This window comes from Elephas maximus, chromosome 8 (assembly GCF_024166365.1).
Source record: "Elephas maximus indicus isolate mEleMax1 chromosome 8, mEleMax1 primary haplotype, whole genome shotgun sequence".
Lineage (NCBI taxonomy): Eukaryota > Metazoa > Chordata > Mammalia > Proboscidea > Elephantidae > Elephas > Elephas maximus.
This window is the reverse complement of record NC_064826.1, coordinates 105,855,156-106,348,983: the sequence shown is the minus strand read 5'-3', so window position 1 is coordinate 106,348,983 and position 493,828 is coordinate 105,855,156. Positions and strand designations below refer to the sequence as shown.

Genomic DNA, 493,828 nt, shown 5'->3' with positions numbered 1-493,828 from the left:
GGCTGCCTCCTGTTATCTGACCTCTGGTTCTTGGGACTTGAGCTATCAGCTTATCTGCCGATCTTGGGGTTCATTGATCTTTATAGCCTGTGAGTGGGAGACCTGCCCTCCAACCTGCCAACCCTGGGTTTGCCAGCCCCTGTGGCTATGTGAATCAGGAGAAGCCTTGCGGTCTAGCCTGCCTAGTTTGGGATTCATGGATCTTCATAGCTTGTGAGTAAGAGCCCTGCTCTCCAACCTGCCAGTCTTGGGTTCAGCAGCCCCTGTGGCCACGTGAATCGAGAGAAGCCTCTATGCTGATGCATGAACTTGGGACTTTCTAGCCTCTACAGTTGCGTGAGCCGTTTCCTTGATATAAATCACTCTAAGTATATATTTATATGCTTTACTGGTTTTGTTTCTCTAGAGAACCCAGCCTAAGACAGCAATAAAGAATATAACGGGGAAATCTGTCAGCAGTCTTGTGGGGCTGCAGAGACAAAAAGTTGAAGTATAGGACCTCTTAAGGAAACACTCTAGGCTTTCAGTTGGGACCCTGAAAGGCAGCATCCTTGGAGTGTGAGTAAAAGGGAAGTAGACCAACCCTCCCAAGGCCTGAAGAACAGCTTCAAGAGGTAAAAGTAAATCCCCTCTGGAGGAAAACAGCATCACTGAGAGCCACGGATTAGCTGTACATTCTTTCATATACAATGTCTGGCACCTAATTAAAAAAGAAAAAAAAAAAGCACACAAAAAGAATTGTCTTAAAAATGTAGAAAAAAGATAGAAAACAATAAAACGGGAGATCCAGATATTGAAGTTTAAAGGCAGATTTTAAAATAATGCTGTCTCATATTTTCAAGAAATTAAGTGACAAGATGGAGAATTTCAGCAGAGAACTGAAAACCCAAAGAAATTAAAATGGGATTTTGGGATTAAAAAAAAAGCCAGAAAATCCCTTACTAAAATGACTACTGAGTAGATAGGTTTATTAACAGATTAGACACAAGAATTAGGGTCCAAGCAGTTTGTGATCAGCTGCTAACCTAAATGTTGGTGATTGGAACCCATTTAGCAGTGCTGCAGAAGAAAGATCTGATGATGTGTTCCCATAAAGATTACAGCCAAGAAAACCCCATACAGCTGTTCTACTCTGCCACATATGAGGTCGCCATGAGTTAACAACCGATATGACAGTAATGCTTTTTTTTTTAAAGAAAGAATTTTTGTTGTTAGGTGCTGTTGAATCTGTTCCAACTCACAGCGACCCTATGTACAACAGAGCGAAACACCGTCTAGTCCTGTGCCATCCTCATGATCGTTGTTACGCTCGAGCCCGTTGTTGTAGCCATTGTGTCAATCCTTCTCGTTGAGGGTCTTCTACTTTTTAGCTGACCCTCCACTTTACCACTTTTCCAGGATTGGTCCCTCCTGATAATATGTCCAAAGTATGTGAGACGTAGTCTTGCCATCCTTGCTTCTAAGGAGCATTCTGGTTGTACTTCTTCCAAGATAGATTTGTTTGTTATTTTGGCAGTCCATGGTATATTCAGTGTTCTTCACCAGCACCATGATTCAAAGGCATCAGTTCTTCTTCAGTCTCCTTTATTCATCATCCAGCTTTTGCATGCCTATGAAGCAAATGAAAACACCCTGGCTTGGGTCAGACGCACCTTAGTGTTCAAGGTGACATCTTTGCTTTTCAACACTTTAAAGAGTTCTTTTGCAGCAGATTTGCCCAGTGCAATGTGTCTTTTGAAACACAGGAGATAGAAAGATTTAAATTTCAAAAACAGAGAATAAAACACATGTGGGATTTGGTAAAATGTTGCAACAGACATGTAACTAGATCACGAGAAGGAGAGGAGAGAGAGAAAAGAACAAAAGCAATATTTGAAAAGATAATATCTATGAATTTTTCAAAATGAAAGGCAAGCCATAGAACCAAGAAACATTATAAATTTCAAGCACATAAATCCTACCTAGGCAGATTGTAGTAAAATACTGAGAAATAAATAAAAAGAGGAAATCTTAAAAATAGGCAGAGAAAGCAGGTATATTATCTTCAAGGAGGAACAATAAGATCAAGAACTTATTTTTTTATTGTACTTCAGGTGAAGGTTTACAGAACAAACTAGCTTCTCCTCAAACCATTCGTACACATATTGTTTTGTAACATTGATTAGCAACCCCACAACCCATCGACGCTCTCCCTTCTCGACCTAGGGTTCCCTATTACCAGCTTTCCTGTGTCCTCCTGCTTTCCAGTTCTTGAGCCTGGGCTGGTGTGTCCCTTTAGTCTCTTTTTCTTTAATGGGCCTGTCTAATCTTTGACTGAAGGGAGTCAAATCTTTGGACCTCAGGAGTGACTTCATTACTGAGGTAGAAGGTGTCTGGGGGCCATACTCTCAGGGTTTCTCCAGTCTCTGTCAGGCCAGTAAGCCTGGTCTTTTTTGTGAGTTAGGATTTTCTACATTTTTCTCCAACTCTGTCCAGAATCCTCTATTGTGATCCCTTTTAGAGCAGTCAGTGGTGGTAGCTGGGTACCATCTAGTTGTGCTGGATTCAGTGTGGTAGAGGCTGTGGTAGTTGTGGTCCATTATTCCTTTGGACTAATCTTTCCCTTCTGCCATTAGTTTTCTTCATTCTCCCTTGCTCCTGAAGGGGTGAGACCAGCGGAGTATCTCAGATGGCTGTTCACAAGCTTTTAAGTCCCCAGACGCTGCTCACCAAACTGGTATGTAGAACATTTTCATTATAAACTATGTTATGCCAATTGAGCTAGATGTTCCCCAAGACCGTGGTCCCCACAGTCCTCAGCCCAGTAAATTGGTTCCTCAGGGAGTTTGAATGTGTTATGGAGCTTCCCTGACCTTGCCTTAGACAAGTTGTGCAGCTTCCGCAGTATCGTGTACTCTTACCCTTCACCAGAGTTACTACTTACCTATTGTCTATTTAGTGTTTTTCCCTCCCCACCCCTCGCCATCAAAGATTGTTTCTTTTTGTGTGTAAACCTTTTCATGAGTTTTTATAATAGTGGTCTCATACAATATTTGTCCATCTGTGATTGACATTTCACTGAGCACAGTGCCCTCCAGATTCATGCATGTTGTGAGAGGCTACCCAGATTCATCACTGTTCTTTATTGTTGCATAGTACTCCATTGTGTGTGTGTACCATAGTTTGTTTATCCATTCATCTGTTGATGGGCACCTAGGTTGTTTCCGTCTTTTTGCTATTGTGAACAATGCTGCAGTGCACATGGGTGTGCATATATCTGTTCATGTGACGACTCTTATTTCCCTAGAATATATTCCTAGGAGTGGGATTGTTGGGTCTTATGGTATTTTTATTTCTAGCTTTCTAAGGAAGTGCCATATCATTTTCCAAAATAGTTGTACCATTTTGCATTCCCACCAGCAGTACATAAGAGTTTCAGTCTCCCTGCAGCCTCTCCAACATTCGCTATTTTCTGTTTTTTTGATTCATGCCAATAATGCCCAGGTGAGATGGTATCTCATTGTGGTTTCGATTTGCATTTTTCTAATGGCTAGTGATTGCAAACATTTCCTGATGTGCCTATTAGCTGCTTGAATGTCTTCTTTGGTGAAGTATCTATTCATTTCCTTTGCCCGTTTTTTAATTGGATTATTTGTCTTTTTGTTGTAGAGGTGTTGTATTTTGCTATAGATTTTAGAGATTAGACCTTTGTCAGATTTGTCATAGCCAATTTTTTTTCCCCAGCCTGTAGGTTCTATTTTTACTTTTTTGGTGAAGTCTTTTGATGAGCATAAGTGTTTAATTTTTAGAATATTTCACTTATTTAGCTTATCTTCTGGAGTTTGTGTGTTATTAGTTATGGTTTGTATCCTGTTAGTGCCATGTAGTAGGGCCTCTAGTGTTGATCCTGTTTTTTTCTTCTATGATCTTTACAGTTTTTGGTTTTATATTTAGGTCTTTGATCCATTTTGAATTAGTGTTTGTGTATGGTGTTTCATTTTTTTTGCTGATGGACATTCAGTTTTGCCAGCACCATTTGTTAAAAAGACTGTCTTTTCCCCATTTGATGGACTTTGGGCCCTTGTCAAAGATCAGGTGACCATAGGTGGATGAATTTACATCTGGGCTCTCAATTGTGTTCCTTTGGTCAGTGTATCTGTTGTTGTACCAGTACCAGGCTGTTTTGACTACTGTAGCTGTATAGTAGGTTCTGAGGTTAAGATCAAGAACTTATTCATAAAGAAGCAGTGGAGGCCTAAAGACCTTCAAATATTTTCAAAGTGCTAAAAGAAATTAGTTCTCAGCCTTGAGTATATTCCAATAAAAACATTCTTCAAAATTGAAAACAAAATACAGTCATTTTTTATGACAAATAGACACTAAAATATATATTTTTTTGCATTTAGATTCCTAAGTATGGTAATTTATTTTTTTTTAAGGGAAGTCTTTCTTTCTTTCTTTTTTAATGTTTATTGTGCTTTAAGTGAAAGTTTACAAACCAAGTCAGTCTCTCATATAAAAACTTATATATATCTTGCTATATACTCCTAGTGGCTCTCCCTCTAATAAGGCAGCACAGTCCTTCCCTCCACTCTCTTTTTTCGTGTCCATTTGGCCAGCTTCTGGCCCCTTCTGCCCTCTCGTTTCCCCTTCAGACAGGAGCTGCCCACATAGTCTCATGTGTCTACTGGGTCCGAGAAGCTCACTCTTCACCAGTATCATTTTCTATCACATAGTCCAGTCCAATCCCTGTCTGAAGAATTGGCTTTGGGAGTGGTTCCTGTCTTGGGCTAACAGAAGGTCTGGCCATGACCTCTGGGGTCCTTCTAGTCTTAGTCAGTCCATTAAGTCTGGTCTTTTTATGAGAATTTGAGGTCTGCATCCTGCTGCTCTCCTGCTCCCTCAGGCATTCTGTGTTGTGTTCCCTGTCAGGACAGTCATCGGTTGTAGCCGGGCACCATCTAGTTCTTCTGGTCACAGGCTGATGTGGTCACTGGTTTATGTGTCCCTTTCTGTCTCTTGGGCTCATAATTACCTTGTGTCATTGGTGCTCTTCATTGTCCTTTGCTCCAGGTGGGTTGAGACCAACTGCTGCATCTTAGATGGCTACTTGCTAACGTTTCAGACCCCAGATGCCACTCTCCAAAGTGGGATGCAGAATGTTTTCTTAATAAATTTAATTATGCCAGTTGACTTAGCTATCCCCTGAAACCATGGTTCCCAAACCCCCGTCCCTGCTACGCTGCCCTTTGAAGCTTTCAATTTATTCAGGAAACTTCTTTGCTTTTGGTTTAGTCCAGTTGTACTGACTTCTCCTGTATTGTGTGTTGTCTTTCCCTTCACCTAAAATAGTTCTTATCTGTTATCTAATTAGTGAAAATCCCTCTCCCTCTCTGCTCTCATAACTGTCAAAGAATATTTTCTTCTCTGTTTAAACTATTTCTCGAGTTCTTATAATAGTGGTTTCATATAATATTTGTCCTTTTGCAACTGACTAATTTCACTCAGCATAACGCCTTCCAGATTCCTCCATGTTATGAAATGTTTCACGGATTCATCATTATTCTTTATCGATATATAGTATTCCGTTGTGTGAATATACCATAATTTATTTATCCATTGGTCGGCACCTTGGTTGCTTCCATCTTTTTGCTATTGTAAACAATGCTGCAGTGAACATGGGTGTGCATATATCTGTTCATGTAAAGGCTCTTATTTCTTTAGAATATATTCCAAGGAGTGGGAATGCTGGATTGTATGGTAATTCTATTTCTAGCTTTTTAAGCAAGTGCCAAATCGATTTCCAAAGTGGTTGTGCCATTTTAAATTCCCACCAGCAGTGTATAAGTGTTCCAGTCTCTCCACAACCTCTCTAATATTTATTGTTTTGTGTTTTTTGGATTCATGCCAGCCTTATTGGAGTGAGATGGAATCTCATTGTTTTGATTTGCATTTCTCTAATGGCTAATGATCGTGAGCATTTCTTAATGTATATGTTAGGTACCTGAATGCCTTCCTTAGTGAAGTGCCTGTTAATAGCCTTTGCCCATTTTTCAATTGGGTTATTTCTCTTTTTGGATACTAAAATAATTTATCAGCAGACCTGCACTAAAGGAAATTCCAGAAGAGTTCTGTAGGGAAAACTATAGGCAAAAAAATAATCCCCAAAAAACTTTAGGCAAAAAAATAATCCCAAATTGAGTCATGAAGATGTCTGAAGGAATGAAGAGCAATGCAAGGGGCAAATATGTGGGTAAATATAAATAATATTTATTGTGTAATCTCTAGGGTAGTGTCTTAGGCTGGGTTCTCCAGAGAAGCAAAACCAGTAAAACTTTTATATATATATTTGTGCGTTGCTTAATGTCCCTGATATGTTCTAAGAAGTAGGATGTTATATGATTTAGACGTTGTGCGAACATCATGTTATATACATACTCACCTCTTTCTGGGCCTCTTCCCCCTCAGCTCACTGCTTGGTCTATTGCACGCCTGGCTAGGCACCCCCTCCTGGCACACCCCTCCCTCCTTCTACCCTGCGAGCCTTTCTCCTTCCCTTGTTCCTGCTGGAGGGTTAGGGTTGTAGGCTCCCCTTCCTCCTAGTGTTGTATGACCTTATGGGACCACGGACATATATGCAGTTGGATATTGCCCAAGCGGATGTTATGCAGCACATGACTGTATATAAATATACATAGAGAGAGACATTTATTTTGAAGAAATGGCTCATGCGGTTGTGGAGGCTGGCAAATCCCAAGTCCATGGATCAGATATCAGACTGGAGGCTTCACCTAACTCACATACTTGCAGGGGCTGACAAATTCCAAACAGGCAGGTCAGATGCCAGGCTGCTGGCTCATGGGGCTACAGGAGCGGGCAAATCCCCAAATCCACAAGTCAGATGGTGGGCTGCCAGCTCATATCCCAAGAACTGGAGGTCAGAGAATGACAAGTCAGATGCAGGTTCCAGGGAAGGTGACCTTTGCCAGAATGTGTGTGTGTGTGTATATATATATATATATATATATATATATATATATATATATATATATAGGATGCAGGCCACACCCCCAAGGAAACTTCCCTTTCGACTGATTGGCTGTCCACATCTGATCACAAAATGGAGGATGATTACATAATATCTGCCAAACCACTGAGAATCATGGCCTTGCCAAGTTGACACATAACCTTAAACATCACAAGTAACAACTAAAATAATATAATAATAGAATGAATAACAAGTTAATAGAGGAGGAAAATGGAATGATAAAATATATTTAATCTAAAAGAAGTAAGAAAGGAAAGAGAAAGGAGCATAAAACAGGAAAAAATAAATGGAAAACAAATAAGATTGTAAATGTAAACAAAAAGTTTTTTGTTTGTATTAATAGTAATTATATTAAGTATAAATGGAATAAATACTCCCAATTAAAAGTCAAAGTCTGTAGACAGAATTAAAAAGTCTTAACTACCTGCTATTTCCAAGAGACGCCTTAAATAGAATATAACAGAAAAATTGAAAGTAAAAGAATGGGGAAAATTATGTCATGTAAATGCCCCCTAAATAGAAGGCTGATGTATCTATACAAACATTAGACAAAGCCGATTTTAATGCAAGAAGCATCACTATAGATAAAGAGGAACATTTTGTAATGGTAACAGGATCAATTCATCAGAAAGGTATAACAATTCTGAAATTTGGGTATTCCTAAAAATATAGCATCAAAATGTATAAACCAAAATGACAGTTCTAAAAGGAAAAATAGACAAGTCCATAATCATAACCTAACATTTTTAAATACATATCTCTGTTACTGATAGACCAAAGAGACAAAAAATGGAATGAGTGTAGAAGATTTGAACAGTACAAATTAAATAAAATGGGTATAGAGGATTTGAACAATTTAAAAAACTAGATGTAATTGACATATATAGAACACTGCAGAATATACTTTTTTTTTTTTTTTTATTGAAAGAGAACATTTACTGACCGTAAAGCAAATTTCTGCAGTCTCAAAGGACTGGAATTCTATAGCATATGCTCTATGAATACAGTGGAATTAAGCAAGAAATCAAATGTTAACTTTCATTTTGATATACAGCAACAACAAAAACAAAAAGCTCTACAAAATTCCCAAATGTTTGGAAATTAATCAATTCACTTCTAAACAATCCATTTATCAAAGGAGAAATCATGATGGAAATTGGAAAATATTTTAAACTAAGTGATAATAAAAATATATACGAATTTGTGTAATGCAACAAGAGACATTCATGGAGAAAAATATATGATTTTAATGCATAAATTAGAAAAGACTAAAACTTAAAGATCTAAGTATCTAAGAAAGTAAGAAAATGGACAGCAAGTTAAACCCAACAAAAGAAGGAAGAAAATAATAAAAACAAAAGTAGTAATTAAATAGAAAATAAACATCCTAAATCCAATTAGCTTTGAAAGGACTAGTAAAATTTGTAAACTTGCGGCAGGAATGATCAAGAAAAAAAAGAAAGAAAAAAGGCACAAATTAGCAATTCAACAAACAAGATAATAAGAGACTACTTCATCAATAAGAAGCTTTATTCCAATAAATTTGATAATTAAGAGAAAATAAAAAAAATCCTGAACAATTCCAAAACTGGCACAATAAACAGAAAAACTAATTTGTCCTATATTTACAAAAATAATTGAACAAATGATTAAACATCCACCAAGAAAACTCCAGATCCAGAAACCTTTAGCAGTGACTATTCCCAAACATTTAAGAAATGCCAACTTTTTATAAACTCTTCCAGAGACGTGAAAAAGGGGAAATATTTCCCAATTAATTTTATGATATCAGCATAATCCTGACACCAAGCCTGAAAAGGATATTACAAGAAAAAAAAATAACATGCCAATCTTACTCATGAGTATAGATGGAAAAATCCTAAGCAAAATATTAGCAAACCAAATTCAGTTATATGCACATGTAATACATCACAACTAAATTGGGTTTATCTCAGGAATGCTAAACTGGTTTAATATATAAAAATCAACCAGTGTAATTCACCATCATTACAGAATAAAGGAGGATATTCATGTGATATCAATAAATGAAAAAAAATCATTTGGTAAAATTCAGTATCTATTTGTGATATGTTAAAAAATAAAAGGAAATTTCCTTAATCTGACAAAGGGTATATACAAAAAATTAGCCACAAAAATCATACATAGTGGTGAAATGTTTAAATGTTTCTCTCTGAAATTGAGAAAAAGGCAGGATGCCCACCATCTCCACTTCTATTCAACATTTTAATCAAAGTTTTCTTAGCCACGAAGCGATTAAGCTCTCAGCTGCTAACCGAAAGGTCTGCGGTTTGAACCCACCAGCAGCTCTGAGGGAGAAAGATGTGGCAGTCTGTTTCCATAAAGATTAACCAAACCAAAAGCCTGTTGCTGTCGAGTCAATTCCAACTCATAACGACCCTATAGGACAGAGTAGAACTGCCCCCTAGGGTTTTGATGGTGGATTCGAACTGCCAACCTTTTGGTTAGCAGTTGTAGCTCTTAACCACTGTACCACCAGGACTCCCCATAAAGATTAAAAAAAAAAAAGCTTTGGAAATACTGTGGGGCAGTTCTACTCTGTTCTGTAGGGTTGCTATGAGTCAGACCAGACTTGACAATGGCAAGACAACAGCCTAGGATTTTTTCCATAGTATTATTAATTTGCATCTTTTTGTCTGCTACTAAAAATATTGGGTATTACATTAATATATGTATTTATCCTGAAGAATTCATAAAATAACGCTTGTTATTGTTAGGTGCTGTTGAGTCAGTTCCGACTCATAGCGACCCTAAGTACAACAGAACAAAACAGTGCCCGGTCCTGTGCCATATAAATGATTGTCGTTATGCTCGAGCTTATTGTTGCAGCCACTGTGCCAGTCTGTCTCATCGAGGGCCTTCCTCCTTTTCACTCACTCTCCACTTCACCAAGCGTGATTTCCTTCTCCAGGGACTGGTCCTTCCTGACTGTCCAAAGTATGTGAGATGTAATCTTGCCATCCTTGCTTCTAAGGAGCATTCTACTATTAGAAATTAAACTAATGAGAAAACTTAAGGTTTTTTTTTTCTTTCTATCCTTTGGCCTTAAAACCTACTGGGGATGTTTTGAGTGTTTAAAAGTGACTTGAAATAATGATTTTCTCTTTGTATATGTATTATAATTTTAATATGCAGTTAAGTCATTTGTTTTAATTTGTCTTCAATGTTAGGTTTTTCTATCAAATTTATTTTTAAATATTAAACCATTTATATGGTTCAAAAGCCAAAATATATAAAACAGATTTACCTCCTTATCTTCTCCAGGCTCTTTCCTTCTTTTGCTTTTGGTACCCATTTCGTATATTCCTGGTTATCTTTTCAAGGTTTCTTTTTGCAGAAACACTCAAATTCTAACTGTCTGGAGCCCTGTGACATAGTGGTTAAGAACTCGGCTGCTGACCAAAAAGGTCGGTGGTTCAAATCCAGCAGACTTTCCTTGGAAACCCTGTGGGACAGTTCTACTCTGGCCTATAAGGTCACTATGAGTCGGCACCCGACTCGACAGCATCTGACAACAACAACAACAAATCTATCATCTATCTACCTACCTATCCATCCATTCATCCATCTAACATCTATCTTCTTTTTTTTTATTTCTCCTTCTTTCTTACACAAATGGTAGCATAGTATCCTCTTCTGCATCTTACCCTTTTCATTTAGCAGCATATAGTGCATGATTTTTTCATTCAGTTTCTACTCTCACTCCCACTTCATCTTTTGACTGAGTCAAAATGATTTTTAGTCTTCTCAAACTCTTTAAGTCTGTTTTCACAGTAGAACACCATAAGCACTCTTATTCCAGGTGAGGCTTTTTTTTTTTTTTAATATATGAAATGTTGGTTTAGATTATAGGGGAGGTTTTTTTTTCCTGTTTAAGGCATTGTGTTCTGTTCTTCAGGAAGATCTTTTGATCCCTTGTTTCCAGGCTGAACCTCCAGCATTAGTCATTGGCTTCTGTTGACTTTTCACTTCTTTGTCTGTTCCTTGGGCATGTAGGAGAGTTTTCATCTTTTTCGTCTGTATCACTGGTTTTCATTGTTAAATTTGACAATACTGACTCCAGTGTGGATTTTAATTTGCTTCTATGATTTAGATTTTCACGCCATCTCTTCTCATCTCTCTCTTCTCATTTTTGAAAATTTCTTCTTAAGGATCTGAAAGGGATTATGTAAGTTTTCCCCTTTCGTTTGTGTTGGTCAATCAACTTAGGAGAAAGTGAAATTTGGGGGCATAATATCGGGGGCTTCTTCATACCACTGGAGGGGAGCCTTGCTTCCCCTCAAACACGGACAAAAAAGGAAAATTGTATAAAATGCTTTCTAATGAACCCTTTGACCTGTCTTTGAGTTAAGAGGTTTTTAACGGGATCTTCTTTTACTTCTGAGTTCATATCAGGCAGAGGTCTGATCTCCCTTCGTCGTTCCCCACAATGTGGCCATTGGAATGGGGGCTTTAAGTCTGTCAGTTTATGGACCCTAAGACCTACCCAGAGAAATGAGTTGGAATTGATTCAGTGGGAACTGGTCTTACTGGTTACAGGATACAGGTAAAATTTCAGGAACAGTGTCTAGAATACGTTACCAGTTGCTATGGAGTTGATTCTGACTCATGGGGACCCCGTGTGTGTCAGAGTAGAACCGTGCTCCATAGGGTTTTCAATGACTGATTTTTTAAAAGTAGATTGTCTTTCTCCCGTGGCATCTCTGGATGGACTTGCACTGTTAACCTTTCAGTTAGCAGCAAGAGCGTTAACCATAGTCCCTGGGTGGTGCAAATGTGCTTGACTACTAACCAAAAGGTTGGCGGTTCGAGTCCAGCCAGTGGTGCCTCGAAAGAAAGTATTGGCGATATACTTCCAAAAAATAAGCTATTGAAAACCCTGGGGAGCACAGCTCTAGTCGGACACACATGGAGTCACTGTGAGTTAGAATACGCTTAATGGCAACTGGTTGAAATACATTAGGGACTTAATAAATGTTATTTGTTATGTCTGGCTGAACAGTCTTATCTTGCAGCAGAAACAGTTTAAATATTAAAACATTCCTGTGGTCAGGGTAGTGCAGAACTGTTTCTTCTGCTGTCTTCATCGTCCTTGCAGCACATAAAAAGGCTGACCTTTATTCTCTCATTTCTCAGGGGCAGATATCAAACAGCTTTCAGTGTCCTACAAACACCCATTAATCTTGTTTTCTAATCAACTTTCCTCGTACTTCAGAACTATAAATAGTAGAAACAAATCCTAGAGTCCGTCATAAGGTAAATTTTTTCCCTTTTGTTTTCCAGGGCTCCTAAAGTATTTTCTACAGGCATCTTTTTTTTCTGTGAGTATTTAAATCAGAAGTTAAGAGAGGGGATTCTAGGCACCTATGCTGCTGATGGAAACCCTGGTGACGTAGTGGTTAAGTGCTACAGCTGTTAACCAAGAGGTCAGCAGTTTGAATCTACCAGGTGCTCCTTGGAAACTCTACGGGGGCAGTTCTACTCTGCCCTATAGGGTCACTTTGAGTTGGAATCACTCCATGGCAGTGGGTTTGTTTTTTTTGGTTTATGCTGCTGGTCCTGTTGCTGTGGTGCCGCAGCGGTTAAGAGCTTGGCTACTAACTAAAGGGTCAGCAGTTCGAATCTACTAGCTGCTCCTTGGAACCCTTATGGGGCAGTTCTACTTTGTCCTGTAGGTTCACTATGAGTCTGGATCCACTTGATGGCAATGCGTTCGGTTTTTTGTTTTTTTTATGCTGCTGATGCTTCCTTACTTTGATGTTTAGACTCTTTTCATGAAGTCCTTACCTTCTCAAAGATTCTCCACAGCATTTTACGTAATACTAAATCAGAACACCAAACACTACAGACAATAAAATTGCAATTATTTTACATTTTCAACTGATTCAAAGTGAATCCACATTTCCTCCTTTTAGCTGACATGTCCTTCTTTTAGCATATTCATTATGAAGTGCAGAATTGCAGACAATTTCACCTCAATTCAGGAAAAGGTTTCTCATGCATTTCATTAAATCTTCTACATGCATTAAAATATTCCATTTTCTTATTCATTAATCATCTCACACGCCATGGAGAAGGTTATTTTTTTCACTGTGGTAAATATATATATATATATAAAACAAAACATTTGCCATTTTAACATCTTTAAAACATGTACAGTTCAGTGACGTTAATTACGTTCATTGTGTTGTTCAGCCATCACCATTTTCTGTGTCCAAATTTTTCCATCACGTTTAACATAAAAAGAATCTAGAAACTTTTAATCTAGGACCGAATTCACACATTTGTCAGTCTCTTAAAACGTGTTAGCAGATCCTTCCATTGGATCCCACTATGTCCGCCTAAGCCTTGTTGTTGGACATGGTATACCTGCTTCTCTTATACCCTTTCACATCCCCATGCCTTCAAATCCTGACCCTAAAATGTTATCGGCTGTTGAGTCACCCCTGACTCATGGTAACCTCATATACATATACAATGGCTTGAAATGCTGCCTGGTGCTGCACCATCCCCTTGATTGATTGGGGATCAGACCATTGTGATCCGTGAGGTTTTTATGGCTGATTTTAGAAAGTAGCTCACCAGGCCTTTCTTCCTAGTCTGTCTTAGTCTGGAAGCTCCACCAGAACCTGTTCAGCATCATAGCAACATGCAAGCCCGCACTGACAGGTGGTGGCTGTACATGAGGTGTATTGATTGGGAATAGAACCTGGGTCTCCTGAATGGAAGGCAAGGAAGGATAAATGGCAAAGGAAAGGAGAGAACAGATAGCCATACTGGGCCGCTGCTTTCTAAGTTAAATTCTGGAAGAATCGACTCAACGGCACTGGGTTTTCTGGGAGTCTCGGAAAGATTGGAGTCCGGTCTTAAACGTTTGACCTAAATGCTAATTTTGGCCCCTGAATGAGAAGTGCAAATCAACCTTCTTTCTCTGACAGCAAATATCCAAGAAAATGATGTTGTTTAGCTGAACTGCTGGTCTCAAAGGCATACTTATCCTTGAAGTGCTTAGATCTGTGAGCACATAATTTTTCAGAACGGTCCTCTGATATTTTAAAAATAACAGAGGTTTGGACATAAGGCAAGCTTCAACTCGAATTGAAGTGGGGGCAAACGGTCTGCCTTAGCCCTGTCAATAAATGCAGAGTAAATGAGTAAGCTGCCGGGGAGGTGTGGGTTGTATTCTTGTCTAGGCTGGACTATGCAGTGTTTATTTAAAAAACAATTTTTTTTGTTCAACTACAAAAGGAATATAACTCGATTTCAAGGCTATGTTCAGCTGTCTTATTTTGTAATACATTTGAATATCCGTTAGAACAGGCCTCCCCTTACAAATGCTCTTTTCCAAAATTTTTCCTAGTTATTCTCGTTTGAACATGCTTCATGGTGAGCTTTGGGATAATTTTAACAAGTTCCAAAAGAAGTACTTCTGGAATTTATTAGAACTTTGCTAAATATATTGATTGGTTTACAAAGAATTATAGTATCTAATATTTTCATCTAAAGGGATGTTATATATCACCATTTATTTAAAACTGGTCTTAAGTCTCTTAGAACAATTATGTTCTTTAAAATATAGGATTTTTGCATTTCTGTTTGAGGGTTGTTTCTACATACTTCATGTTTCATTGCTATTGCAAATGAAATGATTTCTTTATTATTTTGTGTGGCTTGTATTGTTTTCATGTAGGCTGTTGATTTATTATAGCCAACCACTTTACTTCATTAATTTTAATATTTTTCCTTTGAATCTTTTGAGTATTCTAGAAATGTACTGAGTTACTATATTGTTGTTATTGTTATTTGTTGTCAATTCTGACTCATGGTGACCCCATCTGTGTCAGAGTAGAACTGTGCTCTATAGGTTTTACAAGTCTGTGACCTTTTGGAAGCAGATCACAAGGCCTGTCTTCCAAGGCACCTGTGGGTGGGTTCAAATTGCCAAGCTTTTGGCTAGGAGTCCAGCACTTAATTGTTTTTGCCACCTAGGGATTCCTGAATTGCCTATTTTATTGTTGTTAGGTGCTGTCGAGTCAGCTCCAGCTCACAGCAACGCTATTTGTACAATAGAACAAAACACTGTCAGGTCCTGTGCCATCCTCACAATTGTTGCTATCTTTGAGCCCATTCTTGTAGCCATTGTGTCAATCTGTCTTCTCCAGGGTCTTCCTCTTTTTACTGGCCCTCTTCTTTACCAAGCATGATGTCCTTCTCCAGGGATTGGTACCTCCTGATAACATGTCCAAAGTATGTGAGACAAAGTCTTGCCATCCTCGCTTCTAAGGAGTATTCTGGCTGTACTTCTTCCAAGACAGATTTCTTCATTCCTCTGGCAGTCCATGATATATTTGGTATTTGCCAATACCATAATTCAAAGACATCAGCTCTTCTTCAGTCTTCCTTATTGTCCAGCTTTTGCATGCATATGAGGCAATTAAAAATACCCAGGCTTGGGTCAGACACATCTTAGTCCTCAAAGTGACATCTTAGCTTTTTAACACTTTAAAGAGGCCTTTTTTGCAGCATTTACCCAATGCAATACGTTGTTTGATTTCTTGACTGCTGCTTCCATGGTCATTGATTGTGGATCTAAATAAAATGAAATCCTTGACATCAATATTTTCTCTGTTTATCATGTTGCTTATTGGTCCAGTTGTGAGGATTTTTGTTTTCTTTTTGTTGAGGTACAATCCATACTGAAGGCTGTGGTCTTTGATCTTCATCAGTAAGTGCTTCAAGTCCTCTTCACTTTAGCATGCAAAGTTGTGTCATCTGCATATCGCAGGTTGTTAATGAGTCTTCTTCCAATCCTGATGCCGTGGTCATCTTCATATAGTCCTGTCTCTTGGATTACTTGCTCAGCATACAGACTGAATAAGTATGGTGAAAGGATACAACACTGATGCACACCTTTCCTGACTTTAAACCACAAAGTGTCTCCTTGTTCTGTTTGAACGAGTGCCTCTTGATCTATGTACAGGTTGCACATGAGCACAATTAAGTGTTCTAGAATTCCCATTCTTCACAATTTTACGTGTAATTTGTTATGATCCACACAGTCGAATGCCTTTGTATAGTCAGCAAAACCCAGGTATACATCTTTCTGATATTCTCTTCTTCTAGCCAAGATCCATCTGACATCAGCAATGATATCCCTTGTTCCATGTCCTCTTCTGAATCTGGCTTAAATTTCTGGCAGTTCCCTGTCAATGTACTGCTGCAACCATTTTTGAATTATCATCAACAAAATTTTACTTGCATGTGGTATTAATGATATTGTTTGATAATTTTCACATTCTGTTGGATCACCTTTCTTTGGAATGTGCACAGATATGGATCTCTTCCAGTCAGTGGCCAGATTTCTTGGCATAGGCAGTGTTTCCAGCATTGCATCTGTTTGTTGGAACATCTTGATTAGTATTGCCTCAGTTCCTAGAGCCTTGTTTTTCACCAATGCCTTCAGTGAAGCTTGGACTTCTCCCTTCAGTACCATCGGTTCTTGATCATATACTCCTTCCTGAAATGGTTCAACGTTGACCAATTCTTTTTGGTACAGTAACTCTGTGTATTCCTTCCATCTCCTTTTGGTGTGTTTTGCTTCATTCAATATTTTTCTTTTCAAACCTGCCTTTTTGTAGCTTAAAACTTTCTGTTACTGATTTATGTATTATATTCCTTCCTTGTCTGTTTGAACATTTCCAAGTACTTCTTCTATGACTCTTTCAGATTGCAGTATTATTTCAAGTTCCTCCTGTCATTCTGTCTGTGGATTCTCTCTCCTAGCAGTAGAATCACTCAAGTATTTTATGATTTTTTGTTGATGAGTTCATCTTTAAGAATAATTTTCTTCTGAAGGGTTCCAAGTGGGCCTGGATTGAGGAGTCTTTATGAAGTAGTTTCTGAGTTGTCTCTGCTCTGATTCTATAGGATTCATTGGCTTGGAAGCAGATTTTTTGGTTAATTTCTCATTTGTGCATGGCACTTTCTGTACCATTTGGATATCATGAATTTGGGTTCTACACTGTCAAGAGCCATTACTCGGGGTTCAGAATTTGTGGTTAAATCTACTTCCTCCTGTAAGTGGTATAATAGTTAATGTTATGTGTCAACTTGGCTAGGCTGTGATTCTCAGTGGTTTGGCAGACACTAATCACCTCCATTTTGTGATCTGATAAGAGAAGCCAATCAGCTGGAAGAGGAACTTCCTTGGGTGTGTGGCCTGCATTCATGATATAATTGGATGTTCTGGCAAAGCTCTCTCTTTTGATCCTGCATTCATCTTGTCACCATCTGACCTCCAGTTCTTGTGGCATAAGAACCATTCAGCCTGCCATCTGACCTGCAGATTTTAGATTTGTCAGCCCCTGCAACCACATGAATCAGAAGTCTTGAGCCTGCAGCCTGACCCATGGGTTTGAGACTTGCCAGCCTCCGCAACTGTGTGACCAATTTCCTTGAAATAAATCTCTCTCTCTATATTTATATACACACTTCACTGGTTTTCCTCCTCTAGAGAACCCAGCCTAAGACTTTTGGTATCAGGAGTGGTTCTAGAGGAACACAATCTTAAGGATGTTGTTTTAGTTACCTAGTGGTGCTATAACAGAAATATCTCAAGCGGACGGCTTTAACAAACAGAAATTTGTTCTCTCATAGTTTAGGAGGTTTAAAGTCCAAATTCAGAACACCAGCTTCAGGGTGAGGCTTTCTCTCTCTGTCGGCTCTGGGGTAAGGTCTTTGTCTTCAGTCTTCTCCTGCTCTGGGAGCCTCTCAGTGTAGGGACTCCAGGTACAAAGTACAAGCTCCACTCCTGGCTCTTCTTGCTTGGTAGCAATGAGGTCCCTTTCTTCTCTGCTTGCTTTTCTCTTCTATATCTCAAAAGAGATTGACTCAAGATATAACTTAATCCTGTAGATTGTGACCTGTCTCATTAATATAACTGTCTTTAATCTTATTAGCATTCTACCCAGTGCCGTCGAGTCAATTCTGACTCATAGCGACCCTATAGGACAGAGTAGAACTGCCCCCTAGAGTTTCCAAGGAGCACCTGGCGGATTCGAACTGCCGACCCTTTGGTTAGCATCCGTAACACTTAACCACTACACCACCAGGGTTTCCTATTATTATTTTTAGCATTCTAGAGGTTAGAATTTACCATACATAGGTATTACATCAGATCACAAAAGGGAGGACAACCACACGATGCTGGAAATCATGGCCTAGCCAAGTTGACACACATTTTTTGGGGACACAATTCAGTCCATAATATTCCACCTTTTGCCCCCCGCAAATTCATGCCCTTGTCACATGTAAAACACATCACCCTATCATATCATCCCAAAAGTTTTAAATCAATTCCAAGTCCAAATTCCATCCTGGGGCAAAATTGCTCTATATCTGTGAAATTTAGAATACAAGTTATCTACTTTGAAAGTACAATGGTGGAACAGACACAATGTAGACATTTCCTTTACAAATGGAAGAAATTGAAGGGAATAGAAGGATAACAGGTACCAAGCAAGTCAACAGAACTTATTACCTTAGCTCTCAAGGCTTGAAAATGATCCTCTGTTCTCTGCGACCGTTTAGGCAATGGCCCTGCCCTTCAGACCCTGGGTGTTAGCTACACTTTCTAGTGGAGGCCTCTCGGCTCTGGGCTTCATCTTCATCTTCCAGGCCTATTGAAATAGCAGCTCTGCTTCCTCAGATTTGGGTGACCTCACTCTACTGTCTGAATGACAACTGTAACCCTTTGGCCCTGGCAGGCCCTGTTCTTTTGCCCTTGGGTCTGGCAGCCCTGTTCCCTCAGTTTTGGGCAGCAGATCTGGCCCCATTCTGCTGGCACTCGTGAAAGGCAGCCCCACACTCCAGAACCGAGTTGGTGAAGATCTGACTCTTTGAAACCTAGGAGGCCATGGCCCCACCCTTTGAGACCCAGCAGGCTGTGGTTCTACCCTTTGAGATCCCAGAGATTGTGGCCCTACCCTATGAGACTGAAGCAGCTCAGCTTCCTGTGCTCCTTGTCTCTTCAGCTTCTGCTTCCTAGTTCCTTGGCCTCTCAGCACATCGGTCCTCTTGGGTCAGCCCAGCATGTGCCCTGCTTGGACATGTGTTCCAAAGCTCTTTAGCTCTACTGATAAGCGCCTGGAGGTAGCCCATTCCGCCGCCAATAAACCTCGAGCAGAAGGCACTCAGCTGTCTTGCTCTGTGGGTGGGCAAGGCTAGCTACACTGATAAGGGCCCACATAACTAGACATGAGTTAAGAGAAACCTCTAGCCTGCTGTCTGACCCATGGATTTGGGACTTTCTAGCCTCCACAATTGCATGAGCCATTTCCTTGAAATAAATCTCTCTCTCTCTCTATTTTTATATATGCTTCATTGGTTTTGCTCCTCTAGAGAACCCAGCCTAGGACAAGTGGCTTACTTCCTACTATAACCCTCTGCTACTTATGTATTACTCTTAAAAAACAATCCTTTATCCAACCATTTAATGCATTTCAAGCATGAGGGTGGTGGTGGTTCCCAAATCAGCTTAGTTCTCCATTTGATCAGAACTCTGCTATTGTTTTTCGTTTTGGTTTATTTTTTCATCAGTTCATCTTTCTTCTTATATTTTCTGCTTCTTTTTCTTAGGGGTCATATCTTCTTGCTACCTATCCAGTACACCAGTTAGAAATTTTCCAAGAATTTCGACTATTTCCTGTAGGCATGATTTTCAGGAATAAAGGCTTCCTTTGAGTCTTCAGTGTGCTGATTCTTTTCCTTGTTCTCTGATATTTTTCGTAGGTCCCAGAATTACTTGTCCTTCTTGAACAAATTAGACCTAGCTTTTGCTAAGGAATAGTGTGTTTGGTGTGTGTGTTTTCCCTGACTTCACATCCTGTTCATTTCATGCTGGTATACCTACCCAGGTCTATGCCTGGATGACAGGTAGATTGGCAAACACTTAGTCTAATAAGCATTCATCTTAATGAAGATCTATAGAACTGGAGCAGTATTGCCTTCTACCTTTACTGTCTGCCCTTCTGAAAAAGTAGATGAAAACTATAAGCCTTAGCATGCTCTACTAAACCAAAAAACATGGCCATTTCAAGGGTGTTTGGGCTTGCTGCTACCTTTGACTAGAGCACTCTCCCCGCAGATAGCCTCAAGGATTGCTCCCTCATCTCTTTCATGATTTTGCTGTAATGTCATCTTTCATCCAGGCCTTCTCTAAAAACCATATTTGTAATCCTTTTTATTTCAATACTACCCTGGTGGTGTAGTGGTTAAGAGCTACGGCTGCTCACCAAAAAGTTGGCAGTTCGAATCCACCAGGCACTTCTTGGAAACTGTATGGGGCAGTTCTACTTTGTCCTACAGGGTCACTATGAGTTGAAATCGACTTGACGGCAACAGGTTTGTTTTTTTTCTGGTTTTATCTCCTTTCCTTACTTCGTGTTTGTCCATAATATTTAATACCTTTCAACACACTACATTATTCATTCAGTCATTTATTTTTGTTTTGTTTTCTGATGGATCCCTAGTGCCTAGAACAGTGCCTGGCACAGAGTAGATGCTTAATACACTTACCACTAGAGTTCTTTTTGCTTTTACCCTACACTGCAGAGTTTGTGTATGGGGACTACAACTTTTGGAATGTGTTATACAACACAGTTCTTTAGTTCCTCTGTTTACATAGGGGTTGTGATCCTAGATATATATAGAGAGTTACTGATGTGGGGGCAGGGGCCAGGACAGCACCCAGCCATATTTAGTACCTTGAAAAATGTCTCCTTGAGAACTGCTAGCAAGACTCAATTTTGAACCAGAACGTGGCCATGGATATTTAAAAAAAAACTCTTGATACATATTATCAAATTATTTTCTAAAAAGCTTATGAGTATATACCAATTTCTCTTCCCTCTCCAGTATAATTCTTAATTTAAAATGAGCCGTGGTTATTATGTGTAGCAGATGCACTCACAAGGTTAAACTGAACTTTCAGTGTTCAAAAGTTGTCTTAGAAAGAAAATGATGCCTAGTGGTTTTTGAACCAGTTATTTATTGCTGCAGTAATGTTCCACAGCAATCACAGAATACCACTGGCATTTAACTATAACCTTTTCCTGCTCATGTCTGTGGGGTCAGCTGGAGGTTGGCTAGGTGGCTGTACTGGCTTGGCTGGATTTGCTCAAATACCTGCTGGTCAGCAGCTGTTGGTTGGTCCAGCCTGACCTCTGCTATGCAATCAGCCACAGTCTTAGGAAAGAGATGCTGGACATTGCCATTTAATCTTTCCTTTTTTTTTTACTAAGAGAATAGGAATGGACAAATATAAAAGTCTGGACAAGATAAGTCATGATCCAATTTTTATTACATTTAAAAAGCAATAGGAATTGTGTAACTATAAAAGATGCACTCTTTGGAATAAAATGGAAAGAAATACAAGTTCTTGGGGTTGCCTAAGTGCTCTGACAGCTATTTTGATCAAGTTTTATCACTAAATCACTCAGAGCTTCCAGACATTAAAAAATAAAATCTCTTTGTAGCTGCATTTTCACAGCTCCTCAAGCTATCATGGGTCTTCTTAGGTTGATTTACTCAATTATTAAGCATCACTTCCTTTCCATCTCTGTTTGCTGTTTCAGGAGGGCCAACATGTTGTTTCCTTTTGCTCACAAATCTAAATTACTTTCCCCAATTTTATGCATGCTCAAATTCTGTCTCCATATGAATACATTCCTGTGTATTTGCTCTCCAGCAGAACCAGTTGCTCTGTTTCCCTTTTCCCTGTGGCACTTTGTTCATTTATTATTATTATTTTAATGGCACCATATGGTACCCAGGAGCAGGGTGAGGGCAGGGACTACTCTCATTACAATCAGGGGCCAATTTCAAGTGAAGGGGAAGAATCAGTTGTTATATTGCTCCACTGTGAACTCCTTGAGGACAAGGACTGCCGTTTCCCATGTGCCCTAGTACAGGATCAGATTGTAGTAAGTGTTCATTAATGGTTACCTGAATGAAGGCAGTCTGTGGTAGAGGTTGAGTGCATGGGCCTTGGAGCCAGACTCCTTATACTCAAGTCTGGGTTATATAGACTGTTCACCCAAGGTCCAGTTGCCAAGAAAAGCACAACTTACACACAGTCATTGGGTGAAACAATGCTTTACTCACATAGAGAAGAGACAAAGCAAAGTCAGCCTCAGTAGTGGGCGCTGGTACCCTACGGCCAGCAGGTCACTTCCCACAGCCAACACAGGGCTGGTCACCTGCATACACCTCTCTTGTGCTGCTCTTGAAGGATCCCACTCCCTTCCCACTGGGAATGTATACAGAAATGGGGTTGGCCAGGTACCATACAATATGCATGGGTAAGGTGAGCAGAGAAAGTTTACTGTGTACCCAGAACAGGGAGGGAGGTTCTCTGATAAGTAGGAGAAACTGGGAAATAGTGAGAAACTCAGTTCTCGGACTGCAGTATCAGGAAATCTCTAGGCCCAAGGCTTCCGATTAGATGGCCTGGGTGAGAGGTGCAGGGGCCATGGCATACTGTCCACCTAACATATTCTATTTACTAGCTGTGTGACTTTGGGCAAGTTATCTAACTTCCTTGTGTCTCAGTTTTTTCAGCTTAAAATGGGAATATAAAAGTAGCCATTTCATAGGGTAATACATGAGTAATAGTGTTAACTAGTATTTCTATAATACTATTGGGGCTGATAATACCTCTTAAAGGTGGTGGGAAGGAGGGGCTACGGCTGTGAGTAGCCCATGTCCTGTGATGAATACACATTGGTTGTGGATGCCTGGGGTTGCTGGTGTTACACTCTTGGCTTCTGTCTCTTGTACACCTTTACTCTCATGGCAAATTTCCTATTGGTTAAGCTAGGCCTAGGAGCCCAGGACCCCAAGGGATGTTTTGTGACAGGGCATACCTTTAGCCCCAACATAAAGCTTGGTGGCCTGACCAAGTTACCTCTCCTGATCTCAGAGATTCCTCATCAACAAGATAAACTAGGCAGACGAGAGTATCTTAAGTGTCTATTCCCAGCAATAAATGTGATGATTCCTACAGTACTGTTAAAGCTGAGGAGAGAACCCAGGGCCTCCAGCACTCCCTTCACTTATTCTGCTAGAGAACCATTCTCCATAAATATGTTTAAGTGTTTCTTGAATATAAGCTATATGTGCCACATTTTTTTTGTACAGTTTCTAGTCAATGCATTTTAGCACAGAGTATTGGAAACGTATGTTCATAGAAATCAGGAGATATAAAATCTAATCTTGATTTCAGAATAAGATTATATCACAAAATAATATAATTTACTCCTCTCCCTAATTTATGACCCAGGCTAATTATTTCCCTAATGTCCTAGGAGAAAAATTATTTTCAGTTAGAGTAAATCTAAAGTAAACCCAACACATGTAGAAAAATGCAACATTGATATGTCTTGTCACCTACAAATTAGTCCCTCCAGTTCTTCCTTCTCTCAATGCTACCTACACTTTGTTTCTAATAATAAAGTATTTTTTTTCTCAAGGAGTAAGTCAGCTTCTGACCTCCCAGTGAGAGCCACTTGGTTTGTCTTTCAAAGGCAGGTGAAGGTAACGTCTTTGCATTATTGGGAGTTGTGATACATGTCACTGGACATGACATTTTTGCCTACTGCTAACCCTCGTCCTAGGCTCACACTGGATGTTAGGCCATGGCCTGAAGCCTTTCTAGAAGCATTTCGACACATCAACCGGTTGACATAAAAGATGCTCACAAAACATAACCATGTGGTTGGCGTGCAGTTCTAATAGACATACACAAGGGCCTTGTTACGAAAGCTCTTCCTTTATTCAGAGATCTGTGGGTACATACTATGCTTTTTTGGAAAATAATTCTTCAGGGGATTGTTTATCATAGTGGCTGGAAGCCTTCTGTGTTGTTTTATCGCTTATGTCCTGTGAGAGGATAGGTGTGATATCAGAACTACAAAGTTGATATGTGTTGCCCTAGACTTCTGTTTGCAATAAGGAGCACACACGATGCCATACCAAAGTGAATTTATTGACATTCCTTGATGGTGGTATGATGGAAGAGAAAGCGCGGCCTGAGTATCACGTGACATTTCTCTTGTCAATGTAGGCAAAATCAGCCCAATTATGTGGACCTCTTCTGCTATTGACTAGAATGAAGACTAGTAACAAAATTATTGTAGACATTGCCTTAGATAAATTGGAAGCTGCAGGAAGTAGGCTAATGGAACAATATTACTGTATATACTACCTCTAGGCACCTGGTTTTCTACTAGAACAAAGGGACTACATGTCAGTAACAGGAAAATAACACTTTCTCGTTTGGACCTCATGATGGCTGGAACATCCATCCCGGATTTTTTTATATAATATTGCAGTAATTTTAATAATGAACACAGAAGTACATAATAATAAAGCACCATGTTTGTTATGTAAAATTCTAACTACTTTCATTTGAAAGTGTTCCATTTTGACTGGGAAAACATTTGCGGCAATGGAGAAATTTTTCGAACCTATATTTTGGACACATGGTTTTTGACAATGCAATAGATGGAACGTTAGAAATGTCCTGGGAAGTCCAGATCATTGGCTTGACATACAAATATATTTATTGGTAAAGGATGTATGGTCATGTATTAAAAAAAAAAAAAAATTAGATCTTGCATATTTAAAGCCTGTCAAAATTATCACATCTCTCTCTTTCTTAATTTTTTCTCACCACCCTCCAAACAATTTTGTGCTACATTAGTGATAGTTGTAAAAATGTTCACCCCCACCATTGACTTTTGTACACAGGCATTTACAAAAATTCTTTAACTTTAGAATACTTCTGGCCCTACAGAGTCAGCTTCTATTATACTTTTATGATGATCATAAAATAAAATGATAAAATGTTTGTGGTAGCTATGAAATTTTTGTTACAATATTTATAGAATTTTAAAAGCATTTTTCTCAGTTGTAACTCAGAAGTTGTATTTATTGTTCTTGTTTGTTCTCCAATTAAGGGTGTAGTACTCTTACTAAAACTAGATCTAAAAGATCTTGTTTTAGATGAGTTGTGGCTTATATAAGGATAATTCTGCAATTTGCTTCTGTGGAGAAAACTCATGCTTTAAATTAAAAAAAAAATTACAGGTAATAACAAATAGATCTTTTGCTTTACCCATTAAATTATATGATTTGGGATGGTTTATACCCCCATCTCATGAAATTAATGGCATAATTGAGTTTTAAAGCTGTTCCATTATATATATACATATATCAAAAACCCACTGCCATCGAGTTGATTCCGACTCATAGCGAGCCTATAGGACAGAGTAGAACTGCCCGATAGAGTTTCCAAGGAGCGCCTGGCAGATTTGAACTGCCGACCTGCTAACCTGCTAACCAAGAGGTCGGGCAGTTCAAATCCTCCAGGCTCTCCTTGGAAACTCTATCGGGCAGTTCTACTCTGTCCTATAGGGTTGCTATGAGTTGGAATCGACTTGAGGGCAGTGGGTTTGGCTTGGTTTTGGTTTATATATATATAAAAGTAGCTGATGAAAACCATTTTGGGTATAGAGAAATAAAAAGAATCTTTCTGTACCTTCTCTGCCCCTCTTCTCTTTGTTTTCCTTCCTTAGGGATTCTGTGAAAGGCTGTAATGGAATGTCGGGGCCCCACTAAGCAAGGTTTGAATTCTTCCAGCTGACTTTGACACCAGTATTTTTTTTTTAACCAATTTTTTAAAAATTGTGCAGTAAGTGAAAGTTCACAAACCAAGTCAGTCTCTCATACAAAAACTTATATACACCTTGCTATATACTCCTAGTTGCTCTCCGAGACAGCACAGCCCTTCCCTCCACTCTCTATTTTCATGTCCATTCAGCCAGCTTCTGCCCCCCTCTGCCCTCTCATCTCTTCTACATAGTTTCATGTGTCTGCTTGATCCAAGAAGCTCACTCTTCACCAGTATCATTTTCTATCCCATAGTCCAGTCCAATCCCTGTCTGAAGAGTTGGCTTTGGGAATGGTTCCTGTCTTGGGCTAACAGAAGATCAGGGGACCATGACCTCTGGGATCCTTCTAGTCTCAGTCTGGTCTTTTTACAAGAATTTGGGCACTAGTATTTCTTTATGGAATTTTCTGCTCTATGAAATACTACTCCTTCCTGTTATGCTTTGTGGGTACACTTAGAGTCATGGTATTGAGGGAGGGGATAAGGAAAAGTTAGTTGAAAAGCCATTTATGCCCAAGTTATCTATATGTATTCCTAAGATACCTTGTTCCTTCTGCATGTGGATAGGGTAAGCTAAAAAACCAAACCCATTGCTGTTGAGTTGATTTCGACTCATGGTGACTTCATGTGTTACAGAGTAGAACTGAGCTCCATAAGATTTTCTTGAATATAATCTTAATGGAAACAGATCGCCTGGACTTTCTTCCACAGAGTAGAACTGCTCCACAGGGTTTCTAAGGAACAGCTGGTGGATTCGAACTGCTGACCTTTTGGTTAGCAGCTGAGCTCTTAACCACTGTGCCACCAGAGCTCCAGCAAATAATGTAGGTACTAAAAAAAGGTGTTGAATGTTTGAATTAATGAGTATTTACATACTCATACATATTACACACATATAACACCGATATCTAAAAACAAAAGATGCTCCCTATATGCTGTTCAAAGAGTTGGACTAAGGGTATGGCAAAATGATTTGCGTGATCCTTGTGTTCTGATTTAATAAGTAACTAATACCTCTACTGGAATCCATTATTTCTCAGATGCTGAAATATGTCCTGAATTTTACAGATCTCTCAAATTCTCCATCATATAACTTACATATTCCATCCCATTTCCATTAAATATTCTTTTCAGACAACAATGGGAAGCTACGTTTCTATAACACATACACCCAGATTGGCAACACAGCAGCAAGGGATGCTGGGCACTGTAAATAATTCCTACTTAAAGAACGTTTTATTTTGGAGTGCAGGGAACACAGATACTACGCTGTCCAGGTACAAGCTAGTGTGATGAGCATGGGCATGACTTCATATGGAATTAATGTTGTCTGATATTTCTCACATTCTGCTCTTAGTCTTTATCTGTTGAAAACAGCAATGTGGCATTTAAATAGTGGGGCCCCTTTAGCTCATCTTTTCCCAGTGAAGAAAAACAATTTCATTTATGACATATTTCAGACAACATGGACAACAAAGTTAGAAAAATAGTAAACGACCATTATGGTTGGGTTGATTTCAAATGCAACCAAGAGGTTAGGCTGTCTTTGGAGCCTGCAACTGTTTTTCTGAAAACACTAAGTTTTTCTGATATATCTTTTTACCAGATGCTAAAAGAAACTGGATATTTATTTTGACACAAATAAGCATGCCTTTGGAGCATTAGGTTTCTGCTCCAGGAGGACTGCTATGGATGAAGGAGAAGTATGAGATTGCCCTTGATCCCTAACAAGCACCATCATTCTCTGCAGCTTCTTATTTAGTGTGGTTCCTGTGGACAATCAGATGTGAAGGAATTTGAACATCAGAACCAAAAAAAAAAAAAAAAAAGTATATATATATATATGCACATAAAAACCAATATCCAAGTTAGAAAAAAAGTTTGTCTGCCAATCAAGTAATACTTGGCTTTAACAAAAGTCATGAGATGATTTATATCTTTTTCTTCCTTTGTGAAAGATAATTGTAGCTAGATTAGAACAAAACAAAACAGTACAGAACTCAGGTATTCAGACCAATGTAATATGTCCTTCTTCCCTTTCTCCTGTTTGCTTCACCGCCTTCCATACAACTTAGTGGGGGGTAGAGGCCTCATTCTTTATGCTACATCATGAGATATCCTCCGTGGACATGTGCACAAGTTTGTGCTTCTTGTGTGGTGAGTATTCATTGGGGGTGCTCCCCATTCTAGACTTCTCTGAACTCCAGTTGAGCCCACACTCCCCGCAACCATTGGGAGGCACTGCATCACATCAGCAGGAGGTCTCTTTCTTGCTGTTGATATTTGTTGGAAAGTGTCATATTTGCACCATGTGTCTAGGCTAGTTCCAGCTGATGGGACTGATGCCACGTAAAAATCATGAGTTGAATGTATAAAAATTTCGGTTTTGCCACTGCTGTCCTTTGGGTGGATGGTATGCACGGGAATAGAGTGGGAGGAAAAGAAAAAGTTGATCAGCTCCTAAGTTCTGGAGTTGGTTGTTAGAAATTATAAAAAATGGTGGTTCTGCTCAGAAGACATGGGCATAGAAAAGCTTAGGATGCTTAATGCTCAAATTTTCCCTTAAGTGATGTAAATGGAAGTAAACATTTATTACCATTTGGTCAAGTGTAGCATAACTTGCATTCATATTTCATTGTTAGTAATGGAGGTATGTGGAGATATACACAGACCTTGAGACAGCTGTTTTTGTTTCTTTAATATTGCATACAGGCTAGCAGTTCATTGAAGACAGAGGAGAGAAGCCTGAAGGTTAGATCTTAGAAGAAGGCAATTCTTCATGCACAGCTTTTGTCAATCCAGATTTGGTTGGAAAATAAGAATCATGGAATACCAAAATCAAAGGAGATTTGATTAAGGGAAAGGAGAATCATCCCAGAAAGGTTGATGTCACTGGCCAGGAAAATGTCAGACACTCGAGTTTACATTTCCTCACTCAAGTCCAAAGGTGCTGGTTTCTTCAACTGCTGTTAACAGCTTCTCATATAACATGGAGTACGATGGATATGGTGGGAGATCCAATCGGTTGAAACACGTGTGTGCCCTGATTGGGAGAGAAAAGATTGATGAGGGTGTTTGTTTCGAAGATGCACTGTGTTTGGATGTGTCTGTGACTCAGCTGAAGCTGTGAATCAAAAGGGAGTAGAACTACCATTCAGGAGCACCAAAAAGCACTGCAAACTAACAACCACAGTCTTATGGACATGAATAGATCAGCTGGAAAGAGTGGAATAACTAGAAATGAGTGGTTTCCATTTGTTAAGCAAATCCCTTTAGCAGTACAGTACAAGCAACTGACCAACCAACCAGTTGCTTTCAACTCTAACTCACAGCAACCCCACGTGAGTCAGAGTAGGATGGTGCTCCAGAGGGTTTTCAATGGCTGAATTTTGAGAGATAGATTTCCAGGCCTTTTTTTTTCTGAGGTGCCTCAGGGTGGACTTGAACCGCCAACCTTTTGGTTATCAGCTGAGTACATTAACTGTTTGTACCACCCAGGGATGCCAGATGTATACTAGCAAACCAGTTATAAACTGTATGATATCAGCCTTATTTTACATTTAAGATACGAACTCAGATATCGTCAGCGCAAGAGGGAAACATATAATTAGTATATGAGATTCACATTCCCCAGGTTCCTTGCCCAGATCTGATTTCTGGGCCTTCGTAGAGGTGTCAGCAGAACTCCTGGAATTCTGGGCTCCAGTTCTTCATTTTAGGTGTGCCTGGAAGCCCCGTCTGACTCCTCTCAGCAAATGGAACATGCATGCCCTGAAGCAGAAGTGCTGCACTTTCAGGAAAAGCTGAGCTTGTCCGATAATCCTCCCTGGGTAGCCCCAAGTGGACGTACCAGGAGAACCCCTGTGCACCTGCCCTGAAGTCTGCCTTATGCCTCCTGTACCTCATCCTGCAGGCCCCCGTTTGCCAGTGCTTGGCCTAGACAGGGCATGTGGCCTCCCCATGCCAGGCTATGAATGCATAACCAGAGCAGGACTGCATCACCCCTGTGACTGCATTACCACCTCTGGTGGTGAAGACCAGAGGCATGGAATCTTCCTGTGACACGTCAAATTGCCTGATTGGCTGGACTGAGTTACAATCCCTTTCCTGTCAGGAATTCTTTGTTTTTATGGCATCTTCTGTTGGTGCCGTGTCCTGTAGCACAATAGGGGGAAAGGTGAATTGGTGCAACTGCAAAGTGAAGCTAATGGCTTTTACTCCCTTGAAGGAGTCCCTGGGTGGTGAAAACAACAAATGCACTTGGCTGCTAACCAGAAAGCTGGAGGTTAGAGTCCACTCAGAGGTGCTTCAGAAAAAAGGCCTGGCAATCTACTTCGGAAAAATCAGCCACTGAAAACCCTATGGAGCAGTTCTACTCTGACACACGTGAGTCACCATGAGTTGGAATCAACTCGATGGCAACTGTAAAACAAAACAACAGACTCCCTAGATGGGGTAGTGAGTTGGAATGGTGTTTTGAGAAGCCAAGCAGCACAGAAAAGGAGGCAATAAAAAAATAAAAATAAAATATCACAAAACAAACATGCAAATAAAACCAGACAAACCCAAACCTAAAAACTATGCTGTCTTCATTAGACTTCTATTTGGGATATTAAACTCAACTACAAAATCCCCAGGGTATTGGGTATTCTTCATACCCTTGTTTTGAATTGCACATGAATCATAGTCTCAGATCACTATGCAGACTGATACAACACTCAGGGTGTGGTGCAGGGGAGAGAATTTTGGGGTGAGAAGAGGAGGAGGTAGGGAAAGGTGGGTTTTCCTGTATAGGGAGACTCTGTGGAAGAAGCTGTTGTTTTTGCCTGCCGGCCATCTATTGCTCCTTCTCTTGGTGACATCTCGCTTACTGTCCTGGGGGGAACCATCTGTCCTCTGGCTCCACCTCCAGCCCCAAGTGTGGGCAAGAAACAGTAGAACATCTGGCCTTAGGCCTCAAGCACTTAACTGAATCGCAATATAAAAATAGAGGTAAACAGAGTTATTATATAAAATTCAAACAGGCCTGTGTTGATTTTGAAAAAAAATAATTGAAATATTTTACCTCGACATGAGTATTTATTTGAGTGAAAGTGGAAAGGAAGTCAGTAAATTGAATAGGAAGACAATTACAGTGGTCCTGCTCTACCCATAGAAAGACTGAATCCAGGACACACTCTGGGCGATGGCTGACCAAGCTAAGTGGAATGGAAAAACCCCAAGTGCTCTTATGGAACCAGCTGAATTAGCCAAGAGCATGGTGTGAGCAGGCAGCCTCTTGGTTTTCTTCCTCTGGTAATTTTAATTGGCATTCATGAATGGAAACAGCACAGAAAAAAAAAATCCCATATTTACAAAATAATTGGAACCAAATTAACTCTGTAAATGATAATTGCTGGGAATAAACAGAAAGCATATGGCACAGCATCTCTTCCCTTGTCTGAGTACCTACAATGTCTTCAGTAGATGCTTTTATGGCATGTCTATAGCCTTGGTTACTTCCCTTAAATGAATTCTATTGTGTAATCTGGAAAGAATGAACACAATTAAATCAGTACAATCAAGTCATGATTTGATTCAGCAGTCCTCAGTGCAGCCCACCCTCTAGGTGGGGTTCTAACAGAATGGCACACCTGATTAGGTCATTTCTTCTGGTTTGGAGAGTGCCTGCAAGGTGGTGTGGGGGGCTAGTGAAAGCATGGAACCAGAAGTTCAAGACCTATATTCTCATCCCACTTGCCAGCTTTATGACCCTGAGAAAGTCATTTAATCTTTCTGAGGCTCGGTATTCTCACTTGTAAAGTGGGGATAATGATACATGCTCGGCTCACCTCAGAGGACTGTTGTAAGCCTCAATGATAGGATGCACATAACTGCCTTTCCTAAGCCTTGAATCATCATTCAAAGGTTAGATTCTCTTAAATAATGCAGCCACAATTGCAATAACAACTTAAGGATTGTGTCACACTCATGGTGATTTAAGACCCCTGGCCTTTCCACACGAATTACTGATGGACAAATGACCCTCATTTCATACTTGTGCAATGGATAGTTTGGCAGTTTCTCACAATTAAACATAGATCTACTGTATGACCCAGCAATCTCACTCCTAGGTATATACCCATAATTAGTGAAAACAGAAATGCAAACAGAAACCTCTATGCCAGTGTTCATTACAGCACTATTCACAATAGCCAAAAGGTGAAAACAAACGTCTGTCAACAGATGAATGAATAAACAAAATGTGGCATATCTGTAGGATGGAATATTACTTAGCCACAAAGAGAACGAAGTCCTGATATCTGCTATAACATGGATGAACCTTGAAAACACTATTGCTGAATGAAATGTCAGTCACAAAAGGACAAATATTATATGACCCCACTTACATGATATAAGCAATGTATAGAGAACAAAAGGAGCCCTTGTGGTGCAGTGGTTAAAGCTGTTAACCAAAAGGTTGGTGGTTTGAACCCACCATTTGCTCCATGGAAGAAAGACGTAGCAGTCTGCTTCCATAAAGTTACAGCCTTGGGAATGCTATGGGGTGGTTTTACTCTGTCTTATAGGGTCGCTACGAGTCGGAACCAACTCTGTAGCAGTGGGTTTTGTTTAGTTTTTTTTAGTGGTTACCAGGGGTGGGACAGAGTAGAAAGGGGAAGCCCTTCCTTGGGAGCACTGAGTTTCTGTTAATAGTGGAGGAATGATTTGGAAACAGTAGTGATAGTTGCATGACATGATAAATGTAATCAATATCACTGAATTGTACATGTAAAAAGTATAAAATTAGCAAATGTTTTCTTAGATATATTTTTACCACAATAAAACAGACAAACGAAGCAACCATCACTACTCTTTGCTACTGGTTGTTCAGCCAGTTTTGTAAGCTGGGTCTTCCCTTCATTCCCATCTCCTTCCATTGCATAATTAGATAACCTTCTTTTCAGACAGGTCCTTGCTTCCTTACTCTCTTTAAAGTTTGCTGATAACCTCTTGATTCCCAAATCCAGAGGCCCGTTCTCAACCCCCGGCCTCCTCAAGCTCCTTAAAAACGTAACAGCTCTTCCTCGTGGCTTCTCTATGGCTTCTTGATGTCTGTCAGTTTCTCTTCTAGCTTCCTAATGGCTCCCCTGAAGCATCCTTGTAGGTCCTCTTCTAGTCTTAAAGCTGACAGACTAAGGTTTCTGAACCTTGGCTCTACTCACATTTTGGGCCAGATAATTCTTGGTTGTGGGGGGCTGTCCTGGACATTGCAGGATGTTCCAGCATCCCTGACCTCTACCCACTAGTTGCCAGTACCACCCTTGCCCCCACAATGAGTTGTGAAAACCAAAAATGTCTTGAGAGATGTCAGGTGTCTCCTGTGGATATGGTGGAAACTGCCTCCTCCTGAGAACTACCACTATAGAGAAAGCCAACTACTAACCAAACCAGGCCCGGAGCTCCACCTTGGGCCTGGGCTCAGTTGGCATTGGAACGGAGGGATGTTCATGTTATCTTCCTGGGGGAAGCTTTTAGGCCACACAGTCTGTTATCCTTGGTCCCCGCCCAAAATGTAACCCCCTAAGGTTCCATACTCTCCTTTATTGTCACCTCCCTACAGCCCTGTGTTTTTTCTCCTTAGACCTCGCCGTACTTCTCTTCCCTTCCACACCTTTCCTCTTTTCCTTCTCAGAACCAACCCTTGTTCCACAGTGTGCAAACTCTCCCACCTCCTTAAATCTTTCTATATGCAGCCTCCAAGTCCCAGCCGTACCTTCTCTGGTCCTCATGAGGAGAGACTGCCCAGTGTTCTACACTGCCACTCTCGGAAATTTGGCTGAGCATTCTTCTCACTCCTCACTATCGATTCCATGTCACTACTTTTCCATCCTTGATCCAAAATTTCTGCTCCTTTGAGTCTCATGCCATGCAGATAATTTTATTTTTTTCATACTACAGGTTTTGTCTGGCACGTCGTTTTTTTTTTTTTAGTGTGGGGATGGTTTAAGATTTTTTTTTTTTTAATTGTGCTTTAGGTGGAGGTTTACAGAGCACATTCATTTTTCATTCAAAAATTGAAACACATGTTGTTTTGTGACATTGGTTGCCAACCCTGTGATGTGTGTTAACTCTCCACTTCTCGACCTTGGGTTCCCCATTTCTATTTGTCCAGCTTTCCTGTCCCCTCCTGCCTTCTTGTCCTTGCCCCTAGGCTGGTGTCCCCATTTAGTCTCGTATACGTGGTTGAACTACCTGTATTACTGTTTGTTTTATGGGCCTGTCTAATCTTTGGCTGAAGGGTGAATCTTAGGAGTGACTTCAGTACTGAGTTAAAAGGCTGTTCGGGGGCCATAGTCTCGGGGATTCTCCAGTCTCTGTTACTGGCATTTCATTTTAATGAAATAGAATAGAATGGAAAATAGAGGGTATTGTAACAAGGGTTGAGTGTCATTTTGAAGAACTTGGGTTTCAGATACACACACACACACTCTCTCACGAGCACATGTGGTGTATTGGGTAGTGATGTAAAGAGTATTTATTTCTGTGAGCTACGGTTAAAAACTGTGAAAATCGGTGACCTAGTTACACTTCCCTTTCCTGCTGACCTTCTGGATAATATACATTTGGCACCTGGGTTAAATCTTCCTTTCTGTTCCAGGTCCTCCCACCAGACTATGTAGCATCTAAGTCCACATGGATGACCCTTTCAACACCATAGCTCCCTGGTTCCTTGACCTCCCCGACCCTAGTGACTGTCCTGCCTCAAATATACTCCAGCTATCATGGTCTATGAAATGTCCTCCCTAGGAAATGTAAAATTATATCCTAGAAATCCTCTTTCTCAAAGTTCTTTTTCCTAACCCTCATACATTTTTCAGAAGGCAAGGACTTGGATTGGTGCAAAAGATTTATTTAGCTTGAACGATGACCCAGGCTTTGCTCTGACACTCTTTGGCACTCTCATCTAGGAGGCTAGTTGCCTTTCTTTCTGTAGAGGGAAGGCCTGAGGAATATCTCAGAGTGTATGGTCAATGCACATGTGGCCCACAGGCTCTGGGAAGCCCTCGGTCGCTGTGTCTGCCTGCGGCTCCTGCCAGCCTCTCTGCCTTCCCTGCCCCCACTCTCTGTGAACTCAGCCTCAGGGCTTCCTGTCACTGGCTATGTGGCCTGACCAGGTCTCCTCAAATAAGGTTCTTGGCAGCCAGAGATTCTTTCTTTCTGTACACAGGTGATACTTTTCAGGCTCTTGAATCAGAAACTGTACAAGGGAGACTGGTCAGGGAAGACTATTCAGAGGGTTGTTTTCACCATCCTCTCACAGGCATCTTGACACTAGATCCTTGGGCCCCCTGGCCCAGGATGGAGTCACCACTTCTCCAAGGAACCCTCTTCAGGGCGTGCAAGCAACAGCCTTTTTAGTGGTGCCTTGGCCCTGATGTGAAGAACCTGTTCTTAAGCCCACTGTCTGCCCTCTGCGTGGGTTAATAGTATTACTGTATACTTCAAAGCTTCCCAAAGCAAATCTGTTAGATTTAATCTAAGATTCCAAATGACAAAAGAAATGACTCCCATTTCTTAAAGAATAAAGCAGAAACTCCTTAGCAGAATATTTTCTCCATGGACCAGCAAAGGAGCTTTCTCGACTGCGTCCCCTGTGCCATTGCTCTGGATAGCTCATCCTTTGTGCCAGCTTGAGCATCCTCTCTGAACACACGCTGGCCACTTCTACTCCCAGGCTATTGCTCAGGCTGCTCCTTCAGCCTGGAAGCCCCTCCTCCTTATTCCTAGCCTCCTAATGCTCACTTAAATGCCAGCTTCTTTGTGGTGTCTTCTCTGGTCAACCCATTCAGGATTAGGTCTCTGATCATCATCCTCATAGCATGTTGCTTGTCTGATTTTTACCTTGTTTTGTAATTAAGGAAATCCTGGTGGCGTAGTGGTTAAGTGCTATGGCTGCTAACCAAAGGGTTGGCAGTTCGAATCCACCAGGTGCTCCTTGGAAACCCTATAGGGCAGTTCCACTCTGCCCTATAGGGTCGCTATGAGTCGGAACTGACTTGACGGCGCTGGGTTTGGTTTTGTTTTTTGGTTTGTATTTAATTATATAGGGCTGTGCTTGCCCTTATAACCTCCTGTGGGCAGGAATGTTGTTGTATGTCAACTTCTCCCCAAGGCACACATGATGATGATTCAAACTGCATTTCTCTAAAATAAAAGCATTATTCTTCCGAACAGCCTCATTCTCTAAATCAGTCATTAAACTAGACAAATGAAAATTTGCCTTTTGTCTATTTTCTTTCCAGACTTAATTCAATATGCTGAACTGCTGAGAGAACTATGTGCATAAGCACTGACCTTTGAACTAGGGGCTGTTGGATTAAGTGGTGAAGCCAGGCTGAAAACCATGCAAAACTTTAGCTGGTATTGGCCAGCTGGGCATGCGCTCTGCTTCCTGGGGCATTGTTGTTCACCTACATTAGGGAAATTGTCTTAGGGCACTGGGAAGTCTGGGAAAGGTGGGTGTAAGTTATAGTTCAGTAGACCTTCCTGCAATATGAATTTAGTAAAGATACTTGGATGGCCATGTACAAATGGAGCTGAATTCAATGTAAATCTCCTTTTGTAATAAGAAAATATATTAAAATATAATAATATGGGTCAATTTTTTCTTCTGCTTATCGAAGTCATATTTATGACTACACTACCTACACAGAAGTATCTCCTTAAGAAAAAAAACAAAAAAAAACCTGTTGCTGTCGAGTTGATTCAGACTCATAGTGACACTATAGGACAGAGTAGAACTGCCCCATAGGGGTTTCCAAGGAATGGTTGATGGATTTGAACTGCCTCCCTTTTGGTTAGAAGCCTGAGCTCTTAACCACTGTACCACCAGGGCTTCAGTATTTCCTAAATACTCATTATTTGACTGGTTAGGAGTCCCTGGGTGGAGCAAAAGGTTAAATGCTCAACTACTAGCAAAAACACTGGCAGTCCCAATCTACCCAGAGACGCCTCGGAAATCAGGCCTGGCGATCTGCTTTTGAAAGGTTACAGCCTTGAAAAACCTATGGAGCACGTTTCTACTATGCACATATGTGGTCACCATTAGTCGGAATCAACTCAATGGCAAAGAACAACAACAATTTCACTGATCAGGCAAATGGCATAGGAAGACCCAGAAAGTGACGGGATTAAAACTCACAGAATGAAGGATTCATTCTGTTGGATTGCCTAGAGCCCCATTACCTCATCTTCCACATATATCCCACAATAATTTCTTGATTGCTTACTATATGGAAATCACTGTAAAGGCCTGGAGATTCACGTGGCTTCATCCTCACTCATTCTAAAATGTAGTAGGAAAATTACAACATGTACGTGAATAATTATCCTACTAAGTATTAAGTGCCATGCTGTGAAAGACGTACAGATAAAGTACTGGAGAGATTTCTTTGGGCTTCCAGCACTTTGCACTAATGTCCTTCCTCTGCCACCCCTGGTGAGACGTTCCTCTTTAAGTTGGGCTATACAAGATTGTAAAGCTTTCCATGACTGACACGTAAACCAAAATACCTATAGCACAAATACTGTCCATCATCAAAACATCATGAAGAATATGGTTCAATTTCAACTCTCAGAGATGGTTCACCTAAAACTTTCATTAATATCTCAAATAACACCACTTTGGGTGATAGGAAAGAATTCCATCCCGAAGGATGACCACAGAAATGCAAATAGCAAAGTTCACTTTGCCATGTTCAGTGGGTTTCCCAAAGGTTGGCGGGGGCTCCATACCTGGGGAGAGATGTGATTTTGCCCCATTTCTCTATGCAGAACCGCCGAAGCCCGTTGCTTCCTCGAAGGGCCGCGAAGCCTTCGTAGGGCACACTCGATGTTCCCGTAACAAACTGAAGCAACCTTAGTCTCTGCTCATTATTGAAACGCTCCACCGCGGCCCAAAACCAGCGGATCACAAGATGGCCATCATGATAACCTAAGTGGAGCAAAGGGAGGGAGAATGGCAGAAGGTGAAGAAAGGAGGAGGGAAATGGGGAGAGAGAGGAAATACACATCAGGTATGATAAGAACAGAACAGCTGCTTTTGATCTGCTGATTTGTGTAATGATAGCCTCTGTTATTGATAGCTGCTGTAGAGATGGCCCCCAACTCATGACAACCCCATGCACAATGGGTTCAGACCATTCTGAGGCGCCTCTGAGTGGACTCGACTCTCCAACCTTTTGGTTAGCAGCAGAACACATTAACTATTTGCATCATCCAGGGACTCCAATGATGGCTTTTAGGTAGGTCTACGACAATCTGCGTAACTAGGTCAAGGCTTTGTTTTTCTAAGTCAAGTTTTAAAACAAAAGCAGATGTAGAAAATTCGTTGTTACCATTAGGTGCTGGCAAGTCAGTTCTGACTCATAGTGAGAATAACAATGAAACGTTGCTCTTTCCTATGCCATCTTCACAATGGTAGGTATGTTTGAGCCCATTGTTGCATTCACTGTGTCAATTCATCTTGCTGAGGGTCTTCCTCTTTTTCACTAGCCCTCTACTTTACCAAGTATGATGTCTTTCTCTAGGGACTAGTCCCTCCTTATAACATGTCCAAGGTACATGAGAGGAACTCTCACCATCCTCACTTCTAAGGAGCATTCTGGCTGTGCTTCTTTCAACATATATTCTGGCAGTTCATGGTATATTCAATATTCTTTGCCAACACCAAAAGTCAAAGGCATCAATTCTTCTTTGGTCTTCCTTTTTCATTGTCTAGCTTTTGAATGCATATGACATTGAAAATACCATGGCTTGGGGCAGGTGCTCCTTAGTTCTCAAAGTGACATCTTTGTTTTTTAACACTTTAAAGGGGTCTTTTGCAGCAGATTTGCCCAATGCACTATATCATTTGATTTCTTGACTGCTGCTTCTGTGGGCATTGATTGTTGATCCAAGTAAAATGAAATCCTTGACAACTTCAATATTTTCTCCATTTATCATGATGTTGCTTATTGGTTCAGTTGCAAGGATTTATGTTTTCTTTATGTTAAGGTGAAATCCATACTGAAAATATAGTCAAGTATAAAAGGGCTTTATGTGTTCAGGGATGTCCTCAGCAAGTTTTGCTTTCATTTAAACTAGAATTCCACTAGTCATTTTCCTGCCTCATTTTTCCTTTCCATGTAGACAAGGAGTTGATAGTCTTGATATAGAGCTTTGGGATTCTTAAGAAACAAACCCTCTATGAATACAGTATTTCATCATATTTGCTTATTTGCTTTGCTGGGATGCTTTCGCTTTTAGCAACCACATACCACAGGAAAGTTTAAGACTTAAAAATGGCTGGAGGCAAATGACAAGCTTTGTGAACAAAGAAGCTAGGCTGTCCAGCAGTCCTAATGTGTGTCTCCAGAGTAGCTTTGAGGTGTTTTGGATCCACGGGAGAAGTATTTGGAAACCTTTCATAGGGAAACCAAGCTAGGGTCAATCAATTAAGGTGTAATAATTCACCACTGACCACAAGTGCACTAGGCTTTCAAAGAAGGGAGAAAGCTGTGTGGACTGGGGTAGAAATAGGAAAAGCTTTATAAAGGAACTGGGATGTGAGCTAAGTTGGTAAAGAATTTGTACAAGTAGAGGAAAGGAAAGAGGACATTTTTGGCAGGGGAAATCAAGAATAACAATAAGGAGCAAGATGGATGCAGTGAACAACAATCTGACTAGAGGGGGATCAGGTGAGGGCCAAAAGGATAACTGCTTGGGGGCCTCAGAGAGTCTTACTGGCCAGGCTGAGGCCTTCTGACTTATAACTTAGGTGAGTGGTTTTCAAACCATGGAGGAAGGATCAGAGATCCCACTGATGCTTCTCATGGATGAATGTGCTGGGGAGATGAGGGAAGTTGAGGTGGCAGACCCTTAGTTCTCTCTTGTGTTGACTGGGGTTTTTCTGTAATAATTTATATGAGGAACAGGTTTTGAGGCTAATAAACTTTCAAAACCTCTTTTATAAGTAATAAAGGCTTTGTTCTGTGAGGGAAGTCATATGGTAAAAACAGCCCTTCAGCGGGATCCATGCCTCACACCATACACAAAAACGGATTAAGGACCTAAATGTAAAAACTAAAACCATGAAATTCTTAGAATAAAATGCAGTGGCAGTGCTGTTGGGCTTAGTTTTTAATAATGGGCTATCTAATACAATAACAAAAGCACAAACAGCAAAATCAAAATAAATAAATGGGACCTCATAAAAATTAAAAAATTTGTTTATCAAAAGACTATCAAAAAAGTGAAAAGACAAGCTACCAACTGGGAGAATATCTTTGAAAACCATATGTCTGACAAGAGCCTAATAACTAAAATACATGTAAAACTTTGACAACTTAACAACAAACAGACAACCCAATCATAAAATGGGCAAAGGACTTGAATAGACATTTCACCAAAGAGGACATTCAAATGGCCACTCAGCACATGAAAAGATGCTCAGGGTCATTAGCCATCAGATGCAAATCAAAAACATGGTGAGATACCATTTCACTCGCAGTAGGATGGCTAAAACCAAAAAACCAAACCCATTGCTGTCAAGTCAATTCTGACTCATAGTGACCCTATAAGACAGAGTAGAACTGCCCCACAGAGTTTCCAAGGAGCACCTGGTGGGAATGTAAAATGGTACAGCTTTTGTGGAAAATAGTTTTGTGGTTCCTCAAAAAACTAAAAATAGAACTATCATATGACCCAGCAAATCCATGCCTAGGTATATGCCTAAAAGACTTGAAAGCAGAGGCTCAAAAAAAAGACTTGTACACCAATGTTCTTCGCAGCACTATTCACGATAGCCAAAAGGTGGAAACAACCTAAATGCCCATCAGCAGATGAATGGATAAACAAAATATGGTACATGCATACAATGGAATACTACTCAGCCAGTAGAGGAAACAGTCTTGATACATGCTACAATGTGGATGGTGCTTGAAGACATTATGCTGAGTGAAGTAAGTCAGTCACAGAAGGACGAACACTGTATGACCTCACTTATATAAAAAGATAAGAAAAGGCAAATCTATAGAGATCAAAGTTTATTAGTGGTTACGGGGGTGAGAAGGAGAGGGAAAGGGAGGTTAACAGTGATGGAAAAGTTCCATTGATTAAGGATAGGGTTGCACAGCTGGTTGCTGTCAATAAGTTGGATGCTTGTAAAACATTGAAGTGTCAAATGTTGTGTGACAGCTATATTTACAACAATGACAAAATAAATAAATAAAGAGTCACTGCTGAGGCTACTTATGTAAAACCAAAAACTGCAGGGGATTTGGTTTCTTGGTTTGGAGGTTTAGGGTCATGCTTTCATGGGACATCCCAGTTAATTGGCCTAATAAAATGTTCAGTGCTTATGTTCTACCTCCTAGTTGGTTGCATAGTGCCTGGGGTCTTAAAAGCTTACAAGAGGTCATTCAAGATAAGACAATTGGTCTCTATTTGCCTGGAATAACAGAGAAAGAATGAGAGACAGGAATAGAAGGAAGATATGACATGTGTGGCTAATTGCCTCCATGAACAACTGCCTCCTTTGCCAGTAGACCAGAAGAACAAAGGGATGCCCAGCTACCATTACTGAACATTTTGATCAAAGATTCTATAGAAGAATCCTGATCAAAAGGGTGAAAATGCAGAACAAAATTCCAAATTCTCATGGACTCCAGAATTCCTGGAGCCAAGGGGGCTGGATAAACCTCAAAATTATTATCCTGAGGTAATCTTTAAAACTGATACCAAAAATATCCCCTGAAATCTTCTTAAAACCAAACAATGTTTAGCTTAGTGAAAAAAAGTCTGCCTTGAGCATTATGCTCTTTTAAGAACTATCTATATGAGATGAAAGTGACGATAGCAACTTGAAAGATTAGATAGGAATCTTAGGGGAACAGTGAATTTATGTTAACAGGGGAGAAACAACTCAGAAAAGGAGGGTGAGAATGGTTGCACAACTTGAAAAAGACAATATCACCTGAACTATACATGTATAAAGTGTTAAACTGGTATACATTTTGCTGTGTGTATTCTCAACAACAACAACAAAATAAAGAAAACTTTATGGGGTGGGGATGAGAAAATAGCATTTCAGGAAGATTAGCATGGCATTGTGCAAGGTGAATAGCTAGGAGGGGTTAGAAAGCAGATTCAGAGAGACCACAGTTAGAAGCATGTTCCAGAAACTCAGGATTGCAGCAAAGAGCGTCCAATCTGAGAAGAATTGGGATATACTTCCCTGATAGCTGGCCCGTGGATGGCGTGTTGTCTATAATGCGCTTACGCTGAGTGAGACCAGAAGCTCTATCAACAGGGGGTTACTGAAGGAAAGTTCTTGTTGGTGTTGGAGGAAGGCAGATAGAAGCACCTACTTTGCACATGTATTAAAGTAAGTCCAAGTTTATTGGAGTCTTCAGAAAGTGATGAATTGTATTTGTGATGGCTGTAGCGATACAACCCTCTTGAGCTCACCTCCACGGTACTCGGTGTTATTCCGCCAGTCATTGAGGTCTATTTCTGCGGTACCAGCTATCACCAGCTCCAGCTCCCGGGCATCAAACACAGAGACAAGCCTGGAGTCCACGACCTGAAATACAAATTAAGCTTCAGCACACAGGTCCAAACATATCGAATAAAATTATTCCCCTAGGCTTTGAGCCAGAGGTTATGCTCATTACGATTATTTCTGTGGGTTAAGCTGGGAAACGGACCATCACTTACAACTTTGTTCTCAATGTGCCATCATGCTGACTTGTACATTTTAGAACACACCCATGCCTGAGTTGGAAACAGAAAATGGTCCCACGCTTTTTACTGCCTCTGATACTCCCTCTCTGAATGAGGTTATGTAAAGCAAACCTGACTCGACTTTCTGCAGTCCTATTTGAGCTGCCAAGCAACACTGCATTTTAAAGGCAAAAAGTCCAAATTAAGTCACGTTGAATGACATAATAGCTATTAAGTCATTTCACTCAAAATGTGTTCTGTCTTTCATATACAATGATGACTCATTTCGTGGGGTTGGGCATTATATAATAAAACACCTGCATTTCCCCCCTCTTTCCTCCTCACTTCTTTCCTCCTTCCTTGGAAGATCTAGGAGGCCCTGTTTGGCAGGGGCTCTGTGCTCTAGCTTTAACTCTTGTTGCCAAATGTACCAGACACAATTGGACATCTGTGGTGGGTACCATTCTTTAAATAAACCAGTGGTGGACAAGCCAATGACCAATTCTGTTCTCCAGGATAAGAGGGAAAGAAAACCTTCGGAGCCCCAACCCTGAGAAAACGTTTGCAGCGTCTTGTTGTCTACACTGGAAAAGTTCCAGGAGGTTGTTTTTGGTTCAGGAAGGCTAGCTTCTGTCCCTGTCTTCTTGATTTATGGATGATGTGGCACAAAGTAACACTATAACAAAATTAAAATCTAGCCAGATAGAACAATGCCCTCCATTGTCTTCTCTTTCCTTTTTCTTTGTTTCATTGAATGACAGAATGTGCCATCTGCACACCTCTTTACAGGTGATGCCTGTTTTCACACCTGGCACACCAGGCCCAGAACTGCACCAGTTCTGTGAGAGCATTTTCCACCTACGGCAAGAGCTGGGTTTCCCCAGGGAATTCTGGCCCCTCACCCATACGCCCAACTCTGGAGAGCAGGGCCAAGCCCTTTGCCTGCCTGTCTTCACCTTTCCTCTTGTTACACACTGGGCCTCGGTCTCCAGAGAGAACTTTGAGGGGCTGAGGTCCAGAGAGGAAGGGCACCTGCTTAGGATCCTTCCGCAGCTCGGCTGGGCCTCACCTCATAGAAGCCCCGCACCAGGGCCTCCGTCTGCTGCACCACACCGCGCTCCACCCGCCACTTCACCATCCTTTCAATGTACTCCTTCTTGTTCTTCTCTGTGACCTGGGTGTTGGCTCCGCCAGACTTCAATTCCCTTTCTGTTACCTTGTAGGAAAACAGAAAGAGCTAGATGGTTTGTCAACTCAGCCTATCTCCCCATGACACAGCCCCCATTTCAGGGGGATGGACTGTATGCAAAAATTCTCCTTTCGCTGGTTCAGCATTAGCCAGTTGCTCTTGATTCCACCCGGAGGCACCTCAGAAGAAATGTCTGGCAATCTGCTTCTGAAAAACCAGACTTGAAAACTCTACACATGGGTCGACTTGACGGCAATTGGTTTTTATTGATTGTGAAGTATTGGCCAGTTGTAAAATATTAGCTGCTATTCACTGTTCACAGTCCTTAAAAGTTCTGGTTTTTAGCTGCTCACAGTACTGCCCAGTTAAAGACTTTATTCCCAACCCCTCTTGCAGTTAGGTGTGGCATGGAATTACATTCTGGCCAAAGAGGAGTGAGTGGAGTATTGCATGGCACTTTCCCTGAGGTCTCCTTAGGGAAGGCCTTCCTTTGTCCTGCTGCTTGGGACACAGACGTGATGGCTGGTGTGCCATGCTCATGTGAGCCATGAGTGTAGGGGGCCCAAATTAGGGACGGCAGTGATGAGAGCTAGAAGGAGCTGGTCCCCAAGGATTCTGTCAAAGAAAGCTTCTAAACCAGCTTTGAACTGCCTGCCTCCAGATTTTCATTTGAGAGAAAAATAAGCTTCTGTTACTTTCAGCAGGGTTATTTGGGGTTTCTTCACTAGTAGGTGAACCTAATTCTAACTAATGTATTCAGGAAAATCCTACAGTTTTTTAAACCTGTATTTGTGTCTGATCCCCACCGTCTAATAACTTGCCAAAGGAAGAGCTGCAACTCAATTTTGTAAAACCACATTCTTGATGACTTCCTTTGGAAGAGAAAGGATAAGTTTTAAACAGATATACATTATTCTAGGCCTACTATGTGGATCATAATAAATTACGGATAACATCATGAAGAATGTGAATTCCAGAACACTTAATTGTGCTCATGCAGAACCTGTACATGTATCAAGAGGCAGTCGTTCGAACAGGACAAGGTGATAACAGGTCATTTAAAATTGGAGAAGGTGTGTGGCAGGGTTGTATCCTTTCACCCTACTTATTCAATCCATATGCTGAACATAATCTGTGCAGCTGAACTATATGAAGAAGATCATGGGATCAGGACTGGAGGAAGGCTCGTTAACAACCTGCCATATCAGAGTCAACTTGATGGCAACAATTTGGGATGGGAGCCCTGGTTGCACAGTGGTTAAGAACTCGGCTGCTAACCAAAAGGCCACCTCTTGGAAATCCTATGGGGCAGTTCTGCTCTGTCCTATAGGGTCTCTATGAGTCGGAATCAGCTCAGCAGGAACAAGTATATGCAGATGACACAACTTTGCTTGCCAAAAATAAAAAATGAAAACAACTTGAAGCGCTTACTGATGAAGGTCAAAGACTATAGCCTTTATTACAAATTACCCGTAATGTGAAGAAAACGAAAATCCCACAAATGGCCTGATAAACAATATCGTGATAAATGAAGAAAAAATAGAAATTTTCAAGAATTTCGTTCCCCTTGGATCGGCAATCAGTGTCCGTGGAGCAGCAGTCAAGAAATCAAAACAATGTATTGCACTGGGAAAATCTGCTGCAAAGACCTCTATAAAGTTTTAAAAAGCAAAAATGTTACTTTGATGACTAAGGTGCACCTGACTCAAGCCATGGTCTTCATCGTACTTTTTTCACTTAAAAATATATCTTTGCAATTGTTCCCTATCAGTTTAGGCCTGCCTTAGTCTTTCTTTGTTGTTGCTAGTATATTGTTTATTTTTTATGATTTACCTGTAAATGGATGAGCTGGGGTATCTGTACTTTTTAACGACCACACACGAGGCCGCTATTCCATAATTATTTAACCAATGCTCTACGGTTGGACTTTCAGATTGTTTTAGCTCTCTTGCAGTTATCAGCAATGTTGCAATGAAGATCCTCACACATGGGTTATTTCAGTCAGGTATGAATATGTCTATAAGACAAATTCCTAGCTATGGATGCTAAATCAATTTGGATAGATACTGCCAAGGTTCGTTTCATAGAGAGTAAACCAAACTTCTACCTACAATGCACAAGAGTGTCTGTTTCACCACGCCATCTCCAAAATAGAGTACTGATAAATTTTGAGTCTTGACATTCTAATAATGAATGGTATCTCATTATACCTTTAATTTACATTTTTATTACGAATGAGCTTGAGTATCTCTTCTGGAGATATTTCCTTTCCAGGAAACAATCTGCTCCTGTTTTTTGCTAATTTCCTGTTGGGTTGTTAATCATTTCTTATTGATCTGTGGGATCTCTTCCTATATTTAAGGAAATAGCCTGTTGCCTGCATTACATATTACAATTTTTAAAATATTATGCCATTTTTACTTTGTTTCTGGTGTATTTTGTCACACAGAACTTAATTTCAGTTAACTATGAACAACCAAACCAAACCAAGCCCACTGCTGTCGAGTTGTCTCTGACTCATAGTGACCCCACAGAACAGAGTACAACTGCCCCATACGGTTTCCAAGGCTGTAAATCTTTACAGAAGCAGACTGTCACATCTTTCTCCTGCGGAAAGCCTGGTGGGTCCAAACTACTGACCTCTCAGTTAGTAGCCAAGCGCTTAACCACAGCACCACGAGGGCTCCCTTAACTTGAGTCTTTTCTTTTATAATTTGAGATTTTGTATTATACTTACAGTAGCATTCCTTACTGCTTGTTTTAGTATTTTTCTTTTTCCTTTATTTTTTTACATTTAGATTTCCAATCCACCTGGAATTTATTTCTGCGTAATGAGTGAGGTTAAGGATTTAACTTAAAAAAAAAAAATTTTTTTAAGATGACTACCCAGCTGTCTAAATACAATTTGCTAAATAACTGTGTATATCTTACACAATTTACCTTCTACTATAGGGCAAATATGAAGGATGGGCTACAAGTCATCACGCACATAGCATAGTGTATTTTTTATTTTCACATAGTACCTAGCAGGACAGCTACATGAGGAGTCTGTTCCTGAACATATTTAAATATATTCTCTACAGCTATTCGAGCCTGGTGGCATTGTGGTTAAGAGCTCGGCTGCTAACCAAACAGCTGGCAGTTCAAATCCACCAGCCACTCCTTGGAAATCCTAGGGGGCCGTTCTACTCCGTCTTGTAGGATTGCTATGAGTTGGAATCCACTTGATGGCAATGGATTTTTTTTTTTTTTTTTTAATAGCTGTCAGAAGAAATAGTTTTTTCACAAATAGGTAAGAGAGTATTCTTCAGAGGTATGCTTATACAGAAGAACCTGTTCAAGATTATCAATCGAGATGTTTGGGTGCTGACTGAAAGGTTGGTGGTTCAAACTTGTTAGCCACTCCTCGTCAGAAAGATGTGGCAGCCTGCTTCTGTAAAGATTACATCCTATAGGGTAGTTCTACTCTGTCCTATAAGGTCCTGAGTCAGGATCAGGATCGACTCCATGGCACATAACGACAACAAAACAAGGGGCAGGACTCGGTGGCTAACTCTCACCCACAGACTCAGCACAATGGCCACAGTCATGGAAAACCAAACAGCAAACCCGTTGCTGTCAAGTCAGTTTCAACTCATGGCGACCCCAGGTGTTGCAGAGTAGAATTTCTCCCAAGGGTTTTCTTGGCTGTAATCTTTATGTCAGCAGATCACCAGGCCTTCCTTTTGCAACGCCACTGGGTGGGTTTGAACTACCAATTTTTAGGCTGTTGTTGTTAGGTGCTGTCAAGTTGGTTCCAACTCATACAACAGAGTGAAACACACTGCCCGGTTCTGCACCATTCTCAAAATCATTGTTATGCTTGAACCCATAGTTGCCACCACTGTGTCAATCCATCTCATTGAAGGCCTTTCTGGCTGTATTTCTTTAGGTTAGTAAACTAAAAAAACCAAACCCGTTGCCATTCAGTCAATACCGACTCGTAGTGGCCCTATAGGACAGAGTAGAACTGCCCCACAGGGTTTCCAAGGAGCAGCTGTTGGATTCAACCTGTTGACCTTTTGGTTAGAAGCCAAGTTCTTAGCCACTGTGCCACCAGGGCTTCCAAGTAGTCAAGTGCAAACCATGTGCACCACCCAGGGACCACATTCAAGCAAAGTGACTTATAAAGTATTTTAACTTAATTATCTCATAACAAATTACAAATTACTACATGTTGTGGGCTTTTAGAATCTCTTGTATATGCTGTTCTCAAAATCTCAATTGTTAAATATGCTCAGACAATGGGTATTTCCTGAGGAACGTGTAACCCATTGATTACAGGATTGAATGTTACATAAATGCTTGAGGAATACAAATGGGAAGCTTTAACTTGCTAAACAGGATTGACATACGTGCATTTTGGAAGAGAAGATATTTGGAAGGTAGTGATGAAAAAAATTATTTTTGTAGTGGCATAGCTAAAAAAAAATGCCTGGTATATGTATTGCACAGTTCACAAAATGCTTTATAAACAGATTCATAATATTTATAATAACATTGGATTTCCAAAGACCTATGTAAAGTAGATCCGTGTCATAATAAAAGAAGGAAGAGAACATGGGCTGCTTTGTTAAAGCAAGTAGCCTCCAAAGAATTCTGTTTTGAATAAATGAAATTCCTCCTTTTCTACTTTAAAAAGAAAATTCCCTTTGAAAGCCCCACATCGCACAAACCTGCCCAAAAACCTCTTCATTGACGGTGAAAGTGAGGTCCAGGATATCTGTGATGTTGTTGTCCTTCATCCACTGCAAGCTTTGGTGGAATTCCTCATCCAGATACTCCAGGTCACTCAAATCGCAGGGTCTGGGCCATCCAGAGGGAGAAAGGTGGACAGAATTGCTGAAGAAATGACTGCCTGGAGCGCTTTCCAAAATGCGGTATGTCGCTCCTGGCTAACACAGCACAAACTTCTAACAATTTCATACTTCTGAATAATACTGATGGCACTTTTTAGTTGATTTGGTAATCTTCTTTTGGAAAGGGAATATGGAAATATTTGTAATAACAAGCACGAAATAATTGTTGACTCATGGACTCTTGCCATGGCAACTGGAGAAAAGCATCATTTTCAAACAATTAAGTTGCAAACAGATCAATTCTAATTAATAGCTTAATGAAATCTTTGTAATATTATTATAATTACAATGTAAACAGATTAATATTCATGCTATAACATTATGATTGATAGTTTTTCCGTATGCTTACATAAAATCTCCCCATGCCTTTTTATTGTACTAAAGGTCAGTGCGATATCTAAGCACTCAGAACAGTAAATTGTCATAAACCTAACAATAATGGTGAGGGCAAAGCAGAGACACAGGCCCAGTGTTATCAGAGGGGCCAGTGCTGGCTGAACTGTAGACAGGACCGGGGTGGAGCCTGGTCTGTAAGACACTTACAGTCTCAGGAGCGCCTTATAGAAGGGCCTCGTGAAGAAAGCATCTAGAAGGTACTGATGGATCAGAGCCAGGCCTAGGATGCGACCACTAAACCTGAACCTGAAACACAGACAAGGCAGAAAAATTTAAGGGCAGGTGGGAATGTGTGTTTCTTTGCAGTGTTCATCTTAAGCTGTTTAAGGAATCTGCCAATGGATGATGCCAGGGTGGCACCTATTTCTCCTTCTTCTTATTCTTCACCATAAGCAATACCTATGTGCCTGGCATGTACTAACCCATCACCCTGTCCCCATATACCAGATTATTTTGCCAGATGCCTCTTCTCAGACATGGGACTATGACGACCCAAGAGGAGGAAAGCCCTAAAAAACCAGTTGCCATTGAGTTGATTGGGACTCATGGTGACCCTATGTGTATTACACTAGAACTGTGCTCCGTAGGGTTTTCAATGGCTGATTTTTCAGAAGGAGATCACCCGGCCTTTCTTCTGAGGCACCTCTGGGTGGACTCAAACTTCCAACATTTCGGTTAGCAGCCGAACATGTTAACCATTTGCACCACCCAGGGACTTTGGGAAAGCTCTAGTGAAGGGGAAATTCAAGACCCCTAGATAAATAGCCCACAGTGAACCTGAGGACGACCTGAACCCAGGGACACAGAAAGCTTTCGGGATGGTGCAGCTGTGTCCATTCAAGCTTTCCATCTGGAGGTCTGATGGGTGCTTGATGCGATGCTGGGAGGCGAAGGATTTGGGTATGATTCACATATGGCGACTGGGCTCACAGGCTAGTGGGGAGAGTTACATGCAGTCACAATATGGAAGAACAAGCTGAATGGGCACTGCTATTCATATTGCCAGCTATACAAAAACAAAGAGCAGAGGCTGGGGGAACTGGTCAGGTAGGCCTGGCCACCTCTGGATCTAAGAGCCTTATCTAATTTGGATAATTGTTGTGTGCTGTCAAGTCAATTCTGACTCATAGCAACTCAGTAGGACAGAGTAGAACTACCCCGTAGGGTTTCCTAGGCTGACATCTTTACGGGAGCAGATTGCCAGGTCTTTTCTTCCAAAGAGCCGCTGGGAGAAAAGACCTGGCCTCAAAAGGTTATACCAGTTACTCAAAAGATTATGCCAGGTTATACCAGTTACCAGCTGCCATTGAGTCGACTCTGACTCATGGCGACCCCGCGTATGTCATAGTAGAACTATGTTCCACAGGGTTTTCAGTGGCTGATTTTTTGGAAGTAGATCACCAGGCCTTTCTGAGGCACCTTTCTGGGCCACTTCTATGTGGACTCAAAATTCCAATCTTTTGCTTAGCAGCCGAGCACATTAACCATTTGCACCACCGAGGGACTCCACCTCAAAAGATTCCCTACGCTATAACTGCTAAAAAATTGTTAAAGTGGATAAATTATCTGATTCCATACAATCAGCATAATTATAAGTAACATAATTGTAAATAACAGCACTTCAAGTTGGTATGCTTAAAGTAATTGGTTCTTTTTATATGAAATAATACACGAATATTCACTCTGAAGAGACTAGAGGCAACCAGAATCTCAGGAACGGTGCTGGGGAGCAGGGCGGATGTGGAGACTCAGAGGAAAATCAAGATCATTTTAGAGTCCTTGAGGTCAAAGAACCCCCTGTACTTCATCCCTCAGTGTTCTTTCCTGACCATCTCAATAACTGGCCACCCCTGAGATGTCACACCTGGTCTTCACAGGCCTGTGGCAACCACAAAAAAAGTCAGTTGCCACTGAGTCAACTCTGACTCGTGGTGACTGTTCTCCACAGGGTTTTCAATGCTTTAGTTTTGGGAGGGGATTGCCAGGGCTTTTTTCTGAGGTGCTTCTGGGTGTATCTGAACCTCCTATCTTCCTATTAGCAGCTGAGCATGTTAACCATTGGCACCACCCAAGGACTCCCTGTGGCAACCACAGACCTGTGTATAAAGACACGGCTTGCTTCTGCCCCAGTGCTGTCCCACCCACCCTAACCAGATTCTAAGGTGTTGCAACTGATGCATCTAACATGATGGTGAGAGTGTGGCCATCCAGGTAGAGGTGACTGAGATGATCCAAACTGAAGAGTGAGCAAATGTCACACACAGAAGTGCCTGGCCGTGTACCCTCCTCACTTAGAATGGCCCCTGAGGGTCCAGTAAAAGAGTGTAATCAAGGCAGGGGTAAGTATATGAACATATGGGATAAATGCAAACAATGAATGAGAATATTATTTTCAGCTCAGTGTTAAAAAAAATTGAGTATCTGGATGAATTGTCAATTTTAAGGCAAAATGGAAATTATTAAAATCTATTCAAGAAGAAGTAGAAAGCATAAATAGACCAATAACCACAGTGTAAACGGAAAAAACTTCGAGAAAAAAGGGTCACCTCCAATGTATTCCCAGTAGATGGGATTGGGTATTTTTTTTTAAAGGCATGTTCTTTCAACTTCTCAAGAAATATAAAATCTCCCTGTTATTTAAATAGTTACAAAATCAGAAAAGTGTGCGAACCTTCTTAGCTCCTCATTATAAGCTGGCATAACCACAAAATGGAACCTACCAAAGACAGGACAAAAAAGAAAACTGAAGACCTCTCACTCATACTTGGAAAAATCCTGAACAAAACATGAGAAATGAACTTATAAATTCATTCCCTGAACAATGGAAAATGATTAGGAATGTCTGATGGTGGAATCCAATTAATATCAGGAGTTCTGTTATTAGAGTTAATTATAAAGCCCAAAGGGGCAGGGGGGAAGAGTTTTAATGTTAGAAACTGTAAAGGTACTTGGCAATATTTATCATCAATTTCGAGGGGAAAAACAAACAAACAGACAAAAACTGTGTAATAAACCAGGTATAGAAGAATGCTCCCTTAACGTGGTAAAAAACAGCTACGTCAGCATCATATTTACCGGTTAAAATACAGAAGGATGCTGGTTATCACCATTCCTCACAATGTTCCATCAGTTCTAGTCCCTGCAGCTAATTCTAAATGATGTACGTAATTATAAAGCACAGACTGGAAATGGATTAGAAACATCTTTTATTGAATGACTAAGGCATGTTACTCACATGATCTCATCTACCCTTGCAACAACCGTCTTTCATGGTTATGGCTATCTCCATTTCAAAAATTAAGAAATCTAGGCTCAGTAATTAGCCTACAGGACACAGACCCATTTCTGCCTGGTGCCAGGCCAGGCCTTTCCATGTGCTGTCTATTTTGAGAAGGTGACCAGAGGGCCGGGCTGCCTGGTGTATGAGCTTGTACAAGTACTTACCCTCCCTGTTCTCAGATTCCTTTCCAGAAAACTGGCATATAACATGCACTCTTTAAAAGTTAGTGATTACTGTTATTATTTTATGTTGGCTACCAACACCTCCTTGTACTAAGTAGAAATATTTTGGTCCAGGCAACAGAAATCCATGTTCAGCTAGCTTAAGCCAAAGGGGGAGTTCATTATAGGGCATGGTGGTGTCTCACAGAATCCAGGACAGGGACGTGGCTAGGCCTCAGGAACATGAGAGACTTGAGGGACTTCACTCCCTTTTCCCTGGCCCCTCCCCCTGCACTCCTCTCCCCTGCCCAGTCTCCCTTTTGTTCCTCTCTACATCTGTTCCTTCTCTCTCACTGCCACCACCTCCTTTGTGGCATATCCTAGACTTCAAGGACCTAGAGACACCAACTTTGCTTCCTCTGACCCAGGTCCAAATTTCCAGCAAGGTTTCCTGATGGTCCCATCTCAGGCTGGATGCCCACCCTGGATCAATCAACAATGACTAGGGGAACAGGGTCTGGGGAGGAAATTTCAGAGTCTGATGTCTTGCTCAGCACTTTGCAACGTGGCCCACTGTTGTCTGCCTCTCAGTCGGGAGCTGGGGTCCGATGGAGTGCAGGAGATGGGGTCATTTCTAGCACAAGGAACTGCAGTGCAGACCACTGATTGAGAATGGCTTCTTTGCTTTGAATGGGGTAGACCATAAGATGGAATTTCTAAAGACAAAATCATCCTGGTTTCACAGACTGATGCGGACAACTAGTAGGTACTAGATATTTTATCATGACTGCGCAAGCAAGCTATGATAATGTGGTCTGGCTTTATATAAACGCAGACAGGCTGGCTAGAGCTAGCTTGCTATATACGGTAAAATATATGCCAGACTGATGAACTCTGATCTGGACTGTGTTTTTGTATAAAGGATAATATACTGACTGTATAATTCAACCCAAAACAAGGGCTTAAAAGGCATACATTGGAACAGAAAGCCTTTACTAGCTGATGAACCGCTGTGGCACATAATTCCACAAAGGAAAAGACACTTTCTAGTAATTGTGTACCTCCTTTATTTATCTCACTTATTTTGAACAACTATTTGTTGGAAAATTGATAACATTCGCTGTAAACACAAGTTACAAATGTGTACAAATTGTGAGATAGAAAGAAAATAATCTTTGATTTCTAGATCTAAGAGAGTGTGTCCACATGCACAGTAAGGACATAACTGATGAGATACTGCCTCACACCCACAAGGACGGCTATTATAAAAACAAAAAATAACAAGTATTGGTGAGGATGTGGTGAAATTAGAACCCTCATCCACTGCTGGTGGGAATGCAAAATGGCACAGCCACTGTGGAAAACAGTTTGACAGTTTTTCAAAGAGATACGTGTACACCAATGCCCATTGCAGCATTAGTCATGATATCCAAGAAGGTGGAAACAACTCAAACGTCCATCAACAGATGAAAGGATAAACAAAATATGGTAGATCCATACAGTGGACTACTACTCAACCATAGAAAGGAATGAAGTACTAATACATGCCACAACATGGATAAGCCTTGGAAACATTATTCTAAGTGAAATAAGCCAGACACAAAAGGACAAATATTGTATGATTCAACTTACATGAAATATCTAGAATAGACAAATGCCTAGACTAGGTACCAGGGGCTGAGGGGAGAGGAAGATTAGAAGTTATTGCTTAATGACTATGGGGTTTCTGTTTGCGGTGAAGAAAAAGTTTTGGAAATAGATGGTGCTGATGGTTGTACAATATTGTGAATGTGATTAACGTCACTGAGTTGTAGACTTAAAAATGGTTAAAATGGTGAATTTTGTTATACATGTCTTACCACAAAAAATTAAAAAAAAACTTAAGTAACTGTCCAGATAATTATAGCAAAAAAAAAAAAAAAAAAAAAGTTTATGGTTTGATCTAAGTTAGTTGGTACAAATAAAGAGTTGCTAAGAATAAATTAAGACAAGGCCCTACAGAAGCTGCCCCCTGCCACCTGTGGGTGTCACGTGCAGCACTAATATTCAGGCCCAGTCAGTTTCTCCAGTTCGAGAGCCCATGTGCACTTGTGTGGCCTCACTCACCCCCTCCATTCTGGGAATCCCAGAGGAGTCCTATCTGGTCTAAGGGCCAGTCCTGTTCATGGGCGTGGCACTATCCCGCTTTGTTCTGGGCTGCCATTCCGGAAGTCATGTTTGGATGCAGCTTGGCTGTCTGGCCTCTGCCCTCAGCACACAGCGGAGATGGTTAGCAGCCATAGCTCTTAACCACTACGCCACCAGGATTTCCACTGGTGCTGTAGTTGGTAGAAATGTCACTTGGACTGATAAGAGTTCTTTTCAGATCCTTGATTTTCAGTACGCTGCACGTTTTTGTTTTTTGGCATCACAACCCCCCTCCCTGTCCCTTCAAAGAATAATAATAGATGAGGGTGTTTTTAGCATAGAGATACAAGCAACACAGAAAATATCAAATATAAATACATCAACTTTATCAGCCAAATGCAGTGTCTGTTACCACCATAGGTCTCCTGAACGTTAAGGGGAGAAAACACAGACATGTTTAAGTAATAGGATTAGGCCACATATGCTCCTTTGTCACATCCTCTTTCTACAGTACAGCTAGAACAACGACAACAACAAAAAACACTCATTGCTGTTAAGAAGACTGTGACTCATAGTAACCCTGTAGGACAGAGTAGAATTGCCCCATACGGTTTCCAAGGAGTGCCTGGTGGATCTGAACTGACATCTTTTTGGTTAGCAGCCATAGCTCTTAATCACTATGCCACCAAGGTTTCCAGTACAGTGGGAGACACTCACATATCTAAGAACATAGGGTGTCATCATCCTTTCAATAAGCTACATACAATTTCATTTTATCAATGTTCTGCGGTTTGTTGAACCCTTTCCCTACTGATGGAAACCTAAGTAGCTTTCACCTTCATCAGCGGCTCACAGTTACTGGGGGAAGCTGTGTCTCCAGTATGTAACGTTAGCACACAGCTGTATTAGCTCTGGGACCACAGGAGACGTTCTGAGAGTGGGCATGCTGCCATATTAACTCTGGGCCTGTGGGCATGGGGGAGTCTCAAGAGTGGGCAGATGCCATCCTTCAAGTGCCCTCACCGACACCTTACCACACGCCTGAGAGAAGAACTTCATCTGCTTTCTGTGAAGACAGCTACAGCCACTCTGACCTCTCATAAAGTCCTTCCAGGTGATTACATAGGGAGATCTGAAATGAACTAGCATTCTTGGCAAGTGTTTATCTTAGTTCCATCTGGGCTTTCACATTTTGGTGAGAGTTCAAAAGAAAGATAATGGGGTTTCACACATTTTCAGCACATCTTCCCATGTGGCTTAGGGGCCCAACAAAGACTTGACCCTCTCCTTGACTGTATTACTGTTTGCTGACTCAATTATTCTTTGAGCTATTAGCCAATAATCCAAGAAAGGCAGTGTGGTGTAAAGGATAACAGTGCAGGCTGCCTTGGTTTTAATACTGATCTGCATGATTTTGGGCAAGCTGTTTAACATGCATGGGTCTGAGTTTACTCATCTGCAAAATGGGGAACATTATGGTACTGACTGTATAGGGCAATTGTTAGCTGCCATTGAGTCTTCCTCTGACTCATGGCAACCTATAGACAATGGAATTAAATGCTTCCCCGTCCTGTGTCATCCCATGATATGTTGTGGATCAGGTCCTTAAGATCCATAAGAGTTTTATGGGCTGATTTTCAGAAGTCGATTGCCAGGCCTTTCTTCCTAGTCCATCTTAGTCTGGAAACTTTGCTGAAACCTGTTCAACATCATAGCAACAAGATAACCTCCACTGACAGGTGGTGGCTGTGCGTGAGATGCATCAGCAGGGAATTGAACGTGGGTCTCCCAGATGAATTGTGCCACTGAATTACTAAGATGCTGTAAGACTTAGCATAGGGACTAGTAGAGGTCAGCTAACCTGGATGGTTAATAAACACTATCTGCAGATGGCACACCTGACCTCTTACACCAGGCTCAGCACCCTAGCGCCAAACATACAAGTGGACTAAAGGGTGACAATGTGGACTGGACCAGGGACTAGCCTGCAGTCACCTGCTGTTGCAGCTGGAAACCTCTCCTGAGCTTACAAAGGGCATTTGTTTATCATGGTGCCTGGTACAGGTAAGAACTCAGTCAATTTGCTGAATCGAATTAAACTGAAAATTGTCATCTGGTTTTATCCCAGTGGAGCACAACTATACAAATCTACTTAAAAATTTCTGAAACATTATTTGACATTTGAAGCCTGTCCAGCTAGGTTAATTGCTCAAATTTCCACTATCTATTTTTTTTATAGCAGGTCTCCAACCAGGAAGGTGGATGGAAGATCAAACTGCAGGAGAGAGTATAGGTGATTGAGTCAATGTATGGAAAGAGGTAGTGAATGATTTCTACCAAGAGGCTAAAATAGTAGCTTTTTGCCTTCCTTCCTCTCTCCCTGTTCAATCTCTCTAACAAAGCTTTATATGGGCACATGTAATGATTTCACAGTGAATTTTTCAATTTATTCTTTAAATGACAGCTGTTTGTATAATGGCAAAATACAGTCAAGAGGCTTAGGAGAAGAACCTCTCATTCACAGGCCAGTTCTTAGGGGAAGGGAAGCAGGATGGATTGCCAAATTGGGGAGGAAAAAAGATCTAATAATACCTGAAAGGGCATTTTTGGATAGTGGGGAAAAAATTATAAACCTCTAATTAATCCCTTTATATTTGAGTGATAGGAACATGGAACAAAGTCCTCAGTTCTGTGCTCCAGGCAATATGCTAAGTATGAAACAGTGCAGCAGTGTTTCCGGCAATTTGATCCCCTGGCATTAAACACAGGCTGCTAATCATTGTCTCAAGGTGTTCCTTTGTTCTGGTCTCTGTCCTAGTCTTTCTCTTTACTTGTAAGCCATCAGTCTCTCTCTTTCCTTGACCCCTGGTTTCGGCATGTTTTGATGCATCATCACAGCTCAGCATCAGAGATGCTGCACCAGCTTAGGCACTGAGAGATCCAAAGCTGGCCCAATCTCTTGGCCTTCCTGCCTGGAAAGGGAATCAGACAGTACACTGGGAGAGCCAGAAGGAGGCTGGGCACTTGGTGGTAATGTGCTTGGCTATTGCTGCCTTGGGCAGGGGGTAGACTGGGAATGGGTAGTTGAGGCAGATGCAGGGACATCTGGCAGGGCACTGAGGCCTGCTCAAAGCTCTGCCCACAGCCTACAGACTTTAATGGCCTCCTCCAAATGCCATGGCACCTTCTGGAGCACAAACACCTGTCAGAATGGGATCATGCTGTACTGGAAGATCTTAAAAGCTCAAAAACATTTTGTTGAGTCAATGCATGAGCCTGCCTTTCAGTCCATGACTATGACTGTACCCACCTGTTCATTGCCTACCTCCTGCAGACTGACAGCCAGATGGTTTGTGTTGGCTGAGTTCTAGAGGATTCTCTCTGCTGCAGCAGTCATGTTTTCCATCGCTGCTACTTCCTGGATCTTCCCAAGTCACTGACTCCCTGGCAAGGGACCAGGATCTGTAGGAGCTAAGGTCTTTTAGGAGGTCATTTGTGGTCTCAAAAGAACAGAGCAGGAGTTCTCAAAGACAGCACTATTGACATTTTAGAAGAGATAATTTTTTTTTTTTTTTTTGGTGGGGCCTTTTCTGTGCATTGTAGTATGTTTAGCAACACCCCTGGCCTCCTCTACACACTAGATTCCAATAGCACCCCAAGTTGTGACAACCAAAAATGTTTATAGACATTGCTAAATGTCCCCTGAGAGGAAAATTAGGCCTCTCTTGAGAACCACTGGAACAGAGCATAGACCATGAGGGCAGAAATCCAAATAGGTGATGAGAGTCTCCTTTCTGACACACAGGTACCACTGCTTCTCCTAAAAACTTGAGTAAGGCTGTCTGGGCCCTCTGAGGCAATGGAGGTCAAAGACTTGAGGCTATGTGTTCTACTCTACCCATGTCTGAGTAGTTTTTCATCACTCCCTCAATTTCTAAGTGTACCTTCCTCCTCCACCAAACATCGTTTCAGACTTCTATCCAGAATGCAGGCTGTAGGCTTCCTTTCAGGGTGGGATGGCCAGGAGGATGATTCCTCCTGAGCACACTAGAGTGTGTCCATGAGCTGTCCTTTCTGAAGAGGCTACGTCTGAGCAAGGATCAGAATGAAGAAAGGGAGTGAACCTCTTGGAGAATAAGCCTTACCAGCTGAGGGAACACTAAGTCCTGAGGGAAGAACATGTATGGTTTATTTGAGCAACAGCAAAGAGGCCCATCAGGTTGGACCCCAAAGAACGTGACTTTGAAGAGAACTCATACCTCATAATTCTAGCCCAGAGAACAGATCATGCAGACCTTGGTAGGTCATGGGAGGGTCTCTGGATTTTACTCAAAGTGTGGAAGACCTTGGTAGGCCATGGGAGGGTCTTTGGATTTTACTCAAAGTGTGATGGGAATTCACTGGAGGTTTCACATAGAGTATATGAAATGGATTAAATGATGTGTTAAAAATGATGTTTAATGGATGTTGGGTGGAGAGAGGTGAGGCTGGCAAAGGTGGAAGTGAAGAGGCTGATCGACTTGATGGCACTGGCTTGGGCAGTAATTCAAGATGGGCAGTGATGGTGGCTTACCCTAAGGTGGTGGTAGCAGAGGTGATGATAAATTGGCAGATTTGGGATGTATGTTCATGGTAGAGCCAAGAGGCTTTGCTGATGGATTGCGTGTGAGGTATGATAAAAAGAGCAGCACCAAGAACACTCCATGGTATTGGGTCAGAGAAACTGTATAAATTGTGGTGTCGTTTACTGAGATGGAAACACCAGAAAAGGAGAAGGTTTGGGGTGAAAATTGAGAGCTCTCTTTTGGACACGTCAAGTCTGTAGTGTTTATTAAATATCCAAGTGGAGATGTTGAGTAGGCAGTTTTACTGACATTGGACAGGGAACAGGTCCAGGTTTAGATATAAAGGTGGGGTTGTCAGGATAGAGATGGCATTTAAAGCCATGCAGCTAGATGAGATCACCAAAGAAGTGAGTGAAGATGAAGAGGCAGACCAAGGGCTGAGCCCTGAGCCATGCAATGTTCAGGGATCTGGAAGATGAGGAGGTGGCAATAAAGTAAACTGAGAAGGAACAGGCAGTGAGGTGGGAGCGGAACCAAGGGATGTGATGTTTCAGGAAGGAAGAGGCCAGCTGTGTGAGTGTTTCTGAGATCATGTAATAGGAGGCCTGAGGGCTTGTTGACCTTGATGAGAGCTGTTTCTCAGGAGTGGAGGAGATGAGGAACTGGCAGGAGGGAATGGGAGGAGAGGAGGTGTGGAGGGGGGAGGGGAAGTACAGACAGCTGTATCTAGGAATGTCCCTCTACAGGGGGGTGAATAGATCAGGATGGTAGGTGGAGGAGAGTATGACATCAAAGGAGTTTTTTTTTTTTTTTTAAATGTGGGAGGCATTACAGGATGTTCACACATCTTCAATTTCAACAAACTTATACAAAAATACAAAAATGTGTATACAAAAATACAAAAGTAAATGCTTGTTTGAGTTTTACCAGGTAGTAAGGGGGATAGACACAGCAATGCAGCATTTCATTACCATGTAATACCTGTGGAAGGGGTACACACAGATGTTCTGAGAAGACAGAACAGACATTTAGCCTGGCTTACCAAAAAACCGAACATGTTGCCATCAAGTCAATTCTGACTCATTGTGACCCTATAGGACACAGCAGAACTGCCCCACGGGGTTTCCAAGGAGTGGCTGATGGACTCAAACTGCTAACCTTTTGATTAGCGGCCAAACTTAACCACTGAGCTGCTTGGCTTAAAAAAAAAAAGAATTTTTTTTTTTTGGATTAAATCTGGGCAGAGTTTCTCAAGAAGGTGACAGTTGAGGGGAACCTTGATGAATGAGTAGAAATTAGTCTACTTAAGAAGGAAAATTATTGAGCCCTAGAGAGAAATTAAGTCCTGATACATGTTATGAACCTCAAAAACATGACACGGAGCAAAAAAGTCAGACACAAAAGGGCAAATACTGTATGATCCCACTTACATGAAATATCTAGAATAAGCAAAACCATAGGGACAAAAGTTTATTAGTGGTCACCAGGGGCTGGGGGAGAGGAGATGGGGATTTACTGATGAAGGGGTATCAAATTTCTGTTTGGGGTGATGAAAAACTTTTGGAAATGGATAGTGGTGATGGCAGCACAGCATGATGAACGTAATTAATGTCCCTGATTTGTACACTTAAAAATGGTTAAAATGGTAAAAATTTTTGCTCTCTCTCTCTAATCTCAATTAAAAAAAAGGTTTCCCAAACAAACAAATGTTTTGAGAAAAGAGCCAGGAAGTAGAATGGAATATGTGTAGCACACAGTTCATGATTGTCAGTACCAGTTGCAATGGAGTAGACTCCAACTCACGGTGACCTCACGTGTGTCAGGGTAGAAGCGTGCTCATAGGGTTTTCAGTCCCTGATTTTTTGGAAGTACATGACTAGACCTTTCTTATGCCTGTGGGTGGACTCAAACCTCCAACTTTTTGGCTAGCAGCCATTTGGACCACCCAGGGACTCCAATGAATGAATACACATGAGGAGGGGCAAGCCGTGAGATCAGGCTGAAGAAAGAAGAAATTAGGAAGAAGGTCTTGTTTTCCATGCCAATGAGTTCAGCCTTTAAACTGTTGCAGATCGGGAGCTATTGAAGGGTTTAAGCAAGGGAGTGACATGTTTGGTTTGGTATTCTACAGAAATTGATTTGCAGCCATGTAGAGGGTTGTTTTGAGGAGCTGGGGCAGATTGAAGGGTGTTACAATATGTCCAGATAATTGTGGGAAACATTTTGGAAATATAATTGGCAGAATGGGGAGCTTTAAATGAGCAGACATGAAGGGTGACAGGAAGAAGTCACTGAGTCAGGAAGATTAGGACATGTTAACCTGTAAGAGGATCAAGGTGGAGATGTCTAGAAAGTATTTGGATGGGGGGAAAGAGTCTGCAGAGAAGGTGTTAGGGCTGGGCAGGTATTTGCTGTTGTTGTTGCCCTTGAGTTGGTTCCGAACTCATAGTGACCATATGTACAACAGAATGAAACACTGCCCAATCTTGCACCATCCTCACAATTGTTGCTATTTTTGAGCCCATTGTTGCAGCCATGGTGTCAATCCACCTTGTTGATGGTCTTCCTATTTTTGCTGACCCTTTACTTTACTAAGCATGATGTCCTTCTCCAGGGACTGATCCCTCCTAATAACATGTCCAAAATATGGGAGAGTAATCTCACCATCCTTGCTCCTAAGGAGCATTCTGGTTGTACTTCTTCCAAGACAGATTTGTTTGTTCTTCCGGCAGTCCATGGTATACTCAATATTCTTCACCAACACTATAATTCAAAGGTGTCAATTCTTCTTGGGTCTTCCTTATTCAATGTTCAGCTTTTGCACACACATGAGGTGATAGAAAACACCATGGCTTGGGTCAGGCGCACCTTAGTCCTCAAGGTGACATCTTTGCTTTTTAACACTTTAAGAGATCTCTTGCAGCGAATTTGCCCAATGCAATGTGTCTTTTGACTTCTTGACTGCTGCTTCCATAGGTGTTGATTGCGAATGCAAGTAAAATGAAATCCTTGACAACCTCAATTTTTTTCTCCGTTTATCATGATGTTGCTTACTGGTCCACTTATGAGGATTTTTGTATTCTTTATGTTGAGGTGTAACCCATACTGTAGGCTGTGGCCTTTGATCTTCATCAGTAAGTGCTTCAAGTCCTCTTCACTTTCAGCAAGCAAGGTTGTGTCATTTGCATAATGGATGTTGATAATGAGTCTTCCTCCAATCCTGATGCCCCATTCTTCTTCATATAGTCCAGCTTCTTGGGTTATTTGCTCAGCATACACATTGAATAAATATGGCGAAAGGGTACAACCCTGATGCACAACCTTCCTGATTTTAAACCATGCAGTATCCCCTTGTTCTGTCTGAACAACTTCCACTTGGTCTATGTGAATAATTACCATGAGAATAATTAAGTGTTCTGGAATTCCTGTTCTTTACAATGTTATCCATAATTTGTTATGATCCACACAGTCAAATGCTTTTGCATAGTCAATAAAACAGAGGTAAACATCTTTTTGGTATTCTTTTCTTTCAGCCAAGATCCATCTGACATCAGCAAAGATAACCCTCATTTCACATCCTTTTCTGAATTGGGCTTGAATTTCTGGCAGGTTCCTGTTGATGTACTGCTGCAACAATTTTTGAATTATCTTCAGCATAATTTTACTTGGATGTGTATTAATGATATTGTTTGATAATTTCCATTGTGTTTCCATTGTGTTGGATCACCTTTTTTTGGAATGGGCACCCACATGGGTCTCTTCCAGTCTGTGGACCAGGTAGCTGTCTTCCAGGTATTTGTAGTTGGGGTGAAAAACGGAGTTGGTCCCCTCAATGTTTCTATTTAAGTAGGGTCAGAAGTCATTTCCTCAAAGTGAGGAAGTCTTTGCTAGGTAGAGGCTTTCAGGACAGTGAAATGGAAGATGCACAAGGAAAAGGACTGGTGAGCTTTGCTGTAGAACCTGCTGAGGTCAGAGGTTATGATTTAGATTTACACCATTTTTCAGAATTATTTTATTTTCTCCCATAATAGAAATACAGGAAATAGCTTCGGCACTGAATATGCCAGGTGGGCTTATTATTGGTTGACGGTGGGGTTTTTGTCCGTCAGGTGGGGTGCAAGCATGGAGGGGAGAGAGAGTTGTGTGCACAGGGGAAGGAAGAGTTCAGGAGGGCTGTGGTCAAAGAGGCCATGTCAGACCAGGAGGAGATGGGGAGCCTGTGAATGGGTGAACCAATGTGGTGAGCAGCTGTGCGGGGTGAACATGTGAGGAAGCTGCATGTAGAATGATTGATGGTGTAATTTTACACTCTACAGTTTCTGATATGTACTGTTATGAGTGAAAATGAGGTTGGGAGGGCCAATGAGGGAGCAGGTGGCCAGAGTGGAATGTAGGTCGGGACCACATGGGTTAGGTAGGCTCCGTCTGTTCTCTGCACCCATCTGTATTCAAATTATGTTTTGGGGAATGTGTAAAGAACTCCCTCCCTTACACTGCCAAAAATTATTTAAATATTGCTAAGGCAAGACATGATTTATATTTGCTTTTAATAGCTTCCCTGTGTGTGGAAACAGCCTTGCAAATTAGCTGAGAAAACTTGAAATTTTCTTCATCTGCCATGAAAGAGACTCTGCAAACACAAGATAATGACAGGATATTATCTTCTGATTGCTAATTAGCAACTGAAATGAATGTCTAGTTCAGGCGCCTGCCAAGTCCCCTCCATTACTGTCACCCCTGTAAGGTGCAGAGGGGGTGAGAGCAAGGCTGCTTGGTCTTCAGCATGGTGCCCAAACACACAACTCCCTTTTAGGGAAAGTTTTTTCTTCTAGAAGTGGAGCCCTGGTGGTGTAGTAGCTAAGAGCTTGGCTGCTAACCAAGAGGTCAGCAGTTCAAATCTACCAGCTGTTCCTTGGAAATCCTACAGGGTAGTTCTTCTCTGTTGCTATGAGTTGGAATCAATTCGATGGCAACAAGTTTGTTTTTTTTTTGTTTTTGTTTGTTTTCTTCTAGAAGTATATTATGCAGAATACAATGGGAGAGAGAGTGGGAGATGATTACATATAGATGACAAATAACTTATGCTTAGCATTGATTTTGATTTTAAAAAATCAATTCAAATAGATATGGTAAAATGGATCATTTGAAAGTTTTTTGATTCACTGTTCTGGTTAATATCGAATGTGTCAATAATATTTTCGACAGATTACTATGGCTAGCCTGGGTTAATGTGGAAAGGGGCTGAGAAATGAAGATCTAAGGAAATAGACATTCTTATATAAAGAATATTGGCCCTGTCTTTGAGTCCCATTGTGTTCAGATGTGGATGGAGTCCCTTGGTGGCAGAAATGGTTAACATACTTGACTGCTAACTGAAAGTTTGGAGGTTTGAGTCCATCCAGAGGTGCCTCAAAAAAAAGCCCTGGTGATCTACTTCTGAAAAATCAGCCATTGAAAACTTTTGGAGTACAGTTCTACTCTGACACATGTCATGAGTTAGAGTTGACTTGATGGTGGCTGTTTATTTTAAGCCTCCGTCGTTAATTCTCCAGGTTGACTCCCTTATGGATTTGCTTTATGAGCTCAGGCAAACTGTTGGCATTTTCGTCACCTCAGTTTTCCTATTTGCCATGGGGGGAATAATGCTGGTACTTATAGGTCTCTGGGTGCTGTGGTGAGGACTGTGAATTATCGGTAAAAGCATGATAGAGTCTTCACGTACACAGACACCCAAAAGTTCAGACTAAGATGTAATAATGCGTTATTAAACTCAGAGGCATTTATGATTGAAGGTATGTGAATAGGTGCCCAACTCAAAGGCTATCCCTCCTCAGTTCTCTGAAACACTTCTCACTAAGCATGTTACTGTGTAGTTTGTAACCTGATCCACTAAAGTCATATGTTTCATTTCATGTAAGAGGAGAATTTATTTAATTTTAGAATGAGACATGGAGTCTCATGCTGTGCTCAGAATTACATAGAAAATTTGACCAAAAAAGGCTGCTTGTCTGGATATCTAAAATGCTCTGAAACCTGCGATACCCTCCTTTAAGCTATAATCCAGGAAAGTGAAGATTTGAAAAGTCCTAGTTATCTCAGCTGCACAGATCAGAGAATACAGAAGTGGCAAGACCACGTGCTCCAGGCTGACCCACAGTGCCTACTGACCCTTTATATGGGGTGTTTCTCTCTTGCCTGTGACTTAATGAGCAATGCATTGTATTTTGCTAGGTCTCAGAGTCAGGTTAAAAACATAATCAGTTTGATTTAACCCAAACCACTTTTAGGCTATTCCTTCCTTCCTTCTTTTAACAAATAACAATGAAGTATCTACACTGGTGGTTCAGTGGTAGAACTTTCGCCTTCGATGCAGGAGGCCCCGGCTCGATTCCTGGCCAACGTACCTCATGTGCAGTCACCACTCGTCTATCAGTGGAGGCTTGCGTGATGCCATGATGCTGAACAAGTTCCAGTGGAGCTTTCAGACTCAGACAGACCAGGAAGAAAGGCCTGGCAATCTACTTCTGAAAAAATCAGCCAATGAAAACCCTATGGATCACAAAGGTACAATCTACAACCAATTATGGGAATGGTGCAGGAATGGTCAGCGTTGTGTTCTGTTGTACATGGGGTCGTCATGAGTAGGGGGGCTACCTTGATGGCAGCTAACAACAACAACCATATGCAAAGGACTGTACTTCAGTATGGATTACACCTCAACATAAAGTAAACAAAATTTCTCACAACTGGATCAATAAGCAACAACATGATAAATGGAGAAAATACTGAAATTGTCAAGGATTTCATTTTACTTGGATCCACAATCAACGCCCATGGAAGCAGCAGTCAAGAAATCAAATGATGCATTGGATTGGGCAAATGTGCTGCAAAAAACCTCTTTAAATTATTAAAAAGCAAAGATGTCAACGTTGAAGACTAAGGTGCTCCTGACCCAATCTCCTCATATGCATGTGAAAGCTGGGCAATGAGTAAGGAAAACCAAAGAAGAATTGACGCCTTTGAATTATAGTGCTGGTGAATTTATTGAATATGCCATGGACTGCCAAAAGAACAAACAAATCTATTCTGGAAGAAATACAGTCAGAATGCTCCTTAGAACCAAGGATGGCAAGAGTATGTCTCACATACTTTGGACATGTGATCAGGAGGTATCAGTCCCTGGAGATGGACATCATGCTTGGTAAAGCAGAGGATCATTGAAAAGGAGGAAGACTCAATGAGATATGTTGACACAGTGGCTGCAACAATGGGCTCAAACATAACAACGATTGTGAGGATGGTGCAGGACCGGGCAGTGTTTCCTTCTGTTGTACATAAGGGTCGCTATGAGTTGGAACCGATTCGATGGCACCTAACAACAATATACTAGTTGCTGGGGTACTTGCTGAACAGAACAGACGAAACTCCCAGCTCCCATGGAATGCCCAGTCCAGTGACATCGTGCTTCAAGAAAATACTGGAATTATTTAAATCCTACCTAAGTCTCAACTGAAATGACATTCTGTAATTTTCAAGGCTGGCAAAATCATGGTTCCGACAATATCAAGTTCCTGTGCTAAGCAAAGGTATGTACTGATACAATCCAGATACCAGGAATATTTGAAGCAATTTAAGTCATCAGTTCTGAATTAATTGCATTAATGGAGGGGGAAGATCAGATGTAAAGGCCAAACGATACAACAAATCAGCATGACGTGGAGGTTTGGGGCTCTGTTTATTCTAAGCAGCTTTGTTGTTTTGAAGATTTACCTGATTATATTTTTCTTTAGATAACAGAATTAGCCGATATCCTTTGAGATAAGGATATAAAGAGCAAGTCCCTAGAAGTCTGGAGAGCTAGGGGAAGCCAATCTTGGAGTCTGTTCTTCAGCATCTGAAGCTGGAAGTCCTTCCTGCCCTTTGCACCCCCAAAATCCTAGGCCAGTGCACCTCATGCGCAGTCACTACCCATCTATCAGTGAAGGTTTGTGAGACGCTACAATGCTGAACAAGTTTCAGCAGAGTTTTCAGACTCAGACAGAGTAGGAAGCAAGGCCTGGCAATCTACTTCCAAAAAAATTAGTCAATGAACTGATCAGTCAATGAACAGATTGGTCTGATCTATTCCCAGCCCAGGCTCAAGGACCTGGCTTCAGATAATATCACACACTTTCTTTAGAAGTCTAGTTGTCGTTAGTTGCTGTCAAGTCAGTGCCAATTCATGGTGAACTTGTATATAACAAATAAATGTTGCCGTCTTGTGCCATCTTCATTGTCCTTGATGGTGTGTCTGAGTCCATTGTTACTGTATCAGTTTGTCTCATTGAGGGTTTCCCTCGTGTTTGCTGACCCTCTACTTTACCACCCATGTTGTTCTTTTCTACTGATTGGTCTTTCCTGATAACATGTCCAAAGTAAGTGAGCCAGTCTTGCCATCCTCTCTTCTAAGGAGCGTTCTGACTACATTTCTTCTGAGACTGATTTGTTCATTCTCTGGCAGTCCGTGGTGTATAAATTCAATATTCTTTGCCAAAACCACAGTTTGAATGCATCAGTTCTTTGATCTTCCTTTTTCATTGCCCAGCTTTCTCATGCATATGAGGTGACTGAAAAAGACCATGGCTCGGGTCAGACCTACTGTAGTCATCAAAGTGACATCTTTGCTTTTTAACACTTTAAAGAAGTTTTTTGCAGCACGTTTGCCCAGTGTAATATGTCATTTGATTTCTTGACTACTGCTTCCGTGGACATTGATTGTTGATCCAAGTAGAATGAAATCATTTGAGAATCTAGAGTGATTCCCATTCATCTTTCACATGATATTCCAGAACATTACATTTACATGTCTCCACCAACTATCCCTCTTCTCAGATCTGTGATCAGTTGGGTACCTTGGTCTTGTTCTCAGCTGGATTACGGTTGCTACATTGCTGTCCCTGGTCCACCTCTGCCAGTGCTATTGTCAACACTTTCTTTTGCTCTCTCCACTATTCTCAACTTAGAAAGTCCATTCTAGGTAGTTTACATTGGTCCCATCCCTTCAGTTATTCCAGTGTCTGTAGCTTTTTAGCTCTTCACCCTTACTCCTCTGAATATAGATTTCTTGACATGAAATCAGGGTCGAACAGGAAACAAAGCTCTAGATTTTTATATAGTTTATGTTTTTCTAAACCTCTTCCAATAGATAAAAAGTCTTTTCTGACCTTGTTAATTCTATTTGATATTTAAACATTTCAAAACAGGAGCACAGTTTCATGAAAAGTGCACCCATCTTTCAGTGACTTAAACGATAGTTGCAATTTCGTTAATTTTTACATTTAGAAAGAGTCAAACCTAGGGATTTCTCAGCTGTGATGCTGAGCGCATATGGTAATTTATCTTGGGCTTGATATTGTTAGCAGACTGCTTTCATTTCCTTTGTCCTCAAGGCAACTTTTCAAGATGAGCAGGATGGATTTCCATTTATTTAATCAAACCATAATGTATTCCAAAAAAGAGTCTGAGTCCGTGAATCAAAGCATTATTTTTAATCCCCATCTCATATGTTAGCATACTGAAGTCAGGCAATGCAAAGATTCTGCTCAAGTTACATGAACTCTGATTCTTTGGAAAGCCTCCCTAGGTTAAGTCCTGACACACCAGGGACAATCAGAGAACAGTATATGGCATCTCCCACCCCTATGGGACACAGGTTCCTTCCAACCCCACTAATGGCCGTGCATACAAATCTTGCCGTAACTTCTTTTCCTATGCCACCAGCATACAGAAGAGCTAAAGGTAAAACTATAGCCAGGAAACCCAGGTCTCTACAGTCTCTGCAGTGGGAACATTTTTTTTTTTTTTTTTAAGCTCTTTTAATTTTAGGTCTGCCTGGGCAAGTCAGAGCCTCTCCATTCCTCTCTTCCCATCTACAAGTAAGGGATAATAATGTTAATATTTGCTTACATACCTCACAGGAGAATTAAAAAGAAGAGTAATTTAATGTTAATAGGTTCTTTGAAGATGAAAAATGCTTCATAATTGCTAAGTTCTATTACGTTAAACAATCCATCTCAAAGATACTCCTCTCTCCTAATCCTCATAACTTTGATTAATTAAAAATAATTATCCTTTCTCAAGCTCATCATTTAAGTACATAAAACCTTCACGATGTTGCCACACAATGTCTGCTTCCATGTTTCACCCAGTATTGTCACCTTCATTTTGGGACCTTTTATGTCTTCTAGGAGTCCCTGGATAGTGCAAATGGTTAACACACTTGGCTGTTAACTGAAAGGTTGGAGGTTTGAGTCCACCCAGAGGCACCTTGGAAGAAAAGCCTCGTGACCTACTTCTGAAAAACCAGCCACTGAGAACTCTGTGGGGGATAGTTCTGCTCTTATGCACTTGGGGTTACCATGAGTCGGGGTCAGCTCCATGGCAACCGTTTCTTCTTTTTGTTTTTACGAAGTGTTCTACACAGCCTACTCTCTCCCCACTTACCCGCACCCACGTGCATCCTCACCTCCTTTCCCACCACTAAGTAGACAAAGGGTTCTTCTTTTTGTCCAGAGCAAAACCCCTCATGTGCTCCTAACCTCTCCATATAGGCTTTTTGCCCTCGGCTTGCTGCCCCTTCCTCATTCGTAACTGCCTCTGCCATCTGTTGTCGTTAGTTGCTGTTGAGCTGATTCTGACTCATGGCAACCCCGTGCGTTCCAAAGTAGAACTGCTCAATAGGATTTTCGGAAGCAAAGAGCCAAGACTGTCTCCTGAGGTGCCTCTGGGTGAGTCTAAACCACCAACCTTTGGCTAGTAATCAAGCACTTAACTATCTGCACCTCCCAGGGATTCTTGCCTGCAATCTACATTGTCATTTCTCTGTAGAACAGAGAGAGGGAGAAGGGGCTGGTTCCTTTTCCAAAGCTAACCGCCCCCCATAGCTCCTGGTCACTTCTGCCTCCTTGGGCCTCTGATGCCACTCATTTCTGCCCTCTCTTATAATTCAACTCTTTTCCTCTCTTCTGACACTGTCTCCTCAAAAACCTTGCATCCTTCTAGATTCTCAACACAGCTGCCTCCTAGAAAGAGCAGTTTTCAGGGCCATGTACTGCCAGTATAAACCAATACAAGCGGAACTCCATTTGAAAAGTTAACAGTACAAACAGCAAGGGGGAAGTGCCAACAACAGTAAAGCCCCCTTGGAGCTGTTCTTGGGATGAATATCCGGGGACTGTGGGCTGGTTCTCGGCAGCTCCTGGTCCCCTGCAGAGTCACGAAGGGAAGGAGCTACGCCCCACCCAGCTTTGCTTTCCTTTCCACTCTTGCCCGCACATTCCTGTGGTCTGAGTTCAGAGCCCGGCCCCACGCTTGCCCGAGGCTAGTCTTCTCTCCACAGTTAATGGAGGGTTGGGTTTAGGTCCTGGCATTCCCACCAGTGTTTTACTTTATAATTGTTGCCTCCTGGTGCAGTGGTTAAGCCCTGGGCTGCTAACTAAAAGGTCAGAGGTTCGAACCCACTAGCTGCTCCACTGGAGAAAGATGTGGCAATCTGCTTCCATAAAGATTTACCACCTTGGAAACCCTATGGGGCAGTTCTACTCTGTCCTATAGGGTTGCTGTGAGTCTGAATTAACTTCATGACAGTGGGATTTTGGTTTAGTTTGTAGGAAGGCTGAGGCTTGGTGTCCAAGCCTCCTGCAGAGCTTGGAAGCAGAGTGTGGCCTGCTGCTGTGCATGTGAGAACTCAGCTCGCCTCCCCTCACTGGTCTGGAAACCCTGGAGGACTGTAAGAAAATACTCCTAGCCTCAGGAGTCCCTGAAGGGCATGGCTGTCTCTAAGCTTTTCTTTCTGATAGAGTTCATCAGGCGATTATCACATTGTTGTTGCTGAACCCTGGTGGTGTAGTGGTTAAGAGCTACAGCTGCTAACCAAGAGGTCAGCAGTTCAAATCTGCCAGGCGCTCCTTGGAAACTCTATGGGGCAGTTCTACTCTGTCGTACAGGGTCACTATGAGTCGGAATCAACTCGACGGCAGTGGGTTAGTGGGTGGGTTGTTGTTAGCTGCCCTGGAGTCAGCCGCTGACTTGTGTGATACCACGCACAACAGGACAAAACACTGCCCGGTTCTGCGCCATCCCCATGATTGATTGTCGATCAGACCGTTATGATCTGTAGGGTTTTCATTTGCTGATTTCATTTTACTTGGATCCACAATCAACACCCATGGAAGCAACAGTCAAGGAATCAAATGATGTATTGGGCAAATCTGCTGCAAAAGACCTCTTCGGTGTTGAAAAGCAAAGATGTCACTTTAAGAACTAAGGTGCACCTGACCCAAGCTATCCTGTTTTCAATTGCCTCATATACATGTGAAAGCTGGACAATGAATAAGGAAGACTGAAGAAGAATTGATACCTTCGAATTACGGTTTTTGTGGAGAATATTGAATATACCATGGACTGCCAGAAGAATGAGCATGTCTGTCTTGGAAGAAGTACAGCCAGAGTGCTCCTTGTAAGCGACGATGGGGAGACTTTGTCTCTCATACCTTGGACATGTTATCAGGAAGGACCAGTGCCTGGAGAAGGACATCATGTTTGGTAAGGTAGAGGGTCAGTGAAAAAGAACACTTTCAACTAGATGGATTGACACAGTGGCTGCAACAATGGGCTCAAACATAGCAACATTTGTGAGGATGGTGCAGGACCGGGCAGCATTTTGTCCTGTTGTATATGAGGTCCCTATGAGTTGGAACCGACTCAACAGCACCTAGCAATAACAACAGATTGCCAGGACTTTCTTCCTAGTCTTAGTCCAGAAGCTCTGTTGAAACATGTTCAGCATCATAGCAACACACAAGCCTCCACTGACAGACGGGTGGTGGCCATGCATGAGGCACATTAGCTGGAATCAAACTTGGGCTTCCCGCATGGGAGTCGAGAATTCCACCACTGAACCACCAATGGCTTATTGGGCAACTCTCATGGGAAGAAAATTAATAAACCAAGTGGGAGATTATCTTCTGGAAGTAATAGAAGGGAACCAGAACATGGACTCAGGGGCGGCTTGACTGCACCAACACACCAGCACCAGTTATGAGCCCCAGTAACGCTGATCTAATAGCCAGAGATGTCTAAGTATATATGACGTATTCCAATGTTGAAATTGTTTTTATAAAACTCTTCTTGTTTTCAGTTGTGGTCGTGTCTGTTTTGACTCATGGCAACCCCATGTGTTACAGAGTAGAACTGCTCCATAGGGTTTTCTTGGCTGAAATCTTAACAGAAGAAGATCACCAGGTCTATCTTATGAGGTACCACTGGGTAAGTTTAAACCGCCAACCTTTAGGTTAGCAGTAGAACGCCAACTATCTGTGCCACATAGGGACCTTTCTAAAAATGTAAAACAAAATCCATTGTTATTGAGTTAATTCTGACTCATACTGACCCTGTAGGGCGGAGCAGAACTGCCCATAGGGTTTCTAAGGTTGTAATCTTTACAGGAGCAGATTGGCACATCTTTCTCCCGAGGAGCAAGGCTTGTGGGTTCGAACCGCTGACCTTTCGTTTGAACTTTTTTTAACCAGTGTGCCACCAGGGCTCCTTATAAAACTATAGAAGAAAAAAAAATTTTTTTTTTTTTTTTTATAGACCCACACAAATGTTTTTTACCCTACCAAAATTTTGGTGACCTTGTTCATCAACAAAGCCTGCTTGTTTTTCCAGCCTCTTTTCATACATGGGTAGATTAAAGCAGTGGTTCTCAGCAGGGAGTGATCTGGCAATGTCTGAAGACATTTTTGGTTGTCACAACTGGGGGAGTGGATGTTACTGGCATCTAGTGGGCAGAAGCCTGAGATGCTGTTCAACATTATACAATGCACAGGGCAGCCCTTCACAAGGGAGAATTGGTTAAGAGCTAACAAGCTGGCTGCTACCCAAAAGGCTGGCCGTTCGAATCCACCAGCTGCTTCTTGGAAACCCTGTGAGGCAGTTCTACCCTGTCTATAGGGGTGCTGTGAGTCAGAATTAACTCAACGGCAGTGGGTTTGGTTTTGGTTTTTAAATGTCAACAGTGCCAATGTTGAGACCCAATTGAAGGACCCAATCTAGCTGTCTGTGATAACTTCAGATGTCCTAGTAAAATATACACACACTCTCTCAAGAAAAGAATAACATCTACCATTTGTTAAATGCCTACTGGGTGCCAACTACTATTTCTATATTTTTACAACCACCATGCAGAATAAGCACTATTATCTCCCGTTTATAGACCATGGAATCCCTGGGTGGTGCAAATGACTAAGTCCCTGGCTACTAACCTAATGGTTGGTGGTTTGAATCCACCCAGAGGCACCTCAGAAGAAAGGCCTGGTGATCTACGTCCTAAAAAGCCAGCAATTGAAACCCCTATGGGGTTTCTACTCTGAAACACAGAGTGTCACTGTGAGTCTGAATCAACATGAAGGCAACTGGTTTTGGTTGGTTATTGGGCAGGAGGCTGAGTCTCAGAGAGGCTAAAAATTTGAACAGGGTCACTCAGCAAATGAAAGATAGAGCAGGTATTTAACCAGGGTTTGCCTGGCTCTGAAGCCTTCACCTTTTGCCGTGTGGCACCCTGCCTCAGGAACTGGAGGGCGTTGCCTCTGCCAGAAACTATGCTGGCTGCAGAGGGCAAACAAAGACAATAAAGACCCCTGATCCTTACAATGCAAAGTAGGCAGGGTGAGATGGAATGAGAGAGACAAAAGACAGGAGCAGTGTTTTTCACACAGTTTTGTATAGAAGCAGAGAGACAGGGAGGAGAAAGAAGAGTCTGAAGGGGACAACTGACCACACCACCTGGCTCCCTGGAGGAGACCAGCTCCACCTCCATCTGTTCTCATAGTGGGATTGAACGGAAATCTCATTGGAAAACAGAGTTTCAGTTAAAAGCCCTTGAAACCTTTGTTTCTAAAAGAACTCAAGAGAATATGAGCTTATTTATCTTCAGAAGAAACTTCAGGAAAGAAGTCATGAGGTAACGACATAGTTTTTTAAAATTTTATTGTGGTAAAAGATATATACAAAAAAATTGCTATTTTAACCATTTTAAGTGTACAGTTCAGTGACGTTAATGACACTCACCATGTTCTGCTACCATCACCACTGTCTATTTTCAAAAGGTTTTCATCACTCCAACAGAAACTCAGTGCCCCTTAGGCAATAACCACCCCCCATCTTCCCTTCCCCAGCTCCTCGTAGCCCCTAATCTACTTTTGTCTCTAGGCCTTTGCCTAGTCTAGATATTTCACTGAAGTGGGATCATACAATATTTTTCCCTTTGCGTATGAATTATTTTACTCCGCGTAATGTTTTCAAAGTTTATCCATGTCTCAGCGTGTCATCAGAACTCATTTCTCTTTGTGGCTGAATAATATTTCACGATATGGGTATAGGAGCCCTAGTGGTGTAGTTAAGAGCTCAGCTGCTGACCAAAAGACTGGCAGTTCGAATCCACCAGCTGCTCTTTGGAAACCCTATGAGGCAGTCCTAGTCTGCCCTGTAGGGCTGCTGTGAGTTGGACTTGACTTGACGGCAACGAGTTTGGATTTTTTGTTTTATAATTGCTGTGTCACAGAGTAATTCTGTTTAACTTTTTGAAGAAACTTCAGACTGCTTTCCACAGCAGCTGTACCATTTTACAGTCCTACCAGCAATGGATGAGGGCTCCCTACAGGGTATTGTAAGTGGGCTTTCAGGGTAGGTGGGATTCAGTCTGTGTGAATGAGAGAGGAGGAAGAGAGGAAACCACAAGGGTCCTCTGGCAGGTGGAGAGACTGGATGGAGAGAAGCTCTGACCACCAGAGCAGGGGGGACAAAGGGTGGGAGGAAGGGAGTTGGGACAGGAGTTGGTGTCTCAGGAAGGCAGTGTGCAGTCCCAAGAGCCTGAGGAACATGGACTTCATTCTGTAGACAGTGGCACATCATTAATTTTTTTTTTTTGTGCTGAATAAAGGGGCAATGGGTGTAAAAATGGGATGAAGAATGGAAGAGACAGCAGGTAGGGTGAGCAAGGCAGTGCCATGTACATGTGGCATTTATAATACACCAGAAGCTCACCTGCAGAACGGTATGTATAACCCAGCTCTCAGGAATATATCAGTGCATTGATGAATTCATATTTGCCTTCCTCTAAGAATTTACCTAAGTCATCTGTACCAAATGACATTTAGCTGTTAAGAAATAATTTTTTTTTAAATGACACACACGCGTACTTTATAGATACATTCATAAATCTGATCTTGTTTTTGTATGCTGTTGCGTTGGTTCCAACTCATAGCATCCCTGTATGACAGAGTAGGGAAACCCTGGTGACGTAGTGGTTAAGAGTCTGCCTGCTAACCAAAAAGGCTGGCAGTTCGAATCCACCAGGTACTCTTTGGAAACCCTATGGGGCAGTTCTAATCTGTCATAAAACCAAAAAGCCAAACCCATTGCCGTGGAGTTGATTTCAACTTGCTATGACCCAACTGGACAGAGTAGAACTGCCCCGTAGGGTTTCCTAGGCTGTAATCTTTACAGGAGTGGATAAACCCCCTGCCGTTGTGTTGATTCCGACTATAGTGACCCTAGAGGACAGAGTCCTGGTGGATTCAAACTGCTGGCCTTCTGGTTAACAGCCATTGCACTTAACCTCTATGCCATCAGGGTTTCCAACAGGAGTGGATAGACAGGTCTTTTTCCCACTGCGCAGGTGATGGTGGGTGGGAACCGCCAACCTTTCAGTTAGCAGTATAACCCCCGCAACAAACAAACATACAAACAAACCCAAATCCGCTGCCAGAGTGGATCCCGACTCACAGAGACCCTATAGGACAGAGTAGAGCTGCCCCATAGAGTTTCTAATGAGCAGCTGGATCTGGTGGATTTGAACTGCCTACCTTTGGATTATTAGTCATAGCACTTAACCAGTATGCCACAAAGGTTTCTGTTGGCAACCTAAAAAAAAAAAAACCCAAAACCAAACCCATTGCGCCGATGCCAACTCATAGTGACCCTTTAGGACAGAGTAGGGTTTCCAAGGAGCACCTGGTGGATTTGAACTGCTGACCTTTTGGTTAGCAGCCTGAGCTCTTAACCACTATGCCACCACGGTTTCCACTGGCAGCCTAGGGCTCCTTAAACCTGATTCTACATGCTTTTTGCTAATATCTATTTTGCCTTTTCCTTGTTTGGTTGGCTCCCCTCACCTCACTCATCTCCTGTGACCCATGTTTAACTATCTAAGGTGTGTCCTTTTATATACTTCATCTGCGTTATTCAATCCTACACTAATGTACTCATACCTGTATGTCTGTATTTATACAAATACAGTACAGGTTTTGGGTCATTATTTGTCAATTTTTGAATCTTATTACTCATGCTTTTCTGCGTTTCTCCTCAGTTAATAATACCTTGAGGAAATCCGTCCTTCATATGATAAGGCCTTAATACAGTTTTTTAATGCCTCGGGTTACTGTGCAGTGTGGATCTGCTTAATCTATTTGACCGTTCCCCTGCCAATGGACATTCGTGCTGCTTCTAGGTTTGTTCCTTTAAAGACAATGCTGAAATAAACACCCTGTCTGATGTGTTAGGCAGTCTAGCATAGCTTTTAAGAGTCAGCATTCTAGAGCCAAACTGCCAGGGTTTGATTCCTAGCTCTGTCATGTACTAGCCCTGTTACCTTGGACAAGTTTTTTAACCTCTCTGTTAACCAATTTCCTCATTTGTAAAAGAGAGGGGTCATAATAGTATGTGTAATTCAAGTGCAGCCTTTACAAAGATACATGGCCCATACTCAAGGCTCAGTAAATATTAGCTATTATTACAAAAGTCCTTACATACTACTGCTTTGGTTTTCATGAGATGGATTCACGAGCCAAAAGGAAAAAAAAAAATAATTCATGTTTCTACCAGCAATGTATGAGAGTATCCTTTTACCCATGTTCTCTCCACAAATAATATAACTTTTTTTTACTTTTTGCCAGTTTGAGTATAACCCAGTAACCCAGTGCCATCGAGTCGATTCCAACCCATACAGTCGCTATATAAACAATTATAAAGGGATATATCATTGTTAACTTTAATTTGCATTTCCCTGAATGCTGGTAAGGTTGAAATTCTTTTACTGGGTTTGTCGATTATTTGGATTTGTTCTTCACTGACCTACTTTTTCATGTTCTTTGCCTATTTATTCTAGGGTTGTTTCTTCTTTTCTTTTCAAGTTGTAAGAGTTCTGTGTATGTTATAGATTTCAACCTCTCATTTTCTTAAGTTGCAAAGATTATTTTTCAGAACCTAAAGTTTGTCTTTAGACTTTGTTTATGGCATTTTTTTGGCCATAAAAAGCATTTTAATTTTTATACATTGAAACTTTTTTTTTTGCTTTTATAGATTCCAGTGTGCCAATCTTGATGAAAAAGTCCTTCACCACACAAGGTTTCTTGAGCTTGTTTAATTTTTTCAATAATGTTTATGTTCTAGAATATACATAAAATCACCTAGATTTTTCTGAAGAAATGTTATTGTTAGATTTTGTATACGTGTTTTTAAACTAGAGAGGAATCTAACTCAATTATCTTTTGATTACATAGCCAGCTATGGTGGCATCATTAACTAAATACTTCATTCTTTTCCAACTGAACTGAACTACCACCTTTGTCATATACTAAATTATAATACTCAGATCTATTTCTGGATTTGCTTTTTCACAAATCCTATCAAAATACCATTTTTACTCTATTATATGTCTTTATATTATGTTTTCATACCTGGTAAGAAAGCCTCCTACCCCACCTTATCACCTCATTATTCTTTTAAAAAATGACTTGGTTATTTTCAGTCATTTATTCTTCCATATGACACAAAAGGATAAGATTTTAGTTAGAAACATAAATTTATATATATATTTGGAGATAAATGACATTTCTAGGATATTGTCTTCACATCAAAACATGGTATTTGTTTCTTAATATCATTTTATGTTCTCAATAAGATTTTATAATTTTATTCATATAGGGCCTTTGCCTTTCTTGCTAAATTTATTTGTGTTTATCATTTTTGCCACCGTTGCATATACAAGTTCCCTTTCTAGGTACACTTACTGCTAGAAAGAGAAAAACAATTTATTTTGTATATTTATCTTATATCCAGCCCCCTATCAAATTTCTTTACTAAATCCAGTAATTTATTTTTACTTTAGTTTCATGAATTTTTTAGATATACATGAGAAAAGAGAGACAGTTTTAACTCTCCCTTTACTAGGTTTATACCACAGGGATTTTTATGTCACACATCTTCATAATTAAATGTAGGCCTCAAGACGTGACAAATTTCTAGTATTGTGATATGTTCACCCGGCCTCATAATTGCCTGTCTCCTCTCATCATTCAGGTTTACGATATTTGGCTTCCTTGCTTCTTCTAATACCCTCTGTCCCAGTATCTCATACTGTTTATAATCAGTATCTCATACCCTTTAATGAGAAAGCAATTAGAAGGTGCAATATCCTCTATAGACAAACAGTAAATCACCTTTATGAGGAAAGTCACTGTTCATTTAAATTTATTACAGAGTGTAATCAGAGACTGCTCAATATAAGTGATGGATCTTGAATTAATGTTGTAAGACAATCCCAGCTCCTTGTTTGCTTTAATAATTTATTCAAGAACCATATCCCAGGAGAATTTATTAATTTACTATATTATAGGAACAGTGGACCTCTTGTGTGCAGAATCTATTCAACAGTGGGTATCCCTGGGGAAAAAAAAAAAGTTTTTTTTTTTTTTTTTTTTTATCCCTGGTGGCATAGTGGTTAAGTGCTATGGCTGCTAACCAAAGAATCGGCAGTTCAAATCTGCCAGGCGCTCCTTGGAAACTCTATGGGGCAGTTCTACTCTGTCCTATAGGGTCGCTTTGAGTTGGAATCGACTTGACGGCACTGGGTTTTTTTTTTTTTTTGCCGGTTACTATCTTAAAAACTAATTTGGTGAAGGCTTTTTCAGATAAAAATTGTGAATATACATTGCTTAGCGCAGTGTTCAAAAACAAAAAACCAAACCCAGTGCCGTCAAGTCGATTCTGACTCATAGTTATCCTATATGACAGAGTAGAACTGTTCCAAAGGGTTTCCAAGACTGTAAACTTTTTGGAGGCAGACTGCCACATCTTTCTCCCACGGAGTGGCTGTAGGTTTGAACCGTCAACCTCTTGTTTAGCAGCCAAGCGCTTAACCACTGGGCCACCAGGGTGTCTTTTTAAAAACCATTAGCTTTTATTATTATTAATTTTTATTACACATTTTTATTATTATTTTCACAGTTGCAAAAGCCTCTAATCTAAAAATGAGAGTTTTCAAAAACAGTACTTGTTAAAGATTGAACTGTGTCCTCCCAGAAAACATGTCTTGAGTTCCTGGCCCTTGTACCTGTGGAGAAAGATGTGGCAGTCTGCTTCTATGAAGATTTACAGCCTTGGAAACCCTATGGGGCAGTTCTACTCTGTCCCTACTCTGTCAACATGAGTTGGAATTGAGTGAACAGCAATGGGTAGTAGGTAGTACCTGTGGATGTGATCCTGTTTGGTTTTTCTTTTGTTATGTGATCATATCAGTGTATGGTGAATCCTAAATCTAATCATTTTTGAGTTATAAAAAAACCAGAATAGACACAGAGATACACACATGGGGGAAGGTAGATGCCATGTGAGTGCCATCTACAGGCCAAGGATTGCCAAGGAATGCCTGGGACTACCTACCTCCAAGGCAAGAATCAGGAGACCCTGATTTGGACTTCTAACCTTCAGAACTGTGAGAATATAAATTTCTGTTCTTTAAAGCCATTGACTTGTGGTATCTGTGTTACAGCAACACTAGATAACTAAGACAGGACTTCCTCTAATGGTTTTGATAACTTTACTGGATGTTTCTCACAAGTTCTGAAGAAAATTGGGTTAAGAAATGGATAGGATGGACATAATCACAACTGGTTGTGTGCTTTTTATGATGCTTTCTAAACTAATTTATGTTCCACCGCTTCTCCAGGGTATTACTAGAAAGACTATTCAGCTTCAGCCAGAGAGGAGATCAGTAAAGCTCTTGCAGGTGTCTAGGAAAGGACCCACGTACTACTGTTGGGGTAGGTGAGGGTGGAGGAGCTTATCTGATCCTTAATTCAAATCAAAAGTGCACATTATCACTGCCCTCTTGTCAGGAGAGGCCCTTGGCCCTTGAAGAGCCACGAGGCTGTCAGTGGGATCTCATAATATTGTGGTTTCTGTCTACTAATTCAAGACTGCAGATGTAGCAAGGGATATTTAAAGTGTGTTATCCAGGACTTTTTAGGTTCCATAAAACTCTACAATTACACTTAATATCCACTTGGCCAAACTCTAAACATGCTCTAAGTAGCCTCCCTCCTCTTCCCCCTCCCCTTGCTAAGCACCTGAAAGCATAAGACTCTTACCACCTAGTAGTGACTGCTTGGAAAGGGCAAGAGGCTGGGGCAGGGCAGGAGAGGGAGATCTATTTCTTTTGCGTTAGCAAAGGGCCAAGAGCCTCTCTCAGAGATTTTGGTTTGAGAGGTTCTAAAATTTCTGGTTGTGACACTAGTCAGGTTAGAGTTGTCACAATCACTAGCAAGGAATGAGGACATGCACCTTCTGGTGGCTGCATAAACCAAGCCAAGCCAGTTGCCATCAAATAGATTGACTAATGGCAACCCTATGTGTATCAGGGTAGAACTGTGCTCCACAGGGTTTGAGATGGCTACGTTTTTGGAAGTAGATTTCTTCCAAGGTGCCTTTGGTTGGATTTGAACCTCCAACCATTTGGCTGGTAGCCATATATGCCACCCAAGGGCTCCAGTGTTGCATAGAAACTGATTAAACAGTTAGTGTCAGATTGAAAACTGGGTCCTGAAAATTCTTCTCGTGTTGACATTTTTCTAAAAAGTGACTTCCCAAAGGTTGGCAGTTGAATCCACCAGCCGCTCCCTGGAAACCCTATTGGGCAGTTCTACTCTGTCCTACAGGGTTGCTATGAGTTAGAATCAACTTGACAGTAGTGGGTTTGGTGTGTTTTTTTTTTTGGTCTGCCTTGAGCACTGTGTTCTTTTAAAGAACTATGCATGTGGGATCAAATTGACAACAGCAAATAGAAAGGTTAGAGAAGAAACTTAAGGGGAAGTGAGTTCATGTTAACAGTGGAGGAGTAACTCGGAGAAGGAGGGTGAGAATGGCTGCATAACTTGATAAATGTAATGTCATGGAATTGTACATGTAGAAATTGTTGAATTGGTGTATGCTTTGCTGTGTACATTTTCAACAATAAAAAATAAATTATTAAAAAATAAAATAGAACTCAGGGCGGGGGCCAAGATGGCGGACTAGGTGGACGCTACCGCGGATCCCTCTTGCAACAAAGACTCGGAAAAACAAGGGAATCGATCACATACATAACAATCTACGAACTCTGAACAACAAGCACAGACTTAGAGACGGAAAACGAACAAATACGGGCAGACAGCGACTGTTTTCAGAACTAAGAGCCAGCGCACCAGCTGACTACTTGGAAAATCTAGTTTCCCAGTGATGGCTCGGAGACAGCAGTCCATATCAAACCACATAAAGAAACAGACCATGACAGCTTCTCCAACCCCCCAAACAAAAGAATCAAAATCTTTCCCAAATGAAGATACAATCCTGGAATTATCAGATACAGAATATAAAAAACTAATTTACAGAATGCTTAAAGATATCACAAATGAAATTAGGATAAATGCAGAAAAAGCCAAGGAACACACTGATAAAACTGTTGAAGAACTCAAAAAGATTATTCAAGAACATAGTGGAAAAATTAACAAGTTGCAAGAATCCATAGAGAGACAGCATGTAGAAATCCAAAAGATTAACAATAAAATTACAGAATTTGACAATGCAATAGAAAGTCAGAGGAGCAGACTCGAGCAATTAGAATGTAGACTGGGACTTCTGGAGGACCAGGGAAACAACACCAACATAGCTGAAAAAAAATCAGATAAAAGAATTAAAAAAAATGAAGAAACCCTAAGAATCATGTGGGACTCTATCAAGAAGGATAACTTGCGAGTAATTGGAGTCCCAGAACAGGGAGGGGGGACAGAAAACACAGAGAAAATAGTTGAAGAACTCCTGACACAAAACTTCCCTGACATCATGAAAGAAGAAAGGATATCTATCCAAGATGCTCATCGAACCCCATTTAAGATTGATCCAAAAAGAAAAACACCAAGACATATCATCATCAAACTTGCCAAAACCAAAGACAAACAGAAAATTTTAAAAGCAGCCAGGGAGAAAAGAAAGGTTTCCTTCAAGGGAGAATCAATAAGAATAAGTTCAGACTACTCAGCAGAAACCATGCAGGCAAGAAGGGAATGGGACGACATATACAGAGCACTAAACGAGAAAAACTGCCAACCAAGGATCATATATCCAGCAAAACTCTCTCTGAAATATGAAGGAGAAATTAAGATATTTACAGATAAACACAAGTTTAGAGAATTTGCAAAAACTAAACCAAGACTGCAAGAAATGCTAAAGGAGATTGGTGGGCCGGATGACCAATAATATCAGCTACCAGCACAATACAAGGTCACAAAACAGAACGTCCTGATATCAACGCAACTCAAACAGGGAAAGCACAAAAACAAACAAATTAAGACTAATTCTAAAAAATAAATAAATAAACAAAATAATACACACAACAGGAAATCATGGAAATCAATAGATAAACGATCAAAATAATCAAAAAGAGGGACTAAATATAGGAGACATTGAACTGCCAGATGGAGAGTGATACAAGGCGAAATAGAAGGATACAAGTTAGGTTTTTACTTAGAAAAATAGGGGTAAATAAAAAGGTAACCACAAAAAGGAATATCAATTCCATAACTCAAGAAAAAAGCCAAGAAAAACGTAACGACTCAATAAACACAAAGTTAAACATTATGAAAATGAGGATCTCACAAGCTACTAAGAAAAACGTCTCAGCACAAAAAAGCATGTGGAAAAATGAAATGGCCAACAACACACATGAAAAGGCATCAAAATGACAGCACTAAAAACTTACTTATCTATAATTACGCTGAATGTAAATGGACTAAATGCACCAATAAAGAGACAGAGAGTCACGGACTGGATAAAAAAACACGATCCATCTATATGCTGCCTACATGAGACACACCTTAGACTTAGAGACACAAACAAACTAAAACTCAAAGGATGGAAAAAAATATATCAAGCAAACAATAAGCAAAAAAGAAGAGGAGTAGCAATATTAATTTCTGACAAAATAGACTTTAGACTTAAATCCACCACAAAGGATAAAGAAGGACACTATATAATGATAAAAGGGACAATTGATCAGGAAGACATAACCATATTAAATATTTACGCACCTAATGACAGGGCTGCAAGATACATAAATCAAATTTTAACAGAATTGAAAAGTGAGATAGACACCTCCACATATATAGTAGGAGACTTCAACACACCACTTTCGGAGAAGGACAGGACATCCAGTAAGAAGCTCAATAGAGACACGGAAGACCTACTTACAACAATCAACCAACTTGACCTCATTGACTTATACAGAACTCTCCACCCAACTGCTGCAAAATATACTTTTTTTTCTAGCGCACATGGAACATTCTCTAGAATAGACCACATATTAGGGCATAAAACAAATCTTTCCAGAATCCAAAACATCGAAATATTACAAAGCATCTTCTCAGACCACAAGGCAATGAAGCTAGAAATCAATAACAGAAAAACTAGGGAAAAGAAATCAAATACTTGGAAAATGAACAATACCCTCCTGAAAAAAGACTGGGTTATAGAAGACATCAAGGAGGGAATAAGGAAATTCTTAGAAAGCAACGAGAATGAAAATACTTCCTATCAAAACCTCTGGGACACAGCAAAAGCAGTGCTCAGAGGCCAATTTATATCGATAAATGCACACATACAAAAAGAAGAAAGAGACAAAATCAGAGAACTGTCCCGACAACTTGAGCAAATAGAAAGTGAGCAACAAAAGAATCCATCAGGCACTCGAAGAAAACAAATAATAAAAATTAGAGCTGAACTAAATGAATTAGAGAACAGAAAAACAATTGAAAGAATTAACAAAGCCAAAAGCTGGTTCTTTGAAAAAATTGACAAAATTGATAAACCATTGGCTAGACTGACTAAAGAAAAACAGGAAAGGAAACAAATAACCCGAATAAGAAACGAGAAGGACCACATCACAACAGAACCAAATGAAATCAAAAGAATCATATCAGATTACTACATAAAATTGTACTCTAACAAATTTGAAAACCTAGAAGAAATGGATAAATTCTTGGAACAATACTACTTACCTAAACTAACACATTCAGAAGTAGAACAACTAAATAGACCCATAACAAAAAAAGAGATTGAAACGGTAATCAAAAAACTCCCAACAAAAAAAAGTCCTGGCCCAGATGGCTTCACTGCAGAGTTCTACCAAACCTTCAGGGAAGACTTAACACCATTACTATTGAAGGTATTTCAAAGTATAGAAAAAGACGGAATACTACCCAACTCATTCTATGAAGCTACCATCTCCCTGATACCAAAACCAGGTAAAGACATTACAAAAAAAGAAAATTTTAGACCTATATCCCTCATGAACATAGATGCAAAAATCCTTAATAAAATTCTAGCCAATAGAATCCAACAACACATCAAAAAAATAATTCACCCTGATCAAGTGGGATTTATACCAGGTATGCAAGGCTGGTTTAATATCAGAAAAACCATTAATGTAATCCATCACATAAATAAAACAAAAGACAAAAACCACATGATCTTATCAATTGATGCAGAAAAGGCATTTGACAAAGTCCAACACCCATTTATGATAAAAACTCTCACCAAAATAGGAATTGAAGGAAAATTCCTCAACATAATAAAGGGCATATATGCAAAGCCGACGGCCAATATCACTCTAAATGGAGAGAACCTGAAAGCATTTCCCTTGAGAACGGGAACCAGACAAGGATGCCCTTTATCACCACTCTTATTCAACATCGTACTTGAAGTCCTAGCCAGAGCAATTAGGCTAGACAAAGAAATAAAGGGTATCCAGATTGGTAAGGAGGAAGTAAAGCTATCACTATTTGCAGATGACATGATCGTATACATGGAAAACCCTAAGAAATCCTCCAGAAAACTACTGAAACTAATAGAAGAGTTTGGAAGAGTCTCAGGATATAAAATAAACATACAAAAATCACTTGGATTCCTCTACATCAACAAAAAGAACACCGAAGAGGAAATAACCAAATCAATACCATTCACAGTAGCCCCCAAGAAGATAAAATACTTAGGAATAAATCTTACCAAGGATGTAAAAGACCTATACAAAGAAAACTATAAAACTCTGCTACAAGAAATTCAAAAGGACACACTTAAATGGAAAAACATACCCTGCTCATGGATAGGAAGACTTAACATAGTAAAAATGTCTATTCTACCAAAAGCCATTTATACATACAACGCACTTCCAATCCAAATACCAATGTCATACTTTAAGGGAATAGAGAAACAAATCACTAATTTCATATGGAAAGGAAAGAACCCCCGGATAAGCAAAACATTACTGAAAAAGAAGAAGAAAGTGGGAGGCCTCACTCTACCTGATTTCAGAACCTATTATATAGCTACAGTAGTCAAAACAGCCTGGTACTGGTACAACAACAGGCACATAGACCAATGGAACAGAATTGAGAATCCAGATATAAATCCATCCATTTATGAGCAGCTGATATTTGACAAAGGACCAGTGTCAGTCAATTGGGGAAATAATAGTCTTTTTAACAAATGGTGCTGGCATAACTGGATATCCATTTGCAAAAGAATGAAACAGGACCCATACCTCACACCATGCACAAAAACTAACTCCAAGTGGATCAAAGACCTAAACATAAAGACTAAAACGATAAAAATCATGGAAGAAAAAATAGGATCTACCCTAGGAGCCCTAATACAGGGCATAAACAGAATACAAAACATTGCCAAAAATGATGAAGAGAAACCAGATAACTGGGAGCTCCTAAAAATCAAACACCTATGCACATCTAAAGACTTCACCAAAAGAGTAAAAAGACCACCTACAGACTGGGAAAGAATATTCAGCTATGACATCTCAGACCAGCGCCTGATCTCTAAAATCTACATGATTCTGTCAAAACTCAACCACAAAAAGACAAACAACCCAATCAAGAAGTGGGCAAAGGATATGAACACACATTTCACTAAGGAAGATATTCAGGCAGCCAACAGATACATGAGAAAATGCTCTCGATCATTAGTCATTAGAGAAATGCAAATTAAAACTACGATGAGATTCCATCTGACACCAACTAGACTGGCATTAATTCAAAAAACACAAAATAATAAATGTTGGAGAGGCTGCGGAGAGACTGGAACTCTCATACACTGCTGGTGGGGTTGTAAAATGGTACAACCACTTTGGAAATCCATCTGGCGTTATCTTAAACAGTTAGAAATAGAACTACCATACAACCCAGAAATCCCACTCCTCGGAATATACCCTAAAAATACAAGACCCTTCACACAAACAGATATATGCACACCCATGTTTATTGCAGCTCTGTTTACAATAGCAAAAAGCTGGAAGCAAACAAGATGTCCATCAACGGACGAATGGGTAAATAAATTGTGGTATATTCACACAATGGAATACTACGCATCGATAAAGAACAGTGACGAATCTCTGAAACACTTCATAACATGGAGGAATCTGGAAGGCATTATGCTGAGCGAAATGAGTCAGTTGCAAAAGGACAAATATTGTATAAGACCACTATTATAAGATCTTGAGAAATAGAAAAAACGGAAAAGAACACATACTTTTGTGGTTACAAAGGGGGGAGGGAGGGAGGGAGGGAGGGAGAGGGCTTTTTATTGATCAATCTGTAGATGGGAACTGCTTTGGGTGAAGGGAAAGACAACACTCAAAACATGGAAGGTCAGCCTAATTGGACAGGATTAAAAGTAAAGAGGTTTCCGAGATAAAATGAAAGCTTCAAAGGATAGCGAAGCAGGGGCTGGGGTCTGGGGAACTTGGTTTGAGAGGACTTCTAAATCAATGGGCAAAACAATTCTATTATGAAAACACTCTGCATCCCACTTTGAATTGTGGCACCTGGGGTCCTAAATGCCAACAAGCAGCCATCTAAAATACATTAATTGGTCTCAACCCACCGGGAGCAAAGGCAAAGGAAGAACACCAAGGTCACACGACAACTAAGAACCCAAGAGACAGAAAGGGCCACTTGAACCAGAGACCTACAATATCCTGAGACCAGAAGAACTAGTTGGTGCCCGGCCACGATCGATGTCTGCCCTGTCAGGGAACACAACAGACAACTCCTGAGGGAGCAGGAGACCAATGGGATGCAGACCCCAAATTCTCATTAAAAGACCACACCTAATGGTATGATTGCGACTAGAGGAATCCCAGAGACAATGCTCCCCAGAACTTCTGATGGCACAGGACAGGAACCATCCCCGAAGACAAATCATCAGGCATGAAAAGGACTGGTCAGTGGGGGGGAGAGAGATACTGATGAAGAGTGAGCTAATTAAATCAGGTGGACACAGGAGAGTGTGTTGGCAACTCTTGACTGGAGGGGGGATGGGAAGATAGAGAGAGAGGGAAGAAGGTAAAATTGGCACGAAACGAGAGACTGTAAGGGCTGACTCAATAGGGGGAGAGCAAGTGGGAGAAGGGCGTAAGATGTATGTAAACCTACATGTGACAGACTGATTGGAATGGTAAATGTTCACTTGAAGCTTAATAAAAATTAAAAAAAAAAAAAAATAAATAAATGAGTTATAAATATATAAGTACACTATATTTCAGATGGTGATAAATGCTGTCAATATAGCTAAAAAGGGTGTTAAGCTGGAGAGTTATTAGTAGATGCTCTACTTTATATTTTCTATTTTGAGTGCCTTCCAACCTGAGGGGCTCATCTCCTGCACTATATCAGCTAATGTGCCAGTGCTACCTCATAAGGTTTTCACTGGCCAATTTTTTCAGAAGTAGACAGCCACGTCCTTCTTCCTAGTCTGTCTTAGTCTGGAAGCTCAGCTGAAACCTGCCCACCAAGTGTGACCCTGACAGTATTTGAAAAACTGGTGGCGAAGCTTCCAGTATCACAGCAACACACAAGCCACCACAGTATGACAAACTGACAGACATGTGGTGGACGTTACATCAAGTGGTCAGGAAAGGCCCCTGAGAAGGGAAAGTTTGAACTGAAATGTGAACCTTTCCTATCACTAAGCATAATAATGTAAAATTATATGCATTTTGCATCATTTATACTTTGTGGTAGACATAAAAATACATTTCATTTTGTCACTTATACCTCCATTCAAAATATATATGAGCATTTTTGCCTGGTATTTTCTTATACATCATTTTGTAGCACATGGAAAATTTCCAATAGCACAAGTTTTAGCAAATATGAAAAATGTTGACACGACAAATCTCACAGCATCTGGGGCTGTGGCCACTATAATCTGGCTCATTTAAATTATAAAGAAATGTCAAGAGTGTTGGAACTGACTCAACAGCAACTGTTTTTTTTTTTTTTTTTCTGAGTGTTACCACTGATGACTTTGACAGGGTCATGATAAAGAAAAGTCACTTTCACAAACACATTGTGAATCTTTCGGGTGAAGAAAATTAGATTTTTTTTTTTTTTCACTTAGCATGTGTAATACAGAATCTTCACTATATTTATTGATATTGGTATGTCTCAACATTTGGCTAGGAAAAAAGAGAAGTAGGTGGAATTGCTATGCCCTGTTGTATGGAGTTTTTGATTTACTGGTATTGCTCCAGTGAAAATATAGCCCACATCCAATGAGCATAAATGGAGACTCAGAGTGTCTCAACTAGCTACAGCAAAAGGAAGTTTTGAGAAAGGATAGTGTCAGAGGCTTCTCTGGAAGCCTCGGGAAGATACTGGAAGCACCGTCATAGCAGAATGAGCATGGTGCAGCTTCAAGAAGGAGGCAGAGGCCTTCCTTCAGTAACAAGCAGCATTCCAGCATTGTGCCAAACAGCCACCGAAGGTGCAAAGCTGTCAGAGACATGAACATACACTGTCAACCTCACCAGGGCTTTAGACCCACAGAAGAAAAAAAAAGTGTTAACCTCGAGCAATTTATTGCAGGAGGAAGGAATGAGCACTCTAGTTTTTTATTTTAACAGGTGTGATTTGTAGAGTAATACTCATATATATACCCAATGGAGCCCTTGTGGCACAGTGGTTAACAGCTCAGCTGCTAACCAAAAAGTTAGCAGTTCGAATCCACTAGCTGCTCCTTGGAAACCCTACGGGGCAGTTCTAGTCTGTCTTACAGGGTCGCTATGAGTCAGAATCAACTTGATGGCAATGGGTTTGGTTTTTCTGGTTTTATACACCCAACATTCAATCAAATATTTTTACTGAACAACTTTAAGTGTTAGGCATTGTGCTAGAGTAAAATAAGATAGGCCAGTCTCTGCTCTCCTAGAGCTTATTTCCTCAAGTGGGAGTCAGACAAAACAAGTAAGAGTATGGGACACAGAAGACGGCTATGAAAGATCAAACACCAGAATAATAATAATAAAAAGATAAAAATGACTAGTGCAAAGAGGCCTCCTCCAGCCACAACCAAGTAATGTTCTCCATCCTGAGTATTGGTTAATCCTTTATGGCTGACCAGCTTGTTCAGTGTTTGTTTATTTCTGGTCTGTAGTGCTGGTTTCCAACGTGAAGAGAAGAGGTTGGCAGGGAGTGGGTGTTAGTGACCACATCTCCCTCCCCCTCCCAGGCTGAATCCTGTCCTATCTTGTCCTGTGGTCGAGGGATCTCCGCTGTTCTTAAATTTCCGGCTTTACCAAGTCAAGCCCTTTAATCTTTTGGTTCCTCTGTTTTCTTATTAGTATCGTTCAGGTTACAGCGAGTCTCATCGTCCTGGGAGCCCGTTGGAATCATGTGATAAAGTGTCCTGTGGGCCCAGGAAGGAAGGAGGGCCATGCTCACGAGATCTGAGATCACCTACGGACAAGTCCGCCCTGCCAGCTTAAATGGCATCTTGTTGCAGCTAGTGGTGTGGGAGATCAGATTTGAGAACCTGTGGTTCAGGCCTCCTCAGTGCCACCCACCTCCCAGCCGCAGGAGCAAGGGGCACAAGGTCTTCAGGCAGGCAGGGCAGACCTGCTTGCTGCTGACATTTAGTACCATACACAGAGCAGACTTCACTCATTTCTGAGCCCTTCCAGGCACCCTTCAGAAAACACTCATCAAAGAGCTTGACAAGCATATAAAGCAAAAAACAAAACAAACCCAAAACTGTTGCTGTCGAGTTGGTTCCGACTCATAGCAACCCTGTAAGACAGGGTTTCCAAAGAGTGGCTAGTGGATTCGAACTGCCAGCCTCTTGCTTAGCAGCGAAACTCTTAACCACTGTACCAGCAGGGGCAGTGAAAATGCAAAACCTGCAAGCGTTCTTTGTAAAATCATTTGCCCCAAGGCACAAGGATGGCTGACAGTAGGGAAATAAATGAGGAATAAGTCTGGCATTGCTGTTTGGTTGTTGTTGTTAGCTGCCATCAAGTCGGCCCTGAGTCATGGTGACTCCATGGACAACGTAACAAAATAGTGCCCAGCCCTGTGCCATCCCTGTGATTGTGGATCAGACTGCTGTGACCCATAGGGTTTTCACTGACTGATTTTTGGAAGTTGATGGTCAGGCCTTTCTTCCTAGTCCATTTTAGTCTGGAAACTCTGCCCAAACCTATTCAACATCATAAAAAAAACAAAAAACCAAACCCGTTGCTGTGGAGTTGATTCTGACTTGTAGTGACCCTATCATAGCAACACGTAATCCACCCCAGACAGATGGGTGGTGGCCGTGCGTAAGGTGCTCTGGTTGGGAATTGAACCCGGGTATCCTACATGAAAGGTGAAAATTCTATCACTGAACCACCACTGCCCTGACTGTTTGGTTAAGACCCTGTAAGCCCAACAAGGGCTTCTTGTTCAAAGCTAAAGAAGGCTCTGAACAGACAACCTCAAGTTCACTCAGCCATGGCTGAAATTGCCAACAGAACAGCATCTTCTCTGTTTCAGGAATTCTGAAAAGAACAGTAGGACTTCTTGCAAAGGCTCATGATCCAATCTGATGCTGATCAGAGTTAGCTTTTGATGAGCGCCCTCTGGAAAGGGCTGTGCGTGTTCTGCATTTCGGGCTTTTCCAAGTGCTGAGGACTCTGGGAGACAGAACTGTTCAGAGGCAGAGCCTCAAAAAAGAGGAAAGGCCCCCTGCCCACTTCACAGCAATTCATATTCAACCTTAACACTGACAGGAAACTCACTGAAAAAGCTCTGTTTAGATTGCTAGTTCAGATTACCTGCAATTTTGTTTAAGGGATACCAGCAAGTATCCTCAGCATGAGTGGGTGCTTCAGGGGATCAAAGTCAGCGTGCTGCCAAGAGGGTTAAGTCTTTCGAGTATAGGAAGATAGCAGTTAACTAGCGCCTCGAGGGCAGGCACTTTTGAGCCCTTGATCTTTATAAGGGATTCATCTAGATCACTTTGTCAATTCTTACCATAGCTCTGTATCACTTAAGTTCCTTCCCCAATGCAGTAAAGTCTAACTGATGTACTTATGGGCCAGAAATAGGTGGCTGGCAGCAAAGCCAGGGTGAGGGGCGGGTGTGGGGCAGCTGGTGAGGTGGTCTTACTAATGCAAAGGCCAAGCTCAGGTAGGTGGTGCAATACAGTGCAGCCCACAAATACAGAGTGCCTTCTGAGACTTTCCCATAGGCCTTCACCTGTGGCCCTATTTTGTGTCTGCATTGAGAAGTGCTTTTCTTCAAGATTCCTTCAGGGCTTTGAGTTTCGTTTACCCAACCATGGTGCTTACCCCTGCTGTCCTCTGCCACCATCCACAGTGTACCATCTAACTCTTGGACACTCTTCCTGCCTTGATGCCCTAGGCTTCATCCTCCCAATCCTTTGTTCTGAACCCCTGGAGACCTCATTCTGTTATTCTATGGCTTTTGCACCACCTCTGGCCAGCGTATTCTCGTCTGTCTCCTCCTGTCACTGACACTAGTCTTTTCCTGAGGACTTCTCGCTCCCTCCAGGCCTGTTTCATTTTCTCGTTACACTCCTTCGGCCAATCCTTCACCGCTTCCCTTCTAGATCCTACTCTGCCCACCCCTCACGTAGCGGGGTGGCCCAGTGCTCTTCCGTGGGCCTCAGCTCTCCTCACTGTCTGCGTGAGCTCTGGGTAGTCCCATCTCCTCCCATGACTTGACTCACCCAGTGCTGGTGTCTCCCAATTCTCAAATTTTAGCCCAGTGCTCTCCCACTAGCAAGGTCCATATTCCCGGTTGCATGTAAATATATCAACATAACATCAAATACTATCATAGAAGCTGCAAACCCTCCAGGTCAAAGAGTGAATTTCTCATCTTTCCTTTAAATGTATTCTACTTCACACAACCCCCACCTCATTACGCAATCTCAGACTTATTCTACGTTCCTCTCTGCCTCTCACTTTAACAGTCAGTGAGATAACTAGGCCAATCTCTTCTCCCTCCAAGATGTCCCTAAATTCAGTGCCTTCCTCTCCTTAGACACTGACTCTACCTTGGTGTTGACTCTATCTCTCTCTCAACATAGCAACAGTCTTGTAGGTGGTCTCGCTACTTCTAGTCTCACCTCTTCAAATTTGTTCTCCACACTGTGGTAAGGTTTAATTTAAAAATTAAAAAATGTTTAATTTTAAAAACATGAATCCCATCATAACATTCTCTATACAGGATATATGTAATCTGACTCCCACCTCCATCTCTGACCTCACTTTCTACCATGACCCTGGAGGCCACACTCTGCTCTGATCAGTCTACACTGCCTATTCGAGTTCCATTCCCTCTCATGCCTTTATATTCTTACCTCTGGTTTTGGCTCCTTGACATGTCTAGAAAAGATTCTTTATAAGATTCATTGACTTCACTCTCCTCTCCCACCTTAAGCCCATTGAGATATTTTTTCTTTGTGATTAAATATGATTCTCAGTTATATAAATATATATACATATATACACATATACATACATATATAATGTATGCATAGCAAAAGACCTTTGTTAAATTTTTAAAAAACAAAGATGTCACTTTGATGACTAAGATGTATCTGACCCAAGCCACGCTCTTTTCAATCACCTCTTATGAGTGCAAAAGCTGGACAACGGAAAAGGAAGACAGAGGAAGAATTGATACATTTGAACTGTGGTGTCGGCAAAGAATATTGACTATAGTGTGGGCCGCCAGAAGAATGAACAAATCAGTCTTAGAAAAATATAACCAGAATTCTCCTTAGAAGTGAGGATGGCAAGACTTCAACTCACTTACTTCTGACATGCCCTCAGGAAAGACCAATCACTAGAAAAGGGCATCGTGCTTGGTAAAGTGGAGGGTCAGTGAAAATGAGGGATACCCTCGGGGAGATAGATTGACACAATATCTGCAACAATGGACTCAAACATACTAAAGATCTTGAAGATGGTGCGGGACTGGGCAACATTTTGTTCTGTTATACACAATAAGGTCAGCATGAGTAGGCGCCAACTCAAGGCAACTAACGACAGCAGCAACAGTTGTAATTATTGGCTTACTCACATGTACCCCTCACTACTGCTTCTTGAGGGAAGAAGAGACCTTGCTCCTCTCATCTTTGTAAACTCTCAGCACATAATATGCACTTAAATTATAACCGTTAAATTAATGAAGGTATTTCCCACACACCTAGCATGGTCCTGTATATGATGATATTTGATGAATATTTCTTTATGGGTGACTGATTCCAATTCACAGACTCCAAGACACCATCTAACCCTTTCATGACCTGCGGGACATACAGAACCCACCTACATTTTCTGCCTTTCTGATTTATTGGGAAGCTTCTGTCCCACTGACAGTGTATGTTGCTGTCAGGCGGGGACCTGTATATAACTGTTTGAAATGGAAAAAATGGGTGTGTGCTGCAACTTGCTGTTTTTACAGTGTATTGTTTGAGATGGGGGAGCCCTGGTGGCGCAGTGGTTAAGTGTTCGGCTGCTAACCAAAAGGTTGGCAGTTCGAATCCACCAGCTGCTCCTTGGAAGCCCTATTGGGCAGTTCTGTTCTGTCTTATAGGGTCTTTTATCAGTAGGAACAGACTCAAGGGCAACAGGTTTGGTTTTTTTTTTTTTTTTTTTGGTATGAGGCATTGCATCCTGGAGATGTGATTGTACAAAACTTTTTTTTTTCTTTGTCAGTATATTTCCGTGTTCCTTCATGTTATTGGAAGTTGCGTTTCTCACAATGATTCCATGTTTGCTTCAATACTTCATTTTCAGGCACCATACACTGTATGCACCTGTCAAGGGATCTAGAAGGTGATGCTGAGAATGCAGCTTTAAAAAGATGGAGACTCAACCACAATTACGTGCAGCCATTGCAAGGTGCCTTTATGTATTATCCCACGTTTTGAAAAATTTCACCAAATAAAATAAATCGCTAAGATAATACGATTTTTTCTTGCTTTATCCCACCAATCCTACCCCTGGGGACCAGAAGGACACACATGTACCACATAATATATATCAAAATCCATATTACCTACCAAAAATTCAGACACACTCAATGATCCAGCATGCATTCCATTAATGAAAACACTTATCAACAAAAAATTAAAACAAAAAAATAATTCAGTCATGTGAGCAAACAAAGAGGATTGAGAGGTTGTTTTATGTATGATCTGTGCACATATATATTCTTGTGTCGTGGGCTGTAGCTCTCTCTACTGCTGGGATGGAGCTGTCTTGCTATAACCTCAGTAACAGCTGCCATTCAGTTTTCAGGTTCAGAAACCCCTCTGATGGGGTTCTGAACTTGCTGCTCCAGCTCCGCACTGCCTGTGTTTCTGCCTCACAGGCTCTGTTATCTGCTTATTGATAAGTTACAGGGAAAGGAGAGATAAAGGCTGACTTTTCTTTCAGAATTTATGCCAAACGCTTGATGTAGACATACTCCGGTCCCAGCTCAAAATCTTCAGAGCCAGGTGTGTGTTTGGAGAGAGAGGGCATGTGCAATTCCTGGAAGCATCACGCCAGGGTGGGCTACACTGATGCTGTAAAACCAAAGTATGAAGACTTGGGCTCTAAGCCCAGCCGATCTCAGGTACCACCCAGAAGCTCTCCTCTCCAGCAACACATTATAATAAACACTTTCAGATAAGAACCCACATTAGCAGTCTCCAGTGCTTATTTTCCTTTTCATAGCAGGGGCTCCTACAGTGACAGCAGGGATAATTTTCCAACCAGGTAACGTGGTAATGGAGATGAAAAGTGGCTGCATCCTCGATGTTCTGAGCAGCTGTCTGGAGACTTCTAACACCTACATGTGAGGTATTGCCCACAAAATTGTGCACAATTGACAAGTACATATCTTTTTACATGTATCAGTAAACAGTATTTGAATGTCTCAGTGGGAGTGGACCAAAGAGAGATTGGATTTTAGAGTCAGAAGAATGCTTAGGGTTCACCTGACCCAAAAGCTTCATTTTACAGTAAGATGCAGAAAGCCGATGTTGGTGTCTGCCCAAGCTCCGAATGGTTCCTTCTTCTCCCATGACTTGACTATAAGTCAAGTCCAAGGTCAAAGCCATTGATCCAAGGTCAAAAATGTTTCCAAGCCCTGAGTGCTCCAAAAAGCCTCCACTGGGGACTCTTACGATTTTAGTAGCATTATCAATATTCACCAATTATACCGACTTACCTTATTATTGTCCTTTCAGCAGGCAATTATTCTATCTTACATCAATTTGCACTTGATATATTGGTGTTTGTAGTCATGTTTTTTGTATTCTGGATGAAGACTAACAGAAATCTTCCTCCTAGAGCTCTGTCATTCACTCTCAATACCTCCCCTGATATTCTGTCCATTGCTCTAAACATTGCAGCCCTCAAGAAATGCTGTTGACTTCTGACTCAGAAAGACTGGAAATTTCAAATATAAGAAAGCAAAAACTCAAGTCTTACCATTCAAGGTGGTTCTCCACAAACGCGGACATGGGGCTGATCTGCACCGTGTAAGTGTCATTTGCAGAGTACTCAAAGAGCCCGTAGTAAGGGTTGAAGAGCTCCTGGGATAGCAGGAAGAAGAACTCTCTAGAGGGACCACTGTAGTCCAGGCTGCAAAGGAAGCAGAGGCCCAGGAAGCTCAGGGTGTGCCTGGAGGATGTCCATGGATGGGCTCTTATCCCATCAGTGTTCCTTAACCTTTTTTCAACCATGTCACGTGTATGGGATACAACACATAGCTGGTCCATCAAAAACAGGGACTTGGGAGTGTGTGTGGGGTGGGGGGCATGAAAGAATTTTCTGTGACATTGTGTGTATTTTCATGCATCTGTGTGTGAACTGGAAAAGCTTCAAAGTTCATTCTGATGTACCCTCCTAGATAGCTTGCCTTCCACAGTTGAGATGTCTTCTAGGAAACCACTGAAATTATATGAAAATTTTGATATGGAGTTGTATATATGCATATTAGGGGGAAGAGTTTTCTTGATTAGAAACTCAGAGGTCTATCTCTACTGAAAAAATAAAAATCCAGTGACTTCGGGCTGGGTTTTTGGCTGACTCTTTGGACATGTGGTCTTAGACTCTAGTACATGCTGATAATCTTAGTTTTTGGAAGGACCTGAAACCTAAAGCTTGAAAATACCTGGAGAAAGAAAGACCTCCTAGGAGGGCATGACCAGAATCAACTTGGGCAAAAGGCTTAGAGCCAGCACCCTGTTACTTCTTGAAAAAAATCATCCATGATCCTTGGTCTCTGGTGTATCCCCACCCAGGTGTCTATAAAATGGCTGGCGCCTCACCCCTCCTCGCCAACGAAGGTGACATAGAGTTTGTTCCGCTGGAGCTCTTTCCGGGAATAGGCCATCACCTGATTGAAGGTCCCCTCCAACAAGTGGTCCCGACGAATAATGAGCCTGGGAAAAAGAAGATGGAACATGGGTGGTGAGCAGAGTCTCTGAGCCTCCAATATCTGGCTGCGTTCTACGTGAGCAGCAAGTGCTCAGTGAGAGATGAAAGGGCAGGACACGGAGTCAGCAAAGGACTTATTTTAACAATCCTTTCAAACATTGGGACCGCAAGGAAAACACGTGTGCCTTTATAGATGGCTAGATTCTATAATGTAGCCATCACATTGGGCTACATTTAAAATTCTTTTTGATCAATTCCTAGGCATGTCTCTTAAACTGGATTCCTAAATTCAGGTTTGACACTTACACATGAGAACAACGAGCTCAGAAGGAAAACAATGAACAACTTTTTATTTGGACTCCGACTATAAAGTTACAAAGGGTCCATGGATTTGACTAATGAGGTAAATTTTGTCCCATGAATAAATGGAAGGAAATATAAGATTTTTTAATTTGGTTTATGCTTCCCTGCTTTCTAACAACATCTACATGATTTTATATATATATATATATATATATTTTTTGTCTGAAATCTACTGCTCTCTCTCTCTCTCCTTCTCCCTTCCCTTCCTGCCTCCCTTCCAGTTTCTCAGCTTCCTTTCTTTCCAACTTCCTAACTTCTTTCCTCCTTTCTATGAGCATGGCTGCTACCACAACAGGGTATCCAATCTCCAAAAACTACCACAAAGGTACAGGAAAGAAGGAGATAGAAAACTATTGTCTGAATTATGTGCCGAGCACTGCAGCACTCACTTAATTTTCCCTGGACCCTGACCAAATCCTTTGGCTTCCAGTTTCCGGTAGAAATTTCGGAGCTTGGCTTCAAAGTCTCTCCGGTATGGTGAAGGGGCTCTCGCACTGGCTCTCTGTAAGCCTGCAGGGAAAAAGCACATGGTCGCTTTTTACTGGAGTGACAGTAGGGGGAAGAGCTGACCAGGGGCACATTCCTGTGTCTTCATATTTTTCTTCTCCAAGACATGTCCCCTAATTTCCATTACTCCCTCAGTTACTTTTATAATAAATAGAAATAATATAATAAAGAGAAAAATAAGTTCTGATGGGAACAAATATTTATGTTTTCCATTCCAATTATTGTAAGCTATATATATTTTTTATATTTATCTTAAAAATGCCTTGGTGAACAGTTTTCTTGATTTAATTATACTAAACCCTGGTGGCATAGTGGTTCGGTGCTATGGCTGCTAACAAAGCGTCGGCAGTTCGAATTCACCAAGTGCTCCTTGGAAGCTCTATGGGGTCCTGTAGGGTCCTATAGGGTCGCTATGAGTCAGAATCAACTCGATGGCACTGGGTTTGGTTTTTGGTTTTTTAGGTAATCTAAAACAATTAGCATAAACCAACTCTACTGAGCTTTTCTTGCAATTTGCTGTAAATATAAGTGAATTGTAACTATAATATGGCAACTAGAACTGTAATATATGTGTTTATCATATTTCTGTCATTATGCTGATATTAATACTAAAATAAGTATCTCTTTCCATTAGGGCCTAGAGAATTTAGGGGTTTATATTAGATTACCTTGCACCATAAAATCAAGAATTATAATAGTAGTAAGTAATAAAAAAAATTTAATAGTAATCATAAAATTTACAATAATAATAATAGTTGCCCACTATATTCCAGGCACCGAGCTTACAATCTAGGGAAGACAGGTACTGATAAACTCAGTTTATCAGTTAGTTGTAATGGCAAGAAATAACTACATAATTACAAGCTGAGATAATTGCTACCCATGAAGACATGGTTGGAGGGAGAAAAGAAAAAAACCTAGGACTGAGCCTTGGAGATGGTAGGGAGAGGAGGATAAGCCTGAAAACACAGCCAGAAAAGTAGATGAAATGCCTAGAGTGGTGCCACATAAGCTGACTGAAGGGGGCCCTTTGGGGTGACAGAGTCAATACTGTTGAATGCTGTAGAAAGATCAGGAGGAGCACCAAGAATTCCCATTGGATTGGGTGACCAGAGGTCATAGCGACCTGAGCGAAGGCACCTCCTCTACTGTATAGGTGTGAAGGGGGATAGGCACAGGTTTGGTACGCTTGTAGGTCTGGTAGCAGACATTTGAAAAAGTGTCTGCTGAATGGCTTTAACCATCTCAGCAAAGAAAGAAGGGAGGTCATTTGCTAGGACAGAAGAGGGGACAGAGTGAGTTGGAAGTTTGATGGGAGTGGAAAATTTGAAATAGCAGTAGAGAAGAGAGTAAGTTTTCCAGAGAAATGTGATAGAATTTCTTTTGGGTGTTCTTTACTGAGGAGAGAGATAACTAATTTATAATTAATGACCTGGAGGGCAGTGGTAGTTCAGTGATAGAATTCTTGTCTTCCACGTGGAGGCCAGGGTTTGATTCCCAGCCAATGCACCTCACGTATAGCCATCACTCATGGGTCAGTGGAGGTCTGTGTGTTGCTATGATGCTGAACGGGTTTCAGTGAAGATTTCAGACTAAGAGGGACCAGAAAGAAAGGCCTGGAGATCTGCTTCTTAAAATTAACCAAATATAATTAAAAATATATGTTAAAATCCTAGCACCTGTACCTGTAAATATGCCCTTGTTTGGAAATGGGTTTTTTCTTTTGATATGTTAATTAGGCCATACCAATGGAGGGTAGGTCCTACACCTAATCACTTCTTTTTTTGGGGGGGAGGTTATTGTGCTTTAGATGATGGTTTACAAAGCAAATTAGTTTCTCATTAAACAATGAATACACATATTGTTTTGTGGATTGGTTGCCAACCCTATAACATGTCAACACTCTCTCCTTCTTGACATTGGGTTCCCCATTTCCATTCGTCCAGCTTTCCTGTCCCCTCTTGCGTTCTTGTCTTTGTCCCTGGGCTAGCGTGCCCATTTAGTCTCGTATATATAGTTGAGCTACCTGTGTTATTGTTTGTTTTATGGGCCTGTCTAATCTTTGGCTGAAAGGTGAACCTCAGGAGTGATTCAGTACTGAGCTATAAGTTGTCCAGGGGCCATGATCTCAGGTTTCTCCAGTCTCTGTCAGTCTTTTTTTGTGAGTTTGAATTCTGTTTTACATTTTTCCTCAGCTCTGCCCGGGACCATCTACTCTGATCCCTATAAACACAGCAGAGTAGATACAGAAGCACACACAGGGGGAAAAGGAAGACAGGCAACAGAAACAAATGCTAGTAGCTACTAGAAACTGAAATAGGCAAGGAAGGATCTCCCCCTAAAACCATGTCCTGAACTTGGACTTTCAGCCTTCGGAACTGTGAGAAAATAAATTTCTATTCTTTAAAGCCATCCACCTGTGGTACTTCTGTTACAGCAGCACTAGGTAACTAACACAGTAGGTGACAGCGACCAGGAGAGAGGAAGAGGGGTGGTACAGCTAAGTGGTGAAAGCAAGGAAGCATGGAGAACACCAGCTGCCGCTTTGGATCCTGCAGGACCTGGGGTGTCAGGGAACCCACAGCCACCACTGAAAACAAGAAGAGTCCTTCCTGGAAAGCCAGGTGTCTGTTAAGGCACGCAGGTGCCTGCACAAGGCTATAGGTGCAAGTATAATTTTTTTCCCCATATTTTATAATATTATAACTTTTACTAGGAGTCCTACTACCACTATCCCTATGGCCATTACTATAACGCATTTTTCTAGTAATTTATGCTTTGCAAAATACTTTCACATAAACTATGATTAACCATCTCTGTAGCATCCACTTAAATGTCATGAAATTCTAGGATAAGGAGAATTATAAAATCAGTACCAAAATATTTGGATTAGTTGATTGAGGACTCTGTGGTCAAATCTGGGAAAATAAAGAATTAATCCCCTTGACAAAATGGACTGAATGATGGTTTGAAGTCAGGGCATCAATAATGTCTGTATCAGGAAAGTTGATTCCTTTTATAAAAGTTATTATCAAATAATTCTCATTTAACACATAACTCTTTATTCTCTTATTTCGTCTATTTGCAATATGGGTGTCTATCCATATAATATATGTTACAATTTTGCTCTACTGACAAAGCCTGTGGACAAAGTATAGACACCTTATCAGGCTGGGACCATCTCCATAACAAAAGGGCAGATGATCATGCAAACCAGCAGCTCCCCAAGACAGAAGGCTTTGCTCTCCAAAAGTGGTTCACCCTGTGGGCATGGGAAATGTCTGATTATCCTAATGTTGGCTCTGGCAAAGCCCCTACTTTTCCATTTCCCAGGCAATTGGATTCTAATTTTGTTGGAGTCAGAGACCTTACACAGGAGCATTTCATTAACAATGCGTTTGGTATACTTGCTTGGGGGAAGTGACAACAAGGGAATACTGCCTTAAAAAAAGATTTTAGCAATTAGCAAATTACCTCTAAAAGAGAGTTCTGAATGATAGGACAAGGAGAAGCCAAAAAGAAAGACATTCTAATTTTGGAGACACATGGCAGCACTGAACGATACTAACTCTGAGGGAGCCACCCTGCCGAAGGGGTGTAATAATTAGCATATTGCTAAATTCAGTTGCTTTTCTGAAATGTCCCACTGGCTTCAGAGGCCAAGCTTGAACCCTAACTCTAGAGGTAGTGAGATAGGGAGTTAGTAGACTTTTCAAATGAACCTCTTCCATTTTAAACATTTTGAGCTTTAGTTATAAAGGAAATGTGGGTTTACCAGAGAGACTTTGAACAATGTAATGACGCAAGCCACACAATCAGGGGAAAACACTCCAATATCTGGATTCAGTTTGGAGATGGATTTGACCTAAGGTAATTATCTTGATAAGTCCAGGAAATAAAATCTTTATTTTCCCCTAAACTGTTCAGCATATACTCCCTTATTTAGAGTGGAAGATACCTAAAATAATTTTTACATCATGCAGAATTTATTCTAATATATAAAGAATGGCACTGGGTATTTTTTTTTTTTAATACAAAGAAAACTTAAGGAGACCAATTTCATGTCATGAAAGAAAACACTTTGGAATCTTCATGGGCACGTTATGGTGGTCTTGCAACCATGTTTGCTCCCCTTTGTAACTTAAGAAAAATAATCAAAATTGGCATCAAATAAAATTGAGTCATAAGGCAGAATGTTTCAGAAATTGCTCTTCCATTTACATTCTCGAAGAGTGCTTTTGGAATGTGGTAGCAATTTTGGACAGGGATCAGCAAACTAAGGGGCTGGATGATAAATATTCTACTCTGTTCTGCTGTTGTCGCACAAAATCCACCATAGACAATACATGAAGGAACCGGTGTGGTTAGGTTGAAATAAAAATTTTTTTATGGACACTAAAATTGGAATTTCATATAATTTTACATGCTTTGACATATTGTTCTTATTTTGATTATTTTTTTTCAACAATTAAACATGTAAAACCCACGCTTAGCTGAGCGGGAAGAGGGGCAAACAAAACCAGGCAGCAGTTGGTTGACACGAATTAGACAGTGCGCTTCTGACCACAAGACAGAGACAGGGAAGGAGTGAAAACCCCAATCAACACCCCTTCCCCCCCTTTCTTTGTCTTGCTAACCATAAGCTTGTTCTGAGCAACATTTTTCAGGAAGTCACAGCAGGTAGTGGCTCCATCCACTGGACTAGCCTAAGCTACACCTTGAAGCATGCACAGATTGAAGAGATCACGTCCTTCAACCCACCCTGGACCCGACTGTCACCGGAAAGAATGATATTTCCCAGGCCATGATTTCACCCGATTTCATTTTAGAAGCGAACTGTCCCACTACACACACATCCAGCGAAGGATGATTTAATATCTCGACCTCCAAGTCTGGGCATGGGAGAAGCTACGGGAGGAGGGTTCCAGGTACCAAACTCAACCCCTGAAAACATTGGAAACAAAAAGCTCCCCAGCCCCCTTAGAAGGTGAGCACATGGCCTTATGGTTCCTAGACCCCACGTTGCTCCTTGTCTGCACAGACAATAAATTTCCACTTTCTGTTTCCCTTGCAACTGGTGATGTGGTGTCCATCTTATTTCCATTGGCTAGTAGGACAGGACAAGAACCCTCATTCGGCTACAGGAGGAAGGGAGAAAGAACACACATAGAACTTACACCTCCTTGTCATTTCACCTTCATCTTGTGGAAACACAGCTGGCCACTTAAGCCCGTAATCCAGTTGCCATGGAGTTGACCGTGACTCATGGCAACTCCATGTGTGTCAGAGTAGAACTGTGCTCCACAGGGTTTTCAGTGGCTGAGTTTTCAGAAGTAGATCACCAGGCCTTTCTTCCAAAGCACCTGTGTGGGCTCAAACTGACAACCTTTTGGCTAGCAGCTGAACATGTTAACCATTTTCACCAGCCAGGAACATTTACAGGAGGCACTTTGCCAGATACCCAAGTTACCTGGGGAGTTCTGAGGTGAGGAACAGGGTGAACAGCGGGGAGAGAAGCTGTATCCAGGGTGGAAGGCAGCCTGCAGGGGGACATAGGACATAATCTCTTCTTCAAAGAGACTGCAAAGTAAAAAAAAAAAAAAAAATTAGTTCTCTGTCCATGAGGAAGCGTTCAGGCATTGGGGGAATAGCAGTTGAAGTTCTCACAAAACAACAAAATCAGATTTAAGGGCAATATAAGAAGACAGGCACATCCCAGCTTGCAAATTCTCAGTGTTTTTGCAAACACTGATTAATTCTATGGCAAAGTCTCTGTCAGTTACTATCTGTAGCTCTGGATAGCCCAGTTTTAAGTGCAAAGAACATGGCAGCAGGAGGTACAAGGGTGGGAACCCTACTTCATTTGCAGCCAGTAGAATCCCCGTTGGACCAGCGGTGAACGTTTCCATCCCTGCCCCTTTCGCTGGGGCTGTGCTGCAGAACTGCCCAGTGAAGATGCTTTTCCTGATGCTGTTTCAGAAATGTGTAAGGCTTAGCTCCTTACCTCAGTAAAATGACTAGATCTGCATCACAGGACAACTTTTCAAGCCCATGATTACCCTCAGTGCGAATATAATGGATTTTCTCCCTAGAATAATGTGGGAAAGAAAACAAGAAATTACACATCAAAACATAAGCTGAGTGTAATTTTAAGTGTCAACTTGGCTAGACGGTAGGCCCAGTTCTTTGGTCAAATACTAGTCTAGTTGCCGTTATGAAGTAGTTACATGTTGTCTTAATTATCTAGTACTACTATAACAGAAATACCATAAATGGGTGGCTTTAACAAACGGAAGTTTATTCTCTCACAGTTTAGAAGGCCAGAAATCCAAATTCAGGGCACCAGCTCCAGGGGAAGACTTTCTCTCTCTGTCAGCTCTGAAGGAAGGTCCTTGTCATCAATCTTACCCTGGTCCAGGAGCCTTTCCGTGCAGGAACCCTGGGTCCAAAGGACACATTATACTCCCAGTGCTTCTTTCTTGGTCTCTCTGTTTGCTTCTCTCTTTTATATCTCAAAAGAGATTGACTCAAAATACAGCCTAATCTTGTAGATTGAGTCCTGCCTCATTAACATAACTGCCTCTAATCCTGCCTTATTAACATCATAGAGGTAGGATTTATAACACATGGGAAAATCACATCAGATGACAAAATGGTGGACAATCACACAACATTGAAAATCATGGTCTAGCCAAGTTGATACTCATTTTTGGCACATAATTCAGTCCATAGCACATGTGATTAAATCAGTTGGCCTTGGGCAGAGCAGATTATCATCCATAACGTGGGTGGGCCTCATTCAATCAGTTAAAGGCCTTAAGAGCAAAACTGCAGGTTTCCTGAGACAGGATTCTGCCTCCAGATTCTAAATAGACATTCTGTCAGAATTCTTCTCCCTCCTCCACCATTCTGGGACACAAGACTGCCTACAAATCTTGGATTTACCAGTCCCCCACAATTGCATGAGCCAATACTTAAAATAAATCTGTCTCTTTCTTGGAAACCCTGGTGGCGTAGTGGTTAAGTGCTACGGCTGCTAACCAAAGGGTCGGCAGTTCAAATCCACCAGGTGCTCCTTGGAAACTCTATGGAGCAGTTCTACTCTGTCCTATACGGTCGCTATGAGTTGGAATCGACTCAACAGCACTGGGTTTGGTTTTTGGGTTTTGGTCTCTTTCTTTGTGTGTGTATATATATATATATATATATATATATATATATATATATATATTTGTACAGGAGCCCTGGTGGTGCAATGTTAACTGAAAGGTTGGTGGTTTTAACCCACCCAGTGACTCTGTGGGAGAAAGACCTGGCAATCTGCTCCCATAAAGATTACAGCCTGGAAAACCCTATGGGGCAGTTCTACCCAGTCACATGGGGTTGCTATGACATTTAAATATATTATAATATATATATATATATATATATATATATATATATATATATATATATATATATATATATATATTACCATTGGTTCTGTTTCTCCAGAAAATCCTGACTAACACACTAAGGAAACATCCTTTTTTGATCCCTTTTTTCTCTTCCAATATGGTGGAACAAGCAACGTTCTAACAGCCAGTGTGTTTCATGGTATTCTAAGATATCACTGCAGGTTCACACGATGCTCTGAAAGCGATTACCTCTATTTGGACTCACACAGGTACAGAAGCCAAGGAACAGAACAAAGTCAGGTCCTTGGTTAGCTAAAACAGTCAGGAAGTGGAGGACTGTACTGGGGTTATGGAGTGCTGGAAGCCATGTGAGGAAAGGGTGGGGGGGAATCTCTTGAAAAGTCTCATGCCTGGTGGAAAACTTATAATGCCACACTGCTACAGGGAGAACCTCCAGAATGGATGAGACTTAGTCTCTCAGGTCGGCATGGTGGTTAAAGAGCTCGGCTGATAACCAAAGGGCTGTAGGTTCAAATCTACCAGCTGCTCCTTGGAAACCATATGAAGCAGTTCCACTCTGTCCTATGGGGAAGTTCTGCTCTGTCCTGTGGGGTCACTATGAGTTGGAAGTGACTTGACGTCAATAGGTTTGGGTTTTTTTTTTTAGTCTCCCAGGTCAGTATGAGCACAGGCACCAATTTGTCTCTGTTTAGTTCACTCAGGAACCCTGGTGGTGCAGTAGATAAGAGCTACAGCTGCTAGCCAAAAGGTTGGCAGTTCGAATCCACCAGCTGCTCCTTGGAAACTTTATGGGGCACTTCTCCTGTGTCCTATAGGGTCGACTTGACAACAACGGGTTTGGTTTTTGGTTTAGTTACACTCATCATAGTCTGATCCTTTCCACAACCTCCAACTTCAGCCTGGGAAATTGTTCCAAGTAAGTGTACAAACAAATAATATTTGTTTGAAGCAAGTGAACTTTCTAATTTTCTCCCCTGACACTAATCATATATTACAAGGAGTACAGCCAAGAATCATTCCATTTCGTGTGTGCTTCAAAGGAAATACTTTTTTTTTTTTTTTTTGCCTTTCTTACATATAGCAGAAATCTGGAAATATTTATGGATTGATTTCCTTTTAATGTTTAACTTTTTTCTTTCCTTATGTTTAGATTTTTGTTTCTAGATAATTTTAGATTCACATGTAGTTGCAAGAAATAATTCATATAACCTTCACCCAGCTTTCCCCAAAGATAACATAAGTATAATTTTTAAAAATTTATTTTGAATAATACTGTAAATACAACTTTTCCCTCTCTCTGACTGTATTAACATGAATTCAGTTCTTCATCATAAATAGAATGTCTTCAGGCAAAAATATAATTGACTTGGATTTTACGTGTGAGAGTTTTTTTTTTTTTTTTTTTAAGACAGGAAGGGAAGCTTTTTTGGCCTCTTCAAAAATACACAAAATAGAGTTAAACCAAAAAATGCACCGTGATCAAACCTATAGAAGAAGCACTAAGTTCTACCTCTGAGGAGGATTTCTGGGAGAGGTATTTTTCTTTTCGTCTCTTGGCCCTATAGAGTCGAGCTGACTCACGCTCATAGCACAGTTCCAGGACAGGCATAGGCCCCATCAGAGGCAGCAGCGCCCAGTCTCCTGGTTCCCTTAAGCTTGACTCCCTGAAGAGCAAGTGCTTGCTCTTGCCATTCTGTCTTTTCCATTCCATGGCCTCACAGTCAGTTTCTGATAGTCACTCTGGGATTTGTTTTTGATGAGATATTTGAGTTCTGTCATGGATTGAATTGTGTCCCCCCAAAATGTGTGTCAACTTGGCTAGGCCATGATTCCCAGTATTGTGTGACTGTCCACCATTTTGTCATCTGATTTGATTTTCCTATGTGTTATAAATCTTACCTCTATGATGTTAATGAGGTGGGATTAGGGGCAGTTATGTTAATGAGGCAGGACTCAATCTAAGAGATTAGGTTGTGTCTTAAAACCAATCTCTTTTGAGATATAAAAGAGAGAAGCAAGCAGAGAGACATGGGGACTTCATACCACCAAGAAAGCACTGCAGGGAGCAGAGCGCATCCTTTGGACCTGGGGTCCTCGCATCTGAGAAGCTCCTAGTCCGGAGGAAGATTGATGACAAAGGCCTTCCTCCAGAGCCTACAGAGAAAGCCTTCCCCTGGAGCCGATGCCCTGAATTTAGACTTCTAGCCTACTAGACTGTGAGAGAGTAAATTTTTGTTTGTTAAAGCCATCCACTTGTGGTATTTCTGTTACAGCAGCACTATACAACTAAGACAGGCTTTTAACCCGGGGTCCATAGTTCTCTCTCTCTCTCTTTTTTTTAATTGTGCTTTAGGTGAAAGTTTCCAGAGTAAATTAGTTCATAGTTCTCTTAGGGTCCATTAACCACCAGAAACTGTATGCAAAGTTTTATGTTTATATGTGAGGGAGGGTCTATAATAGTTTTCATCAGATCTTCAAAGGGGTCCATGACCCTAAAAAGGTTTTTAGTTTCAATACTTGATAATTTCTGATTGGAAATAGGGATTTCCCATTCTAAATGCCCTGATTCTAGGCCTCACACACCCCTTCAGCTCTGGAAAATTATAATTGTGTAATTTCACACTGCAACAAAAGCTTTAAGATTTCTTGAATTTTACTATGATAGTACACAATAGGATTGGAAACAGTTTCCCTTCCTTTGGAAATATATTTCACTCTTTAATACAAGAGAATACTTTTTTTTTTTTCACTTTTCAAACAATTTAAGTGGGACTCTAGTGCTTTTGAAGCCCTGGTGGTGCAGTGGTTAAGAGCTCAGCAGCAAATGAAAAGGTCAGCAGTTCAAATCTACAAGTTGCTCCTTGGAAACCCTACGGGGCAGCTCTATGCTGTCCTACAGGGTCGCTATGAGTTGGAATCAACTCGATGGCATCAGGTTTGTTTAATTTGCTAGTGCCTTTGGTGAGTTCAAATTTCTCCAAAAAGGAAGCAGCAGTGAACTCATTACCTAGTGGTGGAATCAGTAATATAAAAAAAAAACAAAAAAAACCCTCAAGAGCAGTAATGTGTCAGAAACTGTTTGGCTAATACAACTCCTCTGAATATCCATGAAAATCCCCTATACGCTTAGGTATTATGAGTCAAAGAGAAGCCCATGAATGAATGACCCATACCACTGAGTTGGCATTGTCCTCTGTGGCTCAGTAACGAGACCTGGAGAGATAATTCTTAAGACTTAGACGTAAGTGGAAGTGACACTTACGCATTCTAAAGTTCATTTGTTCATGCTAAAGACCTCTCATTTTCTCTAAAAGTAATTAGTGTTTCCTGTGTGGCTATGAGTCAGAATCAATTTGACGACAATCGGTTTGGTTTTTTGTGTGTGTGTGTTCAAAGCTGAGAGCCAGGTTCTGAGGGGGGAAGAGCAGTACAAAGATAAGAAAGATATAGATCCTGCTCTAAAGAGTATACAGTGTTGTGGGGAGACATAAATAAGGGATGTAATACATGAGGTCTGCTCCCACCACCACCCATTGCTATTGAGTTGATTCTGATTCATGGAGACCCTGTTCAGTAGAACTGTCCTAAGTAGAATTTTCAATGGCTGAATTTTGGGAAGTAGAACATCAGGGTAGATGCCTCCTCTGGGTAGACTTGAACCACTAACCTTTCAGCTAGCAGCAAGTGTTAACCGCTTGTACTGCTCAGGGAGTCCAATGCATGAGATGATGGGAAAATATCTTAGGGGAGCAAAAACCATGCTATTAAAATAAGGTAAAAGGAACATCGAAGTCTGCCTGGATCATCAAATTTTTGCAAAGGAGGGAGCATTTGATCTGAATCTTTAAAACAAAATGAGATGCCCTTATGAGAGAAGTCATTCTAGTAGAGGGGAAGGCAGAGAGTAAACAGTTTGGTAAAGGTAGAAAATGGTGGAGGATTAAAAATTAGAGACAGGATGGAGAGTCAGGTTAGGGCCAGACTTTGGGGACCTTGGAAATTGTGATTAGCAATCTGGACTTTATTTCAACACAGTGGAAATCGTGGAAGTTTTTCTGAAGGACAGGAGTGGCATAATTTGATCTGTGGTATAAGAAGGTAACTTGGTTATAATAGAGTGGAGAGAGAATACCTTTTAAGAGACCCCTACAAAGTCAAGAAGAAAGACGGTAAAGACCTAAACTTGGACCGTGGTAGGGAGAAGAGAAAGGGAGGCCTGGAAGAGAGAAAGTGAGGAGGTAAATGTTTAGATTGGAGGTGGAGGAAGAGGGAGAAGTTGAGATGAGGGGCAGCTGGGAGGACGGTGGTTCTAATTTATGCAGAATAAGAACACAGGGAAAAGGGATGTCAATGAGGTGGTTGTAGAAGGGGAAGAATAGTGAATAATCCCTCCTGGAGAGGTTAGCAAGGATTTGAATGACAAAGGTGCTATTTTAAGGCATTGGTGATTCTCTGAGGAAGTCAAAGTGGAGTATTACAGGTGTCATCCAGAATCCGAAGAGTGCACCAAATGGAAATAGAAGAATTAGAAGCAGTCATTGACTGGACTCCTAATCACCTTACTTCCTCCTTTACACAAATCCCCCTTTAAACATGTCAATAATGTCCACGTTATGGGCCCGCATTTCAGTAATAAGGGGACTGAGAGTAGAGGATTGAATAATATGCCCTGATCAATAGTCCATAAGTGGTGGAGCAAGAATTCAAACTCCAAGGAACACACTCTTAACCACCATGCATCTGCAGCTTTGGAAGTGTTGAGTAGTAAGTTGAAGAAGAGAGACCTTTGAATACCTTGGTAAGAAACCAGGATTTAAGTTCAGGGATATTTTCTCTTTTCATCACTTTGGAATGGAATTTCCCTTCCAGACAAAGTGATCCAGAGTGTCAGAGGTACTCGCTCAAAGATGATTCTAATGGACAATATGATTTAAGTGGTTAGAGCATAAATATGAACTTTTTGCTTGCTTAGTTGTTTATTTTTTTTAATAAGGTCATCCAACATTGCATCAAGCATTGTTGTTAGGTGCTGTAGAGTCAGTTCCGACTCATAGCACCCTATGTACAACAGAATGAAACACTGCCGGGTCCCGCGTCATCTTTGCAACCCTTGCTGTGTTTGAGCCCATTGTTGCAGCCACTGTGTCAATCCATCTCACTGAGGGTCTTCCTCTTTTTCGTTGACCCTCTACTTTACCAAGCAATCCTCACTTCTAAGGAGCATTCTAGCTGTACTTATTCCAAGATAGATTTGTTTGTTCTTCTGGTAGTCCATGGCATATTTAAGATTCTTTTTCAACGCCATAATTCAAAGGCATTAATTCTTTGGTCTTCCTTATTCACTGTCCAGCTTTCACATGCATATGAGGCCATTGAAAATACCATGGCTTGGGTCAGGTGCACCTTAGTTCTCAAAGTGACATTTTTGCTTTCTAACACTTTAAAAGATCTTTTGCAGCAGATTTGCCCAATGCTATATGTCATTTCATTTCTTGACTGCTGCTTCCATGGATGTTGATTGTGGATCCAAGTACAATGAAATCCTGGAAAACTTCAATATTTCTCCATTCATCACGATGTTGCTTACTGGCCTAGTTGTGAGGATTTTTGTTTTCTTCATGTTGAGGTGTAATCCAAAATGAAGGCTGTAGTCTTTGATCTTCATCAGTAAGTGTTTCAAGTCCTCTTCACTTTCAGCAAGCAAGGCTGTTCCATCTGAATATTGTAGGTTGTTAATGAGTCTTTCTCCAATCCTGCTTTCTTCTTCGTGTAGTCCAGATTCTTGGATTATTTGCTCAGCATACAGATTGAATAAGTATGGTGAAAGGATACAACCCTGACACACAACTTTCTTGACTTTAAACCACACACTATTCCCTTGTTCTGTCTGAATGGCTGCCTCTGGGTCTATGTACAGGTTCCATATGAGCACAATTAAGTGTTCTGGAATTCCCATTCTTCACAATGTTACCCATAATTTGTTATGATCCACACAGTTGAATGCCTTTGCATAGTCAATAAAACACAGGTAAACGTCTTTCTGGTATTGTCTTCTTTCAGCCAGGGTCCACCTGACATCAGCAATGATATCCCTCGTTCCATATCCTCTTCTGAATCTGGCTTGAATTTCTGGAAGTTTCCTGTTGATGCACTGGTGCAACTGCTTCTGAATTATCTTCAGCAAAATTTTACCTGTGTGTGATATTAATGGTATTGTTTGATAATTTCAGCATTCTGTTGGATCACCTTTCTTTGGAATAGGCACAAATATGGATCTCTTCTCGTTGTTTGGCCAGGTAGCTGTCTTCCAAATTTCTTGGCATAGATGAGTGAGGAACTCTAGCACTCTGTTTGTTGAAACATCTCAATTGGTACTCCAACAATTTCTAGAGCCGTGTTTATTGCCAATGCCTTCAATGCAGCTTGGACTTCTTTCTTCAGTACCATCAGTTCCTGATCATATGCTGCCTCCTGAAGTGGCTGAACATTGACCAGTTCTTTTTGGTATAGTGACTCTGTGTATTCCTTCCATCTTCTTTTGTTGCTTCCTGTGTCACTCAATATTTTGCCTATAGAATCCTTCAATATTGCGACTGCAGGCTTGAGTTTTTCTTCATGTCTTTCAGCTTGAGAAATGCTGAGCATGTTCTTCCTTTTGGTTTTCTAACTCCAGGTCTTAGCACATTTCATTATAATACTTCACTTCGTCTTCTTGAATCCCCCTTCAACATCCTCTGTTCAGCTTTTACTTCATCATTCCTTCTGTTTGCTTTAGCTACTTTATATTCAATTAAATGTTCATGCATTTAGCATTAAACAGTTATATTTCAAAAATAAAAAATCATGCTTTTTTACACAAATAATTTTGATAATAAAAGCTATTTTTCTTCCTTTCTCTGTTCTCTTCCAAATCAATGGAAATCACTTTAGCATCGTATAAATATGTAACCTGGCAATAGGAGTCTCTGGGTAGTGCAGTTAAAGTGCTTGTAGCTAACTAAAAGGTTGGCGGTTTGAGTCCACCCAGGTGAACCTTGGAAAAAAGGCCTGGTGATCTAGTTCTGAAAAATCTGCCATTGAAAACCCTATGGAGCACAGTTCTACTCTGAAACTCATGGAGTCACCATAAGTAGGAATAGACTCCATTGCCACTGGTTTTTAACCTGGAAATATGAGCCTCTCTGGTTGTGCCACTTCCCAGAACACTAGAACCCCCTGGGTCCTTCATTTTGAGGATTCAAGTTATAAACTAAATGCACAAATAAAATGCATTATCAGCTCTAGCTCTCTCCCCACAGAGGTGCTTTCCACCTTGGTTAATAGCTGGAGAGACCCAGAGTTACAGGGACAAGAGACGAGCCCCTACCTGAGTACATGGTTTCTTGCCAAGCTTGGCTGACGCTCTTGCAGCATTTCAAAAATGTTTGGCTGGCGCAGAAATGCCACAATCTTGTCATTATATGCTGAAACAGACAAAAGGGCAGAGTAGAGGTTGAGTCCGCAGCCCAGAGATAATTTCTCTGAGGACTGGAAAATGGTTGCTTGACATATTGGGATTAATGTCCGCGTTTGAAAGGCAGGTAGCATATTCATCAAAAAAAAGTAAGCTGTTGAGGTTTTTCTTCTTCATGTGACATAACTGCATTATTATTTTTAAAAGATCAGACTAAAAATGAACCAGATCTAAGTTAATCATCCTTAATATCCACTTGCGTGTTGTCCTTCCTTTCACCTAAAATAACTGGGTGTTAACTCATCCCTGTGTGAACAGATGAAGGACAGTAAAATGGCTCTCCAGGGTGAATGAGATGCCTCTCTTCCTTCTAACTTCTCGTGGTCATTGTACTATAGTTCTTATGACAAAAGATTCTGAGTTCAAAGAAATCTTTTTCTGAGCACTCTACACTGGCGACTCATGGCCATGAGTTAATTTCCCAGTAGTGATAATGGAAGTACCAGAATCCATTTAGACCCTCTCATCTCATTTCCCTTGATACTGGAGACATGTATTTTGGAAAGAGGTATGTAGTTGGGGTAAAGGGTGAAGACTCTGAGAATTCTTTTTCATAAATATGTGGAAAAGAGAAGTACAAATTAAAATCTGCTTCTAACAACAGTGAAATCCATCACCTCATTTGAACTATACCCTCTTGTACTGAGGTAACAAATCACTGAATGGAATAAAGAAAAAAGGCTATTAGGATTGGGAAGAGAATACAGGAGAGAGAGGAATGAGAAGAGAGGAGGACGAAATTAACAGGAAGGGGGAAGAGAAAAGGGGCAAAGGGGAGGATGGGAACAAAGGGTGGGGGGAGTAGACAGGACCATGACAGAGGAGAAAGGAAACACGGAATCTTGAATATTAAAGGATTCATGACAAGAAAAACAAGTCTAAGTGTTGGTTACCCAGGGGTGCAGAGAAGTGTGATACCTACCCAGTGGCAAGGACTCATGTTGATGTTGGCTTCGAATAGCAGCTACTAGGCTGTGTCCTGGCCGGGCCAGTAAAGAGGCTCCTCTGTTTCTGGAGACTTCTGAGGCCTAATTTCAAAATAAAAATGAAGCATTGGAAATCTGCCATCAATTTAATATGATCTTTTGATACCAATTTTTCATTAGAGGGGTAAAAGACCTTAACATTACCTAAGTTGAAAGAGTAATAAAGTTACAATCCCCAAAGTACTGGTAAAAAGGCAAGTTAAAAAAAAGAAGACAAAGTAGAGTGGTTTATGTGCTATATTATGGTTTTTAGGAAAGTGATTCTGTCAAATGTCATGAATGTTAATCACATTTATGACATTTAAAAGGCTAAGAAAACATTTCTTTTATAAATACGTTAAAGAGAGAATTCTAGATAAATTATTAGTAGTAAAAGTAGGTTTATTACCCTCCCTTCCAAGAAGTAGCATTGAACTTCAATAGTGAATGTGAAATGGATTTGCTATTTTAGATGCTATTTATTAAACTCAAATGGCCATTCTTTGTTGAGATGCCTATTATTCTAACCACTATACTGGCAGCTCTTCACGTAGTGTCTTATATACTCAAAACTGTTCTGTAAAATAAGCATTGTTAACCCCAGTTTCAAAGTGGGGAAACTGAGGATCAGAGAAGTTGAGTCAGTTGTTCCAAAATTTTCTTCTGAGAGATGAGTCAGGATTCTAACTGATGCCTGACTGCAAAGCACGCTTCTCTCTCATGCTACTGGCCTGCATTTAATATCCTGGTTTTGGTTGAGCATTTTGACAAAACTTCATGGGATAAATGCCTTGCTTCACTCAAAAGTGCTATCTGTGATGATTAACTTTAAGCTAACTGAATTTGATTTTTAATTTGAATAAATCCCCTAAGTTCTAGGGCACGACAATGAAATTTCTACCTTTACTCCATCTACATTTTGCTCCTTAAGGCCCATGAAGAGTCAGCTATTAAAACCTAGGCACTAGCTATTTTCCACATTACAATGTATTCACCAGCTATATATGGTTTAGTATAAAATATAACTAATTCTGTGACATTTGGCAAAGTATGCTTAAATAGGCTTTAAACCTATTTTAAAATTTTGAAGATAACTTTGTAAGATATCTATAAAAAGCTCAAACATTCAGATATGAAAAGAAAGAAAACTCTCCCTGTGAAAGCAGTATGAAATTCACTCATACATAATTCAAAAGAGGTGATGAGAATCTATGCTACTAGGTCTAGAAAGGTCAAGTCAATTCAAAGTGGTGACTTTAAAGACTAGACCGTATGTGTACTGCCGATGATAATGTAAGACGGAGAACATATGACTTCCTAATTAAAGACATGGTAATTGCTGGTTTTCTTTCTGGGTCCTACTTCCATGCTCCACACAGACAAGAATAACAACGTTTGTTTGCAGAAATGTGCTGCTAATTCACTATCCGCCTGTGGCAGTCTTTGAGCTGCTTTTCTGGAAGAAGGGACTCAAATCCATCCTCCATTTCTCATAGTCCATCACTCACTTGAAGGACAGGGAATAGACTCTTTGCCAGTGAGGCTGGACTTCTCATTTTGATGCCATTAGCACTCAGCTCTGTCCAGCTGGTATAGCCAGATATGAAGACTCAGAAGCTGGTATTTATGCAGCAGTATCTCCCAGTCTCAATGAAATATTTATAGTGCAAAGTGATGAAAGAAAGGTTTGCTGATTATTAGAGCACCCAGTATTGAGTCCCTAAGTTTCTCCTTTTTTTCCACACACGAACTAATATGCAAAGCCTTTCGGGGACTGAAATGAGACATCTACGGGAGAAAATGCTTCTCTTTTCCTTGTTTCTGTTATTAGGTGCTGTTGAGTTGATTCCGTCCGAGTCACAGCGACTCCACGCACAACAGAACGAAACACTGCCCGGTCCTACACCATCCTCATAATTCCCTTGGAAACAAATATGTCCGTCTGCCTTCATGTGTGTTTAAAGTATTTTTAAGGCTACAAAGACAAGATTCTTCAAGACCACTAAACTGAAGATTATCTAACGGATGCGTTACAGAGGGAAATTGGGGAAGTGGATAGATCTGATAACTGAACTGGAGACAGCTTGGCTGTGCACTGAACTCAGACATACTTGCTGTCTCACTCTGGGCAAAGGTGCCTAATTGTCAGTAGGTGGCCCCAGAACGAAGAGGACCCTGGAACAGAAAGAAGCTAACCTCTCTTCCTGGCTGTCTGTCGCAGGTATTCAGTATTGCAGATGCACTTCAGGGAAAGATGGTGTCTACTACTGAGGTCACCTGTTCACTGGCAAAACTAAGCCAGGTTGAAAGACTTCAGAAACTAGATGAAGGCCAGGTACTCTGCACGGAGATGACTCACTGACGAATCGGCTTGAGGCAAACTATAAGTGCAGTGGAGGAAATGATGCAGGGAGATGGTGGATATGAGGGGTCTCTGAGCCACAGAAACATCTTTCGGGGGTAAAGGAGGCGATCACAGTTGGCACTAGATGGCCTACAGACTTAGAGCCCAGAGGCTGGGAGGGTTAGACAGAAATGTCCTCTCCACCTGGGGGCCCTGGAGTGTACAGGGATGAAGACAATTTCAGGCAGTGCTGGAGGGGATTCTGAGATTCAAAGGTTGGGCAAGAATTAAATATGCACTGAGGGTCCTTCCAGACTTGAAGTGGTACCAAACGATCCATTCCGAGATTGATGTCTAATATAACTGAGTGACTGAAGTGGACTTCACTGATAACATTGCTTTTCTAAACCAAAAATAACCAAACCTTTTACTGTCAATTCTGACTCATGGCGACCCCAAGTGTCACAGAGTAGAACTGTGCTCCACATGGTTTTCAATGGAATGTAATCTTATGGAAGCAGATTGCCAAGCTTTTCTTCTGTGGGCTTGCTGGGTGGGTTCGAACCTCCAACCTTGGGTTAGTAGCCGAGAGGAAACTGCACCACCCAGGTACCTAACATTGCTTTTCTAATGACTGAAAATGCATAGAAGAATGAATTTTCCACGTAAAAGCCAAATTACCATGACTCATTGAATTCCTTGGCATTCACTCAATCTTTTTTCCTTACTGAGATTTCAGGTGCATGTGTGTGCACGTGCACATATGTGTGTTTTCTCCCACTGGCCTGTCTCTCCCTGGATGCACCAAGACTATTTGCCTGGATAGAACCTAGTTTGCAGCAGGGACTATTTTCAGGGTTCCTTTTTTCGTTTGATGTTGATAGCTTTAATCAAAATTGTAAATGGGAAAACTTCAAACATTTAGCTCTCTAGACAAAACAAAATAGATATGCCCAGAAAATAGGTTTTGGTAACTGGTAAACAAGCTTCTCTTCTGCATAGCAATTTGGAAATGCAAACTGGTGGGTTTTTTTATTTTAAGCTGTGATTGAAAATTGTAGGTTTTAGATTGCATTTGGGTTAATAATCAGCTAACACTCTCCCTGAAAACACTGGGGACCTGATGGTAAGCAAACTAGCATGAACAGAGAAAAGGTCCAAATGGTGAATTTATATCCTCTTTAGATCCCTTTTGGTTTCTTCTAAAATTAGATCATTTGCAAAGTTTTTAGAATTATCTTGGAACATATTTATAATAGTAAATAATGGGCAACAAAGATAATGTACAAAAAAAGGTTTGAGTTAAATTATGATACATCCATATGACAAAATATTACAGAAGAACTTTAATGGCATGGAAACTATCCACAAAGTAATGTGATGATAAAATAGGACAGAGAACCACAAAAAACATGATCCCATTTTTTACTTCTATGTGTATCAGGGCGTGTCTCCAGGTGAGGGATTATGGCTTTAAGTTCTTTCCCACTCATTACGTATTGTTTATAATTTAAAAAGTTACTTTCAAGTGTGTCAGACTTTTACAAACTTCCAACCAAACCTGCAATCAAGTCTAGGTTACAAGAAATCAAGAGGTAAATTACCAAAGGTAAGAAGCAATGCAGAAATGACTCTCCCAAAAGGCAAGCTTCCTGAATGAGGACTCTTCCATGTCATCAGAGCCAGTGAAATGATTTTTGCCATCAAAGAAGCTCATTGCACAGAATGGCGAAGAGTGATTTCTGCCTTTAAAGTGAAAAGTAAATATCTCTTCCCCACTAAACTCTCACTCTTTCCTGAAGCAATCATTGTTAAGATTTGTTGTGTGTGCCCTTCCAGAAATTTTCAATCATTTTCTAACTTGACCGAGATAAAGTGGTCAAAGAAATGAAAATTATGTGTTCTGCTTATCCTTCCTTATTAGTTAATGTTAATTTATATTGCTAATGACACTGTACACAAGGTAAATTTGTTAACTTGCAGTGATTTTCTTACTGATAGGGCCATGGATCCAATATTTATAGTCCTATATACCCTACCCGTTTATCTATATCCAACTCCATTTTCAATTCCCTTATGGATAGAGATTGATGCATTCGAACTGTGGTATTGAAAATATTGTGGACTTCTAGAAGAACTAAAAAAGTCAGTCTTAGAAGAAATACAACCAGAATGCTCCTTAGGAGCAAGGATGGAGAGATTTTGGCTTGCTTACTTTGGACATGTTATCAGGAAAGATCAATCACTCGAAAAGGACATCATGCTTTGTAGAGTAGAGGGTCAGTGAAAATGAGAGAAACATTCAATGAAAGGGACTGGCACAACAGCCGCAACGATGGACTCAAACATACCAACAATCATGAAAATGGCACAGGACTGGGCAATGTTTCATTCCAAGGTCACCATGAGTTGGAATAAACTCCATGGCAACTGACAACAACAACAGCTGAGGTCTGCTTTATTGGTATCAAAATACATTGCAGACAGAAGTGTGACAGCATTAAAATGAACGTCAAAATGTCAAATAACGATCTTTTGATGCATATAATCCTATATTCCTGAGCACTTCCTTCAGGAATCTGTCTGAACATTTCCCAGGTAAGGTAAAGGCTACTCCAAAAGATGTTTAACAGTGTCTCTATTAATAACCTATTATTGGGTTTTTAAGGGAAAATTTCACCACTTAGGATCCTGAACACAGAAACTTATTTTAATTCTGTCCTTGAGTGCAATTTATAAGAAAATTAACTGCTGAGCAAAGCAACACTCAAGAGAATGGCTCATGAAGGTGTAAATAAAATATCGATTCCTAAGATTGTGGCGTAAGAAATGTCTAATTTCCCATTGCCGGTGATACATGAAACAGAAGAATCATGGATTATGGAAATAATTCACCAATTATTCCTGCATTTCATGTTTCCATCTGTGTAACTGTCATTTCTAATTGGCTTTCCTGCTGTTTTCACACCCATTACTAATTTATCTTGATAGACTTGTCTTCTTCTCCACCTGGCTTTCCTGCTTATCTTACCTGTGAGTCGTTAGTGGGACTATGATTAGTCACTAGGAAGTCACAAGTACTGGAAACTTGGTGTCAAGCCTCACAGACTCTGAAAATCACAGAACTGAAGTACACCTTACAGTCACTCAGTCTCCTCATCTCCATTTGCAGATGACAAAACTGAGGCCTCCGGAAGGAAAGGAAGACACAATAATACACAGCTCCTCTGTGGGAAGGGAGCCCTGGTGGCACAGTGGTTAAGCATTTGGTTACTAACCAAATGGTTGGCAGTTCAATTCCACCAGTCGCTCCTTGGAAACCCTATGGGGCAGTTCCACTCTGTCCTATAGGGTCGCTATGAGTCAGAATCAACTCCATGGCAATGGGTTTGATTTTATTTTTTTCTGTGGGAAGAGTCCCCGGAAGGTGCAAAAGGTTAATGTACTTTGCTGCTAACTGAAAGGTTGGAAAGGTTGGAGGTTCGAGTCCATCCAGAGCCACCTTTGAAGAGGGCCTGGTCATCTACTTGCAGAAAAACCAGCCATTGAAAACCCCGTGGAGAATAGTTCTACTCTGACGCACAGGGGATTGCCATGAGTTGCAGCTGACTCAACGGCAGCTGGTTTTGGTTCCTCTGTGTGAAGCCAGAGCTGGGACGACACCCAATCTGCTGACTTAAATTGGGGTTACTCTTTGCTTTGCACTTCACGATTCCCTCGCGGTTTCTTCCTTCAGGGTGTTCTTTGTTTTCACTTTGTGTCCCTTTTTCACCCTGACTTAGGGCCTCATTATCTACAACTGGATTGTGGCAGTGGTTTTCTAAAGAGTCTTTCTCTCTCAAATTCCTTTTCACTGCAAACCTTCCTAATCATTGCCTCCAGAATCTCCCTTTTAAAATACTGTCTACAATGGACTGGGAGTTAGAACATCTGAGCTGTGGTCATGAATGCGCATGTGACCTAGGTTCTTGTAAGTAGTTTACTTGACTGTAAAATATGGCCCTTAACTGAGACGGTACTACCGGGTATTGGGAAATCCCTGGGGCTTTTGTTGTCAACATCACAATGACTGGTGAGGTGGGTGCACTGCTGACACTAGTGTGTGAGGCCAGGGAAGCTAAAGGTCCTGCAGTGGAATGGGACAATTCCACACATTCAAAAATTGTCCCACCCTCAGAAGCCCCATCAGCCTGAGACCAGAAGAACTAGATGGTGCCCAGCTACCACCAGTGACTGCCCTGACAGGGGACAGAACAGAGAATCCCTGATGGAACAGGAGAAAAGTGGGATGCAGACCTCAAATTCTAGTAAAAAGACCAGACTTAATGGTCTGACTGAGACTGTAGGGACCCCAGAGGTCATGGTTCCCGGACTCTCTGTTAGATCAAAACTAAAGCTATCCCCAAAGCCAACTCTTCAGACAGGGATTGGATGGGACTATAAGACAGAAAATGATACTGGTGAGGAGTGAGCTTCTTGGCTCAAGTAGACACATGAGGCTATTTGGGGAGCTTCTTTCTGGAGGCAAAATGAGAAGGCAGAAGGGGACAGGAGCTGGTTGAATGGGCATGGGAAATACAGGGTGGAGATGGGGAGCGTGCTGTCACATTGTAGGAACAGCAACTAGGGCCACATAACAATGTGTGCGTAAGTTTTTATATGAGACACTGACTTGAATTGTAAACTTTCACTTAAAGCACACAAACAAAAAAATTGTCCTGCTCTAAAGGCCATGGTGTAGTGGTTAAAGCACTTGGCTGCGAACCAGAAGGTTGGCAGTCTGAACCCACCAGCTGCCCCATGGGAAAAAGATATGGCAGTCTGCTTCCATAAAGATTACAGCCTTGAAAACCCTGTGGGACAGGTCTATTTTGTCTTATAGGGTCCTTATGAATAGAAATAGACTCGATGGCAATGAGTTTGGCTTTTTTTTGAAAATGCCAATAGTCTTCCCCTGCTGAGAAACAATGAGCGAAATGATCTCTAAAGACCATTTCTACACAAAAATTATCATATTATTGCTCTCAAATTAATTCAGTGGGTTCATAAAAAAAGTCCCAACTCTTCCATGTGGCATTCAACGCTTTTCAAAAACCAAGACAGAGCAAATGGGACTTACTATTCTGGCCATACTGAACCATTGGCTCTCTTCCCATGAAACTTTCTCAATCCTATCTCTGTACCTTTGCTTATGCTGTCCTTTTTGTGACTGCCCTTCCTCCTTTATCCCTAGCCAGATTCTACCTATTTTCATCTAGCTCAGAAACTTTCTTTTATAGACACCTTTCCTTGGTCACTTTTGAGCTCCAACAGCACTCATCCTAACCTCTCTCTTGGCACTCAGTCATATTCGGATTTCTCTTGTTACTTACCTAGGTATGTATTTGTGGCCTGGAAGAGATCATTCTTCTTTGCATTCCACTGGGCTCATAGAGTGCCATGCCCTTAATCAACTTTGAGCATAATCTCAGCACAGCAAACACAACTAGCATTTCCCACAGCCACCTCTCTATTTTTACACCGAGGCCCTGTCTCCCTCATTCCTGAGGTCCTGTGCTCTCGCAGTAGGAGGGACCAGATATTTGTTTTCTTGGAGGCTGGGTCTTTGTTTTCACTGGTAAGCTGCCTTGGGGTCAAATCTCCTCTGTCTCCCAGCTTTTTTGTGTTGCTTTCCTTGCTTCATCCTGTGAAAGCTTTGGCTTCACCAAAGCTATCAGTAGAGAGGGGATGGGCAGTCAAATGGGAGGGGTTTGAAAACTTGAAGAGCAGAGTCAGTCAGGAGGTTGATGAATTAGGAAGTATCAGTGAGGACCATACAGGTGGTTGACACACCCTAATGCCTTCTCACTGTCGTGTGTTGGAGTCAGTGAGCCCTTGGTGTATGCCTATGGCATTTGACCGTATTGACATTCAATGTACAGTGAAACCTGTGAGAGCCAGAAGTGAATGGGACCACCTTGTTTTTCTGGGTCTTGCAAGTTTTCTGGCTTTGACAGTGTGCAGCTTACCATTTTCCTATTGCTTTCTATTTAGTGGAAACAATTTGAGTTTTCCTTCTCTGACAGCTTTCTGCCTTACACGGACTATGGATTTTGAGAGTTTTACTATCACTGTATTTGGGCTATTTTATAATATCAACTAAATCTTTCGGAATAGGTAATGCAAGTGTGACCCATGGTCTCCATCTTGTTCTTTCAATTAGAAGTGTTTTTAATATTTATGTTTTCAGCCTAATTTCTCAAAATTGTAAGAAATCTATATCTTTAGGGGGTTCAACTTCAGGTAATCAGTGTTTTTATTTTATTGATAGCAAATCTGCCTGCAGCACTGACCTTCTTTGACCATATGGAAATACTCTGCATTAATGCTGAAATCAACTTAATAATATTAAAGATCTTGGATACGTTACTAAGTTAAAATGCCATATTTCAGAGTTTTGAACTTCTCTACCTTTATCTTAAGACAATGTACTTTGTTCTTTCTGAAGCGTTATAAAAATATAACAAAGGGGACTACAGGGGTTGAGCTGAGAAGTTGGGGTGTTGTTTTTGGCAGTTTATGGATAAAAAAAAACTAATTTTTTTATGGATATGGCAGCTGAGTGGCTGACGTCTAGATGTTCCTTACACCCAAATAATGCTAGGTTACACATGCTCACTTTAAGTATATGCAGAAAGAAGGAGTTAACTTGCTTTCAGTATATCATAAAACAGTAATACCTAAGATGAACTCTGAAAGAAAAATCCATTTTATCATATTGGCATTAAACCATGAGTGCCCTTGGCTGGGAGTATTTATGTTTCTCAGGTGATAGTGAGCATTACTCCTCAAAAAGTAGCCATGAAGTTCATTTGTATGCTAGGCTTTCTTTATAATTGGTACAGATACATCAACAACAGGTTCGTTTCTTGAGACTTATCTTGCTATCTGGAGGAGGTCACTGTTACTGTCACAGTTTCTCCTGAGACTGCCATGAAGGCTCCCTGTGGGGACCATATATATATAGATTCCTTTTTTATTTTTTTCTCCTACTTCTACAAGCTGTTTTTTTTTTTTTTTTTTTTTTGGAAATTGTTCTCAGGGCCCAGATCTCCTGAAATCCTGGTGGCTCCCATGAAAAGAAGGTACAGATACTTGGGAAGTGTCAGTGAGGACTTTCAAAGGGCCTTGTTACTGATATTGTCAGAAACATCAGAAGTGTAGAAGAGCTGTATTTTGAGTTTTGGCCTGAGAAAGGAGGACAGGAAAGGGCATGGGATGCAGAAACAGTAATTCAGAAAGGCAGTGAAAGTGATGTTAAGAAAGATGGCAGCCCTTGATGCATTAGCAGAAGGTAACCACAGGTGGTGAGGAACATATAAAACCAGGGAAGAGTACCTGGTAGGAGAAGACTAGAGCATTCATGTAGCCCTGCTGATTTTCCCCGGCTTTTAGCCTATGTGTACATTATTGAGGTTTCCAGGATCTTATAGAGAGGTAGAAGTTTGGAGTCAGCCATACACTGCATTGCCGTTCCATGGTCTTGGAAAAATTCACATGTGCCCTTCAGGCCTTAGGAAGCACAGTGCCAGCCATAAGCCTGGGGACCTACTGACCCTGCATTTCCAGTTTCCTTTGAACTAGACAGATTTTCAGTAGTGATGATTGTGTTGGAAAAAAAGGGAAGAAAGCACGTAATCTGAATATAGGGTTGGGAGGTAACTGGCTATCCCAGGGACTGTCATTCATTTTTCTACACAGGCAGTATGTAATGGCCTTTCCCTTGATAAGCAGGCAGCCTCAGAGCCTGTCCACACTAAGGAAGGGCTCTGGTCTCACAAGGAGGGGAAGCGTCTGGGCCACCCTATGAGTGGGTAGCAGTGGTAGGAGTGGGAAGAGGGTATTACCTCTCCAGCACTGTAACTTCGGAGCCTCTGGAGGTGCTGTCGATGGGTCAGATGATTGGGAAGACGACCATTCTGAAGAGGGATTCGGGGGTCGATGAAAGTGGTGGCTCGACTGTTGTGGTCCACAAAAAAAGACTGCAGAAAAAGGCACAATGCGTGAGAACGAATCCAAATGAACTCAATAACATAAAAGAGCACTGTCATCTTGTTTATTTCCCTTCTTCCTCCCCCAGCCACCCCAACACATGCACATACTTTATCTACTCAAAACTCATCTAGCTAGATGGAGGACTGGAGCACTATCCTTCTGTTTACCAAGCAGTTGAATGAAGCAATAGCAGTCAACAACAAACACTTTACCCTGTTCATGTGGCTTATAAAGTAGGGATTATAAAGCTTTATTCAACACAGAACACAAGAGAAATAAAGCCTTTGGTGGAGTACAGTAATAATCAAAAAATAAAAGACCAAGCCCATTGCCATTGAGTCAGGTGACTCATAAAAAAAAAAAAAATTTTTTTTAGTTATTAATAATTTGTAGACCATTTTATCCAGATTTAAGATAAATTGGCTTTTCTTGATTATAGAATTAGCACATTCTCACTGAGAAAAAGTTTTAAAAGGATAAAAATAAATAGAAAGAAGATAACCATAATTACCCTAAATATTACAACCTAAAGATAATCACCAAAATATTTTGGTGAATTTTTTTCTAGTCTTTTACCACATACACACAGATATATATATATTTCTCCCATAACAAAATCTACAGTTTTATAATAAGATATTTTCACTTATTATTTTGTGAATATTTTCCTAATTTAGTAAACACTATGTTAACACAGAATTTTAATGAATATATGGTATTCAGTTTGAATAAATGTAAAATAATTTCAGTACTCTCTATTGTTAGACATTTTGGACTTTTTAACTGCTTTAAAATAATGCTTCAATAAACACTCTTGTACATAAATTTTTTGAGGCATGTCTGAATACTGTATAAATCATAATACATGACAAAAGTTATTCTTTAAATCTAGAAACAAACAAATAAAACAGTTACCCTTGACTCTATTCCGACTCATGGTGATTCTACCACGTGTGTTAAGAGCAGAACTGTGTTCCATTGAGTTTTCAACGGCTGGTTTTTCAGAAGTAGATCATAGGCCTTTCTTCTGAGTTGCCTCTGGGTGGACTTGAACCTCCAGCCTTTCGGTTAGCAGCCAGGTGCTCAGTCATTTGAGCCATCCAGGTACTTCATAAGTTGGAATCGACTTGACACCAACTGTTTTTCCATTAACTTAAAATTATATTACTCAAATCCTGACTTATTTTGGCTATTTATTCCGTCAAATTGATGAACAGAATCACATTAACCTACTATGACTGCGTTTCTTCCATCTCCTTTCACGTTTCTATTTGATTTCTTAATCTATAATGTGATATGGTGTTATTTGGCTCACAAGGCATATGATGATCATCTCTTCATTTTAATTGTGGCACTTGTTAGTATAAAATCTTTCTTTGACCCCATTTCCTGCTTCTGGATATGAACCCTCCTGTGTATGATGTTGATACCTCACTGCTGATTTTTGTTATTTTCACACTATATTAAAATTAACCTTTTGTTATTAAACTCTCTGAGTCATATCTTAGGTATGTCTTTTTATAAACTGGATCTGTTTGTTACCAAATCTGAAAGTATTTTCCTTTTAATGGGTAAGTTTATCCTATTTCTACCCATTGCCGTAACTGTTATGTCTGGCTTAACTTTTGTTATCTTGTTTTTATCATTTCTATTTTCTTTGTTTCCCTGTGGATTTTTTTTTGTTTTGTTTTTTGTTATATAAACTGTATTTTGTTTGATTTGATCTTTTGTAGAAATTTGCAAGAAAAAAGTTCTGTTTCAAATGATACAAATTGTTGCATTTTAAGTTTGTCAAATAACTATCATTGGCCTCTGTTTTTCAAATTACCTAATTTCACTTCCCTTATGATTCAATGGCACACAACAACAATAACATTCAACTAAGAATTTAGCACAACGTTCTTTCCCCTGTTCGCTTTCTCTCTTCCTGTTTCCTCGTGTTTTTCAGTCCAGTCTAGGTGTATTGATCCTGATTAGTATCATACGATTATTCTATTTTTATTATAAATATTTTTCCATATTTTATGTAGGATTTATAAATATATTTTAGAACATTTGGATAGCAATTATTTATATTTATTCATTTAATTTATTTAAATATCTACCCCCAGACCTTCTATGTTACAATCTTCCCATCATGGAATTTTCCTTTTGCTTCATTTGTGATCCATCTGGAGAATGGCTTTTGGTGTTTTTTTCACAATGGGTAGAAGAGTAGGGTAGGCTTTGAAATCTTCCACATGAAATTTTTTTCAAGTGTCCTTACACACAACAACAACAATTCATCTGGATACAGGCTTATTGGATCTTTTCTTATCAATATCCTATAATTATTGCTCTATGGATTTCTATACATTAGTCTTATGGACAGAAATTTTGAAGCTTGTCTGATTTTACTCTTTTTTAAGTAACTTCTATAATATCGGAAACCCTGGTGCCATAGTGGTTAAGAGCTACGGCTGCTAACCAAAAGGATGGCAGTTTGAATCTACCAGGTGCTCCTTAGAAACTGTATGGGGCAGTTCTACTCTGTCCTATAGGGTTGCTATGAGTTGGAATATAGATATAATATATATATGTATAGATATTAATTAAATTAATACTAATTCCTGTTGCTGTTGGAACATAAACCCATTGCCATCAAGTAGTAAATAATATATATAATATAAATATTAATTTAATTAGTTAAATTAATACTAATTTAATATAATTTGGAATCACTATGCCCCTATGGGGTTTATTACATATATGAACATATATGCATGCACACACATATCTGTACACATATATTATACCACATACCTACATTTTATATATATATATAGGAAACCCTGATGTCATAGTGGTTAAGTGCTATAGCTGCTAGCCAAAAGGTCAGCAGTTCAAATCCGCCAGGCGCTCATTGGAAACTCTATAGGGCAGTTCTACTCTGTCCAATAGGTCAATAGGGTCGCTATGAGTTGGAATTGACTCGACGGCAGTGGGTTTGGTTTTTTTGGTATACACACATAAAATACACTACATGTGAATACATATTTATACACACATATATGTATACCCATACACATATATGCACAAATACATACATATTCAACCACACACAGAGGTAAGTTTTCTCTTTCTTCGGTTTTGCATCTTTTTTACATTCTTCACTGATTGAACTTGAAATCTGATCCCTTCCCTCCGCTTTGGGGGCCATTTCCACATTCATCTGATATCATGATTTGATTTTATGTGGCATCAATTTTGTTCCGCTCTGTTTTATTCCTTTGCTATTACACTTTGGTTTTCATTGCAGTCTTACAACTTTTCAAACATTTTTCTGTGAGCTTTCTTTCTTTTCTTTTAAATAATATTGTGTTTTTGGTGAAAGTTTACACAGCAAATTCAATTCCCATTTAACAATTACTATACATGTTGTTCAGAGACATTGGTTACATTTTTCACAATGTGTTAACATTCCCATTAATTCCATTCTGGATGTTTCACTTCCCGTAATCTGATTTCCCTGTCCCCTTACCCTTTCTTCTTTGCTTTAGGGTAATTTTTGACTATTTGGGCTCATATAGAAGATTTAAAAAAATTTTTTAAAAAACTTAATTTTGTTGTTGTTGTTGAGAACATACACAACAAAACATATATCAATTAAACAGTTTGTATGTGTTAAAAAAAATTTTTTTTTATGTGTACCATTTAGTGACAATGGTTACATTTTTCAAGTTGTGCAGCCATTTTCACCTTCCTTTTCTGAGTTGTTCCTCCCCCATTAATTTAATTCACTGCCCCCTAAGGTTCCTATCTAATCTTTCGAGTTGCTGTTGTCAGTTTGATGCCATATTGATATTTCTTAAAAGAGCATAATGCTCAAGGCAGACCTTTGTACTAGGTTAAGCTTAACTACTGTTTGGTTTTAAGAAGACTTCAGAGGATATTTTTGGTTTAAAGATTATCTCGGGGCAATAGTTTCAGGGGTTCATCCAAACTTCATGGCTCTAGGAACTCTGGAGTCCATGAACATTTCAAATTATGTTCTGCATTTGCCCCCTTTTGATCAGAATCCCTCTATGGAATTCTTGATCAAAATATTCAGTAATTGTAGCTGGGCACCATCCAGTTCTTCTGGTCTCATGACAAAGGAGGCAGTTGTTCATGGAGGCAATTAGCCACAAATTCCATGTCCTCCCATTCCTGACTCTCCTTTCTCTGTTGTTCCCAGGTGAACAGAGATCAATTGTTGTATCTTGAGTGCCCGCTTACAAGTTTTTAAGACCCCAGGCACCATGCAACAAACCAGGAAGTAGCACAGAAGCACTAGACTTGTTATTAGGCCAATTAACTGAGATATCCCATTATGCCATGACCCTAAACCTTCAAACCAAGAGATGAAATCACATGAGGTTTTTGGTTGTACAAAAGCAGCCTCAGCAGCTACTTTTTTTTTGGTCAGCTTTCTTATTTCTACCTTCATCTCAGCTTATTTCTGTTTGTGGCTTCTTCTTCTTGCCTAAAAGAAGTTACGTGCTACCATACCAGTTTTTGGATGATAAAACAAACAAATAAACAATTACTGGTAAGTCAATTCTGACTTATGGTAATCCTGTGTGTGTCAGAGTAGAACTGTGCTCTGTAGGGATTTCAATGGTGGATTTTTTGGAAGTAGATTGCCAGGTACCTCTGGGTGGACTCAAACCCCGAACCTTTCAGTTAGCAACCAAGTGCGTTAATCTTTTATGCCACCCAGGGACTCCCTTTGGATGATAAGCAGCTGTCTTTTAAGAATTTTCTTATATTTTCTGAAAAAAATTATTCTATGAGATATATTTCTCTCTGATTTTGTTTTCCCATCATAGTTCTATTTCCCTCCTGTAGTAGTACCTCTCATTTGTGTTGTTATTGATTCATTCCTTAGTAGTGGATGGCTCAGTCTCATGCCCACCAGAAGACAGGAGTCATGGAGTGTCTGTAGCCCCACTACCTCCCTGGATTGTTTCAGCTCCAACCTGAAGCCAGCTGTGAGGCCCACATGCAGTCTCTCCTGAAGTTCAGCTCTTCAGCTGGGCCCTCTCTTTCTCAGACTTTTAGGGCAGCACATGCCATTTTGTTCTTCTGTCCTCCCAAAGTGCACAGATCCCAGAGCTCTTGGTCTCTGTCCTCATTTGGGGTCAACGACTACATTCAAAGACACAAAACATCTCTGCCCCAGCCCTCTGACTTCCTACCACAGAACACACTAAAATTGAAAGTTGTCCTTTCTGAATGGAGAGACAAAGCAAGAAGCAGATTGGCCAGGGTGAGGGGTGAGAAGATGCTGCTGGGATTCTGGAGCTCGCTCTGGACAGCTATGAAGATGGCTTTTACGAAGGGAGGCGTGGTCACACCACTTTTCAGTCAGTGGAGTTCCTAAATCCCAGAGGTGGGGTATTCCTACACACTAGGATCCTGGGGGGGAGGGGGGTTTGCTCATTCCAGGTTATAAGGTTGAGATTGTCTTGGTCTATTTCCAACCTCAATGTGCTATGGCAATAAGGTCTCCTTTTTTCCCCAGCTTTCATCCTGGATGTTTTTTGTGGGCATTTATTGCACCATTATGAGGAAGGACAGCAGACACTACTAATTTGCCATCATATTATCCTGATACTCCACATTAACTTATTTACTATTTACAACTGGTTATAAAGTCATGAAGGCAATGCAGGCAGTCCTAGAACGTGTGTCCTCCTGCTCCTATTTTTTCCCACTATCTTAATTGTTCCTTTGTCTCCAAACTATGAAGTCCCTGGGTGGTGCAAATGGTTAGCATGCTTGGCTGCGAACAGAAAGGTCGGAGGTTCGAGTCTACCCTGAGGTGCACCGGAAGAAAGGCCTGGTAATCTACTTCTGAAAGACCAGCCATTGAAAGCTTCTGGAGCACAGTTCTACTCTGACACACATGGGATTGCCATGACTCAAAATGTTTCTTGATTAATAGAGGTGTCCTCTTGTCATTGTGGTTAAGCAATAAATATAAACATGGCCAGGTCCCAGGGGAGAGATTCCAGTTAGTGTGGCTTTGCTACTACACAGCTGTACCCAGTTCACCCCCTACTACAGAGGTGTGGTAATAGAGATGAGTTTTACTAGCTGGCTTGTAATTGTGGACGTATTTCTTTCCCACACACTTCAGAGAGTTCAGGTCTGAGACACATGAAGGGGTTTATGAGAGAAGTCTTCATGGCTCCCAGAGAACAGTGACGCCCCATCACCTCACTGTGGGGAGCTGACATACATGACAGTTGCGTCACATGTTCACAACCACAGAGGAGAGAAGAGCTGTGCTAACACTGGCTTCACATCCAGAGACCTTTCTGCTGGCAAAGCTTCTGACTCCTTTTACCAGAAAAGAGGGACAGATTCTCTCAGCCAAAGGTCATCAAAGATTAAACCAAAACCAAACTAGCTGCTACAAGTGAATCCGACTCATGGTGACTCCATGTGCTTTACAGTAAACGGTACTCCACAGGGTTTTCAATGGTTGTGATCTTTCTGAAGTAGGTCTCCAGGCTTTTCTTCTCTTGAGGTGGGTCTGGGTGCATGCGAACCACCAATGTTTTGGTAAGTAGCTGAGCGCTTAACTGTTTGCACCACCCAGAACTCCATAAAAGATTGAGAAAAAAAATTACACTGGGGCAATTCTTCAGTAAATTGTTTGGCCTATCCTATGAATACATTGAGAAGATTGATGATGATTAAGGGAAAAAAAATTCTCACTTTTGCAAATTCAGCTAGGTTTCTAAGGCATTGCTTTGAAGAGCCAAGTTTGCTTAAGATCACTCAAAGGCAACATGCAAGCCTATAGCATAGCCCAGGCCTACGATACCCTGTCCCTGTTTGCCAGGTGTTTTTAATGAGAACTGAAGGCTTATTAGGGAAATCACAACCAGGAATCTAATAATGCCACTCCCATTTAACTAATAATATTACCCCTGAGAGTTTGCTAAGGAGGAAAAATGACAGAAAAAATCTGGCATCATGTTTCAAATCTAAATAAAAAAAGATACAGAGCAGTTGTTCTCCACTAGGGATGATTCTGCCCTCCCCTCTTCTGCCACAGGACATTCGGTGGCACAGTGGTTAAGAGCTTGGCTACTAACCAAAAGATCGGCAGTTGGAATGCTCCAGGCAGTCTTTGGAAGCCCTGTGGGGCAATTCTACTCTGTCCTATTGGGTTGCTATGAGTTGGAATTGACTTGACGGCAACGGGTTTTTGGAGACATTATTAGTTGTCGCACCTGGGAGAGGTGCTACTGACATCTTACAGTAGCTAGAGGCAAGGAACACTGCTGAAAATCTTACAATGCACAAGACAGTTCCCCCCAACAATAGTGCCGAGGTTGAGAAACCTGTGTTGATAGTTAATGCCTCCCTTCCTCCTGGTGACCAGAACCTATGGAACAGTTCTATTCTGTAACATATGAAGTCGCCATGAGTCAGAATCAACCTAACGGCCATGGGTTTGGTTGTTTTGGTTTTCCTCCTGGTGACCAGCATCATGTCCCTGAGACACACAGACTTTCCTCTCCCCACCTCATTCCTCCTCAGTTTCTCACTTGTCTTCTCCTTCAGTGATCAAAGTGCCATATATCAGTCTCACTCACCTTTCCCTGTTGGTCCGTTTTGATCTCCCAGCCCCGGGGCAATTCCAGCCGGGTGTCTGCAAACATGTTGATGAAGTTCACCAAGTCCCGGTTGTGCTGATAGCGTTCAAAGTTGCGGGCATCCCGCCGGACTTTCAGGATCATGTGCTTTAAGCAGGTGCTACTGGTGAAGACTCGGTAGGCACTCTGAGAGGGTTCAGGGCAGGTTGGGGTTTGGAGTGGGGGATTAGAGAAACACAGACCAAGCGCATGTTCAGCAGCTTAGTGTGGTGTAATGTGATTGCTACACAGTGATTTATTGTGAGCCTTGAGATGGAGGCCTCAGAAGCAGATATCCTGCTCAACAAGTAAACACATATCATAGAAACACATGGGCCTGTGCGTGACCCCACTCTGCCTGACTCCTTTGCAGACTGACACTGCTGACTTGGCTCACCTGAGTCTCCCGCTACCTCCTTGATTATCATACCTCTCTCTTCTCCACAGTTCCTTTCCTGACACCACTGCAGAGGTCTGCCCTTGGTCTCCTTATCTGTCTAAAACAGGGATTATCAATTTAGGGTCCCCAGGGATTTAAGGCTAGATTTCAGAGATCTATCACCCCTTTGATACCTTATGCAAAAATTTGTGTGTGTGATGTGGTTGGGGGAATGAGAAGAAATCAAGAAAGTTTCAAGAGTTTCTATTCTGCATGTGCCAAATGATATTGCTATGATCCATGGTGCGTGTGTGTTAAAAGCATAGACTGCAGTAGCTGGAGAGGGCTGGCCCAGTGGCTCCTGCTGGCCCAGGTCCCACCTGGGTGCCTGGGCTAAGGGCTTTGATATCTGCCATACTGGTCACTCCTTTGTGACTCACCAATGGACCACTGAGCAGTCAGAAGGCAGGGCTCTATCAGGAATGGATTATCCAATAAGCAAGGTATGCACGGGCTTACTTGTGCTTAGTTGCTAATCTGTAGTGCACAATTTCACCTGTTTTTCAGTGGCGAAACCAATGTGAAATTATTAAGCCCAGATTAGTAAATAAGCACAAGTAAGCCTTTTTTTTTTTTTTTTTTAAGCCTGTGCATACCTTGCTCAATCCACCCCTGCTCTAGGTCTCACTACTGGGTGTCTAGAGGTTTCTCAGCTATAACCTGCTTCAATCTGATCTCCTCCTGCCCCATCTCATAACCCCCCCTCACCTAATCAGACTCACTGCACTTGGTTAGTGGAAGCACACCCAATTCAGGCACCCAGACCAGAAACTCCTGCATCATTCCTGAGTCCTTTACTTTGTCCACTTTGTATCACAATGGTCACAAATACTGTGGATTCCACCTCAGAAACAGCTCTTTAATCGAGCCATTCCTCTCCCCACTCCCAGTTGTTTCCTTAGGTCAGCCTTGATCACCTGCCACTTGAACGGCTGCTGATCAGCCTCTAGCCCTTTACTCTCCTTCACGTTTCTGCCAGAGAACGTGCTTCCGAAACCAAACCTGACCCCGTAATGCCAATGCCTCAAATTCCTGCTGCTTCCTTGTTGCCTCTGGAAGTATATCCAGACTCTTTAGGACTTCACTACGTCCTTCTCCAGCCCTCCTGCCATCTTGGCAGTCACCCACACTGCAGCCACACAGGACTCCTCACAGTTACGTCCTTTACAATATGCCAGTCCTTCCACCTGGAATTTCTTCCCCAACTACTTTTAACCTTCAAGACTCAATCCAGCAGTCTTTCTTCCCCTCCCTGTATCTGCAGTCCTCTCCTCACCCAGATGGCCCTGGGTGTTGCACCTTCCTGTTTCCGGAACATTTTGTTCCTACCTCAGTTCAGTTAGGCCCTATCCTGTCCTTTACACTGATCTTTTTACATGCTTGTTGCTCCACGAAATGAAGAGTTCCTACTCTGACCTGTCTTTGTGATTCCAGCACCTAGATCTGTGCCTGAACTACAGAAAATGTTTGTTGAATGGAATTAACGAATTAACGAATCTCATGATACCATGTTGTTGCTTTCTTGAAAACTGCAAAGAATGAAAAAAAAAAAAAAGCTACATATGTAAAATCGAATCAAATGTAACTTAAACATGATATTTGAAACTAATTATATCAAGAGGAAATCTGGCTATTTTTCTAGGAGAAATCTATTTAAAAATTTTTCTAGTAAAAGTGATTTTATAAAATGGTTCAGACTGAAAGGAATCTGGCAACTTAGCAGTCTTGTTCCTTTAAAATTTTAACAATAATGAAAAGACATATTTGTTCCAAAGCCTTTGCACTGACATGAACTCATTTGAACCTAACAAAAGCTAGATGAGGTAAGAGCATCCCCCAACCCAACCCTTTTTCTTTTGGGGAGAGTCATAGATAAAAAAAAAAAAAAAAGAGTGGACTGAGCTGTCTTTTTTTTTTTTAATTTCTTGCCCAGGGTAAAATGTTTCCCTCTCTGATCTACCAATGACTTTGCAAAGCTGAGTTTTGGTTCCTGACGAGGCCAGGCCACGCTTCCTCTGTTTGCAGTACTCACGTAATTGGCATGAAGCACGGTGAAGAATTCGGGGTTGGTAATGAACTTGACAGCTGGGCACTGCAGCAGCAAGGTGATTTTTTGTGAGTTCACTGGAGAAAGTGACCCATCTCTCCTCAGGTCTGGAGAAAATGAATCAAAGTGACAGAATGCATTGGAAAAAGTCATCCCAAACACAGGATTGCTCTCCACACGCCAGCAGCATACAGTCAGAACTGCCTGTGGTTTTTAATAGTTATAGGACCAGGTGTCATATAACTTTATGGACGTCCGTTATAAGAATAAGGAGCCCTGGTGGTGCAGTGGTTAAAGCGATCGGCTGCTGACTGAAAGGTCGGCAATTTGAAACGACCAGCGGCTGCAAGGGAGAAAGTTGTGGCTTTCTGTTTCTGTAGAGATTTATAGCCTTGGCAACCGTATGGGGTCGCTATGAGTCAGAATTGACTTGATGGCAGTGGGTTTTGGTTTGCTTATAGAATAATTATTTCCTAAATGGATCCCTTGAGTTAGGCTCAAGTCCTTTTACACTTCCTTCCTTTTATCCCAATGACGCTTTCTTATTTTCTTGACAAGTTGTTAACTAATCATATCTATGATAGACTTTTTGCACAAATGGCCACAAGTCTTTGCCTCCCCCTAGCCACACCCATTTGCAAGGTGACTTTGCAGATTCTTCCCTTCTTCAATCAGGCCAGCTTTGTGCCTTGCTTTAACCAATAGAAGGAGGCAGAAGTAATGACGGGCCAGTTCTGAGCTTAGGCCTCAAGAGATGCGTGTGTTTCCACCCTGTCCTTGGAAACCTGCCACCATGGTGAGAACAAGCTTGGGTTAGCCTTCTGGAAGACAAAGCCCCAAGATCAGGGTCTAGCCAGCCCACAGCCAATTCCGTAGCTGATCAGACAAATGTGTTAGTCCAGCTGAGTCCAGAGGAACCGCTCAGTTGAGCTCAGTCAAATTGCCAACCTACAGAAGGGTGGGATAAATAAACTGAAAACCAAGCCCGTTGCTGTCAAGTGAACTCCAACACATGGTAAGTCTGTATATGTCAGAGCCATGGGTTTTCAGTGATCATCAGGCCTTCCTTCTGAGCTGCCTGTGGGTGGATTCAAACTGCCAACCTTTTGGTTAGTAGCTGAGAGCTTACCTGTTTGCATCACTCAAGGATTCCTTGGTGGGGTAAAAAAACAAAGATTATTTTAACACGCTAACTTTCAGGTGGCTTATTAAACAGCAAAGGCCAATTGATCCAACGGCAAACCCAGAAATATATTTCCTGTTCCTTCTTCCTCATGTTCCTTATGATTATTTGACCATTTTACCGTATCTCTCTCCAGGGCAGAACAAAGAAGTTAGTAACAGTATAACCTAAACTAGTCAGTTTGGTTAGTTAGTTGGTTCTGGTAAAGCAGAATGGAGGTAAAAAATGGCTGGTAGAACCGTGTATGTGCATTTAAAAAATTACATGGACATGTCCGACATTCTGCATTACCATCGATAACTGAGGCCTGGTTGGATGAGAATCACAGAGCCTGTTTTCTTAGACTGCGTTTCTACGCCTTCTTTTTGTAAATTAAGTCTGCCACTATATAAGTTAATTTAAAAAGAAAGCGGATTACTAGGACGTCACTATGATCATCTTTTATCATTATGGGCATAAAAAGTAGAAGCAAGTCTCCTATGCTGTTGGAATATTCTCATCTGAGTTCCACTCAGGAAGAGCCAAGGAGGTGAAAACCAAGCCCCTGATGGATGCTGACTGACTGTATTAGGCCATAAATTGCTCTTGGATGGTGTGGATAGCTGTAAGCCATTGGAAGGCCTCTTCACTCCTAGGTTGTTCCCTCAAGGGGAATTATATTTTTATTCTAAAAGCAAACAAGTAATTACTCCCAGTGCTGTCATGTGGTTCCTTTGAAGTAGACAGTGAATTTTTAGTGCATGTTTTATTTAGAAGTAGAAAAACCCTTAAGGAACCAACAAATAAATAAGCCTAGCAAGAAATTATTAAGCCACTGAAAAAGTTGTTCAAACACTGGAGCCAACCCAGCCCAAGTCCCCTGAATTCATATCTGTCCTTGTCTCCAGACCCCCAAAACCAGGGTAGTGGCTTCCTCTTCTCTGTGAATCTGTTCTATTTGCTTAACCCTGAGGGGTCATGCCTCTCTCTCCTCACCTTGGTCCTCTGCCCATTTCATTGCTCTCTTTACTCCCAAGTGCATGCCTATCCCATGAGGTAGGGTGAGGAGCATGTACGCTTTGCCATACAGCCACTGGGTGCCACCCCAGGTTTCTGGGGAACCCTCTTCCAGTACCTAAGGTTGACTGAGAAGATTCAGCCTCTGAGTCACTTCCACCGCCTCCTCCTCCACCACCTCCTACTGGGACTTGCTCACAACTTTGGCTTCCAGAATCTTCCTCAGGCCTCTCCGTTGCAATGGTTCGCTGGATATTTTGATACCTTTGCATCAGAAAATGGGAAGACCAGAGTTAACTTTGACTTGTTTGCTTGTTTGGGTTTGATGCTCTGAATCAGATAACTGGAGAAATCTGTAAAGAATTGAGAATTATCTTAAATATCAGGAAGAAAATTTTTAAAGTTCCCAAAGGTAGACAAAACAATTAGCAAGACAAGTATCGCTAGAAGATCTGACTTCTTTTTGTTTTGTAAGCTAGGATAGGTTTCAAGTTTTTTTTTTTTAATACACTTTATTTTTTAGGGTAGTCTAAAAATCGACTCGACAGCATTGGGTTTTTTGGTTTAAGTATGATTGCATTTTAAAAATCAACACATATAATAATAACTAACCATATAAAACAGCCTGTGTCCTGCATTAAACGAAATCAGGCTAAGCCGAAAATAATGGTTGGAAAGTATATTAAAATGTTACAACTAAGATATCAAATTACCTTCACATTATTGTTATAAGAATAAAAACTAGAATAATATTTCTACTCACTTATTTTTATTTGACAGGCAATTGATATGGTTGGGCAGAGGCTGTGCAAATATTACACACTAAAAGCGTGCTGGTAGGTAAATAAATGTGTTCAGCTTATGCAAATGCTAAGTTTACTTTCCTTCCCCAGTTGGTAGCTTAGTCAATTGGTCAGCCAGCCAGTCACCTAGCCAGGTATTTACTAACCCCTTTTTTTTTACAGACAACAGCATGATAAGTGAAGAAAAAATCGAAGTTATCAATGAATTCATTCTATTTGGATCAACAGTCAATGTCAAGAAATCAAATGATATATTGCATTGAGAAAAGCTGCTGCAAAAGACTGCTTTAAAGTTCCAGCACTTGGATGACCGAGACCTGACCCAAGGCATGGTCTTTTCAATTGTCTCATATGCATGAAAAAGCTGGACACTGAAAAAGGAAGACAGAAGAATTAATGCATTTGAATTGTGGTGCTGGCAAAGAATATTGAATGTACCGTGAGCTGCCAGAAGAACAAACAAACAAAAGAGTCTGAGAAGCACAACCAGAATACTCCTTAGCAGCAAGGATGGTGAAACTTTGGTTCACGTACTATGGACACAGCATCAGGAAAGACCAATCACTAGAAAAGGATGTCACGTTTGGTAAAGGTCAGTGAAAATGGAGGAAATCCTCAATGAGATGGATTGACACAGCAGCCACAATGGATTCAACGATGGTCTCAAACATATCAATGATCATGAAGATGGCACAAGACAGGGCAATAGTTCATTCTATAATACATAAAGCAGCTACGAGTTGGAATTGGCTTGAGGCAATTAACAGCAACAATGGCAACAACAACAATATGCCTGTTGTTGGACTTTCAGATCAAAGAAACTAGAACATGATATTTACCTTTGAACACACACAGTCAAGATAGAACAAGTTAATTTAAAAAAATCTAACTTTAGTTGATTATTTAAAACGAGAATATCTATTATATTACTGCTTGCTAATAAATATTTGTGGAAAACCTGTTGCTGTCGAGTTGATTCTGAGTCATAGTGACCCTATAGGACAGAGTAGAACTGCCCCATAGGGTTTCCAAGTGATGGATTCGAACCGCTGATCTTTTGAATAGCAGCCAAATGTTTAAACCAATGTGCCACCAGGGCTCCTAAATATTTGTGAAAGTACAGTTAATTAATTCTGGCCATTCTGAAAGTATAGGAATTAATTTAGGAAACAGTTTTGTAGTGATTTCTATTAAACTTCTGGCACGATACTAGGCCCTGGGGGTGGGGTACGGCAAAGATGCATAAGAAGGTAAGAACTATAATAGAGGATGTTATAAGTTGAATGGTGCATCCCCAAAAGATGTGAACATGACCTTATTTGGAAATGGGATCTTTGAAGATGGTGTAGGATGGGTCATAATCCCATTGGAGCAATGTCTTACAAAAGAGAACAGACACAGATACAGACAGAGGAAGAACGGTCATGTTATAATGGAGGGAAACACAGCTCCAAGATAAGGAACACCAAGGATTGCTGGCAGCTCCCAGAAGTTAGGAGAAAGGCATGGAACAGTTGGTGTCTCAGAGTCCTCAGAAGCAACCAACATGGCTAACGTCCTTGTTTGGACTTGAAGCCTGCAGAACTGTAAGATGATAAATCTTTGTTCTTTAAAGCTCACCACCTCCTACCCTTTCCAGTATTTTGTTACAGCAGCCCTAGGAAACGAAGACACAGTTATGCGCAAACAATTATGGGATTATAGAGGAGGAAGTCAGTGACCGTGTGGAGAATGCTGGTGAGGGTTCACAGAGTATGTGGGGTTCAGGTTAGGCATTGTACGGTGAGAAGGTAGGTACCAGGTGGAAGGCAGGCATGAGGGACTCCCCTGCAATGGGGGCATGTTGCAGAGCCACAAAGGCCTGATCGAGGGTGATGTGTTCGGGGAATGGCTGAATTTTAATAGGGTCACTGCAGCCCCTTGTAATTGCTTACACGCTGCTGTAGCACACTCTGCAGTTGTCAGGGTGATTCTTGCAGGGACAAATCTGATCTTCGCAATCACCTGGTCACGAATTAAGGGAAAATCCTTCTTGCAACACTGAGAAATACTTCCGTATCACTGGGAGGCAGTGATTATTGCAAATTTCTTGTGATAACAGCAGGTTATCAAAAATTGATGTGTGATCACATCTAAGATAGATAAAAGCATTACTTTCTGTGGCTGCATTTATCAAGTCAAATCACCAAAACACTTTAAAATGCTTGGAAGCAATAGGTGAAGATAAGTATTGAAAAGCCTGGATACTTATCTAGAGGTTAGCTGACCTTCCTAAGCAGTCTTTCTTTCAAGAAATAAGTATGTTCTCAAATTGTTAAATTCCTTTTCTTTTTATCTGTCCAGATGGATGCAGCAAATGCAACTCCCTATTCAGCAAAGTTCAGCTGCCTCTCCCAGCTTGTTCAGCTCCAATGGAAGGCACAGAATTTTACATATCCAAGGCTGCAAAACCACTTTAGAGGGTGTGTTCAAGAAGGATTTGGCCTAATTTTTATGATGCAGGGTGTAGGTGATACACCATGAACTTTCATGGGCTAATTTTTATGCCCTACATCAAGGTGCTTCCATTGATTCCACTTTTTTTTTTTTTAGTTTTCAAACAGTACTTCTTGTACATATAGCCTGATGATGTTCTCCCCTACTTTTCAATCTGCTAAACAATTTCAGTTGATTTGTTCTGGCAAGACAGACCTAGATGCTAATTCTTGCCTACGGAATCTCAACATGGTCTCTTTGTGAAACGAGCTGGTTGGTGTCCTCCGCATTTTCAGTTAAAGGAGTTTTGTTACCAAACCAAAAAAAACAAAATAAAAAAAACTCATTGCCGACAAGTTGACTCCGACTCATTGTGACCCTATGAGACAGAGTAGAACTGCCCGATTGAGTTTCCAAGGAGTGCCTGGCGGATTCAAACTGCTGACCTCTTGATTAGCAGCCGTAGCACTTAACCACTATGCTACCAGGGTTTCCAGTTTTGTTACAGTTTCCATTAAATGACTCCCATGGACTTTTGGTGTGTTTATATCTAATAAACCAGTTATTGAAAGTTTGTTTCTAACACATTTTGTTTCTGTGGGAATGATTGTAGAGAACTACACTGTCAATGAAAATCCTTTCTGGTTCTCATTGGTGACTCATGTTGTTGTTGCCGTTAGGTGCCATCGAGTCGGTTCCGACTCATAGAGACACTACATACAATGCAATGAAACACTGCGCAATCATGTGCCCTCCGCACAATCATAGCTATGTTTGAGTGCATTGTTGCAACCACTGTGTCAATCCATGTCATTGAGGGTCTCCTCTTTTTTGATGACCATCTACTTTACCAAGGATGATGCCCTTCTGCATGGGCTGGTCTCTCCTAAGAACCTGTCCAAAGTATGTGAGACAAAGTGTCGCCATCCTTGCTTCTAAGGAGCATTCTGGCCGTACTTCTTCCAAGACAGATTTGTTTGTTCTTCTAGCAGTCCATGGTATATTCAAGATTCTTTGCCAACACCATAATTCAAAGCCATCAATTCTTCTTTGGTCTTCCTTATTCATTGCCCAGCTTTCACATGCGTATGATTTTCAGTTTCACATTGAAAATATCATGGCTTGGGTCAGGTGCACCTTAGTCCTCAAAATGACATCTTTGCTTTGTAACACTTCAAAGAGGTCTTTTGCAGAAGATTTGTCCAGTGCCATAAGTTGTTTAATTTCTTGACTGCTGCTTCCATGGGCATTCATTGTGGATCCAAGTAAAATGAAATTCTTGACAACTTCAATGTTTTCTCCATTTATCATGATGTTGCTTACTGGTCCAGTTGTTAGGATTTTTGTTTTCTTCATGTTGAGGTGTAATCCATACTGAAGGCTGTGTTCTTTGATCTTCATCAGTAAGTGCTTCAAGTCCTCTTCGTTTTCAGCAAGTAAGGTTGTCATCTGCATATCACAGGTTGTTAATGAATCTGCCTCCAATCCTGATGCTGTACTCTTCAGATACAACCCTGATGCATACCTTTCCCAGTTTTAAAACATGCAGTATCCCCTTGTTCGGTTCAAAAGATTGCCTCTTGGTCTATGTACAGGTTCCTCATGTGCACAATTAAGTGTTCTGGAATTCCCAGTCTTCACAATGTTATCCATAATTTGTTATTATCCACACAGTTGAATGCCTTTGTAGAGTCAAAACACAGATAAACATTTTTTGTTTTCTCTACTTTCAGCCAAGATCCACCTGACATCAGCAATGATATCTTCTGTTCCACATTCTCTTCTGAATCTGGCCTGAATTTCTGGCAATTCCCTGTTGAGGTACTGCTGCAACAGTTTTCAATTATCTTCAGCAAAATTTTACTTGTGTGTGACATTAATAATATTGTTCAATAATTTTAGCATTCTGTTGGATCACCTTTCTCTGGATGGGCAAAATATGGATCTCTTCCTTTTGGTTGCCCAGGTAGCTGTCTTCCAAATTTCTTGGCTTAGACAAGTGAGCGCTTCCAGCGTTACATCAGTTTGTTGAAACATCTCAGTTGGTATTCTATCAATTCCTGGGACCTTGTTTTTTGCCAATGCCTTCAGTGTAGCTTGAACTTCTTCCTGCAATACCATCTGTTCTTGATCATATGCTACCTCCTGAAATGGTTGAATGTCAATCAAATCTTTTTGGTACAGTGACTGTGTTTCCTTCCCGTGTCGTTCAATATTTTGCCCATGGAATCCTTCAATATTGCAACTCAGGCTTGAATTTTTTCTTCAGTTCTTTTAGCTTGAGAAATGCTGAGCATGTTCTTCCCTTTTGGTTTTCTAACTCCAGTTCTTTGCACATTTCATTATACTACTTTACTTTGTCTACTTGAGCTGCCCTTTGAAATCTGTTCAGCTCTTTCATTCATAATTCAGATCATTTCTTCCATCCACTTTAGCTACTCTATGTTCAAGAGCAAGTCCCACAGTCTCTTCTGATATCCGTTTTGGTCTTTTCTTTCTTTCCTGTCTTTTTAATGACCTTTTGCTTTCTTTATGCATGTTGTTCCTGATGTCATCCCACAATTTGTCTGGTCTTCAGTCATTAGTATTCAATGAGTCAAATCTATTCTTGAGATGGTCTCTAAATTCAGTTAGATATACTGAAGGTCATACTTTGGCTCTTGTGGACTTGTTTTAATTTTCTTACTGGGTGATTTTCATGTAAAGCATGTACAACAGTAGCCAGAAGCTCATATTTTTGTCTGTGTGTTTTGAATAGAATGGAATTGTCCATTTTTTTTTTCATGGTTGATATAATTAAGTTTCAAAGTGCATTTGGTGTCACAGGTGTGTGCTAAAAACTCAGTTTTCTATTCTTCCTAGTCTCTCTCTCTCGACTATTCCTTTAGCTCGATGAGTACTTGACATGTCAATGAGACCAAATGTGGATGCAATTACAACTGAAATTAAGCCTGCAGTTTGCATTCCTGGCAAGTAAAAGTGTCTCAAAGCCCCGATCCTGGTCTTAAAGACCAAGATGTGGGAGATGGTTCTTTCTGTGTGCTTAAAGCCTGAGAGATGCTATTTACAGTTCAGTTTTCAGGTTAAAAACAAATGACATTACCTGACAGCAGCAAAGTACACATTCTTCTCCCAGACCCATGGATCATTCTCCAGAATAGATCACATTTTAGGCCACAAAGTAAGTCTCAACAAATTCAAAAACATTGGAATAATACAAAGCATTTTCTCTGATCACAATAGTATAAAAGTAGAAACCAATAACAGGAAGAACAAGGAAAAAAAATCAAATACATAGAAACTGAATAACACCCTGCTTAAAAACTACTGGGTAATAAAAGATGAAATAAAAAAAATTCCTATAATCAAACAAGAAAGAAAACACAATATACCAAAACCGTTGGGAAACGGCAAAAGCAGCTCTGTTCAGAGGTCAACTTATAGCAATAAAAGCACACATCAAAAAAGAAGAAAGGGCAGAAATCAAAACATTAACCCTATAACTCAAATAATTAGAAAATGAGCAGCAAAAGAATCCCATAGATGCCACAATAAAAATTAGAGTAGAAATAAAAGAAACAGAGAACAGAAAACAATAGAAAGAATCGACATGACTAAAAGCTGGTTCTTTGAAAGGATCAATAAAATGGACAAACCACTGGCCAAATTTACATATGAAAAACAGGAGAAGAGGCAAATAACCTAAATAAAAAATGAGATGGATGACATTACAACAGAACCAATGAAATAAAAAGGATCATAACAGAATACTATGAAAAACTGTCCTCTAACAAATTTGAAAACCTAGAGGAAATAGACAAATTTCTAGAAACATACTACCTACCTAAACTAACACAAACTGAGCTAGAGATTTTGAATAGGATCATAACAAAAGAAGAAACTGAAGAGGTCATAAAAAAATTCCCAACAATAGCAACAGCAAAAAGCCCCAGCACAGACAGCTTCACTGGAGAATTCTACCAAAAATTCAGAGAAGAGTTGACACCACTTCTACTTAAACTATTCAAGAACATAGAAAAGGGAGGAATGCTCCCAAGTTCATTCTATGAAGCCAGCATAACCCTGATATCAAAGCCAAAGACATCACTAAAAAGAAAACTATAGACCAATATCCCTCATGAATATAGACGCAAAAATTCTCAACAAAATCCTACCCAATAGAATTCAACAGTGTATCAAAAAAAACTAATACATCCTGACCAAGTGGGACTCATTCCAGGCATGCAAGGATAGTTCAACATTAGAAAATCAATCAATGTAATCCACCACATAAATAAAACAAAGGAAAAAAATCACAGGATCATCTCAATTGACCCAGAAAAAGCATTTGATAAAGTCCAACACTCATTCCTGATGAAAACCCTCAGCAAAATAGGAATTGAAGGGAAATTCCTCAACATAATAAAGGGCATTTATACAAAATCAACAGCCAACATTATCCTCAACAAAGAGAAACTGAAAGCATTTCCTGTGAGAATGGGAACAAGATTACCCTTTACCACAACTCCTATTCAGCATTGTACTGGAAGTCCTAACTAGAGCAGTGAGGCAAGAAAAGGAAATAAAGGGCATCCAAATTGGTAAGGAAGAAGTAAAACTACCCCGGTTCGCATGACATGATCCTATACATAGAAAATCCCAAATAGTCCACAAGAAAGCTACTGGAACTAATAGAAGGATTCAGCAAAGTGGCAGGATACAAGATTAACATACAAAAATCAGTTGCATTCCTCTATAGCAACAAAGAGGATCTTGAAAAGGAAACCAAGAAAACAATATCATTTACAATAGTCCTCCCAAAAGATAAAATATTTAGGAATAAATCTAACCAGCGATGTGAAAGATTTATACAAAGAAAACTACAAAACACTATCGCAAGATACCAAAAGAGACCTACATGAATGGAAAAACATATCATGCTCTTGGATAAGAAGACTTTACATTGTAAAAATGTCACTACTACCCAAAACGATCTACAGATATAATGCAGTAGTGATTCAAATCCCAACAGTATTCTTCAGTGAGATGGAAGGGGAAGAGACTCTGAATAAGTAAAACATTACTAAAGAGGAAGAACAAAGTAGGAGCACTTCCTGATCTCAGAAACTATTATACAGCCATGGTAGTCAAAACAGCCTGGTACTGGTACAATGACAGACACACAGACCAGTGGAACAAAGTTGAGAGCCCAGAAGTAAATCCATCCACTTATGGACAGTTGATCTTCATAAAGTGTCAAAGTCCATTAAATGGGAAAGGGTGGTCTCTTTAACAAATGATGCTGGTAAAACTGAATATCTACCTGTTGAAAAATGAAACAAGACCCTTACCTCACCCCATACACAAAAATCAGCTCTAAATGGATCAAAGATCTAAACACTAAACCTAAAACTATAAAGATCATGGAAGAAAAAATAGGGACCTCACTAGGAGCCCTAATAGATGGCATAAGTAGCATACCAAACATAACTAAAAATGCATAAACACCAGAAGATAAACTAGATAAGTGGGACCTCCTAAGAATTAAATACCTATGCCCAACAAAAAAGAATTCTCCAAAAGAGTATAAAGAGACTGGGAAAAAAATTTTGGCTATGACATACCCGACAAGGGGCTAATTTCTAAAATCGATAGAAAACTTTGACATCTCAACAACAAAAAGACAATCCAATTTAAAAAATGGGCAAAATATGTGAATAGGCACTTCACCAAAGAAGACATTGGCGGCAAATAAGCACATGAAGAAATGTTCGTGATCATTAACCACCCAAAACCAGAAAACCAAACCCATTGCTGTTGAGTCAATTCCAACTCATAGAGACCCTACAGGACAGAGTAGAACTGCTCCATAGAGTTTCCAAGGAGCACCCGGTGAATTTGAACTGCTGATCTTTTGGTTAGTAGCTGTAGCTCTTAACCACTATGCCACCAGGGTTTCCCATTAGCCATCAGAGAGATGCAAACCAAACTACAATGAGATATTATCTCACCCCGACAATCATGGTACTAACTGAAAAAAAAAAAAGCCAACAACAAATGCTCCTGAGGTTGTGGGAAACTGGAACTCTTAGACACTGCTGGTGGGAAAGTAAAAATGGTACAACCACTATGGAAAACAGTGTGGTGCTTCCTTCAAAAGCTAGAAAGAGAAATACAATATGACCCAGCCATCCCACTCCTGGGTGTAAACCCCTGGGAAATAAGAGCCTTGGCAGGAATAGACATATGCACTCCCGTGTTCATTGCAGCATTATTCACAATAGCACAAAGATGGAAACAAACTAAGTGCCCATCAAGCAATGAATGAATAAACAATTTGTGGTATATACACACTGGAATACCCCACAACGATAAACACCAATGATGAATCCGTGAAACATCTCATAATGTGGATGAACTTGGAGAACATTATGGAGGGTGAAATAAATCAATCACAAAAAGACAAATATTTTATGAGACCATTACTATAAAACAATCAAGAAAAAGGTTACACACACACACACACAAATTCTTTGATGGTTACCAGCGTTGGGAGAGGGAGGACAGGAAAATCATCAACTACAAAGAGGATACATGTTAATATTAGTGAAGGGAAAGACACTACACAACAGGACCAAAGCAGATGAAAGCACTGAGAAGAACACAAGAATAAAAGGCAATCATGGCAGTTACCATAACATAGACAGCCCTACAACAATAGTATTAACAAATAATAACCTACGAATGGATAGATAGGTAGAGAGGTATGTTGAAGAGGAGTGGGAGGATGTAAGAGAGCACACCCACCAGCAGATATAGGTTGGGTTGCAGAAAGTACAACAACACACATTTGTAGATGCTGCATGTATATTAAAATAGACAATAGAGCACACAAAGGGCATAGTCATGGAAACCTCCCAGACATAACCAAACACTTCGTGGCCCAAAGTTACTAGGCTTGAAAGCTGAGGACCATAGATTTGTGAACATTTACTTCAATTGGCATAACATAGTTCATAATGACAATGTCTACATCCTACTTTAGTGAGCAGCCTCTAGGTCTTAAAAGCTTGTGAGTGGCCGTGTAAGGAACAACTATTGGTCTCATCCTGCCTGAGCAACAGAGAGTGGAGAAAACTGAAGACACAAGGGAGCAATTAGTCTAAAGGACTAATGCACCACATGAACCACAGCCTACATGACCTTTAGACCAGAAGAACTAGACGGTGCCTGGCTACCACTAAGGACTGCTCTGACCAGGATCACAATAGAGGGTCCTGGGCAAGGGGGAAGAAAAATGTAGAACAGAAATCAAACCCATAAAAAAGACCAGACTTCCTGGTCTGATAGAGACTGGAGGCACCCCCGAGACCATGGCCTTAAGACACCTTTCCAACATGGAACTGAAGCCATTCCCAGGAGACCACCTTTCAGCTTAACAGTAGACAGGCCTATAAAATAGGCAATAACACCTGAGAGGAACGAGCTCCTTATAACAGTTAATTGTATGAAACCAAAAGGGCAAAGTTTGCCCAAAAGCAAAGAGGAGAAGGCAAGAAGGTGGAGGAAAAATAGGCAAAAGGTAATGGATAACCCAGGGCGGAAATGGGGAGAGTGCTCATACTCTGTGACCAATGTCTTTGAACATTCTGTGTACAAATTGTTGAATGGGAAACCATTTTGCTCTGTAAATGCTTACCTAAAGCACAATAAAATGTTAACAAAACAAAACAAAAAATGAATGACAGCTTTTCAAGTCCGTCAGTGAGGGTCTAGGCTTCAGACAGAACAATGCTTAAAATATGTTTTTAAACATTTCTTTTTCTAAGATGAAACATTTAAAAAATTATTACTTCTGAGCATACAGAAATTAGGGACCAGGGTAGACAGTGATTTGTGACACAGTTTTTCTCTAAGCAGCTTTTTAGTATTCTCTTGGAACCTATCTTTGGAAGGTTTTTAACTGTTTGAGCTCTGGACTCCCTTCAGGCTCTTAGGCTCCCTTAAGACTCTTATGATGAATGGACCAGACTTCCAGAAAAAATGTGCATCCATATATAATTTTGCATATAATCTCTGGAAGATTCATGGAGTCCTACCACCATTGGTGAATGCCCTGGAGAATCCATGAACTCTTGGTTAAGAACTCCTGTTTTCAAATCTGGGCCATCAAGAAGACCGAAGACTTCTTTAAACGCGTTCAGACTTAGCTTGTCTCTTGCCACCAAAGTCTAAATCTAGAATTTCAAGTACCTACAATCAACAGGTTTTTGAAGGTACTTAATTCCTTTCAAGTTTCCTCATACAATCTGAGCAGGAGATTGTAAGAGGAAGATTCTTTATTTTCATTCTGCTTTCACTGTGGTTCTTAGAAGCCCATTCATTGCATACTGATCACCAACCGCCTGTTGAGTTGCTCCATCTGCTGGATGGACCCCGATCTCCTCATCCCGTCGGGGGTGGCTGCTGCTGTAGGACGCTGCCAAGTGGTCGTGCGGTTCACGTGGTCCACATAAAAGACCCGACCGTGGCTGTCAATTCGAGCTTCCCAGTCTAGTGTTGAATAGAAAGGGGGAAAAAAAAAATCAAGGACAAGCTACTGACCCGTGTGCAATAGATACCATTCCAGGTCTTTTGCAGGTTGAACTCACCTATTTCTCCCTCCGATCCTGGGGGAGGGAAGGAGGGCCTTGCTTTAGCCAGAACCATGGCTGAACAGCTGGCCCCTGATAACTGCCCTTTGGTTAGTTGCTGGATGCCTTTAGACACCAGCCAAAGCACCTGAGGCGTTGGTGTGAAATCATTCACTCTAGAAAAGAGCTTACTGAACTCAGATTCTTTGCTGGGCCGTTTTAAAAAATGAATGTGACTTCTTGAATATGACCTACATTAGAATTATTACAATTTCTAAAGAGAAAGCCTAATGTTTACTCTAGGCCTTTCTTAAAAAATTTACATCTTAACTGTCAATCTTGTTGGCTACTTGAATGACAGACAGCTAGAGGCTGTGAGGCTACAGAGTGTTTTCTTTGCTCCATCTAATAGAGGGGGACTAGGTTCTGTGGGGTTCTGTGGAGGGAATAACAGTATCGTAGTTAAAGAATGGAAACCCTGGTGGCGTAGTGGTTAAGTGCTACAGCTGCTAACCAAGAGGTCGGCAGTTCAAATCCGCCAGGCACTCCTTGGGAACTCTATGGGGCAGTTCTACTCTGTCCTATAGGGTCACTGAATCAACTCGACTGCAGTGGTTTTTAGTGGTTTAGTTGAAAAAATTCAATGTATGGTTCTAAAATACTGTACTTGCAACCTTTTTACTATTTAGTTCAGTCCATCAATTTTTCACTCCTAGTGATCCCATGTGACAAAGCAGAACTGCCCCACAGGGTTTTCTAGGCTGTAATCTTTACATGTGACAAAGCAGAACTGCCCCATAGGGCTTTCTAGGCTGTAATCTTTACAGGAGCAGATCATCAGGTCTTTCTCTCGTGGAGCCTCTGGGTGGGTTCGAACCACTGACCTTTCAGTTAGCAGCTGAGAGCTTAACTATTGCATGACCAGGGCTCCTTATGTACAACTTTAGATGACCTCTATCTAATACTTAGCCACCCTAATGGATTTCCATTTCTCTTGAAACGGTGAATAGAAGGATTTGATACTGAGGGATTTAAGGCATCTTTTTGATAAACTGGGAATTCACAATGCATATTCCAAAGGATCCATCCATCTGTTGCTGCCAAATATCTCTTGACCAAAACAAAACAAATAGCAACTGTTAACAAATATCAAATTTTTAAATACCTCTATGTTATGTTGACAGTAATCATCCCGAACAGTAGAGGGAGCCCAAGATAAAGATAAATTCCTTTACTTCCCAAATCAACGAAATAAAAGGTGGAAGCATAGATATACTACACGATACATGTAGTGGCTGGGCAGTGTGGATGGAAAAGCCTTCAAAGCTGAGAGAGCTGGAAGGAATGTCTATGTTTCCAAGCTTAAAATAGAAGAGCAAGGTCTGCTGCCCAGCAACAGGCAAAGCTTCTAGAGTCCACATGTGAAAATAAGAGCATCATGATAAAGTTATGCTGAAAAATGCGTTAGACTAAAGAAGAAAAAGCAAAAATGACCGCAAATGGAAGGAAACCATTCAGCCTGTTTAGTGAGAAAAGCCATAGCTTTTGGGAGTAGGTCAGGTATTAAAAATTCTATTGAAAAACGATCATTCAGGTAATGACATAGCAACTCTCATTTTTTTTAAACCAAAAAACTCAACGTATCTGGTACAGTTGTGGTTTTATGTGTTTATAGTGGATCTCCCTGTTTGCGAATATCATGCCTTATGTCTGACACTTACCTGAGGAACTGCCAAATAATGCCCAGTAAAAACTAAAATATTGGAAAACACCAAACTTAACTTCTAATATAATTTGAAAGAAAAATGTAGTCAGATTGTATAGATATGTTCTGGGGGTTTGATTAAGATGAACTTTTAGACAGTTCTGCTGTCAACTGTTAGTTTAAATGTTAGCTTATTGATGAAATGTGTGTATGATATGTGGATGATCAATTAAAAAACAATAGTTGTTGTTGAATCTATTCTGACTCATGGACACCCCACGTGTGTCAGAATACAACTGTGTTCCATAGGGTTTTTAATGGCTGATTCTTTTGGAAGCAGACCACCAGGCCTTTCTTCCAAGGCACTTTTGGGTGTGCTCCACTTTTAGTTAGCAGTCAAGTACATTAACTATTTGTACCACCAGGGACTTCTGAGTAATTGATCTGAAAATATGGACATTTCAAAGGTTCTCAAGCTGATATTAGCAAAGCAATTGGACAGTTCTTTTTTTCTTGCCTGCAACACAACTGCCATCCAACAAAGAATGGACGTTAATCTTCGAGGAACCTGTACCCGTTGCCGTTGAGTTGATCCCGACTCATAGCGGCCCTAAAGGACAGAGTAGAACTGCCCCATAGAGTTTCCAAGGAGCGCCTTGTGGATTTAACCTTCCACCCTTTTGGTTAGCAGCCATCGCACTTAACCACTATGCCACCAGGTTTTCCAGTCTTTGAAGAGTATCATGCTATTCAGTTGAACTGAACAAAATCCTTTCAGCACTAACTGTGAACTAGGAACTATGCCAGGTCCTGAGGATACAGGGCTGAGTAACACACGACTCTTGCCCTCCAGGTGCCAGAATAAAGAAAGAATTCCTTCAAAAACAAAGCTTGAACCTCATAAATTCTCTAGGGGAAAACAAAAACTAGAGAATGGGGCAACGATAATGATAATTTCTTTCCACAAGTTTTAATATTTCCAAATCATTCTCGGAAAAGGATATTGGTCAGACAGAAAGGCTCTTCTATCAATGTATTAAATATCTGAATGCGTAGTGATAATTCAAAAAAAAATAGTCAGAAGACGATAGCTTCATATAATCTGAGATTATGAGCATGTATTCTGGGTTGCTTTGTAAAGAATTTACTTTCATATATTTTATAAACCAAAAGAAAAAAATCCCAAATGGAACTTCAGGCCTCAGCATTTACTGATGGGCTCCACACTGTAACATCATGAGTTTGCTTAAACCGACATGTGAAAATGGCACTTTTTCAAGGTTGAGGGTTGGCCCTCAAATACACAGATATGGTATTCTTTCAGCTTAACCAGAATATTAAGAATGTTCATTGTTTTCTCACTGGTTAAACTGCAGTTGAACAGGGAAAATTGTGGTGTTCATTCAAAATGTCATATTACCAAGAACAGATGAATTAAGAAATAAATATTTCTCCTTTTGAAAACTGCGACTGTTTAATGTAAGCACAGGAAAAAGAACGTGGAGGAACATTGGTTCCTTGCATCCTGGAAAGACAGCAGTTATAAAGTCTATCAAATTTTAAAGACTGCTTTTGCTTGAAAAATAAGCATAAGCCAAAGCAGAGATGTTCTAGAATTTGTGAATGTATGTGATGCTAAGGGAATGTATAATGTCTGGGCCATTAGTTCCTCCTTTCAGATTTATTATAATGGAGAATTAGAAGATTAAGGCTGGAGGGAAACTTAGAGACTAACTCCAAACCTAGCATTTAGCAGAAGAGAAGAATTAAAGCTTTACTTTACAAATGAGAAACCTGAGACCCTGAGAGATTAAATGATTTTTCTAAGTTCAGATGACTAGTTAGCTAATTATTTATTACACACTATAGTTACTGGGAGAAAATGAGATTGAATTCTATTCCTAAGGATAATATTCTGCCTGGCAACCTCTAAGAACTACAGAAGAAATCTGGGGGTCTTGTCTATCAGTTCAAGTTATAGCAAGAAAAAAATGTTCATTTGTCCTGATGGGTGGAAGTTATTTTATTATATGGAGATGCTCAGGACATAAGAGATCCACTGGAGAACAATAGGGTTGTTCTATCGTGAACCGCCAACTTTTAAATGTAAAATAGTAAAATTTGGGACTTGAGGGTCATATACAGTTTGCAAGGTTAATCAAGTCTTGCAAAGAAATGCTCTCCATTTCCAAAGTTGAGGGGCACTGAAGACACTGGGTTATCTCTTCAAGATCATGTACTGAAACCATTAGTCAAAAAACAATTTTTATAGTACATGTCATACTATATTTTTGACAACAGCAAGACATGGAGTTGGGGAAGAGTTTGGATATTTATATACAAATTCATACTGACCTGTTTAGACTTGATAGGATGAGTTAAGACATAGAATTTAAAAACTAAAGCTTACTTGGTGGAAGAGGCTCATCGATTGTTGGGTAGTGATGATGTTCAGGCCTCAGGGAAGGAAGCTGGCTTACTGGCTGGGAATTATGGAGTATAGGATATTCACCTACGGACAAGATAGTCAAGACATTTAGATTCAGTCATTGCTGTGGCAATGTCATCAAAAAAGCATGACTGTAAAACAAAGTACTACAAGAAACAACCTCCAAAGGGTGGGCAATCTATTTTTTGTGTCAGTTTGCTATGTTCCTAGTGAGAGAGGATTATTTTAAAAAAAAGAAAATCCAAAGAAAAATGTAAATGCTTCATGACCAGTGATCTATACCACCCAGACCAATATGTAGGATCAGAGCCTGGTTTTGTAACTACCTGGATTTCCTTAATGGGAAGGTGGTATCAAAAAGCTACGTAAGAAAAAACCAACAGAGCTTGACTTAGTCCAGCAAAGCAGCCTGGCCTATTTGAGTGATGATCCTGTAACAGGCTGGTTGGCCTGTGTGAAATTACAGCTCTTGATTTGGTTAGGTTTCATCAGAGGGCTGCCAAGAGGCTATGTTCCAGATTTTTCTTTTAACGAAACTCTTGGATGGTGCCTTTCCAAGATGGAGTTAAGGAGCTGGTGTGCTAAGAATGTCAAATTCCTGTGATGTAGATGCTAGAGAGTGGGTGGTGGTGGTAGGGGGGGAGCCAAGGGGCTATGGGGTAGAGTGACTGCTCCAGATTATCTTGAGGAGGAATCAGACAAGCCGGGGTGCTCTGGAAAGAAGAAAGGACAAGAGACAAAGAAAGTAGACAAGGCAGAAGACTTAGACAGGAAAACTTGAAATACACAAATGGGAAAGGAGGAAGAAAGACAGACATGGGGGCATTTTAGAAATGAACATTATATTCACAGAGTGCATGCCCCAAATTATTATATTGCTGTTGCTCTTAGTTGCCGTCGAGTGGGCTCCAACTCATGGCTGCCTTATGTGTAACAGAGTGAAATGTTGTTGGTCTCATGCCGTGTCAGTTAAGACTTAGAATGAAATGAACAACGTTCTAAAAGGGTGTTCCCATTTCATGATGTCATCAGGCCCTGGCAAGGAAATACTGTGTGTAGGGGAGTCATCTGGATGGAGGGCACAGCCCTAGCTGTTTGGGTTACATAATCAGAGAAATGTTCTTCATCTTTGGAGCACTTGGAGGGTCCAGACCACGAGACAGCCTCCACTCAGACTGGTTTTCTCCTAGCCTCATGTGATTCTGGTTTTCTTGCAATAGCCCCTTCTGGTCGCTCAGTGATAATCAGGCCTTCTCCCTTCCACATCCTTCCATGACTGATGTAAATAAACACATGGTCCATTATTCCTTAGGTCAAAAATGAGAAACTGTGAAAAACTGTGGTTTAGACATTTATGGGATCTCAGATTCAGAATCTTTTCTGGAATGTCCATATGTGGAAAGGATAATGATCTCTTCCTACTGTACATCTCAGGGTAAAAGTCTAGATCCGTAGAACTAATCCAAAATAAAAATAAATTAATAAGGAAGCTGGGTGGGTTTAATTCAGCAGTTTAATTCCTAGAGCTGACTGGCAGAGTGTTAAATGTGAAACACATATCGTTATTCCTTGTGCAAACTCTTGTGTGTTACTCAAATCCTCGGGGGCCTCCTCTGAGACCCTAATGACAGTTACGGGAGATACCCATCACACCAGCACACAGCTCATTATGGACAGGCTCCTGCGCTTAAGAGGAAAACACACTCATGTTCGTTTTTATATGTGTTCAGTGTCAGAAATTAAAACAAAACAAAACATGGTACAGTTGTTATGTCACCAGCTGCTGCATTTTTAGTTTTTTTTTTTTTAAAGATCAAACTTACCTCGTTGTAATTAATTCAATCAATCAGGGAAATTACTCCTCCAAGCTAGTGGAAACATGATATTGTCGCTTGCCTGGGGTTAATGGAGCTGACCCCACCTGCTTGTGAAACCCAAGCAAAAGCAATGACGTGATTGACACAGCTCAGCCGGCTGAATGGATGGAGCACACTGGAGAGCAAGCAATTATGTTCTGCACAAAGACGCCGTCCGGCACAACAACCCCTTGCCCCAGACACAAAGCAAGTGTTCAGACCTGCTAGAACTTCTGAGAAGGAAACTTCTTCCTCAGGCTAAAAATAAGGGAGGTTCTTTTATGTTCTGTTCTGTTTATGATAATATTCACCAAATTGCAGAGAAAGGATAGGCCAGCTAGAATCTGTCTTGAAGTTAGGTGATTTATGCCTAATAACGAGAAATTGGTTTCCTTGAATAACGTAGTGCACAAAATGTAAATTCAGAGGATTGTTTTGGATGATTTATACAGTACAACTTTAAAAGTTAGCTTCAGTGCTTATCTGCCTGGAAGAACTCATTAAAAAAAGGTGCAACAGCTAGCAGAGCTTGGGCACTCAGTAGATAAGAAACAGAGAGCTTTATGCGTGTCATCTCATTGAGTCCTTCCAATAACACTGTGAGGTAGGTTCTACAGTTATACCCATTTTATGTATGAGAAAACTGAGGCACAGGCAAGTTAGGTAATTGGGCTAAGGTATTACGGCTAGGAAATGCCGGGACTGAGCTCATAACCACAACATCTTTATATTGCTCTTTTCATTCTATCTGTAGAAGGCTTTGAAAAACTATTTTAATTTGAGATTCTAAAAGGAGGGTTTTATAGAGGGGAGAGAAGCAAACAACAGTTAAAGAACGCATACTCCGTAAGTTGCTGCAGACACATTTCTATGTCAGTCTACCTTGGTTAACCTAACCCAGTTTCTGTAGTGAAAGAATTCTAAATCTAAGAAGTCACAGTAAGGGGGCCAGAGTGAGTCTTCCAGAAGAAGGCAGCGCCCACAAAAGCATGTATCAGGCAGGTTATGTTGAAGCTCTGCTTGCTTTGAACATACACTGTTGGAATACCTGGTGGTGAGTAAGGGATGAATTTACAACACATCCCCTCGCGCTCAGCAACTCACCACTGTGGCGGGTAAGACTAACTGTGAAGGCCTGAACCCACAGATGCATGGCCTTAATGGGCAAAATGGTCTGCCAGGGATTTTCTTATTTTCCATTGTAACCACCAGAGTAAAGCATATAGGCACTTTACTGAATTTACAGCCTGCAGAATTCAGAAACTCAGACATCTGCTTAGAAACGGTGCCCTGCAAAGACTTCTGCTATGGCTCTCAAAGTCTTTCCCACCGTTTCCCTTTTCACGACTGCTTCCCCCCACTACTGGACTGTCAACCCCTCAAGGGCACAGAGAGTGTCTTGTCTTTGAAAACATGCTTTTATATAAATGTATACTGAGGCAATGTTCAATTAACCATGTGTGGGTTATCTACCTACATGGCTGCCAAAATACTACCCCATCTAAAACAGCGGTTAGCAAGCTGCCAACCTGGCCTGCTGCTGCCTGTGGTTGCGTGCCCCAGGCTAAGTATGGTTTTTATATTTTTAAAGTGTAAAATGTTAAAGAAGAAAAAAGACACTAAAAAAACAATTAGCCTTTTGGAGAGAACAGTTGTTCGATTTGGCCCCTTGGCCAGTAACCAAACCAAACCCATTGCTGTCGAGTTGATTCTGACTCATAGCAACCCTGTAGGACAGAGTAGAACTGCCCCCCAGAGTTTCCAAGGAGTGCCTGGAGGATTTGAACTGCCGACCTTTAGGTTAGCAACCGTAGCACTTAACCACTACACCACCAGGGTTTCCTTTGGCTGGTAAAGCCTAAAATATTGACTATCTGGCCCTTGATAGGAAAAGTTTGCTAACCCTGTGGTCTAAAACATCCCTGTGAGTGCCCATGTATGCCCTTTTGTGTGTATATCATCAAATCTCCTCACAGTGTAATTATTCGTTTGTGCCTGTGCAGGTGTGAACCCCTTGAGGACAGGGGATCACATGAGTTTTAGGTTTTTGAGTAGCATCCATACATTATCTGATGCCGATTTGTCTTCCTAGGCCTGGCACAAAACATCTGGCCTACAGTGAAGAAGGTGCTCAAAACATCCATATAAAGGACTTTTCCATCCCATTCTCACACCTCCTGGGTGCCTATCCATATTATCTGTCACCACTGTTTCAACCTTTCCTCCTGTGTTTCTTTTTCTCTACCAATTTCTTGTGCTTTGCCTCGTCACATGCGTCACCCTCCCTTACTCTTTTCTCTAACATGTCCAAATTGGTCATGTTAAATATTTTAAAATTATTTTTTCTATTTTTACTTTAGTTCCTGTTCAAAAAATGTGTAGGCACCAGGCATTGGGGATTCAAACATTAAAAAAGACATACTTCTGGCCCTTGATGAGCTTACAATCTAAAGATAATACCATCACATTTTGTTTGGATGCAAAATTATACAGCAGAACAGCAAAAGAGCAGAGAATATTTTCTCTTTGAAAACAACTGAATTATTTCATAAAATTATGTGGCTTTTCAATTTACTTTTCTTTCCCCCCTCTGTCAATTTCACTTGACTGGAAAATGGCTCCCAACCCTGGTCAAGGAAATACAAATTAATTTAATATATGATTCCACAGGCATGACTAAGAAGGACAGTCTTCTGTTAAAATACAGAACACATTGTAAGCTAAAGCTGGCACTTTTGGATTAGAAGCTTATTTGAGGCAAAGTAATTTACCCACTCATGACATTCTTCCCATTCATTAGCTGAAAACAAAGCAAAACAAAAACAAACAACAAACAAACAACCCAACAAGGAGAGCTGAACAGACAGAAACCATGACAAATACATGCAGGCAATACGTATCCATTTGTACATGGGCTAGTTAAATCCTGAAACAGGTAATATCAGCGTTTTTCAACGGATGCCAACCAACATTTATTGCTCATCTCCAGTGTGTCAGGGGGAGTCAGCAGTTCTGTTTAAACATTATCCACCTAATACTGGTGACTAGTCCCCACTTACATCAATTGATACTGGGTTGGGCATTCTGAAAGCTGTCAAGACCAGAAAGGTAACATGTTCACTAACCAATTCTGGTGATTGGTTAAAACAATCAGAAAAGGACACATACAAGTGCACGCTCACATTCAACTAGTTGTAATTCCTGGGGTATATCATGGGATGTGAAGGGGTGTCAGCCATCCATATTCAACTATACAAGTATACACATATACACATGCACACTGGATGTACCAGACAGGCATACACTGCCCTAGCAACCCTGATTCGGACTGGCCCCACTCCTTCGGGATGCGTTAATCACGGTGGGGAGACCTGTGTTCCCCTGGTGGCTCTATGCTTTGATCAGCTTTGAGGTCTAACCTTCTCTCCGATTGCTCGGCCCTGCCACCGGGGACTCCAGCCTGTCCGCGGTTCTCGCCGCGCTCCCGCCGGAGCCGGCCAACTCGTCTGGCCACGGAGCCTGGCCGTTGGTGGCTTCCGGGTCCAGCTCAGGGCTCTGCACCGAGTCGGGCACGGACTCGAACGCGCTGTTCTCTTCCTCCTCGTCATCCTGGGAGGAGAAGACGGTGCTCTCGGAGATCTTGGCGCTGTCCACGGAGGAAAAGCGGGTGTGGCTGGCGAACCTGTTGCCGCTGTTGTAGCAGGAGGGGCTGTAGCAAGAGGCGCTGTAGCAGGAGCTGCTGTAGCAGGACGTGCTGTAGCACGAGGAGCTGTAGCACGAGGGGCTGCAGCAGGACGCGTCGCAGCCCTCACAGCTGTGGTCGCCGCCCTGCCGCGGACTGGAGTCGCTCTCACTCCCGGTGCTGGGGTGAGGCTCGCCATCCAGCACCGTGCCGTTGGCCAAGCTGGGGAACGGGTCCCCGGGGTGGCTGTGTGGCGCCAGGCCTGGAGTCGCCCCTTCGAGTACTTCTCCAGCCTCCTCCAGGGCAGGCGGTTCCGCAGCGCCCGTGTCCACCTCGCTGAGCCCGTCCTTCTCTGAGGAGAACTTGCGGGTGGACCCCTCCTCTGCGCCGTCCTCCTCCTCTCCCGCGTGGCCGCTCTGCGCCGAGGGCATGCTGTGCAGCAAGGTGTGGATGCGAATGTAGTGCGTGCGAGGGGTCTCGGGGTCACCGCAGGCCGAGGCGATGACCGTCTCCAGCTCGGACACCGGCAAGGAGCAGGGCCTGCTTTTTCTCTGCACCAAGGTCCGCAGGTGTGGCATGCCCTCTCCTAGCTCCAGGGTAGACAGCTCCTCCTCCTCCTCCTGCTCTTTTTCTTCCTCCTCCTCCTCCTTCCCCGCCGGGCTGTGTGTCCAGGCCTCGTCTGCCATAGGCTCCTCAGCGCTGGCTGGGGCTTCACCATCCTCCAGCAGCAGTGGGGGTGGCCCTTCCTCACCCAAGTCCAACTCCTCTGTCAGTTCTTCCGCACTCAGGGAGGCCTGGGGGTCCTCCTGCCCTGGGGCCAGAAGCTCCCCAGCCCTCTCGAGTGCTCCAGAGACCATGCCATCCCCTCCTGCCTCGGTGCCTGCTGCGTCCTCCAGGGGCTTGGCCATCTCCAGACTCTCGTTCCCCGAACCATCCACCGCACTGCCCTCACTCAGCGGCTCTGGCTTCACGCTCTCCGAGGGTCCTGGAGCATCAGACAGAGGCTCTGGACCGCTGCCTTCCACCAGGCTGTTCATGTGGCTGTTCTGAATTTCAGCTGACTCGGGCTGGGTACTCTGGGAAATCTCCTCATCATCTGCTGGCAAAGGGAAAAAAAAAAAAAGTCATTCCTTCCAGAAAAGGGCATTGTGATGTTAATATAGACTACTGGACATGTAAGTCATAGCGACCGAATTTTACATCAGAATATTGGATGTCGGGGTTGATGAGGGCTTCTCATTGGCCAGAGCTCTGCTGAAAAAATTCTGTAAGAACTAGTTGTCATTGCATTAAGGAAAAATTGCAGTCCTGGATATATCTTAGAATTCTGTTTCAAGGTAATTAATTTTGTTGTCGTTAAAACATCCAAAACCTAGCACCCACCCCAGTGCTTGGCACATAGTAGGTGCCTGACAAATGTTTGCTACATGGACCAACTTTCAGGGATGGGAGTAGAGGCATTTCCTGTCCATTCCTTGATGATCCCTGACAAGGCTAATTACACTTGCTCAGAATATTTCCTATGGCTGGCTCCTGCAGGGTAGGCTAAGCCAGGTTCTTAGGCAACTAGAGAGAAGAAAAGCAACAGATGATGGATGGGAGCAACCTGTCACTGAATAACACAGGCTGTGAGCCTTCCAACATTTGGAGTTTACCATAATAGAAAAATAAACAAGGTCTACACACCATCAAGAAATAGTCCACCACTTCTTTTTCTTTTGATTATTTTTATTGTGCTTTAAGTGAAAGTTTACAGTTCAAGTTAGTTTCTCATACAAAAATTTATACACATATTGCTATGTGACCCTAATTGCTCTCCCTGTAATGTGACAGCACAGTCCTCCTTTCCACCCTGAATTTCCCGAGTCTATTTTATTTTATTCAACCAGCTCCTGTTTTCTCTGCCTTTTTATCTTGCTTCTGGACAGGAGCTGCACGTTTAGCTTCATGCATCCACTTGAGCTAAGAAGCCCACCCTTTACAAGTTATCATTTTATGTCTTATAGTTGAGTCTAATCTTTGAAGAGCTAGCTTTGAGAATTGTTTTACTTTTGGGCTAACGGAGAGTCCAGGGGCCATGTCTTCTGGGGTCCCACCAGTTGGAGTCAGACCATTAAGTTTGGTCTTTTTACTAGAATTTGAGGTCTGCACCCCACTTTTGCTCCATCAGGGACTCTCTGTTGTGTTCCCGTTAGGACAGTCATTGGTGGTAGCCAGATACCACCTAGTTCTTCTGGTTTTAGGCTGATGGAGTCTCTGATTTATGTGGCCCCTTCTGTCTCTTGGGCTCATATTTTGCTGTTTCTTTGGTATTCTTCATTCTCCTTTGCTCTAGGTGGGTTGGGAACAATTGATACATCTTAGCCGCTTGCTAGCTTTTAAGACCCCAGACACCACTTACCAAATTGGGATGCAGAACATTTTCTTAATAAGCTTTGTTCTGCCAGTTGACCTAGATGTCCCCTGAAACCATGGTCCCAGACCCCCACCCCTGATACTCTGTCCCACAAAGTGTTTGGCTGTATTCAGAAAACTTCTTAGCTTTTGGTTTAGTCCAGTTGTGCTGACTTCCCCTGTATTGTGTGTTGTCCTTCCCTTCACCTAAGGTAATTCTTGTCTGCTATCTAGTTAGTGAATACCCGTTTCCCTCCCTTCCCACCCTCATAACCTTCAAGGAATGTTTTCTTCTGTGTTTAAACCTTTTCTTGAGTTCTTATAATAGTGATCTTATACAATATTTCTCCTTTTGCGACTAATTTCACTCAGCATAATGCCTTCCAGATTCATCCATGTTATGAGATGTTTCTCAGATTCATCATTGTTCATTCTTGTTGCATAGTATTCCATTGTGTGAATATACCATAATTTGTTTATCCATTCATCAGTTGATGGGCACTGAGGTTGTTTCCATCTTTTTGCTATTGTGAATGAACAGTACTGCAATGAACATGGGTGTGCATGTATCTATTCATGTGAGGGCTCTTATTTCTCTAGGATACTCCAAGGAGCGGGATTGCTGGATTACATGGTACTTCTATTTATAGCTTTTTAAGGAAGTGCCAAATAGATTTCCAAAGTGGCTGTACCATTTTATGTTCCCATTAGCAGTGTATAAGTGTTCCAGTCTCTCCACAACCTCTCCAATGCTTATTGTTTTGTGCTTTTTGGGTGAACACTAGCCTTGTTTGGGTGAGATTATATCTCATTGTAGTTTTTTTGCATTTCTCTAATGGCTAATGATCATGAGCATTTCCTCACGTATCTGTTAGCCACCTGAATGTCTTCTTTAGTGAAGTGCCTGTTCCTATCCTTTGCCCATTATTTAAAGTCCATCATTTTTTAACTCTATGTTTCCCTGGTTGCTGTACTGGATCCCTGCCAGATGTGAACTTCCCCATCTCAAATGCACTGGTGCAATTCACTAGTGGAAGAAAAACAAGCTCTCTGGGGAACCTTAAAGCCACCCTTACTGCTGTACTGCAGAAAGAGTTGGTTTTATTCTCAGTGTAGGAAAAGTCTGAATTTGAAAGGATGAAACTCTTGGTGTTTTCTTATAATCTGAGTTGTATATTGCGGATAGAAAAGTTTAATGGGTGAGTAGTGATATACTCCAGGTTCTGATTTCGAAAAGGCTTCATTAGCTTTAACAGCAACTCATAAATATGGCCTCAGAGGACCTAACAATTCTCAGCATGATCTACACTTAGTATAGGGCTGTGGAAGAGGAGCCAAAGTGGGATCATGAGGCATCTCGTCATTCTTATTTGGAAGTACGTTTTGTCTGGAAAGTTGAGCAGTAGATGATTGTGAAGTTTTCTGTCCAATTTCTACTTTTTCCTTTTCCCTCTGCCATTGGAAGAACCCATCACGCAGTTACAGTTCTTCAACAATATAACATGCTCCATCTGCTAATTAGTCTATACATTATTACTAGATAGGAAGAGATTTCTCATTCATTCATTCATTCATTCATGTATGCGATGATTAAACATCTACTGAACACCTCCTGTGTGCCAGGTACTATGATGGGTGCTGGGAATAAAAAGATGAATTAGATGAGGCTCCATATCGATAGTGGCCTCACTGTGAACCCCCACTCCACTCTCTAACCTTCTACCTTTAGGTAATCAAAGAAAAGGAGCCTCTTAATCAAGGGGACAACAACTTGGCTTCCAGAACAGATCACTGGCTACTGGGCCTCAAATGGAAAAGATAGGGAATCAAAAAACCTAGGGTATTTCTGGAAAGAACCATGGTTATTGTATTTTAGAGAAAGGAATCACACTATACCGCTAGCGGAGGACAAGACATGAAGTTCATGCTGAAAATACCTGGGTGGATGGAGGAAGTGATCTCAAATCGAAATTGCAGCTGTCCACTCACATGATCTGTTGGAAGCCTGCGGCCAAGTGTGTAGCTGACCACCCTATCCCTAGAAGGAAATAAGCACCATCACAGATCTGGTCAATATATCTCCCCCCAAAGGCCATAGTGTGCTTTCTACCCCCGTGGGTGAGGTGGACAAACCCAGGGAAGACCTGCTCCCAGGAGGTGATGAGACAGTCCTAAAGTAGACATGGGAAAGCACATCTGCTCAACAGCAATGAAAACCTTCAAGAAAACCCTTATCTAATCTTCTAAAGCAGGAGTCACCAAATCTGGCCCACTACCTGTTTTTGTACAACTGTGCACTTTTGATATTTTTAAACACTTGGAAGGGGGAATAAAGAAAGCAACATTAACATTTTGTGATGTGTGAAAATTATATGAATTCAAATCTTACTGTCCATATATAAAGTTTTATTGGAACATAGCCCAGGCTGACACTGAACATGCTCCAGTGGCAGAAGTGAGTAGTTGTGCCAGAGACCATATGGCTTGCAAAAACCTAAAATATTTACTATCTGGTCCTTTATACAAAAAGCTTGTTGATCTGAGTTCTAAAGCAAAAAGACATGGATATCTTTTGCCTGCTTTTCCTGTGTGGGCTGCCATTTTCCAAAACTCCCTTAAATAATAATGAACACCATTTGGAGTGGGGTAAGAATTCATTCAAGAGGGCAACTATAGCATCAGGTTTGCAAACCCCTAATTTTGAAGCATGTCTGTCTACATTTCAAGGGAAATTCTAGGGAATTAATAAAAACTGGTTCTTCCAAAAAAAAAAGAAGGACACCAGCAATGGTATACAATGACCAGGAAGGGGTGCTGTCATAGTTACTGGAGAGCTGTGCAGTGCTAGAGAGAGGACAGAGCAAAGCATGCCTCCTGAGCTCAGTCCACTGGCCTGTGACTGCCAATTTACACCAATTCCAGGGTTGAAACTCCATTCTGGGTTTTGGCATCATCCCCTCTATCCAGTCAAGGCATAAAGAAATTATTAAAAAGAAAACCACCCAGGAAGAATCATTGTGAATCTTTGCTGTTATATTTTCATCAACACCATCCTTTCAGTAGAGTAAATTGCCCCCTACCTTGGCTTGAATAGAAGGAGGGACTACCTTGGAGTATTCAGGAATGAACACTTCCAGTGTACCCAATAATGAGAAAGACATAATTCCAAAACCAACTGGTACTCAGATGGTTCTGTAGTCATTCCATTAACTCATTTGTGACATTCCAATAAAAAGATAAATCATTGGCTGGGAGTGTTTTAATCTTTCTTTCTAGAAAACATCAACATGATGAAACAAACAACATATATCCTGATGATCCACTGAGTTAATGTGTTTCATTGATAAGCCATGGTTTAGTGTTTGGACTTGCCTGAAAATTTATGAAATCAAGCATTATATTTATGCAGTAGAAGTAGAATGAGGGACAAAGTCGTGTTTATTCAGAAATGGCCTTACTATGAAGTAGGTCTACTATTGTGGTTGTAGCAAGCAAGGGAAGGAAGTTGTATTCTTCCTTCTGGAAGAAATGCTTGGCAGTCTACTTCTGAAATTAGCCAGTGAAAACCTTATGGATCACATGATGGTTAAGGTTGTGTGTCAACTTGGCCGGACCATGAGTCTCAGTGGTTTGGCAGTTACATAATGATGTAATTTGGCATTTATGTAATGATGTAGTCATCTTCCATGATGTGGTCGGCCAACCAGTTTTAAGGGGAATTTCCTAGGGGATGTGGTCTGCATCCAATATATACATATTCTGGCAAAGCTCGCTTGCCTGCTCTGAATCCTGCATTCGGCTTGTCATCATCTGACCTCTGGGTCTTGGGACTTGAACCAGCAGCCTGCTGAATATTGCCTGCTGATCTTGGAATTCATCAGCCTCCACAGCCTGTGAGCCAGAAGCCTGTTGTCTTACCTACCAATCTTGGATTTGTCAGCATCTGCATCCATGAGCCAGCAGCCTGCCATCTGACCTTCTGATCTTGGGTTCTTCAGCCCTTGCAGCTATGTGGGTCAGGAGAAGCCTTCAGCCTTATGCATGACCCACAGACTTGGGACTTGCCAGCATCTATAACTGCATGAGCCATTTCTTTGATATAAATTTCTCTCTCTTTATATATACATATATGTATGTGTATATATACATATATACACACAAATATATATGCTTCACTGATTTTGCGTCTTTACAGAACTCAGTCTAAGACAGATCACAACAGAACACTGCCTGGCTCGCTTGCTTTGGACATGTCAGGAGGGATTAAAGTCTTTACAATGTCTAAGTCACAGAAGTGTTATGGGTAGTAAATGAAATAACAAAAATCACAAGGAAAATCATTCCCGTCTGAGTTCCTACTATGTTACCTTTTTTTTTCTTTCTTTCTATTGTTTGGTTTTAAGATGACTTCAGGGAATATTTTTGGCTTAAGGTTTAAAGATTATTTCAGGCCATCCTCCATGGCTCTGGAAAGCCTAGAGTCCATGAGAACTTGAAATTCTCTTCTGCATTTTCCCCCTTTCGATCAGGGTTCTTTTATGGAATCTGATCCAAACATTCAGTAATGGTAGCCAAACACCATCCAGTTCTTCTGGTCTTGTGGCAAAGGAGACAGTTGTTCACGGAGGCAATTAGCCACTATGTGCTAGGTTAGTTATGAACATTTCTTCTCCTTTTTTTTTTTTTGCTTAATCTTCACAACCATGAATGAACAGTGCTCCACACTGTGTTTGACACTTGGCTTTAGCTCCATAGATGTCATCTTCCTTCAGTTTGAGAGTTAATGGTGTGTCTGTATGCACAAACAGCTGCACACATACTATAAGGTTCTAATTAAATGTCCTGTGGTAACCGTCAGTGATTCCAAAGCCCCTCTGAAAATCTAAAAATCTTCAGTTAAGACATTGGAAATTCTGCATAATTTTTCTCATTCCTTTGATATCTTTCTAAGGATTATATTGTGTTACAACATATATTTGTGTCCAGACAGCTATACCTATTGTTTTCAAATATTTGTTCCTGTTACCTAAGGAAATTCATATTATACATAAAGATTTTATCTGATCATAGTTCACTTTAATAAGTGGACATGAATGTAAAAGATATAAAACACATAAACATATTCTCATACACAATTGAACTCTGGGAACAACCTAATTGCTGTCATCCCATAAGAATTCATGCTTTTTAATTTTCATACTACCCAACATTTTCAATAAATATAGCATGTTCTAAGATATTGTAGTAACCCAGCATTTTATCTTGTTATGGAATATCAAAAATGATTAAATCCTACACTCAAGACAGACACATGAATGAAATAATATTCTTCATAGTAAAGCAAGCTTTGATTTCTACCTGTATAGAAAAATGCTACATTAAGGGCTTCTTTTAATACTATATCTTAGAATTTTTAAATCCCATTCATAAGTACCCAGTGATACACATACAAACAGAAAAGGAAAGGTTTGCTTAATTGAATGCTGTGGCTCCAGCAACGTAATAAATGGGAAGAAGCTAAGGAGTTGTAATCCATTGCTGCCGAGTCAGTTATGACTCATAGCAGCCCTACAGTACCCTGTGGAAATGCCCCATAGGGTTTCTAGGCTGAATCTTTCACGGAAGCAGGCTGCTACATCTTTCTCCCGAGGAGTAGCTAGTGGTTCTGACTACCAACCTTTCAGTTAGCAGCCAAGCGCTTAACCACTGCGCCACCAGGGCTCCAAGGAGATATAATGACAACAGTTCAGTTTGAGTCTCTATGAGACTATATCGTTGTAGCTTACAGGCCTCTCTTGGGCCTGGCCTGTTGGCTGAAGCCTAGTGATGCTGAGGTCTGAGTCATGGGTTTACCCTATGGCGTGTCTCTCCAGGAGTCTCTGAACCGGCATCGACAGCTTTCCCAAAAAACGCTTGATGATGGGGCGGCTCTTGGCAAACTTGTCCTTCACCTCAATTTCCAGCACATCAGTGGGCAAGGACACAAAGCTGAATTGCTGCAACGAAAAAAATATGTCACTACAATTAGCTTGAGAGGTGAGAGGGCTGGCCAGGTCCCAGTCCATCTGTTTAGGATGACATCATTGTAAAACACCCCAGTGGCAATATATATCAAGGCCTCAGAAATTCAATGCCCCCTGTAAATGAGATGACAGGCAACAGTGAGGTGGTTTCTCAGAACTTAGATATAAAGCTATTCACTGAGATTCAAGTAAAAAAAAAAAAAAAATTAATATACCTTAAACAGAAAGGATGCCACTGAGGCCTTTAGCCATACTTGACTGAAGGGATTAACATATTTAAAGAAAGACAAGCACAAACTCACCTATAATTAAGAAAATGCACTTTAAATCAACAGCTCAACAACTTTTTCATGATTCAAACGGCGGAGTTTTAAATCAGTTTGGTAATTACCCCCACAACTCCTCAGGAGGCTCTCACACTGTATTGGTGGGAATGTGAATTGAAAAGAGAGTTGGTAATATTTATCTCCGTTTAAACCACACACACTCTTCACCCCAGGATTCAACTGCTAGGAATTTTCCTTCTGAATTAACTTGTACACACGTGCAAAAGATGTATCTTATGAGGATGACCATTGAAGCATTATTAGCAATAGCAGAAGATTGCAAAAAACAAAAATGTCTAGCAAGAGGAAACTGGTTAATGGAGGACAGTAAATCTATGAAACAGAGCACTCTGTAGTCATTAAAAAGAAACATGTAAATCAGTATGTCCTGACATGAAAAGATAACTGAGAAATTAAATATAAAAGCAAGTCATTGAAGAATTTGAAGAGTGGATTACATTTGTTCTATGAACGGCACAGAAAATGTCTAGAGGGTTCCACTCCAAACCGTGAAGCCTAGGGAGTGGGCTGGGATGGAAGGCGAGAAAGCAGATTTTTTATGTTTTATTTCATTCAATTCCAAACTGCTAATTTTGAATATAGCATACTCGATGACTTAAAAGCAGCTACAACAATCAAAGAAAGGCTGTGAGCATTCTAGGGAGTTCCTACTTGGTGCAAATGGTTAATGTGCTCAGCTGCTAACGAAAAGATTGGAGGTCCTAGTCCACCCAGAAGCACCTGCAAGAAAGGCCATTGAAAATGCCGAAGAATCAATCTTTGAAAGCCCTATGGTGCACAGTTCTACCCTGACACACATGGGTTGCCAGGAGTTGGAGCTGACTTGATGGCCTGTGGTTGGTGAGCATCAGAAGCTGGCTTGGTCAACAATGAAAGTGTAGGAAAGGAGACTCAGAAAGGCAAATGTTGGGAATGCTCAGCCCAGTTTGTGTGCGGGGCGAGAAAGCCTTAATAAACTGATTTGGAATGTTACAGTACCATTAGTAAGACTACCCTGAGCGTGAAGATGACTATTTTAATAAAGAGCTGTGGAACTGCTGAAATAGTTATTTTCTTTTATTCTGATTAATTCTTAATAGCAATCATTTAACTTTGTTGACTTCTGTTTCAGAGGTAATATTAGGATCTCTTCTTTACCAGTCAGGGTTGGCGAGGACATGCTGCAGTAACAACCAACCTCCAAGTCTCAGTGACTTAAGAAGATATAGCTTTATTTCTTGCTTACATTCTTGTGGGCTGGCAAAAGGCTGTGCCCATCAGTCCCTCAGGAAGCCAGGATGATGGAGGAGCCATCTCTCAGACTTTGCCAGTCACAGGGACAGGGGAAACAGAGCTCTGGAGATTCTTCCTTCTGCAAATAAATGCTCTCTGCAAGCACAACTCTTCAGTCAGAACTAGACACTGGCCCCAGTTAATCACAGGGAGCAGGAAGCATGGTCCTACAGTGTGTCTGGGAGATGGAGAGCAGAAATATTTGCAAACAGCACTAATGACTTTTATACCCTCCATGTGGTGGTTCTAATTTTCATTATAAATTAGTTTTAGTTAACTTAGTTTTCTAAGGAGTCCCTGAGTGGTGCAAGTGGTTAATGAGCTCAACTGTTAACCAAAAGGTTGGAGGTTTGAGTCCACCCATAAGAGCCTCAAAAGAAAGTCCTGCTGATCAACTTCTGAGAAATCAGCCACTCAAAAATCTATGGAGCACATTCTACTCTGACATACACAGGGTCACCATGAGTTGGCGTCCACTTGATGACAACTGGTGGTAGTTATACATTTCTAAGAACCAGTGATTCTTGGTACTGACAAAACTGAATCTAAGGACATACCAAGCTTGAAGATCAAGTCCAAGAGTAGGTACAGCTCTAAGAAGGTCTGCTGAATGAGAATCCAGCCCCCTAACTGTCACAGGTCCTCAAAACTCCTGGCTTTGGTCCAGTAACTCCATTCTGGAGTGTATTTTAATAGATCTTCTAACCTAACTGTCCAACCATAAGTTATGTATATTGTAGTATATGTGTATAATAGAATAGTTCTTTTCTAAACTGTAATAAATTATATTAGAATATTTACATATACGTATTTTGTATATACAATAAAATACAATATAATGCATTAAATAAGACAGAAAATACTGGTTTTACAATGTTAAGTGAAAAAAGCAAGAAATACAATTACATACACTCATGACCACATTAATGTGCATCATATGAACAGAAAAAAAGAATGTTGGAAATGTTGGAAAAATTACAACAAATTTTAACAGCAGTTATTTAACAAGTTAAGATTATGTCTCCCCATTTTCTTTTCTGTGCTTTTCACATCTTCTGTAATGAGCATATATTACTTTCATAATGAAAAAGTTAACCATTATTAAAATAAGAAAATTTCTAGATAAAGTAGCCTGCATGGGATACTGAAGTCAGTTTATCAAAATGTGCTCTGAAACTCAGCGGCAACTCCTGGGTTCCTTCCTCCCTTCATAAGGACTTCCTTCCTAACCCCTCTTCACATACCCACCCTTTCATTCCAGGCATCAACCTGTCCCTGCCAGGCCCTTATCTTGGTGTCTTGGTTTACGGGAGTCCACGTAAACACCCAGCTAGGTCAAGTTGCTCATGAGCCTAAGTGCAGAGTGGTGGACACTGCCTTGCCGTCTCTGCTGATCTGGCTTTTATTTGAAGCCTCTGGTGAACCTTTGGATTGAGGCAGACTTTATGAGACAGTGGTGGCTCAGTGGTAGAATTCTCGCCTTCCATGCTGGAGTTCCGGGTTTGATTCCTGACCAACGCGCCTCACGCGCAGTCACCACTGGGGGCTTGCATGTTGCTATGATGCTGAACAGGTTTCAGCAGAGCTTCCAGACTAAGACAGACTAGGAAGAAAGGCTTGGCAATATACTCCCAAAAATCAGCCAATGAAAACCCTATGAAACACAACAGTCCAATCTGTAACCGATCATGGGGTGGCGCAGGACAGGGCAGAATTTGGTTCTGTTCTGCGTGGGGTCACCATGAGTTGGGGGTTGACGTGACGGTAGCTGACAATAACAACAGGACTTGGTTTTTATTCCTGACTCTGTCATTCACAGCCTCTCCAAACCTCAGTATCTTCACCTGTAGGATGGGGAAAAATAAGGACCCTGGCATATTAAAGTGCATTCTTCACCTTCCATTGCTGCTCTGCCCAGACCCTACCTGCCCTATTCTCTACTGTCTCCTTTTCCTTTTGACTCTCCAATTAGTCCCTCAAATTTCACTTCCCTCAACTTCTCTATACTTCATTTCAGCAAACCTTTAATGACAAAAATTCTCTACAGCTGTTTGGAGTAAGTCATAAGATCTGTTTCAAATGCTTAAATCACAGACAAAAGCCATCATTTTCCTATTACTAATGCCTATTCTGTCTTTGTGTCCAGGGAAATGGCCAGGTTATTGGTCAAAAGAGAAAATGGATAAAGGATTAAAAAAAAAAAAAAAGGGTATGTGTTTTTTCCCTGAGGCTCTGTTGCTTTAGGAATTATACCTCCTTATGTCCTTGTCCATTGGTGAAGAGAACCAGTCTGGCAAATGAAAGGGCCAATCTTAAACATTCTTCGAGGTCTGAAGTCTGACTATTTTCCACTTCATCCTCCCCTTTACTCATGAGCTTCTCAGAGCAACTGTACCACACGCTTGAACCAACCGGTAAATAAATCGTTCCTTATCACTTTTTTTTTTTTTTTTTTTTATCACTACATAAACTGTCCTAAGCAAAGGAACTGTTGACATTTCAGGGATCAGAGAGTAAAGTACCACCAGTCACCCCTCCATCAGTGCATTGGATTCTGAATTTCCTTTCCTGGCTGGACATTAGGAGCCAACTGTTAGGTCTCTTAGAACTGGGCAGCAATGTCAGGAAGAAAGCTGTATGTACAACGCCAAACGCTGAGGCCACCACAACCTGGAATGGCTCATACCATACTCCTCTGGTGTTAAGCACCCTTTTGGTTAAAAATGAACTTTGTTTTGTTGAAGCACAGGTTGTTGGGATACTTACTTTGGCTTTAGCCCAGTGGTTCTTAGCCCTGGCTCTCATTAGAATAATCTGAGGAGCTTTAACAAAAATACCTCTTTCTAGGTCCCATCCTTGACTAATTAGAATCCCTTGGTTTGGGGCCAAACATTGGTAGATACAGTGCAGTGAATTACTTAATATGACCCTTCTAGCCACAGTCTTTGTAACTCCCACCAAATGACCAGGTGGGCCTATGCAAATGAGGTGCTTGTGGCCCACCAAGGGGACTGGATAGCTTGTTAATAATGTAAATAAGGTGCATGGCACCCTTGTGGGGGCGGGACCATGCAAATAAGGTATATAGAACCCTAACAAGGGGTTGGTCAGTTTTGCCATCCTGCTAGGCTTAAAGGGAGACATGGGAAAAGAGAGAGAGAGGAGCTGTGACACAGGAGACAGGCAGCAAAAGCATCAGAACCAGAGACCAGCAGGAGACGGTGTGGTGGGCTTCCTGGCTCCTGGAGTAAGAAAACTGAGCGCCTTCGGGCACGAGGCTTACTGGTGGAGTAGGGTGCCTCTGGGCATTTATCCACAGAGCTAAAAGAGCTTTGTAACATTTGCCTGAGCAGGACAGAGGCCGGGTGGAGGGGCTGAGGGGCTGAGGGGCTGAGGGGCTGAGGGCTAGAGAGAGGTGTGCCTGTAGACCTAGCTGAGAAAAGCCTGTCTTGATCGAAGACCTGTATCCTGAGTTGTTCCTGATTCTGAACTGTAATGTGTTACTTGCCTAATAGACCCCTTAACTGGGAGTACGGTCTGTGAGTTCTGTGTGGCCATTGCAAAGAATTATTGAGCCCAGCAGAGGAGTAGAGAGTGCGTGGGAGGGACGGCTGGTGTTAGAATTGTCATAAAGGTTGGAGAGAGGAGGCATGTCTGACCTCTGCCTCACAGGAATCAGCCTTGGGCTGTTGGTCTTGATTCTCCTTCCCCCTTGTGAAGTTAGAAGAGGTCAGACTCTGCTGCCATGCCACTTTTACAAAAACAAATAAACAAACCGAACCTATTGCTGTCAGAGTCTATTCTGACTCATAGCAACCCTATAGGACAGAGTAGAACTGCCCCATGCAGTTTCCAAGGAGTGCCTGCTGGATTCAAACTGCCAACCTTTTGATTAGCAGCCTGAGCTCTTAACCATTACGCCACCAGGGATGTATAATATGCAACCAGGGTGTAGAGTTGTAGCTTTACACAGATTTGTCAAGAGTGCAGAAATAGGTGCAACGTTGAGAATGGGACCTAATTCCTTAGCAGGGGGCAGGAGTTAGAAATGAGGGCTTAAGTTTCTAAATGGTGGTCTTGCCAAGAGTCCAGGATGGATCCATGTTCAGGTGCTGAGACATCTCTCTCTGCCCTCCCGGACTCAGCTGCTCTCTTTGCATCACTCTTCCTAGCTCTGGGCAATTGTATCTTTTCAAATAGCAGCCCAGATCATTGGACACCTTGACAGGCCAGCTCCACTCCTCAGCCCCGATGCTTCCCAGCCTTGTTAGAGTCACAAGAGGTATTTTTGTTTGTTTTCATTTTCAGAGAGGGGCATTCCACAGTTCTCTCAGTAATTCATTTAAACACAAAACAATCTCGTTGTTAGGCAAATACTCCTTAGAGCAAATCTGAATCTTCCTCTGTGACCTAAATAACTGGTCCAATGATCTGTAACATATTTATTCTTCAAACAAACCCCAGTTTAATAGTTTTTATGTGTTTGCTTGGTTTTTGGTCTTGGCATTCTTAGTAATGGCAGTAGATGGTAGTTGGCTTCTATTCCTTAAATGCCAGTAACACCACCCCTCCCCCCAGTTGTGACAACCAAAAATGTTTCCAGACATTGCCAAATGTCCCTGGAGCATAAAATTGCCCCCTTTTGAGAACTACTGATACAGACCTACTATCTTCAACTTTCCGGAGAGATGCTAGGACTGATGTTGCAGCATGTGGAAATATTTATTTATTTTGGCTTGTGTTGTTACTCAATAGACCATGTCTAGAAATAAGAAGGGTCACACTAATGTTGGACAGGTTTCAGTAGTGCTTCTGGACTAAGACAGTCTAGTAGGAAAGGCCTGGCGATATACTTCCAAAAATTAGCCAATGAAAACCCTGTCGGTCATAGAATATTGTCAGAGACTTCGACTCATTTACTCTGGGTACATCATTAGAAGGGACCGATAGCTGCAAAAAGACATCATGTTTGTTAGTAAAGCAGAGAGCCAGACAAGGTGATGGAAACCTTCAGTGAGATGGACTGACACATTAGCCACAATAATAGACTTAAACATACCAACGATCACGAAGATGGCACAAGACCAGACAACATTTCGTTCTGTTATACATAAAGTCGCCCTAAGTCAGACCCTACCTGATGGCAACTAACAACAACAGAAATAGAGTTTTTGTTTTTATTTATTATATCACATTTTATTTAAAAAAAGACCTGAGAGCTTCCATAAGCTGCACTTACCAATATAAAAACAGGATGGCTAACTCAAGGAAATATTTAACTGGCAATTACATAAACCGGCAGCAGTTACTCAACGGGCAACTTAGGTAGAGATTAGAGGAATGCTGGTAAATAAAGGGGCCAATGGTGCAGAAGGAAGGGAAAATACCTTTATTCACAAACACTTGTGAGCACCGACTCTCAGCTGCTTTCTGGTGACCCAGACACTGCCGTTCAGTGCTGGAGGCTGGGGCTGTAGATCTCCAACCATAAGGAGCCCACAGTCTTAAACTGCGGGCAGACAATGAGAATGTGGTAAACATTATAATATGGGGCCCCACAGGCTCAGCCTGATGGACAGGTAGACAGAAGACGGTTGACAGTGGTGTGGACAAGCATGAAAATGATGTCCCAGAAGACGTGATGCCTGAACTGAGCCTTAAGAGATGAGGAAGGGGCGGGAGGCATGTTCCAGGCAGCAGAGAGGGCACCATGTGCAAGGGGCTAAAGTTCACAGAGTTCATGGGCTCCTCTGGGAACTACAGGTGGCTCAGCATCTGTATGACATAGTGGGGGTCATGTCGTCAGGAGAAACTGGATGGATAAGTAGGATCCAGATCTTGAACAGCCTCCTGGCTGGAGTTCAGTTAAGACTTGTGAGAAATAAGGAGGAAGGCAGGCATGCAGTGAGGAAAGGGCAGCAGATTTTTGTGGTGTTAAGGAGGTAGAATTTAAGGATTTGCAAACTTGTTAGATGTCAGTGAGAGCCATGGAACGTGGGAAACAAAGAGGTACAAATTCCAAAGACTGGATGGTAAAGCCATTTTATAAGACAAGGAATACAGAGGGCAGAGCAGGTTTGGGATGAGTTTATTTTTGAATATGTTAAATGTGAAATGCCTTGGGGAAATCAAAGAGAGAGATGTTCAGAAAGTAGCTAAGTATCTGGGATGTACTTACAACAGAGATTTTGACCGCAGGCAGCATACGGGTGAGTGGTGGGGGATACTTTTGGGGATAAATGAGCTCATCCAGCACAGGGTACACAGTGAGGAGAGAAGGTATTCCAAGGAATAACTTCGGGATTTACCAGCTTTTGGTGGACAGCTGGACAAGGTGAAGCTTGTGAAAAAGACTGGTGTTATATGAAAACCAAAAGTGAGTGATATCATGCCAGATAAAAGGGAAAAATACAGTTTCGAGAAGAAACTAAAGTGTTACAGAGAAGTCAAGTACAATCAAAACTGAAACCTGCCTGATTAATTAGTCACACCATTCATGGGTGATCTTGGTGAGAGCCTTTTCATGGGGGTGATCAAGATAGCTGAGAAAATGAAAAAACAAAACAAAAACGAGAAAGTAAAGGAAATGACTCTAACTCCCCTATAAGCTTAAGTATGACAGGAATAAGTGAGGATGGAAGTAGTGATGAGGTATTGGTAGACAACAATGTTGGTGTTTAAGGTTTTGAAGATGGGAGAAAGGTGAACCAAAAGACCCAATCCCGTTGCCGTCGGGTCGATTCTGACTCATAGCGACCCTATAGGATGGAGTAGAACTGCCCCATAGAGTTTCCATGGAGCTGCTGGTGGATTCAAACTGCTGATTTTTTGGTTAGCAGCCAATCACTTAACCACTGCACCACCAGGGCTGAGCAGGTATAAATATGAAGAGAAAAAAGGCAGCAGAGTAGCGGTAAAGCTGGGGAGGGGAGAAGAAAGGACAGAGGGAGAAGAAAGGATGTAACGAGATGCGTGGGAACCTTATCTAGAGAAAATGTAGCAGGATTTGACATAGACAGGATGAGAAAATAACAGTTCAACTGAAATAGAAGGGAAGGGGTAAGAATGGACACAGATGCAGGTAAGGTGGCAGTAGAAGGAAGAAGCAGATGCTGAGGAATTTCCTCATTTAAGGTTCCCTTTCTCTTTGTGAAGAAGGGAGCAAGGTCATTTTCAGAGCACGAAAATGGCAGCTATGGGGTGGGAACTCCAGGAAAGGGGTGAAAATCTGAAATAGCTGTTACGGTGAAAGTGAGCCAATTCTAGACATAGGGGCCAAGGGCCAGGTGGTCCCCGAGTTTGGAGACTGTGACTTAATCATGTCAACAATCAACCTGATTGTGTGACTTACCTAGTGGCTGGGTGGGTAGAGTGAAGATGGACATTTGGACTCATCCATTGCTGGGGTTTTGCCAGACAATTTTTTTATTTTTATTGTACTTTAGATGAAGGTTTACAGAACAAACTAGTTTCTCATTAAACAGTTAGTACACATATTGTTTTATGACATTGGTTAACAACCCCATAACATGTCAACACTCTCCCTTCTCAAACTTAGGTTCCCTATTACCAGCTTTCCTGTCCTCTCCTGCCTTCTAGTCCTTGCCCCAGGGCTGGTGTGCTCCTTTAGTCTCATTTTGTTTTATGGGCCTGTCCAATCTTCGGCCGAAGGGTGAAACTCAGGAGTGACTTCATTACTGAGCTGATAGGGTGTCCAGGGGCCATATTCTCAGGGTTTCTCCAGTCCCTCTCAGGCCAGCAAGTCTGGTCTTTCTCTTCGAGTTAGAATTTTGTTCTACATTTTTCTCTAGCTCTGTCCAGGGTCCTCTATTGTGATGCTTGTCAGAGCAGTCAGTGGTGATGGCTTGGCAACATCTAGTTGTACTGGCCTCAGTCTGTTGGAGGCTGTGGTAAATGTGGTCCATTAGTCTTTTGGTCTAATCTTTCCCTTGTGTCTTTAGTTTTCTTCATCCTTCCTTGGTCCCGAAGAGGTGAGACTAGTGGAATATCCTAGATGGCTGCTCACAGGCTTTTAAGCCCCAGATGCTACTCACCAAAGTAGAATGTAGAATATTTTCTCTATAAACTATGTTATGTCAATTGAGCTAGATGTTCCCCGAGACCATGGTTCCCACAGCCCTCAGCCCATCAATGCGGTCTCTCAGGGAGTTTGGGTATATCTATGGAGCTTCCATGACCTTGCCTTGTACAAGTTGTGCCTGCCAGACAAATTTAATAGAAGGACATGGCAGCAAGCACAAGCAAAGATGGGATGAGAGTGTTGGGAGGACTGATGGCTAGTAGTGAAGAGGGATGCTGAGTGACTGAATGCTCCACTGTGATCAAGGAACAGGAGCAATGGAAATAGGGGGCTGGATGTGGAAGACAGAAGATTGTAGAGAGAGAGTTTACAACTTTAGTGGGTAACAAGATTCAGGGTATCAGTGCTGGAATGGATGGCTGATGATGAATAGAAGTGAAGGTCAACAAGACTGAGGAGGTCAAGGAAACTAGGGACTCTGAAAGGTCATCCATTTGGACCCTGAAGTCATCCATGATAATGCAGGTCTTGGGTAGAAAGAAGGATGCTGTAACAGGTAGAAAAGTCTTTACTGTTTGTGGCAGAGTAAACAATGGGGCGCATTATTGCCTGACTGTAGCCAAGGCAATAAGGACATCAATGCGAGGGTGATGCTATAAACAAAAGGGAGAAAACAGTTGTGAGAAGTGTCAGACACGTGTTCAGCATGACGTGGAAACTATTTTAACTTAGGGACGGATATGAGAAAAGATAACTCCATTTGGAGAGAGCAGAAGTACAGTGATTCATTCATGCCCATTCATAGAGGTCAGGAAAGAACTCAGGAAAGGTTAAGAATTGAAATGATAGGAATGGTCAATTTGGTCTGGGTCATTTTGAGGTAGGAGACTATTTAGGAGTAAGGCAGGAATGCCGATTAGAAGCCAAGATCAGATTTCTCATTATGTGGGGTAAGAGGGCCTCAGTTGTTCTGTGACATAGGTTATGATATGCAGCTAGAGTGGGCATCGAATCTTGCCTCTCCTCTCTGGCAGCCAGGCAGAAGGGCAAAGATAAAACACCAGCTCTGTTCACAAGAGGCTGCCTGGTACCATTCAGCCAATACCATTATTTATTACTAAAAAAAAAAAAAAAAAATGAAAGTTAAATGGACCAAGCTTAGTGGTTTCTGTCCAGAAGTTTTCCAAGGAGAAGGAGCAGGAGCAGGAGCAGGAGCAGGAGCAGGAGCAGGAGCAGGAAAGGAGTACACTGTGCACGCAAACAGCAGCTACTCTTCTATAGAACCTTGTAGGGTACATGACTTTCAACTTAGGGGGCACTATTCATTGAGTTTAAAAATGACACACAAAATTCATGTTGCCTGAAGTCAAGGATAACAATGGATAGACAAACAACTCCATTAGTAGAGCTATAACTCAATCAAGAGCAATTTTTTTCTCTCACTAGAACATAACAGGGTGCTCTATTACGAAATGGTGGCCTTCTAGTCTGGGCATGGAAGAATAGCTGCCCCTGCTAAGCAGCGTGGAACTTGACTCTATCCTAGGAGGGAGATGGCAGACACAACTCATCCTGAGATGTGAGCCTTGTCACTGCAGGGACTTTAATGGCTTTGAATAGTAAAGCCTGCTCTTGCAAATTTTATGTAAACTCTCAGAAAGTTTACATTTCTTCTGTGCACAAAGCAAAGAAACTGGACCTTGTCCAGGCCTCCGCAGTCTCCATATAGGCTCTGCGAAGCCTCAACCACAGAAACGAATATTAGTGATTTTATTTACAGGCACTGCCATGGCAAAGTTAGGCATGAGATTTACTTGTAGTTTAGCAGAATGCGAAGAAAGGTCTGCGTGTGTGTCTGTATAAGTGTGAAAAGTGTGTATAAACATACATTACATACAAAACATATAAGATATAAAAGCGTATATTACACACATATGTACTCTATGTATGTACCTCTATCTGTATCTGTACCTCTACCTATACCTATACCTATAAAGAGCTTGGTGACCCAACGGTTAAGCACTTGACTACTAACCTAAAGTTGGTGGTTCAAACCTACCCAGCGGCTCCGTAGGAGAAAGACCTGATGATCTGTTCCCATAAAGATTACAGCCTAGAAAACCCTATGGGGAGTTCTACTTTGCCACATGGGCTTGCTATGAGTTGAAACTGACAGCACCTAACAACAACAACAACTACACCTATGACTATTTTCTCTATCTTTTCACTCCTAGAGATGATTTACTTAAACACTTACAAAGTGGACACGGGATTTCAATATTGTTGTTATTAGTTGCACTCAAGTTGGCCCCCAACTTGTGACAACCCCATGCACAATGGAACAAAACGGTGCCTGGTCCTACACCAACCCCGTAATCAGTTTCGGATTGGACTATTGTGATCCACAGGGTTTTCACTGGCTGATTTTCAGAAGTATATCACCAAGCCTTTCTTCCTAGCCTGTCTTAGCCAGTAAGCCTTGCTGAAACCTGTTCAGCATCAGAGCAACACGTAATCCACTGCTGGCCTCTGGTGGTGGCTGCACATGAGGTATATTGGCCAGGAATCGAACCCAGGTGTCCCACATGGGAGTCAAGAGTCCCACCACTAAACCAACACTGGTCCCTTATGGAATTAGATTAGTAGGCTGGAATTCAAGAAGATGACAATTTGTTGTGTGATCATAAGCAATTTAACTAACCTTTCTATTCCTACTTTATTGTACCTCTAAAAGTGAAGAAAGAAAATGTTCCTCTAACTTGGCCTTCTGCCTGTGCTTCTAGGTGAATTACCTTCTCCATCAGTGTAGTTCTCCATCTGCACACCTTGGTCAACACTGATTGTTCTTCTCAGCTTCAGGAGCCCTTATCTAAACAGTCAATGAGTCCCCAAACTCTTTTTCACTCTAGAGTCCATTATCTGTTCCTCACTTCTGCCGCTGCCCTAGGTATGACCCTTATTGTTCTTGCCCTTGTAATAACCTCCTAACTGGATTCCTTGTCTTCAGATTCTTCCTTTTCAGTTGCCAGTAAAGTTATACCTCTGAAACACAGATCTGATCATTTCATTCTCTTGCATGATAGCTTCCCTGATTTATTTATTTATTTAAATCACTTATAGGATGAAATATAAATTACTGAATGTCATGTTTGGTCCCTCCCTACCTTCCTGGCTTTATTTATTACCTTTATTCCCTGAAGACTTCATTTTTTTCCACACATTTTTAGATACTATTTGCCTAGAATGTTCCTTCCCGACTTCTTTACCATGTCAAATTCCTATTTATCCTTCATTTGTGTGCAAAATGCACCAAAGAGAAACAATTATGGTAGGCAGAATCTGAGATGGTCTCCAAGATTCCTGCCCTCTGGCTACACGCCCTGCAATCTCCTCCCCCCGAGTATGGGTGGGGTCTGTGAAGGTGGTCGATGCCACTCCCCTGATGAGGTTACTAATCAAAAGGGAGATTATCTGGGTGGGCCTGGCCTCATCAGGTGAAACCTTAATAAGGACTGGGCCTTTCAGAAATCAGAGATATTGAAAGTGTGAGAAGGATTATATGAAAGGGAGGTTCTCTACCACTGGCTTTGATGGTGGAGTGGGCCACATGGCAAGGACCTGAGTACAGCTGAGAATGATCTCCAGCCAAGAAGTAGCAAAGATCTGAATCCTGGTAACAGCCTGAATGACCTTGCAGTCACTTTCCTAGTCAAGCCTCCAAGTGAGAACACAGTTTATGCAACATCTTGATTTCAGCCTCCTAGCCCCTGAGTGCACTAGCTGTCTGTCAGTTTGTCGTACGGTGGTAGCCTGTGTGTTGCTATGATGCTGGGAGCTATGTTACCAGTATTTAAAATACCAGCAGGGTCACCCATGGTGGACAGGCTTCAGCATACCTTCCAGACTAAGACAAACTAGGAAGAAAGGCTTGGCAGTCTACTTCTGAAAATTAACCAATGAAAACTCTATGGATCACAAGAGAATACTGTATGATATAGTGCTGGAAGATGAGCCCCCTAGGTTGGAAGGCACTCAAAATACACAGTGGCCACAACGATGGGCTCAAGCACAGCAACAATCATGAAGATGGAACAGGACTGGGCAATGTTTTGTTCTGTTACAGGGGGTTGTCATGGGTTAGGGCCAACTCAACGGCAACTAACAACAACAAAGACCTTGGGCAGAGAATCCAGTTATACTATGGCCAGACCTTTAACCTACAGGAACTATGAGATAAAAAATGGGTGTTGTTCTAAACTCCTAAATTTTTGGTAATTTGTTAGGTAGCAATAGATACCAAACACACTGATCTAAATTAGGGTAAGTAACAGCATGATGAGGATACCTTCTGGACAAGCTTGCAGACCTATTTGTTGACAGTGTTTAAATGGGTGTACTGTAGCACCTCCCAAACGGGCTCCTGTGTGATGTTGACAGTTCTAAGAAACAAGAGTTCTGATAAGAAGCACTGGGTTAAACAAGGTGAAACAGATTTCTTTACTGTTAGATCACCTAGAGGCTTTAATTATATAAATGTGCATTGTGAATCTGCAAGACAGTATGCCATGCTTCTTGGACTGTGGCACCTCCATTTACGTGTGTATGTGCATCTGTGTGTGTATACACGTGGTAGATTGGTATCATGTAGACCTCAGTTTGGAGCCCTGGCGACACAGTGGTTAAGAGCTCAGCTGCTAACCAAAAGGTCAACAGTTCAAATCCACCAGCTGCTCTTTGGAAACCCTATGGGGCAGTTCTACTCTGTCCTGTAGGGTTGCTATGAGTGAGATTTGACTCAATGGGTTTTTTTTTTTTTCAGATCTCAGTTTGGGAATCTGGTATTTTGCGTTCAGTTATAGTTCAAAGTGCAGAGGGAAAATAACTCAATTTTATACCCACTAAACTCTGATTCAAGAGTGAAGTACAAATAAAAGTATTTTCAAATATGCAAAGAGTTTGAGTGTTTACCTTCTGCAAACTTTCAGGGCCTTTTTTCAGACTTATAATGTATAAATTATAATTAAAAACTGGCTTTAGACTAATAAAAAGAGTTATAGTAGACATAAAAAAAATCACAGTTTATATATATATCAACCATGATATATAGTATCATACAGTCTAAATTTTGTGCATATTTTTATGAACAACTTTATAAAAATAAACCAAAAACATACAATGGATACCTTTCTAGAACAAAATAACTTTAAAAATCGACTCAAGAAAACAGAAAACCTGAATAAATCAATAACCATTAAAGAACTGAATTGATAATCAAACATCTTGTAATCAGATCAGTTTACAAGTAAATTTTACCAAAACTTTTTGGAACAGATTGTCATGGATTAAATTATGCCCCCCACCCCAAAATGTGTATATCAACTTGATTAGGCCATGATTCCCAGTATTCTGTGGTTGTCCTCCATTTTGGGATTGTAACTTTATGTTAAAGAGGATTAGGGTAACACCCTTACTAGGTCACATCCCTGATCCAATGTAAAGGGAGTTTGCCTGGGGTGTGGCCTGAACCACCTTTTATCTCTCAAGAGATAAAAGGAAGGAGAAACTAGCGGAGAGTGGGGACCTCGTACCACCAAGAAAGCAGTGCTGGGAGCAGAGCATGTCCTTTGGACCTGAGGTTCGTGCACTGAGATGCTCCCAGACCAAGGGAAGACTGATGACAAGGACCTTCCTCCAGAGCTGACAGAGCTGGTGCCCTGAATTCAGACTTCTAGCCTACTGGACTGTGAAAGAATAAACTTCTCTTTGTTAAAGCCATCCACTCATGGTATTTCTGTTATAGCAGCACTAGATGACTACGACACAGATTTTACATAAACTTTTATATAAACTTTTCAAAAAAGTTAAAGAGAGACAGCACCCTAAATTATTTTCTGAGGATAAGGCATCTTTGATACAAACTGAACAACAATATTGAAAGCAAGAAAATTAAACACATCTTACTGATTAACATAGTTGAAAAAAATTCTAAATAAAATTAGTTACGAATCATAAAAAAATCTGTACGAAAAATACAAACTATGCCTTCCAGGCTGAGTGCTACATGGATGACGCTCCTCTGAGATCAAAAGCAATGGCTTTAATTATCCTCCCTGGTCATTCCTAACATCCTTCTAGATGGTGTGCCAGACTTCTGACAGGCATTTATATAATGGTGGTACAATGGTTAAGTGATACAGCTGCTAACCAAAGGTTGGCAGTTTGAAACCAGCAGGTGCTCCTTGGAAACCCTATGGGGCAGTTCTACTGTTATATAGGGCCCTATGTGCCAGCAGTACTTACTGTCAGTGGGACAGGAACTTCCCAATGAACCCCAGAGGGAAAAAAAATTAAGTGGTAGCTATTTTTATATATATATATATATATATATATCGACTCTACGGCACTGGGTTTTTTATATATACTGTTGGTTCTGAAAGGGTTAAGCAGATATCTAAGCAGATTATCTATCTATCTATCTATCTATCTATCTATCTATCTATCTATCTATCTATCTATCTATCTATCTATCTATCTATCTATCTATCTATCTATCTATCTATCTATCTATCTATCTATCTATCTATCATCTACCTACCTACCTATCTACCTACCTACCTGCCTAAATACATGTGTATGTGCACTTAGGTAGGTATATAAATATCCTTTTCTACTCAAAATTTCTCTTGGTTGTATTAGCTGGGTTTTAAAGCTTATTGCTAACTCCATCACTAGAGGTTTGCTGTTCTACTCTTCCACATCTTAAGGGGATGCACACATGCCTCCTTTTAATCCCTCTGTAAATCACTGTACTTGTGCTGTATTACTGCTGTCCATATGCGCCTCTCACAATACAAGTCATGCCCACACCCGTTAATGCCTCCATTAAATGTAATGTGCTCTTAGCCAAGGGTGGTTGCAGCTAATGTCCTAAATGCGTACTATAAGTTTTTATAAGATGTATAACATCTTCACTGCCCTAATGCTGTGTTTAAAATAACAAGACAAAATTGCTGAACATGTGAGAGATTAGCTAATTAATCCAGGCATTGCTATACTAAAATCAAATCCAGTGCTTTTGGGTTGATTCTGACTCATACTGACCCTGTAGGGCAGAGTAGAACTGCCCCATAGGGTTTCCAAGGCTATAAATCTTTACAGAAGCAGACTGCCACATCTTTCTCCTGCAGAGCAGCTGGTGGGTTTGAACTGCTGACCTTTCGGTTAGCAGCTGAGTGCTTTAGCTACTGCTTCATCAGGGCTCTAGTGATCATTTTATAATGCATGAGATCAATAGCCTCAACACAGTCATTCAGTTGTTATAAAATTGCAAATTAAAGCCATTGATAACATAACAAGAACTCTATTGATTTTTCCTGATATTTTTAACTTTACAAATACTGCTGTTTATATTTGCTTTTGTTCATATTTCTTAAAAAAATTTTTTTCAGGCTAATAACCCAAAGCACCAAAAAAACCTGAGAAAGCTAAATGGATTAAAGCCTGCCATGACTTGAGATTTGTCATTGGGCCATAGCCATTTACTTCCTGCAAGACAAAACTAACAGAGAAAAAGACAGGGATCCCCTATTAGTCACCCCCCCACAGGAAAGAATGAGATTGCCGTTAGGGATGAGCCTGGCTGAAGTGGAATTTCTGTTAAACGAATGAGGTAAGAGAATCCACAGGATTTGGCCATTATAGTCCCCACTGTCTATCTTTTCCCAATTTTTAAAATAACTGGCTAGTTTGTATAGATATTACCAAGGACAACTGCGTACCACCTCTGAAATTCTGTCACCCCCGCTTACCTGTTCCACCATTTCTGATTTTTGTCTTTCCTGGCTTCTAGAACCTCCTCTTTGATTTTGTCCTTACTTGGTTTCTGTTCTTCTCAAGCCTGCATGCTTGGAATACTTGATATAGATTTGCTCTCCCATGACTCTAGCCCTACCTTTGATTTTTTGGTATCAGCTCTATGGGGTGTAACTTCTGGTGTGGGGCCTTTAGCTGAAAACAAACTGCGATCAACACCAGAGCCTAAATGTTTAGCCACAGGTTTTTTGGAATAGCCTGATTTGTAGCATTTGTTAATTTTCTTGGTGTAAATACTTCCACCATGCCTGATTTCACCAAATGTGCAACTGAGAAACGATGCACATGATTGGTTTGTATGAGCCAGCTCTAACACACTATTGACCCCATGGATGGGTTCGCTAAGTCAACTCTACAACCAAACCCTGTTGCCATCAAGTCAATTCCGACTCACAGCGACCCTATAGGGCAGAGTAGAATTGCCCCATAGAGTTTCCAAGGAGCGCCTGGTGGCTTGGAACTGCCGAACTTTTGGTTAGCAGCCGTAGTACTTAACCACTACACCAGGGTTTCCTGACTCGACGGCAACGGGGTTTGGTTGCAGAGTTGGCTTAGCAAACCGATCCATGGGGTCGGTAGTGTGTTAGAGCTGGCTCACACAAACCAATCACGTGCATCATTTCTCAGTTCCACGTTTGGTGAAATGATACACATGATTGGTTCGTGTGAGCCAGCCTAACACACTACTGATCCCATGGGTGGGTTCGCTAAGCCAACTCCACAATCAGCATGCTGTATTCCTCCAAGGGAAATTAGGAATGACTTTCAAAGAGTGTGTCCTGGCTCAGGCATTGGGTTTTACTGCTGCTCTCAAAACTCCCACTTCTAGCTTATTTCCTCAGTGTTTGCAAAATGATGCTACCAGATAGGCAACAAGAATGATTCAGCCTAGTGGACATCTAACTGAGCGCCTCTGAATTCTAGGTTTGGTGGATGAGCCTTGGATACCACCTCAGGAACAAAGGGTAGTGCCCCTGGGTCTCCCATGCCCACAGCAACTAGAGTAGTGCCCCTATATTTTTATGTTGGTGTCTCAACCATGAATTCCTGTCACACAAGTGTTCCGCAGCTGGTTTATCCAATAAAGGAGTTGATCTGGTGTGATGATGGTTGTCTACATCAGGAAACTTCAAACATCCTTTTCCAACTATTGTCTGGGGGCGGCGTGGTTGGCATTGGGGTACCAGCTTTGTACTTCCAGAGAATGCTTTTCTTCCATAAGTATGATTTTTTTGTGTTTACGATACTGTATTTACCTTGTCCAGGTCAAAAGTGCAATTTAGTTTCTGATTAACTTGCCTCTCTATTCCTAATCAATCAGACTGAGGTTAACAAGTCTATTTTAAACCAATCAGAGTTTGGTTAAAACTTCTTAGGGTTGACTCATCACAGTAATCATTTCACAATTTTGCTTATCTTCCGGGGATCCTGGACCTCGGCCCGGGCATCCTCGTTTCTCTCTAGGGACTTTTATCCTGACTAGGCCTGCTTGTTCTGCCCCATCAGTCAGGGCTTGGCACTTTCCTTGGCCAAAAATTCTCATTCTTATTTACTCATGATGTTGTTGGGGTGATTAAATGTGATTACTTTGGTAAACAACCTATTATTACCTGGCAAGTATACCCAAAATATTTGGGTCCAAGCCTGACCATGATGAGTTTATGCCCATGTTTGACTCTAAGTTGTAAGGGCACTGAATGCTTTGCTTAATGGTAGGGGAGGGTTTTGGTGATCAGTGTTTCATGTTGACTCCCAGCCAGCACCATCTGCCGGCACTGTTTGAAGTTCCTCTCATGGCAGAGCCCGATTTAAGTAGTGGTTAAGAGCTTGGAAGCTAACCAAAAGGTCAGCAGTTCAAATCCACCAGCTGCTCCTTGGAAACTGTATGGGGCAGTTCTACCCTGTCCTATAGGGTCACTATGAGTTGGAATCAACTCAATGGCTAAGGGTAGTGGTGATGGTGTAGAACGATAAGCTGGGGATAATGAAGGGGTGTATCTTCATCTACATTTCTCCATGTTTCCTGCCACCAGCCAGGTCTAGGCTTCATCACCTCCCTCCTGACTTCTGCGATTGTCCCCTAACTGATGTCCCTCTTCCACCCTCCTGCCAATCAGCAGAGTGTGGGAGTCTCCTTTAATCTATACCTCACCAACATTAGTTATTGTCGATTTTCATTTTCACCATTCTGGTGGGTGTGCAGTGGAACCACAGTGTACTTTTAATTTTCATTCCTAGATGACTAACAAAGTTAAGCACTGGTTTATATGTTTACTAGCATTTAGATATCTTCTTTTGTGAAGCACCTGTTTAAGTCTTTGATCTATATTTTTCTGTTGGTTTCTGTCCTTTTCTTTTTGATTATAGGTGTGGTTTACATATTCTGGTACTAGTTCTTTGTCACTTAGATATTGTTCAGTATCTTTTCCCACACTGTGGCTTGCCTTTTTGTTTTTGTTCTTAATTTTAATGTCATCCAATTAATCAATCTCTTATTTTATGGTTAGTGCTTTTTGTGTTCTGTTTAAGAACTTTTTGGCTTTCACAAGATTATAAAGATATTCTCCAATGTTTTCTTCTGAATTAGAAGCCTTATTGCTGTACTTTTCACGTTTATATTTACGATCTCTTTGGGATGGATTTTTATGTATCTTGTAAAACCATATTCAAGATTTGTTTCACTTTGGTCTCAACCCACCTCAGAGGAGAATGAAGAACACCAAAGACACAAAGTAATTATGAGCCTGAGAGACAGAAAGGGCCACATAAATCAGAGGCTACATCGGCCTGAGACCAGATGAACTGAATGGTGCCAAGCCACAACCGATTACTGCCCTGACAGGGAACACAACAGAGAATCCCTGATGGAGCAGGAGAGCAGTGGGATGCAGACCTCAACTTCTCATAAAAAGACCAGACTTAATGGTCTGACCAAGACTAGAATGACCCTGGAGGTCATGGTCCCCACACCTTCTGTCAGCCTAAGACTGGAACCATTCCCAAAGCCAACTCTTCAGACAGGGATTGGGCTGGACTAAGATATAAAATGATACTGGTGAGGAGTGAGCTTCTTGGCTCAAGTAGACATATGAGACTACGTGGGCAGCTCCTGTCTGGAGGAGAGATGAGAAGGCAGAGGGTGTCAGAAGCTGGCTGAATGGACACAGGGAATACAGGGTGGAGAGAAGGAGTGTGCTGTCTCATTAGGGGGAGAGCAACTAGAAGTATATAACCTGTTGCTGTCAAGTTGATTCCGACTCATAGCCACCCTATACGACAGTGTAGAACCGCCCCATGTGGTTTCTAAGGAGCACCAGGTAGATTCAAACTGCCAACGTTTTTGGTTAGCAACCTAGCTCTTAACCACTACACCACCAGGGTTTCCTAGGAGTAGATACGAAGGTATATAAAAATTTTTGTATGAGAGACTGACTTGATTTGTAAACTTTCACTTAAAGCACACACACAAAAAGATTTGTTTGCTTTCATATTGATAGCAAATTGACTCAGCACAAAGTTTTGAAAAAACTATCCTTTCCTTGGTCCCTGAGTGGCTCGAACAGTTTGTGCTCAACTGCTAACCAGAAGACTGGCGGTTCAAACACACCCAGTGGCACCACAGAAGAAAGACCTGGCAATCTGCTTCCATAAAGATTTACAGCCACGAAAAACCTATGGATTCCATTCTACTCTGTAACACATGGGGTCTCTGTGAGTCAGAATCAACTCCACGGCAAAGAGTTTGGTTTCCTTGCTGCCTTGTAGTATCACCATTGTCATAAAACAATGATGATACGTGCATGGGTCCATTTTGGGATACTTCAACCTATTACTGGCTATTTGTCTATTCTGTACCAGTGCCACACTATCTTAATACTTACAGTTTTATATTTGTCTTGATATTTCATAGTGTAAGTCCTTTTGCTTTTTTTCTTTTTCAAGGCTGTCTTGACTAATCTTGGCCTTTTATCTGGTCTTCTAGTTGTTTTCATGTCAGTGTGCCACATGTGGCTCCATCATGGTCAGCAGCAGAAATCCCCTACTTCCATCCCTTACCTTTACAGCCCATTCCACACGCGGCCACAGGAAGGTTTTCATCAAATTTTAATTAGAGCATAATGCTTCCCTACTAAAAATTCTCCAATGAGAGAAAAAAAAAATTATCCGATGGCTTCTTACCACACTTAGAATAAAATCCCAGCTCCTCTCCATGATTTCCAAGACTCTGGCCCTCTCTCCAATCCATTCTATACCACTTCCCCCGCTACTGCCACACACATACACTCTTCATAGTCTAGCCATAATGAATGACCTTCTAGCTGCTTTTAACGTCAAGCTCCCTGCACTCAGGTCTTCACACTAGCTGCTTCCTCTGCCTGAAACAAAAATCTAACAGGTCTTTGCATGTCTTAGTACACGTGACAGCAACCCAGAAAGGCTTTCCTTGACCACCTCTATCTAAGGTAGCCCCACCAATCATGCACATCACATTATGGTGTGACGTTTCCTTCATATTATTTATTGTCTTAGTTCCCTAGTGCTGCTATAATAGAAATATCACAAATGAGCAGTCTTAAAGAACAGAAATTTATTTTCTCACAGTTCAGACAGCTAGAAGTCTGAATTCAGGGCACTGGCTCTAGGGGAGGAGCTAACCAAAAGGTTGGCAGTTCGAATCCACCAGCTGCCCCTTGGAAACCCTATGGGGCAGTTCCACTCTGTCCTACAGGGCTACTATGAGTTGGAATTGTCTTGATGGCAATGGGTTTGGGTAGGTTTTCTCTCTGTCAGCTCTAGGGGAAGATACTTGTCTCAGCTTCTTAGCCCCTACATTCCTTTGTTCCTTGGTGATCTCTATGTGGCATCTATCTTTCCCTCATTTGTGCTTGTCTTTGTGCCTATTCTTCTCTTTTTCTACCTCAAAAGTGATTAGGTTTAAGACATACCCCATTCTAATATGGCCTTATTAACATAACAAAGAAAATCCTATTCCCAAATGGGATTATATCCAAGGTATAGAAGATTCCAACTCATAGTTTTTTGGGGGACACAGTTCAATCCATAGCACTTATCATCCATTGAAATCATCTTGTTAACTCATTTTCTTGTTTCTATATTGCTTTCTCATATTAGAATATAAGCTACATGAGGCAAGGCCTTTTCTGTCTTTGTTTATCAGCAAAAGCTAAGTTACCAACAGACACCACCATGGCTAAGACTACCAACCAGCCTTTGAATCTTGAGACTGGACTGGAGCAGGCTGATGGTGCATGTGTAGGGGTGAATCCAGGAGACCAGATGGAGGCCAGGAGAATGAGGTGGAGGCTAGCAAACTCCATGGCCCTCGGAGAGATTTTAATATTTGCTCATTCCCCTTAGTATTTCTGAGAATCTGCTTTCAGGAGTTCCTTGTGTTATTGAGAGAGTCCCTGGGTGTTACCAATGGATAATGTGCTTAGCTACTAAAGCAAAGGTTGGTGGTTCGAATCCACCCAGAAGTGCCTTAGAAGAAAGGCCTGATGATCTACTTCTGAAATGCCATAGCCTTGAAAACTTTACGGAGTGCAGTTCTAGTCTGTCACTCGTGGGGCTGCCATGAGTTGAAATTGACTCAATGGCAACTGGTTTGGTGTTTTGGTTTTGTGTTATTTAGATGTCTAAGTATACTCTCTACGTAAGCACTCTGATTATATAACCCACGACTCTTTAGTTGCTGCTGTTTCTGTTTAACTTCTCTGTGTAACTATAATCTCATAAGTGCTCATTATATCCCCCAGGGAAAGTAAACAGACCTAGAAATCAAGGAGAGTGTTCCCTGGGTGAAAACAGTTCCTAATTACAGTAATAACAAAGAAGAGGGGATTGATCCATCTGCGTGGAAGTCTCTCTCTTTTTAGTTTGCATCATATTTAAGATGTATTTCTCTCAATTTTCCCTTCCTATAAAATCATGATAGGAACTTTAATCTTTCTAAGATTTAGCTTGTTGAAATCAGCAAAATAGTATGCTTCAGACTGGAACTTGCATATATTTGCAAAAACCACATAAGGCTTTAATGCAACATTAATTATAGAAATAAATCTAGCGTTTAAACCTCACTTTAAAGGAGATTCTTGTTATTAAGTGCAGACAAATTCCATGATTTCTCATGGAACGTCCTTTGTATTTAGTCAGTAAATATGGAAAGGAGGGCAGTTTGGTTCTTACCTTAGATTCTTCTGAGAAATTTAAGTGTTGCAGAAATCCCACAGAGGCAGGCCATCTTCATTTTGCTCACCAAGGTGCAATGTGAAACCCAGAAGCCAATGTGAGCTTTTATTTGTAAGGACTAAGGGAGCCACACTGCATGTGTGAGTGCAACTGGAGTGAGCCCAACCTAATTGTCAGGCCGTTGTTCATGCACGCACAAGCTCCAACCATGTCACATCTCCAACAATGCCCTTGGAGCTTTGTGGGGTGCCTCGATACTTCACTTATGTTGTTCCTTGTATCTGGAATGCCTTTCCCTCCCTGACCCCTGAAAAACTTCTCGGCACCCATCAGGACCCAGGTCCAGTAGCACATTGTGATGTTTCATGGGCTCTTTCCTTTGTATTCCAGGAGCATTCTGTTCCTACCCTGCCCTGGTTAGTGCATTTATTTCATTATCTCCTCCCATTAGCCTGAGAAATCTTTTCTACTAATGATCTTTGTGTCCTTCCAGTAGATTCTATTTCTACTAAAAAACTTGTTGCTGTTGAGTCGATTCCGATTCATAGCGACTCTAAAGGACAGGGTGGAACTGCCCCCTAGGGTTTCCAAGGAGTAGCTGGTGGATTCAAACTGCCAGCCTTTTGGTTAGCAGCCATGGCTTTTAATCACTGCACTACCAGGGCCCCTTGAACTTGGATTGCTGGAAACAGAGTCCAGAGTGCTAACCATTACACAATGAGGCCGGTCTATTACAGAGTAGATATTCAATAGACATTTCTTAAATGAATGGACAATCAACCACGAGAAACCAACTGACCTTCACCCTGCTTTTTCCATTCTTAAAAATTATCACGTATTTTCAAACTTACCCATCAGAGGTAGGGGTGCATACGATTAGCTGGAAAGATCAATTTAAACTTCTCGACCACTGTCTCTGGCCTTATTACTCCATGCAGTAGATTTTAACTTTTTTTTTTCCTCTGAAATGGGGGTTCTCATGATCACTTTGAGTATCTGATAAAGGCTATGGATATTCTCTCCAGAATTTATTTATAAGCACCTACAAACAACACTAATCACACAATTTCAGGGTTTTTTGAAATCACTGAAAACCCATCCAAGATCCCCAAATTAAGTACCTATACCTTGACTGATTTAATCATCCTCTGTAGTTAAATGACAGGCAGCTTTGAACCTTTATTCCACCCAGATATTTTCCATGGAAGATGCTGGTATTTCTTTATCACTTAGAGCTTCTCACACAATAAATATTCATTGAGTGTCTACTATGAGCAGCAAAAGAATAGGCTCTGAAGCCAGATTACTTGGTTCAAATTCTGGTCTTGCCATTTACCAGCTGTATGACCTTGGGAAAATTATTTAACTTCTCTGTGCCTTGGTTTCCTCTTCTTTAAATAGAACTTATTGCATAGGGTTGTTGGGGGGATTAAATGCACTAATTACATAAAACATTTAGAATATTGTTGCATAGTAAGCCTTACATAAGTGTTTGCTATACTTAGTAGGTTCTAGGAACACACCACACAGGAACTGGAGATACCAAGATGAATTGGATGTGATTCCTTTCCTTGAGAATCTCAAAACCTAGCAAGGAAAACAGATGTGCAAATAAAAGAGAAACTGATAAAAATATGACTGAGGTTCATATAAGGGAGCACAGGGGAGGGAACAATTTCCTTCTGAGGGCTGGCAGAGAGTCAGGGACTGCCCCATAGGTGAGGCGGTATTTTAGCAGAGATTTGATGGATGAGTTGCTAGTGGGTTAGTTGGGGACGTGAATTTTAGGCAGCTATAAGCAATCACAACAGATGCAAGGATACATATGAAAACACAAGGGGCGTTTGGTGATAGAAGCTATTGAAAGTGGTCTTAGCAAAAGGGTTGAGCTGGAAGGTCATGGGGAGTGAAGCTGAAGTACACGGTAGACACTATAAACTGGCTTCTTCAACACCCGTTTTCAACTGCCTTCTCCACTGTCTTCCTCTACTATAGAGGCAGGAAAGGGAAACACTTTAGTTTTCCCAGCCAGGTGAGGTCGTGAGAGAGGTAGTAGGGCATTTGCTGGGAAGGGCTTCCCTTCTAGAATGAAAAAGCAAAGGCTTGCTAGGAGAAGACTTCTTTGGCCTTTCTGCTTTCCTCCCACATGGAAGTTGAGCTTGAGGCAAGAACTCTGGCCCCTGTGGCTGTACTCCGTAGCTTCAGGGCCTGGACTGCCCCCCTTGAACTTCTGTTAGTGAGAAATGTCCCAGGTGGCAGGCTTCCTCGTGCTTACAGCCAAGGGCATGCCCACCTGATGCAAGTGGATAACAATGCCAGGAAGGCCTAGAATGCTCTGCAGAAGAACTATGGTTTCGATACTTGGGCGATGGACATCGTAGTATAATTTAGAGGTTGAAAGTACAGATTTGCAGTCACATGGACCTTGGTTTGAATCCCAGCTCAGCCAGCTGCTAGCTGTGAATGCTTGAGACATTAGTTATTCTCAGTCTGAGCCTCAACAGGCAGTGATCCAGAGTCTTAGTTTAGAACCATAATTCTAAGTGCGTTAGGTAGGACGGAGGAGGCGAGGGTGGCGCTCTGGTGAGAGTTGGCTGGTAGTTCTACCAGAGACAAAGAATCTTAACTAAAGCTTCAGAAATAATGTCAGGCCTAAATGGAGACCCTAGTGGACGCTAGATTTTACAAACTTTCTCTTGAGACTTACAATGCCTTTACGACCAAATGTCTTAGAACAAGTGGCTCTAATGTTCTCCAGGAGAGAGAAGCCTTTTTCCTCTGAACTGTAAATTTCTGTAGTAGCTTGTATTATCCCGGGAACACAGTGAGGGGTCCGCAAACAACTGGGGAGACTAGCCAGGATGGAAGGAAGAGCTCATTTCAGACTCATTACTCTCTGCTAGTGGCAGTATCAGTGCTTTAGAATCTGTTGGTAACTAAAGTTAGTGGGAAGTTTAAGTGCAAGTGCATTTCCCTTATGTCCACTTAGAAGTGCTAATAGAGTCCATGTGTGAAGCTGGGGTCAGGGTGAATTAAGCCCAGGAAAGAGGTGGTGTAATTTAAGAGACAATGAAAAATCTTGGTCCCCAAATATCTAATTATATTTTCTTGTCAAGGATGCTTGAAAGTTTTACATCTGGATTATTTATCCCGAATAATAAAGAAAGGAGCCTTTACAGGGTAAGGGTGGGAGCGGCACGTTTCCGTCATCAACAGCTGGCTGAGGATAATCTGATGCTCAGGGCCAGGGTAACTGATTTCTCAAGCTTACACAGCTGGCAAGAGGCTGAGCTGGAATTTGAACCAAAGTTTGTGTGACTGCAAAGCTGTACTTTAACCCCTAGTTTATACTGTCCTCACTCTCCCGGCCCCAGCCCCTCCCCCTGCCCCCCAGCTCCCAAACACACACTTTGTAGGTTTACATCTTCAAGGTAAACTGGGCGAGCCAGGCAGCCAAATGGAACCTAAGAACTGTTCCACACGAGTCCCTTAAGAGAGGACTGCGAGGTTGAACATGACCATGATTTTGTGGAATGACCTCCTAGCCCCTGGAGGGCAAAGAAGAAGACACACATAAGAGTGAAGAAGGGCCTTCATTAGATAAAACAAAAGATTCAGTACTCTAGCAAACTGCCTACACTGTGCAAACCACGAAGATGGGATGGAAAATTAAGCTTTGTGTCTATTTAAGTCAACCAGTACCTAACCACTCGGGGATATTCTAGAACTCCCAGGACCTGAGAGTTTTAGGACCTCTGGAGCTGGACTAGACCGCCACCTTTAAAATGTGGCCCTCTTGCTTAAGAACCATATGCCCTGGAAGAGCTGTGCAGAAACTGAAATGTTCAGGTCAAGACCCTTCTCTTCCTTTTCCCACAGAAAAGACAGCAGTAGAGGCTGGACTGCTTGGAGGCTCAGGTGGTGAATCAGATATGGTTGTTAGTTGCTGTCCAGTTGGCTTGTGGCAACCCCATGCATAACAAATGAAACACTGTCTGCTCCTGCACCATCCCCATGACTGGTTGCTGATCAGACTATTGTGATCCATAATGGGTTTTCATTGGTTGATTTTTGGAAGTAGATCACCAAGCTTTTCTTCCTAGTCTATCTTAGTCTGGAAGCTCTGCTGAAACCTTGTCAGCATGATAGCAACATTTCAGCCTCCACTGACAGATGAGTAGGGGCTGTGCGTGAGGTGCATTGACTGGGAATCAAGCCCAGGTCTCCTGCATGAGAGGTGAGAATTCTACCATTAAACCACCACTGCCCTCCTCTGAGTCAGACGAAGAGGCTATTATTATGGCTACAGAGTGTAGCTGCAATGAACCGTTTCCTGGTACACCCAACGGACTTGATCAAGATCCTAAGAGTTGAAACCCAGAGAGAACAAGGCTCCCTCTGAGACCAAGAGAAAATGGATTTGGCAGAGGTGTTTGGGCCGCCATGAAAGGAGGGGCTGGCACATGTGCCGGTTCATGTCAGTCTCTTCACTTTGGCACCTGTGCTACTTTCCAAGGCCCATCACTCACCTCGGCCTGCCAGGTGGGGTTTACAGTGTTACCGATGATCTTGGACCTCCTCTCCTGTCCGTGGTGAGGGAGGGCAGGGAAGATGCTGTGCTTCCCTGGCTGAATGGAAATCTTCAGATAAGGGTCTGGGTTGAAAAACATCCCTTTCTTCAGCCCCATGGCCTGGAAATCTGAAAAATAAAGGATAGTTTAATTAAATGTATTTTACCTGGGTTGAAGATCTGTTGGGCTTTACACAAGAAGGAAAGTCCACTTAAAACATGGAAACATCTTTTCAATCTATAGACCATTTTCCATTTCACTGCAAATACAGACTGACTTGTCTACAGAACTGTAAAAACGGCATGGTGGGTATGGTGCTGACCTCCTCCGACTTCACAAGGGGGAAGGAGAATCAAGATCAACAGCGCAAGGCTAATTGTTATGAGGCGGAGATCAGACATGCCTCCAAACTTTTTACTTCCCACAACACTCTCTACTTCTCAGTTGCGTCTGAAAATTCGTGGGAATGGCCACACAGAACTCACAGACAATACTCATGATTATGGGATTTATTAGGGAACTAACAGGTTACAATTCAGGTTCAGGAACGCTCAGGATACAGTTCTTCACTAACGGCAGCCTCTTCTCAGCCATGCCTGCAAGTATGCCTCTCTCTGACCCCTCACTGCCCAGGCAAGTAAAAAGGTTCTCTTAACTTTGCTAATAAGTGCCTTGAGGCACCCCACTCTGTCAGTAAGCCTCTGCCCAAAGGTACTCAGCTCTAGGTCCATGAGTCAGCAAACCTAGCTTCACTAAGTGCCTGGAGGCATCCCACTCTGCCAGCAAACCTCCTGCCTGAAGGCACTCAGCTTTCTCACTCTGTGGACCAGGAAGCCCAGCCTTCTCCTGCTGGTCTCCTTCTGGTCACCTGTCGGTTTCCTGGTTCTGCTGCCTCCCTCTGTCTTCCATGTTACAGCTCCTTTCTCTATCGGTCCCCTGGTTCCAGGAGCTTCTCAGCGCAGGGATCCCTAGTCCAAAAGATGTGCTCCTCTCCTGGCTCTGCTTTCTTGGTGGTGGTGAGATCTTCCCTTTCTGCTTCTGGCATGTCTGAGTTTTAAGCCTTGAGGGATGGCAAAACTGACCAATCCCCTCATTAGGGTTCCATATCCCGTATTTGCATGGCCCCGCCCCTACAAGGGTGCCATGCACCTTAGTTACATTATTAGCAAGCTATTTAATCCCCTTGGTGGGCCACAAGCACTTCATTTGCACAGTCCCAACCAGTCATTTACAAGCTAATCTTTATCAATATTTCTAATTTTCTTTAAGGCTATATTTTCAAGAGTATAATTCACTGAAAATTAAAGGGAGAGTACTTCCCCAGGAAATGTATCACCCTGAAGAAGTATAAACAGAAAATATAAATAGATCTGAGAAGTGAAGCATGAGCATAAGCAATCTTGCTTTCATGTATCTACCTCATTCCTGCAGCTTCCCAGAGAAGGCAATTCTGTAATCTACCTTTCTGGTTACTTCTCATTTTGAAACCTAAAAAAAAATTAGTCCTTTTTATATCACAGTGTTTTCAATCCTTGAATTTCTTGGATTTATTTCTCTGTGTGCTGGAGTGCATATTTATATATCACTTTCAGATAAGATGTAAGGATGGTCTTCTTCAAGCCCTTGCAAACCTGAGAATGTGTTTCTGCTCCCTTCTCAGAGAGATGACAAGGTAGTAGGCATAGAAATCTTGGGTTAAAACATGTTACCCTTAAAACTCAGCAGACTTTGCTTCATTGTTTTTGGCATTCAGTACAACAGAAGACAAGTCTGAGATTAGCGTGAGGTTTACTCTTTCGTAAGTAGCATGTTTTTCAGCCCTTATGTATGCTGTGGCTATAATTAAAAGTTAAACAACAACAACAAAAAAGGAATTTGTCAAGGTTTTGGTCCCTTCATATACATTTTTTCTTGGCACCTCATGGGCTTCTTAAATTTGAAACGCACAATTATCTTCTGTTGAGGAAAGTTTCTTCTATTACTGCTTTTGTTCAGTTTGTTCCTGCTCTCATCAAAAACGCCAATTATCTTTGTGTTGGCTTTGTATGTGTTGTCCATCTTTTTTTCTTCCTCATTCTTTTTGTGCTATGCCTTCATGTACACATTCTGGGAGGACTTCTCAAGTCAGTCTACCATGTCACTAGTTCCTGTTCTGCTGTTGTGATCGCGCTCTTTACTGGTTTCTTGGGCTCACTCTTAATTCCATGATTGCACTTTTTAGAATTTATTTTAAATCTCTCCTTGACTGTGATCAGGAGAGAATCAGGGCCTTCCAAACATACCCATGTCCTAATCCCTAGGACCTGTGTATAAATTACATGGCATAAAGGATTTCGCAGATGTGATTAAGTTAAACATCTGGATATGGGAAGATTACCCTGATTGCCCAGGTGGGCCCAATGTAATCTTATAAGAGGGAGGCAGGAGGGGCAAAGTGAGAAGAAGGTGATGTGATAACAGGAGAGATTGGAGTGATGCAGCCACAAGCCAAGGAATGTCAGCAATTTCTAGAGGTTGGAAGGGACAAGAAACCAGTTCTCCCCTACAGCCTTCAGAAAGAATCAGCCCTGTTGAGAGCTTGGTTTTAGTCCCTTAAGACTCATTTCAGACTTGTGACCTCCAGAACACTAAGGTAATGTATTTGTGCTGTTTTAAGCCACTAAGTTTTTGTGGTCATTTGTTATAGCAGCAATAGGAAACTAATATACTTGACTTTCTAAGCTTTTATTTTTGCCACTTTCAAACAACTCCCTTATCACCTTTTCTCATCTTTAATCTCTTACTTAATAGGTCCCATGCTTTCCTGTATTTTATTGAGAATACAACCAGATGCATGATCAGCTTTACTTTTCTTTAGTACCTATTTCTTAACAGACTATTCTTTTTCTCTCGAATGTGCTATTTTTCAACTTTCTTACAGGGTAGAATCTTTTCTGCACACATTCTTCAAGGGAAGATTTTTACTTACCCACAAACAGGTCTTGTAGTCCCGGTATTTGTCCATCTACAGTTAGTTTGGTTGTCCAGACTCATCCAGGACAATTTCATAGGGAACTGAATTGACCAGTATCCAGTCAACTTATTGATACTTTGTGGACTTACATTTAGTTGTAGATTTGCTGATCTTGTTATCTGGTTACCTTTCTTTCAGGCATGGAATTTATTTTGATTGCCTAAAGCAGTACTTCGTTTTTTTTCGTAGCCAGACATAATGAATTAAACACACATACACACGCGCACTCAACCACCGATCATCACACTTCCATGACCATTCCAGGCTTGTATGTTTAGCTACTGATTTTACATCCTTAGTCATATTACATTGCTGGGAATTGTAGTCTTGGAATAACTGTAAGAAAGTTATATGTTGGGGGGAAGTGAGGAAACTGTAGGATATGAGCCAACTCTGATCACCTTATAAAGTAGCTTTGCAAATCAAGTTGGGAGGGGCTTCCTTTCCTCTGGTGGGTCTGTGAGCCTATGTCTAAATGGCAGAGGCAAAGTCGGGACCAATGAACAGAGGCTTTGCCACCTTCTCACTCCCACCCCGCCTAACTCACATGGCATCCCTCTTATGCTTCAGGACTTCACTTGAGCTTTGGCTGGTGAAAATTCCTCTTGGTTGCCGTCAGATAAACCAAAAGCCAGTTGCCTTCAAGCTGACTCTGACTCTCAGTGGCCCCATGTGTGTCAGAGTAGAAGTGTGCTCCACAGGATTTTCAGTGGCTGATTTTTTGGAAGTAAATCACCAAGGCTTTCAAATTCCAAGGTGCCTCTGGGTAGACTCGAACCTCCAACCTGTCAGTTAGCAGTCAAGCACTAACCATTTGCACCACCCAGGGACTTGAGTAGTATTCCTAGTTTCCACTGTTTTTTCTTTTTTTAATTATTGTTGAAAATATACACAGCAAAACATATACCAATTCAACAATTTCTACATGTACAATTCAGTGACATTGATCACATTCTCCAAGTTGTGCAACCATTCTCATCCTCCTTTTCTGAATTGTCCCTCCACCATTAACGTACACTCACTGGTCCCTAAGCTTCCTACCTAACCTTTCCAGTTGCTGTTATCAGTTTGATCTCATGTAGATAGCTCTTTAAAAAAGCACATTGCTCAAGGCAGACTTTTTTTTCAATAATTTTTATTGTGCTTTAAGTGAAAGTTTACAAATCAAGTCACACAAAAAACCATATACGCCTTGCTACACACTCCCAGTTACTCTCCCCCTAATGAGACAGCCTGCTCTCTCCCCCCACTCTTTCTTTTCGTGTCCATTTTGCCAGCTTCTAACCCCCTCCACCCTCTCATCTCGCCTCCAGGCAGGAGATGCCAACATAGCCTCAAGTATCCACCTGATTCAAGAAGCTCACTCCTTACCAGCATCCCTCTCCAACCCATTGTCCAGCCCAATCCATGTCTGAAGAGTTGGCTTCGGGAATGGTTCCTGTCCTCGGCCAACAGAAGGTCTGGGGGCCATGACCACCGGGGTCCCTCTAGTCTCGGTCAGACCATTAAGTCTGGTCTTATGAGAATTTGGGGTCTGCATCCCACTGCTTTCCTGCTCCCTCAGGGGTTCTCTGTTGTGTTCCCTGTCAGGGCAGTCATTGGTTGTAGCCGGGCACCATCTAGTTCTTCTGGTCTCAGGATGATGTAGTCGCTGGTTCATGTGGCCTTTTCTGTCTCTTGGGCTTGTAATCGCCTTGTGTCCTCAGTGTTCTTCATTCTCCTTTGATCCAGGTGGGTTGAGACCAATCGATGCATCTTAGATGGCTGCTTGCTAGCGTTTAAGACCCCAGACGTCAAGGCAGACATTTTTTACTAATTAAGCTAAACTGTGGTTTAAAGAAGACTTCAGTAAATATTTTTGGCTTAAGGTTTAAAGATCAGCTCAGGAGAATAGTGTCCTGGGTTCATTCAGCCTCCATGGCTCCAGAATGTCTGGACCTCATAAGAATTTGAATGGTTTCCCCTGTTTTCAAAGGTTTATATTAATGACTTTCATTTCTCAAGCATTTCAATAGGAAGCTGAGAATGGCAAATCAGGAGTTGTTAGCTTGTAGTTCAAGTAATATGAAATTATTGCACTTCTTTCTTCTTCCTTTTTCTTTTTCCATTAACCTACACATGGAGCCCTGGTTGCCAGGTGGTTAAGAGCTCAGTCTGCTAACCGAAAGGTTGGCAGTTCAAATCCACCAGCTGCTCCTTGGAAACCCAATAGGGCAGTTCTACTCCATCCTGTAGGGTTGCTATGAGTCGGAATTGACTCGAGGGCACACAACAACACACCGGTTAATGTTTTCAAGGGTCTTTAGACACACGTTTCGTTTGCTGATGTGCTCTTAGACTTGAAAAGCTGAGGTGACTGTCCATCTCCCAGAGAGACTCACGCTTGTCACCTCTGTGATCTCTGGCATTCATGACCTGAAATATTTGTTGGTTTGGCAACAGGCTAAGGTTGTTGTTGTTGTTAGATAGCATTGAGTCAGTTCTGACTCATAAGGACCCTATGTACAACAGAGCGAAACACTGCCTGGTTCTTGGCCACCCTCACAGTTGATATGCTTGAGCCCATAGTTGCAGTCATTGTGTCAATCCATTGCCTTGAGGGTCTTCCTCTTTTTCATTGATTTTTCAAACTTTGCTCAACAGAATCCTAGGGCTTCATGCCATTGTGACCCCTCAAAGACCACTTAAGGTCGAACTAAGTGAGTGTGGCTCTGAGGATTGTAGCCAGGCAGCTGGGCTTTCTTTTTAAGCTTTTTATTTAGAAATTTTTTGGATTTGCAGAAAAGGTGCAAAGATAGTACTGAGAATTCCCATTTACCCTTCACATAACCATGCACATAAATGCACATAACCTTGGTGCATTTATCACAACTAAGAAATTGACACAGATACAATACTATTAACTTAATTATTGGTGAATTTTACTGTTTTTTCCACAAATGTCATTTTTTTGAGCAGCTCAATTTTATCTGTTTTACGGATTGGGCTTCATGTGAGATTTTATTTAGATAAAGGGCTCAATAGATGCTTCTCTCCCCAGGCTTTCCCCTACCGCCACTCTATAAACCTTTAATTGCCACTACTTGTCAACAGAGGGAAAGCAGACGGGAAGCATCTCTTCCCACAATCTCCAAGTACTTCCACATCTATGACTTATTGACTTCTCCCTTATGAAGTCAGGGGAATTGAACAGATTTTTTTTTTGCTTTACAGATGGAGAATCTGGGACACAGAGAGGTTGAATAACTTGTAGGTAAGAGTCAGTGAGAGCCAAAGCTAGACATTGAGGCCAGGTCTCCTGGCTCTTGACTGATATTCTTATTCAAGGCCTCCAGGTGAGTAAAACATACCTGAGAGAGAAAAGCTGATCAGCCTCCGGCTTCCCTGCTCTTGGACAGTCTCATCGGTGCCAATGCTTTTAAAAATCTATGAGAAGAAGGAAAGTGGGAGACAAGCAAAACAAGCGTTGAAATTGATGCTCGCACACTCACATGAGCACACTTAATCACAGTTATTTCTCTGGCTACAGACAACAAAGACAGCAGCTATGTGATTTCATTAGGCAACTATTGATTAAAATAAGCTTCTAGCAATCTGACGTCTTTCTCAGTAATAGAGAATCTGCTAGTGGGGGTGGTGATGGGGGCGGGGTACTTTTCAGAGAAAAGGAAATCAACAAACACAATTACTATAATATTATTGGCCCTTCATAGCTACTAATATAAACAATGCCTTTCACATTCAATTTGCCAAAAATAACTACTTATTAAAGCAGAGCCTTAGGCAGTAGAATGATCGGTCAATAGATGTTTACCACTGTAATTACGTGTTTCCGTTTTGCAAAGGATGGTGTTGAAGTGTTTTATCTCCACTTCTTGTGATCTGTATTGTTATGGAGGGATTTCCAGGAAACATTTGATTAGGGAGGATCCAGAGCATGGCATTAAGAAGCTACTCCGAGGTTTACCTTATTTAATTGCCTTTTTTGGGGAAATTTCAGAATATGAGTTACGTGGGTTATTCGTATTCTAGTATGTATTTGCAAACCAGGCTGCGAAAATATTTTATTTTCCATCATTGCTCAATAGATATGTTAATGGATTATTCAGAACAGGTACTGTCCTTGCTTTCACTCTCTTCTGAAAACTAGTTGCCGGCAAGTCGGCTCTGACTTATGGTGACCCCATGCATACCAGAGTAGAACTGTGCTCCACAGGGTTTCCAATGTCTGATTTTTTGGAAGTAGATTTCCAGGCCTTTCTTTTGAGGCATGTCTGGGTGGACTCGAACCTCCAACCTTGGGGTTAGCTGCTGAGCATATTAACCATCTGCACCACTCAGGGTCTCTTCCAGTCTCTTCTAAGAAGGTTTCATTTAGAAACAATTCTGCGTATTCACTTGAAAGGAAAATAACTCTTTCTAGTTAACACCTTTGCATGTGTTGCCTAAGCTATTAGTAGAAAGTAATTTTAAAAATTTGATTATTAAGCAAATCCATACCCTGTGTCCACTTTTTAGAAGATAACCTATACTGAAGAAAGAAAAAAATTGAAAATGTTTTGGATAGACTCTTGACAATGTCTCTTTGTAGATTGCTTGTGGGCTTGTTCACCTCTTTCTTCTGCCTCTCGCTCTCAGTATTCTTTCTTTTTCAGAGTTTAAACACATATTTAATTTTTTTTTAACTGAACTTTTTTTTTTTGTACCTTAGATGAAGGTCTACAGAACAAACTAGTTTCCCATTAAACAGCTAGTACACATATTGCTTTATGACATTGGTTAACAACCCCACGACATGTCAACCCCCTCTCTTCTCGACCTTGGTTTCCCCATTACCAGCTTTCCTGTTCCCTCCTGACTTCTAGTCCTTGCCCTTGGGCTGGTATGCCCCTTTAGTCTCGTTTTGTTTTATGGGCCTGTCTAATCTTTGGCTGAACGTGAACCGCAGGAGTGACTTCATTACTAAGCTAAGAGGGTATCAGGGGGCCATACTTTCAGGTTTTTTTCTCCAGTCTCTGTCAGGCCAGTAAGTCTGGTCTTTTTTTCACTCTCAGTATTCTCAATGCTGTGATTGGATATTACCATAAACCAGCCTCGTAGGAGACTGGCAGTAAAAACTGGGTATCACCAGGACATACAGATTCAGCCCGTGAGGAGTAAAAGGGGATTATTAGCAAACCTCCTCAATAATAAGCAGGTGTCCCTGGGGGGACTGTGGAACTTGGCTGCAGCTTGTGGGGCAAATCTGTCTGCCCTTAAGCCCACGTGTGCAGTGCCAACTCAGGGATGTGGGATACTCAGCAGAGAGAAGAATGTGGTGGTATCTGGAATGGTGCTGAGCATGAAGTGAGATCTGAGACTGAGAAACTCCATGACAGGTCTCTATTTTATAGAGTTTAATAATAAAGCATCAAAATCAGATGTGGCTGGGATAAGTCAGCTGCACGGTGGCTTGTCCTGAGGCACTAGCCCTCTTTGCTTTGTAGATCCCCTGCCTTCCTAGTCTGTGTTTATACTTCACATTGATTGGCTGACACAGAGAATGAAAATCAACAGGCCCCTTAGAGACTACATCCTCAATCTGGACCACTCTCCTAAATCAGCAATGGCCAGCTTGCAAGGGCATAATCAGGGCTTTGAAATTCTGTAATGTTGTGGACTTTTGTTCTTTTTCAAAGCTCTGCCTGGGCAAAGGCCAGAAAGAAAATTGCAGCCCGTTGACCACAGACCACTGACAGGCTGTTCCTGCCCAAGTCAGATAGTTACAATTGACTGTTGACATTTCTTGTTTCTAATTCTCATTTTAAAATGTCACCTTGTGTCCTTTTTGGGATATAAGTTACTTGAGGCCACAACAAAAACTGTATTTTTAATAGAACCTTAGAAGTATAGAATGGGTGCATTCCATGTACATTTTTAAAAAGATGTTGGATTAAATTGCACATTTTAGCCAACGCTAAAATAAGCTTAAACATGCAATGACAGCAACGATAGTACATTTTTGCCTTCCTATTTAAAGTATAGCAGAAACCCTGGTGGCGTAGTGGTTAAGTGCTATGGCTGCTAATCAAAGAGTTGGCAGTTTGAATCCGCTAGGCGCTTCTTGGAAATTCTGTGGGGCAGTTCCACTCTGTCCTATAGGGTCGCTATGAGTCAGAATCAACTCAACGGCACTGGGTTTGTTTTTTTTGGTTTTATTTAAAGTATACATGTTTTGGTTCTTCACATTTCAATATTCCTTTGCTGGCTTTTCAGGGTATTTACAAAAGTTTCGTCTTTATTGCTTCAAAAAACAGCCTGGTAGACAAAAAAGTGAGTACTTTTCAGGAGCTACCAAGCTCAGAGGAGAGCTACACATCATTTTGTTGCTGTTGCATTGAGTTGGTCCGGGGTAATGGTGACCCTACGCACAATGGAACAAAATGTCGCCTGGCTCTGTGCCATCCCCATGACTGGTTTGTAGATTGGATACAGACTGGACTGTTGTGATCCACAGGGTTTTCACTGGCTAATTTTTGGAAGTAGATCATCAGGCCTTTCTTCCTAGTTCATCTTAGTCTGGAATCTCCCCTGAAACCATTTAGCATCTTTTTTTTTTTAGTCATCTAGTGCTGCTATAACAGAAATACCACAGGTAGATGGCTTTAACAAAGAGAAGCTTATTGTCTCACAATCTCATAGGCTACAAGCCCAAATTCAAGCCATCAGCTCCAGGGGAAGGCTTTCTCTGTTGGCTCTTGAGAAAGGTTCTTGTCTTCTGTCTTCCCTTGGTCTGGGTGCATCTTAGCGCAGGAACCTCAGGTCCAAATGACACGCTCTGCTCCTGGTACTGCTTTCTTGGTGGTATGAGGTCCCCAACTCTCTGCCTTCTTCTCTTTCCTTTTTATCTCTTGAGAGATAAAAGGTGGTACAGACCACACTAGAGGGAAACTCCCTTTACATTGGCTCAGGGGTGTGACTTGGGTAAGGGTGGTGTTACAGTCCCACTCTAATCCTTTTAACATAAAATTACAATCACAGAATGGAGGAAAACCACACAATACTGGAAATCATGGCCCAGCCAAATTGATACACACATTTTTGTGGGGACATAATTCAATTGATGATAGCATCATAACAACATGGAAGCCTCTAATGACAGACAGATGACAGCTGCACATGAGGCACATTGGCCAGGAATTGAACCTGGGTCTCCCACATGATGGGCAAGGATTCTATCACTGAGCCACCAATATCTCACACATCATTTAAAACTCCTTGAAATTCTACCTAAGTTCGTGCCTTTTCACTAAATTATTGAGAAAGTCATCTAAGGACCAGCCTGATTGTATGAAAGTGGAAGCAACCATAGCCATGATGAACAATTTCCAGGAAATAAAACTGTTTCCCCCAGTCTTGGAAAGGTTTTATATTGTGATTTAATGTTTGAGAAGAGCTGTAGTTTTTTTTTTGTAGGGGCGTGTTTCAAGGTAACAAATCTCCTGTACTCACAGACCCTCTAGGGTTTACTTATTTTTAACAACTGGTTTTATCATTTGTGGTTGTTATTGAGAATATACACAGCAGAACATACGTCAGTTCAACATTTTCTACATGTACAATTCAGCGACATTAATTACATTCTTCAAGTTGTGCAAACACCCTCACTCCCTGTCATGGATTGAACTGTATCACCCAAAATATCTGTCAACTTGGCTAGGCCATGATTCCCAGTATTGTGTGGTTGTCCACCATTTTGTCATCTGATGTGATTATCCTATGTGTTATAAATTCTACTTCTATGATGTTAACGAGGCAGGATTGGAGGCAGTTGTGTTAATGAGGCAGGGCTCAATCTATAAATTGTGTATTAAGACAATCTCTTTTCAGATATAAAAGAGAAGAGAGCAGAGAGACATGGGGACCTCATACAAACAAGAACGTAGTGCCAGGAGAGAGTATGTCCTTTAAACCCAGGGTCCCTGTGCTGAGAAGCTCCTAGACCAGGGGAAGATCTATCGCAAGGACCTTCCTGTAGAGCTGACAGAGACAGAAAGCCTTCCCCTGGAGCTGGTGCCCTGAATTCAGATTTCTAGCCTGCTAGACTGTGAGAGAATAAGCTTCTGTTTGTTAAAGCCATTCACTTGCGGTAGTTCTGTTATAGGAGCACTACCTAACCAAGACATCCCCCTTTCTCGATTTGTTCCTACACCATTAACATAAACTCACTGCCTCCCTAAGTTTCCTATCTAAACTTTCCAGTTGCTGTTTTCACTTTGATTTCATATAGATTGTTCTTAAAAGAGCACAATGCTCCAGGCTGGCATTTTTTACTAGTTAAGCTAAGCTAAACTACTGTTTGTTTTTTAAAATTTTATTGTGTTTTAGTTGAAAGTTTACAGCCTAAATTAGTTGTCATTCAAAAAATTATACACCAAAAATTTTTTAAAAATTGTTTTTTGTGATATTCGTTGCAATCCCCACAGTGTGTCAGCACTCTCTCCCTTCCCCTTTCCGCTCTGGGTTCTCTGTGTCCATTCATCTAGGTTTCCTGTCCCTTCCTGCCTTCTTGTCTTTACTTTTAGGCAGGTGTTGCCCATTTGGTCTTGGGTACTTGATTGAACTTCAGAAGCACTTTCCTCATGTGTGTTATTGTTTGTTTTATAGTGCCGTCTAAACTTTGGCTGAGAAGTGCACTTTGGAAGTGGCTTCAGTACTGAGTTAGCAGGACGTTTGGAGGCCATAGTTCCTTCAATAAGGAGTTCCTTCAATATCTGTCAGACCAGTAAATCTGTTTTTTTGTGAATTTGAATTTTGTCCTACATTTTTCTCCTGCTCTTTCTGGGACCCTCTATTGTGATCCCTGTCAGAGCAGGAGGTGGTGGTAGCCAGGCACCATCTACTTCTTCTGGGCTCAGGCTGCTGGAGGCTGTGGTCCATGTGGTCCATTAGTCCTTTGGACTAATATTTTCCTTGTGTCTTTCACTTTCTTTATTCTCCTTTTCTCTGAATGTGATGGGACCAACAGATGTATCTTAAATGGCTTAAGACCTCAGGTGCTGTTCACCAAAATAGGATGTAGAACATTTTGTTTATGAGCTGTTAATACCAATTGATCTAGATCTCCCCTGAGACTACAGTCCCTAGTCCTCAGCTCCAGTAACTCAGTCCTTCAAGGTGTTTGGATGTGTCTAGGAAGTTCCTGTGATTTTGCCTTGTTCAAGTTGTGCTGACTTCCCCAACATTGTATGCTGTCTTTCCCTTCACCAAAGTTAACACTTGTCTACAATTTAGTGATTTTTCCCTTCCCAACCCTCCACTCCCTCATAATTGTGGAAGATTTTTTTTTTCTGTGTGTAAACCTTTTCTTGAGTTTTTATAATAGAGGTCTCATACGATATTTGTCCTTTTGTGATTGACTTATTTCACTCAGCATAATGCCCTTTAAATTCATACATGTTGTGAGATGTTTTGTGAATTCATAATTATTCTTTATCATTGTGTAGTATTCCATTGTGTGTATGTACCATAATTTGCTTATGCATTCATCTGTTGGTGTGCACTTAGGTTGTTTCCATCTTCTTGCTATTGTGAATAATGCTGCAATGAACATAGATGGGCATATGTCTATTCGTGTGATCACTCTTATTTCTCTAGGATATATTCCTTGGAGTAGGATTGCTGGATCATATCATATTTCTATTTCTAGCCTTTTAAGGAAATGCCGAATCATTTTTCATATGGTTGTACCATTTTACATTCCTGCCAGCAGTGCATACAAATTCCAATTTTCCTGCAACTTCTCCAACATGTGTTATTTTTTGTTTTGTTGATTAGTGTCAGTATGTCAGGGTGAGATGGTATCTCATTATAGCAGGTGGGGGCAGGGCAGACCTGGGCTGGTGGCGGGCCAATGGTGCTCCAGCCAAGGCAGTATGGCATGGCCTGGTAGGAAGCTGTAAAGGGGGAATACAAGGCAGGAGGGTGAGGGGTGGGAAAATGTGTTTCTTTGGGTACTGAGTACTCTGTCTCCTGCTGGGAGCTCCATGAAATTGCCTTCCCATACTTCTGCCTGGGGTTGTTGGCTGCGCTCCAAGATGGCGACACTGTGCCTCATTAGTCGGCAGGTGACCTCCACTCTGTATCTCTCCTTGCTCTTTGTTTTCCTTTAGTTTCTTTTTTCATTTGGTGTTTGATCTAGTTCTTTATCCCTTCATTTGATGCTTAGGGTTCCAGGATTGGCATTTGTATCTGTTTTATTTAGTTTTTCAGGTCTTTGTTGCAGAAGGATGGCATGGTGTGTCTGTGTAAGGTGCCATGTTGGCTCAGCCTCTATTGTTCGGTTTAAGGTTTACAGATTATCTCAGGGCAATAGTTTCAGGGATCTATCCATCCTGCATGGCTCCAGAAATTCTGGATCCCATAAGAATTTGAAATTCTGTTCTGCATTTTCTCCCTTTTGATCAGGAATCTACTATAGAATCTCTAGGTTTTATTTACGGTGAAAATGACACTAAGATGCAGCCAAGAGAGCCTCACCCTATAACAGTCCAAGGCTATGTGGCACATTAGCAAAACTGCTTGTCTTTTCAGGTCAGACACGCTTCCTTTGCTCTGCAGTGCATATGATGCCTGATCACTATTCCAACCACTCAGCACTGGATCCTGATGCCCTTCTCTCAGACTCGGCTCTGGCAGTTTTATTGTGTATGTTTTGCACATAAATGATTCCACAACAAAAAACCTACTTAGCAAATGGCTTAACAGATTTGAAGTCAAATCTGTTTGTGGTGTGCAGAAGATTTGGTAGAGGATTGAGAAGGCTCTTGAAGTTGAATCAGGGCTTTGGGGCTATCAGATGTACTTCTCCAACTTCTACTCTTATTTTCTCTTAAATTACATGTTTTTTTGAAAAGTCATAAGTACAAGTTCACCCCACTGTTGCATACCCCAAAGATGCAATTCAGCAAAAAAAAAAAAAAAAAAAAAATCGAGGTAAAATCAGATCTTTTTACCATTGTAGTTTGGGAGGGTCTGTGTCTGCAGTACATAAACTCATGGCTCGGTTGACAAGGTCCCTCCTCCTTTGCTCTCTATAGTGTTATTCAAATCCTATCTTTCCTTTACACAGTAGCACCAGAGACAAGGCTGCTTGCTAAAAACATGCAGCAGTGTCTCCAACCACATGGCCATATGTGTGGGTGGACCTACATGCTCCATCTCTTATTCTCCCAGGATATCAAAGCTTTACAGATGATTGCCCTCTCATTCCCAGAAGTGGTGGTTGTTGTTAGCCTCTCGCTTCGACTCTTGGTAACCTTATGTATAACAGAAAAAAAGGCTGACTGGTCCCGTGCCATCTTCATGATCGTTAGTATATTTGAACTCGTTGTGGCTGTTGTGTCAATCTATCTCATTGAGGGTTTCCCTCATTTTCACTGTGAAATGAGGTGTGATGTCTTTTTCTAGCAATTGGTCTTTCCTGATGATGTATCCAAAGTAAAATGAACCAAAGTCTTGCCACCTTGCTGCTAAGGAGTGTTCCAGTTGCATTTCTTCTAAGACTAATTTGTTCATTCTTCTGGCAGACCAGGGTATGTTCAATATTTTTGGCCAACGCTAAAGGTAGACTGGGTAAACAGTGGTGCCCAGGGATAGGGGTGTTTGTCCTGAAGTGTCAATTGTACTCAAAATTTTTGGGTAAAACTATTTTTATTTTGAAAACAAACATGGAAATATTTACAGTTGAATGCAAAATGTGCATGCATTTCAAAGGTAAAACAGCAGATTTCAGAGAACTCCCTTGCATGGGGAAGGCCACTACTCTAAGCTGCTTCTTCAAATACCCTAAATTTGGGTTTACTCCCTATGCGTAAAAGCTGGAGAAGCTCCTTGGAGGCACAGAAGGTAATCCAAACAGGCGTGGTCCATGTAATTCTCAAGTCTGATGTGATAACTCCATTTATAGACCCACAATTATTCTCAAATAACTGCAGAATGCCTTCTTTCCCCTAAGAATGCTGATGGTTTGTATTTAGTTACAGATCAATTAATGGTGATCTCAGACATGGAAATTCTTGACTTCCCTGAGCCTTTATATATTCACTTGACCCAGATAACTCTGATTTGCTTATAAAGGAAAAGTTCAGGGCTCCAAGACTGATGAAGTGAATCTATAAATTAAATGCAAAGTAGCATTCCATTATAAATAAGAACATTATCCAGGCCACAGCCTATCAGCAACCAAAAACAAGGAATTATAGGCTCCTCTTTAGGTCGGTGACTGGTAGTTTTGCTAAAGGTCCATCTTTTTGCCTCCAAGGTGAAAACAAACAAACAAGTGACAGTTATGGAGTCAATTCCAACTTATGGCAACTCTGTGTGAGTCAGAGTAGAACTGGGTTCCATAGGGTTTTTAATGGCTGATTTTCTAAAAGTAGATCACCAGTCCTTTCTTCTGAGTCTCCTCTGGGTGGATTCAAACCTCCAACCTTTTGGTTAGCAGCCAAGTGTGTTAACCATTTGCATCCCAGAGCCTATTAAATAATTGGATATGCTTCAAAGCCACCTAAAAACAACACAAACAACAAACCAATCCAAGGCCCAAGTTCCTTCTCCACCTCCAGATCTCTGAAATGTTAAAACGAGCAAACAGGAAACAAATCAACAGAGCACTTTCGAGTACATTTTCCTCCGTAGGGTCTCATAATATGACTATGAGATAGTAAGGGGGCTCATTTTGAGTCCTCCAAAAGAAAGCCTGTGAACTGAAAGGGCAAAGCCATCTTTGGGGGCCTAAAAAAATGAAAATCTAAAATTTCCAGTCAACTGCATGCGAAGGCAACTTCCCAAACCTCAGGAACACCTGTGATGGAGACTTTAGTGGACCCATCAACAGGGGCAAGGAGACAAGGAAGACGGTGAGCACCGGTCATGCGGGAGCACAGTGCCAGTCCCACACACACCCTCTTTAGCTGTCAGTGAGGCATTATTCAGTCCCCTCCAGCTTACTAATGTGAAGGCAGAGCTCAGGGCAGTTCAGCAACGTCCCCAAATTCACCCAGCTGGCAAGTGGCAAGGCCAGGATTCAACTCTGGTCCATTTGACTTAACTAAAACAAGAGTCGAGGAACCCCGTGGATTCTGGTAACCCCTGGGACCGTTTCTTTGGAACCAGCCAGGCTGCCCTGCCTTCTTTGGTTCCTTCCATAGATCTGAGAGTTAATATTCAGATTGCTCCCTTCTCCTTTCCAGGGCTGCTATAACCAGGCAGCTTCCAGAGTCTCCACAGCACCTGCTTTCATTACTGCCTTGAAGGCAAAGCTTGGACTCCCCCAAATTTATGGCTCTCCTGCTAATCACCACGGGGAAAGAGAGCAGTTAAAACCAGGAGGCATTTCTCCTACAGTTTTCTGCAATGGGTTAATTAATTAGGAATGGTTTTCTTAACTCTGACTGCCTTTGGCTGCAGGGATTGTAGATATTAGCACCAGGAATCAACCTGCTTTGGGCAAAAGGACTGCTGTGTTTGAAAGGCTGAGTGTTTGGCTTATTAAAGAGAAAGAGTTTATAAGAATGTGTAAGAAATGCTATGCTAATGAGATTGGTAGCTGGAAGTAATCAAATACTGGCTTTTCCCAGATGAGTTTTTGGCTTTCTAATTTTTAACATAGTTTCTTGTATAGCACAGACTGTTCCAAAAGTGGGAACATGACAAACTCTATTAAATCCTAAGAACTAATTAAGCTACTGTGTTTAATGTTTTTATTGGATGATTTTTGGAAGTAATCACCACGCCTTTCTTCCTAGTCTGTCTTAGTCTAGAAGCTCCACTGAAACCTCTTCAGCATCATGGCAGCATGCAAGCCTCCACTGACAGACAGGTGGTGGCTGCACATGAGGTACATTGGCCTGGAATTGAACCTGGGTCCCGGGCATGGAAGATGAGAATTCTAGCAGTGAACCACCACCGCCCCCTAAGGTTATAACAGGCAGGTGATTAAATACAGCATTGAGAGCTCAAGCTGGAGTCAGTTCCCTCCATTTCTCTGCCAGCTGCTCCTCATACTGTGTGGCCTTGGGCAAGGCAACCCACTGCTCTAGTGCCCAGTCTTCTTTTCTGTGAAATAGGGCTTTGAGCTGCTTTATTCTGGTTCAAACTCCTACTGAGAATTTGAATTTCTACCCCAGATATACTGAACCTAAAATGTAGAGTTTAACAAGATCCCCAGGGGATTCTTATGTATGATAAAGTTTGAGAACAACTGCTCTACTAGTGGTTCTCAGAATTGATCCCTAATCAGCAACATTAGCATCTTCTGGCAATTTGTTAGAAATGCAAGTTCTCAGCAAGGGTTCAAACCGGTTCAAATCCCTGTTGTGAAATGGAGACCATGGCTGAGAACTGAATGAGATATTGAGTGTAAAACACTGAGCACAAAGGCTGGCACATACTAAATGCTTGAAATTAAGCATTGCTAGTTTTTATATCGTTACTTATATCTTAACTTCTGACTTTTATTGTTAAGAATTTTGTTAGCAGATTGCCTAATATTTGATTCCTTGCTTTACAAATGAGGAGTGTGAAGCATAAAAGGGTCATGGGATCTGCCTGAGGTCACGTAGCTGGTCCCACCAGACAAATTGGGGTTACAGCCCAGACCCTCCATTCACTGTGGAGGGGAAATAAATTTCCATTTGTTGGATAATTTGGTACAGCTCAAAACCAGATAAACAGAAGTTAAGGGAATTTGTGAAAGCCAAACCAAAGTTACAAGAAATAGTAAAGGGAGTCCTCTGGTTAGAGAACCAACAATATCAGACAACAGTCCAAGACTAGAACACAAGGCAGATAAACCAGTTATCAACCCAGACAGGGAATTCAGAGAAACAAGTCAAAGCTAAAAGACTGAAAATAGGGAACCAGAGACATCAATACGTAGATGATGACAACATCAAAACAAAAAAAGAGGGAATAAACAGTATAGTCACAGAACTTCCATATGGAGAGAAGTTAAGGCGATATCAAGACATAAAAAATCAGTTTAAACTTAGAAAAATGAAGGTAAATTTCAAGGTAACCACAAAGGAAGCTAACAAACCTACCCATCAAAATAAAAAAGAAGAAAAACATAAAAACTCAACAAACACAAAATCGACAACAATGAAAAAAATAAAAAGAAAATACATAAAGAAAGACGACTCAGCATGAAAATTAAGTGGGACAAAAAAACTGTCAACACCACATACACGCACACACAATACATCAAAATGGCAGCTGTAACCTCATACCTATCCATAATTACACCAAATGTAAATGGACAAAATGCACCAATAAAGAGACATAGAGTGGCAGAATGGGTTAAAAAAAAAACCCAATCTGTCTATATGCTGCCTACACAAGACACATCTTTGACTCAAAAACACAAATAAACCAAAACTCAAAGAATGGGAAAAAAAAATCTAGAAAAAACAACCAAAAACGAGCCAGAACAGCAATAATAATCTCTGACAAAATAGACTTTAAAGCAAAATCCACCACAAAGGATAAGGAAAGACACTATATAATGATTAAAGGGTGTGTGTGTGTGTATGTGTGTGTGTGCGCGTATACCAGGAGGATATAACTGTAACAAATATATATGCACCCAATGACAGGGCTCCAAAATACATAAAACAAACCCTAACAGCATTGAAAAGAGAAATAGACGGCTCCACTGATAATAGTTGGAGACTTTAACACACCACTTTCAGTGAAGGACAGAACATCTAGAAAGAAACTGAATAGATACAGAAGATCTAAATGCCACAATCAATCAAATTGACTTCATAGACATATACAGAACAGGCCACCCAACAGCAGCCAAGTATACATTCTTTCCCAATGGTCATGGAACATTCTCCACAATAGACCACATTTTAGGCCACAATGCTAACTTTAAGAGAATCCAAAACATCGAAATATTACAAAGCATCTTTTCTGACCATAATGCCATAAAAGTAGAAATCAATAACAGAAACAGCAAGGAAAAAAAAAAATCAAATACATGGAAACTGAACAATACCTTGCTCAAAAACTACTGGGTCATAGAAGAAATCAAGAACAGAATAAAGAAATTCATAGAATCAAATGAGAATGAAAACGCATGTTACCAGAACCTCTGGGACAAAGCAAAAGCAGTGCTTAGAGGTCAATTTATGGCAATAAATGCACACATCCAAAAAAAGAAAGGGCCAAAATCAAAACGCTAATCCTATAACATGAAGAAAAAGTGAAGCAAAAGAAAACCGCATGCACCAGAAGAAAGGAAATAACAAAGATTAGAGCAGAAATAATTGAAATAGAGAATAGAAGGACAACTGAGTCAACAAGACCAAAAGTTGGTTCTTCTAAAAGATCAAGAAAATCGACAAACCACTGGCTAAACTGACAAAAGAAAATCAGGAGAAGAAGCAAACAACCTGTATAAGAAACGAAATGAGTAATATCACAACAAACCCAACTGAAATAAAAAAGAGCATAACAGAATACTATGAAAAATTGCTCTCCAACAAATTTGAAAACCTAGAGGAAATGGACAAATTTCTAGAAGCACACTATCTACTTAAACTAACACAAACCAAGATAGAAAAACAAAGTAAACCCATAACAAAAGAAGAGATTGGATAGGTAATAAAAAAAAAAAAAAAATACCAACAACAACAACAAAAAAGCCCTGGCCCGTACAGCTTCACTGGAGAATTCTACCAAACTTTCAGAGAAGAGTTAACACCAGTACTACTAAAGGTATTTCAAAGCATAGTAAAGGCAGGAATACTCCCAAACTCATTCTATGATGCCAGCATAACCCTGATACCAAAGCCAGCTAAAGACACCACAAAAAAAAAAAAAAAAAAAGAAAGAAAATTGCAGACCAATATTCCTCATGAAAATAGACGCAAAAATTCTCAACAAAATTCTAGCCAACAGAATTCAACAGCATATCAAAAAAATAATTCATCATGACCAAGTGGGATTCATACCAGGTATACAGGGATGGTCTAACATTAGAAAAACAATCAATGTAATGCATCACATAAATAAAACAAAAGATAAGAACCAATGATCTTATCAACTGATGCAGAAAAAGTTTTGACAAAGTCCAACACCCATTCATGATCAAAACTCTCAGCAAAATAGGAATACAAGGGAAATTCCTCTACATAACAAAGGGCATTTATATAAAGCCAACAGCCAACATCACTCTAAACAGAGAAAGACTGAAAACATTACCCTTGAGAATGGGAACCAGACAAGGATGCCCTATCATCATTCTTATTCACCATTGTGCTGGAGGTCCTAGCCAGAGCAATAAGGCAAGAAAAGAAATAAAGGGCATCCAAACTGATAAGGAAGAAGTAAAAGTATCCCTATTCCCAGAAGATATGATTTTATACAAAGAAACCTGCAAAGAATTCACAAGAAAACTGATGGAACTAATAGATTTCAGCAAAGTATCAGGATACAAGATAAACATACAAAAATCAGTTGGATTCCCCTACACTGACAAAGAGAACTTTGACAGGAAATCATCAAATCAATACCATTTACAATAGCCCCCAAGAAGATAAAGTACTTAGGAATAAATTTAACCAGAGACGTAAATGTATGCTGAGCAAATAATCCGAGAAGCTGGACTATATGAAGAAGAACGGGGCATCAAGATTGGAGGAAGACTCATTAACAACCTGCATGATGCAGGTGACAAAACCTTGCTTGCTGAAAATGAGGAGAACTTGAAGCACTTACTGATGAAGATCAAAGACCGCAGCCTTCAGTATGGATTACACCTCAACATAAAGAAAACAAAAATCCTCACAACTGGGCCAATAAGCAACATCATGATAAATGGAAAAAAGATTGAAGTTGTCAAGGATTTCATTTTTCTTGGATCCACAATCAACAACCATGGAAGCAGCAGTCAAGAAATCAAACAACACAGTGCATTGGGCAAATCTGCTGCAAAGGACCTCTTTAGAGTGTTGAAAGGCAGGGATGTCACCTTGAAGACATGGTATTTTCAATCACATCATATACACGTGAAAGCTGGACAATGAATAAGGAAGACCGAAGAAGAATTGATGCCTTTGAATTGTGGTGTTGGCGAAGAACATTGAATATACCATGGACTGCCAAAAGAACAGATGAATCTGTCTTGGAAGAAGTACAGTCAGAATACTCCTTAGAAGCAAGGATGGCAAGACTGGAGTCTTACACAGTTTGGACATGTTGTCAGGAGGGATCAGTCCCTGGAGAAGGACATCATGCTTGGTAAAGTACAGGACATCGTGCTTGCTAAAGAGGAAGACCCTCAACGAGATGGATTGACACAGTGGATGCAACAATGGGCTCATGCATCACAATGATTGTAAGGATGGTGCAGGACCAGGCAGTGTTTTGTTCTGTTGTGCTTAGGGATGCTGTGAGTCGGAATCGACTTGATGGCACTTAACAACAGCAATAACAGGGACATAAAAGGCCTACACAAAGAATACTACAAGACACTACTGCAAGAAAACAAAAGAGAACTACATAAGTGGAAAAACATGCCATGCTCACGGGTAGGGTGACTCAACATTGTGAAAACGTCAATTCCACCCAAAGTGATCTACAGATACAATGCAATCCTGATCCAAAGTCCAACGGCATTTTTTAATGAGATGGAGAAACGAATCACCAACTTCATATAGAAAGGGAAAAGGCCCAGGAAAAGTAAAGCATGAACAAAGCCTTACACTACCTGATTTTAGAACCTATTATACCATCAGTGAAATTATAACAGCCTGGTACTGGTACAACAACAGATACATAGACCAGTGAAACAGAATTGAGAAACCAGATGTAAATTCATCCCCCTATGGGCAGCAGCAGATATTTTAACAAAGGTCCAAAGTCTGTTAAATGGGGAAAAGACAGTCTTTTTAACAAATGGTGCTGGCATAACTGGATATCCATCTGCAAAAAAATGATACAGGACCCATACCTCACACCATTCACAAAAACTAACTCAAAATGGATCAAAGACCTAAATATAAAATCTAGAATGATAAAGATCATGGAAGAAAAAATATGGACAACACTAGAAACCCTAATACATGGCATAAATAGTATACAAACCATAACTAACATTGCACAAACACCAGAAGTGAAACTAGATAACTGGGAGCTCCTAAATATCAAACACTTATGCTCATGAAAAGACTTTACGAAAAGAGTAGAAAGAGAACCTATAGACTGGGAAAAAATTGTTGGCTATGACACATCTCATAAGGGTCTAATCTCTAAAGTCTACAGGATACTACAACACCTCAACAACAAAAAGATAAATAACCCAATCAAAAAATGGGCAAAGGATATGAACAGACACTTTACTGAAGACATTCAGGTGGCTAACATACACATGCAGAAATTCTCACAATCATTAGCCATAGAGAAACGCAAATCAAAAGTACAATAAGATACCATCTCACCCCAACAAAGCTGACACTAATGCAAAAAACACAAAATAATAAATGTTGAAGAGGTTGTGGAGAGATTGGAACACTTATGCACTGCTGGTGTGAATGTAAAATGGTACAACCACTTTGGTAATCGATTTGGTGCTTCCTTAAAAAGCTAGAAATAGAAGTATCATACCATTCAGCAATCCCACTCTTTGGAATATATTCTAGAGAAATAAGAGCTGCCACACAAATAGATATATGCACGCCCATGTTCACTGCAGGATTGTTTATAATAGCAAAAGATGGAAACAACCTAGGTGCCCATCAACAGACAAATGGATAAACAAATTATGGTATGTACACACAATAGAACACCATGCAATGATAAAGAACAATGATAAGTACTTGAAACATCTCACAACATGGATAAATCTGGAGGGCATTATGCTGGCTGAAATTAGTCAAGCACAAAAGGGCAATGTTACATGAGACCACTATTATAAGTACTCAAGAAAAGGTTTAAACAAAGAAAAAAGCATTCTTTGATGATTATGAGGGTGGAAAGGGAGTGGGAGGGGGATTCACTAGATAGTTGTCAAGGGCCAATTTCGGTGAAGGGAAAGACAATATACAATACAGGAGAAGTCAGAACTACTGGACCAAAGCAAAAGCTAAGAAGTTTCCTGGACCCATCCAAACACTTTGAGGGACAGAGTAGCTGGGGCTGGGGCCTGGGGACCATAGTTTCAGGGGACATCTCAGTCAATTGGCATAACAAAGGTTAAGTAAATGTTCTGCATTCCACTTTGTGAGTGGCATCTGGAGTCTTAAAAGCTTGCAAGCAGCCATCTAAGATGGATCAATTGGTCCCATCCCACTTGGAGCAAAGGAGAATGCAGAAAACCAAATACACAAGAAAAATATTAGCCCAAGAGTATAAAGGACCACATAAACCAGAGACTCTACCAGCCTGATACTAGCAGAAGTAGATTGTGCCCGGCTACCACCAATGACTGCCCTGACAGAACACAACAGAGAATCCCGGAAGGAGTGGGAGAAAAGTGTGGAGCAGAACTCAAATTCCAGTAAAAAGACCAGACTTAATGGTCTGAGGAACCCCCAAAACTATGGCCCCCAGACACGTCGTTAACCCAGAACTGAAGCCATTCCCGAAGCCCACTCTTCAGACAAAGATTAGACAGGACTATAAAACAAACAGTGATACACGTGAGGAGTGTGCTTCCTTGTTCCACCAGATAATAAAAAAAAAAAAGTTCCATCAGATACATGAGACCAAATGGGCAGCTCCTGTCTGGAGGCAGGATGACAAGGCAGGAAAGGTCAGGAACTGGTCAAATGGACACAGGGAACCTGGGGTGGAAAGGCAGAGTGTGCTGTCACATTGTGGGGATTGCAACTAATGTCACAAAACAATATGTGTATAAATTTTGTATGAGAAATTAACTTGAGCTGTAAGCTTTCATCTAAAGCACAGTAATAATAAAAATAAAAAGGCTTCCTATATAAGTGACCTGCTGCTGTTCACATTTTCTGCATGTCTACAAGTCTGTATGAGATCTGACCATGACTCTAAGTGGTTGTGGAAGGAGGTAAAGATATAAGCAGAAACAAGAGAGGACGGTTCCACTGTAAAAGTATTTGAAATTTACATTGTCCTTCAAACTTGAGGAACCTCAGAGAGTCCTTTAACCAGACTGTAGTAGTTTTGATGAACAGAGACCCTGGAGAAGTACCTGGATTCTCCAAGACTCAGAACAGGGAGGGAGGGGAAGGGTGATGAGCCAACACTCACAAGGCTGCCCCATTCAATGTCAGACCAGGAGGTTGTTTGGGGGGTGAGGAATGGGAGAGATAGTCATTGCAGTGGGGGAGTGATTGAGAATATGAGGGGTCGTGGCTTAATTACAAGAAAAAAAAAAAGACTGTGAGGAAAATATGTGACTGAAAGGCATTCTGGAAGCTGCCTCAGAGGCTTCTGTGAGGCTCGGTCACTTTGTGCTTAGCCCTGCTCTATGAGAAACATGCATCTCAGGAAAACAAATGCAGTATCCAATTTGCCACACTCATCTAGGTTACTCATAGTCTTGTCCATGCCTTTCTATCCTCAGTTTTCCAAGACATTTACATCAAGCTGCTATTTTAATTATTTTGAAAAGAAAACCCGGCCTTAATGAAAGAAAGACAAGATAAAAGCAACAGCACAGTGGGCTTACGTTGTTTCTACGCCCTTAAGTAGGCACAGATGACAGAGAGGATGACTGCTCCTCCCTCATCTTGGAGCTGATCTCAGAGCCGGTGAACCTTAGAATGAGGGATCAAGGATCTCTACAACCTGAGATACGGGATAAACAGGGCTGGCTAGAGCAGGTGGAGAAATTGTGGGGGGCAGAATCTCCGGAAGAGTTTCATTAGAAAAGAAACATACAGGGAGCTAGGAGTATCTACCTGATTACCTTGGGATCAGGCTAAACTTAGGGACAAGAAGGTGGCATCTCGTGGGGGAGTAAGCTGATGAGCCAGGGTGGCACTGCTTCTTGAGGGGCTGCACATCCCTAGCCATGGGTTTCTATCCACGACGGTGGTTAGAAACCGGGTTGAGTTGGAAAGGCTCAGCTTCTCTCTTGTCCTCCTCCATCTGTCAACACCCAATACCAGGAGGGCTAGAAGGTCCCTTTTACGTCTTTGTGGCAGGCAGAGCACTAAGATGGTCCCCAAGACTTTCTGCTCCTGGTGTCAGTGCGCTGCGTGATCCCAGGGACTGTGAACTCCTCCTGTGTGCGGGATATGTTACACATCACAGCCGACTTTAAAAAAGGGAGATCATGTGGGCACGCCTGACTTAATCACCCAAGTCTTTTAAATCTGGGTCTAGAAGTCAGAGAGAGAGAGGAAGTCAGACGTTCAAAGCGAAAAAAATTTGGGGTGCCATTGCTGGTTTGAAGATGAAGGAGCAACGTGGCTACCAAGAAATGTGGTCCACCTGTAGGAACTGGGGGTGGCCCCTGACTGAGAGCCAGTGAGGAAATGGGGCCCTCAGGCTTACAGCCACAAGGAACTGAACTTGCCAACAAGAAGAACCAGCTTGAAAGCGTATTTTCTCCAGAACTTCCAGATGAGAACTTGGCCGGCTGACACCTTGATTTCAGGTATTTACCCTCTGGTACCCTGGCCAGAGAACCCAGCCACACTGTGCTGGACTTCTGACTACAGAACTGTGAGCTCATAAACGTTGCTTTAAGCTAATTTTGTGGTAATTTGTTACCTAATGATAGGAAGGTAATACAGCCTCCTACAATTGATTTCCTTTATTGAGCCAGAGCTCATTTTCAGCATACCACTCTTTTGCCTGGGGAGCAATAGCTGCCTGATGTTAGAACCAACAATAGTTGCATTTCTCCTGAGCAACTGCGGCCAGTTTTTAACCCCTGGAAATTCTGAACTGAATGACTGCCACCGCTACTCTTTCAGCCAGGGCTGCTTGGAGGTATACTGATTGTAGAGCTTAGTCTCCCACCCAGCACCTGTGAGACATGTGCCTGCCATTGTGGTGGGCACGTTCACCTGACTTTGGGTCCTGCCTCTTCACTGGCTAAACACGTGTGCTCAAGTATTCTGTAAGTAGCCTGAAACTCTTTTTGGATGAAGGCAGGACACATGCACACTCTGTAGGGGCGAGAGATTGACAGCTCATCATTAACAAATGGACCCATTGCTTTAAATGTAAAACACACGCAAAGGTGTTTGGAGGTTGAAGAAAAATACATTAAGCTTATTATTTGAAAATATAACTAATGTAATATTTCTGGATAAATTTATCCTGTTTCTCAACTTTTTGCATACCCTGTGTATATGTGTATGGATATATGTATGTACGTGTGTGTATGGATATGTGTGTGTGTGGATATGTGTATGTGTGTGGATATGTGTATGTGTGTGGATATATGTGTGTGTATGGATATATGTATGTGTGCATATGGATATACATGTATGTGTGTGTGGGTATATGTGTATGTGTGTGTATGGATATGTGTGTGTGCGTGTATGGATATATGTGTATGTGTGTATATGGATACATGTGTATGTGTGTGTATGGATACATGTGTATGTGTGTTTATGGATACATGTGTATGCGTGTATGGATATACGTATGTGTGTATGGATATATGTATGCGTGTATGTGTGTATGGATATATGTATGCGTGTATGTGTGTATGGATATATGTGTTTTTATGGATATATGTATGTGTGTGTTGATATATGTGTATGTGTGTGTGTGGATACATGTGTATGTGTGTGTATGGATACATGTGTGTATGGATACATGTGTATGTGTGTATGGATATACATATGTGTGTATGCGTGTATGGATATACGTGTGTGTATGGATATATGTGTGTGTGTGTGTGTATGGATATATGCGTATGTGCGTGTGTATGGATATATGCGTATGTGCGTGTGTATGGATATATGCATATGTGTGTGTATGGATATATATGTATGTGTGTATGTGGATATATGTGTATGTGTGTGTGTGGATATATGTGTATATGGATATATGTGTATGTATGTGCGTATGGATATATGTGCGTGTGTGTGTATGGATATATGTACATGCATGTGTGTATGGATAGGTGTGTGTGTGTGTATGGATATATGCATGTGTGTGTGTATACACAGGGCAGGAAATGGAGGTTAGGAACTTTTAATTAATTAATTTTTTTTTTTTAATTGAGGTATATGTTTAGGAATTTAAACTTCACCCTACAGGCAAAAGGCAGCCATTGAAAGCTTGGTTAAGTTTTTTGGTTAAAAAAAAAAAAGGTAATTTAAATGATAAGGTTTGCCTGAGTAAATTAATAAAGGCACAGAAAATTGGGAGTGCTTTGGACAGGGAACGTAAAGGTGAGATTTGCACTCTGAAGGACCATTCATGTGAGGATTGGAAAGGGGCACTGGTTCTCCACCCTAGCTGCCCTAGGCCTCACCCAGACTGGGAAGCCAGACTCTTTGGGGTGAGGCCCAGGCCTCAGACTGTTTAAAACTCCCCAGGAGATTCTAGAGTGCACCTAAGATCAAAAAAAAAAAAAAAAAAACTAAGATCAAGAACCACTAAATCAGAAGGCACAAGATGGGGGCAGGGAGATTAACTGGAAGACACTTGCAGAGGTCCAGTGGAGTGACGTGAGGGCCCTAACAGCAAAGGTAGGAGGATGGAGGGTAGAAGGGAGGGAGTGAGGAGAGGAGACGAGAGAAGAGGAGAGACAGGCCAATGCAGCAAGCGGTAAAATGGGTACAACGTGCTGACTGATTGGAAGAGGGTATTGAGGAAGAGAGAGAGGTCCAGTCCCTTTTACTGAGTCCCTTCCTTTGTATTATCTTTGAAATCAGAATCTTTTTCTCACAGATGATGAAATTCCTCAAAATCATTGTTTTAAACCAGGGGTTTATCCTTTACCACCCACAAGTCCAGCTAAGGATGCAGGAGTGATAAGAGTTAGCTCTTTGTATCTAAGGACATGAGGTGGGAGAAAGAAAAATGCTTTAATTCTACTCTTGAAAACAACTATTACACTAATTTGCTGCAAACCCTTTGGGTACATTAAATTATAGAAAGTATGTGAGTTGTCATTCCATAAAATGGCCTGTTTAGTGAAATAACAGAGATTGCATTTTGCACAGACCTCTGTCCAGCCACCTACTTCCTCTGACTGAATAGACTAGCAGTTCTGAGGAATCATCTAAAGAAAGATGTACATTGTACATTCATTTGAGTATAATGGTAAAAATGTGATCATATTTACTCCTCGTTGAACGAAAAGTTGTTTCTGGAAAGAAGCCTATAAAATGATTTTGTTTTCACACAAAGCATTTCCCCCTAACTGACTTCCTTGAGGAAATCCTGGCAGCATAGGGGTTAAATGCCACAGCTGCTAACCAAAACGTCGGCAGTTCGAATCCTCCAGGCGCTTCCTGAAAACTCTATGAAGCAGTTCTGCTCTGTCCTTTAGGGGGGATATGAGTCAGAATCGACTCAACGCAATGGGTTTGAACTTGCTTTAAAATTGCTAGGATGTATTTCCATGGAAAAATATGTTTAAGTTCTAGACGGAAAAGTGCTTTTCTCAAAAAGTGCAATGTCTTTTGTCCCATCCATGTCACAGGATACTCACCTCCTGAGAAAATCTAGGAACAGCCTAGTAAAGTCCAAGGGCTAGGGTTGTTGTTAGCCCCGAGGCTAACTCCCACCTCAGGCATTTCCTCCTGCAGCCAAAGCTACATTCTACCTTCCAGGTGTGAGGTGGTGGTGAGTGCCCTGCTTCCTACAAGTTGGTGGATCCAGTGATTACTGGGTGCTGGTGGCATAGTGATTAGGTGCTATGGCTGCTAACCAAGAAGTCAGCAGTTCGAATCTGCCAGGCATTCCTCGGAAACTCTATGGGGCAGTTCTACTCTGTCCTATAGGGTCGCTATGAGTCGGAATCCACTCGACGGCAGTGGGTTTGGTTTTTTTTTTTGGTTTCCTCTTCTTTCATACAGGGCAGGAAAGTTCTTGATTTTTCACTAACCATTGCTCAGCACCCAAGAACCTTATACCTACCAGCTTCCACATTTCCAGGGGCTATGTGGGCCGATAAATGACATCATGATAAATGGTGAAGGAATTTAAATTGTCAAAGATTTCATAGCAGCAGTCAAGAAATCAAACTACATATTGCACTGGGCAAATCTGCTGCAAAAGGCCTCTTTAAAATCTTAAGCAAAGATGTCATTTTGATGACTGAGGTGGACCCGATCCAAGCCATAATATTTTCAATGGCCTCATATGCATTCAAAGGTGGGCAGTGAAAAAGGAAGACAGAAGAAGAATTGACACATTAAAATAGTGGTATTAGCGAAGAGTATTGAATATACCACGGACTAAGAACGAACAAATCAGTCTTGGAGGAAGTACATCCAGAATGTTCCCTAGATGGGATGCTGGTGAGACTTTGGCTCACTTCCTGTGGACACATCATTGGGAAAGACCAATTGCTAGAGAAGGATATCATGTTTGGTAGAGAGTCAGCGAAAACGAGGGAAACCTTCCGTGAAGTGTATTGACAAAATAAACTCAACAATGGGCTCAAACATACCGACGATTGTGAGGATGGGGCAGGACTGGGCAAAGTTTTGTTCTGTTCTACTTAAGGATGCTATGAGTTGGAGCTGACTCAATGGCAACTAACAACTACAACACATGGGAAGCAGAATTCCACTCACTGGGTACCTATGTGTGATCTTCAAAGAGATGTCTCTAAATAAAAGACTCAAATGTGCTCTAGGAACAATCAATTGTCTGATCAGATTCTTGCCTCACAAATATCTGTTAAAATAAAATCCACAGTTCATCCATCATTTTGAACTACTCCTTAGCCATTCATTCATTTCGCAGGTGTCATTCCAGGGGCTTCGGAAGCAGGAGTGAATTTCTTTAAAGAAAATACCTTCAATGTGGGAATTAAACTTTTGCTTATAGGCAGTTACTCATTATTTTTGCGCTCCAACCTTTCAGTATATTGTCCTAAAATTTTTTATTATAATGATACTGATGTCTATGTGTTTTGTAGCCAGAGAGCTGGAATGGTCCTACAGAGAAAGTTATAGAATCAGCTCAGGTAACTCATAACACTCGTGAACTCTCATGGCGTACTTACTGCATGCGGGCTTTGTGTCTAAAGCTTCACAGGTGTGATGTCAGCTCATCCTCAGCCAACCTTTCTCAGTCCTGGGAAGTGGGTCTTATCACCAGTTTATAGATTCAGAGATTGAGGTGCCAAAAAGTTAAATAACTTGTCCAAAGCCACAAAGTTATAAATGGTAGAGTCAAGGCTTGGCTGCGTGTCCAGTGGACACAAATGTACATGGAGTACCTGCTGTGCGCCAGGTACTGCACCCGTGGGTGATGAGGAGAACAAGTGGGCACATTGCTGACCCTGTGGAGGCTACACTCTAACAGGAGAAGCAGCCACAAACAAACTGCAGCATGAGCACCATGAATAAAAATGGACATGGCAGGAAAATGGGGAGTGACTAGAGTTGTGTGGAGAATATTTTAGATAGGGTGGTTGTGGAAGGCCTTCCGGAGGAGGTGATGTTTGAGAGAAAGACCGACATAAAGGGAGGGGGTGAATCAATTGACTATGTGGAAAAAGTGTTCTAAGCAGAGAAACAGGAGGTACAAAAGCCCTGAGGGCAGTACCAGATTACTATATTCAAGGGTCAGGAAGATGACAGGTGAGGCTAGAATAAAGTAGAGAAGGAGGAGGTAGAGTCGGCAGGGGATAGACCGTGCAGGCCTTGAAGACTGTGGAAAGAATTCTACACAGATAATTCTTGTTATTCATCATAATGTTCTACAAAGTCACCAAAAAAATACTAAATTAGCAAACACTAAACTTTGACCCTGAGGGAAATAGAGGGTAGGTTCCTGTGGGCCTCTGATCACTGCATTTTTGTCAACTGGTCGATAATACTCTGGTGGTGCAGTGGTTAAGAGCTCAGCTGCTAACCAAAAAGTCCGCAGTTCGAATCCACCAGCCACTCCTTAGAAACCCCATGGGGCAGTTCTACTCTGACCTATAGGGTCGCTATGAGTAGGAATCGACTCGAGGGCAGTGGGTTTGGTTTGGGTTTTGGTCAATACATAATCTTGTTTTATGTCTTTTTCTGTTTAAAGAATTGTTATTTAACTTATATTATTGATTCATAACATTGTACTCATGGCCAGTGTTACTATAACTCATGCTTGAACAAAGTTTATCAAACACACATATTTTCTCTGTAAGGCCTTCTTGTGAGTAGGAACACTAGACATTTCAGCACTTTGTTTGGGGGCCATTTTAAATAGCAAAATCAGAAACAAAAAGCACAAAACTGTGATACTAAACAGACGTTGAAAAAGACACTTGTGTACATTATGAGGGATGGGACAAGAGGCAGAGCATTGCCTTGTTTGACCTCAGCTAGGAACGTGCATGGTGGGTGACTTAAATTTTTCACTGCTCTGTGCCTGTCTATGAATGTCCATAAAAGGGCTATGCATATTGATTTGAGGCTTACAAATAAATTTTAGAGGGCAGGTGAATTTGCAAACTTTGCAAATAATCCATGAACACTGTGGAATGTTAGTATGAAGAGAAGCCATTGGAAAGCTTTGAGCAGAAATGTTACGTGATGAGGTAGGGATGATCCAGTCGAGAGGGGAACTGACTCTGCAGGAGAGAGAGGAGCTAATTTCAGGACCAAAGTTGCCAAGAAGGCAAGATGGGATAGGATTTGGTGCACAAATGCAGAGGGAGGCCTGAGGTGGTTGTGTTGGAAGGCAGGCTGGTGGGCTTGGAGGTGGGAAGGCAAGTTGGCTGTGTTCTGATGGCTTCCATCTCCTCAGTGAAAGAAGGGAGGTCATCATCTGACAGCAGAGAGGGGGACGGGTGTTGGAGGTTTGAGGAAAAAGAAGGAAGTGTGAAATGGCCTTCTCTAAAAGTGCATGACGTGGAAGGACTGGGGAGTGCTAAAGGCCCAATTGAGATCTGTGGTCATAAGATTAAATAAATCAAGACTCTTCTGTTGCTGGGAAGCAACTAAAGAGTTGACAGAGAATGGGGCTTCACCAGGGTTGGATTTTGCCAGGTGAGAATGACAGAGGGATAAAGGGGCAAATGATTGATTATAGTGATATACGACAAAATCTTAGGAAGAAGGGAGGTGAAGACATGAGTGGGATCATGTAGTATGGATCAACAGACTGATGGCAGGGACATGAGCTTCAAAGGTGGGAGATGATGGTCAGAGTGGTGTACTTGTAACTCAAAGTTTGGAAGTGATGCAGTGGTGGTGTGATGACCTGGAGTAGAGCTGTGGGAGTCGATGGCTGAGGTAGCATGGTTGGGGCAAGATGGATAATCTACTTTACGGGAACACTGAAGCCATCAAGTATCATGACAAGGTTAACTTGCAGCCAACACCCCCCAAAACAAAACAAAACAAAACAAAACAAAACAAAAAAGACAAAACCTGTTTCCGTTGATTCGATTCCAACATATGACGATTCCATGTGCTACAGAGTAGAACTACTCCATAGGATTTTCTTGGCTGTAAATCATTTACAGAAGCAGTTCGCTAGGCCATTCTTCCAGGAGCCACTAAACCAAACCAAACCAAACCCAGTGCCGTCGAGTCGATTCTGACTCATAGTGACCCTATAGGACAGAGTAAAACTGCCCCGTAGAGTTTCCAAGGAGCACCTGGCGGATTTGAACTGCCGACCCTTGGGTTAGCAGCTGCAGCACTTAACCGCTACGCCACCAGGGTTTCCCCAGGAGCCACTAGGTGGGTTTAAACCACCAACCTTTAGGTTAGCAGCTGATGGCAAACTGCTTGCGCCACCCAGGCTCTTCAGTCCCATCAACCCATTGCCATCGAGTCAATTCTGACTCATAGTGACTCTAAAGAACAAAGCAGAACTGCCCCATAGGGTTTCCAAGGCTGCAATCTTTACAGAAGCAGACTGCCACATCTTTCTACCGTGGAGTGACTAGTGAGTTTGAATCAATGACCTTTTGATTAGTGACCGAGTGCATAACTACTGTGCCACCAGGGCTCCTTCCTCAGCCGCATACTCCAGTGTAATTCTGGATAATAACAGTAGGCAACAATTTTTGTTCCTGTTCTTATGGGAATGGATTTTAAAAGGACAGAACTTAGAACTCATAACTCCCACTTCTAGACCCTAACTCTACAAGAACAATGCTGATGGCGAGGAAGTATAATTCACCATCTCAGTTTTTGGCATCCCTGGCTACTGTTTGGGAAATATGGGCAATAAGGTATTTTCTTTAATATTTGGCAACAAATGCATACTAAATGAATAAGAGCATTCATTAGTCCAACCTTAATTTACGCAACCCAAGTAAGAAGAAAAATTATGAAAAAATGGTATTATTCATTTCTTTATTCCATTCTTTCTCTGCATTATTCCAGAAAGGCTTTTAAGAGTGATGTTATGGATTGATAATAGATTGAGGAAACCTGGTGGCGCAGTGGTTAAAAGCTACAGTGAGCTACGGCTGCTAACCAAAAGGTCAGCAGTTTGAAACTACCAGCTGCTCCTTGGAAACTCTATGGGGCAGTTCTACTCTGTCCTATAGGGTTGCTATGGGTCAGAATTGACTTGACGGCAACGGGTTTTTTTTTTTTTTTTTTTTGGTTATGGATTGAATCGTGCCCCCCCCCCCCCCAAATATATGTTGAAATCCTAACAACTGTACCTATAAATCTGGCCCTATTTGAAATCAGGGGTTTTCTTTTGTTATGTTAATGAGGTCATATTAGAGTAGGGTGGATCCTAAACCTAATCACTTCTGAGTAATAAAAACAGCAGAATAGACATGCGGGCACACAGGGCTGTTGCACATAGAAGCTCCGAACTGTGAGGATTGCCAGCCACTAGAAGCTGAAATAGACAAAGAAGAACTTTCCTTAGAGCCACACCCTGAGTTCAGTCTGTTAGCCTCCTGAACTGTAAGAAAGTAAGTTTCTGTCCTTTACTGTCACCAGCTTGTGGTATTTCTGTTACGGCAGCACTAAGAAATTAAGACAAGTTGAAACTAACTGTACAGAACCAAACCAAAACCCAAATCCATTGCCGTCAAGTCGATTCCGACTCATAGCGACCCCATGTGCCAGAGCAGAGCTTCCCCATAGGGTTTTCTTGGCTCTAACCTTTATGGAAGCGCATAGTTTAGTGCAAATCTTTCGCGCCACAGAGGGAACTACAAGCATATAGAGGAATAAGGCAAAAAATGACCATGTAACTGTAGGGGCTGGGTGGCCTATTGTCCTGAAAGGGTTCCTTTACTTCCTTCAAAGGCACGCAGCTAGTAAGTACAAGGGTAGGGACTTGAATCCAGCTATTTGACTTCAGTGCACTCTTAACTTCCTATCCCTAACAGTTCAACAAGATGTGTATACAGACACACACTCACACACACACACGCATGCACACACACACAATTACCCCACATTCTACACCTGGAATGTAAGTTGTCTGCATTTTCTTTCCTGTTCAAAGGATAAAGCATTTCAACAATGACTATTTGGGACACCTGAGAAAAATGCAGAATCTGTGAGAGCTCCACCATAAAGCACATGGTCGTTCCAGCTCATGGAAAAGTCAGATTCTCTGCTCTCGCTCTTGAATAAACCTTCTGACAAGTCTTCCCTCCCTCCTCATCCACTAGTCACTACTTTCACAAGAAAGCAAAATAAAGTCCATAATAAAAGGTGAACTAAGAAGACTTAGAAATTGCTGGGAATGAAGGTTCTAGAAAGAAAAAGAACAATGATTTCAAATGGTTAGAAAAACAAATCTTGTTAACGTTGACAACTTTAAGCAAGATTTTTTAAATCTGAAAGTATAATGGGTATATCCGCCTATTGTATACTAGGCTGACACCATGAAAGAGGTTCCAATGAAAGTTAAGGAAATTTTTAAAACAGCCTATTCTTTATGCGTCTGTTTGGATGTATAAATACATCATACCCATAAATTGAAGCATTAATGCTAAGTTTCTACTAACCTCCTCTTCAATGCAGTCATTTTTAGGTTCTGATAAAGCAGTCATTTTTCAAAGAAGATAGTCACCGTCAGGAACGCAGGCAGGGAAATTATCAGTGACCGAGAGGAGGTATAAGAAAATCTCCCAGGATCACACTTCTGCCTTTGATCCTAGGACTGGCTGGTAATTCTGACTTCCCTTTGGGGTGAGCAGGGAGAGGAGTCTTTACCCCCTGGCAACATGCCTGAGGACTTCATTAATTTAAGGGCTTCTGCCATCATTGCTCAGAGTAACACAGAAAAACTCAAAAAGAGAGAAAAAAAAGTTATCTCCATGCTTTGAAACGCAAAGATTTGTTTCTAATTTGGGGGGACTCTTTAACTCAACAGCAACGGGTTTAGTTTTTGCTTTCTGTTCTGAAACCGAAGTTGAGAAGGCCCCGATCTTTTCAAAAGGGCTGGTCCTGGCTCCGTGGTCAGCCCCAGCACCTTAAATGCAGGAATGGCTTCCCGGCACAGTTCAGGTGGTTTAAGGAGGTGGAATCTAATGATCTACCAGAACCCCAGATTAATTATTGTGAGGAGACAAGGGGAGGTTGCGGAGTGAACGATAAACTCTTGAGTCAGCACATCTGGAGGGCTTTGCTCCTTGGGTCAGTATTGCTGTGTGTTTTGAAGCCAGGAAATTAACCAACCCCCCCCCCGCCCCCGCCTCCAAAAAACCCAAACACAGTGCAGTCGATCGATTCCGACTCATAGCGAGTAGAACTGCTCCGTAGAGTTTCCAAGGAGCACCTGGCAGATTCGAACTGCCGACCCTTATGGTTAGCAGCTGTAGCACTTAACCACTACGCCACCAGTGTTTCCAAGAAATTAGTTGATCAGTTAATCCACTTGTTAATCAACCTGAATTTCCGTTTCCTCACAGGCTAAAAAAAAAAATTTTTTTTTTTTTTTTTTACAGGCTAAGAAAGGTAAAAAGCAGAATAACAGTTATGACAACTTTGGAACTGAAAATATCATTGACATAAGGGAAGGAAGGTCCTCAGGGCGTAGGGAGAGGATAGACTGCGCTCTCTGGCCAGGTGACCCGGGTGTGGGCCAAGGTTCCTGTTCTGCTGGGGTGGGAGGAACTGAGCCCTCCCTTCCACGTCCCAGGTACCACTGACCTCCCAGAAGGCTTTATATGCTACATTCGTTCACCTGCTCACAGCCGCAGGCTTGGTTTACTATGTCAGTTGTGTGAGATCTCCCATAATTAAAAATTTACTTTCTCTCAAGGGAAATTTTATTTTCCTGCCAGAGCGTGGCCACTAAGTTGGACGCTGGAGCTATAAGTTGAAAATCTGGAATCAGGCTCTTTATATATGAAATTTCTTTTCCTTCAGTAAAATGTTATTTAAAAGAGTTTTGAGTAGAAAGGCCATCTAGGATTTAAAAACCAGAAAGTTTTCAGATAGACTTTTTCCATCTCTAATAACCATTTATCCGCTAGCACCTAGCGTGTAAAAGGCACTTTTCGGACGGCCACGAGAATCAATGTGAAGGATGCTGCTGGGGACTCCTCCCCCTGGGGGGCCTGTTAAACTGATTCCAAACACTGACCCCTGGGCTGGAGACAATCAAAAGCCTGCCATTTCTGTGATTTCCTAAGGCTTCTTGGATGGTAGGATTATGGGTGATATTTTTCTCTTTATACATTTTCAAGGTGCCTAGGTGGTAAAAACCATTTGTGCTCATCTACTAACCCAAAGATTAGTGGTTCAAACCCATCCAGTGGTGCTGTGAAAGAAAGGCCTGGCAACCTGATTCTGTAAAGATCATAGCCAAGAAAACCCAATGGAGTAGTTGCACTCTGCACACATGAATATATTCTTCTCTGTTTAAACTATTTCTTGAGTTCTTATAATAGTGGTCTCATAAAATATTTGTCCTTTTGCAACTGACTAATTTCACTCAACATAATACCTTCTAGATTCCTCCATGTTATGAAATGTTTTATGGATTCATCATTGTTCTTTATCGATGTGTAGCATTCCATTGTGTGAATATACGATCATTTATTTATCAATTCATCTGTTGATTTGTATTTAATGGCAGCTGTATTAATTTATAAATTAGTTTAGGGAGAAGTTATATACTTTAAACATGGAGCTTCTGAAATAGAGACACAGTTTGTCTTTGCATTTAGTCAAATCTTGTACATCTTTTAATAGAGTTGTAAAGCTTTCTTCATATTGGACCTGCACATTTCTTATTAGGATGTTTTTTTTTTTTCGTGGTTAATATTAAAATGAAAGTGTTTTTTCCATCATATTTTCAAGTTATTTTTTTCTTTGAGTATAATAGAATTATTGATTATGCATATTTGAGTTAATTTATTATTTCTAATAGTTTTCAATCAACTATTTGTGTTTTGTAGAAGTATAATTGGGTTATATATAAATGATGATAAGTTCATCTTCTCCTTTCCAATACTGAATCTTCATTCCTTTCATTTCCCTAATGTCATTGGCTTGTACTTCCAGAACAAGGTTAAATGATAGTGGTGTAGTGGACCTCTTTGTCTTGCTCTTAGGTTTAATGAAACCATTTCTAGTGCTTATGCTCACATTTGGCTTCAGATATACACACACACATATATATTTTAGGTTAAGAAAGTGATTTACATTTTACTAAATCAAGGATCAGGAATGGATAATTGAGTTTTTCAGATATCTTTTTTGTATCCATGGAGATCACATGATTTTTCTATTAATATAGTTTATTATAATAATAAAACCAAAAACCAAAACCATTGCTGTCAAGTTGATTCCGACTCACAGGGACACTACAGGACAGAGTAGAACCACCCTATAGGGTTTCCAAGGAGTGGCTGGTGGATTTGAACTGCTGACCTTTTGGTTAAGCTCTTAACCACTGGTGGCGTAGTGGTTAAGTGCTATGGCTGCTAACCAAAGGGTCAGCAGTTCGAATCCGACAGGCGCGCCTTGGAAACTTTATGGGGCAGTTCTACTCTGTCCTATGGAGTTGCTATGAGTCAGAATTGACTCGACAGCACTGGGTTTGGTTTGGTTTCTTAACCACTGCACCAAGAGGGCTCTGTTATAATAACAGCTTCTTTAATATTGAGCCAACTTTACAATCTGCGTATAAACCTTACATATTCAAGTTATCTTAATGTAATCTTGAAATCTATTTGCAGAGATTTTATTTAAGATTTTTAATATTTACATTCATCAATAAGATTTGTCTATAGTTTTCAGTTTTAGTGCTATCTCTGGCAGCTCTGGTTTCAGTGTTACGGTGCTAAGAGAAATTATTTTGGAAGCTTTCATTCTTTCTCTTTGCTCTGAAAAGTTTAAAAAATACTAGATTACCTACACAGCCGTCATTTGGAAGACGTCCCCTGTGAATTCATCCCTGCTTGGTTTTATGGGAAGCAAGCATTTTTTATTCTGCCTGCTCTGTGCCCAGCAATTTGCCTCCGATCCCGGAGAGGTCAACATTTGCATCCTGCAGCAGTAAGGAATAAAACCTTACTTTGTGAGAGGCTTTCATTGCATTTCCATGCCCTCCTGTATCTGGCACAGGGGATGTATTCATGCCAAGATTCATCTCTCTGCTAAGTCTGGATCTTTTAGCTAGGAATTTCCTACCTGTTTCCTTTCATTAAGAACATTCCTTGCCTTCTTAAAACCAAACAACAGTTTAGCTTAACTAGTAAAGAATATCTGCCATCATGCTGTTTTAAATCTATTGCTCTCTAGTCAATTCTGACTCATAGCAGCCCTATAGGACAGAGTAGAACTGCCCCATAGAATTTTCAAGGCTGAAAATCTCTTTTTTTTTTAACCTGTAATTTTTTTTTTTTTAATTTTTATTGTACTTTAGATGCAGGTGTACAGAAGGAACTAGCTTCTCATTAAAAAATTAGTACACATACTGTTTTGCGACATTGGTTGCCAACCTCGCAACATGTCAACACTCTCCCCTTTTCACCCTCGAGTTCTCTATTAACAGCTTTCCTGTCCCGTCCTGCCTTCTTTTCTCATCCTTGCCCCTGGGCTGGTGTGCCCATTTAGTCTTGTTTTGTTTTATGGGTCTGTCTAATCATGGTTTGTTTTTTAATCTTTTGCTGAAGGGTGAACCTCAAGAGTGACTTCAATACTGAACTAAAAGTGTGTCCAGGGGCCATACTCTCAGGATTTCTCCAGTCTCTGTCAGACCAGTAAGTCTGGTCTTTCTTTCTTTTTTTTTGTGAGTTAGAATTTTGTTCTACATTTTTCTCCAGCTCTGTCCAGGACCATCTATTGTGATCCCTGTCAGAACAGTCAGTGGTGGTAGCCACGCACCATCTAGTTGTGCTGGACTCTGTTTGGTGGAGGCTGTGGTACTTATGGTCCCTTCTTTCTTCGGTTTTCTTCTCTCTCCCTTGCTCGAGATGGGGTGTGACCACTGGAGTATCTTAGATGGCCACTCACAAGCTTTGAAGACCTACGCTGCTGACCAAAGTAGAACGTAGAACATTTCCTTATAAATTATGTTATGCCTGTTGAGCTAGATGTTTTCCCGAGACCAAGATCCCCACAGCCCTCAGTCCAACAATTCAGTCCCTCAGGGAGTTTGGATGTGTCTATGGAGCCTCCATGACCTTGCCTTGTACAAGTTGTGCTGGCTTCTTCAGTATCGTATACTGTCTTACCCTTCACCAAAGTTACCACTCATCTATTGTCTATTTAGTGTTTCCATCCCCACCCACCCCTCCCCTCCCTTCTAACCATGAAAGATCATATCTTTTTGTGTGTAAACCTTTTCATGAATTTTTATAGTAGTGGTCTCGTACAATATTTGTCCTTTTGTGATTGACTTATTTCACTCAGCATAATGCCCTCCAGATTCATCCATGGTGAGATGCATTGCAGATTCTTCATTGTTCTTTTTCTTTGCATAGTACACCATTGTGTGTATGAACCATAGTTTGTTTATCCATTCATTTGTTGGTGGGCATCTAGGTTGTTTTCATCTTTTTGCTATTGTGAACAATGCTGCAATGAACATGGGTGTGCATATGTCTGTTCACATGACAGCCCTTATTTCTCTAGGATATACTCCTGGGAGTGGGATTGCTGGAGAGTATGACATTCCTATTTCTAGCTTTTTAAGGAAGTGCCATATCATTTTCCAAAATGGTTATACCATTTTGCATTCCCACCAGCAGTATGTAAGAGTTCCAATCTCCCTGCAGCCTCTCCAACATTTATTATCTGTTTTTTTGATTCGTGCCAGTAATGTCGGGGTGAGATGGTATCTCATTGTGGTTTTGATTTGCATTTCTCTAATGGCTAGTGATTGCAAACATTTCCTCATGTGTCTGTTAGCTGTTTGAATGTCTTCTTTGGTGAAGTGTCTGTTCATTTCTTTTGCCCATTTTTTAATTGGATTATTTGTCTTTTTATTGTAGAGGTCTTAGATTTGCCTGTAGATTTTAGAGATTTGTCATAGCCAAAACTTTCTCCCCAGTCTGTAGGTTCTCTTTTGACTCTTTTGGTGAAGTCTTCTGATGAGCATAAGTGTTTAATTTTTAGAGGATTCCAATTATCTAGCTTATCTTCTGGAGTTTATGTGTTGTTAATTATGATTTGTATCCTGTTAATGGCATGTATTAGGGCTTCTAGTGTGACTCCATTTTTTCTTCTATAATCTTTTTAATTCTTCATTTTATATTTATGTCTTTGATACATTTTGAATTAATTTTTGTATATGGTGTGAGGTATGGGTACTGTTTCCTTTTTATGCAGATGACATCCAGTTTTGTAAGCATTATTTGTTAAAAAGACTGTCTTTTCCCCATTTAATGGACTTTGGGCCCTTTTGAAGATCAGGTGGCCATAGGTAGATGGATTTACATCTTGATTCTCAATTCTGCCCTATTGGCTAATGTATCTGTCATTGTACCAATACCAGGCTGTTTTGACTACCATAGCTGTATAGTAGGTTCTGAGGTCAGGTTGTGCGAGTCCTCCTACTTTATTCTTCTCCTTCAATAGTACTTCACTTATCCAGGGCCTCTTCCCTTTCCATATAAAATTAATGATTAGTTTTTCCATCTCTTTAAAGAATGTCGTTGGTGTTTGGATTGGGATTGCATTGTATTTGTGGATTGCTTTGGGTAGAACTGGCATTTTCACAACGTTGAGTCTATCTATCCATGAGCGTGACATGTTTTTCCATCTATGTAGTTCTCTTTTGGTTTCTTGCAGTAGTGTATTGTAGTTTTCTTTGTATGGGTCTTTAACATCCCTGGTTAGATTTATTCCTTAGTATTTTATTTTTTTAGGGGCTATTACAGATGGTATTGTTTTCCTGATTTCCTTTTTGTCATTCTCTTTATTGGCGTATATGAATCCAACTGATTTCTGTATGTTTATCTTGTATCCTGCTACTCTGCTGAATTTTTCTATTAGTTCCAGTAGTTTTCTTGTTATGCCTTTGGGGTTTTCTATGAATAGTATCATATTATCCAGAAATAGGGACAGTTTTACTTCTTCATTACCAATTTGGACACCTTTATTTCTTTTTCTTGCTTTAGTGCTTAGCTAGGACTTCCAGCACAATGTTAAATAGGAGTGGTGATAAAAGGCATCCTTGCCTTGTTCCTCTTCTCAAGGGGAATGCTTTCAGCCTTTCTCCATTAAGAATGATGTTGGCTGTTGGTTTTGTATAGATGCTCTTTATTATGTTGAGTAATTTCCCTTACATACCTATTTTATTGAGAGTTTTTATCAGGAATGGGTGTTGGACTTTGTCAAATGACAATGCTAGAAATCTTTGTGAGGCAGATTGCTACATCTTTCTCCTGTAGAATGGCTGGTGGGATCAAACTGCAGACCTTTCAGTTAGCAGATGAGTGCTTTAATTGCTGTGCCATCAGGGGTCCTTATGGTCTTTAAAGATTTATCTGTATGGGTTCAAATTGACAAGAGCAACTAAAAAGGATAGAAAGGAACCTTAGGGACAGTGAGTTTATGTTAATGGGAAAGGAAGGACTCAGAAAAGGAGGATGAGAATGGTTATCTGACTTGAAGAATGCAATCAATGTCACTGAAATGGACACATCAAACCTTGAATTGGTGTATCTTTTTTGTGTATATATTCTTGACAACAACAACAAAAATAAATTATTAAAAAAAAAAAGAGCATTCCTTGCTTTACATAGTGCTGCCAAAAACTAGGGTGTTTTCTCCAATAAAGGAAAAGGTAGACTTCTAACTGTACAAAGCTTGCTAAATTAGAAATCTGTATCAGTGAAGAATGACATTGGAATTTTCTATGACAGTGGTCCATAAATTTTCTGGGACCATGACCCCTTTTCAGAATCTAATGAATACTGTGGATTTAGTCCCCAGGAACATGACCAAACATATCCATAAAACATCAAGACTTCATAGAGATCCCTGAACTTAAATCTAAGAATGCAGCTCATATAAACTTGAAAAGGATTTCCAAATTCCATAAGTGATTTGTTTCTATGTTTTCCACAATGTGATTTCTATAGGAAGCGTGACTTGAAGAGTGATTTAGAACTACACTTGCAATCATAGAATGTGAGCTGACTGTCTTGCTTCATAAACCCTGGGAAAAAAGGGTGTGAGCCATCCCTACACTAAGGCAGCTAGTCACTCCTTTCTCTACACATCAGCAAAATAGGTCTTCACTCTCTAGTGCAGGACATTTTAGACAGTATTAGAATTTATTGTTATATATCTGAGTTCTCAGTTACAAGGATTATATTTTATTTATCTCTATAATCCCAACCCACCATAGTTTCTTACATGCAATTAAGACTAATGAAGGAATGAGAGCTCCAGAAAGACAATATTAGATTATAACCCCTTTTTGTAACAGTTGTCAGGAGAACAAAGAGAAAAGTTAAGGGAGAAATGAAGGAATGAGGAAAAGAACTAAGATATACTGAGAACCTACTATGCTCAGCTGGACAATGAATGAGGAAGACCTGAGAAGAATTGATGTCTTTGAACTATGGTGTTGGCAAAGAATACTGACTGTACCATGGACTACCAGAAGAATGAACAAATCTGTCTTGGAAGAAGTATGGCCAGAATGTTCCTTAGAAGTGAGGATGGTGAGACTTCTTCTCAAGTACTTTGGACATGTTATCAGGAGGGGTCAGTCCTTGGAGAGAGACATCATGCGTGGTAAAGTAGAGGGTCAGGGAAAAGGAGGAAGATCCTCAATTAGATGGATTGACACAGTGGCTGCAATGATGGGCTTAAGCTTGGCAAGGATTGTGAGGATGGCACAGGACCAGTAAGTGTTTCATTCTGTTGTACATAGGGTCACTATGAGTCGGAATCGGCTCGACAGCACCTAACAACAACAACAACACTATCCTTAGGGCTCTACAGTACTGATTAGGCTAAAGAATCATTTGACTTATCTATCTTCTTGTTCAAAGAATTACAGTTTTAGCATTCAATCACAAACTCTTAGTGACTTTTGGCACGTGATGTAATGGCTATAGACAGCCATTTCTTCATAAGAGATTCGTGCATCACCAACAATCATCAATTTAAAAATGAATACCCAGAGTTTACTGACCAATTGACTTTGAGAAACTTGATAGCTTTTCCCTTGGAAACAGTGTGCTTTAGTTCCCAGATCAGACTGCAAACCCAGAGGTTTTCTAGATTATACCAGCAACAGAACTGGATAACAAAAATGATAAATTACAAGACCTGAGTTTGGTTACAGCTTCATCACTGTATAGCAAATGGTCACTTAACCAAAATGACTTTTCCTGCTTATCTCACAGATGTGCTATGTAAATCAACTAGATTAATCACTTAGAGGGAAACTACTTTCAAAAGTGCATCTTACTATACAGCAATGTTGTTGTTAGCTCCCACCAAGATGGCCCCCGACTCATGGCAACCTCATGCATAATGGAACAAAATGCTGCTTGGTCCTGCATACCATCCCCATGATTGGTTGGGTATTGGACTGTTGTGATCCATAGGGTTTTCACTGGCTGATTTTCTAAAACCTGTCCAGCATCATAACAACACACGCAATCCTACACTGACAGACAGCTAGTGGCTACATATCAAGTGCATTGGCCTGGAGTTGAACCCAGGTCTCCCACATGGAAGGCAAGAATGCTATCACTGAACCACCACTGCCGCCTATAGAGCAATAAACCCAAAAAACCAAACCCATTGCCGTCGAGTCAGTTCCAACTCATAGCAACCCTATGGGACAGAGTAGAACTGCCCCACAAGATTTCCAGGACGTGGCTGGTGGATTCGAACTACTGGCTTTTGGCTGGCAGCTGAGCTCTTAACCACTGCATCACCAGGACTCCTATAGAGCAAAAGGGGCTGCTAATAGTTTTAATATTATCAACCTGTCTGGGGGAAAAGGCATGCTCCCTTCTGCCCTGAGACTCACAAGTGCTCATCACCAGTGTGGCAGAGGGAGCTGAGAATTACTCTCTGTCTGCCCCTGCCATCCCAAGGACTTGAGGATTGAGCTCTCGCATGGGTGATGATTAAAAAGAGAAAAAAAGTTGTCTGTGGCCTGCACATTAAAGTGTCAATGCAAGTGTATAACAATTCATGTGAGAAAATCATTATGGAGATAAAAACTAGCAACAGCAATATGTCAAAATAGTCCAAGATGTCTGAGTTTTAAATATAAGCAACAGAGCATACAATGAATGAAAAAGACAAAGTCAAAGCTACAACAAAATCAATGCAGTTTCTTTAACCTTTATGCCAAGTAATCCTGAACACCTCATAGCAGTGTTCCCTCGCCTAAGACGTGAGCCCTTGTTTGTGGAGATGGCAACCCCTGTTTGCTGGTAATTGACCTCACATCATAGTGTTTGTCATAGTGTTTGTTTGCATGTATTCCAGGCAGTTTTCTGGTAGTTGGCTCCCTGCTTTCTTTTTTTTTTTTCTCTTGGTAAATTCCATTTTATTGTTTGAAGATTTGTATGGAGCATTATAAACACAACATTTAAGTACACGATTCTATGGAAATCAGCCATGTTAAACAAATACACTGCAACTTCTCTTTCCGTCCTATGCCCCCATGACTCTTTCCCTACTAGCCAGAGTACTATGCTAATGACCACTTCAAAATGAGAAATCTTTAGTTTAGCAAGACACAAGAACTAGACCAAGAAGACCACCTGTGCCTTTTACTCAAACAGGTTTTCACTTTCAAGTTTTCCCTAAAACCTTTTCCAAGATAAAGGTGCTAAAATATTACCCGTCCTTTAGCTGGGTCTAGAAGCAACGAAGGGAGCCCACAGGCACCGGGCTGAATTCCTCTACCTACAGCATAAAGACCTGCAGACTGAGGGAACCAAGTCACAGCAACCTGGCTCCCTCCAAAGCTATTATGCATTCAAGACAATATTATACACTCTCCTCTCTATAATGGTCCCAAATGGTATAACACAATTTATGTACTTAGACATACACACACTCTGGGTCGCAATTGCTTTGGCTCTTCAGATAAACTATAACCTTCTGGTGGGGATGTTCTATAGCCTAGACTTCTTTTGTAGAAAGCACAGGATTAAACACTTGAGAAAATGTTTGCTTGATTTATGACACAGTTTAAGGACATGGGGGCTGGGTTTTGTCTTATTTCTTTCTTTAATTTTTTTATTATTGTACTTTAGATGAAGGTTTACTGAACAAACTAGCTTCTCATTAAACAATTAGTACACATTGTTTTGTGGCATTGGTTACCAACCCCACCACATGTCAACACTCTCCCCTTCTTGACCTTGGGTTCCCTATTACCAGCTTTCCTGTCCCCTCCTGCCTTCTCGTCCTTGCCGCTGAGCTGGTGTGCCCATTTAGTCTTGTTTTGTTTTATGGGCCTTTCTAATCTTTGGCTGAAGGGTGAACTTCAGGGGCGACTTCATTGCTGAGCTAAAATGGTGTCTGGGCACCATATTCTCTGGGTTTCTTCGGTGTCTGTCAGGCCAAGAAGTCTTGTTTTTTTGTGTGTGTGTTAGAATTTTGTCCTGCATTTTTCTTCAGCTCTGTCCAGAACCCTCAGTTGTGATCCCTGTCAGAGCAGTCAGTGGTGGTAGCTGGGTACTGTCTATTTGTGCTGGACTCAGTCTGGCGAAGGCTGTGGTAGTTGTAGTCCATTATTCCCTTTAGTCTTTGGTTTTCTTCATTATCCCTTGATCCAGATGAGGTGAGACCAGTGGAGCATCTTAGATGGCTGCTTACAAGCTTTTTAGAACCCAGACGCAACTCACCAAAGTGGAATGCAGAACGTTTTCTTTATAAAGTATCTTATGCCAATTGAGCTAGATGTTCCTGGAGACCATGGTCCCCTCAGCCCTCAGCTCAGTCATTTGGTCCCTCAGACTCCTTGCTTTCTTGCTGGCTGTCATTGCGCCTCACTGTGATGGTGCACATCACAATCCATTGGTGTGAGAAGCAGGTAGACAGCCTGGACCCTTGGTAGCTCCAACAATGGGCTCAGATAAAACAAGGATTGTGAGGATGGCACAGGACCAGACAGCGTTTTGTTCTATTGTACTTAGGGTTGCTTTGAGTCAGAACTGACTAAACAGCACCTAATGACAACAACAGTGGGCTGAGTTCATAGAAGCCAAATGCTCCATGGAACTGTCTCGAAATGATAAGTGCTCACCTGAAGATAACATGTCTGAATTCCAGAGCTGGCCGACACTCACTCGCAACATCACTCCTGAACAGAAAAACCTGAGAGCTTCCATTTCCTGTTGCAGACTTGAGCCAGACCAGTCTCCCATGAATGGGCAAGGCCCATCCTTGCTGAGGGATTCATATGTCTGGTAATAAACTACCCCTTTAAATGTCTTGTCACGTCATGGCAAAAGCCAACCGAGCTTTCGTTTGTTTGGTTTTTCCTGAGTCAACTTCAGTCTACTTCCAGGCCTCATTCCTTCTCTGCCTTCCAGCTTTGACAACCTGCCTCTGGTTTACTGCAGCCCCAACTCCAGTGTTGATGCCTTGACATAGCTGATGATCCAGCCTTAACGACCGGCCAGCACATATTGGAACCTATTTGGCCCTGTTCAGGTATCCCTTTTGAGAACTGCTCATACAAGTGAGTCTGGATGAGGGGGCTGCACTCTGAGGATACTTCCCCAGTCCCCTCCACCTAAATTCCTGTCCCACCCAGTAAAGTGACAGACATCATGTTCCAATCTATATGTCTAGTGTAGACTTGTGGCAACCCCATGTATGTCAGAGTACAACTGTGCTCCATAGGGTTTTCAACAGCTGATTTTTTTTTTTTAAGTAGATCGCCAGACCTTTCTTTGGAGGTGCCTCTGGGTGGACTCGAACCTCCAGCCAAGCACATTAACCATTTGCATCACCTAGGGATACCATGACTAATATAGGGAATACGGCAAAGCCTGTCCAAGAGGGCACAAAGCCCCTCCTGCTGTGTGTCCCACTGAGGTAAGGCCTGTCCTCCCTGGCCTGGTGTCCAGTGCTCCTGGACTTCTCAGGATGGACGCAGACAGGATCCTGGCCCTGAACTGCTCATCTTATTGCTTATCCCCCCGGGACACAATTAACTCATCTTCAAGACACTGAAGAATTTATTGCAAAACAGCCTAATGGTATCTTTTTAGACCCTGAAAAATTTTCTGAATCATTCATACTGCATACATGGAGTTCTGGTGGCACAGTGATTAAGAGTTTAGGAAGCTTACTAAAAGGTGGGCAGTTCGAATTCACCAGTCACTCTTGGAAACCCTATGGAGTGGTTCTACTCTTCCTATAGGGTTACTATGAGTTGGAATTGAATCGACAGCAATGGGTTTTTAGTTTTATATACATACATATATATATTTACTTACGCTAGCATGAAAAAATTCTCAGTGGTTTTCCTTCAGCCTCCCCAGTTGGTGATTTTTAATTTCATGTGAAAAGGAATGATTTTGAATTAAATTTTGGTTAACCTAATCAGGTGTCTTGAGGACTAAGGTAAGAAGCACTACAAAGGTAAAAACTGGATGGTAATTTAGGATAAGATGGCATCTGTTAGCAAGTACTCAACAAAACATCAATGTAGGAAACAAAAGACCCAGTGATTTAAATCCTGAATTTGCAACTAGCTAGCTGAGTGACCTTAGGTATGCTATTTAGGCTCTTTGGGCACAGTTTCCTTGTTTATAAATATAAAATACCAGAAATTCTAGTCTTTTCCAGGCTTAACATTTTAGAGTTCTATGAATAAAATCAGACTGGGACTATACAGTTTATTCTAGAAATTTATTTATAAGCCTAAAAAAAGAAATTAAGACATGGGAAAATATAAATATCTAAAACCAAAGAACTAAAAAAATGTGTTCCAAAGAAAGGCTTGTTATTCACTGACATTAAGTACGTCTCTGTTAGACTAGACTGTTAGAAACATCTGACTAAGTAGGGAAAATATTGAAGCTTGCCGTTTCTTAAAAAACAAGTGGTATGCACTAATAAGGATGCCTTCACATTTCATTTCTCTCCACGATTTTGGGATGTCTGTTTGTCTATCATCTATCAATATATCTCCATATATGTACGTATGTACATGCAAATGTACGTGTGTATTTATGTGTATTACGCACACACACACACACACATACCCCCACACAAACATAATAACAAAATGGAAGTAAAGAAGCACCAGAGTCAAGTCTGACCAAAAGGAGGAAATGAGACTTACAGGAGCTGCTGAGTTTTTGACCGTGACACTGGGGGTGGTGGCTCGTAGGGCTCCACTCACTCCGTGGTAGTATTTGAAGCAGATCTTAGTTTCAGCTGAAAGGCAAAAATAAAATGAAATTGAGAAGTAGGGCATAACTCAGGAAGAGATGCCCATGACCAGAGAGGGCACCACCAGGAACTGCAACATAATTCCTCCCACGAGCCAAACAAACACCCATCACAAGGATGGTCAACACGTAGTGTCATGAATGGGTCTGACTTCTTTCTAAAAATATGTCAAGAAAAACTGTTTGGGCCTTGGAATTTTTGCATCCAAGTGAAACCTAGTATTTAACCTCCTTAGCATCCAACCTATCCCATGAGAGGTTATTGCTTGTAAACACTTAGTTCTAAGATTTTAGGTGGCTTGGTGTCTACCGCCAGCCTGCTTATACTATAATTTGCTGTTATTTAATTCATCCTGATTAATATCTTTAAAATTTGGAGTAAGATTTTGAGAAGTGAATGAAATGCATGGATGTTAAGGAGATTTTCTGAACTATTGCAAATTTCGATGATAACCTCTCTGCATGCAAAATTTTTACATCACCATTTTTTTTCTTGAAAGCCCTGTAGATGGTAAGCAGAAAAAGCATGGCCTTGGGAGTCACACTGCCTGGGTTTGAACTTCAGCTCCATCACTGACAAGCTGAGAGACTATGAGAAAGCTGCTAACTGTGCCCCAGGTTCCTTTTCTGTATAATGGGACTAACGATAATACCTACCTTATAGGATGTTGGTTAGGCAAATAAAAATGCTTAGACTAGTTCAGTTAAGTGCTCAGTAAACGTTAGTGATGGTGATGATAATGATGACACTCCATTCTGGCATTTAGTTCTGTAGAGGGCAAAATCTGCAGCCAACCTGAGCTTAAGTTAATTTGAAGGTGACCTGTTTTTCCCATATCAAGTTACCAGGCTACTGTTGGTCCTTTATTTTAATTTTGTTTGGAACAATTTGAGGACTGTCTAGTTTGAGATCTTGTTTTTCAAATCTGGGAACTTCTCCTTAATTATGTTTTAAAAAATAGTGCTTACGATTTTCTGAGCATATATTTTAAATATGCTTTCTACGATTAGCATATTTAAAATGTATGCTCAGAAAATCGTAAGCACTATTTTTTAAACATTATAATTAAAGAGAAGTTCCCAGATTTGAAAAACAAGATCTCAAACTAGACAGTCCTCAAATTGTTCCAAACAAAATTAAAGTAATATGCTAATCGTAGAAAGGAAACCCTGGTGGCATAGTGGTTAAGTGCTACGGTTGCTAACCAAAGGGTCAGCAGTTCGAATCTGCCGGGCTCTCCTTGGAAACTCTATGAGGCAGTTCTTCTCTGTCCTATAGGGTCGCTATGACTCGGAATCGACTCGACGGCAGTGGGTTTGGGTTTGGTTTTTTTGGTTTCATTGTAGAAAATACGGAAAATGTAGAAAAGTATAAATAAAATAATAATCTTCCACGAATACTTCTTGCATACTCGAGAGTATACATTTTATATGATAATACATCTTATTTTTTTGAAATTAAAATTATTAAATAAGAATGCTAAAATATTACGTAAAACTTTGTAGACAATATTATTTTTTGTTCTATGGATTCAATGAACAGATGTATAATTTGTAAATATTCTCCTGTTTTTGTAAATTTGGGCTTTTCTCCCCTAAAACGAATGACTTTTTGCAAATTATTTTTTAAGTTCAAATTTATTCCCTAGGATTAGGGAGCAAAAATTGCTAGTTGCCTAGCCAACATTCATTCCCTCTTTCCTCATTAATAACAGGACCCAGTTGTATTTTGAAGGCAGTGTTCAGTTAAAAGACTACATTTTGTAATCTCCTTTGCAGATAACATCTATCTCGTCTTATTATTTTGAGGTTTCTGCTATATGTAGCTAAACCTAAATCTGACTGATAAAGAAAGCTTCCTTGAAGTACACCCACTACCACTGCCGTCGAGTGGATTCCGACTCATAGCGAACCTATAGGACAGAGTAGAACTGCCCCATAGAGTTTCCAAGGAGCGCCTGGTGGATTTGAACTGCTGACCTCTTGGTTAGCAGCCGTAGCACTTAACCACTACACCACCAGGGTTTCCTTCCTGATATAAATACTTCAAAATTCTTTCTAAGGTTAGAAGATACAAATATCTTAAGGGCTCTCCCTTCTTGTGGCCAAACTGCTTTCTAAAAAGCACTTTATGCTTTCACCAGAAGAGTGTAATATTGACTCTCATAGAACCTTTCTTAGCACTGAGCATTATCAGTTAAAAATAAGCTTAAAATAGAATCTAATTATCATTTTTATTTCATTTATTTGATTACTAATGACATTAAACTTTTTTAAAATAAAATATTAATTAGCCACTTGTATTTCCATTTTTTTTTTTTTTTGGAAACCCTGGTGGCGTAGTGGTTAAGTGCTATGGCTGGTAACCAAAAGGTCGGCAGTTCGAATCCACCAGGCCCTCCTTGGAAACTATGGGGCAGTTCTATTCTGTCTTATAGGGTTGCTATGAGTCGGAATCGACTCAACAGTGACAGTTTTTTTTTTTTTTAATTAATTTACTTTTTTACAGTTTGCACTTGGCTAGTAACTGAAAGGTTAGTGGTGGGAACACACCTAGAGGTACCATGGAAGAAAAAGCCCAGGGATCAGCTTCCTTAAAAAATTATAGTCAAGACAACCCTATGGAGCAGTTATACTCTGTAACACATGGGGTCACCATGAGTTGGAATCGACTCCAGCAAAGGTTGTTTTTCTTTTTTAAAGCAAGGGTTTTCATAGTCTGTTCCAAGTATTAATAGATCTTCCTTTTATTTAACATAAATACCTCCTGTAATTTCCTCTTCAAGCTTGAGCTATTAAATTATTTAAAATGTCTTAATTGGGAGTAAGGGATGAAGGGATCTCACCTGCAACTGTTAAGACACATACAGTAATATATAATGTTTTGCTGTATGGTTTCTTTTTTTACTGTGGTAAATATATTTGTAAGAAATTGTTGGCCTCTTCAACATGCTTCATATGTAAAATTCAGTGACATTGGTTATGTTTATCACGTAGTTCAATCATTGCCATCATCCACTTCCAGATTTTCCCATCACCCTTAACAGAAGCTCAGTGCCCCCTAAACAGCATTGTTTGGCTTTTTAAAAATCACCTTATCTCACATAATTCCATACTACTTTGCTCCTACTTTGGTGACCCGTACCAAAACCAGATCCGTTGCCATCGAGTTGGTTCTGACTCATAGCGACTATATAGGACAGAGTAGAATTGCCCTATAGGGTTTCCAAGGAGCGCCTGGTGGATTTGAACTGCCAACCTTTTGGTTAGCAGGCGTAGCTTTTAACCACTACGCCACCAGGGTTTCCACTTCGATGACAGTTTCATTAAATTGATCTGTTGAAACATCTGTTTTTGCACTCCACACAGAGTCTTTTCTAGGAGAGGGACTGGGTACTATTTATCTTTATTTCTCCAGTGGTGTGTAATGTAGGTTGAAAAATGACTAATGAACTATGGTTTCATTTGGCTGACTCTCTGCCTTTTTATTTACCCGGGAGCAGGTACGGTGTCCTGGTGGGTCTTAGTTCTTCGCAGAGAACATAGATTCTCTATGGCCTAATATTACATGATTTTTGGAATACATTCAAGTGCAGGTAAAGAAATTGTCACATTCTAGCTATTTGTTTTTGGTCTTGGAGAAAAGGATTAAGGCTCAAAGCCCAAGAAATAGTCAAGAGTGTTGGCTGTTACTACAGGTGCTTTGTCTAAGGAGGCCTACAGTAGTTCTGTCTTTCTCTGCTTTTCTAGTTAAAATAATAATCGTGCAAACAAACCCCCAAAGCCTGAATATAGTGATCTTAATTTTGTAGTTTATTTGTGTGTGTACACTTGTATATAATTATGGAAGTTCAGGAGGGCAAAGTGATCTACGGAAAGAAGAGGAACGTGGAATTGAACAGGTGTACCATTAAGTCCAGTTCTTGACTCACTTCTCATTGGTGGTGTGAATTATGTACATTTTTTAAATCTTAGTCTCTTCATCAGTAGAATGGCAAATACCTCTGCCTACTATGTAGATTGAGGTCCTCATGGATCCAAGGAAAATGAAATCCTTGACAACCTCAATCGTGATAAATGGAGAAAAGATTTCATTTTACTTGGATCCACAATCAACGTCCTTGGAAGCAGCAGTCGAGAAATCAAAAGATGCACTGCATCAGGCAAATTGGCTACAGAAGACCTCTTTAAAGTGTTGAAAAGCAAAGATGTCACCTTGAGGACTAAGTTGTACCTGACCCAAGCCATGGTATTTTCAATCGAATCATATGCACGTGAAAGCTGGACAATGAATAAGGAAGGCTGAAGAAGAACTGACACCTTTGAATGCTGGTGTTGGTGAAGACTGTCATGTATACCGTTTACTACCAAAAGAACGAACAAATCTGTCTTGGAGGAAGTACAACCAGAATGCTCCTTAGAAGCAAGGATGTCAAGATTTTGTCTCACTTACTTTGGACATGTTTTCGGGAGGGATCAGTCCCTGGATAAGGACATCATGCTTGGTCAAGTAGAGGGTCAGCGAAGGAGAGGAAGACCCTCAATGAGATGGATTTACACAGTGGCTGCAACAATGGACTCAAGCATAGCAACAATTGTGAGGATGGCGCATGACCGGGCAGTGTTTTATTCTGCTATGCATAGGGTTGCTATAAGTCGGAACTGACTTGATGGCCCCTAACAGCACGACAACAACTCTTTGTAAATGCTGTTTCATGTAAAGGTGCTGTGCAGAGCAAATGAAATATGTACAAAGTCTAGTACACACAAGGTGTGTCAACACATATGAGTTGCCCTTTTTCGTCTGCATATTCATTTATGATCGACAAGGCTGCTTTGTATAGTTGTGCAGGTATGTCCTGCACGAGGGCGCCCAGCCAAAGGTGTGAGCAGGGGACTGAAATTTAGCTATGCTCCACTGCCCAAAGGGTGTGGTCCTGAAATAGATCTCCCTATAATATAATTGGAACCCTGGTGGCATAGTGGTTAGGAGTTTGGCTGTTGACCAAAAGGTTGGCAGTTCAAATCCACCAGCTGCTTCCTGGAAATCCTATGGGGCAGTTCTACTCTGTCGTATAGGTTTGCTATGAGTTGAAATTAACTCGATGGCAATGGATTTTTCTTTTTATAATATTTTGGTTACTTTTGCCCGTGGCATGATTTATTTTTGAATTTGGCAGGGGTGACCAGCTTACACAAAGTTGAGCAAAACTGAGGTTTCCACTTCTATGACTATGCATATTTGCCACGTAATTTTTATTTTGGGGGATGTAATCAGAGAGCACAGATTGTTTCACTTCGGTTAAAGTATCACTTGAAGGACCAAGAAATTTTTTTTCTCCTTTTATCTACACTTTTGAAAGATTAAAAGGCCTGCTGTATCATCTAAGACACAAATACAATGATGGCGATTGTCCTCGAATAAGCAGTAAAATGGTGAATTAAGTTGAAAAGCTATCACTTAAATGGGCATTAACAGTTAATTAACACTTAAAGTGTACCAGACCATCCATATTATTTTCTAATTTAGTCCATGTAAGACCCCTATGAAATATCAACAAAAAACCAGTAACCATCGAGTCGATTCCGACTCAAAGCAACCCCATGTGTGTCAGAGTAGAACTTGGTCCATAGGGTTTTCAGTGGCTGATTTTTCAGAAGTAGATAGCCAAGCCTTTCTTCCGAGGCACCTGTTGGTGAACTTGTACCTCCAACATTTTGGTTAGCTGCCAAGCACATTAACTGTTTGTATCACTCTAGGGCTCCGCTGTGAAGTATAAAACCAAAAAACCAAGCTTGTTGCCATCAAGTCAGTTTTGACTCATGGTGACCCCATGTGTGTTAAAGTAGAACTGCTCCACAGGGTTTTCTTGACTGTAATCTTTACAAAAGCAGATAACCAGGCCTTTCTTCCATGACAGTGCTGGGGGGATTTGAACTGCCAACCTGTAGGTTAGTAGTCAAGCTCAAACTGTTTGTGTTACCCTATTATTACCCTTTTGTTTTTAAGTGTTTAACTCAATGCTCAGCATATAAGAAGTCCTCAATAAATGTTACTTTTTATTCTTATTTTATATCTATTTAAATTTAAGGCCATTTATCCAAGATGACACATGTGGCTCATGGCAGAGCTAGGATTTAAGCAAACGTATTAAATCGTCATTTGCTGATTAGTCTTTCAAGAACTGTTAATAACTCAAGTTTGTTAACCTGAAAGCAAAAGTGAACTTCTGCTTCCAGTAATGTGTATTAGGCAATTCAGAGAACAACTAGAAATGCTGGAAAAATATCGAAATAAACCTGCCTGAAGGAGGGTTGCCAGATAAAACAGAAGACACCCAGTTAAATTTGAATTTCAAACAACAATGAATATATTTTTATTATAAGTATGTTTCAAGTATTTTATGAGACATTCTTATACTAAAAATTAATTATTTAACTGAAACTCAAAATTAAGACAAAACTTTTTTTTTTTCTTGCGAAATCTGCCAATTCTAGCCTGAAGGCATCAGAGACCTAGTAAGGCAGTGAAATCTAATGAGGTCAAGATCCAGAAGAACAAAACTCAGAGATGGGCCCAGGATTTGGGGTTGCTGTTTCCCTCGGGGTGCCTAGGTTGATTCCAAAAGAAGCAGCTGAGAGGCTGGGAAGCTGAAAAGAACTTTTAACATGTCTGCAGGACTCAGAGGTTAAAAATTGGAACCCAGGGCCTATTAAAGAGAAGGACCCTGGTAAATCCCCCTGCTTCAAGCTGGGACCCTGAATGGCTGAACAGATACACTGTGAGATAATAGACTAGCTCGACTCCTTCAAAATTATCCCAAGCCTTAGAAGTCAGTTGAGATGATTCCGATTGCTAGCCAGAAGGAAATGTAAATTCTTTCAGGAGGAAAATAACGTCATTCTCAGCCTCAAATTTTTTCTATAAGTTTTCATTTTCAATGCCCAGTTTTCAAATAAGCTTGACCAGGCGCATGTAGAGACAAAGCAATGAAAAAAAAAAAAAAGACAAATAGCCAGCAATATCAGCAGATCCCACAGGGCTTCCAGAAATTAGTTACCAGACACAGATTTTATTGAACACGTACTTAATATGTTCAAGGAAATAAAATGAAAGACTGAAAATTTCAGCAAAGAATGACATCTATAGTAAGAATGAAAGGGGAATTCTGGATGTGAGAAACTATAATAACTGAAATAGTGAACTCAATGGATGTGTTTAATGGCAGATTAAACAAAGCAGGATACACCATTTAGGGAAGTGGAACATATACAGGAAAAAAAAAAAAAAAAGCCCAGGGTGAAGCACACAGAGAAAAAGGATAGAAAATACAGAAGAGGGAGTAAGAAATGGGTGTGATTGAAACACAAAGGAGAGGAGAGAAACATTGGTGCAGAAGTTAAAATTATCCAGAAGTGATGAAAGACATCAAGCTATAAATTCTCAAAGCTCTATGAACCCAAACAGGATTAAAACAAACAAACAAACAAACAAAAAAAAAAAACCCCAAAAACTAAGCACCCAGACATCCTGGTAAAACTTTGAAAATGAAGAGGAAAAATCTCAGCAGCCAATGAAGAAAAGAGCTAGATTACCTTCAAAGGACCAACAGTTAGGCTGACAGATAACTTCTCAACAGAAAGAGAAGCAGTGGGAGCTAAAGGAATGTCAGCTTCAGTGTGCTGAAAGGAAATAACCGCCGACACAGAATTCTGCGACCAGTGAAGATATTCTTTAAGAATAAAGGTGATTGTCTCCTACTGGGGCCCAGACATTGCACAGGTTGGCAGTACCATAAATCTGAACCTCAGAGCAAGTCTTTAACCACCCATGGGAAGGTGTTACAATATCTGCCATGCAGAAATTTCCAAATCTTACTAGCCTAAGTGCAATCAGATTTGGTAAATTAGACAGACATGTAGATCAGCATGGCAGGAAAATGCCTTCCACTGTGAAATCAGTTATTGGTGCAGCAAGAACCAAACTATCCACGCAGTAGCCCTCTGCAGCAAGGACAATGGCTCTTAAATCTACTAAGATTTTATTTACAAAATAGATGTGAGACAAATATCAACCACATCCTCAAGATCTAGGCCAAGAAATTTTAATTCATGAAGCTATCACCACTGTGAGAATCAGACTCAATAGTTTCTAGAAGGAGTAATGGAAAGTAAAATGTCTTCAAATGCTCAAAAAGATCCAGGAATAACATAATAATAAGATATAAATTTTGAGACTGAAGAATGTTCAGCTTTGGCAAGAGAAAATAGCCAAAGCAGTACCTTCAGAGAAATGATCAATGTTAATGATATAAAACATTAGGTCCTCCTGGTCTATCTTACATGAAGATATGTTTATTTCTATTTGTTTTTTTATAAAAATGACCCTGAGTTAAATAAACCAAACTCACCGCATCGATTTCGACCCTATAAGACAGAGTAGAACTGCCCCATAGAGTTTCCAAGAAGCACCCGGTGGGTTCAAACTGCTGACCTTTTGGTTAGCAGCCATAGCTCTTACCCACTACACCACTAGGGTTTCCCTGAGTTAAAAAGATTTTTAAAATTAAGCAGCTTGGAGAAAGGCTTTAACTTCTGATCAAAACAAAAGTAAGGGTGATGGGCTTTCAAAGATGGGAATAAATGATATTAGCATTAATTGACAAGGTAGCTAACATGGAAGATTCCACTATTTATGTAAAGACTTAATATTTGAAAAGTTACTTAAATTTAAAACTGATATTGCCTGCTGGCCTCAGACGAAAGGCCTGACAATTTCCTTCCAAAAGGTCACAGCCATTGAAAACCCTATAGAGTGCAGCTCTTCTCTGACACAAATTGTGTTGCCATGAGTTGACAGCAGCTTGATGGCCACTGGTTTGGTTTTTTTTGGTTGTTGCCTGTTGGATCTCCTTAAGGTAGAATTTGAAAGCTTCTCGTCCATGGGGCTCTGGTTTTAGAGCAATATCGGAATGAAGCAGCGCTGCCTTTTATACGCACTTGGCCTGCTGCATTTAACTTCAGCAGTTTGCCTTGAAGAACTCATTCAAAAGAAGAAAATTATATAATTTTAAAAGCCATATTAAATTGTACAAAAAAGCCATGCTCTGCAGTAAACAGCCCCGAAAAAAAACGCTGTTTCTATTTGGTGCTTAAATGATATTTTTGTAGTAAAATTATGGTTAAAGTAACACATGACTCCAGCAGCAAAAAGGATCTTATTGTATTACAGGGTATTGTATTGATTTGGCAAAATTCTGTAATTTGGTGAAGTTGTTATTTTACTTGGGTTTGCGCTTCTAAAATTCTTTATGACTTAGGATATTGTCTATGGAAAGGTTATATTAATTTTGTAATTTGAAAATAACTGGAAAAATACTGATAAATTTGGAGCAAGAACAGATGTCCACATCCTTAAATACTTCACATTTGCCTAACTTATAAAAATTGTCATAATGATTAAATCATGCTTCTCAAATTGCTAAAGCATGAACTGTCAAATTGTCTGACTGAAAAATGGTTCATTCCAGCTTCTTTTTGCAGTAATTGTTATAACCGACGTATCTTTTTTTTCACATGAAGAATGGTACGTTATTTGGTTAATTTCCCATTTTGAATAGAAGCAAAAATTCCAGATACTTAATGCTTTAAATATGGCATCATAGCGAAAGTGAGAGACTGATCAACACAAACTGCTACGTGACATTTCACTGGAAATTCAATTTTTGGGAAATATTTATTTCAGATTCTTGAGGGTCAGTTCCAAGCTGAGAAACAACCCAGTAGATGTATTTTGTTTCCTATTTCATGGCTGATAGTTGTTATCCCCTGGACAGTGTTCCTGATTCCTGGAAGCATTGAATGCAATATTTATTACAAGGCAATTAGAGACTTCCTGCTAGGACAGAGAAATTATAGCAGATTAATGCTTCTGCGACGTAAGCAGGGTTAAAAAAAAGTGTTGAAAAGCATATAAAGCAATGGAAGCAATAAGAACTAAACTTTCTGCCTAGGGGAGAACACTGGTGAGATGAGCCTTCAACCCTTTTTCCCTGGTGGCAGAGAAACCTGCCAAACTGCTGTGCCATGTGGGCCAGACATACAGGACTGGCAACTTCACAGTTTCAAATACCCAGCGGGTTTTCCCTCAGACATTTGTTGTTGTTAGGTGCTGTTCATCAGCTCCCACTCATAGCGACTCTATGGACAACAGAACAAAACACTGCCTGGTCCTGTGCCGTTCTCACAACTGTTGCTACGTTTGAGCCCATTGTTGCAGCCACTGTGCCAATCCATCTCATAGAGGGTCTTCCTCTTTTTCGCTACCCTTTACCAAACATAAAAAAAAAAAAAAAATTTTTTTTTTTTTTTTTTTTTACCAAACATACGCCCTTTTCTAGGGATTGGTCCCTCCTGATAACATGTCCAAAGTAAGTGAGATGAAGTCTGGCCATCCTTGCTTCCAAGGAGCGTTCTGGCTATACTTCTTCCAAGACAGATTTATTTGTTCTTCTGGCAGTTCCTGGTATAGTCAGTATTCTCCAGATATGGTATATTCAGTATTCTCAAACATTTACTGAATCTTAATGCTTTGAGGTAAAAGGGCTAAAAATCTAAAAATGATGACACATCTGAAAAGTAGAAGCAAAATTTTCAGTCTCTTGGTGCCGAAGAGACCTGGTAGAGAAGGAGGCGGGGGAGTATGGTGAAAGCCTGCAGCTCACTGTGAAAGCCCTGGGGAGGGGTCCAGGAGAGGCAAGCTGAAGCTTGCCAAACTGCACAGCAGATTCCATTAAGCTCAGTTTCTTATTAGGCTAAGGCAACAAGCATTCCCCACTCCCTAGGAGGAAAGGGAAAACCCACTCAGGGGGAAGGAACAATGTTGTCACCTAAAGTATCCACAATATCTTTTCAGCCAATGTATGACAACCGAAGGGAAATTACCAAGAATGGCAAGAGACAGAAGCCAATGCCCATAAGCAAGAGAGAAAATGTAAATAGGATCCTGATATTGAAGTTATCAGGCAAAGACTTTAGGAAAATTATGATTTCTATAGTCAACAAAATAGAGAAAAACATGCAGAAAATGGAGAATTAAGTGTAGAAAATTAGGATCTATAGAAACCATTCAAATGGGGGCTTTTATTACTGAAAAATTGAACTGAAATGAAGAAATGATATATGGGTTGAGCAGCAGATCAGATACAGTAGAAAGAAAATTAGTAAACTGGAAGACAGGTTGATAGAAAATATACAGATAGAGAGTGAAAAGGACAGAAAGCACAGACAAGAGAATAAAGGACATATAGGATACAATGTAATGATTTAATGTATATTTAACTGGAATTCAGGAAAACGTAGCAAAACCAAAGTATGAGGAGATCAGAGCTGATAAAAGACATCAAGCCTTGGGTTTAATATACTCTGAGCAAACCCCCAAAACCAGAAAAACCCATTGCTGTCAAGTTGATTCCAACTCACAGCGACCCTATAGGGCAGAGCAGAACTGCTCCATAGGGTTTCCAAGGAGCACGTGGTGGATTCGAACTGCCAGCGTTTTGGTTAGCAGTCATAGCTCTTAACCACTATGCCGCCAGGGTTTCTGGGCAAACTCCAAGTAGGACAAAAACAAAGAAACCGCTCCCAGACATATTATAGTTAAACTGCTAAACTCCAAAGTCAAAGAGAAAGCCTTAAAAGCAACCAGAGAAAAACAGACACAGTATCTTCAAAGGAATGACGAAAAAGACTAACAATTGACTTTCAGAAACCAGAAGACAGAGAGATATTTCTAAGTGATGAAGAAAATAACTGAGTAGGGAATTCTATACATCTAGTGAAATTATTCTTTTTTTTTCATACTTTTATCTATATACTTTTTAAGGAGAACTGCATTCACTCATGAGTTTCTGAAGTATGATAACAAGAAGGCAAAGTTTCACCTTATTTTCAGGGAAGTACCTGCAGCCTTTTGTTTGTATTTTCTTTTAGCATATAGTCTATAATGTATAATACAATACTATGCTGTGCATAATTTCTTTTTAATTGTGCTTTTGATGAAGGTTTATAGAGCAAATTAGTTTCTCATTTATCAATTAATATACATATTATTTTATGACATTGGTTGCCAACACCACGATGTGTCAACACTCTCCCCTTCTTGACCTTGGGTTCTCCATTTTCATTTGTCCAGCTTTCCTGTCCCCCTCCTGCCTTCTCGTACTTGCCCCTGGGCTGGTATGCCCATTTCTTCTCCTATACATGGCTGAGCTACTTGTATTATTGTTTGATTTATGGGCCTGTTTAATCTTTGGCTGAAGGGTAAACATCAGGAATGATTTCTGTACTGAGTTAGAAGGGTGTCCGGGGACCATACTCTTGAGGTTTCTTCAGTCTCTATCAGACCAGTAAATCTGATCTTTTTTTGTGAGTTAGAATTTTGTTCCACATTTTTCTCCACCTCTATCTGGGACCCTGTATTGTGATCCTGTTAGAACAGTTCGTGGTGGTAGCCGGGTGCCATCTAGTTGTGCTGGACTCAGTCTTTTGGAGGCTGTGGTAGTTGTGGTCCATTAGCCCTTTGGACTAATCTTTCCCTGTGTCTTTGGTTTTCTTCATTCTCCCTTGCTCCAGACAGGGTGAGACCAGTGGAGTTTCTTAGATGGCCGCTCACAAGCTTTTAAGGCCCTAGATGCTACCCACCAAAGTAGGATGTAGGAGATTTTCTTTATGAACTATGTTATGCCATTTGAGCTAGATGTTCCCCAAGACCATGGTCCCCAGCCCTCAGCTCAGTAGTTCAGCCCCTCAGGGAGTTTGGATGTGTCTATGAAGCTTCCATGACCTTGCCTTGGTCAAGTTGTACTGACTTTTCCAGTATTGTGTACTGTCTTACCCTTCACCAAAGTTACCACTTATCTATTATCTAGTTAGTGTTTATCCCTCCTCACCCCTTCCCTCCCTCATAATCATCAAAGATTGTTTCTTTGTGAAATTATTCTTAAAAAGTAAAAATGGTGATGCTTTCAGATAAATAAAACATGAGAAGATTCATCATTGATAGTTCTGCACTAAAAGACATAAGAGAGCTCTTAGGCAGAAGGAAAATTATCCCAGACAGAAACAGACACGGGAGAAGAAATGAAGAGAAACAGAATGGGGTAGATTCTAAGTAAGGCCCTACTTCCTGATTTGGCTGCTGTTTGCATGGAAGTGTTCACTTTCTGAAAATTCATCAGCTTTGTGTTTAAATTTCTGTACTTTTCTATGTGTGTGTTGTGTTTCAATAAAAATTTTACCCACACAAAGCAAAGTGCTTATGGAAAACTTATGGTCTTAAATGCATATATTAGAAAAGAATAATGGCTAAAAACCAATGAGCTAAGCAACTATTTCAAGAAATTAAAAAAGAAACAGCAAGTTAAACCCAGGAAATGTAGAAAGGAAACATAAAAATCAGAGCTGAAATTAACTGAACAGAAAACAAACACAGATAGAGGGTCAAGAAAACCAAAAGTTAGTCTTTGAAAAGACTACTAAATAGAAAAATCCTTGGTAAGGGATAGAGAAGGCACAAGTAAACAATATCATAAATGAAAAAGGGACATCACACAGATCTGATAACATTTGCAGCCCCTCTCTTATGACAGAGTGGGCTGAGTTGTCTCAGTCTCCCAGGAACATTCAGACTGGAGGCTGGGGATCCCAACTGCTCTTTCAAGGTGGATTGTCCTTTCTGCCAAGCACAGGGGTCTCTCCATGAGTTGGAGTTGACTCCACCATGGCAGCTCACAAGGGGCCTCAGAGCTCTGCCACCAAATTAAAGCTGCCGGGAAGTGCAGCTAGAGGGCGCTGCAGGGGCTGCACTGACGAAAACCCCACAGAAGGCAGCGAAGAGTAAAGCTGGAGATGGAAGAAAGTCTCCTGCCGCACAGGACTCTGGGAAGGAGGCAAGCTGGGTCTCCTTCCAAGAGTCCAAATCTTGCAGGAGTTTGCTTTTAGGGTTTTCCGGCCACTTTGATCACTTACGTCTGTGTTAAGGACCCTGAACTTCTCTTTAACTGGTTCTTAAGTTTTAATGTTCATTTTTTAGATTAGGTTCGACTGAGAGGTATTTTTCTCCAATTTGGGAACTGTGTGATTGGGTTAGTAGAAACGGTGAGGCCTAATAGTAGACTATTTTGACTGTTTTTTTTTCCTTGCTCTGATACACTTTTTGCCTTTTCTATTATTGATGTTTAAGAAGAATTACGTAATTTACTGTTCCCCCTCTGAAAATTTTCTCTTAATTCTTATAATACTCATTTTTTCCTTTGAGCAAAGGGTCAGTCAGGCCTTAAAGTTTTCATTTTCACTAGAAACTTATGTTCTCTGTTAGAGAACATGAACTTAAAATAAGCCTCTTTTTATCCAGGTTTAAATACTTATGAGAAGAGAGAGATACAAAGATAGAGCTTGAGGGATGAGAAGGAGATAAAGCAATAAAGACAGAGAGAGAGAAAGAGATTAACAAGTTTTAAATATAAGGGATGTCACCTCAATGGCAGCTAACAACACAAACAAATATAAGAGAAGTTCCAAGAAAAGACCTTGAATTACAGGTTCTAACATTTTTTAACTTCTAGAATTTGTATAAAGATAGGAGAGTTCCATACACCATTTTTTGGTAGAAGGTGCAGTATTTATAACTGTATTTTTCCCCAGTGATATGGGAAATATCATGACATAACTATTCCCTTGTGAGGCTAGTCTTCTGGTTTGAGTTTTAAGCTCATGGGTCTTGAGCGACCTGGGACAGACCGATGGTCATTCTGGTGAAACTGGAACAAAGACGATTTTCTTCTTTTTCCTTCTGCTTTTTATCTGCCTGCTTAGGTAACAGCTGGCAACAGCAGTGGGTGTCTAAATACGGACCAGGTTCTGCAAACTCTGGTTTTGCTTGGGAGCAGGGAGACAGGACTTAGATTAACAGCTGCTGCATTAGACGAGGAGTTATTTGTGTTTTCTATATTCTGTGGGTGTTGGTGGGCTCTGCAATATTCGTGGGTATCATATTGATTGCCTAAAATCTTGTGAAAATGGGGTACATGAGACAGAGGGCTGGATTAATAAGATTTGCACAGGAGTTTTGTATATTTTTATATTTTGGGGGCTCTGCATTCTCTCCTGGTTGTCCAAAGCTGGTGTAGACAATGTAGCTGGCATGGTGTGCAAGTGGCCTTGGAGGTGACGAGAAAGGTATCTTGATTGATGTTAGGAAATTCTGGGGTAACATCTGAAGTGGCCCCAGTTTAGGAGGACAGGAGCTGTAACAAGTCCTGAGAAGTCACACATGGTAAGCAGGCAGGACTGCTCTACACTCATGGATCTCTGTCCTCACCAAGAGCTGCTGCAGCTGCGCATGACCATGGACTTGGCTGAAAGGCACAGTGAGTCAAAATAGGACACCTATTTAACCCAGTACTGAAGTCACTCCTGAGGTTCACCCTTCAGCCAAAGATTGGACAGGTCCATAGGGCCAACAGTAACACACAATAGGGATGTGTTTCATTGTTCAATCACGTATAGGAGACTAATGGTCACACCAGCCCAAAAACAAAGACGAGAAGGCAGGAAGGGACAGGAAAACTGTATGAATGGACATGGGGAAATTGGGGTGGAGAAGAGGAGAGTGTTGACACATCCAGGGGTGGGCAACCAATGTCACAAAACAATTTGTATTAACTGTTGAATGAGAAACTAATTTGCTATGTAAACTTTCACCCAAATCGCAATGAAAAAAAAAAGAGAGAGAGAGAGAAGTATAAATTAGCATCCATTAGCAGAGGAGTGGCTAAACTGATTGGTCAGGCTTCCAGTGTGGATAGTTTATTAGAGAGCAGAGTCTTGTGCTTTAAAAGGGACACCTCTTTCTCAGCTCCTTATTCCAAGAAGTTAGGTAAGTTGACTCCATGTGTTTTGTGACACCCTCTTGCCATGGAGCTGACCCAGGGACCACTTGGCCCTTTCCGCCACCATATTTCTGTGTCTCTTCTTCTGTCAGGGACACTCAACTCTTCAGGCTCACAGGCCAGCTGGGGGAAAGATAGAGACTTAACGGTGGTCGTGCCTGAGCATAAATCTCTTGCTTCCTGCACAGAGGTGCTGAGCACTAGCTTAATTAATCCGTTAATTAATTCAGTAAATATTTATTAAGCTCCTGCCCCAAAAGGGGATGCTACTAAAAGAAAAGTCCTGGTAACAATAATAAAATCTTTTAAAATGTTATCTTTTTACTTTAATATTTTCCTTCAAATTTCTAGAGAGAATAAACAATATTTTCATAAATGCATACACAGATGGAATCCATATACATACAGCAATTTCATGGAAATGGGAAGATTCTGGATTTATGTGTGAGAAAGTGATTGAAATTTTGAGTAACTTCTGTTTTTTAGTTTGATTTTCTCTATAGCTTCTCATGTTGGGACATACTGTATACCGCTCAGAATCATCTTGAACGGGAGGAAGGCACTAGAGTAACCATCTTGAACTTCCTTTTAGACCTTTTTTTGGGTAGAATTTGGTATTTAATCTCTTTTAGCCACCACATTCTTGGGTTAAGTTGACCCAACCCAGTGATGTCCAGATTCCCAATCTGCTGCCCAAATAATCCCCCTGCCAAGCACACCAGGGAGATAGTGCCCCCTCCAGTGACTCCTATTTCAAAGTCCCATCGAGTTCTATAAGCCAGTACCCTGACCCTCAATGGGCCTAGTATATTTCCCTGCACTTCCACCCTAGTAGTAGGAGCCCTCCTGGCTAACATCATGGTGGCCAGAAGAGGAGGCTCTGAAGTCAGACGGCCTAGGTTCAAATCCTGGTCCCACCATCTATTTGTATAAAAACTGGACCAGTTGCATTACTTTCCTGGGCAACAGGCTCCTCATCACCACAATAGAGAAATAATAATGTCTTTTTTTTTTTTTACCACCTAGGGTTTTCATGAAGATTAAATGGGGCACTTCACGCAAGGTGCCCACCTTGGTGCCTGGCTCATTGGGAGGGTTCAGAGAATTCTAGCTGCAGCTATTACTATTATCATTCCTCTACTCAGGTCAGCATCATACCCCCAGTGACAGCACAGTGGTCAAGGTTCTCTCAGCCATGCACAGATACCCCAGCGAAGGCAGAGCCTTCCCTCCTGTGATGACTGAAGCCACCTGCATTCCCATCTGCTGCGTCTGTCGGTCTAATTTGGTTCCATGGTAATGAGTGTTATTAAACTCCCAGCTGAGCTTGCTATGCCCTCCAGACGCTGCCTCACCCACCTGGCCATAAGGCCAGAGGCAGCGCCTTCATTAGATCGCTTTCCTTGGTCTGCCCCATATAGCTTCTGCCAGGTTTGGCCTCCCTCCTCCCTCACCTGCCGCCTGGCTTTATGAGAAAGTTTTTATGTATACCCAACTCAGGGAGATTAAAACAGGCATCACACTCCTCCCTATATTGTTGAAGCCTCCTCTGGAGGCAGAGATAGGGAGGGCCTCAGTAACCCTGCTTGAGGTTTCCAGTTCCATGTGTCTATGGCTCTGAGTAAAAGAGATTCGTTTTGTATATAGGGTGGCTTTGTGTGGGATAGAGAGAATCTGTTCATTTCTGAGTACTTCCAGTTTCTTCTTCTTATTTCTGTTTTTATGGTTGAGGAAAGGGGCAGTGGTCAGCACAGCCAGTTTCTTCTTCTCTTTCCATTCCTCTCCATTTCACAACCCCCCACCCCAACACACACCATACACACACCACTCAGGTCATCCTGTCTCTAGCTGGTCAAGTGCTTCTAGGAAAGACTCATCTTATTACCTATTCTCTGGATTCCTTTCCTTCTGTTATGGGTTGAATTGTTGTCTCCCAAAGAGGTAGGTATGATGACGTTCTAACCCAGTGCCTGCGAGGCTCACCTTGTTTAAAAACAATCTTTAACAATGTTATCAGTTATCATGAAGTCATTCTGGATAGGGTGGGTCCTAATCCAACATGACTGTTGTCTTTAGGAAAGAGAAGAAGAGACATAGAGGGAGACGGCCAGGTGAAGACAGAGGCGGAGATGGAGTTATCCTGCAGCTGCAAGCCAAGAAACTCCTGAGGTACCAGAAACTGGGAGAGACAAGAAGGGATCTTCCCCTAGAGCCTTCAGAGAAAGCATGGCCCTCTGACACCATGAGTTCAAACTTCTAGCCTCCAAAACTGTGAGACAATAAATTTCTGTCATTTGAAACCACCCACCTTGTGTTATGACAGGCCTAGGAAACTCATAATATACCTTCTGATCCCTTAAGGGCCTCAGTCCATCAAGTTTGCCTTCTAGAATCCTGCATCTTCAGTATTACCATAAGGTCTTCCACTGTGCTAATGTGCACAACCAGATAGCCCTGGGTTCAAATCCCAGGTCTACCACCTATCAGCTATGAACCTCAGGTAACCTACCATTTCCTCACAAATAAAATACTAATGACACCTACTTCCTGGTGATCACATCAAGATAAAAGGCCCTCTTATTTTTGAGTCAGAATCAACTTGATGGCACTGGGTTCTGGGTATTCATGAGTAGAGCCCTGGTGGCACAGTGATTAAGAACTATGACTGCTAGCCAAAAGGTCAGCAGTTCAAATCCATCAGCCACTCCTTGAAAACCCTGTAGGGCAGTTCCACTCTGTCCTTTAGAGTCACTATGAGTTAGAATTGACTCGACCACAGCGGATTTTATTCATGGGTGGTCTTCCCTGGTTGACTACTTGCACAAAGGAGTTAGGTGCTCTTCTTCATAGCATTGTGTCTGCTACTGTGAGGTGAGATGCTCAGAAGGCAGGAACCATGCCTTCATCGCTAGATCTGAGTCCCTGGAGATCAGCACTGGGTAAGGTTAATGTAGTCATGTGTCTCTGTACGTTCTCTCACTGACATGGCAACTCAAGGTTGCTCCAGAACAGTTTAGTTTGGGTTAATTTATTTGTGTTGATTAAGAGTTTTGATCTCATTGAGAGAATCTGAGATACATCTGATTAGAAGCTAGCACCCTCTATCTGTATTATTGAAAATCTGAATTGAATGAATTGATTGTATCTTTCTGTTTTTTGTAATAATGCACAGTCTCTCTCTTATTTAATCTGCGGTACTGAGACCTCCATGGACTGAAGATCGATTTTAATACCAAGCAGGTGGAATGGAATAATTGACATGGTAAGAAGCGATTGCACACAACAGTGTGGCTTCTCATGTTGGAGTGGACTCATGATAAGTCTGCTGTCGGGCTCCATTACTTCTATGTCCTGTCTTTCCCCACTGGACCTCTGCCCTCCCACTACCACACATCACATTGTTTCATTGATTGGTCTTGTTCAGTTGAAACCGCTGCGCCTTTTGGTTCGCCTCAGGAAGCCCAGGCAGCCCAGACGGTGGCCAGTCTGTAACCACAACAAGCCCTTCCCAGTCCTCTTCCTGACCTTTTATCCCATGAGAAAACCACCACTGAAGGCACATAAGTTTCCCTTGAGTTGCCTTGAAGGATAGTCCCCAAACCCATTTTTATCATGTCATCCTAAAACTAACTGACAGGTTTTTTATAGCACACTACTTAAAATCTAAGCAACTTGACCTTTCATGTAATTCTCAGCTTCTTCCTGAGTTCTAGCCCATCGCATCCCTCTGTTTCCTTCCCCACAGTTACTGATACACCTGACCCCCGTGGCTTTTATTACACCTGCTTGCCCAACTACAGCATGTCCCTCAGTCTGGCTTTTTCATTAAGACCTCCTCCAAAAAGTTATCCCTAACTACTCCATCCGACCCTAAGCACTTTTATATTCCATATTCCATTAGCCCGCGGATGTGTAATATGAAATAATATATCATAAGGTATTGAGGTGTGATTAATTACTTTTGTGTCTGGCCTTTCTAGCCATGGGCTTGGAACTCCTACCCCGGTGATTGTGTGATAGGGTAATTGGGCCCTACCAAGGGGATTCGTCAGTTTGCCCTAAAAGAGAGCCAATTCCAGAACAGAGAAGACAAGCCCACCATTACCAATGAAGGAGACATTAGAAAGAGAGGCCCAGCAGCAGAGACCTGGCAGCAAGAGATGGTGTGGTGGGCTTTCCAGCCCACGGAGGGACAAAGCTGAGTGCCTTTGGGCAGAGACTGAGGGCCAGGGAGAGGCGTGCCTGCGAGTACAGTTGGGGAGAGGCTACCCTGATGGAAGAACTGTATCTTCAGTGTTCCTGAGCCTGAATTGTAACTGTTACTTCCCTTAAAAACCCCATAATTATAAGTATGGTCTGTGAGCCCTGTGTGGCCATTGCAATGAATTACCGACCCAGCAGAGAAGTAGAGAGTGCTGTGCGAGGGACGGTTGGTGTCAGAATTAGTAAAGATGGCAGAGAGAGGAGGCTTGTCTGGCTTCTGTCTCGTGGGAGTCAGCCTTGCGCTGTTGATCTTGGCTCTCTTTCCCCTTTGTGGGGTTGGAGGAGGTCAGACACTGCCCCATGCCTTTCTTACAGGTATATAACAACATCTACGTGACAGAACTATTATTGTATGCGTATTTTCAAACCCTTCACTCTTGGTCTGCTAACGAGTGAGAGATTTGGTAGAAAGCCTCCTCCTTCTACAACTCTAAAAGCTTCTCTCTACCAAGATTACTTCTTTTAGGTTTTTCAAACAAAATTTGGAGGAAATAGGGAAGGGAAGAAGACCAGCATGAGTATGAGCTACAATCAGAGGTAGGTTTATGAAGAAATTTAAGTGAGAGGGACCAGATAAAAGAGGAAAAAGGGTTTCAGAAGCATTGCTGTGGACTGTATATTCTTTTCCCAAAATTTAAGAAATACAAGTGAGAACGTAAGCAATATTAAAATTACCTTGTGATTATTGTATAGTGCCATTTTGACCATGATATCACTTTAGGATTTGACCATTTTATCACTTTAGGATAATAGCAAGCTGGATTTGTGATTGGGTTGGGGGAAGGTGCTTAGTCATGGCTTCAATGGTGTTATACAATAAAATAACATGACCTAATAATATAAATGTTCACTGTTCTGAAATTTATATGGAGCCATATTTGTTCCTAAAGGTAAACATGTGAAGCAGCATAATTGTTACTTATGTTCCTTCACAGGTTTATGTTAAGTGTCTTCAAGAAGAGGACTTATAGCCCATGACCCAAATGGTCATTGTAGTACAAACTGAGACTTCTCCTTGGAAATAACGAAGGTATCATTTGGTGAAATCCTTAGCCATCCTGGTTCTAAAGGCTGAGTGAGCAGTCTTGGTGAAAATAGGCCCACACTCAAGTAAAAGGCTCCAAAAACTGTGTCAGCCTGGCCATCTGGTCTGCTGACCTGATGAAGTACCTGAGTCTAATTATGGGTCTGTGCGGCCTTCTGGCTCCAGCTTAGCTTGTCTTCGCCCTTTCTGCATTGCTGTAGAGGAGAAACCAGAAACGTGCCAGAAATGCTAATGAAGGAAGTCAGTTTGTTCTCCTGGAGCCTACTTTTCCTTCAGTGCCCTTCAGTCTCCAATTTTCAGTGCAAAAAAAATTCCGCACAGAAAATTGCCAGAATGAAGCCATGCCATTCACAGATGTCACCAAGATACTGATATGATCAGTTCCAGAGCAGAGATGCAAAGCTGAATGTACATTCCCACTCTGGTGCCTCTCAGTGTAACACATGAGGACAACCCCTAACTCAAAGCCTTCCAATTACGGCAGCAGGCTGCTTCCTGTACCAGTACATGGCTGCGCACGTCACATGTGCTTTCTCATCGCATTTTAATGGGGTCACCTTGAGGGGACAGTGCATTACCTTAATTTTACAGATGAAGAGATGGAATCTCAGAGTTCAATGGGCCACTCTAGGGCGGATGTGAGACCCATATCCCATAGCAGCCTCTCATTTGGAGGCCACCTGCTTGAGGAGGAAAATTATGGTTCCCCAACATTTCTAAATTTTACTTCACCATGGTCAAGGGGGATATTGTTAAAAACATAGAGCAGGATCAGTTGCATAGATTTTCTTTCAGGTGTAATTGCCCACCTACAGGTGCCTCGGAAGAAAGGCCTGGCAATCTACTTCTGAGAAGTCATCCATTGAAAACCCTGTGGAGCACAGTGCTGCTCTGACACACATGGGGTCACCATGACTCACAGTGGACTTCACCATAACTGGTAACTGGTGTGTTTTTTAAATTTTGGATGATCTGATAGAAAAGGATTCAGAAATGATGGGCTGAAAATGGGTTTGAGGGATGTTCTGGCACATGCAGAGGGTGATGGAACCAAAGGAGGAAGTAATCTAGGTGTGAATTGAGGTCAGATTTCCATAGGAAATGGAAGTGAGGGCAGGGACTGAGAAGTGGGGTGACTCTGAGACATCCTGATATGGAAGGGTAGGCAGGATGTGGTGACAGATGGTATTGACCAGGAGCAAAAGAATAAGGCAAGACAGAAGTTAAAAATGACTCCAGATGTCATGTTTCACCTGGGGAGCTGGGATAAGGCAGTGACCATGACCGTGATAAGACCCCAAGGATGGGGTGGAAAAATGAGACTCCTTGTAATTAATTGGTTGTAATTAATGGACACTCAGACACACCACCCGTCTGTCAGTTTGCCTTTCTGTGGTGGGTTGCATGTCGCTATGATGCTGGAAGCTATGTCACCAGCATTTCAAACACCAGCAGTGTCACTCATGCTGGACAGGTTTCAGCAGAGCTTTCAGACTGAGACAGACTGGGAAGAGAGACCTGGTGATGTACTTCCAAAATAAGCCATTGAAAACCTTATGGGTCACAACAGACTATTGCCTGATATAATGCTAGAAGACTAGCTCCCTAAGTTGGAAGGCACTCGAAATCCGCAGTGGCCACAACACTGGCCTTGAACATATCAACTATCGTGAAGATGGTGCAGGACCGGGCAAAGTTTCATTCTGTCTTACATGGGGTCACCATGAGTAGGAGTCAACTCATGGCAACTGACAACAACGCACTATTCTTCCTCTTACTGGATGAAGAGAGAGACACACAGAGCAGATTTGGGCCAAAGATCAAAACAAAAATGCCTTCCCTTCAAAATCTCCTTGTCGTGTTTGTTTCTAGGGCATTCAAGCCCTGATTTTGAAGGACTTCTGATAAGAGAACAAATCAACAAGGACTATAACTCCACCTGAAGGTCTGAAACTGGCCAGCTGAGCCTAACTGCACATATTAAAAAGTAAATAACTGAGTTACTCTAATAGTACAGCATTGGAAGATTTTGATAGGATGGATAAAGTTAAAATTTCTCCAGGTCATTTATCAATTTTAAAATTCACGTCTTTACAGTTCTCATGTTACAGCAATTATTGCTACAGTCAGGTGCCCACATGGGGAAAATTATGCCAGAGGAAAGGAAATGATGCAGGCTTCATTTTCTTTTGTATTTTATCATGCCTGTAATTCCATGGAGAGTGCAGAAAAATATATGCTTAGAATACTCCTAATTTGGTGGTACTTTCAAAATCTGATTTAGTTAAACTATTTTAAAAAATCATATAACTCAATAGCAATTACCCAGTTCTAAATTGAATCATAACCCCAAAAGAAAGGCGACATTAGACATTCTAGGCAATCGGCAATGTACTTCCACTCTTATAAGACCGGGTAATAAAAGGAAAAAATAAAGGGGAAAATGAAAAATAAAAAAAAATGCAAAGCTCATTCTAGTTCATTATTTTAATTTAATCATAGGGTAGAGAGAATAGCCTTCTGTTGTACTTCAGCATTTGAAGTCGGGCCAGTTTTCAAAGTTTGCAAAATTATTTTTAATTTTAGGAGGGCAGAGTTTGCCAATTAGACTAATATGGTTATTACTACCTAGAGACTGCAAAGAATCTTATTTTTGGTTTATAACATCAACTTATGTAACCTTCTGGATAATGGCCTGGATTTTGCATTTTTAATACAGTATGCAGCACTTTTGACGCTTTTGTGTGTTAACGAAGGTAACTGTATCAGGACATTTTTGTACATCCAGTTTCTACTTGTTAATTCGATACTTTTTCAATCAGACATTTTTGAAAATGGAAATTATTTCACATTAAAAAATTAAATTTGTGTAGTGTATTATCTATAATTTTAATGTATTCAGATTCCCAAAACTATAATTCATTGTAGCATTTTAACTTTTTTATTTACATATATGCCCTAAGTTAAATCATTTTAATTATCTACAAACTCAATTGAACTTGGTCTTGACAAACGACTACTATTTCATATGTTACATTTGTACAGAATCACACACTCTTAATATGTTGATCACTTGTTCGATAAGTTTGCAAAATACTCTGTAAATAAATATCTGCCTTTTAAATTTCATTTTCATCCATTTTCCCAAAGCACGGAGACATTGCTTGTTTGACATGTACATTCAGGACCAGGATCTCGTCAAGTTTGCACTAGAATATTAAAAAAACTCACTCATCCAAACTGCTCAACTTCTGGTTACTTTGAAAACACATTTTGCGAACCATTTGTTTTTTATAGAACACTGTGACTTAACTGCCTTTCTTTTGGTTGTGACAATATTTTATGTATTTTACAAAGCTGACTTTATACTATGATATCGTTCTAATAATACTTAAAATGTATTTTCACACTACTGGTAAAGATAATTATATGCAATGATTTGTTATTTGAGATAAACATACAAAAAAATGACCCATATGTCACAGAAATGTTGAAAATTACCTCAAAAAGAATGACACTACTGCTGGGTTAATTTATAGCACATATTTCCCTTTTTTGCACTGGCTCGTGCAGAATGAGTCCACAGTCAGGAGATTTCAGACCTTTGAAGTGCAGAGGGGACACAGTTTTATGGGATGTGGCCACTGGACCTTTGAGTCATTTTTGTTAGGTGCTGTTAAGTTGGCTCTGGTTCATAGTGGCCTTATCTGCAACAGAATGAAATGGTACCCAGTCCTGCTCCATCTTCCTGATCATTGGTATGATCATGAACTTTGAGTTATACACACTGAAATTCCCCCAAATACATTTCCTATTCCTTTATACTTACCTCCCTGATTCTGAAAAGATAAAAACGTGCAAGCTGTGCTTTTTTCTGGACCACTGATAGCTTACACTCTACTTTGATCCTGAATTGGATCCTTGAGTCTATTTCTCAATTAGAACCCAATGGAAGAAAATGGGCGTGTAGTAAGGACTGTCCGCCCAAATCCTCCAATGTAGGTTGGGACCTACAGTCAACTATTATGTCTATTATGACCTACAGTCAACTATTATGTCAATTATTAAGCCTAATAATCATTGCTAATGCAAATTTTTATCTCTTTTGTTCTTAGTAGAAATTTGAAAGGTTATATTAGTACCTCTAGCAGGAGTCAATTTCATCCCCAAGTCAAACCCATATTCTTTACGCTAAATGGTGCTATTTGTAGGAGCCCTGGTGGCGCGGTGGTGAAGTGCTCAGTTACGAACCAAAAGGTCGGCAGTTCAAACTCACCAGCCACTCCAAGGGAGAAAGGCGTGGCAGTCAGTAAAAAGAAAAAAAAAAAAAAAAAGAGCTTTGGAAAACCTATGTTGCAATTCTACTCTGCACTATACAGTCGCTATGAGTCAAAATCGACTTGACAGCAACGGGTTTAAAAAAAATTTTTTTTTTCTTTTTTGGCTGCTATGCATGGATTCAGAAGAGGACGTGGAATGAGGGATATTATTGCTGATGTCAGATGGTTCTTGGCTGAAAGCAGAGAATACCAGAAAGATGTTTACCTGTGTTTTATTGACTATGCAAATGCATTTGACTGTGTGGATTATAACTAATTATGGGTAATATTGCAAAGAATGGAAATTCCAGAACATTTAATTGTGCTCATGAGGATCCTGTACATGGACCAAGAGGCGGTTATTGGAACAAAACAAGGGAATACTTTGTGGTTTAAAATCAGGAAAGGTGTGCATCATGGTTGTATCTTTTCACCATACTTATTCGATCCGTATGCTGAGCAAATAATCTGAGAAGCTGGACTATAGGAAGAAGAACAGGGCATCAGGATTGGAAGAAGACTCATTAACAATCTGCATTATGCAGATGACACAATCTTGCTTGCAGAAACTGAAGAGGACTTGAAGCATTTACTGATGAAGATGAGAGACTACAGCTTCAGTATGGATTACACCTCAACGTAAAGAAAACAAAAATCCTCACAACTGTACCAATAAGCAACATCATGATAAATGGAGAAAAGATTGAAGTTGTTAAGGATTTAATTTTATTTGGATTCACAATCAATACCAATGAAGCAGCAGTTATGAAACCAGACAATGTATTGCACTGGGCAAATCTGCTGCAAAAGACCTCTTTAAAGTGTTGAAAAGCAAAGATATCACTTTGAGGACTAAGGTGCGCCTGACCAATCTATGATGTTTTCATTCATCTCATATGCATGTAAAACCTGGACAATGAATAAGGAAAGCTGAAGAGGAACTGACGCCTTTGAATTATGGTGTGGGCGAAGAATAGTGAGTCTACCATGGATTTCCAGAAGAACGAACAAATCTGTCTTGGAAGAAGTACAGCCAGAATGCGCCTTAGCAGTGAGGGTGGCGAGACGTCATCTCACTTACTTTGGACATGTCATTAGGAGGGATCAGTTCCTGGAGAAGGACTTCATGCTTGGTAAAGTAGAGGGTCAGTGAAAAAGAAGAAAACCCTTTTCGAGATGGATTCACACAGTGGCTGCAACAATGGCTCAAACATTCAATGATTGTGAGGATGGTGCTGGACTGGGCAGTGTTTTGTTCTATTGTACATAGGGTTGCTATGAGTCAGAACTGACTTGATGGCACCTAACAACAACAAATTTGTGGGACAGGGGAAGAGATCGGCCTGATTAGGGCAAAATGTGTCTGCTGGGGTCGATGGAGAGCTGGAGTTGAGGGATGAGGGTGAGTTTATGTCTGGGCTTGGCAGCTGGGCAGAGAGGCTTCCGCTGATGCAGTAGGAAAGAAGAGCCATGAAGCTTTGGGGCAGATGAAGAATTGGGTTTAACACATTTTGTCTGATATCACTGTGAGGATAGATTTTCAGGATAAAAGTTAGAGTAAGGGAGATAAGTATTAAGAGAAAGGAAATCTCTCTTTGGATATTTCAATATCCCTAACTCAAAGTCAAGTGCCAGCAACTATATCTCTCTGTACTCTGATAGTGTTCAATCTCCTGAATGTCTACTCATCCTGTGTTAGCCAATGTGAAAAGATGAATTTATGTCATTGCTGGGAACAGACACCACAACCTTCTGGAGGGCAGATACCATGCCTTTCATCTTCTATATCTATAGTCCTTGAAATACAATAGGAGCTACAAAATATTTGTTAAGTGAATGAATGAAAACCAAGAGACTTGGGAATAAAACAAGCTAGGGGATATAGTTTTTCTTGGAACTCTAAGACAAATAACAATAGACAACTTCAAATTCCTGGCCATCTATCTTTTCTTCTGAGAACTGGGCAATTGAAATAATAGACTATCTTATTTCTTTTCAGAAGTGCTATATTGAATGAACACACACTAAGAACCACAAGGTGGACAAGGGGATTTGTTCCTTAAAGCACTCTCCAGTACCCAAGTGGAAGGGGAAGAAGTTGTGGACTAAGGGTAATCTGTGCATTTTTTCACAGCTGGCAAATATAGATATTTAAGTCCCATATAGGTACTTCCTCATGCAATGAGAAATGTACCAATACGGGAACCTATGAAAAAAATCCTGCCCTACCTCTGAAAATGGTTTATTTTGAAGACAGAAGAATATGTTAGAAAGTATCTTAATAAAATACATGATGACATGTTAATACATCCAGAACTGTCTGTAGATCAGGAATCAAAGAAACAGGCTGAAGGGAGCAATCTATCATCTTCTTCCTGAGGAGTTGTGGCCAGAGCCAAAGATGAGGTAAAAGTGTGGAATATCACCGACATGCTGGGGCCAAAAAGACTGGGCCTTGAAGGACTGGGTCAAGTCAAGCCAAAGCTGGAAGGGAGCACACAGAAGGGGTGACTATGGCAAAGTCAGAGACAACATGGGAGAATGAAAATCAAAGAGGAGGAGCCAAAAGGTCTTGGGTTTAGAGGTTTATGAGTACAAGCGAAACTTTTCATGGGTATTTAAGGAGTGGCCCTTTGGGTTAGTTTAGATGGCGATTACCCAATTGCTCTGGAGCTCGCTAGCTCTACTGAAATAGTTTTAACAATCTCATTAAATATCTTTTCTACTTGGTACCTTTCTAAGGAGTGGAAGCAATGCAAGAGAAAGGAAAACAAAGTGATTGAATGCTGCCTCACCCACATCTGCCGAACACTAGAAAGAATGAAAGTACTCACGTTCCACGAAGTATGAGCTGGCGTCGATCTTCCAGATGATCTGGCCCCGATGAGAACCATTGACTCCACGGTTCTTATAATCCAGAAAATTTTCGGACAAGACTTCATCTATAACCCCAGAGGAAGAAAGCAGAGGAGAGAAACTTATCAGTCAATAGCAGGTTTTGTTTTTTAAGACAAGGAACAAACAATAATGCCACCTCCAGCTCAGCAGCAGAAAAAAAGGCATCTAGAATCATAGCATCCTCATACACCATCTAGACCAACTGCCTTTTAGTGTAGGAACCTCCTCTTCGCCCCACAACACCCCTGGCAAGTGACCACCTAGCTGGTTCTTGAGCACCTCCAGAAACAGAGAAATAGTTACTTCTGTAGCAATTCATTTAACTTTTGAATACCGTTTCCACACCCAAGACCAAACCTGTTGCTGTCAAGTCAATTCCAACTGATGGCAACGCCATGTGTTACTGCTCACAGGGCTCTCTTGGCTCTAACCTTTATGGAAAATTGCCGGGGCTTTGTTCAGCGGAACTATCTGGTGAGTTTGAATTGCCAACCTTTAGATTAGTAGCTACGTACAAACCACTTGTGTCAGCTTTTACATACGTGAAATCTCAGTGTTAAAGTCTTCCTCCTAAACCTTCTACTAACTGATCCCCATTCAGAATTGAGTACAAGGCATAATGAAAGCATCCAATTATGCTTTCCATCTGAAGACAGTTCTCATGGACCCCACCCCATATTGCCTTTTCTCCAGCCTGAACAGTCTGTTCCATCATCATCCTCTGTATAAGACTCATTCATGTACCCATCCATGCCTTCATGGACTCACGCATTCATCTGTTCATTCAATAGATGTTTGAAAAGATTCCATTCTCTGCCAGATGCTGGGGAAGGTGCAGAACATTGTGTTGGGCAAGATCCATATGGTCCCTTCTTACCTAAAGCTTACGAACTACTGTGGCGACAGATAAATAAGCAGTAAACAAAATATTTGTATATTATTATAAATTGTGATAAAGTATATGAAGGAAAAGAACAGGTGCTCTGGCAAAGTAGCAAGGGAGAGGCCAACAGGGTGCCAGGGAGGCCCTGAGGGAGGAAGGGAGCACAGGACTGGAGAATGCGGGTCAGGGCAGGCATCCAGACGTGGTATTCAAAGCCCGTAGAGCCTACTGCATGGAGACACCAAGAGAAGCTAGTGGGTGACTGCATGCATATCCCTCTCCTGCTCTTTCCCTGTTCATCACATTTCAACCCATCAATCTCCTTCTTAAAGCTGGTGCCCAGAATGGACTGCAGCCTTCTTGGAGAGAAAGATCCATGAAGACCCAGCCGGTGATCACCTCCTTGGTCCCAGACACCACGCTTTCAGTGCAGACTAAGACAGGGATATGACTTGTAACTCCATCTTCTATGGGACCTGCATGAATTTCCTAGGACTGCTGTAACAAAATACCACAAGACGAGTGGTTTATATTGGAAACCCTGGTGGCGTAGTGGTTAAGTGCTACGTCTGCTAACCAAAGGGTTGGCAGTTCAAATCCACCAGGCACTCCTTGGAAACTCTATGGGGCAGTTCTACTCTGTCCTATAGGGTCACTATGAGTCTGAATGGACACGACAGCGCTGGGGTGGGGGGTTGGTTTATAAGAACAGAAATTTATTGTCTCACAGTTGCGGAGCTTGGGAGTCTGAGATCAGGATGTCAGCCGTGTTGATTCCTTCTGAGGCTCTGAGGAGGAATCTGTTCCATTCTCCCTTCCAGCTTCTGGCAGATGCAGGTGTTCCTTGGCTTGGAGCTGCAGCATCACGAGTCCTTCCTCTGTTTCCCTTTTCTGTGTCTCTTCTTTTTTATAGGACACCACTCAGATTGGATTACGACCCACCCTATTCTGATATGACCTCATGTTAACCTCACTGATAACATCTTCAAAGACACTATTTCCCAACAGTCACATTCACAGGTAGAGGGGTTAGGATTTCATTGTAACTGTGGGGAGACACAATTCAATCCATTACAGGGCCCTTGCACTTTCTACTTCACTAGAAAATAACCACTGGAGCTAGATGAATCTGGGGCTGTGAGGAAAACCATGTTTCACCATCCCAATCCACCTCAGGGGCTGAGGGACAACCAGACACGGGGTTTCTGAGGGCAGGAAGGGACAGGCCATGGTTGTCCTTTTTACCTCTTAAACACCCTGAGGTTCACGTCCTGTGTCAGGCTAAAGAAGCAGGCGGTGATAAGGTGCAAAGAAGTCTCGATTTGCAAGGTCTTTTTGTACCGCTTACCAGGTGTGTCACTTCTATAGCCTCAGATTCCTCATCTGCAAAGTGGGAGGCAGCAATAGCTCTGCCCTCACAGGGGGGAATTAAATGAGATCACTGATAAATGTGCTTGTAATCTGCTGTGTTGATCTTACATTCCTGGAGGCCCCCGCTCTTTGGCAAGATGATCGAGCACAGCAACACCATCTCTGCCTCATTAACGGTAAGAACTGTTTGTATCCCTTGGAAAATCACTTGTTTGTAAAATTTGCCTGTCTTTATGTTCACAGTGTGTGTGCACAGCCCTGTTTGGGTTACTGAGATGATTGCATAATATGTCTTTTACAGTGATTGACCCATTTCTGCAGAAAGTCATAATATCCTCCTAGCTCCCTGGGTCTTCAGTACAGATACAACCAGTCTCGCCCAGAGAGAAATTTGCCTCGGTATGGCAACTCTCTAAAAGGTGGTATTTACCTGAATTTATCCACTCCAATCACCAGAATATTCACTTTAGTAGTCATGGTTAGGTGCCCATATACAATAACTCTGAGAAGGCAGATGCTCATTAATGCACCTGATAAATGTGTATTGAGCACTTTATTCCAGTCCAGGCATTGTGTTAAACCCTAGGGATATGCTGGTGAAGAGGACCTCCTCTGTGCTTTTAGGGGCTTCCTCATTTATTTGTTGCTGTTGCTAGCTGCTGTCAAATTGGTCCCTGATTCATGGCAACCCCATGTACAATGGAACAAAATGCTGCCTGGTCCTGTGTCAACCTCATAATCACTTGCAGATTGAGCTGGACTGTTGTGATCCACAGAGTTTTCATCTGCTGATTTTTAGAAGGAGATTGCCAGGCTTTTCTTCCTAGTTTGTCTTGGCCTGGAAGCTCCACCAAAACCTGTTCAGCATCAATCTTAGCAACATGCAGGCCTCCACTGACAGACGGACGGTGGCTACTCACGAGGTGCATTGGCTGGGAATCGAGCCTGGGTCTCCTTCATGCGAGGAGAGAATGCTATCACTGAACCACCAATTTCCCCATTAAGAACCAATAGTAACAAATAAATAGGAGTATGAGTGTAGGGCAGAGTATCTCAACTTTAGCGCAACTGCCGCCGTTTTGGTTAGCAGCTGATCTTTTAACCACTGCACCACCAGGGCTCCAAGTAGGCATTACTGAATGAATGACTGCAAAATCTTTTATTGGATATACTAATTTCTAACCAAACTGACTCAAGTACTTGCTTTTGACCATATCAGGAGTTTCTGTCCATTTACTGACATTACAAAACATTTTCCAGGTCCCTGTTCGTTTGGTAAGAAGCTTTTGTCTATAACGTACACTTAAGCAGTTGAGTACACATCTAAGGGCCCAGACTAGACTGAAAGAAGCCTAGAAATTAGGGTAATTTGCTATGATGCATCCAAAGAACGCCGCTACCTGACAAGGTAAGTCACGAATCTACCATGTATTGATCGCCAGGCAGTAAACGCATTATCTCATCAATTCCTCTCAATGATCCTGAGAAGAAAGCTGCATTTTTTTTCTCCATTTAGGAGATAAAGGGCCTGAAGCTCAGGAGTCTGTAACTGACTGAGGCCATATATCTGGCCAGCGGCTGAGTATGATTCTATACCAGGTCTATTGGTCACCAAAACCTCATGACTGTCCCCACCCTATGCCACCAGGGGAGAAAATCATTCTTCATTCTCATCTAGTGGATCATGAACTGCTCCATAAATGATGGCAACCAAATGCTATTTCATTTTTATACTAACAGTAATGTTACTGCTATTGTCCCAACGCTCGGTTCCTGTTTAAGGACAGCACTGGTGACATCCAAACATTGCATTCTGCTGTGGCAGAAGAAAAGACATGTTCGCCTTGACAGCTCTAGAGGTCATATGATGCCAAAGACATCACCACCCTGGCCACACTTGGACATGTACATGGTCCACTGACGTGGGATGGCCCATACTTGACTCTGCAGCGGAATGAGCCTGAGGTATTCCTAAGTCAATGTAGGTTCTGCCACCGGGCCACACCGCTCTATGGCCTTGGGAGTCCCTAAATTGGCAGTCCTTTCATTTTTGAAATGACAGATTAGATGTAATTGCCACCTTTAAAATTCTCGGGCTGGATCTATACGATTTGATCTTTGCCAAGGCACTGCAAATCTGGAAGACAAGTTACTAATGCCTTACAAATCATGAACATTTAAGATCCACGGTTAATTCTGGATTCGGAAATCGTGAAATGCTACACTGCTGAAAGTGTTGGCATTTGCATTAAATATCTTCACAGTTATATATCTGCAAATACTATGAGAGTAACAAACTCCCCAATTAAGATGCTAAGACGGTGGGCTGTGTTTACTTTTGTCTCAGTCAAAATGTCACATGAACATCAGACTTCTTCATGCATTAGGGGAGCCTTCTGATGTCTGATATTACTGACCGTCCCTTCCTTTTTCTAACAGCTTCTTCTCTTGTCTTCTATGACGTGGTCTCCTAGCTTTTGTCATACATCTTCCTCACTCTTACATCTCCTCTTTGAGTTCCTCCTCCTCTGCCTTTTTCTTTGGCAGGGACTTCCTGTTACTCTTTTCTATGCACAATCCACAGGTAAACATGTTCCACAGCCAGGACGCCAACGAGCCCAAATATACACCCCACAGCACAGATCTATGGCAGAGCTTCAGGCTCATCCATTCCTTTAGCATGGATGAATAGCCTTCAGGTGCCTCAGGCTCAGTATATTCCACATCCAACTCATTGCCTCCTCCCCAAACACGCTTCTGTTTCTACCGTTCCCTAACTCGGGGAATGGCACCAACACCCATCAGCTGTGGAAGTATAGCCATAAAGTGTAGATTCAAAACTACATGTGGGGCAAGATGTAATCGACATCACTGAATTGTACATGTAGAAACTGTTGAATTGGTATATATTCTGCTGTGTATATTCTCAACAATAACAAAAATAAAATAAATTACATTAAAAAAATAGATGTGGGGTCAAAAACCTAATTATCTAAGATGCTAAATAGGTTAATATTCATAATTAATGTTGGGGGGGAGAGGAGGGCTGTGGCAAAGCTGAAGGATGCGGGCCAGTCTAAAGGGGGTGGCAACTGCTCAACTCCAGTTGATGATAGCCAAACGGAGTTACAGGCTTGGTTTACCAAACTGGAAACTTTTCAGAAAGAAGCTAGAAATCCGAATTTCTGTATGAAATTGCTACATTTTTAAAAGCTGATAATTAAATTTAAAACACAACCACGTGGACTAAATAAAATGTGGTGGGTGGGCTGTTATTTCTCTATCTCCATTCTAGGTCGATGGTTTTCAAACACTTTTGTTCAAGAACTATTTTTCAAGCAAATTGAATTCTCCCTGTTTGGAAGTTCAGTGTAGAGAATAACAACTCCTTGTGTAAAAAATTTCAAAAAACATGTTTTTCCATCTTCACAATAATATGTAAATATGCTGGCTAAGCTGATGGTACAACCCAGACCCACACATATTTGCCTGACAGCTAGTTAGCCAAAACAAAAAGTCATTCATTTTATAAGAAAAAAATGGTCTGGGTTATAAAATACTCATAACAAAGCATTACCTCTTTTGATACTGGATGGTGTTAAATCTGACACTGTGTGTCCGAGTGTTTGTAAACCATGCATTGCATGGACTCGTAGCAGAAGGCCTGGTCTCAGTTATTTGGTGGGTGACTCTCTGGGCTTATGTGATTCTCCCCAACAATTACACCTTTGCTTGCTGATTTACTATTGGGGTGAATGAATCCATTTCCACGACACCTGATTTTAACATGTCAAATAGATGAAATTCACTTGAATGTAAATTTATTCTCACAATTTCAAATTTGTAAAATTTATTTTCAAAACCAATGAATGAGAATGGTAAAACCTTTACAAAAAGTTGCATTAGCATCCAATTTATTTGCACAGTTTGGTTCGTTTGTACAGACTGGAGAAAAATCAGGTAAAGTCTCTTCTAATGAACTTTCAACTTTGGAACTTTCATAATTTTGAATAAAGCTGTGCATAAGATAAAGCAAGTCACCTTTCTTCACCACCATGGGTTTGTACAGTCACTTCCCTTCCCACCATCACACTGTTCCTTCGTCTGTGGTGTATTGCTCTGACGATATGTTTAATTCCATCATGTCTTCTGAATACAAGAACAGTAAAAATGTTGAATGGGAGCAGTGGTGGTTCGGTGGCAGAATTCTCACTTTCCATGTGGGAGACCCAGGTTTGATTCCCAGCCAATGTACCTCATGTGCAGCCACCACCAGCCTGTCAGTGGTATCTTGCGTGTTGCTATGATACTGAACAGGTTTAGCGGGGCTTCCTGACTAAGACAGATTAGGAAGAAAGGCCTGGCTATCTACTTCTGAAAAATCAGCCTATGAAAATCCTATGGATCACAACAGTCTAATCTCCAGTCAATCATGGGAATGACGCATGACCAAGCAACATTTTATCCCATTGTGCATGGGGTCACCATGAGTTGGAAACCGACTTGATGGCAGCCAGCAACAGCACAAGAATATTGAAAGAGCTGGTTGAAAAGAGGCCAATGATTATGTCAGAAACAAAAGTGAAATTACCCCCACATAGATGTGCATACATTGATTGTCTATTTGGTGTTGCTTTGGTCTCATAAACACATGGATTTAAAAACAAGCCTTCGATACTAATTTATTTACCAACAGAAGAGCTTGTGTAGCTGCGAATGGTAATGACACTTGTCTTTAAACACACCTCATGCTGCTAGCTCATGATTTTCTTCCACTGGATAGGGATGGCAGGAGAAGCTTTATCCTGTGGTCTGCAGAAAAGCAAGGTAATGCATGGGGGCGGGGCGGCCTTCAGTGTGTTAAAATCTGGTGCATAACACATCTGATGGTGCATTCTGATTAAGTTAATTACAATATTAAAGCATATGTGTGATGGTTAATTTTTTGTGTCAACTTGGCTAGGCTATAGTGCCCAGCTGTTTGGTCACACATTAGTGTAGATATTGCTGTGAAGATATGTACATGTGATTAACATTTGAATCATTTGTGCTTAAGTAGATTACCTTCCATAATGTGAGTGGGCCTCAAACAAACCATTGAAAGCCTTAAGAACAAAAACTGGTTTCCCAAGCAGAAGGATTCTGCCTCAAGACATCCTGCTGGAGCTTCCACCTGCCACTGTCCTACGGACTTGAGACTTTCCAGCCCCCCCACAATTGCATGAGCCAATTCCTTAAAATAAATCTCTCTCTATATAATTTATTGATCCTGTTTCTCTGGAAAACCCTGACTAATACAACATGTAAAAGTGAAATATGAATAAGGTACTTGTTGAACTCTCACACCACAGCCATAAGACCGAAGTTCTGTGGAACACCGTTAGCTGGTCTAAGTCAGTGGCCCAGTCAGATGACACTGTACTTACCAATGAGGTACATGCCGATCCAGTCTCCAGCATCCACTTCCTCCTTTATGTCCCAGTGGATCACCAGATCCTGCGAGTGCCCTATGGAGTAGTAGGAGCTGCTGACCATGAGTGTGGAGCGACTGTCTGAGGTGACCAAGTCCGTGTCACTTGTGGAGCGGGGGATGGTGACGGGGTTGTGGGGGCCGTTCCTGACGTCCACATTGTGGAACTGGTCAGGGTTGTAGCTGTAGCGAAGCGGCTCCTTGCACCGGCGCCGGCTCTGTGAGTTCCTAGATGGAGACGCCATGGCGGCCAGGCCCAAAAACCTGTTCTGATAGAGATTCTGTGGGGGCAAACAGACAACCAGTAGGTCAGGAGATGCCAATGACGAAAGCTGTTCTTGAAGAAACCAGTTGTTACTGAGCTTCCCTCCTAGGCACGACAATGAATATTCTCCTCATGGCAAATTCTGTAGCTCTAGGTTCACACTGGGAAGATGAGAACAAAAATTGGGTTCACCAAGGGGTCATTTATTTCTACACTCTTTGGAGCCCTGGTGGCGCAATGGTTAAGAGCTACGGCTGCTAACCATAAGATCGGCAATTTGAATCCACCAGCTGCTCCTTGGAAACCCTAAGGGGCAGGTCTACTCTGTTCTATGAGGTTGCTATGAGTCGGAATTGACTCCACGGCAATGGGTATGGGCTGTGGTCTCTGTCTCTCCCAGCCCCCTCTAATCTACCTGAGATTAGAAGGGCTAGAATGTGTGTAGAATGGCCCCGAAGAAGTGAGTGCCCACAAAGTGCCATCTTTTGAGTTCCCCCAAATAAATTCAGTTGGATCCAGTTGTATCCTCCTTCAGGGTAAATGATGGCTATTATCACTGAACATTTTAGTCATCCCTGCAGCATTCAAGTCCCTGCACCACAGCCCAGAATAAGAGGTGGTCCCTGCTGGGTGAGGGGCCCGTTTTTCTCCATTTAGAACCCTTTTGCTTATAGAATGTCTCCAGGGTGTCTGAAATTTCTATTAAGAATTCAGACAACCTAGTAATCTTTCCCAAACACCACAATTTTCAATACAATTCAATCTCAAAGGACTGTTTCTCCCTCAGACCCAATATTATTTTAGAAAACATCGCACTTTACGAGAAAAAAACACATTTACAATATTGAGCACTGAGCGTTAGCTGAGTTGATGCAGAGCAATAACTTGATTGTTTTGGGTACAGATTACCTTTAAACCATGAAAGGAAGAACATCACATAAATTTGTACAGGGAATGGGTCTGCACAAGCAAGGCAATTCTGCTTTATCAAAGTCTATTAAAACTGAGGTTTAAATGTACACCTTTAGGCTTCCTGGCTATAAATGTACTACTAATACCACTTGGGTTTTCAAGAAGAGAAAATTAAGGCTAAAAAAGTATTTAATCATACAGTTTAGATCCCAGGGGTGTACACACCAATCAGTGCAAATTATTGACTTCTTGTTTACCAGCCATGAGGACCAGACCACAGCACGAGTCTACTCTTTAAATTATATAAACCTACTCAGCACTAATTTGGACTCAGCAGTAATTTAGGCCTACACTATTCCTATCTTCCAAGACCAGGGCACTTGTGAAAAGTCCATTAATCTGATAAAACACAGCGTTGGCATCCTGAATCTCAGTCCTTCATGGCCATGTGGCAGACATTTTCATTCATTATTTGTGTCTCTTGTTAGGAATTTTTTTAGCTCTGCCGATGGTAACCATGGTATTACTATGTGCAGAAAAGCCACACTTAGGAAAGCATCTCCTTACACTATTGGTGCCATATGTCTTATTTTTTTAAAAAATGCTTGTCACTATGACGGTATGAAAATAGATGGACCGAGTGTTGCCTGGAAACCAGCCCTCTTCTCAGCAAGGCAGGCTAAGTGCTGAGCCCAAGGACAGCCCGTCCCCTCACAGGCATCACCGTGATTCTGGGAGGGCTGGGAAGGATCTCCGGAAGCTGAACATCCTTGAGGGGGCTGTTACGGATTGAGCTGTGTTCCCCCACACCCAAAATATGTGTTGGGATCCTAGTCCCTATACCTGTGGATATGATCCAATTTGGAAATAGGGTATTTTTTAAGCTAATTAGATCATGACCGAGTAGGGTGGGTTCTAAACCTAATCACTTCTGTGTTCTAAGGGGGAGCAGACACAGAGGCACACACCCCAGGGGAATACAGATACTATGTGAGGATCATGGACAAGCCAAGGAACCAAGGAATGCCTGGGACTACCTACGAGGAAGGCATCGACACGGCTGAGACACTGATTCGAACATTTAGCCTCCAGAACTGTGAGAAAATAAATTTCTGTTTTTTATTTTATTCCTGGCTAATGCACCTCACGCCCAGCCACCACCTCTCTGTGTGTTGAGGCTTGCGTATAGTATGATGCTGAGAGGTTTTCAGCAAAGCTTCCAGATTAAGACAGACCAGGAAGAAAGGCCTGATGATCTACTTCCAAAAATGAGCCACTGAAAACCGATCACAATGGTCTGATCCACAATCGATCATGGGCATGACACAGGCCTGGGCAGCGTTTTGTTCTGTTGTCCATGAAGTCACCATGAGCTGGGGTCTACCTGATGGCAGCTAACAACAACCACACCTTCAGTTAAAAGCAACATGACACTGGTAAGAGGATTGCAAGGATATCAGCAAATGTTTCAGTCATGTTGTAATTTTAAAATTATTGCTTGTAAACAAGGGTTTATAGTCATGTTATTGTTGTTGTTAGGTGCCATCGAATCAGTTCCAACTCATAGCGACCCTATGTACAACAGAATGAAACACTGCCTGGTCCTGCACCATCCCCACAATTGTTGCAATGTTTGAGCCCATTGTTGCAGTCACTGTGTCAATCCATCTCGCTGAGGGACTTCCTCTTTTTCACTGACCTTCTACTTTACCTAGCATAATGTCCTTCTCCAGGGACTGGTCCCTTCTGATAACATGTTGAAAGTACGTGAGGTGAAGTCTTGCAATATTCATTTCTAAGGAGCATTCTGGCTGTACTTCTGCCAAGACAGATGCGTTTGTTCCTTTGGCAGTCTAGGATATATTTAAGATTCTTCGCCAACACCATAATTCAAAGGTGTCAGTTTTTCTTCGGTCTTCCTTATTCATTGTCCAGCTTTCACATGCATATGAAGAGATTGAAAATACCATGGCTTGGGTCAGGTACAACTTAGTTCCCAAAATGACATCTTTGCTTTTCAACACTTTGAAGAGGTCTTTTGCGTCAGATTTGCCCAATGCAATACGTCATTTGGTTTCTTGGCTGCTGCTTCCATGGCTGTTGATTGTGGATCCAAGTAAAATGAAAACCTTGACAACTTCAATATATTCTCCGTCTATCATAATGTTGCTTATTGGTCCAGTTGTGAGGATTTTTGTTTTCTTTGTGTTGAAGTGTAATCCATACTGAAGGCTGTGGTCTTTGATCTTCATTAGTAAGTGTTTCAAATACCCTTCACTTTCAGCAAGGAAGGTTGTGTGGTCTGCATAATTCAGGTTGTTAATGAGTCTTCCTCCAATCCTAATGCCCTGTTCTTCTTCATATAGTCCAGCTTCTCAGATTATTTGTTCAGCATACAAACTAAATAAATATGGTGAAAGGATACAAGCGTGACACACACCTTTCCTGACTTTAAACCATGCAGTATCCCCTTGTTCTGTTTAAACGACTGCCTCTTGGTCTATGTACAGGTTCTACATCAGTACAATTAAGTGTTCTGGAATCCCCATTCTTTGCAATTTTATCCATAATTTGTTATGATCCACACAGTTGAATGCCTGTGCATGACCCATAAAACACAGGTAAACATCCTTCTGGTATTCTCTGCTTTCAGCTAGGATCCATCTGACATCGGCAATAATATCTCTATATCTAAATCTTCTGAATCTGGCTTGAATTTCTGGCAGCTCCCCGTTGATGTACTACTGCAACCATTTTCGAGTTATCTTCAGCAAAATTTTACTTGCGTGTGACATGAATGATATTATTCGATAGTTTCTGCTAGTATAGATTTTAATGGACTGTTGAAAAAGAGGGTCCAATGAGGGAATCACTGAAAACAATGCAATCACATTGTGAAAATAACCCCGCCGTGCAGTGAGAAAGTTTCCATCTGTTGGTTTTTTCCCCATTTGTAGCAGAGCATCCATCATGATGTTTTGCTTATTTGTTTTGCTTTCCAGCTTAAATAGCATCATAATTGTTGAAATGTTTTGTTAATTAAGTGATATGTTCTCGGAATTAAAAAAAAAAATATCAGAACAAGCCTTGCATGTTTAATGTTTGAAGATACTGTTATGCATTATAGCAGATTAGCAAAAACAAAACCTTCTTCTGAGAGGAGATAGAATCTTAAACGCAGAAAATTATCACTTCTAGGGAGGGAACATATTATTCTGCATTATTTTTTTTTTCCTAAGAACAGAGAGACAAAAGATTCTGCTGTGTCAATTTCTGACAAAGTCATTAATAGCTTTTCTGTTTTGAAATATAAAGCAATGAGTGAGTGTCATCTCAGAAATGAAAAGAAACACAGGCAAATCTATAATAAAAAAATAGAGAACATGATTCTTAAAATTTGCCTCTGCAATGAGAAATCAAAAATGTAAGCAAAAAGTATAGGCCCCAAAGGAAACTTCATTGAAGTATGTGAATTGAGGTTACAGAAGCTGGCATTATTTAGTCAGGAGAAGCAGCATAATAGCTTTTGAGTTCATGAGCAGATTTTATTTTGAGCAAATAGATGCCTGAAGCTTTTTTATCCCACACTCAACTGGTTATGCTCCTGGGAGTAATAGATCTTTTTTTAAAATTTACCTGTAACTTGTCTCTTTACACAAAGGATTTGAGAGAATGTATAACAAAAGAAATGTACAATGGAATAGGGAAGTGAAAAACAGAAATCAGGAAAATGCAATAAGAAAGAAGATCATCATAATTTCTGAGCATTTACTCTATACACGGGACTTTGTATATGATCTCATTAAAATGCTAGCAAGTATTACTTTTCCCATATTGGTGAGAAAGCTGGTTCATCAGGCTTAATAAGCATTTCCAAGGCCACACGTTCTGTTGTGCAGAGGGTTGCTGTTAGTTGGAACTGACTCAATGGCACATACAACAAGGCCACACATCTTGCAGCAGAATATGGGAATTTGAGCCGATGCTACCAAGTGTTGTTGTTGTTGTTAGGTGCTGCTGTGTTGACCAACTGAGCTAACAATTGCTCAGTCTACTTATACACCACTTTGACCATTTGCAGTGTGAAGCTGACAGGCAGATCACACTCTAGGTTTTGAGAGCCTAGTAGTCGTCCTAAGGAGCCCTGGTGGCACAACAAAAATTTGGTGATTGGAACACACACAGTAGCTGTGAGGAAGGAAAACCTGGTGATCTGCTCTCATAAAGATTACAGCATAGAAAACCTTATGGGGCAGTTCTATTCTGTCTCATGGGGTAGCTATGATATGTTATCAGTGGGCATTTGTAACCACTCTTAAGTACTCCCTCCAAGTTATAACGCTGGCTGATAATAGTTACAGTTAACTGAGATTCAGAAACGCCGAGCTGCTTTGGCAGCTGTCATGAATTGAATTGTGTCCCCCCAAAATATCTGCCAACTTGGCTAGGTCATGATTCCCTTGTATGATTATGTGACTATCTACCATTTTATCTTCTGATGTGATTTCCCTATGTATTGTAAATCCTATCACTATGATATAATGAGATGGATTAGCAGCAAATATAGTGATGAGGTTTACAAGATTAGGTAGTGTTTTAAGCCAATCCCTTTTGAGATATAAAAGAGAGATGCAAGCAGACACAGGGGAACCTCATATCACAAAGAAATCAGCACCAGGAGCAGAGCGTGTCCTTTGAACCTAAGGTTCCCTTCGCTGAGAAGCTCCCAGACCAAGGGAAGACTGATGACAGGGATCTTCCTCCAGAGCCGACAGAGAGAGAAAGCCTTCCCCTAGAGCTGGCACCTGAATTCGGACTTCTAGCCTACTGGGCTGTGAGAGAATAAACCTCTCTAAGTTAAAGCAATCCATTTGTGGTGTTTCTGTTATAGCAGCACTAGATGACTAAGAATATAGCCAAGAAGATAAAGGAAAGCTTAATTCTCATGATCAGAATATTACAATATTTTTCTCCATCCCCGTTCTTAATAAAATGCTTCTTTGGCTTTAGGTGGGAAACACCAGGCAATGTGGAAGACAATATTTTAAAATATATTTTTTTAAAGCATACAAACAATGGAAAAATTTTTTGTAGCAGCTGTTGATAAAAATCAAGATGATAAATAATATGAACAGAGTTTATTAGGGGCTGAACTAAACATGGTTTAAACTCTGTTGCCTTCTGACCAAGTTCAAAAGTCCACTTCTGTTATTCCATCCTTCATGCTTCCAGTGTCCCCACTCTCAGTTCAGTGCCTATTCTCAACTCTATATACTCATCTCTGACCCTGATACTGATACAACCAGAGTCTGAAAGACACGTTCTATCTAAAATAGTCTTACTTGTTAACTTACCTCTTAGCAGTGTCCCTTTACTAGAAGGCAGGTGCCAAGAGAACAGGGTCCTTGTCTAGAGCCCTTCGGTCTGCAATTCTAGTGAAAATAGTGACTGACAAAAATGGAATGGGTACTCAGAAACATTTTTTGAATGAATAAGTAAATGAATGAATGAACATGTGGGAACCGTGTGGGTGCATCTGCCTTCTGGATCTCAGAACCATGATATCGTGCTCTGCCCGTTCAGTTTAGGAATCCTGCTAAGTGCTTATTTTTCTGTATGCAGAAGACTTAGTGCCCAGAACCTCAAGTTACTGATTGTGTACCTAGCCGTTTCCTTAACTACATTGCTGAGGATCAGGTTTCTGCATGCAGGGCCAGCAGAAATCTCAGGAAACTCCAAGAAGCAGTACAGGAGAGAAAAGTGAGGACGACATGGGCTGGTGGTAAGTATCAATGCCAGGATAACTTTTATCCAAAGCCACACGTGGTGTCAGATGCTGCAGCCCTGTCAGCTCAAAAGCAAAAACTTCTTACCCATTCCCATGACCTGTCCTTTGGTGCAGAGTTGTTAGATGACATAAAACTCACGTTTCTGAGTTCCTGGAGGATGGTGGCATGGACAGTTCTATGCTCCCATCCTCCCACAGGATCACCAAGAAAAATAACCAGAAATCGGTAGACTCAACTTTGTAAGAATTCCAAAGAGCAGTTGGATGGTTGCAGACCACACTGTCAGTAACAGGGCCTGATCTCTGGCTCTGGAATGAGCACTCTCTGGAATGAGCAGTCTGCAGAGCAGACTTTACTAGTAGTTTATTGTGAGTGCCTGTTCTGATCCATCTGCAGACTACCCGAAGGACTGCAGTGGAGTGTTTGGCCTGCCTTGGAGCTCACACAAGGCAGGGGAGGAGTGGTGAGGAATGCCTGAAGGCTGTGACCACCTGTAGCCAACTGCAGCATAATATTGTGATTAGAACATATAATTAATCCCTAAGGGCTGGAGAAGTAACCAGAGTGATAGAATCTTTGGAGAATTAGGGTTCGCAAAAGTACCAAGTATATGGGGTAATTGGCAAAGACACACACATGCTCAGGGAAAAATACATACCCAGAAAATACCTAAGAAGACCCTACACTTTGACCTCAGGCTGATGCCTAAGCATACTGCAAGGCAGCCTCAGCACTGAAGAAAGATCCTCATAGAGACAATTTGCAAAGAATGGGAGAGGTATTTTGTTTTGTTTTATTTTTCCTGTAGAACAACAACAACAAATCTCTTTTGAAATACTAGATGGGCACAGGATGAGGAAGAGAGTTCTTGGTGTCCATGTATGTCCAGGAGGGCAGTCTTTGAAAAATAGTTAGAGAAGCTTGTGGATGCACTACTACAGAACTCAACAATTAAAGGAAAAAAAAAAAATCCAAACTCTGGGGAAAGGAATAATCTGAGTTCCAGAGCTAACACATTATAATGTTCAAATGCCCCAGTTTTGACAAGAAAAATCCCATGCCATACAAAAAAAAAGGTGATCCATTCAAAAGAACAAAATGAAGTGACAGAAACCATCCTGGTGGAAGCCCAAATAACAGGCAGACTAGAAGACTCTAACAATAGTATTTAATATGCTCAAAGAACTAAGAGAAGCATGGAAAAGAACTAAAGGAAATCAAGAAAATAATACATTAAAAAAAAAAAAAAAACCCGAGACTATCAATAAAAAGAAACTACAAGAAGGAACTACTGGAGCTGAAAAATACAATAACTTAAATGACAAGTTCACTGGAGCAGATCTGAGTCTAAGGAGCAAAATGAATAAAGAAAAGTGAATAGAATCGAGGGGACTTATGGGATGCCATCAAACAAACCAACATACACATTATTGGGCACCCCAGAAAAAGAAGAGAAAAAGGAACAGAAAGAATATTTGAAGAAATAATGTCAGAAAACTTCCTAAATTTGAAGAATGACATGAATCTATACATCTCAGAATAACAAACTCCAAGTAAGATAAACCCAAAGAAACTCACACTGAGACATATTATCAGACACTCAAAAACCAAAGATCAAGAGAGAATCCTGAAAAAAACAAGAGAGAAGTGAACCACCACATACAATCCAGAACCCAGTGCTGATTAAGTGGTAATTTTTCCTGAAAAATCAAAGAGGCAAAAAGACAGGATGACATATTTAAAATGCTGGAAAACAGAAAACAAAAAACAAAACTGTCAACCAAGAATTGTATACTCATCAAAACTGTTCTTCAAAAATTGAGGGTGAAATTGTAACATTCCAGAATAAACAAAAGCTGAGAGAGTTTGTTACACTAGACCTTCCCTAAAAGAAATGCTAAAAGGCACTAAAAGAGTAACTCAAATCCATAGAAAGAAAAAAAGATCTTCAGTTAAGCTAATTTTATGGGCAAATGTATCTAGTTTTAAGGTATTTTGGTTTTTAACTCTAGTTGCTGTGTTCTACATGAGTTAAAATGGCAACTACATAAAAATATTTGTAAATTTATGTTATTGGGCACATGATATATAATACATTGGGAATCTGTGATAACAATATCAAGAGTCAAGGAGTGGTACAGGATTACAACTTTTCTATGTTATTGAAGTTAAGCTGGTAGCAATTTAAACTGTTGTTAAAATTTCTGCCACTAAATGTAATTCCCATTGTAACCAGACACTAAAAACAAACAACCCTCCCCCACCAAACAAAACGCACACAAAAGAAAAGGAAACAAGAAGGAAATCAAAATGAATGGTTCATTACAAAAAAATCGACTAAACACAAAAGAAGGCAATTTTAGAAATATAAGGGCAAAAAAAGGTATAAGACATGCAAAAAAAAAAAAATAGCAAAATGACAAAGTTAAGCCTTTCCATATCATTGATTACTTTAAATGCAAGTGGATTAAACACTCTAATCAAAAGGCAGAGACTGGCCAAATGGATTAAAAAAACAAAACAAAACAAAAACTGATTCATCTATATGCTGTCTACAAGAGACAAACCTTAGACCCAAAGGCACAGTAGTTTGAAAGTGAAAGGATAGAAAAAAATATTCCATGCCAATAATAACCAAAAGAGAGCTGGGATGGCTATATTAATATCAGACAAAACAGAATTTAAGTCAAAACCTGTTACAAGAGAAAAAGAAGGGCTTTATATAATGATAAAAGGGTCAATTCATCAAGAATATATAACAGTTATACATATACCCAACTTCAGAGCCACAAAATATATAAAGAAAATACTGACAGAATCGAAGGGAGAAATTGAAGGAAAACCAGAAAAACACAAATATGTGGAAATGAAACAATGGACTATTAAACAAGCAATGGGTCAGGAAAGACATCAAGAGAGAAATTGGAAAATACTTAGTCCAATGAAAATTAAGTCACAAAACATCAAAATTTATGGGTGCAGTGAAGGTAGGGCTTAGAGTTAAATTCACAGTGGTAAATGCCTATGTAAAAAAAGAAGATCTAAAATTAATAACCTAACTCTACAACTTGAGGAATTAGAAAAAGAAGATCAAACTATGCCCAAAGTTACCAGAAAAAGAGAAATAACAAAGATCAGAGCAGAGATAAATGAAATGGAATAGGAAAACAATAGAATCAATGAAACCAGAAGTTGGTTTTTTGAAAATATTACAAAATCAGCAGACCTTTAGCTAGACTGACAAAAAAGAGGGAAGATGCAAAAAACTATAACCAGAAATGTAAGTGGAAACATTAGTACTAACCATAAAAAAATAAAAAGAATTTTAAGATAATATTATGAACAATTGTATGCCAACATATTAGCTAACCTAGACGAAATACAAACATTTCTAGACATACATAAGCTTCCTACATTGATGCAAGAAGAAATAGAAAATTTCAACAGACTCAAAACAAGTGACAATATTGAATCAGTAATCAAAAACCTCCCAACAAAGACCAGATGGCTTTCCTGGAAGAAATTACACCAGTCCTTCTCACGCTCTTCCAAAAAATAGAAGAGGAGGGAAGACTTCTTAACTAAATCTATGAGTCCAGCATTATCCTGATCCCAAAGCCAGATAAAGTCACCACAAGAAGAGTACAGACCAATATCCCTTATGATAAAAGATGCAACAAAATACTAGCAAACCAAATCCAAAAGCATAATGAAATATTTACACCATGATCAAGTGGGATTTATCCCAGGAATGCAAAGATGGCTGAACATAAGAAAATCAATTAATGTAATACACCTCATTTATAGAATGAAGACAAAGGACCTCATTATCATCTAAATTGATGCAGAAAAGGCATTTGACAAAATCTAACACCCTTTCCAATAGGAATAGAAAGGAAATTCCACAACATGATAAAGGACATTTATGTAAAACCCACAGCTAACATCATACTCAATGGAGATTGGAATGTCTCTTTCTACTATTGCTACTAACCATTGTACTGGAAATTCTAGACAGAGCAATTAGCCAAGAAAAGGAAATAAACAACACCCAGATCATAAAGGAAGAAGTAAAACTATCTTTATGTACAGGTGACATGATCTTATACACAGAAAATCCCAAAACTCACATGATAGCTAATAGTGATGATACATGAATTCAGCTAAGTTGCAGGGTACAAGATCAGTACACAAAAATCAGTGTGTCTTTGTTTACCAGCAAGGAGCAATATGAAAAGAAAATTAAGAAAACAATTCCATTTAGAACAATGTCTAAAAGAATAAAATATCTAGGATAAATTTAACCAGGGAGGTGAAAGACCTGTACATGGAAAACTACAAAATTTTGCTTAAAGAAATTAGAGAAGACATAGGTAAACAGAAAGACATCCTGTGGTCATGGATTGAAAGATTTAATATTGTTAAGATGTCAATACTACTTAAAGCAATCTATAGATTCAATGCAATCCTTGTCAAAATTCCAAGAGCATTTTTTGTAGAAATGGAAAAGGCACTCCTTAAATTCATATGGACTTGCCAGGGGCCCCAAATAGCCAAAACAATCTTGAAAAAGATGAAAAAAATAGGAAAGGTCACATTTTTCAAGTTCAAAACATACTATAAAGCAACAGTAATCAAAATGGTGTGGTATTGATATAAGTAAAGATATATAAACCAATGGAGTAGAATTGAAAGTCTATACGTAAATCCATACATCTATGTTATTGTTTGATGTGAGGTGCTGCAATCGGTTCCAATTCATGGCAACCCTATATACAACAAAACGAAACACTGGTCAGTCCTGTGCCATCTTCACAATCGTTGTTATGCTTGAGCCCATCGTTGTTATGCTTTAGCTACTATGTCAATCCATCTCATTGAGGGTCTTCTCTTTTTCTCTGACCCTCTACTTTACCAAGCATGATGTCCTTCTCCAGGGATTGGTCCCTCCTGATACATCTATGGTCAACTGATTTTCTACAAAAGTGCCAGGCCCATTCAATGGAGAAAGAATAGGCTCTTCAATAAATGGTGCTAGAACAACTAGATCTCTACATTCAAAAGAATTAAGTTGGACTTATTGCTTACACCACATATAAAATTTCACTCAGATGGATCAGTGACCTAAATATGAGACCTAAAACAATAAAACTCTTAGAAGAAAACATAAGTGCAAAGCTTTGGACCTAGTTTTTGACAGGGATTTTTAGATATGACACCAAAAGTCACCAGCAACACTAGCATTGGCACTAACAAGCCCTAGCACGAGACAACATAGATAAGTTGTCCTTCATCAAAATTCAAAGTTTTTGGTCACCAAAGGATTTTACCAACAAAGTGAAGAGACAGCCTACGGAATGGGAGAAAATTTGGGGGAACTATATATCTGACAGGGGCTTAGTAGACAGAATATATGAAGAACTCCTACATCTCACAACAAAAACACAACCCGATTAAAAAACAGGCAAGGACTTGAATAGGCATTTCGCCAGAGATTATATATAAATGGCCAATAAGCACATGAAAAGATGCTCAGTGTCATTAATCGTTAAGGAAATGTAAATCAAAACCCCATTGAGATGCTACCTCACACCCACTAAGATGGCTGTTATCAGAAAAAAATGGTACCTAGTGTTTGTTAGTGAAGATGTGGAAAAAGTGGGGCCCTTATCAATTGCCGGTGGGGTTGTAAAATGGTGCAGCTGCTATGGAAAACAGTGGGCCAGTTCCTCTCAAAGTTAAAAGTAGAATTACCACATGGCCCAGTAAATCCACTCCTAGCTCTATACTCAAGAGACTTAAAAGCAAGAACTCAAACACATACCTGTACACCAATGTTCATTGCAGCTTTATTCACAATAACCAAAGGCAGAAATAACCCAAATATTGATCAACAGATGAATGGATAAACAAAATGTGGTATACACATACACCGAACTATTACTCAGGCATAAAGAGAACTAAAGCTCTGACACACGCTATCACATAGCTGTACCCAGGCCCTTCTTCCTAGTCTGTTTTAGTCTGGAAGCTCTGTTGAAACCTATTCAGCATCATGGCAACATACAAACCTCTGCAGACAGATGGGTAGTGGCTGGGTACGAGGTGCCATGGTGCATAAATTGACATTATGCTGAGTGAAATTAGTTGCAAAAAGAAAAATATGGTATGATTCCACTAATATGAAATATCTAGAATAGGCAAACAGGTAGAGACAGAAGTTTATTAGCAGTTACCAGATGCTGTGGGGTAGGAGTGTGTTGGGGATCTACTGCTTTAGGGGTTCTGGGTCTCCATTTGGGGTGATGAAGAACATTTGGAAATGGATGGTGGAGATGGTTGTACAACATGGTGAATGTAATTAATGTCACTGGATTGGACACTAACTGTTAAAGCGGCAAACGTTTTGTTATATATATTTTACCACAAAAAATTTAAGAAAAAAAATCACATTGCCCACACATTTCCTCTGATTCACCGTTATTAAGGGAAACAGTTTGTTAGGCTGAAAAGAAAGGCCTTCAAATCATCTGTCAAATAAGAAGGGAGTGTTGGGGACGGGATTAAACATAGCCTCATGAGATTTGAGTCCTTACGTTCGTAAGAATGCTCAGAACGTGCTGTGTATGAATGAAGTCACAGGACGGAGATGGTGTGAGGGCTCTGAGGTGGCCCTGATCCCACAGCTGTCACCCTCTTGTCAGATGGGAGCAGCTCTTCTGCGGAGGCTGTGTTGCTCCAGGACACCCACCCGTCCCCAAAACTTCCGTCTCAAAACTGTGTTTTCAGCCTCAAAGCCACGTGTCAAGACAGCTCTTTCGTGCCGGCCGTTGTGCAGAGAAATATCTCAAAATTACATAAACTAAATTGTGTGGGCTCCTTTTCTTTGCAGAAGAAATAAAATTTCACACGTTGCTGACTGAAAGGGAACATTAAACCAAAAAAACAAACCAAACCCGTTGCAGTTGAGTCGATTCCTACTCACAGAGACCCTGTAGGACAGAGTAGAACTGCCCCATAGAGATTCCAAGGAGTACATGGTAGATTTGAACTGCCAAACTTTTGGTTAGCAGCTGTAGCTCTTAACCACCATGCCACCAGGGATTCCGAAAGGGAATATTAGGCCCAGAATTTTTTTTTTTTTTTTATTGTGCTTTAAGTGAAAGTTTACAAATCAAGTCAGTCTCTTATACAAAAATTTATATATACCTTGTTATGTACCCCTAGCTGCTCTCCCCTTAATGAGATAGCACACTCTTCCTCTCCATACTGTATTCCCTGTGTCCATTCAACCAGCTCCTGTCCCCCTCAGGCAGAGAAAATTTTAATAAGCAAATCAAACCAAGCCAAAAAATATCCACAGGGGAAGTCACGATTCAAAAGAAAAGAGACTTGTTAAAATGACAGTCAAACATTATTTTAGGAACACACAAAGCCTTATCACTCAGGAAAAAAGGAATCCAAAGATAGGTTTCAGGGACTTGAACAGCAGCCACCCCCACCTCCCGCCCCCGTGTCTGCTCTAGAGCTGATGATGATGGTAACAGAGGGGAGACCGTTGGGCGTCATTCCTGCTTGTTAGAGTTAAGAGAAATGAGCAGGATGCCTGGGCTTCGAAGGCTGGATACGTACTTTTCACTGCTTTTGTCAAATCTGAAATTTTGCAGTGCATTTCTGGGTCCCTTGGGAAGTTTATGCTGGGAGGTCTTTAACAATGAGGTTTGGAAATCTGGTGGTTTGTACTGCCAGAGCAATGGACAAGGAGCTGTGGGTATAGAGGAGAGAGAAGCTGGGAGGCAGGCGGGCCTCCTCCTGTTATTTGTGGGAAATTCCCTATAACCTGGGACCTCCTTCTGATCTACACAGAAAGGAAAGGTCACTAGAAGTAGCACTGCTGTTTGTGTGTGTGTGTGAGCACGTTTGAGTGAGAGAGAGACAGAATAATGGTGTACGAGAGGTGAAAAAACACCGTTTTCCGTTTGATATTAGATCCATTTCTTTCTCCTGATGGAAAGTGAAAAAGTTCCTTCTTCATCTATTGACCTCAGGAGAAAAGACATGCTTTCATCTCAGAGAACCATAGTGACAGCTGAGCTCTCAGTGCCCGAGCTCCAGGGGACCCTGCTGACTGCTCAGGAGCTGCCTGGTGACAGTGCAGAGGAGCGGAGCTGGCTGTGTGTTCCCTACATTCTCCTCCAGGGCTGCCTCAGCTTTGGAGTGTTTGTGAGGTACCCATGATCACCTCAGCTCCCATTCCTCGTCCAGCTTAGCAGCGGTGTGCTGTGCTGAGGAGGGTAACTAAGTCTCTTCCCACAACCATGGCACCACCGTACGCTTGGCTACAATCCAATCCCCCCAAATCAACTCATAAAACCATGAAATCACAGAGCGAGAGACATGGGAGGGTCCTGTTCCAGCCCCTTCCTGTTACTCATAAGGAAACCGAGGCCCTGGTAGGTTCAGTAACCTGCCCCTGGCCATGCAGCAAGTGAGTGGCCGAGCTTCCTTGCAGCTTGTTAGCTGCCTTTTCCAATGCTGCATCCACCTGGCTTAGGAGGCAAGCATCAGGCTTGTTAAGAATTCGAGACACAGTGTGTTTTCCTCCTCTATTCATAATCATGTCCAATTTGCCTGATAGCTAATAGAGAATGTGGCCTAATGTACTAGCACTTCAGATGAGGTGCTAAGTTTGCATATGTATTCAAGTTAATACTCAAAAGTGTGTTACTATTTGTTATAGAGGTTCAGGGTGCTGTATAAATGCTCTCTTTTTAATTTTTATACCCTAGGAGAGTTTTTTTTTTTTTTTTAGGAGGTTGGACCTGTCATAGCTTGGGTGGATTTTTGAGTATACTCTGCTGTTGTTTTCTTCTTCCTTCCTTTAGTTTTTTCAATTAGCAAATGTTTATTGAGTCTTTGGTACGTGCTAGACATTGTGCTAGGTATTGAGTGTGGACAAGGGATGAATTAAACAGAGCTCCTATCTCCAAAGAGTCTTTGGCAAGAGGCAAACATTTAAGCAGTCAACTCCAGCACAATGACAATGCAATGACAGAAGTGGTGGGCAAGGACCCCCCACGGGAGGGAAGGACATGCTCGGGAACACCTTCCCAGATGGGAAACATTGATGTCGTATTTAGAAGAAAAGAGTGAAAAGGTCACTATCTAGGCAAGGGCAGAGGGATATCCAGTCTAAGCAGAAAGAACTCCATGTGCAAAGACACAGCTTTATGAGAAGTCATGGCATGCTTCCCGATGCAGGAGAGCTCCTCTCAGCTGCCTTCCAGAGAGTGTCAGGATGGGTGGTTGAAGACATGGGAAGAGGGTATCCCAAGTCACACCAAGAAATAGGTTCTTCCCCTTTGAGGGGCAAGAAGTGCACAGGAGATTTTTCATTTGGGAAGTGATACAATCCATTTTACTTTAGAAACATCACATTGCAGCAATGGGGAGAAGAACAAGCAGCCAAGAGCCTTCTATGTCTTGGAAAGCCCATGTTACAGTTCTTCTGAAAGTCAAGATCTACATACAGTGAGAAGTTTCATCCATCAGATGGTCCAATCAGTCTAACGAACATCTCCATCTGCAACCCAGTTGCTGAGTTTCATTGTGGAAGGAGGAGAGGCAAAGTAACCAGGCATGGACTGGGGCCCTGAAGAAACAGTCCGAAAGTGCAATCATGGAGCACTGCAGGTGTTACCACATGGCTCTTGTGACTGCCTCATTCATCCAGCAATGTGGCAATGAGTCATGAACCACTTGATGCATCCTAAGGCAAACGTTGTTGTTGTCATTGTTGTTAGTTGCCATTGAGTGGGCCCCTGACTCACAGTGACCCCACGCACAACAGAACAAAATGCTGCCCTGTCTTGTGCCATCCCCATGATTGGTTGCAGATCAGACTGCTGTGATCCATAGAGTTCTCAGTGGCTGATTTTCATAAGTAGATCACCAGGCTTTTCTTCTTGGTCTGTCTTACTCTGAAGCTCTGCTGAAACCTGTTCAGCATCAAAGCAACATGCAAGCCTTCACTGCCAGACAGGCGGTGGCTATGTATGAGATGCACTGGCCAGGAATTGAACTGGCTCTTTGGCATGCAAGGCAAGAATTCTAGCACTGAATCATTACCTTGTATTGTTAGGAGACTTTGCATGATTTAATAGCATGTGCTTCAGAATATTTTGCAAAATAATCAGGATATGTAAATTTCAGCATTTTTATGTCCTTCATTTGCAAAGCTTGGCCACATTGACATCATTATGGACTGAATTGGACTGCCTTTCTGGAATATATTACATTTGTAATCTTATCTTGCCAATGGATGGTGGTACCAAGGCTACCCTTCGTGGTTATATAGCAAATTAATATCACCAATTGTGTACTAAAGTTAGTTAATCTACAAATTAATCACTATGTGCACATATTTCATGGTCTGTACTGTAGGTGAGAAGGCTATACGCTAACAAGCTGGATGGACACTATCTGTTGTTGTTGCTGTCAGGTACCGTCAAGTCAGTTCTGACTCATAGTGACCTGTAGGACATAGTAGAAGTGCCCCACGGGCTTTCCAAGGAGTGGCTGGTGAATTTGAACTGCTGACCTTTTGGTTAGCAGACGAGCTCTTAACCATCAAGCCACCAGGATTCCAGATACTATCTAGTGAGTGACAAAGATACATGAACAAATAATTACAACATGGAGTGAGGTAACTGCTGTGATGGGAAAGGAAATAAGACTTTAGGAAGAAATGGAGAAAGCATATTCCAGGCAGAAGGAACATATACACAGACATGTGGTTGTGAAGGCCATGTATGTTCTTAGGACAGTATGTTGGCCAGTATGTCTGACGCAGACGGTGCATGGGCCAGCAGTGGTAGGGACGGACTAGGCTGGAACAGAAACAAGACCAAATGTAAAGGGCCAAGTTTGCCCGGGTAAAGAGAGGGGGTTGTATTTGGGGGGACTGAGACATTTTAAAGGTGGGGAAAGACTTAGTGTAGAAGTGTGCATTTACATTGTGTTTTCACAAATGCTGTGTTGCTGAACATCTTCCTTTAGGGACAACTTGGCAGAAGTTTCTACAGAAGTACCAGGAGGGTGCTACTGGCCAAGTTGTCAGCGCCAGCTCTTTTGGACCACCTCCCTAGCCAGACGAGGGCATCATCTTGGGCAGTGGCTCTAACAAAGGTGCCAATCATTAGAATGTGAACCATAAGGGCACACCATCAGTACACAGCAGACCTGAACTAGTAGCAACAGCAATGCCTTCCTTTTGTTATCAAAGTACCCTGGGTGAACACATCCCTATCTGATATTCAGTGTTAACATCCAAGACCACGTTGGGAAGGCAACTTAGGGCAATGATGAAGAGTAAAATGTAAATAGCAGGTGGCAACATAAATGATTCGGTCTCCTTCTTTCTGTATTTCATGGCTATCCCTCTTGTCTCATTGAGAAGTGAGTAGGGATATGAAGGTAACAAAGCCAGTTCATAGGCCAGATGGAGTAGCAGGTAACAAGTTGCTTTCCTCTTATTGCTGTGCCCACGCCTGTGATATTTCTAGCCCATGTTACCCAATTCTATCTGTAGCTTATTCTTGTAGCCACAGCAGGTTGTAGCATCTCAGGCTGTAATATGAGGGCTGGAAGAGATGGTTTAAACCAAGAGATTTCTGTTAGAAGAAGGAGGAAATGAGAAAGAACTGCACTATTTTAAAGAAAATATTTAGGCTATTTTTACTGATTTTAGATAAAATGATTGGGACAGTTGAGATGACAGAAAAATCAACCCACCAGCATCTCCTTTGAGATCTTAATATCTACAGAAGTGAGAAATGACACAAGAGCAAAGACAAAGCACTGCTTTTTAAATGAACTATGGCTAATCAGAGCCCTGGTGGTGCAGTGGTTAAGAGCTATGGCTGCTAACCAAAAGGCCAACAGTTCGAATCTACCAGCCACTCCTTGGAAACCCTACGAGGTAGTTTTACTCTGTATTATATGAGTTGGAATTGACTTGCTGGCAATGGGTTTGATTTTTTTTTGGAGCCATCTAGGTCACCTGATTTGCTTGTTTTGACCACTGGAATTCCTTGATATTATTGGAATTTTCCACTGTTGGACACTTCTCCATTAAGCCGTAAGAACCCAAAGCCAAACTCGTTGCTGTCGAGTTTGGGCCCCATAAATAACTGTAACCCTGGTGGTGCAGTAGCTCAGAGCTCAAGCTGCTAACAAAAAGGTTGGCAGTTTGAATTCACCAGCTGCTACTTGTAAACCCTATGGGGCAGTTCTACTATATCCTACAGGGTCACTATGTGTCAGAATCGACTTGATGGCAACAGGCTTTGTTTGTTTGTGTATATACATATATAACAAATATCTGCCATTTCATGTTCAACATGTTTACATGTATAATTCAGTGATAGTATGTCCATCACGTTGTACAACCATCACCACTATCCATTTCTAGATTTTTCCATCCCCCATAATAGAGTAGAAGCCCAGTGCCCAGGTTCTTTAGTGAATTTAGCAGAAAGTCCTTTCTGATATTTTTCATACCCACTCGTCTTTTTTATTTTTCAAATGTACAGGGAAGAGACAATCATTTGAGACAATCTGAGACATTTGAACTCATGGGCAAAAGCTACAGTCTGCTGTGGGACCTTAGACGGTATTTTCATTTTTACAGAATAGAGAAAAGGAATGATTCTCATGTCGGTCTCTTTCGCTTGAGTGCCGGGGACATCACCTGAGCTTGTCTGTGATACATGAAAGCAGCAGCTGCCACAGTGAATTCACGAGCCTGGGTGCTTCTTCTAGCAATTCCCCGCTACAGGGGATCTTCGCTCAGTGCTATAATACAGGTTTACATTACATTCAACGAGAATACAATTTAATTGGCACTAGCTCCTTGACTCACGTGGCAATCATCAGAAGGCAGACGAGGTGATTATCATCTCACTGAGACGTTTTTCACTCTTAAGCTGATGCCTGTAAGTCGTGGGTTGCAATGATATGGTAATATATTCAAGGGCACTCCTTGCTATTTCAATTAGTTACGAGACAAGCCGCCCACACCCAGACAAATGGAAACTCAGAAGTCCCAGTAATCTGGATAATTTAGAGAGGTTTTTTTTTTTGAGGCTTCAATTAATTATTCAGATAACATGTCTAATTTTTCATTTTACCTTGTATGCAGAAAACAGCAGAGGTTAAGGTGGGTACCCCTTCTTTCAGAGAATATGGCTGTAAAAGGGTGGTTGGGACCCGGGAGAAGCAGACAGCCGTCACTTCTTAGAAAGTGGTGGCTACACAGACTTTCTCAGGACAATGAGGTACCTGGATTGCCATTCAAACTGCTCATTAGGCTTTTTCCACAAAGCCCGAGAGACAGCGGAATTAAAAGGAAAATGAGAAAATGAAAGCAATTTGAGTTTTTGAAAGGCTGTTCAAGAGGAAACAGTACTGAGGAATGCGAGCCACAGGTACATGCTAATGAGTCTTAAGTGCACGGGTATTCCAAGACAGTAGCTTCCTAAAGGATGGGTATCGTCCCGACCAGTCCTCAGAAGACAAAAGCGCTACCTGACCATCCACGTGCTGCAGCTGACATTTTACGATTGCTTTATTAACACTACTCCAAGGTAGTTAGAGCCACATGTCAGAATGGCTTTAAACATCTGCTATGGATGCATTTCTCAACCAATCTTCATTTATTTATGCATTCAGTCGACAAATGCACGTGCCAAGCACTGCAGGGCCCACTGGAAAATGAAATGCAGTATAAGCTATGGCATCTGCCCTGGAGAGTCAAGACACACATGTGTGAGAAACTAATAACAGCCCAAGGCAATGTATGGAGTCTTAGATACCCAGCTGCAGGGAGAGAGTGTGTGGATATTTCCAAAAGGGAGAATGGTGCGTGCCCAACACGGATATAAAGGGTACCAGAACACACACCTTAAATCCTATCCAGTTTAAGGTTTTTAGAAAAATTACTACATCACTGTTTTCTAGTGGCTCCACTCTATGTGTGCTTAAATTGATATATCACCAGCACACTAAAGAAAGACCCTTGTAATGTCAATAGTGGTTCAGTGATAGAATTCTTGCCTTCCCAGCCAACACACCTCATGCATAGCCACCGCCTATCTGGTAGTGGGGGCTTGCATGTTGCTATGATGATGAACTGGTTTCAGACTAGGACAGACTAGGAAAAAAGGCCTGGCATCCTACTTCTGAAAATCAGCCAGTGAAAACCCTATGGATCACAACAGTCCAGCGGGCAACTGACCACAGGGATCCCGCAGGACTGGGCAGGGTTTTGTACCATTGTGTATATGGGGTTGCTGTGAGTCGGGGGCTGACTCAATGGCAGCCAACCGCAATCGTAACAACAAAGAAAGATCCTTAGAGTAAAAGCCTAATAGAGATGCAATTTCATGTAGTTAAGGAAAAACTTGAAAATCTGGGTTAGCTATTTCATTTCAACTCTAGGCCACACATGTCAATGGGAGAACCATGTTCCACATAGTCCCTTCTTTGCAGAGTAAAAAACAATCTGAAAGATGAGAAAAAGGCAATCTCATTAATTGACAAGCTCCTGTCTGCTGATTAGGAAGCGTTAGAAACAAACGGAAGTGATTGTGGCATTCCGGCAAGGACTTGAACTCAAGGACTGAAATGTGCCTTTGCTCTGATTGTATATAATTCAATTCCATTTAACAAATATCTATTGCTTACCTACTCTTTGCAAAGCTCTGGGCTAGTTGTTGTTCCGGATATGACTCCTTTCCTCAAATCAGTACAGCGGAGGTGGAAAAAGCTGAATGCATGAGACAAAAAAACTAAAAATAGAACAAATGGCCTTCAATGCTGGTCATTCTAATTCAGAAAGCCAGGGTGGGCTCAGGTAGCCATATTTTAACAAGGACACTATTCGGCCTGACTCTGAGCCATCATTATCTCTAATTGGTGGTTGTCACAGAAACCTGCCAGGAGGAGGCAAGAGGGAACCACTGAGATCTTTCAACAACTGCATAAGGTACCTTGAAGGCATGGCTGAAATTTGGGCAAACACAGAACCAAGGAGGAGAACGTTCTCAGCAAGAAAAACAGTGAGCAGACCTCTGGAGGTCAGGATGTACCTTGAACACCTGGCCTGTTGTGAGAGGTGCCAGGAAGAATCTTGGAACAGCTGATTTCTAAATGGATTCAGCAACCTTGTTTTTTCTCATCAGGTTGCATTTGGCCTTCTTTCTCAATCTGGAACAGTGCAAGGGGGCTATCGACCTGAATTGCGAACGAGTGAAAATGAAGCGGCTAAATCTATGTGAGACATCAACACACCAGTGACAGAGAGGAAAGAAGCCTCATGCCCTAGCAAGCTCCTTCAGTCTGAGGCACCCCAGGGTCCATGGGTGAGGCTGCACGGCTGACTCCAGAGTTGAACGTTCACAAGTGTATGTCTGACAATGAACCAGGGGCCTTGGCTCTCACCGTGACGGAGAACACAGCCATAGCCTTTCCTGGATATTAAGAAAAATGGAGCCACACTCTGCAGTCCGGCGTAGGACTTTTAAGTGTAAAAGTAATACATGCTAAAAAACGTGAAAATTACAGGAAAAAAAGAAAAACAAGCCCTCATAACTATGCCACTCAGAGGCTACCAGAATATTTTGAAAGATTTTTTGAGTATTTTCTTCATTAATTATGCATGCTGTTAGAGAGTTGAGACCATGCGTTTTTTAATTCAGCTTTACATGTGTAAATAGCAGAGCATAAGCGTTTCCCCGTGTTATTCAAAACATACGACAGAAATCATTTCAACAACAATCACTGTTTAACAGATGGATGTTTTATAATAATTGTCACAATACGATTTTTGGAAATTTAGGGTGTTCCAGTTTTTCTCATTATAAGTAATGCTATGTGAACATCTTTAATTAAAAATTTGGGCTGCCTTTCTTAATGGCTCCTTAGGATAATTAGCTAAAATAGGGTTTTTTTTTTTTTTTTAAAGATACGAATATATATATCCAGCCAAAAGCTTTTCAATAAAATTTCTGCCAACCAGAAGGATAGGAAAGGGCCTATTTAAGTGCCACAAAATGTGAAAATTGAGTTGTAGCATCATCAATTTGTTCTAACTGTGACAAGTCAAGGATAACATCACATTAATGCTCTTACTTGTATCTGAGGTTGCATGTGTCATTTCATTGTATAATGTGCACTGTATGGTGATATTCTTGAGGCCCAGCCAAAATGTCACTTCCTCAGGGCCTCACCCAGCTCTACTCAGCCCTCTTCTCAGTCCAATCCAGATTTTTCCATGCTTCCTGTTTGTCTCTCCATGAGACAGTGAGCTCCATGAGTCAAGCATATATAACCAGTACCTAGCACAGTGCCTGGAGCCCCTGGGTGGTGCTAACGGGTAGGTGCTGGCTGCTAACTAAAACATTAGTAGTGCAAGTCTACCCAAAGGCACCTCAGAAGAAAGGCCTGCCAGTCTGCTTCCAAAAAATCAGCCACTAAAAACCCTATGGAGTACAGTTCTATTCTGACACACGCGGGGTCACCATGAGTGCGAGTCAACTCGATGGCAAGGGTTTTTTTAGCACAAGGCCTGGCATGAGATAGGATCACAATGAATATTTAGCAAATGAATGAATGAGTGAGTGAAATTCAGGACAATTAAGTTGGCATGACCATATGCCAGTGAAAATTCCAAGTCAAAAACAGCATTCGTGTATAGATTTCAGTTTTCTTAAAAAATAAAATAAAACCAGTAAATCCATGTCACAGAAGCCTCTAATATTTAAAAACAATGTACTGGATCCCTTTCTGCTTGTCTGATATAAACGGGATTGTAATCACTTGTTTCTTACCAGGATGATGTAGGAACTACTGCTTAGAGATATGAGATGGAGAGATGCAAGCAAAGATCAGTTAGAAAGCCTTTAAAGGGGATGAGAAAGCCGTATGTAATACAGGTGTCCTCCTCTGCTGCCACAGACTCCCTCCTCCTTCAGTATTCGCCCATCTTTTGCCTCTTGGCCCCTCCGTGTCCTCTGGTCTTGCCCTCACTCTGTGGAAAGCCTCCCCACAACAGTGGCTGGACCAGGTGCCTGGGCCTTGATGGTCCTCAGTCCTTCATCCTGGTGGCAGCACTGGGAACGGCAGAACAAGGGAGCATCCCTCCCAGTAACGTGGCACAAAAGCCTTTGGGGTCAGACAAACATGGGCTTTTGCTGTTTCTGGTCCCTGCTGTGTCATCCTGACAAAACCCCCGAACCTCCCCAAACTTCAGTGGCTTCAAGTAAAATAGACCTGACTGCCTCCCAGGAAGACGCTACAGCCACAGAGTTGGACTGGGATGGGACTAAGGGGACGCAGTGTCAGCGAGGTGAATCATCTGCCAATGCTTGGCCTTACAGAAGGCTGCTCTTGTGGGACTGGGAAGAGCCAGCTTTATAGCAACAGTGGCAGCCAGTTTGCCCCCAGGACTTCTCTGCAGCTCTGCTAGCTGAGTCACTGCTGGCCGCCTGCCAGGAAAGTGCTAGCTCAGAAATATCCCCCCTCCCACCACTCTTCATGGGAACATCAGGCGGAGGGCTATTGCCATTGGCTTGAAGGTGTTCCCTGCTGCGGTCCCCTGGGTGTTGTGTCTGTACAAGTTGCTCCTCTTAAAGAGTCAAAGGACACTTCGGGGGTCTCAGACTACCGGAGGTGGTGGAGGACACAACATCTCTTTTTCTTTAGGAAGCAGCAGCACACGGGGAAAGCAGGGGGTTGCTGCCAGCTGGCACAGAGAGCTTTCCACTTAAAGATTATATAATGCACTAAACTAATATCGTTTTGAGTTTGAAAAAACAAAAATGTACCACCACAACAGAGGACTCATTTTAGGGTCGAAGAGTCCTAACGTACAGGATGCCAAGGCTGTGGACTGGACTTCCGGAAAGTGTGGCGAAGAGCACTGAAGTGTCATTTGGTACAAACATATTTTGCCATGTGCACTATCACACAGGAGCTGAGCTGAATGCAAAGCACTCACGACCCCCACGGGGAACTGGGCCTCAGGTGCATGATAACATGAGAGAGCCATAGTGTCCTTCAAAAGCGACGGAGGTAACTTAACCATTGGACTCCACGCACCCCCTCCTCACCTGGCTGCCCCTCACAGGCTCTGAAGCACCCCTTTGCTTAGTCCTTAGTGGGGAATTTTGGGTGATGTAGCGCGCTCAAGCATAATAACGATTGTGAGGATGGTGCAGGACTGGGCAGTGTTTTGTTCTGTTGCACATAGGGTCACTATAAGTTGGAACCGACTTGACAGCACTTAACAACGACAACAGCAGTTTGCTTCTGTTCTGCTCTGATCTTGTGACCCTGGTTATCTAGTGGCTTCAGTTTTTCTTGTAACTACACCTCCACTGTGGACCCTCTAACAGAGCTGGTCCCCTGAGCTCTTCACTGTTTTTTTAAGTCTACTCTTGGGTTCCGTGTTTTTTTTATGACTTTGTCCAGATTCAATCCTGATTATACTCTCCTAATAAGTAATTAGAATCCAAGTGATAAATGCCTCATGAGCTTCATAGGTTCTCATTGGATCTTTCCAGGGCTTTATCTTAATGCATCTTGTCTGGTAGTTGTCAGTGTGGGAGGAATATCAGAATTGCTTGGGGAGCTTCAGAAAATGCCAGCGCCTGGGTCCTAGCCCCTCTACCCCAGAGATTCTGAGTTAATTGGCCCATGAAGTGGCCTGGTATGGGGTTTTTAAAAGTTCCCCAGACAATTCTAATGAACAAAGGTTGAGACCCTGATTCAGTTTGTTTAAACACCTAACCCCAGGAAGCTCTCACAAACCTCTGTTTTCCACGTAGGTTTTGGTTTTCTTCTCTGTCCAGAGCTACTTCTTATACTGAAGGTTCAGAAGAATTACACTAGGTATATAAATAGTCTTTCAGAAATTTCAATTATTGGTAAGACCTGCGCTTCTTAAAAAGAGCTAGCACATTTTAAACCAAAATCAGACTAAGTTTAATAAAATTTAAATATAAATTAGACCCTTAAAGTTAAAAATTTAAAAAGTCACATAGAAAACATACAAAGTGAATCACATCAGCGTAAATCGAATTTTTGAGATTTCAAGTTGTTTAGACCTGGGCTAAAGTCCTTGGCGCTGCAGCTTGCTAGATTTGCAGCCTTGGGCAAGTCTGAGCCGCTTTCTACCTTGATTTCCTCATTTCTAAGATGAAAATGTAAATACTATGATGTCTTACGTTTGTTGTGGGAAAAAAATGAAATAGTGCTATGAATATACCTCATAAAATTATTCCGAATAGATTGAAAGTTATTTCAGACCCCGAGGAAGCTAGTTGTTCCATTTCTTATAAAAAGATGACCTGTGACTAGTAGAAGTTCTCTGGGTGGTACAAACGGTTAACACCCTGGGCTGCTAACCGAAAGGTTGGAGGTGCGAATCTACGAGAGGCCCCTCAGAAGAAGGTCTTGGCGATCTACTTCTGAAAAATCAGCCACTGAAAAACCTATGGAACGTAGTTCTACTCTGGCACATGTGGGGCCACTATGACTTGGAACCGACGTAACTGCAACTTTTTTTTTTGGAGGGGTGACTAGTAGAGCCGTAGATCCAGATAAAAAGTATATGGCCCTGGCACCTGGCTTTGGAGCAGTTGCACGTGACAAATATAGGGGATCCTTGTGGCGGGGACCTCATTGTTAACATCAGCCAGGCCCCACAGACAAGCTTCCCCACGTCCGTTCCTTTTTTCCTTGCATCAAAGTGCCGTGGGTGCCTTGAAGACTTGTAGTTGTCCCACTGATGCACTGGAGACAGACTCTGCTTTGGGGAGGATCTGAGCAGTAGAAGTGTTCAGGTAAAGAGAAAAGACAAAGTAATTAACTTGTCAAATGCTTCTCTTGCAGAGCGTGAATGAGACAGACAGTGGCATAAAAGGAAACCCTGGTGGCATGGTGGTTGAGAGCTATGACCAAAAGTCTGGCAGTTCGAATTCACCAGGTGCTCCTTGAAAACTCTATGGGGGAGTTCTACTCTGTCCTACAGGGTTGCTATGAGTCAGAATCAACTCGACGGCAACGGGTTTTTTTTTTTTTTTTTTTCTCCAGTGGCATAAAAGGTATCCTTTCTCAGCAGTGTCAGGCTCTTGCTTCTCTTCCGGTTCCAATTCACATTCTGGAGGTGCTCCTGTCTTGGTACTATGGAGCCTAGGGAACATTTTCCAAAACTGAACAATACCTATTACACTTGTAGGTCTAAATCAGTGGTCTTAAACCTTCTGCTTTCAGGACCCCTTTACACTCTAAAATTACTGAGGACCTGCAAGGACTTTTATTTAAGTGGGTTATATCTATTGGTTTTTATCATATTAGAAATTAAGACTGAGAAAAAATTTTAAATTATACTTCCTAGTCCATCCACTTGAAAACTATAAATCCATAACAATATCAATATAGCTAACATTTTATGCAAAAGAGCTATATTCCGCCTCCCCCCAAAATTAATGAGAACTGAGGCATTGTTTTACATTTTTGCAAATCTCTCTAAGGTCTGGCTTAATAGAAGACAACTGGATTCTCGTGTATGCTTTTGCCTTCTATCTGCTGTGTCATGTACACGTCATGTAGTTTCTGAAGAACTTCACTGCACAGTCTTGAGAGAGTGAGAGTGAAAAAGGCAAACAGGGTCAGAATACTTTTACAGAAAGAGTTGTGATGCTACAGACTCCCCGGGAGTTTCTCGGGGACCCTCAGGTATCGCCAGACAGCACTCGGAGAATTTCTGGTCTAGATATACCATGCATGAAATGTGAGACGAATTCCTTACCTTGACAATTAGATGACCACAGAGTGCTACAACTGCTGATAGTTTTATAACAATATTTAATGAAACATTTTTTGTATGAGGAAAAATAATCAGCTTTGTCCAGATAATTTTGATTTATAATTTCATATTTATTTAACAGCTTTTAAACATATACTTAGTGATATTTATTTTATTTTGTTTAACAGTTTGGATTAAACAAAATAATATTTTCAGTTTAATATTTGCTTTAAAACTTGCACATAACGGAATTATATGGTATCGGGACCTCCATTTGTTGAGGCTGCCCACGAACCCTAAAAACCAGGAAAAAATACATCGGTGGGGATAGAAGGCACCTTTAAGGAAGGCAGTTCTGACCCTTTTAGCCAGTGTCCTATTGCTTTTGCTCTCACCACAGGGAAGGGCTGAGCTCTCAGCCAGCTGATTCGTGAAGTCAGCCAGCAGCTTCCTTTCTGCAGCTTCTGTGCATATGTCTTGTCTCACTGCCTGTCTTTACTGCTCCTCCCTGCTCTGTGTGCAACGGAATGTGCCTGCAGATCAGCTGGTTTTACCGATAGGCATCTTGTCTAGAGATCCAGTGCAAAAGTCCGTAATAGGCATTGCGGGGTAATCCAAGATGAATGTGTTAGTTTCTTAGTGCCGAGGTAACAAAAAGTACCACAAAGTGGGTGATTTTAAAGAACAGAAATGTATTTCTTACAGTTCAGGAGGCTGGAAGTCTGAATTCAGGGTTCATGTGGTTCGTGAATAACGTTTTATTTTAAACGCTTCTTTCCATTTAATTGAAGCTCACAAAAGAACACAAAGAAGCATTTTGCCTAAAGTACTTATAAAAATGTTTCTTCTAGAACTTTCCTTCTTATATATTATGTAGTAAACAAAAGGAAAGAAAAAAAAAAAGGAAAGAAAAAAAGAAAAGAAGCAGCCTTGGAGAAGCCTAAGATTGTCCTTTGTCTGCTGTGTTCAGAATGAGTTCACACAAGTAAAACTCAATTCATTATCACAGAGTCACCACAGCTAGAAAAAAAAAAAAAATGCCCTTACCTATACTAGAAGTCAGGTATCCCCACCCTGAGCCCACCCTAAATGCTGAATCTGAAATAAATGGGTAGGAAATAAAATCTGGACCCAGCTCAAAGGAATAATAATAATAATAAAATGCCTGTATACATGTGTCCTCATTTTTAATTACTGAAAACTGGCTTTATTCATTCATTCAACTGATTTTTGTTAAGTGCCTATTATATCCCCAATACCAATCTGGATACTCTACATATGGAGGCAAACAATAAACAAGATCCCTGCTCTCACAGAGCTCAAGTTCTAATGGGAAGAGATCATAAACAAGGTACTTAAGTAAGTTACAGGCTATATTAGAAAGGGCTATGGAGAAAAATGAGATAGGAAAGGGAGCTGGGGGTAGGAGTCCTTATAATTTTAAGTAAGGTGATCAAGGAAGACTTCCCAGAGGTGACATTTCAAGGAACAGAGGGAGCAGACCATGTGGGCATCCAGGGATAGGGTAATGGAAGCAGAGGGAAGACCAAGCACAAAATCCCCAAGAAGGGGTGTGCCTTGCATGTCTGAGGGACAGCAAGGAAGTTCATGTAGCTGGAGCAGAGGGAGCAGAAAGAGAGTTACAGGAAAAAGCAGCCAGAGAGGAAAGGGGCACTAGATCATGCATGGCCATTGAACAGGCTTTGGGAGCCATAGGAGGGCTCCGAGCAGAGAAGTGACATGATCTAGCTCAGGTATGAAATGGCAAACACTGGGGGAGGCGGGGGGGATTTTGAAAACAGGCTGTATTTGTCAAGGGGCTTAGTAGGGTGCTGTGGTAATCAGGGGAGAGACGCTGATGCTTGAACTAAGGTGGGAGCCATGGACGTGCTGTGCAACGATCAGATTCTGGATGCATTTGAGGGAAGAGAGGCTTGGATGTGGGTGTGAGAGGCAGGGATGAACCAAGTGTGGCTCCATGGTTTTGGGGCTTAGAAACAGGAAAGGTAGAGTTGCCCTTAACTGACAAGAGGAAGACGGTGAGTGGAGGGAGTTGTAGAGTAAATAAGGAGGTCAGTATGCACATTTCAAGTTTGAGATGTTTATTAGATCTCCAGTTGAAAATATCTAACAGGCAAGTGAATATTCAAGTTTGGAGTTCAGAGGAAAGGTCTGGAATGGACACACAAAAGTTTGGGAGTCACCAGCCTGTAGACGTTATATAAAGTCACAGAAGTGGATGAAATCACCAAGGGAGAGAGTTTACACAGGTGGGACAGAGGACCAATGTCTGAGCCCTATGGCATCCCACTGTTAAAATTTTTAGAGGAAGAGCATCCAGTGATGTAGGGAAAAAATAAAACAAGACGTTTTTCAGAAGTGGAAACGCTGGATGGTGCAAATGGTTAATCATTCGACCAAGAGGTTGGAGGTTCAAGTCCACCCAGAAGTGCCTGCAGAACTACTTCCAAAAAAATAGCTGTTGAAAACCTTATGGAGTACAGATCTATTCTTACACACATGGGGTCACCATGAGTTGTAATCTACTTGATGGCAACTGGTATATATATATATAGACAAAAACAGGTTGCCAGTTTCTCTCTCTCTGTATATAGAGCCGATTCTGACTCATAGCAAACCTACAGGACAGAGCAGAACTACCCTTTAGGGTTTCCAAGGAGCAGCTGGTGGATTTGAACTGCCAACATTTTGGTTAGCAGTCTGAGCAATAACCAGTGTGCCACCAGGGTTATATATATAGAGAGAGCACTCTTATACGGAAGGTGTCATCAACTATGTCAAGTGCAGTAAGGTAAGAACTGACAATTGACCAATGAGTTTTCCAAAGTGGAGGTCACTGGTGGCTTTAACAAGAACACTGCAGTTAAGGACTGGGGTAGGGGAAGCTTGATCACAGGAGGTTTAAGGGAGAATGGAAGGAAACCATGCAGATACCTCTTTTGAGAAGTTCTGCTGTAAGGGGAGGAAGGAAACGGGGTAGCACATGGAGAGAGAAGTGGGGCAACGGGAAGATTTGAGAAAAGTAACTGATGTTTGTACACATCTGGGAATGATCTAACTGAGATGGGGAGGGGGGATTGCTGGAGTGGTGCCCTCAGCAGGTGATGAGCGAGGGTCTTGTGCACAAGTTCAGAGCTGGCTTTAGATAGGAGCATGGATAGTTCATCTGTCATGAAAGGCAGGAAAACAGAACTACGGGGTCATGTGGCAGTGGGAGTTTGTGGACATGTTTTTTTTGCCTATTCAGTTTTCTCCACCAAGTGTGAAGCAGGGTCATCCATCACTTGAGTAGGGAGATGGGTACTTTCTGTCTGATGAATTAATGGACTGAATTTTCTTTCATATATGTTATAAAAAAGAGTCCAGATGCCATTGAATCTACCCTGGCTTATAGGCACCCCACGGATGCCAGAGTAGAACTGTGCTCCATAGGGTTTTCAATGGCTGATTTTTCAGAAGTAGACGGCCAGACCTTTCTCCCGAGGTGTTTCTGAGTGGACTTGAACCTCTAACCTTTCAGTCAGCAGCTGAGCAACTTAACTATTATATTATGTGGAAGAGGAAGAAGAAGGAGCAAGAGTAGAAGGAGAAGGAGGAGCCCTGAACACTGAAGATCCAGGAACACCTGAAAGAGGTTTCCAGCCAACATCGAGAAGATCCAACTAATATTTCCTGAGTGACAAATACAGCCTGGCCAAGTGGGATAAGAGGCATTTGCATTCCTGCTGAGTGCACTTTCCTTTCCTTTGGGAAAGGGGGTTACAGCGCATTCTGTGCAATTCAGGTAGTCGGCTTCGGGTTAGAAAAACAAAACTGAGAAAAGAGAAACGCTGGAGAGTGTGGCAAATAAAGAAAGTGCTCCTCAGGAGGGCAGAGCTCAGCTAATTTTACACATACTATAAAACATTAATTGGCTTCTGTCTGAAGTTTTTGAAGCATAGAATATTCCAGAGGGCAGGGAAGACTGCATTTGGCTTAGGGCATTTAACCATACAAAAATAAATAGTATCATTAAAGAAACAAAACGTAAATTTTATCAGGATTAATAATAATCTATCATGGCATAAACAAAACAACAAACCATAAATCACCAGAAGAAATAGCTCAGTGGATCAATTAGCAGGATATTGGCAAAAAAACCCTGTAAAGCATTTGATTTAATAAACCAAGGCCACCTATCCTGGAAAAGAACAATGATTGGGTTTGTGGTAGGTGTGCGTGATTGTGTGCATGAGAACAGTCTCCTTGGTGTGTAAGCCCCGGAGGAAGACTCCGTGGATGAATTAACAACCAGGCCACAAGGTAATGCCATAATTTGGGAGATGCTTCCTGCACCTGTATCATTCCTCCTCTGACTTTTTCAAAACTTAATACTATTTCTCCCATATTCACAGCTTTTAAAGACAAGAACAAAAAAATAAACAAAGCTGTTGCCATCAAGTCAGTTCCAACCCATGTGTTATGGAGTAGAAAGGCTCCAGAGCGTTGTCTTGGGTGTAGTCTTCATGTTGCCAGGCTTTTCTTTCACAGCACTGCTGGGTGGGTGTGAACTGCCAACCTTTAGGTTAGTACTCAACCAAAAAAAAAAAACCCAGTAGTGGAGCAAAAACTGTGCCACCCAGGGACCTTGATAGGGAAAGTACTAGTTGATGATAGAAGCTTGAAAAACAAAATCCACCTCAAGCCCCATGGCTCCAGGATAAGCACTATTAAAATTTCAGGATTTCCTTCCAATCTGTTTTCTACACATGCATATGTATTTTTCAGCCAACAAATATTATGCTGCATATGTCATGAATGTTGCGCTTTACTTATTTAACATTAGATCATAAGCAATTTTTATGTTCTTAAGTATTTTTAGGAGATTTGTTTTATATGGCTACAAATTATTATTTTTTTATATTAAAGGTGTTACTAAATAGCATTTTAAGCAATTTTTTTGTTGTGTTCTATATATATATATATATTTTATATTTCTAATGTTTCGCTATTGTAAATATAATTCTGAAAATAAATATCTTTATAGCTTATTCTTTGGATCAATTTCTGAGTATTTTTGTTGTTGTTGTTTGTCCCTGAGACCCCAAGAACTAAGCAAAACAAACGATGAGTGTCTTAGTCATCTAGTGCTGCTGTAACAGATATACCACAAGTGGGTGGCTTTAACAAAGAGAAAGGTATTTCTTCCCAGTAAAGTAGGCTAGAAGTCCAAATTCAGAGCATCAGCTCCAGGGGAAGGCTTTCTCTCTCTCTTGGCCTTCTAATCAATCTTCCCCTAGACTAGGAGCTTCTCTGCGCAGGGAGCCCGTGTCCAAAGGACGCTCTCCGCTCCTAGTGCTGCTTTCTTGGTGGTATGAGGTCCTCCATTCTCTGCTTGCTTCCCTCTCCTTTTATCTCTTGAGAGATAAAATGTGGTGCAGGCCACACCCCAGGCAAACTCCCTTTACATTGGATCAGGGATGTGACCTGGGTAAGGGTGTTACAATCCCAACCTTATCCTCTTTAACATAAAATTATAATCACTAAATGGAGGACAACCACACAATACTGGGAATCATGGCCTAACCAAGTTGACACATATTTTGAGGGGACACAATTCAATCTATGACAATGAGTATTGCCAAACTTCTTGCCAGAGCACAAGTATTAGACTAACTGACACGTCCCCCTGCACTGCTTCACAGTACCTGTCTCAGTGCCTTTTCGATGGCATGGAGTAGTGTAGTTTAATTATTTATTTATTTTTTAATCTGAGAGGCAAAATTGTATGGTATTGTGGGCTAAAGAATTAATTTTCGGTCTTTGCCCTTGTTTCCTGAGAGATAAATCCTTGGAATTTCCTGAGTAGTTGAGGTGCTAAAACCTCCAGATAACACTTGAGGATTTGTACAAATGAATTGGGGGCTGGCCAGGCCATAAAGACACCTGGTAGCCTGGTATTAGCTGGCCTCAGGGACAGAGGGGAGCATGACTCAATCAATCATGCCTATGAAATGAAGCCAGTAAAGGCTTTGAACACAGAAGCCCCATGGACTTCCTGGCTGGTGAAAGGCATCAGTGCCACGTGGCAGGGGAGCGATCCCCATGGGACACTGAAGCTTTGAATTGGGAACCCTTCTAGACTTCATCCTAGGTTTCTCTTCTTTGTGATGACCCTGATTTGTATCTTTTTGGCTGTAATAAATCTGCCGTTTGTAAGCATAGCACTTCCCCTGAGTTCTGTGAGTCTTTCCAGTGAATTATCAAACCCAAAGGAGTAGTGGGAGCCAGCAGGTCAGAAGTGAAGGAGTCCAGGGGGTACTCTCGAGCTTGCCGCTGGCATCCTGAAGGGGTAGTGGGAAAACCCTGAATCTGTGGCCAGCAGGTCAGACTTCTGGTGGACTCCCAAGCTCGCAGCTGTTATCTGCAGGCTGGAGGACGGCGCCCTTCTAACTTGTGAGATCTAACCTAGCTGAGGGTGGCTAGAGTCAGAGAAGGAAGTGCTGGCGTCAGATGAACTGGGAGGTAAAACAATAGGGATTTGATTTCTGCTGATTATTATCCTCATACGTCTTTTTCGTGAACTTGGGTTTTGTTTTCCAGTGAGGCTAACATCTTTTCATTGACTCAGGAGCCTTTTATGTATTCGTCTGTGACTCACATCTCTCACAGTGACTAGTACATCATAGGTGCTCAAATAAATACTGAATGAATATGAATAAATAAATGAATGGAGCGATGACTCACGTCTTTTCTATTTTTATAATAGCATTTTACTGTCTTTTCTTATAAAAGCATATTTTACTGTTTCTTTTATATATTAAGGGTATAGACCTTTTTCTGGAAAAATGAGGACATTTCTCAATTTTTTCTTGTCTTTTCATTTTGTTTATAGTGTTTTTTTTAACTTATAGAAAGTTTAACATTTTATATTGTCAAATATGTACATTTCTTTTCCATTTTTACTATTTTGTTTTTTTATTCTTAAAACATCTCTCCATCTCAAGATAAGATTATATTCATCCATATTTTCTTTTGATTTCTTAATATTTAACTCAAATCTATCAGGAACTGATGCATGCCTAAGGAGAAAATATATCTTAGTTTTGTTTTCAAATTAGTTAGCTAATGGTAGCATTAACATTTATCCTATAAAATATTCTTTACTCATAGGTTTTGATTCCATCATTATGAGCTACAAAATTTACATTACAGTCAATTTCTGGTCTATTTGTACAGTTCCACCTAATCTTTCTTACATAGCTATACTAATACCATACCATCTTAATTACCTTATAAAATATATATATATTTTAATAAAATATGTTAATGTTAAATTGAACATCCATACCCCCTTTCCCAAAGTTTTTTCGTTATTCTTTTCCAATTATTCTTCCAGATAATTCCTGTATCTGCTTAATGAAAAATGCACACACTTAACATATATATAAAATTATATTTATGCAAATCTATCTCCTTGGGATTTTAGATTTACATTCGACCTATATATTAAATTGGGAGGAAGTGAAGTTACATGAAATTTGGTGATTCCATCCAGTAATATGATGTACTTCTCAATTTATTCCAATCACTTATGACCCTTAGAGAAATTTTATATATTTATTCAGAGAGTTTCCAGATACTTTTTTTGGAGTTACCTGTAGGCATTTTGTAAGTAGGAACTTTTTTATATTTTCCAACTGGATATCACTGGTTTAGATGAAATCAATCGATATCTATTACATCTGTTTAGTGTCTTGCCACATTATTTAACTCCATCTAATTCTAATAACGTTTCATTTGAATTGTAACAGCTTTCTTAGTTTGACAATTGGACATCTGCCCAAGTTATATTGACTGCTTCTAATATCCAGGCTTGTTTTGGTAGATTTCTAGCCAGCCTCCAAGATGCTGCCCAACAATCCTCACCTCCTGGTACTCACACTATTATGTAGTCCCCTCTCACATTGAATCAGGAACCCTGGTTGCACAGTGGTTAAGCACTCGCTGTTAACCAAAAGGTCAGCAGTTCACACCAACCTGCCACTCCGCAGGAGAAAGAAAGATGTGGCAATCTGCTTCTGTAAAGATTTACAGCCTTGGAAACCCTATGAGGCAGTTCTACCCTGTCCTATAGGTTCCCTATGAGTTGGAATCAACTCTACAGCAACAGGGTTTCCACATTGAATCGGAGCTGGTCTGTGTGACCAACAGAATACAGCAGGAGTGACAGTGTGTGGCTTCTCAGACTAGGATGGAAAGGCACTGAAGCTTCTTCCTTGGTCTCTTGGATAATGTTTTCGAGGGGGAAAGCAGCAGTTGTGCCCTGAGGACACATACACACAGTCCCGTGGAGAGGCCCATGCCTCCATGTAACAGCCCCACCAACTTACCATGTGTGCAAGCCATCTTGGAAGTCCATCCTCTAGCCCCAGTCAAGTCTTCCAAGGATGGCATCCCAGGCAAATACTTTTTTTGTTGGGGGAGGGGGTTCTGTGCATTGTAGGATGTTTAGCAGTGTGCCTGGCCTCAACTTACTAGATTCTGGTAGCAGTCAACCAGATGTGATAGCCAAAAATGTCTCTAGACATCACCAAATGTTGTCTTAGGGGCAAAATCCTCCCTCTCCTCCATCTGCATTGATATGTTAGTCTCTTTGAATATGTTAGAAAAACTGTGTGTCTATCAGGCAAGCTAGACATTTGACAGCAGTTACAAGTGCTCCAGAAACACTCTGTTCTCAATTCCCAGATTATTCCTTCGACTCTAAGGCTTAGAAGTAGTCTATTCACAGATGGGTGGTGTCATCCTTTTCGTTCATTTATTTCCTTTAGCTCTCCAAGTTTCCTTCACTCCTATACTGAAGTTGTCTTCTTAACTCAAATAGGTTTCAGGTTTGATTTTCCAGTGTATTTCTTCCTGGTACCCTACCTAAAACTGTTTTATATGTGCTATATTGGGAAAGGATGCAGTGCCATGGAAGAGCACTAGAAGGGTATCCAGGCCTGATGTCTCACAGAAGCCTCCTGGAGGAAATGGCTGAGACCTGAGTGAGTTCTTCAGATCAGGTATGTGTGTGTGTGTGTGTGTGTGTGTGTGTGTGTGTGTGTGTGTCTGTATGTGTTTTCTAGGAAAGGGATCATAGACAAGTTCAAACTTTTGAAGACAACAAGAACAGACCATGAGGATTCTATGGCCAGTAGAATTACAGCTCATTCCAGTTGTACTACTTAATGCTGTTATCAGCTGTCGTTGCATTGACTCTGACTCATGGTGATGCCATGCGCAATGGGATGGGACCACTGTGATCCACTGGGTGATTTTTGGAGGTAGATTGCCAGGCCTTCATATCTAGCTTATCTTAGTCTGGAAGTACCTGAAACGTAATCAGCATCATAGAAACATGCAAGCCTCTATTGACAGAGGGATGGTGGCTGTGCTCGAGGTGCACTGGCTGGTAATTGAACCAGGGTCTTTAGCATGGAAGGCAAGAATTCTACCACTGCTCCTTGTACTACATATAGAACAACTGAAATATTGAACATTCTAGCATGTTTGTTACTGGAGGTGGTAAGGGGTATGGATGGCAAGAAAACTGTAGAAGTAAGCCAAAGAACAGAGAGAGGTAGACAGATTCAAGAGACATTTAAGGAGGTAGTTAGTCAGAATTTTATTAAAGGTAGGGTTTTAAGGGTGAGGGAAAGGATGAATCAAGGATGGCACTCAGAGTTCTGTATAAGCTGGTGCATTTACTGAGAAAATGAACACAAGAGGGGGAAACTATCAGGGGAAGATGACACATTTGCATTGAACTTTTGAGTTTGAAATGCCTGTAGGATATCAAAGGGAAAAGCCTAGTGGACAGTTAGCTACATGGCTCTCTGGATCTCAGGAGAAAGCTTCCACTAGAGAAACAGACTTAGGACTCATCATCATATAGACTAAGGTTTCTCAGCCTCAGCGCTACTGACATTTTGAGCCAGATAATTGTTGTGGGGCCACTGTTCTGTGCACTGTAGGATACTTAGCAGCATCCCTGGCCTCTTCCAACCAGATGCCTGTAGACCCCTTCCACCAGTTGCGACAAAGAAATATGTCTCTTGACATTGCCAGACATTCGCTAGAGTGGCAAATTCATTCTCTATTGAGAAGCACTGGATTAAAGGTTTCATAGTTAATAAAGTAGCAAATATTTGGTTCAAATCCTGGAGATCTGGCTCCAAACAACAGTTGTTAACCACTGGGCCCAGTGAAGAAGGGTCCGCTCGTCACACACTGTCATGAGGCATGTCATGTCCCTTTCTAGCATGTATCGCAAATTGGTTAGGTTCTTAATTCTGTACTTAGTTGTATATGTCTATTCCCTCACTAGAAAGTGAGCTCCCTGAGGGCAGAGACCCTGCACATAGGGCACTTAGCAGACACCTTGCACAGTAGTGAGACTCATAAACATATATATATATATATATATTTTAACAAGGGAAGGAATTATATATTGTTGAAATCAATTTACTAACAATTTAATGGAATTTTAGCACCTATATTTATGAATGTTGGTCTGTAGTTTTCTTACTTTGTGATGTAGCAAAGGTTTTCACACTTGGTATAAGAGCTTCAGAAAATGAAACAGCAATTCTTCATGTCTGAGAATTATCACGTGGATTATGCATTCCTTGAAAGTTCATAGTATGAATTTATTTGTAAAGCCCTGTGGTTCTGGAAACTTTAATAGGAATCCTTCGGCAAGTTTTACAATTTCTTTCATAGCTTTGGTGTTTTGAAATTCTCTACTTCTTATATACGTAATATTCCTTTTCTAAGGAAATTACTTCATTGTGTTTTTAAAAGATAGTATTAAAATTCTGAACATAAAATTTTCTATTAATATTTCTCTTCCAATTCTATGTAATTTTATATACCTTTTCTGATATGCACAGCTTTAACTGAACTAAACATCTTTAGATTTATTTATCAAGCCACTGTTTTCCTGTGTTTTGTTTTTAGTTCATCAATTTCTTCTTACAGTTTAATTATTTTTTCTTACTTTTTTTAGATTTGTTTGGTTGAGGGTTTTCTCATTTCTTTATGTGAATGCTTAGTTATTCTCCTTTCTTTGATTTTAAATAATGAAACCATATGACAGTGAATGTTTCTCTACAAAAAATTATAACCACATCTGGTAAGTTTTAATATATAAGAATTGTATTGTCCTTATTTCCTAAATAGTTACAATTATTTCTTCTTTGGTCAGTAGTTACCTAGTTATTTTTCAATTTGAAAATATTGGGGATTTTTAAAAAAAACATTAATGTGTAATTGTATTGTGAACAGAAAATGTGACCACAATAATTTATCCTTTTTAGAATTTATTGAGGTAATCATCATGACCTAGTAGTATATTGCTAGCTTGCGTCGATATAATATACTGAAAACCGAAACCAAATCCATTGCCGGTGAGTCAATCTCAACTCATAGCAACCCTACAGGACAAGGTGGAACTGCCCCATAGAGTTTCGAAGGAGAGCCTGGTGGATTCAAACTGCTGATCATAGATAGCACTTAACCACTACGCCACCAGGGTTTCCAGATATAGATGCTTGCAACGATGATGTATTCTATTTCATGCTAAAGTGGTCAGTAGAACTTATAGCCTTATATGTTATTTGATTTCTATGTAATATTATTTACCTCTTCTTTATATGCCAAGTAAATAGTTAAAACTCTCAATAAAATTACATTCTTGTCCATTTTTGCTCATTTCTAGAGCTTTTGCTTTGCTTATTTCAATGCTTCACTATTAGGAGCATAAGAGTTCATGGCCATTTCACTGTGAATTACAACTTATCAGTACAAATTATCACTTTTGTCTGATTAAGGACTTTTTTTTTTTTCAATCAAATATTGCTTGATTTGATATTCTGCTGACTTTAATTTAGTTTTTTTTTTTACTTTCACATCAAGCTTTTTGCTTTTGGTAGTTTACTTTAAATTTGTCTCTTTTAAATGGAATATAGACAAATTTTATATTGGGTCTGATTTGAGAATTTTCTGTTCATGGGGATGTTTGTATTTATTTTTGTAAGGGGTGTTTTTAATCTGTTTAGGATGATCCTTATGAAATTGCCATTTTTATAGGTCAAAATGGTAGAATATTAGCAAATTCACAGGTTTCAACAAAAACTAAAACTTACACTATCGCTTTATGGCTTCTATTCTTTGTGTTTAGTATCTGTGATAAAATGTGTGCTCTCCAACTATTTATGCTCTCTGCTATCCAGGCACGTGGTAGGATTGCACTTTCTGGCCCCTTGTGGTTAGGAGGGACCACGGGACCAATTCTGGAGAAGGAGTTGTAGACAACTCAGCATAATGGTCAAGAGTATGTTCCCTGGAGCCAGATTGCAGGGATTCAAATCCCAGTTCAACATTTATCAACTGTGACCTTAGGCAAGTTATTTAACCTCTCCATGCCTCAGTTTCCTCATCTGTAAAATTGGAACAAAACAGATGTAAAAAGAGTTAATGTTTGTAAATATCTTAGAATTGTGCTTGGCACACAGTAGGTACAATAGGTACAATATAAGTGCTTGTTAAATACAGATAACTAATTCTTGTTCTCCTTCAGAGTTTCCTTCACCAGTAGATAATACTTTCATCCACCTAGTTACTCAAACTGGAAGAAACCTGCAAATCAGTTTTGATACCTCTTTTTCCTTCATCTCCCATATCAAACCCATCACCAAGTCCTGTCACTAAAAAAAAAAAAAAAAAAAAAAATTTTTTTTTTTTTTTTGTCACTACTATCTATTAAATAGATACTGAATTTATGCACCTCTCTCCATATTCACTGCTACCCCCCTAGGCCAAGCCACCATCATTGCTCACCTGAACCAGTTCTATAGGACCGGTTCTATAGCCTCTTGGTCTCTTCCCAGTTGCCTTCTATGTTATTCAGATTTTAAGAGTTTTTTTTTATATACACCACAAATCTATTTATCTAAATGATCCTTGCTGCTTAAAACTCCTGAAAATCTTCCCACTTAGAATTAAAACAAAAATCCATATTGTGGCCTAACTACATAGTCTAGCCACTACTTTTTCCTTGATCTCTGTGTTCCACTTACCCTAAGTCTTTCAGTTTTTTCATGTGACATGTTTTCTCTTGCCACAGGGGCTCTGCACATGCCTTAGACATAGTCCCTTCTCTGTCTACTTAACATCTCATCATGAACATCTCTGATGAGATGGTACTTCCATAAGAAAGCCCTTCTTGGCCTCTTGACTAAGCCATACCATCAGAGCACTTTGTCCACAGAACCTTTCTCAGTGTAAGTTAGTTTCCATTGTCTTCTGACTTCTATTATTCATAATAAGAAGTCAACCATCAGTTTTTAATCATTATTCCTCTGCATGTAATGTTTCATTTTTTTTCCCTATGACTGCTTTTATAATTTTTTTTTATCGTTGATTTTCAGAGGCTTGACTGTAATGTACATAGGTGTAATTTTCTTTGTATTTCTATCTGGAATTCACTAAGTTTTTGGATCTGAAGATTGGTATTTTTCTTTCAAATCTGAAAGATTTCAGTCATTATTTCTTTAAATATGTTTTCTGGCTCAGTTTCTCTCTCCTTTCATTCTCAGATTACAATTACATGTATGTTAGGCCACTTATCAGGTCATTGATAATCTAAAGTGTTTTTCAACTTTTGTGTGTGTGTGTGTGTGTTTTAGTTTGAACAATTTCTATTAACCAGCCTTCAAATTCATTGGTCTTTTTTTTTTTTTTTTTCAGCTTCTGTTCTGCTGTTAAGCCATGCCAATGTTTTTGTTTTTAATTTTAGATGTTTTATCTTTAGACTAGAATTCCTATTTGGTTTCTTTTATGGTTTTTCACTTCTCTGCCGAGATTACTTATCTGTTCATCCATTCTGGCTATATTTTTTGAAAATTCTTGATCATGATTACAATAGATGTTTTAAAATCTTTGCTAGTTCCAATATCTGTGTCATCTGTGGGCCTGTTTCCATTGATAATTTTTTTCTATTGATTGTAGTTCACATTTTCTTGCTCCTTTGTATGTATCATAAATTTTTAAATTATATGTTTGACATTTTTTATAGACTAACAGTGGAGAGTAAAGTATACTATTGTTCATTTTGTTTTCCTGGAGAGTGCCACCTTTTTCACATGTCTGGAAAATATTGTGAGGAGTGATCATTATATTTTACCAAGTATTGACTTGGTCTAGGACTAGGCTGCATCTCCTACTGCTGGATATAGAGATTTTTTATATTAGGTTTTTATTCTACAGTCTCCATTCTCCACCCTCAGCAATTTAACTGATGCCCAGCTTAAGAAATGTGCCTCTACTAGCTCTGATACATGAAAATATGTCTCTTCTTGCCAAACGGTTTTCAGGGTCAATGACAACTGTATAAGCACAGATAGTTTAGCAAGTAAATGTGCCATTTCCAGACCTACGTACTTCTCTTTGCTCAAGTGGAGTAATTCTTTCTTGTGCCAATATGTCAAAAAGAGCTGAGTCTGTCCTAGTTGTTTACATTCCCATTCAACTATCTAGTTTAGTCTAGTTTGGAGCCATTCCTAACCAAAACCCACCTGTAAATAAAGTCTATAATTAGTCCCAGAGTGAGTATTTAATGACACCATGTTATGTGTCAGGTATTGTGTTAAGTGTTTCTCTCATGTCATCTAATTTAATTCTCATTAATATTCCTTGTGATGAGTATCATTATTATTGTTGTTTCTATTTACACATGAATAAATTGAGGCTTAAAGAGGTAAATAGGTCATATAAGTCAGCAGTGGTAAGATACGGATATAAACCTAAGAAATCTTAGGTCAGAGTTTACAGTCTTTATCCACTGTGCTAAAATTACTGGCACTTACTGGCCCTCAACACCATCCATTTACAAATAATAACTAATATTATTTAAATTAATAATGCAAATTAAAATAAATCTCCATCAAGCCTACTTGGTCTATGTGATTGTACTATCTGTTTTCCACCTCTTCATCACTAGAGATTTGCTACTAGCCCTCCAGTAGAGTTAGAACCCCAACCTGAATCCCATGCCTCATGCTTTGGGCCCCTCTCTCACTACTAATAATATCAGCCTCCCTACCTGGTTAAGAGCTTGGCTGCTAACCAAAAAGAAGTTCAAATCTACCAGCTGCCTGATGGAAACCCTATAGGGCAGTTCTACTCAGTCCTATAGTGTTACTATGAGTCAGAATCAACTCAGCGGCAACACACACGCACGCGCACACACACACACATGCGCATACACACACACAAAATTATATATACCTTGGAGGCAGAATCCTGTTATACTGCTTAGATTAGCAATTTCCAGAGTGTACCCAAGAAATCATGGTTAGTATATGATAAGTTAAGAAAGTTATTTTGGTGTCAGTGTTGAATTTCTAAAGAGCCCTTTGTCACATATTAAACATTCTGAGCAGTCCTTCAACAAAGGAATTAGATTGTTTAACTCAATGTGTCCCAAACTTATATGACCACAGAACCCTTTTCTTAACTACTACTAATATCCCTCCTTGCAATATTAACACATATAGCATATTTGTGTCTTGTTCTTTTCAGGGGGCCCCACAGTTCTTAACACAGTAATCAGATAAGACTCATAGAATAAATGGATGTAGAAAGGATAAGAAAATACCTAATAATCATCATCATAACATTAAATTGTTAATTCTGGAATGAGAAGAGAGTAAACATTTTTCTTTTGGGTTTCCTAAATTATACTAAATGTATATTAATGTTTAGCTCTCAGATTGAAATTAACCTTGCATAAATTGAACCAAACAATGATTTGCAATACATTATCTACATACATTTCTTTCTTCCTTTCTTTGCGGGGAAGAGGGGGAAAGCAGGAAGAAGAGGAGTCATATGGAGAGAAGAAGAAAAAAGGGAAGAAAGCTCTGCTCAAGGAAATGTTGCTTCAGTGCAGTAGCTTTTACATAACTAATCACTCCCTTGGTGCACATTAGGCTAATGTATTACTTATTAATTACTCTAGTATTTCACCATGTTATTATTAATCAGTAGAAATTACTTTAGCATTCATTTTTTAACTCTGTTTTCACTTGGCTTGAACTGTAATTCTTCCTTTTTCACTGTGCTCAGTAGAACCTCTTATGCCAAACATAGCTTTATGACCAACATGTTAAATTTTCACGTTTACTATTTAGAGTAGTATGAGAAGGCAAACAGCCACTCATTATTCTTTTCCTTGAAGATTCTCAAATATTTATGAGGGTCTACTATGGACCTACTATGGGCCAAGAGTGTGTTGTAACTCTAAGAGCAATTGGCCAAAGAAAAGAGTCTAAATTCACTTGTCTAATAATAGAAGCTGGTGTAAAAAGTAATGAGCAGTACACTTTAAAAGGATAGTTCTAGAAAAGACAAGGTAAAAATATTAGCTTGCTTAAGTTTTCCCGTCTCTTAATATTAACTAATGAGGCCATATTTTCTTGGAAGGAGATAATATTGCTTCCAATTAGGTAAAGGAGAAAGAAATCTTTTTCTAATTATCTATGATTCACATTTTACTTCCCAAGTTAAGCATCCCTTCCTTGAGGACACCTCCCTCAAACTCGGTCCAGCTAAAGTTCCCATCGTATTCATGCTCAAAGAGTTGTGGTCCTTTCCTTCAAAATACCCACAGTAGTTATGATTTGAGTGACTTTTCTCCTTCTCTGGACTGTACATTCTGGACAGTTGAGAATCAGGAATGGTTTTGCTCACCATTTCATCCCCCGTACCTAGCACAGTGTCTGGCCAGAGTGCCACTCAACAAATATTAATGAACGAATAATGTACATTAAATAACATATTTGTTGAATAAATCTTGCTTTATGTAATGCTGACTGAAGTTCTCAAAATAAGGTAATAAGCTCATTTACTGTTACAGCTACCAGTTGCATCGAGTTAATTCCAACTCATGATAACCCCATGTGTGTCATAGATTTTTAATGGCTATGATCATTTTGGAAGTAGATTGCCAAGCCTTTCTTCTGAGGTGCCTCTGGGTGGACTTGAACTGTCAACCTTTCAGTTAGTAGCCCAGCACTCAACCATTTGCAGCACCCAGAGACTCCTGAAACACAGCACTTGAAACTGCAATTGTTTTTATTTCTTTTGCTTGGAAGTAGGATGCCAGGTGAGGAATCAATACAAACAGGGTAGAATCTTGGATTACAGTGTGCATACCTGTTGAGGGCTTAGATACTCTAATTCTTAAATAATATAAAACTGGAATTCTAATTTTTCATTTATTGTATTGATTGACTAGGAGATTGTGTTTCCACTTTCTAACTTGTAATTGTACCTTTTCATACATGAACGCAATAAAGAAATGAGGAGTGGGTTAATGGACTGAGTATACAGAGAGGTTATTGGACAGCCCAGAGAGAAAATACAAATGACCCTTTGTCAACAATAGGAAACATGACAGGGAAGAGAGAGCCAACATGGTGACCGTTGGAAAGAGTAATTAAATATTCCTCCTCCTAGTGGCACCAAAAGCCTTTAGGGCTGTAAGCGACACTGGTGCGGACACGTTTATGATAACAGAGTTGGTTCTGGGGTTTAAGAAAGTAAAGAGTGGCTGTCTCTCTGGTAGGCAAGACCAGTGCTAGAAGAGAGGAAGGAGAGATGATAATCCAACTGAGATGGACCTGAGGGAGAACTTCTGGCTCCTCACGAACTTTATCAAATATCATGTTCCAGAGGAGCTGGAAGGCTGAACGCTCTCCTGAGGCAAAAGAATGATGGGTGAGGCAAAATGGTTTCTGCAGAGGTTCCTGTGAGTACGATGTCAGTAGATGTATAACAACTTAATGTTCGATATGTGTGTTTTATTGTTCATTCTGCTAAACTCCTTGACATAACATGCCAGTAAGAGTGCTTACCTAGTGTTTCAGATATTTCCAGGAGGGCCTGGAAAGTGGAAAAGTGCTACTTGGCGACATTTCAGAAAACTAATTACCTGAGGGAATTCATTTAAAAAGTTACAGATACAAGTGCTACAGTACAGGGTTAGTGGACCATGTCGTATTTTCTCCTCTCACGCAATTATCTAAATTATGTTATTTTTTACTTAAGTGGGTCTTTATTAGTTTGCCCTCAATGGCCATTGATTCTCCATTGGTGGGGGCAGCGGGGGGTGGAGAAGTATCCTCTGAGTTTGATTTCCTCAGATTTGAGAAAGACCTGAAGATAAGACTAAATTGGAACCTGACCCAAGAAACAAAGATTTTTTTAAGCAATTGTTAATCTAACCTGGGGGGACACATTAACAGTCAGTCAAGCAGATTTGCCTGGAAAACTCCCTTTAATATAAACCTCTGGTAGAAAACTACCGGTAAGTGCACACAGAGTCCAAAGACCTGAGCTTCATTCCAGATTGTTCAGTGAGAAGCTTAAAGCAAGTCCTCTCACGTCTCTGTTTCCTTAGTTATAAAATAAGCATAAGGTCACGTGATAGTCTTGCATTCCTCCTCAGATTGGGTTGGGGGGAGTGTTAAGTGGGACAAGATATGTAAAAGCACTTGTAAAACTAAGAAGTGGTGAACAAACATAAGACAGAATTATTAAAAGGGTAGAATCAAGCCTATTGCAGAGCTAGCAGCTACCACAAAATAATCTGCTTTATTCTAACAATGTATGTTTGTGGGCTTCTAAACAGGCCTATTTATAAAGTAAAGCTGTATTTAAGTAAAAAAGGAGATTAGTTTTGAACTTATCCAATTGGTGTATACACGGAACCTGCATTATTATCATCACCACCACCACCATCATCACCATCATCACCATTGTCACCATCACCATGATTATCATCATCACTATCAGCACCATCACCACCATCATCACCATCACCATCACAACCATTACCATCAATACCTTTTGGTTGAGCAACTACTACGTGTCAGGATCTTTCCCCATATTCTAGCATCTAATTCTCTCAAGAACCCCTTAAGCTGATCTATTATTATCCCCATACTAGAACTAGGGAGTTAGAGGCTCAGTGAGATTGTCAGTGGTTCCCAAACTTGGCTGTGCATCAAATGACCCAAAGAGTTGTCTAAAATGTAGACACCTGGGCCTCACCAGAGAGCTACTGAATCAGGCTCTCTATTGGTGGTTTCTGGGCAGCTGCAAGGTTATTCCCAAGCTCTACAGATGATTCTAATGGGCATTCAGGCCTGCGAACTACTGGGCTAATCAACTTCCCCAAGGCCACAACAGCTGGAAGCAAAGCCGGATTCTAGCCTGGCCTAGCCGTCAGACTTCCCATGTCATCCCTTAACCACTTTTCTATCTTGCCTGGCTGTTGATAACCACCTGTTTAATTTAACAGCTTTCCTTCAGTGCTTTAATTACTTTTTTCCACGTTCTACAGACATGGCTAAACTACACTGCAAGAGTACTTTCTCCCTAATGACTATTTAGGTGTTTATGATGAACGACTTAGCTTTCAAGGATATTTTATACCGTGGCCAACTGCTGATGACACGTATTTACCTACAGCCGAATACTGAAACCACCAAAGATTAAAATCACAAAATACGTGAGTCCACATTTGACTGTGGGAACTAATAACCAATGATGAGAGAAAGTCCACATGTTGTTGAGGGAAGTTTTACACGCATGGTTGTGAGGTCATATGGAAGGGGCAGGGCCAGAGGCAGTAGTGGAAGCCTGTACACAGACTGGGGGTGGTTTAAGTTGGTGCTTTTCTAACCTAAATGCCCATATGAGTTTCCTGGAAATCTTATTAACGTGAAGCTATTGATCTAAAGGCTCTTGGGTGGGCCGAGAGTCTACATTTCTGAGCCCTTACATCATGCACGATGCTAAATGAGACACTGGTAGTTTGGTGGTAGAATTCTTGCCTTCCATGCAGGAGACACGGGTTTGATTCCAGCCAATGCACCTCATGCACAGCCACTACCCGTATGCAGCAGAGGCTTGTGGGTTGCTATGATGCTGAAGGTTTCAGCAGAGCCTCCAGACTAAGATGGGCTAGGAAGAAAGGTCTGGCAATCTACTTTCAAAAATCAGCCAGTGAAACCCCTATGGACCACAATGGTCTAATCCCCAGCCAATCATGGGGATGGTGCAGGATCAGGCAGTGTTTTGTTTTGTTGTGTCACCGAGAGTCAGGGGCTGACTTGACAGCAGCTGACAACAAAGGGTGATGCTAAAGCTGCTAGTTCTTGGGTCTAGGTGACTGCAGCCTCAGGTCAGCGATGAAGAGATCCACTGTCAGAAGTAAAAGCCCAGGCCTGGTGAGTGAGGAGGAAGTGTGTAATAGGATCAGACTGTCTCCTTCTAAGGAGAAACACTGATTGGGGCAAGAGTTTGCAGAGGGCACTCAGTCGTGTGTTTCTGAAATGAAGAAAGATGCAGGCAACAGACCAAGGACACTGATCTACTGTATTGAGTAGGGAAAGGTTATTCGTTACGTAAGACGTACACTTGAACATTGACTAAAAAAAAAGGGGGCTATGTAAACATCTGGCTGTGACAGTTACGTACGTTTGGAAAGATCTGTATGTTAAATCAAATGCCTGAATTTTTAATCCAATGTTGATTGAACCAGCCAAGACAAGGAGAAGAACGCAGCTGGACGTCAACATTCTTGCAAGGCGAGCCCCAGTGGAATGCATCCCATGGGCAATGGGACCAGCTCAGATGACATGCCACTTGTCATGTGAGGCATTACACTCTGAAAAGCCACATGGAAATGAAGTAAACAGCAATTGGGGTGAAAAAACATGTGCTCTGGCCAGTCCCATTTTTTGGGAAAGGACAATCTAGGGAGGATTTGGGGCCTGGGTGGTATAAAGTATGAAAGATGAAATAATCAGAGACTGGGCTTGAATTTTAATTCAGCAGGTGTGTAATGGACCCATAGCTCCCAGAGCATCTGAGTTACTTCAGCTGTGGCTGCGGTGAATGAAGATAAACTAGATGTGTGTGAGCCCACGTCATCTGCCCGGTTCTACTGGCTGTGTAAAAGGAAAGAGAATGCAAGAGGATAGAGCTCGTTCTCTGACCTATTGGTTCTGTGCTTTGGCTTGGGATGGGAGACCCTGGCACCTTAGCAGCCTCTTGCAACCATCAAGGAGAGTCAGCCCTACATCAAGAAGAGAAAAAAACTTATTGCCGTCGAGTCGATTCCGACTTACAGTGACCCTATAGGACAGTGTAGAACTGCCCCATAGGGTTTCCAAGGAGAGGCTTGTGGATTCAAACTGCTGACTTTTGGTTAGTAGCTGTAGCTCTCTGTAACTCTTAGCCACCGCGCCACCAGGGCTCAGAAAAGAGAAAAGAGGAGGAGAAAGCATCACCTGCCCACCCAGAGAGCCAGTCAGGAAGGGTCCCTAATGTTGGAGGCATCACTGCAGGGAGAGGAATGAATGATTGAGGGTGGGCACCAGACAGGCTGAACCAAGATTCCTACACAGACCATTTGGGAGGTGAGCCAGGTGAAGACTGTGGCAAAAACGGAGGTCATGTCCCCTCTGATCTACTAAGGGCCCCTCATTAGCTCCTTCAATCTGCTGCCAAGAAGAATGTGGGCCCTGTGTTGCAAGAGCTTTTTTTCCTTTCCCTCAGGAGAAGCTAGGGCTCTGAGTTTTTCTATAAAATGATCTGTTTATAAAATCATCAACAAAATCAAACCTTAAAACAACATTCAAAACACCGGATAGCCCAAATGAAATCACCTCTTTAGAGGGTGTAAAGGAGGTGACCTTTGGGCTATATGTGGATGCAAGTTCACAGGGACAGTGTCGGTTTCTAGAGCTTGGGTGCAATGGCAGAGCAGGTGAAGCAGGGTGTCCCCGGGCTCCCTCTTCTTCACCTGTCTTTACCCTGCTTTCTGTTTCTTCTTGGCACTTCCCAGTTGCTGACATCATGTTATATACTTATTTGCATTGTTCATTTTCTGACAACTTCTCCCCGCAACTAGAATGGAAACTCCTGGAAGGCAGGCACTGGCCTGTTTGGTTCACTACTGTACATTCAACACCTGCACAGTGTCTAGCACATAGTGGGTTCACAATAAATATTCTCTGAGTGAATAAATGAATGATTGGGTCCACACCTCAATCTAAAACATCCAAGCCTGGCTGAACTTGTGTAATTAAAAAAAAAAAAAAAAAATCCCATTGCCGTCAAGTGGATTCTAGCTCATAGCTACCCAGTGGGACAGAGTAGAACTGCCCTGTAGGGTTCCCAAGGAGCAGCTGGTGGATTCAAACTGTTGACCTTTTGGTTAGCAGCCACAGCTCACCAGAGCCCTTATTCCAGGGTCTGATGCCTAAATCCTATTAGTTCACAAGGCTGCTTTGGACCAGAGGGACCCAGGATAATTTCATTCCAAAATTTCTAAGCAGAATAAAAATTCTCAAATCCTACTTCTACTGTTTGTGCATGCTTTTGCTTTCATTTTAGAAACAAAGATCTCTGAGAGAGAAAGGACATACATAACCACCTCTGGTACAGGTTTAGCTGATCATGAAGACTCTGACTTATTGTTTGAAACTGTGTAAAGCAAGAGCTGTCGTTAGGAAAGCAGGGCTGAGCAAACAGACCCAGGCTCTCATATCTGCTGACACACAGCGCACGGCTGAGGCTGCTGGAGAACATCAGCAGCGCTGCGTTCTCCAAGAATCCTGCACCACACAAACAGGCTCAAGGGGGAAAAACAAAAAGCAATGCTGGGGGAACTTCTAGTCCTTGCTGAAAAAGAAAATGTTGAGCTGTAAATCCAACAGTACCAAGCGAGAGAGGTATTCTGTGGCTGCATTTAAAGCTGGCACTACTTTGCTTCAACAAAAGCACACAGTCTACAGTACATAAAATGAGCAAAGCTCAAAGCTGTCAGCTACACACGCATGTTTCTTGGCTACATGCTGTCTGAGGCAAATCGTTATGCAAGGTGCATGCCCTGGTTTAGGACAACCCTTGAGTCCTCTTTCCTTTCCCTGTTTCCCTTTCTAAGGTTAAGTCCATAAAGGGACTAAAAATAAATTTCCCTTTAAGTAAGAAAAAATATATATATATATGTTTAAAGTACAGTCCAGACTCTTCAGAAAAACATTTACTTTGAAATAACACGACAGATTATGTATTCAAAACAAAGAGCACCTTCATAAAGACCGGACTCAGAAGCTGTTCTATGGCCATGGCCTGATTCGTGCTCCCTGGGGCTAGTCCTGCTGGGCATGGTTAACAGAAGGGGTTGCAGCCTGTGTGGTGTGGTCCTCCAGGGGTGCTGCGTCAGGATGACGCTCTGGGACAATTACTGGGACAGGCTGTGAGCAGGGCGAGTTTATGTCCGTGCTGAGGTTGCTGCTTCCTAATGGTTGATATCAGTGGCGGAGCTACCACCAAGTCTCAGGCAGCAACCAAGGCTCCCCAGGTGGTGGGTGTTCTGGGGGAATTCGGGAGAGGGTGGCACCCACCAGCTGCTGGACAGAGGGCAACAGTCCCTGAAAGAGGAGGCCCTTCTCAGGTCAGACCCCTTCTGAGTTCACCCAAGGTTACTGGTCTCCTTGAAGTAGTTCCCTGACCCTGCCAAGGCCATAACTCAGCACACTAGGGCAGTGCTGGACCTCACGCTTTATCCACCCAGAGTCCAGTGTGGCTGAATTCCAGGCAGTGGCTGGAGATGAGCTGGAGGGACAGCCACGGTGGTTCCTAACTCGGTGGGCTTCATGTGCAAGGGGAGCTATTGCCTGTCTCTTCAGCAGCTGTTGCAACACAGTGGCTTAGGATTTTGGAACCCAAAAGCAAGGAGAAGGGGGACAAGAATGAGGAAGAATAGGCAGAGGAGGCGGAGGAGAAAGCAGGGGAAGAGGGCAGCCGTCAGCCATTCCACTAAGCTCCATCCCAATGTTGTTGTCAGCTGCCATCAAGTTGGCCCTGTCTCATGACAACTCCATGTGTTACAGAGTAGGACTGCTCCATGGGTTTGCTTGGCTGTAACCTTTTGTGGAAGCAATTCACCAGGCATTTCTTCATCAGAGCTGCTGGTTGGGTTTGAACCACCAACCTTTAGGTTAGTAGTTGAGTGCAAACCGCTTACACCACCCAGGCTCCTCCCAGATCAATCAACACAGAGAATGAATGATATGCTGACTTTTTATTGGTGTCAGGACGACAAATTGTGGGACTGAATTAAAAGCTTCTGATGGCTTTGTCACTTTATGCCTGGATGACTCTATAATGGAAAAGCAAGTGTATGGTGAGGGAAGCTGGCTGGGGGCTTCACACATCGCAGGAGCATACATCTGTCTCCTAACACCTTCTAGACACAGAGCTCACTACCAGAGGTGGGGTGGGGTGGGGTGGGGCAAGGTGTAGGAAACCTCAGAATATTTTCTGTTTTGAAGATTTAAGCAAAAACACAAAAGGTAGGGTCCATAAGAGCAAAGGGAATGGACTGACAAGGAACATTCTGTCTCTGGAGAGGTATGTGCGGTCATGAGCAGCCGTGAAAATGCGTGGTCAGGCAGCTCAATTTTGCCCCTCTCTGGGTGATCTTGGAAGAAACCCAACCTCTCTGGGATTCACTGTCTACACAAGAAGATTTTTAAGGCCCCTCAGATATTAATGCCCTATTCTTCCAAGTATGACCACCTAATACATGCCCTGATGCAGAAAGAAATTAAAATGAGCCCAGTTTTTTCTCTTTTCCTCTCCATGTCTCCTTTTCTAGGGTTGAGTTCAAAAGGGACTAGAAATAAACCTCCTCTTAAGTGAAAAAATTATGTCTAGAGTACAGTCCTGGTCCTTTATAAAAGCACTTACTTTGAGATAAACAGACAGATTATGTATTCCAAAGAGCACCTTCCTAAAGAGGGGACCAGAAGTCTTTCCCCCCTTTTCTCCACATAAGGCAGTGAATTCCCGTAAAGGATCCCACCCTGGCACTGCCCCCTACTCCAGCTGCTTCTGACCAAACCCTGAAAGGCCCAGAAGTACTGATCAGAAATCTGTGGAAACTGGCAGACATGGGGCTTGCTGTTCAGAGCCCCTTTGCAGAAAGAACTCATTGCCCAGCGGGAGAAGGCAGCCAGTGGGTAACTTCCAGCTGTCAACTCCTTCAGACCCGCTTCAGCTTTTGAGATGAGGCCATGGTCTTGCTAGAGTGGAACCACTGACTAAGCACAGTGGGAGTAGAGGGTCTGGCCTTTCCCACCCACCTCGGTCCCTCTGAGCAGGCAGTCTTCGCTCCCGAGGGCCTACTAGGCTGGCAGCTATTCTGTCAGGCTCATCCCCTGCACAATTCTACTTCCTTCTGTTTTCTTCTTTCAGTGGCTTTGCTTCCTTTTGCACTCCCAGCATCTGCTTCCCAGAGGACCATACAGAAACAGAGATGCTAGTCATTCTAATGCCTTGGCGCTAATTTTTTTTTTTTTTTTTTCCCAAAAAGGACTTTGGACAGGCTTCAGGAAGCCTATCTTCAGGCTATAAGAGTCTTGCCTTTGTGGCGTGTAGACTTGCACATAGATTTCTTTCCCGTTGCCTTAGTCACAGACACTTAGAGGTTTGATTCCCATCGCTTTTAGCTGATGGTTCTCAATCAGGGGCATGCATAAGAACCACCCCAGAGACTTTTTCAGTAGGCAAATGCCCAGGCTCCACATGCAAAGGCACAATTGGGGGTTTGAGATAGACCCCTGGTTGAGGATGACTGGTTTCAGCACCAAATTCCCCCTTGTTGAGCCTCTTCTGGAGATAAGCATTCACCTTGTCGAGAAACATTCCAGAAGCTGGAAAGTATATGTCATTAAACGATCAATGAAATGATCCCTATCTCATTTCCAGATACTTTCATAAGTTCAGCTAGTAATGATGCAAACTCATTTGGGAGCATGGTGTGCCTTCTTAGAAGATGTTATAAAAAGGCTAAAAAAAAAAAAAAAAAAAAAACATAAAAAGGCTAGCCCCTAATAATTTAGCGTTTACCTTCCACGGAAACTGTAAGGAGGTTTGCTGTAACCTGTCCTTTTAGGTTTCAAGTGTAATTGTCGTGCAGGAGGCTGTGGTTATACTCTTATTCACAAGCCAAAGTCCTTAGGATCTCCAGTTACGATCCTGACTTCTCCTGTTATTGGGAAGAGCTCATTTGCACAAATGTCAAGGAAAACATTAGGCCATTGTGCTTCCTCGGTCAGTGAATAAAATCCCCAATGTTCATCTGTGCACACATTTAGCTTTGCTATTAAATGCAAAGAGTTTTATTTCAAGGCAAAATTTGTATCTGAAGATGATATCAGCTGAGATTCCCTAGGACAGGAAAGCCCTGTCTTCCCAGGGGTACTTGTCCTGGAAAGAAGAAGGGGTATATTCTCCTCAAATGTTCAATAAATGCATCCAAAGAGAACTACTTGGTATTTTGAAAAGATTTCTCCATCTTTACAGCAGAAGGAAAAATACGGAACTCCAAGAGCAAAGGAAACAAACTATAGGGCTGTGCTTTGGGAATGGTGACTTTCTCTTAGAAAAAGGTAAACCAGTTGCAGTGGACACGACTCCAACTCATGGCAACCCCATGTGTGTCAAAGTAGAACTATGTTCCACAGGAGTTTCAGTGGCTGATTTTTCAGAAGTAGATCTCCATGCCTTCATTCCAAGGCCCTCTGGGTGGACTTGAGTTGCAAACCTTTCAGTTAGCAGCCAAGGTTGTTAGCCATTTGCGCCACCCAGGGATTTCACCTTCTGCAAATGAGAAGACCAGAGGTTGGAGCAGCTGAGCGAACTTGGAGAAATAAAGCCCCTGCTGAGCTCTGATGACATGAAAATGTTATGGGGGAGGAGGCCCTCTGAAGACACTACAGACTACAGATACTCCCTAAGAAAAGGAAGTTTAAAGTTACTGTACAGTGACTGTCCCTGGACATTTGGTGACACATGATTAAGAGCTAATTTAACATTTCCCTGAATAAAACTGGTGGCGTAGTGGTTAAGAGTTCAGCTGCTAACCAACAGGTCAGCAGTTCAAATCTACCAGCTGTTCCTTAGAAACTCTATGGGGCAGGTCTACTCTGTCCTATAGGGTTGCTATGTGTCGGAATCCACTCGACAGCAACGGGTTTGACTTTTTGGTTTGAATACAATACATACTGTGCTTATTCTCTAAGTGCCTTACTCAGAACTTACTAATTAAGCAGGTTATCCTCTGCTTGAGCTGGAAGCAATGTCTCATGGAACAGAAGGCCTGAGTTCGAGTGCTGCCTCTCTCACCTGCCAGCTGATGAGCATCGAGAAGCTCACTTAACACCTCTGGGCTTCCATCTCCCTATCGCAGGGCTGTTTTCAAACATTAGCTTACAATGTACTTGGAGTGCTTAGCAGATTTGCAAAGTGCTATGCAGATGTGAGCTTTCATTTCTTTTCAAACAAAAGGCTCCTTTAAGGATTAGCCAAATGAGTATTACCCAGCAGCTCTAGAGCTCAGAGGATTAGGACTCCAGCTCCACCTCCTTGAAAGCCCTGCTCCAATTTGGAGCAGTCACCTAACTCTTTATGACTCAGTTTTCTCATATAGAAAATGAAAACAAGTGGTTGTACCTACCTCTTGAGATCGTTGTGAGCAGAAAGAAACTCAACACATGAAAAGGGTTCCACAAAAGTCACGACACAGAGTCAGCATCAGTAAAAGTTAGCTGTGATTAATGTAAACCAGGCTTGCCACCAAACACGGTAAAACTGAAATATGGGAAGGAGGGACTTTGAGGGAAGTGTCAGGGTGGACAGCCCTCCCAGGGAAAGCCAGCTCACTGCAGAAACCCATTCTAATGAACTGGCAAACCCTCCACATGACCAGCCTGGTTGAAATCTCAGGCCGATCCAGGGGAGAAGCTGTGGCTTTTGTCTCGTGTGTCCTTGTTATCTGTGACGTAACTACCCATGGCCCAGTGTAGCTCTTGGCTGTAATTTTAGAAAAACCGTCATCGTGTTTCCAAGTACAAATTCACTTGTGACAACTGTACATTCACATCACACAAGAGAGACTCGACATGCAAAGAACATCATCTCAAAATGGAGCACGGTCGGATTCCGGGGCGGATGCAGGTGGTGGGAGAGGGTCGGTGGATGGATTTCAAATGTCAGGGCCACCCTGGAGATTGTTTCTGGGTTGGGGTGACTGCCACAGGCTCTGGGAGGAGGCGCATTCCATTATGAATGGAGTGGTTTATAATGGAATGACATGAATGGTATCTGATAATCAGAAAAACACACTGACCTTCACACTACACAGGTGCAGCAGCATAATGGCCCACCGCGTGTACACGCATCAATTCCTGGGGAAAAGTCCAACGAAGTTAACTCAGCGTGTATCCCAAGCAAGCAAAATCAGTGACATTACCCGCACAACAAACATTGTTCCCCCCCTCCCCACCGAGGTACCTGCCATGGCCAGCCTACTTGTAAAAAGGAACAACAACGACAACAAAAATACAAGAATCAGAGTTCATTTTGGTAAATGGGTAAAATCTAGCAAGCAATGTTATTTCATGCCACAGGCAATTTGATTTGGATTTTAAAATGTAGACTTTAGCTAGATTGAACCAAGAGTCTAGAAAAAAACCTTCTTTTTCCTCTTCAGGAAACTGGGGAATGGGGTACAAAAAAAAAAAAATTTTTTTTTAAGAGGGTAGTAAATTCTGTTTCCCCAGTGCTCTGAGAAAAACTACCTAAAACCATCCTCAGATCTGCTCCATTCATAAGATCTCTCAAACAAATAGCAACCAGCGCTGCAGTTAAAACTGCTGAACATATCACCAACTCTATCCCAGAGCCTTTACTGGCTCAGACATTTACGTCCAGTCTGGTCTCCATCACCCTGTGTGGCGATCCGCTTGGCATCATAGCCCCCTCTCCATCAACAATTAAGTATAGAGAAACTGGTCCAAGATTAGCACAAAGTCCTTGAACCTAGAGACGCTGGGCCAAGGAAAGGTGCTGGTAGTATACTATCAGGGACCTTTTAAATCCCATATCACTTTGACGCTTGGCCCTCAGTTCTGATCTTATAACCTCTGAAATTAAAGTTGCCATGAACATAATCAATATGATCTTGTTCAATATATGATGTCAGCATTCCCAAACCCCAGTGAAACCCAAAACTTTGCTGAGGAATGAGTTTGTGTAAGAAACAAGTAGAAAGCTTGCATTCTGGGTGCATAGACTGTGTTCTCATCCCTGGTCCAAAGCTGATCTGCAAAGGAGAGAGAGAGAGAATTCAAGATCCCGCTCTGTGTGGAACACCACACTGGGTGCCGCTTGACTCCTCCTGGTGGTGGAGGCCTTTCCCTGTCGTAACTCCAGGTTTCCTAACTGTGTCTTAGGTGTTCCTGCTCTACTCCGTTTGCAAGCTCTTCCTCACTCGCCATTCCCATGTTGGAGCAGGTGGTCCTTAGATTCTCATACATTCACACTAGGGGCCCATATGCCCACCCACATCCTCAGATACTGTCTGAACAATGACAACTCCCAACATTCTACAGCAGCTCAGAGCCACCTCAAACATGGTCCAAAAGGAAATCAGGATCTTCATCCTCAAACCTGATCCTCTTCCCAAAGCCCTGACTTAGTAATGGTTCCTCCACCCATGAAGATCACCTTGTCAGGAACTTGGGGATCCACCTCATCACCTCTGTCTCATCTACTTCATCCTCTTCATCCACTCAAGCATGGAGTTTTATGATCCTACCTCTTAGTAGCTTTAGACTCCACCTGCTTCTCACAGGTTCTACTACTTCCATCGGCTCAAGCCACCATCTTCCCCCTCCCACCCAACTCCAGTCAACCCTGACTTGTCTCCCCATATCCACCTTTGCTCCCTTACATACATTCTCTCCGATGGGTAGAATGCTTTTTAAGAAAGAGGAATCTGATTGCTGCACTTCCTTGTTTTAGCAGCCTCACACTTCCTTTTGGCTAAAATTCAAGCACTTATTTTATCTGGCTTGAGACTTACTTCATCATACTCACAACATGTATGCAGAGTCTAAAATGATCTTGCCTTGCTTCCTCTCTGGCCTCCCTGCCTGACTCCCTTCTCCCCACTCATGATACTCCTCTACTTGGGGAATTCACAGCTCTTTAGAATCACTCACTTCTCCACTCCTTGGAGAGCATTTCCTCTGCCTCAAACGTGCCTCCCTATGGCCCATCCTCTGGCTTCCTCCTCCTTCCTTCAGTCTTCTGCCTCACTGTTTACTCCCACACCCTCTGGGCCAGGATAGATGCTCCTGGAATACTACTCTGTACTTCTGCAGCTTTTAAAATAATTCCAATGAACTATTATTGAATTATTTATTTAATGTCTGTCTTTCAAAGTCGGCCCAGAGATATCTGGGGGCGGGCTGTTATCTTCAGTATAGAATCCCAGCACTTAGCATAGTTAGTGATACAAAGAGTGTGTCTAATAAGAATTTGGTCAGTTTTGGAGGAATTACAGCCAGAATGTTCCTTAAAAGCCAGGATGGCTAGACTTTGGCTCTCTTACTTTGACACATCATCAGGAAAGACCAATCGCTAGAAAAGAACATCCTTTTAGATAAAGTAGAGGGCCAGCAAAAAAGAGGGAAACCCTTAATGAAATGGATTGACACAATTGCTGCAACTGTGGGCTCAAACATACCAATCATTACGAGAGTGGTGCAGGACCGGGCAACGTTCTGTTTTGTTATATATAAGGTCACCATGAGTTGGAGCTGACTTGACGACAACTAATAACAACAAATAAGAATTTGATGAATGAATGAATGATCAGGGACTAGACAGTCCTTGAAGAACTCACAGTTTAGACTTTAGAAGATATAAAGGGAGGCTTTTTTGACCCGTTCTAAGCCAAATGTTGATCCAATTAATCAAAACATCTCTCTCTGTATGTATACACACACACATATATATATATATACATACACAAACACACACATTAGGAGGGCAAGCAGAAGAAAAAAAAAAGGCCATTCAAATTAGACATTATCAGCTTCTGTAGCATAACACTGTGGATGCTGGGTTTTTTTTTTTTTTCCATTTTGACAAAGTAATTGTTTTTTACAGTCTACTGATTATTTAACTGCAAAACATGACACTAGAAAAGAAAAGGCACCTTCAGAAAGGAGTAGGAGCAGAAGTAGAGACTATGAAGAAAGTGAGCAAAGATACAGGAGAATTCAGCTCCGGGTCCTGAAATCTCCACCACCCAACCAAGGAGGACCTGGAGGGAACCCTTTCTCATCAGAAATAAACTGGAGTCCAAGGACATTAAAGAGTGAAGTTGTGGACCCAGTGAACTGTCTATGTGCAAGCAACCACATATATGCTTCTACTCTCTTCTTCCAGCCTATTTCAGCTCTCCAGATCTACATTTGCTCTTCATTTCTGGCATATGGACTACGTCATGATAACAGTGAATAAGTACAAAGAAACCAAGTAGAGAAAAACCCACCAAGAAATGATGGCATTAGGGACTAACAAAGTTTTACTTTGAAAATCACCTGAGATTAGACAATTCTTTCTTCAAATGCACAAGTTATTTTTATGCAACAATATCTAGTCCTTCTATTTGACTCAAGTAGATGCGACCTTTGGGAAAACACTCTTGGAGCCCAGAGGGAGCTAGAAAGTCAAGTGAGAAAGGAGATGTCTGTAAACTCTTCGAGCAGGGCCTGCCCTAACACGTGCCAAAAGAGAGCAGGGGGAGCATCACAAGGCACCACCCTTAGCTAGGTGGCTCCTTGATAGGTCGTGGCGTTGCACCCCAGCTTCAGCTCTCCAAACCCGGGCCTCCTCTCTAACCAGATGCTGCCAAGTTGGTTCCAACTCATGGTGATCCCGTGTATGTCAGAGTAGAAAGAACTGTACTCCATAGGGTTTTCATTGCTGATTTTTTGGAAGTAGATTGCCAAGCCTTTCTTTTGAAGTGTCTCTGGGTAGACTCAAATGTCCAACTTTTCAGTTAGTAGCCAATCATATTAACTGCACCACCCAGGAACATGGTCCTCTCAAATGCCCTGTACATTAATTAACTCTCCGACACTGCCCACTACTATCAGATAATGTTGAAAGGGGGTAATTCCAGCTCCATGGCCTGATGTTCCACTGCCACTATTAGGTTATCTGGGTAGAAGTTACAGTTTTTAAAAATCAAGCAAGTCAGATAAGATATTATTCCTGGGCCAATATTGATCCTGTCCCTATTCCAAAAAGAACTAAGATGAAAAACAAGTAATAGAAACCACAACACTGACCTTCAGACCACATGCTGTTTTATCATGCACTAAACAAGTTTTTTTTTTCTTTTTTGCTATTCTCCTGTTCCATTTGATTTGCTGTCTGATAAGTCAAAGATATGTAAGGAAGAGACTGAGATCATTCATGCCTTCTTGCCAGGTATGGATAAAAGCTAGCAATATAAAAGGTGACAGATTTTTTTAAAACTCTTTTTTCTAATTACAGAAACAACATGCATTTGGTATTTAAAAAAAGTCAAATCATACAGACAATAAAAAATACAATGAAAAAAATCACTCATAGCCCCACTTCTTGGAGAAAGTCAGAGAGCCTGATTTGGACTGAGATTCTCGTTTCTAAGGTCTCTGGGTGGCGCAAACGGTACTGGTGTTGGAAATCCTGGTTTCAACTTTGTGACTGTGACTCCATCAACATTACCTGGGGTCTGAATGATTTTGCTTGGTTCCAAGCTAATTTTTTTCAGTCCCTGGTCTTGATCTAATTTAAATTTTCAGGGAATATGAAAGCTACTATCACATGACCTTGGGATATTACTATAATTGTACTCATTTTCCTGGGAAGAGATCTCTTCATAATCTAATATCAATAACATCATTTCCTTGAAGGACTTATGAATGCTTTCGTATTCTCAGGCTCCTCCACTCTCATATGTCATCTCTTTTAAGTAAAAAAATGGGCTTTGACACACAGACTAGGCTTCTCTTGAAGAACATGGAGTTAGCAGTGTAGCCAGTGGGCTGTGATCTTTCTCCATTTCTCCAGCATATCTATGGCTAAAGTTCTACTAATAATGATACAAGAAGTGAAAACAAAGATGTCGTGACTTTAAACTTCCAAGTTCCCAGTCTTCCCATTTGACACTTTCTGCCCAACCTGATCTTCTATTGACCCATCTTGGTTCTAGGAAAGATTGGTTCCTGAGATGACCAGTTTTTCCCTTGAAGCAGTTCCAACTCCATGGTCACCCATGAGTTGTTAGTTACCGTCAAGTTGGCCCCCAGCTCTTGGTGACCCCATACCCAGTGGAATGAAATGTTGCCCCATCCTGCGCCATGCCCATGATCAGTTGTGTGTTGTACCACTGTGATCCATAGGGAGTAGATTGCCAGACCTTTCTTCCTAAACCATTTCGATCTGGAAGCTCTGCTAAAACCTGCTCAACATCATAGCAACACACAAGCCTCCACTGACAGACAGAGGCTGCACATGAGCTGCATTGTCTGGGAATCAAACTTGGGTCTCCTGCATGGAAGGCGAGAATTATACCATTGAACCACCCCTGCCCATAAGCAGGCAATATAAATATGAGCACCTGTGGGTGGAGTATCCTCCTCCCCAGCGCCTTATTCCTCAGGCTCCCACTCTGAGAAGCAAAGGGACAAGGTCAGTGAGAGGGTGGAGTGATGCAGAGTCCTGGAACTGTGGTGAGGTCGGGGGACGGAGGCAGCTCTCAGTGAGTACTTGGTTCTGCTCAGCATCAATGTTCATGAATGGGGTCTTCTCCCTACCACTCCTGTCCCTCTGAATGCTGGAATTTATTGCTGCTCAGCCCAGGGCTGTTTGTTTTTTCTCCAGCATTCATGTTCCATCCACAGTACATCTGCGATGGGGAAACGCTCATAATAGAACTCCACACTTGAATAACTGCACTACAAAGCTGTCTTCTAAGAATAATAGCTCTTCCCAGGATGTTTTCATTAAAAACAGATTTCCGTGACAGACTATCAAAACATTTTCCTTGTACAATAAGCAATGTGATGGGGCAGAATTATGCAAAACATACGGGCTTAACTCTGTCCCCAGCAACTGGGGCTTCACTTCCCCTGGTTTCAGTAGCTCACTTAACTTTCCCATCATGGACGTGGGTCCAGACTTCAACCTATTCAGTATAAAAAGGCCTAGTGGTCTGCATCCCTGCCTCTCTTTTCAAAATCTGTGATCTGTTCTCTTTGAGGGTTGGGGTTTGCTTGTAGCCTTAGGGAGTTAGGAAGGCACAATATAGCAAAGCAGGCTCACAGTTACTCAATCATCTACAATGACCATCTACAGTGTGCCTGGCATTCGCTTAGGCATTGGGACAATAATGGTGAAAGTGCATATCTAGCATTTATATGGCTTCCTCCACCACCTGTCTGTCAGTTTGTCATACTGTAGTGGCTAACGTGTTACCGGTATTTCAAATATCAGCAGGGTCACTCATGGCGGACAGGTTTTAGTGGAACTTCCAGACTTTTTTTTGTTTTAAGACAGACTAGGAAGAAAGGCCTGGAGATCGACTTCTGAAAATTAGCCAATGAAAACCTTATGGATCACAACAGACCACTGTGAGACTCACTTGCTTTGAACAGGTCATTAAAAACCTGTTGCTGTCAAGTCAACTCCGACTCATTGTGACCCTATAGCGTTTCCAAGGCTATAAACCTGTATATCTGTAGCAGACTGTCACGTCTTTCTCCCTCAGGGACATGTCATTAGGAGGGATCAATGGCTGGAGAAGGACACAAAGTTTGGTGAAACAGAGGACCAATGAGGGTATGTGAGATGGCTGATGAGATGGATTAGCACAGTAACTGCAATAATGAACTTGAACACACTAGTGATTGTGAGGATGACACAGGACCAGGCCACATTTAGTTGTGTTGTACATAAGGTTGCCAGGAGGCAGAGTAGACTTGATGGCAGCTAACATCCAGGCTCCATTCTATGTGCTTGACATATACTAGCTCATTTGATCCTTGCAACAACCCTGTGTGGCAGTTGTTATTATTACCTACATTTAACAGATGAGGAATTTGAGGCATGGAGAGGCTGTGTAACTTGCTCAGTGTCACACAAACAGTAGGTGGCAGAACCAGGATTCAGGCCCAGGCACCTGCTCAAGAACCTGTGCCCATAATCAGTAGCCTGCAGAGTACACAACCAAGGTCCCAGCCTTAAAGGAAACAGCACTCTAGCAGGAGACACAGAATTAGCAGATACACTGAATATACAACATGCTGCAAGATCAGTGGATTTAACAGCTGAGGAGGGCTCTAAGCAGTTCCTGCTCCGTGATTTAAAATTTAAAATTTAGTGCGGTCAAAAATATCTTTAAAGCACTAATGGGAAACCTGTACCTACCTTCTCCCCAGAACTTCTGGATCCCTAGCTGTCCATCTGGGAAATACACTTCTCTGGAATGTGGCCAATAGAGTTAAGTAGTGTTTTTTATTGGGGCTCTACTGGCATCTTGGGTGGGGCAGTCCTTTGTGTGGGTTTTGGTGACACTCCCTCACACCCTTTTTTAAAAATAGTTTCCTCTTCACATTCATTGTCTAATCTTTTTGAAATTTATCTTCGTGTATGGTTTATTTTAGAGGTTTATTTTTTCACCCCAGAAATACTTTTCCAAATGCTGTTTGTTAAGAAACCATTTACTATATTAAAATATGTCTATTTCAGGACTATCAATCCCTCCTATTCTTTCTGTTCTTATACTGACAAGTAAAGTGCACGTGTGTGTGTGCACCCAAGCTAAAACACATAAAGACATTTACAACATACATCACACTGGGTGGCACAAGTATCTCCTTTGTTAATTTTTGAAATAAGTTTTCAAAGATCTCCTAGCTGCTCTTGCATTTTTAACCCTCCGGAACCTGGGGGACGTATGAAAATGCCTGTGACAGCACTGTAGTTATCACAACTCATGCCTTATGGACGGAACTGTGCCCCCACAAAACATATGTTGAAGTTCTAACCCCTGTACTGAGTGTGATCCAGTTTGGAAATAGGTGGTTTCTTTTGTTATGTTAATGAGGTCATACCAGAGTACAAAAAAAAAAAAAAAAAAAAAAACCCACTGCCTTCAGGTCAATTCCAACTCATAACGACCCTACAGGACAGGGTAGAACTGCGTCACAGAGTTTCCAAGGAATGCCTGGAGGATTCGAACTGCCGGCCTTTTGGTTAGCAACTCTTAACCACTATACCACCAGGGTTCCCTATCAGAGTACAGGGGGTCCTAAACCTAATCCCTTCCAAGTGGTGTCTCATAAAAAGGGGAAAGAGGCACAGAGAGGCATACGGAGAATGAGAAGGGACTATGTGAAGATCCATCTACAAGCCAAGTAATACCTAGGAATGTTTGGAGCTACCCTAGCATCGATGCCCTGAATTGAACTTCTAGCCTCCCAAACTGCAAGACAATACATTTCTCTTCTTTAAAGCTACCTACTGTGGTATTTGTGTTACAACAGCACTTAGTAACCAAAATAGCATGAAAGGTGCTTCTGGCATTTAAAGAGTAGGGGCCAGGGAGGTTAAACATCTCACTGTGTGTAGCAGAACATCACCAAAACCCAGACCAAGGGTGGCCCTGCCAGAAATGCCAGGAGAACCCCAATAAGAAACACTACTTAACTGGCCACATTTCAGAACATAAAACAGCCTAATGATATTGTTAGTAGAATTAAATTAAACTAACAAATGTGGTAATATTTTACACATCAAGTTATCCCATCCAGGACCCGAGCTGCTTCTCCACTTACCAAATTCCAGTTTCAATTTTTTTTTTTAAATTAATACTCATAAGGTTCTTCTTGTAGGTCACAAAAAGTCCTCACTATTTTGCAGTCCATATTTACTTTCTTTTTCTTAAGAATTCAAAATGTTCTCTAAAATTATCATGGGTTTCCGACAAGAAGTCTTTGGGCCAAAGGACATTTTTTTATTCTTCATTTTTAAAGAATCACGTCTCTCCCTTCCTTGTCTTTCCGAATCCTTTTATGTTCCATGTTCTTCCCCAAGTATTATCCTCACACATATTCCTGATTCTGGCTTCACCAGCAGTCAGGGTGGCAATTCCCACCCACACTCCTTCTAATTCATAGCTGTTAAATTGATTCTGACCCACCAGGATAGAGTAGAACTGCCCCACAGGGTTTCCAAGGCTGAAATCTTTATGGAAGCAGACTGTCACATCTTTCTCCCGTGGAGTAGCTGGTGGATTCGAACTGCTGAACTTTTGGTTAGCAGCTGAACATTTAACCACTGTGCCACTAAGGCTCCTTACACCCTCTAGGGGGAGCCAAAATTTCCTTCCCCCTGCAGCCACCCCTAAGGAGAGGGGGGATGTTCTTGTAGAGTTACCCCCAAATAGGAGTCCCTGGTTGGTGCAGTTAATGCGCTTGACTACTAACCAAAAGTTTTTAGGTTCAAGTTCACCTAGAGGTGCCTCAGAAGAAAGGCCTGGTTGCCTACATCTGAAAAATCAGCTGTGGAAAATCCTGTGGAGCACAGTTCTCTGACACAGGAGGTTGCCATGAGTCGGAGTCGATTTGACAGAAACCTATGTGGTTTACCCCTAGATAAGTAACACAAGGGTCTTCCTGCAAGGTTCTAAGGGCAGGGCCCTGGGGTCTCTTGGGCAGGGTTCTGCTCAACTCCAGTGCCCCAGATCTTCTCATTGCATCTTTTTGCTGGGGTGCTGTGGTCTGGCCTTACAGTTGGATGTGGACCACAGGTCTGCAGGTGACTGGCCTGAGTTGTTGATTAGTAGCTAATTGAAGTCAATGAGATTAGGAGGGGGAGGTCTGCACAGAGTTCCTGCATTGTGTCTGTGACTGAAACCCTGGCTAGGAAGAAAGTGTGACCTAACACTTCTTTGTTTGTTGTGCATATATTTCCCTCTAGAGCATCATTTGGAAGTGTCTTTCCAGTCATTCATCATACACTTATATTTAGCTCTTCCAGACTGCCACCACCTGTCTGTCAGTTTATCATACTGTGATGGCTTGCATGTTGCTATGATGCTGGAAGCTATGCTACTGGTATTTTCACCCACAATGGACAGGTTTCAGCAGAGCTTCCAGACTAAGACAGGCTAGGAAGAAAGCCTGGTGATCTACTTCCAAAAACGAGCCATTGAAAACCCTACGGATCAGAATATTGTCTGATATAGTGCATGAAGATGAGCCTTCTAGGTTGGAAGGCACTCAAAATACACAGCGACTACAACGGACTCATGCGTACCAATGATTATGAAGATGGCGCAGGACAGGGAAAGGTTCTGTTCTGTTGTACACAGAGTTGCCACAAGTCGGAGATGACTTGATGGCAACTAACAACAACTTCCAGACTGAGGAGGGATACTTGTTGCTTCTTACCTGGTCCTGTGACTACCCGCCGTGAAGCTTTTTTCTGGAAAATGTGAAGAAGCTTATCTTTCCCTTGTCAAAAACTATAATCTATTGCCATGTCTCCCTCGGAATCTGTCTTTTCTGAGGTGGATGTCACATTTCCTATTATGCCCATTGTATCTCTACATCTACTTCCAACTTGGCTGCATTTGGGGGAGTTGAAGACCCCAGGTGGATATAGGAAGAGAGGAAAAAATGGGGGTTATGAGGAGGTTATCACCCTCCCACTGCCCCCGGTTAGAGCAGGCCTAGAGCTACTGAAGGCAGGTTACCTGTGCAGGTAGTTCTGGACTGGGGCTCTGGTCTTCTGCCAGGCTGGCCCTGATCTTCAGCTTGCCAGCTACACTTTGTATCCTGGATATTCATTCTGGAGTCAGATATATCAATCACTCTTCCTACATTCCTGAACAGTATTACCACTGCATCATTTTGGAAGCTTTCATGTAAATTATGGGGAGAAAGAGAGCCATCCAGTAAAATCTATCACTACCAATCTGTCAGCTTGGTAACTGGCCACCGACCATCTTTTCAGCTACGAATTTTCCCATTGGATAATATTTTAAGAGCTATGCCAGATTTTACAGACACATAAAACAGTTCCTCAGACGTTGAAAAACAAACAAAGAACAGAAGCTTTTCTTGGTACACAAAACGCATGAAAGACATTAAAATCCCTAGATATACACTGACCCAGATATACGTGACTGTGTGTGGCCAACTCTTGTCTTTTCCACAATAGCATTTGTTATGGACTGAGTTGTGTCCCCCCAAAATGTGTCAGCTTGGCTAGGCCATGATTTCCAGTATTGTGTGGTTGTCCACCTTTTTGTGATCTGATGCGATTATCCCATGTGCTATGAATCCTAACCTCTATGATGTTAATGAGGCAGGATTAGAGACAGTTATGTTAATGAGGCAGGACTCAATCTACAAAACCAGGTTGTATCTTGAGTCAATCTCTTTTGAGATATGAAAAACAGAATCAAAGAGAGAAGAGAGGTACCTCATACCACCAAGTAGGAGGTGCCAGGAATGGAGGATATTCTTTGGATTTGGGGTCCCTCTGCTGAGAAGCTCCTAGACCAGGGTAAGGTTGATGACAAGGACATTCCCCCAGAGCTGACACAGAGAGAAAGGCTTCCCCTGGAGCTGGAGCCCTGAATTTGGACTTCTAGCCTCCTATGAGAGAATAAATTTCTGTTAAAGCCACCCACTTGTGGTATCTCTGTTATAGCAGCACTAGGTAACTAAGACAGTGTCTAAAAAGTCCTGCGGATTAAATACAAACGCATTCTATTAATTGGTAATGAGGTGTTGGGGCTCATGAGGCAAGAAACACTATAATATTCAAATTGTGGGTTTTTTTTTAGTAGCTTTATTGTTTCCATATTGATCAGAATGAAGACACAAAGAGTTTTCAGATGTAATATCGAACACAGAAATGGAGGTTCTGGGAAATCACGTCAATCAGCTGGGGAGAGGGAGAGAAGTGTTGGACTTTGAATCAAGTCCCAGTATCAGCCAAAAGAGAATATTTATCTACTAAGATAAATGAATTAGAGGGGTGCTGATTTCCACAACTCACTGAAATCAGGCTTGTTAAAAAAAAAAAAGAAAGAAAAATAATTCAAAGCACAAGTGTCAGGAAACAATACTGCATGAATATGTTCATGTGGTTAGGGCTTTCTGGCACCTGGGTTAAAGGATGATTGACGATGACCCTAAAGACAGAGACCCCCAGAGAGATATAAAGTCTTATCTTCTCCGGAGACATCTGTCTACATTCCAGGGGTTGGAAGCCTAGAGCCCTTTGCCTGCTCCCATCAGAGATGATTTCTTTACATCTAAGATCAAAGCTCTTTCTCCCTCTCTCCAGAGGGGAGGAAGAGAGGAAGATCAGACGAGCCAGCAGCTCCTATATAAGCTCTAAGAGTCATAATTTCAAGAATTTTCTCCTGTGGCATAAGCCCCTGAATGTACAAAGTGCATCTGGCTCTCATCACTTTGCCCCCTGGGGAACTAGGCATGGGGAAATGATGCTAAGACTACTCTAATAATCAGACTGTTTTCTGATCCATAAATCTTATGTTTCCTGTCAGAATAAATAAAAGCAGATATTAAAACTTAACAATAAATGGAATGACAATAATGCCAGTCACTGTTATATTATCAAAGATTTAAAGGCAAATTCCTCTCCACCACCCCCCCCCCCGCCCCAAACATGAAAGAAGGAAGGAAGAAAAGCTGTAATATAATTGATCTTTCTTCATGAAAATGGTGACTTACATGGTGGGCATGGAGTTGCTGTGAGAGGTTTCATTACGATGTACCAGCAGTCGTTCCATTCTCCTCTTTAGGAGGATCCTACAGTCATGCCCATTGCCATGTCACTTGACCATGCTTCCTGTGGCAACAGTATACACCCCACCTCATTGACTTTGGACTTGGCCGTGTAATATTCTTTGGCCAATTAAATGTGGTGCCTACTGCTTCGAAATAAGAAGCTGTACTGTCAGGAGTCCTTCTCTCTAGCAGATCACACCTTCTGCTGCCACCAATTTGTACTAAACCAGTCCAAGGAGACTGGTCCAAAAATCTCAATTTCCTTTCCCTGGCCAGTTCAGACCCCAGCTGTTCCAAGCAGCCCTTTCTCTCATCTCTAGCCACCGAGGGCCAGCTATCAGCCACAGACTCAGAAATCCACGATTCGTTCAACTTCAGACAAGCTTGGCTCTTCTGTCTCACATGTCCAACCACCATAGGCTAGCTCAGAGCACACATGTTAGAAGGACACAGTCCTTCAGACTGCTCAGTAGGCAGACACCCACCCCTGCTGGCTCTCCCTGGCCATGTGGGCTCAGCAATTCATTGAAAAGACTCACAAACTGCAGGGAAAGAGCTATCTTCAATTTAGCAGGAAAAGGATCCAAATGAAGAGATACATAGGGCAAGGTCCAGGAAGGGTCCCAGCACAGAGCTTCCATACCCCCAGGAATGTATTTACCCTCTTGGGAGCAGATGTTTGCTCTCTCCAGCCTGGAAGATCTACTGAGCCCCTGTCTTCCAAAGCCTTTATTGGCTTCACTACGTGGTCACGGTAAATTACATCACGGCTCCTGAGGCTTAGTTAGTACTGTAACTCAGGAGAACCTCTGCCCTGGGGGCTTTTATCAGCATCATTACATGACCATGATTGTTTACATCATGGCTCGTAAAGGCTTAGTCAATATTGGCCCCTACATAGTCCAGCTCTCAGGAACCCAGAACAAAAGGCCAAATTGCTTTATGAACCTCACAGAAGCTTTAATAGGTATCTTGAGTTTATGTCACCCCTCTTGCTCCTGTTCCCATCCCCATAAGAACAGTTCTAGACTGTGGCTGTGCCTCCAATTTACACCTCAGGAAGAAGACACCTGCTGGGGCAGATCATCCAATAGGCAAGGTAAGCACAGTGCTTACTTTGCTTACCAGATCATCTGTAAGCACATGTGTAAGCACAAATAAGCCTGTGCTTACTTTGCTTACTGGGTCATCTCCCCCTGTTAGGGATTGCAAATTTGAAAAGAGGCTTTGATTCTGCAGGAAGATACTGTGGGGTTGGGGGAGAGACAGATGCCAGTCATAACACCTAGAAGCAGAATCTCTGATGTGGTAAAAAAATGTGATCTGGTAAGCAAGGTAAGAACTGTGCTTACCTTGCTAATTGGATAGTCCACCCCTGTATGCAGCTCATCTGAACCCAATACACAAAATGAAGGAGAGTTGCAGCTGACCCACAGCCTACATTTAATGTGAGGGAGAAATAAACCTTTATTGTGGAAGCTATTGAGATTGTGTGGCTATTTGTTTCATGGCATTATTACCTAGCAAAAGCTGACTACTACAGTTGCATACCCAGCCTCCATTTCTGCTTCCTTCTGAAGAGAACGCCGCTGCTCAGGGAAAGGGGGCATTTTCTGATTCTTCTATGCCAACCAGCACTTGATATTTCCCCAAACTGGCCTACTTTGAAGGAAGGAACTTAGATTTCACAAGTGGAGGAATATAGCACAGCACAAATATAGACTCACAAGGTGGCACTGATCTGAGAGGCCATCTTTCTTCTCTTTCATATCCCATTCATTCAAACTATCCCAGTTAACCAAGTCTTCTAGTTTTCTTTCTGTATTTGCTGGTTTTGGTATTTCACTGGAATCCCAAGCTCTTTCATTCTGATCATTTTTCCGTAGTTACTGTCAACTGTCATATTGAATTTCTTCCCATGGTTGTCATGTCAGGACATTTACTGTGTCCTCCCTCAATGATTCCCACAAGAACTAGATTCCCTGATAGAGAAAGTTAGGCTCTACTCTGGCTTCAGTCCATGGCTAAAATCCAGTATCTTTACTAAGTTTTCATCTCAAAGCATAGAAAACAAGAGGAAATAAGTCTCTAGCACCATCCCAGGGCTACATCTCCTCCTTGAATCCACAATCTTGTATCTTTTTCAAGCTCTTGACTGACAAATATCTAGTCCCCTTTAGGTCACTAACAGAATTATGACATTGGAGCTTGCCAGACTTATACTGGGTCCCCTAGAGGCATTTGCACTTAAAATAACAGCAGTCTCCCATCAAGGCAGCTAGAACAGGGAGAGAGGGGGAGGGTGCATGACCTGCCAAGGAAAGTTAGCATCTTGGTTCTTCTCACTATTTATAAGGGCCAGGAGAGGCTTCTGACAAATAGAGCCAGTGTGTTAGAGATTGTTCATACTAAGTGAAAGAACTTAAAGGGTCCCAAATTTACAGACTTAATTAAATGGGTCACTGCTTCATTTCCTCTAACCAGAATCCAATATTTTAAGGGATTTTTTAAGGCTGAACTACAGCACGATTTTAACAGTGCAACACTGAATAAAGTGGGATAGCATAAACTGGTGTAAATCAATTCAACACTCAATCAATCCACCTCATGTGCAAGGATCCAGAAAAAAGAGTTATATTCAAGAAGTCGTGATGGAGGAACCAAAAGAATCCTAGATGTGGAACATGTAGAAGAGCAGATGTAGGTAGAGAAGCCAGAGTTCAAGGCTCATTCTGGCTCTGAGATCTTAAGCAAGTTACTTTGTCTTTCTAAATGTTAGTTTTTCTACTAGTAAATAAGGTTTATAATTGTCTATCTTTTACAGTACTGTTGATAGGTTGAGTTGAGAAAATACACACACATACATATATACATATATTTTCATATGCGTTGTTGTTAGTTACCATCAAGTTGACTCAGACTCATGGAAAACTTACATGTAACAGAATGAAACTTTGCCCAGTCCTGCAGCATCTTCATGATGGTTGTTGGTATGTTTGAGCCCACTGTTGAAGCTACTGTGTCAATTCATATCATGAAGGGATACACACACACGCACACACACACACACACACACACAAACCAAACTCATTGCCGTCAAGTCAGTTCTGACTCATAGCAACCCTGCAGGACAGAGTAGAACTGCCCCATAGGGTTTCCAAGGAGTATCTGGTGGATTCAAACTGCCAACATTTTGGTTGGCAGCCTGAGCTCTTAACTACTGAGCCACATGGGCTCAGATAGATAGATAGACAGACAGACAGAGAGATGGATCTCATGAAGCATGAGCAGATATACATATATCCTTTCATGACATACATGTTGTTGTTATTGTTAGGTTCCAACTCATAGCCACCCTATGTATAACAGAACGAAACACTGCCCGGTCCTTTGCCATCCTCACAATCATTGTTATGCTTGAGGCCATTGTTGCAGCCACTGTGTCAATCCATCTTGCTGAGGGTCTTCCTCTTTTTCCCTGACCTTCTACAAGCATGATGTCCTTCTCCAGGTACTGGTTCCTCCTGATAACATGTCCAAAGTACATGAGATGGAGTCTCACTATTCTTGCTTTTATGGTTCATTCTGGCTATACTTCTTCCGAGGCAGATTTGTTCATTCTTCTGGCAGTCCATGGTGTATTCAATATTCTTCACCAACACCGTAATTCAAAGGCATCAGCTCTTCTTTGGGCTGCCTTATTCATTGCCCAGTTTTTGCATGCATATGAGGCTACTGAAAGAAAATACCACGGCTTGGGTCAGGTGCATCTTAGTCCTCAAAGTAAAGTTATTGTTTTTTAACACTTTAAAGAGGTGTTTTGTAGCAGATCTGCCCAATGCAATACGTCTTTTGATTTCTTGACTGCTGCCTCCATGGGTGTTGACTGTGGATCCAAGTAATATGAAACTCTTGACAACCTCAATCTTTGCTCTGTTAATGATGATGTTGTTTATTGGTCCAGTTGTGAGGATTCTTGTTTTCTTTATGTTGAGGGGTAATCCATATTGAAGGCTGTGGTTTTTGATCTTCATCAATAAGTGTTTGAAGTCCTCTTAACTTTCGGCAAGTAAGGTTCTGTCATCTGCATATCGCAGGTTGTTAATGAGTGTTCCTCTAACACCATGTTCTTCTTCCCACAGTCCAAATTTTCAGATTATTTTTTCAGCATAGAGATTGAATAAGTATGGCAAAAGGATACAACCCTGATGCACTTCTTTCCTGACTTTAAACCACCCACTGTCCCCTTGTTCTGTTTCAACTACTGCTTCTTGGTCATCGAGCACAATTAAGGTTTTTGGAATTCCCTTTCTACACAATGTTACCCATAATTTGTTATAATCCACACAGTCGAATGCCTTTGCATAGTCAATAAAACACAAGTGAACTTATTTCTGGTATTCTCTGCTTCAGCCAAGATCTATCTCACATCAGCAATGATATCCCTCATTCCACATCCCCTTCTGAATACAGCTTGAATTTCTCGCAGTTCTCTGTTGATGTACTGCTACAATTTCTTTTCAATTATCTTCAATAAAATTTTACTTGTGTGTGATATTAATGATATTGTTTGATAATTTCCACATTCTGTTGCATCATCTTTTTTTTTTTAGGAATGAGCACAAATATGAATCTCTTCTGTTGGTTGCCCGGGTAGCTGTCTTCCAAATTTCTTGACATAGATGAGTGGGCACCTCCTGCATTGCATCCATTTGTTGAAACATCTCAATTGGTATTCCATCAATTCCTGGAGGCTTGTTTTTGCCAATGCCTTCAGTGCAGCTTGAACTTCTTCCTTCGGTACCATCAATTCTTGATCATATACTACCCCCTGAAATGGGTGAAAGCTGACCAGTTCTTTTTGGTACAGTGACTATGTATTCCTTCCATCTTCTTTTGATGCTTCCTACGCCATTTAATATTTTGCCCATAAAATCCTTCACTATTCTAAGTCGAGGCTTGAATTTTTTCTTCAATTCTTTAAGCTTGAGAAACATCAAATATTTTTTTCCCTTTCGGATTTCTAACTCCAGATCTTTGTAAATTTCATTATAATATTTTATTTTGTCTTCTCGAGCTGCCCTTTGATATCTTCTGTTCAGCTGTTTTATTTCATCATTTCTTCCTTTTGCTTTAGCTGCTCAACATTCAAGAACAAGTTTCAGAGTCTCTTCTTACAACTATTTTGGTCTTTTCTATCTTTCCTGTCTTTTTAATGACCTTTTGCTTTCTTCATGTATGATGTTCTTGATATTATTCCACAACTCATCTGATCTTTGGTCATGAGTGATATATATATATATATATATATCTGTGTGTGTGATGTGTGTGTGTAGTTGTGTGTATTTATACCCAAATTTATTCCCAAAATAGCAATCTGTGCAAGTGGTCTCACCACAAACTCAACAACACTGAGTGTTCTCGTGGTTCTTCCTATCTCCTGACTCTACATTTTCAAATTTCTCTTTGACATCTGTGTTCCCTTTTTCCACTTATTTAGTGAAACTCGGTATTATTTCTTCTTTAAGGGTATGAGTTTTGTGCACTTATTCAACAATTAAGCTTTTGTGTATCAGACTTGTAGCAAGTATTTTTCCAGTGTCATCTGCCTTTAACTTTATTCGAATATTAATAGAAGGTTTTCAATTTTATGTTGTTAGAAACATTTCTTTCTGGTTCTTTCTAACACTTTAATCTCAGAAAGCTCTCCCCCACCCCTAGATAAACCAAAAACCAAATCCATTGCTGTAGAGTTGATTCCGACTCATAGCGACCCTATAGGACAGAGTAGAACTGCCCCATAGAGTTTCCAAGGAGTGCCTGGTGGATTCGAACTACCGACCTTTTGGTTAGCAGCCGTAGCTCTTAACCAGATAGGGATGAATACTACTTCTGCATTCATCTAGTAAGTATGTACTATTCTGAAAAAAATCAGCTCTTAAGTCCATTTGTAATTCATCTGGGTGCATTTGAATAATATAGCTCTTCCTCACGGATACCTGTTGCCCAGTTATCATATATTAACTTTCATGTGTTAGGATCCACTTTGAGTTACCCAGTTTCATGTGTCTATTGTCTGTCCTGGAGTCAGGACCACATTTTATTCATTATTGTGGCTTTAAAATATGATAATATTAATCTTACAGCCTTGCTCTTCTTTTGTCCTTTTAAAATGTTTGTATCTTTTCTGGCCTATTTATTCTTTCCAATATATTTTTAGAATAATTTGATTAATTTCCAGGCAGAAAAGTTGAGGCTATTTTTATTTATAACATTGTAACCTATATACAAATAAACATAAAAATACTAACAACTTCACAGTATTCATTTTTCTCATGCAAAAACCTGGAATTCCTGACAAGAATATAAATCTTTTTATGTTTCTTAGTGGAGTCTCTGAGTGCTGCAAATGTTTGGAGATTTGAGTCCACCCAGAGGCACCTTGGAAAGAAGGCCTGGCACTCTACTTCTAATAAATCAGCCATCAAAAACCCTGTAGAACACAGTTCTACTCTGACACACATGAAGTCACCAAGGGTAGGAATCAACAGCAACAACTGGATTATGTTTCTTAATAAAGTTCTGTAGTTTTATTTACGTGACTTCTGCCCACACATGGCTAAGTACAGGTATTTTACATTTTCATTACCACTGTGAATGCCAAACTAAAACCAAACTCCCTGCCCTCGAGTCTATTCTGACTCATAGCGATTCCATAGGACAGAGTAGAACTTCCCCATTGATTTTCCAAGGAGTGGTTGGTTGATAAGATACTTTTAATTATTTTGTAATTTTATATTTTGAATATTGTTAACTTTGTAAACTGTCTTATTAATTCGAATCATTTCTTCTCTGTGTTTTACAGGTATACAATCATATCCCTAAAAACAATTATTTTATTCTCAGCTTTACACTAGCTATATTCATAACTTCTGTTTTATATTTATTGCATTAACCTGAACTTCAAGATCAATGTTAAATAATCACTGAAATAGTGGCCAGTTTATATTGTTTCTGACAGTGATGGAATGTTTTTAACATAAAGCAGAACATTAGCCTTAGTTTGAAATAGACATTAATTACCAAATCATATTCTCTATACAAATATATTCTTTAATAAGTCATTTTGCTAAGAATAACTGTCATCAAACATAAAACACTATAGACAGCTTTTATTACATGGTGGTGGTCATGAAAATGTAGCTTTGGGTTTCCGACTGCTGGAGAAGACCCCAGTACTGCGCTCTGAAACCTGTCACCAGCACACCAACGTCACGCTCCCACAGACAGCTCTTACCAGTGTCTATGTGTTGTCAGGGGTGCCAAAGTAGCTGTTCCTGGAGATTTAAGACTCTTCTGAAAGATCACTTTTTTTAGAATTCCACTGTTAGGTGCCATCAATTTTGTTCTGACTCATAGTGACCCCATGTACAACAGAACTAAACACTGCTTGGTCCTGCACCATCCCCACATTTGTTGTTATGCTTGAACCCATTGTTGCAGCCACTGTGTCAATCCATCTTGTTGAGGGTCTCCCTCTTTTTTTGCTGACCCTCTACTTTACCAAGCATGATGTCCTCTTCTGGGGGCCAGTCCCTGCTGATAACAATGTCCAAGGTATGTAAGATGAAATCTGGCCATCCTTTGCTTCTAAGGAGTGTTCTGGCTATAATTCTTCCAAGACAGATTTGTTTGTTCTTCTGGCAGTCCATAGTATATTCAATATTCTTCACCAACAGCATAATTCAAAGGCATCAATTCTTCTTCAGTCTTCCTTCTTCATTAGAAGTACACTACAGCCTAAGATATTTCCACCTAACTTTGCTCCCTTCCCTCTCTCCTTCACAAGAGTCAGCCCCGCATCACCCCCAGCCCTCGGCAGCTCCTTCTCCATTTCACTTCACTAGTATTTCTCCTAATAACTCTTTTGCACATCTAATCCCATCTCAGCTGCTGCTTCTCAGAAGACCCAAACTAACACAGACGCTATCCATCTTGGTTAGTGGATTGAAAATTCAGGCTGTATTATTGTCTCCTCAGATTTGACAGTTGAGTGACAATGTTATTTGGAAATTGATTACTTTAATAAGATGAAAAAAGTCAAGCATTTGAACAGTGGATTAATAGCAGCAGGATTTGTAGGGCATATACCATTCATAAAGACCCTTTCCTGGACATCATCTCATTTGATTTTCACCCTCACATCACTGGAGCCCTGTGATGCAGTGCTTAAGAGCTCAGCTGCTAACCAAAAGGTCAGCAGTTTGAATCCACCAGCCACTCCTTGGAAATCCAATGGGGCGGTTCTACTCTGCCCTGCTGGGTCACTATGAGTTGGACTCGACTTGACGACAACGGGTTTGGTTTGGTTTTTTTTTATCACATTGTCAGGTAATCTGGGCAGGTATTTCTGTCCCCACTTTAAAACGAACAACTAACAGTAGAAATCTCAGAGTTCAAGTGACAAGAGCGAATTACAGATGTAATAAAAACAGAACCAGGGCCAGAACTTCTATCTTTTGAATTTTTGTTTGAAACTCTTTCTATTTTAACCCCACTGTTACCTAAATTCACATAAAACATATTGTTATGATTATGTTATTGGTTTACAAAAGAAAAACATGCTGTCTAGTGGCATTTAGACTTTTCATGTAGGTTTCTAAAAATAATATATTGATGTAAATCAAAGGTCTATTCAGTTAGTAAACATTATGTCCTATACATATTCCTACATTAAGCTCATAGAAAATTGGCAGCATTTTCTATTATTACTCATGGTTTTTGACTAACCTTTTTAGTAGTATGAATGGTTTTACTCTAATATTAAAAAAAAAGTTCCTTACTCACAATCCAGAAATAGCACTTTTATATCTGGGATATTTAGCAAAATGAGTATGTTTTGGTCTGGATTTCCAGTTTAACCACTCTGTGATATTTACTTGATGTGGATCCCCAAATTTTTTCTTATCCATTTTTCTTACCGATGAGCATTTAGTAGGCTTTTTTTTTTTTTTGCTCCTACACACATGTAGTAGGCTTTTTTTTTTTTTTTGCTGCTACATTCATGTTACTTTCCAACCTACGTCATGTATAAAAGATTTCCTACATATGCACAGGCATGGATTTGCACGTACAGTGAGTGACCACGTCCTCCACTTTGCCAGATGGGCCATGGTGCTCCCAAGGGGCCGGAACAGACTACTCCCCCACTTTCGCTGCAGTTCCCATTTTTACAGTTTTTTTTTTTCCTGGTCCTTGCTACTGATTCCCTCTTTGTTTTCAGCCTGTTGGTGTGCAGTGGTGCATTGTTGTGGGTTTAATTTATATTTCTTTTATTACTAGTGCCTATGATCTCATTCTACAGTCATGGCGTCAACTGCTAAAAATATGTCACATCCACCAGAATGCCACTGAGTTGATTTCACCTCATGGCAACCACATGTGTGCCAGAGTAGGACTGTGCTCCAGAGGATTCTCAATGGCTGATTTTTCAGAAGTAGGTCACCAGGCCTTTCTTCAGAGGTGACTCTGGATGGACTCAAACTGCCAACCTTTCAGTCAAAAACCTCACACTTCACTGCTTGTGCTACTCAGGGACCCCAAAAATAGGTGAGTCCCTTTTAACATATCCACAATTCCTGTGATCCTCTTCATTTGATAGCCTCCACCACCTCAGCAGCTGGCCTTTATTCTCCCCAGTCCTTCTCCAAACACCCCCAAGAGGTTTTTAATCTGCCATCAATTTAATCATGTTACTTCTTTGCTTAAAACACTTAGTCCTCACTGCCTACAGGAAAAAACCCAGTCTTGCCAGCCTGGCAAACACACCCTCATAGCCTGGCCTCAGCCCTTCTCTTTCCGGGCTTGTCTCCTGCCCCTCCCTCCTGTATACCTACACTCTGTCCTGCTGTCCCATGATGCCAGAAACACCTCTTACCTGCGCCCCTTTGTACACACTGTTGTCCTTGCCTAAAATGGTTTCCCTTTCTTTGGGGACTTCCACGCTCCACCAAGTTCAAATGCCATGGCTCCTAACTCAGCTGGGTTGTTAATGTCCCTCTGAGTTTCCAGATCATACAGTATTTAACTATGAGTACATGAATAGTATTGCATTTTGCTTGTTTGCACACTAGACCCTCCCAAACTCTTAGAGTCAGAGATAACGTCTTACTGACTTACCCAGCCTTGGCATGGGACCTAGTAAGTACTCAGTGATAAAAACATGCTGTTTTACATTAAACAGGGTTCAGTCCTCTTTGGAGCAGCAATACATCTACTCATTCATTTTACATGCTTGTTCTAGAGGCTGACAGTACAGTAGTGAGCAAGACAGACAAAATTCCTTTTTCTACATCATAGAGCTTACATCCTAGAGTGAGAAGACAAGTTAAACAAAAATGAATAACTGACTTATGTGGTGTCATAGAAAGTGATGTGTGCAATGGGGAAAAATAAAGGATGGACGTGGGACAAGGAAAGTGGGGTGGGGATGCTGTGCCACGGTGGACTTCTTTAAGGGCCCATTAAAGAGGATAGGAGGTGGCATTTGTACAAATTTGAAGGAGGGGAGATTGTGTGGCATGTAGATGTCTTAGGGAAGAGCTTTCTGGGTAGAGGAATGCCATGAGAAAAGGTCCTGAGGTGGGAGCATGCGTGGCATGCCTGAGGAAGGCAAGGAGGCCAGAGGGGCTGGAACAGAGAGACTAAGGCACAGGGCAGGAGATTTCAGTCACAGATATAAGAGGGGAGGTATCTTTGGTAGTACCTTGTAAGTCACAGGACGGACCTTGATTTTGCTTCAGAGAGATACAGTGCCATTAAGGAGACTTGAGCAGAGAGGTGACACAATTTAACACACAGAATCTCTCCGGGTGCTGTGCTGTGAATAGGTGGATGGTGGCCAAGGGAAGGGGCAGGGACACAAGTTAGGGGCATCTGCCATAATCCCAGGGAGAAATGGTGGTTTGGATCAGGATGGGGGTGAGAAGTTGTTGGAGTCTAGCTATGCTTTGAAGATAGAGTCAAAGGATGGAGTGGATGTGGGGTACAAGAGAAAGAGAAGGATGGCTTCACATTTTTTGACCTGAGCAAACCGGAAGGGCAGATTTGCCATTAACAGAGATGTGGGTGGGGCGGGGAGCAGGTTTGGGGGGAAAAACAGAAACTCAGTTTTGGACATCTTATGTTTGAAATGTTTATTGGATATCCAAATGGAGGTAGAAAAACAAGTCTGGCCTTTAGGGGAGAGATGTGAGATGAAAATAAAAATTTGTGAGTCATTAGTGCACAGGTGAAATTGAAAGTCCTAAGAGTGGAAGGGATCACCAGGGCCATGACTAGAGACAAGAGAGGAGGCCAAAGGCCTGAGCCCTGTGACACTCCGATGTTAAGAGTTCAGGGGAAGGAGTAAGAACATGGAAAGGAAATACATGAACCAAAGTAACAGTGAAGGTAATTCTTCAGCTACGGAAAATAATCAGAAGGTTACAAATCTCACACTGATCAGGTTTCCAGATTAATTTCATAAATTGAAGCCTCTGTGGTAGTAACCTGCATCCTACCAAAATTGGCTCTTTATGGATGGGGGAAGCAATTTCTCCAGATTCTAATTCAGCAGTAGCAGCAGAAGAGAACCCTTATCACAAGATTTCACCCAGAAAGAAACCAACCAAAACCAAACCCAGAAAGAGGCACTGAAAATGCCTTGTGCTGTTCCTCAAGGCACTTCGATCATCTTCTTCAAAGTCAGTATTTTGAGAATATCTGATTCCAGATTAAATATGGCCCCAGTATAATCTCTCTTATACAAAATACTTTCTGGCTATAGGATATCCCATAATCTTTGAAAGATGTGCAAGATATAAAGATAGATCCAGGCTTTATTGTAAATGAAGAGTTACTTGGTTGACTGTTACTGTTTGACATCTGATTTTCAGAGAAAGAAAACAGGCTGCCTGAATTCATCATGACTGCTTTACCCCTGAGGAGCCCTGGTGTTGCTGTGGTTAAGCGTTCGGCTGCTAACCAAAAGGTCAGTGGTTGGAACCTACCAGCCTCTCCGCGGGGGAGAAGGTCTGCTTCCATAAAGGCCTTGGAAGCCCTGTGGAGTGTTTCTACTCTGTCCTGTGGGGTTACTATGAGTCGGAATCGACTTGATGGCTCCATTGACTTGCAATGTTCTACCCCAGTGGTTTTCAGCCTTAGCTGAACATGTAAATAACCTGAAGATCTTTTTAAAATACTGCATGCTAAAGTATAACGCAGGACAGAGTCAACGTGCATTAGGTCATCCTAAAATGATTAAAGCTCTTGGAAAATGATATACATTCACCAAAACCAAAAGAGACCAGTGTATAAATGAGAAAGCTTCTGAGTTTATTGGAATGTAAGGGTATTTCCCTAGAGGCTCAAATATGTGAATACTAAATTTGTTTTCTAGACTATTCCCATCTCAGTATTAATATGCTTGGATGAATTTTCTAAGAGTTATATTTGTATCAGCCTTGGTATCATCAAAGACCATATATGCCAGATTTAGGTTAACAACAAAATTTTGAGTGTTTTTAATTAGAATTCGAGTTTATTGGAGTTTTTTTTTTTTTTTATTGAAATAGTGGACACTTAGGACATTGCTGGCCATACTGATAAGCTCTTGTATAAACACAATCTTTAGCATTCATTATATGAAGCATTTACAAGAGTGGGTTGCACTGAAAAGTGAGGACTTTTTAAATTACTGGAACACTTATGTCCATCAAATGTTACGTCTCTGCATTAGACTGCAATGAATAAACAACTGGGTAGTTCTTAAAAACAAAAACAAAAAACAAATTCTGTGAGTTTCACCAACAGAAATTCTGACATAATTCATCTGGTGTTAAATCTCCACTGGCATTCTCATGTGTGGCCAGGATTGAGACATACAGGTCTACGGCAGGTTTCTTGAACTTTAATGTGCAAATGAACTGCCCTGGGATCTTGTCAAAACGCAGCTTCTAGTTCAGTAGGTCTGGGATGGGACCTGAGATCCATCATGTTGATGGAGCTCCCAGGGGATGCCTGTTTCTGGTCCAAGAACCATATTCTGAGCGGCAAAGACCTACACTATGCTATCCTCTCTACAAAAGCCACTTGGCAATATTGTCTGTGATGATGAAATGCATTCAACTCACCATTTCAGAGCTAATTCTCCAGACATTCAATTTAGCAAACATTTATTGAGCACTTACTATGCACAAGCTCAGCATTAGAGGCTTCAAGGGATACATAGGTTATAAGGAAAAAAAAAAGTGTTACGATTCTAACTAGAGTTAAAAAAAAAAAAATCCATTGGCATCAGGTCAATTCTGACTCATAGAGACCCTATAGGAGAGAGTAGAACTGCCCCATACAGTTTCCAAGGAGTACCTGGTGGATTTGAACTGCCTACCTTTTGGTTAGGAGCCATAGTGTTTAACCATTAGGCCATCAGTGTTTCCAAAACCAAACCCATTGCCGTTGAGTCGATTCCGACTCATAGTGACCCTATAGGACAGGGTAGAACTGCCCCATAGGGTTTCCAAGGAGTGCCTGATGGATTCAAACTGCTGACCTTTTGGAGTTCAGCTGCTAACTAGGGTTAAAAGGAATGGCAAATTGGCTTCAATCCAAGTGTCCTCTCTGACTGACAGGTACATACATCATCTTTGGCCTGAATAGATCAAAATATACAACCACCCTGAAGCTCAGCACCCCAAACCACAGAATCTCCCTAATTCTCTAATGTGATACCAGTAGCATTATATTGCCCTAGTGCATGTAAAATGGGGCCCCTGGCAACTGTAGACTCACCGCTGTCCATCTAAACCCCCAAGCCTCTCCTTTTCTTCCAAACTGTGATTTTTTTTCCCTTAAGTGAGTTATTTACTAAATAGCAAAATAGAAAGAGAAGGAGCTACTCCCTAAGGAGTTTGGATTAAAGAAACACTAGTCTCTTGAAAGGAGATTTTTCTCAGCCTTAAAACCCCTGTCTATCAACCACTGGTCAGCTTGTCATACCGTGGTACCTTGCATGTTGCTTGGATGCTGGAAGCTATGACACCAGTATTTCAAATACCAGCAAAGTCACCCATGGTGAACAGCTTTCAGTGGAGCTTCCAGACTAACACAGGCTAGGAAGAAAGGCCTGGCAATCTATGTCTAAAAATCAGCAAACGAAAACCCTATGAATCACAGGATATCGTCCGAGACTTGGACTCACTTCCTTTGGGTGGGTATCAGGAGGACTGATTGCTGGAGAAGGATATCATGTTTGGTAAAGTGGAGGACCAGCAAAGACACAATGGCCACAACAAATGAACTCATACATACCAGCGATCGTGAAGATGGAACAGGACCTGACAGCATTTCCTTCTCCTGTACACAGGGCTGTCCTAAGTCAGAGCCGGCCCAGCGGCAGCTAACAACAACAAAAAAGCCAAAGTGATTCACAGCTAGCCTTGCTGTTTGATAAGGGACCAAAAAAAGTACAAAAGTATAAGGTCGTACTGTCAGTTTGTCAGGTGATACTCCAAGCGTTTCTAGGTCCTTAGAAAAAAGAATCTTTAACGCACTCAGCAAGCCCGAAGTGTCTCATATAGGTGGGCAGTAAATACTGAACCCAGTGGTCCTTCCTTGGCAGTAGGAATTTCGAGCATAAATATACATTTCTAACGGCTTCCTTCTGTGACACTGGCCACCCCTCGGCAATGCAGGCTGAAGTCCGAATTTCTGGCCCAGCCCTGCCATTTTCAGACCACAATGGAGAATGTATAAAGAGTTGGTTTCTCCTGGGAAGGCCGGGGGAGGTACTATTTTTACAAGTTTTGAGGTTCTAAAGTTAATATCTGGGTTTTCTGGAATCAGACCTGGGCATCTGTATGTCAGCATAATCCCTGACATGACAATATGATCAGGAGTCTTCCTCGTTTCCTAACTGGCACTCCACGAGCAGCTAGCCCAATCAGCTGAGGCTGGATCTATTTCATCCCCTAAAAGAACTTTTCTCTCCACACCTACCAAGACTGGACCTGCATCAAAACTGATGAACCTCTCAAAACGTGGCATTGTCTTTGTTCTTGGACTTTGCTCTTTAAACACCATCAATCCAGAAGATTCCAGTGACTTCAACAGCCCACCAGTAAAATGCCCTTGCGTATATAAATGTTCACCAAGGCCAGGTTTGCCACGCGTCCAAGCACAAGCTGTCACAAGCACACTGTGGCCAGGCTTATTCCCAGAGCCCAGCCATACACCATTCCCTACTTTGTTTCCTTCCCCACCAAACATGTGGCCAGGTCCTGATTGCCTCTAGGGTAAGTGATACTGTGAATCACTATTTTTCACCTGCTATTTTCAAATCCTTGTTTGGGAAAAAACGGCCTGAGATCTGGAGAGGTTAAAATCAGGGTTCTCAAGGTGACCCAGTGCCACTGTGTAAGAAAGAAGAACCAAGACCTCTGGACTCCTTTCCCTCTGCTCTCGGATCGCATTGCTGCTCGGAAGCACAAATTCAATCAGGGATCTAAATATATCTTATGTTGAAGTCTCCAGTGCTGTGATATTGATATTTTAAGTTAAAAATACTAGATGAGCTATCAGTTTTCACCTACAAAATTCTGTTTCTAAAGCTTCAAAATCCTTTAAGACACAGACCCTACTGGACCATTCACACAGGTCTTCTTTAAGGGGAGCAGAAAACACATTCTAATGTTTAGGTCCTGGTGGTACAGTGGTTAGGAGCTACAGCTGCTAGCCAAAAGGTCGGCAGTTCAGATCCACCAGCTTGAAAACCGTATCAGGCAGTTCTACTCTGTCCTGTAGGGTCACTATGAGTCGGAGCTGACTTGACAGCAGCAGGTACCTGTCTGTCAGTTTGTCATAATGTGGGCATGAGTGTTGCTATCATGCTGGAAGCTATGTCACTGGTATTTATTTCAAATACCAGTAGGGTAACCCATATGGACAGGTTTCAGCGGTGCTTGCAGACTAAGACAAGCAAGAAGGGCTTAGTGATCTACTTCTGCAAATTAGTCAGTGAAAACCCTATGGATCATAACAGAATACAGGTAGTCCCTAACTTACAGTGGGGCTCTGTTCCAATGACTCCATCATAAGTCAGTGCTGACCTAAGTTGAATGCCTCTTTGTTTTTTTAGTTTTCACTATTGTTGTCTTTTATTATCAGTATCTTTATAAATCTGGTCTTTGTCTTTGAACATCTATGAGTGAACATCTGAGAATGATAACATCGGCAAATTACATGCTGCAACATTGTATGTAGTACATATTACTAAGAATAAGACGTACAAAAACAAAAAAAAACAGATGTTCGTGAAGTGTGATTTGTCATAACTCGAATACATGGTAAGCCTGGGACTACCTGTATTGTGTAATACAGTGCTGAAATATGAGCCCCCTAGGTTGAAAGGCACTCAACAAGGGACTCAGCATACTAATGATGGTGAATATAGTGCAGGACTGGGGAACGTTTCTTTCTGTATCACATGTGGCTGCCATGAGTTAGAACTGACTCAATGGCAACTAACAGCAATACTTAAGTGGTGCTCTGCCTGGCTCCCTCGTACGCACCAGACAAGTCTTACTACCTGTCCTATCAGGCCAGAATTGCCTTTTCTGAGAAATTCTTGACTTTCCAGCCCCACAAGGGCACCATATCTCTACTAGATGACATCATGCCCTGGCCAAAGCTGACTGCCAGAAATGGACATGGTGCCCAAGCAGTCAATACATTGGCTTGTCAGTGACCAGAAAGAGTTCCTTTCCTGATGATTCTAAGAGACATGAGTGGTGGACAATAGTTCTGTAAAGTCATGGCAAACTCAGGCCAACAGTCAACACAAGGACATGGGCAAGCAGAGGAATGTAGTCCAGAAAGAGAAGTGGAGAAAACCCTAAGCCCTTTGTAATTCTGCAAGTGAATCTCTCTGCAATGTAATTTTACAGTACTGCTCCTTCTCTATAATTTTACAACACTCTCCTCCCCATTTCTCGGTCATTTGAATTAACTTCAATAAGTTTCTCTTCCTTGCAACCAAGGATTCTGGATGAAGTAAGACACACCTTCCTTTCTAGGACACCCCGGATCATCTACAAGCTAAAAGAAGTTGTCATATATCTCATTAATTTTATTTGATATAGACATTCAACTACAATCCAACAACTAACTTATTTAACAGAACTCATACATTTTAAGTGGGAAGACTCGTGTTTCTTATTTCTTATCTGCATTCTGGGTTGGGGTGGGGGACTGATACTCAATTATAATTTACAGTACTGGGCTCAGGATTAGAACCAAGCAAAAATTGTCTAGGCAGCAAAATATGCAAAGATAATAAAAGTAGATGAGTCTCTAAAATCCTAGCAGAGTTTTTATTTCTCTTTTTTGATAATAGCAATCTCATAGGTTTTATAAAGGGTCAATTGGACAGTGTATTTGGTGTTAAGTGCCAGCATCAGAAAAGGTGTCTGGTCTAGGAGTGAGACACAAACAGGAGAGTGTGATACAAGAATGACGTGAAAGCTACACTGTGAGATTCAGAGAAGGAGCTATGAAAATGGTGCCACAAAGGACTCTACTTTCAATATGACTGGCCCCTGAGCAATGTGCCCTTGAGGGCTGGTCCAAGGACTATTCAAGACTGTGCTATGTTTGTCACTGCTGAAGGCAAGCCTGGTGTGTTCTAGAAGGAGACCTTTGGCTCCTTCATAATATCTGGAGAGTAATACCCAAGCAACTTCTTCAGCTTGCTGTTGTTGTTAGCTGCCGTCCAGTTAACCCCATGCACGATGCAACAAAACGCCACTGAGGTGCCTTCTATGACTCTCTAGTGGATTTCCAGCAGACCCACATAACAGGCCAGCCCAGTTGTGACCCATCTAATCCATCCTCCAGTCAAGTGCTGTCAGACTGACCTTTCTAACATGGAAATCACATCAGGTCACCTATCACTTTAAGAGCTTTAATGACTGTATTTAGTATGAAGTATAACATAATTAAAATGATATATAAGACACTTCAAGATCTTGCTAAATGGGTCGCACTCTCTTTGCTTCATCGCCTTCACACAGGTTGGTGACTCCGTCTGCTTAGGTTTGCCACCTCCTGCCTCATTCCATCGTCCCAGCTCAGCCATCAGTGCCCTCAGGAAGTTCTCCATTTGTCTACCTGTCTGAGATACCTGCCAATCCTAAGCCACTTGGCCCTCCATGCTATATATTTGTCATAGCATTTATGGAACCCTGTGATAGTTGTTTATTTCTGAATGATCTACTATAGTTCTCTTCAAACATTTCTGCTACCACAACCACTAAAAGAATTTTTGAAAAAGTATGAAATCACTCATATTTTTACATTGAAATTGAAAATTTTTCATCATAAATTCAAAGCACAGTAAAGGATGTCATTCCTTATATATTTTAAAATAAAATGGTTGTATTGCTCTTACCAATAGACTCTATACAACATAATAATCTGATGTTAATAATGTTCAGAAATTTTACATCCTTTATTTTTTCTCATTCTACTCATGTTCCCATTCCAATTCGCCACAGGATTTAATCCAATATGTTATAGATTGTATGCTGTAAACTCTTTTATAAATTAACGTATCATACTTTTCCATGACAAAAATATTTATATAGATGCTTTAAAAATATATTTTTGTAATAATCTTGGCCCTGTAGATTTCATCATCTTATTTATGGAAAATACCTACCATATAACCTAACTGCTGAAGCCAGTCCTTTTTTTCAAATCAACTAGCTGAATCATATTTTTTGTTAAAAAAGTCTGACATTATTTTTTAATTCGAATAAATGTGTTAATGAACATTTCAAAGACTAGTATAAACACGACTAGAAATAAGAGATGCAATTTGTAAGTTAGATAACTAAAAGCATTCAAGCAAGATTAAAATGCTATAGATCTCATGCATTGATCCATGTTCAAGTATGTTAAATAAGCAAGATAATAAATCATGGTCATTACTTCATTTGTTATACTGCAATGTAATTTGCAGCTAAAGTTGCCAGTTACTTAAGAAGAGATAATAGCCTTGATATTCCTTATGTAATTGTGTGCTTATTACTTGGTTTGGGTGGACAATTAAATGAGGTTCATGTACAAAAATCAGAAATAACTCCAATAACTTTGTAATTATCAAATTGTCCCATATATTCTAAAAAAGAATATATTGCTAAAAATAATCAGTCTAGCATCTAATATAAAATTTTACGTGGCACTGGGTTATTGACAGTAAGAAGAAAATACTGAATTTTTTAGAAGATGAAGAATGACTAAATAGCATGAACACTTTATGAAATGATTTGGTAAACTAGGTTTTGACTATCTTATTTAACAACACGTTCCTAATCGGAGTGGCATGGGGTAAAAGTTTTATTCATGCATTTTATTGAACATGTCTTGAAAATGTTGGTAGTTCCAGAAGACAACCTAACTGCATTTACAAGAAACAGCAGCAAAAACCTACACAGTTTTATCTCTTTGAAGGGGCTGTCCTTTCCAGCCAATGACACATCTTACAGACGAGCACTGAGGGTCAGTTTAAAGAATTGTTTACATTTAAGTATGGGGGAAGGGGGAAGGAGCTGTTTTTGGCATTCCATATTTTTTACAGATGCTGTCTTTGCTTTGCTTCCAGTAAGTTTGCCTTTTGAACTTCTCCGACAGTAGGCAGGGGACAAAAAAGGCCAAGTCATTTAAAATGAACACTGTCATTACTCCACGTGCCATAGAGCTGAATGATTCAGAACCTCCCAGACATGCAGGTCAAAGCATCCCCTTTCGAACAGCATATTTATTCTTTATGGAAACATATGAGTCATGAACAGAGTGGTGCCTCAAGAGTTTATGATCTCTTGATATACTATTTAAAAAAAAGTTTTCTCTTTGTTTGATGCCCTGGAAGTTTTCCACTCTGTAGTTACCAAAACCAAAACCAAACCTACTGCCCTCAAGTCGATTCCGACTCATAGTGACATATAGGACAGAGTGGAGAGAAGCTGGTGGACCCGAACTGCTAAATTTTTGCTTATCAGCCATTGCTCGTAACCACTGCACTACGAGGGCTCCACTTTGTAGGTGATGCACCATAATAAGGTTTGAGGTAAGTGAGGGGAATGCCTCTCTTTTGTGAAGCGGGTGTAGTTACTGTGAACACAATTCTATTCTATCAAATCAAGTTTAGAAAAGAGGAGATGGAAATTGAGGATTTGAGGAAAGATTCCCTTAAAACACCCATGTGTGAGTCTCCCTTGAAAAGTCTCCTTTCACCCCTGGAAAGCATGCACCCCAGTTTGAGGACCCCCATCCCATGAGACTGTGAGTTCCCAAGAACATAGACAATCTTATCAGTCCTCACTTGGTGCCTGGCCCAAAATAATCACAAATAAATAGTGAGTGAATTTGTTCATTCATTCACAGAAGAGAAAGGTGGCATTTGTGGTGGGGCTTACCAAGTGGGAACTGCTAGAATAAGCCAAAAGGAAGTTAGTTTTACATAAAATTGTAAAAGCTAAACTTTTCATCCTGATGTTTAACCTACCTGCCTCTGCACCACACACACACACACACACACACACACACACACACACACACACACACACACACACACTCTCTCCTCTACTTGACGGTTCTCCAGACCTCTATTAGCCTCCCTCCACCATGCACAAATCCCGTCTTCTGGGATTTCTGTCAGATCCTGCCACAGCCATACCAGGGCCTTGATCTCTGAACATTGTCTTATTCTCCCCTCTTCCCAGTGTTTCTATTCAAGGACACATCTCCTCAGCAAGTTCTTTTTGTGAAATGGCAATAGACACTGAGGTACAATAACTTCTGTGAAACCCCTCCAATCAAAAGACTAATTTGCCACCCAGGCAGTTAGGGAAAGCTACACGAATGTTTCTGTTGAAGGAGGCCTATCTTGTACATCCCTCATTCAGCCCCTACAGGTGGCTGACTCCAGCCAGGCCAGGAAGCTGCTAGTTCCATAAAGTAAGAAACCAAGTACTGTTGACTTCAAAGCCCTCTCATCTCTGTTCAGCCCTGGCTTCTGGAGAAGAAGCCAAAGATTAAATTCTGCCTCTGACGTATTCTACCTCTGACGTATTCAATCTATCAGCTTAATAGAGACACTGTTGGACCGTGTACGTCAGAAAATCTTGTGGTAGAACACCAGTGCCCTGTCCTTTCTCAGTGCCTCTGCTCTATTAATTATCCCTTCTCTCTCCTGGGACTCCAACCTCTTACTTTCTTTTGACTTCTTCCTATCAGTGTTCAAATATGTTCACTCCTCCCCCATATTCTTTTCATTCTAATAACCTATTTATCTTCTCCCTTCTCAGTAGACTTCCGGAAAGACACTTGTACTTCTGGCTGCACTTCCCTAAGTCTCACACACATCTTACCCTGTTTCTTCCTGGCTACAAACTCACCCTCCAAATGAAACCCCTCTCACAGAGGAAAAAAGGAGGGGGGGCTTCCTTCTTGTGAATTCCAATCTGTAAGGGACAGGAGACAGAGAGAGAAGTTCCCTTGCAAATATTACGAATGCTTCATAGAGGAGGGAGCCCTGGTGGTGCAGTGGTTAAGAACTCAGCTCCTAACCAAAAGGTCGGCAGTTCAAATCTACCAGCCACTCCTTGGAAACCCTATAAGGGCAGTTCTACTTTGTCCTATAGGGTCGCTATGCATTGGAAACAACTTGATGGCTACGGGTTTGTTTTTTGTTTGTTTGTTATATAGAGGAGGCAGGAGCCCTGAGATATCTATGGGGCGGGGCGGGGAATTCTGAGCCTTTCTGAAAAAAGAAAGCCAGAATCCAGAATGAGCAGCTTAGGAAGCACAGAGGAGAATCTTGCTTCTGGGCAATATCACAGGCCTGTGGTCGCTGACCAAGGACACCTGTCCTGTGATGACTGTATCTGCTTCAGAGTCCACAGAAATGCCCGGGAGCATCAGTTCGCAGTGACCCACTGTGCTGACACCATCTCAGAGCCATTTATCACTATAGCATCATTATGGGAGGTAATATCAGGAAGGCTCACTGGTTTTGATATCAGTGTTATGCTGGCTTCAGAAGACAATTTGGGGCCTTAGACAATATGGCAAACTGAGCCACCATGAAAGGCCTCCCACTTGCCACCCCAACTCTACACCAACTGTTCCAAGGGCATAAAAATGCTGAATAAAAGATAATATTTTGTATGAACACATGCATATGTGTCTATTCATATTAAATACCAAAAAAGGTGCCAGGATTAAAAACTAAAATCTGGATCGACTTCAGCCAAAGTTGAAGCCAAATCCAGGTACAGACATTTCAGGTGAACACAGGCCCTAACTTCTGGGAGCTTGGCTTTTTATACTCTGGCAGGGAGATGAATTCAGACCCCAGGTTCCATGCTAGAAGCTAGAAGCCTTGGAGGATTGACTTGTCTCTTCATTGGAGAGTAGACAAACACTGCCCGCCAGCCCAGGGAAATGGTGGATCTAGTGAGGCCAAGAATGATAAAAACTGACCAAGAGAAATGTACCCCAGAACTAAACAACAATCAGAAATGGAGTCAGAACTCATACTGCATAGGTGGTCAAGAGACACACACCCTCCCTTCCCAGCTAAATATGACAAAATATTATCCTAAACCAGCAAATCCTGTAAGCCCTAAAACTCAAACAAAACCCACTGCCGTAGGGTTGATTCCGATGGGTAGCGACCCTATAGGACAAAGCAGAACTGCCTCATAGGGTTTCCAAGGCTGAAATCTTTACTGAAGCAGACTGCCACATCTTCCTCCCGTGGAGCAGCTGCTGGGTTTGAACCATCAACCTTTTGGCTAGCAGCTGAGGAGTTTAGCCACTGCACTACCAGGGTTCCAAAGAGGTAATTATGAAACTATCCCTTTGGGCTGCTGTCCTGGCCCACACCCATGGTATGATAGAGAGTCCGCAGGTAAAAAATGCTTTGAACTCCCTGTAACCCCGTTGCCACTGAGTCATTTCTGACTCAGCGACACTATTGAGACCCTATAGGACAGAGCAAAACTGCTCCATTGGGTTTCCAAGGCAGTAACCTTTATGGAAGCAGGCCTCCACATCTTTCTCCCTCAAAGCAGCTGCTATGTTTGAAATGCCAACCTTTCAGTTAGCAGGTGAGCGCTTAACCACTGCACCACCGGAGCTCCTTCTTTGACCCCCAAATAAAAATATTAAAACAGTCTGAGAGTGTCTTTAAAATAAGAATATCACTTGAAATTGTTCAAAGAGATAAAGAAATGGAATCATGAGACAGTAAGGGGGCCCCATGGGAAAAAAAAGAAAAAATTAGTTTTCAAAAGAAATGATATGTGTAGTGACTGAAATAGAGAAAGAAATCAATAAACAGATTGAAGAGCAGACTTCAGAGAATTCATTTATCGGGAGAAAGATATGAGAAAATCAACCAGAATGCAGCACTAAGGGACAAATATTTGAAAACTATGAAAGAGAGTCTAAATAATGTGGAGGAAGAATGAAAATGTCCAATATATGGTAATAGGAGTTCCAGGCACTTATAGGAGAAAGTGAGAGAAGGGTAATATTTGAAGAAGACGATGAAGAAGAAGGTGATTCCTGAGACTGAAGCCCCACAGCAAATCCCAATCAGAATAAATTAAACAAATCTATTTTTTTTTTTATGCGTAGACACAGCACAGTGAAACTGCAGAACATGAAAGAGTGATAATACTTTCAAAATTACCAAAAGGAAAAGGAAGCCTATCTAAAAAGGAATGGCAATTAGGCAAAAGCACACTTTCCAAAACAGCAAAAGACACCGGAAGATAATGTAATAATACTTTCAAAGTGCCAAGGGAAAATATAACATTTAGTCTAGAATTAATATGTTTAGCACGTCTGTAATTCAAGAGTAAGGGTTAATTTAGAGATATAACAAAGACTGGGAGATTTTTCCGCTCTAAATAGCCTAAAGATTATTTTAACGCAAAGGATATTGAACCCAGATGGAAGGAGCTGGATATAAGAAGCTGCGTGAAGAAAAGAAACTGGAGAACATTTTTGGTTCATCTAAATATGAGGTGACTGCAAAAATAATGATAAAGGACAAAACTTGGGAGTTTACAACGGGAAGAAAATAAAGCAGTGCCAGGAATGGGAGGAGGAGAAGCTGAACTGGATGTCTTAAGGCCTTTCTGTTGGTTAGAGGACAATATAGACATTAATTTGCTTTCCTACTCTTTGTGATGTTAACTACACCTCTTAAATGTTTAAAGTTAACCACCAGAAGAATTAAAATAGAACATGTTACTTCCACGCCGGTAGGGGTGGAAGTAACACGTTCTATTTTAATTCTAATACAGAAAACATGCTTGATCTACCAGAAAGCAGTAGAGAGAAAAAAAATGCAGAAAAAAACATGGCAAATACAAATCAAAATATGAAATGGTAGAAATGAGTCCAAATATCAAATAATTACAACAAAGGTTAACAGATTACGCTCAATTACTAAAAGAGAAATTGTTGGCTTATGTATTTAGTTTTGTTTGGGAGACAGGGAGGCAAATCGAGTTTCTTTTCATTCTATTTCTTTTATTAAAAATATCTGAAGCAAAAATGATGAAATGGCAGCATCTGTACGAGACCAAAGGGTCAACAATTACTGTAAAGCAAAGATGAGAAGATAAAGGGGCAGGGAAACTAGATTACTGGAAATGGAACAACCACAATGCAATTAAAGAGAATGTTGACTCATTGTGAAAAAGTAACTAATGTCTCTGAACAATTTGTGTGGAAATTGCCAGACGGGAATCTAATTTGCTGTGTAAACTTTCATTGAAAACACAATAAAATAGTATTTTAAAGATGATGGATGAAGTGTTAACTTAGTTTGTTAATTATGGGTGGCGAGTACACAGTGTTTGATACATTATTCTCTGCATGTTTCTATATTTTAAAAATTGGTTCCAAAAAAGCAAATCGAGTGTTTTTTTCTCATGTCACTTGATTTTTTTTGTAGGACTTAACACTTATTTGACCACTTTTTCCTTCAAACACTCTCTTCCTGGAGCTCCCACCACTATCCCTCTTCTTCCTAATTCCCTCCTTCTCTCTGGGCTGTTCTTTCCTAATCTTCTCACTGCTGGTCTTTTAACAAAGTCATGTTTCCCTCTGTTCTTTGTTATCTCTATATACTCTCTCTGGGCCATTTCATCCAGTTCCACAGTGTTCAACATTATACACTCAAGACTCCTCATCTACAATCTAGATCTGTGCCTGGCACACAGTAGGTGCTCAATAAATGTTTCCATAATTAATAAAATTAATAACCAAAATCCTCATACTCACAGGTCTCTGCACATTTCCACTCAGCATCCCAAATTCAATAATTCTCGAATTAAACTCAGTATCTCTCTGTAAACCTGGCCCCACTTTCTTCCCAGATGCCTAATTCTTAGTGAAGCATCATCTTGCCCCTAGGTACTGAGTCCAGAGACTTGGGTGACATTGTCAAAACCTCCTTTCCTGTACCCTTGTTATTGTTGTCCTTAGCTACTGTCAAGTTGGCCCCAACACAACAGAAGGAACCAGTGCCCAGTCCTGAGCCATCCCCATGATGGGTGGTGGATCTAAACATTGTGCTTCACAGGATTTTCACTGGCTGAGTTTTTGGAAGCAGATCGCCTGGTCTATCTTAGTCTGAGAGCGCCACTGAAACTGCTCAACAACATACAAGCCTCCAACTAGCAGGCTGGCAGCGGCTGCACGGGGTGTGCATTGGCCAGTATTGGACTCGACTCTCCCGTATGAAAGGTGAGAATTCTACCACCGAACCACCAATCCCCCCCTGCACCCTTACATCCACTTACTTTCCAATTACTTCCTAATTAATTATTGAATCCACCTGCTTCTCCCCATCTCCATGACACTCCCCTGGAGCAAGCCACCATTATATCACTCAGGTATTACTGCAAAAGCCTCTTAATTGCTGTCTCTACCTCTGGCCTTGCCTTCTCTTCCAACACGCCCACCTCACCCCATTCTCTGACCACACTGTGGTGAGAGAGAGATTTCTAAAACAGTAGTCTGATCATGCCTTGCCCCAGCTTAAAACTCTTTTGGCCTTGGAATAAAGTTCAGACTCATTGTAAAGGCTGTTGTGGATTGTCTCCCCCAAAAATATATGTATCAACTTGGTTAGGTGATGATTCCCAGTGTTGTGTGATTGTCCACCCTTTTGTCATCTGCTGTGATTTTCCTATGTGTTGGAAATCCTATCACTATGATGTTAATGTGATGGCATTAGTGGCAGTTATGTTAATGAAGCAGGGCTCAATCTACAAGATTAGATTGTGTCTTAAGCCAATCTCTTTTGAGATAATAAAAGAGAAAAGTGAGCAGAGAGATATGCAGACTTCATACCACCAAGAAAACAATAGCCAGGAGAATAATGCGTCCTTTGGACCTGGGGTCCCTGCACTGGGAAGCTCCTGGAGCAGGGGATGATTGATGACAAGGACCTTCCTCCAGGGCCAACAGAGAGAGAAAGCCTTTCCCCTGTAGCTGATGCCCTGAATTTGGACTTCTAGCCTACTAGACTATGAGAAAATAAATTTCTCTTTGCTGAAGCCATCCACTTGTGATATCTCTGTTAGAGCAGCACCAGAAAACTAAGGCAAAGGCTAAAAAGCCCTGGGAGATATTTCACCTCTTCAGTTTTCCTACTCACCAGTACCTCCCAACCCCCATTTCAGAACTATCTTCCCCTCCTCTGCCTACCTACTCCCTGATTTAAAGAGGTGTCAGTGTCTTCTGGAAGACTCCTTGGACTCCACCTCAGACTGAGGTATCCCTGGTATCTGCTTCCAGAGCTCCCTGTACTTTCCCATCGGCACCCATAAAACACTTCCTTGTAAGTGCTGATGGCAGAGACTTATCTAGAAGTTCATATCTGTGTGCTTCCTGTGTTGCTTTATTGTCCCAAAGCATGGGTTTTCCTCCCCAGCTCATTGCAATGGGAAAGCAAAGACTGGAAAAAGCCACAGCCTCAGACGCTGGACAGATTCAAATGTCTGCTTATAGAGCTTTTTAGCATCCAAGGAAAAGAAGGAGTGGGGAAAGATGGGCATGGTTCCTGAATAAGGGATCATAAATAAGAACAGGAGGATGGGAGGAAGTTGGGGCTGAACTGTTCTCAGTATATGGACTCCCTTTCCTAACCATGGAAACCCCAGTGGTGTAGTTATTAAGTGCTACAGCTGCTAACCAAAAGGTCAGTAGTTCAAATCCACCAGGCCCTCCTTGGAAACTCTATGGAGGCAGTTCTACTCTGTCCTATAGGGTAGCTATGAGTCAGATGGGTTTGATTTTTTTTTTTTTTCCGGTTCCTAACCACTCAACACTATGGACCATAAACTGTCCAACAGTACTGGGCACTTGTAAACCCTCCTTAACTGGGAGCGAAAAATTCATACATCTTGTGTGGGGCTAACATAGAACAGACCTTGCCCACTGACCAAGATAGAAGTGAAGAAAGCCAACTGGGAATTTTTCTACCAGCTGAGGCAGCTGTGGTCATTGAGCTGGCAACATGTCATGTACGTTGTGCACAGCACAGTTCAGTGAGAGTCATTCACGTAGACAATAAAGTCAACAGCACCCCCTACAGGTGTGCAGTGTACCACAGCACACTGTACCTAGGGCACTCCATTGACACAATGAGCCTGTTTTAATTGGCTGTCTCCCCAGTTGGGCAAGAAGCTCCAGGAGGGCAGAAACATGTCTGTCTTGTATAATTAGTTACCAGTAGAGTGAAAGTGGTCAATAGATACATGTTGAATAAAAAAATGAGTTTAAGATTTTTTTTATTTGATTTGAGCTCTGATATTGAGTTGCTTCCTTCAATTTTCATCTTGAGAAAAAAAACAAAAAACAGAGTGCTGAAAAAACCAATCCACGAAGACCATGGCTCTTAGGGTGGCTTGAACAAGATCTATTGTAAATTTAGAAATGGAATGATTTCAGTGCCTTGATTTGTTGTTGTTTACTCAAAAAACTATACATGAATCATGCAAAAAAAAGACCAATTGTTCTGCTGAGATTTCCTTACAATAAGCATGAACTTACACAAATAATAAAGGGAGCAACACAATTAGCTGCCTTGATACCTAATGTTGAAGAAGACAAAAATATTTTCTTATCATGGTGCAAGGATAAAAGATTTCTAGCCTTATTCTGCCAAGAAATTCAGGAATTATTCATACCCTGAGATAAATAGCCACAATCAGCATTCTTACTAAATGGAATTTCATCTGTTAATACAACATCAAAATAAATCCCTTGAGTAAGACAAAGAGAGTTCATTTATAATTCAATTTTGCTTTTTTCAGCAAAATATACTTACACATAATGAATAAGAGATATTACATAATTGCCAGACTTGTTAGATACTAAATACATGTAACTTAAAAAATAATGGGGCTACAATTTGCAAAAGGATTGGTAAAATTAAAATACACCAAAACTTGTGAGATTGTGGATGAATAGGTACCGCATTATGCTACTGATGACCACATACAACCACCTATTCAAAAAATAATGCAACTTTACTTTTACAAGTAACAACAATGTTACTTGTAAATCCTGGAGATTTGTCCTTAATCATTTCAAGACCCAATTACTTTCTGCTTTGAATTTTTTTTTTTTTTAACGCTATGTGTTTTCATTAATGGAAGCATGCTGAGTCATGGACTGTGTTTAAATTTTTGTTTGGTAACATGGATTTTGAGAAATCTTATTTGGTACTACATGGTTACCACAGAACTTTTAAGATTCTAAAATCCCATAGTTAGCAGGTGCCTGTCTATACCTCTGGATCTTGGTTTCTGATGTGTTTCATGGCACCTTCCATTAGGTTACATGGAGAACCTCTAGTTTTCCAAATATGACACACACACACACACAAAACCCACCAGGGTTCCCTAGCTATCACAAAAATCACAAAAGAAACCATAAATATGATTACAGGACTTATCTAGGGTACAAAAGCCAAAAGAGACAAAATTTTTACCCAATCTTACTTCCTGGTTGCACTACCTCACTTGCAAGGCTTATACGCCAGCTATTTTACTTCAATTAACATTTCTTTCACCTTTCTCTGTTATGCAAGGCCCCACTCTCAGTAGTTGAAGTATGCTCCCAAAGAATCTGAGAGCTGGAAAAAGTCAGTGGTATACCATATGTACACAGGTTGTTGTCATTGTTGTTAGGTGCTGTCAAGTTGGTTCCGACTCATAGCGATGCTACGTACTACAGAATGAAACACTGCCCGGTCCTACACTATGCCCACAATCATTGTTATGCTTGAGCCCACTGTTGCAGCCACTGTGTCAATCCCTCTCATTGAGGGTCTTTCTCTTTTCTGTTGACCCTGTACTTTACCAAGCATGATGTCCTCAGGGACTGATCTCTCCTGACAACATAAATACCCAGAAGAAGGAAAAGAAATAATGTGTAAGGATGCAATGTTATTTGTATTATCACACAAAAAAAAGAAACCATAAGAGGACTGTCTCATCAACTTATTGGAACATTTTACAACTGCAAAGACATTGTAGCAAAATAAAAATGTTTGAAATACAATGATAAGTAGAAAAAACAAGGATCAAAATTTATCTGTCTTATTATTAAAATCTTATAATAATCACATATGCAAACAGGCCTGGAAAGGAATATACAGAAGGGAAGATATTTTTCCTTTTAATTCTGTAGTTATTGTTATTATTACTATAGTGTTTTACAGCAAAAAAAAAAAAAAAAATCCTAAAACACACACACAGACACACAAAATTTTTTAAAGATGAGAGACTGATCCTATAAAAAGAAAGGATATAGATTTTCATCAAAACATGTAATAAACCTGCTAAGGTTGAGTATACTGGCTCCAGAATCAAATTCGAAGTGTTAAAACCCTGGCCCTGCCACTGACCACCTAGGTATACTTTAGCAAGTTACTTAACCACTCTGTGCCTCAGTCTCTTCATCTGTAAAATGGAGATATTAACACTATTTCTACTTTATAGTGTTACTGTGAGGATTAAGTAAGTGCTTAAAATAGCATCTAAAGTATAATGTTAGCTAAGTATTATTTTTATTATTATGACAGAGAACCTTTCTACACAGAAGTCTCTTTTTATAAATTTCTCTGAAACTTTCATAAATAATATGAACTTTAATTTTACCCCAGAGTCAGAGGTTACGCTCACTTCACGTGCACAATAACTTACTTAGTCCCATATACATTTGGACATTTCAGTGTTTTCTGTGTCTAAGTAACAATCTTAATGAATTCTTCATGAATATATATATTTTGATTAATAACAAGAATTTGGCATAGCATAGACATTTCTCTCTACATGAGACCATTCTCTGAACATAAGTCATTGCAGCCAAATTCTCTGACTAAGATCTTCTAGCCTAGTGTAGTGTGATGAATTGTTTAATATGGCTTTTCTAGCCATAGTCTTTGTGACTCACACACAATGATTGAGTGGGACTATGTAAATAAGGTCTGCGGAACCCTAAAAAAGGCATCGATCAGCTTTGCCATCCCAATAGGCTTGACATGAGTCATCCTAGAGGCAGGAGGAGAGGATCTCACCACCACCAAGAAAGAAGAGCCAAGAGTGGAGCACATCCTTTGGACCTAGGATCCCTGCACTGAGAAGTTCCTGGAACCAGGATACCAAAAGAGAAAGAGCCACTGCTTCTCACCGAAGATGGGTGAGAAGCAGTGGCAGAGAAACAGTAGCAACAGAACCAGGAAAGCAGCAGGAGATGGTTCAACCTACAGAGCAAGAAAACTGAGTAACCTTCAGGCAGGAGGCTTGCTGGTGGAGTAGGATGCCTCTGGGCACTTGGTGTTGCTAGGTTTGCCGACCCACAGAGCTAGAGCTGAGTGCCTTCAAGCCAAGGCTTACTGGGGAAGTGGGGTGTCTCATCAGCAGAGCTAAAAGAGGTTTGTAACACTTGCCCGAGCAAGGCAGAAGCCAAGGGGCCAAATAGGGGCTTGCCTGTGGGCATGGTTGAAAAGAGGTTGTCCTGATCAAAGAGCTGTACCTGGAGTGTTCCTGAACCTGAATTGTAACCTGTTACTTCCCTAATAAATTGCATAATTGTGAGTATTGTCCATAAATTCTGTGTGGCCATTGCAATGAATTATCAAACTCAGCAGAGAAGTGGAGAGTGCCATGAGAGGGGTGGTTGGTATGAGAATTGGTAAAAAGTTTTGAAGGTAGAGGCATGTCTGATCTCCATCTCATAGGAATCAGCCTTGGGCTGTTGATCTTGATTCTCCTTCCCCTTCTGAAGTTAGAGGAGATCAGACGCCTCTGCCACTCCATTTTTACACCTAGAGTCTAGGACTATTGCTGAATTTTCTTTGGGTACTTAGTTCAGGAAGAAGACTTGGAAAACATAATTGTGAAGCAAATAATAACTAACCAATTACACATTATGAGTTGAATATCTACCTTAGGAAATATAAAGATCAATTAATGTTGGCCAATATAATAATCATCCAAACAATATTATGGATCTACAGAAAGACCCCCTGGCATCACATAGAATGTGTATTCTCAGTTCAGTTTCCAGGTGCCCTTCCTCAGTGGTGTGAACACAGCGTGCTCTGTGGTAGAGATTCACAAAGTTCCTTCTTCTCACACCTCAACTTTGTAGACTCATGGGCTTCCCTGGCCTCATCTACCACCTCTGTGAGAAAGGCTCAGAAGTCTGCATTTCTAGCTTCCAAATTCTCCCTGAACTTCCATCTTATGATGGCGGCTGCTTCTTCCAGATGGATTGTACTCTCCCTAACCATGCTTTTACTCCAGAAGGCAGTCAAGGGTGATTTTAATGAAAATGAACATCAGGCCAATGTGTGATGGATTTGAGCACCAGCTGATTACTTTAAGTACTTTAAGTACACCTATTACTTTATGTTTCCAGTCTTGAAACTGCAGTATGCACATACCTTCTCTTTCCGAACTGTCCTTTTTCCACTTCCAAAAAAACCTGAATCTTACATTCATTAACTCTGGATCTAAAACCTCCTGAAAACCAAAGAAAGGGTTCACTTGAAAATCTCTTTTGGGAAGCTTCCTTCATTCAAGGCATTTTGGTAGGGTTTCTTGTCTCTCATGTCTTATAACTATTTTTACTAAGGGCAAAGCATGGAAACACAGAGTGAGAAATGAACGTTTAGGCCCATGTAGAAACGCTGGTGGTGTAGTGGTTAAGAGCTATGGCTGCTAACCAAAAGGTCGGCAGTTCGAATCTACCAGGTGCTCTATGGAAACTCTATTGGGCAGTTCTACTCTGTCCTACAAGGTTGCTATGACTCGAAATTGACTCATTGGCAAAGGGTTTCTTGTTTGAGCTATGTTCAGTAATAAGACACCACAGAATGTCTTAGTCAAAAGTTGTAATAGTTTTTAAAGACCTTGTCTTTTTCATTTCCCAACTGATGGTAAGTAATTCATGACTCCTGAGGGAAACTCCATAAGAACAAAGCAAAGAGCCTACTAAGAAATGCCGGTGGCAGAAAAGTCATATTTCATCAGGCAAAGCTCACGTCTTATGTATGTAATTATCTTAGAATGAGAAGTCAGAAGTAAGATGGCTGTCTCAGCAACACATACGAACACATGGATAGGAAAAAAACAAGATAGGCTTTTCTGACAAAGGCTAAGTTTGTTTTGACTGATAAGTGTGGCAAAGAGGACTGGTTTTGCAAACTTAGTTAAAAGGTGGTTATTTTACCAATTGAATGACATAAAAAGCTAAATACTACAAGTCTTAAGTTTTTGACAAAAACATTTTAAAAATATACGGTAAAAATATTGCATCACTTTGGCAAGGGTGTACTAAATTAACAACATTTCAATCTTATTCACCTTTGCTTGCTATATTCATTGAGTTAAAGAAGGTACCTCTAAGAGTAACAGGTATAATTAATAATCATTGGGAAAACCTTTTTGATATGAATCCTAGAAACTGAGAAAATGAATTGCTTTAATCACTAGGCCAGTGAAAGTCAGATGGTTTTCAATTCTTTCAAAAATAAATTTCAGGAAAACTTAAATTGTCTGATGATAGAACCTTAAAAATAATTTTTGCAATTTTTGGCATAGGCCTTAGAAGGAGTTTAAAAGTTTGAGTGACACTGAATGACTTCTTCCATTCCTATCTTCTTATACACTGATTATAATCATAGCCCCACCCCCAAATATAAGCAGAATTGAAGCTGAAGATTGTCCTCCATACATACAAATATGAAAGTTAAGAAATGTACATAACTGATGCTGAAAATTGTCTCATTCTAGCAGTAATATTCATCCATGGGTACCTGAATTTTGGGGAAATAAAAGCCCCATCCCACTTATTAAGAGATATATTTCTAATAAAACTTTACATTTTTACTTATAAAAGTTTATAACATATTTATGTTGTCATCAGTTTGGTACTAATCAAAACAATGTATCAGTTTAGATATTTTTAAAATATAAAAGAATTTTACATTCACAAACAATTAAAAAAATAATTCCCACTTATGTTCCTATTTTTGTTGCAGAAAAGCGTTGACATAATGAGCAATAAGATTTCTCAGCATAAAACCACATAACGTTAGGATAAAATTCAGTGAGGCTGTAAAATGGAAAAAAAGAACAATGTGAATGTCCAACTATTAAAGAAAATCTTTACGCATTGTCATGGATTGAATTGTCCCCCAAAAATATGTGTATCAATTTGGCTAGGTCATGATTTCCAGTACTGTGTGATTGTCCACCGTTACGTAAATCCTATCTCTACGATGTTGCTAAGATGGGATTAGCAGTAGTCTTGTTAAGGAGGCAGAACTCAATCTACAAGATTGGATTATGCCATGAGCCAATCTCTTTTGAGATATAAAAGAGAGAAGCAAGCAGAGACACACAAGAGGGACTTCACAGCATCAAGAAAGTAGCACTGGGACCAGAGTGCATCCTTTGGACCTGGGGTACCTGTGCCTGAGAAGTTCCTCAACAGGGGAAGGTCGATGCCAAGGACCTTCCCCAAACCCGACAGGGAGAAAAGGTTTCCCCTGGAGCTGACACCCTGAATTTGGACTTCTAGCCTACTAGACTGTGAGAGAATAAATTTCTATTTGTTGAAGCCATCTGCTTGTGGTATTTCTGTTGTAGCAGCACTAGATGACTAAGACATGCATGTTTTATAAATATATAATAATGATTATCAAAGTGATATATATTTAGATCCCATTGGGTATCTATATTAAAATAATGTCAGAGTTTTACAGTAACTTGTCAATATTTAAATATGTAAGAAATTACATACTTTGCAACTATGTAAATTTATGAAGGACATTTTGTATTTAAAAAAAAAAACTTCCATTAAGGAGGACTCATGCAAAAGAGTGTGAAGACCACTGTTGTACAGACTAGAGAGACAGCAAGATGCAGAGTGGGGTATACAGAAACTCGAGATAAGGGAGGGATAAAGATAGGCAGGCAAACCCTAATCATCATAGAGCATTTTGAGTGTCAGAGGGAAGCACAGATCATGTTCTCTGAATGAAAATTAGTTAAATTTGCCCAGAGAGGAGAAAGGAGAGGACAAAGGGAATACGAAATGGGATTCAAGAGAATTCTGAGCTATAATGCCTGGATTCTGTTATGTAGGCATTGCTGAGCCATTTGAGGGTTTGGAACCTGGAAGGAAAATGATTTATCATTTATTGAATAAATACAAGGTACTAAGCACACTGTTAGATCATCTGGAGATAATATACAGTTTAATCCTCATGGCAAGAATGCTGGGTGGGTGTGGTTTCCATTTTACCAACAGGAAATCGAGGCTCTGAGAATAAAATGATCACCAAAGTGATGTTGTGAAGAGTGTGTGTGAATTCGAGTGTGTGAACGTGTGTATGAATGTCAACATGACTGTGGATATGTGAGTGTGCATGTGAATGTGTGAGTAAGTGTGGCTCTGTGAGTGTAAAAGTGTTGAGTGTGCATGTGAGTGGATGTATGTGTTTGGGTGACTGTGTGAGGGTGCATGTGAACGTGTGTGTATGTTTAAGAGTGTGTGTGAGTGAATGTGAGTATGTGTGTGTGTGCGTGTTTTGGGGGTTGGGGCAGAACCATTCAAGATGTGGGTTTCCTTTCTCAGACTGACTAGAAAATGCTGCTGAAAAGGAGGAGAAGGGTCAGGGCCAGCTTTGTGGGCGTCCAAGCTGTGCCGTGGCACAGGGCCCACACTTAGAAGGACCTCACTCTTGGTTTAATGCTCTGCTGTGACTGTCTTGAAATTCTTCACACTTTTTGAACAAGGTGCCCAACACTTAAATTTTGTAGCCATTCCTGGAAGGGTGTTACTCTGGATGAGAGGGTCCCCACATCCTCCCACCTGCTTCAGTGACATGATCCCACCTGTCCTCACCCCATCACCTCTCATTGGTCACGAAGTCCTGTTGATTCTTTTTTACAGTGTGTGTCACACCTGTTTTTCTTCACTCAGCAGTGCCTTATACAGACCCAGAGCTCAGAAAAGGGAGCAATTGCTCAGGGCTGGGGAAACTGGAGAAGATTACATAGAAGATGTATCAGTGGATTTGTGCCATTGCCTTCCCCCCTCTCTGCAGGTCGCTGGGTACAGGTGAGGTGCAAGAGGAGCTGTGCACACCTGCTGGAGAGGCTGTTCACCGGAGCTTGGAATAGGTATTGTCACTGCCTTCCCACGGATGGCAGGAAGGAGTCCTGAGGAAACAGTGCCTTTCTTCTAAATTGCATAAAGTCATTACATAGAAAATCTGTGTGTCTGGGGAGGATAGCGGGGTGAAGGGATAGTTCTCCTCCCTCCTCACTTTTACAAATATTAACGAATGCCTGCTGTGGTGGTGGTGTGGCTAGGTGGTATGATTGAAAATGATTTTCTTTTTCTTCTTTTCTGTTCTTTCCTAATTTTCTTAAATGTACCTAGAATAAGCGGTATTTCCCTAAAAGTCCCACTTGTAATTGTATCAACTTAGAGAAAGGTGCACTGGGTCCAGGGAAAGGTGTTTTTTGTCTTACAATGAATGGGTCTTTTTATTTAAATTTTTAATTTATTGGACTATATGAATGGGTTCAATAGAGGTGAACCTGTCTTTTAACTAAAAAAATCCAGTAGCTGTCAAGTTGATTCCAACTCATGGCAAGCCCATGTTGTCATAGTAGAACTGTGCCCCATAGTGTTTTCAATGGTTGACCTTTTGGAAATAGATTGCCAGGCCTTTCTTCCAAGGCATCTCTGGGTGAATTTGAACTACCAACCTTTCAGATTGTTCCTGAGTGTTTAACTATTTTTGCCACCCAGAGACTCCTATCTTCTATCTAGCTCACCAATATCTTAACAACAAGCATATTTTTTTTTCAATAAAATAAATACACACACACTCACTCACTAACATGCATATACTTAAAAAGAAACTTGTTCAAGTGGAGAGGAAAAATAAAACTCTTTCTATTACATAGAAAGAATTGCTGTTTAATTTTTCCTCACTTACTAATGTACATAAATGTGAAATATCACATATTATTCTTCACGTGTGTTATAAAACCACTGTAGTCAAATTTAATAAATAAAAGTGCACACGCAGTCATTAAAACTTAAAGAAAAGAAAAAAAAACTTGCAGAAGATACTTCCTAGCAGTTCCATACTGTGAAAAAAAAGCATTAAAAACGTATCCCCAGAGTCTCTCAGCTGAGCCCAGTCCTTTCCTGGGCTCAGGGTGTCTTCGGGCCCACGAGCTGTGCAGAGCAAGTAGTCCTGGTCATGCTTTCTCACAGAACACACAGCCCAACTCCTAGGGTGTTTGGTCAGTGAGACAGGAGATTTAATGTACATGAAATCACTCTCTTAGCACCAGAGCCAAACATTTGGCCAGGACATGTAGCAGGCATCTACCTTGGATCTAAATGCTGACCTAGATCATCATAGAAGTGCTGGCTGGCTATTATCAAGGCAGGATTCACTCCATGCAGCGCAAACAATTGAAAAATATTATCCAGACCCTAGATATTTTAATAAAATAATTATCTTAGAAACAACTATACACTCTTGGATTAAGGTAAAATCAGGTAAAGAAGGAGACCCTATCCACTTTTTTATGCTAAAATAACCATAAAATAGGTTAAGCCAAGATGGTGGACTCATCGGACACACCAGGCCCCCCCTCTGCAACAAAGACCGGAAAAACGAAGTAAAACAGATACAGATATCGCTCCTGGAACCCTGAACTTTGAATGATGGGCTAAAGCATTAGGTTGCAAGCCACTGAGAAGAAACTGATCAAAACCAGCAAAGAAACGAGTACAGACATGGAGTGGAGGCTCCCTGCCAACAACTACACAATACTGCTCTGCGGCATGGAACAGCATGCATGCACATATTGAGATAAAGTCAACAACCCCAGATGAGGAGCGCAGAAAGGCATCTTCATGGAATTCCCAAAAGAAGATAGAGGAATGGTGCAGACACACCCAGAGGGAAGTAAGGTCCTGTTTGTGGGCTGCAGCTCAAGGAATTGTCCAGGCACTCTCATGTGGTGACCAGAGGAACACACTACTAAATCCTCTATCATTCTGGACAGTAGTGCCATGAACTGCCCCATCCTGGCAGCTCTGACTGCTGAGGACTGCAGTAGGAACCCCTCCTTTCCCCCCCAAATCTATCCACACCTGGCCCCTCCTCTACCCCCCTCCTGCCTCTTTCTTCCTGGTGGCCATGCCCCGCTGTGCTGGAGCTGAGCAACTGGGCTCCACACTTCTCCCTCCCCACCATCCAGTCAGCTGTGTCACAGTGGAGCAACCCAGCCCTGTACTTCCTCCCTCCCTGCAGTCTCTGCCCCAGCCACAGCCAAGTGACCAGGTCTACGACCTCTTCCCTCACTGCTGGCTCTGCCCCTCTGTGCTACAGCTGAGGGACCAGGTCCTGTGCCCATCCCCTCCCCACTGGCCATGCCCCACTGTGCCACAGTTGAGCAACTTGGCCAACTGCCACTCCCTTCCCATTGGCTCTGTGCCCCCGCTACCTGCTGACCTTGCCCCGCTGCATCATAGCTGAGTGACCCAAGGCTGCACTCCTCCCCTCCCACTAGTCCTGCCCTTTTGTGACCACCTTGAAACAGACAGCAATGATCCTGGACAGGAAATAGAGGAAGGCAACTCCACAGAGTCCCAACAAAAGACAGAGCACCTGTCGACTGGAGAAACATGCTTTCTCACCCCTCACACTTTTGCCCCATATGCCACCTCCCACCCCTTCTCTCTGGCTCCTGCTGTGCCACTGTGGCTACAGCACCCTGTTTTGGTTTGGTGGGTAACTTTGATGAAGGGTAAAATAATACAGAATACCGGGGAAGCCAGGACAACATGTACCAGGCAAGATCATGGGAGCTCTATAGACTCATCCAAACTCCCTGAGGGACCGAATTACTGGGCTGAGAGCTGTGGGGACCATGGTCTCGGGGAACATCTAGCTCAATTGTCATAACATAGTTTATAGATAATATGTTCTATATTCTACTTTGGTGAGTAGCGTCTGGTGTCTTAAAAGCCTGTGAGCAGCCATTTAAGATACACCACAGGTCTCACCCCTTTGGGAGCAAGGGAGGGTGAAGAAAACTAAAGACATAAGGGAAAGATTAGCTCAAAAGACTAATGGACCACAACCCTTATGGCCTCCCAACTGAGTACAGCACAACTAGATGGTGCCTGGCTACCACCACTGACTGCTCTGATAGGAATCACAACAGACAGTCCTGGACAGAGCTGGAGAAAAATGTAGGACAAAATTCTAACTCAAAAAATGACCAGATTTACTGGCCTGACAGAGACTGGGGAAACCCTGAGGGTATGGTCCCCTGACACTCTTTTAGCTCAGTAAGGAAGTCACTCCTGAGGTTCACCCTTCAGCCAAAGATTAGACAGGCCCATAAAACAAAACAAGACTAAAAGAGGGCACATTAGCCCAGGGGCAAGGACTGGAAGGCAGGAGGGGACAAGAAAGAAAGCTAGTAATGGGGAACCCAAGGTCAAGAAGGGAGAGTGTTGATATGTCATGGTTTTTTTAACCAATGTCATAAAACAATATGTGTACTAACTGTTTAATGAGAAACTAGTTTGTTCTGTAAACCATCTAAAGTACAACAACAACAACAAAAGATTATGGAAGAAAAAATAGGGACAATGCTAGAGACCCTAATATATGGCATAAATAGTATAAGAATCATAACTAACAATGTCCAAACACCAAAAGATAAACTACATAACTGGGATCTCCTGAAAATTAAACACTTTTGCTCATCAAAAGAATTCACCAAAAGAGTAAAAAGAGAATCTATAGACTGGGAAAAAATTTGTGGCTATGACATATCTGACAAGGGTCTAATCTCTAAAATCTTTAAGATACTTCAATGCCTCAACAACAATAAGGCAAATAATCCAATTAAAAAATGGGCAAAGGATATGAACAGACACTTCATCAAAGAAGACATTCAGGCATCCAACAGGCACTTGAGGAAATGCTTGAGATCACTAGCCATTAGAGAAATGCAAATCAATGCAAACAATGAGATACCGTCTCACCCCGACATTACTGGTATTAATTTTAAAAAAAAAAGAGAATATAACAAATGTTGGAGAGGTTTCAAGAAGATTGGAAGTCTCATGCACTCCCGGTGGGAATGTAAAATGATATAACCACTATGGAAAATGATATGGCGCTCCCTCAGAAAGCCAAAAATAGAAATACCCTATGATATAGAAATCACACTCCTATGAATATATGGTAGAAAAATAAGAGTCATCACACGAATAGACAAAAGCACACCCATGCTCATTGCAGCATTATTCACAGTAGCGAAAAGATAGAAACAACCTAAGTGCCATCCATGGAGGAACGGATAGACAAACTCTGGTACATGCACACAATGGAATACTACACAATGATAAAGAACAATGATGTATCCGTGAAACATCTCACAACATGGATAAATCTGGATGGCATTATGCTGGATGTAATAAGTCAATCACAAGAAGACAAATACTGCATGAGACCACTATTATAAAAACTCAAGAAAAGGTTTATACGCAGAAACATTCTTTGATTGTTATGAGGGAGAGAAGGAGTGTGAAGGGGAAATCACTAACTAGACAGTAGATAAGTGTTAACTTTGGTGAACGGAAGAATAGGACACAATATAGGGGAAGTCAGCACAGCTTGACCAAGGCAAAGTCATAGAAGCTTCATAGAAACATCCAAACACCTTGAGGGACTGAATTACTGGGGCTTAGGGCTGGGGACCATGTTCTCGGGGAACATCTAGGTCAATTGGTATAACAGAGTTCATAAAGAAAATGTTCTACATCCTATCTTGGTGAATAGCACCTGTGGCCTAAAAAGCTTGTGAGCAGCCATCTAATATACATCTACTCGCCCATCCCATCCAGAGCAAAGGACAATGAAGAAAATCAAAGACACAAGGGAAATATTTGTCGGAAGGACAAATGGACAGTAACTACCACAGCCTCCACCAGCCTGGGCCCAGAACAACTGGATGGGGCTTGGCTACCACCACAGTCTGCTCTGACAGGGATCACAATAGAGGGTTCCGAATGGAGGGGGTAAAGAACAGGTAGAACAAAATTTAAATTCACAAAAAAAGACCGGACTTACTGGTCTGACAGAGACTGGAGGAGCCTCTGAGACTGTGGTCCCTGGACACCCTTTTAACTCAGAACTGAAGTCATTCCCGAAGTTTACCCTTCAGCCAAAGATTAGATGGGTCTATAAAACAAACTAACACAGGTGAGGAAAGTGCTTTTTAGTTTAGTGTTGTATATTAGTCCAAATGGGCAACACTAGCCCAAAAGCAAAGATGAGAAGGCAGGAAGGGACAGGAAAACTGGATGAATGGAAACAGGGAACTCGGAGTGGTGAAGCAGAGAGTGTTGACATGTCACAGGGATTGCAACCAATGTCACAAAACAATTTGTGTAGAAATTGTTGAGTGAGAAACTAATTTGCCCTGTAAAAAAAAAAAAGAAAATAATGACCATAAAAGCAATTTTTTTCTTGTTTTACTGCAAAAGTTAAATTCCATAAATTGTCTAATTAAAAAACAAAAAGAGTATCTCCTACTAGTATTGGCAGGGAAGACAGCCAACCATTTGTCATTAGGAAGAATATGTACTAAATCCAGTACTGAAGGTGCTGGTCTGGGAAACTGATGACTCTCATGGGCTTTGCCTTCGGAAACAGAAACATGTGAAGCACGGTGTTAGAGACTGAATTGTGTCTGTGATAAAAGCAAAGAGGACTTGAAGCAGTTACTGATGAAGATCAAAGACTACAGCCTTCAGTATGGATTGCACCTCAATGTAAAGAAAACAAAAATCTCACAACTGGACCAATGAGCAACCTCATGATAAAAGGAGAAAAGATTGACATTGTCAAGGATTTCATTTTACTTGGATCTACAATAACACTCATGGAAGCAGCAGTCAGGAAATCAAACAACATATTGCATTGGGCAAAACATTTCTTTAAAATTTTAAAAAGCAAAGCTGTCGCTTTGAGGACTAAGGCGCACCTGACCCATGCCATGGTGTTTTTCAATCACCTCATATGCATGCAAAAACTGGACAATGAATAAGGAAGACCGAAAAAGAACTGACGCATTTTAATTATGGTATTGAGACAGATGCTAAATTCTTTTATGCCTGTGAAGGAAACTCTGGTGGTAGAGTGGTGAAGAGATATGTCTGCTAACCAAAAGGTCAGCAGTTCGAATCTACCAGGTGCTCCTTGGAAATCCTACAGGGCAGTTCTATTTGGTCCTACAGGGTCGCTATGAGTCCGAATTGACTCAATGGCAACGGGTTTATGCCTGTGAATGTGATCTTGTTTTGAAATAGTCTTTCTTTTAAGATGTTATCAGTTAACAGGTCATATGGGATTGGGTGGATACCAATCCTTTCTGCGTGGCATCTTACAAAAGGGGAGAACAGACATGGAAACAAAGTTAAGACAGGAGAAAGACTCTACATGAAGGTAAATCTAGAAGCCAAGGAACACCAAGGGATGCTTGGGGCTACCAGAGCTGAAGGAGATAAGGAATGATCTTCCCCTAGAGCAGGCGAAACAGCGTGGCTTGTCTATACCCTGAATTCTACTTCCACCTCCAGAATTGTGAGACAGTAAATTTCTGTTCTTTAAAGCCACCCACTTTGTGGTATTTTGTTATGGCAGCTCTAGGGAACTAAGACTCATGGCCAAAAAGACGGGGAGGAAAAGGGCTTGACACAGCCCAGGTACCTTTCCAAGCTCAAGTCACCAAGCACATCAGCCACCCAGGAACTGTATGGGCCCAGGTTCCTGCAGTGCCCAGGCCACTGCAGGCAACTAGCTATGTGCACTCGGAGCTTCTTTATGAAACCTGGCAGGAAGTAACCAATGCATCCTGGACTGTGTAACCTTCTCACATAAAGTACAGTACAGAGCTATGTTGTTTGGGGAGTTAAATTCCCCTTAATAGGCATTAAGAGCTCGGCTGCTAAGCAAAAGGTCTGTAGTTCAACTCCATCAGCCGCTCCTTGGAAACCCTATGGGGCAGGTCTAATCTCTCCTTTAGGGTCGCTATGAGTCAGAACTGACTCAATGGCAATGATTTTTTTTTTTTTTTGGAATAAGCATGAAGCTCTGGTAATAATCACCATGCTGTCAATAATTTTATTTTCCTTGAGGAATAAATGGAATTAGCTAAATGAAACAGTTTTTCATTGCTCTTAAGTTCTTAAGACCTGAATGACACTCTGTCTAGAAAATAAATTATCCATATTTCAACCAAGTAGTTGGAACCCAGTGACTGCTAAACTCTTGTGAAAAATCTCTTTAGCATTAAAAATAGACTTACTTGTTCTTTGAAACTCTCCTTTCGAGAAAACTTTCTCGTTGAACCTGCCTCAAATGAGGAAGCAGAGCATTGCATGCTGGTTACCACAGCCCACCTTTTTGGCCTCAGGGAGGGTAACAAAGGTTGACAGCACATACTCCTTTGAAGCATTTGCCAGGTGTGCTCACAGAGCTTGGTCCTAATAGGGACTAAAAAAAGGCCTAGCTAAGAAAAGAACGTTGTCACGTCATGTCTGAATTTGGCAAGGTTTGTGAAAATGAGGCACCAGGGGGTAGCAAGTGCTAAGGTTTATAGATTTTCATGTATTGCATCTGATTAGCAATGAATTCCAGATTACTTCAGCTTCTTAAGGTAGAGAGAAAAATCTCACTTTAATTCAGCATTTATTACACAGGAATAAATGCCCACTAACGACCAAAATTGTAGTCCCTGGATGGTGCAAACGATTAATGCACTCAGCTACTAACCAAATGGTTGGAGGTTCAAGTCCTTTCCAGGGCATCTACTTCTGATGAATCAGCCATTGGAAACCCTGTGGAGCACAGTTCTACTCTGACACACATGGGGCTGCCATGAGCCAGAAGTGACAGTAACTGGTACTGCTAAGTACAAAAATTCAACAGCATCCTCAATGCACACTGTTACATGGATATATAAATTGCAACAACGCTCTTGAAAAGTTTTTTGTAAATACCTATCTCTAGAGTTGTCAAAAGATGCAGGCTTTTTCACCCACCAACTCCACTACCATCCTCTGTAAATAATATGCGATGGTATTACATACATTACAGAAAACCCAAACTGATCAACATGTCTGGGGAAGAAAGGACATAGTTTGATAAACTACAAACTCTAAAAAAGATGTAGATGCATCAGTAAAAGGATATTCAGAGTTTATAAAAAGGTTTAAAAAAGAAGAAAGAAAAAAAATCTGTTGCCATTAAGTCAATTCTGACTCACAGCGACCCTTTAAAGGACAGAGTAGAACTGCCCCATAGGGTTTCCAAGGAGCAGCTGGTGAATTCGAACTGCCGATCCTTTGGTTAGTAGCTGCAGCCCTTAACCACTGCGCCACCAGGACTCCCTACATCATATAGGATATTGAAAAAGACAGTCAAACGTATATATCCTATACATCAGCTCCAACTCATGGTGACCTCATGGACAAGAGATTGAAGTGTCGCCCAGTCCTGTGCCATATTCATGACAGTTGGTACGCTTGAGGCCATTGTTGTGGCCACTGTGTATCTTGAGCGCCTTCCAGCCTAGGAGGTTCACCTTCAAGCACTATATCAGACAAAATTCTGTTGTGATCCATGGGGTTTTCATTGACTAATTTTCAGAAGTAGATCACCAAGACTTTTTTCCTAGTCTGTTTTAGTCTGGAAGCTCCCCTGAAACCTGTCTACCATGTGTGACTCTACTGGTATTTGAAATACTGGTGCATAGCTCCTAGCATCATAGCAACATGCAAGCCACTACCCATCTATCAGTTTGTTTTCAGACTTAAGGGAATTCCATTTCACTGAATAAATGAAAGAATAACGTAAAAAAGGAGTTTGAAATATAGAAGGTAAGACATTGTGGGAAGAGGGTCTACTTGCAGATGAGTTTGTCTGTAAAACTTAAGGTGAACAGCCCCACTTAGAATGGCTAGAAGAGGGGCTATTTCTCAAGACTTTGAAACACCAAGCTCTCTGATCCTTGGGGAGAATTACAGGACAATGAAGATTCAAATTATTTTTGTTTTAAATACATCACTGATCAACTGAATACTTTATGGGAAATACTTCTCAATCCATGACTCCCCCATACAATTTATTGTGTTGTCATTCCATTGAAATCCCTCAAGCTTATCAAGATTTACTAGTAAAATGAAGAATTATCCCCTCCCTTTCCTACCATAACCATAAAATACATTTCCTCAGCTGTGACCATGGGTGTACGAAGGGAATGTCAGAAGCCAAGATCATTTATTTGCTTTGAATCCACTAGCAAGTCTTCTTCTCTCCCCAGATTACCTCTGAAGTGTTGAATAGCTATTGCATTTAATAATACAAAACAATATACAAAAAATTCCAAGGTTCAAAATATATTGCCGTCTGCTATTGTATTCTATATAAAAGGCACCCCTGGAATTGGGCCATGAGGTGGCCCTGACTGAGATTTTGTATGATGGATATACTTAAGGTTTGGTTAATTTCTGAGTCTTATTAACGTCCATTGGTAACCTGTGATATGATTGGTCAATTAATGGAAAAAACTGTTTTTTTCTTTAATTAGTTATTTAAAAACGATAAATGAAAAATATGTTTTTACTTTTATCTCCAAATATTTATTTTTCAAAAGATGTTCAAATCTTTTTTTGAAAATGTTTCCACTGAGCAGAGTTCACAGCGTCTTTGTCTTCAAAACCACCTCTCTAATGTAATTCCATGATCCCAGGTCTAGCTCCTCTAAATCAGAGCAAGATCTTGAAGAACATAAAGCACTATGGAAGCAATCTGGAGACAATACCCTGCTAGATTTTAATGATTTTCCAATAAGTTTTGTAAGTGGCTCATATTTTGCTATTTAACATGTGACATGTGGATAAACAGTATCACCACCACCTGGGAGTGGTAAGTAAGTTGCTGGAGAGCTAAAAAGGCCAGTGGACGGGGTCTCCATTGAGCTGCTCAGTGGGACCTACAGCTATTTTGTGTCTGCTTATTAATACATGCTTGTACATGTGCCCAAATTCATCTGAGACTTGTAATGTGCCACATTTTGTGTGGTTGTAGGGGAGGAGATACATGGCTCCCACCCACCTCTAAATGTCAAAGGCTACCAAAAATTATCAAAAGAACCCAATAACTGTGTTTGGCCTAGTTGGGTCAGTTTGCAACAGCCAAAATAGTAAAAAGTTTCAGATTAGGAAAGCATTAAGGACTTAGAAGTAAATCCAGTTATTTAAAGATTATCATAATTAAAATAGAAAAGCAAATTATAATACAAATGAAAACCCCAAATTCAATTATACTCTTATGCTAATTAATGAACTCTTTTTTTTGGGAGGGGGGCTGATTTAGATGCTGATAAATAAAGCTCAGCCACCACAATCCGATAGTGAACTCCTGGTTAGGATCTTTTACATAATCCCTTTCATGGGGACTCCTGATTACCATGGGAAAATTCAGATGTTACCTAACCTCCTCTAGGGTATAAATTACTGCAGTCATAATCTATGATGTAGTCCTTACTACAGACTATTGTCTGTACTGGTATGCTCGAGTCCATTGTTGTGGCCGCTGTGTATTTCGAGTGCCTTCCAACCTAGGGGGCTCATCTTCCAGCACTATATCAGACAAAATTTTGTGTGATGATAAATAAATTTAAAGTATGCCTGGGTGGTGCAAATGATTAAGGAGCTTGACCGATACCCAAAAAGTTGGCAGTTCAAGTTTACCCAAGAAGAAAGTCTTGGTGATCTACTTCCTAAAAATCAGCCGTTGAAAATTCTGTGAGCACAATTCAACTCTGACACACATGGGGACACCTTGAGTTGGAATCAACTCCATGGCAACTGGTTTTTATTCTTAAAACTGGAAGTATAATCTTTGCATTTAGATATATTTTCTCTTTCAACAAAAAATACAGCATATATGAAAATTCTCCCATATAATTTGAACATGAAGATTCAAATATCAATAAAATATAAAAACTGTTCAATTTTAATACCATACCTAAGCTGGTAAACACAACAAACTTCTGCTGAGCCACAGTACAACTCAAGCAAAGGCTGGCATTGTCATCACCCTCAGAGTTCTAAGACTTGGGAGTAAGACCATTATATCACAATCCCCTTTACTCTCACGGCTGTAGATTTCAGCTTCACTTTTGATGTTGCACAGATAATACAGCCCCATCAAATGGTAGCCCTTGGGTGGAGCTGCCAGTCATTCTTTCCAGCATGCTTGGATGGCTATTTTCCATTAATTTTTTCCTGTGGAAAGCAAGAACCTCAGTTGCTTTTGAGTGTCAGCAACTTTGATGGTTTCTCACTGGGAAATAAAGGAATGGATTATTCTGGAAAAAATGCTTTCTTTTCTTTTTTGGTGATATCTGTGAAGGGCCTGGCACTTCCAAAAAAGTGGTTCATGCTCTCTAAGGCCTCATCCTCCAGACAGTATTATTTTCAGAGTTTCAGTTCATTTGAATCAGGTACTATCAACCATATGAAACATATTTTCAGGACAAGTTCTGAAAATGCCACTTTTGCAATTGAGCTTTCTGTTTCCCTCCAAGTACTCCCTAAAATGAATAATGTACAATGAGAGGACCTTAGTAAGGCTTAAATTCAGAGGGGGCCAGGAGCACAACAGCAGTGCAATGGTCAAAGCAAAAACTCACCTCAGGCTGCACAACCTCTACTTGTGGACCTTAGGTACATTTCTTTATCTCTTTAAGTCTGTTTTCTTACTTTTAATTTGGGGATGTAAAAGAACCCAAGTCAATAGTCTATTGTGAGAATTAAATTAGGTAGAGCTTGCACAGTATCTAATGCATAATAAACATCAAACAGCTCAATAAATGCAAGCTACTATATAAAACACCCCAGGTAGTGCAAAGGTTAACGTGTTCATTGCTAATCAAAAGGTTGGAGGCTGGAGTCCACCCAAGGACACCTTGGAAGAAAGTCCTAGTAATTCACTTCCAGAAAACCTGCCAATGACACATGCGGGGTTGCCATGTGTCAGAACTGACTCGACAGCAACTGGTTTGGCATGTTATTATATAAAGCCAAAGCTTGGTAGAAGCTATCTGGAGCCCAAGCTGTAGAATCACTTGCTATTTGATAACTTCCTCCATTTTCAAAGTGGCTTGTTTAGTCCAGTAGATTCCTGGACATCATGGAAGACATACTCAGTTATTCTCTGTCATGAACAGCATTAAAACCAAGCCCCAGTTGAGAACCCTCTATGTGCAAGAAGGATTTTGGCCAGGCACGAACAGATAATCAGACATGAATTCTGCCCACAGAGAGCAGGGGAGTGAAGACACGTAGATAAGAAAGCTACCCAAGTTGAGAGTGGTAAGTGCTAAAGAAAGAGAAGAATAAAATGCTATGAAAATTTAGAAAACAGAGAGTGCCTTCTGCAAGGGAGTAATGGGGAAGATATGAGAAGACGTCAAGGAGGAGCTGGACAGAATTGGACTTGTAGAGAAGGGAGGAAGGCAGGGGGAATGGTGCCAGCTAAAATATATGAGTTACCTGAGGTTCACCCTTCAGCCAAAGATAGACAGGTCCCTAAAGCAAAAAGAGACTAAATGGGCACACCAGCCCAGGGACAAGGATGAAAAGGCAGGAGGGGACAGGAAAGCTGGTAATAAGGAACCCAGGGTAGAGATGGCGAGAGTATTGACATGTCATGGGGTTGGCAACCAATGTCACAAAACAATATTTGTACTAATTGTTTAATGAGAAGCTAGTTTGTTCTGCAAACCTTCATCTAAAGCACAGTAAAATATATATGTATATATATATTTGCGCTAATAAACAGCAGTATTAGAAACCAAGGCAAGGCGAGGGGAGATGTGCAGACTTCTGATGTCCTTGATTCCACTTCAGACCACTTGTGTCTTTCTCTTCCTTTTGTCTTGTTTTTCACATCTTATTCTCCTTCTCTGCCATCCATCAGTTTGTCATACTGTGGTGGCTTGTGTGCTGCCACGACACTGGAAGCTATGCCACTGGTATTTCAAATACCTGGAGAGTCACTATGGTGGACAAGTTTTAGTGACCTTCCAGACTAAAACAGACTGGAAAGAAAGGGCTGGTGTTCTATTTCCAAAAATTAGCCAATGAAAAGCTATGGATGACAACAGAGCATTGTCTGATACAGCGCTAGAAGATAAAACCCCTAGGTTGGAAAACCCAAAACCCCAGTGCCATAGAGTCTATTCCAACTCATAGCTACCCTATAGGACTGAGTAGAACGGCCTCATAGGGTTAGCAGCCAAGCTCTGAACCACTGCACCACGGAAGGCACTCTAAATACACAGTGGCTATAACAGTGGACTCAGGCATACCAGCAATCATGATGAGGTCGCAAGACTGGGCAACATTTCCCTCTGTTGTACAAAGCTGCACCGTGAATCAGAGCCAACAGGACAGCAACTGACAAAAAAACAGTTCTCCTTCTATCTGGTCTCAACTCCAACTTTTTTTCCTTATAATTACAAGAAAGGGGAGGATTTGTCAGGTTTGCAATCCGAGCAAGCAAGAACGATTCAACTCTTCTCCTCACCCTCTCTTCAGACACACACTTGAAGCCTGGAAGGTAATGAGACTGAAAGATTTCCCTCCCCATGCTGCAGATTTCTTGGCAAATTTTGTTGGAGCTTAGAGGCATCCTCCTGGCTTACACAACACACAGAGAGCTAGCACCTTCACTTTGTGTCACATCGTATTGTATATATTGCTATGTTTGCCTCAAAAAAAAAAAAATGTATTTGAGCACTTCGCTGTGTGCCAGGCAATTTGCGTTGGCTCACATAATCCTCCCAAAGACTCACTGAGGTGGGTGCTATTATTCTTATAGTATTAAGGAAGAAGTCAAGGCTCAGAGTGACTAAGCAACTTGCCTAAAGTCACACAGCTGACAAGTGGTAGGGCCCAGGCTGGAGCTGATCTGCTTGGCCATAGCTTTTTATAACCACAATAAAAAATTTAAAAATCAATTGTCATGGAGTCGTCTCTGACTCTTGGCAACACCATGTGTGTCAGAGTAGAACTGTGCTACACACGGTTTTTAATGGCTGATTTTTCAGAAGTAGATCACCAGGCCTCCTTTCTGTGGCTTCTCGGGGTAAACTCAAACTTCCAACCTTTTGGTTAGTAGCCAAGCACATTAATTAACTGTTTGCACCACCTAGGTGCTCCATTCCATAACCACAGTACCTAGAGAATAAGACGGTGAGTGGCTCACCCTGGCTGGAAGACAGAGTGCCCAAATGAGCGCAGCAAGAATAGATTGAAAAGCTAGGTTACGGGTCACACCAGCCCAGACTGCTCCGGCTAAGACTCTGACGTGTGAGTCATTAGGTAGAGAGATGCACCTGAGAGTTCTGAGTGAGGCAGTGACTGACCAAATTGCGTCCTGGTAAAATAACTGTGGAGTCCATCTGGCTGCAGCTGGGTGAGAGAGGGGAGCGCTGGTGTTGGTTCCACAAAAGTTCTCCCAGCCACTAAGCCTCACAGGCACCTTTTCCTACGGAAGCCAAGAGATGCAATCCCAGGTCTATAAAAGAATTGTATTAATTCTTTCAGGGCCCTAGAGTTTGATTTTCTAGACAATAGTTCCAAATATTTGAACTGTTATGGAGCCTTTTGAGAAACTGATGAAAATTTCAGAACTTCTCAGAAAATCGTGCATATGCACACTCATAAAAATCTTTGCATGGGATTTCAGGATATTCCAGCTCTAAGAAAGTGGTTCTCAAACTTTACCGTGTGTCTTAGTTAACTGGCGCTGCTATAACAGAAAAATCACAAGTGGGTGGCTCCACAGAACAGCAATTTATTTTCTGAAAGTCCAGATCAGGGTCTTGCCCATGTTGATTCCTTCTGGGGGCCAGTCTCCTAGTTTCTGATGTCTCCTGGCAGTCCTCGATGTCCTTTGGTCTGTAGATGATCTTCACATGTTACCTGCCTTTCCTCTGTGTCTGTCTCTGTGTCTATTCTGCTCTTTTTCTAACTCAGAGTGATTAGGTTTCAGACCTACCCTACTCTGGTATAACCTTATTATTATAACAAAAGAAAAACCCTATTGCAAAATAGGGTCATACTTACAGGTTCCAAACCAAAAACAAAATCAAACCCAATTCCAACTCATAGCAACCCTACAGAACAGAGTAAAACTACCCCAGAGGGTTTCCAAGGAGCAGCTGGTGCATCCAAACTGCTGACCTTTTGGTTAGCAGCCGACCTCTTAACCGCCGAGCCACCAGGATATCAACACACTTTGGGGGGTAACAATTCAATCCATAACAATGTTTGTAAAAGAACAGTTTCAGAAGAGCTTGTTAAAAACGAAGACTCCCTGACAAACCATTGGCCAAACTGACAAAAGAAAAACAGGAGAAGATGCAAATAACCTAAATAAGAAATGAAATGGGGGATATTACCACAGATTCAACTGAAATAAAAAGGATCATAACAGAGTACTATGAAAAACTATACTCCAACAAATTTGAAAGCCTCAAGTTAATGGACAAATTTCTAGAAACATGCTATCTACCCAAACTAACACAAACTGAAGTTGAAAATTTGAACAGACCCATAATAAGAGAAGAGTTTGAAAAATTAATAATAATAATAATAATAATAATAAAACTCCCAACAACAACAAAAAAAGCCCTGGCCCAGATGGCTTCACTGGAGAATCCTTCCAAACACTCAAAGAAGAGCTTATACCAGTACTACTCAAACTATTTCAGACCATAGAAAAGGAAACTTCCAAATTCATTCTATGAATCCAGCATAACCCTGCTATCAAAACCTGGCAAAGCCACCACAAAAAAAGAAAATTACAGACCAATATCTCTCATGAATATACATATAAAATTTCTCAACCAAATTCTAGCCAATAGAATTTGGCATCATATCAAAAAAATAATATACCATGACCAAGTAGGATTCATACCAGGTATGCAAGTACAGTTCAACATTAGAAAACCAACCAGTATAATCCACCACATAATAAAAGAATCACGTGATCAACTCAATAGATGCAGAAAAGGAATTCAACAAAGTTCAATACCCATTTCTGATAAAAACTCTTAAGAAAATAGGTATAGAAACAAAATTGCTCAATATAATAAAGGGCATCTATACAAAACCAACAGCCAGCATCATTCTTAATAGAGAGAGGCTGAAAACATTCCCCTGGAGAACAGGAACAAGACAAGGGTGCCCTTTATCACTGCTCCTATTTAACATTGTGCTGGAAGTCCTAGCTAGAGCAATGAGACAAGAAAAAGAAATAAAATGCATCCAAACTGGTAATAAAGAAGTTAACCTGTTCCTATTTGCAGATGACATGATACTATACATAGAAAACCCAAAAGACTCACAAAAAAACTACTGGAACTAATTGAAAGATTCAGCAGAGTGGCAAGATACAAGATAAACATACAAAAATCAGTTGGATTCCTATACACCACTAAAGAGAATAATGAAAAGGAAATCAGGAAAACAATGCCATTTATAATAGTCCTTATAAAAAAAATAAAATACTTAGGAATAAAACTAACTAGGGATGTAAAATACCTATACAAAGAAAGCTACAAAACACTACTACAAGAAACTGAAAGAGATCTACATCAATGGAAAAACATACCCTGCTCATGGATAGGTAGACTCAACATTGTGAAAATGTCAATTCTACCCAAAGCAATCTACAAATACAATCCAATCCCAATCTAAATATCAACAGCATTCTTTAAAGACATGTAAAAAATAATCATTAACTGTATATGGAAAGGGAAGAGGCCTCAGATAAGTAAAGCACTATTGAAGAAGAAGAATAAAGTAGGAGGACTCACACTACCAGGCCTTAGAACCTACTATACAGATATGGTAATCAAAATAGCTTGGTACTGGTACAATGACAGGTACATTGACCAATGGAATAGAATTGAGAACTCAGATGTAAATCCATTCACCGACAGTCAACTGATCTTCAATAAGGGCTCAAAGTTCATCAAATGAGGAAATAGTCTTTTTAACAAATGGTGCTGGCAAACTGGATGTCCATCCTCAAAAAAAAAAAAAAAAAAGAAAAGGGACCCATACCTCATACCATACACAAAAACGAATTCAAAATGGAACAAAGACCTAAATGTAAAACCAAAAAAATATAAAGATCATAGAAGAAAAAATAGGATCAATGCTAGAGGCCCTAATACATGGCATTAACAGTATACAAACCATAACTAACAACACACAAACTCCAGAAGATAAGCTAGATAACTGGGATCTTCTAAAAATTAAACACTTATGCTCATCAAAAGACTTCACCAAAGGAGTAAAAAGAGAACCTAAAGTTTGGGAAAAAAATTTTGGCTATGACAAATCTGATAAAGGTCTAATCTCTAAAATCTACAGGAAAATCCAACACCTCTACAACAAAAAGACAAATAATTCAATTAAAAAATGGGCAAAGAAAATGAACAGACATTTTGCCAAAGAAGACATTCAAGCAGCTAACAGACACATGAGGAAATGCTCATGATCACTAGCCACTAGAGAAATGCAAATCAAAACCCCAATGAGATACCATCTCACTCAGATATTACTGGCATGAATCAAAAAAACAGAAAATAACAAATGCTGCAGAGGCTGCAGGGAGATTGGAACTCCTATGCACTGCTGATGGGAATACAAAATGGTACAACCATTTTGGAAAATGATATGGTGCTTCCTTAGAAAGCTAGAAATAGAAATTCCATACTATCCAGCAATCTCACTCCTAGGAATACATCCTAGAGAAATTAGAGCCATCACAGGAATAGACATATGCACACCCATGTTCACTGCAGTATTGTTCACAATAGCAAAAAGATAGAAACAACCTAGATGCCCATCAACAGATGAATGGATAAACAAACTATGGTACATACACGCAATGGAGTACTACACAACGATAAAGAACACTGATGAATCAGTGAAGCATCTCACAACATGGATGAATCTGGAGGGCATATGCTGAGTGAAATAAGTCAATCACTAAAGGACAAATATTGTATGAGACCACTACTACAAAAACTCATGAAAAGGTTTACACGCAAAAAGAAACAATCTTTGATGGTTACGAGGGTGGGGAGGGGTAGAGGTGGAAAATCACTAAATAGACGATACGTGGTTAAAAAAAAAAAAAAGAGAGAGAGAGAGAATATGCTCTGGAGGACAAGGGAAAAATAAAACTTGAGACATAATTAGATACTGAAAAGGTAGCAGAGCTGAAAGAGTGTTAAAATAAGGTGCCTGAGAGCTGGAAAAAGTGACTAGAATATCAAAAAACATCCACATGTTGTCAGGAGGGATCAGTCCCTGAAGAAGGACATTATGCTGGGCAAAGTACAGTGTCAGTGGAAGACCCTCAACGAGGCAGATGGACACAATGGCTGCAACAATGAGCTCAAGCATAACAACGATTTTAAGGATGGCGCAGGACCAGGGCAGTGTTTCATTCTTTTGTGCATAGGGTCGCTACGAGTTGGAATCGACTCAATGGCACCTAACAACAACATCCACAAAAAACCTACCTTTATCAAAATGAGCATTTTGTGGAAAAGAAAAAAAAAGGGGGGTTAGTAAAATGCTACACCAGAGCCCCCATGACTTCCTCGTTACATAAAAGGCTTAATGCTCTTCCCAAAATACTTCGTCTTACATCCACAGACAGATAAGCTTGAACAAATATTCGTAGATGTACACTGTTTGCTTTCAAATCAGTTGCATTTTGGGCAGTGATTCACTGTACTTTATAAAGAGTCTTTCATCTGAAAATTCACAACCTACATAATGAAGGAAACTCTTAACTTCCAACTTGGATAAGAATCAGGCACCATTGGTAGAGTATTACGCTCCTGAAACTCTGTCTTCAAAAATTCCAAAGGGTATTCTTACTTTAAAAATGAATGTTCACAATCAAATTATTTTTAATTATTGCATTTGAAATTTTTTATAATAAAATATTGGGGAAATGATCAGGAAAGAAGGCCAATGGGATGGGGAGCACACAGGTAGTTTCAATTGTTCTGATTTCGGCGTTGGGAGTTGGGTTTGTAATACGTCCCATCACTTACATCTACATATAGTACCTATTCCTTTTTATCAAATACTATCAAACACATTTTTTAAATAAAACAAAATTGAGATAGTCATTGGGTAATTAAGTATATTCCACTTGAGTTGTTCTCGGGACAGAGCAAAATGTCAATTATTTTAAGTCATTCTTCTTTGCCTACTATGCTTGAAAAGCACAGAAATGACATTGTGATAATGTTTCTCAATGTGTCAATGAGTTGATTGAAATAAAAATGTTGTACATCCTACAATTTTATCAGGAACAAAATTCTCTAGAGGTGTTTTTGTTATTGTGAGCTACACACTTGCTTCATGAACTAAAAAAATCACGAAGACTGAGAAGGAAAGACCTTAGTGACATTGGAAGGGTTCGATGTGGTAATGGGGTAGTTCCTCTGAGCTCATTCTAGCCCCAAAGAGGCAAGGATCCTGGCCAGGGCTGGGCTGGAGAGTTCTTTCTTGGTCTAGGCTGGCACTGGGAGAAGACTGAGGAAGCAGAGAAAGAACAAGGGTGCTAATTAGATTTCTGAATCACATCAATACTAAGCAGAACAAAGACACAGTTCCAAGAGGAGTAGTTGCAGAGGCCAGGAAAGAACCCTATAGGAGCATTTGAGAAGGTGGCTGGGAGAAGTGCATTGCTCTGAGACCCCCTATGCATGACCTGGGAAACCCAAGTTGTTAAGGTTCTAGCTTCCTTCATAAGAGATACCCACAGATCCTCCAGTGGCAAGTATGATGCTCCAGATACTGGGGGTTTGTTGGGTACTGTTGGACAAACCCCTTCACTTTGTGGCAGGATATTTATGACATCTTCCCAAAACTACCTGAAATCCCACCTTGTGAGGATTCATTTAAAATAACAGGCATCTCTGGGTGGTAGTGAGTATACTGTGAGTAGTTCACTTCCTGAATAAATTTAATCAGGTTGCTTTCCTAACACGTGGTTAGGAGTGAACATCCACTAGAGGCAACATATGACCACTGGATACCAAGAGAATTGTTGTTGGGTGCCATGGAGTGGATTCTGGCTCATAGGGACTCCATGTGACAGAGTACGATTGCCCCATAGGGTTTTCTAGGCTGAAATCTTTACAGGAGCAGATTGCCAGGTCTTTCTCCCTTGGAGCTACTGGATGGGTTTGAACAGCCAACCTTTCAGTTAGCAGCAGAGTGCTTAAATGTTGTGCCACCAGGGCTCCTTAAAGAGTATTGTTGTTGTGGGCCATCAAGTTGAATCTGACTCATAACGACCCTATATGGGAGAGATAACCCATTTTAAAATTTTACGTATAGCTGGCCCCAAATCCAATTCTTTCTTTGCAGAAACAAGGTTGCAAAATTTTTCTGTCCTGCACAGCCATGTAAAGTGGCCCTTTAAGTTTCATAATCTTTTCTTAATGCAGGGAAACCAAACCAAACCCACTGACGTAGATTCCGACTCATAGCAATCCTACAGGACAGAGTAGAACAGCCCCATAGAGTTTCCAGGGTGCTGCTGATAGATTCAAACTGCTGACCTTTTGGTTAGCAGCCAAGTTCTTAACCACTGCATCACGGTATAGTGTTCATATAATCCTAGAACCTAAGCCTTCCACTGCTTCTGTTCACCCCACCCTACCCACCCCCTAGAAACAATAAAGCTGACCTCTTCTTCTTGAGTCCCAAATGTACTGCCTTCTTCACTAGAAATGGTGCCTCCACTCTATGTCTTATTTGCCACTGCTCAGAGAACCATTACCAGGTGGCCCAACTGTGACTGGCACAGTCTTATGATGGCCACCTATATTCTTACTTATCTGGCAGCTGGGGTTTGTTGTCTTTGTCTTCTTCAGAGAAACCTAGTTTTAGATTAAATTTTAGGCAGAACCAGAATAGATAAAACAGATAATCAGAGCACATCTAGTTGTAAGGGGTGGGGTGGCTGGATTCTTCCCCAGAACCTAAGACTTCTGTGAACACATGTGAAAACCGTTGCTTTTGGAGGCAACCAGGGTTTGGAATCATAAACAATGGGTGCTTGAAGGCATGGTTAAGGAAGAGAGGAGGGCAAACCAAATAACCCAGGTAGAGATAAAATCGACTCGTTGTGCCCTTCTGCTGCCCATCTGTCCCACCCTGAGTTAGAAAGAGGCCTCTTTTATATACTCTAATGGCTTCCTATAGAGCTTGGTCATGCTGTGTCCAAGGATTACCTATAATGCTATTCAGAAAATATGAGCCTTTCCCAATACAATGTATTCCTGTGAGCCTCTTATAATTAGGGCAGACATCTAAGTGTCACATTTGTTCCCTACAGGGATCTGTGCCAATTAAGAGGATTCTGAGTTCTGGTGAAAGGAAATAGGGTAGAAAGGGCTGAGTGAGCCCTAAATGTCTTGTGTCTCTTTTGATGGTTTATTTTCCCCAACTTAAAGCATATTTCTGAAGAGTGACAATGACCCTTAAGTAACACATTATATTTTAATGCATATAATAATAGTTAAATTAATGAACATAAGTACCATTTAAGTTTGCCTGTAAGTGTGCACACGTGTATGATGTATATGTATGAACACCAGTATAGATGAAAGAATTTATTCTAAAAAAATTCTAGAAGTCTCTAAAAGCTTGATGGTTAAAATACTAAGAATTGCAGAGCAGTTTTTGGTTTTGTTTTTTATTTTAGTTTTTGCTTACTATGGAAATAAATAGCACTCAGTGACTGGAAAAACTTTGCATCTTCTTGAAGATTCAACTCATCAGAACTTGAAGCTCACACCCCACAAGTAAACATGAAACTAATCTCAAAAGCTGTCAGATGAAATAGCCAAAAAACATTTTACTTTTATTATCTACAAGTCATCCTACTGAAAACGATTTCCTACGACGCAGCAGACAGCGGGGAGAAGGGAGAATAGTGCCCGATCCTTTGAAGAAGTTTCTATATTAAGCACTTTCAAGTCTGATACTTTATCATTCACAGACAAGTCTTCAAAATTCCAGGCTTGTAGATTCTTCTAGGATATGTGCTGAAACACCCAGAGCACTGAAATTAGTTACTTTATGAGACTATCTTTACCCCACAGGCTGGCCATATAGAGCTCCTAAGTGCCCTGTCCAGCACTTGGTAGATTTACTGAAAGCATAATGCCTGTATTTTTTTTTTTTTTATTGTACTTTAGAGGAACGTTTATAGAACAAACTAGCTTCTCATTAAACAGTTAGTATACGTATTGTTTTACGACATTGGTTAACAACCACACAACATGTCAACACTCTCCCTTCTCAACCTTGGGTTCGCTATTACCAGCTTTCCTGTTACCTCCTGCCTTCTAGTCCTTGCCCCTGGGCTGGTGTGCCCCTTTAGTCTCATTTTGTTTTATGGGCCTGTCTAATCTTTGGCTGAAGGGTGAACCTCAGGAGTGACTTCATTACTGAGCTGAAAGGGTGGCTGGGGGCCATACTCTCAGGGTTTCTCCAGTCTCTGTCAGGATGCCTGAATTTTTCAATGTTCGTGAAAACTTTGAGCAAGACCTAAAGAAATAGGTCAGACTCAGGAGATGGGAAATACACTGTAAAAATTAGATTTTATAAAAACGACATGCTGAAATTTAAACATCTAAGTGTGTGTGTATGTGTGTTTAGTCATTTTGAGAAGCTCAACATTTACGGAATTACATTTCCCATCACTCAGAAGAGTGCTGGAACTACATGATCATAGTTGTATTCTTCAATCCACAGAAGAAAATCTGGAAATTTTTTTTTTTAAATAAAATCATGCACTTATTTTCTTCTGTTTTTATATTAAAATTAAAATTTGAGGAAAGGAGGAATCAAATACCGAATACATGAGTGTTTTTACACTGCACACTTCCACCAACCACCCATAGTCCGCCACCTGTTAACTGTTTGTAAGCAGATGAAAATAAGTACCAAAACGCTAAGCAAGGGGCAAGGTGGGCAAACCTTACCTTTATTGCTAACTGCGTGATAAGGATCAGCATGCATCCAGTTCCCACCTGGAAATGGATCCAGTCCTCATCTTCCCACACTTCCATCCTCGTCGCCAACCACTCTAAGCATACTCTTTGTCCTCTCTGGCCACCCAAAGCCAAGGCCACCCAGGGCTAGGTCAGGAGGTAGTGGTCGCAAGCTCAGGGGGTCCCCAGCCCCCAACTTCTGACCTGCCGGCCCCTTTCTTTCCAAAGGCCCCTTCTCTCCAGACTGGCTGTCCATGTAGCCCTTCTCTCATCTCAGCCTCTCTGAGCCTAGTCAGAGCACACAAGGGAAAAGGACACAGCGTCTAGACTGCCAAGTAGGCAGACACCAGCCCTTGCTGGTTCTCATTGCCCCTCTGTGGGTTCATCAATTCACTGGAATGGGTCACAGGATTCACAGAGACTACCTATACTTACAGTTGCCCATTTATTATAACCAGAAAGGATACAACTTTGTTAAAGTTTTTTTTCTGGGCTTTTCCCAGATCAGTGGTTCTCAGTAGGGAGGGGGTGCAGTTTTGTCTTCTACAGGACATTTCTCAATGTCTGGAAACATTTTTGGTTGTCCCAGGTGGGGCTTGGTGCTACTGGTAGCCAGCAGGCAGAGGCCACAGATCCTGAAGAACATCCTACAGTGCACAGAACTGGCCCCAAACAACAGTGTCATTCATTATAAGCCCTGCTCTCGACTCTGTACTTGACTTCAAAACTGATATTTCTTTTACTTCTAAATAGCAGCTCACTGGTTATTAAAGTGTTCTGAAAAGATGACAGAATTGGTAATGGGAGATATGGGTCTCTCTGCTTTGATGCGAACAGCTACTAGAACTTTTATGTCACGACTCCCTGTAATTACCTAACAATATAAAATGAGGGAAGATCCCATGACTTATTAGTTTTAATTATACAAGTAATGCATGAATACATTCTCCTGGTAAAAAGTTTTAAGTATTACCGACAAAGGTAAAGTTCCCCTAGAGCCAACCCCTCTCTCTGTCCTCAGAAGTAACTACTCTAGTTTATTGTCAGTTGGCGTTCATCTTTCTGTGGTGAACAAAGCAGACCAATTTCCTGCCCTCCTTAAACTTTTGATTTTAACAACCTGCTGGGAGAAAAATAATATCCTGGTGTCATCTTAATGTGGGTATTCTAATTACAGGTGAACTTGAGTACCTTTGCATTCGTGAATTGACTATATTTATTCCTTGAGAACTACCAGTTCACTTCCTTTGCTCATTTGTACCAGCACTTAAATGTGCCTCTTCTTCCTATCAATTAGTACATAAAGTATTGGGCAATTATATGTGTTGCAAGTAGTTTCTTCCAGCTCCTCACTCGTCTTTTATGTTTATGTTGTCCTCTTTCATGCAGAAGTGTTCTATACTGATGAAGCCAAATTTGCCAAGTATTTCCCTTCAAGGTATTGCTTTTGTTAGTTAAGAAGGTCTACCCAAATTGATGATATCCAAGGCTCCCTCCAACTCTAAACATTCACTCTCTTGGAACAGAGTCTCACTACTATTCCAACAGCTTCTACCATGCAGGGGGCCCATGGGGGCAGGTCCAGAAGGCAGGACCTAAAAATCCAGCCACCCCACAGACATCTACACCTGCAGGAGCCATAAACTCACCAAATTCTGGGGTCCAATCATTAACTTCTCTCCCTCCAGAAGCTGTTCCCTGAAGTGGGACAATTGGAAGTTGTCCTTGCCTCCTCCCATCCCCCACCCCCATATATTCCATGGGTCACCAAATTCTCTTGATTCTACCTGCTCATTATTGAGTCTACTTTCTCTCCCTTCCTGTACACCTGGGCGGTCTCTGCCCGCTTCCCACCCTCACATTGTTCTCCTAAGTTGTACAGCCCCCTCTCAGCTTACCCTCCTGCCCTCTGCCCCTATAATCCATCCTCCACAGGGCTGCCTGAGGGATCTCTCTAAAACCTGAGTTGGATTGTCTCACTCTCCTCCTCTTTAACGTCTGTTTTCTCTGGACAAAGGTAAAAGTCCTCAACATGACGAAAAAGCTTCTGATGGTTTTGCCACTGCCGATTGCTCAAGCTTATCTCTGGTCACCTTCCCCATCTCTTTGCACTCTCAGGCCTTCTGAGCTATCTGGGGTGCTCCAACAGACCTTGCTTTCTCTTGTCTGCCTGCTCTCCCCACCTAGCAGGTCCCCCCAGCCACCCCGACTCATCCTCTCAGGTACTCATATCCCAGAATCCGCCCTGCTCTGAGCCCTCCAGTCTGAGCTAAGTGCCACTCTTAAGTGTCTCCAAGGCCCCTGCCCTCACCTCTGTCCAAGCACATGACATACTGTTTAATAATTATATGTTTCCTTGTCTATCTCCGCCACAGGCTGGAGTACAACTATGGTTTAAGTGAGCTAATGATATCATTCCTTTAGTCAATGAACACTCACGAGACTGATCATTGTGTAATTCATGGTGCTAGATGGTGTTGGGGCAGGGGACCTCTTTGCAAAAAAATAAACAGGCCCAGACACCGCCCTCAAAAACTATAGCAAATCTATTTATAAAAATAAACTAGTGAGAAATTGACAAGGACCAAAAAAGAATTATAGACCACATACCATGGGGGTTCAAAGAAAGAATGAACAACTTTACTCGGGAGTGGGCGTGGATGGGGTATGAGATCTGTGTACTTTTGAAGATTGTTGTTGCCTTTGAAGTTTGTTCGTCTGGTGCAAGTTCTAGCTCCAACGTGTATTTCATAGCTACTTAACCTCTCCAAGGCTCAGTGTTTCCATCTTTAAAATGGAGATGGCAATCATAGCAGTACCTGCCTCCTAAGACTGTTGAATTATTATCTTAGAACATCCTAGTAGCACCTTTAAGGAGTCCTGGTGGTACAATGGTTGAGCGTTTAGCTGCTAACAGAAAGGTTGGTGGTTGGAAGCAACCCAGCTGCTCCATGGGAGAAAGACCTGGGGATTTGCTTCCCTAAAGATTACCACCTAGGAAACCTAATGGGGCAGTTCTACCCTGTCACAGGGGGTCACTATGAGGTGAAAATCGGCTCAAGGGCACACAACAATAGCACCCTTAGCATAGAAAGGGGCATAAAGTAAAGAGTCAATAAACGTTAGCCTTTATTTTATGAGATAAAGTGGAGATTGAGCTAGGACTTAAATGATAGGAAACGTAGATATTCAGAAGGCAAATTTTGTGAAGGCTAAGTTTTCACTTGATAATCCTTCCTCCTTCTTTTTAATCCTTCCACCTCATTCTCTCTAAACACACATTTCCTGAAACTTCCTACCGCCCCACCCTCCCCCAGAGTACGCCTTCCCTTTCCTCTTTCTCTCACTGTAATGTCCTCCCAGAGTCCTTGGGTGTTATAAATGGCTTGCTCTCAGCTACTGACTGAAAGGTTGGTGACTCAAATCCACCCAGCAGCACCATGGAAGAAAGGCCCAACAATGCGTTTCTGTAAGATTACGGCTAGGAAAACCCCATGGAGGTCATGGAGTCACCATGCATTGGAATCAAATTGATGGCAACCAGTTTTTGTTTTTAGCGTTCTCCCAGGTCCTTGTGAGCCCTGGTGGCTCAGTGGTTAAGAGCTTGGCTGCTAACCAAAAGGACAGCAGTTCGAACCCAGCAGCCACGCCTGGAAACCCTATGGGGGCAGTTCTACTCTGTCCTATAGGGTCACCATGAGTTGGAATCGACTCCACAGCAGCGGGTCTGGTTTGGCTTTTTTCAGGTCCTTGCGGAACCTGATGGTCTGGTCCCCTACCACACCCTCCTCTTCCATCACACTGACACACAGGATCTTTCAGGAACGCCCTACTCTGATCATGCCTCTTGCCTGCGCAGAGTCCCGCAGTGGAAGCCCTCTACCTCTGGGATGGTCTAAACCACTCAGTCTGCCACACACGGCCTTCCTAATGGGACTGTGCTGAGTTCTCAGTGACGGCTTTCATCCCTCTAGCCTCTCATTCCATGCCAAGCCACAACTCTACCTCTGCCTGTGTTTTCCTGGCCTCTCCCCCTACCCCTGCATCTGGTAATGCCCACTCATCTTTAAGATCAATAATTCAAATGAACCCTTTCCACTTGACTAACAGAATGATTGTAGTGGTCGTCTATCTTAATTTCTATTAATCTTTAATGGGCAAACCATTCCTATTATACTCACCTGTAATGATGTATACAATATAACCTGAAATACAATGTACTATCTGTCATGTATTTTTTTTTTTAATCTGTCATGTAAAATAATTATTAGCATTTTTTTTGGAAAATGAAAGCTTTTTTTTTTTTAATGCTTCTAAACCCCATTTTTTCTAAAAATATCAATAATAATAAAAGATTTGCCTCAGGGGTCAGTTCTTCCAGGCAGCCTTCCCTGATCCATCTCTACTCTACAGTCAGGTTAAGTGCTTCTTCTAGATAGTTCTTTCAGTTGCTGTTGAGTCAATTCCAACTCAAGGTGACCCCGTGTATGTCAGAGAAGGACTGTGCTCCATATGGATAATTTTTTGGAAGTAGATCACCAGGTCTTTCTTCCAAGGCACCTTTGGGTGGATTCGAACCTTTAACCTTTTGGTTAGCAGCCAAGTGTTAACCATTTGCACCACCCAAGGATGCCTCTAGATATTGTTGCTGTTATTTGCCGTTGAGTCAATTCAAACTCATGGGAACCTAGGAATCTCTCTAGATGCTGTTGTTAGGTGCTGTCCAGTTGATTCTGACTCATAGTGACCTTATATGACAGAGTAAGACTATCCCATAGGACAGTTTCCTAGTCTGTTATCTTTACAGGAGCAGATTACCACCAGATCTTTTATTGGAGCTGTTAGTGGGTTCAAAAACTGCTGATCTTTGGGGTAGCAGCTGAGCATTTCAGTGGCAATGGGCTGTAGATACTAGATACTGTTATATCCTGGACAGGCTTCTAGCTCAACACTTACCTCATCATATTAAAGTCACCTGATTCCTTGTCAACCTTGTTCACCAGATCCCATTCAACTTTGTGATTCATACTCCAACTGCATTTGAACCATACTGGTGTTTATAAACAGGGAATGAACAACTGAATGAGTGAATGGAAAAGGAGTTGGAAGAGAAGTCTCCATTTAATCTCTTTTGGGATCCAGAATCCTCACATACACTAGTGGTTCATAGCAGGTCTCCATACCTTATGGCAGGATTGATTGACCTAGAAATATAAAGGAAGTTATTAATTTCTAATGGAGAGGCAGTCTCTCATCTTTATTTGTCTGAATGTAAAGCTCATAGGATGTTTTCATACCTTCTGGCGTGACTGATAGGTAGGGAAACCATTACTAAAAACGATTAAATGATTAAGCTGAGTTGATAGCCTGTCATGGATAAAAAGCCCCCCCAAAAGCAAAATATCCTATGTGGGATAGCTGTGTCCTTTTCAAATGCACACACACACACACACAAAAAAAACTCTAGTAACCTAAACTTCACAGAATAAACCTCTTATACCTTTGTGGCTAATTTATTAAGTGATAATTTATTTCACTCATCAAAGTAACCTCTGATGAGTGAAAGAGGTCTGGATGTCAGAAGATGCTTTATTCACATGGTTGTTATGTGCCTTCCAGCCAGTTCCAACACAGAGCAACTCCACGTGTTACAGTCAGAGTAGAACTGAGCTCCATAAGGGGTTTTATGGCTGTAATCTTTACAGAGAAGGCCTGGTGGTGCAGTGGTTAAATATTCGGCTGCGATCTAAAAGGTAGAAACCCTGGCGGCGTAGCGATTAAGAGCTACGGCTCCTAAGCAAAACGTTTGCAGTTTGAATCCACCAGGGGCTTCTTGGAAACCCTATGAGAGAGTTCTACTCTGTCCTATAGGGTCACTGTGAGTAGAAATCAACTCGACAGCAATGGGTTTTCTAATCTTTATGGAAGCAGACCTCCAGGCTTTTCTTCCGTGGCACCGACAGGTGGGTTTGAAGTGCCGACGTTTTGTTTAGTAGTGGAGCACAAACTATGTATACTGCCCAGGGACCTACAGTTCAGAGTGTACCAAAATCGGAAATTTTGTTTAAGTGGCTACCAATACATCTTGCAAGTCTCCAAGTGTGGACACACGGATCTTTGGAAAACATAGGAAAAGAACAAGAGAAATATATATGTACAAATATATACCACAAACAGTTAAGCAGTGCTCGCCGGTCACACTTGAAATATCTGCCAGTGTAAAACTAAAATATCTCTTCAGTATTTCCTTTTTTCATTATTTAGGGACTAAGAAGCCCTCAACATTAAAAGTGAACTTCAGGCCAGATGAACCTATGGCATTTCTCAAAAAATGGGAATGTTTTGAAGCAGACAAGAGTGAAATATACAAAGACACGCATGTGCCCTGACTCACAGAGGGGGAGGGACCCTCAGATATCAAAGATTCTTCCCTCTGCCTTTAACCAGGACTCTTCACTCTTAAGATGCTCCCTGGTAAATGAGTTTATCTAGTGATGATCTGCAGAGCCATGACAAAGCTTCCAAATAATGCAGAATGTAAGCAATGCTCCATACTCAGCGCTTCATTTTTAATTCTGGAAAGAACTCTGCACTCACTGCCCCACTGACCCACCTACCCATGCACTGACTCCTTGAAATCAGATTCTATGACTCTATATTCTCCCTCCTCCTCCTCTCGCTCAGATCTTGTTTCCTTCTCCATCCTACACCATGGGGAAAGTTCACCCCTTTCTGAGCACTCACTATGTGCCAAGGGCTATGTGCTAGCAGCTGCTGACTCTGCAGTTCCCTGACCCTCAGAGGTCTCTGGTTGTGGGGGAGGTAATGGTCACCTCGCCATCTCGTGGAAATCACAGCCGAAGAGTATGCCAGGGGCAACCTGGGCACGCTGCAGAGGGCAGTGGGCTGGCCCGCTCACTTCCTCAGTCCAAGAGATCACCAGGCACTGGCCTGGTCTCCAGATCAGGACTTCCAAACTCCACTGGACTCTTCTCCTTGAAACATGTTCAAAATGGAAATGTGCTTCAATGTTATTACTGGTGTGCCTTTTATTAGCTGATTTAATTTTTGAAAGTAACTGAGGCATAAATAAATGATAAAAATGAAAAACAATGAATAGGTAGTGGACGAGCCCTCTTCCTCCTGGCATCCCCCGTGTTGCACCATCTGGATGTCTCAGAAGGAACCATCACTGGCCCCTGCCCATTCTTTACTCCCCTGCCTGATATCTGCCTCTCTTCCAGGTCCCCCATTTTTCATCCCCCTTTCATGCCCACTTCCTCCACTAGGAGCCTGGACCCTCCTTTCCTTTCTCCACTGTCTCTTCTCTTTCTTGTCCCTGCATTAAAATCCTCAGAACTCCTACTGCTTCCTTCATGAGCAAAATGGGAATCCCTCAACCTGCCTTCCAAGTCCTAGCTTTCCCTCCTCTGGTTTTTCTCTTATATTCAGATTAACCAAACCAAAAACCAAGCCCGTTGCAGTCAATTCCAACTCATAATGACCCTATAGGGCAGAATAGAGCTGCCCCATGGGGTTTCCAAGGAGGAACTGGTGTATTCGAGCTGCCAACCTCTTAGTTAGCAGCCTGAGATCTTAACCACTGTGCCACCAGGGCTCCATATTCAGATTTAGCCAAACTTAATAAATTACTTGCTCTCAGGAGAACAGGGCAATGATTTCCTGCTCCACACCTGTGTTCAACTGTTTGCTTCGCCTGAATATACTCAATTCTCTGCTTATCTAAATCCTTCCACTATCAAACACCATCTCCACCATTTCTCAGAGTTTAGATCACGATGTGATGGTTCCTTGAAGTACTGTGCGGTGGGCAGCAAGACAATCAACCAAATTAATAGGAATCAAAAGAGAAGCCATTTGTGGGAACTAAATCAGCCAAAGCTGGGGTGACTATCTCAGGCGCCATCACTGGGTCACTAGATCCTGAGTCCTGGCTGGTGGGAAAGAAGACTGAGAGCATGTGGGAGTCCAGTGGTCCATGGGCAACCCACACCTAGCTTCCTTGATGACTGGTCGATGGTCTGGGAATTAGCGTGGACCTTCAAATGCAAGGTCAGTGCATTGGGCCATGTGTACTGGAGAATGCAGACAGAGGAAAGCCTGCCTCCAATCCCCCAACTCTTCTTAGCATCTCCTTCTAGTCAGAGCAAGGAAAGCTAGAAATTAGTGTAGGGCTGAGAAGCAAACAGCATTCCTGCCTATGGACACTTGGTGTGTGTGTGTTTGTGTATGTGTGTGTGTGCTTATCAGTGGAGGTCTCCTTCCATACATGGTTTACAATCCTCCCTAAGATGAGACATATTTTCTATCCCAAAAGTAGTGATAAATCTGTTGGTGTTTCCATTCTTTTCTTCCATTGACCAGTAATGGCAGGAAATTTTTCTGGACGCTGTCTGGCTCCTTTGTTTACCGGGAGCCTTTAGCAGAGATAGGACCCAAAAGCAAGATTCAGGACTGTCCTCCAGCTCATATGCGCCACTGTGCTTCAACTTGATTGTGTCGCCTTTGGCTAGACAGGTTAGAGAGGATGCTGCATTATTTTTGATGATGAGTTTAACAGTCATGGTTATAAATACAAGCTTTGAAGCCTTACCAGTGTAAATGGCCCTTCTGCCTATGGGCAGGTGACCTTAAGCATGTTCCTTAACTCCTCTAAGACTCATTTTCTTTACCTATAAAAACAATAATAATAGTAATTGCCTCTGCACAGAGTTGTTGACAGAATTAGATGAGATGATGCTTGTAAAGGCAGAACAATGTCTGGCATGTAACAAGTACTCCATAAACGATAGCTGCTATTATCGGAGCCCTGGTGGTGCAGTGGTTAAGAGCTTGGCTGTTAACCAAGAGGTCAGCAGTTCAAATCCATCAGCCGCTCCTTGGCTGTTCTATGAGGCAGTTCTACTCTGTCCTATAGGGTTGCTATGAGTCAGAATTGACTCCACGGCAAAGGATTTTTTGTTTTGTTTTGTATTATTATTAATATTATGATAGTACCATGGGAACTTCCTTTATAGGGACCACTAACAGTATAAAATAGCATTTCAGGGTATCCGAATGAGACCTTACTCGGTGTTTTTTTTCCTCTATACAAGATTTCTTGGTTGGCTGATTATAGTGAGATGAATGATGACCCCCATCCCGAAAAGATATGTCCACATCCTAATCCCCAGAGCCTATGAATGTGACCTTGTTTAGAAAAAGGGTCTTTGCAGATTTAATTAAGTTAAGGATCTCCAGATGAGGAGATCATCCTGGACTATACAAAAAAAAAAAAAAAATACAAGTGGGCCTTAAATCCAATGACAAATGTCCTCACAAGAGACACACAGAGGAGAGACATAGAGAACAGGAGAAGGTCATGGGGCCAAGAAGGCAGAGAATGGAGTGATGAGGCCACAAATCAAGGAAAGCCCCTTAGAACCTTCAGAGGCACCATAGCCCTGTCAACACCTTGATTTCAGACTCGTATCCTCCAGAACTGTGAGGATATAAATTTCTGTTTTAAGCCCTAGGAAACTAACGCATTGACAAGTAGGTTTGTAAAATTATCTTGCTTTTCTTTCTTTAATTCTTGATAAAACAAACAAAAAAATAGCAAAGGGTGATTACATGAACTAACTGGTAAACTTTGATGTTCATTGAAGTGGACATCCAATTGTTTATAGTGTTTAGTAACGTGGAGGAATTTCTTTCCCTTCCATCATTTATGAGAAAAAAGAGATCAGAGAGCAAGTGACAGCTGTTTCCATCATATTTGCATATTCGATAAAGACAAATGGGTGGAGAGAGGAGCAAGCAGATGAAAGGCACCAGCATTTCTCAGTGAATTAACAGGAGATGGATTACAGCTGCTGCCAAAATTTAGGAGGGCAGACATGCACGCTCACGACAAACTTGGTAGAGCAGTGAATAAAGGGAATTAGGGGGAGGATAAAAATGAAGAGGAAAAATTAAAAAACACAAGCTTAATAAGCCAGGGATAACAGAATTGTTGTGTCTTAGTAACACTGGGACCTTAGAAGTCATTATTTTACCCTTCAAGATAATGAAAGGAGTAATCTCCTCCACAGCATCCCCTAACAGTTGTTACTCGGCCCCTGTTTGAATACTTCCAGGAACGGAGAGTTTAATCCTCCTCAAGCTTACATTACTTGAAAGCCTTACTTGAAATAGCTTTTTTAGCCAGAGCAAGATGAACTATATCCCCCGTATCAAGCATCCACTGGGGCTGGTTCTGCTTCTAGAACTGTATAAAATTCTTATATTAGTTCATTTAGCAGATACTGGCTAGGCCTGTACAACACACCAAAACCTGTAAATACAAATGGATCTAGAGACTCAAGGGCTGGTCAGCTCTAAGGACCAGGCCATGGCATAGAGGGGGAGGCAAACCAGTGAGCTGCAGTTACTATGGGATTAATACGGAGGTGAAGCCAGCCTGGAGGAGGTGATTCACACAAAGAACTTTCTGGGAGGCTGAGTCCTGAAAGATGACTAAGTCTCAGCCTGTGTGTGTGTGTGTGTGTGTGTACAGGATGTGGGGCACCTTCAGGAGGAAGGGGTCCAGGCTTGCATTCACTTAGTCAAGCACTTATCGAACCCACCTATTATGGATTAAATGTGCCCCTCAAAATTCATGTTGGAATCCCAACCTGTGGATATAATTCCATTTGGGAATAAGGTTTTCTTTATTATGAAAACAAAGAAAACATAATCCTTCTAAGTGATTAGAAGCAGCAGAGACCCAAAGACAAGAAAGCACACACAGGGAAAGACAGGTGCCACATGAAGACTGCCAAGGAACTGAGGAACGCTGAGGCTACAGAAACTGAAAGAGATCAGGATATTCCCCCACAGCTGGCAGAGACAGAGCCTTCCCTTATGGCCAGTGCCCTGAATCCAGGCTTCTAGCCTCCTAAACTGTGAGAAAATAATCTTCTGTTCTTTAAAGCCACCCACTTGTATTTCTGTTACAGCAGTACTACGTAATTAAGACACCACCTAATATGTACCTGGCTATGTTTTAGATGCTGGAATACACAAAACAAGATATAGCTTTAAAAACAATTTTAAAAAGTCCCATGCTTCTCCCATGCTTCAATTCTACTGAAGGACACAGAAAAAACAAAATAGTCAAAGTTGTGGCCAATAAACAAAATAAATAAGAAAATACATTGTATGTCAGGGGATGACAAACGCAGCGGAAAAAAAAATTATATATATATAAAGGAGGATAGCAAGTGTTGGGGGCAGAGGATTAAATTTTAAATTGAGCAGTGCCTGACTGAGAAGCCAATGAAGCAGAGAAACACAAGGAAAAGTGTGTGCTAACTGCCTTTCTCCTCCCTGACCGCATTGGCCCTCAGTACACCCAAAGGTGCCTAAACTAACTTCCTTCCACCAGCTCTGCTCATCCTCAGGCCAAGTCTAAAACAGTACTGATATGAATACATACAAATACGGTTAACAGCATAATGAGAAAATAACTGTATCAATAGGATTTAAAATAAAACAAAACAAATGATCCTCAAAACCCAATGAGCAAATGCAAAATGGAGCCCTTTTGGAAAAGCAACCAGCAAATCAAATTGTTTTGTAACTCTCCATTCCCAATCAATGCCAACACACAATTCCACCTTTGAACTTGAGCAGAGAGGCCCCTGGCCTGCGCCCCTGCCCACAGGACCCAGGGAACACATACACCTGGAGCCCATATCCCCTCAAGAAATCTCACCATTTAGATGGAGAAATGTTATAGGAACAAAGGAGAGGTAAGAATGTTATATAAGGCAAAAAAATTGAGTAAGGTTAAAAAAAAAATCAAATATGACCAATCAAAAAATCACTGTGGAACAGAACAGTTGAAGCCTTGAAATTCATGCAAAAAAAGAGATCGTCCTTGAGGTGAAATTTGATGCAATTTTATTGGGCTTTATGAGGAAACGCAACAACAAAAAAAATAACATTTTATTTGGAAGCAGTAAACTATTCTAATTGCTGAACAAATTCTGAAAAAAAGAAATAAAATGTGTCAAAAGTATGCTGAACTACCATAATTAAGTGTGGTCCTGGCAAAAAGTGACAGATCAATGGAACAAAATGAAATTCCCAGAACAAACCCTAATAAGTTAAAGCTTTGCTATTAATAAAAGCACCATTTCCAACCACGGGAAAGCGGGTGAATTACTCAAGTGGTTCTGGGACAGCTGGTAAACTACGTATGGAGGCCAAAATTATATCTCTACCTCATCGAAATAAAGTCTAAAGATCTCATTGTAAAAACAAAACCATGAAAGTATGTAGTAGAAAATTTCGTTGAATATTCACATCATGTTGGCATGAAGAAGGCATTTGTTTTTCTAACAATGAGACCAAATCCTGACACCACAGACTAAACCATTGAGACTCTGACTTCAGTATGAAGATACGCACACACAAACACACACACATATATATATATAGATTAAAAAACAGTCATAAGCAAAATCCAAAGCAAACAACAAACTGGGGGAAAACAGAGGAAACATGTATAAAAGACAAAAGTTAGTCAAACAGCGTCTTAAATTACAAAAGACAAAAAGACCCATAGAAAAATTGGCAAAGGTCATGAAGATAAACCAAAAACCCAGTGCCGTCGAGTCAATTCCGACTCATAGCGACCCTATAGGACAGAGTAGAACTGCCCCATAGAGTTTCCAAGGAGCGCCTGGTGGATTCAAACTGCCGACCCTTTGGTTAGCAGCCATAGCAATTAACCACTACGCCACCAGGGTTTCCATCATGAAGATGCAACCCAGAAATCAATAAATACAGATGAACAAATGTAGAGGCAAAACTGCTTAATATCACTAATTATCAGAATAACTCAAAGTAAAAAAGCGGTTAAATAATCTCATTTATCAACTGGCAAAAACAGTAATAAAGGATAAAACACTGTGCTGTATTTGCAAAGATACAAGGAGAGGCTTACTTTCATATATGTTGGTAGAATTATAAATTTATTAAAAAATTTCTTTTTTTATTATTATACTTTAGATGAAGATTTATAGAACAAACTAGCTTCTCATTAAACAATTGGTATGCTTACTATTTTGTGACAATGGTTACCAACTCCACAACCTGTCAACACTCTCCCGTTTTTGACCTTTGGTTCCCTATTACCAGCTTTCTGGTCTCCTCCTGCCTTCTAGTTCTTGCCCTCGGGGTAGTGTGCCCCTTTAGTCTTATTTTGTTTCAAGGGCCTGTCTAATTTTTGGCTGAAGGATGAACCTCAGGAGACACTTTATTACTGAGCTAAAAGGTTGTCTGAGTGCCATACTCTTGGGGTTTCTTCAGTCTCTGTCAGGCCAGTAAGTCTGGTCTTTTTCTATGAGTCAGAATTTTGTTCTACATTTTTCTCCAGCTCTGTGTGGGACCCTCTATTATGATCCCTGTCAGAGCAGTGGGTGGTGGTAGCCGGGCACCATCTGGTTGTGCTGGACTCAGTCTGGTGGAGGCTGTGGTAATTGTGGTCCATTGGTCCTTTGGACTAACCTTTCCCTGTGTATTGGATTGAATTGTGTGCCCCCAAAATAACTGTCAGCTTGGCTTGGTCATGATTCCCAGTATTGTATGATTGTCTATCATTTTGTCATCTGATGTGATTTCCCTATGTGTTGTAAATCCTATTACTATAATGTTAATAAGATGGATTAGTGGCAGTTATATTGATGAGATCTACAAGATTAGATAGTGCCTTAAACTGATCTCTTTTAGTTATAAAAGAAAGAAGCAAGCAGAGAGACTTGGGGACCTCATACCACCAAGAAGGCAACACCGGGAGCAGAGTGCATCCTTTGGATCTGAGGTTCCTGTGCAGACTAGCTCCTAGACCAGAGGAAGACAAGGACCTACCTCTAGAGCTGACAGAGAAAGCCTTACCCTGGAGCTGGCACCCTGAATTTATACTTGTAGCCTACTAGACTGTGAGAGAATAAATTTCTCTTTGTTAAAGTCATACACTTGTAGTATTCCTGTTGTAGCAGCACTAGGTGACTAAGACAGGAGTGAGACCAGTGGAATATCTTAGATGGTTACTCACAAGCTTTTAAGACCCCAGACCCTACTCACCAAAGTAGAATGTAGAACATTTTCTTTATAAACTATGTTTTGCCAATATAAAAATTTTCTGATGGGTAATTTTGCAATAGAGGTCAAAACCTTGAAAAATTTGCAAACACCTGAATGCAATTTCTACCTTTAGGAATTTTTTTGAAGGACTCTAACAAGTCTGTATGCAATGATACAGCTAAACAGATATAATGTCAGAATTACTTATACAAGGGCAAAATGACTGGTTCAATAAACTGTCAGATTCACAAAATGGAACTAAATGCTTCGTGCAGTGGTTCTCAAAGTGTGGTACCAGGACTAGCAGTTTCAGCAACACTTAGGAAGTTGTTAAAAATGAAAATTCTCAGGCCCTTCCCAGACCTACTGAATTAGAAATTCAGAGATGGAGCCAAGTAATCTGTGTTTTAACAACCTTCTAGGTGCTTCTGATGCACACTAAATTTTGAGAACCTCTCTCTAAGTGTATAAATCAGAATCCCAGGAGGACATAGATTGCTTACTCAAAGTGGGTAGTTTGAGGAATTTAATACAGGGACTATGTACAAAGATCCACCACCTGTCCATTGTATGGCTTTTATGTTGATGTGATGCTGGAAGCCATGCTGCCAGCAATTCTAATACCAACAGAGTCACCCATGGTGGACAAATTTCAGCAGAGCTTCCAGACTAAGACAGCCTGGGAAGAAAGGCCTGGTCACCTACTTCCAAAAATTAGCCAGTGAAAGCCCTATGGATCACAGGAGAATGATATCCGATATAACACTGGAAGATGAGTCCCCTAGGTTAGAAGGTACTCAAAATACACAGTGGCCACAACAATGGACTTGAACATACCAACGATCATGAAGATGATGCAGGACCAGGCAATGTTTTGTTCTGTCATACATGGGGTCACCATGAGTCAGAGCTGACTTGATGACAATTAACAACAATTTACAAAGGCAGGTAATCAACAAGAGATAGTATAGGATCTTGAGATTAGTATTAGTAGAGATCCAGTATCATCCCTAGAGGCAATCGTAACTAGAACCAGAGAGAGGTAACAGGGTGGAAATGACTGTCTGCCTGGAGCTATGACCTCAGTGGGGGAAGCAGCTACCCCCAGGGGCCCCAAAGGGAGGCAGTCATGGAATAAACACAACTCCCTTTTCTTCCTCTCTCTGATCTCCTACTAGTGCTCCTGATTCCATGATCCCAGATAGCAAGTGAGCCCATGAAGGTAGTCCATACCAGCCGGTCTCCTGGCCCAGGGCGGTAAGAAAAGGGTAAAGAATGGGTTCGAAGGGGCAAATGGAAGATGTGCAGCACATGTAACCATTTGAAGGGATTATGCAGAAGAATATTCACATAGAAAATGTTCATGAAACACATAATGTAAAGGCAGTATATGATCCCTTTTTCCTAAAGAATATATGTATCATACTTACTTTACATACAATCATGCATATACACCAAAAAAAAAAATGCTTGTAGGATATATATTAGTTGCCATTGAGTCAATCCTGGCATTGACTGGAACTGTGCTCCATAGGGTTTTTAAAGGCTGATTTTTCAGAAGTAGATCACCAAGCCTTTCTTCCCAGGCAGCTCTGGATGGACTCGAACCTCCAACCTTTGGGTTAGCAGCCAACAATGTTAATTTAACTGCTTGCACCACCCAGGGACTCCTACTCATAGCGATCATACAGGACAGAGTAGAACTGCCCCATAGGGTTTTCATGGAGCAGCTAACAGATTCAAACTGCTGACCTTCCAACTGGCAAACAAACTCTTAATCACTGAGCCACGAGGGCTCCACTACATGCTCAAGTATTAATAGTAATTAATTCTAGATTTTGAGATAATGGGTGAGTTCTTATTACTTGATTCTTTATGCTTGTCTATATCTTCTAAAATTTCTATAATAAACATGTAATAAAAAATAAACATGGGAGAAAAACATGTAAGCAAAATGTATAAGAAAAAAATAAACATGTAAGAAAAATTTAAGGCATTCACTTAAACGAAATCATGAATAAAAGCATCTCAAAGAAAATTGGAACTGTATGCTTTCCCACAACCTTAATTTCTTATTGTTTATGAATAATCATCATTCATATTGGTCAATATCCATTGCCTTTTACATTAAAAATATTGTTTTGAAAACTATGAGACTGTAGAAAGAGAAAATGTAATGCATTATTTTAATAATTAGCACTCCTTAGTAAACATGTGCTAAGTGGCCATGATAAATAAAGCCCTGTGCACAAAATTCTGCCAATTCTCTCAACCAATGATCAAGAGAAGTTAAAAGAAAGGAACTTCATTACTTCCGTTGTGCCCTTAAGGAAACTAGAGCACACAGATATGAAGTTACTAGCCCAAGACTTCACATCTAGTTAGAGGAAGGACAGGCCACTGATTACAATTGTCTAAGGCCCAAATCTATGTTGTCCATTTCTGTGGATGTGAGCAAATTTCATTTTGAAAGAACATGTCAGTTCTACCTTTATAGAATCAAAGCCCATGACAGAGGAATTCACTCCATAATCTCACTCAGAAATTTAGTACCCTAAATTTTTTTTTTTTTTAAGAGTAGAGAAATGGTACCTTATGTCACAGTTGCAATTATTATTTAAGTAGCCTATTCGGAGAAAATTTAATATATCAAGTATGAAAACTTTTTTTTTACTTTTTCCTTACTCTAGTCTTAAATAATACAGCCAGAGGAATAAAACTTCTGCTAAGAAAGTTTCTGAGTATTTCATAGAAGCTATAAGAAATACTTCATTTTAAACTATGAAATCTCTGGAGTTTACTGAAGATTTTGAAATTCAAGCCATTGTACCTGAAGCGATACACCTGTTTAGCTGTCGTTGAGTCAGTTCCGACTCTATAGGGTTTTCAAGGTTGTGACCTTTCAGAAGCAGATCACCAGGCCTTTCGAGGTGCCTCTGAATGGGTTCAAACCGCCAAACCTTCTAGCTAGTAGTACGGCACTTAACCTTTATGCCACCCAGGGATCTTAAAACCATTGCCAGTGAGTTGATTCTGACCCATAGTGACCCTACAGAACAGAGGAGAACTGCCCCATAGAGTTTCCAAGGAGCAGCTGGTGGGTTCCAACCGCTGACCTTTTGGTTGGCGGCCTAGCTCTTAACCACTGTACCACCAGGGCTCCACAACCAAGCCTAGAGGTATGGATTTTATAGCCAATAGTGGCAATTACAAATAACATTTAAGAAAGGTGCATATTCTCACCACAGTTTCATCCAGCAAATCTGCAAATGTTCCTCAAGGGCCTATGAAATATTTGTGCTCTTAAAAATAAACTGGGTGCAAAATAAGAATGAAAAAGAAAACTGCAAATTAAAAGTAAAAATAAATAAAGGTTTAACTAAATATTTTAAAAAGTGTAAGATTATATTTGAGGGAGAAAGATGTGGCAGCCTGCTTCCGTAAAGATTACAGCCCTGGAAACCTTGTAAGACAGCTTTGCTCTGTTCTATGGGGTTACTATGAGTTGGAATTGACTTAACGGCATTGGGTTTGGTTTGGTTTTGGTAAGATTATATTACCTTCACAGCTGTTAAGTTGAAATTCATAAAATTTCATCTGTTTGAAAACAATCTGTAAATTAGATTTTTTTTTTTTTACTTCACAAGAATTCCTGAGAATGCAGAGAAATCACACTATAAGTCATTCATCTGATAAAGGAAGATGATGTAAGTAATTCTTTGATATCAAGGATCAGTTAAATTAGCTGTAATATCAAATCTCCCTCTCCTTTGGCCAACTGAACACAAAGAAAATAAACATTTACACATTCTTCAGGGTTCTCTGTGTGCCCTCATCTGGCTAAAATTAAAACCATCAGTGAACTCTATTATTCAAACACCTACGTAATGTTATGGAAATACGTTTATGATATAACATCAGTTTTAAAAAGAAATCCTTTAAACCACATAAAATTTACTATATAAAAATATCTTCATGCTTAAGGGAAAAAGAAAAAAACAAAAGAAAAGGCACCAAAATATTTGTGTTAGTTGCTGAGAGACTAGAATTCTTATACACTGCTGGCGGGAATGTAAAATGGTACAACCACTTTGGAAATAGATTTGGCACTTCCTTAAAAACTACCATATGATCCAACAATCCAACTCCTTGGAATATATCCTAGAGAAATAAGAGCCTTTACATGAACAGATATATGTACACCCATGTTCACTGCAGCACTGTTTATAATGGTAAAAAGATGGAAGCAACCAAGGTGCCCATCAATAGATGAATGGATATCTAAATTAAGGTATATTCAAACAATGGAATACCACTCATTGATAAAGAACAATGATGAATCCGTGAAACATTTCATAACATGGAAGATTCTGGAAAACATTATCTTGAGTGAAATTAGTTGCAAAAGGACAAATACTGTATGAGATCACTATTATAAAAACTCAAGAAATAGTTTAAACAGAGAAGAAAATATTCTTTGATGGTTATGAGAGTGGGGAGGGAGGGAGGGAGAGGAGTATTCACTAATTAGATAGTAGACAAGAACTATTTTAGGTGAAGGGCAAGACAACATGCAATGCCGAGAAGTCAGCACAACTGGACAAAACCAAAAGCAAAGAAGTTTCCTGAATAAACTGAATGCTTCAAAGGCCAGCATAGCAGGGGAGGGAGTTTGGGGACCATGGTTTCAGGGGACACCTAGGTCAATTGGCATAATAAAATCTATAAAGAAAATATTTTGCATCCCACTTTGAAGAGTGGCGTCTGGGGTCTTAAACGCTAGCAAGCGGCCATCTAAGATGCATCAATTGGTCTCAACCCACCTGGATCAAAGGAGAATGAAGAACACCAAAGACATAAGGTAATTATAAGCCGAAGAGACAGAAAGGGCCGCATAAATCAGAGACTACATCAGCCTGAGAACAGAAGAACTAGATGGTGGCTGGCTACAAAAGATGATTGCCCTGACAGGGAACACAACAGAGAATCCATGATGGAGCAGGAGAGTAGTGGGATGCAGACCTCAAATTCTCATAAAAAGACCAGGCTTAATGGTCTGACTGAGACTAGAAGGACCCTGGAGGTCATGGTCCCCAGACCTTTTGTTAGCCCAAGACAGGAACCATTCCCAAAGCCAACTCTTCAGACAGGGATTGGACTGGACTATAAGACAGAAAATGATACTGGTGAGGAGTGGGCTTCTTGGCTCAAGTAGACACATGAGACTATGTGGGCAGCTCCTGTCTGGAGGGGAGATGTGAAGGCCGAGGGGGACAGAAGCTGGCTGAATGGACACAGGAATACAAGGTGGAGAGAAGGAGTGTGCTGTCTCATTAGGGAAAGAGCAACTAGGAGTATACAGCAAGGTTTATATAAATTTTTGTGTGAGAGACTGACTCTATTTGTAAACTTTCACTTAAAGCACAATAAAAATTAAATAAAAAAAAATTTGTGTTACAGTGAATGCTCTTTTCTTTATATGGTAGCCTTTCCTGTCTTAACTTTTCTTTAGCATGGGTTACTTTCGAAATTTTGTTAAGAAGTAATTTTTTTAAAAAACCTTTCTAAATTATCTATCCTTTTCATCAGAGTTCAGAATTCGTATAATTCAGTTTCCCCAATTAAATGTTCTTAGGCATTTAACAATGGCTGCTAATTTTCTTCCTGTCTAGCTGTCATGGGATTCATTACGGACTTATTATGTTACACACTTAAACAAGAAAGGGACAAGTGAAAAGTGGTGCACTGCCAGCTCCAGTGGCTTCACGCTTGAATAAAAGACCTTACTGAGCACGCGCCTTTCGTGTTCATTGATAAATTCACCAACCCTTATATCTGTGAGGCCGCACTGGGCTCGCAGGTTTGGCAGGGCCTGTTTCAGGGCAGAAAGCAATCAAACATCAAGGGTTTCTACAAGTCGACTTCATGAAACAGGTGTTTGTTGTACCCCATGATAAATGCCAGCCAGCTTTCACCATTTTGGAGATAAACATAATCGCTGTACAGAAAGAATAAAATGATATTTTAATACACAATGAATATGGGAGTACAGACGGGATCTGTTGCTGTTAGTTCTGTCGAGTATTCCCAACTCATGGCCATCCCATGCACAAAAGGAACAAAATGCTGCCCAGATCTGTACCATCCCCATGATCAGTTGTGGATCAGATTGTTGCGATCCATAGGATTTTTGTTGGCTGAGTTTTGGAAGCAGACAGCCAGACCATACTTCACAGTCTGTGTTAGTCTGAAGGCTCCCCTGAAACCTATTCAGCATCAGAGCAAAACACAAGCCTCCCCTGACGGACCAGTGGTGGCTGCGTGTGAGGTGCATTTGCCAAGAATTGAACCCAGGTCTCCTTCATGGAAGACAAGAATTCTACCACTCAAACACTAACATATAGGATAAACCTATCAAATACCTTTTTTTTTTTTTTAGTTGATCTTCACATATTTACTATATGTTGATGTACAAACCAAAACTAAACACATTGCCGTTGAGTTAATTCCAACTCATAACAACCCTATAGGGCAGAGTAGAACTGCCCCATAGGGTTTCCAAGGCTGTAATCTTTATTGAAGCAGACTGCCATATCTTTCTCCTGCAGCTGAGCACTTAGTCACTGTGCTACCATGGCTCATTTAATATTTATTTAAACCATTTTTAGTTATTTTACTTCTGTGAGGACATTTTAAAGAGCTATTAAATTTCATGGCAGTATATTTCATCTTCATAAATTCATTTACATTATGTGTGGTTTCATAATTTCCAAGAACTTTACTGTATGTTATCTCCTTTGGTTGAGCAAAGCAGGAGATTTATTATTTTCAAGGGTATGGTACAAGTTTGCCTGCACTCAAGGGCTCTTCTTCAAGATATATTGCATGGTTGGAAGCAAAGGCAGGCTCATTAAACACTGCCAGCCACAACCTTGCATTGTCGTCTATACCCCTTGCAGAAGAAGGTCATGCCAAATACAAAATTCAGGATGGTGTTTACTCTGCGGAGGGAGCTAGGGCATGGGGATGGGAAAGAGCACCCAGGTAGATTCAGCAGTGTTAGCAATATTCTAGTTCTCAGGTTACATATCTTCTTTGTACATATCAAATATTATATAATTTAGTAAAGACAACCAAGAGATATAACCCCTAACATTTCCTGGGAACATTATTTTCATTTCACTGTGTAAGAAACCCTGGTGGCATAGTGGTTAAGAGCTATGGCTGCTAACCAAAAGGTTGGCAGTTTGAATCCACCAGGCACTCCTTGGAAACCCTATGGGGCAGTTCTACTCTGTTCTATAGGGTTGCTATGAGTCGGAATCAACTCGATGGCAACAGGCTTGGTTTGGTTTGGTTTATGTAAGAAACTGTTGTTATTGTTAGATGCCAGTCCAGTTGGCCTCCAATTCATGGTGACCCCTTGTGTTACAGAGAAGAACTGTTCCATAGAGTTTTCTTGGTTATAATCTTTATGGAAACAGATTGTCAGGCTTTTCTTCCACGAAGCTGCTGGCTGGGTTTGAACCATCAACCTTCAGATTAGTAGATGATTGTAACGCTACAAAAATGCTTCTTGGAACCTATCAGTGACGAAAGCTGTCAGAGCAAAGAAAGTCTTCCAGCAAGACTCTGTGATCTGGCCTTTGAGCCTTAGTGAAGAAAATGTACAGAATGGCTTAAACATCCCTGCTCCCTGAGCTGAAATGTAGGAATTTCTTGAAATTTCCTCTTTTAAATGTCAAGAATGAAAAATTCATTTTAAATGCACACTGACATTTCCTGTTTATACACTGTTCACCTCTCCCAAATAAGACTAAGATATTTTTTATAGATGAGGAAAACAACCCGAAATTCTCATGAAACCCCCAAGTACTACAAAGAGAAAGTAATTCATCAGAAAATAGCAGAAACTTCCACTGATCTAGAAACATTGGGGGAAATAATAGAAACAAAATTTCTGGGGAGAATTTACCATAATTCATTCTGTCTTTGACAGGTCAAGTAGGTAAACAAACAAATAAATAAATGAAATTTGTCTTTAGCTATTCAATTAATAAGAAAAAGATTAATAGTTAAATATCCAACTTTTACCCAATAAGCAGGCAGTATGTCTTCTTTGTAAATGGAATATGCTCAAATGTATCAATAATATTTTATAAACTACATCACTTGACCACAAGGCAGAAATATTAGAAATTATTACTGAAAATTTTAGACAAACTCACACAAAGATGCACAACTACTTAGAAAAGTTGTTAACTCCCCTAAATAAGTATTTGGCCACAGAGGAATTCAAAACTGCAATTAGAGACTCTTAAGGAAATAAGAAGGCAATCATTCATTATTTGCAAACCCAAAAACTGGTTTTTTTTTAAAAAAAAAAAATACTAGAATCGATGTGACATTTGAGTAATGTCTCTGGATTTAACATACATCTCCAAAAAGAAATTGCTTTTCTAAAGACTATCAAAAATTTGTATTGTAATACCAAATGCAAACATTCAATTTACCTTAGCAACAGAAAAACAAAATATATAGGTGTGTACCTAGAAGTAACCTGACGATAATGAAATAGTAGGTAAGAATTATTACATATTATACCCACGTTGTGTGATTTACATGGACTCTTTCAGATTCTCACAATAATCCCATCAAACCAAAAAACCACACGAGTTGTCATCAAGTCCATTTGACCTCTTGTGTGTCAGAGTTGAACTGTGCTCCATACGGTTTTCAATGGCTGGATTTGGGAAGTAGATCACTAGACCTTTCTTCCAAGGCACCTCCGGGTGGACTCCTAATCCAAACTTCGCATTAACCATTTGTACCACCCAGGGACTCCAGTGGGGACCAGTGGTGTAGTGGTTAAGAGCTACGGCTGCTAACCAAAAGGTCGATAGTTCGAATCCACCAGGTGCTCCTTGGAAACTCGATGAGGCAGTCCTGCTCTGTCCTTTGGGTTGCTATGAATCAGAATCAACTCAACGGCAACATGTTTGGTTTTTCTTTTTTTTTTTTTGTGGGGACTCCAATAACCCCACCAAGTGTGTGTTAATGCCCATTTAGACCTGAGGAAAATGCAGTCAGGATAATTAAGCAAATTGCCAGATGCCATATAGCTCTTGGCCAAGTTAGGCTTGGAACCTTTGTGGGATGAACACTCGAAACTATTGCCCTGAGATAATCTTTAAACCATAGACCTCACACCAAAACTTTCCCTGGAAGTCTGCTTCGAATCAATCAATAGTTTAGTCGAATTAGTAAAGTATGTCACTTTGGGCATCGTGCTCTTTCAAAAATTTACCTATATGGGATTGAACTGACAACGGTATCTCGAAAAGTTAAATGAGAAGCTTAGGGTGCAGTGAGTTTACGTTAATGGTGGTAGAATAATTTGAAAAAGGATAGCAAGAATAGTTACACAACTTGAAGAATATAAACAATGTGGTTGAATTGTATATGCAGAATTTGTTGACGTGGTATATCTTTTACTGTGTATATTTTCACCAAAAAAAAAAAAAGCCTCTTCAATGACTCTTCACTACACACTGTCTCTTGACAGATGGGTGACCCATACAAAAAAAAAAAAAAACTAGGAAATGCTATATCTTGATTTAAAGCTTAATTTAAATATAGAGTCGTCTACCCTCCCAGATGGGAAAATTGGATCCTAAAAGTGTATTTTTTTCTCAAAATAATGTACAGATCTAATATAAATCCAGCCAAAATTCCAGTGAAACTTTTTTTGGGGTGGAGGGGGCTTTTTTATAGAACTGTCAACCCAAAGTTCTTAAGTATACATTAAAAAAAAAAAAAAAAAAAACCATTGCTGTCAAGTTGATTCCAACTCATGGTATCAACACCATGTGTTACAGCATAGTACTGCTCCACAGGGTTTTCTTTACTTTAGTCTTCCATAGAGCATCTCGGTGGGTTTGAACCACCAACCTTTAGGTTAGTAGTCAAGGGCAAGCCATTTTGACCACCTAGGGACCTCAAGTACAAAAAGAAAAAGTGAATACACGTGTTTTTCTCTGCTCCCTCCCTCAGCCGCTGATGACACAGCAGTAAAACACTTCAAAAGCCATAAAATCCACCAGGACAAAAAAATACGAGAGATAATGACACTGGATAACAGACAGCCATATATTTTTGAACAACGGACAGTGTGGGGATTAGTGGTGGCAAAAAGCAGAGACCAAATAATTAGCCTAAAGAAAGGGACGTCAGTAGGAAACAAGTCAATTCACATCAGAGGATCCCAGAAAGTTCTGGAACTGGCTGAAGGTGTATATAGGGAAAGTTGGCTTTCACACTGTCCTCCCCGCGCCAGCCATAAGCACAAAATTATTCTCAGAGGAAGTTTTAAAACTCAGAAGCTTCGGATTAATAGGCACCAGGCAGAGAGGAGGGGAGAGGTGAATTACCGAACTGAGAGATGCCCTGCCCCCACCCCTTTTCAGTTCCCAGAACTCTCTGGAAGTCAAGTGCAAATCCACAGGACGGAGTCTAGAGACATCTTCTCTGGAGAAAATGACCAACCTAAGGAAAAACACCACAGATACTAGGGTTGGAGGGCTTTTCCAGTGAAGCAAAGTCCACCAACTGATAGATAAAAATCTTACTCTTAAATGTGACCAGACAGCCAAGATCACCAGACATTGGAAGAAAACTTCTAACAGGAAACATAGGGACCAAAAGAGACTAACAGAACTTGAAAAATACAGATATGTCAGGAAGTGGAAGAAAATGAACAACAAAAAGAAAAGTTACGTTATACCTTGATATAAGAGAGTTCATCCATGAAACAAGAACAGGTAGAACAATAAAGAGCAATAAAAAATGCTCAGATATTAAAAATTAAATATTTACTTCTATCCACCACATGTATTTTTAAAGGTCAGTTGAAATTTTAGTTCTAGATTACTGTTATGATAATTTTTTTCACAGTTGTATTAAGATTCCCAAAGTACATATTTTCAAAAAGCATCTTGGTATATCAATGAGATTACTGGTTTCAGTGCTCAGAATCATGCACTCTCCCTTTTGCTGGTTCTGCATTCTGACGGATTTTAATATTTAAAATTCCAATTTTAAAATTCTAAAAATAATGCATTGATAGACTATTTCCTAAGGGTTTGCATGCATCTCTCAAAGTATATTTCTTTTGTGGCTGGACAAATCCTAGTTTGTCTAAATGAATTATTCTAGGTTCACAACCTTGGTAATCTGCTCCTTTGTCACCGGGCAATAGTGTGACCAATAAGCGCTTAGATAACACCCTTGGTCTCTTCCATCTTTTTTTTTTTTTTTTTTCCTTTCTCTCAGTTTTGAGGTTTGTAGAATTTTTCTCATCGTCCATGAAATTATAGCATATTATTAGGATATATGTATTTGTATGTCTTTTTCAATACCCTATATGATGTAGGGAGCCCTGGTGGCCTAGTGGTTAAGAGCTATGGCTGCTAACCAAAAGGTCTGCAGTTAGAACCCCCCAGCCTCTCCTTGGAAGTTCTACGGGGCAGTTCTACTCTGTCCCATAGGGTTAGTATAAGTCGGAATCGACTAAACAGCAACGGGTTTTGTTGTTGGCGAAGAACATTGGATATACCATGGACTTCCAGGAGAACGAACAGTATATATACTATAAAACTAACGTTATACACAGCCAGAATGCTCCTTAGAAGAAAGGATGATGAGACTTCATCTCACGTACTTTGGACTTGTTATCAGGGGGAGCCAGTCCTTGGAGAATGACATCATGCTTGGTAAAGCAGAGGGTCAGCAGAAAAAAGGAAGACCTTCAACAAGATGGACTGACACAGTGGCTGCAACAATGGGGTCAAACATAACAACAATTGTTGAGGATGGCACAGGACCAGGCAGGGTTCTGTTCTGTACATAGGTCACTATGAGTTGGAACCGAATGAACAGCACTTAACAGTTACAACATATGACGTAGAGAGGACCTTTTCACCTGCAAGATCAAATTTTTCTTTATAAGTATCACCACTTCTCTTGACTCTGGAAACCCTGGTGACGTAGTGGTTAAGTGCTACAGCTGCTAACCAAAAGGTCAGCAGTTCAAATCCACCAGGTGCTCCTTGGAAACTATATGAGGCAGTTCTACTCTGTCCTATAGGGTCACTATGAGTCAATACTGACTCAATGGCAATGGACTATCAGCTCTAATTAGAATCTCTTAGGAAAAGCACAAAAAGATTGCAGATGAGGGGAATAAATAGTCAAAAACACTACATCTATTCTCTCAGTCGCTTATCTTTTATAATTTCTATTTATATGTTTGCAGTATGTTCTGTGAAAATTCCTCAAGTTAGTTTCTAAATCAGTTTTTCTGCAGTGCTTAATTGGTATCTGTTGCTAATATTGGTGGGGCTCTTTCAGGATTGAAATATTGAATTTCCTTTTTCATAGCAAACTACTCTTTTGGAACAATATCCTTCTTCCCAACCCAACTCTCCTTGAGATTGTCAACTGAGGAGTAAATGTTTCTTTTATTTTTTTAATTAATTCTATTTTAGGCATTTTCTCTGAACATTCTTTATCCTCCCTCCACCAATTCCAGCTGCTACTTCTCTTCAAATATCTTCAGTCAAGATTCTTCATCATCTGCCATATTTATAAAATGAAAGTGCAGATCAATCATTTCTACAAGAACAAATTTTGCTAAGGGCTTATGGCTTGCCAGGTGCAGTGGTACATAAGTTACATTTCCTGTTCCAAAATAACCCTATGGGGCAAATGTTATTATCCTCCCTGAGATGAGGAGACATAAAGCATTCTGATCAAATTACTGAGATCTCTAGGCCCCTCAACCCCACTCACAACTCCAGTTTCCGTCTTGGGATCATCTCTGCAGTCAGAGCTGTCGAGTCTCAGGAGAAAGTCAGCAAAGAGCACAGGATCAGATTTTCTTTTTATTTTTCTTCTGTATTTGTTGTGAGAGCCCCAGGTTAGCTGGAGGAAGGCTTCATTCACTGCTTCTACCACCGAGGCAGGAGCTTGTTGCGGGCAATCTCTCGCTTTACTTAGTGAGCCACCCATGGCAAATCCGTAGCCTTCCGGTCTCTGTGGGGGCACTTGTACAGATACTGAAGTCCTTCAGTCACCCCCAACCCCTGCCCCCACTCCTTCCCAACCACAGCCACTCTGCTCTGGGAGATTTTGGAGGGGTCTACTAGGGACACATGCTCATCATCTATGGATACCCTGCTTTGCTTATACTGGCTTGAGAATTACAAGCACTGATTGTTTTCTTTATCAATCTGATCTCATCTTTAAAAAAATGTTGGTTCAGTAATGGTAGCCTTCTATATAAAAAACTACCTGAAATCAATTGTTAATGTTATTAAGCAGTGTTACAGTGTAACTAAAAGCTTAGGCCCTGGAGTTAGACAACTTTGGTTTAAATCTTGCCTTCACAATTTACTGTTACGAACCTGAGCAAGCTACTTTACATCTCTAAATACTTCCTTCTCTGAAAAGTATGAATAATTACAGGATTGAGGACAGACGAATAAGATGAGGGATTAAAATATTTAGCACAGTGCTTGGTTTGCAGTAAACATGCAATAAATGTTAGTCAAGATCATTATTATTGACAGTAAAAACTCTGAAGTCGGCAATACTACAAGGATATCTAAGACCTCCACAACGATTCTGAGTTGTTTTAAGCTTGTGTGTGGCAGGGTTGTGGGGAGGTAGAGCTATAAATATTATGCACTTGAAACCAATACCATCATTATCTGCATGTGAAGTGATAGAATCTAAACAACTATATATTATATGAGTATATTTATATATATAAATACGTCTGAAAAAAGTTTTGAAGACTATACCCATAGATCTTTTAACTTTTTTATTTTTAAATGATATTAAACTTTCAGAAAAGTTGCAAAATCAGTACAGAAAGTTCCTGTTTATTATCCACCAAGTGTCCTCTAGTATTAACACCTTATATTATCTCAATACATTTGTCAAAACTAAAAAGTTACCATTGATACAAAGCTATTAAGTAAACTACAGTCTTTATTTGGAAATTTTGGGAACGTCCTTTCTATATTCCCAGATGCAATCCACGATCTCACATTTTATTTGTCATGTCTCCTTGGTCTCCTCCAATCTGTGACAGCTCCTCAGTCTTTCCTTCTCTTTCATGACACTGATGTTTTTAAAGAGTCCTGGCCAGTTATTTTGTAGAACATTACTCAGTGTGGGCTCGTCTTATATTTTCTCATGACTAGATTGAGGTTGTGCATTTTTGGCAAGAACACAGCACAAATGATCTGCCCTTCACAGTGCATTTTATCAGGAGGTACATGATGTCCAATGTCTTATTACTGATAATGCTAACCATCATTACTTGGTTAAGATGATATCTGCGGCAAACTTGGAGCCCTGGAGGCACAGTGGTTAAGAGCTACGGCTGCTCACCAAAAGGTTGGCAGTTTGAATCCACCAGCCACTCTTTGGAAACCCTTTGGGGGCAGTTCTTCTCTGTACTATAGGGTCACTATGAGTCAGAACCGAGCAGTTGGTTTGGCTGGGAACTTATTATTTTTCCCTTTGTAATCAATAAATATTTGGGGGGAGATACTTTGATAGTATGCAAATATACTGTTTCTCCTAAAACTTTCACCTTCTAATGTTAGTATATGTAATATCAGCAGATCTTACCTGCAACAATTATCACTGGGTCGTTTGAGCAGCGATTTTTGTTTCTTCTATATTTATCAACTGGAGATTTCTTCTGTAAGGAAGCGCTGTCCCTACATGTTCTACACCTACTGAACTTCAGAGCCGGAGGAAACTTAAGTGTTTGGATGCTTTAGATGCCAGCAGCAGCATCATCACCCAGCAACTTGTTAGAAATGCAGAATCTTAAGCCCACTCAGACCTACTGAGTAGGAACTGCATTTGCGCAAGATCCCTGAGTGGTGTGTGTATCACAAAGGTCGTTTCAGTTCCAGGTCTATTGAGGGACTTAACCAATTGAAGTCACACTTGGACATAGCAGCAGAGCCAGAGGACACCTTGGTCACCTGACTCCAGTGTAATGCTCCTCTCTGTATCGAACTCTACTTACTTGGTTGATCTATTCCCTAAAGAGATCCAAAGCTTACAGACTTTGGACTCAGGCCTGAATTTAAATATTTAAAACTGTTTACCTAAGATGATAGATAAGATGGATAGATTAGATAAGTAGGTAGGTAGGTAGATAGATAGCTGCTGCCAAGTCATTTCCAATTCATGGCCATCTTACGTGCAACAGAATCAACTCTTGCCCTGTCCTGTATCATCCTCACTATTACTGGCATGTTCTTCATTGGGGATATCGAGCCAATCCATCTCACCAAGGGTCTTCCTAGCCCTCTCTGGCCTTCTACTTCACCAAACATGATGTCCTCTTCCTGCGATTGATCCCTCCTGATGATGCGCCCAAAGCAAGTAAGTTGAATAATATTCCGTTGTGATTCATAGAGTTTTAATTGGCTAATTTTTGGAAGCAGATCACCAGGCCTTTCTTCTAAGTCTGTCTTAGTCTGGAAGCTCCGCTGAAACCTATCCACCATGGGTGACCCTGCTAGTATTTGAAATACCTGTGGCGTGGTTTCCAGCATCACAGGAACACATAAGACACCACAGCAGAACAAACAGACAGACAGGTGGTGGAGATATATATGTACATTCCGCCACCTCCCTCTCTGAAGCTCAGTTTTCTCATCCATAACTGGAGGAAATCATAACCAACTTTGAGGATACCAGTGAAGACAAGAGACAATACATGGAAAGCAACTGATGGAACAGCTGGCATGTGATAGATACATAAATACGCAGATTCCCCTCCCAGGAAGGACATGTGGCCCCAGCTGTGGGGAGGACTGCCAGCACAAGGCCTTCAGCCCCTTTAAGATCACCCTCAGCGATAGAGGCTGCCTCATCCAAGGTCATGCCCTTCCAATGGTGACCCAAATCCAAAGGCCGATAGGGGCAGGGATGTAAAGGCCGAGCCATTTTGGCTTAACATGGGGCAACCCTGATGGACCGTTTCTGGTCCAGAGCTCTCTATGAGGCTTCTCCCTCTGCTCAGTCCTGTTTCTGCCCCTCCTTTCACAATGGTTGATCTTAAGGGCTGTTGTTTTTAGTTGCCATCGAGTTGGCCCCTGACTCATGGCAGAACCATACACAATAGAGTCCTGTACCACGCCCATAATCAGCTGTGGATCAGATCACTGTGGTCATTGCTATGCCACTGAACAGGTTTCAGTGGCGCTTCCAGGCTAAGGCAGACTAGGAAGAAAGGTCTGGCAATCTACTTCTGAAAACAAGCCACTGAAAACCCTATGGATTACAATGGTCTGATCACCAACTGATAATGGGGGTGGCACAGAACCGGGTAGCATTTTAATTCCACTGTGCATGGGGTCCCAATGAGTCAGGCTGACTTGAGGGCCACTAAAAACAACAACCTATTATGCACTTGGCACAGAGTTGGGCCTCGGGGATATAGAAATTAGCAATACAATGCATATAGTCTAGTAGGCAAAACAATTAAACAAGATTGTGCAATTAACCAAAGCACCATTTTGGGCAAGACAGGCGCCCTGGAGCCCGTCTCCTCTCAAACGGAACTCTTGAATATGTATACCCTGAACCAGCTCCTTCAAAGGTGGTCCCTGGAGGAGAGCCCTGGACGCGGAAGATCCAGGGTCAACACTTGCTTTATAAAAAAGAAAACACGTGACCTGATGTAAACTTCAAGAAACTCATCATTTCCTTAAAAAACCCTTTGCTCACCCGGGATACAAAAAAGTCCACATGTTGGTGTCAGCACGTTCTGGATATCCCAGCCATTACCATGTGGAACTGAGTATTATAGCTCTACTTCTAAAAGTACTTCTGATGTGTTGCTCTAGCCCTCTACTTCAACTGTTCAGCAAAAAAAAAAAAAAAAAAAGAAAGAAAAACTACCTACATTGTGCTTCTATGGCAAAGGAATGTGCCCTAAAAAGTCGAACGAATTCATATTCCTTTGAGCAAAGGGTAAAATGCTGCTATTTCAATAGGCAGAAATATTATAAAGCTCAATTATTCACTCCAATGAAAGATCTCTTAGCCTGGAGTGTTGTTTAAAAAAAACACATCCTTGCATGACTAAATCTGTATTACCATTAGAAAAATCAAAAAAACAGGCACGTTAACATGTTCTCCAGGGTGCTGCCTTTTATTCTTCAGCTCTGGCTTTGAAAGCCTAGTAAAGGTTTCCTTGGAGGACAGGCAACTTTAATGGTCTTTAATGGAAAAATTTAAAAGTACTTAACTTCCATTACCCACTGCCGGCCAGAGGCAAGTTTCTCAAGGAGCACAAAATGGCCCAGCACACAATGCAACCTTAAAATAATCTTTAGAAGCAATAAGCCCCCAAAGTTCTACATGACCTCCTTCAGTGTCCCAATTTGATGATATCCACGACCTATTCACGTCCTGTCTTCATTTTAACATTCCCACCTATTCCGAGTTAGGTGCTTGAGGGTAAGAGCATCAGAAGCCACCAGAGGTGGGTGGTGGGCAGTCTGTGTACATCCGCTACTGAAACTCCCAGCGCATTTTTCCTTCTGTAAACAAACACAGTGCACCTAGCCAAGGAAGGCTTGTCTATTAAGCATCCTCCATTTCTCCTCTTCAATACCTTCAATTTCGAAAAACATAACACACAGTGTGGATTGAATTGTGTCCCCCCCTCCCCAAAAAAAAGTGTTGGAATTCTAACCTCCACACCTGTGGATAAGTTTCCTGGGTGGTGCCAGTGGTTTGCAATCCTATGCTAACCTAAAGCTTGGTGGTTCAGTTTGAACCTACCCAGTGGCACCATGGAAGAAAGGTCTGGTGATTTGCTTCTGTAAAGATTACAGCCAAGAAAACCCTATGGAGCAAAGTTCTGCTCTATAACTCATGGAGTTGCCACAAGTCAGAGGCAGCTGGATGGCAACTGCCTTAAAAAAAAAAAAAAACCTGTGGATGTAATTGAATGTAATCTAACATAATTGGATTGGGAATTCCAGAACACTTAATTGTGCTTATAAGGAACCTGTACATAGACCAAGAGGAAGTCATTCGGATAGAACAAGGGTATAAACCAAAGCAAACCAAACCCAGTGCCGTTGAGTCAATTCTGACTCATAGCGACCCTATAGGACAGAGTAGAACTGCCCCATAGAGTTTCCAAGGAGCACCTGGTGGATTTGAACTGCCAACCCTTTGGTTAGCAGCTGTAGCACTTTAACCACTAGGCCACCAGGGTTTCCAGAACAAGGGTATACGCGTGGTTAAAGCCAGGAAAGGTGTGCATCAGCGTTGTAGACTTTCGCCATACTTATTCACTCTGTATGCAGAGCAAATAATCCGAGAAGCTGGACTATAAGAAAAAGAAAGGGACGTCAGGATTGGAGGAAGACTCATTAACAACCTCCATTATGCAGATGACACAGCCTTGCTTGCTAAAAATGAAGAGGACTTGAAGCTATTACTGATGAAGATCAAAGATTACAGCCTTCAGTATGGATTGCACCTCAACGTAAAGAAAATAAAATCCTCACAAATGGATCAATAAGCAACACCATGATAAATGGAGAAAAGACCGAAATTCTCAAGGATTTCAATTTACTTGGATCCAAAATCAACACCCATGAAAGCAGCAGCCAAGAAATCAAACGACATATTGCATTGAGCAAATCTGCTGCTGCTCTAAAGTGTTGAAAAGCCGAGATGTCAGTCTGAGGACTAAAGTGCACCTGACCAAAGCCATGGTGTTTACAATGGCTTCTTATGCATGAGAAAGCTGGACAACGAATAAAGAAGACCGAAGAAGAATTGATGTCTTTGAGTTATGGTGCTGGTGAAGAATAATGAATATACCACAGACTGACAGATGAACAAACAAATCTGTCTTGGAAGAAGTAGATTCAGAATGTTCCTTAGAAACAAGGATGGCAAGACTTCATCTCATGTACTTTGGACATGTTATTAGGCGGCACCAGTTCCTGGAGAAGGATATCATGCTTGGTAAAGGAGAGGGTCAATGAAAAAGAAGAAGTCCCTCAATGAGATGGATTGACACGTTGGCTGCCACAGTGGACTCAAGCATAACAATGATTGTGAGCATGGTGGAGGACTGGGCAGTGTTTCATTCTGTTGTACATAAGGTCACAATGAGTCGGAACTGACTCCATGACACCTAACAACAATGTAATTACCTTCCGTAAAAAAAAAAAAAATTTTGTCTAATACAATCTAATGTGATGTAATTAATTAATCAGTTGAGCTTATACCAGTGTAGGGTAGATTCTAATCTTCTGAATCATATAAAGAGCAGCTCAGACACAAAAACATACAAGCACAAACTGGGGAAGACAGATTTCATGTGAGTATCAAGAAACCAAGCAATGCCCAGGGCTACCAGCAGGAAGGAATCCACATGGCCAAGACCCTAATTTGGACTTTTTGCATCCAGAGCTGTGAGAAAATAAATTCTCTGTTCTTCAAAGCCCCCACTTGTAGAATCCGTGTTATAGCAGCACTAGCTAACTAAGACACTTTGTGAGTGCTAAATTCCACTCCAGAACTACCAGGTGAACAGACTTACAGTGGCTTATAGCTTTTACAGGGGTACTTGGGCAGAAGGACTAGTCTTAATAAGAGAAATTATTAAGGCTGTAATTTTTAGGTCCAGATATAAATGTTTCCCTTCCCCCTCTTTTTACCTATTGAGGCTTATTCATTTCATTACTTACTGTTTATTTTAAAATTTACACATTGCCTTATAAAGACAAAAATTTAGTGATGACATAAATGCATATAATTTAGTGGTTTTCAACCAGGGATGATTTTGCTCCCCAGGGGATATTTAGTAATGTTGACACATGTGGTTTTCACAATTGGGGGCGGGGGGAGGTTGCTACTAGAGAGTAGACAGCCACACAACAAAGAAGTATCTGGCCTATAAAGGCAATTGCGCCAAGGCAAAGAAACCCTAAATCCAATACCATAGATAATTAAATGGAAAAGGAAACTAGGACAAAGCAAAAATTAAAAGCAGGATAGTAAAATTCAGTCAGAGGCAAGCATTTTGCTGTAAATGGGTCCCAGATTTGGTTCTGAGCTTCCTGTCAGCCAAATCAAAGACAGACTCACACCAAAGAGGGACTCCCAGGAGATGCACAGTGACCACAAGAGACAGACCAATCACCAGCCACCCAGGGCTGGCTTCCCTTGGCTCACAAGCCTGACAAGAATTCTGCCGAGGGTCAGCATAATGGAGACGGGACGACGGAGAGAACCCCATGTTTCATCATAAAGAACCCAAATGATAAACCCATTTCAGTGGTTTCAGTGCAGCTGTCTCTCATAGCATCCCTCAATGCAAGGAATGAGTAAAAACCAAATGCAGTTCAGTAAGAGCAGTTCTACAAAGGGCCTAAACTATTAGATCCAAGTCAGCTTCTGCTTTGTGTTGCTTTGTTCTGTTCTGCTTTGTGGATAACACATAGAATATAGTGTGTTGAGAGGACTCATATCGCCCAGAAAATGTTTCATGTACTCTGTTTCCTACAACTGCGCTCGGATAACACGTGGGGAGCAGAGAGTTTGAAGTTCTCTCCTGTGGCAATAAATTAGAGCAGATAGATTTTTCAATTAAGGGCAGAAGCATATTCTTTAGACTTCCTCAGCAAGAAGACAAAACAATAAAAAAAAAGGGGGGGATACAAGTAAAAAAGGGGGGAGAATGATGCTGACTGTACAGAGACCTAAACTCTCTGAATAGTATTAAGGGGCCATATATAGTCCATCGAGTTCATAGAGCTTAACCCATAATCTGATCAATCCGTAGCTCAGGACTCAAAGGTCCGAGAAGAATTACTTAAAAATTGTAAAATAAATACTGTTGAGAAAGCTAGCAATCTATTTTGGAAAGTAAAATATCTACTTTATACCATGTACCAGAATATAGTTCATACAGGTTAAAGATGCAAATGTTACAATATAAAGCCAAGAATTAATTAAAAGCACATATATACAGATTATTTATGTCTCAGTTCATATAATCAGTCATTTATTCATCTTTAGAAAAAAAAGACATTATAAAAAGGTAAAGGAAAAACAAGAAAATAATTTAAAAAATCGATAGATTTTACTACATAAAATTTAGTTGTATGGGTTTTTTTAACATCAAAAATACCATAAAACTCAGTGCCAGATCTAGTTTCTGATACGATCCTCCAATAAATGAACCAGGGATCTTTGGAGAAATGACTTCTTAAGTCTCAGCTCTGTAAAGACCAATACCACTGGGTCAGCAGCAATGGTGGCTGGACCTAACAAAGGTTCTCATTTTTCTTTGTGATCTGCACCAGGGAACAGAAGGAGGGCTTAGCAAATTCACATGAGGTGGTATTTTTTTTTTTTCTTTTTTTTTCCAATGTGACAAACATATACGAACGTTTACTCTGTAAAGGCAATTGGTCTGCCACTGCCATGCTGGTGCCTACACTGTTGTAAGGGAAGACTCACGTGCATGAGCCAACCACATATACAAGGCAGAACAAAACAAGTGCAGGAGAAGAGAAGGGAAGAAACAAGTAGTTCTCAATGGCACTGAAGAACCTGGGTAAGCTGCCTTCTCTAACTCATTCGATCATACTCGAATGCCTAGCAGCAGTATGAGTCTGACAAAGGGAAGTTGCTACAAAAAGTGCATGCATGCTGGTGGAGTGTCCATGCCCAATTAGAGCACACACAGTGGTAACAAGTGCACCCAGGCAGGGCCTGTCTCCAAGCTTCACCCCTGACATGGGGTCTCACCTCTCCAGCCTGTCATAGGACACATCCTGGGGATGCTGACATTTGGGGCCTAAAGGGACCAATGCTTAATGTTGGTACCAGTCCTCATCAGGTAGACTCCAACTCATGGCAACCCCATGTGTGTTAGAGTAGAGCTATGCTCCAAAGGGTTTTCAATGGCTGATTATTTTTCTGAAGCATATTGCCAAGCTTTTCTTTCCTGCTATTTATGACTGGACCCGAATCTCCAATCTTTTAGTTAGCAGCCAAGTGTGTTAACCATTTGCATGACCCAGGGACTTCTTAAGCTTGGTAGATCATCCATAAACTGTACTGTCAAATTCCAGGGATAAAAGAAAAAAGTGGAAGCCACATATGATGGGCAGAGAAGCCAGGCATGGGGTGAAGGGATGCGGGAGGATGGGGGCCAGCCAGGTGTTGCTCCTGAGACAAAGTAAGATGGCACATTGGCTTCTTACATGGAGTGCACTGGATGGAGTACGGCTGGACAGGCTCATCAAGATAGAGGTCTGTCATCCTGGCACCAGTACGGAGTCAAATTTCCCCCAGGTTGTCCTCTGGTGCTGCCATCCAGTGCTATTAGACTCTGTTTATGCATATATTTCTAAGAATTCTCTCTTCCAGTGGCAAAGCTGCTGTAGAGGAATACTTTAGTGTGCATAAGAATTACCCCAGGAGCATGTTTTAAAATGCTAATTTCAGGCAATATCCACAGTGTTGCCTAATTCCCAGGGGACTGATTGAAAGGCTTCACCCTGGGAGCCCAGAATCTACTTTTTAAATAGCACCTAGAAATAATTCTTATGCAGGGTAACCAGGCCACACTTTGGCTCCTCAATTAGACCCCAGTACTAGTCAATCCTAGTGATGGTCTTCTGAGAATTTTCTCCGTCACAGGAAATATGGAATACAGGACAAATTAATGAATGAACGAATGACTCCAGTTCAAGCATATCTTGAGCACGTTTTCAGGAGGAAAACAACATTGAGGCAAATTGCATCCAAATGGTCAGAAGCTGAATTCAGACCAGAGGGAAGAATCTTATGGTGTGATGTAGAGAGTCTGGCCGTGGCCCCTCTGGGGTTGATAAAATCCAAGCAGTCACTACATTCCTGTTATCAAAGGTTTTTATTCCCTCTGTGGAGAAGTTCCTTGCATGTACAGAAAAAAAAAATTTTTTTTTAATCCAGATCTTTCACAAACATACTCTGTTAAAACCCAAGTCAAATGTCAATGATCTCGGCTGCATCCCAAGAAAGGTACACTCCAGGGAAACCAGTGGCTCCAAAGAACACAGCCATTTGCCTTGGGTAGCTCAACTACAAAGGCAAGGGCAGTGGAAGTTACACTCTGGGCCAAGGTGCCCTGCACCTGGGCAGGTCCTGGACAGGTGGACTTCTACGGGATGCCAGGACCAAGTCACTTGCCTCAGGGTATGGCTCCCTGGTGATTATGTCATCCTACAGAGCTGGGCAGACCATACAACCAGTCAGCTTTCTCAGTATCACAGAAAGATCTGACAAAGGAGAGAGTCAGCACAACACATTATATTGGGTCCTCCAGATCTAGGGTGAAAACTGAACACCGTACATTTAATTACCACTATAGTCTACAACTGGGAGACTGCTCAGGGCACCATTTAGAAACTTTCTTCAGAAAATGAAAGGGCAACGAAGGCCAGAAATGATAGATTCGCAGTGTGGGATCCCCACAAAGGGACAGCATTACCCCCGCAGTGAGGTTCAAAGAGTAGAGGTGAATAGGAAGGAAAAAAATAAACAAAGGAAATGAGTGAAAATCTTCACGAATATTAAATAAGCAAATTTAATAATGAAAAGATGCAGTTAAAAATGCAATAGAATTAATATTAAAAATATCCTTTTGAGAAACCAATTATCTAGGCACTGGGATAAGAACATACATGCATTTTTCTCATTTAATATTCAAAATGACTCATCACCAACTACACTTTTCAGGTCAGAAAACTGAGGCTTACAGAAAGGTTAAGCAACTTGTCTAAAGTTGCCCAGATAGAAAGAGCAGCCAAAACCTGCCCCTTAGGCACTTAGGTACTTCTTTTTCCAAAATTGAAAACATCAAAAGTCATGATGAAACGAAGCAATTAAGATAAAATGCGACTGTACTTGAATTAAGAAAATGAACAAAATATTGGAAAGGTAAGAAATAAACATCAAAGAGTGTGTTAAATTTTTGAAGGAAGGGAAATATAGAAAAACATTTAAAAAAAAACAGAAAATTACAGATAAAAAACATAATAAAATAGAGAATGAAATAAAAAGAGAACTAATTAAAATGGCGTTGTTGTTGTTAGCTGCCACTGAGTTGGCCCCTGACCCATGGCAACTCCATGTATCACAGATTAGAACTGCTCCATAGGGTTTTCTTGGCTGTAATCTTTTTTTTTTAATCTTTACGGAAGCAGATTGTCAGGCCTTTCTTTCATGGAGTCACTGGTTGGGTATACCTTATTAAAAACAACGCTGAAATAAGAAATGTTACGTTAAAACATGGAAAACGTAAGAATAATAAAAGAAAATCAGGAGTCCCTAAGCAGAAAATGGTTCCCACAGCCTGGTTTCCCCAACAGCACAAAGGACACACGACTTCCACTCAGACACCCTACGAAGGGAGTCTTTTGAGCACTTCTGAGTCGGACCAGTGTCACTTTGATGGCCACACAAACTCTGTGACAAAACTCTAACTTTGTCTCGATTACAGGATTTGTGACAGCCTAGGCTAAGGTTTCTCTTGGTATTGCTCATTAAACACTATTCTTAAAAGATGTCCTGCAAAGAAAAATCCAAATGCTTCTGGGAAGGTGGTGCAACCTCTTTGGGGTCACAGCACTGACCCCTCCCACAAATGCCTTTCACGTCAGACCTGTGCTGAGTGGGTCCCCCATAGAACGAGCAATGTGGCAATCCAGCCCTGGCGGAGCTTCACGGCACACACCAACACGCCAAAGGCACTGAGAAGTCCTGCAATAAAGATATCTGCTTTACTTTGTTCATGCCACCTTGTCTTATCCTTATTTGACCTTGAAAAGGTCTTCTCCTTTTTTTTTTTCTGCATAATCTGTATTTTCATCCTAAAGCAGTTCTATGGAAAGCACTTTGTCCTAACAATGTCATTTGAAGTTTTAGGTCATTTGGTTTAAGAGAGAGATAGTCTTTTACTAAGATCAAGACCACTGTCCAAGTTGTCCAATTTATATAGAAGCAAAAGTTATAGACAGAGATTCTCCCTCAGAAAAACCCATTACCATCATGTTGATTCTGACTGATGGCAAATCCATGTTTTATAGGATAGAAATGCGCCATTGGGTTTTCGTGGCTGTAATCTCTATGGAAGTAGATCACAGGACTTTATTCCATGGCACCCCTGGGCAGGTCTGAACTGCCAACCTTAGGTCAGCAGCCTATCACAAACCGTTTGCACCACCCAGGGCCCTTGAGACATAGATTAGGAAGGTGATAATTCTGCAGGTGTGGAAAATACAGCATGCAGACAAGTATATGTCCAGATAGAAAAGTTAGACCTTTTATAACAGCAACTCAGGAACAAGAAATGCAGAAAAAAAGACATGATAAATGAACTTCACCAAAGTAACCCTCAACCCCGGCCTCCCAGAAGAACCACCAGGTGCTTCATGATTAATCTGCTGGCAATGCTAGAGCAATCTGTGCTCTGGGAACCAAAAGCAAAACAAAAACTATTTTTAGTAGAGAGATAGCTAATAACCAGCACAGATTAAACCATGTCTACATAGTGTAGCACCACTCATCTGTCAGCTTGTCATACTCTGGTGGGTTGCCTGGTGCTGGGATGCTGGATGCTACACCACCAGTATTTCAAATACCAGCGGGGTCACCCATGGTGGGCAGGTTTCAGTGGAGCATCTAGTCTAAGATGGAGTAGGAAGAAAGGCCTGGTACTTTACTTCTGAAAATTAGCCAATGAAAATCCCATGGATCACAGCAGAATATTGTCTGATATAGTGCTGGAAGATGAGCCCCCTAGGTTGGAAGGCACTACACGATAGCTACAACAATAAACCCAAACGTACCAACGATCATGAAGATGATGCAGGCGTGGGCAACATTTTGTTCATAATGTTGTACATAAGGCTGCCATGACTTAGAACCAACTCAACTGCAACTAACAACAACACATGGTGTAAAGTATAAAATCATGCCTCCCTCCATCATTTCAGTAGTCCCAGTACAACTGGCTTATACCAACCTGAGCAGCAGCAATTTCAGCTACAGAAGAGAATGATATGTCTTACATTACCTCTCAATGCTGGGTGGTTATTGTTCTGACCTTTATAGCTAGAGAGGAAAAAAAAGGTCTATTTATTGCTCATTCTTTAGAGGAATAGTATAAATATGATGCTCAAATGACCATGATAGGGAAGACATTACAAACAAATCCATTGAAATAATTTCCAAATGTGTTTCACTGAGTTTACAGTGGTCAGAATCTTAAAAAAAAAAAAAAAAGTGTCAGTTCAGAAAAATCTGACAATTGAATTTGAGCTCAGTATTTGGAAATGGGTAAGATCTAAATCTGTTTTTATCTTAGTCTGGAAGCTCTGCTGAACCTTGTCCACCATGGGTGAACCTGCTGGTATTTGAAATACTGGTGCTGGAAACACAGAGCTCCCAGCATCACAGCAATATGCCAGTAGGACAAGCTGACAGGCATCATGTTCAGTAAGGCAGAGGGTCTGCATAAATGAGGGAAGCCTCCATGACATGGACTGACACCATAGCTGCAACGATGGGCTCAAACGTACCAACAGTTCTAAGGATGGCATAGGACAGGGCAATGTTTCCTTCCTTTATACATCAGGTTCCCATGAATCAGAGATGACTTGATGGCAACTAATAAAAAAAATAAGATCTAAATTGGTGATGATGAATATTCCAGGGAGGGAAAAAAAATCATAAAACCCAAGAGTTGAGAGTGGATACAGAACGGAATGTATAGGATCTAATAGTGAGATGCTTCGAGATGGAAGGAGTATTCAAAAATGGAGACGAGTGGAAAGTAATACAGATGGGTGAGTGTGGAATGAAACGTTAGAAAGCTTTTCATGTTAAATCAAGGTCTCAACTGATGCCACTGAATGCAGGCAGGATGCATCGGTTCCTAAGCAAAACAGTAACTCGTGACCGAGGTTCTGCTTAAAAGGTGAACCTGGGATTGGTGTGGACATGGAGAGGGTGGGGCGGAGAGGATGAAGAATGGGATGAGTGGGGTGCTCCTGGTGGCTCAAGCAGGAAGTAATTAATTCCTTTAGTCGCAGCAATGAAAACAGAAAGGATAGGAAGCGGAATTCTGGGAACACCTGAAGAGTTTTTAAAATTTGATATATATATTGTGTCTCATTGCTTAATTCCAATACGTTAACTTGGATATGGGTCTAGCTGCTTAACTACAAGTTTTAAGGTCTAGGAGAATTATGATGTTGTAAATTTGGTTTTAGATAAATTAAACTTTAGGTGGTAAAAGGATTATTGTTATTGTTGTTAGTTGCCGTCAAGTAGATTCTGACTCATGGTAACCCCATGTGACCCTATACGTGCAGAGTAGAACTGCTCCATAAGGTTTTCAAGGCTGTGATCTTTCAGAAGCAGATTGCCAGGCCTGTCTTCTGAGGTGCCTCTGGGTGGGTTCAAACCATCAACCTTTCAGCTAGTAGTAGAGTGCTTACCGTTTGAGCCACCCAGGGACAATAAAAGGATATCTAAAATGAAATGCCTTGAGATCTCAGTGGGACCAGACTTAGGTCAGGAGAATCCTGGGTTAGATTTGAGTATCATGAACACAGAGGTGACAGTGGACTTCTACCCATTCAGTGGAGTTCTGAAAGCACAGCACTAGGCATTGATAATACGGATTAATATCTGCAGCTGCCTGAAAGAAATTGCTCTTAGCTTTAGTGTGGATGGGCTGAACTCCAGAACTGCAGACAGTTGAGGGGGTCACTTGGCAGAAAGCAGGGAGGTGGTCTAGTGTGCCACCGTATTTCAGATAGGAAACATGAGCCATCCCCAACTCCCCAATCCATCCCCCAGTCGTCTGCCCACCTCCACCCCCACCAAAAAACTGGCTGCCACTCCTTCGCTGAGGAGGAAGGGCTTCCTCAGGTGATCTGTCTTCACCGCTTCTCCTTTCTAAGTGTGTTTCTTTCCACATCTGTTGGGAGATGAGAGGACTTCCCTCTCATTCAATCCAGCTGAGGACGAGGTATCAGGCAGGGGTAGTTTCTGCTCTGAAATGGGGATCAGATTCCCTTGGAAATGGAGAGGGAAAGAGCCTAAGAGTGCATTTACTTATATTATGCTATTATCCAGGAACAAATTCCCATTTCAGTGGCCAGAGAGCTACACATTCCAACCCTGAGAAGATACTTATTCCAAGTAAGCCCCAGTAGATAAATGTCAATCAGCCATTTAGCATGACTGGAGCTAGAACCTCCACCCGCCCTCTAGTTAACATCCAGATTCTTCTGATTCTGGCAGAACCCCCTTAAAACTGAGAACAGACAGGAATATGTGCCGATAGTCTTTTGCTGTCACCACCTGTCTGTCAGTCTGTCATACCGTAGTGGGTCGTGTGCAGTTATGAGGCTGGGAGCTATGCTACAGGTATTTCATTTACCAGCAGGGTCACCCACAGTGGACAGGTTTCAGGGGAGCTTCCACGCTAAGACAGGTTAGGAAGAAAAGCCTAGTGATCTACCTTTGAAAATCAGCTAATAAAAACCTTACGGATCACAACAGAACATTGTCCAATTCGCTTGCTTTGTACACATCATCAGGAGGGACCCACTGCCAGAGGAAGACATCATGTTTGGTGGAGTGGAGGACTAACAGACCCTTTGTGAGATGAATTAGCACAGTAGTTGCAACAATGGACTCAAACATGCTGGCAATTGTGAAGACGATGCAGGACTGGGCGACATTTTATTCTGTTGTGCGGAAGGTCGCCATGAGTCAGAGTCAACTCGATGGTAGCTAATTAACAATAATGTTTTGGTAAGCATCAAATGGTCTACCTGTCCAAAAACAAAGAGCTGAAAGAAAAAAAAAAAGTCATAACAGGCAAATAAGGACAGCGCAACCCTAAAGATTCAGGAAAATGTATACTTTGAAAAGGAGTTACTAGCAAATAGAAGAAAAGTATGACCTGTATCTATTTTGCATCCTGAATAAAATGCTATAAATGCATAAAAGACCTGTGAAACCAGAAATGAAATAAGGTAAAAAAGAAGAAACTTAAATTCAGAGACCAAAAGAAAGTTGAAGAAATTCAAGTTAAAAAAAAAAAAAAAGATATGGTTTATAAAGATCAAGAAAAATTAAAAGGGGATAACAGAAATAAAGTCTGCTTTGAGTAAAATCAAATTAGGGATCTAGAAAAGAAATAAAACGCTCTCTAAGAATATAGAAGAAAGGGTCAAAGGAAAAAGTTACGAGTGAAAAGATGATCCTTGTGAACAGGTACCTACCTTTAGAAAAGAGGCATATGTTTATCTGAGAGGCATTTTATTCAGTAATAACAACCAAAACAAAACATGCCACTAACTGTTGGGTTAAATAAGAAGGAAGCTTATTTTTCTCTTGAATGATGAGAAGTCCAGAGACAGACAAACCCACAGTGTAGAGCTGCTGGGTGACGCCATTAGGGACCCAGATATTTGTTAACTTCTGCTCCTCCATCATTAGTGTGTGGCTCTCTTGCCCAGTTTACAAGATGGCTGCTGGCACTCCAGCCACCATGACTACATTCCAGATGAAGGAAGAGCAAGGGGCAGATGCAGCGGCATGCCGGATGAGTCAGCACCTCTATCACAGCTTTCCCAGAGGCCCCATGCAGTGACTTCCAAATATATCGCATTGGCCTCAAGTATATATATAAATACCCCTGCCTACAACGGAGAAGCAGAATATAGCTTTTAATCTGGGACCGACCCCAAATTAATTTAGGGTTCTGCTAGTAAGAAAAAAACAAGAAAGGAGGTATTGGTAGATAACTGGCAGACTATAACAAAATTCCTGAAATAAATACAACAACAAAGAAACAAGACCAATACACAAAAATTAGTAAGTGATGATTTTCCCATGCTGAGTATGTAAATCAGAAAAGTTCATCATATTTCTGATAAAGTCCAACAACAGTAACAAAAATCTATATGCCGAGATATCTTAGTGAAATGCTCTAATGCTATTTTTTTTTTCAAATCCTGGAAAGATCTCAGCAGAAAAACAAAACAAAACTATTACCTACAAATAATTTAAATGTACGCTGTCCTCAGGCTTCTCCGTGATTTTCAAAGGTAGAAAATAGTAAAATATCTCAAGAGTCTTGGGAGAAAAGTTATGACAGAAAAATGGCAGTCTTAGTCAAAACACTGCTTATGAAAGTAAGAAAAAAAGTATCCCTAAATATTGAAAACCCAGAAAATATATCACTGAAAAGCTTACTTAAAGATAGATTTTTCCCAAAATAAAACTTTAAGAATTGGAAAATTGGGCTATAAAGGGCTATAATTTGGTTAACAGTGGACATACTGGACAGGTCTTTTGGCCAATTATATTTTTTCTAAGATGGTCGTGATAGTATCTTCCATCCCACCTGGGACAATGTATGGCCCTGCGTTGAGAATTCTTAGGCCAAATCTGGGCTCAGCAAAAAATAATAGTTACCTTAAAATTATTAACATGACGAGATAGGAATAAATAAATCAGTTTTTAAAGCAAGACAATAAAAATGACAGTAAAAGGGACTGGCAAAGAATGTATTATTAAAAACAGACACATATATGAAAGCTTAGAGCAAGAAACTGCTAAATAAAATAAATACCAGCATAGTTGGATTAAAAACTACAACAATACAATAGACAAATCTCCAACCAACCTTATTTTAAAAAGACAGGGAGGGAGAAAGAATGTAAAAATTTAAGAAAGCAAAGAAGAAAGATTACAGATTAGGAGGCAACGTAAAATTGATAAAAGAATGGTCAACATTAATTTGAACTTAGGCAAATGGATCATTTTCTAGGAAAAGATCATTTATTTGTCTCAAATAGGAACAGAAACTCTAAATAGATCAATATCGTGAGATTAATGAATTAAGTTCTCAGATTGACCTGGAAAAAAAAGCATAAAGTCCACAGAGAGTTTACAGATAAAGATTTTCTGAATTCCAAGGGGGTAATATTTATGACATCATAATAATTTTTCCAAAGATAGGACTCCCAATTCATTTTACTTTAATATAAACTTGATATCAAATACATAAAAAACCAAAAACCAAACCCGTTGCCGTTGAGTCAATTCTGACTTATAGCGACCCTATAGGACAGAGTAGAACTGCCCCATAGAGTTTCTAAGGAGCACCTGGTGGATTTGAACTGCCAACCTTTGATTAGCAGCTGTAGTTCTTAACCACTACACCACCACGGTTTCCATTATATACATAGTATAGTAAAGATGAAGACTGATCTCATTCTGTATACACACACATATATGCGTGTGTATATACATACACACCTAAAAACCTGTTGCCATCGAGTTGATTCAGACTTACAGCAACCCTACAGGACAGAGTAGAACTGCCCCATAGAGTTTCCAAGGAGCAGCTGATGGATTCAAACTGCTGACCTTTTTGTTAGCAGCCATAGTTCTTAATTACTATGCCACCAGGGTTTCCATACACACACAAGCATATAGACGTATACATATACATGTATATATGTACAGATTCAATACACTTAGTTTTATACATAGACACACATATATATATAAAACTTAACATATTGAACTAGCACAATATACAGAAAATAAACAATGTTCAGGTTGGTATATTTGAAAACCATAAGGATAGTTTAATACAAGGAAATCTGTCAATGCAATTATTCATTTCATTAGCTCAAAGGAGGAAAAAACACTGGTTAACGTCAATAAATTCACCCCAAATCCAGTGTTTACACAGGATTAAAACATTGACTGAACTAGAAATAGAATAGCACTTCCTCATGGGAAAAAAAAAAAAAAAAAACCTGAAATAAACAGCTCACATCATTTCACAGTAAAAAACAAAATCCAGTTTAATTAAGAACAAAATAAGATAAGTCGATCTGCTTTCATCACTATTGCTTAATATTGCTCTGATTTAAGCTAATGTGGTAAAGCACCTCCCACACTCAACAACAACAAAAAGAGTAGAAAATGAAAAAGAAATGTGAGCACGCAATTTCTTACATTGGAGGTAACAGGCTCACGTGGCAAAATTGGGTTTAATTTGAGCATCAAGAAGAATAATGACTATTTTAATTGATTTTACCACACTGTATCAACAAAAATCTATCAGTATACAGTGATTTCATGCCACCAAAAGAAAAAAGAAAAGAAAGAGCAAATAAAAAGAAAGCTCTTTTTCACAGGAGAATGCCAGCCAAGAAATATGTAAGGAAGGCTACATAGCATTGCAAAGTCCCGTTTTACAACCCAAGTGCAATAATGGACTCACAAAGGATCTACTGGGTGATAAAGACATTAGATGAAAACAACAATGTACCTTCTGATGGTGACATTTGAAGATCTCTACTTTAACCAGACCCGTTGCTGTCGAGTCAATTCCTACTCATAGCGACTTTAACCAGAGGTGATCATAAATAAAAGACACATTATAAAAAATGTGATAAAGAATTACTACCTATATATAAGAAAACTTCATAGAAATTGTTAAGAGAAATATCAAGATCCTACTGGAAGAAAAAAAGGCAAAACACAGGCTCAGAGAATTTGCTGAAGCCAAGATACAAACGCTGACCCTTCCCTAGCAGTTTAAGAAAATATTGGTACTTAGGATTGCATTTGCCTCCGTGTAGCAGAACCCCAACAACAGAGGCTTCATTAAATTTGGGGTATTTTTCTAATGCAATGCCCTTGGGAACTCAGAACCCCAGGCCACCTTTTCCTCTCCCACCCTTCTTTTTCTTGCTGTTAGTTGCTATCGAGTCAGCCCTCGGCTCCTGGTAACCCTTTGCCCAATAGAACGAAATGCTACTGGGTACTGCACCATCCCCATGGTCAACTGCAAATCACACCAGTGTGATCCATAGGGTTTTTTGGCTGATTTTTAGAAATAGATCATCAGGCCTTTCTTCCTAGTCAGTGTCAGTGTATAAACTCCGCTGAAACCTGTTCGGCATCATAGCAACACTCCAAACCCTCACCGACAGACAGGTGGTGGTTGTAGTGAGGTGCACTGGCCAGGAATCGAATCTGTGTCTCCTGCATAGCAGGCCAGAATTCTACCACAGAACCACCACTACCGGCATTCTTCCATCCTTAGCATGCAGCATCCAATCCATGGGCGCAGATGGCCAGAACAAGTGGAAAGTCAAGGAGCAAAAGACCTGTGCTAACTGAGCCTGTCCTTTCTTTAGCAGGAAAACAACAGCTTTCCCAGAAACCATGCCCTGTACATTGTCACTTTCATCTCCTTGTCCTAGACTAAGTCACACAGCCACACTTACCTGCAGGAGAATCTCAAATCCCTCCTCACTTGACAAAAGTAACATAGTTTAAATCTAAGTACTCGGTACTGCCCAGTAGGGGACTGGAACCAGCATCTGCCATTGGGCTGGGAGTGAAGAGAAAAGTGGTGCAACTTTTCTGAAAAGCAGCTGCACAGTGTGTCTGAGGAAACCTCAACATATTTATACCTTTCAATTCATCATTTCTGATTTTGGGGATCTTTTCTATGGAAACAGTCAGAAATGCAGTCAAAGGTTTGTGAACATAGATATTCATCAATTTAACGTTTATGAGTCAGAATTGACTTGATGGCAACAGGCTTTTTTTTTTTTTTAATTTGTCCTCCCCTCCCCCCCACACACACCCCAAAAAGTAGGTTTAATTTCAGTATCAAGTGAACAACTGAGAATGCAGGTTCATTGTCAGATGGCCTAACTGGGTAGCTGAGCAAGTCACTTAAATGCTTCAGGTCTCAGTATTCCCATCTGTAAAATGAAGCTGATAATACTTCCCATGTAAACACAGAATGATTAAATAAAATTAATATATAAAACATTTAATGAAGTGCCACAATAATCAATGCATGATAAAAACTAAACCACTCATAGCGACCCTATTGGCCAGAGTAGAACTGCCCCATAGATTTTCCAGGGAGCGCCTGGCTAGATATATACATATACACCCCATACTACACAGGGTATTACATAGCCAGTTAAAACTGTACATATATAATATCAAGGAGTGGAGCCCTGATGGCTCAGTGCTTAAGTGATACGGCTGCTTACCAACAGGATGGCATTTCAAACCCACCAGATGCTCCTTGGAAACCCTATGGGGCAGCTCTACTCTGTCTTCTAGCATCTCTGTGGGTCAGAATTGACTTGACGGCAATGGCGGGCAGGGGAGGATATCAAGTAGTTGTACAACAGGAAAATGCATCTGTCATATTGTTAGATAAAAATAAGGGGACACAAAGTTGCAGTCACGGTGTGAGCTCAATATTATATCAATATTATAATGCTTATAGACTTAAAAAAATACACTAAGGCACCAACAATTCTTACATCTGGTCACTGCATTACAGGTGGTTGTTAGTCTTTATATATTTTTTATTTTTAAATTTTTCCTCCAGTATACTTATTTTCATATGGAGCAGAGGTCAGTCAACTTTTTCTAAAAGGGCCGGTTAGTAAATATTTCAGGGTTTGTAGGCTATATGGCCTGTGTCACGATTACTCAACTTTGCCATTGCAGTACAAAAGCAATCGCAGACAATAGGCAAAGGAATGGGTGTGACTGTGTTCTAATAAACCTTTAGCTACAACACAGGGAGGCCGGATGGCCCTAGTTTGCAGGCCCTTGCTGCAGGTATCGTATATACTGTATGTTTAAAATACAAATTTTTAAAGGTTTTGTAGCAAAAATCAAGAAAAGAGGGGTATTTTCCTAGTGGCTGGAGAAATAGGAGGTGAAGAAGTCTGAAGGAGCCTTGTACCATGCTTTATGGGACAGAAAGAAGTAGAATTATGAAGAAAGACAGAACAATCTCTTAGAATGGAAGAAGGAGAATCAGGCTGGTGGGGCGCTATCCAAACAAGAAAGGGTGAGGGCAAACTAGGTATGCGTACATTTATCTTAACTGATTTTGTCCTGAAAGCTTTGGACCATGTCACATGGCATGTTGAGGGAGCTGGAAGCTCTCTGGACTACTTCAAAGCCAGGCTGAGAACAAGGTCCCTGGAGCTGGGTACAGAGGATGCTATGGGTTCGCAGCTCAGGCTAGCAGAAGACCACGTACTTCAAGCCCCCATCGTAGCAGCGACCTCTTCAGCATTACGAAGGGCCAACAACCTCTGCTGTGATGGCACTCTGACAGTCTATGTTTCACTCTTCCTAAATAATTAATTCTGAAAAAAAAAAATTCTGAACAATAGAAAATGCGCCTTTTTATTGAGTCAAAGCTTCTACTTCTTCCCCCAGCTCTAGTTCTGGATTCTCAGCAAGTCAATGGTGCTGCCACATTTCAGGTTCTTAGTTCTCTGAAACCATGTTCATGGTTTTTGTTTCCATCCATGAAAAACCTAAAAGCATAGTTTTTTTAAAGGAGAAGGTGCAATTGGAGGCTTCCAGTTATGTCTACTTTGGCCCACTGAGTATGGTAAAATTATTGAATTGAATGAGCAAAAAAAAAAAAAACTTAAAATAATATTTCACTGAAAAAAACCCAGCCTTTTGGTTTTCTTAGAAAAATCACTGGGTCACATTCATAGATGTCAAGAATTGGTGTGGAGCTAGATAGGGACCAATCTGAGCTCCTGACACTCTTGACCAACACTGACACTTCACACACCTTGCTTATTTATGTGATCTACCTGAACGCTATAGGCATCTGAGTATCCTCCCTGCCCTCAAATGAGCAACAAAGAGTGCTGCAGAGCATTGGGGTGTGAGTCCAGGGAGGGGTTCCTGTGCTAGATGTAACAAACTCAAGTTATGTGACCCCTGGAGATGGCTGCTTTCTGAAGGTGTTCCATCATTTGAAAAATGAAGTGGTTAAGTGGGCCAGTGGCTAAGGTTACTTACTCGTCCAGCATTCTATGAATCTATAAATGGCTTAGCTAATTTTCAAATCTCACTGAGCTCATGGCCTGAAAAATGCCTGAAGTCATGAGTTCCACGTGCTAATAGCACTTTGAAAAAATAGATTTGAAAAATAAAATATCTAGATCCCTCAAAAGCCATTTGCAAATTCATACCAAGTTGTGCTAAATGTGAAAAACGAAACTGTTTACTCTGGTTGGCTTCTGAAATGGAATTTCAAAGGCAAAAGTTCTAACAATTACGAGAAAATTCTTGCCACAAAGTTTAATGTTTGTACAAAAATATTGCATCGATTACATTTTTCAGTAGAGACAAATGAACACTTGAAAAAGGAAGGGGCCGGTATGAATGTGTCCTGCTTGAGAGCACAGGCCCCCTCTTTCAGCCTGTTCCCACTCACCCCCATCATCCCTTACCTCCAGGCACAATTGGGTTTAGATTTGTTTTATTTCTCTTGCCTTACCCCTCATATTTCTCTATATAGCAGATATGGTTCCTGCAAAGCTTTGTCCAAAAACCTAGAAAAAAATTCCTAGAGTAATGTGATAAAAACCACCTACTCCAGAGCAAGACACCAACCTCTGGGTGAGGGTGCTGGTCTGTTTTCTTGCCTCCCCACCCCATTCCCAGTCAGCCCCATTTGAAGGTCTTGCTGTTAGTTGTTGTTGAGTTGGCTCCAACTCATGATGACCCCGTGAACAGCAGAACAAAACGTTGCCTGGACCTGTGCCATCTTCCTGATCTTTGGTATGTTTGAGTCCATTGTTGCAGCCTCTGTGTAGTGACTTTTAACCTATGCGGCTTATCTTCCAGCACTATATGAGCCAATATTCTGTTGTGATCCATAAGGTTTTCACTGGCTAATTTTCAGAAGTAGATTATCAGGCCTTTCTTCCTAGTCTGTCTTAGTCTGGAAGCTCTGCTGAAACCTGTCCACCATGGGTGACCCTGCTGGTATCTGAAATACCAGTGATATAGCTTTCAGCATCACAGCAACATGCAAGCCACCACAGTGTGGCAAACTGACAGATGCGTGGCAGATTTGAAGAGCTATGGTGCCTCTATTCCACAGCATAAGGCAGGCAAGCCAGGCTGGGACACAATGTCCACAGAGTGGTCTGTGAACTTCAGCCACCCATGGCCTCATCCACCTGCTAATAACATGCACCAAGACGGGCTGTTCACTCTGCCTAGTATGGTAGGTTGCCTGTGGGTCCTGAGCAGGAGAAAACCAAAGACATTTGGATTGCAGGCAAGTCGAAGCTGCAAAATGTCCCTTGGCACAGCTGTTCACTGAAGTCCAAGTGGAGTATTTAGATAAAAAGTGCTTCCTGCTCCACAAGATTCTCTGGAACACAGGGATAAAGAAAAATTGTGGTAAAGCTTCAAGTCCTGAGGGTACACGTCCCTACGGCAGTGGGATCTCAGGTAAGGAAACCGTGCTTTGGCCCTATAGTGCTAAGATCAATGACAGGTGTACTCCATTTTGGTAAAATGAAGCTTAATCTAAGAATGTCACCAGTGATCTCTAAGTCCCTGATAAGGGCAATATTCTGTTTAATGCCTCAATTGTGAGTAGCTTCTCAGGAAGCAATATTGAAAACCCGAGGATACCATTTGCTAAGGATTGAATTTGTAGTTGTTAGTTGCTGTCCACACCGTTCTGACTCATGGCAACCTTATGGATAACAGAACAAAATGTTTCCTGGTCCTGTGCCATTTTCATGATCCTTGGTGTGTTTGAGTCCATTGTTGTGGCTATAGTAACAGTCCAAAAAGATGTCCCCCCAAAAGATATGTTGAAATCCTAACCCCTGGTACCTGTGAACGTGACCTTGTTTGAAAATAGGGTCTTAGAAGATGTTATCAGTTAAGTTACTATGAGGTCATACTGGAGTAGAAAAAAAAAAGGAGTGGGTCCTAATCCAATCTGAGTGGTGTCCTTATAAAAGAGAAGAAGAGGGAGGAAAGATGGTCATGTGAAAATGCATCTGCAAGCCTAGAAACGTGTCGGGCTACCAGAAGCAGAGAGAAACAAGGAAAGACCTTCCTCTAGAGCCTTCAGAGAGAACATGGCCTTGTGGACACCTTGGATTTGGATGCCTAGCCTCCAAAACTGTGAGACAATAAATTTCTGTTCTTACATGTCACTTGGAAACCCTAGTAGCATAGTGGTTAGGAGCTGCGGCTGCTAACCAAAAGGTTGGCAGTTTGAATCCACCAGGTGCTCCTTGGAAACCTGTGGGACAGTTCTACTCTGTCCTATAGAGCCACTATGAGTCGGAATCGACTTGATGGCAATGGGTTTGGTTTTTGGTTTTATATGCCACTCAGTTTGTGGTATTTTGTTACAGCAGCCCTAAGAAACTCATACACCCCTCTAAGTTATGTGAGGACAAGGAATGTGGTAGCATAGTCACTGTGGTAACCTCAACCCCAGCCCAGTGTCCAGTACATAAGAGATGTTCCACAGACACTGTGAAAAAAATAATAATCTCTCTTAAAGGTCACAACTTTTTCAATTTGACTTCTCAAACTAAATATTTCTCCACCATAGGGATTTAATTCTGCTTTGTCTTAGCCTATTTTCACCTTAAACTCTTGATTTTTGTCTGGAATGAAGAATCCCACACAGAAGTGAACAAAAATGTTTGTCATGTAATAGAAGCTCAGGAAATTTTTTTTGCCAGTGAACAGGTAACTGAATGAATTGTTCTTGAAAATAATTAACCAGAGCTAAATACATTAAATACATATATAGATACTTGTATGTGTGTGTGTGTGTGTGTATATATATATATATATATCCACAAACCAGTTGCTGATGAGTCAATTCTGACTCATGGCAACCCCATATGCTGCAGAGTAGAACTGTGCTTCATAGAGATTTCATAGCTGTGACCTTTTGGAAGCAGACTACAAGGCCTCTTTTCCAAGGTGCCTCTGGGTGGGTTTGAAATGCCAGCCTTTCAGTTAGTATCTGAGTGCTTAACCATTTGCCCCACCCAGGGTTTGTCTCTATCTCTTTCTCATATGTGTATATATATATATACATATATATATATATTTACATATTGGTATGTGTGTGCATGTATACTTAGATTTTTATTTCATTTTGTTCCAGGAGTCCTCTTGGTCAAATTTCTTTCTAGAGGCCTGAAGCTCCCTTAACTTGCAATATGCATTTAATATTTTTTTTCTCTATCCTGGGGAAAAAAATGAAAGTAACTTGTGACTCTCAATTATTTTTCTCAAGGATGTCACACCATAATCTGAATGTATGTTTCTAAGAAATATAAATTTTATTTTATTGCAACAGAAGGTTAGATAATACTTGCCAAGTTCTTGTGAGGGATATCACATCAAAAGTTGTGCCAGCTTGCTAACAACTGGAAGTTGTTATTAAAGACAGAGAACAGTATTCCCAATAACTCCCCTTCCCCTCCCCTGTTGACATTATGGCTGGATGCCATTACTGTCAATTGTTTCTGCCCTTTGAGAGGTTCTAAGAGGCATTGACTGCCTTACCCTTTCAAGTATTCTTCAGGCTTTAAGCAAAATTCCTGTGTGTCTGGCCCTCCAAAGCCAAGGGGTCCAGAGATCTTCTCTAGCAAGCACAAACAGAAAAAAACCACATAAGCATTGAGAGAAACCAGTGTGGGAATATAGAAATGTTGACTCATACTGCTGGATCTCTGAGTCCTTTGAAATTCTAGAATTTCTATCTTGCTGCTTGTTTTAGAAGATCTAAAAATTAGATACCTCCTAGAGAAGGTTAGTCACTCCAGTACTGGTAAAAAGTCACATGGGTAAGCATCATCTTGGCTGCCAGGTAGCCTTCATTTGGATCAGACACTATTGGTGGTTGGGTTGGAGAGCAGGGAAGAGACAGGACTCACTCTCCAGAAAACAAGGCTCCTTCTCTAACTGTGTGATCTTGAGAAAGCCTTCCATTTTCTCCAGTCCTCCAGTTTGCTCTTTTATATAAAGAGTGGATTAGAAATTTAAGATACCTTCCAACTATAAACTTCATTCAGTCTGTCTGAAAGTAGTTGGGGTCAAAGCACTGATCCTGACACTGGAGAATCAAAGAACAAAGCCAATAAAAATCCCTGCCCTTGTGGACTTCACAGCTTCTAACTTTCTCTTTGTTATTATAATATGCATTTTGTGGATGCATGTTGTTGTCAGCTGCCACTGAGTCAGTTCTGACTCATGGGGATCCCATGCACAATGGAATGAAACACTGCCCAGTTCCGCACCTTCCCCAGGTCAGTTGCAGATCAGACTGTTTTGATCAATAGTGTTTTCAACAGCAGATTTTCATAAGTAGATCTCCAGAACTTTCTTCCTAGTCTATCTTAGGCATCATTGCAGCAGAAAAGCCTCCTCTGACAGATGGGTGATGGCTGTACTGGTCAGGAATTGAACCTAATACTCCTACGTGGAAGGTGAGAATACTACCACTGAACTACCAGTGCTCCCACTGGTACATGCATACACTGTTTATAGTATCATTCTAGAAGCAACAAAATGCAGACATTTTTAACTCTTAGGTTGTCTCTTGAGTGATTCATTCATTTAAAATTCAGAGAAGTGCAACACTGTGACAGGCACTGGAACAGGTATTTTCAGGAATATGAAGATAAACACAACACAGTCCTTAACCTTGATGTGTTCACCATTCAGTAGGGAAGCTAAAAGATGTAAGAGCTAATTTAATAATGAATACACTATGATAAATGTCAAAGGGTAATTCAGTGGGTGAAGAAATCATATCTTATTAGGAAACTGAGTGATGTTTTCTGCTTCTGAGATTTAAGCTGGACCTTAAAAATGTGTAGAATGTATAAAAAGGTAGGGAATCTAAGAGTAGAAAACAGAGTGAGAGAAAAATAATCACAATTACAAGAAAGCAGAGCATGTTTGGAGAAATGGAAAAAAATATCCTGGAATATACCAGATGGTTAAAAAAAAAAAAAGGAAAATGGAGGCTCAAGAAGGCTGAGCACAGTTTAATGGAATTGGGACAACAAGAGACCTGATATATGCATCATGGGAATTACAGAAAATGAGAGAAATAAAGAGACAGAAAGAATATTTGAAGAAATAACGACAGAAAATTTCCCCAATCTAACAAAGGACATGAATCTGCAAATCCAAGAAATTCAAAGAACCTCAAGCAGTACAAACCCAAAGAGATCTACACCAAGGCACATCATAGTTAAGCTCTCAAAAATTAAAGCCAAAGAGAGAATCCTGAAAAAAGTGAGATAGAAGCAAACAGTCACATACAAAGAAGCCCCAATACGATTAAGTGACAATTTTTCCTCAGAAACATTAGAGGCTAGAAGCAATGGAATGATATATTTAAAGTGCTGGAAGAAAAAAAAAAAAAACTGTCAACCAAGAATGCTATAACCAGTGAAACTATCCTTCAAAAAATGAGGCTGAAATTTCAAAATTCCCAAACAGAAGCTGGGAGAGTTCATATCCACTAGACTGGCCCTACAAAAAATTCTAACGGGAGTTCTGTAGATGGAAGGGATAAGGCACTAGAAAATAATTCAAAGCTATTCATAAGAAGAAAGATCCCTAATAAAGGGAAATTCCTGAACAAGTACACACACACAAAAAAAAAACCTGTCTCTGTCGAGTTGATTCCAACTCATAGCAACCCTATAGCACAAAGTAGAACTGCCCCATAGAGTTTCCAAGGAGCCCTTCGTGGATTTGAACTGCTGACCTCTTGGTTAGCAGCTGTAGAACTTAACCACTATACCACCAGGGTTTCCTGGACAAGTATAAGGACTAGTAATAAGGTATTCATGCTTGATAATTCTGTCTGTTCTTCATATTTTCTAATAACAAATAAATAAAAGACAAGGATAAAATTATGGTACAGGTCACATGAACGAAAAGCATGTAATTAGCGATAACAACAACAAAAGGTGAAGAGAGTAATATTATAGATATAGAATTTATTGTATGTTGCTGAGGGTAAGTTGGTACCAATTTACCCTGGAATGTTATAAATACAAGCTCTTAAATGTAATATTCATGATAATCACTGAGAAAATATATTAAAAACATTCGCAAAAGGAAAAGAGAAGGGAACAAAAAAGGCCCATTAAAATAAACCAACAAAGCATAAAAGCAAGCAGTATTAAAGGACAAAGAAGGCTAAGACATACAAAAAACAAATAACAAAATGGCAGAATTAAGTCACTTCTTGTCAGTAATTACAGTGAATGTAAATGGAATAAATGCTCCCATCAAAAGGCAGAGAGTGGTAGAATAGATTAAAAAAGATGATCCAGCTCTACGCTGTTTACAAGAGAGAAACCTTGAACTCAAGGACACAAAGAGGTTGAAAGTGAAAGGATGGAAAAAAAATTCCGTGGAAATAATAACCAAAAGAGAGCTGGGGTGGCAATCTTAATATCAAAGTAAACTTTAAGACAAAATCTATCAGAAGAGATAAAGATGGACATTACATAGTAATAAAAGGGTCAATTAATCAAGAAGATTTAACAGTCATAAATATATATGCACACAACATCAGGGCACCTAAATATGTAAAGCAAACACTGACAAAATTGAAGGGAGAAAGAGATAGTACTACAATAGTCCTTGGAGACTTCAATAGACCACTTTTAATATTGGACAGAACATCTAGAAAGAAAGCCAGCAAGGAAACAGAGGATCTGAATGACACTATAAACCAACTAGATTTAACAGACATACACAGTACACTCCACCCAAAAACAGCACAATATACATTATACTCCAGTACACATGGATCACTCTCCAGGATAGACTACATTTTAGGTCATAAAACAAGTCCTGATAGATTTAAAAAGACTGACATCAAACAAAGTATTTTCTCTAACCACAACAGAGTGCAGCTAGAAATCAATAACAGAAAAACAAAAACAAACAAACAAAAAAACACAAAACTGGAAAATACACAAACACATGGAAATTAAACAATACACTATTAAACTCCCAATGAGTCAAGGAAAAAGTCAAAAGAGAAATCACAAATTTCTTAGAGTCAAATGAAAGTGAAAGCACAACATATCAAAATTTATTGGATGCAGCAAAGGCAGCACTCAGAGGGAAACTTATAGCAATTAATGCCTACATAAAAAAGATCTTACATTAATAGCCTTAATTAATTAATACCAATCAACAACTCCAATAACTACAAAGAGAAGAGCAAACTAAGGCTAAACCTACCAGAAGAAAGGAAATAACAAAGATCAGAACAGAAATAAATAAAATAAAAAACAGAAAAACAATAGAGAGAATCGATAAAACCAGAAGTTGGTTCTTTGAAATGATCAATAAAAATGGCAGACTTTTAGCCAGAATGACAAAGAAAAGAATAGATGCAAATAACCAAAATAAAAATGGAAGAGGGGACATTACAACTGAACCTATAGAAATAAAGAGAATTATGACATAATATTATGAACAACTGTATGGCAACAAACTGGATAAGCTAAATGAAATGGACAACCTACCCAAAATGACTCAAGAGGAAATAGACCTATATCAAGTGAAGAGATCCAATCAGTGATTTAAAAAAACCTCCCAACAAAAAAATATCCTAGACCAGATGGCCTTGCTGGGGGAATTCTACCAAACATTTGGAGAAGAATTGACACCATTACTGTTTAAACTCTTCCAAAAGATAGAGAAGGAATAGTCCCTAATTCATTCTAGGAAGCAAACATAATGCTGATACCCAAACCAGAAAAAGACACCATAAGAAAAGAAAACTGCAGGCCAATATCTCTTATGAATATAGTTGCAAAAATCTTCAACAAAATACTAGTGAACAGGGTCCAACAGCATCTTAAAACAGTCATACACCATGATCAAGTAGGATTTATTCCAGGAATGCAGGATTGTTCAACGTTAGAAAATCAATCAATGTAACACACCAGGTCAATAGAACAAAGGGAAAGAACCATATGATCATCTCTATAGGTGCAGAAAAACCATTTGATAAAATCCAGCGACCTTTCTTGATGAAAACCCTCAAGAAGATTGGAATAGTAGGGAAATTCCTCAATATGATTCAAAAAGCATATATGAAAAACCAACAGCTAACATTATACTTAATGGTGAAAGACAGAGCTTTCCCCTTTAAATCAGGCACAAGGAATGGGTGTCCACTCTCATCACTATCACTTTTATTCAATATTGTATTAGAAGTCCTAGTCAAAGGAGTAAGACAAAAAAATAAAAAAGGTATCTAGATTGAACAAGAAGAAATAAAGTTATCTCTATTCGAAGATGATATGATCCTATATACAGAAAATCTCAAAGGGTTCACAAGAAAACTTCTAGAGCTAATAGAGGAATTCTTCAAAGTGGCAAGGTATAAGGTCGACAAACAAAAATCAGCTGGATTTCTATACACCAGCCATGAGAAACCTAAGAGGGAAATTATAGAAACAATTGCATTTACAACAGCATCTAAGAGAATAAAATACCTAGGAATAAAGCCAACCAAGGATGTAAGGGACTTATACAATGAAAACTATAAAACACTGCTGAAAGAGATTAAAGAAGACTTAAATAAATGGAAAGATATTCCATGTTCATAGACTGGAAGATTTAATATTGTTAATATGTCAATAATACCCAAAGTGATCTATGGATTCAACTCAATACCGATCAAAATTCTAACAGCCTTCCTTACAGAAACAGAAAAACCAATCCTCAATTTTATATGGAACGGCGAGAGGTCCTGAATAACTAAAACAATGTTGAAAGAGAAGAACAAAGTAGGAGAGCTCTCACATACTGATTTTAAAACATGTTACACAGCTACAGTAATCAGAATACCCTGGTACTGGTATAACAATAGAGATGTAGGCCAATGGAATAGAATTGAGGGGTCAGAAATAAACCCACACATCTATGGTCAACTGATTTTTGACAAGGGTGCTAAGTCCACTCGATGGGGAAAGGAGAGTCTCTACAATAAATGGTTCTAGGAAAATTGAATTTCTACATACAGAAAAATGAAACAGGATCCATGTCTCACATCACACACAAAAATAAATTTGAGATGGATTAAGGACCTAAATGTGCAAAGTAAAACCATAAAATTCTTAGAAGAACAAGCAGGGGCAATGCCATCAGGCCTAACTTTTGACAGTGGGTTATCTAACATAATAACAAAAGCACAAACCTCAAAAGACAAAATAAATAAAAATTAAAAACTTTTGTTCATCAAAAGACTTTACCAAAGGAAGGGGCCAAGATGGTGGCTTAGTCAGACATACCTTGTTGTCCCTCTACCACAAAGGTCCCCAGAAACCAAGTGAAACAGATACAGATGACAATACTGGTACCCTGAACATCAAATGAAAGGATAAAGAATTAGATTGAACACTGACTATAAGCTGATTGAAAACAGTGAATGAAGAGAGATACAGAGCAGAGGGGCCCTGCCAGTCGACCCAACACAGTGTGGCTATCTCGAGACAAAGCTAACACCAAACCCGGGGAGGAGCACAGAAAGGCAACTTCGTGGAATTCCCAACAGGAGACAGAAAAACTGCATTGGCATACCCAAAGTGAAGCAAAGTGAGCAGAACATGAACCAGACCTAGAGAGGAAGGGTGCAAAGGGAGGGCAAGAGCTCCAGGGACCCCAGCATCCACGGAGTGGGTAGGGAGCCAGGACCCAGATCAGGGCAGCTCAACAGCTGCAGTCCCTAACTATTTGGGCGAGTGGCTCGCACAGAATGACAGGCCTGCAGAGTGTTAGCAGGAGGTCCCCCACTTGACAAGACCTCAAATGTCCCTCCCTGTCTTAGTCATCTAATGCTGCTTTAACAGAAATACCACAAGTGGATGTCTTTAACAAAGAGAAGTTTATTCTCTCATAGTACAGTAGGCTAGAAGTCCAAATTCAGGGTGCCGGCTCCAGCGGAAGGCTTTCTCTCTCTGTCAGCTCTGAAGGAAGGTCCTTGTGATGCATCAGTCTTCCCTTGGTCCGGGACCATCTCTGCACAGGAACTTCATGTCCAAAGGACGAGCTCTGCTCCTGGTGCTGATTTCTTGGTGGTTTGAGGTTCCCAGCTCTCTGCTTATTTCCCTTTCCTTTCTATCTCTTGAGAGATAAAAGGTGGCACAGGCCATGCCCCAGGGAAACTCTCTTTACATTGGATCAGGGCTGTGACCTCGTAAGGGTGTTACAATCCCACCCTAATCCTCTTTAACATAAAATTACAATCACAAAATGGAGGACAACACAGAATATTGGGAATCATGGCCTAAGCAAATTAATACACACATTTTTAGGGGCACATAATCCAATCTTGTAAACCTCATCAACACAACTGCCACTAGTCCATCCCTTTACATCACAGTGATGGGATTAACAACATATAGAGAAATCATATCAGAAGATAAAATGGTAGGCAATCATACAAGGGAATCATGACCTAGCCAAGTTGACAGATATTTTGAGGGGACACAATTCAATCCATGACACCCCCTACTCACATTTGATAAAGGCCAGGTCCCAACTGCTAACTGCAGCCAATGGGAAGTGCCCAGGCACCCTCGCCCAGTGACCTGAGGGGTGTGCTCCACCTCCTCCACCTTTGATGCTTAGAGGCATGAACTCCCCATCCCTGCAGCCACCAACTACCAGGGACTCAGTCTGAGCTCCCCCATTTTCCTCCCTACAAAGCCCTACCCACCATCACACCTTGCCCACCACAACTGCCTCGGTGCTCACAGCCACCCAGCCACACCCTCTGCCCATCCAAGCAGCATGGAACTGCTCCAAGGGCCTAGCCCAGACGACCTTGCCCACACCTACCACCCATCTCTTCTGAGCAAAGTGGAACTGATCCAGCAACCCCACACACCCACAACTTCCCCCCACCCTCCACCCTGTCCCTCTGAGTGAGCTGGGACCACTCCGCAACCATTACCACCCAAGGCAAGTAGATGATAGCGTGCTCCTGCGCCTCCGCTCCCCTGCCACATCCATCACACCAGCCACCCCACCCACTCAGTGAGTACCATTGCCTGCTCCCACACTGCTGAACAAATGACAGCCAGTGGCCAATGCCCGCCTAGCCCATCCTCAGCTGTCCCACACAACCAGCAAACAGAGATCAGCATCCAAACTGCCAACCACTGCTCCACCCATCTGGAGCTAGTTGGTGAGCACTCCAGTGCTGCCAAACTAGTGACCAGCATAGCATGCCCAGATATATCAAAACAAAAGAGAAAATCAGGACATAGCAAACATATAATCAATCAATAAATACAACACCTTAGTGCTTCCGAGACAACAAACCATATCAAAACACAAGTGACCTAAATTAAGGGCCAGAAAACCCTCCTGAGGAAGAAATGGTAATGGAAGTACCTGATAAAGAATTCAAAAGACATATCTAGGATCCTTCCAGAGATCAAGAAAGAGATCAAGGAAAACACAGACAAAATTCCTAGAAGAATTCAGGAAAATAATACAAGAACCAAAATAACAAAATAGACAATTAAAAACCATGCAAAAATGGCAGCTAGAAATCCAGAAGATTAGCTATAAAATTTCAGAAATAGATAACTCAGTGGAAGGACATAAGAGTATAACTTAATCAATGGAAGACAGAATCAGTGAAATAGAGGACAAATCCCTTGACACTAATGTGTTTGAGGCATAATCAGAAAAAGAGTGAAGAAAAATGAAGAAACCCTAAGTGTTATGTGGGACACTATCAAGAGGAATAATTTATGCATGTTTGGAATTCCAGAGCAAGGGGAGACCAAAAAAAAAAAAAAAAAGCACAGAGAGAATTTTTGAAGATTTGCTGGCAGAGAACTTCCCTAATATGAAAGATGAGAATATATCTATTCAAGAAGCTCAATGAAACCCATACAAGATAGATTCCAAAAGAAAGTCAACAAGGCATATCATACTCAAACACTCCAAAGCCAAAGAAAATGGTAGAATCCTGAAACCAGCTCAGGAAAAATGAACTTCCACCTACAAAGGGGAACCAATAAGACTAATATCTGATTTCTCGGCAGAAATCATGCTGGCAAGAAGGAAATCAGATGGCATATAGAAAGCCCTGAAAGAAAAAAACTGCCAACCAAGAATTATATATCCAGAAAAAAGTGTCTCAAATGCAATGGTGAAACTAGGACATTCCCAGATAAACAGAAATTAAGGGAATTTGTAAAAACCAGGCCAACCTTACAAGAAATACTAAACAGACTACTTCGGACAGGCGCCCTGGTGGCACAGTGGTTAAGAGCTTGGCTACTAACCAAAAGACTGGCAGTTCAAATCCACCAGCCACTCCTTGGAAACCCTATGGGTGCAGTTCTACCCTATCCTATAGGTTCGCTGTGAGTCGGAATTGACTCGAAAGCAGTGTTTTTTTTGTTTGTTTTTCAGGTTTGGACAGAGAACCAACAGCATCAGACAACAACTTCAGATTAAGACACATGACAGCATCATTCAAATACCAACCCAGACAAAGAATTTTTAAAAAACAAAATAAGCTTTTTCTCCAAGAAAACACCAAATGGCGGATGACGCCGGTGCAGCGGAAGGGCCTGGAGGCCCCGGAAGGGCCTGGAGGCCCCGGAAGGGCCCGGGGATGGGAACCTGTGGCGGTTTCCGCGGAGGCTTTGGCAGTGGCCCGCAGGGCCGGGGTCGCGGCCCGGGCCGGGCCGAGGCCGGGGTCGCGGAGCTCACAGAGGCAAAGCCGAAGATAAAGAATGGCTTCCGGTTACCAAGCTTGGCCGCCTGGTCAAGGATATGAAGATCAAGTCCCTGGAGGAGATCTATCTCTTCTCCCTGCCCACCTAGGAGTCTGAGATTATTGACTTCTTCTTGGGGATGGCCTTAAAGGATGAGGTTTTGAAAATCATGCCTGTGCAGAAGCAGACGCGTGCTGGCCAGCGGACCAGATTCAAGGCATTTGTTGCCATTGGGGACTACAACGGCCATGTTGGCCTAGGTGTGAAGTGTTCCAAGGAAGTGGCCACCGCCATCCATGGGGCCATCATTCTGGCCAAGCTCTCCATTGTCCCTGTGCGGCGAGGCTACTGAGGAAACAAGATCGGCAAGCCCCATACTGTTCCCTGCAAGGTGACTGGCGGCTGTGGTTCTGTGCTGGTGTGCCTCATCCCTGCACCCAGGGGCATTGGCATAGTCTCAGTCCCTGTGCCCAAGAAACTGTCGATGATGGCTGGTATCGATGACTGCTACACCTCGGCCAGAGGCTGCACTGCCACCCTGGGCAACTTTGCTAAGGCCACTTTTGATGCTATCCCCAAGACCTACAGCTATCTCACTCCTGATCTCTGGAAGGAGACTGTGTTCACCAAGTCTCCCTACCAGGAATTTACTGATCACCTGGTAAAGACTCACACCAGAGTCTCCATGCAGAGAACCCAAGCTCCAGCTGTGGCCACCTCATAGAGATTTTTATACAAGAAAAATAAAGTGAATTAAGCCTGAAAAAAATAAAATAATAAATCCACAAGGGATCCAGAGACATCAATCTGTAAATGACAACAACTTCAAATGAAAAGGGGGAATAAATGGTGTAGTTACACAACTTCCTTATGGAGAGGAAGCCAAGGTGATATCAAGATATAACAGACTGTTTTAACTTAGGAAGATAAAGGTAAATTTCAGGATAACCACAAAGAAAACTAATAAGCTTACTCACTAAAATAAAAAAGAAGAAAATCATTAAGGCTTAGTAAACACAAAATCAACAACAACAAAGAAAGTCCATAAGCAAAGAAAACTCAAACTCAGTACAGAAAACTAACCCAAACAAAGAAACTATCAACATCAGAAGACAACAACAAACACACAACAAAATGACGGTAGTAAATTCATACCTATTGATAATCACAGTGAATGTAAATGGTTTAAATGCACTGGAACAGAGAGTGACGAATGGATAAAAAGCATGACCCATCAATATATGTTGCATACAAGAGACACACCTTAGACACAAAGATAAAAATAAGCTAAAAGATATACCAAGCAAACAGTAACCAAGAAAAAGCAGGAATGGCAATATTAATCTCTGATCAAATATACTTTAAGGCAAAATCTGGCATAAGAGGCAAGGAAAGTACTACGTAATGATTAAACAGTGAATCCACTAAGAGGATATAAGCATAACAAATATTTACACACCCAACAATAGAGCCCCAAAATATATAAAACAAACCCTAACAGTGTTGAAAAGGAAAACAGACAATTCCACAATAATAGTAGGAGACTTTAACACACATCACTTTCAATGAAGGACAGAACAACTAGAAAGAAATCCAACAGAGATACAGAAGAATTAAACAATGCAATCAACCAACTTGACCTTATGGACATATACAGAACACTCCACCCAACGGCAGCACAGTATACATTCTTCTCTAACGCACATGGATCATTCTCCAGAATCGGTGATATTTTAGGCCACAAAGCAAGCCTCAATAAATTCAAAGCTATTGAAATAATACAAATCATATTCTCTGATCACAATGCTTTAAAATTAGAAATCAATAACAGGAAGAACAAGGAAAAGATTCAATAACATGTAAACTGAATAATACCTTTCTTAAAAATCACTGGGTAATAGGAGAAATTAAAAGCAAAATAAAATTTCTAGAATCAAATGAGAATGAATACACAACATACCAAAACCTTTTGAATACAGCAAAAGCAGTGCTCAGAGGTCAATTTACAGCAATAAATGTGCCCATCAAAAAAGAAAAGCGAGCCCCAAATCAATATCTTAACCCTACAACTTGAACAAAGAGAAAAAGAGCAGCAAAAGAAGCCCACAGCTGCCAGAAGAGAGGAAATAATAAAGATTAAAACCCATTGCCGTCAAGTTGATTCCAACTCATAGCGACCCTATAGAACAGAGTAGAACTGCCTCATAGAGCTTCCAAGGAGTGCCTGGTGGATTTGAACTGCCAACTTTTGGTTAACAGTGGTAGCACTTAACCACTATGCCGCCAGGGTTTAAGATGAAGCAGAAAACAGAGAAATAATTTAAACAATCAACAAGACTAGAAGTTGGTTCTTTGAAAGGATCAATAAAATCAACAAATCACTGGCCAAAATGACAAAAGAAAAGAAGGAGAAGATGCAAATAACCCAAAAAGAAATGAGATGGATGATATAACAGCAGAACCAACTGAACCACAAATATTATAAAAAATAATATTCCAAAAAATTTGAAAACCTAGAAGAAATGGACAAATTTCTGGAAACACACAACTTAACTAAACTAACACAAACTAAGGTAGAAAATCAGAATAGATCCATAACAAAAGAAGAAACAGAAGAAGTTATTTAAAAAAAAAAAAAAAAAACTCCCAACAAAAAAAATAGCCCTGGCCAGACAGTTTTATTGGAGAATTCTACAAACCATTCAGAGAAGGGAAACCCTGGCGGCGTAGTGGTTAAGTGCTACGGTTGCTAACAAAACGGTTGGCAGTTTGAATCTGCCAGGCGCTCCTTGGAAACTCTATGGGGCAGTTCTACTCTGTCCTATAGGGTCGCTATGAGTCAGAATTGACGCGATGGCTCTGGGTTTGGTTTTTTTGGTTTTATTCAGAGAAGAGTTGACACTGGTATTTCTCAAGCTATTCCAGACCATAGAAAAAGAAACCAAAAAAACTAAACCAAACTCGTTGCCATTGAGTCAATTCTGACTCATGGCGACCCTAGTGGATTTGAACTGCTGACCTTTCGGTTAGCAGCCATAGCACTTAACCACTACACCACCAGGGTTTCCAGAAAAGAAAAAAATACTCCCAAATTTGTTCTATGAAGACTGCATAACCCTAATAGCAAAGGCATCACTAAAAAAGAAAAACTACAGGCCAATATTCCTTGTGAACATAGACGCAAAAATTCTCAACAAAATGTTAGCCATTAGAATTCAACATCATATCCAGAAAATAATACATCATGACCAAGTGGTATTCATGGAAAGGTAAGAGGCCCTGAATAAATAAGGCATTACTGAAGAAGAATAAAGTAAGGAGACTCACTCGCTGATCTCAGAGCCTACTATACAGCCACTGTAGTCAAAACAGCCTGCTACTTGGCACAAGAGTAGACACATAGACCATCGGAACAGAATTGAGAACTGAGAAGTAATTTCACTCACCTATGGGCTGCTGATCTTTGGCAAAGAATCGAAGTCCATTATATGGAGAAGAGAAAGTCTCTTTAACAAAAGGTACTGGCAAAACTGGATGTCCATCTGCAGAAAAATGAAACAGGATCTATACCTCACACTATACACAAAAACTAATTGAAAATGGATCAAAATGTAAAACCTAAAACTATAAAGATCATAGAAGAAAAAACAGGAAAAATGCTAGGGTCCCTAACACATGACATAAACAGAATAGCAAACATAACTAAAAACGCACAAATAGCAGAATATAAGCTAGATAACTGGGACCTTCTAAAAATTACACACTTAAATGCTCGTCCAAAGGCTTCACCAAAAGAGTAAAACCAGAATCTACAGACTGAGGAAAAAAAAAATGGCTATGACATACCCAACAAGGGTCTAATCTCTAAAATTTATAGAAAACTTCAACACCTCAACAACAAAAAGACAAATAATCCAATTAAAAAATGGGCAAAGGAGATGAAGAGACACTTCACCAAAGAAGACATTCAGGTAGCTAACAAACACATGAAGCGATGCTTGCGATCATTAGCTATTAAAGAGATGCAAATCAAAATTACAATGAGAGACCATCTCACCCCGGCAAGAATGGCACTGATCCAAAAATCAGAAAACAATAAATGCTAGTGAGGTTGTGGGGAGATTGGAACTCTTAGGCACTGCTAATGGGAATGCAAAATTATGCAACCACTATGGAAAATGGTATGGGACTTTCTTAAAAAGCTAGAATAGAAATACCATATGATTTAACAATTCCGTCTTAGGTATATATCCTAGAGAAATAAGAACTGTGAAAAGAATAGACATATGCACACTCATGTTCATCACAGTATTATTCACAATAGCAAAATGATGGAAACAATCTAAATGCCCATCAATGGATGAATGGATACACATAATGGAAAACTAAGCGACGATAAAGAATAATGACCTATCCATAAAAACATCTCACAACATGGATGAATCTGGTGGACATTATGCTGAGTGATATAAGTCAATGACAAAAGGACAAATATTGTATGAGACCACTATTATAAAATGTTAAAAAAAAAAAAAAAAAAACTTTACCAAAAAAAGTGAAAAGACAAGCTACTGACTGGGAGAATATCTTCAGAAACCATGTATCCAACAAGAATCTCATAACCAAAATATATATAAAACTTCGGCAGCTTAACAACAAAAAGACAACCCAATCATAAAATGAGCAAAGGACTTGAATAGACATTTCACCAAAACCAAACCAAAAACTAAACCCAGTGCCGTCGAGTCGATTCCGACTCATAGCCACCCTATAGGACAGAGTAGAACTGCCCCATAGAGTTTCCAAGGAGTGCCTGGCAGATTCGAACTGGTTAGCAGCCATAGTACTTAACCACTATGCAACCAGGGTTTCCATATGAGGACATTCAAGTGGCCATCAAACACATGAAAAGATATTAAGTGTAATTAGCCATCAGAGAGATGCAAATCAAAACCACAATGAAGTATTATTTCACTCCCACTGGGAGGGCTAAGACAAAAAGAAAAAAAATTAGAAAATAACAGTGTTGGCAAGGATGTGGGGAGACTGGGATCCTTATCCATTGCTGGTGGGTACAGCTGTTGTGAAAAATAGTGTGGCAGTTCCTCAAAAGACTAAAAATAGAACTACCATAAGACCCAGCAATTCCACTCCTAGGTATATACCCAAAAGACTTGAAAGCAGAGACTCAAAAAGAGATTTACACACCAACGTTCATTGTAGCACTATTCCCAAGAGCCAAAATGTGTAAACAACCTAAATGTCCATCAACAGATGAATGAATAAACAAAATGTGATACATATATACAATGGAATACTACTCAGCTAGTAGGAGGAATTAAGTCTTGATATGTGCTGCAGTATGAATGGAGCTTGAAGAGTGAAATAAGCCAATCACAAAAGAAACAAATATTGTACGACCTCACTTATATAAAAAGGCAAGAAAAGGCAAATGTATAGAGATCAAAGTTTATTAGTGGTTACTAGGGGCGGGAGGAAGGGGGAAAAAGAGGGTTGAAGGTAATGGAAAAAACGCATTGATTAAGGGTAGGGTTGTACAGCCAATTATTGTAATTCTGTCAATAAATTATACAACTGGGAGAAGTTGAACAGGCAAAAGTTGTATGATAGATATATTTACAACAATGACCCCCCCCCCAAAAAAAAAAGTATCTGCTGAGGCTGCTTATGTACAACTAACAACCTCATGGGATTTGATTCCTTGGTTTGGAGGCTCAGGGTCATGGTTTCATGGGACATCCTGTTATTGGCCTAGTAACACGTTAAGTGCTTCTGTTCTACATGCCAGTTCATTGCGTAGTTCCTGGGGTTTTAAAACCTTGCAAGCAGCCACCTAAGGCACAAAAACTGGTCTCTATTCACCTGGAGCAACAGAGGTAGAAGGAGAGTCAGGAAGAGGAGGAGGATATGGAATGTGTGGCTAACTGCTTCCATGAACAACTGCCTTCTTTGCTATGAGACCAGAAGAACTGATGGTGCCTAGCTACCATTACTGAGCATTCTGAGCAAAGGTTCCAGAGAAGAATTCTGATCAAAAGGGGAAAAAATGAGGAACAGAATTTCAAATTCCCATGGACTCCAGACTCCCTGGAGCCATGAAAGTAGAACGAACCCCTGAAACTACTGCCTTGAAATAAGCTTTAAATCTTAAACCAAAAACACACCTCAAAGTCATCTTAAAACTGAGTTTAGCTTAACTAGTAAAAAAAGGTCTGCCTTGAGCATTATGCTTTTTTAAGAACTATCTATACGAGATCAAATTAACAACAGCAACTTGAAAGATTAGACAGGAATCTTAGGGGGCCGTGAGTTTGTGTTAATGGGGGAGGAGCAACTCACAAAAGGAGGGTGAGAACGGTTGCACAACTCGAAGAATGTAATCAATGTCACCAAATTGTACGTGTAGAAACTGTTGAATTGGTGTATGTTTTGTTTTGTACCGTCTTGATAACAACAAAATAAGTAAAATTTAGGAGGAAAAAGTCACTTTTGTTGCTTGTACTCTCAGTGTCATATCTAAGTGTTCATTGTTCAAAACTAGGTCCCAAAGCTTTGTTGTTGTTATTGTTGTTAGTTGTTGTTGAGTAGATTCTGACTCATGATGATCCCATGTGTGCAGAGTAGAACTGTTCCATAGGCTTTCCAGGCTGTGAACTTTCAGTAGATCCCCAGGCCTTTCTTCCAAGGCACCTCAGAGTGGGTTTAAACTGAAAACCTTCTGGCTAGTAGTCAGGTCCATAACGTTTGTACCACCCAGGGACTCCTCCTGACGCATTATCTATATGTTTTCTTCTAAGAGCTTTATGGTTTTAGTTCTTAGGTCTTTGATTCATTTTGAGTCAGCTATATCATATATTGGTTTTTTATTGTATATGGTGTGAGTATAGGTCCAGGTTTAGGTAAGGATAGAGACCAGAGTTTATCGGGGTTACCAGGGGCAGGTGGGCAGAGGAGGATGGGACGGTCACTGCTTAGGGGACACTGAATTTCTGTTAAGGGTGATGGGAAAATTTGGAAATGGACAATAATGATGGTTAAACAATATGACGAACGTAAATAATATCACTGAACTGGCCACGTAAAAAATGTTCAAAGGGCAAAAATTTTGTTACATATATATTTACCACAATTAAAAAAAAAAAAAAAGGCATCTTGAGGACATGGACTGGCCACAGCCTGAAGGCCTGTGATGCCAGCCCAGAGAGCTGATTCTTCATTGTGTGGACAGTCGGCAGCCCCTGAGGGCTTTGAACAGAGGAATGACATGGTCTCATTCAAGATTACAAAGTCAGAGATTACAAAGAAGGCAGAGACGGGAGGGTAAAGAGCAGTTTTATGAAGTCCTAGCAATAAGAATGAGAGTAATTAAGTGATTCAATTTAACAAATAATTGAGTGACCAGCTGCTATGTGCTGGGTGCTGAGGAGGAGGCAAAGTCAAGCTTGAGCCAGCCCTGTTTTCAACTGCTAGAGAAGGCAGGCCAGGAGTAATGTTAACACAGAGCTTCAGTATCAAAGACATGCTCAGGCAGTAATGAAGATGCCTGTCCCCCACCTTTGGAGCCGGGGGATGTTATGGAACAGAAAAAGAGTCTTCTCAGAAGATCCAGAGACCTTAAAATACCATCCAAACTCTAATCCACAAATTCTAAAGGAATTTTATCTGGAATAAAGGTGGACATAGAGTTTTGAAGTAAAATTTTGGTTAGAAGAGTTGCTGTTACATCATTCATTCAATCAACAAACATCTAGTGCAGTGTCTACTATGGTCCAGGCACTGTTCCCAGCACTAGGCAAGCAAATAGGTCCCTGCTGTCATGGAGTTTGCAAGTTAGAAGAAAAGACAGATAATAGGAAGAAAATACGTAATAAATCATGTGGCGATACGTGGTGTGAAGAAAAAGCAGGTAAATGGAAGTGAGTGCATTGTAAATGAGTGACAGGGAAAGAAAGCCTTTCTGAAGATGTGAAATTTGATTAACTGAGGGAGTAAGGATGCGGGTAGCTGGAGGATGATCCCTCAAGGTCATGGGAACAGCACGTGAGATAAGAGTGTGCCTGCCATGTTCTAGAAAGAGCAAGAAGACTGGGGGACCAGAACCTGTTGGGCAAGGGGAGAGCAGGGTGTCAGGTAGCTGGGGGCCCAGTTATGTTGCGCCTTGCAGGTCAGATAAGGAGCCTGGGTTTTATTCTGAATGGGATAGAGTCTTTGGAGGATTGTGAGCACAGAAATAACACAGTATACACTCCAGGAGGACAACAATTTGTGACTGTTTTGTGTTAATGCTCATGCCATATCCTGGTACCTAAAACAGTACCTGGCACAAAGAAGATGTTTAGTCAACATTTGTTGAATGAATGAATTATGAGTTACATTTTTTGAGAGACTATTTGGGCTGTTGTATAGACAACTTCTGACACAGCAATTTCTATGGAGCCCTGGTGGTACAGTGGTTAAGAGCTTGGCTGCTAACCAAAAGGTTGGCAGTTCGAATACACTAGCTGCTCCTTAGAAACCCTATGGGGCACTTCTACTCTATCCTATAGGGTCGCATGAGTCAGAATCAACTCAACAGCAACGGTTCTGGTTTTTGTTCTTTTGGAATAGACAACAGACTACGGATGGGCAAGGGATGCTGGAAACTAGTTACGAAGCAAGTACAACAATCTGGGGATTATGGTGGCTTAGACTGGGTTGGTAGTGCTGGATAGAGGGGTAAGAGGAAGGGAGAAGGATTTATTGAAAGTCAGATTTGGCTGAGAGAGAGAGAAGTCAGGAGGACTCCAGGTAACTTGGCCTGTGCAACTAGAAGGACAGAGTTGCCCCTTGGAGTGAAGATGGGCAACACAGGGTATGGAGCAGGTTTGGGGAACGTAAAAGGGGAGCTGGGCTTTGCACATATTAAGTCTAAAAAGATTGCTCAGCATTCAAGGGGAGATGCTGGGTTGTACATGTGCAAGTGTGGAGTCCAGGAGGTGGATCAGGGCTGGTGAATTAAACCTGGGCTCATCAGCATGAAGACGGTATTGAAACTCGAGGGAAGAAATATGGATAAGAAGAGAAGAGTCTGAGAGCCAAGCCCTGGGGACTGCCATCCTTTTGAGGTTAAAATTCAGGAGCAGTCAGTACAAGTCAAGCTCAGGGACTATCAAAAGACCGTGAGAAAGAGGATCCAGGGACACAGGAGGAAAACCAGAAGAATCTGATGTCCTGGAAGCAAGAGGTCAATAGTGAAATGTTGCCAAGAGATCAGCAAGATTAGGATTGAGAATCGACCTTTGTGCAGGTGTTATGGATTGAATTGCGTTTTCCAAAATATGTTGTAAAACCTAACCCCCACTGGAGCCCTGGTGGCACACTGGTTAACAGCGTGGCTGCTAACCAAAAGATCAGCAGTTCAAATCCACCAGCCGCTCCTTGGAAATCCTATGTGACAGTTGTACTCTATCCTGTAGGGTCACTATGAGTCAGAATTGACCCAATGGCAACTTTTTTTTTATACCTGTGATTATAATCCCACTTGGGAATGGGTTTTCTCCTTATGTTAATGAAATATTATTAGTGTAGGTTGTGTCTTAAGTTAGTCTCTTTTGAGATATAAAAGGGACTAAACAAGCAAGCCAGCAAGCAGAGATGGGGGAAGATAGATGTCAGGCCACGTGACAATCACCAAGGAGCCATGGACTGGAAGCTAAAGAGACAAGGACCTTCCTTCAAAGATGACAGAGAGAGAAAGCCTTCCCCTAGAGCCTGTGCCTTGATTTGAACTTGTAAGCCTCCTAAACTCTGATAAAATAAATTTGTTTTGTAAAGCCACCCACTAAGACAGGAGATGTGGACAAGTGGTTATGTCAATCAGAGCAGGTGGAGAGAAATCAGGCAGAACACACAGGTAGCTTTAAATGAATTCAGGACGCCCTACTTCCCAGGTTGCATGGGGGGTATTTGTTTATTTTACTTCATAATTTACATGCATGTTGAATGTACTATTTTGCATAAATCAATGGATGCTAGTTATTTCTTTCTCCTCATCACCTTTCCATGTACTGGTGCTGGTATATATGCAAGGGGGTGGAGGAGCACTAAGGCTAAGAAGGTGGGTCAGGAATAAATATGACAGAAAACCCTCAAAACCCATTTTTTTTCTTGCTTCAAAAAAGCTCAATGCTCAAAAAATGAAGAAAATTTCCATAAAAATATCTCTTGAAGAGAAACAGAGGAGAAAAAAAAGGTTAATTATGCAGCTTTAAGTATTGATGGTAAAAGGAATTATGAATAACTGTGAAGAAAGCTAGAAGTTATTTTAAGGATAATAATATATTGATTACATCCTGTAGTTTTTCCAGGTGGTCAGTGTTTTACAGGAAGGAAGATAACAAATTGCTGATGGGTTCCATTAGCTCTGGAATTGACAGCATGAAACCAAGGTATTATGTGTTTAATTCTAGACAGTCCAGCTTCCCCTGCTCTGTAACCCAACCAGACTGTCTGAATTTCAGTAATGAGGTTTCTGTTTCTCAAATTGCTCTGACTTAAACCCTGAAAATAAACTCAAGGGACATCCGTGCAAGTTAAATGGGCTGTCAATTTAAGGACAAAGTAATTGAATTACAATCCCTGGCCATCAATGTGAATTTTGGTGGGGTTTTTTTTCCCCCCATACATACGATATTTCCCTGACATCTGTGTGATACAAATATATCTAGAAAGTGTGAAAGAGAAAATCTGCTCCACTAAATATATAAAAGGGACCCCGAATGAAGACTCCATGATAGCATTCGTCATCATGGGCACAGATGGCTTCCTTCTCCAGCCCGCCCCCCCACATTTCAGCTTAAATTCCATCCACTGAATACCCCGCAAAACATTACAATGCAGCAGACACTTAATGACACCAGAAGAGCCTGTCTGTACGCTAGTTTTTATTTTTCAGTCCTCCGAGTACATCAAGCTTTGCGCTAATAAATCAGGACAAGTGTGGGTTCTGAACTAATAATGTGAGCAGCTCACATCACTTGTTGCTATGGGAATCCAGATGTTGCTTCCAGTGATCTGGGAACTTAGTGGTCTTTGTGATATCTCTCCAGTAAGTTGTGGCATTCTTGTCATTCCGCACAGGGCACTTAACACTGTCCCTGCCCACGTCACAAAATATGACAACCACTAAGCAAAAACCTCACATCCAAACATTTTGGTATCAAATACATAAAATTATCTATATATTGCCTTGGAGTCCCTGGGTGGTGCAAACAGTTAACATGCTCAGCTGCTAACCAAAAGCTTGAAGGTTCGAGTCCACACAGAGACACTTCAGAAGAAAGGCCTGATGATCTACTTCTGAAAAATTAGCCATTGAAAACCCTGTGAAGCACAGTTCTACTCTTGACACACATAGAGTCGCCATGAGTTGCAATCAGCTTTGATGGCAACTGTTTTTTGTTTGTTTGTTTTTATATACTGCCTTGTTTCCTGGAATATTTAAGGAGGTGTTAAGACACAAACGCATGGTATTTAGGTTTCAACCTGCGAGAAATGTCTGTGAGAAATACACCTAGACTCGGAACAAGATATCGAAAGACTCAGTCTGCCACTACACCTGATAACCCGGGGAAGCGATACTCAGGAATAAACCCAAGGAAACAGAGAAGGTTGAGGCTAGTAGGTAGGGATGGGGCTCTGACGCCTACATTTTGCCGGACTGGAGGGGTGGGGCGGGAAGGCAGTGTTACTGCTCTGGCATGTATTTTATATATATGGGGGACGTTACAGGGGGTCGGTGGCACTAAAGAAGTCATTAAAAAAAAAAAAAAAAAACAGAGAGAAAGAAAAGCTTAATGAGGAACCAGAGAGAAACAGAAAAGATAATTGTTGGATGAATCTCAGGAAACAATTTGACCACCAGACTTCTTCAGTGTGAAACATATTCAATGGTGGGAATAAAAATGCTTTTACTACAGGAATTGAATTCTTGACTATTAAATGCTGAAATTCTAAATATTTTGTAAAGGAGTTGGGAATTGCATGCTTTTTCTCTACCACCCTGCTTAATGGGAACAGGAAATGTCACCAACCTTTTCCGTTAAGATGGCAAATCTCCCTTTACAAATGAGAAAGAACTATTCTAGGTATTTACAGACAATGATGTCAACAGAGGGCTCAGTGAGATGATTAGATAACTCAAATGCTGACATGCATACCCGTAAGTATTTCTACCTCTATTTACTGCAAAGGTAAGTTATCACTAATACTTTTCCCCCTCCAATTTGTTCAACTGAATAAGCCAACAAAAACAGCCACAGAACCATGGTGTTAGGAGGGATCCCTGGGATTACCTGGTTCAACTCCTACTTATAAAGAAGAAACTAAACCTCAGAGAGGTAAAGTGACTTGAAAAAAAGCCACATACAACATTTCACACCATTTCCCTAAAAGTCCATGAACTTCAAAGCTCCACAGGGCTGCCTTATAAAAAGGGTACGTGGGTATTGAACTTCTGGTTTCTTAAGGCTAACCTGCTCTTTGTTTTGAGATGGGTCAGGAAGGCGGTGAGTAGGAGAGAAGCAGGGGTCTCTTGTCTGTAAGTCATGCCTGTCGGTCAGACATCTGTCTGATGGGAGATGTAGACAAGCAGGCTGGCCCAGGAGTGACGGCTATCTTCTAACTGCGGGGTCATTTCAGAAGCTTACGGTGGTTAAATGGGCTTTGAAGGAATATTGGTGCAGTCAGTGACATCCCCTAAGGGAGGCCCATCATCATGGCAAGCTCTGAGCTCATGGAACAGAGACTTGGGAAAAAGTGTCCAGAAGGGGGGCTCACCTCTCTGTTTAAGCGCAGGTTAGGGGACAGTGTTTGGGCCAAACAAGTTTCCTTTTAAGGCCACATCAAGACAAAACAGGGCAGGTCTCAGATACATTTTATCAGGATAGACAATCCAGATCATTCAGGTAAAAAGTAAATAATCAAAATCTACAGCACTTGAGCTTGCTGTCTACACCGTTTCTTTACCAAGGATGAAGGGAGCCTGCCTCCAAGGCAGCGTGGAGAAAGGCCTGGATTTGAGTCTTGGCTCCCATGTCCATGAAGCTCTTACATAACCTCTTTGATTCCCCCATCTGACTCATGGAGCTAAGAATTCCCACCTACCTCCTGCCTATACAATCACAGAGTATTCTTTATGACCTGATAGCCACTCAATAAACATTCCGGAGACCAAACCATGTACCAGGTAAGGTACAAGGTGCTGGAGATACGAGAGATGAATGTAACAATGTCCTTGTCCTCAAGAAGCTTGTGCCATATGTCAGACATGCAGGATGTGGCACATTTTCAACTATGTAACTGCAGTATGATAAGTGCTACCACAGCGGTATGAGCAAAAAGGCTATGGGAGAACAGGAGCAGGGTGATTAATTATGCCTGGCAGTTACTGTTATTCCAGGATGTTATTTTGATTGTAACTTCTTTAAAAAATCACTGTAGCACTGTGAAAAACTGTGTGCATAAACAGGAATCAGTGGCCAAGTACTTCAACACTCTCTAAATTGTAAAAATTACTGTAAGCGCATGATAACGCATTGTTTGCCTGTTCGGAACAATCATTGCTACACTTATTTTTCTAACAATCCGCAGTGCTGGTAAGTTTTATGAGCATTACCAAATTATATCAGGAAAAATAAGTCTGATGCTACTGCCAATTACTGCATAGGATGAAACAGCTACTTAGAGTCTTTCATTACAAACAAACAAAAAATCAGTCACTGGAAGTAAGCCACCTTCTCGATTATCCCCCAAAGTCAGGCTTATGATGGATAACTAAATCCACAAATAAGGACGAAATCTGTTATCCAATTAATTCAATATGTTTCATACCTCCCAACTCTCCACCAAATCTTTTGCCATAGTTGACCAAAGTAATAAAAATGACTTGTTTGAGTTGACTCATTTCATTTATGGAAAAAATGCTGCAGTAAAAAAAAAAAAAAATTGCAAACTGCAAAAATAAACCATTGATTCTATATTCAGTCCCTGGTTTGCTATCTGCTTTGTGATAATTATTTGCCTTGCTTAAACTGACTAACTTTTCTTACTCCTCCTCCAGTTATCACAGAATGTGGGAACTAGAAGGAACTGTAGAAATCAGCTAAGCCTACTCACGCTCTTTACAGATATCCCCCTGACCGTATCTGGCCTTTCAATATTTCCTTCATTAATAGTCATATCTGATGCAAGCATCATAGAAAATAAAGCTGAAAGTGATCTTGTAAAGCAACCACCTTTAAAAACCAGACACGTAAAAAGAATCAAGTCAATTGATGCTGCATACACAAGTAACAACAGCAGCGGTCTCTCTCTATGATGCATCATTACGCTGTTCCAGCCCAGGATGGCTTCCCTACCAAGTCAATAATGTCACAGTCGGAAGAAACTTAGGAGATTTTCCTGCATGAAATCACTACCCAGGCAAAAAGAGAACTGTCATTCCGCAAAGGAGCAAACTGCACTAAACTGAGATTCCGGAATTAGTCAGAACACAATTAATTAAATTAAATACTCTAATATCCAATCTGCGTGTAGGGCTGGGAATTAAAATAGTGCTACATTTTGCCAACACCACATTCCAGAGCAAGTAGCAAACAGAAGAAGGAACTGCAACAGGGAATTCTACCACATTCTGTTTCTCTCCCAAACAGGCACACACAATCATACAAGGGTCGCCATGTGGACTCTAATCCCTTCTTAGTGGAAAATACACATTTTCAAAATGAATCCCCAGTCTAGAATGAATTACCGTAATAGCCACAGCCGGAGCCAGTGCGCTGATCAGAACCGCAGATCTGGCCACCTGCTTCAAGACACCTTGGACCACAACACTGCTGGGGTCTTTAAAGGCTGGCCTTTTCCGGTAGGGCATCTGCCCCGCTAAGCCGCGTTTAAATCCCAGGAAAAGAGAGAAGATGCCTCCCTTAATCTTTGAACTATGCTGCTCTTCCTGTATCCATTTCTGCTGAACACAGCACTGTTTATCTTTTCAAGAGAAAAAAACAGGGGAAGAATTGCACCACTGCAGATCCGAGAGAAGTAAGCACAAAACTACAGCAACGTCAAATTATATCTTCAGCAACTGGGAAAATCCCCACCTGCTCTCTGGTGTCAGGCCAATGCAGACTGGGACGCGCGCTGTGCCCATAACCACAGGAAGCCGGGCAGCTCTGCAGCCTGCGTCTCTGCCAGTTCTCCCCAAGCGCTGAAATTCGGCAGGCAAGAAGTTATTACGCCCAGCCTCTGTATGTGTAAGACTGACAGACAGACCATGTATTCACACTCCCCAAATCAGCCAAGTGGACGGGATATCAAAACAGCTAGCAATCCAAAGAATACATCGCAGCGGGGGATGGAGGCAACACATTGTTTGAGCCCTCAGGTTTTGCTGCATTGTCACGGTCTAGGAATACAGGGATAGGAGGACTCGCACCTCCATTCTTACGAGGACCGGACGTATTTTTCCCAGCCGCTCTCGGTGTACAGGTCGCAACACAGTAGGCGACATGACTGGCTGCTCCCGCTAAAACTCAGGTGGCAGGCCCGGCTGAGCGGTGCAGTGGGCGGGGGTCAGGGAGGAGCTGGGGGAGAACCCACACCGCGGGTCCCCCCACCACCACCCAGGGAATCAGAAGCCGGGTCTGGTCACGCACCCCTTGAGCCGGCACGGCAGAGGTCGTGGACACCCGCTCCGCTAACCACAGGCACTGCAAGGGACACAATTGTCCAAAAGCAAGCCTAGGGCAAAGCCCGAATTCAGAGCTCTGGTTCACAAGGGGTGGGTGTGGGCTGGGAAGGGAGATTACGTAGGTCTCTACTCCCCTTCCCCTGACACCTCCTTGCCACTGGGAGGGCGCTGGGGGTGGGGGTGGTGCCTCCAACTCGCTTGGGGGCTTCTTTGTTTCTCTCGGTGCCCCGCAGGAGGGCCTGGTGCGCCTGCTGTATCCAAGCCCGGGTCGCCAGCTGGGGATGCCTGCCCGGCCGGAGCGGCGGCGCGCCCCAGGCTGACAATTGAACCTCGCGGGAGAAGCGAGAGGGTGGGGAGGAGGGTGGATCCAGGGCCCTGGGGGGAGGGCGCTGCCGGGGCCTCCGGAGAGACAGAGAAACCGCCCAGAGAAAGGCGGGGGAAGGGGTAGAAAGCAGAGTCCTCGCACTGCGCCCGCTTACCTTGGCAGCCCCGGCCTGGGCACAGATCATGCTCCCTTCAGCGCGCAGCTTAGAGCCGGGGGGCGCACGTGCCCTGCATGGCGTCCCGAGCCCCGCAGACCTGCGGGGGGTACCTGGGCTCCCGCCCTCTTTCGCCGCCTTCCGACTGCGGGTGCTCCGAGCAAGCAGCAGCCACCGCCACAGCTGAGAGGGGCGCACCGCGGGATGAGTGTGTGAGCTTGGAGGGCCCGGCGCGGACAGAGACGCACGATATCCCGGCTCTCACCACAGCGCCTGATGCGCGGTAACGCAATGCACTTCCTCGCTTTATCCTCCCTCCCGCATTCCCTCCCTCCCTGCTCGCTCCTCTCAGGGTACCAGACTCCCGAACCAACCACAAGCCAGGCTTCTTCTCATTAGCGCTGCCCCGCCCGGCAGCCTCCGCGCACTTCCCCGCCCCCGCCATAAACATATATTGATTCTTGTTACCGCCGGCACCATCCTTCCGACACCCAACACAGGTACCTGGCTTATCGGACTCCAGCCCCGCCCATGAGCTCTTTTGTGTGTGCAAACAATGTGCTTAGGAAGGATGCAGCGCAGACACCCCCCGCCAGTACCCTAAGACAGGTGTTCTTGGCCTTTGTCGTACGCACTTTCCCAACCTACCTTACTCACAGTTATAAACACTTGCAAACACAGGTCCAGCACCGTCCTGTCTTTGCACCACAAACGCACAAAACAAACATCGCAATCGCAGATGCAAAGGATGAAAATCGCCCCGGCGTATCTATTGTTGGACAGATCTGGTTTTCAAACTGGGTTTTATATTAAATTGCACGCAGTGTCAAAAAGCTCCTACTAGAAGGAAAAAAAAAAAACTAGAAGGAAGCTAAGTCTAAATCCCTCCTTGTACAGCCCACAGAGGTACAAAGCGATGTGACCTGATTGAGGCTCTGCTGTTAGCGGCAGCGCTGGCTGCCCCATGTGTGTAAATCTAGGTGCATTTGGCTGACACTTAGCTTGTATGTTTCTCATAAGATGGGATAGCTTTGAGCACAGGATTTCCATAGCCTGTGATTCTATGACCTAAGTGCGTTCCTCACAAGCCTTATTTCTTTCTTCCCTTTCTCCTGCCCAGCGTTCTCCATACAAGAGATTTTTCACATCTAAGAAGTTACCTTTTTCCCCATACTCCAGACACAACCCTCTTCTAGAATAAACAAAAGGCTGGGCTCCAGAACTTCTTATTGAAGTCCTAAGCCCAGACCTCCCAAAGCCAAGTCCCCTACTCCTTCCCCTTTGCCCCCTCCCCCCAAACCCCGGGGCATTCTTGCTTCTGGGAGGTTCTTCCTTCACTGACCCACTGTTGGCACTGATGTCTCTCTTATGACTTCCCAGAAACGGAAACCTGGGAAGATTTGAGGGCAGCTTCTTTTTTTTTTTTTTTTTTTTTTTTCATCATCTTTACCCTCTCCTGGGAGGAGGCACAGGTCATCAGACTTTCCTTGTCTTTCCCTTATACCCGTGGCTAGGCGCAGACTCTCCTGGCTGACACCTTCACCTTGCCTGACATCAGCCAGATCTCCCTGTCAGGTGAGCTCAAAACTGACCATTTATCAAACCCCACCTAAGGAAGGATCCATGCGGAAAGCTGGGCACACGTTTCTCAGGGAGATTCTACACTTGAATTAGTGTCAACTCCTCTCTGAAGAAAACCCCCTAGAAATAGACCATGCAGACTGCAGCAGTAAGCAACATTAACCAACCCTGTGAATGCTTCCAACCAGAGGCTTGAAAGGAAACAAAAATTCTGCGGTAAAACAGCATCCATGGATACAAACTAGCATAGTATCACCAAACCACAATAACATCATTCTTTAGCTCAATAAACTTCCAGGATGCTCATTTCATTGTCTTTAGCAATGTAGATCACCTTTGCTCAGCCATCTCTCTCTGTTTATCAGTTGTATCTATCATGGAGAGGAATTGACCAGTTGACCTCTCTCATAAGGTCATTGATGTAACAATCCAGGGGTGTGTTTAATTTCCCACTGGAATGCTTTTTTAATATTGAAGGAAAAAGATTTGAAAGGAGTACACCAAGTTTCACATTTTGTTTTCACCAGTAAAAGAAACTCCTTGCAAAGCACCTGCTACTTAATGCTCACAGTCTCACTGCAGCCTGAGCTGCTGTTGTTGTCAGGTGCCGGCAAGTTGGTTCCGATCCATAGAGACCCCATGTACAACAGAATGAAACACTGCCTGGTCTTGTGCCATCCTCACAATCACTGTTACGCTTGAGCCCATTGTTGCAGCCACTGTGTCAGTCCCTCTTATCAAAGGTCTTCCTCTTTTTCTCTGACCCTCTACTTAATCAAGCATGATGTCTTTTCCCAAGATCTGATCCCTCATGATAACATGTCCAAAGTATATGAGACAAGGTATCAACATCCTTGCTTCTAAGGAGCATCCTGGCTGTACTTCTTCCAAGACAGATTTGTTCATTCTTCTGGCAGTCTATGGTATATTCACTATTCTTCACCAACACCATAATTCAAAAGCATCAAGTCTTCTTTGGTCTTCCTTATTCATTGTCCAGGTTTCACATGCATATGATGTGATTGAAAACACCACTTCTTGGGTCAGGCACACCTTAGTCTTCAACGTGACATCTTTGCTTTTTAACACTTTAAAGAGGTCTTTTGCAGCAGATTCGCCCAGCGCAATGCATCTTTTGAGTTCTTGACTGCTGCTTCCATGGCTGTTGATTGTGGATCCAAGTAAAATGAAATCCTTGACAACTTCAATCTTTTCTCCATTTGTCATGATGTTGCTTATTGGTCTAGTTGTGAGGATCTTTGTTTTCTTTATGTTAAGGTGTAATCCATACTGAGGGCTGTGGTCTTTGATCTTCATCAGTAAGTGCTTCAAGTCCTCTTCACTTTCAGCAGGCAAGGTTGTGTCATCTGCATATTGCAAATTGTTAATGAGTCTTCCTCCAATCCTGATGCCCCGTTCTTCTTCATATAGTCCAGGTTCTCGGATTATTTGCTTAGCATACGGATTGAATAGGTATGGTGAAAGGATACAACCCTGACTCACACCTTTCTTGACTTTAAACCACGCAGTACCCCCTTATTCTGCTCAAAAGACTGCCTCTTGATCTATTTTCAGGTTCTTCATGAGCACAATTAAGTGTTCCAGAATTCCCGTTCTTCACAACGTTATCCATAATTTGTTATTATCCACACGGTAGAATGCATTTTCATAGTCAATGAAACACAGGTAAACATTTTTCTGGTATTCCCTGCTTCAGCCAGGATCTTTCTGACATCATCAATGATGTCTTTTGTTCCACATCCTCTTCTGAATCCGGCTTGGATTTCTGGCAGTTTTGTGTCTATATACTGCTGCAGCTGCTTTTGAATGACCTTCAGCACAATTTTACTTGAATGTGATATTAATGATAACATTCAATAATTTCAACGTTTGGTTGGATCACCTTTCTTTGGAATAGGCATAAATATGGATCTCTTCCAGTTGGTCGGCCAGGTAGCTGCTGTCTTCCAGATTTCTTGGCATAGATGACTGAGCACTTCCAGCATTGCATCCTTTTGTTGAAACATCTCAGTTGGTTTTCTGTCAATCTCTGGAGCCTTGTTTCTCATCAACGCCCTTTAGTGCAGTTTGGATTTCTTCCTTCAGTACCGCTGGTTCCTGATCATACGCTACCTCCTGAAATGGATGAACATAGACCAAATATTTTTGGTGTAGGGACTCTGTGTATTCCTTCCGTTCTTCTTTTGATCCTTCCTGTGTCGTTTAATATTTTCCCTGTAGAATCCTTCAATAAGGCAACTCAAGGCCTGAATTTTTTCTTCAGTTCTTTCAGCTTGAGAAATGCTGAAAGTGTTCTTCCCTTTTGGTTTTCTGACTCCAGGTCTTTGCACATTTCATTATAATACTTTGTCTTCTCAAGCTGCCCTTTGAAATCTTCTGTTCAGCTCTTGTACTTCATCATTTCTTCTATTTGCTTCATCTACTCGACACTCGAAAGCAACTTTTAGAGTCCCTTCTGACATTAATTTTGACCTTTTCTTTCTTTTTAACGACCTCTTGCTTTCTTAAAGTATGACCTGAGGGGCTCATCTTCCAGCATTACATCAGACAAGGTTCCTCTGCTATTCATAAGGTTTTCACTGGCTAATTCCTTTCTAAAGTAGACCGCCAAGTTCTTCTTTCCAGTCTGTCTTGGCCTGAAAGTTCAGCTGAAACCTGTCCACCGTGGATGACCCTGCTGGTATTTGAATACCGGTGGCATAGTGTCCAGCATCACAGCAACACACAAACCCCCCACAGCAGGACACACTGCCAGGTGCTTGGGGGCAGTCTGAATAGCATAATTCTATTTTACAGTGGGGAAAAAAAAGAAACCAAAGATTACATTGGTTCTATCACTTCCTTTAGCTCTCATAGTGAGTAGAAGAATATAGAATGATTGACTTTATCTGTCCTAACTTTAAGGAAAGGAGTATTTTAAAGTTTGATGGAGAAACTAAAAGACTTGTGAATTTTAAAGCCTGAGTTTTATTTATTTATTAAGCATTGATGGTTCAGTGGTACAATTCTCACCTTCCACACAGGAGACCCAAGTTCCATTCCTGCCAATGCATCATGTGCAGCCCCCATTCGTCTGTCATTGGAGGCTTGCGTGTTGCTATGATGCTGAACAGGTTTCAGTGACACTTCCAGGCTAAGACAAACTAGGGAGAAAGGCCTGGTGGTCTACTTCCAAAAATCAGCCAATGAAATCCCTATGGATCACAATGGTCGGATCTGCAACTGATCATGGGGGTGGTGCAGGACGAGGCAGCATTTCATTCCACTGTGCATGGAGTCACTGTGAGTTGGGGTGACTCAACAGCAGTTAACAATATATTCTAAATTATTGTTTAAATACAAAGATAATAAGTCCCAGTGCCCCAACAATGCTCATCTTATAATTATGTAAGGTGAGGAAAGCATGTTTTAAAGTGTGTACAAAGTCTATGTGTTGTCGTGGTGCTGATGCTACTTTGTATTCCCACTGTGTTGTGACTCAGGGCTCCAGTAGGCTCCAGGGAGGAGCTGGCATGTAGATAAAGACAAGCAAACACAAGACCATCTGCAGGTAGTTCCTACAATTCTGCGAAAGCCATGACTTGGACTAATAAAGGGTTTCCTGCTCAGGAACCAACATTTACGATAATGTCAGAAGCAAATGCCTTATAGTAAAAGGAAGAAAAGGATCAAACTGTTGGAGCCACACTTGCTGTGTAATGTCTGACACTGCCTTTCTCCACATGACAAATTGTAGCCGATAATACAGATTGACATTTGATGACACCCTGTTGTCCAGCACTGAAGAAGGGAGAGATGTGCTCCCTTCTTCCAGGAGCCTTCCAGACTCTGCCTGTGTGCTTCCTGATCCTAATTCTGAGGTGTAGCCTGCTGATCCTGATTCCAAGGTGTACCCCATTACTTCCTTAATAAACCACTGAACTGTAAGCATGGTCTGTGAGTTCTGTGTGGCCATTGCAATGGGTTATCAAATCTGGAAGAGAAGCAGGGAGTGCCATGAGAGAAACAGCTGGTGTCAGAATTGGCAAAAAGGTTAAAGGGTGGAGGTATATCTGACTTCCATCTCATAGGAATCAGCTTTGGGGTGATCCTGGGCATTATTCCTGTTGGGTCTGATGCTGCTATTGCTACTACCATTTTACAATACCTAAGAATTTAATGTTTTGGTACTAGCGTAAAAGGTATTGGTTTTACTTTGAATTTCAATTTTTCATTGCTAGAATAGAGAATAGAGAAAAATAATAATTGTTATTATTTTGTATATTTATCTCATATTCTGTGACCTTGCTAACCTCACTTATTAGTTCTAGGAGCTTTTGTGTAGATTTCTTGTAATTTTAAATGTAGGTAATTATATTGCCTGTGAATAGCATTTTATTTCTTCCTTTCCAATCTGTATATTATTATTTCCTTTTTTTTTTTTTGCCTTATTTCATTGGCTATCACTTCTATTTCTTGCATGTGTTTTAATTTTATGTATTAATTCAATAATTATTCATTGAGCTTCTAATTCATGCTTCCCAGTGTAGAGATGAATACTACTTACTCTTAAAGAGCTTATAAACTTGTGGTCAATTTGAATATATAAATGCAACATGATGTAGGTGTTCATCAGTGTGATGGGACCAACCACTACGTATGCCTGGGGAAGCCAGAGAAGCCTCCACGAATATGACTTTAAAGGAAAAACAAAACCTGTTGAACGGCCAAAAGGGGAAATAATTCTAAGGAGAAAGAAGAGCATGCATGGTAAGGCAGGTGACTGAGAGAATTGAATGCTCTTGGGAAATGGTGGGAAGTTTAATTTAACTAGAGCAAAGAGAGAGTTAGGTCAGAGATAAGTTGAGAAAGAAAGGTTTGGGACAGATTGTGATGACCATACATGCCCTGCTCCAGATTTTAGAATTAATTCTGTAAGCGGTGGAAATCATAAAGATTTTTAAAGCCAGGAAGTAAAACAGCATGATTTGACATTTACAGATACAGCAAAGCAAAATCAGCAGTGTGACTTTAAGTGGTTAATAATTTTAGATAGTTAAAGCATGTTGATAAGGGAAGCGTCAAGTTAGGGTGACAGCTGGTTAGTTTGCCCTCACTCACCTTTCTATCAAAATACTTAGAAAGGCACAGAAGACATAGAAAAGTGGCAGGGGATGATGAACTGTGAATGTTTACCAACAATTTATCACATACCAGA

At 41.1% G+C, this 493,828-nt stretch overlaps 1 protein-coding gene and 1 pseudogene across 1 annotated transcript; one reads left to right on the top strand and one right to left on the bottom strand.

The window, feature by feature from the left end:
• Positions 1–28,510: 28,510 nt before the first annotated feature.
• Positions 28,511–487,091, bottom strand: HECW1 (HECT, C2 and WW domain containing E3 ubiquitin protein ligase 1). Its single transcript, XM_049893967.1, has 29 exons — positions 487,030–487,091; positions 336,425–336,482; positions 280,228–280,552; positions 272,484–272,591; positions 243,964–244,058; positions 201,477–201,552; positions 195,072–195,241; positions 166,631–166,773; positions 162,715–162,815; positions 158,121–159,479; positions 152,807–152,908; positions 148,461–148,611; positions 136,899–137,044; positions 134,587–134,708; positions 132,077–132,262; positions 124,295–124,429; positions 114,022–114,127; positions 112,953–113,049; positions 104,173–104,256; positions 103,639–103,748; positions 98,051–98,171; positions 97,190–97,303; positions 96,348–96,500; positions 49,173–49,271; positions 48,447–48,576; positions 43,612–43,758; positions 42,288–42,402; positions 37,575–37,773; positions 28,511–28,839 (listed from the first exon to the last, which is right to left on the bottom strand). The coding sequence occupies exons 2-29, from the start codon at positions 336,449–336,451 to the stop codon at positions 28,728–28,730; spliced, it is 4,833 nt and encodes a 1,610-aa protein (XP_049749924.1). The 5' UTR covers positions 336,452–336,482; positions 487,030–487,091; the 3' UTR covers positions 28,511–28,727.
• On the top strand, positions 470,625–471,558 carry LOC126081835 (40S ribosomal protein S2-like; annotated as a pseudogene).
• Positions 487,092–493,828: the final 6,737 nt, after the last annotated feature.

Bases quoted from the DNA above. Each gene is read 5' to 3' on its own strand.
- HECW1 (XM_049893967.1), bottom strand. From the start codon at position 336,451: ATGCTGCTGCACCTGTGTAGTGTGAAG. The intron at 137,045-148,460 runs GTTGGTGATCAG...TCTGATGCAAAG, and splicing joins ATGGAGCAACTCAACAGGCG to GTATCAAAATATCCAGCGAA. The intron at 96,501-97,189 runs GTGAGGCGCCAG...CTTCCTTTGCAG, and splicing joins ACCTTCGTTGGCGAGGAGGG to CCTGGACTACAGTGGTCCCT.